This window comes from Neofelis nebulosa, chromosome 7, assembly GCF_028018385.1.
Source record: "Neofelis nebulosa isolate mNeoNeb1 chromosome 7, mNeoNeb1.pri, whole genome shotgun sequence".
Classification (NCBI taxonomy): domain Eukaryota; kingdom Metazoa; phylum Chordata; class Mammalia; order Carnivora; family Felidae; genus Neofelis; species Neofelis nebulosa.
This window is the reverse complement of record NC_080788.1, coordinates 61,963,415-62,532,054: the sequence shown is the minus strand read 5'-3', so window position 1 is coordinate 62,532,054 and position 568,640 is coordinate 61,963,415. Positions and strand designations below refer to the sequence as shown.

General features: G+C 44.2%; 12 protein-coding genes, 2 long non-coding RNA genes and 5 pseudogenes across 47 annotated transcripts; 9 read left to right on the top strand and 10 right to left on the bottom strand.

Moving 5' to 3' along the window:
• Positions 1–17,723: 17,723 nt before the first annotated feature.
• LOC131517923 (large ribosomal subunit protein eL34-like) lies at positions 17,724–19,065 on the bottom strand (annotated as a pseudogene).
• Positions 19,066–20,326: 1,261 nt separating this feature from the next.
• Positions 20,327–30,220, bottom strand: OIP5 (Opa interacting protein 5). 2 transcript variants are annotated; one of them, XR_009264209.1, is made up of 6 exons: positions 29,771–30,220; positions 29,455–29,521; positions 25,365–25,487; positions 21,698–21,779; positions 20,822–20,938; positions 20,327–20,493 (listed from the first exon to the last, which is right to left on the bottom strand). XR_009264209.1 is itself a non-coding variant. In XM_058738152.1 (5 exons), the coding sequence occupies exons 1-5, from the start codon at positions 30,093–30,095 to the stop codon at positions 20,398–20,400; spliced, it is 693 nt and encodes a 230-aa protein (XP_058594135.1). In that variant the 5' UTR covers positions 30,096–30,220; the 3' UTR covers positions 20,327–20,397. The 2 variants fall into 2 exon arrangements, 1 of the variants encoding a protein (XP_058594135.1); XM_058738152.1 differs by lacking the exon at positions 20,822–20,938.
• A 9-nt stretch (positions 30,221–30,229) lies between these two features.
• Positions 30,230–75,140, top strand: NUSAP1 (nucleolar and spindle associated protein 1). 4 transcript variants are annotated; one of them, XM_058738146.1, is made up of 11 exons: positions 30,230–30,562; positions 40,279–40,347; positions 45,851–45,994; positions 46,792–46,894; positions 48,844–48,945; positions 55,761–55,870; positions 59,791–59,966; positions 64,305–64,462; positions 67,811–67,927; positions 72,930–73,038; positions 74,198–75,140. In XM_058738146.1, the coding sequence occupies exons 1-11, from the start codon at positions 30,458–30,460 to the stop codon at positions 74,289–74,291; spliced, it is 1,287 nt and encodes a 428-aa protein (XP_058594129.1). In that variant the 5' UTR covers positions 30,230–30,457; the 3' UTR covers positions 74,292–75,140. The 4 variants fall into 4 exon arrangements, with proteins under 4 accessions (XP_058594129.1, XP_058594128.1, XP_058594127.1 ...); XM_058738145.1 differs by having other exon boundaries at positions 46,792–46,906; XM_058738144.1 differs by having other exon boundaries at positions 46,750–46,894.
• Positions 75,141–75,668: 528 nt separating this feature from the next.
• NDUFAF1 (NADH:ubiquinone oxidoreductase complex assembly factor 1) lies at positions 75,669–101,927 on the bottom strand. 3 transcript variants are annotated; one of them, XM_058738148.1, is made up of 6 exons: positions 101,657–101,924; positions 97,823–97,937; positions 96,105–96,750; positions 91,761–91,946; positions 77,182–77,256; positions 75,669–76,438 (listed from the first exon to the last, which is right to left on the bottom strand). In XM_058738148.1, exons 3-6 carry the CDS (start codon positions 96,678–96,680, stop codon positions 76,289–76,291), a joined length of 987 nt encoding a protein of 328 aa, XP_058594131.1. In that variant the 5' UTR covers positions 96,681–96,750; positions 97,823–97,937; positions 101,657–101,924; the 3' UTR covers positions 75,669–76,288. The 3 variants fall into 3 exon arrangements, with proteins under 3 accessions (XP_058594131.1, XP_058594130.1, XP_058594132.1); XM_058738147.1 differs by lacking the exon at positions 97,823–97,937 and having other exon boundaries at positions 101,657–101,921; XM_058738149.1 differs by lacking the exons at positions 91,761–91,946; positions 97,823–97,937 and having other exon boundaries at positions 101,657–101,927.
• Positions 101,928–116,641: 14,714 nt separating this feature from the next.
• RTF1 (RTF1 homolog, Paf1/RNA polymerase II complex component) lies at positions 116,642–169,750 on the top strand. Its single transcript, XM_058738137.1, has 18 exons — positions 116,642–116,844; positions 129,038–129,148; positions 143,032–143,179; positions 145,689–145,893; positions 151,053–151,167; positions 151,857–151,968; positions 159,992–160,127; positions 160,616–160,793; positions 161,749–161,831; positions 163,161–163,248; positions 163,343–163,450; positions 164,033–164,110; positions 164,805–164,926; positions 165,122–165,179; positions 165,611–165,688; positions 166,163–166,258; positions 167,204–167,315; positions 167,572–169,750. The coding sequence occupies exons 1-18, from the start codon at positions 116,647–116,649 to the stop codon at positions 167,676–167,678; spliced, it is 2,133 nt and encodes a 710-aa protein (XP_058594120.1). The 5' UTR covers positions 116,642–116,646; the 3' UTR covers positions 167,679–169,750.
• On the bottom strand, positions 165,181–180,309 carry LOC131516717 (uncharacterized). 2 transcript variants are annotated; one of them, XR_009264207.1, is made up of 4 exons: positions 178,642–178,750; positions 177,061–178,163; positions 176,464–176,534; positions 165,181–165,611 (listed from the first exon to the last, which is right to left on the bottom strand). It is a non-coding gene; the product is annotated as an uncharacterized LOC131516717 (long non-coding RNA). The 2 variants fall into 2 exon arrangements; XR_009264206.1 differs by lacking the exons at positions 177,061–178,163; positions 178,642–178,750 and adding an exon at positions 179,681–180,309.
• On the top strand, positions 178,308–186,853 carry ITPKA (inositol-trisphosphate 3-kinase A). Its single transcript, XM_058738138.1, has 7 exons — positions 178,308–178,856; positions 184,755–184,851; positions 184,937–185,153; positions 185,285–185,489; positions 185,719–185,820; positions 186,079–186,150; positions 186,264–186,853. Exons 1-7 carry the CDS (start codon positions 178,368–178,370, stop codon positions 186,465–186,467), a joined length of 1,386 nt encoding a protein of 461 aa, XP_058594121.1. The 5' UTR covers positions 178,308–178,367; the 3' UTR covers positions 186,468–186,853.
• Positions 186,854–186,952: 99 nt separating this feature from the next.
• On the bottom strand, positions 186,953–195,130 carry LTK (leukocyte receptor tyrosine kinase). The gene is given in 30 exon segments (XM_058740555.1): positions 186,953–187,366; positions 187,369–187,558; positions 187,650–187,740; positions 187,817–187,951; positions 188,058–188,086; positions 188,088–188,163; positions 188,267–188,390; positions 188,507–188,603; positions 188,699–188,730; positions 188,733–188,856; positions 189,013–189,066; positions 189,195–189,251; positions 189,253–189,286; positions 189,788–189,983; positions 190,440–190,532; positions 190,976–191,128; positions 191,672–191,769; positions 192,692–192,760; positions 192,762–192,850; positions 192,853–192,881; positions 192,929–193,005; positions 193,007–193,068; positions 193,274–193,296; positions 193,299–193,410; positions 193,547–193,756; positions 194,229–194,269; positions 194,272–194,337; positions 194,431–194,478; positions 194,481–194,563; positions 195,114–195,130. Coding segments are annotated over 30 exon segments (2,646 nt in total). The 3' UTR covers positions 186,953–187,229.
• Positions 195,131–197,585: 2,455 nt separating this feature from the next.
• On the bottom strand, positions 197,586–215,690 carry RPAP1 (RNA polymerase II associated protein 1). Of its 4 annotated transcripts, none has more exons than XM_058738132.1 (25): positions 215,583–215,690; positions 214,500–214,756; positions 214,043–214,191; positions 213,427–213,516; positions 212,597–212,717; positions 211,604–211,825; positions 210,546–210,725; positions 209,390–209,505; positions 209,010–209,108; positions 208,061–208,162; positions 207,668–207,835; positions 206,991–207,176; positions 206,732–206,866; positions 206,454–206,624; positions 205,776–205,933; positions 205,153–205,311; positions 204,827–205,028; positions 204,280–204,389; positions 203,791–203,986; positions 203,424–203,576; positions 202,869–203,011; positions 201,532–202,288; positions 198,387–198,563; positions 198,189–198,248; positions 197,586–198,081 (listed from the first exon to the last, which is right to left on the bottom strand). In XM_058738132.1, exons 2-25 carry the CDS (start codon positions 214,678–214,680, stop codon positions 197,932–197,934), a joined length of 4,185 nt encoding a protein of 1,394 aa, XP_058594115.1. In that variant the 5' UTR covers positions 214,681–214,756; positions 215,583–215,690; the 3' UTR covers positions 197,586–197,931. The 4 variants fall into 4 exon arrangements, with proteins under 4 accessions (XP_058594115.1, XP_058594118.1, XP_058594116.1 ...); XM_058738135.1 differs by having other exon boundaries at positions 201,952–202,288; XM_058738133.1 differs by having other exon boundaries at positions 215,527–215,626.
• Positions 215,691–223,185: 7,495 nt separating this feature from the next.
• TYRO3 (TYRO3 protein tyrosine kinase) lies at positions 223,186–240,430 on the top strand. 2 transcript variants are annotated; one of them, XM_058738130.1, is made up of 19 exons: positions 223,186–223,656; positions 225,481–225,664; positions 225,908–226,008; positions 226,776–226,946; positions 228,426–228,512; positions 229,311–229,426; positions 230,969–231,146; positions 231,873–232,033; positions 232,569–232,713; positions 233,100–233,229; positions 233,313–233,413; positions 233,910–234,005; positions 234,344–234,424; positions 234,871–234,963; positions 235,392–235,513; positions 235,940–236,049; positions 236,233–236,392; positions 236,606–236,742; positions 238,918–240,430. In XM_058738130.1, the coding sequence occupies exons 1-19, from the start codon at positions 223,533–223,535 to the stop codon at positions 239,306–239,308; spliced, it is 2,688 nt and encodes an 895-aa protein (XP_058594113.1). In that variant the 5' UTR covers positions 223,186–223,532; the 3' UTR covers positions 239,309–240,430. The 2 variants fall into 2 exon arrangements, with proteins under 2 accessions (XP_058594113.1, XP_058594114.1); XM_058738131.1 differs by having other exon boundaries at positions 223,193–223,656; positions 231,873–232,018.
• A 6-nt stretch (positions 240,431–240,436) lies between these two features.
• Positions 240,437–257,121, top strand: LOC131516713 (large ribosomal subunit protein uL11-like; annotated as a pseudogene).
• Positions 257,122–266,835: 9,714 nt separating this feature from the next.
• LOC131516711 (uncharacterized) lies at positions 266,836–279,330 on the bottom strand. The gene is made up of 2 exons (XR_009264205.1): positions 279,243–279,330; positions 266,836–267,121 (listed from the first exon to the last, which is right to left on the bottom strand). It is a non-coding gene; the product is annotated as an uncharacterized LOC131516711 (long non-coding RNA).
• Positions 279,133–447,278, top strand: MGA (MAX dimerization protein MGA). Of its 16 annotated transcripts, none has more exons than XM_058738104.1 (24): positions 279,133–279,226; positions 351,511–352,641; positions 374,564–375,512; positions 376,309–376,387; positions 376,505–376,600; positions 389,077–389,208; positions 389,675–389,779; positions 390,754–391,415; positions 392,747–393,095; positions 415,317–415,543; positions 416,634–416,810; positions 417,411–417,483; positions 419,254–419,768; positions 422,192–422,489; positions 423,766–424,392; positions 427,720–428,010; positions 428,199–429,712; positions 432,649–432,779; positions 435,288–435,339; positions 437,850–438,056; positions 439,717–439,828; positions 440,114–440,347; positions 441,679–441,855; positions 443,460–447,278. In XM_058738104.1, the coding sequence occupies exons 2-24, from the start codon at positions 351,578–351,580 to the stop codon at positions 444,725–444,727; spliced, it is 9,339 nt and encodes a 3,112-aa protein (XP_058594087.1). In that variant the 5' UTR covers positions 279,133–279,226; positions 351,511–351,577; the 3' UTR covers positions 444,728–447,278. The 16 variants fall into 16 exon arrangements, with proteins under 16 accessions (XP_058594087.1, XP_058594085.1, XP_058594095.1 ...); XM_058738102.1 differs by lacking the exon at positions 279,133–279,226 and adding an exon at positions 279,411–279,518; XM_058738105.1 differs by lacking the exon at positions 279,133–279,226 and adding an exon at positions 344,878–344,986.
• Positions 285,633–286,084, bottom strand: LOC131517921 (small ribosomal subunit protein uS12-like; annotated as a pseudogene).
• On the top strand, positions 301,245–311,661 carry LOC131516709 (small ribosomal subunit protein uS8-like; annotated as a pseudogene).
• On the bottom strand, positions 389,796–390,039 carry LOC131518546 (U2 spliceosomal RNA; annotated as a pseudogene).
• Positions 447,279–447,529: 251 nt separating the features above from the next.
• Positions 447,530–503,800, top strand: MAPKBP1 (mitogen-activated protein kinase binding protein 1). 6 transcript variants are annotated; one of them, XM_058738120.1, is made up of 32 exons: positions 447,530–450,875; positions 451,413–451,635; positions 475,049–475,140; positions 486,104–486,166; positions 486,400–486,457; positions 487,444–487,614; positions 488,010–488,147; positions 488,403–488,585; positions 488,820–488,837; positions 489,162–489,322; positions 490,134–490,323; positions 490,903–491,049; positions 491,263–491,438; positions 492,225–492,316; positions 492,587–492,712; positions 493,078–493,148; positions 493,287–493,408; positions 493,704–493,779; positions 493,893–494,004; positions 494,183–494,246; positions 494,506–494,640; positions 494,860–494,996; positions 495,202–495,257; positions 497,166–497,405; positions 497,846–498,012; positions 498,238–498,383; positions 498,487–498,684; positions 498,852–498,936; positions 499,219–499,502; positions 499,725–500,321; positions 500,762–500,847; positions 501,310–503,800. In XM_058738120.1, the coding sequence occupies exons 2-32, from the start codon at positions 451,519–451,521 to the stop codon at positions 501,535–501,537; spliced, it is 4,536 nt and encodes a 1,511-aa protein (XP_058594103.1). In that variant the 5' UTR covers positions 447,530–450,875; positions 451,413–451,518; the 3' UTR covers positions 501,538–503,800. The 6 variants fall into 6 exon arrangements, with proteins under 6 accessions (XP_058594103.1, XP_058594102.1, XP_058594105.1 ...); XM_058738119.1 differs by having other exon boundaries at positions 447,530–451,635; XM_058738123.1 differs by lacking the exons at positions 447,530–450,875; positions 451,413–451,635 and adding an exon at positions 454,828–455,815 and having other exon boundaries at positions 498,532–498,684.
• A 161-nt stretch (positions 503,801–503,961) lies between these two features.
• LOC131516706 (bifunctional peptidase and (3S)-lysyl hydroxylase JMJD7) lies at positions 503,962–523,613 on the top strand. 3 transcript variants are annotated; one of them, XM_058738126.1, is made up of 25 exons: positions 503,962–504,060; positions 507,858–508,011; positions 508,089–508,342; positions 508,964–509,020; positions 509,491–509,586; positions 509,784–509,860; positions 513,246–513,318; positions 513,622–513,758; positions 513,883–514,014; positions 514,372–514,412; positions 514,617–514,659; positions 514,918–514,972; positions 515,552–515,682; positions 515,921–516,004; positions 516,304–516,341; positions 516,922–517,057; positions 517,700–517,836; positions 518,047–518,269; positions 518,398–518,515; positions 518,812–518,949; positions 519,174–519,278; positions 519,449–519,628; positions 519,979–520,145; positions 520,633–520,819; positions 520,912–523,613. In XM_058738126.1, the coding sequence occupies exons 1-25, from the start codon at positions 503,997–503,999 to the stop codon at positions 521,121–521,123; spliced, it is 3,039 nt and encodes a 1,012-aa protein (XP_058594109.1). In that variant the 5' UTR covers positions 503,962–503,996; the 3' UTR covers positions 521,124–523,613. The 3 variants fall into 3 exon arrangements, with proteins under 3 accessions (XP_058594109.1, XP_058594108.1, XP_058594107.1); XM_058738124.1 differs by lacking the exons at positions 503,962–504,060; positions 507,858–508,011; positions 508,089–508,342; ... (1 more) ...; positions 509,491–509,586; positions 509,784–509,860 and adding an exon at positions 510,501–511,895; XM_058738125.1 differs by lacking the exons at positions 513,246–513,318; positions 513,622–513,758; positions 513,883–514,014; ... (14 more) ...; positions 520,633–520,819; positions 520,912–523,613 and adding exons at positions 510,085–510,244; positions 510,341–510,857.
• On the bottom strand, positions 522,722–568,251 carry SPTBN5 (spectrin beta, non-erythrocytic 5). The gene is made up of 67 exons (XM_058738128.1): positions 567,734–568,251; positions 567,336–567,503; positions 564,497–564,613; positions 562,367–562,524; positions 561,602–561,830; positions 560,157–560,794; positions 558,747–558,885; positions 558,414–558,646; positions 558,028–558,181; positions 557,745–557,945; positions 557,458–557,664; positions 556,854–557,054; positions 556,008–556,160; positions 552,672–552,802; positions 552,198–552,437; positions 551,616–551,903; positions 550,393–550,633; positions 550,085–550,224; positions 549,810–549,909; positions 548,920–549,090; positions 548,237–548,401; positions 547,568–547,782; positions 546,992–547,178; positions 546,563–546,763; positions 546,191–546,307; positions 544,922–545,079; positions 544,392–544,527; positions 543,988–544,133; positions 543,096–543,210; positions 542,879–542,989; positions 542,483–542,662; positions 541,557–541,760; positions 541,231–541,380; positions 540,902–541,006; positions 540,337–540,504; positions 539,648–539,797; positions 539,335–539,526; positions 539,014–539,109; positions 536,725–536,840; positions 536,521–536,635; positions 535,612–535,725; positions 535,281–535,402; positions 534,855–535,017; positions 534,448–534,636; positions 534,095–534,172; positions 533,297–533,469; positions 532,181–532,271; positions 531,903–532,049; positions 531,144–531,281; positions 530,808–531,064; positions 530,439–530,625; positions 529,974–530,183; positions 529,293–529,489; positions 528,985–529,189; positions 528,498–528,692; positions 527,696–527,851; positions 527,238–527,455; positions 526,884–527,073; positions 526,487–526,663; positions 526,215–526,319; positions 525,649–525,879; positions 525,403–525,471; positions 524,671–524,909; positions 524,404–524,492; positions 523,533–523,583; positions 523,212–523,305; positions 522,722–522,974 (listed from the first exon to the last, which is right to left on the bottom strand). The coding sequence occupies exons 1-67, from the start codon at positions 567,842–567,844 to the stop codon at positions 522,722–522,724; spliced, it is 11,385 nt and encodes a 3,794-aa protein (XP_058594111.1). The 5' UTR covers positions 567,845–568,251.
• Positions 568,252–568,640: the final 389 nt, after the last annotated feature.

Below are 568,640 nucleotides of genomic sequence, written 5' to 3'. Positions count from 1 at the left end.
GTGGGTCAGGACTTAGAGAGCAGTTTAGCTGGGGTTTTCTGGCTTGGGTTCTTTTCTAATGTTGCAGTCAAGATATTGGTTGGGGTGACAGATATCTAATTCCATGGTGGCTCATTCACATGGCTGATAAATTCATACTGGTGGTAGAAAGCCTCCATTCCTGCTAGTGTCAGCCTCTCTAAGGATGCTTAAATGTCCATGGCATCTGGCTTCTCCCAGAATAAGCAGTCCAAGAGAACAATGTAAAAGTCATAGCCCCCTCCATGACCTTGTCTCAGAAGTCCCTCACTGTCACTTCCTTCTCATTCAGTTGGTCACTATTTTCACACCCAACTACTATACCACAATAGAAATGAAGAGTCAGGCACTTAACCGACTGAGTCACCCAGGGGCCCCCATACATTTTTATTAGAAGGTATTGCTGAAGCAATTTTTTTTAATTTTCTTTATTTTGAGAGAAAGAGCATGAGTAGGAGAGGGTTGGGGGAGGGGGGGGGAGAGAGAATCCCAAGCAGACTCTGCACTAACAGCACAGCCCACCATGGGACTTGAACCCACTAGTTGTGAGATCACAACCTGAGCTGAAATCGACTCTGTCACTTAACTAACTGAGCCATCCAGGTGCCCCTAAAGGAATTTGTTTATAAGACACTCTATATAGGTTCCCTATTAAGAAAAGGTGCGCTTTTTTTTTCTTTTTTTCTTTCTATAATTTATTTTATAATTTACATCCAAGTTAGCACATGGTGCAACAATGATTTCAGGAGTATATTCCTTAATGCCCCTTACCCGTTTAGCCCATCTCCCCTCCCACAACCTCTCCAGTGACCCTCTGTTTGTTGTCTATATTTGAGTCTCTTATGTTTTGTTCCCCACCCTGTTGTTATATTATTTTTGCTTCCCTTCCCTTATGTTTATCTGTTTTGTATTTTAAAGTCCTCATAAGAGTGAAGTCATATGATGTTTGTCTTTCTCTGACTAATTTCACTTAGCATAATACCCTCTAGTTCCATCCACATAGTTGCAAATGGCAAGATTTCATTCTTTTTGTTTGCCGAATAATACTTCATTGTATATATATATCGCATCTCCTTTATCCATTCATCCATCAATGGACATTTGGGGTCTTTTCATACTTTGGCTATTGTTGATAGTGCTGCTATAAACATTGGGGTGCGTGTGTCCCTTTGAAACAGCATACCTGTATCCCTTGGATAAATACCTAGTAGTGCAGTTGCTGGTTCGTAGGGCAGTTCTGTTTTTAATTTTTTGAGGAACTTCTATACTGTTTTCCAGAGTGGCCGCACCAGTTTGCATTCCCAGAAAAGGTGCTCTTTTTAAAGGCTTCTTTGGTGTTTGGTTTGCGTAGAATTCTTTTAGCATATTTACTCCTGGAAAGAACTAGCTTGTATCTTCTTTCCTTGTCAACATTACTACCAGTTATCTTGTCATTATAATTGAACTACAGAACAGTCTAATGACTGATGCAAGCTTTGAATTAGCCTGAGTAAGCTTATATAATGAAACAGCTCTGTTGCCTGTGGTGTTCTAAAGGCCCTTTGTGGTTCTTCTGTATTTTTTACTCTTACTTCTACTTTTGCATCAATGCAAATTCTGTAATTCTCTTTCTCCTGATTTGATTCTGAATTAATTTGTTTGCCTTTATTTTAATTCCAGTATAATTAATATCCAGTGTTATATTGGATGTACAATATAATAATTGGATCCGATGTACAATATAGTGACTCAGCAATTTCTTGCATCATCCAGTGATCATCATGGCATGTGCACTTCTTAATCCCCATCACCTATTTCACCCATCCCACTACCCATCTCCCTTCTGGTAACCATCAGTTTGTTTTTTATAGTTAAGAGTCTTTGTTGGTTTGTCTCTTTTTTTCCTTTGCTAATTCTTTTTGTTTCTTAAATTCCACATAGGAATAAAATCACAAGGTATTTGTCTTGCTTTGATTTATTTTGCTTAGCATTATATTCTCTAGCTCCATCCGTGTTGTCGCTAATGGCAAGATTTCATTCTTTTTGGCTAATTCAGCTTTTTGGCTTTCACTAAGCTTATAGCTGAGTAATATTCCATTGTATATATACACTATATCTTCTTTATCCATTCATCTGTTGATGGACACCGGCTGCTTCCATAATTTGGCTATTGTAAATAATGCTGCTATAAACATAGCAGTGCCTGTATCCCTTTGAATTAGTGTGTTTGTACTTTTGGGTGGATACTGAGTAGTGCATTTACTGGATCATAGGTAGTTCCATTTGTAACTTTTTGAGGAACTTCCATACTGTTTTCCACATTGGCTGCACCAGTTTGCATTCCCACCAGCAGTGCAAGAGGATTCCTTTTTCTCCATATCCTCGCCAACACTTGTTGTTTCTTGTGTTTTTGATTTTAGCCATTTTGACAGGTGTGAGGTGATACCTCATTGTAGATTTTTTTTTTAATGTAGACTCCATGCCTAATGTGGGGCTTGAACTCATGACCCTGAGATCAAGAGTTGGATGTTCTACTGACTGAGCCACACACAGGTGCCCCACATTGTAGTTTGATTTGCATTTCCCTGATGATGACTAATGTTGAGCATCTTTTCATGTGTCATGACTTCTTTGGAGAAATGTTTAGTCATGTCTTCTGCCCATTTTTTAATTGGATTATTTGTTTCTTTGGTATTTTGAGTTGTATCAATTCTTTATATATTTTGGACACTCTTTATCAGATATGTCATTTGCAAAAATTTTTTTTCATTGAGTAGTTTGCCTTTTTGTTTTGTTTATTATTTCTTTTGCTCTGCAGAAGCTTTTAATTTGGGTATAGTCCCAGTAGTTCATTTTTGCTTTTATTTCCCTTGCTGTAGGAGACATATGTAGGAAAATGTTGCTGTGGTTATTTCAGTGAAATTATTAACCTCTTCAAGGATTTTTATGGTTTCAAGTCTCACATGTAGGTCTTCAATCCATTTTGAGTTTATTTTTATGTATGGTGTAATAAAGTGGTCCAGGGCCATGTGGGTGGCTTAGACGGTTAAGTGTCTGACTTTGGCCCAGGCCATGATTTCATGGTTCATGAGTTCGAGCCATACATCAGCCTCTGCCCAGGATTCATTCTCATTCTCTCTCACCCTCTCTCCCTTTCCCTCTCCCTCTCCCTCTCCCTCTCCCTCTCCCTCTCCCTCTCCCTCTCCCTCTCCCTCTCTCCCTGTTTCTCTGCCCCTCCCCAACTTGTGCATGTTCGTGCTCCTGTGTGTGTGTGTGTACATGTGTGTGTATATATATATATATATATAAGATAAAGGGGTCCAGTTTCATTCTTTTGTATGTAGCTGTCTAGTTTTCCCAACATTATTTATTGAAGAGACTTTTTTCCATTGGATATTCTTTGTTGAAGACTAGTTGACCATATCATTGTGGGTTTATTTCTGAGGTTTCTTTTCCATTGATCTATTTGTCTGTTTTTGTGCCAGTACCATGCCATTTTGATTACTACAGCTTTGTAATAAAACTTGAAGTCTAGAATTGTGATGCCTCGAACTTTGCTTTTATTTTCTTCTTCTTCCCTTCCTCCTCCTCCTCCTCCTCCTCCTCTTCTTCTTCTTCTTCTTCTTCTTCTTCTTCTTCTTCTTCTTCTTCAAGTTTATTTATTTATTTTGAGAGAGAAACAGATCACAAGCAGGGGAGGGACAGAGAGAGAGGGACAGAGAATCCCAAGTAGCCTGCGCTGTCAGCATAGAAGCTAACACGGGGCTCGATCTCATGAACCATGAAATCAAGAGTCAGACACTCAACCGACTGGGCCACCCAGGCGCCCCTGCTTTTCTTTTTCAAGATTGATTTGGCTATTCAGGGTTCTTTATGGTTCTGTATATATTTTAAGATTGTTGTAGTTCTGTGAAAAATGCTGTCGGTATTTTGATAGGGATTGCATTAAATCTGTAGATTGCTTTGGGTAGAATAGACATTGTAACGATATTTGTTTTTCCAGGGGTGCCTGGGTGGTTCGCCTGACTTCGGCTCATGTCACCTCATGTCATGATCTCACGGGTTTGTGCGTTTGGGCCCTGCATTGGGCTCTGTGCTGACAGCTCAGAGCTTGGAGCCTGCTTCACATTCTGTGTCTCCCTCTTTCTCTGCCCCACCCCCAATGGAGCTCTGTCTCTCTCTCAAAAATAAAAGCATTAAAAAAAAATTTTTTTTTTAAACTATTTGTTCTTCCAGTCCATGAGCATGGGATGTCTTTTCATTTCTTTGTGTCTTCTTCAGTTTCTTTCATCACTGTTCTGTGGTTTTCAGAGTATAGGTCTTTTACCTCTTTGGTTAAGTTTATTCCTAGGTACTTGATTATTTTTGATGCAATTGTGAATGGGATTGTTTTCTTAATTACTCTTTCTGCTGCTTCATTATTACTAAATATTATATATATTATTATTACTATATATTATTAGTATATAGAAAGGCAACAGATTTTGTATTCTTAGATTTTGTATCTTGAGACTTTACTGAATTCATACATCATAACGTTCTAGTAATTTTTTGTTGGAGTCTTTAGGGTTCCCCCCCCCCCCCAGAAAAGTAGTTTTGCGTTTATTATTATTTTTTTAATGTTTATTTTAGTTTTGAGAGAATAAGCAGGGGGAGGGGGAGGGGTGGGAGACAGAAGATCTGAAGTGGGCACCACGCCCACAGTAGAGAGCCTGATGTGGGTCTCGAACTCAGGAACCTTGAGATCATGACCTGAGCTGAAGTCTGCTCAACCAACTGAGCCACCCTGGTGCTCACTATTTGGTTCATCTACAAATAGTGAAAATTAATTAATTTATTTTAGAGAATTTTTTTTTAATGTTTATGTACTTTTGAGAGAGCGAGAGAGCATGTGTATACGAGCAGGGGGACAGGCAGAGAACAAGGGAGACAGAGGATTCCAAGTGGGCTCTGAGCTGACAGCAGAGAGCCTGATGCAGGGCTCGAACTCAAGAACCATGAGATCATGACCTGAGTCAAAGTCTAACACTTAACCGACTCAGCCACCCAGGAACCCCATGTTAAAGTTAGTTTAAATTTTCCTTTTGTGATTTTTGATTTAAGACTTTGTCTTGTCTTCAACCTGGGTTACTCAAATTCAGTTTAGAGTTGAGGTATTTTTTTATGTGACATAGTAAAAATGGAGGCCCAGGAAGACGAGTTAGCCAGTTGCTTATTGGCCATTTTTGTAAGCTAATTTATTTCAGCTTTTCATAAGCATTTGTTACATGTTTTTTATTGTAAAATAATACATAAGATATATCATTGTAACCACTTTTAAATGTAGAATTGTGTGGCATTAAGTGTATTTATAATAAGTAAACATTTTTTTAAAAATGTATATTTATATTGTGTAACCACTACCACTGTTTCCAGAATTTATTAATCATCCCAAGCAGAAATTAATTAACTCCCTTCCCCACTACCCCCAGTCCCTAGTTACCTCTTCTACTTTGTTTTAGGTACCTCATGTACATGGAATTACATTAATATTGTCCTTGTTTGTTTGATTTACTTTTGCACATATTTGCAGTTTAAAAAGTGTTATATTTAGCAATGAACTGGTGATAATTTTACATACTTCTATTTGGTGACCATGGTATAGTACACATTGTTTTACTTGTGGTTATATTTTACAAAAACATTTTTTAAGTGTTATTATTATTATTGTTATTAATTTTTTTTGGTTCAGTTTCTGCAGCTGCTACTACTAAATAAAAAACCATTTTTATTAATTTCTTATGTACCTTTCCAGAGTTTCTTTCCACATATAAAATCAAATACAAAAAAAAAAATAATAAAATAAAATAAAATACAAAGACATTTCCCACTTCTTGCCTTTTATCCAAAAAGGAGAATATGACAAACTTTGATCCATATTTTTCTTTTTGCTTCTCTTACCAAATTTTCATAGTACTACACAGAGAACTTTTTTTATTCTTTTTGACTGCTGTATAGTATCCAACTGCTTACAAGTACCATAATTAATGTAGCCAGTTCTGACTAGAAGGTCATCTGGGATGTTACTGTTATTTATAATTACAAACAGTGCAATTCTGATCTACCTTATGCATGTTTTTCTACACATTACAGAAAATGTTTTTAATAGGTTGTCCCAGCCTAAGATAGTTCTTGTTTCATCGCATTCTTGGCAACACTGTGTATTAAGTAATTTTTCCTTTTTTTTTTATCACAAAACCTCATTTATTACAGTGTTAGTTTTGTTGCTCTCTAGTAACAGTACCATGAAAGTATTATCAAAATTGATACAAGTTGATTTTATCTAATAAGTTGCATTTCTTTTTTCTCTTTTTTTTTTTTTAATTAAAAAAATTTTTTTTTAATGTTTATTTATTTTTGAAAGAGAGAGTGAGACAGAGCGTGAGCTGGGGAGGGCCAGAGAGAGGGAGACACAGAATCCAAAGCAGGATCCAGGCTCTGAGATGTCAGCACAGAGCCCAACGCGGGGCCTGAGCCACAAACCATGAGAACATGACCTGAGCCAAAGTCAGACGCCTAACCAACTGAGCCACCCAGGCGCCCTGTCTTTTTTCTTTTTTTTTTAATTTAATTTATTGTCAAATTGGCTAACATATAAAGTATGTAAAGTATGCTCTTGGTTTTTGGGGTAGATTCCTGTGATTCATTGCTTACATACAAAACCCAGTGCTCATCCCAAACAGTGCCCTCTTCAATGCCCATTACCCATTTCCCCCTCTCTCCCACCCACCCCCCCATCAACCCTCACTTTCTTCTCTGTACTTTTTCTAAAATTTTTTTTTTTTTACATTTGTTTATTTTTAATAGAGACAGAGTACAAGTGGGGGAGGGGCAGAAAGAGAAGGAGACACAGAATCCAAAGCAGGCTCCAAGCTGTCAGCACAGAGTCTGACGCGGGGCTCAAACTCACAGGTGCCCCTCTTCTTTGTATTTAAGAGTTTAACTTTGGGGTGTCTGGGTGGCTCAGTCGGTTGAGCGACCGACTTCGGCTCAGGTCATGATCTCACCATCTGTGAGTTCAAGCCCCGCTTCGGGCTCTGTGCTGACAGCTCAGAGCCTGGAGCCTGCTTTGGATTCTGTCTCCCTCTCTATCTGTCCCTCTACCACTCATGCTCTGTATCAAATAAATAAACATTAAAAAAAATTTTTTTTTAAAAAAGAGTTTACGTTTTATTTACTTAAGTAATCTCTACAGGCAACGTGGTGCTAGAACTCACGACTCTGAGATCAAGAGTCACATGCTCCACAGACTGAGCCATCCAGGCACCTCTATTTTACAAAATTTTTATTGTTCACTGTTAGTCTTAAGTTGTTGAAGATAATTCAAAGTAAAGATTATACAGGGGTGCCTGGGTGGCTCAGTCAGTTAAGCGTCCAATTTTGGCTCAGCTCATGATCTAGCGGTTCATAGGTTCATACCATGTCGGTCTCTGTGCTGACAGCTCAGAGCCTGAGCCTGCTTTGGATTCTGTGTCTCCCTTTCTCTCTGCCCCTCCCTCACTTGTACTCTGTCTCTCAAAAATAAATAAACATTAAAAAAATTTTTCTTTCAAAGTAAGATGATACATACAGCTTTGAGTACAAGTAGTTCTATCAAATTGGGAGTACAGCTGCTTTTATTACTTTATTATTTTTTTAAGGTTTATTTGCTTTTAAACACACATGTTCTGTGTAGAATCAGGGCTATAAAAACTTGAGGCACCTTACTCCATTTGCATAATATGAAATGGATATGTGTGTGTCTTGTTTTATAATACAAGTTTTTATATAAATGTAATTTTTTTCTGTTGTGCTTATATATTTTTTCTGACTAATGCTTCTGCTTTTCTGATGACAATACTGAATTTGATGTTATGGTTGGACGTTTTCTTTTAGACAGTGTGTAATCTAAAGTATATTTTCTTTGTGTTTTTAAATATTTTTAAAAGTAAGCTCATGCAGAAGTACCTGTCTTAACCTCCCTGTTTTTAATTTATTTTGTATTTCCAGGTATTCTGTGTTTCTCCTGGAGTAGGTAGTCCTTCTTTTACCCAGCCACTTTCCCTATTCTTGAAATGTGGATATCTCTTCTCTACATGTTTTACCTCCATGATTTGGATTGGAAAAAGCTGCTTTTCTTTTGGTTCCACTTCTCAGATTCAACATAGAGAAGCTCCTAGGATGCAGTCGTCTTGCTGAGCGCTCCAGGAAGAAAGAAGCAACTGACATGCATGTTCTGCTTTTGCTTAATTATAAAGAAATTATTTTGGAAGCTGGGCCTGATGTTTAATTTCAAACAGGTGCTTAGATGTTGGCATTTTTTAAATTCTTTACCTTTTGTTCCAAACAAGAAGACTAAATAAATAGCAAGTATGGATGACATAAGGTTTTTTTTTTTAATGTCTTCCAGTTTCAGCCACTGTCATAAGCACAGTTGAATCTGCAAGAGTAAATTCCAAATATGTGTTCTAATATGAAATGAAAGAGATGCTTAAAAATTAACATATTAAATATCTAAATTCATCCTGTGAAGTACATTTGCTGGAAAAGAACAAAGGTCTAATTTTGCAGTAAAACCTTTGATGTAATAAAGAAGCATAAAGACAAGATAATGCAAGGTTAACAGAGTCTCTGTAAACTACACATTTTCACATGTGTAAATCTACATTTTGATGAGAAGAGGGATTTTTCTCTTAGAGAAGGAAGCTGTTGTTGGCTTCTGTCTCAGAAGTCTTTGGACCACATTGTGCATTTGTTAACCCTGTGAATCCATGCTTGGGTTTACTGAAAGGTTGGAAAAGGAAACAAAACAACTTCAAGTCCAGTGATGGAACCCTGTTCATCAAGCTCAGATGAGAGGCTGTTATATTTCAAATTACTTCATTCTTTTTTGTGCAGTCTTACATAACACTTGAGACTTGGTTTTCCATACTGCTAAGGCAGGAAGAAGAGTGGCTTAAGTGGTTTATCTGTTCAGAAAATATGGTGGATTCTACATTATGACCTGCCTTCAATTTTGGACATGGAGGAATGGAGGGCAGGGGAATGAGAAGAGTCTCCATAAGATTCCTTTCTCCTGAGAAAAAGAAGCAAAAATGCCTTATGCAGCTCCATCTGACTTCATGGCATTTTACATTCTGTAGCTTGATTTTTCTAAAAATTTAAATAGCCTTTTTCCTTTGATCCAAGGTGGGTACTCAAGTGTTTAGTTTGTTTTTCTAGGTGAGGCTGTCAGGTCTGGGACTCAGGTAACTTTACGCAGTTGGAACTGAACTTTCTCATCAGAGAACGGACCTCAAAAGCAATGTTCCCAAACTTGTGGTTGATGTAGAAGTTGTTCAGGGTCTGGAAAAAACCTCAAACAAGAAAAATAGTTCAATAAGAAATACGGATCTTCCTTCTTTGTCTTAAAACCTGCACCATATGATGAACAGACTATTGTGTAAAGAAAGCTGTTCTTGCTTCCAGATCAACAGAGGACCAGTGTCTGAATTGTCAGGTCTTTACATAAAATGAATAAAACCGTATGGGTCTTTGTGAGAAAGAACTTAAAACTTCTTAGATGCAATTAAGAACACATTTTCTTAGAGCCTATCTGTGACTTAGGGAATTTGCCTAGGGCCATACATGCTGTGATGCTGAAAACTTAGAGCAGATTTACCAAAATTTACCAGTGATAGAAATGACCAAAAATGGGAAACGTTGAGAACCCTTAATGATTAGCTAACTTGGTCAAACTATTTGAATTGTCATAAGAAAGCTTTTTAGTAAAATACTCACGTAATATAGATAAGGTATAATTTCCTTTGAAAATAAATACTGAGTGGTAAAGCATAGAAGTAACTTCGGATAAAGGTAACTTAAATTTTTCTCTGACTTCTTAGCCAACTTATATTTTCCTTTAGTATTTTGGAATTGTTAAAGACAGAATGGAACCTACATACATGAATCTCACTGGTATGTTGAGAATTTATATCTTCTGTTGTCTGTTATCCATCTGCCCTGTGTCCTTTTTGCAGTGTTTTGGGTAGGGTCATTTGGCCCAGGGGATAGGGACTCTGTACGGTCAGCACCAGTGAAACCATCTCTGGCCCACTTGTTGAATATGTATCAGACTCATCTTCTCCATTTGCTTTGTATTTTTTATTTCATACCTAAAAGAACCACTGCTGAATGATCTCGTTCAAGTTGTTCTTGCATCTTTAATTGTTGTCACCAGATGGCATCTACCAAAATGGTACATGCCAATTGTACTAGCCCAGGGTTTACTAAATACACCTACGTTCCCCCCCTCCCCTGGTCTATTTTGTCCCCTTCTTGATGGCAAAGGCTGTAATTTTAGGCGAGAATATGCCTACTTCGTTCCCTTTGTTCATCCATGTCACCTGGCCGTTTTTCTTTTTAAAAAGTTCAACAAAAACGGGATATGTGCAATAGAAATATATATATATATATATGTATATTTTAATACTTGTGGACAAATGTTACAAGTTGTTTAAGAACAACAAAATCACCAATGTCTTCCATTTTGAGATGTGTATAGTTTTTGTAAGCATTAGTGCTTGGTAGCATATTGTAGTGCCATGTTAGGGGTTAGTGCATGAGCCTAGTAATAATTTAAACTTCAGGATGAATTATTGATAATAACCAATAGTGTAAAATGAGTGGAAAATTGAGACCTTTTCTTTTTTCATAAATATCTCAATCGTGATCTTCTCTCTGGGGAAAGACGATTAAGGCCAAAAAGACTCATTTATGAATAGAAATGTGGGATCACAATGTGAAATACTATGTTTGAGGTTATTTAAGCTTTCTCTGAGGTAGCTGGAAACCAGCTGCCCTTGTGTCTTAAGAAGCCTCAAATCAAAATGAGTCCCCATTTCATGATTCTGCTTTTTTGCTCTGTTTGAGATGAAACTGTTCTTAGGTTGTTTTCACACTGTATGTCTCGTAGGTTTATTATTTAATCCACTCCTTTTGCATCAAGAAATTCTTTTATATTTTGCATGTCTTACTCAGATGTTATGTTAAGCAAGTGCTTTTCTAATCTGCAGACAATTTACATTCCTGTCTGCAGCATGCTACTTGTTACCGAAGAACACTGGTCAGTAGTTCAGTGTCCTTCATCAATTTGTCACGGGCTTTTCCTGTTTCAGAATCTGAATTGTGTGTTGATGGGATTCCAGACCTTTTTATGAGAATTGGAATGTAGCTAGATAGAGCTTACCCAGGTTGCCCTGTAATAACTATCTATTTTGCTTGGTTAGATAGAGTAAGCCACCTCAGACAGCTTTCACTTTTTTCTACTTTCCTTGTGGAAATAAAAGTTTTGTTCTGAAAGCCTAAGATAGCTTTCTGTGGAAGAGAAATTCCTACCTCTAAAAGCTGCCTTGAGAACTTGGAAAGGGCAGTTTTCTGAGGTGATTTTTAAAACTCAGTATTCTGAGAGTTCAGGATTTATTGACACAGGTTCTACAGTTACCATGATGTGAAATGCAAAACTAATGAGGTATGTCTCCTGTACAGAAGCAAGCTTAAACAAATAGACTTTGCAGCAGCAGATATCCAGGGACCCAGGTTTAGATTCTCATAGTGTATTTAAAGTAGTTGTACTCTTGGCTCAAGAAGTTTATTACCTGGGAGAATCCATTTCTGAAAAGCATTTAAACATTTTTAAAAATACCTCTGAAAAGGTAATGAATGCAAAATATCAAAATAGCACAGTATATAGGAAAGGATACTTCCTATTGCAAAAAATAAAAAATAAAAGCCATAAAATGAATAATTTTCAAGAGGTAGAATTTTAGTAGCAATAACAGTTCTGCATGTATAGTAAATTGTATTAGCAAAGTTGTACAGTTGAATAAATATTACTTGAGGTTGTGAAGCTCTGCGATCAACAGAGTTGCACAAAAGGAAAAAGATGTTTTAGACAAAGAACATATAAAAGGTACTTATAAAACTGAATGTATATGAATATATCATTGTGTGAGAATTAGCAACTTTTGTGTAAGTTTAAAGGTTAGAGACCCTATTTGTTTCCTAAAGCAGAGGGTTAGAGCCATTGAATGAAATTTTTCTAGTGGTTAACCTGGAAACAAATGTACTACTGATGTAGCTCCACTGAAGCCATCATGTGGGGACTTTGCTTGATGTTCTTGTCAGCAACAGGCATCTACAGAATAGCATACTTTGTTGTTTGTCACCTCTTCTTTTCTCCATTAGTTTTCCGGGTGCATTTTAAAAAATGAAAAGTTTGTTGTGTGTGTATGTTTGGGTTAAAAACAAGCCAAGAACTTGGATAGCTGGGTTTTCCTTATGACTGTGGTAAGGGAGTGGTAGGGGAGTTAGAATTTAAAGGTGTAAAGCAAAGGATTAAAGGGAATAGCCAAACACAGTATGTTGGTTTTTTAAACCTTGTCTCATGTAGCTGTGCTGAGGACTTCGGCCTGTGACTGTTTATTTTAATTTAATAAAGAGCCCAGCAAACTAGTTTCTTGATCTGGGGAATCACACACCTCACATCAGGCTATAATAGTGGAATAGTTCATTTTGGCCATTAGCACCTTGAAGTTCCTTGAAAAGATTGGGTCTATGTTCCCTTGTTTTCCCAGGGAAAAAACTAAAAGTGGAGTGGATTTAAGAAAATAGTGCCTCTTGAATATTTAATTCTTATATGGCAACTCCAAAGGATGGGGAGAAGGCTATATTAAATTGATTATAGCTCCTCTTTTAATGTCTTACGCCAGCAGTTGGTGTTAGAGACATTGGAATAACCAAGCAATATTCACTCATCTGCACGATCATGAGGACACCGCTGTGTATTATAATGATGTCAACTTAGTTACTTAGAACAATTAAAGACTACTCTTAACAGCCACGTTATAGTTGTAAATGCTAAAATGTGTTACAAGTTTTTGTAGTCTCTGAGTATGCAGTTATTTTTAATGTTGTGGTCTCATGTTTACTCTTTGTGTACCTGTGATATGCAAAATATGAAGAGACCCTTGGCCTCCAGGAGTTTACATTCTCATGGTGCTGCTGTTGCAAGCAAATCGCTTCTAGTTTATTCAGAACATTGCTTGGCTATTAACCATACCCTATTTGGAAGGATCCCTTGGTCAACAGTTTTCAAAAGCAGAAGTCTATGCTAAATTTCAGGGCATTGATTTTGAGTTTACATTTTATTAGCTCTGCTGTTCATAAACTCTCTTTCCCCAGGGGGCTGTGCAGATAAAGCTCATTAATGTGAATCAGAAACCATTCTGCCTAAAAACATCTTCATCACTACACCACCTATGCTCTTCTATGCTATAGGTGTCAATAAATGGCCAAGAAAACTTAACTGCTCAATTCTCTTTCTTTTCCCAGAGTTTTTACATCATTCTTTACCCAAAAGGGCCCGGATTTGCAATTAAGCCTTTTATAATTGAGTAGTGGTCCTGATTTTAACCTCTTTGTGTGTGACTTTTGTACCTCTATTGAGATAGCATTGTGATGTGGAGCACCTGCCCTGCCTGCATTTCTAAGCAATCACTTTATTAACCCACATTTTCAGTTGAAATTTGGCCTGCATGCTTGTTATTTTTCCTAATTCCTCTGAATCAAGGGGTCTTTTCTGCATGTTTATTAAAACTGGGTCTGAATGAAAGTGGAAGCAATCAATAGTGGCAGGCCCGTAACTCTGATTTTAGAGTACTAATATTTTAATGCATGATTGAAAATGTCCAGTGTTATATGGTGACTAGTAGATACATATATATATGCATTTATTAATGAAGCAATAGAGACTTAAACCAATAGCCTGAATTTACTGTTTGGATTATTCGTTTTCATTTTCTAATTAAAGATTATCATAACTTCCATTGAAAATGGGAGCTAGAAGATAAACAGGGGCGACCACAAGACATTCAAACTGTCAGGAATAGAGAGCATGACAGTGCTCACCCTCTCACCTCTTGCCTGCTTCCCTTAGTCCCCAAGCATGTTTAAAAACAAAACTAAGGCACAAACTAAGCATGTGGAATAAATAAGTAAGCTGCTATGGCTCTAGTAATCAGAAAGGTGCAGAGTTTCAGAAAGTGTAGGAAAGTAGGGAATACCAGTGTAGATTATAGAAAGTAATGTTAAGTATGGGGATTTGTCTGATAAAATTTATGTGGCTTAAGTTTGGATCTCTTAAAACTAGTATCTTGGAATTCAGTATCCTATTTCAGATATTCCAGCATTTTCAGGTAACCAGCCAACTCTTCTGAATGGTACTGGTACTGACCAGTCATAAAGGTTCCCGCAAAGGAGACTGTTCGATTTTGTAGAAACAGTGCTAAAAATGTTGACAAATCTGTGACTTGGGTTCTCTTTTGTTACTATATTATATAAATGTATTGTGTTTTTAAAATTTATAGCCAGGGCTTTATCCATGATCTTTTGCTTAGACTGCATAATTTGTTGCCTAAAGCTTTTGATCCCAGGTGAACAGGAACAGGTTTTCTCATAAAAACAACAACAAAAATCCTTGCCATTCATTTTCTTACTTGATGTGGAAAATAGATCAGTTTATTGTGATAGCTTAAAACTTTTGAGAATATTCCTTAGAAATAGCTATTATAAGTGCAAATGATCATGAAAAATAATGTACAAATGGAATTCATATCTGAGTGGCCTAAACAGAAGAGAATTCAGAATTAAAAATTTTTTTTTCAACGTTTTTTATTTATTTTTGGGACAGAGAGAGACAGAGCATGAACGGGGGAGGGGCAGAGAGAGAGGGAGACACAGAATCGGAAACAGGCTCCAGGCTCCGAGCCATCAGCCCAGAGCCTGACGCGGGGCTCGAACTCACGGACCGCGAGATCGTGACCTGGCTGAAGTTGGACGCTTAACCGACTGCGCCACCCAGTCGCCCCGAGAATTCAGAATTAGAATAGATGATTCTCACTAGGCCTCTCCCAAGTTTCATGTTTGATTGAAAAATAATTTTTCTAAAGTCATTTTAACCTGTTTGCTGTGGGGTTTTGGTCTAAATACCTTTAGGAATGCTTAAGTGGAAATTGTGACTTTCTAGTAGTTCAGAACTGAATTATACTTATAGTCATTGCAGTGTTTAGTCTCCACTTAAGTACAGGAAGTGAGATGTCATATCCCATATATAAATTTTCTCTTTGCCACTTACTGATAATGCTGCCAACCAATGAAACCAGTAAAGATACGAAGAAAGTTTCTCTTTGTTCCCATTATTCCACAAAAGCATATTAAAATAGTTGGAAAACCAAGCATCACAGATTTCTCTAGGAACTCTTAACTCCTAAACCTCTTTTAAAATCAAAGTAGATCTCTTAAGGTTGCAATTTTCAAAAGGTTTTTTCTCCTTTGGTGATAATATGCCATGCCATCAGTTTTTCTCCCAGGTATAAGAACAGTATTGTGGCAATACATTATCGTCAGCCATTCAACAACAGTAATAGTCTTGGCACTTACCTTAAAACCACCCATCCTTTACAGTCATATTAGGGTATCATTCACATATTTTTATTTACTGTCCTACAAGTACAGTTGTTTTTACTTGCTGTTCTGCATTTTCTTCACTTGCACCATTGGTAAAATGTTAAAAGGATTTCATTGAATGTTGAAAGTATTACAAAAGGCAGCTTGCTTTGTTTAATCTATGCATCCTTGGGATTTCAGAAGAAATGTTATTCTTTGATGTAAAAGGGAACTGCTATACGAGTTGGAAACTCTGTACCTGTGTGTGTGTATATATATATTTTTTGGCAATAAAGCAGCATGGGCTGAGAATGCACTGAAACTTCACTGTGTGTCACTCATTACTTGGAAGAGGTAATTTCTAATAATGCAGATTACTAAAATGGGAGGAGCCAAACCAGAGACGTAGGCTGAGGTAGGCTCCAGATGTCAGAAAAGACAAAAGACCTGGGTGTCGATAACCTATTGTAGCAGTTTCTGCTGTAGACCAAGAGGACTGGCAGCCATTTGAACAAAGAGGCATCCCATTTAAACTCTTGTCATTCCCACCTTTAGGGCTAGGTATGAACAAATGTTTAGTTTCTGGTAAGGAATTACTGAGCTAAGTACAATAATGATAAAACTATTGCAGAGAATCCTTCCTATCTGAAATATAGAACACATTTAAAATGCTTTTACATTTGAGTATTTAAACATTAGCTACCTTAACTAAAGAGGCTTAACACTGTAAGAAGAGATGCTTCTTAATTTAGAGGAAAGTGTTTCAAGTTTAAAGAAAGTAGGGGTTCCTGGATGGCTAGGTTGGTTAAGATTCAGACTTTCACTCAGGTCATGATCTCACAGTTTGTGAGTTCAAGCACCATGTCAGGCTCTGTGCTGACAGCTCAGAGCCTGGAGCCTGCTTTGGATTCTGTGTCTCCCTCTCTCTCTGCCCCTCCCCTACTCGCATTCTGTCTCTCTCAAAAGTTAATAAAAAAAACATTAAAAAATTTAAAAAGTAGATGTTACAAACTTCCTTGGGATTGGCTCTTGTCAAATGGAGAGGAACAAAAGCTATGTGGTTTTTGGGGTACGATTACTTAATGTAATCATTCTTTTGATTTTTGATTAACACACACTGATATATACTGATATACTCCATTCCCAGGTACTGTACTAGATGTTGGGATTACAAAAATGGAAATAGTTTCTGTTAACTCAGGAGCTTAAATGCTTACAACTCAGGAGGAACTTTAGTATGTAGTTTTATTCTCATGACTATATGGAATTCTGAAAAGACTTTTATTCAATATATATACAATGCTCAGTAACAAACTATAGCAAAGTAGCCTTAGAATCTGTTAATATCAGTCATTGATGTTTGTTAGACTTTCATAGGGACTCATACCACCTAAAAGTATCATTTAAAAGGGTTTAAAAATTCAGCCATTTGTGAGTATCAACTAGTGTATGGAAGGCATAATATCAAAATTATAAATGCATATGCCCTTTGGCCCATTTTAGTAATCACTCCTACAGAAATACCAGTACAACTATGCAAAGATATATACAAGGATCCAATATAAGAAATGGTTAAATTCTGATATATTCATATCATTGAATCATGCAGATATTAAATAATTTGCATATGGGCTGGTATGGAAAGTTGAGAAAAGCAGATGGTAGAATAATGTGAAAGATATAACTGCCTTTATGTCTATATATGTATATCCACATGCATAAAGATTATTGAACACTTAGTATGTGCTAAGCACTGCTGTAATTACATTAGATGTATTCATTAATTAATTTACTCTTCACTACAACCATAGTTTTTTGTTTTTTTTAATTTATTTTGAGAGAGAGAGAGCACAAGGGAGGGGCAGAGAAAGAGAATCCCAAGCAGGCTCCGCATGGTCAGTGCAGAGCCTGACGCAGAGCTTGAACTCACAAACCGAGATCATGACCTGAGCTGAAATAAAGAGTAGGATGCTTAAGCAACTGAGCCACCCAGGCGCCCCCAGCCCTAGTTTTTGTTTGTTTTTTTTAACAGAACAAGCCTTTTGATTTAAACAATTTTTTTCAAGTTTATATTGAAAGACAAAGCAAGAGGAGGAAGCAGGAGAGAGAGAATCCCAAGCAGGCTGCATGCTGCCAGCACAGAGCCCAATGTGGGGCCTGAGCCCACAAACCATGAGATCATGACCTTGAGAGCCAGACGCCCCAGACCAAAAAGCTTCATTTTTTCATTTAGCTTTCTGACTCTGTGCTTGTGCCTTCAACACTTTTACAATGATTTTCTGCTCTTTAATAAGGAAAGCATGCTTGATCCTATCACAAACACACTTAGCACATGTGGAAACACCCTAGACCCTGCTGTTTTCTCCTTGTAGACAACCTCATAAGAACTGTAGGTCTCACAGCATGAACTCCTTGAAGCCAGCCTGAGCACATACCACACGCTGATTCTGATGCTTTCCCAATCTTCTTGGTGTAACAGTAAATTATTCTATTCCAGGGATTTGGGACACCTTAAGTTTTGTTAGAGGCTGTATTGTAGGACAGCATAAGATGGGATGTCAAATGCTGGACCACTGTGAATGCCTATGATGCCATCTCCAGAAGAGGGAAAAACCAGCCCTAGTTTTTAATCCCTATTTTATAAGAGCTTATGTAAATTCTTTACATTTATGGCTAGAAGTATCCAAAGTATCACTAGAAGTATCACTATCCTATTGTGATAGGAATCCAAATAGTTTGGTTCCAGAGCATGCTCACTTTCTAGCTTGCTATCCCATGCTTTTCAAAGGTGGAAAGGAAGTGTAGTTTTCACTCTTTGTCATACATCTATGTCTGAACTTTTTTCTAGAATAAGCACATCATTTGTATTTGGGGAAAAAAACCTATTTAAAACCAGCCAGCTTAATTTGACGTAAAGTTCGAGCATTTAAATTTCTATTTGCCAAATCAGCAAATCCAGAAGTTATGGAAAATAGCTACGTAAGAACATACCCACACACACACACACACACACACACACACAACAGGATAATTCAATACAGTATTGATTTCTTATGTCTCATTCTTGAGTAGAAAATAAGAGTTTTTCTGGTACTATTTGTTGCCAGAGGTTTCACCCTTGTTTATGGAATCAGATTTTGCAACTCAAAAGCATAAAGCAAGTCAGAATTTTGTTTAAAATTTTTAATTTTTAGAGCGAGAGGGTGCAAACAGGGCAGGGGCAGAAGAGAGAGAGAGAGAGAGAGAGAGAGAGAGAGAGAGAGAGAGAGAGAGAATTTTAAGCAGGCTCCATGCTTAGTGTGGAACCAGATACAGGGCTTGATCCCACAGCTCTAGATCATGACCTGAGCCGAAATCAAGAGTTGGACACTCAACCAACTGAGCCACCCAGGCATCCCAAATTTAAAATACTTTTAAAGGGAAATGTCCTTTATGTAGTATAAAATGGAAAAAAATTTTTAAAAAATGCTGCTAGCTACAGCTGAACCAAGTCAACCTGGCTATATCATGTCTCAATTGTGCTCTTGCCAGTCCCTCAGTGGTCTGCTTGCTGAGCCTATAACCCATTCTCCACAAGACAACCATAATAAGGTTCTACAAAAGTAAAACCAATCCTATCACAGGCCTCCTCTAAAATTCTTCAAGGGCTTCCACTGTTCTTGTGATAACAACCACCATCCTTCAGGACAGTAAGTCCTCGCACCGCTGGTTTCTGACCACTGGTGTAACTCCTGCAGGCCTTCTTTTATGGACCTTATAGGGCCTTTGCACGTTTCTCCCTCCATTACCTAATTAACTCCTACTCTGTAAGACCACTGCTGAAATGTCACTTCCTCAGAGAGGTCTTTCTTGACCTCCAGACCAGGTCTGTTACATGCTGTATGTGCTTGTAGCTCTATGTCCCTTTTCTTCAAAATCCTTACTACACTAGTAATTTCACATGTATTGATGTGGTTATTTGAATGTCCATCTCTGTTGAGACAATAAGCTCTGTGCAGGTAGAGAGTGGCTGTTTTGGCTTAACTGTTATCCCCAGAAGCTAGTATAATATCTTTATTGAATAATATGATAAGCTACTGAGCCCATGTGCTACATAAAGCAAAATATGAAAAAACAGCATTTTGGTGAATGTTTATCATTCCTTTATTACCTGGTTAAGCTCAATTTAGAAATGAAAAGAGAAAGATAAATTGTATATTTTCCAGTTAACTTATTGAATATTACCTATAAAATATGTATGTACCTGTATTTTACATAAGAAAAAAAGTGGTTTCTCAATCTTTACCTAACAACTGTACATCTTTATATCAGAGCATTCACGGGACATTGCCTCCCCATCAACCTAAATTTGCAGCAAAAGAGGGTTTCAGAAATAAACATTTATGAAATTTACAAGCTAAAATCAGTTCTTAAGACAAATAGCTATAAAACCTAGACAGGGTGGGCCAGGGAGGCTCAGTTGGTTAAGTGTCTGACTCTTGATTTCGGCTCAGGTCATGATATCGCAGTTGTGGGAGCCAGCCCCATGCCAGGCTCCGCGTTGACAGCACAGCGTGGAACCTGCTTGGGATTCTCTGTCTCTGCCCCTCTCCCGCTCATGCTTGCTCACTCTGTCAAAATATATAAACATTAAAACAAGCAAACAAAAGCTAGACAGAAGGCTCTTTAGTTTCTCATCTTCTAGAACAGGCTTCACAAATCATCTGGACAATCGGCCTAGACAAAATCCTAATAAACCACATTTCTCATCCATTCTTGAAGCCAATCTTTCTTGCGAATTGATAAAACAGCACCTGTTGTTGAAGACAGCAACAAGGACTCACCCTGATACTTTAAAAAAAATATTTACTTATTAATTTATTTATTTACCGACCCTAATACTTAAACTCTGATTCTGGATCAGTTTTCTGGCTTGGGCTGGTCAGGAGTTACTTCCTTCAGAATCTTCATCAGTGAATTTAAGTGAGTATGAGTTAACATTATCTTCTCTTTCAGCTAGGAAGAAAAATAAATAGGCATCAGGGCATCTTAAGCTTAACACTCAATTTGGTGATTCTAAAAGCCATTTCAAATTTAAACTAGTGATTGTGAGTTGGCAATGTCTCAACATATTTCATAAATATGTTTCTTCTATTTCTGAAAGAACTTTATGGTACAAACTCAGAGCACAATGAGATCCTTAGATACAAAGTTCATGTGAAAAAAGACCAGCCATTGCTGAGTGTCACTGCTTTAGTCTCTCTCCTATCTACCTCTTATCACCAGATTTAAACTCCAAATACTGGAAAGGAAGACAAGAATAAGGTGGAGTAAGAAAGCTTACGGAGAGAAGCATCAACTAGTCTTCCTTTCCTTTCCTAGTGGCAAGAATCTAACTTTTTTCCTTTGTTTCCGGTAACAAATGATTTTGATATTCTGCCAATGGTCTTCAAAAGTAGCCCTGTTAAGAACATATGTTTGGTGTAATTAGACAATTTTCAATAGTTCTTTCACCTATGAATAGCTATATCTAGAACCAAACTTAGTGGTATTATTCAGCATAAAATATGAAATACAGAATTACGGAGGATTATCTGTTGAAGTCGGGTTAGTAAAAGTCTTATTTCTGACATAATTTGCACCATACACTAAATCTCATTTTTATCATCCAAGATACAAAAACAATCAAAATTCATCAGGAACTATGACTTAAACAAGTAACTCTAGAGCCTCTCCTTTGTTTGGGGGTACCCTTGGATTGGTGAATCATTTCTCTATTGCTGCTTTCAAGATTTTTTTTTTGTCCACATTTTTACTATGATATGTTGGGGTATAAATAAATCTCTACTGTGTTTATCCTACCTGGGGCTCATTGAGGTTTTGGATATGGAAATTTATGTTTTTCATCAAATTTGGGAATTTTTCAACTATTTCCTGGGACATGTTTTCTACTTCTTTCTCTTTTCTTCTGCTATTTAGTCCCTTTACCAAAGAATTTTTAGGTATGCATGTTGTTTTTTTTAGAAAATGCTATTGTACACTTAGGTAAACTACAGTTTGGTATAAGCATAACTTTTATATGCACTGGAAAACCAAAATATTAATCTGACTTGCTTTGTATTATGGTATTTGTTTTATTCTGGTGGTCTAGAACTGAACCCACAATATTTCTGAGGTATGCCTGTATTATAGTAAATATACAACCATTATGAAATTTTACCTCTGCAATCTTTTCTGGTAGAGATAAGTTGTGAATATCCATCTCAGATGCATTTACTATGGCCTTTGTTTTTAAGAGATAGCTAGATAGAAAATATATAAAGAAAATATTAGTATCATACTACAGATAAGATTATTAGTGAACCAAACTTGCCCTCTAAAATAACACGTCGGGCAAGGACCGCCTTCTTACAGATTTCCATTTCAGCATTCATAATGTGTCTTTTAGGAAAAACAAATCCTCAACTAAGAAATCAGAGAGACTGTGTGTCTTATCTCACCCCTTGCCAGCCAGGAGACAAAATAACCCCACAACAAACTAAAGACAAAAACCAGGGTCCTATGAAGAATTCTGATGAGTATAAGCTTCACAGTCCACCAGTAGATCGTGTAGCAGTTAGAAGAAAAGTAATCATATTGTGACAACACTGTTGGTTGCCTATCCAGTAGCCGTTCCTAACTTGTTTTTGGCTAACAGAACCCAGATTTCATTTAGGGCAGGAGTATGCCCAATAGTAGGAGATGAATAATAACTGCTCTGAGCCAAGTGTGCAATCTTACTCTCCACTGTCACATATTTGCTCTCCCGCCTTAAGGCAATCATGGGACATAGTTTGGCTAATAATAAGGAAATTTTTGCTAAAGAGACCATTCACTGTGTTCCCATTTCCCATATCCTTTTCCTTCCAGTTAGGGATGCTATTGTCTATGAATGTAATGCTTATAACCGTCACAGCCTACAAGAAGAAAAGGCCGAGAAAACCAGAGATGCTCACTCAGAGCTCTATTGTGGCTAAGCCACTAGAAGACTCCTGGGGTGGCCAACCACCCCTACCCTTACTTGTTAAAGCCACCATCAGTCAGGTTTAATTTTTCCTAGCAACCAAATTCATTCTGACACACAAAGACATAGATTTATTATCTTTCCAGACTTGTACTACCTATACTTTCCTAATTTCTACTTAATCAAAAAGAATATACTGACCTTTGAGTCCCAACTCCTTATTTTAAAGAAATTACTTAAAATCCTATTATACTTTTAAAATTTACATTCAAAATTTTTGTTACTAAAAACTTCCTTGTGCAAAAACTCAATTACAGCTCACCTGGAACAACTACTTATAACTTTCTGAAGAAGACTTGAGGTTACTAATAGCACACAGTTAGAAATAACTTTTCACCCTCTTTAAACTTAGGTCTTACTTGGGGTGCCCGGGTGGCTCAGTAGGTTAAGGGTCTAATTTTGGCTCAGGTCATGATCTCGCGGTCTGGGGGGTTCAAGTCCCGTGTTGGGCTCTGTGCTGACAGCTCAGAGCCTAGAGCCTGCTCCAGATTCCGTGTCTCCCTGTCTCCCTGTCTCCCTGCTCCTCCCCAACTTGTGTTCTCTCTCTCTCTCTCTCTTTCAAAAACAAATAAACATTAAAAAAAAATTTTTTTTAAGAAATTACTTAAGAAATTAGAAAATGAAAGTAAATTATCAATCCATCTGAAGTATATATTTTCTGTTGAAAATTTGCAGTAAAGAAAAAAAATTGCACCGAGGAACAAATAGTATACCTAATGCACATTGAACAACCTTGTGAATGAAAGATGGGCTTTATGAGTTTTATTGTTTAGTCACCCAAAACTCACCTAGAAACACCTATCTAAGCACATTAAGTGAGAAAAAGGATGGGCATCTGGGTGCTTCAGTTGGTTAAGGGTCCGATTTTGGCTCAGGTCATGAAGTTTGTGAGTTTGAGCCACAATGGGCTCCATGCTGACAGTGCAGAGCCTGCTTCAGATTCTTTCTCCCTCTCTGGCCTTCTCCCACTCATGCTGTTTCTAACTCAAAAATAAGTAAAAACATAAAAAGAGAAAAAGGAAACTTCATGTTTAATGAAAGGAAAATGAGTTTTAGAGTTAAGACAGATTAAAATCTCAGCTCCCCTCTCTGAGACCCAGTGTTCTTCTATTACGAACTCAAGTGAGGTAAGCCTAATATCTGGCATAAACACATAAAGTAGGTCATCAATGGCTATTTTTTTAAATTACTTAATTTAAATGTTTATTTATGACAGAGAGACAGAGAGAGAGAAACCCAAGCAGGCTCCCTGCTGCCAGCACAGTGCCCGATGTGGGACTCAAACCCACGAACTGTGAGATCATGACCTGAGCCAAAACAGAGTCGGACACTCAACTGACTGACCCACCCATGAGCCCCAATGTTTATTTATTTTTGAGAGAGAGAAAGAACGTGCACACACAGGGGAGGGGCAGAGAGAGGGAAAGAAAGAATCCCAAGCAGGTTCCTCACTGTCAGCACATAGCCTGACATGGGGCTCTATCACGAACCATGAGAACATGACCTGAGCTGAAATCAAAGTCAGACGCACAGCCGACTAAGCCACCCAGGCAACCCTCCCCCACTTTTTTTTTAAATGATCAAGAAAAGACTATAATAGATGTTTCAATTTGTTATAATACACAAAAAAGCTTAAGTGAGGGGCACCTGGGTGGCTCAGTTGGTTAAGTGTCCGACTTCAGCTCAGGTCATGGTCTCAGGGGTTCGTGAGTTTGAGCCCCACATCAGGTTCTGTGCTGATAGCACAGAGCCTGCTTCTGATCTTCTGTCTTCCTTTCTCTGCTCCTCCCCTGAGCTTGCACACGTGTGCACTCTCTCAAAAAATAAACATTAAAAAAGCTTTAAAAAAAAAAAGTAGGGGTGCCTGGGTGGGTCAGTCAGTTGGGCGTCCAACTTTGGCTCAGGTCATGATCTCACAGCTCATGGGTTCGAGCCCTGCGTCGGGCTCTGTGCTGACAGCTCAGAGCCTGGAGCCTGCTTCGGATTCTGTGTCTCCCTCTCTCTCTGCCCCTCTCCCGCTTGTGCTCTATCTCTGTCTCTCAAAAATGAATAAATGTAAAATAAATAAATAAATAAATAAATAAATAAATAAATAAATAAAGTAAGCTTAAGTGAAAGTAGTATTAGGAAGATAAAGAAATATCCAAAGTACTACATAAGAAGGAATAATAAGTAGTGTACTTTGTCTGATTCTATGAGGCTACATGGTCAGTATTTTTTTTTACCTTCCTGTGGGTATCTATCTGCATCATTCTTTTCTGCAGACAAGATTTCTCTGCATCTACATGTACAACATAGAAAATAGCTATCCTAAACCTAGAGCTTTCATTTCCCAACTTCAGCACCAGTACCATTTACAAATGACCAATGTCTCTGGGTCCTTATTTCAAATTCCTAGAGTAGAAAGCCTAATTTGCTTAGCTTAGGTGAGGTATTCATTCTAGATCCCATCACCTGGGAATGATATCTATCACACATGATAAAAATAAAGATACAAGGTCCCACTCTATGGGGAGAGAAACAGAGGCTGGGCACATCAGTAAGTGTCTATTACAACATTATTTTGCAAAAGCTTACGTTCCAGAAGTTTCTATAATGAAAGAATATCCTCTCATTTATTCCAAGGTATGATTAATAAGACATGGTATGATTACAAGACATCTAAAATGAGCATAACATTATGAGACTTTATTTTGGTCCCACTGCCCATCTTTTTGTGTAAACGACAATGCCTGGCTTTAGCATTTTCTTTGGTACACACATTCTGTTTTTTCAGGAAGTTCTTTTAATATGTATTTGATAAAGAATATCTAAGTCTACTCACCATATCATTTTGTCACTGGAAAGGCAGAAGTGACCTCTCAAGGCAGCCAGAGCAGCATGGGTAGAATACAAATGGAAACCAATGGGAATCCCACAGGAAGTACAGAATAAAAGGTTGTAAATGCTAGAGGAAAAAATGGAATATGGGTAAGAAAAAAAATCGGAGAAGAAATATAAAATAACCAGTCTCTGGAAACTATGTCTCCTAAAAACTATGCTATAATAGGACCGAGCCTGAAGAAATGTCACATTCACAAAAGGTTAACTCAGGTTTTAATAAAATTACATCCTAGATTACAGATTCTCTTGTGGATTCTGGCCACAAAAGCAATTATGGATGTATAATTGTCAGTTCAATAGAATAATTTACATTTGAAAAGCAGAAAAAGAGCTAACTAATCAGATTAATATTTAAACATATAAAACTATACATGACCAGGGGCGCCTGAGTAGCTCAGTAGGTTAAGCCTCTGACTCTTGATTTCAGCTCAGGTCATGATAGGATCTTAGGAGACTCAGGCTCTGTGCTGACAGAGGAGAGCTTGATTGAGATTCTCTCTCTCTCTCTCAAAAATAAGTAAACAAAAAACGCCCCAAACTACACATAACCATACAAATTAGCTACCATCGAACCAATTTCCAGTATAAGGAAAATAATTAAATTGATTGGGGCTTACTAAACAATTAATAGAACTCAAATCAAGAATTTTCTTATGCAGATGTAACAAAAAATTAAGTTAAAAGTACCCAGACAAAATGCCAATGGGGGGGGGGGGGGGGGAAGAAATCCTATTACCCTAGCCAAGGCATCTATTTTTTTTTCTTTTTTTTTAATCCTCTGAAAGATTACTGGATGAGGAAACAGTTACACCACTTGAGTAAGTCACTAACCATATTTGCTGGTGTGTAAGACATATTCAAATAATACAAAGAAATGTTTTAAGAAAAAACTAAGTGTGTTTCATCATGCATGTACTGAAAACAATTTTTTTTTAAATTTTTTATTTATTGGGGTTCCTAGGTGGTTCAGTCAGTTAAGTGTCCAACTCTTGATTTCAGCTCAGGTCATGATCTCAGGGTCATGGGCTCGAGTCTCATGTTGGGCTCCACACTGGGCACAGAGCCTGCTTAAGATTCTTTCCCTCTCCCTCTACTGCGTGTGTTTTCTCTCTCAGTCTAAAATTGATTTATTTAAGTAGTCTCTACCCCCAATATGGGGCTTGAACTCACCACCCCAAGAGCAAGAGTCACAAGCTCTTCCAACTGAGCCAGCCAGGCACCCCTTGAAAATAATTTTAAAGTAGCTTGATACAGGAAAAAATTATTTTTGTAAACATAATATATTATGCAGTAAAATTGCATTAATAGAGTATAAAAATCACTTGACTAAAAAAAATTCATGTCAACGGACACTAAAAAAAATAAACGTAATATCCCAAATTCATTGGTAAATTAAGTCCCATACCACACATGTAGTACTGTATATTTGTGAGTATAGTAACCAAAAAGCAAGCCATGAAATAAAGTTGCATCAGGGCACATGGGTGGCTCAGTCGGTGAAGCATCCAACTCTTGATATTCAGCTCAGGTCATGATCTCACAGTTCATGAGTTTGAGCCCCACATTGGGCTCTGCGCTGGCAGTGCAGAGTCTGCTTGCGATTCTCTCTGTCCCTCTCCCACTTTCTCTCTCTCTCTCAAAATAAATAAATAAACTTAAAAAAAAAAAAAGAAAGTTGCATTAATTTAAATTAATTCCTATGCAGGAATTAATGGTATCAGACAAATCACAGTACCTATAGAAAAATGTCTCAGAGAAACTAATATATGGAACAGAGCAAAATGTGAAAAAAATTCCCAAAATATGCTTGTGTGTGCAATATAACATATTTCATTGAATATTAGTCTGCTAATGGCTCAAGTCCTTCAAAATGAAGGTATGCATTACCACACCAAAGAACTATGACCAGCTGAGTGCTTGCTGAAGGCAAGGGGATATATATGGGTAGTGGAAGAAGTTAGTTATAAATAACAGCTACGACCTAGTAACCAGTTACAGAAATGAGGACTGTGATTGTCATGAGTATTTCCTCCTTAGTTATGAGTATGTCTGTGTTTTTGCATGTTTATCTCTTTTCTTCTCTCTTATTCCCTTACTGTGTAACATAAGATCATACTATTATATCATACTATATCAAACTATTTATTATTAATTTTACCTTACAGTATAAATTATGAGATATCAAGGAGAAATGTAAACATCACTCAAGGACTTTATTTCCTCTTCCAGAGAAGGGATTAGTATGTTTTCAGTTGTATGCAGGACAGTTGTAACATGTTAGAATTATGACCTTGGTATTGTCTTTATTTGCAGTCTTGTATGGTTTTAGGAAATGTGTGTGGCTGCCAAGTTAACAAGTGATAGTTACATTTTATGTGTCCACTTAACTAGGTCCTATGGTGCCCAGTTAGGTCAAATACTCTGAACGTGTTTGTGAGAGTGTTTTTGAATGAGATTAACATTTGAATCAGTAGACTGATTTGGGATGGCCCTCATCTCATCAGCTGAAGGTCTGATGAATTAGAACAAAAAGGCTAACCCTTTCAGGAATAAGGGGAAACTCCTCTTGTCTGACTGATTTAAGCTGGAACATTGGTTTTTTCCTTAGCCTTTGGACTTGAACTGAAAAGTAGGCTCTTCTTCTGTCTAGACCCTTCTGGCTTTTGGACTGGAAGTTACACCTTTGGCTTTCCTGGTTCTCAGGCTTGTGGACTTGGACTAGATCTAAACCACTGGCTCTCCTGTGTCTCCAGTTTGCCAACTACAGCTCTTTGGAATTCTCACCCTCCATAATCACAGGAACCATTTCCTGATAATAAATCTCTTCCTACCAAGTCCCATGGCTTTCCTTATTCTAAAAGTATACAAACACATGGGAATTTCCCTCCAGTGTTTTCTAAACCATCTACATCAGTACTGCCCAAAAGGGACATAATGTGAGGCACATAAGTAATTTAAAATTTTCTATTAGTCTTGTTAAATTCAGGGGAATAGGTGATATTAGCCTTAATACATTTTATGCTACCCAATATATCAAAAATATCATTTCAACATGTCATCAATATTTTTAAACTATTAATTTTTTGGTATGAAGTCTTCAAAATCTAGTGTATATTTGCACTCATAGCATTTCTCAATTCAGGATGGCCACATTGTAAGTACTCAATAGCTACATGTGGCTAATGGTCACAGTACTGAATACCATGTGCCTAGATGCCTTATCCTACTTTAAGAAGATATTTGGAGAACATCTGCTTCTGGCCCCAAATGACCCAATTCCAAGCAAGCCACCACTCTTTTCCTACCTGTTCCCTTTAGGTGGGAAGAGGACACTCTGGTAAGTATCTTTCAATTGGGAAAAGGGAGCTGCAAAGCTCTTTTCAATTACTGGGTAAAGTAACAATTCCCGTACTTTAACCCAAAAACTGAACCAAACTGTGGTCAGAATGAACTGTCTTGCCGTTAAAGCCAACACTCAAAATTGAGAAGCCTTCTAATAATAAATTATCTGAGTACTTTGTTTTCACTTGTAGATCACAGCAGAGACTGGATGCGAAGTTTACCCTGCAGTATTCAAGTACATAACATTCAACTTGTGTTTTTCCCCAGGTTCCCAGGTTACAGAAGAATTAGTCCTGCCATGGCTTATTACGAACTGCAGATAAAATACAAATTTAAAAGTTTTACTTATCTCAAAGGATTGTAGTTTATAGTGATTCTCGCTACACACCAAAAGGTACTTTTCTCCCTTTTTCCCTACTGGACATTACTTTCTTAGCCTCACTTCCCTTGCACAAACCACTAGGGAGATGTGGCCCTCAGAAAGATGTTAAAATGTGCACACAACTACAACCAACTTTTCCATTTCACTGACAAGTTCCTACAAGTCTCAAACAGGTAAAAGGAACATCCCTCAAATACACTGTATGGATAGAATAAACTTTTCTTGTTCCTTTGTGCACGTCGGTTCCCCGCTCCTCCGTGTTATTAATATAGGGGCTAGAAACCAATGGAGAACTCTCAGTACATACCTGCCTTTGAGCGAACCTTCAATGCCAACTAGGAAGGGAGTTTCCAAAACCACGTTGTTTGTGACTCCTGGGTAAATAAATAGAGGTCAGAATGAATACCTGTGAAGCCTTGAAAAGGAAAACCTACCCGCTACAAACAGATTCACCATGGCCACAAAAAACATGACAAGTTGCCCCCACTCTTGGCAAAGGCGTTAATTTCCTTACACATCTTCACCCCATTTTCTTCACCACCCTGCTCTCAACCATCCCGTGACAAAGCGGGAACACCCTCTCCGCCTTCCTCCTGTCTTCTTCAGACTCCGTCCCCACTCACTGGAGAATACCACGGTCCCGAGGGACGGCGACAGGTCCCAGGCGAGGTGCACAGAGTCAGCGAGTACTGCGTGGCACTGTGCACACTGGAACACGGCGCACCTCTCGGGCTGCAGCCACGACGGCAGCTGCGGTCTGCAAGGCTGTTCCTCCGCCCCCAAGCCTGCGGGGCCAAGCGGCGAGGACCCGTTCACCACCTGCGTGTCCCACTCCATAGAAGTTGTACAAGAGAGTTCCTCAGTTGAATTCTTGGCGCCATCACAAACGTTACCCTGCGACAGCATCGCATAAAGTGAGTGACAACGCCGCCTCGGCCGAGCGGCCATTTTTTTGCAGCCCCCGCCTCAGCTTCGAACAGACACTTGACCACGCCCACACACGGTTCCTGTATCCTCATTGGACACCGTGCGCCGAGGCTTTGGCCTGCGCATGCTTTCTGGACACGCCCTTCGGCGCCAAAGCGTTAAAGAGGGGTGGGGGAAAACCGCAGGCCTGCTGGGAGGGGAATCTTCGTTTCTATTGGTCAACGCCAGGAGACCCCGCCTTCAAGACATTTTTAACCAATAGACGTATAGCATTTTCAATTTAAACTCTCTATAAAGTTCGGTTTAGTCAACGCTCAAAGTGGCGCCAGAGCTTTGAACGGCGCTGTTTAGTTTAGGGTGTCTGTGCTATCCAGGTCGCTTGGATGCAGCTCGACATGACTGTACCCTCCTTTGAGGAGCTGGACACCTTCAAATACAGCGACCTGCAGAATTTGGCCAAGAGTCTGGGCCTCCGGGCTAACCTGAGGGTACGTAGCAGGTAACCCGCGGGGCAGGTTGAGCGCTCTCGGAGAGGTAGTGGGAAGAGACCGAACGGGAACCTCGGGGAATGAGGCGGCTGTCCCTCCAGCTGGGCAAACGGAGAGGGAGCCATAGTATTCACCTTATCTTGAGGCTGACTTTTCTGGGGCTCACATAGGCCTTGACTTCGCAAGCGTTTGTTTGTTTTGGTTTTATTGGACGTACTCTGGAATTTTGTCTCCGAGGCTGTAAAACGTTGAGGGGGAACTGTGCGGATTCATTTTGGGAGTGGGGTTTATATATTCTTCAGTGGAGTTTTCACACAAAATTCTTAGGGTACTCGAGATTTGTTCTGCAGGGTATGGGTGTGGTATTTACAGAGTGAATGCCTAAATTAGGTATTACAAATGGTTTTAAGTGATTAAAACAAAATAATTAGTGCCCAGGTACTTGTTGGGGCTTAAATAAAGGAGTGTCTTTGGAGATATTTCTGAGCTTTAGTCTTTAATGGCTCCCCAATACTATTTCATAAAGCCTTAATTCTTTACCTTAAATCCCATCAGCTTTCTGCATTCTGGCTGGAATCTTATCCAAGACAGCATCCAAACTGTACTGGTCTCTGAACACCTGACACCTTTGTCCATCTTTCTGTCTTTGCTAATTTTGATCCTTTGGCCCCATATCCCCTTGTCTTTCCCTCTTCTTTATTTGCATTAATAACTTTCAAATGCTCTTCAGAGTCCATCAGAAATATCACTGACTTGGCACTTCGTCTCCTCCTCTTCAGTTCCTTGGCCATAGGTCCACTACCCCCAGTAATTCCAGGAACTGTATGTGCTTTTAACGCAGTTTAATTTCAAGTACTCTCTTTGAGCACTTTTAGGCTTTCACCTCTGGTTATTTGTGTATTAAATTATCTTCACTAAAAGTTAAATTCCTTGAACAAGATTCTCATCCATGTCCCTTGGAAGTCTTACAACACTAAGCACAGTGCATTTTATATAGGAGATGCTGAATAATTAATTATTTTCAATCACTTCTTGGCAGTGCTAGAATAATGCCCTACAGGATGGCAAGAGAGTTACAGTGGAGGCTTGCTGAGTTCAGAGCTCTGGATGACATTAAGGCCCCACAACCATTTGGATCTCTAAAGAGCTATTCCAAGAGAGATAGATTCCTAAAAGCCTCACCTGTAGTCTCTTGAGGCACCTAATCTGCATTAGCTGATTAGTCACCTGTTTTTATAGAGTGGCATAGTAAAGTATTTCAGGCCACCACAGACCCCATTGCCTTTCTAGCACACAGTATCTGGCACATAGTAGGTATCAATAAATATATTTTTTAAGTTTTTTTAAATGTTTATTTTTGAGAGAGAGAGAGCACGATCGGGGGTGGGAGGTGGGGCAGAGAGAGAAAAGAGAATCCCAAGCAGGTTCTGCACTGTCAGCACAAAGCCACATGTGGGGCTCAAACCAACCCACAAACTGTGAGATCACAGCCTGAGCCAGAGTCAGACACTCAACTGACTGAGCCACCAGGCACCCTAAAATTTTAATTTATTTTTTATTTTAGACAGCAAGCAGGGGAGAGGGGCAGAGGGACAGAGAAAGAACCTTAAGCAGGCTCCTTGGTCAGCACGGAGCTGGTTGTGGAGCTCAATCCCATGACCCTGGGATCATGACCTGAGCCAAAATCAAGAGTCAGATGTTCAACTGACCCAACCACCCAGGCACCCCTGAATAAATATTTCTTGAGAGGTACTGTTTCCCCAAAGTTGACCATACACTACTTGATTATAACCAACTATAAAAAGAGACTTTTGAGACAGTTGACGAATATTAAACTTGGACTAGGTATTAAGATATTGTTAATTTTTTGGAGTATTATGGTATTGTTCCCCCCTCTTTTTTTTTTAACTTTTTTTTTTAACATTTATTTATTTTTGAGACAGAGCATGAACGGGGGAGGGTCAGAGAGAGGGAGACACAGAATCTGAAACAGGATCCAGGCTCTGAGCTGTCAGCACAGAGCCGGACGCGGGGCTCGAACTCACGGACCGCGAGGTCATGACCTGAGCCGAAGTCAGCCACTTAACTGAGCCACCCAGGCGCCCCCCCCCCCCTTTTTTTAAGGCCTTCTCTCTTGTAATACATGCCAAGTACTTACAGCTGAAATGTTATGACACCTGGGATTTGCTATAAATATTCTAGGACAAAGAGAGGGTAATAAGATGAAGTAAGAACAACAGAATGTTGATAATTGTTGAAACTGGGTGATAGATACGTGGGAGTTCATTAGACTATGCTCTCAACTTTTTATGTGATTGTAACTTCTTATAACTAAAATGTTTTAAATTATTTACAATTTGTACAGCTTAGGAGCTTGTTAAATCAGTTGGCTTTTTAAGTTCAGAGTATATAAGCAAAATATGAACAAATTGCTCTAAGCAGTGATCAAGATTAGATGATCATTTTGATGATTTAAAAAACTTTTTTAATGTTTATTTAGAAAGAGAGTGTGTGTCCAAACAGGGGAAGGGCGGAGTGAGAGAGAGAGAGAGAGAGAGAGAGAGAGAGAGAATCCCAAGCAGGCTCTGCACTGTCAGCACAGAGCCAGACAAGGGGCTCGATCCCATGAACCTTGAGATCATGACTTGAGCTGAAATCAAGAGTCAGATGCTTACCCAAGTGAGTCACCCAGGCAGCCCTTTTTTGATTATTTTAAAACACTAAACAGAATAAGATTTAAATAAATTCCATCAGAATGGCAACATTCAAAATAAATTTAGAAGGAAAAATCTTAGCCCTTTTTTTGGGCTTTACCATTGAGAGTAGTGTCTCAATGAAGGAGTCAGTTACTGGTATTTACTGTGTGGCCACTGGTCCTTCTCACTCCTGCCCTGGCTTTCCTGCTCACAAACAAGCCTAGATTACAAAGACTGGCACCATCTGCATTCTCTTGTAGCTCCCCTTCTTCTCCTGCCCAAATTCCAAGCCTGATTAAACCTGGCTAGGTGCTTAATCTTTGTACCTAACCAGCCGACCCTGCCTGGAGAAAATCCCCTGACTTTGCTGACTGAACTTAAATTTATGACCATAAATCATAAAATGAGCATTTGATTCCCCTATACTCCCTTGGTAGTCATTAACTTCTCTATTTTTGAGGACCATTATTTCATATCCTCTCACCTCAAATTGGCTCCCTTCCCTCACTTGACTTTTCCTCATAGGTCATGGAAAAATAGACACAATCAGCTAAGAATTACATCCTCTTTCCACCATCAAACTATCCAGCCATCCCACGCCTGTCCCCAATCCCCAAGACCTCTGCCTTTGTGTGAGGGCAGCCTTGCCATTTGTGCTGTGGATCCTGTTCCCTTTCCAGGGCTATGTGCCTGCAGTTAGCTCCTCTCTCCTACATCAGTTTTTCCCACTCTGGTTGCTCATTTCCATGATATATGCAATCAAGTCTTAATATCCCCCATCTTAAAATAAAACAAAGCTCTCTCATGACACCTTGTCCTTCATTTGCTGCCTGATTTCTCTGTTCTGTTTCACTGTAATTGCTGTTACCAAGGCCACCATGCTCTGCACCTTACCGAGCGTACAGTTCATCTCTATCTTCCTCTGCTGTTTGGCAGGATCTAGTGTTCCTTTTTCCTTAAACCACTTCTTTTGAGGCTTATTTGATGTTAAGTTTTTTCCTATCTTACCAGCACTTCCTTCTAGCCTTCTCTCTTGCTTCTTCCTCTGCTAAATTTCTAAATGCAGAGTGCCCCAGAGTTCTGTCTTTTCTCTAACTGTGCTTTCCCCCAGGTGACCTTATCCACTATCATAACTTTAAATTCATATTGAACTCATGACTCCATATCTCTGGTGGGACCTCTCTCCTGAGGTGCTGACTCATATCTTTAAGTGCATCTTAAACAACATGGCCACTTCAAAACAATTAAGATCTCTTCCCAGTCTCAGTAGATGATTGAGACCCACATTAGAACACTCTTTTTTTTTTTTTTTTTTTAATTTTTTTTCAACGTTTTTTATTTATTTTTGGGACAGAGAGAGACAGAGCATGAACGGGGGAGGGGCAGAGAGAGAGGGAGACACAGAATCGGAAACAGGCTCCAGGCTCCGAGCCATCAGCCCAGAGCCTGACGCGGGGCTCGAACTCACGGACCGCGAGATCGTGACCTGGCTGAAGTCAGACGCTTAACCGACTGCGCCACCCAGGCGCCCCAGAACACTCTTTTAATATACATCCAAATTAGTTAGCATATAGTGCAATAATGATTTCAGGAGTAATTCCCTAATGCCCCCTACCCTTTTAGCCCATCCCTCCTCCCACAACCCCTCCAATAACCCTCTGTTTGCCTCCATATTTAAGAGTCTTTTATGTTTTGTCCCCCTACCTGTTTTTATATTAATTTTGCTTCCCTTCCCTTATGTTCATCTGTTCTGTATCTTAAAGTCCTCATAGGAGTGAAGCCATATATTTGTCTTTCTCTGACTAATTTTGCTTAGCATAATACCCTCCAGTTCCATCCATGTTGTTGGAAATGGCAAGATTTCATTCCTTTTCGTTGCCGAGTAATACTCCATTGTGTGTGTGTATGATATATATTTACATATGTTTATATAAATGTATATAATATATATAAATAATATAAATAATTTATATATAAATATATACAAATAATTTATATATAAATATATACAAATAATTTATATATAAACATTATCTATATATTTATATATAATTTTTAAATACACATATATTTTATATATATTTATATATTATATATATATGCCACATCTTCTTTATCCATTCATCCATCGATGAACATTTGGGCTCTTTCCATACTTTGGCTATTGTCGATAGGGCTGCTATAAACATTAGGGTGCATGTGTCCCTTTGAAACAGCATACCTGTATCCCTTGGATAAATACTTAGTAGTACAATTGCTGGGTCATAGGGTAGTTCTATTTTTAATTTTTCAGGGAACTTCCATACTGTTTTCCAGAGTGGCTGCACCAGTTTGCATTCCCTCCAGCAGTGCAAAAGAGATCCTCTTTCTCTTCATCCTCGCCAACATGTGTTGTTGCCTGAGTTGTTAATGTTAGCCATTCTGACTGGTGTGAGGTGGTATCTCATTGTGGTTTTGATTTGTATTTCCCTGATGATGAGTGATGTTGAGCATTTTTTCCTGTGTCGGCCATCTGGATGTCTTCCTTGGAGAAGTGTCTATTCATGTCTTTTGCCCATTTCTTCACTTGATTATTTGTTTTTTGGGTGTTGAGTTTGATAAGTTCTTGATAGATTTTGGATACTAACCCTTTATCTGATATTGCAAATATCTTCTCCCATTTTGTTGGTTGCCTTTAAGTTTTGCTGATTGTTTCCTTCGCTGTGCAGAAGCTTTTTATTTTGATGAGGTCCCAACAGTTCATTTTTGCTTTTAATTCCTTTGCCTTTGGAGATGTGTCAAGTAAGAAATTGCTGCGGCTGAGGTCAGAGAGGTTTTGCCTGCTTTCTCCTCAAGGATTTTGAAGGCTTCCTGTCTTGCATTTAGGTCTTTCATCCATTTTGAGTTTATTTTTGTGTATGGTGTAAGAAAGTGGTCCAGGTTCATTCTTCTGCATGTCGCTGTTCAGTTTTCCCAGCACCACTTGCTGAAGAGACTGTCTTGATTCCATTGGATATTCTTACCTGCTTTGTCAAAGATGAGTTGGCCATACGTTTGTGGGTCCATTTCTGGGTTCTCTATTCTGTTCCATCGATCTGAATGTCTGTTTTTGTGCCAGTATCATACTGTCTTGATGATTACAGCTTTGTAGTATAGCTTGAAGTCTGGGATTGTGATGCCTCCAGCTTTGGTTTTCTTTTTGAAGATTGGCTATTTGGGGTCTTTTCTGGTTCCATACAAATTTTAGGATCATTTGTTCTAGCTCTGTGAAGAATGATGGTGTTATTTTGATAGAGATTACACTGAATATGTAGATTGCTTTGGGTAGTATTGACATTTTAACAATATTTGTTCTTCCTATCCAGGAGCATGGAATCTTTTTCCATTTATTTGTGTCATCTTCAATTTCTTTCATAAGCCTTCTGTAGTTTTCAGTGTATAGATTTTTCACTTCTTTGGTTAGATTTATTCCTAGGTATTTTCTGATTATGGGGGCAATTGTAAATGGGATCAATTCCTTGATTTCCCTTTCTGTTGCTTCATTGTTGGTGTATAGGAATGCAAGTGATTTCTGTGCATTGATTTTATATCCTGCAACTTTGCTGAATTCACGAATCAGTTCTAGCTGTTGTTTGGTGGAATCTTTTGGGTTTTCCATAGAGTATCATGTAATTTGCGAAGAGTGAAAGTTTGACCTCCTCCTTGCTGATTTGGATGCTTTTTATTTCTTTGTGATGTCTGATTGCAGAGGCTAAGACTTCCAATACTATGTTGAATAACAGTGGCGACAGTGGACATCTCTGTTTTGTTCCTGACCTTAGGGGGAAAGCTCTCAGTTTTTCCCCATGGAGGATGATATGAGCGCTGGGTCATTCATATATGGCTTTTATGATCTCAAGGTATGATCCTTCTATCCCTACTTTCTTGAGGGTGTTTATCAAGAAAGGATGCTGTATTTTGTCAAATGCTTTCTCTGCATCTATTGAGAGGATTATATGGTTCTTGTCCTTTTATTGATGTGATGAATCACATTGATTGTTTTGCAGATACTGAACAAGCCCTGCATCCCAGGAATAAATTCCATTTGATCGTTGTGAATAATTTTTTTAATGTATTGTTGGATCTGGTTGGCTAATATCTTGTTGAGGATTTTTGCATCCATGTTCATGAGGGAAATGGATCTATAGTTCTCCTTTTTAGTGGGGTCTCACATTAGAACACTCTTGATTCTTCTCTTCATGATCCACATCCATCCTCGTAGCCTCTTCCTCCCAATTACTCCTGAAATCTGACGTCTGGGCACCATCTCCAGTGCTGCAGACCTGGGCCACACACCCTCTTCCCTTGACCACTGCCTCAGCCTGCTGCTTTCCCACCTGTACTCTTGACTCACTGTAGTAGTCTCTTGGTAATCAAGGTGATTGACTTCCTTCACACCTAAAATAAAATCCAGACTCCTGCAAATGTAAGGTGACATACTTGGTTTGATCCTGATTTGGAGGGAAATGTTTAAAAAAGAAAACAGCTGGGGCATCTGGGTGGCTCAGCAGTCAGTTGAGTGTCTGACTCTTTGGCTCAGGTCATGATCCTAGGGTCATGAGATCGAGCCCCATGTGGGACCCCGTGCTGAGCATGGAGCCTCCTTGAAATTCTCTCTTGCCTTCTGCCCCATTCGAGCTCTCTTTCTCTTGAAATGAAATTTTAGGGGCGCCTGGGTGGCTCATTCGGTTAAGCATCTGACTTGGGCTCAGGTCATGATCTCAGTTCATGAGTTTGAGCTCTGCATTGGGCTCTGTGCTGACAGCTCAGAGCCTGGAGCCTGCTTTGCATTCTGTGTCTCCCTCTCTCTCTGCCCCTTCCTTACTCACACTCTGTCTCTCTCTGTCTCTCAAAAGTGAATAAACATTGGGGGAAAAAAATTTTTTTAATGAAATTTTAAGAAAGTCTGTTTCCCCACTGGTCCACCAGTAGAGGTTCCTGGGGAGTGGGGACCTTGTCTATCTCATTTATCACTCTCTCTCCAGTGCCTGGGACAGTGCGCAGCATGATAAGTGCTTGTTGAGGGAAAGCCTGTGTATACTAACACCTGCACTTCCTGCTTGGTTCTTGTGAGCATCACCCCATAACATCAGTCAGCTAGATACCCTGACTTGGCTCTGCCACAGGCACCTCGTTTCATCATTATCACAAGCTTGGTATTTTTGTGGCATTTTAAGGAGTGTTCTGGAAACCTGTACAACTTCGAACCTATGACAAACAATATTGTATCGTATATTTAAAAATTTGCTAAGCTAGGGGCACCTGGGTGGCTCAATTGTTTGAGTGTCCGATTCTTGATTTTGGCTCAGGTAATGATTTCACGCTCATGGGATGGAGCCCTGCTTCAGGCTCTGTGCTGAGCGTGGAGCCTGCTTAAGATTCTCTCTCTCCCGTTGTCCCTCTCCCCCAACTTACATTCTCTTTACCTCTTAAATTATTATTATTGTTATTATTTTGCTAAGGTAGATCTTAGGTGAAGTGTTCTCACTACCAAAAAATAAAAAACAAAGATAAAATCCAATGAAGTGGTTGGCAAAAATTTGATAGAAAAACCAAGAATGCCTCAATTTTGCCATGCCAATCATCCCCTTCACAGAGAAGACCCTTAGAGAGGTTCAAGAAACAACAGCAAGTAGAAAATAGGTACCACTCTATTACTAGCCAGTATGGTGACTAATAACTTATAGGGCATACTGGTGAACTGGGCTGGAGGATGGGCTTCACACCCTAAGTGCAGCCTCTCCTGTCCCCTAAAGCCTAAACCAAACCTGGATCTCTGCTGTTCTCTCCTGGACACATGGCCAATGATAAATGGTATGAGAAGTGGTGGCTGAGCCCACCTTGAGAAGGAAATCTCTGATTTTTCAACTGCCTGGCTGAGTGGAGGAGAAGGAAAAGACAACATAACCAATATGCTTGATCTTTTACAGCACAAGAAAACATAACCAATCAGATTGATATTTCTCTTTCAAGAATGGGAGGTTTCCTGGACTGGAAAGAGAAAATAGGAGTCCCTTTCCTCAGGAGCCCTTTAACCATCCTCCTCTCTAAGCCTGCCTGTATTTGGCATTCCTCATCTGAGAGACCCCCACCATGTTCCATGAGCTGCCCAAGCAGAAACCTAGGTGTAAGAAAGTTTCACTCTTCCTCAACCCCTATGTTCATACTGATTTTACTTCTTAAAAAGGTTTTGAATCTGTCCATACTGCCTTAACCCTGCTCTAGTTCAGGCCACAGTCCTTTCTAGTTTCGTGCAACAGCTTTCCAGATGCTTTCCTGACTTTGTCTTCCTGCCATCAAGTGCATCCTGCACAATGTCCTACCAGAGTAGGACAATTTTGAATAAAGCAAAATTGGTAAAATTTTGTGCTGCTGCGCTGCTGCGGACTCTTCAGACAATGCCCTTTACTCTAAGGGTAAAGTTTGTATTTTCAAGAGGCTTATAAGGCCTGGCAGGATTGGTCCTTGCCCACTTTCCCAGGGTCCTCTCTCACCATCCCTCCAGCAGCTCCATGCTCTGGCCACTTTGAATTCGAGTTCCACAAACCACCCTCATTCTCGCCTTCCCATGTGATTTATTTACCTCTTCCTTGTAGCCACTGCTGTCCTATTCATCCTTCACACCTCAGCAGCTACAGACATCATGTCTTTGTCTTAGAACTGGTGTGTCTGGTTACCTCCTGAAGTTGACCCTGACTCGTGGTCCGGATCTTGGTGACTGTGCCCATTTGTGTTTCTGTACAATAGCCTAGGCCTCCCCATGCTGGTTCTTAGCCCCGTGCCTCTGTGGTCCTTTCCTCTTTCCCTGTCTCACTTCCCCGTTCTGGTGTGAAATCTATGTGGGGCCAATTCTGTGTTGGTCATCTTCCTGTTCCCAGAGGCTGCCTTGAGGAATACAAGACCAGGAGAATAATTGTCCTCAAACATGGGAAAGATAGGTTATTATCTTTCTTGCTTACTTGATTTTTGGCCCTACTGATAAAGTCTTTAACCTTCCTGCAGGCAGGCAAATTATTAAAAGCCTTGAAAGCCCACCTTCAACATGAAGCAAAAAAAGAAAATGAGAATCAGGTAAGTAATATTTTTATCACCTATTAAATATTAAAACAATTATATTTAGTTAATGAGTGATGACTTAAGACATGATATTTACCCCAAAGAGATAATTACTGGTAATAATAAATCCTTTCATAATAACTGTTTGTTATAGAGAAACTGCATATAGCAAGTAATCTGTTGAATAAGATGTTCTCATACAAATGCAAAGGTTAATTATTAGTTGGCAATCATTACAAGAACTAGCCTAGTATGAGCAGGGAAGGAACAGGATTTGAAACCCGAAAAACCCAGGTTAAATAGCAGTTGTCATTTCTTTTTGTGTCATCTTGGAAAACTCAAGTGACTAGATTCTTAGTTTTCTGTTCTTTAAAATGGAAATAACATCTGCTTGGCTGAATTGAATATTAAGAGTCAAAGGGTCTGTGAGTTGGGCTTGTGAAAGTGCCCTGTGTGGTGAACTGTAAACCAGAGCTAATGGGGGAGAGCCTGTCCTGGCTGTCTCAGACCTACACCAAAGGTTTTGACAGAGCCAGGATTCTAAACTTGAAATGGAGGAAAATAGGGAAAGGCCTTAAGGCCCCGGGCTTTGAAGAGCATCCATTATCTATCTGGAAATGAAGGCAAATATAAAAATGAACCAAAAATGTAATTTTCCCCTCTCTGTATTTGTCATCTCTATAACTATATTCCAAGTTATAAACATTTAAAACTATTAATATTTAAAATTCTTTTGGCTCCTGGTTTAATTAACTTAAAACAGAAAAAAAAAGGATTAATTTTGAATTCTAGCTTTAAGATTCTACATCATATTACTCTCAATCTGCCCCCACCTCTTGCCGCCTCTCCCCCCCCGACCTGTACCCCCATCTTCCCATTTGCCCCTCCCCTCCCTTCCCATCTCTATCCTCCCTCCCTCGCTTCCATATATAGGATACTTGATTGTAGTGCCATTTGAAATCAAGATTTTAGTTTGGATAACAATTAATGGACGAAATTTAAAATTATCCTATTTTCAAATTCTGCATTTTGCGCCATTTCATTTTGAAAAAATTTCACAAAAGCATGAATCAGATAAAGAATTCCTAAGTCAGGATTCTTTTTTTACTTTATTTTGAGAGAGCAAGGAAGTAGAGCAAAGGGCAGGGGTGGGGTGGGGAGAGAGAGTTCTGAGATCATGACCTGAGCTGAAGTCAGACGCTCAACCAACTGAGCCACCCAGGAGCCCCAAAAATTCTTAATATATCAATAGTGAGCTTAGATTGATGGGAGGACCTGTTATAGACAGAGTTTATTTACTAAGGCTACAGAAAGAGTCAACACAGTCCAAATGCATGGCAAAGAGATTATTAATGTTACCAAGTATTGACAGACGTGCAAACTTCCAGACCCCCCCCAAATCATCACCTAGGGAGTGCACAGGTATGGATCACATCTGAGTGAGTGGGACATGGCACATTTTGGAAGCCTTATTCTCACACTGTAGGTCAGCCTTAACTATATGGGTTGGGGAAGTGCTGTATGTGGGCTAGTGTGGCTGTGTGCCAAGGATTCCGTGTCTAAACCAGGTGCGCCTCATCAGTCTTGGATTTAGACAAGTGTATTATAGGTACATCATGGTGCATTCAGGAATGAACATACCCTTCCTGATCACTGTCAGCCTCCCAGACTAACATAAAATGCATGGGATTAAAACAAGCAATCTCAGGGGTGCCTGGGTGGCTTAGTGAGATAAGCCTCTGACTTTGGCTCAGGTCATGATCTCATGGTTTGTGGGTTTGAACCCCATGTTGAAATCTGCGCTGACAGCTCAGAGCCTGGAGCCTGCTTCAGATTCTGTATTTCCCTCTCTGTGTCTGCCCCACCCCTGCTTGTGCTATCTCTGTCTGTCTCAAAAATAAACATTAAAGAAAAATATGCAATCTCTGGGAGTTGGGCTAACAGGCTTCTAAATAGGACAGTTAAGGGGGTGCCTGGGTGGTTCAGTTGGTTAAGCATCCAACTTTGGCTCAGGTCATAATCTTGAGGTTGGTGAGTTAAAGCCCTGTGCTGACAGCTGTGAGCCTGGAGCCTGCTTTCGATTCTGTCTGTCTCTCTCTCTCTCTTTCTCTCTCTCTCTCTGCCCCTCCCCCCATGCTTATGTGCCCTTCCCTCCCTCCCTGTTTCTCAAAAATAAATAAACATTAAAACATAAAATAAAAAGGACAATTAGGGGACCTGTCTTGCACTCTGTTAATAAGGGAGTCCCTGTAGGAGAGATAAATAAGTACTTTAAGAGCATCTCTTGGGGCCCCTGGGTGGCTCAGTCGGTTAAACGCCTGTGGGGGTCTGCACTGACAGTGTGACTGTGCAGAGCCTACTTGGGATTTTCTCCCTTTCATCTCTCTCTGCCCCTCTCCTGCTCTCTCACTCGGTCACTCTCTCTCTCACAAATAAGTAAACTTAAAAAAAGTATCTCTTTAGATTCCAGCAATACAGGTAACCCAAGGGCAACACTTTTACAGTGGAAGCAGTTTCTTTTGCTTCCCCATGACTATCCAGGGAGTTGGGAGGTGGGATACAGATAGCATCTTCCTATTCTCATGTATCCTTGTTTCTTTGAATTTATGCTTATCTGTTTTCAGCTGTCACTTACCGACTCCCTGGTTGCTTTCTGGTATTTGGTGTCTTGCTGTCTTCCTCATCCCCTCATGCCCTGACTTTCTTTGGAATGAATTCACAGGTCCATCTGGATGTTCTTTACTGTCCTTGCCTGCTTGTTCCCTCACTCCTGTAACTTTGCTTCCCACTCTTCATCAGCCATCCTCTTCCTTAGCATATCCTGGACCTTTTATGACTTGGAACTATTTTACTTCTGCAGTGTTTTACCTCTAAAACCTGGCATTCTCAAAACCTTCTTATTCTTTGCCTCCCCATAAATTTGTTTTATATTATGGTTCTTAATGCAGGATGTATGGGAGAATCATTTGGGGAGATTTTTTAAAATGCTGGTAAATTAGGGCACCTGGGTGGCTCAGTCATTTGAGTGTCTGACTCTTGATTTCCTATCAGGTCATGATCTCAGGGTCGTTCAATTGAGCCTTGCGTCGGGCTATGCACTAAGCATGGAGCCTGCTGGGATTCTTTCTCTCTCTCTCCCTCTTTCCCCTTCTCTCCTCCTCTCTGCCCCTCCCCCACTAACACTCTTTCTCTCTCAAAATAAATAAAATATGCTGATACATAGGTCTTACCAAACCCAGGCCAACCAAATCAACTCTCAGGGGGTGGGGTCCAGGCACCATAGTGAAATGGATTGAAAAATCAGGATATAAAACATTCACCCCCACCACTTCCACAAGCAGAGCACCAGGTGTCACTACAAACTACAGTTTGTAATATTGGAAGGTTTCTCAGTAAGGAAAGTCAGTGTTATTAAGGAAAGTCCTCTGCCTTCTGGCATTCAAGGATTCCTCTACATAAGCTTCTTCCCCACCTAAGGACCCTTGTACATCAGATTGCACCAGGTAACAGGCCCCCCCCACACATCCAAGCCTCTAATGAGGTCTTCCTTGTTTTGAAATAGGATAGACAGCACCAGTCACCAGTGTGAGAGAGCTTAATATAAATAAAAAGACCCTAAAGGAGACTGAGATGACCAAGAAAACAACAAAAGCTTTAAGAACTTAATGATTTGTTAGCTCTTGGAATCCAGGCACACAGACAAGGAACAGATGGTTCAATTAAGGTTATGTAACAAGCTATAAATGTTCACAACTTAAAGAGAAATAGATGACAGCGAGAAAAGGAGGACAGAATGAAGGGAAGCATAAGGATGCGGCACTTGGAATTTACAGGATATACTGTGTAGTTGTGAGACAAGATTGAAAGGCTTAGAATCTTTAAAGCAGCAAAGGTGACTCGTAGAATGACTGAGGTGGTGGCATGCTGTCAGGAAGAAGATGGGAGGTGAGAGTGGGGCAGGAGCTAGATTTCAGTATATGAGAGGCACTAAACATAGCGACTGAAAATACAAATGAATATCCCACTAGCAAATCACGAGTGATACACAAGTGACTACCTGAAGTTAAGCCCTAGAAATGGGAAGGGTAGGGCAGAGAAGCAATTGCTTTCCATTATAATCTTTTCACTACTGGATTCTTTTTTTTTAGCCGTATGTATATAATATTAGTTTATTTCAAAACATTTGAATTTTTTTAAAAACAAAAACGCCAGGAACAGATCAAGCCTATCCTTTATAGTCTTCAGGTAAGAGAACATGTTTAAGAAAGCCTTCCTCATACTCATGATAATATATTCACCTATTTTGTTTCCTAGGGCTTTTTTTAAATTATTTTTTTAACATTTATTTTATTTTAGAGAGAGAGAGAGTGAGCAGGGGAGGGGCAGAGAGAGAGGGAGACACAGAATCCAAAGCAGGGCTCCAGGCTCTGAAGTGTCAGCACAGAGCCACATGTGGGGCTCGAACTCATGGGCTGTGAGATCTTGACCTGAGCTGAAATCAGATGCTCAACCAACCGAGCCACCCACGTACCCCAATTTCCTAGTGCTTTTATACTTTCCTTTCTACATTTAAATCTTGTACCCATCCACATTTCCTTTTGGTGTGAAAGAACTAAGATTCCTTGCCCTCCCCACAAAGATAAAAAGGATCGTTGTCTCTGTATCATGTGTTGAATAATGAATCCAGTCTTCTGCCATTAATACTAATAAGTGCAAATATTATACTGTGCTTTTTTTTTTTCCTAAAGGTTTATTTATTGAGAGACAGAGAGAGAGGCAGGCACAGAGAGAGGGAGACAGAGAATTTCAAGCAAGCCCTGCACTGTTAGTGCAGAGCCCAACATGGGGCTTGAACTCCCAAACAGCAAGATCATGGCCTGAGCCAAAATCAAGAGTCAGATGCTTAATCGATTGAGCCACCCAGGCCCTCAATGAGTTCTTATAAAATAAGCAAGTTTGTATGTTATCTTTTGGTACCTTTATCACACTGTTGTGATAATTTAGCTCTTTACTTTTAGTTTATGGTTGTACAAGTGCTGTTCTTACCTTACTCCCTTATTTTGGCCTTGGCAAGTTACTTTGGACTCCGAGCCTCAATTTTTCCATCTGTAAACTGGGGATAATGTTACTACCTATGTCCTAGGCTTTGAGGAATGAATGAGTTAACCTGTATAAACACTAAGCTCAGTAAAGATGTGATATTAGCTGTAATTATTAGTTAGAGCATACTGCCTGTCAAATAGCATATACTCAAAAAATTAATGCTAATTGGCTTAATTACTCACACTAAGAAAACATTGAATGCTTTCTTACACTATTTTTTTCAAGCTGGGGTTGTTAAATGTGATCATTTCTTTTGGAATACTCTAAAATTCTTGTCCTGGACTATAATTCAGTATAAGAGAGTATTAAAATTACCTTCTGTAAAATAGTTTTTTTATTCAGTTTAAATTCTGATTCTTCGTGAACGTTATAACTCTAAAAATAGGACATGGCAGATTAATGTCTTTCTCTTCAGGATGGAAGTCAAATTTCTGCATCCTCTTCTGATGAGGCTGAGATGCAGATCAGCAGCCAGGAACAAGCTGAGAGGTTGCCAGTTGACCATGTCACCAAAATGAGGAGAAGGTGCAGGACAGTCCACAGAAACCCTGACTCCCAGGTGAATAGAAATGTGAACATTTTGGGCACTCCCTGTTCAAAATTGGTGTATTCTTACGAAGCTTTCTCTGAATTCCTTTATGGTACCAGATGGTTGTAAGTTCTGCATGCTGTGAGGTCCATGAAAGCTCAGACCCAAGTCTAAACTGGTCCTCATCACACTCTGAGTACTGGCTCTTGGGAAGCACTTACTAAGGATTAAGCACAAATTAAGTATTTGTTGAATAAATATGAAAGTATTCACTTAATGATGAGTAGTAAGTAAGAAGGAAAGAAAAACCAGCATCAAATAAGGTGGGTTTTTTTTTCTTTTCAACTGGCCTCAGACCTAGTGATCACTCTTGAGTTGATCTTTCAGCAGAATAGTCACATGATTAGCCAGGGCTTCCTTCACTTGCTTCACTTGCCTTGAGAGGACTCTGATTTTTTTCTTTTTTATCTTCTTATGCAAATATAACTTTACAAGACACAGTCCTAATTTTTATTTTCTAGCTCTGTATACTCCCTCAGTCATTAGACTATCCATTTAGATTATTTGTTAATTTCTCATCCCTAAGAGATCTAATCTTGCCATTTATGCTTTTCAGTGGTCCCTCATATGTCCTATTCCCAAATTCACATTCTCAAGAGCCAGTCTGTCACTCAGAAACCTAATTCTCCTACTTGTCTTCCTTCTTTGCAATTTGGGTGCCTATTTTTGGAAAGCAGTGGTGACTTCTGATTTAAATAATTCATTCCCTTTTAAAATTGTACCAGGATCATTCAGAGATAAAGATAAGTGATCCCATTGAATTCCAGAATCAAGAGAAGGAGGAAAACCAGAAACTCAGAACTGTTGGAGAAGTTCCTTCACCACCAGACGAGAGCCAAGGAGAGGAGAATGCAGTTTCCTCAGGAAAAGGTAGAACAGATGGTATGTCAAATAAGTAAAAAACCAAAAAAACAAACAAAAAAACCCCTGAAATTCCTGGGGGGTAGTCATGTGCGCTCATTTCCTAGGACTGCCATAACAAAGGACCACAAAATAGACCCTTTTTCTTGAGGTCACATCATGGTTACCACAAGTTAAGACTTCAACATAACTTTTTGAGGAACACAGTTCAACCCATAACACCATGCTGTAGAACTCCTAAGTGTCTACAATGAAAGCAAAAGTTGAAGCCTTTGAGACCTCTTCCATATTGTGGAAAAACCAGAGTAAGAGTGGTAGCTGGAAAGCTTAGGGTAGTTGATTGCTTCTTGATGAGGAGAGTTCATATACTCCTTCTGGCCTACTCCAGACATAGGTACAAAGACCTTTTGCCTAGTCAACCAAACAGTTAAATTTTTTAATAGTTTTTTAACAGTTTATATTTTTTAATATAGGCCAGTTTTGGAAGTCCTCTGCCTTGGTTTGTCTAATGTGTGCTGAGGTTTAGATTTGGATCATGCACTTAGGGTAGGAATTCCGCAGGGTGGTCCTCCCATCAGCACCCGTAGAAGGCACAGGTGGTGGCTTGTTAGCAGGTTATCATACTGGTAAGTTGCTCCTTGTGAAGTTGCTATTTTTCTATTTATAATATTTTATTATTTATAATAATCTGGTGAGGAGTGATTCTGACTGTAAATATCCTCTATTTCATGGAACTTTTCCTTTCTGGTTTTAGAGCCAAGGTCCAAGCAGAAGCCCCTGCAGTCCTTCGTGCTCTATCCAGTCATTCTTGTATATTTTATGGATGTATTGGGTCACCTTCAGGATGAGTGACATATTTATAAATAAGTACCATTTATTGAAAATCCACTTGGATGGATGGATGGATGGATAGATAGATAGATAGATAGAGATATAGATATTTATTTATGTTTATTTATTTTGAGAGAGAGCAAGGGAGGGGCAGAGGGAGAGAGAGAATCCCAAGCAGCTTCCCTGCTGTCAGCCCTGAGCCAGATGTGGGACTTGAACTCCTTAACCATGAAATCATGACTTGATCTGAAACCAAGAGTTGGACGCTTAACTGACTGAGCCACATAGGCACCCCTGGATATTTTTTAGTAGATTGCCTCAAATTGAAAAGATGGCAGAATGTGGAAAGTGGTGAAGGAGGGAAAGTCAGTGAGGGAAAGTCACAAATGTATACACCATGATTTCAGCTGGATTTAAAGAACAAAAACAAAACAAGTATAGAAGCAGAGGACCTGAGGAAATATGTCAAAATGCTAATGGTGTTTATTCGGGTGATGGGATTGTGTAATTTTTTTTTTTTTTAACGTTTATTTATTTTTGAGACAGAGAGAGACCGAGCATGAATGGGAGAGGGTCAGAGAGAGAGGGAGACACAGAATCTGAAACAGGCTCCAGGCTCTGAGCTGTCAGCACAGAGCCCGACACGGGGCTCGAACTCACAGCAAGATCATGACCTGAGCCGAAGTCGGACACTTAACCCACTGAGCCACCCAGGCGCCCCAAGATTTTGTTTTTATGTAATCTCTACACCCCAATGTGGGGCTTGAACGTAACCCCAACATCAAGAGTCGCACACTCCGCCAACTGAGCCTGCCAGGTGCCCCGGGATTTTGTGATTGTATCGTTCTTGTTATAACAATAATCTGTTCATAGCAAAATTTTGAAAAAGTGTTCTTAAATTTCTGATATATTTATATAACCTCTGTACAGGAAGCATAAAATTTTTGGCTACTTGAAGCATATGAGCTAAAATTGTAGTGATGCTGTAACTCATTATTTGTGCTCATTTTTTCCACCACTTTGGCAGACCCTGTCAAATGAAAATGCCCCATGTTAACTTCTAGATATTTCTTAATTGGAAGAACTTGTTTTGGAATCTTTCATCATTTGTGTATCTTTTGATTCAGGTAATGAAGATTCAAAGGTTCCTTCAGAAAAAAAGAGGCCGCTCTACACAGATGGATTTTCCAAACCTGGAAAAAATAAAAGAACTGTAAGCACTACTCCAAGTAAGTTTTGCACACAAAGAAACAAAGTAATAGTTGGCCCCTTCAGGCTAATTCCAAATAGGCGGTGCACCAGAACAGCTGAAACCTTGAATGCTGGAACTGGGGCTTGCGTTCTCATTCTCTAATTTTCTCACTGTGAGACCACGGGCAACTTATCCTCAGTAAACTCACTTCCTCAGCTTACAGTGGGAGTGGGTTATACCACCTTTTTCATCAGGTTGATACAGACATATCTGATACTGTGGCTTCAGTTCCAGACCACTGCAGTAAAGCAATTATTGCAGTAAAGTGAATCAAATGAGTTTGTTTCCCCCGTGCATGTAAAGGTTATGTTGACACTGTACTGTAGTCTGTCAGGTGTGTGATAGCATTATGTCTCAAAAAAACATACACATATCTTTAATTTAAAAATACTTTATTGCTTCAAAAGCGCTAACTATCATCTGAGCTTTCAGCGAGCAGTAATCTCTTTCCTGTTGGAGGGTCTGGCCTCGGTATTGATGACTGTTGAATGCTTGGTATGGCAGTTGGAGTGGCTATGGAGTTTCTAAAAATAAGACAACAGTGAAGTTTGCCTCATCAGTTGACTTCCTTTCACGAATGATTTCTCAGTAGCAATGAATGCTGTTTGATAGCATTTTACCCACAATAGACTTCTTTCAAAATAGAGGAGTCTATCTTCTCAAACCCTGTTGCTGCTTTATCAACTAAGTTTATGGAATATTCTAAGTCCTTTGTTGTCATTTCAACAATCTTCACAGCATCTTCACCAGGAGTAGATTCCATCTCAAGAAGCCACTTTCTTATCCATAAGAAGCAACTCCTCACCCATTACAGTTTTATCATGAGATTGCAGCTTATATGTATATAGCCTTCGGTTACATGTATATAGCCTCCACTTATTCTAGTTCTCTTGTTTCCACATCTGCAGTTACTTCCTCCACTGAAGTTTCCTCAAAGTCATCCTTGAGGGTTGAAATCAGCTTCTTGCAAACTTGGTTGTGTTGATATTTTGATTACTTGCGACGAATGACAGATGTTCTTAATGGCATCTAGAATGGTGCATCTTTTCCAGAAGGATTTCAGTTTTGCCCAGGTCCATCAGAGGAATTACTGTCTATGGCAGCTATACCTTACAAAATGTATTTCTCAAATAGGACTTGAAAGTCTAAATGACTCCTTGATCCATGGGCTACAGAATGGATGTTATGTTAGCAGGCATTAAAATACCATTAATCTGGAGCGCTTGGGTGACTCAGTCAGTTAAGTGGCCAGCTTGGGCTCAGGTCACAATCTCACAGCTGGTGAGTTCGAGTCCTGTGCTGACAGCTCAGAACCTGGAGCCTGCTTCACATTCTGTGTCTCCCTCTCTGTCTGTCCCTCCCCCACTCACGCTCTGCCTCTCTCTCAAAAATAAATGTTAAAAAGAGAGAGAGCGAGAGAAAGAAACAAACAAACAAACAAACAAACAAACTACCATTAATCTTGTACCTCTCCCACAGAGATCTTGGGTGACCAGGTACATTGCCAATAAACAGTCACTCTTTTAAAGAAATCTTTTTTTCTGAGCAGTAGGTCTCAATACTAGGCTTAAAATACTCAGTAAATCATGTTGTGAACAGATGTGCTATCATCAAGGCTATGTTCCATTTATAGACCATAAGCAGAGTAAGTGCCATATAATTCTTAACGGCCCTAGGATTTTCACATGGTAAATAAGCATTGGCTTCAACTTCAAGTCACCGGCTGGAGTAACTTTTTTTTTTTTTTTAATTTTGAAAGCGGGAAAGCACAAGTGGGGGAGGGGCAGAGAAAGGGAGAGAGAGAATCCCAAGTATGCTCTGTGCTGTCAATATGGAGCCCAATGTGGGCCTCGAACTCAAAAACTGAGATCATGACCTAAGCCAAAATTAAGAGTCAGACCCTTAACCAACTGAGCACCCAGGCACCCCAGACAGTAACTTTTTTTTTTTAATGTATTTTTATTTTTGAGACACCAAGAGACAGAGCATGTGTAGGGTAGGGGTAGAGAGAGAGTGTAGGGGGGAGACAGAGAATCTGAAGCAGGCTCTGAGCCGTTAGCATAGAGCCCGATGGTAGGGCTCAAATTCACCAACCATGAGATCATGACCTGAGTCAAAGTCAGATGCTTAACTGACTGAGCCACCCAATTGTCCTGCAGTAACTTCTAATGAGAGAGTCTACCTGTCCTTTGAAGCTTTATTTTTATTTATTTATTTAATGTTTATTTTTGTCAGAGAGAGACACAGAGCATGAGTGGGGGAGGGGCAAAGAGAGAGGGAGACAAGGAATGTGAAACAGGCTCCAGGCTCTGAGCTGTCAGCACAGAGCTTGATGCAGGGCTTGAACTCACGGACCATGAAATCATGACCTGAGCCGAAATCGGACGCTCACCTGACTGAGCCACCCAGGTGCCCCTGTCCTTTGAAGCTTTAAAGCCAAGCATTGACTTCTGTCTAGCTGTGAAAGTCCTAGATGACATTTTCCAATAGAAGGCTGTCTCATGTACATTGAAAATCTGTTGATTAGTGTAACTGTAGCAGAATTCTTGCACAGAGTAGTGATACCGAGGCTTTTCTTTCCAGGAAGCAACTTTATTCCTACCGGCACTGCTCAGTTGGGTTCGTACCCAAAGAACTGAGCCCCGAACGCCATGTGGCAAAGTTTTTTATATATTTTTTACTTCTTTGTTTCCCATATATGGTAACACACAAACATGCAGTCTTATTAAGTGGTTGCCTGTTACAAGGTTGTGAGGGCTATTGTCACGTAGGCATATAGCCAGATTGCCTTGAGGGTTTTTTTCTTTCCTTAGGGAGGGGACCCTACTACATTCCCCACTTTGATGTTTGGACCCCTCTATTTAGGATCAAAGAGCATCATCTTGGTTTAGAGGTTTATATAGGCTGTCCTTCCACATATCTAGTATGGTCCACCTGGGTCCTGCCGTTTGATAGCTGCGATGACATTGTCCCAGGCCTGTCAGAGATGAGAGAAGTTAGACAAGGGGTGGGGATCTGGCTCAAGGTGATCTGGGGTCCCCCACCATTGGGTTTTTCTGGCAGTTGAGTTATAAAATCTTTGGCCTAGGCATGTTAAGTTTTTAACAGAGATGACGATGAACTTTTTCTCCACTAGGCAAGACAGTTTTTCCCGATAATTGGGCTTTTGAGAAGCCAAACCCTGGTAGTAGGACTGGGGTATTTTGTTTTACTATAAGGTTTGTGGGGATCTAATTTTTATAGTCTCTTACGGCCATCATTTCCCCATGTTGGTACCAACGAAGTATCCTGTCCACAAAAGGAAGGTGAGTGTTAACAGAAACTTCTCACCACATTTCTAGCTGGCTGTGGCGGCCTCAGTAGAACAAAAATCACAATAATAGAAACAAGGTGTGACAGTGCATCACAGTAAGGAAACAGAGAAGGTAAGGATAGTCTTTTGTTTCATTGGACCGTCAACTCCTGTAGCTTCTGCCGTGCGTGGATTAGTCAGCTTCCAGAGTGACTAGAGCAGGGCTGCAGTCTCCTGGAGGCTCCAGAGTTGCAGATTGCTTTTTCCGTATGGTCAGCTTGCATGGCATTGATGGATCAGGAATGCACTCCCAGTTTTGAAATGCTGGCTTCACTCTGCTGTAGTGAATCCAGGGACCCACTTCTACTACCGTTACTGCAATAGGGGTGGACAAAATGACAGTGAACGGTCCCCTCCAGAGAGGTTTTAGGGGTTGAACAGTTCATTCCTTTATCCATATTGCATCTCCTGGTTTAAAGGGGTGAGCATCTGTGGTCAGATTCATAGGTACTCGTTCCCTGACCCACTGGTGTAAGGTGGTTAGGGTAGACCCAAGGGCCCGCATCTGTTGTCTTAGGATTAGATTGTCTATCTCATTTAGATCCCCTCTTTATGCCCTTGATAATGGGGCAGTGGGGGGACGCCTCCGATTTGCAGCTACAGTCTTTTTCCCTGAAGATCCCTTATCTCTCCCTGCCTAATATTAACTCTTTTCCTATTTATTTCTCCCCTGGAATAGGGCCTGTAACTACTGTTAGGTAACAGGAACAATGAACATTCTGGCTTCTTCAAGCTGATAAGGGATGGTGTAGGGGTACAGCAGTTAGAGTCTACCCAAAGGTTGGTCGAGTGGCCCACAGTATAGTTGTACAGGAAGGCGGCATAAACATTAGAAGACACAAAGAGAAAAACACAAGGTAAAGATGATACTGACCAGCAAGATGGCATCTTAAGATAATGTCTACAGTTTCCAAACCTGTCAAATAATCTAGGAGAGACCCTGACTTTGTAAACAACGTATGTCAGGGAATCTGTCATAACCCAAATGATAGAGAAGCAGGAGCAGTAAGTAATCAATGGTGGCTCTATTTCCAAGAGTTTGGCCCTAACTTAATTAAAAAAAAATTTTTTTAAAGCATCTGATGCCTGTGAGGTGTTTAATTTAGAGTTTTGGCTGAGTATAAGCAGACAGTCTACTTTATTTTAATGTGTAAAACTTTTTTAAGAGCCAGGAGTTCTAGAGAAAGAGTGAAGGCAGCCATTTACCATAATTAATTTGCAAATTTTTAGATAAGCCAAACCTGGGTATTATTTTATAAAGCAGAATTTTTCTCACTTTTGTGACTTTTCTGTCTTGTAGGGGAAGGCCTTTACCCAATTAGTAAAAACAAAACAAAACAGAATCCAAAGCAGTCTCCAGGCTCTGAGCTGTCAGCACAGAGCTTGACGCGGGGCTTGAATTCAGAAACTATGAGATCATGACCTGAGCCGAAGTCTGACTGTGACCAAGCAAGACTTTCCTGGTCGTCATACAATGTGCTAATTTTATTTTGGCCCAACAGTAACTTATATATTAATCATTGGCCATTGAGGGAAGGGGTTAAAGGGCCAAAGTCAAGGTCTATTCCCTGCCTTTTTCAACAATGCCCACATGAATATGTTTCGGCCATGTGGATATCCATTTTTGGCATACAGTGGGTTAAGTTTAGTATCTTAGTAAAAGCCCTTCATATATCACCCATCCCTCATATGGCAGAGGCATCCGTTCCTCTGCTAAACAAGAACAACACAAATGTGGAGGATTTGGAGGCCGGCATCAAGAGTATTGCCATTATTTTCCCAGCCTTTGGATCAAAGAAGGAATTTTAATCTTAGCCCTGTGTACTTTTAAAATCCATTTATTTTAACCTTACTCTGTCCTGACCACACATAAAATTTCTTTTTAAAGATTTTCCTTCACGAACCTTCTACAACTTTTCTTTGCATTTAGGTTTTGTCCCAAGCCCTTTTGCTCCAGATAACCAGTCTCATTTAGGACAAAGTTACTTACTTTTACCTTCAACAAAAATACATTTACATTTCTTATATCTTTCTTTCATATCTCCTACTTATCTACACACAGAGTTGCTTTTCTTATTTTTATCAGCTTTAACTACATTTAGCAGAATTTTAACTCTTAGAAACCTTAGTCTCCAGTGAAACCTAAGTAGTAACCAATCGTGAACTCTATTACATCAGAATTTTTTTTTAGATGGCAAACTTATGAATCCATTAAGCACAAAGCATGTTTTTCAACAGTTCCAAATATCCTTAGTTTTTTTGCAACAAGTCAAATACAAACCTATATCTAGTAATTCATGTTTTAGCCTCTATCTGGTTAGATATCCAATGAATTCAATCTGAATTTATCATGCAAGCAAAACCTTAACATTTTAGGTTACCAAAGACTTTGAAAGCTATCTGAACAATTACCCATGGAAACTTTGAGACAGACAAAATTAACCATCACTTTAAGTCATCCTTTTGTTAACAAATTGGAACAGAGATAACATGAGCTTATTTGACCTTCAGCAAATGTAGGTAGAATGAAAGTTTATGTTTTGTTTTTTTTAATGTTGATATTTTTATGTGTATTATTTTTACTGTTTATTTTTTAGTAACCTCTACATCCAACCTGGGGCTTGAACACATGACCTCAAGATTTCAGACTGACCAGCGCCCCTAGGATATTCTTAATCAGAATAGCACAAAGCAGGGATCAGCCAAGTACTGCCCACTACGGCCTGCCTTAAAACCCTTAAGCTAAGAATGGTTTTTATGGTTTTAAAGGATTATAAAGGGTTTAAAGGGTTATATATATATATATATATATATATACACACACACACACATACATACACATAAATTTGACATTTTATAATGCTTAGAAAGCTTGAGATCAAAGATTGGCAAACCTTTTCTATAAAAGGTCAGATGGTTAATATTTTTGTCTTTGGGGCCACATATGGTATGATCTCTACCATATATACACACACATACACATACACACACACACACACACACACACACACACGTATACATATGTATACAAAGACAAAAATATTTATCGTCTGACCTTTTATAGAAAAGGTTTGTCAATCCTTGATCTCAAGCTTTCTAAGCATTATAAAATGTCAAATTTATGACTAAGGAAAGGCAGCCATTTGATTAATTGGTGAGGGGGGAGGCAAACCTATTACTCTTATTCTCTGGATTAAACCAAATATCAGGAGTAAAATGGACAATGGAAAAATGGTAAGTGTTTGATAGGTTATGAGATGAATATAATTTGTTCCTGACTTTCCAAGAACTAAAAGATTTGAAATTAAAGTTTTAGCAAAGATGATGTTGAAGTTGACAGGGATGCAGAGAAGAGAATAAGTATTAACAGAAAGACAAAGGGAAGATGAATAAATGGAATTGTCTTGTTACTAACTTTCATATTTTGGGGAACATTCTAGACTTTAAGAAGCTTCATGAGGCTCATTTTAAGGAAATGGAGTCCATTGATCAATATATTGAGAGAAAAAAGAAACATTTTGAAGAACACAATTCATTTAATGAACTGAAGGTATGCCGATAAAATTGTATACTTTTTTACTTTTTGTTGTTATTTTTAATCTCTATCCAACATGGGGCTCAAACTCACAACCCCGAGATCAAGAGTTGTATGCTTTACCAGTTGAGTCAGCCTGGTGTCCCTAAAATTATCTTCTTAATGGTACTGAACCATTTGATTTTAATCTTGATACCTTAGCTAATACAGCCAGCTTTTTATTACTCTACCATTGGAATGGATTTGAGTTTAATGTATATTTATCATCTGAAATTGATTCCCCCTACCATAAGAATTTTCAAAACTCTCCAAATAAAACAGGGAGTCCTCACTATAAAGAATGAATTCTAGGGGTGCCTAGGTGGCTCAGTTGGTTAAGCATCCGACTTTGGCTCAGGTCATGATCTCGAGTTTGTGAGTCCGAGTTCTGCATCGGGCTCTGTGCTGACAGCTCAGAGCCTGGAGCCTGCTTTGGATTCTGTGTCTCCCTCTCTCTCTCTGCCCCTCTTGGGCTCATGCTCTGTCTCTCTCAAAAATAAATAAATGTTAAAAAAAAAAAAAATGAATCACTTTTACTGGCTAACTTAGAGGCTTCCTGATAACTGAGCTCCCTGGGGGCCCCTCTACAGGTCCTGCTGGACTCAAGGTCCCTTCAAGTAAGAAAAGGTGAACTCAACCTCAAGGTTGAGTTAGCAGAGCAGTGAGTTGATGACATCCTGTTATGGCCTTACATGGTATCTGGTATTAAAGAGGTGCCACTCAGAGGGCTGGGAGACATTTATTTTCGAATTTAATAATACATACAACCTGCTTATTAAAAATAATTGGAGGCAGTCTGTGGTGTTACAACACAAAACAGTATAAAATTGATTTAAAAGGGGCAGAACAAGATGGGTGCTTCAGTGGCATCTGACTCTTGATTTCGGATTAGGTCGTGATTGCATGGGTCATGAGTTCAAGCCCCACATTGGGCTCTGCACTGAGATTTTCTCTCTCTTTCTGCCCCTCCCCCACTCATGCTGTGTGTCTCTCTCTCTCTCTCTCTCTCTCTCTCTCTCAAAATAAATAAACTTAAAAGATTCAAACTCTGATAATATCTTTTAAAAAATAATAAAAGGGGCAGAACATGAACACTGTTAGCAGGGACAGTGTCTGCTGTATCAGTCACTCCGTTGAGTTTTGTATTTTCTGATACATAGGCCAATAGAGAAAGACACTGGGTGATGAATTTAAAATTTTTTTTAATGGGGCACCTGGGTGGCTCAGTTGGTTAAGCATCCAACTATGGCTCAGGTCATGATCTCATTTTGTGAGTTCAAGCCCATGTCGGGCTCTGTGCTAACATTGTAGAACCTGGAGCCCACTTTGATTTCTGGGTCTCCTTTCTCCCTGCCCCTCCCCTGCTCACACTCTGTGTCTCTCTCTCAAAAATAAACATTAAAAAAGTTAAAAAAAAAAAAAAAACATAAACCATAAGCTTCTTAGTGAGAAGCTGAATCTACAGTAACAAACATTCATTTAAACTATTTATAAAACCACTGTTACATAGTTGAAGACACCATTTATCAACCAGTTAACAATGGCAAAGCCAAGCCATGGCATTTGAATGCTTCTGTCTAACACCCTGGGTGGAGAATCAGACAAGAGATACTCAGTGTCCCATAGTAACATTTTCTTAAACTTTAGCCAGGGTTGAATACCTGGACAGGAGGTCCATACTGATGCTTTACAGAAAGTAGTCATGTAGTTCCTTTTTTTGTATATGCATGAGCTAGCTGCAAATATGCCTGCAGCAGGCTAGTCGTTTCCCTTACCATGAAGCTAGGTCTACTTAAATACTTGATTGAAAGTCAAGTTGTCTATACTACGTAATATGGGTGAATTAATTTCCAGGTGAAAATTAAGGGCAGAACAACTACCTCAATCAGAAACTTGTGTGTAGGCCTGAAGATGTGTTGAATACATGAGTAAATTATTTTTTACTGATACCCCATCTGAATGAGTTTATTTCTAAAATCTCATGCCCACTCCCCACTGTACAAGGAATAGATCTATCATGGGTTATTTGGTATGATCTGTTTGGAAACTGGAAAATAAAAAATAATCCAGTGACTTCACTATAGCTGATAGGAAGTTGTTATTAACAGTTGACCTGTTTTGGGATTGGTCATTGGATGGTGTTAGATAATCATAAATAACAGATCCTAGACAGGATCTTGACTTTGATAATTAGAGCAGGGAAACCTATTTGACTTAGTCACCAAAGGCTTTTTCTACAAACATCAGAAACATTGTGCCCCGAGATGCATGTTTGTTTTACCAACAGTGGAAATGATGAAATCTTAAAATCTTTATTAATATGATGTGAAAAAAAGCCCAGTTTAATTAGCATTTCTTTCATCATTATATGTTTATATGTTATAATTGGCTGAGGGTTTTTTGGTGAATTTTTTTCTCAATTTTTAATGCATTTATTACCCATTTATATTAATGCTATAATATATTGCAAATACTTTCCTAGAGTTTATATTTTAACTATATTAATGGTGTCTTTTATCTTGTGAAAGGCTTTTTTTAAATTTACCCACCTTTTCCTTTTAAGGGTCTGAGTTTTTTTGCTATGCCCCCCCTATTCCAAAAATCATAAAAATGAGCTCTTATTTATTTTTACTGCTTTTATTATTTTCCCCTATATTTAATCCTTAACCCACATCTTTGTGTAGACGTATGATTGAGCTCTTTGCTTTGTTAAGACTGAAGAGGATTTTTATTGGTAAAAGAAAGGGAGGAATTGATTACATGCATTGTTAACAAAATGAATTAGTACTACTACAATCAATGGTAAAATACTATACCTGAAGAAAAAGTCAGAAAGATTGATAAGGGCTAGTAGGATCATTTCTACAATTTAAGTTGCTCAAACAAAGGTATAGAGTTGATGGTCCTGACACCAGGTGAACTGTGAGGAGACACAGCATGGAAACTGGGAATCTTCGGGGAAAGATAGACATAAAAAGTGTGGTTAAATAGAAGAGAGTGCTTGTTAACGTCTCACCTGGGCTCTTGGCTTATGGTACAGATGTGTACTTAGTAAATATTTTGGTTTTAACTTTGTCTCACTTAAGAATCTCTTCTGCTTGTATGTTGAGATGAGAAGTTAACATAATTCTCTTACTGCTTTATTTCCTAGGATATAATCAGTATTTTTCTATCTTAAAATTTCAGTAGTCCCACCACTGTTGTCCGTTAACAAAGTTGTATTTCTTCTGCTTGCAACAGAGTTTAAACTAGTGATAGGAAGACATTGTTATTCTTTGTGCCTTGACAATATCAAAAAAAAAGATAAGGTAGGAGGACTCTTCCCAGTCATTTCAAAGGGAGCATTTCCCCCTCTCTCCCTCATTTGGTTTTAGTTTTTTTGTTTCTTTGTTTGTTCTTGAAAGAACTTTTTAAGAAACCACTGGAGGATAATTGGGGTAGGTGTGGAGTTACTTGTAGATTACTCATGCTAATTATGGAATAGGTGGTTCTTCAAGTTTATATTTAATAAACTGTGTGTCACCTTCTCAAAGATACCATATGTCCAAGGGAAGCTACTTATCCTCCTTTCTGGCCACAGGGGATTGTTTAGCCACATCCTCTAGTCAGAAAATACTGGGTTCATGGCAGCTTGGAAAGGCTTTCTGTCACACATGACTCAGCACAACCAGAAGTTACTCCTAACTCAGTTACCATACTCCTAGCTCAGTTACCATACCAAGGCAAGTTGCAAGGCACTGCCCACCTGGCAGGTAGGAATAGGGTGAGGTGGTGAGAAGGAAAGATAACAAGTGGGGTTAAAATTGGGATAGAACAAGGGGATGAATGGGGGTGTTCTGGAGACAGTATCCTCTAAGAAGCCAAACTTGAACAAGGTTGTGGGTGTCTTTCTTCAGAAGCCTCCTGTCACTAAGGGAAAAGTGGCAACCCCAGTTCCTCTCAGGGGAAGACTCCCCGTGGCTTGTACTCCCACCAGCCAGCAACGCTCGCAGGGGGCCGCAGGCCGCAGCACCTTGTGCGGGAAGGGGTCCACCAAGCGTCCTGTTCTGTCAGCAACTAAAATGAACGTCAGGTAAGAAGAGGACGAGATCTCAAAACTTTACTGCTTCCTGTACATTTCAGGTAGATGACATCAAATGTGTTTCAATGTTGGTGAAAAAGAAGGCAAAGAGGATCAGAACAGAAAGATCAACAGATGGTTTTTATAAATTCTAATCTTTCTTTCTTTAAATTTGTGTTCTGTTTTCTTATTTTATCAAATTTCTCTAAGCTCATATTTGGTTCATAAGATAGAAAATATATATGGATATTCATTTTATTAGTTTAATGCATGCCTGCAAAGATACATAAAATTTTTCCATTGACTTAAAAGTAAAGTTGAAGCTAAATTCCTACAGAAAATCTCTCAATGCAGTGAACTAAATTGACTCGTCCTAAAGTAGAAATATTATAACCCATTGGGTACTACAGTGTCATGGCCATCATGCCTCATTGATCCCTCTTGTTTCTTGTGCCTTTCCTGATAGCAAGATAGCCATCAAGTATAAGCATCACAGAGATGAAGATGTTCAGGCCCCTTTTCTTTAATACTGAAACTTTTTTTTTTTCTTTAATTTACATCCAAGTTAGCACATGGTGCAACAATGATTTCAGGAGTAGATTCCTTAATGCCCCTTACCCGTTTAGCCCATCCCCCCTCCAGCAACCCTCAGTTTGTTCTCCATATTTAAGAGTCTCTTATGTTTGTCCCCCTCCCTGTTTTTATATTATTTTTGCTTCCCTTCCCCTGTGTTCATCTGTTCTATGTCTTAAAGTCCTCATATGAGTGAAGTCATATGATATTTGTCTTTCTTTAATTTCGCTTAGCATAATACCCTCTAGTTCCATTCACATAGTTGCAAATGGCAAGATTTCATTCTCTTTGATTGCCTAGTAATACTCCATTATATACATATATGTGTATATATATACCACGTCTTCTTTATCCATCCATCAATGGACATTTGGGCTCTTTCCATACTTTGGCTACTGTCAGTAGTGCTGCTATAAACATCGGGGTGCTTACGCCCCTTCAAAACAGCGTATCTGTATCCCTTGGGTAAATACCTCGTACTGTAATTGCTGGGTCATAGGGTAGTTGTATTTTTAATTTTTTGAGGAACCTCCATACTGTTTTCCAGAGTGGCTGCACCAGTTTGCATTCCCACCAGCAGTGCAAAAGAGATCCTCTTCTCCTCATCCTCGCCAACATCTGTTGTTGCCTGAGTTGTTAATGTTAGTCATTCTGACAGGTTTGAGGTGGTATCTCATTGTGGTTTTGAGTTGTGTTTCCCTGATGATGAGTGATGTTGAGCATTTTTTCATATGTCAGTTGGCCATCTGGATGTCTTCTGTGGAGAAGTGTCTATTCATGTCTTTTGCCTGTTTTTTCACTGGATGATTTGGTTTTTGGGTGTTGAGTTTGACAAGTTCTTTATGGATTTTGGATAATAACCCTTTACCTGGTATGTCGTTTGCAAATATCTTCTCCCATTCCATCGGTTGCCTTTTAGTTTTGCTGATTATTTCCTTCGTGGTGCAGAAGCTTTTTATTTATTTTATTTATTTATTTTTTTTTTTTTTTAATTTTTTTCCCAACGTTTTTTATTTATTTTTGGGACAGAGAGAGACAGAGCATGAACGGGGGAGGGGCAGAGAGAGAGGGAGACACAGAATCGGAAACAGGCTCCAGGCTCCGAGCCATCAGCCCAGAGCCTGACGCGGGGCTCGAACTCACGGACCGCGAGATCGTGACCTGGCTGAAGTCGGACGCTTAACCGACTGCGCCACCCAGGCGCCCCAGAAGCTTTTTATTTTGATGAGGTACCAATAGTTCATTTTTGCTCTTGTTTCTTTTGCCTCTGGAGGCGTGTTGAGTAAGAAGTTGCTGTAGCCAAGGTCAAAGAGTTTTTTGCCTGCTTTCTCGAGGATTTTGATGGCTTCCTGTCTTCCATTTAGGTCTTTCATCCATTTTGAGTTTATTTTTGCATATAGTATAAGAAAGTGGTCCAGGTTCATTTTTCTGCTAGTTGCTGTCCAGTTTTTCCAGCACCACTTGCTGAAGGTACTCTCTTTATTCCATTGGATATTCTTTCCTGCTTTGACAAAGATAGTTGGCCATACATTTGTGGGTCCATTTCTGGGTTCTCTATTCCATTGATCTGAATGTCTGTTTTTGTGCCAGTACCATACTGTCTTAATGATTACAGTTTTGTAATACATCTTAGGTGCGGGATTATGATGCCTCCAGCTTCGGTTTTCTTTTTCAAGATTGCTTTGGCTATTTGGGGTCTTACCTGGTTCCATACAAATTTTTAGGATTGTTTGTTTGAGCTCTGTGAAGAATGCTGGTGTTATTTTGATAGGTATTGCATTGAATATGTGGATTGCTTTGGGTAGTATTGACATTTTAACAATATTTGTTCGTCTTACCCAGGAGCATTGAATCTTTTTCCATTTTTTTGTGTCTTCTTCAGTTTCTTTCATAAGCTTTCTATAGTTTTCATTGTATAGATATTTCACCTCTTTGGTTAAATTTATTCCTAGGTTGTTGTTTTTCTTTCTTTTTTCTTCTTTTTTTTTTTTTTTAATTCTTAATCTCCGCACCCAATATGGGCCTCAAACCCACACCCTGAGATTGAGAGTTGCACACTCTACCAACTGAGTCAGCCACGTATCCCTGGTTCTCTCCTTTTTCAAGGGCATTTGCAGCATCTAATAGAGGTGGTGCCTGGTAACACTTCCCCCAACACATGCAATTATTTGACATAGTTTTTAATTTTTTTAAAATATTTATTTTTGAGAGAGACAGAGTGAGAGCAGGGGGGGAACAGAGAGAGAGGGAGACACAGAATCCAAAGCAGGTTCTAGGCTCCGAGCTGTCAGCACAGAGCCTGACACGGGGCTTGAACCCATGAACAGTGAGATCATGACCCAAGCCAAAGTCGGACGCTTAACTGACTGAGCCACCCAGGCACCACTGACATAGTTTTTAGAGTTTAAAAATGCCCTGAAGTTTAGAATTCTATTTATTGAGGTAGCTTGGAATATGAGGTAGCTATAGTTGGCAGTTTGGATTGTATTTAATACTACTTAAGGACACCATGGTCAGGGGTAAATTGTTGCTACACTGCAGTATACAGAGCAGCCTGGATTTCACGGCACTTCTCCTAACATTTAGTTTTCTTAACTGTGTTGTAAAATGTTTTGTAATAATTTTGAGGGTTGATTCAGGATTACCGCTACATCTTTAGTAGAAGTCCAGAAGTTCTCATCTGTTAATTCTACCATCACCACCATGTATATTAATATCTGTCTTTTCTGGGGCGCCTGGGTGGCGCAGTCGGTTAAGCGTCCGACTTCAGCCAGGTCACGATCTCGCGGTCCGTGAGTTCGAGCCCCGCGTCAGGCTCTGGGCTGATGGCTCGGAGCCTGGAGCCTGTTTCCGGTTCTGTGTCTCCCTCTCTCTCTGCCCCTCCCCCGTTCATGCTCTGTCTCTCTCTGTCCCAAAAATAAATAAAAAACGTTGGAAAAAAAATATATATATATCTGTCCTTTCTGAATTTCACTGAATCTAAGGACCCCATCAACCAGAGAGATTCACCATTATCATAGGGACCACTAAAAAAAAATCACTGCCAGGGTACCTGGGTGGCTCAGTTGGTTGAGTGTCCAACTCTTGTTCTTAGCTCAGGTCGTGATCTCACGGTTGTGAGTTCAAGCCCCACAGTGGTCTCAGTGCTGATGGTGTGGAGCTTGCTTGATATTTTCTATCACCCTCTCTCTCTTCCTCTCCCCATCTTGTGCTCTCTTCCTTTCAAATTAAACGTTTAAAAAAAAGAAAAATCACTGCCAGCTATGATGTGTTACAAATTATTAAACACATCCCAAGTTCAGACATTAAAATGTAGAAAAACTGTGCATCATAGAAACAGTGAAATGTCTTTATGGCAATTTGCCAAGAGTAGACAATGGGCTTATGTACATTTCAAATAAATGGCATTCTTCTAGGAAGATGTAAGATCTGTTCCCGTTACTTATTTGGCATAGCAGTCTCCTGTTCCCTCTGACTTGACATCATCAGGAGGAGAAAGTACTTCCTAAACTGTAACTTGAACCCCCCGGCAGCTCCTTTGAGCTTTGCCTTGTCCTGTATTGGTCAAGGCAAGGAGAGCAGAGAATACAAAACCATATTTTACCAGAAAAGTTGATAAATGATTTGCTTTAGTATCAGTGTTTTAAAATGTTTACTCTGCAAACGAGGTTCATTCACATTTATTGAGTCCTTGTGCTACTTGGTGACAGGTGTGTGTTTGATACAAGTTACTCTTGACATAAGCACTAATGTCTTGTACCCCACTGTCCTGTTTAGGTTTTCAGCTGCTACCAAAGATAATGAGCATAAACGGTCACTGACCAAGACTCCAGCCAGGAAGTCTCCGCATGTGACTATGTCTGGGAGTACCCCAAAAGGCCAGGCTGTGCTTCAGACATGCAAGCTGAAGACCACAAAGGGGAATTCTGCTTCTGGTAAAACAGAACAAAAACTCTGGTTCATCTTTAAGCATGTAACTTCCTGAAATTAAGTATTATATCTGTTTACTTAAAGCTACTCCTGGGGCACCTGGGTGGCTCAGTCGTTAAGCGTCCGACTTCGGCTCAGGTCACGATCTCGTGGTCCGTGAGTTCAAGCCCCGCGTCGGGCTCTGGGCTGATGGCTCAGAGCCTGGAGCCTGCTTCCGATTCTGTGTCTCCCTCTCTCTCTGCCCCTCCCCCGTTCATGCTCTGTCTCTGTCTCAAAAATAAATAAAAACATTAAAAAAAATTAAAAAAAAAAAAAAAGTTTTTAAAAAAAAAAAGCTACTCCATATCCATAAAATCAAAAGCAAAAATTTGACCATAGCATATTTTTCATTTTATATTGGTGAGGAAAATGCCAGACACACAAACAAACAAAAAAAGTGATTACCACCTGAGGACTCCATCCTGTCTAGGAGGAGTCCTAAGATGGTAACCCTCCCTGAAGAGCATTCAGCTCCTTCTCGAACTCAGGGATGAGAAGGAGGATCAGAGTATGCATTATAGCCTCTGTTTGGTCCTTTGGGACTCTGAAACAGGATTCCAGAGTTCATAGAATAAATGCCGCACTATGGACCAGTAGATTGTGTAAGGCAGAATAAGCCATATGGATACTCTTCTACACAAAGTCTACTTAATTAGTACCTACATTGACCAGTTGGTTTTCAAAAGAATACTGCAATAGTGGTATGAAGTTTAAAAAAGTCCCACCAGCGGGGCGCCTGGGTGGCGCAGTCGGTTAAGCGTCCGACTTCAGCCAGGTCACGATCTCGCGGTCCGTGAGTTCGAGCCCCGCGTCGGGCTCTGGGCCGATGGCTCGGAGCCTGGAGCCTGTTTCCGATTCTGTGTCTCCCTCTCTCTCTGCCCCTCCCCCGTTCATGCTCTGTCTCTCTCTGTCCCAAAAATAAATAAAAAACGTTGAAAAAAAAAAAAAATTAAAAAAAAAAAAGTCCCACCAGCAGATTGAGGCTTGTATTATAATTAAGTATGTCAAGATTCTCCGGAGAGTCCTACTGAATGTGTCAGGAGAGAGCCTTGGTCACATAGAAAGGGTTGCCAGCTTGCCCAAGACTAGAGCAATCCAGCTGGAGCTTCAGACCAAAGGAGAGTACAGTGTCGATAGTAATCAGTGTGGAGACTGTTGAGAATTTCGTCATACCTTAAAGATAGAATAATGAGACTGACAACTATATTTTAAAAGGGTCCAAAATGGTGGGAACAGTAAGTTTATGATTCCTCCTTAAATGAGCTAATTCCCATTCTAACCTTTAATTTACACCAGCAAGCAGACATTCCATATAACATTATATTTTGTTGTTGTTGTTGTTGTTAAATGTTTATTTTTGATAGCACACATAGGGGGAGGGGCAGAGAAAGGGAGACAGAGGATCCAAAGCAAGTTTTATGCTGCCAGCAGCAAGCCGGATGTGGGGCTCGAGCTCACCAACCACAAAATCATGACCTGAGCCGAAGTCAGATGCTCAACTGACTGAGCCATCTAGGCACCAGTCCATATAACATTCTAAATCTTACAGTATGGGAGAAAGGGGACTGGGCAGAGGGCAGTACTAAAAATGGAGTGGACTTGGCTAAGATACGACTGTGTTATTTTACAGAGAGCTGGGGTCACAGAGTAGCAGCCCTTACCTCATAATGAGAAAGGACTCAGAAATGGTCACAGATAAGGACATGAGGCAGAAACTAAATGTTTACCATATTCAGAGCTTTCTCCTCAGGGTAATTCAGGGGTGTGCCCAGTTAAGATGGGATAGTTTTTTCCCCAACTATCAGATATGAGTTTTATGTAAAGGAAATAAAATTGTATGATTTCTTTTCCCTGTGATTTGCTTCTTTCACTCAGCATAATGTTCAAGAACCATCCGTATTGATAAATGAGCTAAAGTTTATTCATCGTCACTGGTACGGATGTATTTCAATGTATCTGTTTTACTCCTCATGGACATGTGGATATTTCCAGCTTTTGTTGTTATGTATAGTGTTAGGACCATTCTTATTAACCATGTCTCCCATACACATATAAGAGCTTCTGTAGACCTAGGATGGACTGCTGTTAGCAGGGCTGCAGATGGCTACTGTACAGGTCGAATTGTACCCATTTAAACTCTCATCAGCATTGTGGGCAGCCCCAGTGTTTCCCACCACCACTGGCACCTGATAGTGACACAATGAGATCTCTTAAGCACAGGGGTTTTGTGATTTTTGGATTTAACTGAGTGGTCCTAGACGCTGGTGGCTTATTCATATATACACGCAAGTGCTAACATAGGACAATAGCCAAGTGCAGCCTGTGATGGAAAAGAATTATAAAATGTGCCCAACTCTAGTATAAATTGGGCTGAGTCCTACCATCTTTGTATATTAACTTTATGGTACAAGAATTCACATTTTATGGCGCCTGGGTGGCTCAGTCAGTTAAGCATCCGACTTTGGCTCAGGTCATGATCTCACAGTTCTTGAGTTCAAGCCCCGTGTCAAGCTCTGTGCTGACAGCTCAGAGCCTGGAGCCTGCTTCGGATTCGGTGTCTCCCTCTCTCTCTGCCCCTCCCCCACTCACGCTCTATCTCAAAAATAAATGTTAAAGAAAAAAAATTTTTTTTAAAGAATTCACATTTTTTAATAAGTTTTATTAAAAACAACCTGAGCCACAGATCTTTTCATCTATATGTGATAAGGTTCCTTGCAGGCTTTATATCTATTTGTGTGAAAGAAAACGTTACTACTAATGTATAATATTTTTTATTTTTTTTTTAATGTTTTATTTATTTTTGAGACAGAGACAGAGCATGAGCAGGGGAGGGGCAGAGAGAGAGAGAGCGAGACACAGAATCCAAAGCAGGCTCCAGGCTCTGAGCCATCAGCACAGAGCCCGACACAGGGCTCAAACTCACAGACCTCGAGATCACGACCGAAGTCGGACACTCAATTGACTGAGCCACCCAGGCACCTCAATGTATAATATACACCTAATGTATAATATTTTTAAAGGATAAATAATATCAGGGACACAGGTTGAAAATTTACCCACTTCTTTAAATAGGATTTTCAACACCCAGCTGACCCTAGGAAATACCATAATATTGAGACTATTTGGGGAGCTGGTCACAAGCAAATCTCAGTGGTTAGCTTTCCTTGGTTATTCTTTTTTCCCCCTTTTGCTTTTTAACCAAACTGATGATCTATAGATGATATTCCTAATATTGAGAAGTGGTACTTCAATAAAGAACTTTATAGATCTTTTTTCTAATTAAGCCCTGGGGGGGTTGTTCTTTGGTTTTGTAGTTGTTACCCCATTCAAGTTGACAACTGAAGCAGCACAGACTCCAGTCTCCAACAAGAAACCAATATTTGATCTCAAAGCAAGTCTGTCTCGTCCCCTCAACTACGAGCCACACAAAGGTATGTGGGAATGTTCTGAGATACAAGACATGCAATAGACTTAAGATTAAATAGTTCTGCAGATCTGAGGATGTGAAAGATTCTCACACTTGACCCCCTAGAATTCCTTCCCCTTGGGCCCACATGACCCATGATTAAAAGACTGTCCAGTAAGCAAATACTAAATAATTGACTGACCTACATTTTTGTTAATCCAAAGACATAACTTGTAATCATTGTTAGGGCAAAGAAAATTTCAGGCAAAATCAAGAAACTTGGAAATTGGCCTGTGGGTAAATGAATGGTTTTTTTTTTACAACTTTCAAGTGATTCCAGGCTGGAATCTGCCAGTCCAACAACCTGGGACCTTTATTGGCCATATAAATGCCCATATCAATTGGGCATATGTTAAAGTATATGTATCTTTCAGTGATTCTAAAATTACTTTAAACATGAAGACTTCCCACAAATCATGTCCAATAGTGTTTATCTTTAAATTAGTAAACAAATCTTATTTAGAGGTAAGTCATTTGTAGTCCAAAAGCAAAACAACTACTTTCCTCTCACCCCGCAGCCCTCCCCTCTTTTTCCCATATGTGGCCCTGGCACCTCTATTCATTGAGTTGTCAGGGAGAAACCTAGGAGTCCTCTGGCTCCTCGCTCTCTAAGAACCTGTACCTAGTGCATCAGCTGGTCCTTTGAGCTCTACCTTTGATACAGATCTTTGACCCCAACTATTTTCACCCTCCACTGCAACTCCCTTTCATCCAGGTCATCATCATCTCTCCTAGACTTTTGGAATAGCCTCTAGGCCCCACTCCAACCTGAAAAACAGATCAGAGCATGTCACTGATTTGCTCAGAACCTCCTAAGAGTTCTCATCTCTCCCCCAAGTTAATTTCATCACCTCCTCCCCTGACTTTGTGCCACTAACACTGGTGTTTCACCCCCTCAAACAGACTGAGCTCATTCCCACCTCCAGGTCTTTGAACTTGTTATCCCTCTGGTCCACCTAGAATACTAGTCCCACACCCCTTTGCACAGCTCCCTCCCTTGTTTTAATGCAGCATTCACTCAACTGTCACCAACTCAGAGGGCTTTCCTCCCTTCCCTGCCTCACACACTGCTGTTTTCTGTTTCTTCATAGGATGTTACTTTCACCTGATACATGTTACCTGACTATAATCCATCTCTACCACTGAAAAGTAAGCCCGAGAGAGCAAGGATTATTTAAAATTTATTGTCAAATTGGTTTCCATACAACACCCAGTGCTCATCCCAACAAGTGCCCTCCTCAGTGCCCATCACCCACTTTCCCCTCTCCCCCAACTCCCATCAGCCCTCAGTTTGTTCTCAGTATCCAAGAGTCTCTTATGGTTTGCCTCCCTCCCTCTCTGTAACTTTTTTTCCTCTTCCCTTCTCCCATGGTTTTCTGTTAAGTTTCTCAGGATCCACATATGAGTGAAAACATAAGGTATCTGTCTTTCTCTGACTGACTTTTTTCACTTAGTATAATACCCTCCAGTTCCATCCATGTTGCTGCAAATAGCCAGATTTCATTCTTTCTCATTGCCAAGTAGTATTCCACTGTATATATAAACCACATCTTCTTTATCCATTGGTCAGCTGATGGACATTTAGGCTCTTTCCATAATTTGGCTATTGTTGAAAGTGCTGCTATAAACATTGGGGTACAAGTGCCCCTATGCATCAGTCCTCCTGTATCCCTTGGGTAAATTCCTAGCAGTGCTATTGCTGGGTCATAGGGTAGGTCTATTTTTAATTTTTTGAGGAATCTCCACAGTTTTCCAGAGCAGCTGCACCTGCACCAGTTTGCATTCCCACCAACAGTGCAAGAGGGTTCCCGTTTCTCCACATCTTCTTCAGCATCTATAGTCTCCTGATGTGTTAATTTTAGCCACTCTGACCATTATGAGGTGGTATCTCAGTGTGGTTTTGATTTGTATTTCCCTGATGAGGAGTGACCTTGAGCATCGTTTCATGCGTCTATTGGCCATCTGGATGTCTTCTTTGGAAGTGTCTGTTCGTGTCTTCTGCCCATTTCTTCACTGGATTACTTGTTTTTCGGGTATGGAGTTTGGTGAGTTCTTTATAGATTTTGGATAGTAGGCCTTTATCTGATATATTATTTGCAAATATCTTTTCCCATTCCATCAGATGCCTTTTAGTTTTGTTGTTTTCTTTGCAGTGCAGAAGCTTTTTATTTTGATGAGGTCCCAGTAGTTCATTTTTGCTTTTAATTCCCTTGCCTTCCCCTTCCCTCAAGGGTTTTGATGGTTTCCTATCCTCTTTCATCCATTTTGAGTTTATTTTTGTGAATGGTGTAAGAAAGTGGTCTAGTTTCATTCTTATGCATGTTGCTGTCCAGTTCTCCCAGCACCATTTGTTAAAGAGACTGTCTTTTTTCCATTGGATACTCTTTCCTGCTTTGTCATAGATTATTTAGTCATACATTTGTGGGTCCAATTCTGGGTTTTCTATTCCACTGGTCGATGTGTCTCTTTTTGTGCCAATACCATACTGTCTACATGATTACAGCTTTGTAGAAGAGGCTAAAGTCTGGGATTGTGATGCCTCCTGCTTTGGTTTTTTTCTTCATTATTACTTTGGCTATTCAGGGTCTTACGTGGTTCCATACAAATTTTAGGATTGTTGGTTCCTAGCTTTGAGAAGAATGCTGGTGCAGTTTTGATTGGGATTACGTTCAATGTGTAGATTGTTTTGGGTAGTATTGACATTTTAACAATATTTATTCTTCCAGTCGATGAGCATGGAATATTTTTCCATTTCTTTGTGTCTTCTTCAATTTCCTTCATAAGCTTTGCTATAGTTTCAGCATACAGATCTTTTACATCTTTGGTTAGGTTTATTCCTAGGTATTTGATGGTTCTTGGTGCAGTTGTGAATGGGATCAGTTTATTTCTCTTTCTGTTGCTTCATTATTGGTGTATAAAAATGCAACCGATTTCTGGAGCGCCTAGGTGGCTCAGTCGGTTAAGTGTCCAACTTCGGCTCGGGTCATGATCTCACAGTTCGTGGGTTCGAGCCCCGCATTGGGCTCTGTGCTGAACACTTGCTCAGAGCCTAGAGGCTGCTTCAGATTCTGTGTCTCCTTCTCTCTCTGCCCCTCCTCCACTCATGCTGTCTCACTCTTTCAAAAATAAATGTAAAAATATAAAAAAAATTCTTTTAAATGGAATTGATTTTGTACCCTGCAACTTTGCTGAATTCATGCCTCAGTTGTTCTAGCAGACTTTTGGTGGAGTCTGTTTGGTTTTCCATGTAGAGTATCATGCCATCTGTGAAAAGTGAAAGTTTGACTTCATCTTTGCCAATTTTGATGCCTTTTCTTTCATTTTGTTGTCTGATTGCTGATGCTAGGACTTCCAACACTAGGTTAAACAACAGTGGTGAGAGTGGAGATCCCTGTTGTGCTCCTGATCTCGGGGGGAAAGCTCTCTGTTTTTCCCCCATTGAGGATGATATTAGCTGTGGGCTTTTCATAAATGGCTTTTATATGTGAAGTATGTTCCTTCTATCCCGACTTTCTTGAGGGTTTTTATTAAGAAAGATGCTGTATTTTATCAAATGCTTTTTCTGCATCGATTGACAGGATCATGTGGTTCTGTTCTTTTATTAATGTGATGAATCACATTGATTTGCGAATACTGAACCAGCCCTGCAGCCCAGGAATGAATCCCACTTGATAATGGTGAATAATTCTTTTTATATGCTGTTGAATTCGATTAAGCAGTCAAAAATCCTTGCTCTCACTTCACTGCTATGTCCCCAACACCTAGAAAAGTTCCTGGCACATAGCAGGTGCTCAGAAAGTGTTTAAGGAATGATTCTGGCCTCCAGTAACTTCCACTAACAATAGAAAACCCGGCTTAGAGCTTCATCTGTGCTGCTTATTATTTTTATACCCTAGACAAGTCATTTAGTTCCTTAAGGAAAGGAAAAATAAATATTACATCATCAGTTACTAAAAGGATCAAATGAGGGGTGCCTGGGTGCCTCAGGCAGTTAAGTCTCCGACTTGGGCTCAGGTCCTAATCTCACTCACGATTTTTGAGTTTGAGTCCAGTATCGGTCTCTGTGCTGAGAGCTCAGAGCCTGGAGCCTGCTTTGGATTCTGTCTCCCTCTATCTCTGCCCTTCCCCTGCTTGCTCGCTCTCTCAAAAATAAAGAAACATTAAAAAAAACATTTTATAAAAAAACTTTACATTTTTTTTGAATGATCAAATGATTAGATGGTTGTGAAACTCCTTTTCATAAAATGGGAAACTACACGGTCGTCTGAGTGGCTCAGTCAGTTAAGCGTCCAAATCTTGGTTTCGGCTCAGGTCGTGATCTTGGGATTTGTGGGTTAGAGCCCCAAGTGGGGTTCTGTGCTGACAGTGGGGAGCCTGCTTGGGATTCTCTCTCTTTTCCTCCCTGTCTCTGAAAATAAACAAACAAACTTAAAAAAAAAAAAAAAAAACTGCAAATAATAATCTTCAGCACTCAAAGATAGGTCATTAACTATACAAATAAAGTAAAACATACACCTCTGGAAATTTGGTCCCAGTTCTAAAGCTAACAAAGGATTCCCATTCATTCCATTCCAAATACTTTTTATTGGCTAACAGTAATAACATACTGCCTAGATGAAATACTACTTTATAATATTAAATACGTTTAACTTTGGGATAAACTACTTGGTTGTGATGGCTTTTTTTAATGTGCTATGTAATTGGATTTAGTATTAAGATTTTTTTTTGTAGTATGAGGACTATCTGTGACTTTCCAAGGATTAAAAAGTAGGACATACTTTTATTTTTAGGAGAAAAAAATGCAATTTGGATCCGTGGAATATGAAATTAAAGCTTAATAGAACTATGCTGGCAAATACCTATAAAAACGGAAGTGTAAATACTGAAAAGGAGTAGTCCCAGATAGAGAATAAAATTGGGACTATAAATACAGGAATCTTCCTAACTCTTTGTCTTTCCTCAACTAGGAAAACTGAAACCATGGGGACAATCTAAAGAAAATAATTCTCTGAAGGAGCATGTAAACAGAGTTAGCTTCCACAAGAAAACTTACAAACAACCTCCTCTCCAGACTAGGTGAGTACATAATTATGCAGGTCTATAGTTCTTTTAATGTTGAAAGACTATAGATAAAGAGAAAGCCTCTGAGGGACAGAAAGTTTTGATAATAGTGGTATTTAGGAAGAGTAGGAGTAGAATCACATATAGAACTGCCTAACAGTATGGGTGCCTAAGCCCCACCACAATGGTTTCTAATTTGGTAAGTGGGAGGTGGGGCCCAAGTAACTGCACTGTTTACAAAGCTCTGTAGGTGATACAGAAGGGGACACTGTTCTCTCACATGACCTATTGGCCCCAACAGGACACCTGGACAACCCTCCAGCCCCTAATCCAAGTGCCCAGAGCTTCTAAGTATACAGATAGATGTAATTCTTCACTCCCAGGGAAACCTGGGTTACTAGGCTACACCTGGGGAGATCCCAGGATGATCCTAAGCGGCTTCCTTCTGCTTGAAAACCAAGTTAAAGCCAGAGCTTGCAGTGGGCTGCGGCAGGTGCTGGTGGAGTCCTTTCCCCAAATAAAACTCTACTGATGCAGGGTTGCCCATCATCTGAGTTGCCTATAGCCAGCTGCCACCAAGACCTTTACTAACTTTGCTGTTAAGATTGTTAACATAGGAACACCTGGCAGGCTCAGTCAGAAGAGCATGCAACGCTTGATCTCCAGGTTGTGAGTTCAAGCCCCACATTGGGTGTACAGATTACTTTAATAAAACTTAAAAAAAAAAAAAAAATCATTAATATAATCCTGACTCTCCCTGTCTGAATCCCCAGTTCCTTACAGAAAAGTACAATGGCTTAATTCAGTAGACTATGGTTCTAGTTGAAATATTTTCACCACACTATATGATTTTGAGCCTGACCTCTAACTTCCAAAAGTAGAGATTTCTCATTTAAAACAAATTAAGGCACCAAGGTGCCTTCTGTCCCAGTTTCATGCTTAATTGTAGGGTGCTGCATTAACATAAAAGGAAAAATACCAGTTTGTAGCCCTTTAACACAAATGACTTACAGATATGGCTTCTATCAGACAAGCCACTAGATAGAGGACAGTGTCCGATGAGAGTGTGTTCTTTGCAAGTGTGCAGGAGGTCAGTGTAAGCTTGGACAGGAGTGTGACAACAGGTGGATTCTTGAGCTTCACTAGAGCCTAATGGGTACCTGTCCCTCTTTAGGGAAGAACAACGGAAGCAACATGAGCAAAAACGAAAGGAGAAGAAAGCAAAGGTTTTGGGAGCTCGAAGAGGCCTCATTATGGCTGAAGATTAATTTTTTGATGTCTTGTAAATATTACCTTATTCTGAACACTTTTTGTAAATATTTTTCTACTGTCTTCCCTGCTTTAGTCAAAAAACCTTTTTCTGTTCTTTGTTCACTATGTAGTGTCAGTGCGTTCTTAACATGCTACATCTCTGAAGACATTAACTTTAAGGCTCACATATTCTTTGACGTGGTTTTTACTTAAGTCTCTGTACAATTCACTTTTGAACTGAGACGACTCCTATAGATTCTTGACCTAGATTTTTCATGTCAAGTTCCGTGTGCTGATTCTAATATTAATTGCAATCCAGTTCTAGGCAACAGCATTTACCCTGATGGTAGGTAGTTCTACCACAAGCTTTAGTAGAAATTGCACCAATAAAAAGTTATGAATAGGGTAAGTTGAGAAAGTTCACTTCTTGCTCCTCTAGAGAATCTAGGAGTCTTGATCAAACTGGGGGCCATTTGGGTTGGTTATGGCATTAATATTCTACGTATGTGAAGTATCTGGTTACCTATGCACATTAGTTCAGAACACTTAATATAATTGGCATCTGTCACTCAACATACTCTTAAAAACTCTATTGCTCATTCTAGCCTTATTTAAAAACATACAGGGCCATACTGAAATCTGAGGATTGCTGCTTCGAGGATCATTATGCTCTGTGAAACAGACCTTTTACTCACTTTATGGAAAAAGACGACTTGCTTAGCACCATAGCCATGCTTGTTGAACCTAAGTGGAGCTTCTGAGCTTTGTACTAATTAACATTTTCATAGTTGTTTTCTCATGGTGGTAGATGGATTGTTTGTAAATAAATTGGCTTCCAAGATTGAGTTGACCAGCTAAGATGTTAACAGGTGTCTACTTGTACTCCTTGTGCATTCTTTCCTGACCACCTCTTCCCACCCTAAGAAATGACCATGTCTTCCTTCTGTATTTTTTCACAGCACATACCAATTCTGTTATACTTACCGTTAGATATGTGAGCCCAGAGAACACTGATATATTCCTGGGTGCTGAATATATTCAGATTTTGCTATTAAGGTAGAGATCATTGGAAAACAGATTGGTATTATGTTAAATACATGTCTACCATATGAGCCAGCAATTTTCCTAGGTGTGTATGTATATATATATACATACATACATACACACACCCAGGAGAAGTAGAATCACATGTCCAGACAAGAATTTGTATGCACTATTTACACCAGTATTATTCATTGTAGCCAAAAAGTAGAGAAAATGCAGCTGTCCATTAATGGATGAATGGATTAAAAATTATTAGTACCTCATTCTTTTTTAGTACACCATAACATGATACAACATGGATAAATCTCAAAGACATTTATGCTAAATGAAAAACCACCAGACATAAAAGATCACATATTACTGGATTCTATTTGTAGGAGACATATCCAGAGAAGATAAACCCATGAAGAAAGTAGATCCATAGATACCTGGGCTGGGAGAATGAGTGCCTGCAAAGGGCACTCAATTAAGGTTTCTTTTTAGGCTTGATAGAATTTTCTAAAATGAGCTTATGGTAAGGATTGACAATTCTGTGAATATACTAAAAAATCACTAAATTGTATAGCAATCTTTAACAGTCTCCTTTCCTCAAATGATGGATTAGAAAACACAAGAAACCTATGAGGAACAGAGAGAGACAAAGACATCAACAATCATCTTAGAGACGCCCTGCTTTGACAATACCAACTTGGGCAGGAATAGTTCCTAACAGGAATCATTCTAACCCAAAACAGTTAAGTTCTTTACCTATTATCTCCACATCGGGACTTGCATTCTTTAAGCTGAAGTACAGCTTAGAACCTGGTTTCATGCTGTGTCTCCCACTATGGGGCCTTTTTTGGCAACAGCATTTAGCTTTGTCTCAGGGAATACATCCCAGCCGTTAATGGGAAGCTGTTAAATATTTTGTCTCTGTCATCATGGATGATACTATGCAGTTTGGTAGTACAAAATTACCATACCATCTCTACTACTTAAAAAGTCTTGGGTTAAGCTCTGGAGAATTTTCATAAGCAAATTCTTCTGTGTGGGCTGGATCAGCAAAAACTCCAATAAAATCTATTTCCAGGAAGAATGGACCATCCACTTTATCAGCCAGGGTGAATCCAACAGAAGAGATCTACATTGAAAATACAGAAATTGATCAAAATCTCATATACTGATACCATTCCTGGAGTTTTGAAGTTCCTGAGGTGATTAATATAACTAGGTCTTGGGGCACCTGGGTGACTCAGTCAGTTAAGTGTCCGACTTCGGCTCAGGTCATGATCTCTCAGCTCATGGGTTCAAGCCCCACATGGCCCTGTGCTAACAGCCCAGAGCCTGTAGCCTGCTTTGGATTCTACGGCTCCGTCTCTCTCTGCTAGCATGGATGCGCAGGGCTCACTCTCCACTCTCTCAAAAACGTTTAAAAAAAAGAATTTAACATAGCTGGGTCTTTACACTTAGCAAGTACACCAGAGTTCTCAAATGCTGTAGCAAATCCTAAGTGCAGGGCTGATTTTCTACCTTCTACTTTCTCTTCCCTCTCCAAAGTAGTGCCACTTCAGACTGGTAAGGTCAGCATGGATGTCTAATGGAGGTTCCTTGTAGCCCTCCTATACTTCAATACTTTTCACTATTTTGGAGCTAAAATAAAATGTGAGCAGGCTGAAATGATGACGACCATAGGAAATTCCTGCAGCATGGAGGTTTGGCTCACAAGATATGTCTGAGTCAACCTCCATATGGGAGTAACAGGGATGGCCTCAAGAATTTTTAGCTTTCATTTGCCAGCCCTCAAAAATGAACTGAAATGATCCTCACAGGAGTTCTGTTTCACTAAAGGGAACAGTTCTGAGTGAAAGTACAGGAAAATGTTACCTTATCAAGCAGAAGCTGGTACTGGGCATCCCGGATTCTTCCTTGATTAGAGAAGAAAAATTTGGAGAAAGGAATCTGAAAAAGAAACCACATACTTAACATCTCAAATGTCAGCAAGTGAGGCAGTTGTATGGAATTGCAACGATAATAGTTTAATGCTAATGTTATTTAATTCTAACGTTATAATTCTAATACATGCAGTTATGGCAAGTGGCTTGTCATTTTGATCATAGATATACATTTTTTAAAAATGAAGTATTAGTTGGGCGCCTGGGTGGCTCAGTCAGTTAAGTATCTGACTTTGGGCTCAGGTCATGATCTCACAGTTCGTGAATTTGAGCCCCACATCAGGCTCTGTGCTGACAGCTCACAGCCTGGGAGCCCACTTTGAATTGTGTCTCCCTCTCTCTGCCCCTCCCCCACTTGCACTCTGTCTCTGTCTCAAAAATCTTTAAAAAAAATTTTTAAAAACTTTAGATGGCTCCTGGGTGGTTCCATCGGTTCAGCTCAGGTCATGATCTCACAGTTGGTGGGGGTTCGAGCCCCGGGTTGCGCTCTGTGCTGACAGCTCAGAGCCTGGACTGGAACCTGCTTCAGATTCTGTATCTCCTCCTCTCTCTGCCCCTCCCCCTCTCAGGCTCTGTGTCTCTGTCTCTCTCTCAAGAATAAACCAACATTTTTTTAAAAAATGAAGTATTAGGGGGCGCCTGGGTGGCGCAGTCGGTTAAGCGTCCGACTTCAGCCAGGTCACTATCTCGCGGTCCGTGAGTTCGAGCCCCGCGTCAGGCTCTGGGCTGATGGCTCGGAGCCTGGAGCCTGTTTCCGATTCTGTGTCTCCCTCTCTCTCTGCCCCTCCTCCGTTCATGCTCTGTCTCTCTCTGTCCCAAAAATAAATTAAAAACGTTGAAAAAAAAAAAAATTAAAAAAAAAAAAAAATGAAGTATTAGAAGAAAACAGATAAAAACCTTTCTAAGCCAGAAATCCCAAAGGAAAAATGATACAGTAGAGTACAATTTAACCTTCTGACAGCAAAGACAAAGGATAAATATGTGTAACATTTATGAACAAAATTCTAATATCTTAAACACAAAACTTTCACAAATAACTAAGGTTTAATAACCAATAGAAACACGGGGAAGAGGGGAAACGGGCCCACTTGTATACAGCGGGTAGGTGTGCAGATTGGTACAACTCTTAGAGTGGCCGGCAACTGGGAGGCAAGAGTCTAAGAGGACTCCAAGAAGCCCCCTTCTGTATACACACACCCTCTTCCAGGTATTCATGCTAACCTCTGTTGCTGAGAAGGGACTATGCACAAGTAAGGTCCTAAAGCAGCAGACCTTAATGTAGGGAAGATTATCCACTGTAGGCCTGATTTAATCACTTGAGCCTATAGGAGGGACTGGTGAAAGAGCCTAAAAGCATGAGCGATTCAGTGGGGGAGATCCTCCACTTTTTGTTCTAAAGGTGGAGGAAACGAAATGGCAAGGAATGCAGGCAGCTCCCTGGAGCTGAGAGTGGTCCTCAGCTGACAACCAGTCAAGAAACCAGGACATCAGTCCTACAATCATAGGAACTGAATTTGCCCAATAACCTTAATGAGCTTGTAAGTGGATTTTTCCCCAGAGCCTCCAGAAAGGAATACAGCCCAGGAGACACCTTAATTTTAGCCTTCTAAGGCCCTGAGCATTGAACTCTGCCACACCAAGTCCCAACTCATGACCCATCAAATTGTGAGCTAATGTGGGTCTTTTGAAGCTGCTAAGTTTACGGTAATCGCTCACAGCAATAGAAAACAGCAATATTTAGCGAAATTTGAAATGCTGTAACTTTGACCTACCAACTTCACTTTTAGGAATTTATGTTACAGATAGACTCTGACAAATATGTAATGGTACAGCTTTTTCTAATAAAAAAAAAAAGGAAAAATAGGGGAATGGTTAAAAGATTACATTGCATCCACACAATTCAATACTGTACAGCTGTTTCTTTTCATGTAGATCTACACAGGATGCAATGGCAGACCTCTACAATGTATTAGGAAAAAAAATCTAGGGCGCCTGGGTGGCTCAGTCGGTTGAGGGTCCGACATCGGCTCAGGTCATTATCTCATAGTTTGTGAGTTCAAGCCCCACGTCGGTCTCTGTGCTGACAGTTCAGAGCCTGGAGCCTGCTTCAGAGTCTGTCTCTCCCTCTCCCTTTGCCCCTTCCCTGCTTGTGCTCTGTCTCTGTCTGTCTGTCTGTCTGTCTGTCTCTCTCTCTCTCTCTCTCTCTCAAAAATAAAAACATTAAAAAAAATTAAGGGGCGCATGGCTGGCTCAGTCGGTTAAGCATCCAAATTAGGCTCAGGTCATGATCTCGCGGTTTGAGACTTTGCCCCACATCAGGCTCTGTGCTGATAGCTCAGGGCCTGGAGCCTAGTTCAGATTCTGTGTCTCCCGTTCTCTCTGTCCCTCCCATGCTCATGCTCTGTCTCTCAATAATAAATGTTTAAAAAATTTTTTTTAATTAAGAAAAATCTAGACAGAATACACAGTATAAAAATAAATTTTTAAAAAGCCTCAAAAAATTAATAATAAAAAAATTTGCTAGAGCAACTGGAGAGTTCCTGGATGGCTCAGTAGGTTGAGCATCCAACTCTTGATTTCAGCTCAGGTCATGATCTCACGGTTTACGGATTCAAGCCCCACACCAGGCTCTGTGTGGAGAGTGTGGAGCCCTCTTGGGATTCTCTCTCTCACCCTCTCTTTCTGCCCCTTGTCCACTCATGTTTGTCTCCCTCTCAAAATAAACTTAAAACGAAACAATTTACCACAGCAAATGGGAACAACCCAGTGTCTATTAATACAGGAATCCACTATGGGAATTCCATTTAACAGAAAATGCCAGGGGTGCCTGGGTGGTTCAGTCGGTTAAGAGTCCAAATTTAGTTCAGGTCATGATCCCACAGTTTGTGGGTTTGAGCCCCGCATTGGGCTCTGTGCTAACAGCTCAGAGCCTGGAGCCTCCTTCAGATTCTGTCTCCCTCTCTCTCTGCCCCTCCCCTGCTCATGCTCCCTCCCACTCTCTCTCTCTTTCAAAAATAAATAAACGTTAAAAAATAAATTTTTTTAATGCCAAACAAAATAACAATAATGAAAAATAACTCCACAAAGCGACAGGGAAGCTCTCTAGGATTTAAATTAAAAAAAAACAAAACACTAAAGATGTACAAAGTTTGTTATTTATACTTTTGAGTAAAATTAGACAAAATAAGAACATGTATTCACATTTGCTTATATATGCATAACAAAAATGCCAACTACACAAGAAACTACAGAGCGGCTCCCTAGAGCGGGTGGGCAGGAAGAGTCAACAGGGACATGAATGGGAGTGAGGCTTCTCACTGTACATCATTTTAGATTTTTGACTTTTGAACCAAAAAATTAATGTGCTGTTCAGATTACTTATCACCAAAAACACTTGTGGACATAAAAGTCTCAATTCAAAGCTCAGATTCCAACCCACCACTGCAGTAGATCACACTGCTCACATAGCAGATTTAAATGCAGTCACATCCTATTTCACCTGCTCTCTTCATTCCTGTCAGACAAACCTGAGGGGAACCCCCCCATCAATTTTTCATTTTGCACCCTAGTTTCACACTTCATCTACCTCATTATTCAAAACATATTTTGGAAATGGAATCAAGGATACCTGGTTGCCATTCAAGGAACATGTGTCATCCACCCTACTGTCCCCTCAAACTAATCTCTTCTATCTTTTTGACACACAATTCTCTAAGAACACTGTCTACATCAAAGGAACTGGATTTTTTTTAGCTGGATAAAAAAGCTAAGAGGGGCGCTTGGGTGGCGCAGTCGGTTAAGCGTCCGACTTCAGCCAGGTCACGATCTCACGGTCCGTGAGTTCGAGCCCCGCGTCAGGCTCTGGGCTGACAGCTCAGAGCCTGGAGCCTGTTTCCGATTCTGTGTCTCCCTCTCTCTCTGCCCCTCCCCCGTTCATGCTCTGTCTCTCTCTGTCCCAAAAATAAATAAAAAACATTAAAAAAAAAATTAAAAAAAAAAAAAAAGCTAAGAGGAAACATTAAATCTTGCATTAAAAGCTTGCATAAAAAGAAAAGGATGAACAGTTGTTCTCTCTTTCCAAGGGACAGTAAGCTAAATTTTATAATTTTTCCATCATTTTCCTCTGTTTTCTCCCTGTAATCAGAGTAAATACTTAAGCATCTCACTTCTATTTACTAAAGGATAATTATTCATGCAGAAGTTAACAGCAATTAGTAACATTTAATTAAAAACCTCTTGTGGGGCGCCTGGGTGGCGCAGTCGGTTAAGCGTCCGACTTCAGCCAGGTCACGATCTCGCGGTCCGTGAGTTCGAGCCCCGCGTCAGGCTCTGGGCTGATGGCTCGGAGCCTGGAGCCTGTTTCCGGTTCTGTGTCTCCCTCTCTCTCTGCCCCTCCCCCGTTCATGCTCTGTCTCTCTCTGTCCCAAAAATAAATAAAAAATCTTGAAAAAAAAAAGTAAAAAAACAAAAACAAAACAAAAAAAAAACCTCTTGTGACTACACCTATTGTAATGAGCACTGAGTAATGTATATAAATGGTGAATCACTATGTTGTATACCTGAAACTAATTTAACATTGTAGGTCAATAACACTTCGATTAAAAAAAAAAATCTCTTCCCCAACACTTTCCCTTAATAATTTAAAGAGAGCTGTTGCAAACAACTATTCCTTCTGGCCAAAGTTAGGATTACATGTATTTTCAGGGAAGAAAGTAATTGTTAACAATTAAATAGCAATAATACCAGAGAATAATTTGTCAGTGTGCAAGCCCTAAAAAATGTACATACCATTTATTCTAGGTATGTTATTTCCGAGAATATATCCCAAGAAAATAATTAAGGATATTTACTTCAGAGTTTGGCACAACAGTGAAAATCTCTGAAAACAATCTAAATGTCCAGTAATAGGGGAACAACTAACTAAACTGTCTTCTATTTATATAGTAAAATATCATAAAGAAATTTAAAATGATATAAAAATGCATCTCAGGGGCGCCTGGGTGGCGCAGTCGGTTAAGCGTCCGACTTCAGCCAGGTCACGATCTCGCGGTCCATGAGTTCGAGCCCCGCGTCAGGCTCTGTGCTGACAGCTCGGAGCCTGGAGCCTGTTTCCGATTCTGTGTCTCCCTCTCTCTCTGCCCCTCCCCCATTCATGCTCTGTCTCTCTCTGTCCCAAAAATAAATAAAAAACGTTGAAAAAAAAAAAAATGAAAAAAAAAATGCATCTCAGCAGGAAGTTGTATATGAAATTCAGTGAACAATATATGTTATAAAACAGCACTGACACAATAACATTTTTGTTAAAAAAATTTTTTTGAAGCAGAAACAGAAAAATCTGGGGGGAGGGGCCAAGATGGCGGAAGAGCATGGAAGTTTTTTTTGTATCTCTCATCCCTGAAATGCAGCCAAATCAACCATAAACCATCTTGCACACCTAGAAAACTGATTTGAGGATTAACACAACAATCTGCACAACCTGAACCACAGAACTGCAAGGTATGCAGTGCGGAGGTAAAATGGAGGAGAGAGAAACCACCAAGGGCAGGGAGCTGTTTTTGCTGGCAGAGAGAGCACAAAGACAGGGGGAGAGTATAGGAAAAGCACCCCCCCTCCAAAAGCAGCTGCAGAGAAAAAGGAAGAGTGTTAACAGCCACAAGAGTCTAAACAAAAAAGGGAGAAAGGAGAGGGCTTAAATTCCATTAAGACTCTAAACAGCAGGAGTGCAGAGTCTGAAACTTCATAGCTGGATACCTGGTGGAGCTCTGGATACCTGGAAGAGCAAATCCCCAGGAGCAGAGTGAGGTCCAAGGGGTCCTCAGGCCATACGAGGAGAGGTGGTTCCCCTGCTGGGAGGACATTTGGTAGAGGCTGTGCAGCCTCCCCACAGGCAAAGGTCCCAAAGGGGTCCCAAAGGACCCCAGAGAATAACCACATTCCCTGGTGCTGGAACAAGGTCATTAAGGGTGAAGCCTGGTGCCAGATGTGTGTTGTTATTTACCATAATTCCTAAAACACTGCTGCTACACAATCATGCAAACTTTCTGGGATGGGCTGGCACCCAGCTGCAGTCTCTGGGCATCGACAGCAGCACAGTCTGTAGAACATTCCTAGGAGCAGGCTGGAACCCAGCCATTGCTCAGCGAGACCCTCCCCCAGAAGGTCTGAGCAGGTCAAAGCTGCAGTCCCTTAGAAGTGAGGTGTTGGGAAACACAGCCCCATCTGAAATAAAACTCAGGAGGAAGGTGCCACCTAGCAGCCTGACAGCTTGGTCATGAACAGTGTAGAAGTGGGGAGTGGACAGAATCCCTAGTCAAAGGACGGATGCTTGATTGCTGGTTGGGGAGAAATGGGTGATGCCATTTTCACCCCACACACCTGCACACACCACAACAATCCACCCCAGTAAGGCAAGCAGCGCCATCTAGTGGAGAACAGAGTCATTCACTAAGCCCCACCTAACTAGGCCAACCGTGCTCTTCAGGAACACAAGTCTCTCCACCAGCTTAGTTTACAGATTATAAAGTGCTTCATCGTTTGACTTCTACAGGAAACCAGATGTAATTTCAATTGTATTTTATTCTGTTCGCTGGCCCTTTTATTCAATTTTTTTTCTTTTCTTGAATACAAGAGAAAGAACTTATTTTCCATTTTTATTAAAAATATTTTTAATTTTTTCTACGATATTTTTTACTTTTTTGTAAATTTTTAAAATTCTATTTTACTTTCATCATTTCATTTTATTCTATTTTATTGTATTCATTTTTTCAAATTTTCAAACGTTTTCCTTTTTTCTTTCCCATTTTTTTCTTATCTTTCCCTTTTTTCTCTATCAAGCTCTTTCAACAACCAAACAAAAACACACCTAAGATCTACCATCCTTCATTTGATTTCTTTGTGTTGTTTTTAAACTTTTTTCTTTTTTTTACTTTATTAATTCCTTTTCTTCCTTCAAAATGACAAAACTCCAAAAGAAAGAACAGGAAGAAATGAGAGCCAGGGACTTAATCAACACAGATACAAGCAAGATGTTTGAACCAGAATTTAGAATCACAATAATAAGAATACTAGCTGGAGTTGAAAATACATTAGAATCCTTGTCTGCGAAGATAAAAGAAGTAAAAGCTAGTCAGGATCTAATAAAAAAATGCTATAACTGAGCTGCAATCGTGAATGGATGGCATGGTGGCAAGGACGCATGAGGCAGAGCAGTGAATCAGTGATATAGAGAACAAACTTATGGAGAATAATGACGTAGAAAAAAAGGAGGCAGCTAAGGCAAAAGAGGACAAAATAAGAATTACAGAATTCAGTGACTCATTAAAAAGGTATAACATCAGGAGCACCTGGGTACCTCAGTGTTAAGGTTAAGCATCTGACTTCCACTCAGGTTATGACCTCACAATTCATGAGTTCAAGCCCCGCATCAGGCTTTGTGCTGACAGCTCAGAGTCTAGAGGCTGCTTTGGATTCTGTGTCTCCCTCTCTCCCTGCCCCTCCCCCGCTCATGCTCTCACGCTCTCTCTGTCAATCTCTCTCTCAAAAATAAACATTTTTTTAAAAATTTAAAAAAAAAAAAAGGAGTAACATCAGAATCCTAGGGGTCCTAAAAGACGAACAGAGAGAAAAAGGGAAATTTATGTGAGCAAATCATAGCGGAAAACTTTCCTAACCTGGGGGAAAGACACAGACATCAAAATCCAGGAAGCACAAAGAACTCCCATTAGATTCAACAAAAACTGACCACCAACAAGGCCTATCATAGTCAAATTCACAAAATACTCAGGCAAGGAAAGAATCATGAAACCAGCAAGGGAAAAAGAAGTCCTTAACCTACAAGGGAAGACAGATCAGGTTCACAGCAGGCCTATCCACAGAAACTTGGCAGGCCAGAAAAGAGTGGCAGCCAAGAATTCTTTATCCAGCAAGGCTGTCATTCAAAATAGAAGGAGAGATAAAAAGTTTCCCAGGCAAACAAAAATTAAAGGAGTTCGACTACTAAACCAGCCCAGCAAGAAATTTTAAGGGGGACTCTCTGATGGGAGGAAAGATGAAACAAAACAAAACAGAACAAAACAAAAAGTGACCAAAAGCAACAAAGACTAGAAAGGACCAGAGGGGCGCCTGGGTGGCTCGGTCGGTTAAGCGTCCGACTTCAGCTCAGGTCACGATCTCGCGGTCCGTGAGTTCGCGGTCCGTGAGTTCGAGCCCCGCATCGGGCTCTGTGCTGACAGCTCAGAGCCTGGAGCCTGCTTCAGAGTCTATGTCTCCTTCTCTCTCTGACCCTCCCCCCATTCATGCTCTCTCTCTGTCTCAAAAATAAATAAACATTAAACAAAATTAAAAAAAAAAAAAAAAAAGAAAGGACCAGAGAATACCACCAGAAACTCCAACTCTACAGGCAACATAATGGCAATAAATTCATATCTTTCACTACTCACTCTAAACATCAATGGTCTAAATGCTCCAATCAAAAGACACAGGGCAACAGAATGGATAAGAAGACAAGATCCATCTATGTGCTGTTTACAAGAGACCCATTTTAGACAGATTGAAAATAAGGGGATGGAGAACCATCTATCATGCTAATGGTCACCAAAAGAAAGGTGGAGTAGCCATAATTATAACAGACAATCTAGATTTTAAAATAAAGACTGTAATAAGAAATGAAGAAAGTCATTATATCATAATTAAGGGGCCTATCCACTAAGAAGACCTAACAATTGTAAACATTTATGTTCCAAACGTGTGAGCACCCAAATATATAAATCAATTAATCACAAACAAACTCATTGCCATAATAGCAGGGGACTTCAACACCCCACTTACAGCAATGGACAGATAATTTAAACAGAAAATCAACAAGGAAACAATGGCTTTGAATGACACACTAGACTGGATGGACTTAACAGATATATTCAGAATATTTCACCCTAAAGCAGAATACACATTTTTCTCAAGTGCACATGGAACATTCTCCAGAATAGATCACCCTCAACAAGTACAAAAAGAGCTGAGATCATACCATGCATATTTTCACACAATGCTATGAAATTTGAAATCAACCACAAGAAAAAATTTGGAAAGATAACAAATACTTGGAGACTAAAGAACATCCTACTAAAGAATGAATGGGCTAAGCAAGAAGTTAAAATAGAAATTAAAAAGTACATGGAAGCCAATGAAAATGATAACACCACAGACCAAAACCTGTGGGATGCAGCAAAGATGGCCATAAGAGGCAAGTATATAGCATCCACGCCTTCCTAAGGAAGGAAGAAAGGTCTCAGATACACAACCTAACCTTACACCTCAAAGAGCTGGAAAAAGAACAGCAAATAAAACCCAAACCCAGCACAAGACAGGAAATGCTATCGAACTCCCCCAAAAAACAGTAGAACAGATCAATGAAGCCAGGAGCTGGTTCTTTGAAAGAATTAACAAAATTGATAAACCCCTAGCCAGTTTAATCAAAAAGAAAAAGGAAAGGACCCAAATAAATAAAATCAAGAATGAAAGGGGAGAGATCACAACCAACACTGCAAAAATGCAAACATTAATATGAGAATATTATGAGCAATTATATGCCAATAAGATGGGCAATCTGGAAGAAAGGGACAAATTCCTAGAAACATATAAGCTACCAAAACTGAAACAGGCAGAAATAGAAAATCTGAACCAACCCATAACCACCAAAGAAATAGAATTAGTAATCAAAAATCTCCCAAAAAACAACAGTCCAGGGCCAGATGGCTTTCCAGGGGAATTCTACCAAACATTTAAAGAAGAGTTAACACCTATTCTCTTGAAGCTGTTCCAAAAAATAGAAATGGAAGGAAAACTTCCAAACTCTTTCTATGAAGCCAGCATTACCTTGATTCCAAAACCAGACAAAGACCTCACTAAAAAGGAGAACTATAGACAAATTTCCCTGATGAACATGGATAAAAAATTCTCAACAAGATACTAGCCAACTGGATCCAACAATACAGTAAAAAATTATCCACCACAACCAAGTGGGATTTATACCTGGGATGCAGAGCTGGTTCAAGATCTGTAAAATAATCAATGTGATACATCACATCAATAAAAGAAAGGACAAGAACCACAGAATCCTCTCAATAGATCCAGAGAAAGTATTTGACAAAATACAGCATCCTTTCTTGATAAAAACCGTCAAGAAAGTAGGGATAGAAGGATCACCTCGAGATCATAAAAGCCGTATATGAAAGACCCAATGCTAACATCATCCTCAATGGGGAAAAACTGGGAGCTTTTCCCCTAAGGTCAGCAACAAGACAGGGATGTTCACTCTCACCACTGTTATTCAACATAGTATTGGAAGTCTTAGCCTCAGCAATCAGACAACACAAAGAAATAAAATGCATCCAAATCAGCCAGGAGAAGGTCAAACTTTCACTCTTCACAGATGACATGATACTCTATTTGGAAAACCCAAAAGATTCCACCAAAAAACTGCTGGAACTGATCCATGAATTCAGCAAAGTTGCAGGATATAAAATCAATGCACAGAAATCACTTGCATTCCTATACACCAATAATGAAGCAACAGAAAGAAAATTCATGGAATCAATCCCATTTACAATTGCACCAAAAACCATAAAATACCTAGGAATAAATCTAACCAAAGAGGTGAAAAATCTATACGCTAAAAACTACAGAAAGCCTATGAAAGAAATTGAGGAACACACAAAAAAAATGGAAAAACATTCCATGCTCCTGGATTGGAAGAACAAACATTGTTAAAATGTCAATACTACCCAAAGCAATCTATTATATTCAATGCAATACCTATCAAAACAATACCAGCATTCTTCACAGAGCTAGAACAAATGATCCTAAAATTTGTATGGAACCAGAAAAGATCCCAAATAGCCAAAGCAGTCTTGAAAAAGAAAACTGAAGCTGGAGGCATCATAATTCCAGACTTCAAGACGTATTACAAAGCTGTAATCATCAAGACAGTATGATACCGGCACAAAAACAGACATTCAGATCAATGGAATAGAATAGAGAACCCAGAAATGGACCCACAAAAGTATGGTCAACTAATCTTTGACAAAGCAGGAAAGAATATCCAATGGAATAGACAGTCTGTTCAGCAAATGGTGCTGGGAAACTGGACAGCGACATGCAGAAAAATGAACCTGGACCACTGTCATACACCATACACAAAAACAAACTCAAAATGGATGAAAGACCTAAATGTAAGACAGGAAACCATCAAAATCCTAGAGGGGAAAGCAAGGAAAAACCTCTTGGATCTCGGCCACAGCAACTTCATACTCAATATGTCTCCAGAGGCAAGGGAAACAAAAGCAAAAATGAACTATTGGGATCTCATCAAGATAAAAAGCTTCCGCACAGGGAAGGAAATAATCAGCAAAACTAAAAGGCAACCAAGGCAATAGGAGAAGATATTTGCAAATGACCTATCAAAAAGGGTTAGTATCCCAAAATCTATAAAGCACTTATCAAACTCAACAACCAAAAACCAAATCATCCAGTGAAGAAATGGGCAAAAGACAAACTTCTCTACAGAAGACATCCAGATGGCCAACCGACACATGAAAAAATGCCCAAATCACTCATCACCAGGGAAATACAACTCAAAACCACAATGAGATACCACCTCACACCTGTCAGAATGGCTAATATTAACAACTCAGGCAACAACAGATGTTGGCGAGGATGTAGAGAAAGAGGATCTCTTTTGCACTGCTGGTGGGAATGCAAACTGGTCCAGCCACTCTGGAAAACAGTATGCAAGTTCCTCAAAAATTAAAATAGAACTACCCTATGACCCAGCAATTACACTACTAGGTATTTACCCAAGGGATACAGATATGCTGATTTGAAGGGGCACATTTGCCCCAATGTTTACAGCAGTAAACATTGGCTATCAACAATAGCCAAAGCATGGAAAGAGCCCAAATGTCCATCGATGAGTGAATGGATAAAGGAGAAGCGGTAATATATGTGTATGAGCATGCGTGTGTGTGTGTGTGTATATGTATCTACACACACACACACACACACACACACACAGACACACACACAATGGAGTATTACTTGGCAATCAAAATGAATGAAATCTTGCCATTTGTAACTACATGGATGGAACTAGAGGGTATTATGCGAAATTAGTCAGAGATAGACAAATATCATATGACTTCACTCACATGAGGAATTTAACAGACGAACACAAGGGAAGGGAAGCAAAAATCATATAAAAACAGGGGTGCCTGGGTGGCTCAGTCGGTTAAGCGTCGGACTTCGGCTCAGGTCATGATCTCACAGTCCATGAGTTTGAGCCCTGCATAGGGGGGCTCCAGCTCAGAGCCTGGAGTCTGTTTCAGATTCTGTGTCTCCCTCTTTCTCTCTCCTCCCCCGCTCATGCTCTGTCTCTCTCTTCTCAAAAATAAATAAACATTAAAAAAAAAATCATATAAAAACAGGGAGGGGGTCAAAACATAAGAGACTCTTGAATATAAAGAACAGAGGGTTGCTGGAGGGGTTGTAGGAGGTGGGGGGATGGGCTAAATTGGTAAGGGGCATTAAGGAATCTACTCCTGAAATCATTGTTGCACTATATGCTAACTAACCTGGATATAAATGAAAGAAAAGAAAAGAAAAGAAAAGAAAAGAAAAGAAAAGAAAAGAAAAAAAGAAAGAAAGAAAGAAAGAAAGAAAGAAAGAAAAGAAAGAAAGAAAGAAAGAAAGAAAGAAAAAAAATAGATCTGGAAGGTACACACCAAAAGTATTTTACCTTTGGGTAGTGGTTAATTTTTTTTTCCTTTTCGGGATTTTCCAAATTTTCTATATGAAATCCTAGTTTTAATAGTTCATTATATTGGAGAGCCTGTGTGGCTCAGTCAGTTAAGCATCCAACTTTGGCTCAGGTCATGATCTTATGGTTTGTGGGTCTGACCCCTTATTTGGGCTCTGGGCTAACAGCACAGAGCCTGCTTCAGATCCTGTCACCCTCTCTCTCTGCCTCTTTCCTGCTCACGTGTTCTTTCTCTCTCTCAAAACTAAACATTTTAAAGTAATAATAACTTGTTATATATACTATTCGTATACAAGTGTTACACATGTAGTAATTTTTTGCTTATGTAACTATATTAATGCAGAAATATGCATCAAGTGTCTGTTATATGCTAGGCACTGTTCAGGTGCAGGGGAGACAGCAGGGGAGACAATACAGACAAGGTCCCTGCTCTCCAAATTTACAGAATTTATGTTCCAGGGGCACAGGGTAGAAAGTGATAATAAAGAGACAAGTGAATGAACAAAATAATTTTACTTAGTGATAAGTTCTATGAAAAAAGTAAACAGGGTAGTGTTAGTGACTGGGTTAGAGGATACAACTCTAGCTACAGGGGTCAGGCATCTCTGAGGCCTTTTGAGCTGAGAGGTGAGTGATAAGGAAGAACAAGCAGGTGAAAAGCATACCAAGCAGATACAACATGAAGTACACAGGCTCTGAGATGGAGGTGAGCTTGTTGGGTGTGATACACAGAAAAGGGGCCAATATGGAGGAAGAAGGTAGGCAGGGAGACTGAGGATAAAGATAGGGGTCTGATACTATAGGCCCAGTAGACCATGTTAAGGAGTTTGGGCTTTATTCTAATTGCATTGAGAAGCCACTGGAGGGTTTTAAGCATGTGACTGATATAGTCTGCACTTTGTGTTAGATCACTCTGGCAGCTGAGTGAAAAGTGAATTTTAGGGGGCAAAACCATGAAGAGGCTGCTGTAGTAAATCCAAAGGCCTGGAATAGGGTGAGTGGGAGAGATGGCTAGAATGGTCAGACTCTGGGTACAGTACAGGTGACAGGATGTGCTAAACAGACTATATGTGGGGTAAGGGAGAAAGCAATCTAGAATGACCCTTAGGTTTAAGTATAAGCAAAAGAGGGACTTTCTTTGGAGTTTATGTATTAAAAACCTTCAGTAGACAGAAGAAAAGAATGGGAAATTGAAATTCATTCCCTTAATTTCTACCTCTTTTCCTCTGGGTGAACATTTTTACCTTCTTAAAGCTTACTCTCACAAAGTAACAGTGCCTTATATTACAAAAAAATTAATAAAAATTTTGATGATTGTAAAATATGAAGTATTTATTGCTCCTAAGAAGACTTTCTCCTAAGCTAGGGATACTAGCTTAATAGAGTTGCCTGGAAGAGGGGATGTGGTGGAAACTTAAGAAGAAACATCTACTTGGGCACAGAGCAGAGATGTACCCATGATTTACCATGGACCTGGCCATATCCTTATGAGAAATATTTACTGGTTAGGAAACTAACATTTATATTAATTAAAGAAAAAAATCACTTATATAAATCTCACCCCTAGATCATCTTCCTTCTTTCTCTTTCCACACCTTCCAAAAGGGATTAATAAGGAAAAAAAAAAAAAACCAAAAAACTACAGGATAGCCATGATTTCAAAAGACTTCATTTTCATACACAATAAAGACTTATGTTGTTACCTTGACCTCCTGCCAGTAGGGCCCCCCACGGGTGAACATGAAGTAACTGTACATTTGATTCTTCCTCTGGATTATATCCGTGTCCTGTCTAATATTCACCATCCAAGGCCGACCATCTCCACGTACACGGAGATACAGAGTGTTGAACTGGGACCAATCATAAGACCTCTTTCTCTCAAAAGGGCCCTAAGGTGCAGAAAGGAAAATTAAGTTCATCTCATTTTCCACTACTAGCAAAATTAGTCATCTTTTGAAGTATCAAAAGGATCCACTGGCATTTTTCTACCTAGTTTGGCTTTCTACCATAAGGAGGCAGATAAATCTGGGGATTATTTTTTTAGCATAAAATACTGACATAGTATTTATATTTCTCTTTTTTTTAATGGTCACTTATTTTGAGATAGAAAGCATGTATGCATGCACAATTGGGGGACAGGCAGAAAGAGAGAGAATCCCAAGTAGGTTCCACACAGTCAGCACAAAGCCCAACACAGGGCTCAAACTCTTAACCTGAGCCGAAATTAAGAGTTAGACGCTTAACCAAATGCACCCCCCAGGCGCCCCGTATTTATGTTTCAAAGGTAATGTTCAGGACATGATTGGCCCAGGACAGTGTTGATATGTGGTAGGCACTCATATGTATCAATGAATGGAAATGAATTGCTGTATGTACCTTTTTTTCCCCTGGTCCTATCAAGTAATGGATTCTGAGTGGGCAGCGACAGCTGCCTTCCTATAAATCAGAAAACTATGAAAGAGCTCAAGTTTTAAAATTGCTATTTTATAACAATAGCTACCATCCACTGAAAACCTACAGTAAGCACTGTGAATGCATAATTTCATCCCTCACAGCCCTCTGAGATAGATACTATCATTGTGTTCCAGCTTACAAATGAAGAAACTGAGCACTCAACTAGGAAATGGTAGATCCAGTGCCATTTAATTCCAAAATCTATATTTAAAAAGAAAAAAAATTTTTAATGTTTATTTATTTTTGAGAGTGAGAGAGGAAGACACAGAATCTGAAGCAGGCAGCAAACAGCCTGATGCAGGGCTCGAATTCACGAATTGTGAGATCATGACCTGAGCTGCAATCACTCAACCAACTGAGCCACTCAGGTGCCCCTCCAAAATCTGTATTCTTAATAACTACCTATACTGTCTCTCATGGAAAATGGAATTTAGTGTTAATTTAAAAACGTGTTTATTTACAGCATTCTCAAAGGTAATCTGATTTCGAGAATAGCAGTGCTCAGATATGAACTATCTTATTTACTAGCTATGTAACTTTAGACAAGTTGTTAACTCTCCCAAAGCCTCAGTTTCCTCATCTGTATAATTAGGATGACCACACTTTACAGGATTGTTGTGAGGAATTAAAGGGATATATGTATATACATGTATATATGTACATGTATACATATACATATATACATGTATATGTATACATGTACATATATACATGTATATATGTACATGTATACATATACATATATACATGTATATGTATACATGTACATATATACATGTATATATACATGTATATATGTATATGTACATGTATACATATACACATATACATGTATATATACATATATATACATATATATCTGTATTTATGTATGTATATGTATATATGTATATGTATATATATACACACACACACACAGAAAGTAGCAAGAGGACTGGCAAGGCACACTTAATAAATTTTATCACCTATTTTCATTACTCCGCAGTGTTTATCCAGCCATAGAATTATTTTCTACTGTGGAATGACCAAATCCATTCTGTGGATTTCAGGCACTAGAAAGAAAAAAAAATCTTTGTATGCATACTTGTCTCTGAAAGAACACATACCTTTCTTTCTCATCATTCTCTGGAGAGAGGGACCCTTGTAACTAACATTTGCCTTTCTCCTTAGAGTACAATAGCCAAGCAAACATCCAGAGGCTATGGCCAAGGCCAGGCATGAGAGCCTGTCCAGGTAGCCCTGAAACAACATCCAGTCAGCAAATTTGCAAAAAGCCATAGACTGGTTGTGAGACAAAGAAGCTAACCTAAGTAACTCTAGAAAATAATGTTCTGATGGTAAACTGTAAAACTAAAGACAAAGGAAACTATATATACCCAGTGTACTCTAGTTGGTAAAGTTGTTTCTCACAGGGTTATGGGTTAAAAGTTCTGAAACTGCTGGGGCGCCTGGGTGGCTCAGTTGGTTAAGCATCCGATTTTGACTCAGGTCATGATCCCATAGTTTATGATTTTGAGCCCTGCATCAGACTCTGTGCTGACAGCTCAGAGCCTGAAGCCTGCTTCAGATTCGGTTGTCTCCTTCCCTCTCTGCCCCTCCCCTGTTCACACTCTCTTTCTCTGTCAAAAATAAACATTAAAAATAAATTAAAAAAAATTTTTTAATTAAAAAAATTTAAAAGTTATGAAACTGTTTTGCATGTACACGGGGCTGAATTAACAGGTAAGTTGATGGTAAATAATGGGAGACAGGTTTCTCACATTATTACAGTACGAAGTTTTAGATAAGAAGAGGGAAAAGCTGAAAATGAACCACATGGTACTATATTAGAGTCAGCACGGTATGAACTCCTATTTGGCTTGTACAGAAATCGTTACAGACGTGTTTCCACGATTGGTATACATCCCTGTAATTCCTGCTGTGTCCGTTGAGAGGTCCTGGAAGTACTGTCAACCCAGTAGCAACAAGCATACTCAGCACCCAGATCTGGGTTTCTAATACCATTCTCCAAAAAAAGGCATCAGGGCTCTTTTGGGAAATGGCTAGTTCTAGGTTTGGGACAGAGAAAATACAAAATGTGCTTAGAGCATCTTATAGTGCCAAAAAGTTCTAAAAAACAAAAAAATGGAGGCATGTCAAAAGGACAAAAACCAACTTGAAAGAGCTTCCAATGGCCAAAGCTGGAACAATTTGAGCAATAAAAAATAAATAACATAGCACTGGATTATAACCCGAAGTATGAGTCCATACAAAATGACTGGCTGACTAAATAAAGTGGGAGAAAAACAAAACTTCTTCTCTGAAGAATACCCAATAATATATGAAAATACCATCCCTTTAAGGAGACAGAACTTAACCCCATGCCCTGCTCCCATGCCTTGAATGTAGGATGCTCTTAGTGACTTGCTTCCAAAGAAGAGTATGGAAAGAAGAAAAACAAATAGTAACAACAGAGTAATCTGGCAAACACTATCCTGACCAGGGGATCAAGGTTAACACATCAATGATAAGTCACAATGCTAGCATGTACTCCTGATATGATGTGATGAAAACAGTACTTCAGCTCTGTGGTATTCTTCCTAAAAAACCAAAAACCCAGTCTTACAAGGAGAAAAAACATCTGAAAATCCCAAATTGAGGATTATTCCACAAACTACCTGACCAGGATTTCTCAAATCCTCAGGAAAAATAAGGAAAGACTAAGAAACTATTACATGGTAGAGGAGCCTAAGGAGACATGACAACTAGATATAATGTGGTGTCCCGGCTGGGATCCTGGGACAGAAAAAGTACAAGTGGAAAAACTACTGGAATACAAACAGTGTCTGGAATTAGTTAATAGTAATGTACCAATGTTGGTTTCCTAATTGTGACAAATGTACGAAAGCAATGTAAGATAGCAACAATTGGAGAAGGTGGGTGAGGGGCATATGGAGTCTTCTGTACTATCTGCACAATTTTTCAGTAAAACTAAAACTTTTCTAAAATAAAAAAGTTTACTTAAAAAACCAAATAAAAACTACATGCTGACCCTACATCCACCCTAATGAACCTCTGGTCATCACAGGGTCTGTGGTCTATTAGAGAAGATGCATATCTCCCGAGATCATTGTTCAAATGTCTGACTTCTCAGAGCTCCTCAAATATAAGAATGTCCCACCCTGACCCAAAGTGATGCCCAGAAACAAGTGCCCCCTCCTCAGGAACCACTTCCCCCTTATGCTTTTGCTTTTTACACCTGTGCCCCGTAGTTACTTAACCCCACTGACACAGATGACCCACCAGGTGTTTTCATTCATAGAAACAAAAGCTATCTGTAGGGGCAACTGAGTGACTCAGTTAAGCGTCCAACTCTTGATTTCGGCTCAGTTCATGGTCTCACAGCTCCTGAGTTCGAGCGGCGCAATAGGATTCTCTTTCCCTCCCTTTCTCTCTGTCCCTGCCCCACCCGTATTCTCAGTCTCTCAAAATAAATAAACTTCAAAAAAAAAGTATTTTGTTTAAAAAACAAAAAAAGCTATCTGCTACAGTTCATACTACAATGAAATTCACCCCCGTTCACTGGAAAACTGAGGCTCTGGGACTTCACTTACCCTTGGAATCCTGGATATCATTGCACAGTACCCACTGTGGCCACTTTCCCCATCTTTAGGCGCCTCAGAGCTCAGAGTTCCATACAGCAGTGCACTCTGATTATTCTTGCCCATTTTCAGGAACACTTCACTTCTGCCTCCAATTGTCTTATCAGAAGTCACCATCCACTTATCTAAGTCCTCTTTTCCACGGAATTGCCAGACAACCTTGGCTTGTTCCAGCAAGACCTCATGCAGAGGGCGGCCTTCAGGGCCGATCCAATAATTCACAATATCATCCTTCAAACGCCTACAGTGGTTCTTTATTTCATCTTTAATTGCTTTATCAAAACTAGCTTCCGGCTTTTCCTCTGGAGAGGTTATATCCAAAGCAACTTCTCTCTGGTGATGTCCTTGCAAATCCCCTTCAGTATTCCTTTGAGAGGACGTTTTGCCAGGAGCAGCCACAGGTTTCTGAAGACTACTAGAACAATAGTCTGCAAAGCGATTACCCAAAAATGGACATGAGGAAACACTTGGCTTCAGGCATTTTCTGAAAATATAAGCGCTACTCAGAAACTTATGAACCAAAGCCATAGTGAGATAAAATGTAAATTTCTCCCTGGGCTACAAAGGAAAGAAGCTTCAGCAAATAGCTCAATTCCACCTAGAAAGGAAAAGACATTGAAGAGTTACCAGGGTAGCAATGACTGCATCACAATTTCAAATTCAACAAAGACACGTGTTGCGAAATTCATGAACTTATTTTCTAATTCTATAAACACTTCCCCAGGGCCTACTATGAACATAAGCCTGTTTACGCAGTATGTAAAGAAAGTATCCCCCTGCCTAGTGAAAAAATGAGAAGAGGAAGAGAAACACAGGCCCCCTTCATGGAGTTAATTATTACCTCAAAATAATTCAAGTATGTACTTCAAAAGGTTGTGTTGACCTTAAACCAAATTTTTATGCTGATTCTTATTTTATTTTTATTTTTTTTAATTTTTTAAAGATTATTTACTTTTTTTTTTTAATTTTTTTTTTAACATTTATTTATTTTTGAGACAAAGAGAGACAGAGCATGAATGGGGGAGGGGCAGAGAGAGAGGGAGACACAGAATCAGAAGCAGGCTCCAGGCTCTGAGCCATCGGCCCAGAGCCTGACGCAGGGCTCGAACTCACGGACCGTGAGATCGTGACCTGAGCTGAAGTCGGACGCTTAACCGACTGAGCCACCCAGGCGCCCCAAAGATTATTTACTTTTTGAGAGACAGAGCATGAGTGGGGGAGGGACAGAAAGACAGGGAGATACAGAATCCAAAGCAGGCTCCAGGCTCTGAGCTGTCACCACAAAGCCCGACGTGGGGCTCAAACTCACAAACCTGAGATCACAACCTGAGCCAAAGTCGGATGCTTAACTGACTGAGCCACCCAGGTGCTCTTATGCTGGATTTTTAAAGAAATCATTGACACCTAAAATAAAATACTCAACTAATTCACTCCAGGACCTAGGATAACTGACAACATTTTAGCACTTCATCTATACAAACAGGGACTACAGGGTACATTGTATGTGGAGTCAGAAAGCATGCCCACTTATTAGGTTATGAACATTGTGAATATTGGCAATTTCATACGGCTAAACTTAATAAAGCTCTTTATCCTCTGGTAAAGCTATTAATCTTTTGAAGCCTCCATTTCCTCAGGGGTAAGGCTGTGTTAACACCTCCTCTACTTACCATAAGGTATTCTTCTGAAGATCAGATGGAATGAAGGCTACAAGAGCATTCTCTGATCCAGTAAGGTTTTCAAACCACCTGGCATACATTATCTCATTTAAGGCACACAAGGCTCCTGTAAGACAAGCCAGGGAGATATTTCCTTTCTCTAGGAAACAGACACCAACAGGTGAAATGATTTGCCTAAGCTCACACTGCTAATCAGCATGGAAGCTAGAACTAGAACCCTAGCCTTGAGTCCTTCCACTAGATGCTGCTGCTTCTAGTAAAAACATCAGCAACACAAGTTCTATAGCTCTAGTAAAATAACAACTTTGGCTAAACAGTTCTCTCTCCTACTTACTCCAGCTACCCCTAAGAGGAAATAAAAGATGCAATGCCAATTTCTTTGTCTTTCTCCTATCTTGGCCCAAAGACCAGGAGAAAGGAAAAACAAAAACAAAAATTCATCCACTAGTCAGAAGATGGTGCTGAATGAGGAAATAAACAGAACACTAAAAACTTAAAAGAAAAAAAAAAGCCTCAAAAATGCCAAAATCCAACAATCTGGCTCACCTGCTTCAACTGCCTAGTAGTCTACAACTAAATGGCGCCCAGACCACCCTAACTACAATCAAGGAGTGGTCAATCTTCTAGAGTGCCCCTCCTCCCTCACTCCTCACATCAGGGGAATCACCACTTTCTTTCTTCTAGAACACTGCACTCTGCTCCCTGCCTCCAGGCTTGCTGCCACCACCTCTACCTCATCCCACCTCTCAGCATCTAGAAGGGCCTAAAACATAAAACTGATCATTTATCTTCTCTGATTAAAACACATGTGGGGCTCCCTCATGGTCTTCAGAATAAAGGCCAACTTTCTCCACAGGGTCTAGAAGACTCCACATCTGGCCTCCATTCATCTCCCCAACCTCACCTCTAGTCACATCCCACTCTCTACTCCAATCCTGGCTAAACACCTGTGCTCCACCAAGTGCCAACCAGTACTCCCTTCTCCGGGCTTCAGTCTTTGGCTGATTGCTGTTCCTAGGCCAGGAATGTCCTCCACAGATTTTGCCTAGCTACCTTATCCTTTGGAACTCAGCTTCAACATTCCTTACCCCTCCAAGAACCCTTCCTTGACAATTCAACTTCACCAGCACCTGCATCCCTCTGATGTAATCTTACTGCATCCTGGGCTTATACTTTCCCTACTACAGTTTACTGCAATTTCTTCATTAGTCTCTTCCATCAAGACACTTCCAGTCTGGCGAGGGAGACCATCCTCACTGTGGCACTTCCAGCTCCCAGGATGGTGCCAGGCATGCAGGAGACTTGTAATATATGTTAAATAATACCTCCACAATTCCCCACTTCCTCAACCAGTGTCTTGGTTCAGGGTCTTATTGCTTCTTACCAGGACTACTGTAACTTCCCAACAAAGGGCTTCTCAAACTTTAAGTGCCTATGAATTGGAGCGTCTCAGTAGCTCAGTGGGTTAAGCATCCAGCTTTTGACTTTGACTCAGGTCATGATGTTGCGATTCATTAGTTTGAGCCCCGCATCAGGCTCTGTGCTGACAGCTAAAAGCCTGGAGCCTGCTTCAGATTCTGTCTCTCTGTCTCTCTGTCTCTCTCTCTCTGCCTCTCCCCCCACTTGTGCTCTGTCTCTCTCTCTCTCTCTCTCTCTCTCAAAAATAAGCATTAAAATTTTTTTCTTAAATCACTTTAAAATGCAGATTCTGATTTAGTAGGTATAGGATAAGGCCTGAGATTCTGTATTTCTAACAAGCCCCCAAACGATGCCCTTGTCATTGGTCCATAGGACCAATTTTAAGTAGCAAAATTCTAACACATCTCCTTGACTCTGATCTCCTCTACTTCTCCCAATCTATCCTTTGACAGGCAACAAAAGGGATTTGTCTAAATCTGACTGCACTCCCCTTATAATAAGTCAGCAATTCCTCCCCAGAAATTCAAACTCCTAAAATAGTACACAAGGCCCTCCAAAATGTGCCCAAGTCCCGATCTATTGACTCATATCTATGGGCAATAACCTCAGCTCCATCAAGACCAACTGTAGGGGCACCTAGGTGGCTCAGTCAGCTGAGCGTCCAGCTCTTGATTTTGGCTCAGGTCATGGGATCAAGCCCCTTGTGAGGTTCTGTGTTGAGTGTGGGGTCTGCTTAAGATTCTCAGTTTCCCTCCCTCTGCCCCTCTCCCCCGCTTGTGTACAGTCTCTCTAAAATTAAAAAAATTAATAATTTTTTAAAAAGACCAACTATAATCCTGTCTGAACACATACAAAAAAAAAAAAAAAACCACTGTTGAAACCACAAAAATGACCAAATATTCTACTATCTTGGCTAATATGAATGACTAACATATCTTTTTTAAGTTTATTTATTTTGAGAGAGAGAGAGTCTGTGAGTGAGGGGGTCAGGGCAGAGAACAAGAAATGAGACAATCCCAAGCAGGCTCCTCACTGTCAGTGCAGAGCCTGATGCGGGGTTCGATCCCACAAACAGATTACGACCTGAGCCAAAGTTAAGAGTCTGGACACTTAACCGAGAGCCACCCAGGTGCCCTGAATGACTGGTATATGTTGACCAATCATGGCATTAGCCTAACACTAGATAGATAAGACTTCACATTCCCAGTCATAGAATTACCTCCACTTCCAGACTACTTTCCCCCAAATCACTTAACACAAACCTAAATCCAATAATAAATCCCTTTTAACACTCTCTTACTTAGATGTTACATGGTTTCCTATGGTATGTGTTTTTTCTCACTGTAAGAAGTAATAAGCTCATGTTCAACTATAGTCATGTTTCTGGTTGCCTTCCACCAGGAGGCAATGACATTACTCTTCCTCCATATTCTCCTGACAATCCGTGCATACCCCTCTTTTGCCCTTACATAATGTTAGAATATCACTTTTATCTGTCTACCTCACTAGTGTGACCTCCTTAATCATAAGGACCATGGCTTAAACATAACTGATGCCCAATGATGTTTGCTGAATAAATGAAAACCACGCAAACAGTATATTTTCACATGGACTAAAAAAAGAAGGGAACCAGGAAATTAAAAACAGTTGATCTGAGGTCCTGGAATCACAGGTAATATTTCAATTTCCATCACCGATTGTGCTTAAATAATTTTATCTCTATATATTAAGGAATTTGGGAAACAAATGATAATCCTACAAAATGGAATTTGTACAATCATAAAAGATTCTCGAGAACCCCAACCATAGGCTACACTACTAAGTGGCAAATAAGGAGAAATCCAAACTGCATATATACAAATATTGCAAGCATAAAAATGCAGAGACAAAAAAGTTTTGGGTGGCGAAAAAAGGTTTAAAGCTGTATATAGGATGGGATTATGAGTAACATTATTCACCCTATTTTCCACACTCTTAATAGTGCTGTTACTTCTCTAATACCATAAATTTAATTATAAAATTTTGCTTTGTATTTTTACCAATAAACATAAAGTAAAACCCATCAAATGGATGATCCGATGCCGAAGTTGATGAATTCTGACGGCAACGGAACCCACTGAGCTAAAAGAGAGTAGTCTTAGTAAAGATTATATACCCAGAGTTTACCATGTGCCAGAAACTGTTCTAAGTATATTTCATTGACTCCTCACAACAACCCTGAGAGAGGTGCTATAACTGTTCCCATTACAAAGACGAGGAAACGGAGGTTCCAAGAATAAATTAACCGAGGTCATACAGCTAGTAAGTGGCAAAACTAACCCTCGACCCCTGTGTTTTAACTCCGGATCTGATTCGGGGGGAACGGTCGGGACCGTGCCACGGAGAGGCAGCCCAGTCAGGCCTCACCTGCTGGGGCTGTGTGGCCCTCCCACGTCACGGACGCGCTAACAGCTTGCCGGTGCTTGCTGGCCTCCCCGCCGGAGCGCGCGAGTGACTTCCACCCGGATCTCCGCTTTTCCCGACCGGGTACTCCACTTTCTTCGTGTGCGTCCGTCTGCTTTTCCAGTCCGGCGCCAAACCAGACCTTAGGGCACTAGAGTTCCGGCCGAGGCGCAGTCCGGAGAAGAGAAACAAGATTTCCGGAGCCCGGCGAATTCAGGCTTTTGGTCCAACAGCCTCCCAAAGGGCTCCGCTTACCCCCTCCTGATCTTTTCTGCCCTGTGTGAGAAAGTGGCGGAGAGTTTAGAGACGCTTTTCTCCTTCCCTTTCTGCATCCCTGCTTCAGGCTGCAAATTCCACCTCGCATCTTTCAAACAGGACCCAAATACTGCTAACGTCCTTTCGCCCCCGGGCGGTCCCCTCTTGCCGCCTCTCCCCGCTAGCACCTAAAAGCTGCCCATGGCCTCAGAGGACTGGATCTCCTTGGAATCGGCCCCCCCCCCCCCCGCCCCGGAATCTTTGGAGACCCACCACGCACCTGGACAGCAAACGGTCCTACCAGTCCTACCCAAATCCTGCCCAATGGGGCCGCCCACTCTCCAGAACTTCTGTATCCATTGCACACCGCTGTTTAAGCACTTTCAACATTGTGTCTTAAGTATTCACTTCTCACTTCCTCTGCCACTCTGTGAGCTTCTTGGGTCCAGAATTATGCTGTTCTTCTGTCCTCAGCAATTAGCACTGTGCTAGCAGGAATTAAGCTCTTAGCAAGTATTCGAATGAATTGTAACCCCCGGCAATTAATTCCAGTCTTTTCCAAGGTTCCGAAAGGCCTCACCGAATACAATTGGCTTTTCCAAGTTTCCCCCACCACTTGTTTCCATTCCACCACCTCTTACTTCTTGAAATTCTGCTTTTGACTTTTCTAGACTGACACTTGCCTGGTTATCCTACCGCCTTGAACCTTCCACAGCTGCCTCCACCACTGACTCTTTTTAGTTTCAGATATAAGTTATGCACAATTTCATCTTCCCTAAATCCCAGAATATATTTCCAACCTCTTTTTGTTAAGAGTTTTTTTTATTTTTTATTTATATTTTTATAAAATTTATTTATTTTGAGAGAGAGGGAGAGGGAGAGGGAGAGAAAGAGGAGCAGAGAGTATCCCAAGCAGGCTCTGTGCTGTCCACTCAGAGCCAGACACAGGGCTCGATCTCATGAACCATTAGATCATGACCTGAGCCGAAATCAAGAGTTGGATACATAACAGACTGAGCCATCCAAGGGCCCCAAAGATCTATATTTTAAAGTATATGACAGGGGTGCCTTGTCATACAATATTTGCTCTTCTGTGTCTGACTTACTTCATTTGGTATAATATATTCAAGGTTCAACCATACTGTAGCATGTGCCAGAATTCTCTTCCTTTTTAAGGGTGAATAATATTCCATTGCATGTACTTACCACATTTTGTTTTTCTATTCATTATTGATGGCAACTTGGCTTATTTCCACCTTTTGTGCATTGTGAACAATGTTACTGTGAACGTACGTGTACAAATATCTGTTCAAGCCTCTGCTTTCACTCTTTTGGTTATTAAACCCATATGGTAATTCTAATGTTTAAGATGTGAGGAATCGGGGCACCTGGCTGGCTCAGTGAGTAGAGCATGAGGCTCTTTTTTTTTTTTTAATTTTTTTTTTAACGTTTATTTTTGAGACAGAGAGAGACAGAGCATGAACGGGGAAGGGGCAGAGAGAGAGGGAGACACAGAATCGGAAGCAGGCTCCAGGCTCTGAGCCATCAGCCCAGAGCCAGACGCGGGGCTCGAACTCACGGACCGTGAGTTCGTGACCTGAGCTGAAGTCGGACGCTTAACCGACTGAGCCACCCAGGTGCCCCATGAGGCTCTTGATCTCAGGGTCATGAGTTCAAGCCACACACTGGGCATGGAGCCTACTTAAAAATTTTTTGAGAAATCACCATCTTACATTTCCACCAGCAATGCACAAGAATCATTTTCTCTACCTCTTCAGCAACACTTGTTATTTTCTGTTTGTGTTTCTTTTTTTAGAAGGGCCATCCTAAAGTATGTGCAGTGATATCTCATGGTGGTTCTGATTTGCATTTCCCTATTCATTAACCGTTTAAGTGTATGAAACCCCATGGGTATTCCTTAGCAGTGGGGAAAGGGAGGCTGAAGGGAGGGAAATTGATCAAATCAAGAAGGAAGGATGTGAGAATGGCAGGCAAAAGAGAGGGTGGAGGCATTATGGGAGAGAATAAAGACAAAGGGTTGAGAGAAATTATTATTTTGGTTAATCCAGCCAGGTCTGTGCTGCCTTCTTTCTTAGCCTCCCAGGAGCTCCCAGGTAGTGGGCTTTACCAGAACTTAACTGTAGCTTTGTTCATAACAAAACTAAAACCCATCCAAATTAGAAATGGAGCCAACAGAGGACGGTCTTTTTATAGACATAAGGCAGCCAAATGCCTTGAAATGATAACATGACAAAAGAAACACAGTGAAGCAGACCAAGAACAGCCATTGCAAAGCGAGACCTTCTCACTCAAAGTGAGATGGACCTTAAAAGTATCATCCGGAGACGTGGAACCAGAGGACATTGTAGCTGCTGTGCATCAGGACATGAATGAGTAAAGCCCTGCAGTTACCTATGTTGCAGAGAGAAAAGAGGCAAAAGTGTTGTCCGGTCCTGGCCAACCTTAGTAGGTAGGAGGACCTTGATATACTTTCCAATTAACATGAATTGACATAATATATGTAAAGTGTTTAGCATATTTCTTAGGATTTTTTATTAGTGTTCAAAAAAAAAAAAAACCCCTAGCTATTATTGTTGAACTCTGGGACAGTCTCAGCAAGACATAGTCTAGTATAGGGCATGGCACCAAACGAATAATAACAGCACAGTTTGAGAGGAATTCTAGCAGAGGCAGGTACCAGATACAGGGACGGGGTCATGAAGAGTGTAATGAACACTTATGGGCCAGACATTGAACTTAACATTTTGGGGGCATTTTCCCTCTTAATCCTCACGGTGGTCCTGCGAAGTAGGTACTAATATTAAACCTGCTTCACAGGTGAATAAACTGAGTCTTAAAGATGTTAAGTAACTTGCTGGTCGCAGGCCTGTCATAGCTGGTGAAATGGTGGAGCTGGGATTCACACCATGACTGCCAGTTATCTCCAGGGTACATGCTCATTATCCACTACTTTGTATCACATCTGCTTATTTGCTCACCTTAAGGAACAGTTCTGAACGGAAGGACATGATGAGTGTTGAATGATAAAGCATTTAACAGGCAGAGAGGAGGAAAATCAACCCAGAGAAGGAAGCACACATGTGCAAAGGCATGGCATTATGCAACAGACATTATATCTGGAGAAATGTAAGAATTCCGCTTGGCAGAACGGTGACAATTTCTATTGACTGAATTAACACCCACAGTCAAGCCTAGACCCAGATATTTACTATATCATGTCTTTTATGCCTTACCACAATATTGTAAGGCAGATACTTTTTTACCTCTGAGGAGAATAAAGCTCAGAGAAGTTAGGTGACCCGACTAAGTCCACAGAAGCAGAGAGGTGGTAGAACTGGCCTCTGAATGCAGGTTTGGCAACTCTATGCACTTCTTTGGATTGCGGGGTGTGGTGAGGACCCTGTAGAGGGAAGGAAGCAGTAGTTTCTCAAAGATTTTTTTTACTGTGACCCACAGTAAGAAATGAAATTTGTCGGGGTGCCTGGGTGGCTCCATCAGTTAAGTGTCCAACACTGGGTTTCGGCTCAGGTCATGATCTCGTGGTTTCATGAGTTCAAGCCCAACATCAGGTTCTGTGCCGGTAGCACAGAGCTTGCTTGAGATTCTCTGTATCCCTCTCTCTCGGCCCCTCCCCACTAGTGTTGTCTCTGTCTCTCTCAAAATAAATAAATCTTAAAACTTAAAAAAAAATAAATGAAATTTGTTATGAGCAAGTGTATACACACATATTAATAAGGTAGAATTTTCCAGGGTTTTCCATCCAGGTTTTCTACCCCTCCAGGCATATTGGAGGATTATACCTGTCAGCCTCCTTACAATTAGGCAGCCATACTATACAACTAGTTCTAGCCAATGGATTGTGAACAGACATGACATTTATCAATTTCAGGCCAGTGTTTCATTTCAGTTTTAAGACTATCCAACGTTCTCTTCCCCTGCTGCAGTTACTGTGAAAGTGTATACTGAGATTGATGCACCATAGCATCGAAACAACCCGCATCACTAATCCAACAAGAAGAGGACAGTTGCCCCAGAGCGTCTCTGAGATCCACAGCAGACTTTGCACGAGTGAAAGTAAGCTTGGCTGTGCTTCTCAGTAAAGTTCAGTAACCACTCTATTAGATCATAAATGGGGATAATGTGTTGTTCGTCTTTGTTTCCTTGGCACCCAGTTCAGTGCTTGGCACAGAGCAGGTGCTCAATGAATGACACCAGAATGTAATAAGTCAGGGAATCCTGGTTGTTGCTAAATAAGCCACAAGTTTGGCTTTTGATAAAGAATTTAAATTATGGAATTCATTTTTATTAGTGTTTCTGAATTACACTTATGATACAGGTCTCAAGAATAATCATACTAAAAAAGTTGGCAAATAATTACAAAAATAATTTTATTTTTTAAATTTTTTAGAGAGAGCACAAATGGGGGAGAGGGGCAGAGGGAGAGACAGAATCTTTTTTTTTAAGTTTATTTATTTATTTTGAGAGAGAGAGAGAGAGAGAGAGAGAACATGTGCATGGAGGGGAGGGACAGAGAAAGAGGGATAGTGAGAATCCCAAGCAGACTCCATGCTGTCACACAGAGCCTGACATGGGGCTCCATGTCAGGAACCACGAAATCATGACCTGAGCTGAAATCAAGAGTTTGATGCTTAACTGACTGAGCCACCCAGGTGCAGAGAGAGAGAGAATATCTTAAGCAAGCTCCATGTTCAGCATGAGCCTGATGCAGGGATTGATCCCATGACCCTGGGATCATGACCTGAGCTTAAATCAAGAGTCAGATGCTCAACCAACTGAGCTATCCAGGTACCCCTATAAAAATAATTTTAAAGATACAAGGTTTGGGCACCCCGGTGGCTCAGTCAGTTGAGCATCCCCCTTCGGCTCAGGTCATGATCTCACTCTTCCCAAGTTCGAGCCCCATGTCAGGCTCTGTGCTGACAGCTGACAGGCCTGGAGCCTGTTTCAGATTCTGTATCTCTCTGTCTCTGCCCCTCCCCCACTCGTGCTCTCTCTTTCTCTCTCTCTCAAAAATAAATAAACATTTAAAAAAATTTAAAGATATAAGGTTATCCTTATGGAAACATACTGTTCACTTCCTGGCATCCTGACATGTCTTCTAGAGGGTTTTGTGGGGGTTTTTTGAGTACAAAGGACCCATCAGGGTATGTACATATCAAATATACACATCTGTTATGTGTGCTAAGGTAGGAACAAAAGGTTATTAATCATGCAGCTATACTGAGAGAGGCCAGAGAGAGGGCTGGACTCATAACATCTTAAAATCAGTTCTCACTCACCAGAGGGAACACTTACATGCAAGGAAGTCCCAGGTTCATTGGATATGTACAACTTAGTCATGTGCTCAGGCTGACGGAGGTAGACGTTAACTTGTAGTCTCACATAGTGTTTTCTGACTCCTTTATGCCCCCTCGGCCTGGCTGTCAGGCCAGGCTAACACTGCTGGGAGAGGTTACATTATAGGATAGTACATGTTGCATGATCCTGTTTTTGGATGTGCTTACATATGTGTCCTAAAAGGCCTGGAATAATATATACCAAACTGGTCCTAGGAGTTATTCTTGGGGAATGAGATTGGAAGACAAGGGGAATGAGGATGAGAGCTTCTTTTTTACTTTATAAACTTCTGTATTTATATTTCTTATTTATAATCGATATACATTAATTTTTTATTTCAAAAAATAAATTTAGGGGTGCTTGGGTGGCTCAGTTGGTTGAGCATCCGACTTCGGCTCACCTCATGATATCACGGTTTGTGAGTTCAAGCCCTGCACTGGGCTCTGTGTTGACAGTGCAGAGTCTGGAGCCTGTTTCAGATTCTGTCTGTCTGTCTGTCTCTCTCTCTGCCCTCCCTCCCTTGCTCATGCTCTGTCTCTCTGTTTCTCTCTCTCAAAAGTAAACATTAAAAAATTTTTTAATAAAAAAAATTTTTTTTAACGGCCTGGGAGTGGTTGAAACGGGCTCACATTCTCCCGCAACTCTCCAAATTATATTTTACTCAAGGGAACAAAACCTAGAAACAGATGTAGCACTTCCTGGCATCCAAAAAAACACTTGTTGGGGCGCCTGTGTGGCTCAGTCGGTTAAGCGTCCGACTTCAGCTCAGGTCACGATCTCGTGGTCCGTGAGTTCGAGCCCTGCGTTGGGCTCTGGGCTGATGATGGCCCAGAGCCTGGAGCCTGCTTCCGATTCTGTGTCTCCCTCTCTCTCTGACCCTCCCCCGTTCATGCTCTGCCTCTCTCTGCCTCAAAAATAAATAAACGTTAAAAAAATATTAAAAAAAAAACAAAAAAAAACACTTGTTGAATGAATAAAGAAAGAGCTTAGAGGAGACACTTAAGCTCTGCCCTCGATACAGCAGGAATTTACCTTCTTCCTTCCCTTTTGATTTCATCTTTTCCTCTTTTCTCTCTCCTCCTCTTTTAGGCTCTTCTTCTTCTTCTTCTTCTTCTTCTTCTTCTTCTTCTTCTTCTTCTTCTTCTTCTTCTCCTCCTCCTCCTCCTCCTCCTTCTTCTCCTTCCTCCCCCTCCTCCTCCTCCTCCTCCTTCTTCTCCTTCCTCCCCCTCCCCCTCCTCCCCCTCCTCCTCCTCCTCCTCCTCCTCCTTCTTCTTCTTCTTCTAAATCAATCAATCAATCCACAGTGCAGCAAAGGAGTTTTACCATGCCACACTCCTGGAGTAATACAGAAACACGGAAGTACATGAGAGGAGTGGGTAGGAAAATATGATTTAATTCACACAATGGGGTATTGGAGGATGATTTCAGGTTGAAAAAGACAGTCATCCAGTCCAAGGCAGAGAAGTAAGAGGGGAGAAAGAGGAAGGAGCCATGAGAGAAAAGCATGGCATTATGCTGAAGGGAACACTGAGCTCAGAGTCTCCCCAGATGGCTGCCTCTCCTCAAAGTCTGCCTGCTCATTTTATCACTGAAAAGTGATCAGGCTCTGGTAAACCAGTCCTACTAACCAAAGACAGAATGATTTATAATATTGACTAACAATTTACCATGAGCAGTATGTCTGTCTGCCAAGCAATACAGTCTATCCCCATGAGGGAAAGCCTTCTTGGATTAGGGGGCTGCTTAGAGAACAGGGGCTTCGATGCAGATGGATTTGGAGGCTGTGAAGTGACATTTTCTCCAAACTATGAAAGTCTAGAATGTCACTCGCGGGCTTGCAGGAGAATGTGACTAGGGGCTCAGGGCCCCTCTCCTGCGGCCCTGGGAAGGCATTAGAAAACTCTCCCATCCCTAGACCCACTTTTGGCTACTATGTTTATACCTCCCTACCCCGTCTTGACCACATGTATGATCTCACTCCTCCACCTGTTTTACACTAAAGTTATTTCCACTGTGCTGGTTCTGATTGCCTTAGGTAAGCAGGCTGTAGTTGCTTGTCTACCCGACCAGGGAGAGGCACAGAACTGCTGACGGTGGTTAAGAGCACCATCCTAGTGCGGTGCCTGGGTGGCTCAGTTGGTTAAGCGTCCGACTTTGGCTCAGGTCATGATCTCATGATTTGTGGGTTCGAGCCCCACGTCCGGCTCTGTGCTAACAGCTCAGTTAGCACAGTTTGATAGCCAGTTTGATGGCCTCAGTTTGATAGCCAGTAAGGAGGGACTTGCTGGCCCAAAAATGGCCTGTAGCTTTCAGATACTTCAGCATTTGGCTATGCTGCAGAAAGACCCTGTATTCAAGGTCACAGCCTTTCCACATGGCCTACATCTAATGAATGACTAAAGCAGGGCTATAAAGTTCTGGCCATTTCAACCCAGTGTGGGACAACTGACCATCTGTTTTGGCTTCAGATTGCCCATGTGATTGGTTGACACTTGTCAGGTACATACTGCAGCTATACTTCTCCCACTTTTCCCTCCTTCTATGGTTGTCAGTCCTAGGTACACTCCCTAATAAATATTCTGCACACTAAACTCCATCTCAGAGTCTTCTTTTCGGAGAACCCAACTTACAATGATTGGTAGGAGTGATCTGAGAAAGCAGGCAATAAAATGTTTAGAAACAGGGTCACTTACCACACAGCTGGAAGTGAACATCTGGTGGTCCAGTTGTTAAATATTTTATCATTGTTGAATAGGGATACTATGCTGGCAGAAGGGAATGTGCTAGCTGGTTTGAGGTATCAGATAAAATATGGGGGCCATACTAACTATAAGAATAGTGAAATTGGGTCACTGTTATGGAAAGCCAAGTGTGAAAGCCAGAGGGCCTCTTTAATGGCATATGAAGAGGGCTTCAACACCTATAGTGGGAGGGCAGGGAAAGCTGAGGCCCAGAATAATCATCAAAATAGTCTAAGATCCAATAATGTTAAACTCCCAAGTAAGGTAATTTGGCTAAAGACCCACAATGGGAAATAATGGGACATGATATATGGGATGGAGATATCTGATTGGTGCCCCTGAAGATCTTGAATTCCTAGATTCTCCTGAACCCTCTGAACATGCAAAAATAGTCCATCACCCAGCACTCCCCTCTTGTTTGTAGACAATGCAGAAGACTATACCCTGTACATGTAAAACTGCATGTACCCTTCTCAAAATCTGCTCTCACCTCCCTCAGGGATACTAGGTAGATAACCAGGGTTAAACACTACATAACCCAGTGGGGGACATATTGGGCCTCATAAGGGAGGAACACATTAAGGCACTATCCCCCAAAGAAGTTGCAAGAACTAGCCAAGCATGTAATGGCAGGAGCTAGGAGGGTAGCAAGGGACTGGATTCTGCAGGTGCTTGATCACGAGGACCAGATCATAAAATTGGATTAGGGAGAGTTTATTGATTAGGGAGCATTCTCCTGAGTTACAGCATTTATCACTCTGCCAAGGACCCAGGAAATGGTGCAAATGTGCTACGAGAATGACTCTATAGAAACATGGAAAACTACAGTCCACACGAAGTAAAAAAAAAAAAAAAATGCCAACACAAGATAGTGTAGAAAGGGATTTAAAAACTTAGAGAACAACAGTGAAGTAGATGTACTAGAGAAGATTGGAAATCCCACTGAATGATGACGTTCCATGGGAAGATTAAGAGGATACTCCACTTACCAAGGCCATAGGGAATGGGATGGTAAAAAGGTCCATGGGCATCACTGAAAGTTCAGTGCATACTAAAAATGCAGGCCAGCACTGACAGAAGAGACTGTTAGAAAACTAGGCTCACTAACAGCAATGGGGTGATAGGAACTTGAAACAAGAGGGCATATGGCAGCACTTAACTACCAGAAACCAGGCAGATGCAATTGTTATAATAAGCAGAAAGGGTGCAGTGCCAGCCAGGGAGTCCTGAGCCTCAAAGAACTATGGAGATGGTTAACAGAATACAGCATCTGCAAGGACTATCAGGGGTACTCCTCAATTTTCAATCAGAAGAAATCAAGATTGGGTGATCAGAGGCTGAGGGCAGTTGCTCCAAAGAAAAGTGACACTCCTGCCCATCTTTGGATCTGAGCCAGTTTTCAGACCCTGAACTCATTAATTAAGAGATGGTCAGGTAACCAAAAGGAGGACCTTGCAACACCATAGCAAACATATCCAGTAATGGTTTCCCCCGTCCTTCTCTCAATGTTCACATACATACATGGCCATTTTCTTTCTTTCTTTTCTTTAAAAAGATTTTATTTATCATTTATTTATTTATTTTGAGAGAGAGACAGAGAGAGAGAGAGAGAGCAGGGAATAGGGAGAGAGAGAGAAGAAGAGAATCTCAAGCAGGCTTTAAGCTGTCAGTGTAGAGTCTGACACGGGGTTTGAGTCCATGAACTGTGAGATCATGACCTTAGCCCAAGTCGGACGCTTAACCAACTGAGCCACCCAGGCACCCCTTAAAGATTTTATTTTTAAGTAATCTCTACAACCAATGTGGGATTCGAACCCACAACCCTAAGATCAAGGGTCACACTGACTTTGCCAACCAAGCACCCTATGTATCACCATTTTCAAGTATATTTTTAGATATGGTTGTAAGGAACAGAATACAAGTTCATTTAAAATTGTTAGTGAATCCATAGTTTTTGTCATTATGCATTTTCTTAAACAACAGATGTTAAAAATGTCTTTTGTGCTCTGATGTGGTCTCCATAAAAAGGGAGGTTCTCAGAGCATTTTAAAAGTGCATGCCTGGGACGCCTGGGTTGCTCTGTCAGTTAAGTGTCCAACTTCAGTATTCTTTTTTGTTTGTTTTCTAATGTTTATTTTTGAGAAAGAGACAGTGTGAGCTGGGGAGGGGCAGAGAGAGAGAGGGAGACACAGAATCCGAAGCAGGCTCCAGGCTCTGAGCTGTCAGCACAGAGCCCGACACAGGGCTCGAACTCACAGGACTGCAAGATCATGACCTGAGCCAACGTTGGACACTTAACCGACTGAGCCACCCAGGCGCCCCTAAGTGTCCAGCTTCAGCTCAGGTCATGATCTCACAGTTTTTGAGTTTGAGCCCTGTGTCAGGCTCTGTGCTGAGAGCTCAGAGACTGCAGCCTACTTCGGATTCTGTCTCCCTCTCTCTCTGCCCCTTCCTCGCTCATGCTCTGTCTCTGTCTCTCAAAAATAAATAAACATTAAAAAAATATTGTTTTAAGTGCATGCCTTTTGTAATGTGTGTGCGTGTGTATAAAGGTAAGCTCTTGAGAGCAAGGATCTTGTCTTGATCACTTATTCATCTTGTTCAGTATCTAGCTCAGTGCCTGAGGTCAGGCATATAGTAGGTACTTGGTAAGTATGTGTTGAATAAATATATGCACATGCAAACAGCTGTTTTGGTAGAGTGGGAGGATATCTTGGGATGTAGAATTTTACATAGTTCTTTTTCCTTTATACTTTTCTTTAACTTTTATTTAAAATTTTTCTTTAAATGTTTATTTTTGAGATATATATATATATATATATATATATATAGAGAGAGAGAGAGAGAGAGAGAGAGAGAGGGAGAGAGAGAGAGAGGGCACAAACAGTGGAGGGGCAGAGAGACAGAGACGGAATTCAAAGTAGGCTCCAGGCTCTGAGCTGTCAGCACAGATGCAGTACTCGAACTCACGAACCATGAGATCATGACCTGAGCCCGAGTCGGACTCTTAACTGACTGAACCATCCAGGCACCCCTCCTTTATACTTTTCTGTCCTTCAATTTATTTACAATAAATAGGAATATTTTAAGTAAAATTTTTTTTTATTTTATTAAAATTTTTTCTTAATGTTTACTTATTTTTGAGAGAGAGAGAGAAAGAGAGCACAAGCAGAGTAGGGGCAGAGAGAGAGGGAGACACAGAATCTGAAGCAGGCCCGAGGCTCCAAGCTGTCAGCACAGAGGCCAGTGTGAGGCTCAAATACACAAACCACGAGACCATGACCTGAGCCAAAGTTGCTTGCTTAACTGACTGAGCCACCCAGGTGCCCCTAAGTTTTTTGGGTTTTTTTTTTTTAATCTATTTATCTGAGGGAGGCAGAGAGAGAAAGAATGAGTGGGAAGAGGCAGCAAGCACAGGGAGCACAAGATTCAAAGCAAGCTCTGTGCTGACAGCAGAGAGCCTGATGTGGAGTTTGACCTCACCAACTGTAAGATTATAACCTGAGCGGAGTTCAGGATGCTTAACTGACTGAGCCACCGAGGCACCCCAGTAGGAATACTTTTTTTAAAAGTAATCTCGGGGCGCCTGGGTGGCGCAGTCGGTTAGGCGTCCGACTTCAGCCAGGTCACGATCTCGCGGTCCGTGAGTTCGAGCCCCGCGTCAGGCTCTGGGCTGATGGCTCGGAGCCTGGAGCCTGTTTCCGATTCTGTGTCTCCCTCTCTCTCTGCCCCTCCCCCGTTCATGCTCTGTCTCTCTCTGTCCCAAAAATAAAAAAATTAAAAAATTAAAAAAAAAAAAAAAAAAAAAAAAAACCATTTAAAAGTAATCTCTACACGCAACGTGGGGCTTGAAATCATGACCCCGAGATCAAGATTTGCATGCTCTATGGACTGAGCCAGCCAGGTTCCCCAGTAGGAATAATTTTTACAATCAGGAAAAAATATTCTAGCTGACATTTATTGAGGGCTAACTCTATGCCAGGGCTTACTTGATGCAAGGAAGTATTCTCAGCACTTTTTTACATATGTTAACTAACCTAAACCTTATTACAACCCAAAGAGGCAGGTATTATCATTATTCTCATTTACTGAGGGAAAACTTTCACAGGTTGGGTTCTCCAGGAACCAAATGAAGAGGAAGTTTAGAGCACAGCATATTTATTCATTCAATTTAGACACCGTCTAGGCTCAATATGGACCAACTCCAGCCCATGAATTATTAGAAGGGCTACCTGGGTGGTTCAGTTGGTTAAGCATCCAACTTTAGCTCAGGTTGTGACCTCACAGTTCCTGAGTTTGAGTCCCGCTGAGCCTCTGCTGTCAGCACCGAGCCTGCTTCAGATTCTCTGCCTCCCTCTTCTTCTGCCCCTCCCCTCCCTCTCTAAAATAAATAAGCATTAAAAAAATTAAAAGAAAAAAAAAAAGAACCCTCACAGAAAGATTGAAATCAACAGATTTCACTCAAAGAAAGAACATACCCTTTTTTCTTGAGTTTTTAAGTAATCTCTACACTCAAAATGGGGCCTGAAATCATGAACTCAAGATTGGAGCCACAGGTTATCCCAACTAAGCCAGCCAGGTGCCCCAGAACATATGTTTGTTAATTGCAGTCAAGGGACATTGACTTTTTTTTTAAGTTTATTTTTTTGAGAGAGAGAAAGAGAGGGGGGCAGAGAAAGAATCCCAAGCAGGGTCCCCACTGTCAGTATGGAGCCCTGCTCCATACTGAGTGTGGGGCTCAAAGTCATGAACCATGAGATCATGACTTGAGCAGAAGTCTGGATGCTTAACCAACTGAGCCACCCAGGCGCTCCTGGTCTTCTTCTATTAACACATTTAAAGAGGGTCCTCACAGAAAGCCACCGAAATTCAGGGTGGCTAGAAACTAGCCTGGTCATTTTGAGTCATTCTGGCCATGGGCTCAGTTCCAAGGATATGTTGGAGGAGAGTGGCCTAGGGGTTATATCTTATTCAAAATCTTTTGGAGTAAAGAGGTAATTGGACCTTAGGTTGTTTTCTCTACCTTAATCCTGAACACATTTTCAAGCTAACTGGAAGCAAATTGGACATTTAGGTATGTGTTTACTTCCAGGGATTCCTCTAAGTCTGGTATATTTTCTTTTACTATCACTTTACGGCATGCATGTTTGTGACATGTATTGTAGCTTATGGGAGAAAATAAAATTTATACAGTATAAGGGAAAAGAAAAAGGGAGCCAGAGAGCAAGGATTCATCAACTTGCCTGTGCCCAGTAATGCCTAGAAAAGACTGGGGTCTACTTCCTAAATTCACTACCAGAATAAAGAATTAATGGTCTCCCAAAAAGTTTTGAGAACATTTTCAAATTCTTATTGCTTATGCTCTCTACCCTATATTCAAAATCCCACAAAGAAATCACTTCTGAAATTGCCCTTTTTTGTTAAGTGATCTCTCTGCCCAACATGGGGCTCAAACTTATAACCCCAAGATCAAGAGTCGCATGCTCTATCTACTGATCTAGCCAGGTGTCTCTGAAGTTGTCCTTTTAATCAGCTGACCTCAACAGGTAAAAAACTGAACTTATTTCCTGCATACACCAGTCTTCCAAACTTCCTTTACACTTATGTTCCTTATCTTGATGAAGCACCCACTCACCACCAAGAAGATTAGATTCCTAAGCCAAATTCTAAGCATTATTTGTTTTGGACTTCGTCTTACCCCTCTTCCAACTAATATTCAATTCCTGGGAATTCTGTCTTCCAAATTATCCAGAATCCATCCACTTCTCTCCATTTCCACTGCCTCTTCCTTAGTTTGGGGCACCATCATCTCTTGCCATAATGCCAACAGCCTAAGTGGTCTCCTAGCCCTTAGGCTCCCTCTCTTCTAATTCATTCATCAAACTGCGTTCAGAGTAATCTTTTTAAAACACAAATCTAATAACGTCATCCTTCAGTTTAAAATTTTTCAATACTGAAGTTCAGGATTCTGATCATAGCTTATTCGGCACTGAATAATGTGGCCGCTGCGTTCCTCCACATACATCATATTCTGTGTTCCATAATGAACTTTATCCCTGAACCCAATTTTTTTTTCAATTATCTACGGGCCTTTGCCCACGCGGTTCTCGGCTTGGAACATCTTTCCTTCTAGTCTTCTTTTGGGTAACTCGGATGCATCCTCCAGGTTCCAGCACAGGTGTCACTTGCACAACCCAGGTAGGCAAGCTTAATCCCCGACGGATGCCTTCAAGATGGTCCAGCCAACTTGTGTCTAACAGGCGGGAGGTCCCTGACATCGCCCCGACATTCAATCAGTGTGGGCCAGTTGAAAGACTTGTCAGAGAGGACCCAGATGCTCGCAGGCCCCGTCCACGATAGGTACGTAGCACACCAATCTTCGGGCCGGTAGAAGAGACACACCCAAGGTTTCCCGGCGCCCGCGCAGGGTATGGGACCACTGTCCACTGCCCGGAACCCAGCCCTGTACGGGGCTCCGCCTCCCACGCTGCGTCGGGGGTGGGGTAGGGCGGGGTGCCGGGCGCCGGCGAACGGCGTGCGACGAGCGGGGGGCGGGGCCAGGGGCGGAGCGGAGCGCGCATGCGCGGTCGCCTTTGTGTGGGTCGAGCGGCGGCGGCGGCGGCGGCAGTGGCGGTCCCACTGGCAGGCGGGCAAGAGGGGAGTCCGGGCGGCGTCCGGCGTGGGAGCCGGGGGACCACCATGGTAAAGAAGCGGAAAGGCCGCGTCGTGATCGACTCGGACACGGAGGACAGCGGCAGCGATGAGAACCTCGATCAGGTGAGGGCAGGCCGCGGAGGCGCGGGCCGGCGGAGCGGGAGGGCTGAGTCCGGGCCACGGGAGCCGGGAGCTGGCCGGGCCCGGGGCCTCCCGGCCCGAGCTCCCGGCCCGCCCCGTGCCCTGACCTCCGCTGCCACCTCCTTCTTGTGTTCCCCGCAGCGCCCGGGGCCCTCGGAGTCCGGCCGGGGCCTGGAGAAGGAGCCCCGAGGACTTGGCGCCTTGGGCCGGGAGGCGGGGCAGGGACTAGGCTGGTGGGCCTCTGGCTTGGGGAACCAGACCGGTCCGTGATCTGCTGGGGCCAGATCGGAGCGGCGGGCGACGGGCTGCAGGCCGGGCGATCCGAGCCCGGAGAGATCGGAAGTATTGCCCGCCAACCCAGGAGCCTGGGAGATTTGGGAGGAGGTGCAAGGGTGAGTGTGGGGTGGTGGGGGTGGGGGGCGAGAAGGTGTGGGCTCTGGAAGATGAAGTTTTTCAGACAAGGGGTGTAGACCGAGAATAGAGACACTATTAAACCTTCCGGGGAACCTCTGCCGTGCTTGACGAGAAAGACTTAGCTGTAGGCACAAATCTATTTGGCAACTAGGGCCGTTTGTGGTTGAGAAGGGTCCTTGTTGAGATGTCAGACCGAAGAAAACTCTTGGGAGGAGGAAAGTGGGCAGAAGTGGAGAAATATATAGAAGGATATGGAAGGACTATGGCTGAGGCCTCCGGGCTCTTTTCATGCAACATCCCAGAATTCTTTCTTATTTGAAGATTGTGCAGGAGCCATTGAAAGTAACTTTTGGTCTCACTGTCTTAAGGTTGAATTGTTTTTATATCCTAGAAAATACTGTAGGGAGGAGCTGTCCTTTATAGCAGTTTCTGAACTGCTATAAAGCAGTTATAAACTGCTATATAGCAGTTTGCTATAAAGCTATAGCAAAATTCTGAAATTTTGAGTTCCAGGCTGGCCATGCTATTTTTTAGCTATGTATCTTTTGGCTGTAACTGTAAAATCTAGATACAACATTAACCTTGAGTATCTAATTGGACTATTACAAGGATCAAGTATTTGTAAGAATTAATATTGGTACAAGCACTTGCAAACTAAGGCTTTTGTATAAATGGCTTGGGGGGTTTGTATTAGGCCACAGGTCTTAGGACTGAAGTATTAAGGCATGAAAGGGGTGGACTTTTGTGGGGGGACTGAAAATGTATTGAAAAGAGGACTGTTTTGAAAATGGTGGTAAGGAGGTGGGAAAGTAGTGGGGCTTTATCAAAGGAGGAAAACCTGTTTGGGGGTAGGAACTGAAAGGGCTCCTGAAATTTACAAAAATATAAAAAATATATTCTTGGAAAAAAATATATTCTTGGTTTGGAAAAGTTTGGTTGATAATTTTAGACTGGCACTTAGGATTAGAACTTTTTTTTTCCTGATCTAGAAATGTAGGTATTTCTAATAATAACATCAGCTACCATTTACATAGTGTTTGGGGTGAACTAGTCAACCTCAATTGAGTAGTTTATTTACATTGTCACGTTTTCAAATGATGGTGAAGTTGGTACCATGTTTTCAATTTTACATATGAGGAAAATGGAGATTGAAGAAGTAACTTACCTAGATTCACACAACTTGTCAGTGGTAGAGTTGAAATTTGAACTCTGTATCTGCACTACTGCAAAGCCCATACTCTTCACTATACCAACTTAATCTGTTAGTCTTTTAATTTTTTATAGTGCAAAATGAGAATGATGTTTCACGGTCATTTTCCATGTTGCTAGAATCCATGTTTGTAAAGTCCATTGAATAGTTTGGAGGATATTGTTACATCACTTAAAAAGATTATTTGGGCGCTTCCTTAGTAAAGCGCTCTGAGACTGATGATGAATGAACTAAGCTGCAAATTACTCTGTCCGTAGTGATTTTCCACAGAATTCTAACAAATGAAATGAATTGAGAGTTTCCTTTTCTGATAGAGAGGTTCTACCTGATCCACAAAGAGCCTATCTATCCGTAGTGGACACTGGAAGGGATTGCAACTTTAAATCTAGCTTTATCTATTTATAAAAAGAAATTAGCACAACATTTCTAAGTAATACCTAATACAATTTAACAGCAATTTCAACTTTTTCCTCTGCAACCACTCTCATTGGCATTCTTTTTTTTTTTTTTAATTTTTTTTTTTTTTTTTTAAACGTTTATTTATTTTTGAGACAGAGAGAGACAGAGCATGAATGGGGGAGGGTCAGAGAGAGGAAGACACAGAATCGGAAACAGGCTCCAGGCTCCGAGCTGTCAGCACAGAGCCCGACGCGGGGCTCGAACTCACAGACCGCGAGATCGTGACCTGAGCCGAAGTCGGCCGCTCAACCGACTGAGCCACCCAGGCGCCCCTCATTGGCATTCTTTTATCAGATGGGAACCAGATCAGAATTCCCTTTCCCTGCACATCCTAACAGAGGCACCAGTGCCTTGTATCTATCTATTCAGTGCTGTGTCAGACTCTCAGAGGAATCAAAAACAAAGATCTCTGCCTTCCATAAGTTATCACCAGAGACCTTTAGCAGAAGTCCCAAGTCAGACTGGTTTGGGGGTCTTTGGAATCCTCAGAACAAAATTAATGCATCCTGGGCCTTTATAACCAAGATAACCTTGGGCTGCTCCATCTGGTTCTGGCTCTTCATTGGGGGTGTAACATCATGTTTGCTGTCTAGTGTAAGGTTCTTGTGGAAAAGACCATACTGTTACAAATCTGAGGTCTAGTGTGAGTGAAGCACAGTTAGAAAGGAGGTCCTTTGTCCCTGGGTTTTCCCGGTGGGAACCTAAGCCATTATGTTAGAAATATTACATCCGTCTTAGTCCTTGCTGAAACTGAGGCAGGTGAGCCTTCTATACAGGTTCTTCCTGGTGGTGGGAGGAGGACCACCTGTGTCAGAAGCTGCCTGAGTTACTTATTTAAAATGTACTTTGCAGGGGCTCCCATCAGACCCTCTTTGGATAGAGCCCTTGACTCTGCATTTTTACTAGGAACAGCCCAGGTACTTATTTTTGTGAATGATTGAGACCGCTGTCTGTGTGCAAGTTAATCTTTTTAATAAGACACTCTAAGTAGTTTGTTTGGGAGAGAAATAGCTTCCTGTCCCGGCCATAGTGTGTGCAGAACCGAAGAAACTCAACAGAGATGTTTGAGATGGCAAAGCTGTTGGCTTTTCTAAATCTCTGAAGCTATTTGAATTGTTGGGATACTTTTTGTTGAGGCCTGTTTCTTTTTCCTTTCTTCATGATGGGAAGGAAGGTGTGTAGTAACTGAATCGAAGTAGTTTAAAATTGTTTTAACTTTAAAAGATTTTAAAAACTCAGACCTTTGAGAATTTGAAGGATTTCTTTTAACATATGACCTGTTAGTGACCTTATTTTTTTTATGTTGGGCACACCCTTTCTTCAACATTTTAGAATTGCAAATCCTGAAGATGCTTGGTTTTGGCACCTCTTGGAAAAGAGTTTGAGACAAACCTAGTTTGTTTGTTTACCCCATCATGTACTTCCATGGAAATAATGTGTGTCACTCTTAATGGAATAATATTTATGCAGTGGGTCTTAGAAAATGGAAAGTATCCAAAGGTAATAAAGTAATAAGAGTTCTTTATTCAGATCAATACAACTCAGTATTTATAAAAACTTTACTCTGCCTTTCTCAAGAAAAAAAAATTGAGCTACATGCATACTAGAACGCTTTATTTCATAATTTTCTTTCTTGTTTCAAATGGTGATTATGTTGTCATGTCCTCTTTTTCTCTGCTCATGATACTTGAAGTAGCAATAATTAAGTTTGTCTTTGAGAGAATAGGCCCCTAAGTATTTTCTAAGGAGTTATCTTTAGACATATGTAAAAAATACCATTGTTATAAAGTATCCTTCCGTAAACCTTCCCCATAAAAGTTGGGAACTTTAAAAGTTGTGCCTCTCATATAGTCTTCTTTATATTAGAGCAGAATTTGGTAGAAGTCTAGGATGAAGAACTTGTGAGACGTGTCATTGTTGACTACTGAAGTTTTTTAATTTGTGTCATAGTGTTGCATTCAGCTTGATGTAACTCCTTTGCTAATTTCACTCACCTTTTCTGTGCAGAGAAGATAGAGTCCCATGGGAGCTTTAACAGAGAGGCTTTTAAGAAAAATTCAAAACAGATCTTTCACCCCCAAATCTGTCCGCGTACTACTTATTGCTCCCTTCCTAGACTATAAGTTCCTCAAGGGCAGAGATTGTTTATCTTTCAATAAATGTGCTAGACAGTGCTAGGCACCAGAGCAATTACTGGGTGAACAAAATGGAAACAGTTTCCACCTTCAGGGAGCTTAGAGAAAGGTGGGGGGTGGGAGGGGTGGGGGGATGGGGGGGGAGGAGAGAAGAGGGGCGGAGAGGGGAGGAGAGGGCAGGGCTGAGCCCGTGGCAGGGCAAACACTGCTCACTCAGAGTCACTTCCTCAGTTTTGCTAGAGGCTATGAGGGAAGAGCAAGGATATTGTGAGAGTGTGACCCTGGAGGGAGTAACAGTTAAATTGAAACCTGGGAAATGTGTTAAGGAAAAGATTAGGAGACCAAAGAGCACAGAGACGCGCTGAGTGTTCATGGTTGAGGGACCAGCATGCACAGAAGCACTGGGGCAGGAAGGACCTAGCACCCTAATGAAACTGAAAGAAACACACAGTGACTGGAATATAACAAGTTGGAGAGAGAAGGTACAAATGAAGCTGCAGTAGTCTCTATTTGGACCCTTTGAAGATGGAAAAGTCAGTTTAATGAATCACAACCAGCATTAAAAATGAAAATGAAATTGAATCAAATGGAAAACATCAGGGTTACCTAGCTGTCTCAGTCAGTAGAGCACATGAGTCTTGATCTTGGGGTTGTGAGTTTGAGCCCTATGTTGGGTATAGATACTAACTTTTAAAAACTAAAAATTTTTAAAAAAGAAAACATCATGTGTCAGACTTAGTAAAAAGGAGTATTGTTTTCTGAAACCTATGTTTCTTGTATACTGGCTGATGAGGTATTATTGATCTTACAGTGGGCTGAGGTTAAAAAGTTTTAAAGTTGTTGGTAGGGCCATGTTGGCAACTTTAAGGACTTTGGACTTGCTTCTGAGGGTAATGAGAAATCACTGAAGGATTTTAAGCCAGAAGAGGTGTTCAGATTCGTCTTTTAAAAAGTTTCCTCAGGCTGTTATGTGGAGAGTAACCTAGAGAAGGGACACCAGTTAGGTGGTAGAGAGAGGAGTTCAGGTGAGAGATGGTGTAGAGCAGAAGTTCAATTAGAATGGAAGTTCCAGGTAGGCAAGGTGGTTTGTTCACTGTAGTATTCCTGCACCTAGGACAGTGCCTGGTATGCAGCAGATACCCTGTCAATGTTTGTTAAATGAATGCTTGACTTGTACTGGTATGGTACTTACAGAGACAGCCGAAAGGAGATTTGATTGGACATAATATTAAGGATAAAATGAGAGGACTTGGTGATTGAATGTTGAAGGTGAGGAAGAGGAGGTTCTGGCCTGAGATGGGGAACCTTGGGAAAGAGCAGGTTTAAAGGTAAAGAGCATGGGGGGTGCCTGGGTGGCTCAGTTGGTTAAGCGTCCAACTTTGGCTCAGGTCATGATCTCACAGTTTGTGAGTTTGAGCCCCGCATGGGATGCTCCGCTGTCAGTGCAGAGCCCACTTTGGATCCTCTCCCCTTCTCTGCCCCTCTCCCAACTCGCGTGGGCACACTCTTTCTCTCTCTATTTCTCTCAAAATAAATAAACGTTTAAAAAAAAAAAAAAAAGGTGAAGAAATGGATTCACTCTTGGATGTAGAGATTAAAGTTGTGAGATATTTAAATGGAAATGTCAAGTGGGTAGTTGAAAATAATGTGTGCTTGGGGCCTGACTGGCTCAGTCGGTAGAGCATGCGACTCTTGATCTTGGGGTGATGAGTTCGCATCCCATGTTGGGCATGGAGCCTACGTTAAAAAAATAAGGGCATGGATCCTTATTTTTTGCCCAGGGGCAACTGGGTGGCTCAGTCAGTTAAGCGTCCAACTTCAGCTCAGGTCATGATCTTGAGGTTCATGGGTTCCAGCTCTGCGTTGGGCTCTGTGCTGACAGCGTGGGGCCTGCTTGGGATTGTCTCTCCCTCTCTTTCTGCCCCTCCCCCACTCTCATAATAAATAAATAAACATTTAAAAAAATCTTGTCTATATTCCTGTCTCTCCAGGTTTTTGGGTTTTTGTTTTGTTTTTGTTTTTTTAGTTTATTTGTTTTGAGAGAGAGAGCATGTACACGGGCTGGCAGGGAGGGGGAGAGAGAGAATCCCAAGCAGACTCTGCACTGTCAGCACAGAGCCTGATGTGGAGCTCGAACCCACGAACTGAGATACATGACCTGAGCTGAAATCAAGAGTCAGACGCTCAACCAACTGTGCCACCCAGGTGCCACTAAAGAGAAGGTTTTTAAAAATAATAATATTAATGCCTGCCTGACACAGAGTAGGCACTTAATAAACCTGTGTTGAATATGCAAATGCTTCTTGGCATATCCACAGTGGAAAGTTTTTTGACTTTTCTGGTTACAGAAGAGTTAGAGACAGGAGATAGTGTCAGTTTGGGAGTTCTTGCTCCAACCCCTCTGATTTAATACTAATATCCCTTTAAGGGGTAGAAGAAATGTGCATTACTTAGAAAGTACATTAGAAGAGGGAACTAGATAAGAACAAGTAACAATAGAATTTTTTTAATGTACATTTTGAACAGGCTGAAAAGTGATTTTGTCAGTTTTATAACATTGTGGACATATATGGAACTCAGTATTTTATCTACAGTTATAATTACTTGGCTGGAAATATGAAGGATACGTTGCCACATTTAGTGCCAATCATGAGAAACATAAAGGATTGTTATACTCCCACTTTGGAATTACTTCAGAAGGGTTTTGGTGTATATGTTCATTGTTTTGATTTGTTTTCTTTCAATAAAAATAGTAGATGCTTAAAAAAAAATGGTAGATGCTTGTTGAGACACTTCCAACAAACCAGAAATACCTCCCTGCCTCAAAAACATACATACACACAATGGCTCCATTTCTTACTCCTGAAAAGTAAACCAGTGTCACCATTGGAATCTTATTCTACCTACAGTTTTGATAGGAAAGAAAGAATAAGAATTAACATCGCAAATTTAAACCTGTGTGAATTACCACTCTTCCCTCAGTATCTTTCTAGTCCTCCCTCTTCTCCCTGTCCTTATCCAGGTCACCATCCACTCTGATCACACTGCTCTGGATTCCTTCTGACTCCTTCCTGCACTTCCACCCTGGCCCCTCTGGTCTGTACCTCTGTCATTTAGAGTGCTCTTTTAAAAACCGTCTGAAGATGGTTACTCCCCCTGAAACAATTTGATGGCTCCCCATTGCCTTCAGATAAGATGCGTGCTCCTGATACTGCTTTATAAACCTTGAAATGATCTGGTTTCTTTTTACCTCTCACCAGCCCTACTCCATTCTCCCCGTTGCCTGCTAAGCTCCAGTCACACTGGTTCTCTTTCAGTTCTTCAAATACACCAAGCTGTTGCCAGCTTCAGGGCCTTAGCTATTCCATCTGGAGATCTCTGTCCAGAAAACTGCCTCTCTCTTTCCTCTTTCAGAGTTTCTAGTCTCAGCCTAAATACCATTGCCTCAGAGAAGCCTCCACAGATCACCGTATCTTGATACATTCCCCATTCACTTGATTCACTTCCTTCTTAGCACTTACCATAAGATATAGTGAATTGTTTCTTGTTTATTGTCTGTCTCCCTCACTCAATTTTAAATTCCATGAGGTCAAGGACTATATATCTTAAAAAATTTTTTTTTCATGTTTACTTATTTTTGAGAGAGAGAGCAGGGGAGGTGCAGAGAGGGGGACAGAAGATCTGAAATAGGCTCTGTGCTGACAACAGAGAGCCCGATGTAAGACATGAACTCAGGAACCATGAGGTCATGACTTGAGCCAGAGTTGGACGCTTAACCGACTGAGCCATCCAAGTGCCCCGTCTTTTTTGATGACTGTCTACAGGGCTTGGTGGTACATAATAGGTACTCGTAATAGGGTGATCATTGGTCCCTGTTTGCCTGGACTGAGGAATTGAGTTTTCAGGATTTGCAGTGCTAAAACCACGACAGTCCTGAGCAAACCAAGATGTTTGGTCACACTAGCCGGTAGTAATTATTTACAGTAGTTATATTTGTGGAATGAATAAGTGAGAAAGAGTTCAGCATGCTAATTAGCCATAAAAACCTCTGAGGCTTATCCCTGTAGGCTTTTATTCTCACTTGTGGGGTGCAGACTGTGTATCCCACTTTCATGTGATCATGGGAGATTTGATTAAAGAGAGGAGATTTAATTTCCTTTAAGTAAGTAAGAGAGAGCTAAGTTGCTTTATTACTGATCGATCCCAGCATAACATCACAAAACATGCAGTGTGAGTGATGGGGTTGGGGAATGAAGTCTTAAGGTTTATGAGTCTTCATGTATTGATGGATTAGAATTCTAATCTTAACCAGAATGGTGCTATTTTAATAAACATTACGTTAGTGCAGTTAGACTTACCTTATTTTAGTGTCTTGGTTTTGGCAATCTGATTTAATGTTAAATATCGCTTTTAAGCAAAGTTGAGGAAACTGCTCTAGAGGCCAGATGTGGTATCCTGCACAGCCATACGTATACTATGTTGGGCATTGGCCTTAATTTAAGCAGATCTTTAGTTCATCTTAAACTTGGTATTACATGCTAGCACCCGTGACTGCCATCCCCGTAGACAAATACTGCGATAAGTTGGAAGGTTTTCACTGGATGAGATGAAACACAGGGGCAGTGGTGAGAAAGAACCACTGGACACACAGAAACATCTCAACCAGCGTGGTACAGTTGAATCGGGCTGGCAGGAGAGAGCTGCAGCTGGACCCATGCATGTGCATGAATCAGTTTTAGATTGGCTTTTTAAGTCCATGTGTTGGATCCGTCATCCCCTACAAGTAGTAAATCTGATGATGGTTTCTTCACGTATGCATGTTGGAAAGACTTTCCGTTGCACCTTGGTCTGTTGAGCTGTACTTGACAAGCCCTCAGTAGACTAAGGGACTTAATTGTAGAGTAGCCTTGCCCTGTGCTCCCCCATTAACTTCTTGTGCAATTCTTAACTTGTGGAAAGGGTGTCTTTCACACTGTTAGGAAGGTCTTTGCTGTCACCATACTATTGTTAATATGGTATTGAATGTCTTAGGAGAAGAGGGACTGTGTCTATCAGATGCAATTGTTTGTTGATGAAAGAGCATAAACTCTACCATGGAATTGGCAGAGAGTGAGGGAGAGAGAGAAATCCCAAGCAGGCTCCACACTGACAGCACAGAGCCTGATGCCAGGCTTGAACTCACGAACCATGAGATCATGACCCAAGTCAAAACCAAGAGTCGGCCGCCCAACCTACTGAGCCACCCAGTCGCCTCTAGAGTGGAACTTCTTTAACAGGAAGGCAGTATTAACATTTTAACACTTTAGTTACAGTAACTTTTAATGGATGCCTGCCGCTTGTAATAGTTAATGTTTCAGGGTAGGATTTGATTGCTAGGTATCCAAATCCCTGTTATAGTGAGTTGGTGTTAAAACAGATTTCTAGTGCATTTGTGAACCTCAGGAAAGAGATAACTTATCAGAAATCTTTCTGAATTTTATAAACTTGCATTAAGGTAATGTGGCAAGGGAGATAATAGTAGAGGCCATCTGCCAATTACCATATAACTCAGAAATCCCCCTTCTAGGTATATACCCAAGTAAAATAAAAACTTACATTTACACAAAAACCTGTATATGAACATGAATTGCGCCAAAATGGAAACAACCCAAGTGTTTTTCAGCTGGTAAATAAACTGTGGTACATCCACATGATGGAATACTCCTTAACAATAAAAAGAAATAAACTATTGATACATACCGGCCCATGGGTGAATATCAAATGCATTTTGCTAAGTAAAGAAGCCAGACTCGAAAGGCTACATACTATATGATTCTATTTATATGATATTCTACAATGGGTAGATCTGTCTGTAGGGTCAGAAAACAGGTCTGTGAGGGGCGCCTGGGTGGCGCAGTCGGTTAAGCGTCCGACTTCAGCCAGGTCACGATCTCGCGGTCCGTGAGTTCGAGCCCCGCGTCAGGCTCTGGGCTGATGGCTCGGAGCCTGGAGCCTGTTTCCGATTCTGTGTCTCCCTCTCTCTGCCCCTCCCCCGTTCATGCTCTGTCTCTCTCTGTCCCAAAAATAAAAAATAAAAAACGTTGAAAAAAAAAATTTAAAAAAAAAAGAAAACAGGTCTGTGGTTGTTGTGGGATGGAGGAAAGGATATGAAGAGCAGTAATTTCCTGAAAAGAGCATTAATTTCCTGAAAGAACAGTCTTTTTTTTTTTTTAACACCCAAACTGTAACTCCATTTGACCAAATGCAAATTACAGCGGTATTTGCGAGGATGATGGAAGTGCCCTATATCTTGATTGTGGGAGTGGTTAAACTGTATTTGTCAAAATTCATAGTATACCTAAGAAAGGATAAAGTGTACTTTATGTAAATTATATCTCAAGTTTATAATTTTTTTAAAGATTTTATTTTTAATCTCTACACCCAATGTGGAGCTCGAACTTACAACCCCGAGATCAAGAGTCACTTGCTCCACAGACTGAGCCAGCCAGGCACCCCCTCAAGTTTTTTAAAAGACCATAAACACATACGCATATTGCTGTAATTTGCATTTGGTAAATAGAAGTTACTATTTTGGAGTGAATAAGTAGAATGTGCTTACGATCTTCAGCCTTTTCATAAAGTTGGTATGCTAGCTCTCGTTAATGAAATGAGAAGAGTAACATTTCATGACTGCATATGAAGAAGAGAGCGGGTCAGCTGTTAATCTGAGAAGGTCATTTTCTCATTCTGGCCAAGGAGAGTATACTCCTAAAATAGAAAGAGACTGGAAGAAGAAAATAGATACTTTGTAGCAGTCTATTATTTTAAAATCCATCTTTGCACTTGACGTATAATTGTATAGCACCATCATCATCAAGAAATAATACTGCTAGTATTTATTAGTTGTATTTTTCTCTTTTTTGGCAGAAGGGAAAAAATGTTTTAGACTGGTAGACCTTGACTGAATTAGGAGCTAGGATTCTATCTTCCACTAGTTTGAATCCTGGCTCTCTCATGTACTAGCTGTGTTACCTGGGTAAGTTACTTAACCCTTCCTGTTGCTTGGTTTCTTTATCTTCAAATGGGAATGATAAAAGAACTTACCTCAAGGTTGTCGTGAGTATTAAATGTTAGATAATTAGAAAAGCACCTGACGCCAAGTAAGTACAGTATAACATTGGACTGGTACTGATATTACGGAGATCAGGAAACAGAGAAGTTTCCTTTTGTGGCATTTTTGGGTGACTGGTCTGAGTTGGCAAGAAGTAACTGGAGAAAGGAACCATGTAAGAGAGCAAATTCTGGTTGTAGTCATGACACTTATTGGCACATCCTTCCCCTTCTAATCTGTCACAATGACCAGGACAAGGCAGAGGTGGTGAATGGAAACATTTGGGTTATCAAATTAGGATTCTCATATAGAAGCCAGCACACTTACTGCTTGTTATCAGACTTGGGGTTAAACACCAAAAATAAACCTCGTTTTTTCTGATTCAAGCATTCAAAATAAGAAATGATCTTAGAACCTTGGAGTTTGTCAGCTTATTCAGAACAGCCCACAAATGCTAATTTTCCCATGAATTACAGTAAGAGGATGCTTTGAGTATTAGTTAGCTATACCAGTAAGATCAATGAGCAGATTACCTTTGAAAACATGGTTCTTCTATCAGTTCCTCAGAATTGGTGCTTATGTAGCAGGTTGCAATTTGGGGGTACCCTCCAGTTCAGTTTTCTAGTCACTTTTCCATTTCAGACATACATTTCCCATTAAGAAGAAAGGGGCAGATTTTTGAAAACATTTCTTTAATGCTTAGGAATACTGGCACTTAGTCTGTTTGTGTGGTAAAAGTTCCCATGGTGACATTTTTCGATGGAAAGCACAAAAAGGTAGAAGAGATCTAGGGAAGGTGGGCATTTCTTGTCCTTGAATGTTTTTCTCTGTTGAACAAAATTCATGTGTCTACTTCTGCCCTGTTAGGAGCTTTTGTCCCTGGCAAAGCGGAAGCGCAGTGATTCCGAGGAGAAAGAGCCACCTGTGAGTCAGCCTGCAGCCTCCTCAGACTCTGAGACGTCCAACAGCGATGATGAGGTGGGTGTGCAGGGGCTGGCCCCAGGGACTGAGTGGTATTTGAGGGTCCTGATCTGGTGGCTTCTAACAGCCACTGTTCCTTAACCTGAGATTTTACTACCTAAGATCTGCAAGAACTTAGGGAAAGAAAATGGTGTAAAGAAAGCTCTTGAATTGTCATGTTACCTTGTACTGTCATTTACCTAGTGGGCCCCTCTACAGAGCACATGTGGCCATTGTTTACTTATTTCTAGCCCTGTTGCAAAAGAAGAGGCACAGCCTGTTAGTCTTCATCTCTTTGTTTTATTTTATTTTATTTTATTTTATTTTATTTTATTTTATTTTATTTTATTTATTTATTATTTTATTATTTATATTTATTTATTTATTTCAACTTTTTCTTTCCATGTTCGTGTTAGAAAAGAAACTATTTTTTTTTTTAGGTGTTCATTTATTTTGAGAGAGAGAGAATGCACACATGCGCCTGCTTGCAAGCAGGGGAGGGGCAGAGAGAGATGGAGAATCCCAAGCAGCCTCTGTGCTCTCAGAACCCAGTGTAAGGCTCAGTCTCACTAATCGTGGGATCATGACCTGAACCAAAATCGAGAGTTGGACGTTTAACTGACTGAGCCCCCTTGGAAGAGAAATTCTGTCAAGAATGCCATATGTTAGGAGCACCTGGCTTGCTCAGTTGGCAGAACATGCAACTCTTAATCCTAGGGTTGTGAGTTTGAGCCTCACGTTGGGTGTGGAGCCTACTTAAAAAAGTTAAAAAAAAGAAAAAAAAGAATGCCATATGTTAGTGGGAAATACTTTAGCAAGATAAGTTTTCTTTGGATGGATTGAATTGATGCCCTCAGAGTGGTGGTTGTAACTTTTAAGGAAGAAAATCCAGCTGTTCATTGTTTAAACCAAGGTGACTTTCCCAAACTGTCTACCACCAAAAAAAGCCCTAAAAGATCTAGAACTTTAATGGAAGAGAGAGACAAGGGGAAAGTTCTTTGAAGCCCTCCTACATGTTCCTCTTTTGATTTAAAATATTTTTTTTCAGGCGTCCTTGGGTATGTCATTTGGTTGAGTGTCCCATCTCTTTTTTTTTTTTTTTCAACGTTTTTTTAAAATTTTTTTATTTTTTTATTTTTTTATTTTTGGGACAGAGAGACAGAGCATGAACGGGGGAGGGGCAGAGAGAGAGGGAGACACAGAATCGGAAACAGGCTCCAGGCTCCGAGCCATCAGCCCAGAGCCTGACGCGGGGCTCGAACTCACGGACCGCGAGATCGTGACCTGGCTGAAGTCGGACGCTTAACCGACTGCGCCACCCAGGCGCCCCGAGTGTCCCATCTCTTGAGTGTGGCTCAGGTCATGATCCCAGAGTCGTGGGATGGAGCCCTGCATCTGGTTCCATGATGAGTGTGGAGCCTGCTTAAGATTCTCTGTCCCTCTGCCCCTCTCCCCTACTCGCATGTGCACGCTCTGTCTCTATCATAATAAATAAATAAAGTACTTTGTTCCTTTTAGTAATTTCCTGGAGAGAGGCCAGATATCCCCTTTCTTTGAATCTCAAACCCTGCAGTCTAAGAAAATGTATATATTTTTTAAGTTTACTTATTTATTTTGGGAGAGAGCGAGAACTAGAGAGAGCACAAGGGAGGGGCAGAGAGAGAGGGAGGGAGAGAATCCCAAGCAGGCTGCATACTTTCAGCGCAGATGCAGACTCAGCGCTTAATCTGCTGAACCATGAGATCATAACCTAAGCTGAAATCAAGAGTCAGACGCTTAACAGACTGAACCACCAGGCACCCCAGGAAATTTTTTTTTTTAATATGAAGTTTATTGTCAGATTGGTTTCCACGCAACACCCAGTGCTCATCCCAACAGGTGTCCTCCTCAATGCCCATCACCCACTTTACCCTTCCTCCCACCCACCATCAGCCCTCAGTTTATTCTCAGTTTTTAAGAGTCTCTTATGGGGGCGCCTGGGTGGCTCAGTCAGTTAGGTGTCCGACTTCGGCTCAGGTCATGATCTCGTGGTTCACTAGTTCAAGCCCCGCGTCGGGCTCTGTGCTGACAGCTCGGTGCCTGGAGCCTGCTTCTGATTCTGTGTTTCCCTCTCTCTCTGACCCTCCCCCCATTCATGCTCTGTCTCTCTCTGTCTCAAAAGTAAATAAACGTTAAAAAAAAAATTAAAAAAAAAAAAGAGTCTCTTATGGTTTGGCTCCCTCCTTCTCTAACTTTTCTTTTTCCCCTTCCCCTCCCCCATGGTCTTCTGTTAAGTTTCTCAGGATCCACATAGGAGTGAAAACATATGGTATCTGTCTTTCTCTGTATGACTTATTTCACTTAGCCTAACACTCTCCAGTTCCATCCACGTTGCTACAAAAGGCCAGATTTCATTCTTTCTCATTGCCAAGTAGTATTCCATTGTGTATATAAACCACAATTTCTTTATCCATTCATCAGTTGATGGACATTTAGGCTCTTTCCATAATTTGGCTATTGTTGAGAGTGCTGCTGTAAACATTGGGGTACAAGTGCCCCTATGCATCAGTCCTCCTGTATCCCTTGGGTAAATTCCTAGCAGTGCTATTGCTGGGTCATAGGGTAGTTCTATTTTTCATTTTTTGAGGAACCTCCACACTGTGTTCCAGAGCGGATGCACCAGTTTGCATTCCCACCAACAGTGCAAGAGGGTTCCCGTTTGTCCACATCCTCTCCAGCATCTATAGTCTCCTGATTTGCTCATTTTAGCCACTCTGACTGGCGTGAGGTGATATCTCAGTGTGGTTTTGATTTGTATTTCCCTGATGAGGAGCGACGTTGAGCATCTCTTCATATGCCTGTTGGCCATCTGGTTGTCTTCTTTAGAGAAGTGTCTATTCATGTTTTCTGCCCATTTCTTCACTGGATTATTTGTTTTTTGGGTGTGGAGTTTGGTGAGCTCTTTATAGATTTTGGATACTAGCCCTGTGTCTGATATGTCATTTGCAAATATCTTTTCCCATTCTGTTGGCTGCCTTTTAGTTTTTATTGTTTCCTTTGCAGTGCAGAAGCTTTTTTATCTTCGTGAGGTCCCAATAGTTCATTTTTGCTTTTAATTCCATTGCCTTTGGAGATGTGTCAAGTAAGAAATTGCTGCGGCTGAGGTCAGAGAGATTTTTTCCTGCTTTCTGCTAGGAAATATTTTTAATGGAGTACTTACTTTGTTTTAAAGTTCCACTAAAGTAAAACATGTTTTTATTATAATGAAGTTTAATTAACAGAACAGTGTTTACCAGTGCCCTGCATATGTTAAATTAGGAATGATTGCATTCTGGTCGACTGTAGTTAAGTTCTCTTAATCTTAAATAATTTAATAGACCTAAAATTGTTTTCCACAGCAAGAGGTAGTGAGTGTGAGGTTTTTTTTTTGTTTATTTTTAATGGTGGAACTGTAATTCCTCTCAAATTGGTAAAATAAATCTGTTAGAAAAGCAGTGGGCTCTTTGAAATAAGTTTTTGCTTTTTCATTTTTCTTAAAAAATATTTAGACAGTACAGGAAAATCCTGAAATAATTCCCTTTCCCACTATTCCTACATCAACTAGTTTTATTTTTCATGTTTCAAAAGTCAGCTTCTGTGAGTCTGTCCCCCACCTCCACTCCCCACCCGCCTGACAATATCCTGTGAAGTTTGAATTCGTGTTGAGTCTGGAATACCCTGTAATATGTTTTTGGTCTTTGCATTTTCTTAAGATACAAGCAATAACTATCCTTTGAGGTATTTGGTTCTCCATATTCCTGTCTTAGATCAGAGTCCCAGGTATGCACTTATTGTAGGGAGTCCCCTTATCCTTTTTAACTGCTTCTACCGGGAGGGTAGAGTCTGTGTCAACCCCACTGCATTAGAGGAGTCCAAAACATTTACTAGAGTCATCCAGCGTCTATAAAAACCTTTACAGCTTATGGTTCCCTTTGTCATTCATAGCTCCTTAACCAAGTCTGAATGTCCTCACCTTAGAATGCTACCCAACAATTTATGCACTTATTAGAGAAAAAGCCGAGACACAAGCTGCACCCTGCTCAGTGGGGAATGAAACTTTGAGTGACTTTCCCTCACAAAGTTCTTAATTCTTGCCGTTGCCTCCGGGTCCCAGGCCCACCTGCTGCTGGCAACTCTACTCCATTCACTTTCTCCCCCACCCCACTGGGAATAGCAGCCTCTATAACATAGTCATCCTGAAAGGTGCCACTTTGGTTTGCATTATCATCAGTCTTTCACCCAAGCTAATAGCTTAGCACAGATCACCTCAAAGTTAGGGTGAGTATTTCGTTATTTTGGACAGTTAAGCGAACTGTCCAAAAGATTAAAATATATATTTTTAAAATCCTGACAACTACTGGAAAACTCAGTGGTATTACTGTGAACTCAGATTTATGGCTGCCTTAAAGATATTCTAAGGTCGGTAGGGGACTTCTGAGAGATCCTTAGAATGTGAAGTTTGAGATGGAGCCTCTTATTTTTCCCTCTCTCACAATAAATATTTATACATCTTTGTATTACTTCACATACTAAGCTAATTTACTATGTCTTCTGATTTCTGCTATGGCACTTAAATCCTTATGACCTAGCCTTTTTGAAATTTGATCGTTAGAGTGGCATTTCTCAGGTGGGGAGCCTATGATCTGAACTCTGTACCAGAGGCTACTCTGGAGTTTTTTTTTTAAATACATCTCCCATCCTTTCCCCCCTTCCATCTCTTTTATTATTTCTTGTCATTAGTAAGCCATGAATACAGATAGAAGTATGTTGGTCCCCTCAGATTTGCTAAGACAGAAAACTGGTCAAGAACAACTGTGTTAGAAGGTTAATGGGTGGTTTGTTATAAGAAGAGACATGCCCTGACTTTAGAGCCTGAAAGTATCTACCTAATTGACCTGGGGCAGGGGAAGGTGTGGGGGTGGGGGGGATAAAGAGAAGTTATGGACATTTCCTATGCAGAAAAAAGTGGGCATGTTGTACATTAAGTGCAAGGTGCAAGTAGGGAGGGAGTAGTAGATGTTTCGCATATAGTATCTTTGCAGGGAGGAAAACCTAAATTTAATGAAAGAGAATATACTTGTGTATTATTTTTTGGTGAAGAGATTATTCTCAGTGATATCTTTGGGGCACATGTAAAAATAAGAAGCAGGACGCTTTCTGTAAGGTTTATATTGACCAAGCTGGGAAATTGGAACGCACAGCTCAGTGGTAGGTAGGTCACAGTGCTATAGTGTGATGTTTGGGTGCTGTCATTTCCTGTCCCTGAAAGCATTTGATAGGGAAAGAGCCAGTAAGGGTGCAAACAGGAGTGGCAGAGAGGAAAAATAACAAGGTCAGGAGGAGAGAGCTGGCAATTGCTCATTGACAAGATGAAGTTTAAAAAAAAAAAAAAGGCCCAAACAAAAAAGTCCATTTGTTAGGAGGAACTGAGTCCTAAATCAAGTAGTTCAGAATCCTTTTTAAAAACATAGTGGATCTTGGGGCGCCTGGCTGGCTCAGTTGGTGGAGCATGTGATTCTTCATCTTGAGGTTGTAAGTTCAAGCCCCATACTGGGTGTAGAGATTACTTAAAAATCTTAAAAAAGCACAGTGGATCTCCTAGAAACAGCTGAAACTAGATAAGGAAGCTTCAATTTTCTTGCTTGTAAAAATCACATCAAAAACCAAGAAAATCCTTTTTTCTTCAGAGTTGAATAAAACTACATTAGTCAAAGTAAGGAGATAGCTGAATTATCTTCTAATACCCTCTGCCTAAGCAAGAATTATTTTTAAAAGTTTCATGTATAGTCTTGCTTTCAACATTTTTGAGAAATAAAAGCATTTGGCTCAGCCCTGTAGTTCAGTACTTGTCACACCTGTTTTTTATTCCCCAGAACTTCTGTCCATCTTCCTGCTGGTGGTTATGCCCCCACTTGCCTTTTCGAAGACTTTGCTCTTCTTGCTTTTCTCCCATTTCATTTTGCTCTACTGTATTTCTTTCTGAAGCTTCTTCCTTCTCTTTTTTTCTTATCTGATCTTTCAGGTTCTTTCATTTGGATTTAGTTTTGCTCTTTTTCCCCACTCTGTTATCTCTTGGCTGGTTCCAGTATTTTTTTTTTTAATGCTTGTTTATTTTGAGAGAGCACACATGAGCGCACACACGCATGAGAGAGGGTAAGAGAGAGAATCCCAAGCAGGCTCTGAGCTGTCAGCCCAGAGCCTGATGTGGGGCTTGATCCCACAAACCATGAAATCATGACCTGAGCCACAATTGAGAGTCGGACATTCAACCTCCTGAGCCACCCAGGTGCTCCTCCAGTATTTTTTTTTTTTTTTAAGTTTGTGTATTTTGAGAGAGAGAAAGCATGTGCACAGGATAGGGGCAGAGAGCGAGGGAGAGTGTTCTCAGCCTAGACCGTGATATGGAGCTCGATCCCATGACCCGCAAGCTCCGACCTGACCCTAAATCAAGAGTTGGACGCTTAACTGATTGAGCTTAACTGATTACCCCCAATTCTAGTGTGGTTTATCACTAGCCCAGGTGCCCCTCCAGTATTTTTATACTGTAACAGTTTGATGTTCTTTTACTTTTTTAAAAATTATTTATTTATTTATTTTGAAGGAGACAGAGACCGTGTGAGTAGGGGAGAGAGAATCCCAAGCAGGCTCCACGCCGCCAGCACAGATCCTGACTCGGGGCTCAAACTCACAAAACCACAAGATCATGACTTGAGCCGAAACCAAGAGTCACATGCTTAACCAGCTGAGCCACCCAAGCATCCCATGATGTTCTTTTACCTATACGATGAACTATTTACTTTTAAATTCGTTTAGTAACAGCTTCTCTAGGAAGTTGACTTAGCTATCCAAGAGCATTTTGTGATCGCTTTACCATACAGGTAATACCTAATTAGCACATGCTCTCAAGAAAGGCCTTCACTGCTAAGCTAATATTTCCCTGTGTGTATATTGGTTTATTGAAGTTTTTGTACACAGCATATCTCTGGAACAAGATGCTCCATATAGATGAATTACCCCAGTACTGAAACTAAATCTTTGAAAATTTAAAATATAAAATCACTATACTTGAAGAAATTTTTGAATACTTACCTGGCAGGGGAGATACCATGATCAGGAAGAAATTTTTGATAGGTATTAGTATATAAGTTTTTCTTGCTGATTTAGTCAACTATTATGAATGGCAGTTGTATTGTGAAATATGGACTTCCAAAATAACTGAGCTGTGTAGTTTATGCATTTTATGCCTTATCTTTCTCCTCTGTTAACGTAGGTAAGAAGTGGCCATCGTTCTCCCCTCTTGGTAGTCTCTCTGCTCCCATCTTCCTGCATCTGATCTGCTCTGGGGTCAGGAGACCAGATGACCCTCTAGAGTTTAGGTTGGAAAACTCTGCTTTAGTGTTTGAATTTAGCAACAGCTATTTGGATTGCTTACACCCTTTTTTTTTTTTTTTCTCCCTTAAACATACTTCTTGTTTCTTGGCTATGTAGATAACCAGACAGTAGCACCTCTTTTATCTACACACCATAAAATCTCATCATTAGAATTTGGAAAAATGAAGTGATTTTCATGGACCACTTGCTCAGACTTGTTTACATTCTGACACTTCCACCAAACAGTGGAATGGAGGTACTGATTATCTTTCACATTTTTTTTTTTTTATGACTTCTGTTTCACTTTTGTTTTTGTCTCTATACCAGACTGTAAGTTTTTGTGACTGCGTTTAGGGATTCTCTGTTTTCCAGTTAAATACATGTGATGCCTGATTACAGAATACAGTAGTATCTTTTGTACTTTGTCGGATTAATTACACAGTAGAAGGAAAAAGAAAGCCGAGCTATCCTTCATATTCTTTATATCTTTCATACTCTTTAATATTCTATTACATTGCATTTACTTTTCAACTCTGCTGACCCTTATCTACCTTCAGGGGGGAAAAAAAAACATAAATCAGGAACCATGTCCTCCCCATATACCTCTTTGCTGGCCACTGTCAAGGTCTAGAATAATGATTACAGAATCCTTTAGACAGTTGCTTTGACTTAGTATAACACTCAGTTTATGAAGAATCCTACACCTTTAAAAACCCACACAGTCATAGAGATCTGGATTCCCCTATTTCACTTATGAAAACAGGCTAACAGAAGTTCTGATTTCCTTTTCCCATCATAAAATAGTAGTATCCTGCCTTAATATAGAACTTCCTGGATTCTGGAGTGTGCTGTGTACTTCTCTTATTCTGTCTCCTTTGAGTCTCAAACCACCCTGATAGGTGGTCAAGGCAGTATTATTATTTCTACTTTAGAGATAAGTAGTCTCAGGTTGAGGGTTAGGGCTGAATTCCATTTACCCCCAATTCCAGTGTGGTTTATCACTAGCCCAACTGTTCTTGAATACTACTCACCTCAGTGTATTTCATTTTACTTGTAAATTCATTTCAGAGTAACTGGCCTGCAGTGGTTTCTACTCTGGATTCTGAGACCTAGAATATGATCTTCCTTGCCCGTTAGAGATAACCTCTCTGAAATATATTTATTTTTTAAGTTAATTTATTTAATTTATTTAATTTGAGAGAACGAGAGCAGGGGAGGGGCAGAGAGAGGGAGAGAAAATCCCAAGCAGTCTCCGCACCGTCAGTGCAGAGCCTGATGCAGGGCTCGAGCTCTCGAACCACGAGATCATGACCTGAGCCAAAATCAAGAGTCAAATGCTTAACCAACTGAGCCATCCAGGTACCCAGCCTCTCTGAAATCTTGAAGTTTCTTTGCTTTTCTGCCTCAGGATGTTCAAAGTCCTCAGCCTCTCCATCTATCCAAGTCCAGAGCAACCACTTGCCATCCCATGTTCTTTCCTGTCTGTCAGCTGGGTGCCAATGAGGTCAGCTGCTTCTCAGAGTAGGACCTTATACCACCCTCACATACTCAGGCTGGCACAGGGTTGTAGTACTAACCTCCCTTATATCATTAGATAATGCTGCCATTATAGTAGTTATTACATCAGTGAGAGTCAAAGTGCTAATCTCTTTTAATAGTTAAGAAAACACCGTCATTCCAGTCTCTGTTTTAGGTTTTCTTGACTGCCTGCATACATGATGCTTTCTTGGTGGTGTGTGTCAGCCCACCTCCATGTAGAATGCCTGAGAGAACAGGAAGTCATGTATATGACAGTCCTGACTGGTAACATATCCTTGCCCTTTCCCAGATTGTTTCTGAGCACCTGTCACTGGGGGGTGCCCTGGCCTTTGTACTCAGATGCCCATCAGCAGGAATTCATCTTCTCGTTCTTGCCTTCTGTGTGGTGCATTTTAGGGCATTTTTAGGGTCAGAGCAGAGCCTGCCTTTCAGTAGAGTCAGAGTTCCGAAAACAAATTTTAAAATGCCTCATCATTTCCTGTACTCTCTGCTGGATGGGGAAAGCCTAAAAGTATCCCTTTTAATTCTGTCCTTTACTCTTTAGACTTCCATTTACTACCTACCACACTCTGACAGTGAAAGAATATTCCTTCTGTCTTAGAGTCAACAGAGTAAGGCTTTTGCAGGGACAGGGGAGCAATCTCTGGGCGATATAACTGGATTAAGATATTTCTGTATTAAAAAAATACAGATGTTGCTGTTGTTGATGTTGTTTGCCATAAGCCTTGACACTGTCCTTTATGGTTTATCAGAGACTGTGATCTTGGGAGAAGAGATGCTGAGTAAATATTTTAAATAGGTGCTTAGACCGGAAACATTCAGGAACCTGTGGTTTATGAGAGTAAATGTAAAATATGACAAATGTGATCTGAAACTAATATACCACTGTATGTTAACTATACTGGAATCAAAATAAAATAAAATAACAAAAATAAATGTGATCTCTTCTCCAGAAAAAAAAAAAATCTTTGGAAGATTATTGGAACTCATTTGAAGTCTTTCTCTATGAAATAATAATACATGAGTAATAATGAGACTGGCCCCCAGATTTTAAGTGATTGTTTATCTTTGGGTGGTGAACTACAAGTGTTTTTTGTTGTTTTTTTTCTTTTTTTTTTTTTTAACTTTAAAAATGCTTTCCTGTGTATTCAAAGGTTCATATAATGAACATACATTGTTTTTAAAATTAGATTTTGGGGCTCCTAAGTGGCTCAGTCAGTTGAGGGTTGGACTCTTAGTTTCAGCTCAGGTCATGATCTTGTGGTTTTTTTGGGTTTGAGCCCCAGTCAGGCTCTGTGCTGGCCAGGTGGCATGGAGCCTGCTTAGGATTCTCTCCCTCTCTCTCCTCCCCCACACCTCCGCCTTTTCCCCACTCGTGCTGTCTCTCTTTCTCAAATAAAATAAATAGGTTTAAAAATTTTTTTCTTGTTTATCTTTATTTATTTTTGAGAGACAGAGCATGAACAGGGGAGGGGCAGAGAGAGAGGGAGACACAGAATCCGAAGTAGGCTTCAGGCTCTGAGCTGTCAGCACAGAACCTGATGCGGGGCTCAAACTCACAAACCGTGACATCATGACCTGAGCTGAAGTCAGACACTTAACTGACTGAGCCACCCAGGTACCCCAAAATAAAATTCGATTTTATTTAATTTTATTTTTTTTAATTTAAAAAATTTTTTTAATGTTTATTTATTTTTGAGACAGAGAGAGACAGAGTGCAAGCGGGGGAAGGGCACAGAGAGAGGGAGACACAGAATCTGAAACAGGTTCCAGACTCTGAGCTGTCAGCACAGAGCCCGACGCGGGGCTCGAACCCATGAACCGTGAGATCATGACCTGAGCCGAAGTCGGACGCTTAACCGACTGAGCCACCCAGGTGCCCCTAAAATTCGATTTTAAAGATTTATCGAAAATTGGATACTTTTTTAGAAAGTAAATATACAAACACCTTAGTCCAGCCTCTCAGTCCTGAAAGGCACATTTGTAAGAATTTGTGTTCTTTGAAAAAAAAAAAAAATCTCTCTTTTTTTCTTTTTTTTTTTTTGAGAGAGAGCTTGCACACACATCGGCAGGGGAGGAGCATAGGGAAAGGGAGAGAGAGAATCTTAAGCAGGCTTCATGCTATCAGCATGGAGCCTGACAGGCTTAATCTCATGACTGTGAGATCATGACCTGAGCTGAAATCAAGAGTCAGATCTTAACCAACTGAGCCATTCAGGCGCCCCTAGAATTTGTACCTTTTAAAGTAAAGTCACCTATGTTATTACAGTTCCCCTAAAACCCTGTCACATATAAATGAACTTGGTTGTTCACCAGTGGCATGACAGACCCTGTTGAGTCAGCATCATGGGAGATGAGGTCGCTTTATTGTCTCACTTCTTTTGAAATTGTAGGAAGGAAAAAAACGAGGTTCCCTTTGCTTGCTCAGGTTTAGCCAGGTCAGGAAAGCCCTTTTTAAGTGAAAACATTTTATTTTCTTCTTTTTTTTTTTTGGTAATATTTACTTTTTTATTTTTGAGAGAATGTGCACGTGTGCTCAAGCCAGGGAGGGGTAGAGTGAGGCAGGGAGAGAGAGAATCCCAAGAAGGCTGCACGGTGTCAGTGCAGAGCCCAATAGGGGGTTTGCTCTCATGAACCACAACATTATGACCTGAGCTGAAATGAAGAGTTGGTTACTTAACTGATTGAGCCACCCAGGTGCCCCAAGACCTAGCCACCCTTAACACATGTGTGATGTTGGTAGCTAACCTTTACCCTCTCAGCCTCTTCATAGTCTCAGTGGTAGAAGTACAAAGGGCCAAGACACTGGAAGAGGTTTCATAACTAACCAATAAATATTGACTACCTATTAGGTTTGTTGTTGTGCTATTTCTTATAACCAAAGACAGTACAAAAGGTGTTTTATGCATTATTGCCTGTAGATACATATTGTCAGCATAGGAAGTTGATACATTTTAACTCAGTTAACTAAGAAATTGAACCCTTTGGCCTCTTTTGGATTCTTTCACACTGACCTAAAAATTATCTTCCTTGAGCGATTAAAATGTGAAATGGTTGAAAAGTAGGCTTCAGAGGAGAAGCATTGGGATTTCTTTCTAAATAGTGATGTAGGTGTTGAAATGTTAAAGCTTGAAAGGTAAATTCACTTCTAAAGGAGAGTTGCTGTCCATTCATTTAATATATCATTCTAGAACATGTGGCTGGGTTTTTTCCCCCAACTTTTCCCTTCTTCCTAACTCTTAAGTACACAAATAAGTAGCAATTAAAATAAGGGTAAATTAAAATAAAAAATCAAAAGATTAAAATCCCCTTCACAATATTTTAGTCTGGCAGTGTGTGGGTTCTTAAGAATAGCTCATAAAGGAGGCACCTGGGTGGCTTAGTCATTTGAGCGTCCGACTTTGGCTCAGGTCATGATTTCACAGTTCATGAGTTCGAGGCTCACACCCAGCTCACTGCTGTCACCCTGTCAGTACAGAGCTCGCTTCTGATCCTCTATCCCTTTCTCTCTGCCCCTCCCCCACTTGCACTCTCCCAAAAATAAATAAATATTAAAAAAAAAAAAAAGAATAGCTCAGAAGGAACGTTTTTCTTTCTTCCTTCCTTCCTTTCTTTCTTTCTTTCTTTCTCTCTCTCTCTCTCTCTCTCTCTCTCTCTCTTTCTTTTTTTCTTTCTTTCTTTCTTTCTTTCTTTCTTTCTTTCTTTCTTTCTTTCTTTCTTTCTTTCTTTCTTTCTTTCTTTCTTTCTTTCTTTCTAAGTTTGTTTATTTTTGAGAGCGAGAGCAAGCACATGCGCTTTCAGCTCAAAGCCCAGTGCTGGTTTCTGTCTCACAAACCATGAGGTCATGTCCTGAGCTGAAATCAGGAGTCCAGTGCTTAACCAGCTGAGCCACCCAGGCACCCACAGCAATATTTCTAAGATGGAAACACCATGAGAACTATCCCTCCCCTGCCCCCAAAATACACCTCCAAAATAAATTTACTTCTGATCTTAACTGTTGTGAGGTAGGAGATTAATTTATGATTACATTATAGAAGAAGCAAAGACTTTGTTAAATAGTAAACGTAGACATTTTATATTAATACCGGATCTATTCAATGTGATGCTGGAAAGACAAGGATTATTTTTTGTAGTACATAAAATAAAGAGGTATGGTTTAACATAACCAAATAGTATTTGCAAATTTTTAAAGTAATCACATAGTCCTTTTATAATTAAAGTGCTTGATGAAGGCAATTTTATTGGCCTTGTGGTAATTGTGTATTACCTGCCTGTTATTTGATAACACAAATTTCAAGATCCTTCTATGTAGACGTAACATCTCCTGTGGATGATACAATTTAAACATCATGTTGTAGTGTTATATATTGAGGTTGAAAAAAGAAAAATAAACACATGTATATATATTTAACAATCTACTCTCTGCCTCCTTGCAATTGGTACCAGTGCTCCCATCCATGCCAGGGATCGGCCCTTATCCTTTCTGTGCTTTGTACAGTTTTCTCCTGCTAACAAGCTATATTCCCTGCCTTCCTGGGACCCATTCCAGAATTAAACCATCCTGCGTATAAAACCCGCACATACCAACCCCTAGCAATTACTTCCCTCTCTGCCACAGGAAGCATTAGAAGCTGTGTTTTGTACCAACTTAGTTAGTTCAGTTGATTTGCCCTAAGTTTCACATCTTTGTATTTCTGTTGTGATTTTAAAAAAATAACATTACTTAAATTTCATGTTGACTATATCCATTATCTACTATCTCTCAGAAATTACAAATTGGGAGTTCTGAAGTTTTAAAACCAGGGTTTCAAAAATCCATACCGTTCTTCATATAAAGTATATTTGTTTTGGGTCAAAAATAGTAGAGACTCTTGTAATCATTTTGATGAATATCAGAGACTCAACTCTTGACTTTTCTAGCTTTTCCCAATAAAGTGCCTGTTTCAGTTTTCCTTTTTCTTTTCTGCTTGTAGTGGACATTTGGGAGCAATAAAAATAAGAAGAAAGGAAAGGCCAGAAAAATAGAGAAGAAAGGAACCATGAAGAAACAAGCCAACAAAACTGCTTCCTCAGGCAGTTCGGATAAAGACAGTTCTGCTGAGAGCTCAGCCCCTGAGGAAGGTGAGCCAAGCAGCCCAGACCTGGGGGTGAACCCCCACTCTTGCCAGGTTGAAGCTACAGAGTCAGAAATGGGGGGGAAAGGGGCCTGCATTACAGCATCGCCCCTGTCTTTTTTTTTTTTTTTTTTAAACGTTTATTTATTTTTGAGACAGAGAGCATGAACGGGGAAGGGTCAGAGAGAGAGGAAGACACAGAATCCGAAGCAGGCTCCAGGCTCTGAGCTGTCAGCACAGAGCCCGACGCGGGGCTCGAACTCACAGACCTCAAGATCATGACCTGAGCCAAAGTTGGACGCTTAACCGACTGAGCCACCCAGGCGCCCCTCATCGCCCCTGTCTTTATTGCAGTGGTCCATAACCTTTTCAGTGGTCATGAATCCTTTGAGAATCTGAATGAAGCAAGGAAAACAGATACAATTCCAAAGGGTTAGTGAGACCCCTGAAGCCCATCCAGGAAACCTATGAGGACTTCCTGCATTAGAGTCTCAACCCACTTTACCCTGAGTGTATTCCCCTTTCTAATGTTTTTTATTTTTGAGAGACAGAGACAGAGCAGAGTGGGAGAGGGCAGAGAGAATGGGACACATAGAATCCGAAGCAGGCTCCAGGCTCTGAGCTGTCTGCACAGAGCCCAGTGCGGGGCTTGAACCCACAGACAGCGAGATCATGACCTGAGCTGAAGTCAGACACTTAACCGACTGAGCCTCCCAGGTGCCCCTTTCATTTCTTTTCCTTTACACATGCATAGTCTGGCCAGGGAGGAAAATCCCTGAACCAGATACAAACTCTGTTTGAAAAAAAAAAAAATGTTCTTGAGGCACCCGGGTGGCTCAGTTGGTTGAGCGTCCTACTTCAGCTCAGGTCAAGATCTCACAGTCCGTGAGTTCAAGCCCTGTGTCGGGTTCTTTGCTGATAGCTTAGAGCCTGGAGCCTGCTTCAGATTCTGTCTCCCTCTCTCTCTGCCCCTCCCCTGCTTTCTCTTTCTCTCTAAAAAATAAATAAAGATTAAAAAAAATTTTTTTTAATGTTCTTATTTTGAAATCAAGTCCAGAATTTTTGCTAATACTAGAATGAAAGTGAACTTGTTCCAAGACTAGAATGATAAACTTTACATTTCTTTTAAGAAATAACATGTATGTACAAACTGGCTTGTATAGAATTAGTCCAACCTGGTTTTAAGCACATGCCTGTGAAGGTTTGCTCAAATTGAGTCAAGCAGAGTTCTTATTAAATTGCTAGTTTAGGGGCGCCTGGGTGGCGCAGTCGGTTAAGCGTCCGACTTCAGCCAGGTCACGATCTCGCAGTCCGTGAGTTCGAGCCCCGCGTCAGGCTCTGGGCTGATGGCTCGGAGCCTGGAGCCTGTTTCCGATTCTGTGTCTCCCTCTCTCTCTGCCCCTCCCCCGTTCATGCTCTGTCTCTCTCTGTCCCAAAAATAAATAAAAAACGTTGAAAAAAAAAATTTAAATTGCTAGTTTAACTTTATACTCATTTGTAATGTATACTGCCTTTTTCCATCACCTCTTATCCTGTCAAGATCCAGTTTCATTGGGAATTCACCAGTCAGTGTCATGACTCATTAAAACACTGAATTTTTTTAATGCTAACTAATAGATGTAGAAGAAATGATAGAAGATCACTGTTTTTCAACCATCATGGTAACAATTGCTTTACTTAAGAATTGTGAGTGTTAAAACCACTGGATGAAAGTTTGTTGGAGAACAAGCTGTTTACACAGTCTCAAAGTATCTTCTTAACTTCAAAGGAGAAAAGGGTGCCTTTACAAAGGAAAAAATCTGGGGGATACTACCTAACCAAGTAATCCAAATTACTGCCACTACTAATAGAACAAACATATGTCAGGTGCTTCCTGATGAAATATTTTAAAAAGATACTTTAAAAATCACTTATGGATTATTGCCAAAAATTCGTAACCTGAATAGTTTGTTGTTGAAACCAGCCAGCCCAAGTTGGAGAACATTTGACAACAGAATTTATTTAAATTTGAATTAGTTAAAAATTAAATAAAATTTAAAATTGAGTTTTTCAATTAGTTGTACTAGCCATATTTCAATTGCTCAGTAGCCACACGTGGCTTCTGTTCAGATAGACAGTATTTTCGTTATCACCTCACAGAATTTTCTTAGATAGTTCAGGCTTATACTCTTCAAAGATTCAATGGCATATGAGGCACCCGTCTGGCTTAGTTGGTTAAACGTCCGACTTCAGCTCGGGTCATGATCTCGCGGTCCGTGAGTTCGAGCCCCGCGTTGGGCTCTGTGCTGACAGCTCAGAGCCTGGAGCCTGTTTTGAATTCTGTGTCTCCCTCTGTCTCTGACCCTCCCCCGTTCATGCTCTGTCTCTCTCTGTCTCAAAAATAAAAATAAACGTTAAAAAAAAAAGAAGAAAGCAGGGGTGATAGTGATTATCAACACTGGGTTGGGGGGGAGGGGTTCCCCTGTGTGGCCCTAGTCTTCTGTAGCATAACCTAATCTTGCGTTTCGGCCTTGTAGGTGAAGTGTCAGACTCTGATAGCAACAGCTCCTCCTCCAGTTCAGATTCAGACTCTTCTTCAGAAGATGAAGAGTTCCATGATGGCTATGGAGAAGACCTCATGGGTGATGAGGAAGACAGGGCCCGTCTGGAGCAGATGACAGAGAAGGAGCGAGAGCAAGAACTGTTCAACCGCATAGAGAAGAGGGAGGTGTTGAAAAAAAGGTAAGGTTGTGACTTCTTAATGATAAAATAATTCTCCAAAATTCACATTTGCAGCCCATCATCCCAGGATTCAAGACTTAGAACTTCTTATGATTTGTGAGTTACATATCTGATCATCTTTTCAGCATGGTTTATGTATTTTTGTTTAAAGTCTCAAACATTAAATTGCTTTTTGATAGTCAAAAGCTGCTTCGTTGTTTTCTGAATTACTTTTGCCTTATTTAAATGGTAAAAGTTCTTCCTTATCTCATAACAGAATCTCACGGTAAAAATAAACATGCTTTGGGGCGCCTGGCTGTCTCAGTCAGTGGAGCATGTGACTCTTGATCTCGGGGTTGTGAGTTCAAGCCCCCTGTTGGGTGTAGAGATTACTTAAAAAAATTTTTTTTAAAGAAATAAACGTGCTTTTTGTCTCTAGAGATAAAATTGTCCTCAGAAGTAGGAACCTTTTCTGCCTACTTAATGTCATGAAAGAAAAACAGAATTTGTTCTGATAGCAGTTAGTTCCATTTCATCTGGGAGCCTGGGTTCCCTTGTGGAGACCATATTAAGTATAGTAAGTTATCCTAAGCAAGAATGTTTGGCTTTCAGTCAGCTGCAAGTAATAGACATTTGTTTTGAGTATAAATGCTTCTGAGGTTACCTGTTTTGGAACAAACAGGACAGAAGAAACTGCTGGAATTGCCCAGATGGTTAGGGATGACTTAAAGTTTGTATTTCTTTACAGTAGAGAGCAGAGGGTCTTCTATAAGGCCATCAAAGCCCTATATTAAAATCACATAGTAACTCGAGAGTAAGGGGTGGCTTATGTCCAGCTTGGTTTTTATATTTTTCACCTTATATGAATGAGGCAATTGACTGAGTCAGTGCCTTTTTTTAGTGACTAGAGGAAATGTTTACAGAAATGATAAATAAGATGGAAGCTCAGAGCCATACACAGAAAATTGAGATTTTTTTTTGTAGTTCATTTGTTTAACTATATGACAGTGCAGTGGTGTAACTCAGTAACTTCTCCTTTTCACTTAATAAGTTTTTATGTGGATCTCATTTAATCTTAATAACGATCTTTATATGTAAACACCATTAGCATCCCACTTTATAACCAACAGCACCAGTAGTGAGATCCTCTGTTCAGTAATGAGATCCTTGTTAGGTTCTTCACCTATTGTAGGGCTGCCTCTTTTAAAAAAATTTTTAAGGGTGTGTAGGTAGCATAAAAGGCTCTGTGCTGACAGCAGGGAGCCCGAGTGTGGGACTTGAACTCATAAACTGTGAGACAATGACCCAAGCCAAACTCGGACACTCAACGGACTGAGCCACCCAGGCGCCCCAAGAGTCTTAGAGTTTTAGATCATTGATCCATTTTTAGATCATTTTTTTTATGTGTTGTGAGGTAGGCATCCAGTTTTATTCTTTGGCATCTAGGCATCCAGTTAGTCTCAATACCACTTGAAGAGACTCTTCCTTTCCACAGTCTTGACACACTTTTCAAAAATCAGTCCTTACATATATAGGTTTATTTGTTACCTCTCAGTTCTATTCTTTTTATCTATATGTCTGTCTTACATGGTTTTGTTTACTGTAGCCATAGCCGTGTGGTCCATTTTTAACTTGGGAAGTGTGAGTCCTCCAACTTTGCTTTTCTTTTTCAAAATTGTTTTGGCTATGTGGGACCCTTTGCATTTCCATATGAAATATGTAATATCAGCTTGTCCATTTCTGCAAAAGTGAAAAAAGCAGTTGGGATTTTTACAGTTGGGAAATTGTGTTGAATCTGTATATATATCAAATTTGGAAATGTTGCCATCCTAACAATATTAACTCTTTCCATGAACCTGGTATCTTTCTACTTATTTAGGTATTCTTTAATTTCTTTAAACACTGTTTTACAGTTTTTGGTGTAGAAGGCTAGCACTTGTTAAGTTTATTCCTAAATGTTGTATTGTTTTGGATGCTATTATAAATTGAATTGTTTTCTTTGTTTCATTTTCAGATTGCTCCTTGTAATATATAGAAATACAGTTAATTATTGTATATTGATCCCTCCCCTTCCAAACTTGCTGAGATCATTTATTAGTTTTTAGTAGATTCCTTTAGGTTTTCTATACATAAGATCATGTAATCTGCAAAAAAAGATAAATTTGAGGGCTTCTGGGTGGCTCAGTTGGTTAACGGTCCAATTTCAGCTTAGGTCATGATCTCACAGTTTGTGAGTTTCAGCCCTGAGTCAGGCTCTGTGCTGACAGCTGCGAGCCTGGAACCTGCTTTGGATTCTCTGTCTCTCTGTCTCTCTGCCCCTCCCCTGCTTACACTTTATCCCTCTCTCTCCCTCTCTATCTCTCTCTCTCAAAAATAAATATTAAGACATTAAAATTAATTTTTAAAAATAAATTTTATTTCTTCCTTTCTAATATGAATTCCTTTTATTTTTCTTGTCCTCCTGTTTCATGTTGAGGAGGAAGAGTGAGAGCATCCTTGTCTTATTTCTGATCTATGGTGGAAAGCGTTCAGTGTTTCATCATTAAGTGTTATATTACCTGTGGGTTTCTCATAGATGGCTTTTGTCCATTTGAGGAAGTTTCCTTCTATTCCTAGTTTGTTGAGAGTTTTTATCAAGACAGGTTGTTGGATTTTGTCAAAAATATTTTCTGGGTCTGTTGAGATAGTTGCGAAATTTTTGTGCTTTATTAATAATCGATATATTACAATGATTGATTTTCTTATGTTGAATCAACCTTGCATATCTGGGATAAATCCCACTTGGTCATGGTATGTCATCCTTTTTATAAGTTGCTGGGTTTCATTTTCTGCTGTTTTGTTGAGTTTTATGTCAGTATTCATAAGAGATATTAAGCTATACTTTTCTTTTAATGTCATTGTCTCGTTTTGGTGTCAGGGTAATACTGGCCTCACAGAATGATTTGAGAAGTGTTTCCTCTTCTTTTTTTTTTGAAAGAGTTTGTGAAGAATTGGTGTTATTTCTTTTTTTAAATGTTTAGGAGGATTCTTCAGGGACACCATGTGGGCATAAGCTTTTCTTTGTGGGAAGTTTTAAAATTACTATTTCAATCTCTTATTACAGATCAGTCTAGATTTTTCTGTTTTTTTCTTGAATCGGTTTTGATGGTTTTTGGCTTTCTAGAGATTTTTCCCATTCCATCCAAATTACATACTATTGCCATACAGTTGTTCATAGTGTTCCCTTATGGTATCTTTTTTATTTCTGTATGGTTGATGGTGTTGTCTCTTGTTTCATACCTGATTTTAGTAATTTGAATCTTCTGTCGTTTTATCTGTGCCAATTTATATAAAGGTTTATCAGTTTTGTTGATCTTTTCAAATAGTCAACTTCTGGTTTCATTGATTATCTCTATTGTACTCCAATTCCATGTTTCATTAATTCCTGCCATAATCTTTATTAATTCTTTTTTTCTGCCTGGTTTACATTTAGTTTGCTCTTCTTTTTCCACTCTGTTAAGGTACAGGTTAAGTTACTGATTTGAAATCTTTCTCCTCCTTCTCCTTCTCCTCCTCCTCCTCCTCCTCCTCTTCCTCTTCCTCTTCCTCTTCCTCATTCTCATCCTCTTTCTCCTCCTCTTCCTCCTCCTCTTCCTCCTCCTCAAGTAAGCTCTATACCCAACATGGGGCTTGACCTCACAACCCTGAGATAGGAGTCACGTGCTCTACCAATTGAGCCAGCCGGCCACCATCTTCTTTTTTTTTTTTTTAATTTTTATTTTTTCTTTATTTTTTTGAGAGAGAGCATGTGTACACACACCTCAGAGTGTATGAGTGGAGGAGGGGCAGAGGAAGAGAGAAAGAGAATCTTAAGCAGTAAATTCATTAACAGTTCTCTTTTATATTCCCTTATAAAAGTACATTAACAGCCTTAATTATGAATGAAAAGGACATAACAAAAGAAATTTGTGTACTGTGTTAAAAATTAAGTTAAAAAATTGACGGGGTTATTTTAAAGGGTTATGGAAAGAGTTTAGTGTTTTTTATATTCCTTTATTCCTTCCATAATGTTCCTTACATTTACGTACAAAAAAATAGTTTTGTTTTATAAAAGCCTGATTTTTGTTATAGGAAAGGAGCCTAGATTACCATTTGTTAAAGACAATAGGATGTTTATTCATTATGTTTGCTGGTGTGGAGGTGGCGTTGTGGCATTTTTCCTAATGAAAGATGGAAAGTGGTGGGGTTTTTTTGCGCCCCCCTTTTTTAAGGTTTATTTATTTATTTATTTCAACTTTTTTTTTTTTTTTTTTTTTTAATTTATTTTTGGGACAGAGAGAGACAGAGCATGAACGGGGGAGGGGCAGAGAGAGAGGGAGGCACAGAAGCGGAAACAGGCTCCAGGCTCTGAGCCATCAGCCCAGAGCCTGACGCGGGGCTCGAACTCACGGACCGCGAGATCGCGACCTGGCTGAAGTCGGACGCTTAACCGACTGCGCCACCCAGGCGCCCCAAGGTTTATTTATTTTTGAGAGAGAGAGACAGACAATCCCAAGCAGCGTTTTGCACTGTCAGCACAGAACGCAATGTGGGGCCTCGAACTCACAAACTGTGACAACCAGACCTGAGCCAAAATAAAGGGGCGGACACTCAACCAAATGAGCCACCTAAGCACCCCTTGCTTTTGTTTTTGTTTAAAGATTTTGTTTTTAAGTAATCTTCATACTCAACATAGGGCTTGAACTTACAACCCGGAGATCAAGAGTCTCACGCTCTACTGACTAGGCCAGCCAGGCATCCCAAGAATGGTGTTTTTAAGATACAGCCTTTTCCTGAACACCTTTAAAATTTGACAGTGGCTCTCTCTGGTTTCATTCTGTTTCCAATAGGACATCATTACACTTATCCAGAAATCAACTGTTATGTGAAGGTTGAAGAAGAGCTATGTGTTACCAACAGGATACAATAGTATCCTAAATATTTTCTCTGATTTTAAGTCTATTCCAACTTAATGCTTTGAACTATGTTTGGTGTACTTAGGTTCAATATTTTTAATGTACTTATGAGGAACATTGGAGTTTTCTTGGAGGAAACCGAAAGTTTAACTCCTTCCCCCTTAGTAGTTCCTTTCTCATATCTAATAGAAATCAGTTTTTGTAAATATTTCATTGCCATCTAAAAACCAAATACCTTTTAACCAGATTTGAAATCAGGAAAAAACTAAAAACAGCCAAAAAGAAAGAAAAGAAAGAAAAAAAGAAAAAACAAGAAGAGGAGCAGGAAAAGAAAAAGCTGACACAGATTCAAGAATCTCAGGTAGGAAATTCAGTGGTTCTTGCTTACCCCAAAAATAAACCTCTGCTTTGAGTGTGTGTGTATGTAAAAGATGGTTTTATTTTTTTTAATGGTTTTATATAAATCAGCCTAGTTCAATTAGTGCAAGACTTGTCTTCATCTTATAGGTTCATTAATCTCTGGACATACCATTTCACCATTAGCTGTGCTGTTCAATTCCTCAGGAATTGTTTACTCAAGTCTGCGTTTGAAAAAGGAACTCACTGCTGGGTGCGCATCCCTTAAGGGAAAGTTGATAAATGTCCTGTCCCAGGTAGCCAGATTGGTTATGATGTTCACTCAGGTGTATGTCATCCTGGACTTGGTAATAAATGTAGCTGTGAAAATTAGTCATCTCTACATTCATCACAAAAAGCTTTGTTGACAGTGTCAAAAAAAAATATTAGCTGTGATCTAGGGCGTCCTTCCAGAAAGTGTTTATTCCTATAATTCTTAGGTTTTCTGATTCTCGGGCAGGTAAGACGGGGGCTGATTTCACTGCTCTATTCTCTTTTTCCACTAGGGGATGCTCTCTCCCCTTAAACAAGCTTCAGTTTCTAGAGCCAGTATAGATTCACATTGGAAAACGGAATGATTAATCGTTAGGTATAGAGAATGTTGTCATTAGCTATTAATAAAAAGAGCCATCCTACATATTTTTCCCTTCCCAGGTAACATCCCACAACAAGGAACGGCGTTCCAAACGGGATGAGAAACTAGATAAGAAATCTCAAGCCATGGAAGAGCTAAAAGCAGAGCGAGAAAAACGAAAGAACAGAACAGGTCAGTGGGGAAAATGTTGTAATGGCTACTTTGTGTCTCTCATTGTATGATTTGACTTTTTGGTGCCCATTTTTATGTCTCCCCCTTTTAGGACACCCCCCCTTTTTAGCTTTTTTTTTTTTTTTTTTTAATTTGAGAGAGAGAAAGAAAGAGAGAACCAGGGGGGGAGGGATAGAGAGAGGAGGACAGAAGATCCCAAGCAGAATCCCACTGACAACAGAGAGCTCAATGCTGGGCTCGAATTCACAAACCATGAGGTCAGGACCTGAGCAGGAGTTGGACACTTAACTGACTGAGCCACCTAGGCACCCCCTGTTTTAGCTTTTTATTATGGAAAATGCTGAACACATACAGAGAATAGTATAATGAACCTCCATGAACCCATCATCCAGCTTCAACAATCAACTCATCACCAATCTTGTTAAATCTATACTCCCCTCTTTTATTGGGTTATTTTGAAGTAAATCACAGCATTATTGTATTTCACCCATAAATATTTCCATATGTGGCTTTAAAAGATAAAGACTCTTAAGCATACTACAATATCCTTATCACATGTAAAAAATAGTAACAGTGACTCTCAGTATTCTCAATTATCTAGTCAGTGTTCAAATTTCTCAGTTGTTATATCATTAATACGAATTTGGTTGTTTGAATCAGGATCTTAAACAAAATCTACACATTGTGATTTGTGAATATGTCCCTGAAGTCACTTAATCTGTATAGATATTCCTATACATCTCTTTTTTTCCCCCTTGCAGCCTGTTTTGAAGAAACTAGGTCATTTGTTCTATAGTTTCTCAGATGTTGGGTACATCCCATCGATGGTATTAAATGCATTGCTCTAATCTCTTGAATTTCCTGTAATTTCTAGTTAGAAAACTGGACAAATTCAGACTTGCTCTGTGTCTGTTTTGTTTTTTGGGGGAAGGCTAAGTTTTAGGTGGTGCTACATTCTTCCATCAGGAGACACATAATATCTGATTGTGTCTCATTTTATGATATTACCAGCTCTATCACTTAGCTTTTACCACAATAATGTGAAATGAAAGACTATTCCAAACTCGTAAGTACTCATTTGCTCCTGCTCATGCATCTGCAGTTCAGGAGAGGGTTGCCTGATGTACAAGTTAGCCTGGATTGTCTCCAGGCTGCAGGTTGGGACCAGGTCTGTTATACCTATCTGTTTTTCCTCTGACCTCGGGTACATTTTTCTCATGATGATGATACCTAGGGCACATTCTTCTCATGGTGATGGCAGAAGTGTAATAGGGGCAGGCAGAAACATGAGATGCTTCTTAAGACCTTAGACTTGGAATTGGCAGGCACAGTGTCAGGTGTGTGCATGTTTTATTGGCCAAAGCATGTCACATGACCAGGCCCATCATTAATGGCTGGGAGGACTATCAAGACATATGGCAAAGGGCATGGGTACAGAGAAGAGTGAAGAATTGGAAATAGTCGTACATTCTTTCCCCACAGCCACTGATAATCATTACCTAGATGTTTTAATTCATTATGAGTTACAAAATAATGATATTCTAATCTGTTATTCTTTCTTCATTTATTGTCTTCTTTCTTCACTTACCTCTGTAAACTTCTCATCAGCTCTTTAGTTATCATCAGGTACATTTTGTATAGGAAAGGCAGAATAAATGGTTGATTTTTCTCCCCCTTTATTTACTAGTTTTCAACAGATTGAGATAGTACCTCAGCAACTTCCAGAGGTGACCAACGAGGTTTGTTTGCTTATTTTGAATATCCTTGTGAACTAATGGATTTAAACATACTTTTGTGTATTTTAATCCATTGCAAGTATTATGTATTCTCAAATTGTCCCATCTTAGGGTCACCTGGGTGGCTCAGTAGGCTGAGCGTCCGACTCTTGATTTCAGCTAAGATCATGATCCCAGGGTTGTGGAATCAAGCCCCACGTCGGGCTCCATGCTCAGCATAAGATTCTCTCTCTGTCTCTCTCTCTCCCTCCCTCTCCCTCCTCCTCTCCCTCCTCTCCCTCCTCTCCCTCCTCTCCCCCACTCATGCTCCTCATGAGTGCTCATGCTACTGGGTTGGTGGTGATTTCTAAGCCTTTTCAGTACACAGGGGTTGGATCTTTTTTAAAAGATAAATTTTATCCTTGTGAGCTTCATACTGATAAGTCCATTTCAGAATCAGAAAGCAGAAGTTTGTTTTGTTTTGTTTATAACTGTGTTATTGAGATACAACAAAGGTGGTATACTGTTTACTCATTTAAAGTGTACCAGGCAGTGGCTTTTAGTATATTCACAGAGCTGTGCTATAAAACTCCATAAACTTTACAATGTTTCATTACCCCAAAAAGAGACCTCGTATCCTTTAGCCATCACCACCCCCAGACCTATCACTCCCCAGTCTTAGTCAACCTGTAATTGGCTTTCTGTCTCTGTAGAGTTGCCTATTCTGGACATTTCATATAATTAGAATCCTATGACATACAGTCTTTTGTGTCTGGCTTTTTTCACTTGGCATAATTTTTTCCAGATTTATTCATGTTGTAATATACATTGATTCATTAATGAATATATGCATTTTGTTTATCCATTCACCTGTTGGTGAACATTTGGGTTCTTTCCACTTTTTGACTATTAAGGATAATGCTTCTGTAAGCACTTGAGTATAAGTCATTGGGTAGACATATGTTTTCATTTCTCTTGGGTATTTACTTACGAGTAGAATTGTTGAAGCATATGGTAGCTCTGTGTTTGAGAAGCTGCCAGACTCTTTTCCAAAGAGGCTTCACCATTTTGCATTCCCACCAGCAATGTATAAAGGTTCTACTTTTTCCACATCTTTACCAGGACTTGATTGTCTTTCTGAATATAGCCATCTTAGTGGGTATAAAGTGGTATTTCAGGGGCACCTGGGTGGCTCAGTCAGCTAAGCGTCTGATTTCAGCTCAGGTCATAATGTCGATGTTTGTGAGTTCGAGCCCCACGTCAGGCTCTGTGCTGACAGCTCATAGCCTGGAGCCTGCTTTGAATTCTGTGTCTCCCTCTCTCACTGCCTTCCCCAGCTCGCTCTCTCTCTCTTCCTCTCAAAAATAAATAAACATTAAAAAAATTTCTTGGGGGTGCCTGTGTGGCTCAGTTGGTTGAGCATCCGACTTTGTCTCAGGTCATGATCTCACAGCTTGTGAGTTCATGTGTCGGGCGTGGAGCCTGCTTCGGATTCTGTGTCTCCCTCTCTCTTTCTCTGCCCCTTCCCCACTCGCATTCAGTCTCTCTGTCTCTCAAAAATAAATAAAACAAAAAAAATTTTTTTTAATTTTTTTAATAAAAATAAAAAATGTGTGGGGGCGCCTGGGTGGCGCAGTCGGTTAGGCGTCCGACTTCAGCCAGGTCACGATCTCGCGGTCCGTGAGTTCGAGCCCCGCGTCAGGCTCTGGGCTGATGGCTCGGAGCCTGGAGCCTGTTTCCGATTCTGTGTCTCCCTCTCTCTGCCCCTCCCCCGTTCATGCTCTGTCTCTCTCTGTCCCAAAAATAAATAAAAAACGTTGAAAAAAAAAAATTTAAAAAAATAAAAAATGTGTGTTTCATTGTGGTTTTGATTTGCATTTTCGTAATGATTAGTGCTGTTGAGCATCTTTTCATGCACTTATTGACCATTAGGGTATCTTTTTTTGATAAAGTGTCTGTTCAAGTCCTTCATCCATTTTTTGTTTCATTTTGTTTAGAGCTTGGGCATGGGGGAGAGGCAAAGAGAATCCCAAGCAGGGTCCATGTCCAGGGCTCCATCTCACAACCTGTGAGATCATGACCTGAGCCAAAAACAAGAGTTAGATGCTTAACCCACTGAGCCACCTAGGCACCCTTTTTGCCCATTTTTTAATCAAGTTCTTAGTTTTTTGTTGTAAGTTTTTCAAATGTTTTGAACATTAATCCCTTATCAGATGTATGATTTGCAAATATTTTCTTCCATTCTTTAGGTTTCTTTTCACTCTTTTTTTTTTTTTAATTTTTTAATGTTTATTTATTTTTGAGACAGAGAGAGACAGAGCATGAATGGGGGAGGGGCAGAGAGAGAGGGAGACACCGAATCCGAAGCAGGCTCCAGGCTCTGAGCTGTCAGCACAGAGCGCGACACGGGGCTCGAACTCAAGGACCGTGAGATCATGACCTGAGCCGAAGTCGGACACTTAACCGACTAAGCCACCCAGGCGCCATGGTTTCTTTTTATTCTTGATGGTATCCTTAAGTGGATACAGTTTTTAATTTTGATGAAGTATAATTTATCTTAAATTGTTTTCTTTTGTTGCTTGTGTTTTTGGTGTCATATCTAAGAAATCATTGCCGAATCCAAGGTCATGAAGCTTTCCCCTATGCTTTCTTCTAAATTTTATAGTTTTAGTTCTTACATTTACCTTTGATTCACATATGGTGTAAAGTAAGGATCTAACTTCATTTTCTTTTCTTTCTGTTTTGTTTTTTTAGTTTTTTTGCACATGGTATATCCAATTTTCCCAGCACCACTTTTCAAAAAGTATCAACCCCATTCAGTGGTTTTGACACCCTTGTCATAAATCACTTGACCATATATGCAAGGTTTTCTTTCTGGGCTATTTCATTGATCTATATGTCTGTCTTTTGAATGCATTTTAAAATTACCTGTTACATGGGGCGCCTGGGTGGCTCAGTCGGTTAAGCGTCCGACTTCAGCTCAGGTCACGATCTCATGGTCCGTGAGTTCGAGCCCCGCGTCGGGCTCTGGGCTGATGGCTCAGAGCCTGGAGCCTGCTTCTGATTCTGTGTCTCCCTCTCTCTCTGCCCCTCCCCTGTTCATGCTCTGTCGTTCTCTGTCTCAAAAATAAATAAACGTTAAAAAAAAAAATTAAAAAGAAAAAATTTAAAAAAATTTAAAAAAAAATAAAGTTACCTGTTACAGTTCCTATTTGTGTGATTGTGCTATCAGTTGAATACTGTATTTCATTTTGCTCGTGATATGTAGAGGTAACTTTTTATTATTATTTTGTTCCATGATTACATGAAATACAAGGTTCTAGGGGCACCTATCTGGCTCAGTCAGTAGAGCATGGCTCTTGATCTCAGGGTTGTGAGTTCCTGCTCCACGTTGGGTGTAGAGCTTACTTTAAAAAAAAAAAAAAAAGTGGGAGGTGCCTGGGTGGCTCAGTTGGTTGAGCGTCCTACTCTTTTTTTTTTTTCAACTTTTTTTTTTGGGGGGGGGGGACAGAGAGAGACAGAGCATGAACAGGGGAGGGGCAGAGAGAGAGGGAGACACAGAATCGGAAACAGGCTCCAGGCTCCGAGCCATCAGCCCAGAGCCTGACGTGGGGCTCGAACTCACGAACCGTGAGATTGTGACCTGAGCTGAAGTCGGACGCTCAACCGACTGAGCCACCCAGGCGCCCCAACGTTTATTTATTTTTGAGACAGAGCATGAACGGAGGAGGGTCAGAGAGAGAGGGAGACACAGAATCTGAAACAGGCTCCAGGCTCTGAGCCGTCAGCACAGAGCCCGACGCGGGGCTCGAACTCACATACTGCGAGATCGTGACCTGAGCCGAAGTCAGACGCTTAACCGACTGAGCCACCCCGGCGCCCCGAAAAGTTAATTTTTAAAGCTGTTTTGGTGTTCAGTAATAGTAATTAAGGGTAGTTCTTCTCATTCAGAAAAATTTCAGCTAGAAAAAATTGCAGTAAAGCTTTACCACTGCTAAGCCTGCCAACTTCTTAATGGTAAGGCAATTGGGATATTCATCTTCTATTTCTGACAAAAATTCATGGAATAAAGGACAGTTAAGTCCATGAGAACAAAGTTAACTGTTTTCCTCACCAGCGTTAACTATTGATACTACTGGTTGAGTAACACGTGATAGGTGTTTTCTGCAGACTGTTTTCTGGTGAATATTGCAGTGAATAACTGTAGGCTTTAAACGCCCTAAATTTTCATGAGCTTTGTAAATTTGTCCAGTTAAGACTTTTCTCTGCCCACATGTATTTTTACCACCATCAGTTGTAATTCATCTTAGCTGATTCTATTTCAGGTTGTACTGAATTAGTGTTGTCCCAGAATCTTTGAAAAAAATTTTTTTTTAATTTTTTTTTTAATGTTTTTTATTTATTTTTGGGACAGAGAGAGACAGAGCATGAACGGGGGAGGGGCAGAGAGAGAGGGAGACACAGAATCGGAAACAGGCTCCAGACTCTGAGCTGTCAGCCCAGAGCCTGACGCGGGGCTCGAACTCACGGACCGCGAGATCGTGACCTGGCTGAAGTCGGACGCTTAACCGACTGCGCCACCCAGGCGCCCCTGAGCGTCCTACTCTTGATTTCTCCTCAGGTCATGATCCCAGGGTCATGGGATTGAGTCCCACTTCGGACTCCACACTAAGTATGGAGCCTGCTTAAGATCCTCTCTCTCTCTCTCTGTCCCACTTCCCACTCACGTGCATGCTATCTCTCTAAAAAAAAATTGAAAAAAGGAAAGAAATACAAGGTTCCAAATCAAGGCGTCAGAGCTACTAAACAAGGTATATTCAAAGAAGTTTAACATCTATACCTTTCTGTTTCACCCTTGGCCTCCCTTCTGTAACAGGCAACCACTTAAAAAAATTTTTTTACATTCTTCCTTTTTTTTTTTTTTTTAAATAAAAGAACACAGATTCACCTTCCATCTTAAGTTAATGGTAGCTCACCATACATACTTTCCTCTACCTTGCTCTTTTCACTTAACTATAGATCTTAGAGGTTATTCCTTAGTTTTTATGTCACATGGTGTTTGGTAGACTACCTGTTTTGTTTTGTTTTGTTTTGTTTTTGAAAGTTCTTTTCCTTCTGTTTCAGGTCACTTTTCTTTTTTTCATGTTTTATTGATTTTTTGAGAGAGTGAGTACAAGCGGGGAGGGGCAGAGAGAGGGAGAGAGAGGAGGACAGAGCATCCTCAGCAGGCCCAGAGCCCAACTTGGGGCTCGAACTCACAAAATGTGAGATCGTGACCTGAACTGAAGTCAGATACTCAACCGACTGAGCCACCCAGGTGCCCTGTTTTGCTTTTTTCAAGTTTTATTTCAGTAATCTCTGCACCCAACATGGGGCTCAAACGAATGACCCTGAGAACAAGAGTCTCATGCTCCTCTGACTGAGCCAGCCAGGCACCCCTAGACTACCTATTTTTATAAATAGAATTTTATTAGAAAGCAGCAGTGCCCATTTGTTTCATAATTGTTTGTAGCTGCTTTTTTTTTTTTTTTAATGTTCGTTTATTTTTGAGAGACAGCGTTCAAACGAGGGAGGGGCAGAGAGAGAAGGAGATAGAAAGAAGACTTGAAGCAGGCTCTGGGCTGACAACAGTGAGCCCAGTGCAGGGCTGTAACTCAAACCATGAGATCACAACCTGAGCTGAAGTTGGTGCTCAACTGACTGAACCACCCAGGCACTCCGTCTGTAGCTGGTTTTTATCTACAGCTGCAAAGTTGAGTAGTTGAAATAGTGACCACATGAAGCACAAACCTAAAGTATCTGCTGTCTGCCCCTCCAAAAAATATTTTCTGACTCAGGATTTAGTGTGATGGCTTGTTCCTTTTTTATAGCTGCATAGTGGTCCATTTGGGTGGCTGTACTAGAGGTGATTCAGCCATTCCCCTGTGCAGACATTTGGGTTGTTACAAAAGACCACTTTAAATTGAAAGTAAAGTTTTTCTCCAAGACCCTCTAAAGACATCATAAAATTTTTCCCCATCTTTCTTGCCCGTCTTCAGGTGTCTTGAGTGTAATAACAGACACCTGTGCATAGAGTTGGTGACGCTTTCTGCCCACTTAGCAACAAGCATCCAGCCCCTTTTTTTGTCTGTTGAGGCTTGTGCCTGAATGATTTAACTCTAGTTTAACTCGCCTCTGTATATAACCCAAGTAATCACAGTGCAATCCACAGAGGACAGGGCTCCATGTCCCAGTTCTTTTTCAGGGATGAAAGATGTTTCAGTTTCTTATTGAGAGAACATGGGTAAACATTTCCCCTTTGATTTTAGCCGAGCTCCTCGCTAAAAAACAGCCATTAAAAACCAGTGAGGTGTACTCTGATGATGAGGAAGAGGAAGAGGATGACAAGTCCAGTGAAAAGTCAGACCGCTCATCCAGAACATCGTCATCTGATGAAGAAGAGGAGTAAGCTGTGTATATTTTGGTCTAGTAGTCAGGATTAGGTGGGTTCTTTGGGAAGAAGCTTAGTGTAGTTTCCAAAATCGTCTTGTTTGGATGGTGAACTTTGATTTGGTTTAGCACCTTCAATTGCAGAGCTGAGTTCCCCAAAAAATATGCTCCTGCCTTTGGCTCTTAGCTAACTGCACCCCTGGACATTTTGTCTGGGCCTGGCAGGTAGGAACTGACTTCATGTCATCCTCAGACCGTCTTGGAGCTTCCATTTGTTTTCTTACTCTGATAGGTTATCTGGGATGACCACGTCATTGAAGACAGTTCACAGTACCATTAGGAACAGGATTCTATTACCACTCTTTCCTGTTGCTTCATTTATTTCTTCGGTGGTTAATCACATGTACCTTGGTCAAGTCAAGTCTTAAGAAACTGGTAGTATTTATGTATCTTGATCTGTTTTTATGAGGAACACTTTTCTCAGTGTCCTTTATTCCTCACAGGAAAGAAGAGATCCCTCCCAAATCACAACCCGTCTCCTTACCCGAGGAATTGAATCGGGTTCGATTATCACGGCATAAGCTGGAACGTTGGTGTCACATGCCCTTCTTTGCTAAAACTGTCACAGGATGTTTTGTACGGATCGGCATTGGAAACCACAACAGCAAACCAGTTTACCGGGTTGGTGTTTCTTTCCTGGACAATTGTCCGTGTTTTAAATATAATGATTCTCAACTGGAATAGGAGCTGCTGAATGACACAGATCTGTCACTTTTCTGCCACCATTTGATGGGAAAATAGACTCTAATTGAGACACCCATAGAATAATGACAGTCTGAGGTGACCAGAGATCCTTCATGAACTATTGACGGTCTTTGGAGCCCAAGGGTGGGGGGGGTTTGGATTTAGAATAATTTTCTTTCCCTTCCATATAAAAGCAAGAAGGGAAACAGCAAGAAGGGAGTATTCATTGGTTGTTACATAATCTGGAAGCTTTGTTCATTTGAAAAATAAATGAAAAATTTCCATGTTACATACCAAGAGACTTCTGAAACAGAATTATATTGAGGTTTAAAAACAAAAACACAAAAAAACCACCCTCTGACCTAATAGAGGTGGTTTTGTGAGTTCTGGCACTGCTTCTGTGATCTGGATGGCTGGAACATAGCTGTTTGATGTTTTTTTCTTTTTGTTTTTGTTTGTTTTATCCTGGGTTGTATGGTTTTAATATGTGTTTACCTCCTTCTGTGAGGACCAGCAGCCATGCCACATCCCGGAAAGCTTGACAAACAGAAACTGACCTCCATGGTCTTCATGTTTGATTGATAACACTGACCTCTGAAGTCCCAAGTGTATCCCCTTAGTAAGGGAGGACTGGGTCAGAGGAGAAGCTCCTAATGGGCCCTGCCAGGCTAACCACCTCCTCTCCTGGCGCTCACTCACTCTGTGCGTGGGGTGCCTGGTGCTTGGCCATCTGGGTTGTAAACCTGAGGAAGGTGCCCAGAACGTCTGGCAGCTGTGGGCTCCTCTTAGTGCAGGGTCACTCTTTGTAGTTAGGTCAGGAGAGCCAGAGAGAGTGGTGTGGAGAGCTCTGAAAGAGTCTGTTTTTAACTGGTGTCTCCGTCCTTTCACTTAGGTGGCTGAGATCACGGGTGTTGTGGAAACTGCCAAGGTCTACCAGCTTGGTGGCACCAGAACAAACAAAGGGCTACAGCTACGGTAGGGGAGGTGCGGCGGTGGCAGCCTCTGCACAGGCACTGCCTGTTGGAGCTGTTGTTCTCTCCCAGTGTGACGTTTCTTGTTACAGTAAATTTCTGTTGTGCCCAGTGGGGACTTAGAGGGGAAACTTATATTCTGCCTTTGCCCGTAAGGAAAGGTAGGGTGTCTCCCTCTCACAGGGGAGATCCAGGACAAGACGTGATGGGACGTAGAGAAGGAAAATGTCAAGCTCCCCTCATCCCAGAGCCCTGCAGGCATTTCCTTGGTGACCGTGGTCAGGAGGCTTGCTTCTATTTCTGGCTGTCACTAACCTCATCTTCTGACAAGTCAAGCCACCTTTCAGGACTTCGTTTCTCTTCAGTAACATATTTGCTGAGTGCTTGCTATCCGCCACTGTTCTGGGCATCAGGATAGAGGCAGAAACAAAGTAAAAACATGAAAATCCCTGCCCTCTTAGAGCCTGAAAATTCTAGAGACCCTATATGAAAAGGAATAGAAGTAGTTTGCCAGGATCACTGAAAATAACAGATAATAGACCCAGCTGTAGCATGGCCTAATTTGGTCTCTGTGGTCTCCATTCTCTTCTCCTGGCACTGTCATCTTTCCTGGTCTTCTTGAAAAGGGCCAGTTGGGGGGCACCTGAGCAGCTCAGTCGGGTAAGTATCGGACTTCAGCTGAGGTCATGATCTTAGAATTTGTGAGTTCGAGCCCCGTGTTGGTCTCTGTGCTGACAGCTCAGAGCCTGGAGCCTGCTTCAGATTCTGTGTCTCCCTCTCTCTCTGCCTCTCCCCCACTCTCACTCTGTCTCTCTCTCTCTCTCTCAAAAAAAATAAATAAGTAAACATTAAAAAAAAATTTTTTTTAAAGCAGTTTCTTTCTAAGGAATGAAATTTCCTTGTCATTCAAATATCTACATAGTATTTCATATTCTCGCTGCCAGTTGATTGTAACATTTTATTATAAATGGACTTTTGAAGCACTAGCCAAGTCGTTTTGTTGTTGTTGGTTTTTTTTCCAGTGGTAGCTGTGATTCTTTATCCTGGCTGCCCATTAAACAGCCTGGGAGGTATTGTTTGTTTAATTTCATTGCCTGGTTCCTACTCCCAGAGATTCTGATTCAGTTGAGCTAGAGTGATGCTTTGGCATTAGAGTTTTTAGATCTTCCTAGATGATTAGATGATTGGAATTTCTAGATCTTCCTAGATGATTCTAAAGGGCAGATAGGATTGAGAACCACAGAGATAGGTGGTTCACAGTCTGGTAGGGTTGTTTTGCTGGTACTGCAGTTAACATACCCATTCTTGGAGATGCTTTCTCTTTTTTCTGTAGGCATGGCAATGACCAACGAGTGTTCCGCCTAGAGTTTGTCTCAAACCAGGAATTCACTGAAAGTGAATTCATGAAGTGGAAAGAGGCGGTAAGTGGATAGATAGCACCTACCAATTGTTCATGAAGACCCTGAGAAAGTCTCTAAAATCCCTTAATAAGCTTTTAATCATGTTTTGGTCTAGATGTTCTCTGCTGGCATGCAGTTGCCCACTCTAGATGAAATCAATAAGAAGGAATTGTCTATTAAAGAAGCTCTTAATTATAAATTCAATGATCAGGACATTGAAGAGGTAAGAAACCTGGTACCCCAGAGATTGGAGGTTCAGTAAGAACCAGTGTTAGAGAAGATCATGACTTTCTTTTCTTTCCCTATATCTTGATATGTTTAACTCTGCGTAAGGATTGAATAAGGATGAGAGAATATTGATATTACTACTTTATTTATAATTCATTAAGATTTTCTCTATACGCTCTCATTTGAAATCCTAGAGTAAAGACGTGTATTTAGAGTTCAAGGATCTGTTTTCTGCTAGGCTTGGTCCTTCATGAGTTTCCTTTCTCTAAAACATTTTGGTAAAATTCTTTGATCTCTGTTCTCTTGGACAGTGGCTAGCCTTACAGTACCAGGTCCCTGGGCTGCTGCTGTTTATTGGTGCATGTTCCTTCAGACTGTCCCAGAAGAATCTCCGTGACCCTGGAAGCAGCATAGTATCCCTTGGAATGAACTCGCTTTCTCTCTCTGGGGCATGACACTGCTGTAGGAAGAGCAGCCCCCTCTTAACTAGCTGTTTGCCTCCAAAATGGGCTCATTTAGCCTGTCTACAAAACTAGTTTAGGAATACCTCACTGCTGGTATCTCCTCTCTGGTACAGATTGTAAAAGAGAAAGAAAGGTTCAGGAAAGCTCCACCCAACTATGCTATGAAGAAGACTCAGCTGCTAAAGGAAAAGGTGAGGACTTGCATTTGAACCTCTTTCCTCATCCTGAAAGGTGTAGAAATCAGACTTGTGTGTCCTCTGCTAAGTTAGTGGTGGCAAGATGGGGGGGAAATGCTGGGCTCCAGCATAAGCAACACAGGGCTTTCCAGGCAGTGAGGCAGCATCCCTTGGCCATTTTCCTTTCTATAAATTGAAATTGATTGTGTCTGTTCTGTTCCCCTTACTTTCTAGAAAGTCACTTTAGTTTCGTGTGTAATAAGACAGAACCCAGGGTAATATGAGCACTGGGTCTGAACAAATGATACTGCCAAACCCAGCTGAGGTGGGTGGCTTTCCATTCTTCACATCACGATGGGGTGAGCCTTGTTAGGGTGAGTCAGCCCCATGGGGCCTGGGTTCCAAGGTTAATGTTAGATATCGCTGCAACCGGGGGCCCAGAGCCAGATAGCTATATGACAAGGTGTTACTACTGTAATAAGAATTATACCTTGCATTTGTAAAGTTTGTTTTCAGCGTTCTTTCATATCTCCTGTCATTTGTTCACTGAGTGAACAAATGTCTTGCCTGTGCTGAAAGTAAGGGGATACTTGTTACAGAGCCAGTCATAGCCAAAAACTCTTGGCTATGTCTTGCCTGTGCTGAAAGTAAGGGGATACTTGTTACAGAGCCAGTCATAGCCAAAAACTCACACTTCTCTCTTGTGCAGGCCATGGCTGAGGACCTGGGGGATCAGGACAAGGCCAAACAAATCCAAGACCAGCTGAATGAGCTAGAGGAACGGGCAGAGGCCCTGGACCGCCAGCGGACCAAGAACATATCTGCCATCAGGTGTGTTACAGATCTGTTTTTGGTTGGGCTCCTATCCTGGACCCACAGACCTTGCCACAGTTATCAGGTGAGCCCGTGGCCTTGCACATGCTGTGCTTGCACTGGCTGCATGAGGCTCTGGGGTCAGGGGTCAGGGCTCAGTGGTTCCCTCCCTCCTTCCCCAGCCGACTGACTCACCCTTTTACTCACCCACAGTTACATCAACCAGCGGAACCGGGAGTGGAACATCGTAGAGTCTGAGAAGGCCCTTGTGGTGAGTAAACAACTTTATTTGGATCCCTGAAGACCATTTTAATTAATAAAATGATATAAAATCTTCTATACATCTTACTCCAGTTAATTTTTTTAATTATTGAAGTAACATGTACTCTTCACATCCACGTGTTTGTGTGCACACATAGACCCATAAGATGTATTGATTTATAGTGAAAAACAGCATTCTTCTGCCCTTCTTATCCCTCCCCATCCCATAGATTCTGCTCCACAGGTGTTCATCTTTCTCGGTTTCCAGTTTTGTTCTTTTGTTGTTGCTCCCATATCTGGTCTGGTGTTCTTGAAGAGAAGAGGATGATACATGACTTTGACTCTTTTAAGCTCTTGCAAAGACTGTTACGTATGTGTAAGCTAGGATAAGTGAAGGCGGGGAAGGAGACGCAGTCCTGTAACGCATGCTCTCTGTTTCAGGCTGAAAGTCACAACATGAAAAACCAACAGATGGATCCCTTTACCAGGCGGCAGTGCAAACCTACCATCGTTTCTAATGTGAGTGCCTAAAGAGGACGTTTTTAGTCAGGACCTAGATTCTAGGACATAAAATGAATTCCATTAGGAGATTAATAAGGAAGTTAAAAATAATGTTGTCTTAGTGGGATTTGCTTGCCTCAAACTCTTGGGTCTGGCTATCTCTTTTTTTTTTTTTTTTTTTTTTATCTTGCTATAGGACCTATAGGTAGTGAAAACCTGGCATGGATTTGTAGAAACGTCTGGACTAACCCCTCTTTGGCAGGGTGGGTTTACCAATGTGGCAGATGTTAGGAATGTGTGGGCTGGGCCACCTAGGGCCAGGCTGGCCTGGGCTGGGCTTCAAAGCTTTTAATTGCCTCTTTTTTGCTGCCTTGAGGAAAACCCCACTGAGCTGCTGATGGGTCCACTGTGGTGCTTGTGATGTTAGTGGTGGTCGGCGGGTAGGACTCTGTGAGCGTTAAATCTCTAAAATAACTTGATTTTCTCTCTCAGTCCAGAGACCCGGCTGTTCAAGCTGCCATATTGGCCCAGCTGAATGCAAAATACGGTTCTGGAGTGTTACCAGATGCTCCAAAGGAAATGAGCAAGGCAAGTGCAGCACTGTCCTGTGGGCTAGACGCTTGGCTTCGTTGGGGCCTGATCTCTCCCACCTGGAGGAACATAGCCTTTCACTTGCAGCCCCTTCCCCATCCTGATTGTTTACAAATGTAATAAACAGCTACTGAATTTTAGTCAGACAACCTAAGTGCTAAACCCAACACCACTACTTAACTAAGGCCTTGATTACAGCTTTAGGCAACTGACATCTAGCCCTCTGAGCCACATTTTCTCCTATGTAAAATGGGGATAATACTCTATATCCTGCTGCTCCGCAGGGTACTGGGAGGAACTGATGACACATAAGCATCAGACCGTTGTAAAGGTGAAAGCTCTCTGAAAACTGAATGTCAGGGGCACCTGGATGGCTCAGTTGGTTAAGCGTCCAACTCTTGGTTTCGGCTCAGATCATGATGTAATGGTTCATGAGTTCAAGCCCTGAGTCGGGCTCTAGGCTCATAGTGTGGAGCCTGCTTGGGATTCTTTCTCTCCCTGTCTCTCTCTGCCCCTCTCACACTGGCTCGCTCTCTCAAAATAAATAAATAAACTTTAAAGAAATTTTTAAAAAAAGAAAACTAGAATGTTAAGCAGAGAAACTGCCAATTTAGAAGCAGATTTTTGCCTAAGTTAGGTCTTTTCCTGTGGAGTGCACACTGTCCCAGGAATTCCTGAAATCTTGGGTCAGAAAGTAACTTATTGTCTTAAGCCCACCCTTTCTGCCCCACACCACAGACATGAGCCTTCCCTCTCCTCTTTCAGGCTTCAGAAAAGAAACCACCTTAGTGGCCTCTCCTGTCCTCCCTCTGAGGGAAGGAATCAGAAAAGGGCCTTAGCTTTTTTTTTTTTTTTTTTTTTTTTTTACTATTAGTGGCCGCTGCTTCTTGAAGTCCTCTTGTATTTATGCTTTTATAGTTAGTTTTTCTCTTCACATTGCAGGGTCAGGGAAAGGATAAAGATTTGAATTCTAAGTCAGCCAGTGACCTCTCAGAAGATTTGTTCAAAGTACATGATTTCGATGTGAAGATTGATTTACAAGTTCCCAGCTCAGGTAGGTACAGGTAGGGGGAGTGGTAATGGCTGAGGACCAGATGGCAACATGGCTCTCTCGGTCAGTGGGGAGGCCTGATTTTAGGGAAGAAGTGCAGGTGTCTACTCATCATTATTTATAGAGGCCAGAGTAAGCGGGGCTGTGGGCATGTTTTGAGAGGGAGCAGGGACAGTCAACCCGACTGGAAGGAGTGAAGCAGGAGACTCAAAGGACTTCGTAGGCGCCTCAGATGCCAATTTGCTCTTCTTTCCCACAGAGTCAAAGGCTTTGGCCATCACCTCCAAGGCTCCACCAGCCAAAGATGGGGCTCCAAGGAGATCTCTAAACTTGGAAGACTACAAAAAACGGCGAGGGCTTATTTGAGCGCACCCAGCCTGCTGCTTCTGACCCTGCATGCCCCATCACAGTGTCCCACCTTTCCTCTTTTCCTTTGATTTGCCCTCTTTGGGCTGGAGCAGCAGTAGAACTGGGAAGAGACTCTAAACTGCCAGTCATCTGTAATATAAACCATTTGCTGTATAGACCTCCCTTGTCTGCACCATCTCCCACCAACCCCCCAGGCCTCTCACCCAGTGTGGGCCTGGGCTCTCTTGGGTTTTATCCATGTCTTTAGATTTGTGTTTGCCTTTTTTTTTTTTTTTTTTTAAAAAAAAAAAAACCAGCACAGTTCATTGGCCACTCTGCACACATTCAGTATTAGCGTGGAGCTGGGATTCTTGCTGTAGCCCCTGGGGGCAACAGCAGCAGCACTGGGCGGCCTCCTCCGCGGGCTGCCTTGGACCCAACCATTGAACATTTGGCACCGGACACTTGTGGAGGGAGTGGGGACTGGGCACCTGCAGCCCTCCTCCCTCTCTCCTCATCTTTCTCTTCTTCCCATCTCTGCAGAAGAGAGGTTTTCAAATCCAATTTAGTTTCCAAAAAGTGTACATTTGTGGGGAGGGAGGGGGGGCTGTTTGAGAGAGAGAGAGAGTGTGTGTGTGTGTGTGTGTGTGTGTGTACGTACGTGTGTGTTTGTGTGTGTCTGTAAGTGCGTGGATTTTTTTATCATTTTTTTAAAATGCAGTACTCTTTGTATCAGTCTGTCATGGGTCTATAGCTGTTTCAGATTTTTTTCAGCTGTACATGAGCATCTGAAACTGCAAGAAAGAAACTCATTAAATGTGATTCTTCTTACTAAACAGGCCTGACTGCTGTAGCTGTGTAACATATCCTCCCCCACATCCTCTCCCCCCCCCCACCTCCCCCACCTCAGAGAAAACACCCCAGTTTGCCCCCTGCCCTGTAGGCTGTGTCCTGGCAGGTGGGAGGGAAGCCCACGGCCAGGTAGCAGAGAAGGCAGTGCAGGTGTCTTGCTCAACCCATGGGTACAGCCTACAGCTTCTTGGCTGAACATAGAGTGTCTTTTTCCCACCCCATGTTCTTGTCTCTTCCTAGTGATTCTGTTTTGCTCTTTCAGAAAGAATAATGTTTTGTTTTTTAAGAGAAAGTATTCAACGTGAATGTGGAGAGAACGAACACAAAAAGATTTAGGTTGCAAATGTTACAAGCATGTGCAGTTTTGTGTGTGTGTATACATATATATATGGTAAGCATATATATTGTTGTGCAGCTAGGGTGAGGCCAGCAAAGAAGTGTGTATGTCTTTATGAAATGTTTGAAAAGAGATAAGCTGACTGCTTGATAATCATTCTCAGGTGTAAAGCTCCAAGTGTAAATAAAAGTGGCATTTAACAAATCTTTTCAGAACAAAGTACAGCTGACTATATATACCAAGAACTAAGCTAAAGAAACAGCTGAGAGCTGCTGAGTCCACAAGAGGGAGAGGAATTTAGAAGCTCTGCTTTGTACTTCATCACCCTACTTTTCTGTAAGGAAGTGGGATGATGGGAAATCATGGACTTAAGTTGTATTTAAACATACAAAATGAACTTGGTGACTCTTCTGGGTTTAGTAGAGCCTCGGTGTTGCTTTAACTTAGTTTACACTTTTTTTATTTTAAAAAAACAGCAACGGATGGTTTTTTAAAAGTATTGTGACTGTAAAATTGGTAAACTGTGACTGTAACATAGCTCTGTGGTAGCTGTGACGCAGTTCGGTTGGGCTAAGGTGGGCAGTGGACTCATTAAAATCATATATACTTGAATAGTCCATTGACCGAAACCCTTTATAGACTGTTGTGTAAATGTGGAATCACAGACTGCTAAACATTGCCCAGACTCCGGCAGAGCCCTGGAAGCTGCTGGGACCTCTCCTATCATGACAAACCTGGACTGTTTTTTCTTTCTGGTTTTAAAAGACATGAAATTATAGAATCCATATAATTTGCTGGAGTCATTCTGATCCACCATGTAGATCTGTATTTAGTATCATTTGGATTTGGAGAAGTGTCGATTACATTATGGCTGTGTAATAAAATTTTTATTAAAACTGCATCACACTGTAGCCACTTTGCCACTACCTCCCCACACACAGCTGCCAAAAGTTTCGTTCTGAGATGCCAAAACACAGCGAGGAGAGAAGCCAACCAATTTATCACCTGAGTCGTCTCCTTGGTGATTGGAATCAGGACTGAGAATTTGTCTCCAATCTCCACTGAGGCAGGGCCTCTGAACCAAGATCTTGACCAGGCAGAAGATGTTGGCTTTATTACACACCCCTCCTCCACAGCCCCCACACCCCCACCCCCAGCTGGGCTTCTTGGCTGTTCACTTGAGGTATTTCTTACGCTGGGGAGTTGCTGCCATGGCTCCCTACTCCACACCTCCCCCACTCCATGTGGTTTCAGTGTTGAAGGGTGCGGCACCTAAGGCTGTTTAACACATTTTTCACTTCCTTCCAAGAGGCAAAAAGGCCAATGTCCATATGCCTGGCTCATGATGTATAGGTCTGTTTGTCTGTCTTGCTTCTGACAGGTGCAGGGAAAGTCTGCCTGCAACTTCCCTTCAGAAAGAATGCTTTTGTTCTGTTTCTGTGAAGTCCCGAGCTGTCACTCAAACTGTACAGATATTTGTAAATAAACTTTACACCCTGTTTTAACAAGGGGATCGGAATTAATCCAAGGATTGCATCCTCAGTGGCAACTTTCAAAGTCACGTTTTCAAAGTCCAAGAAAGCCTCTCTTTTGCTTGGTTTCCCTCCTTCCCCTTCTCTTAGCCTAACACCCCCCAAAAGTGAAAGTGACTGCTTTCAACTCTTTAGCAACCTGGTTACCCAGAAGCTTCTCTAGTATGGTAGTTGTCTACAGCCAGGGAGCCCTCCACTTGGCCTGGTTTACTTCCTATCTTGGAAGATACCAGCAACCTTTAACAGAACTAGGTAGGGCCCTGATAACACTGCCTAGCCCTAGTGAGAGGCTGGTGCTTCCAAGCTTTCAGTTGGCCTTTGCTATGCTGTCTCCTGCCTATCATGAGTGTGCAGAGGGAACCCAGGGACTGGTGACCATGGAGAAAATACTGATAGCCTTTCATCGATCCCCCAAGCTAGGGAGATCTGGAACGCCTCCACTCCCCCATTCGCTGAGGATATGTCTCAAAACTTGCTGGCCATGCTTTAGGAAGCAAAATCCTGGATCATCTATTTCCCTTTATAGACGGGAAGGTATGAGGTGACAATCAATGGTAGGATCCCAGTCCAAGCCTGCCTCTGGTATTGGGAGAGGTGGGTCCCTAGGGCTAGCCCAGCAGCTGTGCCCAATGAGGTTTTCTCCCAACTCATCAACACTCCCACTACCTGAGTGCTGGCAGCAGTGGGCTAGCTAGGCCCTAGAGAGCAGGGATTCTGAGCAGAAAACAGTCTCCCAGGATGCAGTGCCTTGGGGCAGGCATACCTGAGGGCAGAAAGGAAGCTGCCATAGGCAGAAAGATGTGGAAGGGAAAGAGGTGCAGGGTCAGTCAACTTCATCTTCTGGCCTTGGTGTGGGCAGCTTTCCTTGGGTAATCCTAGGTGGCAGTGTCCAGCACCTCTTGGGAACTAGGAAACCATCAACCCCCAGCATGGAGTTTTTGCGTGACTTCACTGACCACTGAGGTCCTCTGAGCTCCCTTGAGGAGGAAAGTGTTGGGGGGCTGGAGGGAACAGCAGCACTAAAAGAGGGCCAAGGGGTACCCTGCCTTCTCTGCAGGGTTCCCCAGGCCAGCCCCAGTCCTGGCTGAGCAGAACCTGGAGCTGGTGTTTCTTGGCTCTGCGTGGGGGCTCAGCTACCGCAGCATAGGCACATCTAGGGATTCCAGATGGTGCTCTGGACCCAAAGGAGAGCCAGGAGCCACAGGACATTGCAGGCTCAGTACAGGGTTCATATCCCTGCTCTGCCACTTACTACCTAGGCCTGAGCTGGTTAACTCCTCTGAGCCACAAATCTCCCATCTTTACAACGTAAGATCCATCAGAGTGGTCTTAAAGATTAAGTGTACCTTTCCCCAGAAGGGGTTCAATAATGCTGTTGTTAGAGCAGAGGCCACTGTTCTTGGGAGGAGAGACTTCAGGGGCAGAGTGGCGGGGGCGGGGGGTTGGGATAGAGTGGGCAGTGAGTTGAGGGACAAGGTAGAAGCTGTAGGAAACCAGGCAGAGTGGGGGGCAGCAGAACCGCCAGAAGCTGAAGCACTTAGTTCAGGAACTCCTGGCAGCAACCACCTCCAGGGTCAAGAAATTCTGCTTTCAGGTTGAGATTACGAGCGTGGGCACTGGAGCGGGTCTGGGGAAAGTCCAGGGAAGCAGAGCTGCTTTTTGGCCTGCCCTTGCTGCTTATGTTCTCTCCAGAATGGACAGTCTGAAAGTGGCTCAGAAGACTCCCACCTCACCACCACCCCAGCAATCTCAAAGATTGTGAGGCTTGACCTACTCACCACCACCAAGAGTAATTAAAACATACAAGCAGTACCAAACTGGAAAATATGTGTAAAGATGACTAAGAAAATGTTCTGATCTTTCCCACAAGGACTATCTCGATACCTTCTTTAAAATATCAAAGGAATTTTTTTTCTTTTTCAGCTGTCAGTGACCCTGGTTTGAAAAGTGCATGCAGAACAGACACATGAAAAGATGCTCAACATTGCTCATCGCATCATCAGGGAAATACAAATCAAAATCACATTGAGATACCTCACACTGGTCATAGTGGCTAAAATCAACAACTCAGGAAGCAACAGATGTTGGCAAGGGTGTGGAGAAAGGGGAACACTCTTGCACTTTGGTGGGAATGCAAACTGGTGCAGCCCCTCTGGAAAACAGTGTAGAGGTTCCTCAAAAAAAAAAAAAAATTAAAAATAGAACTACGCTACGGCCCAGCAATAGCACTACTAGAAATTTATCCAAAGGATACAGGAGTGCTGATTCATATGGGCACAAGTATCCCAAAGTTTATAGCATCACTATCAACAATAGCCACATTATGGAAAGAGCCCAAATGTCCATCAACTGATGAATGGATAAAGAAGATGTGGTATGTGTATATACATACATACACACAATGGAATACTACCCCTGATGAAAAAGAATGAGATCTTGCCATTTGCAACAATGTGGATAGAACTGAAGTGTATTTTGTTAAGTGAAATAAGTCAGAGAAAGACAGATACATGTTTCCACTCATATGTGGAATTTGAGAAACTTAACTGAAGACCATAGGGGAAGGGAAGGAAAAATAAGTTAACAAACAGAGAGGGAGGCAAACTATAAGACACTCTTAAATACAGAGAATAAACTGAGGGTTGATGGGTGTAAGAGGTGGGGGGGAGGCTAGGAAAACGGGTGATGGGCATTGAGGAGGGCACTTGTTGGGATGAGCACTGGGTGTTGTATGTAAGTGATGAATCACAGGAATCTATTCCCGAAGCCAAGACTACACTGTATACACTGTATGTTAGTTAACTTGACAATAAACTATTAAAAAAGAAAGTGTAGGCAGAGATCAGGTCTTGCTCAGCCGCAGACACATTCACCTCTCACCTGGAATGCACTGGTCTATCTCCACTGATTTTCCTTGGAGAACACCTCCTCACCCTACAGAGCTCAGCCGAAAGGTCACCTCCTCCTGGAAGCCTTCCTTGATCTCCCCTCCCAATCTGGTTTGGGAGCACCTTCTACTGGCTCTCCCTAGAGCAGCACTCACCAGGTTATGTAGAGCAGCACTCACCAGGTAATAATTTATGAGTCCCCACCCTGAGCCTGTTAGCTACTTGGGTCTACCGCATATCCGCAGCACCCAGCGCCACCTGGCACTTAGGTAACGCCCAGTAAATGTGGTGGAGGGAAGGGGGGCAAGCGGATGTCCAGCGGAGCCGACACGTTCTGGGGCATTCGATCCCACCTGTCCCTCCCATCCTGTCCCCGGACCGCAGCGCCCAGTCCTTTGGGACTCGACCAAAGCCAGCGAGAAACGCGGCTGCGGCAGGTAGGCCCGTTCACCCCAGGGCTAGTGTGCCGCCCAGCCCGGACGAGCCAACACCCTTGACTTGGGCTCGCCCACTGGGGCCGGCTGCCCGCACGTGCGCGCGCACCTCCAGCCGTGGACGCCAGCAGGATGCGCTTCCCGGCGACATCCCGGGTTTGGGAGCGGGGCCTCGGCTTTCAACACCCGCGTCTTGGGGCCTGCGCGCGACTTCCCGGTGGCTCTTTTTGTCCGGCCACCGGATGCCTTGTGGAGTCGGCCGCCTAGCACCAGGGGTGGAAGTCAGGCTGCAGAGAGGTCACCAATGGAATTAGGGGAGGCACCCACGCCCTCGGGCACAAGATTCAGGGAGATGTCCTGCGGGGCACCTCGGGGACAGAGGCCGACCGACGGGCACCCACAGCATTCTCAGAGCAGTTCCTTCGACCGACCGGCAGCCGCATCCCTGACCTCATATGCTCTGGGTCCCCTCTGCCTCCACTAGGCCGCGGGAGAGATCCTGCGGGTTCTGCGTTATGAAGAGAGGGAGGAGGGAGAACCACAGGAACACAGGCTCCTGGGAGGGATGGGAAACCTTGTTTCTGAAGTGTGTCAGGAGAGAAAATGTTCTTATTGCGCATACACAGGCGCGGTGACACATTTTGTTTGTTTTAAACCAGAGTGATTCAGATGGTGAAGGGTCAGCAAAGGCTGCTGGATCCCTAGCCCTGCTAAACTAGCCTAGCTCGAAATCCCAGAATATTCCCATCAGGTCTATCCATAATGAGGTCAAAGATTGCACGGGGAAGGAAGAGAAACCTTCTCAAAGAAAAGGGTCTGGGGCTGTCAGGTGAAAACAGCCATTCACTCCTCTTCCCAGGAGGAAGGAAACCTCCAATTCTAACCCCACCCTCAAGTTGCCATTGGCCCCGGCTTTGGCCAGCCCTCCAGCGCCCTCTCTAGTTTGTTCTGGGCAGAGATGGGCCCCAGACCGACCAGGATGGGGAATGGTTGGGATGCATGGAGCCCCTGAAAGGGCAAGGTCTTAGTGACACCCCCTTGGAAAAAGAGCCATATAGCACCCTGGGGCCTGTTTTCTGATGGGTCCTTTCTGGTTTCCTTTCTCCAGAAGACAAGTGTAAAATGATACACCACCATTCCATATAATGAAGGGAGGTCATTATAGGAACTACTCCTTGTATCCTTTTCACCTAGCACAGTGCCTGGTTTGAGGAAACTGCTCAAGGGAAGTTTGTTTTCTCTGTGAATCAATGAATGGATCACAGGTATTGTCACAAAATATTGGAATCTTGGGGTCAGGAAGTCCCTTGGAGGACACCAGTTCTCACAGAGCACATCTAGGAGTTGTTGACCAGAATAAGAACCTGTATCACTTGGTCCAGAGGAAGATTTGCCACCACCCTGCCCCCAACACACAGACACAGACACACACATGCACACACTATAGAGGCTCTGCTTTCTCTAGGGAAGCTTTCAAGGTCCCTCAAAGTAAAGGCAGTGCTCTGTCCTTTCTCCCTCAGGTGAAAGGGCCCACCTGTGGCTCTTGGGAAGAAGAAATTAGTCCTGTGCCTGGCAGGGAATAGCGAGCAGTGACTTTACTCCTGCCCCTCAGGGTGGGGAGAGAGGGGCAGAGCTAAATAAGGCAGGTTGGGGAATGAAACCAAGCCTCCAGAAAACCCTCACCTCACACACCCTATTTTCCAGGCCTCCCCCTTTCCCAGCTTTGTGCCCACTGTCTTTACTGCCTAGGAGGGATGTAGCTCCCAGGCCTGATAAATCCCGAAAGCCATGGAGAGGAGTGAAGACTCAGACACTCTAGAGAGAAGGCCTCAAGGGTACAGGAGGATCCCTGAACTGAGATGCCACAGAAGAAGAGAGATCAGTTTTCTCGTCAGACACATAGCTGGCCTCGTGAATAAGGCAGAGAGACGCACATGGCCTATCTCAGATTAGCCACCTCATGTCCATCAAAACCTTGCAACATTCCTGTATGCCCCCGTTTCCCATTTTTGCAACACACAAGAGGCCTTTCCTCCGTCTATATAGTAGTCTGATTTTCTCCACAGCACTCTACGCGTAGCCATCTACTCACAGCTTCAAGAACTGTGGAAACTGAGGCACAAACAACATGATTCCAGGATTTGAAAGGTCATTCCTGGCTCAACTAAGACAACATGAGACCCCCTGACTTGTCCCACTGCTATATCGGGACCCCCGGCTCTGCCCCAGTATGTGCCCCTATGCTTTCTGCCTGTTGTAGGTGGAGGCAGACTCTGCCTTCCTCAGATAAGGAACTAGAGACTGAACTATAAGATGCTAATAAAAGAAAGTATGCACGGCACAGGAATAGAAGTCAGTGGATCTAGCCAAGACTCTCTGGCTTTTCCACCAACTAGCTGTGTGGCCTTGTGCAAAGACTGTAACCTCCTGGGTTGAGCCATTTAACTCCTTTGTTACTTCTCCTGTGTTTTGAGGAGAACAGGATGCACCGAAAGGTCCTTCCCACTCTAAAAGTCTATGAAATTGGGGCCCCTGAGTGGCTCAGTTGGTTAAGCAGCTGCTGACTCTCGGTCATGATCTCATTGTTTGTGAGGTCAAGCCCTGCATTGGGCTTCGTGCTAACAGCAGGGAGCCTGCTTGGGATTCTCTCTCTTCCTCTCTCTCTGCTCCCTCCTCTCTCTAAATAAATAAATAAACATTTTCTAAAAAGTCTATGAAATTAGCTCTCATTTCAATACCCATTCCCAAGTTTGCCCTTACCTTTCCACTGAGGGATACTTAGAAAATATGGCAAAGAGCTCTTCTTTGGTTTCTGGGCTTAGGACAAGTGCCTAATAGAAGAAGAAAAAGAATTGTCCTTGAGTTTTCTCTTGGCAGCCAGCTCCTGGCTTGCTTGGGCTTCCAACATTGTCGTTATATATATATATATATATATATATATATATATATATATATATATATAATCTCACAAACATTGACAGGTGCACAGTGCATGTTCCCTCCTCTCATTTCCCTCCCACCTTTTCAGTTCTGGCGAGTCCTTGTTGACTCTCCCCATCCTGGGTTTGCCCCCAGCCTGAGCCTGCCCCTACTCTGAGGGCAGTACCAGTCCCACCAGAGACCAAGGTAGCCCTGAAAGAGGGAAGTGAGTGCAGGAGACATGGCTTTTGAGCCACCAAGCTCTAGAGTACACCCTTCACACACATCCAGGCTCCTCTAGATCTCTGTGCCCAGAGAAAGTAGCCATGTCATTTCCCAGGTTCTCTGAATAGTCAAACTCCTGTATTTCCTTCTTTCTCTCCTTCCCCTCCACTCATCCTTCCACACTTTTACTTTCTTCATCAATTCCCCCAGGACCTTCTCCTTTTTGCTCTGCTGAATCTTCCCATTTTCTCTCTCTGAACCCTCCTTTTGTCTCCTCCTGGGCCATCCTTGAATCTAGCTGAAGGGAGATGAGGGGAAGGAGAGCTTCTTTTTGCTTTCATCAGCATCAGAGGCAATCCTTCTGGGGCAGCCTGCCCCACAGGGTCCCCAACAACCCTGAGGCACAAGGCACCTGAGGAGGGATCCTCCCCGGTGGCATTTTGGGGGAAGACAAGAAATGCTGTGAAATACAAACTCTACTTAAAGCAGCCCTGCAGTTCAGCCGACCACTAACTTGTGAAGTGGCCAAATACTGCACCACGATGCCACGGATGAGCCAGCGTCGTGGCTCTCTTCCCCTGTCACAGCCACAACCCTGGGTCAGGTGAGGTTTTCCTAAATTTACAAAGGGAAGAGACGTCAAAGATCACATCTAGAGTGTGATGAACCTGAGACTGGCTCTTCCTACCACCCACACTAAAACTATTCTCATATTGTATAGATTTTACATCTTTCATTTTATTTTATTCTCATAGCAATCCTGTGAGGTAGACGACAACCCTGCGGAAAAGAATCAACAGTTCAAGGAAGTGAAATGACTTGCTTAGGATCACACAGCAGACTCCACGCTCCGAATTCCACAGAAAAAGGAGTCAGAAGGCCACAGCCCCCGCCAGCCAGTAGCCAAGGGATGCTGCCCAGGACTGCGCCAGGACTCGCCGCGAGATTCAGGCCCCGCCCCCCTGACCTTGTTCTCTGCCAGCTGAGAAGTGGGGAGCTTGGGGGGAGGAAGCCTCAGGTCTTGCCCAGGACAGAGTCCCCACTTGGGCGCACGCCCTGGGGTGAGGCTTCCCCAGGAAGCTGATGGCCTTGCATTCCATGCTGAAGGAAAGCCCGGAGACCAGGAATCCTTGGCCCAGGATGGATCGTGGAAAGGAGCCGGAGGGACTGGGTAGGAGAGCGAGAGCAGGACCAGCTCCAAGGCAGTAGGGCCCGGGGGCGGAGCGACCCCTCCGGTCTCTTCGAGAGCGGGGACAGAGAGGCTGCGAAGGCCAGGCCCTGACTTTGTGTCCACGAGGTCTGAGCTTCCCGGTCACCTGGAGGAGCAACTGGGAGCCCTTGGAGGCCCGCGCTTTCTCTGAAAGTGAAAGGAGTGGGCGGGGGGCGCGGCCGAGGCGGGGCCCAGGCGGGCAGCCGCGCAGGCTCCGCCTCGGGGCAGTCTCGCGCCGGGGGCGCTGAGCGTCTCCAGTCCTCGCTGAGCCGCGGGCTGGTGGGCTTCGCTGAGGCTCGCGTGCGGGGAAATGACCCTGCCCGGGGGCCCGACGAGCATGGCGCGGCCGGGGGGCGCGGGGCCCTGCAGCCCGGGGTTGGAGCGGGCCCCGCGCCGGAGTGTCGGGGAGCTGCGCCTGCTCTTCGAGGCGCGCTGCGCGGCGGTCGCTGCCGCCGCCGCCGCAGGGGAGCCCCGGGCCCGCGGGGCCAAAAGGCGTGGGGGACAGGTCCCGAACGGGCTTCCGCGGGCTCCCCCTGCCCCGGTGATCCCGCAGCTGACTGTGACAGCCGAGGAGCCGGACGTACCACCGACCAGCCCGGGGCCACCGGAGCCGGAGGGTGGCTGGCTCCCGGCCGTGGGCTCCTCACACCTGCAGCAGCCGCGCCGCCTCTCCACCTCGTCGCTCTCCTCTACTGGCTCCTCGTCGCTGCCCGAGGACTCAGAGGACGATCTGCTGAGCGACAGCGAAAGCCGGAGCCGCGGCAACGTGCAGCTGGAAGCCAGCGAGGACGTGGGTCAGGTATGGGCCGCGGGGGCGGGGCCAGCGCGGGGCGCGGGGGCTGCGTGCGGCGGACCCAGCTCTGACCTGGCTGAGCGCCGACTTCTGCGCTAAGCTCCCTCCGCCTGGGGTCCTGCTTAGCAGGAGCATGGGGTTCTCAAGGACGCGCTGGGCTGACCTCCCTCCTTGGCAGTTTTCACCCGGCTTCCACCTGCGGGTCGCTGCCCGAGCCCTGGGGCGTCTAAGAAAGAGAGGGAGGAGGAGTCTGCGACCGGTCGCGAGCACCCGGTAGGGCGGAGGTGGAGATCGTGACTTGCCGGCTGCGAAGTGGGGCTGAGGGATCGGAGGGGCTTGGTCTTGCCCCGCGAACTCTCGAAGAGAGAGGGGTGAAGGAGTCTCCCTCTCTCCCCACCCCCTCTCCCGCGCGGCGGCCCCACCCCCCGCCGTTGCCACGGTTTCCCTCTCCTGAGTGGGAGTGGAGAGGCGCTCCAGGCTCTGCTCAGGAACCGCCGCCGTCTGCTCCCGGCGCCCGCACAAGATGTGGACGCAGAGAAGGGAGGGGCTTGGGGCTGGGGGCTCCGGTAGGGAGTGGGACGCAGCCCTCCCCGGGTTTCCTGCTCCTAAGGAAAGCCGGGAGGAGGTAAACTGAGGCTGAAAAGCGGGATCCGCCTGCTAGTCCCTACTCCGGTAACCTGGCTGTTCCGGTGCCAGGTTTGACCCTCAGATAACCCCGGCCAGGGTGCAGCGAAGTCATTCCCATGCCTGCCCCTCAGGGGTGTGCGGCGCCCGGGATAGCCATCTTGACCCCCTCGTTTTAACCAAGGCCAAATACTTTAAATAACTACCCGCGGTCAACGCGAAGGAGTTGCTCTAGATCCACGTTATGCAAGTGTCCCTGGAGTGGAGGGAGAGGCGAAAGGCGTCCCGCAGGCTCTGGTGGTTCCGAGCCTGCCCAGAAGGGCGGTGAGAGCGGCGGACACTGGGCGCGGTGGGGAGAGCCCAGAGGCGCGGCCTCTGCCTGCTGAACCCGGGCTTCGCCGCTCGTTCGGACTGGATGAGGCGGAGGAGACCCTGTAACGACTTGCAATGGATCTGTGAATCAGTTACCCGCTGAGACGTACATTCTCCAGAAGGCAGCGTGGTTTGTAAGGTACAAGAGGGAAAAGTCTCATAGAGCAGGAACACACAAACGCGCACACACGCACACACCCCGCCGCAGTCAGGTGTAGGGTGCGGGGAGTCCCTCTCTCCTCCGCGGATGAAAAAGATACCCCTCCCTGATCCGTGATCATTCCTAGTACAACCCTGGCTCACAGAGGGATGCGGGTGCCATCGAGGAATCTCCAAAGCCGTGGAATGTGGGGCAGTGAGAGGACTCCTTTCCTACCTCCTCCGAAATCCGGAGCAGTAGTTCTGGGTGCACCGTTCCCCGGGTCAGATCTCTGACAGCAGAGAGGCGGGATCAGGAGAAAGGACGCCAGGAGGGAAGCCTCCCCCCCCCCCGCCCCCGCCCCCGTTTCCCTCTTCCGCCTACAGTCGGAGGAGGGCCCGGGGCCCAATCCTGCCTGCAACATAGGCACCCCGCCTGGGGTCAAGACTCCGAAGACCAGCTGCAGCCGTGCCCTAGGCGTCTTCGGCCGGCCTCTCCCTCGCCGAGCTTCGCCTTCTATCGGCGCAGCCAGGAGCTGGAGCAGAAGGCCGCTGCGGGCCCTTACAGCTCCAAGGCTGCGTCTCCCAGGCCTTCCCAACCCCCAGCCCGCCGGGGCCTCCCCGAAGGCAAACAGCCACGGAGGCGGCAGATAAGCCAGTAGGTGTTGACAGAGGCTGCCTGCGCCCGCGTGGAAGGGCCAGGCGCGGACTTTGCCTCACAGCCAGTCGGGGAGCGGCACAGAGTGCCCGCCTAGGCTGCCTTCAGGGCTTCCCTGGTCAGGAAGCTGAGGCCATCGGTTGGCTGACGGTGAAGGATGCGCCGGGAGAAGGGTCCTGCAGCAGAGCTCGGGAGCTCCCAGCTTGCCAGGCCCTGACACTAGGGTATGGGTAGATAATGGTATAGCTGGAAGCAAGAGGCGGCCCTGAAAGTCTCCACTTTGCCTCTGCCTGACACATCTTTCCCCAGCTCCTAGGAGCACCACACAGCCTGCCCAGAGCCTGGAGCTGGGCTCCCGGCAGGGTACTATCCTGGGACTGGGCAGCCTGCCTCCTTCCTGGGGCCTTTCTTCTGGAAGAGGGAAAAGTCACAGGCAGGGAAAACCAGACATATCAGGAGAGGAGTTGGGGGCCTATCCCCAAGAGCAGCCAGCATGACTGTCCTCTTAGGCCTTGCCTGCCTCTTAAAACAGTTTTGGGGTGTTGCTGTAGGGAGGGTATCTGGCTTCTGTTCATTTGGTTCTCCTCTTTCAGTGCTCTAGGATGGGTAAAGAGACCTCGATGCCATCCTGTCCTGGACCCAGAACTCCCACACTTCACTTTTCACTAATTATAGAGCAGAATTTAGGTTAACAGACTTCCTTTTTAAAAAGCAAATGCCCCTGGGAGGATGAAGTCGTGGGTCACTTATACCTTAGTGCAAATCATTTTATAAATTTAAACTGATTGCTACCACCACCACCACCACCACCACCACCACCACCACCACCACCACCACAGGGAGTGCTGGTTTGATAGGGCAATGGGAACATGAGGAGGGGGTTGGGCTGGCAGAGTGCTTCAGCCCAAGACTGAATGGCTGGAGGTAGGGAGCCAGAGCCAGAGTCAGGAAGAATGGGGATGAGTATCTGGTGTGCTGTAAGAAGCAGGAGTCCTCAGGGCTTCCAAATGGAGCTTGGACAAAGGAGGGTCTGAGGCTAATGCCCAGCCAAACCCTTCCCAGAGAGAGATGGTCCCTGTCTAGCCCCAGGGGTAAGGATCAGAAGGTGCCCCTGTGACTTCCTCAAAAACTCTTTCACATAATCAGCTCTCCTGGTTTTTTTTTTTTTGCCCCAAGATGCCCAGGCAGCCTATGGGTGTGAGTTGGTTTCCCAGACTTCTATGGAGGGTAGGCTGGACCCAAGGTTGGGGCTTTGGCCCTGTTTCCAGCTAGAAATAACAAATCTGCTTTTTGATATCCATATAATAAAAGCCTTACCTGCTCAAAAATATCTTCCTTGCTGTTGTTCATGTGCCAAAATTCCCGCCCACCCACTAAAGAATGACTCTTCAGGAGCCTTTTTGAATACATGCATTTTTATCTGCATTATGTTCCCTGGAGGAGGCAGCTTCCTAAGATGGATGGTGGTGAGTTCATTGATACTTGCATAGACTCCTTCCGTGTTTGACCATATCCCTCACTGGCAGGGGAGCTAAATTCTGTCCTACCAACCTCAGGAAGTGGCTGGGAGGGTTCAGATGAAACCCCCTTGTAACCTGCATGGCTGGAACCAGCCTTAGTTGCTGCTACTCTTGGCTGATATGATCCTCACAAAATTGGAGGAGAATAGGTGATGACCCCATTTTACCTCAGCTTGGAAGCAAATCAATGCTGCGTTATCATGCATCAATCAAGTGACAGTAGCCCAGGACTGCAGGCACTAAATCTTCTTCTACTGGGCCCACCTCCCACCTTCCATCCCCACTCACTGCTCTCACAAAATCCCAAAAGAAGGGATGGTGTGGTTCTCCCATCTCACCTAACCCAGGGCTGGCTCCCTCTTCCCCTGGGGTGGCTACAGAACTAGATATACCCTCCAAGTCCATTCTGGCCCCACTGTCCCCAAGCTTCTGTCAGTAGGCCCCTAAAGCTGCCTGAAACCATACCATTAAACCCATTCCTTTGGATGAAGACAGAGATGTCCAGCCAACAGAGAGGAGTTTGCAGGCAGATCTCAGTGTTTCCCCAGAGAGCAGACAGCCCACCTTGTGGCTGCAGATTGCTTCATCTTACACAAAGCTCTTTCTCATGCAGGGTCCCATTTGACCCCCAAAGGGAATTGGGGTGGTAGAATGGAGTTTGGAACCTGATGGGGTAATTGGGACATGGGGGAGGAGGTTGGGCTGGTAGAGAACTTCAGCCAGAAGCTGGGAGGCTGGAGGCAGGGAGTGAGGGGATGTTAACTCCTCTGAGCCTTGATTTCCTTCTGTAAAATGGCAATAATGCTACCACCCCATGCTCTTGCTTTGCATGTGAATGATTTGAAAATCATGAGTGGGAGAAGGGGGTATAGGACGGTGCCACTGAATACACATGGCACATACATCTTCCTGGAATTTTACTTGAAGGTTTGGAGGTGGGAGAGTTTATAATAAAACTTGGATTTATTATGCAGCAGAATGCAAACCTTGCATGTATTTAAGGAGTAAAAAAAGGAGTTTTGAAAGAGATGTCATGTTTCTAGTGGGCTGCTTCTGGCTACACCCCCAGATCCCTGGGGGTTGGACACGTGATCACACCCTAGTGTGCCATGTAGGGACTTCAGTAGGAAAGTAGGAGCAGTGCTTTCTGATGGAAGATGAGAAGCGCCTGGCAGGCAGTAGGCGGTCAGTAAATGGTGGCTCGTGTTATGGCAGCAGCTCTATCCTCCCAGAGGAAACAGGCTCACACAGATGAAATCCTCACTTTGGTTCACTCAGCTAAAAAGTGACAGAACACATGATTCCAGTGCCCTGTCACTAACCCCTATCTCCTCCCCATGGGAAAGCAGCAGACTTCCCCTGTTTAGGCCAAGTTCTCCCTCTCCCTCTTGGAACTCTCTCTGATCAGGGAGGCTGTATTTCTGTGTTCCAGCCCTATAACTCCTGCAACACATATGCAACTCCTCTGAGGCAAGTACCCCTACGAGGAGGCAGCAGACACACAGTTTGGATGAGCAAACCTGTGTACTTTAGAGGGTGGACACAGGGCTGATGAGTTTTGGGTGGGAAAAGGAAAGGTCCAGAGTATGAGCTGCTCTCTGAATTGGGTGGAGGCCAGAAGCCATGGTCATGAGGCAAGAAGCACACCAAAATCTACATTTCCTTCCCAGTTTCATCTAAAATGATAGGCTCTCAGCTCTGCATCCCATTTTCAAGGCTCAGGTTTCTGGGTCTAGATCAAGACCAAAGATGCCCCGAGCCTTGCCAACTGGTGAGGAGTGAAAAGGCATCAGGAATAGCAAGAGGGTCTCAGGGAGCCCTAAGCCATTCTTTTCCCAGGCCCTGCCAGGCTAGCCTCTCTGTCCTGGGCCTTTGCAAAAGTTTGTTTCCATGTTTGTCTCCCTAAATGAGAGTAACCAATGGTCCAAAGTGAACGAAACAAGAATCCAAATTTGTCCAGTTTCTGCTTCATGCCAAGGAATGGGGCTGGGGAGGATGGAGCCTGTTACACTCAAGCCTCATTTACTACTCATAACAACCCAGGGAGAGTGATTATTTCCCCATTTTACAGATGAAGAAACTGACACTCAGAGGCCTGTTTCTCAGGCCCCAGAATCTCCTGAGGCAATGTTAGAAATGCAAATTTTTGGCTCCACCCAGACCTACTTAGAATTTCCCCCCTGGGGCAGACCTGAGCGTCTGCATTTTTTAACCGGGGTGACCATCAGGTGATGTTCAAGCTCAGGAAAGTTCTAAATCCTTGACAGAGCACTTTAGTAACCTGCTCACACAGCTCAGAGCAGCAGGAGTGGGGTGCAAACCTGAGCCCTTTGGTATTAAATTCAAGGCTGTTTTCAGTACAGTCCATAAGCTGGATATCTGCCATCACCCTGTGCCCATCTCAGTGTCCTCCACATAGGCTCACAATAAACTTTCCTTGAGTGAGTGAGTGAGTGAGTGAGTGAGTGAGTGAGTGAATCGTGGGGCCCTAGCTACTTGCGGTGGGTTGGGGCAGGAGACCCTATTCCAAAGGAGGGAGGGCTTAAGCACTGCTGAGACGCCAACGTGCACGCTGGACCGTGTCGCTTTCAGAAAAGCCACTGGCAGAAGATCCGGACCATGGTGAATCTGCCCGTCATGAGCCCTTTCAAGAGGCGCTATGCCTGGGTGCAGCTGGCTGGGCACACGGGTGAGCACAGGGCAGGCGCCGGTGAGGTGGGTGGGTGTCTGGAGTAGGAAGGGACCAGGCAGCGCTAACTGGTGCCAGTCTGCAGGGAGTTTCAAGGCGGCTGGCACCAGCGGGCTGATACTGAAGCGCAGCTCTGAGCCGGAGCGCTACTGCCTGGCGCGGCTCATGGCGGACGCGCTGCGCGGCTGCGTGCCCGCCTTCCACGGCGTGGTGGAGCGCGACGGCGAGAGCTACTTGCAGTTACAGGACCTGCTCGACGGCTTCGATGGGCCCTGCGTACTTGACTGCAAGATGGGCGTCAGGTACACGTGTCATGCCTGGCTGGGCGCGCACACAGGGAGGGGATGAGCGCTCTCCCGGGTGCCCAAAGCCGCGCTGGACCGGGTCCAGGTGTGCGCCCTCTTACGCCCCGCCGCTGCCCGCGCCTCCGCAGGACTTACCTGGAAGAGGAGCTGACCAAAGCCCGCGAGCGGCCTAAGCTGCGGAAGGACATGTACAAGAAGATGCTGGCGGTAGACCCTGCGGCTCCTACCGAGGAGGAGCACGCGCAGCGCGCGGTCACCAAGCCACGCTACATGCAGTGGCGAGAAGGCATCAGTTCCAGCACCACACTGGGCTTCCGCATCGAAGGCATCAAGGTGGGCCAGTCCCGCTTCGCTTTGCAGAGCCCTGTCCCTCCCTCAGCCCTAACCCCGCCGTGCGGTATCTGCCCTGTTGTTGACCCCCACCACGAGGCACCCTCTGGCGGCCTTTCTGCGGTCCCTGCAACTAACGTCCTGGGAGGTATTGCTGCTCTAGTCTGATCCTCTCCCCTTGAGCTGAGGAGAGACACGGGGACCCTGACCCTTCCTGTCCCATCTCCTTCAGAAAGCTGATGGCTCCTGCAGCACCGACTTCAAGACGACGCGAAGCCGGGAGCAGGTGATTCGTGTCTTCCAGGAGTTTGTGCAAGGGGATGCCGAAGTGCTGGTGAGCGCCGGATCCTAGAACCCTGGGGTGGTGGGGAAACCAGAAAACGAGGGTTGCCCCTAGGTCATCCGGTTTAACTCCCTCGCCTGTGATCCGCCCCCCCCCCCCCCCCATCGTAGCATTTATCCCACCTGGGGGCCTGTGTCTTCCTCACCACGGTATTTGCCATGCCAAGTATGCTTCGTGGCCCCTAATATTAGCAGAGGCTCAATTAGTGTTTAATTAATTTGCCTTCCTCTCCTACCCTGTTCTCTCCAGAGGAGGTATCTGAACCGCCTGCAGCAGATCCGGGACACCCTGGAGGTCTCTGAGTTCTTTAGGAGGCACGAGGTAAGAGGGGTAGGCTCAGGTGCGGGAGTTGTGGTCTGTGAGGGCTACAGCAGGATTAGGATGGGGGGCTTCTCCAGGAAAGGGCCGTGGCCTGACCATGTGGGGCTCGACAGGTGATCGGCAGTTCGCTGCTCTTCGTGCACGATCACTGCCATCGCGCCGGTGTGTGGCTCATTGACTTCGGCAAGACCACGCCCCTCCCCGACGGCCAGACCCTGGACCACCGGCGGCCCTGGGAGGAGGGCAACCGCGAGGACGGCTATTTGCTGGGGCTGGACAATCTCATTAGCATCCTGGCCAGCCTGGCTGAGAGATGAGGCTGGGCCCTGGTTCTGACAGATGGACCTGCGGCCGTGTCCACACCATGCATGCAGCCAGAGACTGAAACCCTGTGGTGCCGGGAGGTTCACACGGTTCTGAAGGCCAAGTGCCAACCACCATGGGACGCACTGCACGAGCAGGGGGCTGTCTCCCATACAAGCCCCAGAGTTCCCAGAACCGATGGCACTAATTAACCCAGGGAGGGGGGGTAGGGAGGCTGGCTGGGACAATGGCCTCCTTCCTCAGCCCAGCTCTCTTGAGGGGGCTGCATATCTCTCTAGAGAGGCCAGATAATGAATTTTATTTCACAGACACTAGATCTATTGGTCTAACCTCCCACACTACAATGGACAGCCTTTGCCAATAAAACTCAAAGACACCAGCTTTGGTGACTCAGGCCTCATCCCCTCCCTCCTCTGGTCCCTTTCTTACTTCCCTAGCATCCTTCATGTCTAGGCAGATCACTGGAGGGTATGAGAAGAGCTCTTTATTAGAGGCATTTGTAGGGTTGAGGGCTGCCCAGATGAAAGACACTTATGGGTGGGGGAGGGAAGGGTAATCCAGAGAAGGCTTCCTGAGGGAGGCGATTTCAACCTCTGGTCCCAAAGATCAAAGGCTGGGAGTGTCCAAGCTCTTCTCCAGGAAGCCTGGGCTGGTTTCCAGGATGGGGAGTCCACTGGTGCCTGGCCAGTTCTGAGACAGGCCCAGACACGCAGTACAGACTGCAGGGGACAGAGGCTACTGGAATAACAAGCTACCTAGAAGCCTGAGGAAGAGTGCAGGGAGGAACCATTGCTACAGGCACTGCCTGAGTCCTCACCTTCAGGGCCCCTTGGGGCCCAAGAGCCAAAGGGGGGATTCCAAAGGTTCTGAGGTTGGAGGTCCCTGGATTTGGGGTCTTGGGACTCGAGGGAAGTCAGGGGCCAAGGAGGCTCCCTATTCAGCTCTTTAAGCTCTCCAGATTCAGTTCCTGGGCCGTGGGGAATCTTAGGCCCTCCAAAGACTTGCTCCCCAGCCCAGAAGCCTTTTCCTCATCCAGAGTGGGCAGTAGCTCCATTGGCAGGAATAAATTCAGCACATCTGGGTCCTGTAATAGAAGGGCAGGGGAGCAGCTTTGTTTTATGGCTTCCTTCCTGACCCTCAAGATCAAGATGGTCAAGGCAGGTGAGGGGGCACACCTGAATGCAGTACTGAAGATGCTCCAAGATGCTGGCAAAACAGGGGCACAGCTGAGGTTGGTGCAGCCAACACCGTGTCATGGTACAGTACCTGGGAGAAAGGTAGGATTTTGTGCCCACCCACGGCTGTGAAGGACCTCCGTCCCTGGACAACACTCCATACTCACACAGGCCCTGGGCAGCCCCTGGGAGGGCCCATCTGTCACCCTCCAGTGACAAAGTACAGTATGTCCTGGTTGGTGCACCCAGGGTAGGGCATGTAGCCTAATAAGAAGATTTCCCAGAACAGGACCCCGAAAGACCTGCATCATGAGTGGGGGAAGTTCAATGAAGCCCATTAGACACAGCCTCCCCTTTCCCTCATGTAAGGTGGCCCAAAGCCAGGGAAGGGGGCAGGCATGTTATCACCAGGAGTCTGTCTTGGATGTGAAAATGAATGCCCTCCAGAAAGGCCTCTTCAGGCATCTACTTGACTGGCAGCAGAGCCTACCCCCCCCCCCCCAACTCCTAATAACTGGTTCTACAGGAGGGAGGAGGGGAGTGAGACACTGCTCAAATGCCACCAGATTGCTGGTAAATCTCTTGGAGCAGCAGCAGCTTTCCCCACGTCCCCAGACCCCACACCTGTAATATCATATTTTGCCATCCTGAAGTCCCCAGTACCGACCACTGGGCTGAGTCCAGTGCAGCCCAGCAGGCAGTTCCTGGCAGCAATGTCCCTGCAGGCAAAAAAAAAAATCACTGCCAGAACTCAGAAGCTCTGACCCTGAACTATTTCTATAAAAGTTATGTGGAAAAGCTATTCCTTAGGGATTAGAGATTGGGCTGCTCCCCCACCCGCTCTGAGCCAGGATCACTCCCAACCTGTGGATTTTCCTTCAGGTAGTGGCAGCCCTGGGTTATGTCCTGAGCCAGCTGGAGCAGGTCCCACATGGCCAGAGGTGATGGCTGGCCCTGGGTAGCGCAGAGGGTGTGTTAGTCCATGCTTGTTTTGGGACACATGGACAGGGTCTTTAGATGGGCCAAGAGGGCTGGGAGAAGGGTCTTACCAAGTGTGGCCGGTTGTTCCTCAGGAAACTGTTATGTCCCCTCCAGACCTCAACTCCAGCAGAATTAGGCGAGGGGCAGTCCAGAGTCTGAGCCCCACGCAGCGCACAATGTTCTGATGGTTGAATGTGCTGTGTGGGAGGTGCACATACCCCAGTCACTGACAGGGAAGGAAACCAGGCTCTAGGCTCCACAAAAGTGGAGACAGGCTCTGTATCCCTAGAACTGCTACCTCTCAGCTACAGGGTGAAGAGAAGCTGTCCCAGCAGGCAGTTCAGTGCCCACCTTCCACCCCTGCCCCTGGGCCCAGGTGCACCTGATGCGGTGAGAGATCCAGCTCATCCTGACTAGAGCAGAGTTCTGGCAGGGCCTGGGGAGGAAAAGGGCTCCTGAGCTCCCCCAGACATTTCAGGAGGCCAGTTGATCCTAGCTCTAGCAACTGTTCCTCCCCCCATGGAGCCCTGCTCTACCCTGAGCCAGGAGTTCCACCCCTCTCACCTTGACAGCCACCTGCAGGGGGTTGGGGTCCCCAGGAAGGCCAATTACTAGTCCTTCAATAGACTTCTCCCAAGGCGCCATGGCCCAGTGCTCTGCAGGAAGACAGGTTGGAAGGGAGAGGGTGGCTGGGCCTGGGGAAGGGTCCTGGAGGGTCTAGTGCCTCCTTTACCTCCCTTGCCACTCCCTATACACCCAGGTGGCCCTATCTGAGGACTCTGAGGCTTTTCTGCATCATGGCATCTCCCCAAGTACAAGCCCTGCAGAGGCAATGCTGACTGGCACAGTGTTAGGGCAGAAGAGAGAGCAGGTATGGGCTTAGGGTGAGGGTGGGAGTCTGTGATGAGGTTTTCCTTATGTCCTTGCAGATACTTGCTCCAAAGAAATCATGGGGTCCCTAGCATCCCAGGACTGGGGATGACAACTGACCTATACAAGTCACTGTGCCTTTTAGAAATTCTCTGACCTCTGTCTCCTCCACAGAGGGGTTGAGGCCAGATTCTCTCTGGGAACCATAATTCACCACAGCAGGGAATAGGGTGGAGGAGGGAGGGATTCAGAGTGCATAGGTTCTCAGAAGGAGGGGGAGAACTCACCTGAGCAGAGTGACATTGGCTGGGGAAACCTCTGTAAGTCCTGGGGGCAGAGGCCAGGACTGGGCGGGGCCAAACCCCACCTGGCAGTAGTAGAGGTTGAGGGGTGTCCTGGTGGTGGAGGTTTGAAGGTAGCTCAGCCTGAGCTCAGGGTCATGCAGCCTCATCTACCACAGGCCCTGCCACTTCTTATGGTTCACTGAAGAAGATGGCAAGAAGATACCCACACTGTTTGCTACCCTTCTGCACAGGACATCTCTCCAGATGTCCATTAAGGCAAATGTTTTCCCTGGGCCTCCACAGCTACTTCTACTCTTAGAACCCTAGAGGAGTCCACCACTGCTCTGCTGGAAGCAGCGTTTTTGTTTTGTTTTGTTTTGAGAGAGTGGGCACATGAGTGCTAGTGGAGGAGGGGCAGAAAGAGAGGGAGCATAGAGGATCTGAAGCAGGGTTCCATGCTGACAGCAGAGAGCCCAACGCAGGGCTTGAACTCATAAACAGTGAGATCATGACCTGAGCCAAAGTCGGACATTTAACTAACTGAGCCATCCAGGTGCCCCAGAAGCAAGGGTTTTGAAATCAGCCTCGTCTGTCCCTGGGACCCTGCGCAGCTCAGTGACAAGGTGGGCAGCCATACCTGTTGGATGTTGCTTACCCAGAATAAGAACCCCACACACCATAAGGAGGCTCAATGTAGAGGTCACAACAGTCACCAACAGAACCAGAGGGCCTGGTGAGGTGGGCAGGTCTAGGGAGAAAGAGAGATGCCTTCAGTGGGAAGCTTTTCTCTGTCCCCCTACCCAAATTTTACCCAGACCTCAAGACTCAGCCAAACTGTTAACTTCTCCATGATGCTTTCCCTATTTATCCTAGACAAAAGCAACCTTTCCTTTCTGAGAACTCCTAAAACATTTTAAACCTCCCATGGCAATTGTCACTTTAATAGATTTCTAAATCTAGATCTAGATAGATAAATAGGTAGGTACATAGGTGGATAGGTAGATATCACCCCTCCCATACTAGACCACTAGACTACATGCTCCTTGAGGGCAGAGCATGCACTGATGCATATCCAGCCTCCTGCCCAGCACCTAGAATGGTGCCTGGCACATACCATTCATCTTTCCCAGCAGCCTACTGCTCCTCCCAGCCCGTGGCCCCAGGATTCCAGACCTTGGACAAAGGCAGGACTTACCTGTACCATGCATGTAATGTTACCTGCAGCTAGCTCCATGCCCCCTGGGCACATGCATTTGGCTAACCAGAGCTCTGCCTGCCACTGGCAATGGCAATGACTACAGCTGAGGAGCAGTCAGATCTCTACCTCTCTGTGGCTCTCCATGACTATGAGTAAAACAACTGATACTGCAGGGTGAAGGTGGGGGACAGACATACTTTTTCCAGCTATGTGGTTAACTCTAGCCCTGGACTTTGAACAATGAGCAACACCAGAGGCATTGAAGGGGTAGGGGAAGGGCTTGCAGGACTCTGTCAAGTCCATATACTCCCTCTTCTGGGATCCTGGAGCTTGGAGGATTGAGTTTAAGAATTCATAGCAGGAGGGGCACACCAGGCTCTGTGCTGACAATATGGAGCCTGCTTGGGATTCTCTCTCTCTGCTCTTTCCCTGCTCACACACTCTCTCAAAATAAATAAATAAACATTAAAAAAAAAAAAAAGAATTCATAGTAGGAAATATTTGACAAGCACCCCAGAATGCCTCATACTGGCATCACAATTGACCACCCAGTTCTTGACAACTCCCGTGCTGTCCAAGAAACAGGTGGCTCAGAGCAGAGTTGGTGGCTCAGATGGGAGTGGGCTCAGAGATTGAGGAAGAAGGCTAGACCCAGCTGAAAGCTGGGGGGTGGGGGTAGGGGCCAATACCTGCCAGAGGCTGCAGAAAGCGTTCGCTGCAGGGGTGTATGAAGGATACCCCATCTTCTCCATCAACCCAGAGGATGTCAGTCTCTGAGGCCTGGAAACTGAAAGTGTTAGAGTGTTTGGCTACAAAATGAGGGAGGGAGGGGGGCAGGTGTATACAGATGGGAAACTGGCTTGGGAACAGTAGGGAAGCTGTTGTCTCCCTAGCTCGAATCCCCTGTGGCCCTCTCTACACTAGCATTACAATACCGGTGCTGCCCGCTCAGAAGTGGGAGCCAGGAGCCAGGGAGGTGGGATGGGCATAATCAGCTGGAACCTGAAGGCCTTGCTCAGGGACAACCTGAGCTGGGGCAACCTCCTGGTCCACCTAAAACCCTCTGATTTCAGGTCCTCAGATATAAAATGGAAGAGGCCCAAACCACATGTTCCATTTTTGTGATAATGGAGATGTGTATAAAGTACTCATGAACAGTATGGCTCAGACAGACCCCAAAGCTCTGTCTCTTTACACCAGTGATTTCCAAACTCTGGAGTGTATTAAAATCACCCAGAGGATTGATTAAAACACAGATGGCTAGGAGACTTCCCTAGAGTATCTGATTCAGTAGGTTGGAGAGGGGCTGAGAATTCGCATTTGTAACTTCCTAGGTGGTGCTAATGCTACTAGTTTAGGAACCACACTTTGAGAACTGCTGATTTAAATTATCCCTGACTTCCTGCCTCTCTGCTCGGCTTGCTAACTCAGCCAGCTCTAAGCTCTTGCGGCTGCTGTAGAACACGGAGACCTGTGGTGATGAAAAAAGTCCTGGATTTAAATGAAAATCTAGGGAGTCCTGTCTGCTTGTATGAGTTCTGTCTGCTTGCAACTTATTTGATCTCTTTTTTCTAAGAGCTATTACTTTTATTGCTCTGGCCCAGGACAGGGCTCAAGCCCTTTCCCACCTGTCCTTTAGAGGGCTTACTCTAAGGTTCTCACTTCACTTAACCCTGGGAGCTGCCCAGCTGCCCTCCCCAAGAGTGCACCTGTCCGAGTAGCGGCCGCCGCCGCCTCCACCCGCAGTACAGGCCCCGCCGCCGCCCCCGAAGCCTCCGGCCAAGTGTAGCCCAGGCCTCTGCGCAGCCCTGGCCGCCCCCCGCCCCCTCCAGCAGTGGACGGCCGGCCTGCGGAGAGGGGGCCCGGCCCGCGACGTCCAGCCGCCCCCTCCACCTGCGGGGCGACAGCAAGATGACTGGCAGCTAAGATGGGGGCTCTCCCCACGGCCCCGCTTCTCCCGCTGCTTCCGGGCGTCGCCGAGGGGCTCTCCAGTTTCTCAGGGGCAGCCTCGGTCCTGGCGGCTCAGGTAGGCTCGCCCGCCTCCTCCGGCCGCCACCAGCAGGGGCTCCAGCTCGCCAACGCGCAGCTATGGCGCCGGCGGCGCGTTGAGGGGCGCGCCCTCCAGCCGTCGAGGGAGGACCCGTGCACCAGGCACCCGAGTAAAGGCTCAGGGACTGGGGACCCCAAGTCCGGGACGCAGAGCGTGTGTGCGCGCGTTCGCAGGAGGAGATTTGGGACCCCAATGCGGAGCGCTGAGGGCGGGTGCTGAGCGCGCCGAGGCAAACACGTACCCGAAAGATGTAGGTGGCGCCCCGCCGCCTCCCGCCCAGCGCCGCGACCCCGGGACCCCTTCGGCCCCCTCCGTCGCCGCGTGCTCCTCAGCGGTCCGAGTCTCTCCGAGACAGACGCGCTGGCTCTGCCGGCTCCCCTGGGGACATGGGGCGTCGGATGCAGCGGGGCCCCTTGCTCCTTTCGCGGTGCGGCTGTCTCAACACCGCGGAGTGCCCGGCCCTAGCCCTACTCCTGCGGAGCTTAAGCCGCCTTTTCCCACGGGCCCCGCTTACTCGGGGACAGGCATCCTCTTCCCGCTGCCCCACTAGGATGTAAAGCGGCTCCCTGCGACCAAGGGAGAAGAGGGCGGAGACGAAGACGCCCTGCGCCCGCCACGGGTGGTTCTTGGCGCCTTTGCTCCCCGCGGCTCCGTAAGCTAAGGTCCTGCGGAGAGCAGGTGCTCGGTTCCCAGCCCAAGCATCTTTGGTCGTCGGGCTACCCGCCTGCGGCAGAGGTCGGAAACAGAAGCGGCTCCAGAATTTATCTCAGGGACTTAGGCTGTAGTCGATTTTGAAGGGTTGGGGAGACCCGGGGTTACACACCAGAAAATTAGATTTTACACTTACTTTAGCAGGCGTAATGGAGATGAGGGGAGGCTCAAGGCACCCGTTGGCGCCGCGGGTGGTTAGGGGCAATCCATTTGGTGGGAACAGGCTCCTAGATACTGGCTCACTCCGTGGCGACTATTGCCACCCTCCCCCGGTTCTGCTGGAAGAAGGGACAAAGTCTCCAGGGCGCACATGGTTGTAGAATACTCTAAGACAACGTGGTGTTCATGAGGCCGTTGGTCCCCTGACTTTAGAACCTCAGACTGGAAGGTCACCACCCACCTCTCCCTGCTCTGCACTTACAGGTACCTGTCAGTGCCCTGTCCCACCACAAATGTACGCCTTTCAGAGTCTTTTGGACCCCCACTGTCGCCACCAGGCTGCTGCCTGTGTACCACTTGTCACAGTTTGTGTGGGTCCTCCACAGCCGCTGTCCCTGCAGAAGAATAACCAAGGCCCTTCAGTGCCTGGAAGCAGGGAAGGAGGAAAAGGTCATATAAGCACCTGCCCTAGACTGGTAAGGTGAACAGAGGAGAAGGGAGGAAGGAGCTTGGAGCTTACCTGGGGAATTAGGGGAGAAGCTGGCTCCAAGCCACTAGGTGGGGTGGTGATATTCTGTCTTGGGGGCTTGGAGCTGGCAGCCACAGGGGCAAGGATGATGGAAAAGGTGCCTGGGACCGTGACTGGAGCAGAGACTGGCTCCTGAAAGGTGACAGTGAGATAGCGGGGTTGGGAGAGGGGGCAGGATGTTAAATGGGAGACAGAAGATAAAGATAGACAAATGCAGACACTTGCCTCTCACAGCCATGCTCCTATCGCCACTCAGCCAGGGCACACCAGCATCTAGAAGCAGCCCCCCACCAACTGCTGTTGCTGAAGCCCCATGGGGTGCTGGCTGATACCTCTGCAAGTTTCTCCCCTGGGGAGTCCTTGTGAATGACTTGGGGGCTGCCCTGAGATTGTTCCTGCAGGCCCCCCACCCTTTCCTTGACTTAGCTAGGTAGTCTCACCCCCAGGCGGTGCTGAGACCCCAGGGCCTGTCCCTCCTTCCCAAGCTGAGAGATGGGGAACCTTGGATTGAGGTATGCACCTTGCTTCTGGGACCACTCCTGGAGCACTGACCCAGAAGTGTTGGCCTTGAGGGTTCCAGGCCTCTGTGGGAGCCACAGGACCTGTCTGCCTTCACTGCTTTTGCCAAGCCTAGGAAGATGCCTCTAGCCAGGTGGTTCCTTGACAGACAGAAGGTACTTACGCATGGCTCCAATCCATAGCAGCAGCCAGCTCAAGCATCCCATGGCTTGTTCAGCCTGCTGCATTGAGGTTTGTAGGCTCAGACCTTGCCACTTTGCCCGTCTTCCCCTTATAGGAGCCTCCAGCTACTTGCTAGACACCGATGGTCCTAAAGCCTGCCTGGCCACTCCCACCTAAGACCCTGGCCACTCCCATGCTGAAGGAGGGGAAGGTGGGGCAGGTGGGCAGGGAGGTCCCCACGCTTTCAGGAAGAGGCTTGGGAGCATACATCCAAGGGCTCCGTGTCTGGATCCACTGGGTTGGCTGCTGGCTGTCTCAGAGAATGAGGTGAGTGCAAGGTAGGGGAGAAAGTGCCCCCCACCCTTTTGAGGCTGGAGCCTGAAAAAAATGGCAAGCCACACCCTAGATACCTTGCCCAAGCTTCTAGGTCTTTCTAACTCCCACATCAGGAGCAGTGTGGTGACTGCTTCATTGGTGGTGGGGTGTGTGTGTGTGTAAAACACATAGGAAGTGCTCTTTAAACAACCCCAAGTTAGGCAGCATTACTTGTCATTACTTGTGTCTTTTCAGTGCCTTTGTAACTGAAAGGCCAACTCTCCAGATACTCTCAGAAACATGCGCCTCTGGATTCACTTCATACAATTGATTGCCTGTTGTTAACTCTGTACAATTTCTTACTGTGATGGGGTGAAAGCCTGAATCCTGATGTCAACGATCTAAGTGCCAGTACTAGCATTTCTAGTCAACAGGTGACGCTGTTCCAGTCACACTGTTCTGAGGCGGTTTCCCCACCACCTATAAAATCATATGAAGGGGGATTGCTCTGTAAACCGCAAGAAACCCTGTAACTGTGAAGGTTACTTAGCCGTCAGGTGGTTTTGTGTCTTCTTTATTCTTTTTCCAAAATATTAATTTTTTAAAAAGTTTTCTTTATTTTTGAGAGAGAGAGAGAGAGAGCAGGGGAGGGGCAGAAAGAGAGAGAGAGAGAGCGAGAGAGAGAGAGAGAGAGAGAGAGAGAAAACCCCAAGCAGGCTCTGCACTGTCAGCACAGAGCCCAATGTGGGGCTCGAACTCCTGGACCATGAGATCATGCCCTGAGCTGAAATCAAGAGTCTGACGCTTAACTGAGCTGCCCAGGTGCCCTCCAAAATACTAATTTTAAAGGCTGAGGCCTGTGTGTAATATAAAGCACTGGGGAAAAAAAGAAGTGACAGTAGTTAGCTAGTTGGTGAAGCCTCTGAATATATAGTGCTAGATAAAGACACTACAGTGATTTTGTAAACACTCTAGTACTCAGACCCTATTTAGCTCTGTTGGTATCCTACTATGAGGTCACAAAATTTCTTTGGTAAGGTTCCCGTAAGCCAGTGGTTCTCCAAGTGTGTGTTTGGGCTTGGATAGCAGCGTCAGCACCACCTGGGAACTTGTTAGAGATGCAAATTCTTGGGTTTCACCCTAGGTCTACTCAATCAGGAACACTGGTGTACTGCCTAGCAATCGATTTAACACACCTGAAGACAGACTGCATTGCTGTTTGCAGATACAGTAGCTGCTTAATAAACCTACTGGAGAATTCTGTGTGCAGCAGCTCCATTTATGGGAAATGGGTTCTCTCTGCCTGCTGATAGGGCACACTGCACTCACTCTGATGACCTGTAAAAACACACTATAGGTAATTCCACACAGAAAATGACACTCTAAGAAAGCTTGAGTGTTAGAATTCAGATGAAAGAACCTAGAAACTCTATCAAGAGATGAACCAATGAATCAGAATTCATGGTTTGATCCACTCCTTCCCAGCCCTTACCTACTACCACTCAAGTCCACAATGGAAGGGGTGTTGTGTGACAACGCTAATAGACCGAATATTTGTGCCCTCCATCCCTGCCTCATTCGTAGGTTGAACCCTAATACCCAATGTGAGGGTATTTGGAGGCAAGGCCTCTGGAAAGTGATTAGGTCATGAGGGTTCCACCCTCATTTCCCTTCCACCACGTGAAGGCTGTCTACGAACCAGGAAGTGGGCTTTCACTAGAGACCAACTGTGCCAGCATGTTGACCAACTTCCCAACCCCAAGAACAGAAATGAATTTCTATTGTGTATAAGGCACTCAGTCTTTGGTATTGTTACAGCAGCCCAAATAGATGAAGAGACAGCTAGTGCACAGTCTGATTTCGGGTTTCTTCATATCTCAGATAGCAGTTAACAGACCATAAGGAGACAAGACGCCGACCTCATTAAGGATACTTATACATCAAGTGGACTGCCCAGAGTCCTTCCAGAAGTACCCCTTCCCAAGAGCATTACTCTGGCCCAGCTCTACTGCAGAACTAGGACCCATGTTTTTGTTTTCCCAGACGTAGGCTCTGTCTTCAGCTCTCCCATCTCTCACAGGAGCCCAGCTTCTCCCCTAGGATAGCCCATCCCTCCATACCAATCCTGAACTAACATCTGAAATCAGTCCAAATCAGATTCCCAGGAGATACAAAAAATTTTTATTTCAGTACACATCTACAGGATTTATGTATCTGGTCTGGGGCAGGGGAAGGAGGAGATATGTACATAGTTTGTCTGGTCTCCAAGAGAGGGGCAAGTTACCCTTCACTTCCATACAGACCAGATCCTGAGTTTCAGACATCAGGATATAATGGGAGGGCTCACTCTGCTCCAAAAAAGCTCACACAGCCTGCTCCCAGGAAAGCAAGCCTTCTTCCTTGTCTCCTGCCCACCCTTAAGCCACAAAACCCTTCTGTCTGGCCAGGCCCGTATTGGTGAACCCCAGGAGAATGTATCCATCTCTTCATCTGTAGCAGCCATACTAGGTCTCTGATACCCCATTTTGGAGCATCCCTGAGGTCAGTCTCTGGAGGTACTGCTGACGCAGAGAGGGCAGCTGGAGATACAGCTCAAAGCCTTCTGGGAGGGCAGGATTAGGGAGCTTATAGTGGAGAAGGTGCTGCCGGAGACCCTGCAAAAGGGGCAGAAACTTTATGAAGTAGGTAGTGAGATCCTATTGAGATTTCTGTGCCCCAAGACCTCTTCTCTTCCCACCCTCCAGGATGTGCCCCATCCTACCTCATTCGTCAGCATCCAAGTCTTCTGCAACATGCTCCTGCGGGCAGCCTTTACCTCGTCCTAGAGGCAGAACAGGGACAGGGGACACTGGGCCAAGGGCTGTACCCATCACTGGCCTTGTCTGGCCCTCATCTCCTCCCCAGATGACCCAAAGGCAGCTCAATCACAGTCTCCCTTCCTCCCTTCAGTATAACTTACTGAACTCTTTGGGTCCTGGGAGAAGATGAAGCTGTTGACATGAGCCACAGCCACAGCATAGAGTACAGGGCACCAGCGTGCACAGAGTGCACCAGTAACCAGGACACGGAAGTAGAGCTGAAGGAGGGCCAGGTTGTCTTCAGGAGGCTCTGTATAGTACTCCAAGGACACAGGCAACTGTGACAGGGGGAATGAGACATGCTGAGGGTGAGGGTGGAATGTCTATCACCGCACAACAGGGTGGATGGCTGGTGGTCACATGGACCAAATCATGAGGGCAGAGATCAGGTCCTGGACAGTCGTCCATTCCTGTCTATCACAAGGATCAAGGTTAAAGACTAAAGAGCTGAGAAGCAGGGAAAACTGGGAAACTAAGAAGCAGTACTGAATTTCTACTGCCTACCACTACTTTGATTTACTTAAAACTTTCAAAATGTCACATTCACCTGCTTGATTATATTATGAAACCTTTCAAAAGTTCCTTTTCTTAGGACCAGTAACTCTCTAAAAAATCACTCTTAATTCCATGCAGAAAGGATTATGAGAGGGGCACCCGGCTGGCTCAGTCACTGAACATACCACTCTTGACCTTGGGATTGTGAGTTTGGGCCCAACGTTGGGTGTAGAGACTACTTAAAAAAATAAAAACATAAAAAAAAGTGATTAGGGCACCTGGGTGGCCCAGTCGGTTGAGCATCTGACTTTGGTTCACTTTATGATCTTGCGGTTCTTGAATTCAAGCGCCATGTCAGGCTTTGTACTGACAGCTCAGAGCCTGGAGCCTGCTTTGGATTCTGCCCCTCCCCCTGCTTGCACTCTCTCTCAAAAATAAACAAACATATGGGAACGCAAGCTGGTGTAGCCACTCTGGAAAACAGTATGGAGGTTCCTCAAAAAACTAAAAATAGAACAACCCTAAGACCCAGTAATTGCACTACTAGGCATTTACCCACGGGATACAGGTGTGCTGTTTCAAAGGGACACATGCACCCCCATATTGATAGTAGCACTATCAATAATAGCCAAAGTATGGAAAGAGCCCAAATGTCCATCAATGGATGAGTGGATAAAGAAAATGTGGTATATGTATACAATGGAGTATTACTCGGCAATCAAAAAGAATGAAATCTTGCCATTTGCAACTATGTGGATGGAACTGGAGGGTATTATGCTAAGTGAAATCAGTCAGTCAGAGAAAGACAAAAATCATGACTTCATTCATGAGGACTTTAAAAGACAAAACAGGTGAACATAAGGGAAGGGAAACAAAAATAATATAAAAACAGGGAGGGGGATGATACAGAAGAGACTCATAAATATGGAGAACAAACTGAGGGTTACTGGAGGCGTTGTGGGAGGGGGGAATGGGCTAAATGAGTAAGGGGCACTAAGGAATCTACTCCTGAAATCAGTGTCGCACTATATGCTAATTTGGATGTAAATTTTAAAAAATAAAAAAAATTAAAAAAAATTAACAAACATAAAAAAATGATTATGAAAGAAAGACATAAGGTTTACCTCCAGTGGTATTTGTCATAGTGTTACTTCAAATAGCAGAAAATTAGAAACAATTTTCATGCCCACCAAGGGGTTGATAAACAGATGCACCTACACAATGAATTATTACATAGTAAAAAAATGTTGATTTCTTAGAATATTTAATGATTGGGAAATGCTTATTATGTAATATTAAATTAAATGAAAATTAAATGAAGAAAACATTATGCAGGGATCCCAATTTTATAAAAATATATATGTACATAAAAAGACTAATCCTTAAAAATGTATTTTTTTTGTTTTCTTATATAAAATACTTACATTTTATATACATGTTAAATGTATTTATTAAAATATTTAAAGTTTACCAGAATAGGGCACCTGGGTAGTTCAGTTGGTTAATTGCCTAAATCTTGATTTTGGCTCAGGTTATGATCTCTTGGTTCATGAGTTCGAGCCCCACAACGGGGTCTGTGCTGATGGTGTGGAGCCTGCTTGGGATTCCCTCTCTTTCCCTCTCTCTCTGACCTTTGCCTGCTCACTCTCTCACTCTCTCTCAAAATAAATAAACTTTAAAAAAAAGTTTAGGGGTGCCTGGATGGCCCAGTCAGTTAAGCATCCAACTTCAGCTCAGGTCATGATATCGTAGTCTGTGAATTCGAGTCCCGAATCAGGCTCTGTGCTGACAGCTCAGAGCCTGGAGCCTGCTTCATTTTCTGTGACTCCCTCCCTCTCTGCCCCTCCCCCACCTGTGCTCTGTCTCTCTCTCTCAAGAATAAACATTAGAAAAAATTAAACAAAAAGTTTACCAGAATAAGATATGATGAAAATAAAAACTCAAACCTTAAAAAAATAGTAACTCTCTACAGCTTATAAGTTTAACTCTTTAGCCTGATTTTTGAGGCCAAGATTTTATTAGCCTTGTTTCCAACAAGTTCCTAAACTAAAATCTGTTCTAGACTCCTCCCTCTTCCTACCCTGTTATACTCCTTCCTGCCTCTGAGCTTTTGCTGATGCTATTCCACTAGGTACATTCTTTTACTTTTTGAGAGAGACCTTGTGAGTTGGGAGACACAGAGAGAGAGAGACAGAGAGAGAGAGAGAAAACCCCAAGCAGACTCCACACTCAACAGAGGGCTAGATCTCACAACTGTGAGATCATGACCTGAGCTGAAATCAAGAGGCACTTAACCGAATGAGTCACCCAGGTGCCCCTCCCCTAGGTACATTCTGTCCTTCATCCTCAACAATCCAAATTCTATCCAACCTTCAGTGCCCAGGTCAATCTGCACTCTTCCCCAAAGCCTTCTGCTTATGGGAAGCCCACTTTGATATTTCCCTTTTCTGAATCCTGACCTAACATCTAAAATCTGAATAACTTTGAACGTTAGTTTGTAGCACGTCTCTTATCCAGGTTGTAGCAACATGAACAACGAGCTGTAGCTTGTTAATAATATCCAATATGTACTATATGCCAGATACTCTGTGGAGTATCTCCTTTCGTGGAGTCTCTTAATCTCCTCAAAATCCCCAAGAAGTGAGATAAGGAACCTGAGGGCCACCAAAGCTCCCCACTGCTCAGGACCACCCCCAAGGCCCAGTACAGGAAGGCCAGTACAGTACAGGCTGTGCTGGGCTGAGAAAGTACCTGGGTCAGAGGCAGGCCCAGAGCTCGCAAGGCTCCCACATGCTCCCCAAAGAGGGCGAGGCGCAAAGTGACACTGAACCGACGCTGCAGAGGAAGGAGAACCAGAGCTCCAAAGAGATGGTCCCCAAAAGAGACAGCCTCAAAATGCTCCAGGAAGTTGGCATAGAGGTCAGGGAAAGATGTCAGGCCAGGAAGCGGACAATCCAGCTTGAGGTCTGGCAGGACTTTAGGCTGGCAGAGCCGGGCAAGGAGAGCTGCCACCAGACGTTGTATTGGGGTTTCCCGGAACAGCTCACTGTCTACCAGGAACACACACATGAGCCGTGCCAGGCGGGCAGCAGGCGGTACAGCCCAGAGGGCCTGGGGGCGCCAGCTTTCCAAGATGAGCACCCACTGCAGAGCCCGCATAGCTGTGCCTACTGTGTCAGCAGGAGGAAGCCCCGAGGGCGTGTCTGAGGCCTGGTGGTAGAGGTGGATCAATGGCAGGAAAGGCCAGTCGGTGGGCAGCAGTGGCTCCTTAGGCACAGGGAGCAGCAGGGCTGGGATTTGCCGTAGCTCCCCTCGGTACAAGGCCTGAGATGCTAGTAGGCTGGCTCGGGCCAGTGAGCAGTGGGTCAGGTAGCAGCTGCGGATGCTGGGGAGGTCCTGGCAGGCCTGAACCAGCAGAGCCCCTCGCCCACACGCAGAGTCCCTGCCGCTCCCTAAGGACAGCCGATCAGAGAAGTCAGCTGCCTCTGGACCACCTGATGCTCTTTCCCTGCAATAGAACCCAAAAGCCAAAAATGAGGGTTTGAACCACGGCACTCCACCTCTCCAGGGCTTCCCAGAGGTTCCTAGGTCCAATCCTGCTCCTCCCTGTTCCCCTAATCACTTTCTATGTTGTGTGTGTAGATTAAGAGAATGGATACTAAAGTCAGCTGCTTAGGGGCAGGTTTATGGAACTTCTCTGTGCCTCAGTTTCCTCATAGGAAAATGGGGATAATAACAATACCTATCTCATAGTACAAGTGAAACACTTAAAATACAGACAGATACTTAAGGAGATGCCAGACACAAAGTTAGCACTCAGTAACTGTTAGCTGTTACTCAAGTATAGCTAGTTTATGCACCTGTTTTTAGCCATACAGTCACATTGAAATCACATTATAATTCTCTAACGTGGATATCTTCATCCTCACTTTACTGATGAGAAAATGGAAGCTCCAATAGATGAAGTACAATCCATGCAAGAAAGAGGATTAAACCCAGGTGTTCTAGCTCCAAACTCAGGGCTGCTCTGTCAATAGCCACAACAGCCTCTCAAAGGGCTGAGTTGATGTCACCAACCCTGGACTTACGGGAGGAACTCCAGACGGAATACACAGCTCAGCAGTAGCTCATGGGCGAGGTACTCACTTCCAGGCAGCAGTCGGCTCAGCAGGGCCAACACCATACTATGATGGAGAGCGGCATTGATGGCCAGAACTGGCTGGACTGTTGCCTATGAACAGAAGACCAGGGGCGCCTGGGTGGCGCAGTCGGTTAAGCGTCCGACTTCAGCCAGGTCACGATCTCGCGGCTCTGGGCTGATGGCTCGGAGCCTGGAGCCTGTTTCCGATTCTGTGTCTCCCTCTCTCTCTGCCCCTCCCCCGTTCATGCTCTGTCTCTCTCTGTCCCAAAAATAAATTAAAAAAAAAAAAAAAAAAAAAAAAAAAAGAAGACCAAGGGGTAGGAGGGTGGGTGGGATGTGAGAGAGCACAGAGCAAAGGGAAGTGAGAGTCCATGCAAAGAGGATATATACTGAAGGGTACAGATCCTGGGCACATCTAGATGGGATGAACTGCAGGGGTGGGGATTATGGGGGAGGGGGGGTGTCGTGGACAGAGGTGGAGAGGGAGCTGGGGCATACCCACCGCTCTCTGGGCCAGGGTGAGTGCCAGGTACTGTAGGTGGTACTCATGGCGCAAGGCCCACGCAGAGAAGGGAGTGAGTTGTGGGGCAGCCATAGGAGCCACACACTGGAGGAAGTAGTTCTGGAGTCCTGGGGCAGCCAATATGGTAGCCAGCTGGAGGAAAGCAAACTTGTTCAGATCTAAAGTGACTTTGATCTCTCTCCTGAAGTTCCCCAGGTGGCTGCCCCCTCCCCAGCCAAACTCAGAGAAATGGGTGCTGGCAAGAGAGACCTTTCTGCCTCAAGTGATACCCTCACCCTTTTGTTCTGACTCCTATCTTGCCCCTCTACCCCAGCCTCCAACCCCTAACCAGGTGCCTATGTCTCACCTGGCCACATAGCCCCTTGTGGATCCGGGCCAAGGTGTTGAAGAGAGACAGGAGGGCAGTGAGGAACGGGAAGGGTGAGGCTGAGCCAGCCAGACTGAGAGAGGGGTGTCCTCCTGTGCAGCCCAGTGACACCAGGCTGGGGAGAGCTTCAGGGGCTGGAACACAGAACTGTGGGTTGCAGAGAGGGGAGCAGCACCTGGAAGCAGAATGAAGAAGCTGAGGGGGGCTCTGGCCTGATGTACACCAGGCTAGAAAAGAGCTGCTTGGTCTGCAACCAAGGCCCACAGGAACCTGGCTATATGGACCAGTACCCACATTCCTCAGAGCCCTCAAGTGCTGCTTGCTAGGGACTCAGGTTTCCTTCAGGCTGAGAAGTTCTACTTGGGATGGGCCAGGGACCTAGATCTAGGAGTCCCACAGGGAGTCAAACGGCCTCCTCCCTACCGCCCCCACCTCCCAACCACACACACACACACACACACTACATACCCAAGAGAATCCCACAGGCTGCCCAGAGTGGGTGGGTGCAGTAAGGGTAGCAGCAGCCCCTCTGACAGGCGCTCCATATCCTGAAGCCAATCCCCTGGGCACAGGCTTGGCTAGAAGACCAAGGGGCTCAATGAGCTGACAGCAAAAGGAGATGCATTCTCCTAGACCCTGTGTACCCAGGCCAAGCCCATAACTTCCAAGAGCCCAAGAGTCAGTGTTTACAAACACTGCCTTCTGCCTTCTGACCCTTCTGGAGAGAGAAAAGACCCTGAGGTTGCCCCGACACCCTCTGTCCTCAGAGCATGAAGTCTCCAGGGAGACAGAGCTGCTGCTTGGGGTTCTCTGGTCCCCACCAACACAGCTCCCTGACAGCTCTAATGGATATGGAAGCAGAAAGAGGAAGGTGGGAGGGAAAAGGCGGAGAATAGGAAAAAGTGGAATGGGGAGGTAGGAGTGGAGAGATCGAGACAGAGGGAGACACAGGGTGGTATGTTAAGATGGGGGCAGGCGCCCAGGATATGGAGGAAGGTAGGCAGGCAACACTCACCTGCTGGCTCCAGGCCTGGTAGTATGCATCCAGGAAGAGTAGGCAGGCAGTGGGCACCGGGCCTAGAGCATGCCAATTCTCAGATCTGGGCAGCAACTTCAAGGTCTGTCTTAGAAAGGGCTCCACAAGGGGTTGGAGCCCGGACACCTGTGTCCAAGTGATCAAGGAAGGAGTGGCCGACAGACTGGCCTCAGCAGAGTCACTACAGGAGTGCCAAAGGGGTCACAGTCAAGGTCTGGCTGCCTTGACTCCTCCATAAGGTCCACCCACCCTCTCACTCTGGAGGAGTGCTCCCACCTGTCCTGAAGCTCAGAGCTATAACATACCTGCTGGACTCAGGGACAGTGCTACTGGCTGCCAGGGTCAGCTGGGTGAGCAGAGTGAGCAAGGAGGCTATCCGCTGCACAGACAGGGGCTGAGGGGGCTGGGTGCTGAGCTCCTCTGGCACAGCCTGCAGGGCCCGCATCAGCACTGGGTATAGCTCCCTGGGGGAGAATGATTACTGCCTTTCAGTGTCCAAAGACACTGGACATGGAGACACATGACACAAAGCAAGGCACTGCCCCAAGGACCTGCAGTTTGGTTAAGGAGGCTTGGGAGAAAGAGGCCCCAGGGCTGGGCACTCTTGGAAGGCTTCAGAGGGAAGGAAGGCTGGAGGCTGAAGGCAATGAGGGTAGACCTTCCAGGCTTCCTTCCAACAAGGGATTTAAATCTGATTTCACAAAGCTACTAAGGCTGTTGTGCACAGAATGTGGTTACCTCGGCTTTTTTCTACTGTCCTCTGGCTAGTCCTGGCCCCCAAGCCTTCTTCATTCCTCCCAGAATCCCCTCTTCCTCATCCTCAGCCTCCCTCTGAGCTTGAAACCTTGAGCAAGGCTGAGTCATCAGATTAGGCCAGAGTACAGAAACGGAGAGGTCTGTAAGAGAGCCTACTCTTGTCTCTCCTCACCTGTAAAGGTCACTACCCTGGCCATAGGAGGCAGCCACAGCCCACAAACGGAAGGCCTCAGTGCTCAGCATCTCAGCTTCCTCTGGGGGCAAGGCCATTTCCTGGGGAGCCTCTGCTATAAAGCGGCACAGGCGGCTCCGGAGATCGAAGCTGCTCAGCTGAGGGTGAGAGGGCAGAGAGTCTGAACATCACAATCAGCAGGGAGCCCAAGTAGCCTCAGGTTCTCTTACTATGGAGACTGGCTCAACTCAACCCTGTTCCAGGCCACTCTCGTGCTACAGGGTCTTAACTCTGGACCAGGATGAAACTATCTCATCCATCCCTCCCTCCCGCTCCACCTTCCTTCCCTCTCTGCCTCTCCCCCCCTTCATTTTAGCAAGCACCTGCTCGGCCCCTTTTCTAGGGCTACTTGGCTATGGGTGACGGCCGCCCATCTGTAAGTGGCTCTTCTGGTCTGGGCCCATCAGTTAACGAAAGCACAAGTAGGCCTATAGGATACACTATAATCTAGATGACTAGGTTTCTGGCTGGTGGTTCCTACTGCATTTCTAAGCAACTGGATCAGAGATCAGAAAAGGAAGATGGCATGAGAGAGTTACCCAGAGTCCAGAGGCCATGCTTAGCCCCCAACCCAGCCCTGTCTTAAGCCCCTCATCCCTCGACCTTTGTCCTGCTCACCAGCCGGGCAGCAATATTCCTACCAGCCGAGGCCAGGACACGAAGTAGTTTCATGGCAGTGGCACAGGGCACTTTGTGTAGACTGAGGACAGGCCCCACCCCCATGGGGGACCAGCTGGTGGGCAGGAACTCTCGAACCACGGTCTCTATTAGTCGAGGGCACTCCAGGACCTGTGGGGGTCAGGAAGAAAAGGGAAGTAGGGAAGTAGGGAGGCTGAGGGTCAGCAATGGGGTCAGCTAGGCTCTTTGTGCATTCCTTGTCTCCTTCTCGTTCTTACCCTTGTGGCTGACTCCAGGGAATGCCGGGCCAGACGGATGAGCACAGCTAGGATATCAAGGACCACAGAAGGGGCTGGGCAGGTCACCTCTAGCACGTAGCGCAGCCGTGGCAGCAGGTTGGTAGCCAGAAGCCCCTGGTGATCAGAGAGATAAACCCAGTGCCAAAAGCAACTGAGCCTCAGGCCTTGATGACCCCTCTTGCCTAAGATGTGCTCGCTTCGAGGTCATGCGACAGGTGCAGCTGCCCCAGCATTTTACCTTGATGATGTCATGTCGGGCCAAGTCAGATGGAGGCCGGTTTCCTTCCTCAGGGCTCTTTCTTTTTGCTTTTTCTGCTGGGGCCTCTTCATCTTCATCCTCATCGTCCTCCCTATCCTCCTGGCTGGGCATCAGAGGAAACGTCAAAGCTCCATGGTACCAGGAGAAGGAGCTATCGAGGAGCTCCTGACATGAGAGAGAAGGGTGTGGGAAGAAGAGGAAGGAGTCAGGCCCAGAAAAAGCAGCAGCAGCAGCCACCCACCCAGAACAGAAAGGCAAGGCTGCTGGGCTTTGGGGCCCATAGAAGAAGGCAGTGGTGGGGCGCCTGGGTGGCGCAGTCGGTTAGGCGTCCGACTTCAGCCAGGTCACGATCTCGCCGTCCGCGAGTTCGAGCCCCGCGTCGGGCTCTGGGCTGATGGCTCGGAGCCTGGAGCCTGTTTCCGATTCTGTGTCTCCCTCTCTCTCTGCCCCTCCCCCGTTCATGCTCTGTCTCTCTCTGTCCCAAAAATAAATAAAAAAAAAACGTTGGAAAAAAAAATTTTTTAAAAAAGAAGAAGGCAGTGGTGCTGCCATCCCATTCTCTGCTCTGCCTGGCAAAGCCTTGGCAGTGAGGGCATGTCCAGCAACAGGAGTAGGAACGCTGATGCCTCAAAGCCCTACTCCTATCTGTGTTGTACCTCATCTCCAGGAGCCACCAGCAGAGCCTGAAGAGCCCGGACGGCAGCTGCAATGACTGCGTCCACTCTGTCATCCAGGGAGAAGCGCAGCAAGAAGAGGAAACCAGCATCCAAGAGGAGGCGCAAGACACTGCCCACTAGCCAGTCCCCAAACTCGCCAGCCTGGGCCTTGGGGATAGGATAAAACTTTGCTGAAGATGTAGAAGTTAGAGTCTTTGTCCTAAACCCTTCACTTGCCCACCTATGACCCTGGGTTTATCCCATTCCCAGTCTGCCCCAGAGACAGTTGGTGTATGGGCTATGGGGCCAGAATGGAAAGGGCAGGAGGTGGGGAAGTCTATGGCTGGGGGAGGAGGCGTGGGGACAGGCAGGACCGGCCAGCAGTCCACTCACCCTGCTGATGACCTGGGCCAACACATGCAGAGCTAGTGCTCTCTGCTGGGACACCTGGCTGCGCGTGAGGTGGAACAGCTCCTGCAGGGAGTACCCCGCTCTCTGGGGCAGGGACAAGAAATCAGCAGCCAGGACACAGGGCAGCACCCCAACCAATACACAGAAATGCCTCCATTCCAGGCACTGACTTAGTTGTCCAGGGGAAGGCTAAGATAAGTAAGTGATATCTCTTGCCTCTGCTCTCCATGGATCCTCAAACTGGTAAAGAAGATGGGACTTGCACACAAGTAACCATGCCATAAGGCAGATAGGGAAGAATTCAGTAATCAGTGTTTAATTTACAAGAGAAGAGGAGAGAGAGAGACAGAGAGAGAAGGGGGACCTGGAAAAGTGATGAGGTCTTAGTGGGTGGGTAGAGCTTTGATGGCCTGAAGAATAAGCCCTGGAGGTCCTTGAGTACACGGCGTACATGGCAAGTGGGCTCCAGAATGGCGCAGGAGTGAGGAAGGCAGAGCTACAGGGGCAGCGGGGATAGAGGGTCGGAGGACTGTCTTGCCAGGCTAAAGAGCCAAGACTATTCTGTGAGCAGAAGAGAGCCAGGAAACTTTCCGAGGCACGGCACAGCCTGAGCGGGGCCAGAGGGAATCAGTATGGCAGTCCCATGAGGGACGGATGGCATGGCTGAGAGAGTGGAAGACATGGTGACTGAGCAGGTAAGAGGGAGCAAGGCTCTCCTTTAGAAAGCCTCAGATGAAGCGACATAGAACTGGCAAGTTCAGGGAACTGAACGGAATGTGAAGGAATGAGGAGAAACATTTTGAGCCCAATAACCTATGGACACCAAGGCTGAGAACTGGAATAGAGTACACAGAAGGTCCGAGGCAACTGACCAGAGGTCCTTTTCCACTTGCCAAGAGCTGCCCAGTCCTCCCTGGGCCCCATGCCTCACCTCTGCCTCTTCTCCATGGTGGTGCAGGCCCAGATGGGTGGGCAGGTCCACATCAGGGGCCAGAAGCTCCCCCTGAAGACTAAATCGGGCCTGCATCCTCTAACGGGAAGAGAAAGAAGACTATAGGCTGGGGATGCAGCAACTTACCCATACCCACTCCTCACCCATCTCCCGGGCCTCCGGTCCTGACTCTATGCCTGAGTGGAAATGGAACTTCTTTGGCCCCAGGGGCCAGGCAGGGTGGTGGGAGAGGAGGAGGAGTGCAAAGGAGAAATGGTTCTCCAGCTCCAGGGAAGAAAATGGCCTGAGTCCTGGGTGCAAGGGCCCCAGCCCCACTTCCGGCCCACTCCACCCCCTGTAGGTCAGCTGGCCCTCCTCACCTCCTGCGTTTGCTGCCGCCGGAGTGGGGGCAAGTCCTGGGTCCACTGGAGCTTCTCCAGCTCCACAGTGTCCATGTGCAGCCATTCTTTGTGGGGCGTCACAGGTGGTGCCAGAGCTAGGAAGATGGAAGCAGAGTAGTAAACCCTAAGGGGCTCAGCTCGGTGGTCCACTGGGGTCCTGGCCATCACCCAGCGGTTGCCACATGTACCTCTGCCCAAGGGTCTGGCAGCCTCTGCCTTCAGCTATAGTTAAGTAGCATGGCCCAGCAGCTAGAACCCCTGGGAACTGCACAAATGTCTCAGATATGGGAGAACACACCTAGTCCAGGGCTCTAGCCCCTTGCTCATCCCAAGGATTTGCTGGGAGGGGCAAGAGAAAGTGGAGGAGGTAAGGAAGAGGAAAGAGAGGGAGCAGAGGAAGAAGGGAGGACCACATATATCAGGGACAACATAGCTCTCAACTGTCTAGTACCGACCTTCTCAAGAAGCAGGAGAGTGGGCAACGAGGGACAGCTATCCTGCTTCTGCAGGGCAAGATACAGAAACATACACCCAGGACACCCCCCTGCTTCTCCCCCCCACCCCCCACCCGACCTGCTCAGCTGGCCTGGAGCTCACGGAGGGGCAGGAGGCTCCTGGCTTCCATAATTCAATTTCTTCATTTGTTAATCACTAATAAAATAATCCAGGTCCTGGGAAATGAGTGCTCCCACTGGCCTCTCTGCTTTGGGTCTGGCATGTTCGTAAGGCCTGTGTCAGACTCTTCTCCCATCATCACCCTGGCCCTGCCATCTTGCTCATAACACTGACAGCAGAGGCAGAAAACTGTAGGGTGGCTAGAGCCAGGGCTGGGGCAACTCTTGCAAAGGCAGGCTGGAGATGATCTGCAGGGGGAGGGGCCATTCAGCCATCATGCTCTGCTGCTGCTGCTTACCAGGGAAGAGCGAGAAGGAGTGGCAACAAAGCAAGAAAACAGGAAGCATATGCAGGAAGAATATAAGCATCAGCAAATGAAGACTGATTTCCAGGTGATAATGGAAGATTAATGTTAGATGTCAAGGACAGAGAAGATTCTCTTCTTTTCCCATCTGCCAAGCCTAGACGGGATACTTCCCTCTACTTTTATTCCCCAAAAGATGTACCCCTTTTTCCAAACCTGGGGCTTCTGGCTCCAGCTCGTCTTCCTGCCTGGGCTCACTTGGAGAAGTTGGCACAGTGGGTTCCTCTCCAGTGACCTCAACAGAGGGTCCTCCTGGTCTCTGCTCCTCTGTGGCCTTCTCTCCTGCTTGCTCATGGACATGGCTGTGGGACCTCAAGAAGGCAACCAAGTTGGGATCTAGGGAAGAGGATGGAAGGGACAGTGGGTGTTGGTGGATCCCCCCCAGCCTTGTACAGACCTGACACCTGCTGAATGTTGCCTGCCTATGAGTGCCAAGGCCAGGACAAGCCATTTCCTCCTCCTGGCCTGAACCCGCTGGGCTCTCTTGGGGCTTCAATGACCCACACCTGTCCCTAGGACCTGCCCACCCACCCTTCTCTCCATCTTTCACAGTCCCCTGGCCCAGGTTTCCACCTATCCCAGTGCTTGGCTCCAGATCAGAGGCCCAAAGTAAGTGGCTGTGGAATAAATGAATGAATGTTGACTAGAGCCAAAGAGAAGGCATTTAGGGGAACAGTTCCTCTCTCTTTTAGCTAATTTATTTACACACAAATATTTACTGAAACCTAATCTATGTATGCTCTATTAAGGTGCTAGATACACACTTTGGAACAAGACTGACTTGGTGCTACTGTTTTGGTGAATAGAAACTAGGAGGGAGGTATAGCAGAGTTGAGTGTCATATAATAGAACATATCATAGCCGTACTAGATAGAGCATAACTACATTACATTAGAGTACGTTACACTAGAGTAGTACAGGATACACAGTGTAGTGGTTAAGAGCAGGGACTGTCAGACCTCACAGACCTAGGTTTACATCTCATCCATGTTCTTTACCAGCCATATGACCTGGGGGAGAATTTCTTCAAGTTATGAGACTCAGTTTCTTTTCATAAGTAAATGAAATTAGTACTTACAGGAACCATTCGAGGACAGAATGAAATAATGCATTCAAGTACTCAGCAAAAAGCCTGGCATACACAGTAAGCCTTCATTAATAAGTGGCAGTCCCTTCCTAGCCTGGCCTCGGCTGCAAAGACTGATATGCCATACCGAGCTGAGCTAGCAGCCGCTGCTGTTCCTGCAGGATCTCTTCGGGAGCCATGGCTTGTAGTTTTGCTATGTTCTCTTCATGGATGGTCTGGGCTTCCTGCTCAGCATCCTGGCTCCTGAGCCCCTTCCCTGTGACTAGATTGGGTCCCTGGAAGCTGTGGCTGCCCCATGGAAGCTGGTAGCCCTGCTCCCTAGGTGTGAGTGCCTCACAGGATGCAGCACCTGGAAGAAGTGTATGATTAGTTTCACTGCCTCACCCAAGCCTAATCCCGTTAGTCCTGGAGACAGAGGGAGGCCCCAGAGATTTCCCAGGCAAAGAGTGGAGGGCCCTCCCCACAGCCCACACCCCCACAACACAAACACAGGCTGGGCCGGGTGGTGACCTCTCTACTCATTTTTCCCCTTTTAGAGGGATGTTTCCCTAAGAAATAGCCTACTTTCTGACTCTTCTCTTAGATGTCCAGTCATCTGCCTCCAGAAGCCTGCCTCCGGCTCTTCTGTTAATAATTTGCATCATTAAAGGAATCTTGGCCTTTATCTTTATTTTATAGTCCCTGCCAGATATCTCTGACTCCTTCCTTCTTCCTAGAGCCGAATAATGGCCTGCACTCTCCCTGCACCTAAGACTCAGATGTGGACCCAAGCCATCCATACTCAATAGTGTATGTAGGGATAAGGGACAGCTTCCTCTTCAGATGGCTCAAATGCCACTTAAATGTGCCTTCCTGGGTCGCCTGGGTGGCTCAGTTGGTTAAGTGTCTGACTCTTGATTTCAGCTCAGATCATGATCTCACGGTCCTGAGATTGAGCCCCATGTTGGGCTCTGCACTGGGTGGAGACTACTTAAGATTCTCTCTCTCTCCCTCTCCCTCCCCCCGCAAAATAAATAAATATGCCTTCATATTTGAGGGGGAGAAGACACATACCCAAAGGTGACTCTATGATTGTGTATTAGAAAAAGGCCGAGCCCAAGCCTCCTCAACCTCAGCTTACCCTCTAGTGGATCCAGGGTAGACACAACTTCTCTAACTGGTGGGACCCTAGCTTCAGACACTCTCTTTGCTGCAATTTCTTGGGCAAAGATGCTTCTCTTACCAGATGTTGCTGACTTCCCCTATGGGCAAAAAGAAAACCCAGGTGACTGATGCTCCTTACCCCGTCCTCTTCTCAAACTCTTTACACTAAGGCCACTGGAACAAAGGGATAAAAGGGTCTTGCTTCATCTCCAAGGGTCACAACCCTATTTCTCAGAAAAAGCAGTGCTCTATAGGACAGGTCTTGAAGTCTGACAAATCTGGGTTGGATTTCTGGCTCCTGTATCTATTAGATGTGTGGTGTTGGACAAGTTATTTATCTTTTCAGGGTCTCAGTTTCCTCACCTGGAAATGGGGATAATGATACCTACCTTACACGGCTGTTATGAGGACTAAGTAACGCGTGTAAAGTGCTTAGCATGGCGCTGCTTGAACAAGAGGGTTGCTTATCATTATTCAGATTCTCTGCCTGAGGAAGATGCACTATGGGGCATCTGGGTAGCTCAGTTGGTTAAGTGCCGGACTCTTGCTTTCAGCTCAGGTCATGATCTCACTCACATTTTGTGAGTCTCAGCCCCACAAGCCCCTATCAGGCTCTGTGTTGATAGCACGGAGTCTGCTTAAGATTCTCCCTCTCCCTTTCTCTCTGCCCCTCCTTGGCTCACATTCTCTGTCTCTATCTCAAAAAAATAAATAAACATTAAAAAAAAAAAAAAAAAAAAAAAAAGGAAGAGGCACTATAAGGCTCATTTGAATGTCCCCTAAGCACCATCTAAGCACCGTGCCTACCTGTCTCTCCTGTGAGCGATGGAACACAGGAGGGAAAGCAACACCACTGGGCACAGGCAGATTCACAGCCACTGAACTTGTATCTCGTTCCTGCAGCAACAAAGCACAAAGTAGTGAAGATACCAAGCTTTCCCCAGACTGGACACTATCCCCCTAGCCCCAATTCTGTATGACTAGAGTCTCTCTCTAGGGAGAAATGGACCCACTTTGCTTCTTAGGGGACAGTGTTTCTTTTTTTTTTTTTTTTTTTTTTTTTAACATTTTTTATTTTTTATTTTTGGGACAGAGAGAGAGCATGAACGGGGGAGGGGCAGAGAGAGAGGGAGACACAGAATCGGAAACAGGCTCCAGGCTCCGAGCCATCAGCCCAGAGCCTGACACGGGGCTCGAACTCACGGACCGTGAGATCGTGACCTGGCTGAAGTCGGACGCCTAACCGACTGCGCCACCCAGGCGCCCCGGGGACAGTGTTTCTAAAGCAGACCCCAAACTGACTGCAGGGGGAATAAAGTCCCACCTTTCTGAATCACCCTCTACTCCTAAGGCTCACCACCCCTACCCAAATATCCTTGCTGTCCTAGGAAAACTTGTCCTACTAAACAAGGGTGAGACGCACAACGATCTTAGTCAAGACAGCAGTGATGTGTTGATCGTGCCTATTCAGCCTCTCTTCAGGATCCTCATGTTCAGGGGGGGGACGGCCAGGGCTGGGTCTGGCTCTCTTCGGGGGAGCAGGAACCAAAGCTGGGGGCAAATCTGGGAGATCTGGGAAAGAAAAAAAACCTCAGATGTGAGGATACCCACACCTTTCCAGGAAGAGACTGAGGGCAGGAGGAAGCCAAAGAAAGAAGGGCAGTTGCCGTGGGGCCCTGGCTCAAGCTGTGTCACCTTGGGCAAGGTATGTAAGCTCTGTGAACCTTAGTTTCTGCATGTGTAAAATGGGGCTGCAGGAACAGAGATTATGCAGTGTCTGAAATAATGACGGGGAAAAATCCAACCACATCAGGAAGAGGGAGAGGACATTCAGGTCATATCCTCTCTCGTTCCTCAGCCTGACACCCACAACCACTCACTGTCCAGCGTCACCACATCCCGATGATCTTGTAGCAGAGGATGGTCCAGGTTAGTGTCGCCACCTCTCCTACTTCCTTTCTTCACCAGTTGTACTGCTGGAGCCGCACCAGCTGCAAGAAACTGACTCTGGAAACGCAGCAGGTCCACCTCTGACTCCCCTGGCTTTGGTCTGGACAGCATCTTGACACTCCAGCTGCCTCTCTAGAGCAACTCTTTCCAGCACTGCTTTGGTGTGGTGATTCTCTCTCATTCACACCTACAAGCAATAAAGTTGATAGCCCTCTGCAAGCGAATCCTGATTCTCTTTATTGTGTATCAGAGACAACTCTTTTCTTGGGTTCACATCAACTCATTTCTTCTCACTCATACCTTATTGCCATTCCCTCCCTATACAGCCCTCCCTGATGTCACCAGCCTGACAACAAAGTTTATTGCCGACTTAAAGTTGTTTACAATCTGTGGATGATAAAAATTTTCAGGAACAGCTGTAGGGAACCTAAGAAAAATGCCATCAGGAGACAGGCAGATAAATGTCATATCAAGGAGTAATGATTCTGTATCAAAATGGAGAGAACATGCCTGGCCTAAAGGTGTTCAAATTATTAAGCAACTACAACAACAACAACAACAACAACAACAACAACAACAACAACAAAACCTTGGGCTATAAAAAACAACATATAAAAATCATCTGTATTTTTATACACCAGCAAAAAGAACAATCAGGAAATGAAATTAAGAAAACAATGTCACTGACAATCGCATCAAAATGAACAAAAACTCTTAGGAATAAATTTCACTAAAGGAGTACTTGTACACTGTCGGGCCTCACAACTGCCCCTAGGGCTCTGCGGTCGCGGACACTCCCGGACCACTCGAGTCAGCAAAGAAATCACCGGATCCCAGCCTATGCAGCCCGCTGATGGTGGGCCGCGGCCGGGATCTCCACACCGAAGAGGCCGCGGCCACTCCAGTGCACAGCAGATACATTCAGGGAGGCTCCAACAAGGAAGCTGGATACCCTACCCCAGAGTCCTCCCCCGGGGAACCCTGAAATCCGTCCCTCCAGCGCAGCCCCTTACTTCCTCTAGGATCGCCTGGGCGCCGCCATCTTGCCCCGCAAGTGCCACGCTTCCGCCGCCACCAGGTTTGAACATCCGCCCCGCAGCCCAGCCCCGCCTTTCCAGGGCCTGGCTCCACCCTTTCTGGGATTGCATTCTGGGCGCCCAAGACCCCCCGTACCTCCCTTTTTTTTGTTTAAGTTTATTTAAGTAATCTCTCCACCCAACTTGGAGCCTGGGCTCACAACCCGGAGGTCAAGAGTCGCATGCTTTTCCGGCTGAGCCAAGCCAAGACGCCCCTGCGCTCGGGACCCTTGAGGGGGAAGATGCACGGCTTGCCCTGCCCTCCACTACCCCACCAGGTAAACTCTATGCCAACACTGAGAACACTCATCCTTCGGATGTGCAGCAGACACAGGCCCTTCTACACACACGACACCCGTGACAGAAGGCAAAGTGTACTTCAGACGATCCTTCTGCACTCACCAGCCTGGATAATCACATCCTAAACCCAGCGCCCAAGTTTGTGGGCAGCACCCAGCAACCTACAAACACCAAGGTGACCTCCCCAGTGCATTTATTGGTGACCAAGAAGGTAAGCATGTAAAAGGAAAGGCAAGGCTTAAGGAAAGAAACACTGTAGGAGTGATGGTGGTGAGGAGAGAAGAAAACAGTCTCCTGATCCCCTTCCTGAGCATCCTGCCTCTGTTCACTGCAGTGTCTCTTCTTGGAAATCCTCTCTTTCTTCTCTCCCACACCCTACCCCCAAAGTCTTTCTCTCCCTTTAAGGCCAAGCTGAAGTGAACTCTAAAACCCCTGCCAACCAGGTCTATTCACTGAACTTTCCTTGAAATCTTACACCTGCACCACTTGTGTGGCTTGTTGGGAATGCACTGCCAATTATCAACTATTGCCACCTTTTCACAAGCATGTATGCTATTCTCTTGAATAGACTGAGTTCCTTGGGGGCACCAGGCCCTCTTTGTTGCATCCATAGTGCTCAGCACCCAGCATATGGCCATGAAAATAGGACCTTAGTAAACCACTGCTTGATCGAAGGCTATGTTAGGGAAGCCAGTGTTAGTCCATTCATTCTTAAACTTTAGCAGGCATCAAAATCACTTGGAGGGCTTGTTAAAACAGATTACCGGGCCTTACCTTCAAGAGTTTCTGAATCAGTAGGTCTTGGATAGGACCCAAACAAATTTGCATTTTTAACAAATTTCTAAGTATTCTATGGAATCATTCTTTAGTTCTCTTGGTCTCAACTGTAGCAGTAAATTTCAGCTACTAGTATTTAGCCATCTTTGGGGTCCAAAATAGTCCTGGGCCTGGTCAGAAGTTATGGGGAGTGAGGGAGGAGAACTGGAACCAGAAATGCTGGAAGAATGATAGTAGAAAATCATTGTTTGCAACCACTAATGAAATAATCGCTCCAGGCAACTATCATTAATGACTGCTGAAACTATTGGGGGGGGGGGGGTGCCTGGGTGGTTCAGTTGGCCGAGCGTCTGATTCTTAATTCCAGCTCAGGTCATGATCCCAGGGTCATGGGATTAAGCCCCACATCGAACTCTGTACTGACAGTGCAAAGCCTGCATGGGATTCTCTCTCCCTCTCTCTCTGCCCTTCTCCCCTGGTTGCACTCTCTGTCTCTCAAAATAAATACATAAGTTAAAAAAAAAAACTGTTAAGTGAAAGGTTGATTAGGATTTTATGTATGATGGATCAGGTTGCCAATTTATGAACAACAAACCTTAACATCAGTAAAAGTGAGACCACTGGACATAACGTGTCCCCGATGTGATACAATTAGAAGTAAAAAACATTTCCCAAGAAAGTTTCATGCCAAAAAATTGGAACCAAATCTAGTGAAGCATGTAGATCTAACTACTAATCTACAGGAAATATGGGTGTTAGAGGAACATGTTAAATGATAACATGAGGATACAATTAACAAAACCCAAATTGTGGAAAATTCTACAAATGACCCAGTTTCTTCTATAATAGATTCTTCTCTTATATATTTACAAATACATAAGAGATTATCAATGAAATATATGGCCCTTCTTTGGATCCTGATTCAAACAAACCTAATATAAAAAGACATTTTTTGAGACTGTTGGGGAAAATTAAACACAAACTGGGTTTTATATGATATTAAGGATTTTTAAAAAAATTATTGGGTATGGATGTGTTTTTTTGAAAAATAAACTTTATTTTAGACTAGTTTTAGATTTACAGAAAAATTGCAAAGAGTTTCCATTTACCCAAAACATAGTTTCTCCATTTTTTTAAGATTTTTTTTTTTTTAAAGTAATCTCTACAACCAGCATGGGGCTCAAACCCACAACCCTGAGATCAAGAGTTGTCCACTCCACTAACTGAACCAGCCAGGTGCCCCTCATTTTTTAAATAAAGTTTATTTATTTATTTATTTGAGTTATCTCTATCCAACATGGGGCTCAAACCCACAACCCTGAGATCAAGAGTCACGTGCTCTTCCAACTGAGCCAGCCAGGCATGCCCCCCATTTTTAATGTTTTACTTCATTATTTATTCTAGAGAGAGAAGGATAGGGAGAGGGGCAAAGGGAGAGAGAGAGAGAGAGAGAGAGAGAGAGAGAGAGAATCTTCAGCAGGCTCCACACTTATCACAGAGCCTAATGCTGGGCTCCATCCCACAATTCTAGGATCCTTCCACTCTGAGACAAAGTCAAGAGTCAGTTGCTCAACCAAGTGAGCCACCCAGTTTTTTAAAGTAAAGTCTACCCCCAATTTGGGGCTTGAACTCAGGACCCCAGGATCAAGAGTCACGTGTTCTACTCACTGAGCCAGTCAGGTGCTCCAGTTTCCCGTTTTTAACATCTAACATTCAATGGTACATTTGTTAGAACCAATGAACCAATATTGATACATTATTACCAACTAAAGTCCATATTTTATTCATATTTCCTCAGCTTTACCCTAATGTTTTTTCTCTGTTCCATAAGAACATTTAGTTGTCATGTCTCCTTAGGCTCCTCCTGGTGTTGACAGTTTTGTAGACTTTTTGTTTGTTTGTTTTTGATGAGTTCGACAGAGTAGTACTGGTAGAATGTATAGAATGTCCTTCAGTTGGGTTTTGTCTGATGTTTTTCTCATGATAATACTGGGGTTATAGGTTTTGGGGAAGAACAACACAGGGATGAAATGCCATTTTTATCACATTGTGTCAAGGCACCTACTACCAATATGACCTACGACTGTTGATGTTAACCTTAATCACCTAGAAATTTCAGATCTTTGTACTGTACCACCGCTGCTTCCAATCCCATCCTCTTTGGAAGGAAGTCACTCTGCGTGGCCCACACTTGAATGTGGAGGCTTGCTTCCTCTCCTTAAGGGTGGAGTGTCTACCTAAGTTATTTGTAATTCCTCTGCATGAGAGATTTGTCTATGCTTCCCATTAACTTATTTATTCAAAATATTTGGCCCTTTGATAGACCTCATCATTGTGTGTGGGGAGGATGGGGGAGGGTTTGGGTTTGGGTTTTTGAGCAGTTCTTTTTGGCCCTGTAAGATGCTCTGAGATCATTTTGTATATTTTGTGCCCAATCCTGGAATCAGCCATTTCTCCAAAAGTCCTTAGTTCCTTTTATTGGGAAGTGGAGTTAGAAATCAAAATTTGGGTGCTAGGTATGTTCATTGCTACTGAGGTGTCTTACTTTTAGGCCCTTCTCAACTGACAAAGGAAATATATCTATATATTGTTATATGTGCATATCTATAAATATTTCTATACATAAGCAACTGAATTTATATATGGATGAGGTTTTTATTTGTTAAGTCTGCTACAGTGTAATATTTATAGCTGAAATAATAATATGGCTAAGATTTGCTTTTAAGAACTCCAGGAAAACAACAAAAAATGGGAAAACAGAATACAATTGGCTAAGATAATCAGTGAAGTGGAGTGATAATTACATTGGGGATTATACTGTACTTTGGTCTCTACATATATATATATATTTAAAATATTTCATAATAAAAAGTTAAAAAAGTCACTGGCCAGGCTCTAGTTAAAGAGGATCAAAAAGAGAAATACAGACAGCTAGATATACAAACAAATATACTCACGCTCACACATATATTTCCTTTGTCAGTTGACAAAGGCCCTTACACATGGAACTCTTCCTTTCAGGGCCATTCCCTAGATGAAGTTTTTTTTTTAATGTTTATTTATTTTTGAGACAGAGAGAGACAGAGCATGAACGGGGGAGGGTCAGAGAGAGAGGGAGACACAGAATCTGAAGCAGGCTCCAGGCTCTGAGCTGTCAGCACAGAGCCCGATGTGGGGCTCAAACTCACGGACCGTGAGATCATGACCTGAGCCGAAGTCGGATGCTTAACCAACTGAGCCACCCAGGCACCCGATTCCCTAGATGAAATTTTGAAGAGGACAATTTTTTCTTCCACACATTTAGACCCATCTGCTGTTTCAGAAACCTCAAACTTATTGCTCTCTCCTACCTCCTAAGTTTGCTTTTGGGGAAAAACTCTGACCATTTGAAAGTCCCTCTGTGACTCTACATCCAAGTTCAGTCTCTCCTAGGGATTTACCTTTCTGTTTCATCTTCAGCTGGGCAGGGAATGGCACTGTTTCTGACTCAGGAGCTTCAGGCAAGGGGTGTTTTGCAGGCACAACTGGCATCACACCTGCAGGCAGTTTTCCTCCAAGCCCTGGAGTGGATTCCCTGCCTTCTCTAAGGTGATGGAGAGCACAGTCTTCGACCTTCCCATTCCCTAAGTGGAATTTCCCAACTTTCAATGGGTCCCAAGGATCCATTCTTTCTTAGTAGCTGGGAAGTAATGGGTCCTTGGTCACAGGGCAGTGAGACTACCTTGACCCCATCGCTCACCTTGGTTACTTCTTGGTCCACCCACTCTTGCCTGAGTAGGAAGGACAGGAAGGTCCTAACTCTGAAAAAGAAGCTGAAGCAGGTGCTTCCTGCAACTGCTGGAAATTGCCATCAGGGAGTTCTGCTACTATGGGCAGATGGTTTTTATTTTTATTTCCAGGTTTGTCTGTGTCCTCTCTATCTATCCCTGGCCTCCTTGAGCAGTCCTGGATCATAAAAGGCAGAGTGGGCAGATACTTACTTCATCCAAGTAGGGAGATACCATGGCCCAACCTAGCTCCATCCATAATAATGGGTTGCTGCTGGCCTTTCCTCTCCCTGTATCCCCTTCTTACTCCCCTGGGATAGATCAGAGCTGGCTTTGGTACTGTTCTGAGGACAGGAACTCTTGGGACAGCTGCTCCTGCATTATGTCAAATACATTTCCTGTTGATTTGATTAGTTTCATTCGAAGCAATGCATTTATGAAAGGAAGGGAGATTTTGCAGGCATGAATTTGCACAGGCAGCCAACCTCCTTCAGACACACACACACACACACACACACACACACACACGCACGCATTTTCTCCCCATCCACCCACAAAGTGTCAGTCACATTTAGAGTTTGCACAAATGCACACCCTCCCTCATACATCACAATGCACACCCTCTTACCCACCTACACACTTCTTCCACAAAATCACACCTGCTCACATACCCTTAAAGCATGTTCCATGCCAGAAAGAGAGAGAGACAGAGATACATAGAGAGATGGGGTAGATAGGTAAGAAGAATGGGTTTCGAGGGCTCAGGAAAGCAAGCACTCTATGTGGGAGCTGGCTGGCAAGTCAGGAGACCAAGACCCCACAGTACCCCCTACCTTGTAAATAGAAATACTAAGAATTGATAAGGGTTCAAAAGCGGGTATAGAGGAAGCAGGGACTCAGGGCTCCTGGCCCCACATGGAAAGTGTGCTGGCCCAGGGTGACAGAGATGTGCCTGAGGCCTACAGCTGAGATAGGAAGTTTGTGAAGGCTGTGAGTACAGAATGCAGTGGCATCCATGACATATCCAGGAAGCCTATTTTGACTGATGGGAAAGGATGGTCCTTAGGCTGGGATTCCCTGTCAGAGTTCAGGAAATGATGGGGAGGAAATGAGGGGAGAAAAGAAAGTGGAAGGTTGGGTTTGGGCTCTAGGTTCAACATCCTCTAGGAGAAGTATTTCCAGTGTCAAACAGAGTCAATAGGAGGAGGCTGCCTTTCACGGGAAACTTGAAATCCCCTGGAGAGAGGAGAGGTGGGGGAGATGGCCTCAAGCAGTGACAAGTGCTTAAGCGTAGAGCTGCAGCAGCCACTGTATTGCAGTCTTGCAGCCACTTTGCCACAGTCGTATGGCCCTGGCGAACCTGGCTTCAGCTCCAGACTGTTGTCTGCCTACCCTTATCCAACTCAGCCCAAACTCAGAAGCTGTGGATTCTGGAATGGAGCAAGTCTTTTCCTTTAAGAAAGGGTCCTGAAGCCCACCCACAGTACCCAAGAAAATTGGCAGAGTGCTCAGCTAAACCAGACTTGAGGCCCCTGCCAAGTCTGACAGCCCTTCTGGAATCTCTCCCTGTGTTGCCACCTGGGGGCGCCCCCAGCTGGGTCTGAGGCTGCCACCAGCACTGCTGTTGTTGTTATTAGTATAATTAATAAGCAAGCACTGATGGGGCCAAGTGGAGGAAGAGGCAGGCCCCTGCTGCTCAGGAGAATCCCTGATAAGATCCAGTGTGGCTATAGGAAACAGGAGGCTAAGTGGTTTGTCCTTCCTCCTTACCCAGCACTTCTGGAAGGGCCCTCTGGAGTAATCTCCAGGGGACAGGTAGAGGCAAGGGCAAGGGGAGGGAAACTCTTGGTAGGCTGCATTTGGAATCAGCTGTGTATCTTCCTGACAGGATGTCTTTGAGCACAGCCATCCCCCCCGTGATTACTGTGGGGCAGGCCAAGCTCTGAGGCAATTATGAATTAATTTAACAGACATCTGTCTGTTTCCTTATGGAATGCCTATTGTGTGCAAGGTGGTCTACTAATAATAGCTAATGTTTTATTGGATTCTGTGAGGACGTAGCCAACTTCCACACCATGTCCTAGGGAATGGGGGATAGAAGCAGAGGAAGCAACTAGGAAGAATGACAGCCCTAAAAGATATAGGCCATTGGGCTTTGGCCTATGTAGAGTAGCAATGGGGATGTCAGATGAAACCTGAGGATTACCAAAAAGATCTTGGAAAACTCGAGACCCAAGGCTCAAGATCTTGGAGATAAAGGGGTGGGAAATGGCGCGCGAAAAAGGGAAATTTGGGTGAAAGCCTCAAGAAAGAAGTACGAAGGGGTGTTAGTCCAGTGGGGGAAGCCTTGAGTCACGATTTCGGGGCTCTGATGGTTGGGAATCTAGGGGACTGAGATGCTTTATGTCCTGAGAGGGGGGACGAGGTTCCGGCATCAGAGCCTGGACAAAAAATTGGGGTGCGGTAGAGGCTCGAGCGAGGTTTGACGGCAGGATCAGGAGTGCTAGGTTTGAAACGATGCTGGAGTGTGTTTAGGGAAAGGAGGGGCGTGGCTGGCTGCACCACCCGGGCACCAGCAGATCCTCGGGTCGGCACTGGGGAAGCTGGCCCGGGGTGCCGCCGCGGTAGGGGAGCCCCGCGGGCGGGCGCGGGCCGGGAAGGCGGCAGCAGGGTGGGCGCTCGGAGCGAGCCGCCCGAGGCTCCGCGGGGGGGCGGTACGAGCTCAGGCTTGCGGGCGGGCCGGTTGGGGAGGAGGCGGCGGCTCGGAGAACATGAATCAGCGGCGGCGGCGACGGCGGCGACGGCTGTGGAAGGAGCGCGGTGGCCCATCAGCGGCCCCGGGGACCCCGCGCTGCTGACGGCGGCCGCCGAGACTCGCTGCGCGCGCGGGTCTCGGAGGCGCGGGCCCCAGCGCCGCCCCCGGACCGGCCCCCGCCCCTCCCGCGGCCCTCCTCTCTCGTCCCTCCTCCTCCGTGCCTCCTCCCTCCTCTCTCCTCCCTTGTCGCTCGCGGGCCGGGCCCGGCATGGTGCGGCGTCGCCGCCGATGGCGCTGAGGCGGAGCATGGGGCGGCTGGGGCTCCCGCCGCTGCCGCTGCCGCCGCCGCCGCCGCCGCTGCTGCTGCTGGCGAGTCTGGCCGCTCTGCTGCTCGCTGAGCCCGCGGCCGCAGGTAGGGGTTGGTCGGGAGGCGGCGGAACGCTGGGGGCTGCGGAGGGGCGCGGCCGGGTGGGCGCCGAGGAACCGCAGCCGAGCCGAGCGAGCCCCGGGCCTGGGCGGGCCGGAGAGTTGGGTGGGGGGACCGGAGCTGGAAGGCCGAGATTGGGGGCAACGCGGGGTGGGGGGGTCGGCTCTGCGCCGGGTCCGCTGCCGGCTCTCGGGCCGGGGCCCCACCCCCAACTTTCTCGCGTCCGGGCTCTTCGGGTGGAAGGGAAAGGAGTGGGGCAGTGGGCTGAGTGGTCAGAGGGGGGTGTTCGGGACTGGATTTTCCCGCCTCGACGTACCTAGATGTTTACTCTCCGCTCCCCGTCCTGGAGACCCCAATTCTGCCCACCCTACACACGAAGGTCCCACTCTGAAACCACTGGAGCTGGACTGAACAGCCAGGAGGCACACCTGCACCATTGAGGGTACAGGGGCTGTGAGGGTGCCCGGTCACAGAAAACATCTGTACATACTCTAGGTCCTGTACCCACTCAAAGCTTCCTGAAGCGGGGATTGTTGGAGAGGATAGGTTGGAGGAAGGTTGCTGGTCTTTGTAGGGGTTAGCCTCCTGTTCCCACATGGCCACTGAGGCATTTGCCGGTTGTGGGAGTGCTCCTCACAGCACTCTGCATCTCCAAGTTCACACTACACCCCTCTGGGACTGTTGGATGTGTATGGGGTGTGAGGTTATCCCTCCTTGCCCTGTGACTGGCCCTGTGACACAGGCTAAAGTAGCAGCCATGGAGCTGGCACCTTGTTTTGAGACAGCACTCCCTGGTATATCAGATTCTCAGAGAAGGGAAGGGAAAGAGTGACAAGTATTTACAAGCTGAAAGGGTATATCTCAGAATTAGGGAGCCAAGGAATTTGCCTAGAGTTGCGCAGCAAAGTGTAGGAAGAAGCAGGACTGGATTCAGCTATGTGGATAGTTCACCTGCCCCTCTCTGCTTAAAAACATACCAGAAGACCAGGAGGGGTGTGTGTGTGTGTGTGTGTGTGTGTGTTTGTGTGTGTGTGTTCGCGTGCACGCGCTTGTGTGTGTGGATGCCTGCAGAAGGTAGTGCTCCACAGGGTGGCTCCTGTTGGTGTGACAGTAGCTCAGGGGTCTTGGACTCCCTGTTCAGGGCCCCTCCCCTGCCTTCTACCTCCTACCTCCCTAGCACCCGCCCCTGCACACATTCAGGTATTAATAGAGCGGGTGGCTGCCAGGAAGGCTGCCATGTGTTTGATCTGACGTGGTTCTGTAGCCATATGTTCTCCACTTCAGGGGAGCACCCCCTCCTTCTCTTCCTCAGCCTCCTTTCATTTGCCAAGGTGGGATGCGGGTTGAGGTAGGGGGGTGCCAACAGCAGTGTGAGTTCTGGCCTGAGACCTTGGGCAGGGAGCTGGCCGCCTGTTGCACTAGATGGGTGCAGCAGTCATTCCCAGGGCAGTACCCTGCCCCAGGTGTATAAGAATGCCCCACCTTTTCAGCCTGGCTTGTCTTCCTTCTGGTGGTTGGGCTTGAACTTAACATTGCCCAGTAGCGAAGTATGCGGAAGAGGTAACTATCTTAGAGCTGGGGGGAACTTGACAGTGGCAGAAATGGTGCCTGGAGAGCTTGTCACATTCCTCTCCCCAGACAAGGCCCAGGCCACCTTCCTTCCCACCCTGTCCAACATCTACTTTCTTGACCATTAGCTGAGAATGAGCCCTCCGACCCAGAAATTACGTTCTGGAAGAGAATAGGTGATATTTCCAGAGACAGGGGCCCTCTCAAGCATACTGACACCTTCTCCTTCCCACCTCTCAGGCCTGAAGCTCATGGGAGCCCCGGTGAAGCTGACAGTATCTCAGGGGCAGCCGGTGAAGCTCAACTGCAGTGTGGAGGGAATGGAGGAGCCTGAGATACAGTGGGTGAAGGACGGGGCTGTGGTCCAGAGTGTGGATCAGGTGTACATCCCAGTCAGTGAGCAGCACTGGATTGGCTTCCTCAGGTGCAGGACTGTGGGGGAAGGTGTGGCATGCCAGCCTGGGGGCAGGTTATGCTTTATGGGGGGGGGCTTGGGAACTGGGGCAATGCTGCTGTCCAGAGGTCTGGGTTTTTTTTTTTTTTTTTTTTTTTTCTCGGCATTGTTTGGAAACATCCAGAAGTGGGGGCAGGCTGAACCCACTGAGTCTGCTCAGCACAGCTTCCCCTCTTGACCCTGGGAGGCGAGCCTGGTGTCCTGTTTCCACAGCCTGAAGTCAGTGGAGCGCTCTGATGCAGGCCGGTACTGGTGCCAGGTGGAGGATGGGGGAGAAACCGAGACCTCCCAGCCAGTGTGGCTCACGGTAGAAGGTGAGGAGGCAGGGACACAGGTGGGCATGTTGGCCTGGAGCAGGTGCTGTCTGCTAGTGACCACACCTCTGCAGAAGAAAGCTTGGTGGAAGCTGGGCTGCCCAACTCCCTCTGGGGCCTGACTGACCAGGCTCCAGGCCTTCCCCAGACATTGGAACACCATACCCATTGGAATCTGGGTATTTCAGAGCCAAGGGGGCAACTAGGACTTACAACCTATGGGGTGCAGTCAGTTTCAGTTGTCTGAGCAACAAGCCTCAACCACCCATTTGGGGCTGGACCCTGTTTTGCCAAGTGGCCAGGCCAGGAGGGATGGGGGAGGGGAGGAAGGATCTGCAGCTGCGGGAGCTCAGAGCTGTTCAGCCCAGGAAAACAAAGTGACTAAGAAAGTAACAAAGGGCCCTGAACGGGATCTGGGGCCTGTGAGCAGAACTCTGCTAAAGCTTCCGCCCACTCCCCCTCCCTTTCTGGCCCTCCCCCACTCCCCACCCTCTGCCTCCTCCCTTGCTCTGAGAAGGGCTGTCAGAGCAGGTCTGGGAAGAGAGAAGCTACCATGCCCAAGAGGACAACATAAAGTATATTCCTAAGGTGCCCAAAAAAGAGAAGCTCCCTCTCCAGCTAGGTGGCCTGTTCTGCAGTTGACCCAATCATGAGGGCCTGTGGGACCTTCTGCATAGAGGGCTACAAATGGTAGCAAACTTGTGGTTTGGGGTGGTTGGAAACTAAGAGGTGGCAAGGCTCATTCCCCACCCCCCCTTTCTCCTTAGGTGTGCCATTTTTCACTGTGGAGCCAAAAGATCTGGCAGTGCCACCCAATGCCCCTTTCCAGCTGTCTTGTGAGGCTGTGGGTCCCCCTGAACCTGTTACCATTGTCTGGTGGAGAGGAGGCACAAAGGTTGGGGGACCTGCTCCCTCTCCTTCTGTTTTAAATGTAACAGGTGAGCAGCATCAGGAGGGGCTTTGAGCAGGGGTGGTGAGGCTGGCAGAGTTCAAATCTGTGTATATCACCAGGTATGGTATTGTGAATGTCCAGAAAACACCCCAGTGCCTGGGTACCTGACCTGCACCATTACTAAGCTCATTGAGTCAGGTGTGCTAGGCTGGCAGATAGGCCGATTAGTGGTGATCCTGCTGGGTGTGTTTGGAGGGTGCTGGAGCCTCTCCCTGTCTTTCACAGTAGTCCAGGCCATGCACAGCTGGCCCTGGGAGATGGAATCGTGTGGAACCAGGGGCACCCATTCCCCCCACCCCTCCCAAGGGAAGGAGCCAGGAACCAGCCCACGCAGAACTAGGAGGAGTGTCTGGCAGACTTGCCTAGAAGACAAGAGTCTGGGGCTGCAGAGTGGGGAATGGCAGGGAGAAGGAAAGGTGGGGGGTGGCAGCACAAAGATACAGGAGCCGCCTCTCCTAATGGCCCTTTCCAGAAATTTCTAGACATTTTCTCAAATAACTATATTTATCCATACCTCCACACAGATACACCCAAAGCAGTAATGCACACCCACCTGGACCCCAAGATCCTCACACACATACTGAGGCTCGTGAGGTTCACTTATCTGTGAAATAAAGCTAAAGTTCCTGGTCGAGGCTTGAACTGACCAAAAAAGTTGAGAATCTGAGCTTGGTCTCACACACTGGAAGGTGGGAGGGACAGGTTCTGTTGTGCCAAGTGCCCTAGCAATATGAATCTTGAGAAGAGGTGGGCTGCGGGACCTGATGAGGAGGTGCTGGGCTGGAGCAGATTAGAGGGAAGTTTGGGTTCAGTTTTCTCCAGATGTACGTGGTTGGGACCTCAGACAGCCAGCCTGATAATAAGCACTCACTGAACTCCTACTCCACACATCACACTGTGCTAGGCACCACGGGGGATCTAGGGAATACAAAAGAAATAGAAGCCATCAGTCCAGCCCCCAAGGAATTAGTGTAATTGGGGAGACAAGACACATGCATAAAGAACTGAGAACTATTGCAAGGCAAAGAATCTGCAAATGTAACAACGATACGGCATGGAGCAAATAAAGAAGGGCTCTGGAATGTGCAATAAAGGAGTGAACAGAAAAGGGAGGGAGCTTTGTGCTATCTTCAGGAGGTGGGATTGAGGTAGGGGGGAGTAGTAGAACATTCCTCAAGTGTTCACTGTGCCATGCAATTTATGTGTGTTACGTCATTTGGTTCTCACAATTCTCCCATTTGGGAGATGAGAAGACAGAGCCCCAGCATTGGGGTTTATATCCAGGCGCATTAGACTCCAAAGTCCCTGTTGTTTCCAACATATCCCATTGTTTAGCCCTTCCCTCCGGCTTGAGGGACTTCTAGGATACTCAGATCCAGAGCCTACATATCCCCCTTCCCTGGTGGTCCCAGAATAAATGCAAGTTGCTGCTTGGGGGGCGCTGACTGAGGTTTTCTGGCCTCAGGGGTGACCCAGAGCACAGTGTTCTCCTGTGAAGCTCACAACCTTAAAGGCCTGGCCTCTTCTCGCCCAGCCACTGTTCGCCTTCAAGGTAGGAAGACTGGCAGGAGGACTGGTGGGGGGGAGGGAGGGAGGGAAGGAGAGTGGGCGAGTCAGGGGCGTTCTCAGCCAGCTGATGAAGTTACAGTCATTTGGTGTTCTAGCTTCCCGCAGCCCTGCTGGGATCTGAGGGATGAGGGGTTAATTGGCAGAGCTCCATCCCTAGTGAGGGCACCTGAGACCCTGCCGTGGCTGAGATGAGAATAGAAACCTGACGTCACAGCAGATTTCCCATCACGAAGCAGAGTCCTTGCGAGGGAAGGAGAGAGGGAGCGAGCAGGAGCTGGTCAAGGCTCATGCCCAACCTTGCTTCTGCCAGCCCCTGTGGAGGGAATGGGGCTGGGGAAAACAGCCTAGCAGGTTGATAGAGGAGATCCAAAGGGCTGGTATGCACAAAGGGAGGGAAAAGGGAGGGAGAGAGCCAGTGTGTGGAGGAATGGCTTATGGCTGCAGGGACAGCTTCTCATTTGTATCTCTTGAGGCCGAGGCGCTGTCCCCACATGCACCCACTGTCTTACCCTATTCCTTGGTCAGACAGGGCCCCTGATTCATAGAGAGGCGACCTCTCTCTCCAGCCAACGCACCCTCCTGGGTATGAGCAGCTATCCCTTACTGGTTACTTGGCTTGTATATTACTATGGTCCTGGGAGTGCTGAGTAGCCATCGTTAGGTTGGGGGAAACTCTAGACCTTAGGGAGGGACTCAAGGCTTGACTCCCATGCCTTCTGCTTCCTCATATCCTTGCTGGGCACTGAACTCCAGGGCACTGACTCTCACTCCCTGTCCACAGCACTGCCCGCAGCCCCCTTCAACATCACAGTGACAAAGCTCTCCAGCAGCAATGCTAGTGTGGCCTGGACACCAGGTGCTGATGGCCTAGCCCTGCTCCAATCATGTACGGTCCAGGTAGGCTGAGAGGGAGGACAGACTCTCCTGGCCATGTTTGTTCTGTGGCTGCCTTGGTGGCACTTTGTTCGCAGTGGTATCACTTTTACCTACACTTGCCCATAGGACTTGGTTTCTGGCCCTGTTCAGGTGTTGCTGTCTTACCAGGAACAACTCAACCCACTGTCCCTTATTATAGGGTACTCTGGCAACCAAGTGACTTGGCAAGTTGGCTCTAACCTGTACATTCTTCAGGCTGGAAAGCAGATCACTAGAGCAAATTTGGGATGCCTGGAAGGATTTTTCTTATGTCGGCAAAAACCCAAACCTTTGATTTAGCTGATACCTGTACCCTTATGCCCCACCCCCTGACTCATGCCAAAGAGAACAAGGGGATCCGAGGGGTTCTAAACACCAGAGAGTGGAAAATCTGGGTAAGGTAATAACAAAAACAAGAAGCAATGCATGAAGCCTTATTTTCATCTGTTTACTCAAAGGTATTTAATGAACACTTTGAAACTGTTCTAGGCAGTCCCCTGCCCCTGGCAGGAGAGGTCCCTGCTACTCTGGTCTATACCATTTAGAGGATGCCACTGTGGCCTTTCTTTGGCTGTACCCCTTGCCCCTGGGCAAGGAGTCTGTAGAGCCAAGGGGATATGCCTATCTAGATCATGAGGACACCCCCTTCCCTTTCCCCAACTGCCACACTACACCATATTCTAGATACTAAGGATGTCTTGCCTTATGGTCCCCAGTCTGCTTCCAGGGCCTGGCTCATCTTTGGTTTGTGCACCTCTAAGTCCAAAGGGCAGCCATTGTGGGGGATGGGTATGCAGGCAACATTGTCCACACCCGGGCATCTGATGTTCCTCTTGGTACAGACCCTTGGCTCGGAGGCTTCGTCTTCTTGTGCCACCACATTCTGGCTTGGGAATTAAAGGAATCAGAGGTTTATAAATGCAAACCTGACCTTCCAGGTTGTTTGGAAGCTTTATTTGTCAATATACGAAGACGGAATATTTTATTTAATAATTTGTTAGCTGATTTATAACATTTAAATATTTAGCCCCATGGTACATGGGTCTCCATTTGTACTCTTGCCCTGGGCCCCCAAAATGTAAGGTGAAGTCTTGGTTCATGGTGCCCCTAGGCTCTCAGTTACTCTGCCCTTGAGAAACTGAGACTTTGAACTGTTACAATACATGATAACTCTTATAACGCAATTATGAACTGAGCATAAAAGGGCATGAGTTTTCTGGAGTAGATGAGAAAGTCTTTGATAGAAAAAGTGGTATTTGCACTCAATCTTAAAAGATGAGTTGGACTTTCCTATGAAGAGCAAGCAAGACCATTCCAAGCAAAGGAACAGCATTTGCAAATGCATGGAGATGTGGAACCTTGTGTGTTATTGGAGTGGTGGGCGGTGGGAGGGGGTGGGTTGCAAGTGTTTGCTGATAGGCTTGGAGGAGTCATTAACTCAAGATCCCCCACCCCCCATGCCTATGCCACAATCCCATTTTCTATCTCCGTTCTCTCCCTCATTACTTTGCTGCTTTTCTGTAGGTGACACAGGCACCAGGAGACTGGGAAGTCCTGGCTGTTGTGGTCCCTGTGCCACCTTTTACCTGCCTGCTCCGGGACCTGGCACCTGCCACCAACTACAGTCTCAGGGTGCGCTGTGCCAACGCCTTGGGGCCTTCTCCATATGCTGACTGGGTGCCCTTCCGGACAAAGGGTCTAGGTAAGGGACTTAGCAAAGTGGCTGGGCAGGGCTCCAGTGGGGAAGAGATGATGTTGGCTCCAGTTCTGAATGAGGTTGCTTGAGAGAGAAGCTACCCGAAAAAGAGATTCCTGCCTCATTCAGCAAACACTAAGTGTCTGCTGCATGCCTATGAACTAGATAAATCCAGCTCCCTTCCCATGCAGCTTTAGTTCTAGGGGGGTGGAACAGACAAGCAGATTAGAAAAGATCAGATAATACCAGAAAAGATTGATGAAGAGTGCCCCAGGGTGGTCCAGGCATACCCCTGTAAAGAGACTGAAGTTTGAATGATAAGGAAGGAGCCACACGGCGGGGGGGGGGGGGGGGGGGGGGGGGGGGGGGGGTGGAAATCAATGCAGAAGAGGGCTTAGCAAGTGCAAAGATCCTATGATAGGAACTTGCTTGTATTTCTCTTAGCAATTGCAAAGAGACTGGTGGGGCTTTGAGGGGGAAGTGGTGAAGGATGCTCCTGAGGCAGTAACCAAGAGCAGCACTGTACCTAGCAGGGTGCTGTGGGTCCTGCCTTTACTCACTGGTCCTCCACAGGATTAGAAGTGAGAGCAGTCAGGACTGGGAGGCAAGCTTTAAACCCCACCCGTAGCTCTCTGAGCTGTGTAGTTCTTGGGAGTTGGTTCCAAAGGCCAGCATGGGATAGTGATAGTGGGAAGGGCAGGGCTCTTAGTAGCCTTCTCTCTTCGGGTACAGCCCCAGCCAGCGCTCCTCAGAACCTCCATGCCATCCGCACAGACTCAGGCCTCATCCTGGAGTGGGAAGAAGTGATCCCTGAGGGCCCTTTGGAAGGCCCCCTGGGACCCTATAAACTGTCCTGGGTTCAAGACAACGGAACCCAGGTAAGGGGCACCCAGGTAAGGGGAGACAAGCTTCCATTCTTCAGGTGTACCAGAGTCAGCTCTCAGGGCTCTAAGGCCTTTAGAGCTTCTGAATGGCCGTCCTTGGTGGGCTCAGCCTCCCACCACTCGAGTGAGAAGGAGTCCACTTTTCCCCACCTCCCCCTGCAGGCTTCTTCCCTCCTTATTGGATGGTGTCTCCAGTTAGGATTGCATCCGGTGGGTGGCTGCTTTGTTTGTAAAGCAGGAAGCACATTCCTGCACCAATTGGGGAGGGGAGGGTGCAGATAAGACCATCTTATCCCAAGCCTAGTTCCCTCCCATCCCCCACCTCTGCCAGCCTGGACTGAGCCTTGTTTGTGTTCAGGAGAGGCCTCTGCAGCCTGGAGCAGGAATGTGATGACTCCCAGCATGTTGTGTTCCTGAAGCCCCTGAACCCACAGTGTCCCTTGCCTCCTGCGTTCCTAGCTAGACCTTTTTCTGACTTTCAGGCCCCAGCTGGAGGCCTTTTCCTCAGACTCAAGTATGGGATGGGGGCTTTTCCTGGCTGCAGGGTGAGCTGACAGTGGAGGGGACCAGGGCCAACTTGACAGGCTGGGATCCCCAGAAGGACCTGACTGTGCGTGTGTGCGTCTCCAATGCAGTTGGCTGTGGGCCTTGGAGTCAGCCACTGGTGGTCTCTTCTCACGACCATGCAGGTAAGGCCTGCAGGGGAAGGGCACAGGGGAGCAAGGCTTTCAAGGGCAACCTAGACTGGTGGAAGGAGGCTGGCAGTACCTTTCCTGCTAATAGACCCAAAGACTCAGCAGTTGAGGCCAGGGTTGGTATTTAAACTAAAAGTCATTCTCCTCCCCCTGCCACAGGACTAGCATAGGAATCTCTGGTCGAGTTGTAAGTCCCAATAGCCAGGGCCAATCACTGACAGGGTAGGAACTCTTGGGTCTTCCTTTGGAGCTGCGTTCCACTTGGGACTTTTATTGACTTAAGAGAACCTCTTGACCAGACCAGATGGCCATCATTGGAAAATTCTAAAGGGACTCTTTTATGTCAGCCTAGCTCATGCCACTCCCCCTGTCTCCCACAGGCCAGCAGGGCCCTCCCCATAGCCGTACATCCTGGGTGCCTGTAGTCCTGGGTGTGCTGACAGCCCTAGTGACGGCTGCTGCCTTGGCCCTCATCCTGCTTCGAAAGAGGCGGAAGGAGACACGGTTCGGGTAAGGGGGTAAGGACATGGAGGGAGAGGCAAGTGGTGACTGTAGATCTTGGAGCTGATTCCAAGTCCTGGGTTTCTTCTTAGGCAAGCCTTTGACAGTGTCATGGCCCGGGGGGAGCCAGCCGTTCACTTCCGGGCAGCCCGGTCCTTCAATCGGGAAAGGCCTGAGCGCATCGAAGCCACACGTGAGTGTGGGGAATCATAGGAGGAAAAATGGACTGTCTTTTTTTCTTCCTTTCTTTTTTAATGTTTATTTATTTATTTTTGAGAGAGAGGGAGAGAGAGTTCACCTGAGCTGAGGAGGAACAGAAAGAATCCCAAGCAGTCTCCACACCCAGCCCTGAGCCTGACAAAGGGCTCCATCTATGGGGGGCTTGATCCCCCCACCGTAAGATCATGACCTGAGCCGTAATCAAGAGTCACAGGCTTAACCGACTGAGCCACCCTGTCTTTTGATGTTTATTTGTTTATTTTTGAGAGAGAGAGGGAGAGAGCCCCTAACTACATTCTTTTTGCTAGCTCATTAATTTGACCAGTGTGTCTGATCTACCCTCATGGATGTCTCCATCCCAGCTATGGGAGAGCTAAACTAAGCTCATGTCTGCACTGAGGGTGGAGCCGGGGGTACGAGTCAGGAGCAGGAGAGGCCCCTCTCCTTTCTTACCACCCCTCTCCCCACAGTGGACAGCTTGGGCATCAGTGATGAACTCAAGGACAAACTGGAGGATGTGCTCATCCCAGAGCAGCAGTTTACCCTAGGCCGGATGTTGGGCAAAGGTGTGTGGGGCTGCACAGTGATTGGCAGGAGTGGAGTTTGCCATATCTGGGTGTGTTTGGTTGCTCCTGTCACTTTGGGGGTATAGATTTAGGGCAGCTCCTATAAACAGGATCTATTTGTAAATGCCTGAGTTTGGGATGTTTGGAGGAATGGTGGCTGGGGATGAGGAGGGCTGAGGAGCACTCCCAGCATACTCCCTTTGGCTGCAGACAAAGGAGCCTCCTGCAATGTCCCCAGAGTCTAGTGATTTGTGTCCCTGTGGAGGGTCACCTGGGAGGAAAGGAGGTGGGAGGCAGTAGGGCAAGGTGGCCTCACCGTCATTTGGGTCGGTTCCTAGGAGAGTTCGGTTCAGTGCGGGAGGCCCAGCTGAAGCAAGAGGATGGCTCCTTTGTGAAAGTGGCTGTCAAGATGCTGAAAGGTGAGTGAAGAGTAGTAGACATGGAGTGAGGAGTGGAAGGGGTGACTGATACAGAAGCAGGCTCTGCTGGGTCCTTAGACTTTCCAAGAAGAGTTACTCATCACTAAGTAGGATGCTGCCTGTGCCCCGTGAATAATTCAAAGGCATAAACCCACACAAGTTTGTGCCCTAGCCTTTGCTCTCTGCCATCAGCAGTGACTCCTCTGAGCTCATTCAGGGTGATTAAAGCTGTGGTTGCTTGAGCTTCTGGACTATCTAAACCAAAGGGAAGACCATTAGCAAGCAGAGAGGTTGTTGGATAGCCCCACTCCATGGGGGTTTCTCCTGCTCATGCCAGTCTGTTTCCTGAACCCCCTGGGAAGCCCAGGAAGGACAAAGCCTAGGAGTCTTGGATCAGAATTGTGGGCACATCTCCCTCATTCCCTCTCTCCTATCTTTTTTTCCAGCTGACATCATTGCTTCCAGCGACATTGAAGAATTCCTCAGGGAAGCAGCTTGCATGAAGGAATTTGACCACCCACATGTGGCCAAGCTTGTTGGTGAGCTCCTTCTTAGGGGAGGCAGATATACAATAGAGCTAAAACTGTGTTCCGCCAAGGTGGGAGGGCAGCCTGTGGGAGAGAAGTTTGAACTTACGTGGTGAATAAGCAGATAGAAAAATAGCAAGGAGAGTCCTGGCTGAAAAATGATCAGACTCAGGTAAGGAATTTAGTGTGCAGGCCCTGTACCAAAGGTCTGCACATGAAGACTGCCCGTTTGAACAGAGGCAGAGAAGGAGGGGACAAGAAGATGCTCCAGAGATCTAGAGGCAGCCAAATCTTGAGTAGTCACCAGGCCACTGTGGACTTATGGAGAAGGAACAGAGCCAGGGCTAGAGGTAGGACCTAGCAGTTGGGAGGCTCACGCAGACCCCTAAGCTGTCTCTTGACGTTTATGTGCCCTGCTTCTGACTCTCCCTTGTCCCCAGGGGTGAGCCTCCGAAGCAGAGCCAAAGGCCGTCTCCCTATCCCCATGGTCATCTTGCCCTTCATGAAGCATGGGGACCTGCACGCCTTCCTGCTCGCCTCCCGGATTGGGGAGAATCCCTTTGTGAGTGCCTGGGGTGGAATGGCCAGGAGTTGGAAAGGGACAAAGACCCTGGGAGAGAATTTGGCTTGGTGAGCAGGGCTGATCAAGCTGGTTGGGAAGAGGCAGGCTGGGTTTTACCCTTTTTACGCTAGAAGGCTTCCTTCTCCCTCAGAGCCCTGCTGGGCATTTTAGTCTGGGCAAGGGCCCTTTCTGAGAGAAGAGATCTGTGGAATCCCACATGAGGAGTGTCTTGACTCTTGGGTGCTGTCTCTCTCTCAGGTCTGCCAAAGCTTCTTTGTCTTGGGAAGTCCCTCCATCCCCCTCCTTTCATTAATTCCAAGGACAGTCATTAGGCTTTCTGGCCAGAGAACCCCCAGGGAACCCCATTCATCTTGCCCTGGCTGGGTGGGCAGATCTAGCCTGAGTTTGCTCTGTCTGCCCCACCAGAACCTGCCCCTGCAGACCCTGGTCCGGTTCATGGTGGACATTGCCTGTGGCATGGAGTACCTGAGCTCCCGGAACTTTATCCACCGAGACCTGGCTGCTCGGAATTGCATGTATGTGAATTCCGGAGGGCTTGGGTGGGAACGAGCAGCTAATGACAGGAAGACTAATGGTCAGTTCTCACCTGGGACTGTATCTGCTATGCGTGGGGACAGCTGGGGAGCAAAGATACTCTGATTTTAGTATGGCTGCCAGCATGGGGGAAGGCTGACTCCACCCTCCAACACCCCTCACAGGCTGGCAGAAGACATGACGGTGTGTGTGGCTGACTTTGGGCTCTCCCGGAAGATCTATAGCGGGGACTACTATCGCCAGGGCTGTGCCTCCAAATTACCCGTCAAGTGGCTGGCCCTGGAGAGCCTGGCTGACAACCTATATACTGTGCACAGTGACGTGGTGAGCCGGGGAGCACAGTGAGGCCTGGTGGTAACATAAGCAGTGTGGCCCAGTGTGTGGGTGGAACTTTAGAATCCTCAGGGACCTAGCCAGGTCTCTGGGCTTTGTCTGCCCCCTTATAACACCTCTATGCTCTAAGATGTGCTTGTCTTAGGATTCTGCCCAGCTCAGGGAGCCTAATGACATCTCCCCTCCAACCTCGCTTTTTCCCAGTGGGCCTTCGGGGTGACCATGTGGGAGATCATGACGCGTGGGCAGACGCCATATGCTGGCATTGAGAACGCTGAGATTTACAACTACCTCATCGGCGGGAACCGCCTGAAACAGCCTCCAGAGTGTATAGAGGACGTGTGAGTGCCCTGGGAAGGGGATTCTGGGAGGAAATAGGAATTTGGGGGTTCAGGTGCTGGCTGCCAGCACAGCTGCTGGTCCAGTGGGAGCTCAGAACCTCAGTTGGACCTTTTCTTTTTTGGTCCTTGTCATTAGAGGGACCCCAAACTGCCTCTTTATCTGCCACCTCCTGTTTTCTTTCTCTCTCCCTTTCTCATCCTGTGTTTCTTGTTCTACCTTTTTTTACATGTTTTCTCCAGTTTTCAGGAGGAACCAGGAACCCTGAGGGCAGAAAGTACAGGGTTGAGCAACAGTGCAAGTTTCTGTCACCTTCTTCCCACCCCCGCTACTTCTCAGTCCCCAGCTAGTCTAAGAAAACCTCCTAGGCTGAGCCCTCCCTCCCCCTCAGAGAGGGCTGCATCAGGGCAAGAAAAAACTGCTGCTCTATCACATTCCTTGCTAGACAAGGAGGGGGCGCTGGGGGCGGGAGGTTGGCCTCCTCTTGAGGGAGTGGAGAGACCTAAGATCCTGGGGAGAAGGGAACTGCCTTCTTTCCTTTCTGGGAGCCTGGAGCCTTTGGGAGTGGGACAGGGTAGGGATACACCCACTGAATAGGGGAGTGTTGTGAGCCCCTCGTGACTGGAAGACAGTGTTACCAGCATTAGCTGGGTACTTTACAGGCTTTCTTTCAGGTAATCCCCCTCTAACCCTGTTAGGAAAAGTCTGTCATTATCACCGTTTTGTAGATGAGGAACTGAGATTAAAGAGGTTAAGTAACATGGCCAAGGTCATACAGCTATTAAGTAGATGAGTTGGGATGTGAACCTAGATCTCTGTGATTTTGGAATATGTGCCTTTTAACCATGACACCAAATGGAATTTGTTCTAGTGTTATTTCCCACACTGTGCAAGCCAGAGTTTCCCTGGCGCCCTGGAGGACCTTTTCACTAGTACCGGGGGGAGGGCATCCACATTGATCCAGTGAAGGAATCTGCTCCCTATTTCTTGCTGTGGGGTTGGACCACCAGAGGTCCAAGAAACATGGATAGGTAGAGGAAGTCTCAGCCCGAATGGTGGAGTTCTGTTTCTCTAGGGCAGTGAGCTTGAAGTGCCCTGAACCTGGACTGTGTGTCAGAGGGAAATCTGAGCGCACTAGCTAGGCCTTACACCTCCTACTTATTCAGCACAGCTCAGGACATGGCAGGATCCGAGGTCTCCTTGTGGCTGTAGCCACAAGGAAGATCTGGAGCTGTAGAGGCTTTGCTGAGCAGTGGGGACCAGGCCCGACTTAGTTGCCTCCAGGCTGGAGCTACTGTTGTCAATAGGGCGGGCGCTGGCTTCCTACCAGGCAGCCTGGTGGACAGGCGCCAGTTGGCTCCTAGCACAGCCTTGACAGTGTATCCCAGCCTGGCCACGTACTCATGGCCCCAACCATTTCCATGGCCTCCTCGATGTCTGGCACCATTCCTCCCATCATTGGGGGCCCTTGTCAGGAAGGCTAGTGTGTGGGGAGCATTTAGGGCTTCTGTTGTGGGCACAAGGGAGTCAGGCATTTGCGCTGCCTGGATCTGGTCTCAGCCTCTTGCAGTTACTTCTTTTTTTTTTTTTCTCTTCCTTAAGCCTGAGGCATTCCCCAGGAACAGGGATAAGACCTCAGGGAATCTGTTAGGCTCCTGAATGTGTATGTAAAAAGCGTTCCTGCCCGGGGGAGAGGGCTGGAAGCTTTTCTAGGTTCAAATGTGTCCGTGAACAATGAAGATTTAAGTCTGCCTGAGTGGGTGAGGATTCAGGACAAAGGGCGGCTATTCAAATCCTTTCCATTAAAATAACAGTGACTCCAAGCTGTGTTCTGCAAGACAAAAACACTCCTAGTGCCCCCTCCCAATATAACATAGGAGGGACTCTTGGAACCTCACTTTCTACCTGCTTCTACATGTGTGACCTTAGTCAAGGTTTTTAACCTCTCTCGGCCTCAGTTTCCACATTGGTGAAATCGGGATCATTTATTTCACACATTTATTTGTGCGAATTAAATAATATGTGTAAAATACTTAGAAGAGTGCCTGATACATAGTAAGTGCTTTATATGGGTGTGTTAAAGAAAAGTTTTCAAACTCCTGGTTCTGTATGTTTAAGGGGCCTCAGCTTCCCCTTTGGGCTCCTCACTGTCTCCCCATACCCTTCTGTCTGCCTAGGTATGAGCTCATGTACCAGTGCTGGAGCGCTGACCCCAAGCAGCGCCCGAGCTTCACATGCTTACGGATGGAGCTGGAGAGCATCCTGGGCCACCTGTCAGTGCTGTCCACCAGCCAGGACCCCTTGTATATCAACCTTGAGAGAGCCGAGGAGCCTGCGGAGGGAGGCCGCCTGGAGCTGCCTGGCAGGGACCAGGCCAGCAGCGGGGCTGGGGATGGCAGTGGTGTGGGGGCGATGGGGGGCACCCCCAGTGACTATCGGTACATCCTCAGCCCTGGGGGGCTAGCTGAGCAGCCTGCGCAGGAGGAGCAGCAGCCAGAAAGCCCCGTCAGTGAGGGCCAGAGGCTGCTGCTTCTGCAGCAAGGGCTACTGCCCCACAGTAGCTGTTAGCCCACAGGAAGAGGGCGACCCGAGCCATGCTGCTGGCTCTGCTGGCCCGCCACTGGCTGAGGAAGCCCTCTCTGACCCCAGCCCAGGCAGCAAGGCATGGAGGCTCCTGTGGTAGTCCTCCCAAGCTGCGCTGGAAGCCTGGACTCACCAAATCGCCCAATCCCAGTTCTTCCTGCGGCCACTCTGGCCTGCCTGGTGTCAGTTCAGGCCTTGGCTGGGTGGAGGTGGGCCAGGCCTGGTTGTCTAAACCCAGGCAGCTGGCAGGAGGGGGGGAGGTTATGTTTCCATGGTTACCATGGGTGTGGAGAAGATTTGGGGGAGGGTAGATCTAGCCCTGTGGGCCCCTACTCTCTGGCTGAGCTGCCCCTGCTGCTTTAGTGCATGCATTGAGGTGTCTCTGACCAGGGGCCTAGCTCTGCCCATGCTTGGGGTTTAAATTCCCAGGTTTGCTCCTCCTCACAAAGAGATGCCCTTGTATTATTCCCTTTAGGTGAGAGTTGGTAAGGGGTTGATACAGGCAGGTCCCAAGCCCTATGGTAGGAGACAGTGGGGCATTCTCAGGTCTGAATCGTTATCCCCTTCCTGATGACCCACCTACCCTGCCTAGGCCAGGAGTAAAGTGCAGCTTTACTGACCAGGTCACAGCAAGGCATGCTGGATTACTGCAGGCTACCATTCGCCCAGCCCATAAGGGCAGTGCACTAAGCCTGGCAAGAGGAAGGGGTGCTGTAGACCCTGCCCAGAAATGCGTGGGGCCAGAGAGGAGTCCAGGAGCCCCTCTTTATGCCCTCCCACAGTCTGTCTGAGCATGCTACCAAATCCCAAAATATCCTAAGACTAACAAAGGCAGCTGTGTCTGAGCTCAGTCCTTCCACGCAGCATCCACCCCTTAGTCCCAATTTTCCCTCTCTGGAGACCCTCTTCTGTCCCAAGTCTCCAGAGAAAGAGAGAAAATAGGCCTGATGGCTGACATGGGTGAGGGGGAGTTACTGGAGCCTGGACCCCAGCCCTGCTAGGGGAGCCCCCTGGATTGCATGGGGCAAGGCCCTTGCTGTTAGGGATATTTCCAAGCCGTTAGAAGCTGTTTAAAAACAGAAATAAAATTGAGAACTAAAGGCTCAAGGCTTTGTCTCTTAACTGTTTACTTTTTTCCAGATCACAAAAATGAAGCATCTCTACATAGAGAAAAGTCTGGAAAGACATATGCCAAAATGTTAACAGCTGTTATCTTTACATGATGTGAGTTAAGGGGACTTGTTTTGCTTTGAGCCTTCTAAGTTTTTTGCATTGAGCACAAAATGCTTTTGTAATTAGGGGCGCATGGGTGGCTCAGTTGGTTAAATGTCCGACTCTTGGTTTTGATGCACGTCATGATGTCGGTAGTTTGTGAGTTTGAGCTCCACATTGGGCTCCGTGCTGACAGTGCACAGTCTGCTCGGGATTCTCTCTCCACTCTCTCTTTGCCCCTACCCCACATGTGCTCTTTCTCTTTCTCTGTCACTCTCCTCTCAAAAATAAACTTGAAAAAAAAGCTTTTGTAATTAGAGAAGAGCCCAAAGAATATTATCACACTAAAGATAATACATAGGGTGCCTGGGTGGCTCAGTTGGTTGAGCGTCCGACTTTAGCATAGGTCATGATCTTGCGGTTTATGAGTTCAAGCCCCGCGGTTTGTGAGTTCAAGCCCCGCGTTGGGCTCTGTGCTGACAGCTTGGAGCCTGCTTCGGATTCTCTGTCTCTCTCTCTCTGTGCCCCTCCCCTGCTCACACCCTCTCTCTCAAGAATAAATAAAGATAATACATAGTCCTTGTAGACAATTAGGAAAATGTAGAAAATCATCCTACCACCTAGAGATAACCACCCTTGATCTTTTAAAATGTAAATGTTATGGGGGCGCCTGGGTGGCGCAGTCGGTTGAGCGTCCGACTTCAGCCAGGTCACGATCTCGCGGTCCGTGAGTTCGAGCCCCGCGTCGGGCTCTGGGCTGATGGCTCGGAGCCTGGAGCCTGTTTCCGATTCTGTGTCTCCCTCTCTCTCTGCCCCTCCCCCGTTCATGCTCTGTCTCTCTCTGTCCCAAAAATAAATAAAAAACGTTGAAAAAAAAAATTAAAAAAAAAAAAAAATAAAATGTAAATGTTATGGAAAGGTTCTTTTTCTTGGAACAAGGACAAAGACTACTTTGGCTGTCTCCTACCCCTCTGTCAGACTTTCCTTCTATCATTGGGTGTGGAGCCTTTGTTCTCACCTTTACATTGTTGCTGGGAGCCAGGGGAAACTCAGGGGAAGAAATGGGCTAAGAGAATGGCATGCCTCTTAAGCATTAGAAATAAGAGCATAAAGTTTGCTTCCAAGTATTTCCACTGGAAAATTTTAGGTTAGAAGCTTTCAGAGCAAACTCATGAGAATATGTAGCAGGAGGCGTGAGAACTGGGCCCCTCTCTGTGTGGAGGGGTGTGGGAAGACAGGGAGGGACACAGGTATTGCCCTGCTGGCTGAGAGCAGTGGAATGAGGCGGGTGCTTCTGAAAGCAAATATCCTGAAAAACCTGTTGCTGGCATCCCAGATTCTGGTTCCCACGTGGATCATAAGACCTGAATTCACTTCCAGGGAAATGGCTTTCAGAATGTTTCCTGCTATGATTGGCTTTAACTGCCTGTAATGATTACCTGTGTGGTAATGTTTGAGAATTCTTGATTGAGGAGACCTTTACTCTCAAATCATTATTTACCATTAATGGGCTCCTGTTATGTGCTAGGCACTGGGCCAAGCACTTCGTCTGTATTATCTCATTTAATACAGAGAGCATTCCTGTAAGATGGGAATATAATTATCATCCTCCAATAGGACAGAAATGCAGGATAAGTAACTTGTCCAAGGTTATGTGGTTAATGAATGGTCAATCAATTCAGGCTTGAAACCCACTAAATCAGAGAGTCCCCTAAAGACTGCTTTTTCCCTCCCTTCCATTCCAGAGAGCACCTTAAACAGCTCTGTCATAATATTATCTTTTGGGTGAATGCAGGTCAGTACTAGGTACCTTTTAAAATGTACAAGAGTTATGATATGAGTATGTGTGTGTGTGACAAAGTGAGAGTCATCTACCAGTAATTAAATCTGTGTAAATAATTTTCTCAGCTCAGTCTCTTTTCCCCAAGTGTCTTGGCCCCCCATGATCAAGGGGTTTGAGGTAGGTGATAATAATGGCATTTTTTTTTTTTTTTAATGCTTATTTATTTTGACTGAGGCGGGGGGTGAGGGGTAAAGTGAAAGAGAGAGAGAGAGAGAGAGAGAGAGAGAGAGAGAGAGAATCCCAGGCAGGCTCCACACTGTCAATGGCTGACATAGGGCTCCTTTTCACAAACCATGAGATCATGACCTGAGCCAAAATCAAGAGCCGGTTGCTTAACCAACAAGGCTTTTTTATTTAAATTTTTTAAAATGTTAATATTTTACTTCTGAGAGAAGAGAGAGAATGGGGAGGGGTAAAGAGAGAGGGAGACACAGAAAATGAAACAAGCTCCAGGCTCTGAGCTGTCAGCACAGAGACCGATGCAGGGCTCAAACCCACGAACCACAAGATCATGACCTGAGCCGAAGTCAGAAGCTTAACCAACTGAGCCACCCAGACACCCCATGATAGTGGAGTTTTTAAAAACCTTTTTTGGGGGGCATGTGGGTAGCTCAGTTGGTCAAGCGTCTGACTCTTGACTTTGGCTCAGATCATGATCTCATTGTCATGGGATCAAGCCCTGTGTTGGGCTCCACAGTGAGTGTGGGCCCTGATTGGGGTTCTCTATCCCTCTCCCACCCCTCCTCCTGCTCTCTCTTCCTCTCTCTAAAAAAATAAATAAACATTGAAAGAATAAATAAAAACCCTTTTGTTTGAAGTATAGGATTCATCCCCCAAAAATATACCAATCAGAAGTGCACAGTCCTTAAGAATTTTTCACAAACAGATCCAAATAACCAGCAACCAGATCAAGAGACAACATTACCAGCACTCCAGAAGCAACTTTTTAGGCCCTGCCCCAGCCTCTGCCTCCTCCCCCCTCCCCAAAGGTAACCTCTATCCAGATTTTTAACATCATGGATTAAAGTACTTCTTTTTAAAGTTCATATAGAGTCATACAGGTTGGATTATTTTGTGTGTGCTTTCTTGCACTCTGCAGTGTGTTTTCCAGAATCATCTAACCACAGCAATTTTGAGAAGTGGGGGTCAAAAAGAAGAGACAAGAGTAGAACAGTGGTTTTGTTCTGTTTTATATTTTTGTTTTTTATTAATGTATCTAGCTCAGTGCCTCTCATACTTCAAACAAGATCCCCAGACAGATCACCTGGGACTCTTATTAAAATGTAGACTCTGATTCAGTAGGTCTGGGGTGGGGCCTGAGATTCTGCATTTCTAACCAGCTCTTAGGTGATGCTGATGCTTCTGGTCCACACTTTAACGTGCAAGCACTATTCTCCATCAATAATTTGAAAGGGTGCAGCAAGTATTTGCAAACTCGTTCAGTGACTGCAATATAGAATCATTCTAACAGAATAACACTAATGGAAAAGACTGGAGCATAATTTAATTTCTACATCTTATAAAATTTAATTACTTTTTATGTGTTTCTGATTGATATCTTTCTACTTTAAAATATTATTTTTTCAAATAGATGTCAAATACCCATGGTAAACAATTTTTAAAGTATAGAAAGGTAGGGGCAGCTGGGTGGCTCAGTTGGTTAAGTGTCTGACTGACTCCGGCTCAGGTCATAATCTCACAGTTTGTGAGTTCCAGCCTTGCATCGGGCTCTGCTGTCAGCGTGGAACCCACTTCAATAACTTTTTTTTTGTAATGTTTATTTATTTTTGAGAGCGAGAGAGAGACAGTGTGAACAGGGGAGGGGCAAAGAGAGAGAGGGAGACAGAGAATCTGACACAGGCTCCAGGCTCTGAACTGTCAGCACAGAGCCCAATACTGGGCTCAAACCGACGAACCGCAAGATCATGACCTGAGCTGAAGCGGGATGCCCAACAGAACCACCCAGGTGCCCGAACATGGAGCCCACTTCAGGTCCTCTGTCCCCCTCTCTCTCTGCTGCTCTCCTGCTCACTCGCTCTTTCAAAAATAAATACTAAAAAAATACATGTAGAAAGGCAGACAATGAAAATAAGTTGCCTTGTGCTTAGCTCTTAAGTTTCTATTCCCAGAGGCAACCACTGTTACTGATTTTTTGTGAAATTTTCAATAACCTATACACTTGTATTTTTGTTTTGCACAAGTGGTAGGTTATTGTACATGTTGTTTTGCCCCTTTGCTCTTTTTATTAACAATATGTGTAAGTAAATAGCTAATGGTATATACTCTGGATATTGTTCTAAGTGCTTTCGGTATTTTAACTGTAATCTTCACAACAACCTTGTGCAGTAGATACAATTACTGTTTCCATTTTATGGATGTAATTCAAATCTAGTATACCCTAGCTGTATGTATGCATCTCTGTTCCTTAACATTGAACATTTAGGTTGTTTCCAATATTTTGCTATTATAAATAGTGCTGCAATGAACTTTTTAGGCATATCATTGCATACTTGTAGGGTTGTATCTATAGAAGAATTCCTAAAAGAAAAATTGCTGAAGGAATTTGCATTTTAAATTGTGGTTGATACTGCCAAGAACCCAAGAATCCAAGGTGAGTTCTGTTCATCTGGTAAGTGAGAGCAGTATTTCATTGTAATTTCAGTTTGCACTTCTCATTATAAGTGATACACCTTTTCGTATGCTCTTAGCCATTTTGATCTTTACTGTGAACCGTTTGTCATAGACTTTTTTACTAAGTTGTTGGTCCCTTGTTACTAATTTGTAAGTGTTCATTTTATATAAAGGAAATTATTCTTTTGTGGTACATGGTGTAGATGATGTTTTTGCTGTGGTTATTTGAGTGTGTATGTGTATAGGTTCTGGGTTTTGTGTCATACTTAGAAAGGACTTCTCACTGCAAGATTATTATTATTTTTTTCAAGTAGGCTTCACGCCCAGCCTGGGGCTTGAACTCACAACCCTGATGTCAATAGTCGGATGCTTTACCAACTAAGCCAGCCAGCCCCATGCAAGAAGACTATTTTTAAAAACCTGCATTTTCTTCTAGTGCTTCTAAAGTTTATTTTTCACTGTTTCATTTTGAGTCATCTAAAATGTATTTTGGAATAAGAAGTGAGATATGGATCCAAATTTATTTTTTTCCAGATGGCTATCCATTGTCCCAACACTGTATACTGAATGATCTATATTTTCTGCACACTTCTTTAATAATCCATCTCTATGTATTTATATACTTCTTTTGTTATATACTATGTTCACATATGTATTTGGGTTAATTTCTAGACTCTATATTCCATTTCCATGTGCCAGCACGACTGCTGTAGATGTATTGTGTAGTTTTCCTACGTGCTCCTCTTATATTTTTTTGCAATGTTCCTCAGGGTTTAAGGAACAGCATCATGGGTGTTAGCATATGGGGATAGCTCATAGGGGATAGCATGCCTGCAGTCTACTGAAGGACTGCGGGTCTCCCAAGGCTTTACAGAGTGATTTGTCTATGATGTCATCCAGCAAGAAGGGACAGTCAGTCAGGATAAGAATCCAGGGATTTACCTAGTTCCTCTTTCCAATGCCCCAGACTTAGAGGGTAGAGGTGGTAGAAAGACTGGATTGACTTTTTAGTCACCCTCCACAACTAACAGTTTTCTAAGTCCTATTGAGTCCATTCTCCCAATTTCTTTTGAATGGGTTCTTCCTGCCATCAGCATCCTCAGATCTCTCTCCCCTGTTCCCCAGACTGCTGCAACAGTTCTGGAAGCTTCCTGACCTCTCTCAACCCAGACCAGTGACTCTGCCTGTTATAAAGTCCCATCCCTCAGCACCTGGGGAATTTGTCTTCGGGGCTCTCATTCCCCTTTTGTAATTAATTAGTTGTGATTATCCAGCCTTTCCCCATGTAAGTTGAGTGAGCACAGCATCTTGTTTTATTCATTGCAGTATCCCCAGCATCTTAGCCCAAAATCCTAACCTCAGTTTTCTAAAAATGGAAAGGTAGAATGGGAAAATAATATTTATTTTACAAATCCTTTTGATGATTAAGACAAAGGATCTGTGCTTAGAGGAGGGCCTGGCACGTACCCATGGTTCAGTAAGTAGGCACAATTTCTCACCTTTCCCTCAAATTACTGTTTTTCCTTGGGGTAAAGCATAAAGGAGAAGCTATCACTTCCCCCACCACCCCCTCCCCAAGACACAGACAAGTGGAGAAAGACCCTGAATCATTAAAAGGGAGAAAGGAATTTTACGTCTTGACCCTTGAGAACCCAAAAGGCCCAAGTCAGATGGCCTTGCCTGAACTTTGCTCAAGGGCTCCAGATATGTCGGGTGGGGGCTCTTCTACCCAAGTTTCTGACAAGGGAAGCCTGGGGCGGAGACTGGGGCCGGGGCCTAGCGCGGCCTACCCAACGGCTTGGCGGGCCCACTGGGGACCGGACCACACGCGGGGCCACGCGAAGGATCACGCGCGGGCTCGCTCTGCTCCGGCCTTTGCGGAGGCCTCCCGGCGGCCGGCTGGGAAAGGCTCGGCCGGGGGGCGGGAGGAGGGGGTGGGGGCTGCGGGACACAGGCCCCTTTGTCCGCGGCGTGGAGGGGACCCAGCTGCAGGCCCGCGGCGGAGCGCGGTTGGCCGGCGGGCACCGGGCTGCGGCGGCCTAGGGAGCGCTTCCCCGGAGGGGGCGCCCAGAGACTCAGAGAGGGGGAGCCAGTCAATTCCAGGTCAGCTGGGTGGGGCCTCCCGCGACTCGGAACAGGGCACCAGCGCCGATGCCGGCGCTTCTTTGTTAAAAGCGGTCCAAGGTTTTTCTCTTCTGGGAGTAAAATTTCATTGAAGGATTGACTTGGCCGCGAGGAATATAAAAGAACTGTGAGCTCGTTTTTCCGCCCTAGGAGCTTAGGTTTTGGGAAACGAGGAAAGCGTCCCTGAGTTTATCCTGAAAGAGCTAAGGAGCATGTGGACAGTAGGCGCCCTGGGAGGGAAGAGGAGGAGAGAGCTGGCGGGGGTGGCTGGAGCCATCTGGGCCGAGCGGAGGCCGGAAAACCTAGCCCCGTGGCTGGAGCCATGGGGATGCCACACGGAAACAGGGTCTGCAGATGCTTACTGACCAAACTGTAGGTGAAGAGGCCGAGGAAATTGCTGAAGCAAGCAAGCAAACAAACCCATAATCCACTTCAACAAACAATTCTTCATATTTTTTAAGTTTGGTAGCAGAAATCTTTTATTAAAATGAAATATGTATAACATCAATATATAAAATGGTTGAAAATATATTGGTCCTCAAAACATTTAAGTCTTCATTGTTTGTTAGGAAATGCTTTCTTTTTTGTGACCTTGAGGGACCTTCATCCGGCTACAGAGAAAAAAAACAAATGGAAAAAGAAAAAAAAAAAAGGATAGCCAGAATCCTTTCTTAGTTGCTGAAACTTCCATCCTAACATGGAACATATATTTCTACCAGCACTATCTCACATTACCCTGAGTTGCAAACTTGGGATGAGAAAAGTGTCAAACCTCGTGGAAATAGACTTTCACAGTGCACCAGTAGCGGTCTTCTAGAAATACAGTGAGTATTGTTGGAACTGGGCAGCTTTCTTCCAAACCTACTATTATTTCTTTTAATCAGGTCATGCCCCTTTTTTGATACCTAGAAACTATTTGACACTATAATCATTGTTCCTAACAGTCTCTGTTCAAGCACATACTGCATACCAGCTACTCTTCCTGTACCTTTGTAAACCTCATTATTTTTAATTCTCAACCATAGTATGTTTTAGCTTAGGTAGTGAACATAACTGTTTACTTTGTGGGTTTTTTGTTGTTGTTGTTGTTGTTGTTGTTGTTGTTGTTGTTGTTTATTTATTTTGAGAGGGAGCACAAGTTGGGGAGGGGCAGAGAGAGGGAGAGACTGAATCCCAAGCAGGCTTCCGGCTATCAGAGCAGATCCTGATATGGGACTCCAACTCACAAACTGTGAGATCATGACCTGAGCTGAGCTCAAGAGTCACTTAACTGACTGCACCACTCAGGTGCCCCCATTTTGTGGGGTTTTTCAAAATAACCTTATAATGTTAACATGTTTAATCTTAACAATTATATGGGGTAGACACTAATCCTTATTTTTTTTTAAGATTTTTTTTTTTAAGTTTATCCATTTATTTTGGGAGCGCGAACTTGAGTGAGGGAGGGGCAGAGAGAATCCCAAGCAGGCTCTACACTGTGGGTGTAGAACCTGATGCAGTCTTGTACCCACAAACCATGAGATCATGACCTGAGCCAAAGTCAGATGCTTAGCTGGCTGAGCTACCCAGATGCCCCAAGATTTTTTTTTTTTTTTTAAGTAATCTCTACACGACCGTGGGGCTCAGATTTACAACCCAGAGATCAAGAGGCACATCTTCTACCAACTGAGCCAGCCAGGAGCTCCCAAACCCTCAATATTTTTTCAATTAGAAAATATTTTGGGGCCGCCTGTGTGGCTTAGTTGGTTAAGTGACTGACTTCAGCTCAGGTCACGATCTTGCGGTTCGTGGGTTCGAGCCCCGCCATGGGATCTGTGCTGACAGCTCAGAGCCTGGCGCCTGCTTCAGATTCTGTGTCTCCCTCTCTCTGCCCCTCCCCCACTTGTGCTCTGTCTTCTGTCTCTCAAAAAATGAATAAACATTAAATAAAATATTTTGAATGCTCGGAAAAGTTTTGAGACAAATACAAATCTCAGTCTTTTTCCATATTTGATTTTGATATTTTGGAAAGAAATAAAACATTGTAGATACGGTGGAAGCCTCCCAGGAACTACTCCCTGATTTCATTCCCATTTCTCCTTTCTCTCCCCAGACATGCATTATTTGAAATTGGTATCTATCTTCCCCTGCATGTTTTATTCTTTTCACTACATTCATATACCCATATATGAAATAAAAATACATCAATTTATTTTTAAGACTTACCCACTTTGATATGTAGGTCTAGTTCATTCATTTAAACTGTTACTTTTCATTGTATGATCACAACACAATCATTTCATTCTCCTATTGATGGACATTTGGTTTCTGCTTTTTGTAATTTGAACAATGCTGCAATGCATATTTTTGCTTAGGTCTTATATACACAAGAGAGAGTTTCAGGCTGGTTTTTAGGAATGCACATCTCCAACTCTGCTAGATATTGCCAGGCTCTCACAGTGGCTATAAAAGTAACATTTTCACCAGCAGTAACTGAGAGTTCCTTTTGGTCCACAATCTCAATAGTACTTAGTATTGTCAGATGTTTTAATTTTTAACAACCTAATGGATGTGAAATGATAATCCATTTCTGTCTTAATTTCTATTTCCTGAATTACTAGTGAGTCTGAGCATCTTTTCGAATGTTTATGGGACACTGGATTTTTCTTTCTTTGATTTGTCTTTGCTCATTTTTATTTACTTACCAATTATAGAAATCCTTTATGTGTTCTGGATCAATCGCATATCAGCTATATATGAGGCAAAAACCTTCTCTTGGTTGCAACTTTTCACTTTTTTTTTCTTTTTGTACAGAAGTGTAAACGTTAATGTAGTCAAATGTATTGCATATTTTACTTAATAGCTTTTTGTGACTTAAGAAATTATTTCCAGGGCACCTGGCTGGCTCAGTCAGTGGAGCATGCAACTCTTTTCTTTTTTTGATGTTTATTTTTATTTTTAAGAGAGACAGAAACAGAGTACAAGCTGAAGAGGGCAGAGGGTAAGAGAGACAGAGCAGGCTCCAGGCTCTGAGCTGTCAGCACAGAGCCCAACTCGGGGCTCATACTCATGAACCATGAGATTGTGACCTGAGCCGAAGTTGGTGCTTAACCAGCTGAGCCACCCAGGAGCCCCTGGAGCATACAACTCTTGATCTCATGGTTGTGAGTTCAAGCTCCACATTGGGTGTAGAAATTACTAAAAAATAAAATATTTAAAAAGCAAGGGTGCCTGGGGCGCCTGGGTGGCTCAGTCGGTTAAGCGTCCGACTTCGGCTCAGGTCACGATCTCGCGGTATGTGAGTTCGAGCCCGCGTCGGGCTCTGTGCTGACTGCTCAGAGCCTGGAGCCTGTTTCAGATTCTGTGTCTCCCTCTCTCTCTGACCCTCCCCCATTCATGCTCTGTCTCTCTCTGTCTCAAAAATAAATAAATGTTAAAAAAAAAAAAAAGTAAAAAAAAAAAAAAAAAGTAGGGGTGCCTGGGTGGCTCAGTTGGTTGAGCGTTCACCTTTGGCTCAGGTCATGATCTCGCAGTTTGTGAGTTCAAGCCCCGGGTCAGGCTCTGTAGTGACAGCTCGGAGCCTGGCACCTGCTTCAGATTCTGTGTTTCTGTCTCTCTCTGCCCCTCCCCAACTTGTGTTCTGTTTCTCTCTATCAAAAAGAAATGTAAAAAAAAATAATAAAATCAATCAATCAATCAATCAATAAATAATAAAAAGTGAAAAATAGGAGGGGTGCCTGAGTGACTCAGTCGGTTAAACGTCTGACTTTTGCTCAGGTCATGAATTCAAGCCCTGGGTCACACTGTGTGCTGACAGCTCAGAGCCTGGTGCCTGTTTCAGACTGTGTGTCTCCCTTTCTCTCTCTGCCCCTCCTCCACTTGTGCTCTGTGTCTCTCTCACAAAAATAAGCATTAATATTTTTAAAAAATAAATTAAAAAATAAAAAAATAGGGGCATCTGGGTGGTTCAGTTGGTTAAGCATCTGACTTTGGCTGAGGTCATGATCTCATGGTTTGTGAGTTCGAGCCCTGCATTCAGCTCTGCACTGTCAGAAGCTTGGGATTCTCTCTCATTCCCCCTCTCCGTATTTATTAAATAAATAAGTAAAAATTTAATTTATAAAGAAATAATAAAATAAATTATTTCCTACCCCCAAGGTCATATAGTTTGTCTCCTATATATTGTTTTAAAAGTTTTAAAGATTTTCTTTTCAAATCAAAGTCTTTATATTTGTATATGGTATAAGGTAATTTAATTGTTTTTCTTATGCATGTTTAATCCCAGCACCATGTACTAACTAGACAAGAACAATTCAATTCAAAAAAAAAAAAAAAAAAAAAAAAGACAAACAACTATAGCCTGGGTGGTACGGATGGGTGGGTGTAGAGATTTGGAGAGAGCTCTGAAGGGAAGAAATGGTTCCTAGGGCCCACCCAGGTCCAGTCTGGGCTCAGGGTCTCTACCTAGATGATGTTGTTGTGTCCTGGCATCAGAGACGGGTTTAGAAAATTCTGAGGAAGGCATTTCTGATCACCTAGACTGCTGTGGGACCTGGTTCCAAATTGGGATTTCCCACCCAATTGGCATTTCTGGCTCTAGCCATTCCCAACTACCCAAGGGAAGGCACATCAAAGCGTGGACTCCCTGAGGCAGGCTAATGTCTGGGGCAGGGAGCCTGCTTGGCAGGTCTAAGGGCAGTATTGACTAACATGGCTTTTTCCACCCATTTTCCCTAGAGCTAAAAGCTCCATAGGTCTCTGTCTTCCACATTTTTACAGGGAAGATTTTTTTCCAAAATCTGATATGTCACCAAATATCCAGCTTTCAAAATCTGGTTCTTTGTCACAAGCTACCTTTCCAATAAGTCAAAACCCTACGTTTTAGATTATTGTTATGGCAGCAACCTCATTTCCATGTACCAGTTTCTACATTATTAAATTATATGGTACATTGATATAACAAAGAGACTACAGAATACAATGGCTCAAACAAAATAGGAATTTCTTTCACTCTCACCCAGCCATCTGGAGGTGAATGGCTTATAGACAGCTTTGTTCCAGATGCTTATTCAGGGACCCAGGTCCCTTCCATCTTGTTCCCCCACATATTCCTAAGGTGTGAGGTGTTGACCTCTCATGTGTGGTCAGAGCTAGGTTACTCCTGGAACTGCAATCTAGCTGCCAGTCTTTATGTCGCTCTGGTCTTCCTTTGGTTGATTTCTCAGAAAGAACTCATGAGAACAGCAGTCTCTGAGTTTTGGCAGTACTCTCAACAGTTTCTCTCTAGCCTTGATACTTGAAGATCAGTTTGGCTGGCTACTGAATCTGTGGTTCACATTTTCTGTCATTGTCTTAAACATGTTACTGTATTACTTTCCGGATAAAGTGTTAACTAGCAAAAAAAGTATAATGTAATTTTTTCCTCTTGGCCTTTTTTTGCCTGGATGCCAATAACCATTTATTTTCTTTTCAAGTACAATAGTTTCAATAGACCATGTCTTTTTATTGGTCATTCTGGATCCATTTACCCAGATACATGGCATGTTCTTTCAATATAGAGTTCCAAGTTCTAGAATAGAGCTCCTTTTCTGGTTGTATTCATAGAGTGGCTTTAAAATAAATCAAATCAGTAAATAAATAACCTTATATTTTATGAGATTTGCCTCTCTTGCTTCCCTCCCTTACTTTTATTTGGACCTACTTCCTATTTGTCCCTGTCCCTGGGATTTCATTCCCAGCAGCTTCTCCTTATTGAGGACCTAAAGAGCTTTGCCTTGGAAGCTTTGTTTGTAATTCTGAGAGCTTGTAGGACCCAGTCTGCCCCGTCACTATGAGACCTTTATTGGATCTTCACGGTCCTCATCAGCGAGCTGGACTCTGCAGGATCCCCTCCCTGCTTCCACTGAGAGTTGTCGATTGGGGGTTTGCCTGCTTTCAGGGTTGCCGAAAGCCGAATTCCTTCACTTTGCCTCCCTCTGCACGGATTCTGATCCCACACAAGTCTTGTAGCTAACAGGGTTTATTCTTGCCAGCTTGAATTGTGGATTCAGAAGAATGCCTTGTTTATGGAGATGTTATCCATGGATTTTTGGTTGGCTCTCCCAGTTGCATTTTGCTGCCATGGTCGTCTACCCTTACTCTACTAATTTTGCCATATATTACATTTATTGTCATCCAACCCTAAATCTTTTATTATTTACCCCAATTTTCTTTATAACCCAAATAAACTACACCTCTGAACTCTTTTTTTTTAAGTTTATTAATTTTTTATTTTTTGTGAGAGACGGAGAGCAAGTGGCGGGGGGGGGGGGGGGACAGAATTCTAAGCAGGTCCCATGCTGTCAGCTCAGAGCCTGAAGCGAGGCTCGAACTCATGAACCTTGAGATCATGACCTGAACTGAAACCAAGAATCCGAAGCTTAACTGAGTCACCCAGGCGTCCCTACATCTCTGAACTCTTTAGCAGCTATGTCTGTCAGTCTTTTCCCTTGGGTGGAGAAACTGCCCCAACCCCTGCTATAAGCACTGAGCCTGACTCTAGTTCCTGACCTAGGCTGAAGTACTTTTTGTCTCCTAAGTGCCTGGCTGCCTCCCCTGCATCTCTACTAGGATCCTCATAGCCCTGAGGCTTCAGTCCTACTCATGACTTTAGGTTTCTATTTAGTTCAGGGCCACAGAGATTACAATCTTGTTTTTGAGCTCAGCACTATCATTTTGTTGTTTTCTTTTTTGTGTTTTATCTATCCCTGCTATGTGTTTACAGCAGAGGGAGTGCCAAGAGAGCGAACTCACAGAGCCATCTTGACTCAAAGTATCTCAAAAAACATTTGAATGCACAGTGCACGATGAACTGATGAACCACTATGGGGATACAAAAATGAGTAAGAAAGGCTCTCAGTCTCAGAGAGATGAAGAATCTAGTGAAGGAAGGTGACCCATAACATGCCACCATAAAACAGACTGAAAACTTCTCTATGAGAAGTGGTTAGTAGAGCTGGCAGATCCCAGGAAGACTTGTGAGGGGGCCGAGGAGGGCTCCTCAGAGGTAGTAGCTTTAGAACAGCTCATTTAGAAATATGGTTGTGGGAGTGGATGTGGCAGTTTGGGGACACCATCTGTGAAACTGGAGCACAGGCTGCCTTGGTGGAGTGTGGAGGATGTATTGAAGGAAGAGGCTGGAGGTTTGAGCACAGACTGGAGTTCACACAGACTAAGTTCCAGTCCCGCCTCCACCACTAACTAGAGGTATGAGCCTGGACAATGCACTTCATCTTTCTGAACTTTAGTTTCATCTATAGAAAGGGAATAGAATATCCCCTGCCTCAAAGGGTTATAAGGAGTGTAACTGTTGGTGATGTATATAAAGACACAGTAAACTCTTTTTTTAAAAAGCTTATTTATTTTGAGAGAGAGAGAGGGAGGGAGGGAGGGAGGGAGAATCCCAAGCAGGGCCTGAACTCATGAATTGTGAGATCGTGACCTGAGCAGAAATCAAGAGTTGGACACTCAACTGATTGAGCCACCCAGGTGCCCCAAGACATAGTAAACTCTTAGTAAGTAGTACTCATAACTATTATGAGCATTATGAAGGGTCTTGAATATTACGCTATTAACTTTTTTAAAGCTTTGTCAAGGTATAATTTACATACAATAACAAACTGAGCACTTTGCCATTTACTAGTCCTCCTTCTGTTCTCTGGAACAGTCCCTGGAATATTACCCAGACTGTAACGTCTCCAAAAATGTCTACTTGTTAATCTCGGGAACCTGTGACTATGTTAGGTGGCATGACAAAGGGGAATTAAGGTTGAAGATGGAATTAAGTTTGCTAATCAACTACCCTGGAGATGAGCATATTATTCTGGATCGTCTATGGGCCCAATGTAATCAAGAGAGTCTATGTGCGTAGAAAAGGGAGGCAGAAGAGGGAAAAATCAGACTGTGTGAGATGACTTTGCTGGACATGCCTTTGAAGATGGAAGGGGCCATGAGCAAAGGAGTGTGGGCAGTCTCCAGAAACTGGAAAAAACCAGGAATCATTCCCCCCTGGAGCCTCTAGGAAAGCAGCCCTGCCAACACCTTGACTTTGACCCAGTGAGACCTACTCTGAACCTCTTTCCTCCCAAACTGTAGATAATAAGTGTTGTTTTATTTTATTTTATAACAAATTAAAAAAAATTATTTTTAACATTTATTCATTTTTGAGAGACAGAGCAGAAGCAGGGGAGGGGCACAGAGAGAGGAAGACACAGAATCCGGAGCAGGCTCCAGCTCTGAGCTGTCAACACAGAGCCTGATACGGGGCTCAAACTCACAAACAGCGAGATCATGGCCTGAGCTGAAGTCAGAGGCTTAACCGACTGAGCCACCCAGGTGCCCCTATTTTGTTTTATTTTAAAGATTTATTGGGGTGCTTAGGTGACTCAGTCGGTTAAGCCTCCGACTTCAGCTCAGGTCATGATCTCGCGGTCCGTGAATTTGAGCCCCGCGTCAGGCTCTGTGCTGACATTGCAGAGCCTGGAGCCTGTTTTGGATTCTGTGTCTCCCTCTCTTTCTCTGCTTTCCCTCCCTTGCTCACATTCTGTCTCTCTGTCTTGAAAATCAACATTAAATTTTTTTTTTAAGATTGATTGATTGATTGATTGATTTTGAAGTAATCTCTACACCCAACATGGGGCTCAAACTCACAACCCCAAGATCAAGAGTTGTGCACTCCACCCACTCAACCAGCCAGGTGCCCCAGAAGTGTGTTACTTTAAAACACTATATTCCTAGTAATTTGTTGTAGCAGAAATAGAAAACAAGTAGAGTCTTGAATAACTGCTTGTTGACTACCTGAATTAATGAATCAAGGACAACACTACTACCTTTTTCTTATAATAATCCTAATTTTAGAGGAGAGAAAATTTAGTTTGGATCATGCCCTCTCCCCGTAAGCTACCCACATCTTAAATAACATGGACTTCTTGGGGTGGTGCTAAAGTGATTTTGAGGTTGATTGAAGAGTAAGTGTTCGTATTCCCCCAAAATTCCTATGTTGAAGCCTCATTCTCAATGTCAGAGTATTTGGAGGTGAGGCCTTTAGGAAGTGATTTGGTCATGAGGGTGGAACCCTTATGAATGGAATTAGTGCACTTATAAAAGGGACTCCAGAGAGCAACCTTGATCCTTCCAGCATATAAGGACACAGCAAGGAGATGGCTGTCTCTGAACCAGGAAGTGAGCCCTCACCAGACACTAAATCTGCAGGTGCCTTAACCTTGGACCCCCAGCCTCCAGAACTGTGAGAGATAAATTTCTCTTTTGGCTTTTGGCTTGGAGGAGGCAAAGGTAAAACTGTCTTTGGTTGTCCCTGATCCAGGTGCATCTGACACCAGCCGCCTCCACCATGCTGCCTAAGTTCGACCCCAATGAAATCAAAGTCGTATACCTGAGGCACACCAGTGGCGATGTCCGTGCCATGTCTTCCCTGGGCCTGAAGATCAGCCCGCTGGGACTGTCTTCAGAAAGCGTTGGTAACGACATTGCCAAGGCAGCCAGTGATTAGAAGGGTCTAAGGATTATAGTGGAACTGACCAGGTAGCACAGACAGGCCCAGACTGAAATGGTACTTTCTGCCTCTGCCCTGATTGTCAAAGCCCTCAAGGAACCGCCAAGAGACAGAAAGAGGCAGAAAAACAAGCACAGTGGAAATATCACTTTTGATGAGATTGTCAACATTGCCCGAAAGATATGGCACCGACCTTTAGCTGGAGAACTCTCTGGAACCATCAAAGAGATCCTAGGAACTGCCCAGTCTGTGGGCTGCAGTGTTGATGGCCACCAACCTCATGAAATCATAGATGACAGCAATAGCAGTGCAGTGGAATGCCCGGCTAGTTAAGGGCTACAAAAGAAAATATTTCAACAAAGGATCACTTGATAACCAATGGAAAAACAAACAAACAAACAAACAAATTTCTGTTTCTTATGATGGACCCAGTCTATGATACTCTGTTATAGCAGCACGAATGGATTAAAAAGGAGTTTGGGGTAATTCCCGATTGGATGCACCATTAATATAGTAATGATTTATTTTATTTTTTTTAAGTTTATTTATTTTGAGAAAGAGACCGTGTGAGTGAGGGAGAGGCAGAGAGAGAGGGAGAAAGAGAATCTTAAGCAGGCTCCTGGCTGCCAGCACAGAGCCTCACACTGGGCTTAAACTCACAAAACTGTGAGATCATGACTTGAGCCAAAACCGAGTCAGACACTTAACTGACTGAGCCACCCAGGTGCCCCAACATGGTAATAATTTAAACCATATTCCCTTTGCTGTGTACACCTCTTGGTGGGTCAACAGAAGGCATGCTGACCCCCACAAAGCAGCTTGCTTTCTTCTTCCCTCTGGGTGACTTCTTGGGCAGGGGTTCTCAAAGAGGTGGAGGGAACAACATATCAGAGTCAGCTGGGTAATCTTACAAACTATAAATACCTACTACCCCCTTCTTTCTTGCCTCCCCAAGGAATCTTCCCTTCCTTCTCCTCACCCTCCACCCCCTTGACAATCATCTTTTTTTTTTTTTAATTTTTTAATCTTTATTTATTTTTGAGAGAGAGAGAGACAGAGCGCAAGCAGGGGAGGAACAGAGAGAGGAGACACAAAATCTGAAGCAGGTTCCAGGCTCTGAGCTGTCAGCACAGAGCCCGACGCGGGCTTGAGCCTGAGCTGCAAGATCATGACCTGAGCCGAAGTCAGATGCTTAACCGACTGAGCCACCCAGGTGCCCCAAGAATCATTGTCTTAAAGCAAATGCTATATGGGCAGAAGGGAGAAGTATACGCATAGGGATATGCACAGAGAATTCTTCTGAATTAAAAAAAAATCTCAAAAAAAGAAACAAAGACCTCATTCTCATTTAGAGCTTGTTCTAACTCTTATCCTATGACTATGTTTAAGCTGTTGACTTTTTCCATGGCCGGATCTTTCCCAGAGCACAAAAAAGCCCCAGGAAGACTGAACCCAGCTGTGAGTTTCTTACCTTCTGTTCCTTTCTGTGTCACCTCAGATCCTGGGAAGACCAGGATCTGTTAGCTAGTTTTCCACCTGAATGCTAGAGAACCCTCCTGTCTTGCTTGGTACCCAGTCATTCCTGTTTTGCTTTGGGCAGGGTTTTGTGTCCCAGAGTTTGGAATTTCATTGTGCTATGTCTTATCTGGGTCTTTAGTAAATGGATCGCCTTGGCTTCAGGCTTATCTTGCAAAAGCCAGAAGCTTCCTTGGCCCTTTGCTGGACTTGCCAGGATCAGGACTTCCTTTACTGACCCCTGTTACCTCTCTGACTTGAAATACCCTGTCTATAGTCCTTTTACCCCAGTATATCCTAGTCCCGTAAACAAAAAGGACTGTAGATAATCTTCAGGTTCCTTCTTAGCTCTGTGATTCTGGGATTCTTCTGTCTCTACCATGTTTTCAAGTCAAATTCTTAATTTTTTGGATGAAGAAGTCATATCTCTCCACTACATTATTCTCACTCAGTCTGCAGCTTATTTTCTCTAGAAGTTACTGCTGTCAGGATAATTGCCATTTTGCCCATGTCTGGACCATACAGTTTGTCTTTAGGGATCCCAAATACTTCTATCATTATTAATTGGGTAAAAAACAAAAAACAAAAAACCTTCTTGCCTTTTAGATTTGTTTTTTAGATTATCTTCTCTTAGCTGCTCTGGCAGTTCCTTTGTTCCAATCCCAAGGATGGTGATTCACACAGCTCAGGTCTAGCTCACGGTCCTTAGTCCTGCCCATTCACTGGTGCAACTCCTTTTCTTAGCTGCAGACATCCACTCAGTTGGGGTGAGGAAGTGAAAAATGGACTCCATAAGGCCACAATGTTACCTTTTATAATGCATATTTTTTTAAACATTCTTGAAGACATTCTTTAAAAAAAATGTTTTTAACATTCATTTATTAAAAATTTTTTTAAATGTTTATTTATTTTAGAGAGAGTACAAGTAGGGGAGGTGCAGAGAGAGAGGGAGACAGAATCAGAAGCAGGCTCCAGGCTCTGAGCTGTCAGCACAGAGCCTGACGTGGGGCTCGAACCCACAAATCGTGAGATCATGACCTGAGCTGAAGTTGACGCCTAACCAATTGAGCCACCCAGGTGCCCCAACATTTATTTATTTTCGAGAGGTAGAGTTCGAACCGTGAGCTCGTGACCTGAGCTGAAGTCAGACACTTAACCGACTGAGCCCCAGGTGCCCCTTCTATAATATTTTAAAACAAATGTTAAACCAGAATGTAATCAGCTCCCAGCACCAGAAAGGGCATCTTTCTCCACAAGGAGAAGGTGTGTGCATGTACTCACCACTGTTGAAGTGGTCTCAAGGCAGCATTTTGGCACCACGCAAGAGTAGAAGTTTGCAGATGATGTGTTCAGCCCAGCACTGTCCCTTCCTGAGGTCCTTGGGAGTACAGTAGCTTCTCTTGAACCATATTCCTTTCCAGCAGGAAGTTTCTGGGCTTTTCCCATTGCTACCGTCAAGAAGTAGCCTGTGTGCCTGCCAGTCTGCAATCCCAGCACTGACATCCCTCTCACCAGCACCATCCCAGGGAGCTCCTGACTATGCTCAGGGTGTAATGGCCCTCGAGGGAGGCCACATTGGACTCCTTGTAGGTTTAGGTTATGTTCTATGTTAGCTATGAGGGGTCCCAGATTCAACCTGATTCCAATTCAACATTTCTAGGGGCTTAAAATCAATTCTGCCTGTCTATCGTTGGGCCAGAGATTTTTCTAGGATCATCTGGACTCCCTTGAGTTGCTGCCAACAGGCCAGCAGGGAAACTCCAGCCCAGCCCAGGTTGACTGGCCCTGGGACACCAGTGTGGTGTCCTGTGGTGTCTTCCACTCACCAACAAGGTCAACCACAGCCTGTTCCTTGTGTTTCAGAGTCCTTACAGTGGAACTGTTTGGTTCCTGCAGGAGCACAGAAAAAAAACAGTGAGGAGGAGGAGTGGGGAGAGAAAGACTCATGCAGAAGAGGGAGAGGAAGTGAGTGATGCTGAGGGAGGAGAAAAAGGCAAACAGCAACAGCAGCAACAGCAGGAGCAGAAAAAAAATAGGAATGTGAGGGCGGGAGGGAAAGGCAGAAAGGCAGGGTTCTGCTCATAACAATATTAACCCAAATTCCTGGGTAACATTTTACAGTGACCCATGAAATCTGTGTGAGAAAATAAGGAAGGAAGCTTGCAGTTTTAATTAATGGTAAAGCCTAGTGTTTCCATGGTCCCCGTCCCTGGGAAGATCTATGGGCTAACTTCCCGGGTTTCCTCTGTAACACCCTTGGCAGTTCAGAACTGGGGAGACTAGCAAAGCCAAGTGGCTTTGCTGCACTCCTGCACCCCCATGCAGGCAGAGGGTCCCATATCACAAGGGTTGAGATACCAACAGCTCTCTGAAAACAGTTCACTTTGTCTCTTTCTTTCTTGACTTTTCCCTCTCATTCTGCTTTGTGTCCTCTTTTGTGGACCCTCTTGACTCGAGAACACTTTCTCGGGCCTTTTCACTAGAGTGCTGCAAAGATTGGATCCGCTCTCATAAAATGCTTTGCATGTTGCAAATTACAACAAAGGTGATCATTGTGATGGCTGTAACCTAGGACGAAATTGCTTCCTCAACATACAAGCTGGCAATCTCTCAGTCTGACTGTCAGAAAGGGTGCTACTGGTATGTTTTCAGAATTTCTCGATCTCCTAAGCCAGTCGGAAATGTTAATAAGAACTTGGAAAACAATGACCTGTTCACTGGGGTTGACATGAAGTTTGTCCTCTCAGTTGGTCTTGTTTTTGGCTCTCTGTACAATGGTCCACCTTGCATATTCACAACTCATAGCCTTGCTCTCCCTTCATTTAGTTAAGCAAGTATTCTAGGGCCAAATTCCCCAAGAGCTATGGATTCAGACTCTGCAAATCCATTTAGAATAAGTCTAGTTGGGCCCAGAACATCTGGACCCCATATAAATACCGAGTGAGTATATATGTGTGTTAGGGGCATTAACATGAAATTTGTACAGAAATAAATAATGGAGTAGGAAGGAGAGCTTTCTGTATGATTCTGGTGAGATAACTCTAACAACAGGAGAGTAGAACAAATGACTGAGAAAAGAAGAGCTAATCTCTGGTAGAACTGTAAAGACCAAAATCTATGTAGCCACGCAGTGACTAAGAGGGAATGAAATACGACGTAAACACTCAGGCAGAGGGTTTTAGCCTGTCCAGGAGCAGAAGTAACAGGGGAAAGACAGCCTTTCATAGTCTGTAGGTATCTTCTGCTAGGAGAGGCAGACATTTGGTGGGTCTTCAGGGCAACATAGATGATTACTGAAAAGACATGAAGAGAGCTTCAGGTTAAATGGCACAATCACAAGTCATCCTCAATCTGTGATTTATTTGCTCGTGTGGATGCACAACAGCTGTCTCTGATTAGAAACAGTAATTAGAACACTGCCTTCTTCTGTTTCGAAAAGTATTTGCTGACACGTGAGAAGCCCCAAGGACTGCGGCTTGATAGCGGTGGTAAGTTGTTAATGTAATGGTTTTGACCTTCTCAACTGCGTCTGCTTTAGTGTCAGGCAATGCTTATCTTTACCGAACCTTTGCAAAGTACGGTTAGAGAAACTGTAGGCTTCTTTTTCCAGTAAAGGACTAGATGTTGCCATTCATCACTCCTCTTGTGTCTGTCCACAAGGAACAAAGAAGTAGGTCAAAACTTACCTACCCATCAGTCCCTTTGAACTGGCCTCTGCTGGAGGTCTCTCAAATGGCCACAGTTCGTTCTTTCCACCTCATTGTAAGGAACTGGCCTTCCCTCCGTGTCCACCAGGAGGAGTCAGAGAGCGTGCCCGTCTGGGCTATGCCCGGGGCAGCCTTGCTTCCCTGGGTTTGCAAAACTTCCCATTGCTTCCTTTCTCGGACAGCAAATGCAGAGGTTAGTGAGCCTCAAGTTTGTTTCCCAGAGTGGGGAAGAAGGAAATGGGGGAAGGGAGCAGGCATATCAAAATGCACTTCCAGAACAAAAATGATTTCTGAAGCACATGGTGCTACCGAGGGAGAGGTGATGACAGCCTCCTCCCATTTCCGGAACAGCTCCCAGAGTTGCCCGTGGGCGGATTCACATGACACATTCTTACACCCAATTCCATTCTGTGCTGTGTTTGCTCCTTGTTCGCATCTCAGGAACAATGGATCTGTACATCTTTGTATCTGAGTTTGATTCCCAATTGGTTGTATAGCTGAATTCTAGGCTTCCCGGTTTGTAATGTATTTATGCCAGTATTTATGCTTGTGAGTCATGAAACCTCATCAAACTAGCTTTACCTGTGCATGTGAGCTGGAGTATTGAATTGTGTGTATGTCCATGTGAACCGGAATACTGAATTGTGTATGTCCGTACTTCAAAAGAATTATTTATCGTTAAGAAGTTGCTATTCTTCACAATGTTTTCGTGTGAAAAAAATATTGCTGGAGGAAGTAATAGCAATGATGCAAATTTGCCTGGAAACTGTTCTGAAACCAATTTGCCTTTCTGTGAAGTACAATTTGGGTTTTGGCATTTTTTGATTGATGTCTCTATATGAGGAGGTTTTTGGCTTTTTAGTGTTGCTGCTTTTCTGTTCTCACTCCTCTAGGAATCTTTGCCAACACACCACTGACATTTGAGGAAGAGAATAGAGACAGTTTGGCTTCTTGTAAATTTTTCAGTTTCCTTGGTGATGTAAATAATTATGGAACATATAAAAAGTTTTCAGCAAATTCAAATTTGGTTTTGAAAAAGCAGGTGCCAGGGAGCCTGGGTGGCTCAGTCGGTTGAGCGTCTGACTTCAGCTCAGGTCATGATCTGGCAGTTTGTGAGTTCCAGCCCCGCATCGGGCTCTGTGCTAACAGCTTGGAGCCTGCTTCAGATTCTATGTCTCCTTCTCTCTCTGCCCCTCCCCCACTTGTGCTCTGTCTCTCTCTATCAAAAATAAATAAAATATATTAAAAAAAAAGAAAAAGCAGGTTTGTCACCTGTGATAAGGGCTGCAGGAATGGGCTCAGCAAGAAATATCTTTTCCTCTTAAACTCACTTTATTATTTTTATTAATGTATGTTTATTTTAAGAAAGAGAGAGAGCAAGAGCAGGGGAGGGGCAGAGAGAGAATCCCAAGCAGGCTCCACGCTGTCAGCACAGAGCCCGACTCAGGGCTCAATCTCACAAACCATGAGCTCATGATATGAGCCTAAACCAAGAGTCAGACGCTTAACCGACTGAGCCACCCAGGCACCCCTGACACCACAATTCTTTTTTTTTTTTTTTTAATTTTTAATGCTTATTATTTATTATTTTGAGAGAGAGAGAGAGAGAGAGCAGGGGAGGGGCAGAGAGGGAGAGAAAGAATCCCAAGCAGGCTCTGTGCTACCAGTACAATCTGATATGGGGCTCAAACTCACCAAGCATGAGATCATGAGCTGAGCCAAAATCAAGAGTCAGATGCTTAACCGACTAAGCCACCCAGGTGCCTCCTGAGACCCCAATTCTAATGGCAATATAAAACATGCTCTTTATGAGGTTCAGTAAAATTACCCAGGTGTGCGGGTGGCTTCAGGCCCAGCTCTGATAGGACAATTCCCTGCCATTTTCAGCTTTACTAGGAGACTCCTGTCCAATGGGTAGACCCAGAACCCAGGAACCTGAAAAGAAAGGCTGAATCACCTAAAACTGAGTGAGCAATTATCCAAATCTCAGATGTGGATTCTTCAGGTGGAGGAGTTCTCGCAGGAGAACATAAGCGCCTGCTTCTCTGGGAGAGGTCTGATTTAACAGTGTCCTCCTCAGTAGCATATTTTTCACTCTGGCTATTCTAAACTTTCTTATATTCTTCAAGTCCCCATTTTCCCTTTTTCCTTCCTTTCTCACCACTTCCTCTTTTAATCTTGCCAAATTGCCTTCCTCCCTTCACACCTCGTGGGGAGAAAAATGAGCTCTGCCATTTATTACCTTTTTCATATTGTTAAAGTTACCTCTCTTCTCAGGGACTCTTTAATTGTTAATGGGGATAACAACAGAACCCACCTTATGAGGTCGCTGTGGGGATTAAATGAGTTAATGCATAAAAATGTTTAGGCCAGCGCCATGGTGAATGCTTAGTAGATGTTAGCTCTTAGTATTACTGAGAAGACAAAGGTCAATACCATGAACTCCATCCAAACTCCTCTCCCCCTAAAAAATCACTGTCACTATCCATCACCACCTCCTTCTCCTTACCTCGGAGGACAAGACTAGCTTATTGTCTAAGTCTGTTCTCTCCACCCGTGTCTGGATTCCATCATTTCCTATCTCCTCAAGGGAACTGGTTGGATGAATTCTTTTCTCCCTCACATGTTAAATGGATTCCTTTTTCCTCACTCCCTTTTCTCATTCTCAAACAGGCTCAGGTCTCTCCTAGTTTAATGTTTATTTATTTTTGAGAGAGAGTTGGGGAAGGGTAGAGAGAGAGGTAGACAGAGAATTGGAAGCAGGCTCCATGTGTCAGCGCAGAGCCCAACTGGGGCCTCAAACTCAATGAACTGTGAGATCATGACCGGAACTGAAACCAAGAGTTGGATGCTTAACCGATTAAGCCACCCAGGCTACTTTCTATTTCTATGCTATAGTCTTTTACATATGCTATTCCTTTGCTTAGAACCCTTTCCCTCTCTCCCACAGTCAACTTCTTCTCTTCCTTGAACAATCATTGCCAACTGCCTTTAGCAGGTCAATTCTACCTGCTATATATATTTCATAGGAGTATGTTCCTCTTGGCAGTATTCATTATAAATTGCAATTTTATATTTATTTAAAGAATCCTTTGATTTGTATCTGTCACCTCAATAAGTCTCATGAAGGCAAAAACTACATGTATATATTTTGTGGGGGGGGGGAGCAGCATTGAAAAATGAATACAATTCTGTATCTCTGTTTATAACACTGTTTCACTCTAATGTAATAGTGTGACACCCAATGTGGCTAAGACAAAATTCATTATTTTTCTCCCCAAACCAATTTCTCCTTCATACTTACCCATTTAAGAATGCTTCCTTGGGGCACCTGGGTGGCTCAGTCGGTTAAGCATCCAACTTCAGCTCAGGTTGTGATCTCACAGTTTGTGGGTTTAAGCTCCACATTGGGCTTGCTGCTGGCAGTCTGTCAACACGGAGCCTGCTTTGGAAATCTGTCCTCCTCTCTCTCTGTCCCCTCCCCTGCTCACGCTCTCTCTCTCAAAAAATAAATAAAAAACATTAAAAAAATTTTTTTTAATGTTTCCTTATTCTCTAGGGCACACAGACTCAGTTTCTTGCAGATATTCAGTTCCTTTTGCTCTCTTGTCTTCAACATTTAGGACCCTTCAAATCCTCACGTACTCTGGATTCTTTTGTAAGTCCTTGTATTCCAGCCTTTGGTATAGTGTCCTTAATGCTCAGTAAACATTTGTTAATATCAGATTTTTGGGATATCTGTAATGAAGAAAATGGTTGCAGCCATGATGTTGGGTGAGCCTTTAGAGACTGCCAAAGGGTGAGGAAGAGAGAGAGAGAGAGAAAAGCAGATAATGGAGGATGGCAGTAGATGGAGACTCAAGAGACACCTATACCACAGAAGGCTGCGAAACACCAGTAAAATAATGAAAGGAGCAAAAGGAGCCCCTGGCTAATGTATAATAATTCATTAATCATTTACTGAGCATCTATTACCTGCCCAGTACTTAGATTATGGTGACACAAAAATGAGTCAGAAGTTTTCTCTTTCCTGGGGTGCCTGGGTGGCTCAGTCAGTTAAGCGTCTGACTTTGGCTCAGGTCATGATCTCCCGGTTTGTGGGTTGGAGCCCCACATAGGGCTCTGTGTTGACAGCTCAGAGCCTGCAGCCTGCTTTGAACTCTGTGTCTCCCTCTCTCTCTGCCCCTCCCCTATTCACACTCTGTGTCCCTCCCTCTCTCTCAAAAATAAACACTAAAAAGAAAAAAAAGTTTTCTCTTTCCTGAAGAAAGTCAGAGTCTAGTAGATAAACATGTAAACAAAAACTTACAGTATAATGTGATAAGTATTATAATAAAAGTTCTCACAAAGTGTTCTTTGAGCAAGAGCAGGTAGTGACTAAGACAGTCTCAGCACAGGGATAGGGAAAGGTGGGTGTCACAGGATGACTAGGACTTGAGGAGCCTGAGATCGGGGAATGACATACCAGGAGGATAGAACAACATCAATAAGCCTGGGCCCGTGTGGAACTGCAAATCATTTTGTTTAGCTTTAGTGTAAAGGTTGGGAAGGGAATATCCTGGGAATTCAGGCTGGGGCTACTTTGTGAAGAGTGCCTCAGCAAGTGAGGATCTTAGTCTTTATATTCTAGTTAATAGAGAATCATCAAAGTTATTATTTTTTTTTACAACAACTTCATTAGGTGTAATTTATATACATTATAATATATAGGTTTCAAGTCTATGATTCAACAATATATATATATGTGTGTATATATATATATATATATATATATATATATCCTTATAACTGCTACTCCAATCTAGATATAGAACATTTCCATCATTCCTGAAAATCCCCTTTTGTGTTTTGCAGCTGATCCCACTTCTTTCCCAAGGCAACTAGTGATATGATTTTTATATTACCAGATGTTTTGGTTATTCATTGATAGGTAAAACACACCAAAACCTAGTGACTTAAAACAATAAAAATCATTTATTGGCTCAAAATATTGTAACTTAGTTAGGGTTTAGTGGAATCATTGTGTCTCTGCTTTCTGTGACATCAGCCAAGAGAGCCTTGACTAAGGTTGGAGAATCCACTTCCAAAATGACTCACATGACTGGCAAGTTGGGATTGGCTCTTGGCTGGGAATGCAGCTAAGACTGCCAATAAGGGACTTTGTTTTTCTTCCACACAGCTGTTTGAACTTCCTCACAGTATGGGTTCCAAGAAGGAAGAACTAGAAGGTGCTAGTCCTTAAAAAAAAAAAAAAATTATTTATTTTTAATTTTTAGTTTTTTAAATAATTTTTTAATATTTATTTATTTATTTTGAGCGAGAGAGAGAAAGAGTGTGCACACGTGCCCCCTCCCCCCATTCACACACACAAATGGGGGAGGGGCAGAGAGAAGGAGAGACAGCAGCCTAAGTGCCATCAGCACAGAACCCAGTGCAGGGTTTGAACTCACAAACCATGAGATCATGACCTAAGCTGAGTATCAAGAGTCAGATGCTTAACCAACTGAGCCACCCAGGAACCCCTTATTTATTTGTTTATTTATTTATTTATTTATTTATTTATCTATTGCCATCATTATTATTATTTAATGTTTATTTTTGAGAGAGGGAGAAAGAGAGTGCAAGCAGGGGAGGGGCAGAGAGAGAGGGAGATAGAGGATCTGAAGCGGGCTCTATGTGGGGCCCGTACCCACAAACTGGGAGATCGTGACCTGAGCCGAAATTGGACACAGCACACTGAACCACCCAGGTGCCCGCTTTTTTTTTTTTTTTAAATTTTTTTTTTAACATTTATTTATTTTTGAGACAGAGAGAGACAGAGCATGAATGGGGGAGGGTCAGAGAGAGAGGGAGACACAGAATCTGAAACAGGCCCTGGGCTCTGAGCTGTCAGCACAGAGCCCAACGCGGGGCTCGAACTCACAGACTGTGACATCATGACCCGAGCTGAAGTCAGACACTCAACCGACTGAGCCACCCAGGCGCCCCCAGGTGCCCACTTTTTTAAAAACTTAAAAAAAATTTTTTTTAAGTACTCTCCACCAAGATGGGACTCGAACTCACAACCCCAATATCAAGAGTTGTGTGAGACAGCTAGGCGCCCCTAAGCTGCTAGTCCTTTTAAAGACTTAAACCCCAAATTGGTACAGCGTCACTTCTGCTGTATTCCATAGGTGGTAGCAGTCAAAAAGCCAGCCCAAATTCAAAGGGGTGGAAAAATAAATCCCACTTTTCAGTGAGGACAGTGGCAAAGAAGTTGGGTCATCTTTTTCTAGTATATCATAGATTAGTTTTGTTGGTTCTAGAATGTCACATAAATGGAATCATATAGTGTGTATTATTATAGTTCTGGCTTCTTTTCTTCAGTGTGTGTTTTGAGATTCCTCCATGTTGTTACATATATCAGTAGTTCATTTTTTTTTATTGTTGAGTAATAGCTCACTGTTAATGTTTATCCATTCTTCTGTTGACGGACATTAGATATTTCTACTTTTTGGTTATTTTGAATAAAGTTGGCATAAAAATTCTTACACAACACTTTTTTTGAAGATATATGTTTTCATTTCTTTTGAGTAAATACCAAGAAGTTGAATTTTGGGTCATAGGATAGGTTTATGTCAAAAATTTTTATTTTATTTTATTTTATTTTATTTTATTTTATTTTATTATTGTATTTTATTTTTAAAAAATGTTGATTTTTTATTTTTGAGAGAGAGGGAGTTGAGGAGTGGCGCAGAGAGAGGGATGGATAATCCTAAGAAGCCTCTGCACCGTCAGCACAGAGCCCCATGTGGGGCTTGAACTCACAAAGTGTGAGATCATGACCTGAGCCGAGATCAAGAGTTGGATGCTTAACCGACTGAGCCACCCAGGCACCTCTTTTTTATTTTATTTTTTAAGTAATCTCTATGTCCAATGTGGGGCTTGATCTGAAGACCTCAAGATCAAGAGTCACTTCATCTACCAACTGAGCCAGCCAGGAACCCTAGTATATGTTAAAATTTAAGAAATTGTTGGGGTGGGGGCACCTGGGTGGCTCAGTCCATTGAGCGTCTGACTTTGGCTCAGGTCATGATCTTGCGGTCTGTGAGTTCAAACCCCAAGTCAGGCTCTGTGCTGACAGCTCAGAGTGCCTCCCCCGCTCATGCTCTGCCTCTCTCTCTGTCAAAAATAAATAAACATTAAAAAAAATAAAAAATTAAAAAAAGGAAGTTGTCAGGGTGTCTGGATGGCTCTTTCGGTTAAGTGTCTGACTTGGGCTCAGGTCATGATCTCACAGTTCTCGAGTTTGAACCCAGCATGGGGCTCTATGCTGACAGCTCAGAGCCTGGAGGCTGCTTCATTTTCTGTGTCTCCCTCTCTCTCTGCCCTCTGCCCCTCCCCGCTCACACTCTGTCTCTGTCTCTGTCTCTCTCTCAAAAATAAATAAACATTGAAAAAAAGGTTAAAAAAAAGAAATTGTCAAACTACTTTCCAAAGGATTTTACCATTTTATACTCCCAGCAGCAATGTATGAGAGTTCCAGTTGCTCTAAATCTAGCCGACACTAGTTATCAAGTCTTTTTTTTTTTTTTTAATTTTTTAAAAGTTCATTTATTTATGTTGAGAGAAACAGAGCACATGAGCAGGGAAGGGGCAGGGAGAGAGGGAGAGAGAGAGAGAATCCCAAGCAGGCTCTGTGCTGTTGGTGCCGAGCTCGAACTCACAAACTGTGAGATCATGACCTGAGCTGAAGTCAGGAGTGGATGCTCAACCAACTGAGCCACCCAGGCGCCCCCATCAAGTCTTTTAATTTTAGACACTCTAGTAAGTATGAGTGGTATCTCATTGTAGTTTTAATTTGTATTTCCATGACAATTAATAGAATTTTGCATCTTTTTTGTATGCCTATTAGCCATTTGTAGATTTTTTGGAAAGTGTCAGTTCAAGGTCCATCTAAAAATATATTATGTTGCTGTCTTATTTTTGAGCTATAAGCCTTCTTTATATGTTCCAGATGTTTGTTCTTTGTCAGATGTCTGTATTGTGAACACACATTAATGGTTTGGAAGACAATATTATTAAGGTATTTGTTATTCACAATTGATCTATGGAGTCAATGCAGTTCCAATTAAAATACCAGGGGGGTTTTTGGGGCACCTGGGTGGCTCAGTTGGTTGAGTGTCTGAGTTCAGCTCAGGTCATAATTTCAGGGTTTGTGAGTTCAAGCCCAGAATTGGACTCGCTGCTGTCAGTGCAAAGCCCACTTTGGATCCTCTGTCCCCTTCTCTCTCTGTCCCTCCCCTGCTCATGCTCTTTCTCTCTCAAAAATAAACATTTATGGGGTGCCTGGGTGGCTCAGTCGGTTGAGCGTCCGACTTTAGCTCAGGTCACGATCTCACAGTCTGTGGGTTCGAGCCCTGCATCAAGCTCTGTGCTGACAGCTCAGAGCCTGGAGCCTGTTTCAGATTCTGTGTCTCCCTCTCTCTGACCCTCCCCTGTTCATGCTTTGTCTCTCCCTGTCTCAAAAATAAATAAAACGTTAAAAAAATTTAAAAAAAGAATAGGCAATTAAAAAAAATAAAATAAACATTTATAAATAAATAAATAAATAAATAAATAAATAAATAAATAAATAAAATATCGGGGAGGGGGTTCATAGTAATTGGTAAGCTGGTTGTAAAAATTATGGAAATACAAAGGACCTAGAATAGTCAAAACAGTTTTGAAAGGGGTGCCTGACTGGCTCAGTCAGGAGAGCATCTAACTGTGGATCTTGGGGTTGTGAGTTTGAGCCTTGAGTCAGGTATAGGGATTACTTAAAAGCAAAACAAAACAAAAACACACACACACACAATTTGATCTCAAGACTTACTATAGAGCTACAGACATCAAAGCAGCATGGCATTAGTATGTGGAAAAATAAACAGGGCAATGAAACAAAATAGAACCTAGAAATAGACCCAAACGTATGTAGTCGATTTTTTTTTTAAGTTTATTTTATTTTGAGAGAAAGAGAGCATGTGCATGGGCAGAAGCAGAGAGGGAGAGAATCCCAGGTAGGCTCTGTACTGTCAGCAGAGCCTGATGACATGGGGCTCAATCTTAGGAACAGTGAGACCATGGCCTGAGCTGAGATGGGGAGTTGTAAGCTTAACAGACTGAGCCACCTACACACCCCTAGTCAATTGCATTTTGAAAAAAAGATGTTGTGGTAGGCAGCCTCTAAGATGGACCCTAATGATTCCTGCCTAACACCCTTATGTGATCTCCCTTTGAGTGTGGGCTGACAGAAGTGATAGGGTGTTACTTCTGGGGTTAGCTTTAAAAAAAGACTGGGGCGCCTGGGTGGCTCAGTTGGTTAGGCATCTGACTGTGGGCTCAGGTCATGATCTCACGGTTTAGCCTCAAATTGGCCTCTCTGCTGTTAGTGCAGGACCTGCTTGTGATCCTGTGTCCCCTCCTCTCTCTCCCCCTCCCCTGCTCAGGCTCTCTCTCTCTCTCTCTCAAAAATAAACACTTGAAAAAAATAATAAAATAAAAATTACAAAAAATTAAAAACAGAAAAAAGACTCTGGTTTACATCTTGGGCACACTCTTTCTATCTTGGGTGGCTTGCTATTGGTAAAGAGCTAGCTGATATGTTGTAAGGCAGCCTTGCAGAGAAGCCCATATGGCAAAAAATCAAGGTCTGCCCAGAACCACATGAATGAGCTTGGAAGCAGACTCTGCTCCTTGTGAATCAAATCAAACCTTTAGAGGGGCGCCTGGGTGGCGTAGTCGGTTAAGCGTCCGACTTCAGCCAGGTCACGATCTCGCGGTCCGTGAGTTCGAGCCCCGTGTCAGGCTCTGGGCTGATGGCTCGGAGCCTGGAGCCTGTTTCCGATTCTGTGTCTCCCTCTCTCTCTGCCCCTCCCCCGTTCATGCTCTGTCTCTCTCTGTCCCAAAAATAAGTAAAAAACGTTGAAAAAAAAAATTAAAAAAAAAAAAAAAAAAAAAAAAAAAAAAAAAAAACCTTTAGATAAGCTGCAGCCCTGGCCAATAGCTTGCCTGCAACCTCATGAGAATCTTTCTTCCAGAGGCACCCAGGTAAACTGTGCCCAGATACCTTAACCATAGAAACACTAAGATAATAAATATTTGCTGTTTTAACCTGATAATCTTGGGGGTAATTTGTTACACAGCTATAGATAATTAATACAGGGGTCAAAGTAATTCAAAGGGAGAAAAAGTCTTCAATAGTGTTGAATCAACTTGATATTTTAATGAAAACAAAAAACAAAAAACAAAGACTCAATCCTACCTCACACCAAACACTACTATTAATTTGAGGTAGATATTAGACCTAAATGTAAGGGGCACCTGGCTGTCTCAGTTGGTAGAACATGCGACTATTTGGGGGTCGTGAGTTCGTGTCCCACAATGAGTGTAGAGATTACCTAAATATTTTTTAAAACTTCTGCAAAAAACACAGAAAAAAATCCTTACAACTTTGGGTAGGCAAAGATTTCTTAGACAAGATACAAAACTAACCATTAAAGTAAAGGTCAATAAATTGGACTTTATTAATTTTTTTCATAAAGGTTATTTATTTTGAGAGAGAGAGAATGGGGGGTGGGCAGAGAGAGAGAGGGAGAGAATGAATCTAAGTAGGCTCCATGCTCTCAGCACAGAGCTCAGTCAGGGTCTTGAACTCATGACCTGAGCTGAAATCAAGAGTTGCATGCTCAACTGACTGAGCCACCCAGGCACTTTATCAATCGTTTATTTATTTATCGTTTTTATTTTTATTATTTTTATTATTTTTAATGTTTATTTGTGAGAGAGGAAGAGCACACACAAGCGGAGAAGGGCGGAGAGAGAGGGAGACACAGAATCTGAAGCAGGATCCAGGCTCTGATCTGTCAGCACAGGGCCTGATGTGGGGGTTAAACCCATGAGCTGTTAGATCATAACCTGAGCCAAAGTTGGACGGTTAACCAACTGAACCACCCAGGTGCCCCTTTCAGTGGTTTTCAAATTAAGGCATTATACGATGAGATCTGTGCTTCAGAAAAGGAACTTAAATTTGGGAGCAGTGTAGAGGACTGTCTGTCTTTCTGTCTGTCTCTCTCAGACACACAAATGCCCAATACTAGTAATCATTAGAAGTGGTCAAGTCCAGTGAATTAAAATGGTAAATGATTATCAGAAAAATCAGTCTTAGCTTATATATTCATTCATTCCTTAATTCTATCAACAAATATCTTCTGACTTTCTTTAAAAAAAAAACTGTGTTAAAATATATATAACAAAGTTTACCATCCTAACCACTTTTTTCTATTGTAATAAGCATTTTTAAGTGTATAGTTCAGTAGTGTTAAGTACATTTACATTGCGGTACAACCAGTCTCCAGAATTCTTTTCCTCTTGGCAAAACTGAAACTCTGAAACCCTTTGTATGAGAACTCCCCATTAGCCCTTCTCTCCAGCTCCTGGCAACCACCATTCAATTTTCTGTCTCTATGAATTTGACTACTCTAGATACTTTGTTTAAATGGAAACACTAAGTGTTTGTCTTCTTGTGACTGGTTTATTTCATGAACCACAATATCCTCAAGATTCATCTATGTTATAACATGTGTCAGGTTTCCCCTCCTTTTGAAGGCTGAATAATATTCAACGGTATGTATATACCACATTTTGCGTATCCATTCATCTGTCCGTGAACATTTAGGTTGTGTCTATCTTTTGGCTATTCTGAAGACTGCTGCTATGAATCTTGGTGTACAAATATCTCTTCAATATCCTCTCAGTTCTTGTAAGTATATATTCAGAAGTGGAATTGCTTGATTGTATGGCAACATGTTTTTTTTTTTTTTTTAATTTTTAAAAATGTTTATTTATTTTTGAGACAGAGCATGAACTGGGGAGGATCAGAGAGAGAAGGAGACACAGAATCTGAAACAGGCTCCAGGCTCTGAGATGTCAACACAGAGCCTGATGCGGGACTTGAACTCATGGACTGTGAGATTGTGACCTGAGCTGAGGTCCGACGCCCAACAGACTGAGCCACCCAGGCACCCCTGTTTTGTTTTTTAGGAACTGCCATACTGTCTTCCATAGAGGCTGCACTATTTTACACTTCTACCAAAAATGCACAAGGGTTCCAATTTCTCCATATCCTTTTTGTTTTTAATTGGGGTGCCTGGGTGGCTCAGTCGGTTGAGCATGTGACTTCAGCTCAGGTCATGATCTCATGGTTCGTGCGTTTGAGCCGGGCCTCGGGCTCTGTGCTGACAGCTTAGAGCCTGAGGCCTGCTTCAGATTTTGTGTGTGTGTCTCTCTCTGCTCCTCCCCTGCTTGCACTCTGTTTCTCTCTCAAAAATAAGTAAACAATAAAAAAATAAAAGAGACTTTTCTTTAAATTTTTTTTAATAGTAACCATTGTAAGAGGTGTGAAGTGGTATCTCACTGTGTTTTTGATTTGCATAAAAGAACAGTGATTTTGAGCATCTTTTCATGTGCGTATTGGCCATTTGTGTATCTTCTTTGGAGAGATATCTATTCAAATTCTTTGCCCATTTTATTTATTTATTTATTTATTTATTTATTTATTTATTTTATTATATTATTTTTAAAAATATGAAATGTATTGTCAAATTGGTTTCCATACAACACCCAGTGCTCATCCCAACAGGTGTCCTCCTTAATGCCCATCACCCACTTTCCCCTCCCTCCAACCCCCCATCAACCCTCAGTTTATTCTCAGTTTTTAAGAGTCTCTTATGGTGTTTGCCCAGTTTTTAATAGAGTTTTTGTTGCTGAGTTGTAGGAGTTCTTTGTATATTCTGAATATTAAACCTTTATCAGATACATGGTTTGCAGATATTTTCTCACTGGCTGTGTTTTATGTACCAGATAATTTTCAAGATGCTGAGAATACAGAGGAGGCTTCCATTCTTATGAAGTTTGCATTCTCTTGGGTAGAGATAGAAGGAAAACAATAAAACAAATAGATAAGATACTTTGAGAAAATGAGAAGTACCATAAAGAAAATAAAATGGGGTGAGGTGTGTTTGGCTGGCTCAGTAGGAAGAGCATGCAACTCTTGATCTTGGGGTTGTGAGTTCAAGCCCCACATTGGGTGTAGAGATTATAAATAAACAGACGTTAAAAAATTAAAAGAAAAAAGAAAAGGGGTGATAAAATAAAGGTGACCAGTGGGTGGAGGCAGTCCACTTTAGATAGGGTAATCAGTTAAGACCTTTCTCTTAGAAAAGATCTCAGTAATATTTTTAAAAGATCACTTTGGCTGGTCTGTGAAGAATGATTATGTGGTGAGGGGAGATGAAAAGCAAGGTTCCAATGACTGTTCATTCTTCAGGCTCTTCTTATTTATTTATTTATTTATTTATTTATTTATTTATTGAGAGAGCTCACACATGCATGAGCAGGGGGAGGGCAGAGAGAGAGGGAGAGAGACTGCCAAGCAGGCTCTGTGCTGTCAGCGCAGAGCCCTGACACAGGACTTGATCTCACAGACTGTGAGATCATGACCTGAGCTGAAATCAAGTCAGATGCTTAACCAACTGAGCCACCCAGGCGCCCACAGGCTCTTCTTTTATACCATAATCAGGCAGTTGTCCCTCCTATTCTCCTGTTTCTAAATTTGTATTACATCGTGGTCATTGGCAATTGGAGTCTAACAAAATGGATTTTGGTCACTTGTAGCAACTCCCTCCATTTCTATGTCATTCAGTGTGTGCTAGATTACATGTGTTAATGGACAATCCCAAATCTCCGTGTCTCAGAACAATACAAGTTATTTCTTGTTCATACTACATATTCTCTGCGAGCTGGTTGAGGGTATTTGCTCTGTGTCTTCCATTTTATGGGCCCAATGCCAATAGCATAACCACCAGTTGGAGCATTGCTAGTAGCTGTGGCCAATGGAAAGAGAAAATGGGTAAACTGCACACTGGTATTTAAAGCTTCTTCATAGAAGTGATACATGTCACTTACACTCACATACAAAAGCAAGCCCTATAGTCACTCTGAACTTCAACAGAGCAAGAAAAAAACAATTATATCATGTTCTAGGAAGTTGGGGGAACCAGAAATATTTGAAAATAATATAAATGTCTACTAATACTTCCAAGATCTCTACTAGTACTCCTCAGCACTCAGTAAAATATCTGTCCAAAACTTCCAGACCATATAATTTCCTACAGAATATAATTAGATATATTTACTCATATTAAAGAAATTTATTTCACTCATTTTTATAAAGAGCATTCACCGTGTAGGACATTGCAAACCTTTTACTAGTCTCTTGTAAAACAGTACAAGTGACACGTTTTGTATTCTGAAATCAACTTTAACTTGCTATTATCATTATAATGAAATATTTATATTTATATTTGTAGCGTCTGATAAAGATAAGGATTGAACTAATATAATGGTGGAAGAAGTGGAAATTAGGGTTTGGACTTAAAAGATGTTTAAGTATTAGAAGTAGAACTTTTTGACCAATTAAATGTGGTAAACAGATGAGAAGGAACAGATAAGGAATTATCCTTATAATTCCATTAGGAGGTTTCCTAGACCAAGAGACTTACTGGAATGGTGGTGTAATTGCCTATGTAAGGGAAGGCAGTAGTAGCTGGTGTGTAAAGTGAAGGGATGGGTAGTTTCACTTAGGAAATATTAAATTTCAGATGTCTGTGGGAAACTCGCTTCAGCTAAACCCTCTTTTTGTTAGAAACGTATGAAGATACTGAAAAAGAAACCATTGGAAGGAGACTGGGAAGGGAACATCTAAAATATTGTGTTATATAAATGAAGAGCAAATTTTGAGGATGTCTTCACTCTGAGGTATTTAAATGTAAACAATTTTTAACCTACTTGAAACAAAACACTCCTCCACTCTCTAAGTGCCCCCTCCACTCTCTAAGTATCTCTGTATCATCATTATTTTACTTCAGTAATGTCTACAGTTCAGCATTTTAACATTAGTTAAGAGAAAAAAAAAACTTGAAACGAAGGCGGGAGATAATGTAACAATATGCACCAACAGATGGGCAACAGTCACCAAAGTCTAAAAAAGATCTGCAGTGTAAGAATCTGTTAGTGTGCCTCTAGCACTGTCTAGGGGAGAAACAGAATAGTGGAGAAAAAAGGATTCAAGAGTGTGCTGTTGGACAGAGTACAGGACACTGGTTAGAATACAACCTTTACAGTTAACTAGTAGTCACATTTACAGAATGCCTCCAATGCATCAGGGACTGTGACAGGTGTTTTAAAATATTTTTATCTCGGAGTAGCTGGGTGGCTCAGTCAGTTAAGCATCCGATTTCGGCTCAGTTCATGATCTCGTGGTTGTGAGTTCGAGCCCCACGTCAGGCTCTGTGCTGACAGCTCAGAGCCAGGAGCCTGCTTCAGATTCTGTCTCCCTCTGTCTCTGCCCCTCCCCTGCTCAAGATTTGTGTGTATCTCTCAAAAATAAATAAACATTAAAAAATTTAAATATTTCTATCTCAGAATCATCATAACAGTCGAAGAATAGGTATGATTGCCCCCAACCTGCAGTTAAAGGAACTGAGGCTCAGAAAGTTAAAAAACCTGTTCAAGGTCAACGTACAGTAAAGGAGAGATATGCAGGTTCACCCAGATGGGTCTGACTTCAAGGCCTGGGCTCTTTCAACTATAGCCAACAGACCCCAAACTTGTGCATCAAAATCATTTGGAGAACATATTAAAACACATTTTCCAGTTTCCCACTCGAGATCGTTTCAGGAGATGGTAATATTAGTATAGTACTTTGTTCTCGTGGACGTTGTTAGGATTGAATGTAATCAAGTATATTGGAATGTTTTATAACTTCAAGTTTAACATAGTTTTGCTTATAATTTAATGGTTTTAGGTTTTTAAAGATTTTTTTAAAAAGTAACCTTTACACCCAAGGTGGGACTCAAACTTACAACCCCAAGATCAGGAGTCACGTGCTGTACCGACTGAGCCAGGCAGGGGCCCCTTATGGTTTTACTACATGTAATCATCTAATTCCCTTTCTTTTGATTTTATAGTCAGAAAACAATTTTCTTTTCTTTTTTAATGTTTATTTTGAAAGAGGGACAGAGAGTGTGACTAGGGGAGAGACAAAAAGACACACACACACACACACACACACACACACACACACACACAGAATCCAAAGCAGGCTCCAGGCTCTGAGCCTCTGAGCTGTCAGCATGGAGCCCCACATGGGACTTGAACTCAGGAGCTGCAAGATCATGACCTGAGCCAAAGTCAGACACTTAACTGACTGAGCCACCCAGGTGCCCCAATACTTTTCTGATTAAATAGGCTTATTGACTATCTTGAAACAAGAAAAGGGTGCCCCAAACTGTGTTTTGGCTCAGTAACCACATTGTTAATTAATACATTTAATTTCTACTTTATAAATCAGCACTCTTGTCAGTCTGACCAGTGCTAGTCAAATTCCCCAGGCTTAATCATCCCTTTGTTAACTGAAAAAATAGCTTTGAAATCAGAAGAGCTGAGGACTGGAGTTCATAGCAAAAGAGATATGAATTGTTCTAACTGGGGGCTTTCTGGGAGTAAAATATCAGGGTTTGGCCTGGAGGTCAGCCTGTGAATACTACAAAATTAACTCCTTACGATCTAAGACCACCTTTTTTCAGTATTAGCGGATGGGGTTTTTCTTGGTTCCAATATACCATAGCTAGAACAAGTAGAACCATAAAATGTAATATGGCCACATCTCTAGCCCCTTTAAAATGCCTCCTGCTCTGTCCACCCCCACTTTCCCCAACAATAGCTGTAAGGTTAGCAAGAAAAGTCTTGTCTTCTATCCTAAGAGAAACTTCAAGCATTATTTCCACTCCCTAGTGGGATTTGCAGTTAAGTTGTACTTAAATTAGCATTATTTTCCACTGACCATAAAAAGCTGGCAGTTTCATTGTAGGCAAGTACTCTCACTGTGTGTTTGTTTGTTTTTTTGCAATATTCACAAAAGCACTCAGCAGGCACTAAATGCACGCTCCATGAAGAAAGGTTAAGCGGTTTCCCCAAGACCACAGAAAGGGAACAAGTGGGGGAAGGGGGCACTGAGAGTGCCTCTTCACATCCAGTCACATTCCCATAATTACTGAAGTCGCCTCATTCCCAGCCCAAGAACCAGGCTTTCAAGGGGACATGAAAGGAACACCCTGGAGGTGAGAGCCAGGAAATCGGGAGAGGTGCCTTTCCCGGCATGCTCTGCAGCACACTGAGGGGCGCCAGACGTATCCCGGCGTGCATCGGGGAGCGCCCAAGGGCGATGGTTCTCGGCTCCTGGAGAGGCACGCGAAGTTAAACCGGTAGGTGTGAGCTTACTTAGTTTTGAGACCCGGCTTTCTCGTTTCCCCTTTATGAACGTAACTCCAAAGCGGCGAAAAAGGTGGTCCTTTAACTACCCTCCCTTTCCGCGTGCGAATGACTTTCGGCGCCGCTTCGAGCACGGTGCCAGGTGATTAGCGGTTAGGGGTGGGCCTGAGCTAAACACGTGACCAAACCTGGCAGCCAATGACTAGCCGGGTGGTCCGGCAGCGCGAGGATTCCGGGACCCGTGAGCGGAGCGGCGCGTGGGCCCGTTCCGATCGGCCCTGGCAGGTACGCGCAGGCGCCTTAGTTGCCACGCGCCCCGTTGGTCCCACGCGCCCAGTGGCGTGTACTTGGCGCGAGGTGTTAAGAGTCTGTTTGGGTGTTTTTGTGGGGGGGGGGGTAGGGGAAAATGGGGGGGGGCAGTGGCGTCACGTGGACGCCACAGCCAATCGCAGGCTGAGGCGCACCCACAGCTTTCCCCGGCGCCCCGGGGTGCGACGTGTTCAATGAGGTTCGGCTCAGTCCTCACGGCGCGAGCGCTCTTTCGAAGCGCGTGTGCAGCCTGTAAAATCTGGCCACGGGTTTTCGTGGCGTCCTGCCCTTCTGTGAGCACGGACGACAAGTTCTCGGCAAAATGGCTGCTGGAAAGAGTCGCCTAGCAGGGGGAGCGTTGGGGCCGCGTGAAGGTCACATGATGAGGTTGGCAGCGCGTGCTGCTGGCGCGGGGAAGGGGGAGGGTGGTAGGGGAGAGGCGTGGCCAGTCACGTGCCTTTGACTGAGCCGACCTGTGGTTTTCTTTAGCGTCTTTGCTGCGGTCTGATCCGTCTGCTTTTGCTCCTCCCACTTCGAAGCGTGGCAAGCGTCGGCGAGAGGGTGTATGGTGTAGTGGAATGAGCTGTGGTCTGGGAATTAGGGGTTCTGGCGTCTAGGCCTTTGGCTTCTTTCGTAATGATCAAGTCCTGTTGCCATTCTCGGCTTCCATTTTCTCATTTGTATTCTGTGTAGGATTTTTTTAAGTCCTCCCTGTGGTATGTGACCTCTACCTAATCCCACAGTGTTATGCAGATAACAAAAGAATTAACAACGAAATGAGACGAGCCTGTCTCCCCACAAGAAGAACCCCCCCCCCCCACTATCCCTTCCATTACTGCAGTGATGTAGGAAAACTGGAGGTAATTTCTTGTAATATTTTGGGCATATTTGTCCATGTTTATCAATTGCATTTATACTCTGTGCCTTCCCACTCAGTCATCTGAAAAGTAGTCTGTCTTTTAGAGGGCTAGTCTCTGTTTCCTGGAAAGAAATCAAGAGGTAAGTAGTATTGTTCTTTAACTGTGGAGCTTGGAAACCAGTAGTTAGAAGGGATTTGCTAATGCCCCATAAGACTGACTAGAAGGACCTAGAAGTCGTCTTCTCCACTTGGTTGGTCAATATTTGTAAAATTGTTGAGGCTTCCTTGCCACCAGCCTTTGATGTTTTTCATGGTTTTCGCTCCCCGCTCTTCATTTTACCAAGGGTCAGGGCTTTAATGAAATGAGGCAGACATTAATTATGTATTTTTCATATCACTTCTTATGTTTTGTCCTACCCTTTGATGTATCTTAAAGGGCCTTTGAATTTTGTGGGAGCACAATCTGGAAAACCTTTTTTGAGTAATCTTTGTAACAGTAGTTACCATTTTTGAACAATTATGATAGTTAACATCTTTTTAGCTTAATACTTTATATATCTTGATTCATTTACTTTTGTTAACAAACCTATATAATGTGGGTACTATTTTCTCCATTTTACCAACAAGGAAAATAGCGACAGAGATTAATTTGAACTAGCTCAGATGGTTGGTAATTTCACAGAATTCCAACCGTATTACCTTTTGAAAATTTGACAGAATGATTATAAAGTTCATTTGGATGGATGAATCTGTAAAGTAAGAATCATTTTGAAAGTAAAGTGTGTGTGTGTGTGTGTGGGGGGGTCTTGTACTAGTGATTATACAAATAAAACTATGATAAAACAGCAGTAGGTCTGGGATAGAGTAGTGAAACGATAATAAATTTAGAAGTATATAAAGCTATTTAGTATTATAAAGATGGCATTTCACATTAGTTGAGAAGGAATTTCAAAATTGTGTTGGAACATTTGGCTGTTTGAAAAGAAAATAAAATGGAATCTTAAAATGTAAATGAAATCAACATGAATTAAATATTTAAATATAAAATGTGAAGTTGGGCGTCTGGCTGGCTTTGTTGGTAGAGCATGTGACTCTTGATCTTGTGGTTGTAAGTTTGAGCCCCATGTTGGGTTTAGAGATTACCTAAAAATAAAAACTTTAATAATTTTTTTTTAAATTTTGTGTTTTTTTTTTATTTTTTATTTTTTTTTTTTTATGAAAAAAATTTTTTTTTTAACGTTTTTATTTACTTTTGAGACAGAGAGAGACAGAGCATGAATGGGGGAGGGGCAGAGAGAGAGAGGGAGACACAGAATCAGAAGCAGGCTCCAGGCTCTGAGCAATCAGCCCAGAGCCCGACGCGGGGCTCGAACTCACAGACCGCGAGATCGTGACCTGAGCCGAAGTCGGACGCCTAACCGACTGAGCCACCCAGGCGCCCCGAAATTTTGTGTTTATTTTTGAGAGAGAGCACGCACGCACGAGTGGGAGAGAGGTAGAGAGAGGGAGGCACAGAATCTGAAGCAGGCTCCAGGCTCTGAGTTGTCAGGACAGAACCCAAGGTGAAGTTCTAACCCATGAACTGTGAGATCATGACTTGAGAGCCAAGGTCGGACACTTAACCAACTGAGCCACCCAGGCACCCCAAAAATGAAATCTTAAAAAAAAAAAAGTGAAGTCAGAGGATTACTACTTTAAAAAAATGGGTAAACATTTTTCGAATCTTGAAATGGGATGAGCTGTTTTAAGCATGACTGTAAAGGCAGAATCCATAAAATGGTGGATATTGTTTGAATAAACAACCTGTAGTTGGTAAAAACATTATGAAGACATTTATTCGCTTAGTATTGGTTTAACATATTTATGGAGTGCTTACCATGTGCCAGGCATTTTCTCAGGTGTAGGGGATCCAATGATGAGCAATGCTAGGCAGATGTGGGGGGGAAATTTTTGCATCATGTGTTGGACTTACAAGTATAATCTTAATATATCTAGTAGATGGGCAAAAGACGTGACTAGATAGATCACATACATAGAGAAATGAAAATAATAAAAACATTATTTTTCATTTATAAACAAGTAACACAGAACAACTTGCTCCACTCTCCCCCACTTAGTCTGGCAGGTTTGCATGTATGTAATAAACTGTTAATATTGTATTGGCATAGGAGTGAGGAAATTTGCACACATACGCTACTGTTAGTGCATATTTATCTTTGAATATCCTTTTTGAAGGGCATTTTGTCTATCCCTATTGAAAGCATTAAAAACCTGTGTGCCCTTTGACTCACCAGCTTCTCTTGGTTAATTTGTAAGTTTGTAAAGATGTTTAAGAGTTGTCTTTGTAGTATTTTTTATAATAGCTAAAATCTGGAAAAACTTAAATGTTAAATAATAGGGGATTGGTTAAGTAAATATGGTACTTTTATAGAGGAAAATACCTTATAGCCAATAGGCATGATCTAATGACTTAAAAGCATATATTTTGTTAAGTAAAAAAAAAGTTATGAAATTATATGCAGTATGATCACATTTTGGTAGGATTATGCCTATATGTGTCTACAAGTCTAAAATTTACATAAAAGTCTGAAATGGCATATATCAGGGGCGCCTGAGTGGCTCAGTTGGTTAAGCGTCCGACTTCGGCTCAGGTCATGATCTCACAGTTTGTGAGTTCAAGTCCTGCATCAGGCTCTGTGCTGATAGCTCAGAGCCTGGAGCCTGCTGTGGATTCTGTCTCTTCCTCTCTCTCTGCCCTTACTTAGCTCACACTCTGTCTTTGTCAAAAATAAAAATAATAAACTGGCATACATCAGGGGTGACTGGGTGGCTAAGTCCATTGGTTAAGCATCTGACTTCAGCTCAGGTCATGATCTCGCAGTGAGTTTGAGTCCCGCATCAGACTCTGTGCTGACAGCTCAGAGCCTGGAGCCTGCTTCAGATTCTGTTTCCTTCTCTCTTTGCCCCTCCCCCGCTCATGCTCTGTCTCTCTCAAAAATAAATAAACATTAAAAAAAATTAAAATGGCATACTTCAAATGTAAAGTAATGGTGATTTCATTTGCTTGGTAGGGTTTTTGTATGAATTTAAAAGAATAAACATTTTCTTAGAACAGTTTTAGATTTATAGAAAAACTAAAGACAATGTAGTTTCCATATATCCAACACCCAGTTTTCCGTGTTAACATCTTATGTATGGTATATATGTTGTAAAAAATGAACCCCAGTGAATATTGATTTATTATTAACTAAAGTCTGTAGTATAAGATTTCATTTTTTAATTTTTTAATGTTCATTTATCTTTAAGAGAGACAGTGCAAACTGGGGAGGGGCAAAGAGAGAGAGAGAAAAGAGAGACACAGAATCTGAAGCAGGCTCCATGTGCTGAGCTGTCAGCACAGAGCCTGATATGGGGCTGGAACCTACGAGCTGTGAGATCATGATCTGAGCTAAAGTTGGACACTTAAATGAGCCACCCAGGCGGCACCTCTTTAGTTTTTATTTTTTTAAGTTTATTCATTTATTTTGAGAGAGAGTGTGTGTGTGTGCGACCACGGGAGGGGCAGAAGGAAAGTGAGAGAGAAAGAATCCCAAGTTTGATGAACCCGAGTTCAGTGCCGAACTCGAACCCAGAAACTGTTGAGATCATGACCCGAGCCAAGATCAGCTGAGCTCGAACCCAGGAACCATGGAATGGTGACCTGAGCCAAAACCGAGAGTTGGACACTTAACTGACTGAACCACCCAGGTGCCTCAGATTTCTTTAGTTTTATCTAATGACGTTTTTTCTTTTGTATTTTTTTGAAGCTTATTTATTTATTTTGAGAGAGACAGAGACAGCATGAGTTGGGGAGGGACAGAGAGAAAGAGACAGAGAATCTCAAGCAGGCTCCATACTGCCAATGTACAGCTCCATATGGGGGTGAACTTATGAAACTGTGAGATCATGACCTGAGCCTAAACCAAGAGTTGGGCTCTTAACTGAGCCACTCAGGTGCCCCTCTAATGTCCTTTTTCTATTCCAGGATACCACACAAAAAAGTTTTTTTAATGTACCAATGCTTTTTATTATTTAAATTCCAGTTGGTTAACTAACACACAATGTAATATTAGTTACAATATAATGATTCATCAGTTCCTTACATCACCCCTGTGTTCATCATAATACTCCATCACGTATTTAACTATTCCCATCCCCACCCTCTTCCCTTCTGGTAACCATCAGCTTGTTCTCTGTAGTTTAAGAGTTTATTTCTTGGTTTGCCTGTCTCTTGTTTTTTGTTTTTTGTTTTTTCCTTTGCTTATTTGTTTTTGTTTTTTAAATATCTATTTAATTGGTCTCTACATACAGTGTGGAGCTTGAACTTACAACCCTGAGATCAAGAGTTGTATACTCCACTGACTGAGCCAGCCAGATGCCCCTCATTTGTTTTGTTTCTTAAATTCTACATAATGAGTGAAATCATATGGTATTTGTCTTTCTCTGACTGACTTATTTTGCTTAGCATGGTACTCTCTAGCTCCATCCATGTCATCATAAATGGCAAGATTTCATTCTTTTTTTATGGCCGAGTAATATCCATCGTGTGCATGTGTGTGCGTGTGTGTATGTATGCCACATTTTCTTTTTAAAAAAATTTTTTTAAGGTTTATTCATTTTTTAGAGACAGAGACAGAGCATGAGTGGGGGAGGGGTAGAGAGTAAGGGAGACACAGAATCCGAAACAGGCTCCAGGCTCCAAGCTGTCAGCACAGAGCCCGATCTGGGGCTCGAACCCATGAACTGTGAGATCATGACCTGAGCAGAAGTCATACGCTCAACCAACTCAGCCACCCATGTGCCCCTCACATCTTCTTTATCTATTCGCCAATCAGTGGACACTTGGGCAGTTTCCATAATTTGGCTATTGTTGATAATGCTGGTATACTAATTCTTTATTAATGGATGAAATTCCAGGGAAGAAGGTGTGAGAGGGGAAAAGGAAATGAGGTAGGGAAAAAGTGAAAACAAATAAGGAATGTGCTATCAAGATGGCTATAGCTTCACTGCAAACAAAGCTGATTGCTTGATCTTCCAAGGCATCTCCAGAGAGTTCACAGTAAGCTATTGCCTTTTAGCACCATTACACAGCCACAATACTTTGAGTAATTATGTCTCTGAGATCCTTTTAGCTATGATAGCTTCTCAGACTGTCTTTTGGCATATGAAAATTTATTGTCATGTTTTTACTATCAAAACTTATCATCTTGATTCTTCCTTCTGCCTTTGTACAAAACAAAAAGAGAGACATTGGCTACTTTGACAACTGTAACACAAACTCCAGGAATGTCACTGACAGCATGACCTTTGTGACCAAATCCCACAACCGGAACCTCATCATTTTCTTCAATAAAATTCAGACAACCATCGTTGGGTACAGGGCTGTAATTTTTTTTTTTTTTTTTTTTTTGTCATTCTTGATCAGCTGGACTCTGACATGCTTCCTGATGGCAGAATTTGGCTGTTTGGCTTCAACCTCTACTTTTTCCGGCACAATTCCCTTTGCATGGGAAGTGCCTCCAAAAAGGTTGGCCTGCAGGGCTGTGCCCAAATGGGCTTGCTTGTACTGTTTACCATGCCACTTCTGATCCCATCTGTGGCTATGGAGCTTCTTGGCAGTATGAAGACCATGACATTTGTCCATTCTGCCAGTGCCATGGGCCTGAGCAAAAGAACTCAGAATTTATTTTTGATAATCTTGATAGTTTTGAGGCATACTGGTCAGTATTTTGTAATGTGTCCCTCATTTGGGGTTTGGTATTTTTCTCATTATTGATTGGGGTTAGAGTACAGACTATCAGCATGACTTACTACTCTTGGTGTCGACCTTCATCACCTGCCTGTGAGTTTTTTTAAAGCATATTTTGAAATACGTTTTTTTAATGTTTATTTTATTTTTGAGAGAGAATGAGTGGAGGAGGAGAGAGAGGGAGACAGAGGATCCAAAGCAGGCTACATCCTGACAGGAGAGAGCTCAATACGGGGCTCAAGCTCAGGATCTGTGAGATCATGACTTGAACTGAAGTTGGATACTTAGCTGACTGAGCCACCCAGGCATTCCTGAATTTGTTTTTCAAATGTTTGCTTTTCTGTATTTCTTTTTCTGTACTTTTTCTTAAAAAAGAAAAACAAAAAAAAACACGGGGCGCCTGGGTGGCTCGGTCGGTTGAGCGTCCGACTTCGGCTCAGGTCATGATCTCACGGTCCGTGGGTTCGAGCCCCGCGTCGGGCTCTGTGCTGACAGCTCAGAGCCTGGAGCCTGTTTCAGATTCTGTGTCTGCCTCTCTCTGTGACCCTCCCCCGTTCATGCTCTGTCTCTCTCTGTCTCAAAAATAAATAAACGTTAAAAAAAAAAAATTAAAACAAAACAAAAAACCAACTTGTGTTACTTGCAATGCAAAAAATGTTATAACCTTCTTTATGGTTATATCTGTGAATATTTATAGCATGTATAATCAGTACATTGAAAATTCTGATAATGTAGAAAGGATAATGGAAGTTATAGTCAAAATAACTGAACAAGTTGCTGACAGGGCTAATTATAGAAAGGAATTAAAGGCATTAGTATAGTATGGCTTGTTTTAACAGTCTTTAAACTATTTTATATCTCTGTTCTAGGAAGAAAAGCCTGATAATCGTGAAATAGATCTAAATCCAAAAGTGGGGAAGCAATTAGTTATGCATGACAGGAGAAAAATATAAATAAGATCAGGGGCACCTGGGTGGCTCAGTCTGTAAAGCGTCTCTTTGTTTTAGCTCAGGCTGTGATCTCTTGATTAGTGGGATCAATTCCTGCATTGAACTTTGTGCTGATGGTGTGGAGACTGCTTGGGATTTTCTCTCCCTCTCTCTCTGCCCCTCCTCTGGTTGCATACTCTTTCTCAGAATAAAAAATAAATTAAAAATCTTAAGATTAGACCAATTAAGTTAATTTGTTCATTCAACAACAAATAATGAGCCCTGTCGTATGCCAATGATTATACTAAGTCTAAGGATTGAACAGTGAATAAGTCCTTTCTCTCATGGAATTTATATTCTAGTTAGACACTAATAAATAATATGATTTCCGATATTATAAAAATGCTGTGAAGAAAATATTATGAGAGAAGAGTGAGTGGTGGTGGTGGGTTTGGTGGTTCTTTTAGATAGGTTGTCAGGTAATGTTTCTATATTATCTCTGAACGCTTGAGCATAATATGAAGGCTTGAGCATAAAGAGACCTGAATGATAAGGAGTGTGCCATACCACCATGGATCATTTCAAATGGTGTGAGAGAATACTAATGCAAAGACTGAGGTGAGAATCAGTTTGTGATTTTCGAGGAAGTGCGAAAAGGCTAGTGTGCTATAGTTGGGAGATTCTTGCTGGAGTAATAATTGGAAGTGGTGGTGGTGAGATACAGTGGTAGGAAATGATACTGGGTAGTTGGTGGTTTCAAATGGTATAGAGTCTGGTACACCAGAAGGGCTTTGTATTTCATTCTAAGTGTGATGGGATTCATTGGACAGTTTTATAAAGAAAAATGACACAGCCTAATTTATGTTTTAAAAAGGTCACTTTGACTGCTATAGAGATAAGAGGGATAGTAGGAGACCATATAGGAAGTCACTGGAATGGTAAGATGCAGTATGATAGCTTGGATCAGGGAGGCAGTGATACAGTGAGAAGGGGTCCGATTCAGGGTACATTTTGAAGGTAGAAGGAATAGAATTTGCTGATAGGTTAGTTGTGGGAGGTGAGAGAAAGAGGGAATCAAAGATGATAAATTTTTTAGCTGTAGCAACTGGTGCCATGTACAGAGGTGAAAACTAGAAGGAGTTAGTTAGTTTGGGGTTTACTATGAAGAGTTGAATTGGATAGTGTTGAGTTTGAGATATTACTAGATATCTAGTAATAACCACTGAGGAAGCAGTTGACTTAAAGTTTAAGTCTGGAGCTTAGAGTTAAAGTCAGGTCCGTGAATATAATATACATTTGGGATGCCATCAGTATATAGTGGTTTTTTTTTTAGTTTTTTAATGTTTATTTCTTTTTGAGAGAGAGAGAGAGAGACAGAGACAGAGCATGAGTGGGGAAGGGGCAGAAAGAGAGAGGGAGACACAGAATCTGAAGCAGGCTTCGGGCTCTGAGCTGTCAGCACAGAGCCCGATGTGGGGCTCGAACTCACAAACCTGTGAGATCATGACCTGAGCTTAAGTCGGACACTTAACCGACTGAGCCACCCAGATGCCCCTGTATATAGTGTTTTAAAAATATGGGTCTCATAAGATCAGGCAGGGAGTAAAGAGGGCCAGTGACTGAGCCCTGAGACTCTGTTGAAAGCATGGACAGAGGAATAAGTTATACTTAGATTTCTTTTGTATCTTCATCGCCACAATACTCAGCTTTGTCTATACGGTACAGTATTAAATCATGCCTTTAAGATGATTGTAATATGACCTCTTTCTGTTTTATGAACTGATTCTGCAGATTTTTGTCACTGCCTACCTGAAGATTTCCACTTTGTGTCCGTTACCTGGGGGCATAAATTCCAGCTTGCATAGCTTTCATACCAGACCCATCATTGTCTAACTCTCCCTCTCCCTCCATATCCTGCCATGCCCAGTGTGCTCTGCTTGTACATAGCCCTGCATTTGCCAGGAGTACTCTTTCTCCCCTTCTTACTTTTTGCCTCAAACTCCTGCTCAGTCTTCAATGTCCAGCTTAAATTTGGTGCGTAATTTCCACAGAAGTTGTCTCCTCACTGCATGGTGCTTCTTCAGCTCTGTCGTTGGTACTTTAATTTATAGCAGATCACAAAATCAGTTGATATTTTGACTGGTTTTTTTTATTCATTTGTTTTTTTTCAGTGCTTAGCATGTGGTAGATGTTCAATCATAATGCTCTGAAAAAGATTGGAAGTTTTGTTTTGGGAAAAGAGTAAATAATTACAACTAGATCTTATAATGCACAGTAGTATAGATTGTTAGCTGAGATTTTCAGGATTTTTTTTTAATGGTCAGTTTTTGGTTTTAATGATATTGTGATAGAACTTAGCTAGTACAAAGTTTAACGAAATGGTGTCAGTTAGAAGTCTTAATTCAGAGACATTTTAGGAATGTTTTAATCTCTAGGGCTGAATAATGCTTATTTCTTCGGAGGCGAGCTTTTATAATAGATTCTTCCTTCACTTGCCTACTTTCCCACCCACCTTCTCAGTAGTCAGGAATTCTATTTTAACATTACACGTGTACTTTGAGCTCTTTGCTAGGAAGAAGCCTAATGTAAAAAATCCAGTAGAATCAGCAGTACTCGCCCCAGGAATGTCCATTAAATTGTTGCGTAGAGGGAGGCTTAGTGGTGTAAATTGTAGGTGTGAAGGTTTCAGTCTGTGAGCTCAAAGTAGGGTTAATTATTTTGTCATTCAGTCCTAAGCATGTATTGAACACCTACCATATATGGGCACTGTATGAGGTGTTGTGGGGGACTCACAAAAGAAATAAAAGACATGGTTCTCTGCACATGAATATCTGACAACTTAGTGGAAGAACTGAAACGTAACATTAAAAAATAATCTTAACAAGCGGTGTATCATTAAGTGCAAAGTACTGGGGTATAAATCAAGGAGTTTGCATTTCTTAAGTACATAATTATATTCTCAGGGTTATATGCAGTCTTATCTTGCATCAGTTTTCAACATTTTGATTTTCAAACTCTGCATTTTCTCCTATCGTTTAACATTTTTAGTTTCATTAAGATACTGATTTGGCTCTTTGTTGGATATAACAAAAGCCCTATGTTGGAAGAGATTGTCCTGCCAGTACTTGGATTCAAACATTTTATTTTTTCATGTCTGCAAAGCAAATATTATACATAATTTGAAAAAGGTAGAATGTCGTTTATCCTTTATAAGTGTGACTGTGGCATACTTTAATAGTTTTTCTATGTGTAGGTTTTCCTAGACGTATTTTTCTATCTAAAGGTGGGGAGAAGATTATAGAACATAGGAAACAAATTTTGTGGGTATGTGAACAGGAGTTTAAAAATACTGATTTTTGTATTTGGATTACAAAAGCAGTTTTATAATTCAGATTTGAAGAATTAAAAAACCTAGATAAACACAAAGAAAGAGATAAAAAAAGTTTTTAAAATATTTTATTTTTTGCATTCAACGTGGGGCTTGAACTCCCAGCCATGAGATCAAGAGTTTATGCTCTCGACTGAGCCAGCCAGGCACCCCAGGAGATAAAAATTTTTAATATGCTATCACTGTTAACCTTATTGATATGCATCTAGGCTTATTTTATTTTATGCCTTTTTGTTTTAGTGGAAAGTTTTGTTCTTTTAGTAAATAAAATGAATAACTTAGATACCTTTAAAAGCAAGCGGCTATTGTCTTTCCATAAGGTTTATCTAATCAGATTAGTCTCTACACAGTTCTTCAGTGACTTCTCAGAATAAATGGAATCAAGTTGAGACAAGTTCAGATTCTTTAGCTTAGTACATGAAGCCTGCTACTGTATAGTTTATGTCATTTGCCATGCTTCTCCCTCCATACATAGCTTTGATTTATCTGTACTACATGTACTACTTTCAGGCCTGTGGACAGGGGTTGGCAAACTTTTTCTCTAAAGGGCAAGATAATATTAAACTTTTTTTAATGTTTATTCATTTTTGAGAAAGAGACAGAGCATGAGCAGAGGAGGGGCAGAAAAAGAGGGAGACACAGAATCTGAAGCAGGCTCCAGGCTCCAAGCTGTCAGCACAGACAGCTAACGCGGGCTCGAACTCATGAACTGTGAGATCATGACCTGAGCTGAAGTCAGATGCTCAACCAACTGAGCCACCTGGGTGCCCCTTAAGCTTTGTGGGTCTTATTGTTTCTGTCACAACTATGCAACTCTGCTGTGGTAGCATGAAATCAGCCATAGACAACATGTAAACAAATGATTATGGCTGTGTTCCAGGAAAACTTTATGGGTGCCGAAATTGGAATTTCATTTAATTCTTGCATGTCATAAAATTTTATAACTTTGATAAAACGAAACAAACCGAATTGAAGATCCGGGTAAAGAACAAGAACAAAAAACCCCAGTCAGATTCTGAGTCTTCTTTACAAAGCCACAAAAGGCAATCAGTCACTTTTTGCTAAATATATCTGGTGATAGCTTACCGCTTTGTGATGAAACTTGTATTATTGTTGTGTGGTTTTAGAGGTCAGGGATTTTTCCTTGTACTGACATGAAATCATCTGTCCAGAAACTTCCATTCCAGGACCCTCTAGAGCATATGGAATATTTTATTCCTGCTTCCATGACATCCTTCAAATGACCCTTTTACATTATCTTCATAAAAAAAAAATATCTTCTCACATCTTAAATTTTCTAGGCAGTGATAATGAAAATCATTTTTGATTTTGAGACCAATTATCATCAAATCCTTGCAAATTCTTGTGGACTGTTCAGTGGCTCGTGACTGATTTTTGGATGTCGATATGTTGGTTCTGCATAGACTTTCCAGGAATTTGAGGAAGTTCCTCTGGGCTTGGTGGTGCACTCTCACATGCCACAGAATTCTATCCTTACCAATAGGAAGGCAGTGTTCTGAAGAGAGCCCAGGTCTCCTACTCTCACCTCAACACAAATTCTTTTTATACTTGAGGTTTTGCCTGGAGTGATTGGATATGGGTTGTTTCTTTCTTATATAAGCATGTTAGTCCTAATGTCGTGGGCTGCTACTATCAATTTTGTCATTCTGCTGCAAAACCAACAGCTCACTGCCTATTCTGCCCACATTCCTCTGGAGAAGGAAGTGATGGCCATTCTGGTCCTTTGTTGCACTTACAGCAAAGGCTGGATATAACATGTGTGAAAGAATAGAGGAATAGTTAGTAAATTGTAGTATTAAAAGTAGAAAATACAGGGGTGTCCAGGTGGCTCATTTGATAGGGCATCTGACTCTTGATCTCGGGGTTGTGGGTTCAAGCACCACACTGTCTTGAAGCCTCCTTAAAAAAAAAATAAAAATAAAAAAAATAAAAGCTCTGTAGCAACTTGGAAAATATGTTCTCAAATTAATGGTAAATGAAGAGTAGAACCCCAAATGCCAAGATTATTGCTTTAAATTATGAAAAAAAAATATATAAAAAAATATATGTGCATATGGAAATTCAGAGTTATGGTTAGTGGTAAGATTGTAGGTATCTGAAATTATGTTATTTCTTGTTTTATTTTCTGTGTTCCTCTCTAGAAAGTAAGCTTTAAGAGGGTGAGGGATTTTTGTCCCAGAACAGTTCCTGGCCTATCGTAGTTTTTCAATACTTGTTGATTATTTAATGAATTAATGGCTTTAATGTTTAATGCTCTGGTAATGCTTATTAAAATTAAACAAAAACAAAAAAACTAAGAAAATTGTCAATGATTTAAAAAAAAACTTTTTTAATGTTTGTTTATTTTTGAGAGACAGAGTGTGAGCAGGGGAGGGGCAGAGAGAGAGGAAGACACAGAACCTGAAGTAGGCTCCAGGCTCTGAGCTGTTAGCACAGAGCCTCACCTGTTGCTGGAACTCAGAAACCATGAGATAGTGACCTGAGTGACCTGATAGTGACCTAAAGTCCCACATTTAACTGACTGAGCCATTCAGGTGCCCCTCAATGATTTCAGTCTTTGTTTAATACATTGTAGGTTCTGCATATTCTCACCACCTTTACTGACCTCCTTTGGTCCTCTTAAAACATGATGCCCCAAGGGATACCTCAGTTGTTCAGTCAGTTAAGGGTCCAGCATCAGCTCAGGTCATGATCTCACAGTTCGTGGGTTTGAGCGCCGCGTCGCACTGACAGTTCAGATCCTGGAGCCTGCTTCAGATTGTGTCTCCCGCTCTCTCTGCCCCTCCCTCGCTTGTGTGTGTACGCACGCACTCGCTCTCTCTCACTCTCAAAAGTAAACATTAAAAGGGGCGCTTGGGTCACTCGGTTGGTTAAGGGTCTGACTTTGGTTCAAGTCATGATCTCATGGTTTGTGGGTTTGAGCCCCACATCGGGCTCTGTGCTGACAGCTCAGAGCCTGGAGCCTGCTTTAAATCCTGTCTCCGTCTTTCTGCCCTCCTCTGCTCATGCTCTGTCTCTCTGTCTCTCTCAAATATAAAATAAAACATAAAAAAATAAGATAAATGTTAAAAAAGATGATGCCCCAAACAATATATTAGTCCAGATTTAGGCATGCCGGTTTAGCATATAGAGGAATTATTTCCTCTCAGGATCTGGATGCCATTCCTCCATTGTAGAGTTTTTTGCAGATGTGTCCCACTGTAGAGTTTTTTGCAGATGTGTCCCACTGTTGGCTTATGTTGAACTTAATTTGTTGGTATTTAAAATTTTAGTTTTGTTAGGAGCATCTGGCTGACTCAGAACATGTGAGTCTTGATCATGGGACTGTTAGTTTGAACCCCATGTTGAATATAGAGATTACTTGAAAATAAAATCTTTAAGAGAAAAAATTTCGTTTTCCTAATACATTTTATAAGAATTGCTAACTCTTGGGGCGCCTGGGTGGCGCAGTCGGTTAAGCGTCCGACTTCAGCCAGGTCACGATCTCGCGGTCCGTGAGTTCGAGCCCCGCGTCGGGCTCTGGGCTGATGGCTCAGAGCCTGGAGCCTGTTTCCGATTCTGTGTCTCCCTCTCTCTCTGCCCCTCCCCCGTTCATGCTATGTCTCTCTCTGTCCCAAAAATAAAAAAAAATTAAAAAACGTTGAAAAAAAAAAAAAGAATTGCTAACTCTTTCCCCAGTGTGTTTACTTGCTGATACACTAGAACTGGCCAGCTTGCCTTTCATGTATTTTTGTCTTCCCTGTTCACTTTCACTAGAAGTGGTAATAAGTAGTAGAACATTTGGAGTGCCTGGCTGGCTCAGTCGGTAGAGCATGTAACTCTTGATCTTGAGATTGTGAGTTTGAGCCCCATATTGGACATAGAGCTTACTTAAAAAAAAAAAAAAATTCAAAAGATGGGTAGCCAGAGAATAAAAGAAATAAAACCTCTGGAAATTTACACATTTTACAATTATTCTCCAAATAATTTAATGATGACTATATGTTTCCTAGGGGCCTTCTTCAGAATTCCTGAAAAGGCAGGAGGTAAGTACCTGGATAAAAATCAGAAACTGATCTCTTGGGCACTGTCTTCAAGTGACATTGCAAACCTGTTTTTTCCCCAGGAAAATGCGAATTATAGTCTTATTCTGATTTCCCAACATTTTTTTTTTTTAATTTTTTTTTTTAACGTTTATTTATTTTTGAGACAGAGAGAGACAGAGCATGAGCGGGGGAGGGTCAGAGAGAGGGAGACACAGAATCGGAAGCAGGCTCCAGGCTCTGACCATCAGCACAGAGCCCGACGCGGGGCTCGAACCCACGGGACCGCGAGATCGTGACCTGAGCCGAAGTTGGATGCCCAACCGACTGAGCCACACAGGCGCCCCTGTTTTCCCAACATTATATTCAAATTCTTGTCAACTCCTATAGGCCCTCCATTTTCCTGGTTGTCATTGATTTTTATATTCATAGACTGGGGGTTGGCAAATTTTTTTTGTAAAGGACCAGATAGTAAATATTTTAGGCTTTATGGGCTAGAGGGTCTGTGCCTCAACATTTCAGCTGTTCTCTTGTATCAGAAAAGCACCCATAGGTGATACATAAATGAATGAACATGGCTGTGTTTCAGTAAGACTATTTACAAAAACAAACATTAGACCAACTAACCAACAAACAAACACTAGGCCAAGTAGTTTGATGACCCTGATCATAGACCTTTACCATTCATGAAGACAGAATAATAGAAATCTAGGTTGGAAGTCATTTTCTTTCAGAATTTTTGAAGTTTTTATTTATTAATTTTGAGAGGGGAGGGGCAGAGAGAGAGGGAGAGAGAATCCTTAGCAGGCTCCGTAGACTGTCGTCGCACCCATAGACCTACGAGGGGCTCAATTTCATGACTTTGAGATCATAACCTGAGCCGAAATCAAGAGTTGGATGCTTAATCCACTGAGCCACCCAGGTGCGCCACCCCCCTCTTGCCCCCCCTTCTGAATGCCTCGTAACAGGTTGCTTAAATTCTCATCACTTTCCTTATCAGTACAATAGGGATAATAGAATCTACCTCAGGCTTTTCTGAAGATTAATGAGATTAAGAATGTAAAGTGCTAAAAACAATGCTTGGCATATAGTAAGCACTTACTAAATGGTGATGTAATCATCATTTTACAAACTGAAATGCCTTTTTCAGTGGTTTTGGCAGGATTCCTATGGTGTGGAGTCTTTTTTTTTTTTTTTTTTTGGTGGAGTTTTGATTTCATAGACAAAGTCCGGGATAGCTTGAAGTGTTTGTTACTAGAAGATTTTAAGGTAAAGGAATGGGAATGGGATAGTCCTGTAGCCCTGAGCCCTTTCTCTCTAGGGAAAATAGAGAAAATAAGAGTCACATAGAATTTGGTCTCAAGTTGTACTCCCTGAGTTAGAGAGGTCAGAGTACACGTGTACCTTTCTCCCCGCTGGGTGACCTCTTACCAGGATTATTTGTGTTAATGTCAATCATAGTGTTTTCCAAGCTGTTAAGTGTATATATATTTTCAAAATGAAAGCTTTTCAGCACTGGACGTTACTTTTCAGTTGTTTTAAGGTGTTATAACTGCCTTTTTATTTTAAATAGTGCCAGTTCTTGCACCCAGCATTTTATATTGCCTCTGAGAATTTAAGATAATTAGATCAATAGAGGTAACCAATATTGGTGCCATTTGAAGTAGCAGATTTTTCCAGATTGAAATATTTTTATTTTTTTGAACATATTTCATTTATTTACTACTGATAACAATATTTTTAAATAACTCATTTGAGCAGGTTATTTTTCTTGGAGGTAACATTAATGGAATGGAAAACCTCTGAATTAATAATATGCATAAAAATTACCAATGCTATGATTAAGTTTGATGTATTTAAAACAATTATGTCAGTGATTAGGTGGCATAGTCAGAAAGTTATAGCAATATGTAATCCCAAGGAATCTGATAAGCTGAGGGAAAACGGAAATACTTCACTGATCAATAATATAATTTATTGGAGCACTTGGGTGGTTCAGTCGGTTAAGCTGAAATATTTTTATATAGAAGCATACTTTATTTCCTAAAATTCTCCTTAAATTTTTTTTTTTTTTTTAATGACATTTGCCTTTAGAGTGGCATGCTGGTAAACGTGGATAAGATCAGACTTCTGCATTGTCTTTATGGGAAATAGGGAATCATAAAAAGCGTCTGTCATTTAAACATTTTTATTCTGGGGCACCTGGGTGGCTCATTTGGTTAAGCATCTGACTCTTGATTTTAGCTTGGGACATCGTCTCATGGTTTGTGAGTTTGAGCCCTGTGTGGGACTCTGCGCTAGTAGCGCGGCGCCTGCTTGGGATTTTGTCTTTGCCTCTCTTGCTAGCTCGCTTGCTGTCTCAAAAACAAGTAAATAAACTTAAACAAAAGGTTTTAATTTTGATGAGCTTAAGATTATGAGATACATTTGCCTTACACTCAAACGTCAGCAGCTTTAAATTCAGCTGGTTATTTTACTAGTGTTTGGTCCAAAGGTGTGAGAAATTCATCCCCATTCCTGGAAAAATAACCTACTTCTATGCCAGGCATTGTGTTAAGCGCCATTATCTAATTTAATTTCCTAAGTGGTCTCTTCGTCCTGACCTTGGTTTCTTATAGTATAATTTTAAAATAGCAGCTAGACAGGTGCTGTTAAATCAGAGATGGCTGTTAAAATGCTGTTAAAGTCAGGTTATGTCATGCTAAAAACCCTCCAATGGCTTCCTATTTCTAGCAAAATGAAAGCTAAAATCTTTGCAGTGGCCTGTAGGGTTCTATGTTGACCTGGTCCCCTCTTAACTTCTCTGACCTCCGTCTTTTACCATTTACCCTCTACTCTGCCCATCTCCTTAGCCTCCTTGTTTTTCCTTGATCATGCCCTTTCATTTCTGATGTCTTCTGTCTGGACCTGCATGGCTTGTTTCCTCAATTCTTCTATGTCTTGATTCAAATTTTGCTTTTTTTCCCTTTCCCTCTTTTCTATTTTGTTTTCTGTAGCATTTATTACTAGATAACATATATATTTATTTTGCTTATTTGATGTTTCCTTTATTAACATTTAAGTACCACAGGGCAGAGATTTTTGTTTGTCTTGTTCACTGCTGTTTCTACATCTCATAGAACAATGCTGGCATACAGAGTAAGTGCTCAGGAAATGTTTGCTGAGTGAGTGAATAAATTGCCACAATACTGTGACGTGGGCACTGTTACTGCTTTCTTTCTGCACATGAAGAAACTGAAGGCCAGAGAAGTTAAATAATTTGCATAAGGTCACAACATTCTTACCCCGCCTGCTGAATGGCTTTATCTCCTATTATCTCACCATGTCTTCTTTACCTAGTCATAGACACTATTTTTATGTGTGTGTGATTATAATGTACATATTCAAGCTTCTGTGCCTTTCTTCTTGTTATTTCCTCAGTGGGAATTTTCTTCTTTCTTGCTCCCTACTTAGGTAGAACTTTGCAGAAAAAAATGGTGATTTAGAGAAGAGTCAAGGGTATGACGTTTGGGGAGGTGGAAGAATGAATGCTGTGAACTAAGGTCATATGGTGGGAAACACATGTAGTGTCAGGGAGCAGTTTGGCTAGAATGAGATTTTGTTTAGGGGTGTGATAGAAGGTACAGTTAGAGAAGGGGAGAGCATTAAGGCACTGTTACAGGGAACTTTGAGCTTCTGACTAAGGAGTGGGTGTTTTTATCTTGTTGCCCTTGGAAGGTTTTTGATCAGAAGAGTGATAATGCGTAACACTGCTTTTATAAAAATGTTTGATTTTGCTGTGGTGATAAGAATGGCTTAGAGTGGGAAGAAGCTAAAATTAGGAAGAAGATTTAGGAGATTATTATAGTGGTATAGTCCTGAAGTGAGGCAGTAAGGGCTGAAATTGAGAAGTGAGAATGGAGGGCCTCCTGGTTGGCTCATTCGGTTAAGGGTTTGACTCTTGATTTTGGCTCAGGTCATGATCTCATGGTTCGGGAGTTTGAGCCTCAAGTAGGTCTCGTCTCTTATAGTGGGGAACCTTTTGGGATTCTCTGTCTCCCTTTCTCTCTGCTCCTTCCCTGCTCACCATCTCTCTCCTTCTCCTATCTCAAAAATAAATAAACATTAAAAAAAGAACACAAAAACTTAAGATCCCCCCCCCCCCCAAAAAAGAAGTGAGAGTGGAAATTAAAGCACAGAGATGAGATAGTTAAAATATGGCTTCTAAAATTCAGATTCCTTATTGTGGTCTACAACATGCTACATGATCTTACCTTTCCCTATCTCTGCAACCTTACCTCCTGCCACCTTTCCTTTCATTCTCTAAGGTGTAGCCACATAAGCTGTTTCTTTTCTTTGAATGGGCTGTTTGTCTTCACTTCAGTGCCTTTTGGACTTACCTTCTCTTTGCCTTGAGTGTTCTTCTCTAAGTCTGGTTCCTTCCTGTCATTCAGTTCACAATTTAAATCACCTCTCAGGTCTTTCCTGATAACCAGGTTTAAAGCAACCTCCCTTATTGCTTCATTGTTTTTTGCTATCACCATAGTATAAAATCATTACTTGGTTTTAAAGAAAGAGTTTGCCTGGCATATTTTTTTTTTTCCTGAGCATATTCTTTTAATTTTTAAAATTATTTTTGGGGTGCCTGGGTAGCTCAGTGCACTGGTTAAGCCTCCGACTTCGGCTCAGGTCGTGATCTCTCAGTTCATGAGTTCAAGCTCTGGGTTGGGTCTCTGCTGACAGCTTGGAGCCTGGAGCCTGCTTTAGCTTCTGTGTCTCCCTCTCTCTCTGCCCCTCCCCCCTCATGCTCTGTCTCAAAAATAAATAAACATTAAACAAATCATTAAAAATTTTTTAAATTATTTTTTCTTAAAAAATTTTTAATGTTTATTTTGAGAGAGAGAGCGAGAGAGCACAGAAACGGGAGGGCAGAGAGAGGGGGGACAGAGGATCTGAAGCAGGCTTTGTGCTGACAGCAGAAAGCCTGATAGGGGCTCAAACTCAAGAACTGTGAGATCATGACCTGAGCCAAAGTCAGACAGTTAACGAAGTGAGCTACCCAGGGCCCAGAGAGAGAGAGAGACAGAGACAGAGAGAGAGAGAGAAGAGAGAATCTTAAGCAGGCTCCATGCTGCTGGTGTAGAGCTTGATGCAGGGTTTGAGCTTATTATGAATCTTGAGATCACTGCCTGAGCCGAAATCAAGAGTTGGTTGCTTAACCTACTGAGCAAGATCAGTATAAAGTATGATCGAAGGGGAGTATTTATGGCAGGAAATGATGGGAAATAAAAGATGAAGGGACTTTTTGAGACCACTGTGTGGGTTATCTTGAAAATCAGGACACCTCTCTCACTCAAAATAGATCAACATTATAAAAAAGCATGAGGAAGGGGCACCTGGGTGGCTCAGCTGCTTGACTGCCTGGCTCTTGATTTCGGCTCGGGTCATGATCTTACGGTTTTTGAGTTTTGGGCTTTGTACTGACAGGGTGGATCCTGCTTGGGATTCTCTCTCTCCCTCTCCTTCTTCTTTCAAAATAAATAAATAAACATATATGTATATATAAAAAGAAAATCAGGACAGTTAATGGACACAGGTTAGATGAAAAGAATTCATTTATTTAACAAACTTTGTATTGAAATAAAATTTCAGAAACATACAGGATCATTCTTTGAGGTGGGTGAGTAAATTTGCAGCAGTATGGTTTATTCATTCTTTACAAAGGTTATTTAACTTTAGCTGATCCTTATACCAGATTCTTTTCAAAGGAGAGGATAAAGTCCTTATCTTCACAATTTTACTAAAATTTTACCTACAGTGCTTCTTTATTTTTGGTGGTAGATAAACATAAAATTTACCAATTTAACCATTTTTAATAGTACATAAAATATTTACATCATTGTGCATCACTACCATCTGTCTCCAGAGCTGTTTTATCTGTCCAAACTGAAACTCTGTGACCATTAAAACCACTAATTTTCCATTCTCTCTTTTTCTAGGTCTTGGCAATTACCATTCTGTTTTCTGTCTCCATGAATTTGACTTTGCTGGGTATCTCATATAAATTGAATCATATATAAAATATTTGTCCTTTTTTGCCCCAAGCTCATTTTACTAAGCATAATGTCTTCAAGATTCATTTCTGTTGTAGCACGTGTTAGAATTTTCTTCCTTTTTAAAGCTGAATATATTCCATTGTATGGATATACCACATTTTGTGTATGTATTCATCAGTGGACATTTGGGTGGTTTCCACCTTTTGGCTACTGTGAATAATATTGTTATGAATATTGCAGTAGAAGTGTCTGAGTTCCTGCATTCAGTTCTTTTAGGTACACGCTCAGAAATGGAATTGCTGGATAATTTGGTAATTCTTTGTTTAACTTTTTGAGGAATCACCAATTGTTTTCCACAGTAACTATACCATCTTATATTCCCATTTGCTATGCACAAGGTTCTAGAATTGCTCCACTTCCTTGCCAACGCAAGCAAATTATTTTCTGTTTCTTTGATTATAGTCTTAATGGGTATGAAGTGGTAAATATCTCATTGTGGTTTTGATTACTAGTGTTTTGACAGGAATTGCATGAGTCTGTAGATTGCTTTGGATGGTATGGACATTTTAACAGTGTTCTTCCCATCCATGATCATGTGTACTACCACTTTTTTTTTTTTTTTAAAGTTTATTTTGAGAGGGAGAGAGAGTGCATGTGAGCTGGGGAAGGGCAGAGAGAGAGGGAAGGAGAGAATCCCAAGCAGGCTCTGTGCTGACAGCAGAGATCCTGATGTGGGGCTCAGACTCGTGATGAACTGTTAGATCATGACCTCAGCCAAAGTCGGACGCTTAACCGACTGAGCCACCCAGGCAACCCTGTACCAGGGTTTTTAAATCTAGTAAAATTTTAAATCTAGTAAATCTAGTAAATCTCTCAGTTGTCTTCTGGGTATAAGCAAAGGCTCTTGATAATATATCACTACCACTTAGTTTATCGCATGTTGATATAAATAGTAGTAGTAACTACCTTGTTATTAGAAGATTGTCATTAACTATTAAGTTATAATATAGGAAGCCACTTAGTTGGGATGACGGGCTCTAATTTTTCATGTAGATATTTTTTTATGATATGATCACCATTATAAATTATCCAAATGTTACATAATCTCTATCTGGAAGATGAAAATTATCATTGTATTTGTTTTCCTTGTTTTTTCTCCCAGTAGGAGGTATTTTTATTATATTTTCCAGTTTTGACCAGGGGTATGCTTAATAGTGGTCACCTTGCTTTTAACCTCTATTTGCTTTCTCCAGTTCGTTGATGCAGATGGACTTTAATGATACTAACGTAAGCCCTTCACTTGCTCACTTTAGCAGTCCCATAACCTCATGGTCACTCTGAATGGAAATATTTTCTGCTGTGGTTCACCTGATAAAAAGATGAGTCAAAGGGCGCCTGGGTGGCTCAGTCGGTTAAGCGTCCGACTTCAGCTCAGGTCATGATCTTACGGTTTGTGGGTTCGAGCCCCGCATCGGGCTCTGTGCTGACAGCTCAGAGCCTGGAGCCTGTTTCAGATTCTGTGTCTCCCTCTCTCTCTGCCCCTCCCCCACTCACGCTCTGTCTCTCTCTGTCTCAAAAATAAATAAACATTAAAAAAAAATAAAAAAAAAAGATGAGTGAAGTCAGTTACACTTTTGCATAAGATAGAATATCAAGTTTTAATTTTTCTCTAAAAGAAATACGTCATAGGGGCTCCTGGGTGGCTCAGTCAGTTGAGCATCGTACTCTTGATTTTGAACATTGTACTCTTGATGTTGGCTACTGTCATGGTCTCGAGGTTTGTGGGATCAGGCCCCACGTTGGGTTCTGCGCTGGCAGTGTGGAGCCTGCAAGATTCTCTCTCTCCTCTGTCTCTGCACCTGTCTATCAAATAAATAAACAGAAAACAAACTCATTCTCTTTAAAAATAGAAAAAGAAATACATCATAAATATCTCTAGAAACATGAAAGCCTAAAGCAGTTAACACTAAAAGCACTGAATAATGTGTTAATAGCTACATTAAAAAAATTGTTTTTAATGTTTATTTATTTTTGAGAGAAACAGAGAGTGGGGAGGGGCAGAGAGAGAGGGAGACACAATTTGAAGCAGGCTCCAGGCTCTGAGCTGTCAGCACCAGACCCAATGTGGGGCTTGAACTCAAAGACAGTGAGATCATGATCTGAGCCAAAGTCGGACACTCAACCAACTGAGCCACCCAGGCACCCAATAGTTACATTTTTAATCTAAGTACGGAGTCATTGTAAGGGTTGCCAAACACATCTGGTAATCTGAGCAATTATAATTGTGTACCTTCAGAGGAAGTGTGCAGTGACATTTGGTATCACTTTTTGGAATTAGCTAGAAAGAGTTGGTGTGCTCAATGCAAAATTTCTTCTGTCTTCCTGACAGTATATGTTTAAGTGACAGGCAAAATGTTAGCCTAAGCTTACAAACTTCAGAATGGAAATCTAGATGATAAGGAGGTGAACTCCTTAAAGAACTTTTTCACTTTTTATACTCTATGCATATTACAGAATCTGGCGCCTAGTAGGCACTTAGGAAACATTTGTGAAATGAAAGAATGTGAATGGTCAGTTGCTTTCAAACATTTATTCAATCGGGTAAAATGGCTTGTTCATTTTTGGTACCCCCCCTTGCCAGGCATTTAATTTGTCTCTTCCTCTGTTCCGCTAATCACTGGAACGTTTTTCTACATTACAAGACTTGTTGACATCATTTGTTGTGTCCTTTAATAATCCTTTGTCTCTTCTTTATCTTTCTTTAGTCTTCATTGTCACCTCCCCCCCCCCCCCCCTTTTTAAAGTTTATTTATTTATTTTGAGTGAGAGAGAGATAGGGAGAGGGAGAGTGGTAGAGGGAGAGAGAGAATACCAATCAGGCTCTTCATGATCAGTGCAGAGCCCAATGCGGGGCTTGAACTCATGTTCAAGATTATGACCTGAGCTGAAATCAATAGTGCATGCCTAACCAACTGCACCACCCAGGTGCCCCATCTTTTTCCCTTTTGAAAATAATTTTGCTGTTGTTTTAGAGGAGATTAGGTGGGCAAAGAGAGAAGCACATCTGACTAGTCCACTGTGTGTTCAGTTTTTATTAACATTCAGTTAACATTTTAAACATTAAAGTTAACTTTTTTAGAGAGAGAGGGGAGGAGCAGATAGAGGGAGAGAGATTCTATCCTAAGCAGGATCTATGCTGTCATCACAGGGCCCAATGTAGGGCTCAATCCTGTGAACCATGAGATCATGACCTGAGCTGAGACCAAGAGTTGGATGCTTAAGTAACTTAGCCACCCAGGTGCCCTTATTCAGTTAACACTTTAATATAAGCATTTTCCAGTTAACCAACATCCTTCTAAATTGAGGAAACATACCTTTAACTTTTACTGTTCCCTACTATTGGAAACTTGGGTGTTAATATTACTGTTTTGGTAAACCATAATAAAAATTTTGGTGCCTAGGGGCACCTGGCTGGTTCAGTCAGTAGAGTATGTAACTCTTGATCTTGGGGTTGTGCATTCAAGCCCCACATTGGGTGTGGAGCCTATGTTAAAATAAAGATTAAAAAAAATTAAATTTTTTTTGGTGCGTAAAACTTTAAGTTTCAGGGTGTTTCCTTAGGAGCAATACTTAGATATAGCTTCTTGGTTGGAGGATATGAACATTTAAAGAACTATTAAGTAAAACTGTACGTGTTTACTGTTGAACATTTGAAGAATGTAGGAATATTATAAGAAAATTGAAGTCAGCTTTAATCGCACAATGCTGTAATATAACCACTGCTTTAACATTTTGGTGTATTCCTTTCTAGAGATCTATAGTGTTTATCTTAAACGTTTTTATTTTTGTTAAAGTTTATTTATTTATTTTGAGAGAGAGCTAGCAAGAACACATGAGTGGGGAGGAGCAGAGAGAGAATCCCACGCCGATCCTGAGTCGGGGTTTGATCCCAAGAACCAAACTGTGAAATCATAACCTGAATTGCTACTAAGAGTAGGATGCTTAACCAACTGAGCCATGTAGGTACCCCTTCACATTTTATTTTTTATAAAGATTTTTTTTTTAAGATTATTTATTTTGAGAGAGACAGAGATAGCACAAGTGGAGGAAGGGCAGAGATGAGGGAGACAAAATTCCACACAGGCTCCGCACTGTCAGCACAGAGCCCGATGCGGGGCTTGAACCCACCAACTGTGAGATCATGACATGAGCCAAGTCGGACACTTAACCAACTGAGCCACCCAGGTGCCCCCAAAAAAATGAAAAAAAATTTTTTTAAATGTTTATTTTTGATAAGGAGAAACAGGGTGTGAATGGGGAAGGGTCAGGGAGAAAGGGAGACACAGAATCTGAAGCAGGCTCCAGGCTCTGAACTGTCAGCACAGAGCCTGACACAGGGCTAGAATTCGTGAGATCATGACCTGAGCTGCAATTGGATGCTTAACTGACTGAGTCACCCAGGTGTCCCAAGAAATGTGTGTTTAATTAGAGTGAAACTCTTGTCTTGTGTCTACAGTTAATCTCCTCACATTTTTTTCTTAAATTCCGTTAGGCTTTTGTCCCCACTGCTCCTGTAGAGTTCTACTTTGTGACCATTTATCTCTACATTGCTAAATCCATCAGTCATTCCTCATTCCACATGGTCTGTTAGCAGCTTTGCCACAGTTAATTACTTTCTTGTTCTTGAACCTAACCATTTTCCCACTTGCTTTTCCAGGACATCACATTCTCCTAGTTCTACTCTTGTCTCAGGGTCTGTCCTTCTTGCTGTGTGCTAGTTCTTCCTTACCTCCCTCCTTTCAATGTTAGAATGCTCAGGGCTCACACCTTGATTATCATCTTAAAAAAAACAACAACTTTATTTTGGGGCACCTGGGTGGCTTAGTTGGTTGAATGTCTGACTGTTGGTTTCATCTCAGGTCTTGATCTGGAGTTTGTTATATCGAGCCCTGAGTCAGGTTCTATGCTGACTGCATAGAGCCTGCTTGAGATTCTCTCTCTCCCCCCCCCCCCTCTCTCTGCCCCTTCCCCCTCATGCACGTGTGCACGTGCGCTCTCTCTCTGTCTCTGTCTCTAAATAACCTAAAAAGAAATAAATTAAAAAAAAATTCTTTATTTCCTACCGAGAATTGATAGGGCATTTGTTATGATGAGCACTGGTATTGTATGTAAGTGATGAATCACTGAATTCTACTCCTGAAACCATTATTGCACGTATGTTAACTAAGTAGAATTTATTTACTTATTATTATTTTTTTATCATTTATTTTTGAGAGAGAGCATGAGCAGGGATGGGGCAGAGAGAGAAGGAGACATAGAATCCAAAGCAGGCCCCAGGCCCTGAGCTGTCAGCACAAAGCCCGATGTGGGGCTTGAATGCACAGACCACAAGATCATGACCTGAGCCGAAGTCGGATGCCCAACTGACCGAGCCACCCAGGCGTCCCAACTAAGTAGAATTGAAATAACAATTTGAAAAGAAAAAAATAAAAAGAGGGGTGCCTGGGTGGCTCAGTCACTAGTGTCAGACTCAATTTCAGCTCAGGTCACGGTCTCATGGTGAATACATAGAGTCCTTAGTAGGGCTCCACAGGGCTTCCACTGCTTGGAATTCTCTTTCTCTCTCTCTCTCCCCCTCCCCCTCCCTCCTTCCCTCCCTGTCTCTTTCTCTCTCTCTGCCTACCCTGCTTGTGTGCTTTCTCTCTCTCTAAACAAAAAAAGAAAAGAAAAACTACAGAAAAAATAAGTTCAAAATAAGAAAACTTTATTTCCTCAGCTTTATTTAGTCTCTTACACAAACGTCTTTTGAATTTGTATCTTCAGGTTTGGCCTTTTCTCCTAAATCTGGACTCTTGTATTCAGTTACCTACCCAACATCTCCAGTTGGATGTCTAATAGGATTTTAAATTTGTCCAAAACTGAATTCTGACCTTTTTCTACCTCCAAATCACCCCCTTGGAGCAAGCAGTCACACGGTAGTCAAGCTGTGGTTACCCTGTCTTAATTTATTAATTGTGTGTGTGAATAGCTTACAGAAATGGCTTAGAATTAGAGGGCAGTTAAGCCTTGTGGTTTAGCATACTCAGAAAATATGTGTGATCTCATTTTCAATTGTTGTTCCTCTCTAACACTGTTCTTTAGCCTTAATGCTTCCTTGTTATCCCTCAAACACTCTGGGAAAGCCTCCATCTGCAGGCCTTTGCCTGGAATATTCTCTGAAATATGGCTTATTCTCTTCTTTATTCAAATGTCACCTTCTCAGTGAGTCCTTAACCACAATGTTTAAACTTATGACCCTTTGCAATGCTGCTAATCTCCTTTTCCTACATCATTTCCATAGCACTTAGTCACCATTTAACATATATATTTTTTATTTAATTTTATTTGTCTCTTCTCCCTATCCCCAGACTAGAATCCTGTATAAACAGTGGGCGGGACAGTGACTTTTATCTATTTTGTAGACTCTTGTATCCTCTGGTACCTATAAAAGTGCCTCACATGTGGTAGAGGTGACTCTTGAGTGTTAAGAACATAGCATAATGTTATTTAAAAAGTTAATGCAATAATACTTCATGCTCTTCCTTTCTGACGGGGGCTGGCACAATGGCTCCTGCAAGAAATGGTGGTGAGAATAAGAAGGGCCATTCTGCCATCAATGAAGTTGTGACCAGAGAATGCATTATCACCATTAACCAAGTGCATTCATGGAGTGGACTTCAAGAAGTATGCCCTTGGGATCTGCAGTGAGCATGGAGTCTGCTTAAGATTCTCTCTGTCCCCCTATCCCTTTCTCCCTTGCTCATGCTCTCTCTAAAAAAAATAAAAATAAAAAAATTTAAAAAAAGTGTGCCCTTTGGACCCTGAAAAAGACCCATAAATTTGCCTTGAAGGAGATGGGAACTCCAGATGTGTGCATTGACACCAGGCTCAGCAATGTTTGGGCCAAGGGAATAAGGAATGTTTCTTACCATGAACTGTGTGTGTTTGTCCAGAAAACATAGAATGAGGATTCACCAGACAAGCTCTGTATATTGGTTACCTTTGTTCTTGTGACTACTAAAAAAATCTGCAGATAGTCCACGTAGACGAGATTTATCTGCTTGCTGGTTGTCAAAGTTATAAGACCACACTTGCATGCGCATGCATGCATATACACAAGCCAAATGCAGTTTTAGAACATGACTAGAAATGTATCTAGAATAGTACTAATTCTTGATTTGGGGGGGTTCAAAGACAGTTTTAAAATTTTATGAAAGTGGGGCACCTGGGCGGCCCAGTCGGTTGGGCATGGGACTCTTGATTTTGGCTCAGGTCATGATCTCACAGTTTGTGAGTTTGAGCCCCCATTGGGTTCCATGCTATCAGCACGATCCTGCTTGGGATTCTCTCTCTTTCCCTCTTTTCTCTGCTCCTCCCCTGCTTGTTCTCTCTCAAATAAACTTAATAAAATTAAAAATAGCTTGCTTGCTTTCTAAACTTTATTTTTCCATTTACTTATAAAGTTATAGATTTATGGATGTATATAATTAGTATATATGTGTATAGTTTCTTTATTTTCCATGTTGTTTGTCTTAGTTTACAGAATTTAAAATTTTTAATGCAGTCAAATCTGTATTTTCTTTGTTTCTAAGCTTAGAAAATGGTTCTATCTTCTTCTCCTTCCTGCCCAGAGATTTGATAAATATTCAGTTTTGTTTTCTTTTAGCTTTCTCCTCAAAGAATGAAAGGGTGTGTTAAGACCATAGAGTTTAGGAAATCATAGGCTTATAGTTAGAAACTGAGGGCATGGAAGTGGCAGAGATTGTTCAGGGGGAGTGTTTAGCCAAAGAGAAAAGGCTGGGACCATGGGGAGGGCCTCAGAAGAGAACCAACAGGTAGGTAGGTAATTTGCAAATGACGTTAAAAAGGAAGTCAGTGGTAGGAAAATGAGAGAGGGACATAGCAAGAGTCCAGGAGTGATGCAAGTTTTAGGAGGAGTAGAGTGATCCGTAGTGTCATTTAGCTTAGGACAAAGATTGAACACCTAAGGATAATAACTGAAAAGCGGTTATTGGATGTGGCCACTAGAAAATCACTGGTGACCTTTAATAAGGAATATTTTAGTGAAGAGATGAAAATGCAGTACAACTCTTAAGGGTTTGGTAGGGAAAGAGATTGGGTCACACCTTATGGGATAGGAAGAGTTGAGGATTTTTTTTTTTTTTTTTTTAAGGGGAAGAGTTGAACGTATGTATAGAATGTGGAGATGTAGTTACAGGATAGGGAGATATTGTGGTTTGGAAAAAGGAATTAGTTGATTCTGTGAGCAGTTGAGGGTTCTAGGTAGGCTTAAGGATCTGGTAGGGAACTAGTTTTAGAAAGGAGAGATACCTTTTCCTTTAAGATGGATAGGGTGGAGATAAGTGGCTGAGGACATAGGACTAGGAGAGAGAAAATTTGGAGGTGATTATGCCTGATTGCCACTTTTTAGCTATGTGATTTATAATCAATGAACAACTTAGGTTTTAGTTTTCTTATTGTAAAAGAATATTAATGCTTGCCTTGACTGTTTTATAGAGAATGTGAGTTAAAAATGAAGAAAATATATGTTAAAATGCTTTAGAAACTTAAAATGCTATACAAAACTATGGCTTATTGTTAGTAAAGTGTTTTGAGAAAGGCATTTGCTTTTTCAAAGAGTATATAAAGCTTACTAAATCAAAATGTTTGAAATAGCAAGAAGGTGCTGAGGATTCTGGTGTTGTAGGACCAAAATGTGAGAGTCTTAGGCCTCTCAGTCTTTGTCTTCTATCTGGAAAGGTTTCTTTGCAAGTCAGGAACATGTTTTAATAAGAACTGCTGCTGCTATTAGCACTTGAAATCATTTAAAATGTTGATGGTGGGAATAATTCGTGGAAAATGTGTGGGAAGAAGTCTACCTAGAAACAACACAAAGTGAATTTTTCAATGGTTTAAGTTTGGGATGAAAAGGCAGAAATTCTGAATTTTCATGTGTGTCTTCTGCTTGTTCACTTCTAAAAATGTTTGAAAAAACTTTTGAAAAAACCTGAACTTCAAGTTTTTATGAAGTCTTAAAAGATTTGGTGCCTCAGATTTATTTGTGCTTAGCTTTTTTCCACCATTTTTCTGTGCCACCATAATGATGCACATGAATGTCCTGGCAGATGCTTTTAACAGTGTTAATTAACAATGCTGAAAAGAGAGGCCAACACCAGGTTCTTATTATGTCAGGCTCCAAAGTCATTTGGTTTCTAATGGTGATGCTGAAGCATGGTTACGTTAATGAACTTGAAATCATTGATGATCACAGAGCTGGGAAAATTGTTGTGAACCTCACAGGCAGGTTAAACAAGTGTGGAGAGATCAGCCCCAGATTTGACTTACAACTCAAGGATCTAGAAGATGGCAGAATACTCTCCCATTCCGCCAGTTTGGTTTCATTGTACTGACACCCTCAGCTGGCATCATGGACCATGAAGAAGCAAGACAAAAACACACAGGAGGGAAAATCCTGGGATTCTTTTTCTAAAGATGTAATACATACGTGCAAATAAAATGCCTCAATGGGGAACAAAACTTTTGAAAAAACTTCAAGTTTTTATGAACTCTTAAGAATCTGGTGCCTCAGGGCGCCTGGGTGGTTCAGTCAGTTAAGCATCCGACTTTGGCTCAGGTTATGATCTCATGGTTGGTGAGTTCGAGCCCCGCGTAGGCCTAGAGCCTAGAACCTGCTTCGGATTCTGTGTCTCCCTCTCTCTCTCCCCCTCCCCTGCTCTCACTCTGTCTCTCTCTCAAAAATAAATAAACATTAGGGGCGCCTGGGTGGCTCAGTCGGTTAAGCGTCCGACTTTGGCTCAGGTCATGATCTCTCATGCGTGTGAGTTTGAAACCCGCGTTGGGCTCTATGCTGACAGAGCCTGGAACCTGCTTCGGATTTCGTGTTTTCATCTTTCTCTGCCCCTACCCCGCTCACGCTCGCTCTCTCTTAAAAATAAATAAACATTAAAAACAAATTTAAAAACGAGAAAAATAAAGACAGGAAAAATGTTAATTTGACTTGATGATTATGAAGTTGTGGTGACCTGGGGTGCCTGGGTGGCTCAGTTGGTTAAACATCTGACTTCAGCTCAGGTCATGATCTCTCTGTCTGTGAGTTTGAGCCCCTCAGTCAATGAGGAGTTATGACTAAAGGATCAGAAGATACTAGTGATGAGGAGAGGATATATCTGGAACATGGGGTCCCATGGGGGGACCATAAAGGAGGGGAACATGGGGACCATAAAGGAGGATGATCATGATCTGGAAGCTGCAGTAGAGAGGCAAGTGAGTGCCAATCACTGCTGGCTCTGTGGGGGTATGGACTGCAGTAAAGAGAGAGCTGTGAGAAAATCTTGATGGGAGAGCCAGGTTTAAGTGAAGGTAAATAAGTAGAAGGAACATTGTTCAAAAAGGTTGAGGGAGTCTGGGATTTGGTAACAAGAGAATGATTATTTTCTTGGGCATAATGGAAAAGATTTGGGCAAGTGATATTATGGAAGGAACCAGGGCTGAGGATATTTAGACAAGAAAGGTAGATCACGGTGGGGATATTACTGCCTTTGCATGTTGGAAGTTTTTGATTGGGCTCACTTGCCTGAACTTTGACACAAATTATTTTGATACTGAAACTGGTTTAAAATATGTGACTTGATCGCATAGAGGTGATAAAGGCTTTTATAAAGTTAATGGTAAGGGTAACAAAGGCCATATTCTGGGTGAGAGATTTCATATCCTCAACAGAGTTGAAGTCCCTCGTTAGGTAAAGGCTCCCAGGAAGAATGTGGTCAAGGGCTGGTTGTGTCCAAGGATTCCCATGATGCTTGTAGAAGTGTTATAAGCCCATGCTGGGATGGATGTCGTGACAAGGATCATTTTAGAATAGAGTGATTGTCAGTTTAAAATTGAATGGCTTGTGTATGTTAACTGGAAGCAAATGGAAATGAATAACTATGGTTTTAGGATGTTGGGATATGGGTTAATTTTAAAATTTAATTTAGTATATATATATTTTTTGGTGCTGTGACTCGGATTGATTTAAAAATAATTTTTTTTAATGGTTTTTTTTTTTAAATTAATTAATTTATTTATTTTTGAGACAGAGCATGAACGGGGGAGGGTCAGAGAGAGAGGGAGACACAGAATCCGAAGCAGGCTCCAGGCTCTGAGCTGTCAGCACAGAGCCCGACGTGGGGCTTGAACTCACGGACTGTGAGATCATGACCTGAGCCGAAGTCGGACGCTTAACCGACTGAGCCACCCAGGCGCCCCAATTTTTTTTTTTTTTTTTTAATGTTTTTGAGAGACAGAGACAGCGTGAGCAGGGGAGGAGCAGAGAGTGAGAGGGAGACACAGAATCTGAAGCAGGCTTCAGCTGTCAGCGCAGAGCCTGACACGGGGCTTGAACTCACAAGCTGTGAGATCATGACCCGAACTGAAGTCAGATGCTTAACTGACTGAGCCACCCAGGTGCCCCTACTTTTTTATTTTAAAATGTGCTAGAATTTTTGAAAAAAATTAAAATTAAAGAGAAATGAATATGGATTTTTGGAGAGTTTTTTAATTAAAAAATTTTTTTAATGTTTATTATTTTTGAGAGGAGAGCACGCGTGTGTGAGTGGGCAAGGGGCAGAGAGAGAGAGAGAGGGAGACACAGAATCTGAAGCAGGCTTCAGGTTCTGAGCTGTGAGCACAGAGCCTGATGAGGGGCTTGAACCCACGAACTGTGAGATCATGACCTGAGCCTAAGTCAGATGCTCAACCGACTGAGCCACCCAGGTGCCCCAGGAGAGTTTCTTTATGAATTATGAATCTTGGTTGCGAGTGACCAAAAACCCAAACCAAATTGGCTTGAAAAGAGAATACTTTGTCTTAGGTTACTGAAAAGTCTAGGGAAAGCACTGACTTCAGGTATGGCTTTTGTAGTTTAGATGATGTTGATGATGTTACCAGGACCTAGTCTCTTTCCTTTTCTGAATTCAGATCTGCTCTCCACTATGTGTTGATTTGATCTTTAGGTTTCATATAGCAGTAGGGTGACTAAAATAGCTCTAGTTGTTGTCTTTCCAGTTCTGGTGTGGTAGAAAGAACTTCTCTTCATCCAATAACTCAAAAGTCCCATGCTTGACTGTCATTGACAAGATGAGTCCATCTTTGATCTAGTTATAGCTAGGGGAATGTGATGCCCTGATTTGCCTGTATCTGGGTGACTAGTATTTGTAGGTTTGGATCAGTATCTCTCCTGCTTTGGACCCCTTTATGTACAGAAGAATAGTCTTCTATGTCTGACTTTTCCTCTAGGTCTAGATTGCTTCTGTTTTAGAATAATCTGGATATCTGAGATTTTAAGTTAGTATTTCTACAACAAATGCAGTCATTACTGAGCTTTGTTAAAGACACAGTTGCAGGTACTTTTGGCAGTTCCTTAGATGAATAAACCTAGTTTTTGTTTTCAAGAAAGTGACGGGTTATTGGTGTATGTTATGCTTCTTTCCATCACAGGTGACAAAGAGATATTTGGATTTCTTTAAGAACTGGATGTTCATTTCACACATCCACATGGTAAAAGGGAGCCTGGAATGCCATAATTAACCCAGGATAAACAGTTTGGATCCACACCTCAGACAGACTGGAATATATGTAGTTAAGGAACTTGAGGAATCCGTTGAAGCTATAGAGAATATATTTTCTTTTTTTTTTTTTTTTAATTTTTTTTTTTTTTTCAACGTTTTTTATTTTATTTTTGGACAGAGAGAGACAGAGCATGAACGGGGGAGGGGCAGAGAGAGAGGGAGACACAGAATCGGAAACAGGCTCCAGGCTCCGAGCCATCAGCCCAGAGCCTGACGCGGGGCTCGAACTCACGGACCGCGAGATCGTGACCTGGCTGAAGTCGGACGCTTAACTGACTGCGCCACCCAGGCGCCCCGAGAATATATTTTCTTATAGCCTTTTCAGCATGTGAATTTGTCATTTTCCCCCTGCATTAGAGTTTCCTTTCCTCTACTCTCCTCCCTTACCCTCCCCCTCCTCCCCTCTCCCTCTCCTCTACCCCTTCCTCTCCACTCCTCTCTTCCCTGTCCCCTCTCCACGCAACATGGGCTTGAACTCAGGACCCTGAGATCGGGAATTGCATGCTCTGCCATCTGAATCAGCCAGGCGCTCCTCTATTGGGTTTTCTTAATGTCTCTTTTGGTCTCTGGTTATACCATTCCTGTTTCATTCATCCTCTGACTTCATCCTTTTCTTTGTATATGCTTTTCCTTACCTTGTGTCATCTCATGTATGCTTTCTGTTAGGTCCTTTTCTCTGGAAATGGCTCAGATTCTCTTCTTGATTCCTACCTATGCAAGTCCCTCCTACTGCTTCCCATTCAGTTGAGAGAGAGAGAGAGAGAGAGAGAGAGCATTTGCATCTAAGAGAATCTGTCATATCTGTTGGGCTAAGCTCTTAGCAAGCTCTTTCCTCCTAGGCTGATGGCCATTCTGCAGGATTGGTAACCTTTTGGGTCAGGTGCATGCCTGTGTGCCAGGGTTGTGTGGAATTTATATGGAGATTAGGAGATAACAGGAAATAAGAGGCCACAATACAGCTCCTTAACTTGCAGGGGGCTGTTGGTGGAGCTTTTACCTTAAGGGGGAGCTGTGATTTTGTTGATCAATCTGACAAGAACTAGATTATTTCGAAGAAGGCCGTTGTTTATGTCAGCAAGGGCATCCAGATAGGCTCCATGAAAGCACTAGACTTCTAAGAATGAGAAGATTTCTGTAGGAGGAGATTAGGGAGAATGATGTTGATAGACTATGAAGATAGGGAGAAGATGCTATAGTAGTGGAAATTGTAACTGCAAAATGTTCAGGTAAAGTATAGGGCATATAAGAAAGAAAGATGAATCCAGAATATTGAGGTCTTGTTTATGCTGAAGCTAAGGAGTGTAGGTGCAACCTGGAGGTCATTGTTTAATTGTCTTGAAGTTCTCACTAACCTTAAAATCACTATGAGAATTTACAAGTGAATAAAGTTCAGTCTAGAGAAGTGTTGTAATTCATTTCTTGCAGTTAAGATGGTATGACATTTGAATTTGAATTTTGTGACATTAGTATTCTGTTGTTAAATATTTATTTATAAAACTTCTGTGATTTAAAAAGGTTTTGATACAATTCACATACCAAAAAGTTAACCAATTTAAAGTACACAGCCAGTGGTTTTTAGGTGTATTCACAGTTGTGTACCCATTCTCACAGTCAATTTTAGAACATTGTCATAACCTCAAAAAGAAGCCTTATTCCCATTAGCAGTTACTTTCTATTTCCCCCAATGTTCCCAGCCGTGGGCAACTACTTTTCTACTTTGTATCTGTATAGGTTCATACAATGTGAGGTCCTTTGTGATTGAGTTTCATGTATCATAATGTTTTCATGTATTACCAAACATATATATGTATGTGTGTGTGTATATATATTCAAAATATAACCATATGTATATGTGTATATATATATATACACACACATACATATATGTATGTATATGTATATACATATATACATATATGTGTATATATGTATACGTATATATACATATATGTAACACATATATATACATATACATATATATGTATGTGTGTGTGTATATATATATACACACATATACATATGGTTATATTTTGAATTTCATTAATAAAAAAATTGTGGAAATTTGTTTTTTCTCCTGTTATATAAGTACGTACATAATACCCTATTTTGCCTTTTGCTTCACAAAGCCTAAAATATTTATTATCTGGTCCTCTACAGAAGAAGTTTGGAGCCCTTGAGTTAAAGCATTATCATTAACTGATAGCTATACAATGTTGGACATCAATGAACTTTTCTAGGTCTTTGTTTCCACATTTATAAAAAAAAGAGGGATTGAAGAAAATCTATATGGTATACCTTCCAAATCTAATATTCCAATAATAATAGTACCTTCTGTATTCACTTCATATGATAATATTTTGAATGAGAGCTTAGGCCAGTTTATAAAGTATGAAGAAATGTTCTACTACCCAAAATATGAAGAAATACTTTATTAATACTTGATCACAGAAGGTGAAGTGGTTCTGAGACACCTGGCTATACACATGCAGAGGAATGAAGTTGGACCCCTACCTCATACCATATACAAAAATTAATTTAAAACAGAACAGTGATCTAGGGGCACCTGGCTGGCTCAGTCGGTGGAGCATGAGCCTCTTGATCTTGGGGTTGTGAGTTTGAGCCCCATGCTGAGTGTAGAGATTACTTAAAATCTTCAAAACATATATAATCTAAGCATAAGCATTAAAATTATAAAACTTTTAGAACAGGGAAAATCTTCATGACCTTCGGTTTTGGACCCTATTAAGATACTGAAAAGACAGTCCACAAAATGGGAGAAGATATCTGCAAATCATGTATCTCATAGTGGTTTAATAGCCAGAATATATAAAGAATTCTTACAGCTCAACAACAACCAAAAAAGCCAATTCAAGAATCGGGAAAGGATTTGAATAGACATTTCACCAAAGCAGATATACAAATGGTCAATAAAAGCAAATGGAAATATGCTCAAAGTCATCAGTGATTAGGGAAGTGCAAATCAAAACCCTAATAAGATACCACTTCACTCACACTAACATGGCCATAATCAAAAAGACAGCTACTAACAAGTATATATAAGTATTATCATATGGTATTTGTCTATCTGATTAAAGTAATGTGCTGAAGTTTATCCATGTTATTGCAAATAGCAGGATTTCTTTTTTTTAATGGCTGAATAGTATTCATACACACAAGTATATAGTCTACACACACACACCCAAGTATGTATCACATTTTCTTTATCCATTCATCTGTTGATGAACACTTGGGTGGTTCCCTATCATGTATATTATAAATAATGCTGCAGTGAACATGGGGTGCAGATGCATACCTAGAAATGTATATGTATATGGAAATGGAATTAAAGAATCATATGGTAGTTCTGTTTTCAGTTTAAGGAACCTCCATACTGTTATCCATAGTAGCTGTGTCAATTTGTAGTCCCGCTAGTAGTGCACGAGGGTTCCTTATCTCTTGTCTTTGTGATGATAATCATTCTAACAGATGTGTGGCATGGGAATGGACATCTTGCATATTATTTTAACTTGACAACATGGTATATGTATATAGTTTGACATTACTTGTGATTCAAATCATGTTAATTTTCATTGAAAGGACTTTGTTGCGGTATAAGTTTTGCAGGTAATCACTTTTGATATTAGGTTGAATTTATTGAGAAACATTATCAAGTCTGTAGGAAAAGTTAATTTTTTTAAATGACTTTGAGAAGAGCTGCATTTTTAATTTTTTGTAATGTGTATTTATTTTTGAAGGAGAGAGAGACAGCATGAGCAGGGGAGGGATAGAGAGAGGGAGACACAGAATTCAAAACGGGCTCCAGGCTCTGAGCTGTCAGCATAGACCCTGATGCAGGGTTCAAACTCATGAATCATGAGATCATGACCTGAGCCAAAGTTCGATGCTTAACCGACTGAGCCACCCAAGTGCCCCAGGAAAAGTTAATTTAAAAAAAAATTTTTTTTTAACGTTTATTTTTTTTTAAATTTTTTTAATGTTTATTTATTTTTGAGACAGAGACAGAGCATGAATGGGGGAGGGGCAGAGAGAGAGGGAGACACAGAATGGGAAGCAGGCTCCAGGTTCTGAGCCATCAGCCCAGAGCCCGACGTGGGGCTCGAACTCACGGACTGTGAGATTGTGACCTGAGCTGAAGTCGGACGCTCAACCGACTGAGCCACCCAGGCGCCCCAACGTTTATTTATTTTTGAGACAGAGAGAGCATGAACGGAGGAGGGTCAGAGAGAGAGGGAGACACAGAATCTGAAACAGGCTCCAGGCTCTGAGCCGTCAGCACAGAGCCCGACGCGGGGCTCGAACTCACATACTGCGAGATCGTGACCTGAGCCGAAGTCAGACGCTTAACCGACTGAGCCACCCCGGCGCCCCGAAAAGTTAATTTTTAAAGCTGTTTTGGTGTTCAGTAATAGTAATTAAGGGTAGTTCTTCTCATTCAGAAAAATTTCAGCTAGAAAAAATTGCAGTAAAGCTTTACCACTGCTAAGCCTGCCAACTTCTTAATGGTAAGGCAATTGGGATATTCATCTTCTATTTCTGACAAAAATTCATGGAATAAAGGACAGTTAAGTCCATGAGAACAAAGTTAACTGTTTTCCTCACCAGCGTTAACTATTGATACTACTGGTTGAGTAACACGTGATAGGTGTTTTCTGCAGACTGTTTTCTGGTGAATATTGCAGTGAATAACTGTAGGCTTTAAACGCCCTAAATTTTCATGAGCTTTGTAAATTTGTCCAGTTAAGACTTTTCTCTGCCCACATGTATTTTTACCACCATCAGTTGTAATTCATCTTAGCTGATTCTATTTCAGGTTGTACTGAATTAGTGTTGTCCCAGAATCTTTGAAAATATTCTTGCCTATTGTTCCATGCAGATTTTTCATACAAGCTAATTGTAATTACTTAATTACTTCAATTAATTACTGTATTAACATCTCAAATGATAATAACTGAGAAGTATTGGTAACTTCTGTTGATTCATCAAGAACCAAGGTAACACTCAAAATCATTTGCCTTGAGATAGTGTGATTACTTATTTATTTATTTATAAATTACTATAAATAAATAATCAATCTCTACACCCAGTGTGGGGCTTGAACTCACAATCCTAAGATCAAGAGTTGGATGCTTTACTGACTGAGCCAGCCAGGTGCCCTGTTTCTTAATCTATAGAATTTTTTTTTAATCTTTTTTTTTTACGTTTTAATTTATTTTTGACAGAGAGCGAGCGAGCGCGAGCTGGGGAGGGGCAGAGAGAGAAGGAAACACAGAATCCGAAGCAGGCTTCAGGCTCCGAGCTGTCAATACAGAGCCCGATGTGGGACTCAAACCCATGAACCATGAGATCATGACCTGGGCCACAGTTGGACGCCTAACCGACTGAGCCACCCAGGCGCCCCTAGAGTATATATATATTTTTTTACTGACACAGCTACCACTGTCTTCAACTCTTAGAGCTATTATTCTTGCCAAAAGGCTTGTAATCTTAAATAAATTTATTTTTATAGATGCATTTCTTTGGCTGCTACAAACATGATTTAATTAACTCACTGTTGATATAAGATGCTTTCCTTGTTTGGCTAACAAATGAGCCACTCAGAAGTTTACTTTGATTGCATCTTCATTTTTATTTTTGTGAAGAAATTCAGCTGTGATGAGATCTACTATTTAAATTTTCTAATTTTTCTCACTGTGTTTTCCTGTGAGTTGGAAATATTGTGCTGAGTGCTTAGTCTGGTAATGTTGATGTAGATAGATTATATTCTCAGCACAGCTGTGGTGGCATTGCATGATAAACATAATGCTTTGCTATCTAATTTGATAATAAAATTATCTGTACTTCATTGTATTATGATATTTGAAGCTCACTTTTTATCTTGTTTTGACATGAAGGGTATGCTCTAGTAATGAAAAAATGGGGGCGCCTGGGTGGCTCAGTTGGTTGAGCGTCCTACTCATGATTTCTGCCTGGGTAATGATCTCATGGTTAATGGGTTCAAGCCCAGTGTTGAGCTCTGTGCTGACAGTGTGGAGCCTGTTTGGGATTTCTCTTTCTCCCTCTTTCTCTTTTCCTCCCCCCTGCTCATGCGCATGAGCATGTGCTCTCTCTCTTGAGCAAGCTCTGTCTGTAAATAAACATTAAAAAAAAATGTATGGGGGCGCCTGGGTGCCTCAGTCGGTTGAGCGTCTGACTTCGGCTCAGGTCATTATCTTGGGGTCTGTGAGTTTGAGCCCCGCGTTGGGCTCTCTGCTGACAGCTCAGAGCCTGGAGCCAGCTTCAGATTCTCTGTCTCTCTTTCTCTCTGCCCCTCCACCGCTCATGCTGTGTGTGTGTGTGTCTCTCTCTGTCAAAAATAAATAAACATTAAAAAAAAATGTATGGCAGTAAGTATAGTGCTTGGGAAGCTTTCAAGTTATAACTTCATCACTGTTATTTCTAGTAGTGTTCTGAGCAGCAGCACAAAACCATTTGAATGCCATATATGGTTTTGTAAATACAGAAGTTTGCCCTTGTAAAAGCAGCAAAGACAATATGTAAATAAATAAATGTGGCAATGTTTTAATAAAACTTTATTTATGGACACTTAAAATTGAATTATGGGGCACCTAGGTGGGTCAGTTAGTTAAGTGTCTGATTTCTGCTAAGGTCATGATCTCACAGTTCGTGAGTTCAAACCCCACTTCGGGCTCTGTGCTGACAGCTCAGAACCTGGAGCCTGCTTCCGATTCTGTGTCTCTCTCTCTCTGCCCCTCCCCTGCTGGACTGTATCTCTCAAAAATAAATAAACATTAAAAATTTTTTTTAAGTAAAAAAAATTGAATTATAAGTCACATTATGAAACATTCTTTTGATTTCTTTACAACCATTTAAAAATGTAAGAACATTCTTAGCTCATAGACTGAACAAAAACAGGTTCTTGTTGGCCTGTGGGCTGTAACAGTTTGCCAACTTCTCCCTTAACCCAAAAGAATAAGTTTAATGGGAGGAAAATCATGCTGATGGAGTTAGGTCTCTGAGAGAAATAAAGCATTCTTATCTTATTGACAATCCTTAAATCATACCATTTCAACTGGTTTATGTCAGGATTGATATCTCCTTAGAAGAGAAAAAAGAAAAGACGAAGAGATTAATAAGAGTTTATGTAGTTTAGTTTTTACTTATTTAAGAAAAGACTTGTACAATTTTGTGTTCTTAAATTTTAATTTTTAATTTTTATTATTTTTTTAATGTTTAGTTTTGAGAGAGAGAGAGCGTGCAAGCTGGACAGGGGCAGAGACAGAGAGACACAGAATCCAAAGCAGGTTCCAGGCTCTGAGCTGTCAGCACAGGGGCCCGATGCGGGGCTCGAACTCACGGACCGCGAGATCGTGACCTGAGCCGAAGTCGGCGCTCAACCGACTGAGCCACCCAGGCGCCCCTGTTCATTCTTTTCAAAAAAAAAATTTTAAATGTTTTTATTTTTGAGAGAGCGCGCATGTGCGCTTGAGCATGAGTTGGGGAGGGGCAGAGAGAGAGGGAGACACCGGATTGGAAGAAGGCTCCAGGCACCGAACTGTCAGCACAGAGCCTGATGCAGGGCTCAAACTCCCAAACCATGAGATCATGACCTGAGCTGAAGTTGGACACTCAACCCACTGAACCACCCAGGCACCCTTTTTAAAAAATTCTTTTAATGTTTATTCATTTTTGAGTGACAGAGACAGAGCACGATTGGGGGAGGGGCACAGAGAGAAAGGGAGACACAGGCTCCAGACTCTGAGCTGTCAGCACAGAACGTGATGCAGGGCTCAAACTCAGGAACTGCGAGATCATGACCTGAGCCAAAGCCAGGTGCTTAACCTACTGAGCCACCCAAGTGCCCTAGTTGTTCATTCTTTATTGTTAATTTTTAAAAATGTATTTTTGATAGACTATTACTAGCTTCACTGTTAGAGGTGCATTAGATTAATCAACGCCTTGGAAAGATAAGAATCAGTACAAATGTGAGTTTATGTTTTGATGAAGTTAGCTGTATAAATGAAAGTGATTTTTGATTATTTTATTGATTTTTTTGGTAATAAACTTAGCAATTATATGGATTTCCTATTTTCTTGATTTACTTAAAAGATATTTTATCTAAATTAAAAAACAAATTTTTAATGTTTATTTTTGAGACAGAGAGAGAGCATGAGCTGGGGAGGGGGATAGAGAGGGAGACACAGAATCTGAAGCAGGTTCCAGGCTCTGAGCTGTCAGCACAGAGCCCAATGTGAGGCTCGAACTCATCAACCACAAAATCATGCCCTGAGCTGAATCGGACCCTCAACTGACTGAGCCACCCAGGTGCCCCTTATCTAAATTTTTAGTATTTTATGTTTTTATTTATTTAGTGCTCTTTATTCATAAAGAATATTTATTGCTGAAAGATGAGGCGCCCTGCTGGTTTGATTGGTGGAGCATATGACTCTTGGTCTTGGGGTTGTAAGTTCACACCCTAAATTGGGCATAGAGTTAACTTAAAAAAATAAAATCTTTTTTTTTTTAAAGAATATTTATTGCTGATAGAACTTTAAGATTATATCTAATTCATGGAAGTTTAGCAACTGAATTATTACAGGGTCCTGGTTTTTCACCAGTTGGAATTACTTTGTAAATAACTATTTCTGAAGAATTTTATATACAGGATGTTTTCTGGATAGTTTATTGTTAATGGCTTTAAACCTTTGTGAATAAAACCATTTTCCCCCCCAATTGTGCCTGTCTATTGTTAATTTTTTTTCATCATGATAAGAGTACTCTGTAATCCCATCTCCTATTTCCCCATACCCCCATCCACCTCCCCTCTGTTTAACCATCCATTTGTTCTCTATAGTTAAGAGTCTCTTTCTTAGTTTGTGTCTCTTTTTTTTTTTGCCCTTTGCTTGTTTGCTGTGTTTCTTAAATTTCACATATGAGTGTGTTCATGGGGCATTTGTCTTTCTCTGACTTCTTTTGCTCAGCATTACACTCTCTATCTCTGTTCATGTTGTTGCCAATGCCAAAGTTTAATTCTTTTTTATGGCTGAATAATATTCCATTACTATACATACCACATTTTTATCCACTCCTCCCTTGATAGATGCTTGGGCTCCTTCCATAGTTTGCCCATTGTAAATAATGCCGCAATAAACATAAGGGTGCCTGTATTCATTTGAATTAGTGTTTGTATATTCTTTGGGTAAATACACCCATTAGTGAGATTACTGGATCATAGGGTAGTTCTCTTTTTAATTTTTTGAGGAAACTCCATATTATTTTCCACAATGGCCACACCAATTTGCATTCCCACCAATAGTGCAATAGTTCCTTTTTCCCCACATTGTCTTCAACACTTGTTGTTTCTTGTGTTTTTTGATTTTAGCCATTCTGACAGGTATGAGGTGATATCTCACTGTAATTTGAATTTGCATTTCCCTGATGATGAGTGATATTGAGCATCTTTTCATGTGTCTGTTAGCAATCTATATATTAAAAGACTTTTTTGGGGGGGAGAGATCAAACCATTTTATTGAGGGGCTTTGGGAAAAGTTCGAAGGGGAAGAGGACAGTGATGTTCGATGTCCTCTGCCTGGCTGGCATCTTTCCAGCTATCTATTTAGAGAGTGTGTATAAGTGGAAGAAGGGGAGACAGAGAGAGAGTGAGAGCGAGAGCGAGCCTGATGCTGGGCTTGATCCCATGACCCTGGGATCATGACCTGAGCCCAAATCAAGAGTCAGATGCTCAACCAAGTGAGCTACCCAGGAACCCCAAGACATTTTAAGTTTAAGTGGAGAATGGAGAAAACAACTTTAATTTTCAGGATGAATTTAAAAGACTTAAATTTAGGGTTCTGTGACAATTTTTATAAATTGTTATATATAATTGTCTTGGTTATTGTAGAAAAATATTTAAATATATGTACATCATATGATGCAAGTAAAAGACACAGTTGTTGCTCTGTACATCAACTTAGAGTGGTGATTTTTTTAAAAACTTATTTTTTGATAGAATAAGCAGGGGTGGGGCAGAGAGAGGGGGAGAGAGAATCCCAAGCAGGCTGCACACGGTCAGTACAGAGCCTGATGGGGGGCTCAAACTCAAGAACTGTGAGATCATGACCTGAGCAGAAATCAAGAGTTGGACGCTTAACCTACTGAGCCACCCAGGCTGCCCTGGAGTGGTGAGTTTTGAAGACTCTTAACTTTCTTTTCTTTTTTCTTTTTTTTTTTAAATGTTTGTTTATTTTTGAGAGACTACAAGTGGGAAGGGGCAGAGAGAAGGGGACAGAGGATACGAAGCAGGCTCTGTGCTGACAGCAGTGAGTCTGATGTGGGAACTGTGAGATCATGACCTTAGCCAAAGTCTGATGCTTAACCAACTGAGTCACCCAGGCACCCCTAGAGTGGTGATTTTTGACGAATCTTGACTTTTCAATCTGTTGTGCTAAGTTTTCTAGTGCAAAATCTTTCTTGAGACTAATCCTTTTTTTTTTTTTTTTGTATTTATTTTTGTGAGAGTACAATGGGGAGGGGGCAGAGGAGGGGACAGAGAATCTTAAGCCTGCTCTGTGCTGACAGGCTGATAGCAGTGAGACTGATGTGGGGCTTGAACTCACAAACCATGAGATCACCACCTGAGACTCACCCCACTGAGCCATCCAGGTGCCCCTTAGACTGATCTTTTTAAAAGTTTATTTTATGTAGTTGCTTTAAAAATACAATACGTGACTAATATTTTTAAAGTTATAAGTTAATTTGTTAAGAATTAAACAAGGGCACTTGGGTGGCTCAGTCAGTTAAATGTCTGATTTCATTCAGCTCAGGTCATGATCTTGTGGTCTGTGGGTTCGAGCCCCTCGCTGGGTTCTGTGCTGACAGCTCGGAGCTTGGAGCCTGCTTCAGATTCTCTCTGACCCCCCCCTCCCCCAACTTGTGCTCTGTCTCTCTCTAAAATAAACATTAAAAAAAATTTTTTTTTAAAAGAATTAAACAATGGATGGAGTACCTGGGTGGCACAGTTAAGTGACTGATTCTTGAATTTGGCTTAGGTCATGATCCCAGGATTGTGGGATTGAGCCCACGTGGGGTCCGTGCTGAGGGTGCAGCCTGCTTAAGATTCTCTCTCTTAAAAAAAAACAAACAAAAATTAAACAATGGCTAACAGTTATTGGGGGCATCTAGCTGGCTTAGTCAGTAGATTATGCAACTCTTTTTTTTTTTTTTTAATTTTTTTTTCAACGTTTTTTATTTATTTTTGGGACAGAGAGAGACAGAGCATGAACGGGGGAGGGGTAGAGAGAGGGAGACACAGAATCGGAATCGGAAACAGGCTCCAGGCTCCGAGCCATCAGCCCAGAGCCCGACGCGGGGCTCGAACTCACAGACCGCGAGATAGTGACCTGGCTGAAGTCGGACGCTTAACCGACTGCGCCACCCAGGCGCCCCTAGATTATGCAACTCTTGATTTTGGTTGCCTTGTGTTGGGTATAGAAATTACTAAAAAATAAATAAACTTAAAAAAAGCAACAATGGCTAAGTTATAGAATGAATGTTCTGTGTGGCACACGTACCTTACTCTCTGCTTTAAATTGATTTACACTTGGGGCGCCTGGGTGGCTCAGTTGGTTAAGCGGCCAACTTCAGCTCAGGTCATGATCTCGCGGTCTGTGAGTTCGAGCCCCACGTCGGGCTCTGTGCTGACAGCTCAAGACTGGAGCCTGTTTCGGATTCTGTGTCTCGCTCTCTCTGACCCTCCCCTGTTCATGCTCTGTCTCTCTCTGTCTCAAAAATAAAATAAACGTTAAAAAAAATTTAAAAAAAAATTGATTTACACTTTATTTAATCCTCTTAATAGGTCTTTGATGTAGGAACTGTTGTGTTATTTCCATTTTAAATATGATAAAACTGGGCACCTGGCTGGCTCAGTGAGAAGAACATGCAACTCTTGATCTCAGGGTTGTAGGTTTGAGCCTCACGTTGGGTATAGAAATTACTTAAAATCCTTAAATAGTTTTTTTTAATGTTTATTTATTTTTTGAGAGAGAGAGACAGAGAGTGTGAGTGAGGGAGGGGCAGAAAGAGAAGGAGACAGAATCCAAAGCAGGCTCCAGGCTCTGAGCTGTCAGCACAGAGCCTGATGTGGGGCTCGAACTCAAGAACAACAAGATCATGACCTCAGCTGAAGTTGGATGCCTAACTGACTGAGCCAGCCAGGCACACCTAAGTAGTTTTTTTTTCAAATGTTTATTTTTGAGAGGATTACTTCCAATCTTTAAAAGAAAATAAAGATGAGAGTTGCGTTGGTGGCTCAATTGGTTGAGTGTCTGATTTTGGTTCAGGTCATGATCACAAGGTTCGTGGGTTCAAACCCCACGTTGGGCTTTGCGCAGACAGCTTCCAGTCTGCTTTGGATTCTGTATCTCCCTCTCTCTGCCCCTCCCCCACTTGCACATGCTCGTGCTTTCTCTCTCTCTCTCAAAAATACACATTAAAACAAAAAGATGCAAAACTGAGGCACCAATAAATTAAGGAATTTCCTTAAGTCACACAATCAGGAGTGGTAGAATTGGGATTCACTGGAAGTCCAGAATCTTTGTTCTTAACCACTTCATGGAACTGCTTTGGTGTGTCTGCTGTTATCCTTCTTTTTAAAGCTTTAATCCTTTAAAATCTGCATTTCAGAAGTCCTACTCAGAGAAATACCGTTACTCTTTGGAGTCTTGGTGTTTCTTCTGTTGTTATTGCTCAGCCTTATCTGTCTACCCTCCCATCACTTCTCCTCTTTTTCCAGTAGTGAGAATTAGTATAGATCAAGGGTAAATAAAACTAGTGAAATAGGGAAGCCAGGGGTCTATTAGTTTTGGCTCTTGAGGAAAAAAATATAAAAAGTTTTACATATATATAATTACTGAAAACATTAACTTAAAGATAAATGTCTAATTGTCAGAGATACTTCCAAACAACTAACAAGCAGAAACAAAAGGCCAGGACCCTTAAATAACCTACCTTTTATAAACACCAATCTTTTCGCCCCTGTTGTTAGGTGGTGAACATTTTAGCAAGTTAGTGTCATATTGTGTCATTCCAGGTTACTGGAAAATTACTTCAGTAATCTGTGTGTGTACATTGGTTAGGGTTGTATTTTTCACATTGAATCACAAAAAAGTTTGAGAAATATGTATATAGTGTATATAATACCAAATTTATTTTTTTAATTTTCTGAGTTCCGTGCAGACTCTCTTCCTGTACACTTTAGTTCTTTAGGTTTGTTAATCTCATTTGATGAGCTTCAGGTAAAAATATGTTGATGTTCTGCACATTTACTTTTTTGCTAGCCCCTCTTCTCTTTCAGCTCTGGTGGTTCTTAACCGTTTTTTGGGGGGAGGTCATACACTCCTTTGAAAATCTTATAAATCTTAATGGACTCGCTCTAGAAAATTGCTACCATACATACATTACACAAAATTCTCACAATTTTGGGAGTTTTGTAAGGCATCCTCCCCTAAGATCATTTATGGATTGATTAGAGTGCCACCTCCAGATGAGCTCTCTGAACAATTTAATTTAATATAATTCTTCCAAATACATCAATGATTTCCTAGTCTATATCTTCATATGTGTCTCCCCAGAGCACTAGACCCTGAATCCATTTACTTACTGGTAATCTGGATGTCCTCTTGCATACTCTAATTTGTTCATGGGCTATTTTTATTTACTTATTTTTTTTTAAATGTTTTTTATTCATTTTTGAGACAGAGAGAGACAGAGCATGAGCAGGGGAGGGGCAGAGAGAGAGGGAGACACAGAATCCACAGCAGGCTCCAGGCTCTGAGCTGTCAGCACAGAGCCCCACGCGGGGCTCGAACTCACAGACTGTGAGATCATGACCTGAGCTGAAGCCGGACACTTAACCGACTGAGCCACCCAGGCGCCCCTATTTACTTATTTATTTATTTATTTTTTAAATTTTTTTTTTTAACGTTTATTTATTTTTGAGACAGAGAGAGACAGAGCATGAATGGGGGAGGGGCAGAGAGAGAAGGAGACACAGAAATCAGAAGCAGGCTCCAGGCTCCGAGCCATCAGCCCAGTCCCCGACGCGGGGCTCGAACTCACGGACCGCAAGATTGTGACGTGAGCTGAAGTCGGACGCTCAACCGACTGAGCCACCCAGGCGCCCCTGTTTACTTATTTTTTTACTGAAGTTTAGTTGATACACAATGTTACATTAGTTTCAGGTGTACAACCTAGTGATTGGACAAGTTTATACATTATGCTCTGCTCACCACAAGTGAGCACCAACTGTAGTCATAGAATTCTATTATAATACCATTGAGTATATATTGTATGCCATACCTTTTATTCTGGTGACTGATTCCATAACAGTAAGGAACAGTTATTCTATAACTGCAAACCTGTCTTTCTCACTCTGCGCTATTCTAGTTTTATTTATTTTTATTTGAGAGAGAACATGAGCAGGAGAGAGAAAGAGAAAAATCTTAAGCAGTCTCCAATGGAGGGTTCATTGGCATGAACCTGGGATCATGACTTGATCCCAAATCAAGAGTCAGACACTCAACTGATTGAGCGACCCAGGCCCCCACTACTTTTTATTTTAATCCACGAAACTATGTGTAGTTCCCTTGAACACATTCTTATTCTTTGAGACATTCTTTCCTCCTTAGCTTCTGTGAGGCTACTCTCACCTATTTTTTTCTTATTTCTGTAACATCTTCTCTTCCTCCTCCCTTGATTCTACTTAAAAAAATTTTTTTTTTGTTAATGTTGGGAGCGCCTGGGTGGTTCAGTTGGTTAAGTGTTGGACTTCAGCTCAGGTCGTGATCTCAGGGTTTGTGAGTTTGAGCCCCGTGTCGGGCTCTTTGCTGACAGTTCAGAGCCTAGAGCCTGCTTTGGATTCTGTGTCTCCCTCTGTCTCTGCCCCTGCCCCGCTTGCTTGCTCTCTCTCTCTCTCTCTCAAAAATAAACATTAAACATAAACATTAAAAGAAAATGTTTATTTTTGAGAGAGAGAGTGAGCGAGCAGGGGAGGGATAGAGAGAGAGAGAGAGAGAGAGAGAGAGAGAGTGAGAGTCCAAAGCAGGCTCCATGTCTTGAGCTGTCAGCACAGAGCGGATGCGGGGCTCGAACTCACAAACCTTGAGATCATGACCTGAGCCAAAGTCAGATGGGTAACCGATTAAGCCACCCAGGTGCCCCCTCTTTGATTCTGCTTTTACTGCTTATCCTCTAAATGTTTATTTTCCCAGGAATCTGACCTTAACCCTTTGAGCTTTTTTCACTATATACATTTTGGATGAACTTTTCCAAGTCCCTGGCTTCACTTACTCCCTAAAACTTTGCATGTAACTAAAGTTCACACCTTTACTATCAAATACCTATTAGACATTTCCACTCAGATCAGTGGTTCCTAAATACTTGGGGGATTACATATCTCTTTAAGAATTGGATTAAAGAGAGGCTTCTGGGTGGCTCATTCCGTTAAGCATCCAACTTCAGCTCAGGTCTTGATCTCTCTGTTCCCCAGTCAAGCCCCACGTCAGGCTCTGTGCTGACAGCTCAGAGTTTGGAGCCTGTTTCAGATTCTGTGTCTCCCTCTCTCTCTGCCCCTCCTGACTTATACTCGGTCTCTCTCTCTCTCTCTCTAAAATAAATAAACATTAAAAAAATTAAAAAGAATTAGATTAAAGATAGATCTTTCTCCCCAGAGAAGTACACACATACCCCAAATTTTGCATACCAGTTTGGGATGTTCATATCCCTCGCCAGAGCTCCTTCTTGGACTCTGTAGATATCTGTGGTCTCCTAATTAATTTTTAGAAATGTTTGTTTATTTTTGAGAGAAAGATGAAGTGCAAGCAGGGGAGGAGCAGAGAGAGGGAGATACAGAATTCAAAACAGGCTTCAGGCTCTGAGCTGTCAGTACAGAGTCGGATGTGGGGCTGGAAATCATGAGCCAGGAGATCATGACCTGAGCTGAAGTTGGGTGCATAACAGACTGAGCCACTCACGTGCTCCTGTGGTCTTCTAATTAAGTTGTGACCTAAGATGGTCCTAAGCTGCCTTAAATTCAGCATGTCCAACATTGACACAATCATCATTGCCTCTAACTCATTTTATTCTTATCCCTCTCACATATGCCTCTAAATATAATCATTTGGCTTTTAATTATGTACTAATTTATTCATTCTGCAAATATGTGAATGCTTTATATCTAACACAGGGTCTAAGTATATAGTGTTTTTTATTTTTTAATTTTATTTTTTATTTTTTAAAATTTACATCCAAATTAGCATATAGTGCAACAATGATTTCAGGAGTAGATTCCTTGATGCCCTTTACCCATTTAGCCCATTACCCCCCTACAACCCCTCCAGTAACCCTCAGTTTGTTCTCCATATTTATGAGTCTCTTCTGTTTTGTCCCCCTCCCTGTTTTTATATTTTTTTTGTTTCCCTTCTCTTATGTTCATCTGTTTTGTCTCTTAAAGTCCTCATATGAGTGAAGTCATATGATATTTGTCCTTCTCTGACTGACTCATTTTGCTTAGCATAATACCCTCCAGTTCCATCCACGTAGTTGCAAATGGCAAGATTTCATTCTTTTTGATTGCCGAGTAATACTCCATTGTATATATAGACCACATCTTCTTATGCATTCATCCATTGATGGACATTTGGGCTCTTTCCATACTTTGGCTATTGTTGATAGTGCTGCTATCAACATGGGGGTGCATGTGTCCCTTCGAAACAGCACACCTGTATCCCATGGATAAATGCCTAGTAGTGCAATTGCTGGGTCATAGGGTAGTTATATTTTTAGTTTTTTTGAGGAACCTCCATACTGTTTTCCAGAGTGGCTGCACCAGTTTATGTTCCCCTGAGTACATAGTGTTGAACAAAACAGACATAATCTGTTTTCTCAAAGCTTACTCTATAGCCTAGTGATTAAAAGCATGAACTTTCAGGGATGCCTGGATGGCTCAGTCGGTTGGGCATACGACTCTTGATTTTGGCTTGCGTTACAATCCCAGGGTCGTGGGATCAAGCCCTGAGTTTGGCTCTGCGCTGAGCATGGAGCCTGCTTGAGATTCTTTCTCTCTTTCCCTCTGTCCCTCTCCCTTGCCCATATGTTCTTTCTAATTAAAAAAAAAATAAAAGCGTGAACTTTGGGTTCAAACTATGACTCCTTAGTGCTTTATGACTAACAGTAAATTATTTAATCTGTCTATACCTCAGTTTTATCTCTGAAATTAGGATAATAGTAGTGCCTGCTTCATTGGTTGTTAGTATTAAATGATTTAATATGTGTAAAATGCACAGTAAATGTTAGCTTTTATTATTTGTGGAGGAGATAGACATTAAATGATCCTAAATATATATATTGATGAAGGTCCTGAAGTAACAGAACAGGGTACTGTGAGAGAGAATTTAGATTTGGGGGTAGGGATACCATTGCTATAAAAGTTGGATTTAGACAGACCTGAAAGATGAATTGATGTTAACTAGGTAAAGATTTGTGGAGATTGGAAGCATTTCAGGTAAAAGAAAAGGTGGTGCGAAGGCCCGAGGTAGTAAAGTGTTTGGAGCATTTGATAAATAGAAGGTTATTGTATGTGAAGTAAGGCAAATTAGGAGGAGAAAGATGTGAATACAGAGATCTGTAGTCCATATTACAGAGTTTGGATTTTACTCTGAGTGAAATGAGAAGCTAATGGAAGCTTATGAATGGCAGAGACAGCATGAACTGATTTATCTTCAGAAAAGGTCACTTGATGCTGTGTGGAGAATGGATTAGAGAAGAGCTAGAATGAATGCCTAGAGATCAAGTTAAGAGTCCATTGGGTGGGGGAAAGAGTCTGTTGCAGTAGTCCAGGTAAAAGCTGTTGACAATTTAGGACTAGGGTGGCAGCAATGGAGGTGGAGTGAAACATTTGGATTAGAAAAAATTTTTAAAAAATGTTTCTGTTAAGTTTGTTTATTTATTCAGAGCATGAGCAGGGGAGGGGCAGAGAGAGGGAGAGAGAGAAAATCCCAAGCAGGCTCTGCACCATCAGCATGGAGCCCAGTGTGGGGTTTGAACTCTGAAACCGTGAGAACATTACCTGAGCTGAAATCAAGAGTTGATTGCTTAACTGACTGAGCCACTCAGGTGCCTTGGTCTACACCATCTTAAGCAGTGGCCACAGGTAATATTCTTTTTTTTTTTTTTTTTTTTAATATATGAAATTTATTGTCAAATTGGTTTCCATACAACACCCACTGTTCATCCCAAAAGGTGCCCTCCTCAATACCCATCACCCGCCCTCCCCTCCCTCCCACCCCCCATCAACCCTCAGTTTGTTCTCAGTTTTTAACAGTCTCTTATGCTTTGGCTCTCGCCCACTCTAACCTTTTTTTTTTTTTTTTCCTTCCCCTCCCCCATGGGTTTCTGTTACGTTTCTCAGGATCCACATAAGAGTGAAACCATATGGTATCTGTCTTTCTCTGTATGGCTTATTTCACTTAGCATCACACTCTCCAGTTCCATCCACGTTGCTACAAAAGGCCATATTTCATTCTTTCTCATTGCCACGTAGTATTCCATTGTGTATATAAACCACAATTTCTTTATCCATTCATCAGTTGATGGACATTTAGGCTCTTTCCATAATTTGGCTATTGTTGAGAGTGCTGCTATAAACATTGGGGTACAAGTGCCCCTATGCATCAGTACTCCTATATCCCTTGGGTAAATTCCTAGCAGTGCTATTGCTGGGTCATAGGGTAGGTCTATTTTTAATTTTCTGAGGAACCTCCACACTGCTTTCCAGAGCGGCTGCACCAATTTGCATTCCCACCAACAGTGCAAGAGGGTTCCCGTTTTTCCACATCCTCTCCAGCATCTATAGTCTCCTGATTTGTTCATTTTGGCCACTCTGACTGGCGTGAGGTGATATCTGAGTGTGGTTTTGATTTGTATTTCCCTGATAAGGAGCGACGTTGAACATCTTTTCATGTGCCTGTTGGCCATCCGGATGTCTTCTTTAGAGAAGTGTCTATTCATGTTTTCTGCCCATTTCTTCACTGGGTTATTTGTTTTTCGGGTGTGGAGTTTGGTGAGCTCTTTATAGATTTTGGATACTAGCCCTTTGTCCGATATGTCATTTGCAAATATCTTTTCCCATTCCGTTGGTTGCCTTTTAGTTTTGTTGGTTGTTTCCTTTGCTGTGCAGAAGCTTTTTATCTTCATAAGGTCCCAGTAATTCACTTTTGCTTTTAATTCCCTTGCCTTTGGGGATGTGTCAAGTAAGAGATTGCTACGGCTGAGGTCAGAGAGGTCTTTTCCTGCTTTCTCCTCTAAGGTTTTGATGGTTTCCTGTCTCACATTCAGGTCCTTTATCCATTTTGAGTTTATTTTTGTGAATGGTGTGAGAAAGTGGTCTAGTTTCAACCTTCTGCATGTTGCTGTCCAGTTCTCCCAGCACCATTTGTTAAAGAGACTGTCTTTTTTCCATTGGATGTTCTTTCCTGCTTTGTCAAAGATGAGTTGGCCATACGGTAATATTCTTAAAACACATGAGTTTGAGTATGTCCTATATCTTCTTATAATCCTTTGGATGACTCTTTTTTTTTTTTTTTTTTCTATAAGATGAAGTTCCCAACTCTTGATTGCTAGGTGTACTGTATAAATAGGGTTCCCTTTGCCTTTTCTAGTCCTTATAGCTTTGCTTCTCTACAGATCATGGGCATTTTTAATTGTAGCCATATTACAGTAATTGTGCTTCCTGAATGTGTTTCCTCTCTAGTTCCTCTGTCTTCACCTAGGCTGCTTTCTGTCTCAAATGCTTTTCTTCTGTACCTACCCTGCATGTCCTCTTTCATGCCTTACTAATTTCTACTCATTTTTACTTTCTCAGAATTCTCTAACTTTCTCAGTCTAATTTAGCCGCCCTGTTTTTGTGTTTTCATTGTACCCTGGGCAGAGAGCCATATTTACTAATAGGGTTCTTTGTTTTGCTTTAGTTTTTGTTTATTGATGACTGGTTATAGGAGTATTGGGTGTCTGATAATTAATTGCAAGCTCTTGAGGGTAGGAAAGTCTGTCTTTGTGTTCTAAGATCTATACATGATGAATGCTCAATAAATGTTTGACTTGAATTAGTGAATATTCTGGTCTTTTATATAGCATGCCTTTGTACAAATTGTTCTCTGTTTAGAATGCCTTTTCCTTTGCTTTGTCACCTTCTGCACATCCTTTAACACTAAGCCTTACTTGATACCTCGGTGACAGTTCCTCCTTCCACCATGCTTCTATTCTATAGTTTTTCTTTTCAGTACTCTGATAAATATTTGACAGTACAGAGTAAAGATCAAATGTCCATTGATAGATGAATGAATAAAGAAGATGTGGTGTATATATGTATACACACACACAAACATACACATAGAATATTACTCAGCTATAAAAAGAATCAAATCTTGTCATTTACAACAACATGTCTGGACCTAGAGGTTTAATGCTGAGTAAAGTAAGTCACTTAGAGAAAGATGAATAGAATATGATTTCACTCATATTTGGAATGTAAAAAATAAAACAAATGAGCAAACAGGAAAAAAAAAGAGCTAAAACCTAGACTTTTTATTAAAACAAAACAAAACAAAACAAAACTTTTGTTTTTGAGAGAGTTCAGGAGGGGTAGAGAGAGAGGAGAGAGAGAGAATCCCAAGCAGGCTCTTCATTGCCAGCCTCGAGCCTGAAGTGGGGCTCAAATTCATGAACTGTGAGATTATGACCTGAGCCAAAAATCAAAAGTCAGACATTCAACCGACTGAGCCATCCAGGTGCACCAAAACAGACTCTTTTAAAAAAAAATTTTTTTTTAAATGTTTATTCTTGAGACAGAGACAGAGTGTGAACAGGGGAGGGGCAGAGAGAGAGGGAGACACAGAATCTGAAACAGGCTCCAGGCTCTGAGCTGTCAGCACAGAGCCCGACGCGGGGCTCGAACCCACAAACTGTGAGATCGTGACCGGAGCTGAAGTCGGATGCTTAACCAACTGAGCCACCCAGGCGCCCCCAAAACAGACTCTTAATGCAGAGAACAACCTGGTGGTTGCCCCAGGGGAGGTGTGTGGGAGGATGAGTGAAAGAGATAAAGGAGATTAATAGTACATTTATCTTGATGAGCACTGAGAAATGTATATAGAATTGTTGAATCATTTTTATTGTTTGCCTGACACTAATATAGCATTGCACGTTGATTATACTTGAATAAAAAAATAAATGTTTGAGTGAATGTATGTATATCACGAGCATCATGTAGTTGTAGATTGAATAAATATTTCCTAAGTGTCCAATTGCATTTCACAGTGTAGGTTACTTCTACATGGTACTAATCTTACCTGTTGCATTGACTTGTACTTCGGTGTTTTATACAGGCAGTCCTATCTCCAAATTCTGGATAATTTTTACAGTTCTTTATTTACTGACTGTGTAGATGTTACCTGCCATGCTTCCTTTTCTCTCTCATTAACTTTATTTTTACTTTATGACCTGCCTCAAAAGTCCACTCTTCTTTGTAGCCTTCCTAGATTCTCTAGGTTGTGTGTGTTCCTACAGTATTCCTAGAAGGCTTTTTCCAAAGTGCTAACAACAGTATTGCAATGTGATCATAGTGTGTCTTTATCTAGAACTTGAGCTTCTTGAAGGGACTTATTTTTATTCATTCCTTTAATCCTTGTTCAGTGCCCAGTTGGTGCTTAACAAATATTTATTAAGCTGATTGTATCCTTATTTATTTTATTTGTGCTTAGATAACCCAGAGAATGTTGGGTAGGACTAAGTCTTGGGATGAAAAATCTTGTCTCTGTGTAATTTCTATGATTCATGGTCTATATGCAGTAAAACCTTGGTTTGTGACATAATTCATTCTGGAAACATGCTTGTAATCCAAAGCACTTGTGTATCAAAGTGAATTTCCCCATAAGAAATAACAAAAACTCAGATGATTTGCTTCAGAACCCAAAAATAGTCCTATAAAAATGATTACGATACTGAAAATACAAAATATAAAGAAAAATAAATTAACCTGCACATACCTTTGAAAACCCTCATGGCTGCTGTGAGGGAGACAACAGAGAGGAGGGTTACTGTGGAGCATGACTTTAACTATCACTGCTATCTATTGGCTCAATGGAGTCTTTTTTTTTCTTGCAGCTTTAACAAGGAACCTGTCCAGTGACACTTGCTTTTGCCTCATTTTGAGGATTTCATGGAGATGTGACATTGCATTGTCATTAAACAGACACATTGCTCGCACTGCTACAGTCTTACTCAGGTGGTGCTTTTTTATTCAGGTGGTGCTTTTCTACAAAATTTTGTACCATTGCTCACATTTTACACATCTCCCTAATCTCATTTGAAGTGAGGGTTTCCTCCGCCTTTTTCTCCTCCTCCTCTGCAGATGAGATTCAGACATAGACTTCTTAAAATCTTGTAATTTTGGCTACTCGCATAATACCTTATTCCTACTTCTTGATGATTTCTTCCTTAATCTCCATTGTAATCAACTCCTTCTTACCGCCTTTTCAACCTGTTTCTGCCTGGGGGCCATTGTATACGCTTGCACAGATGTTGATTACAGTACAGTGTTAATAAACTCTTGTCATATACTGTATTTAATGTAACTGGCAATAAGACAGCAGAGGAAAGGGTCTCTGTCTGCAGGCAGCCTGACCTAGACTGAAGCAAAGCATTCCTAAGCTTACTCTTGTATGGAAAAGCAAAGGACTGTCCATAGGTGCTTTGAAGCGACAAAAAATACACTAGTGGCAGTTGTGAGCACCCCTTCTAATGTCCCGAAAAATCTGAATTCTGTCAAACACTGCGGCGTGAGACTGAGCATCTGAGCATGGGAGATGATCACCCGCAACCCCTCAGAGAGAGAGAGAGAGACAGAGAGAGAGAGAGAGAGAGAGAGAACCATTGGTTCAGTTATGATCATATGACACTTGGCATTGTGTACTACTCGTATTGCAAGTCATTGCTCATTTTTCAAGTTAAAATTTATTAGAAATGTTTGCTCATCTTGCGGAACACTTGCAGAACCAGTTACTTGCAATCCAAGATTTTACTGTATAAGTAATTTGGATAATGTATTCAAGGTGCTTGAATAATCTTTATATTCTCTATTTCAATACAGCTTTCTCCTCTTCTTTAACAGGTGTTCCCTGCCCTCCAGTGGTTATATCATGGCTAACATTTTTTTAATAAACATAAAGGTTATAAAATCCTTTTACGGTGTTTATTTTTAAGTCATATTGAAAATCCCAATAGGTTTAATTTTCAGGTAAAACAATGCAACACCCCCCCCCCCCCCGCCGCCGTTTTCCCATATTCTGATATGCCTAAAGCCCAACTTAAACTAAGTATAGCTTAACCTGCCTATTCTTTTGCCACAATGAGCCACTATGTGTCTCACAGTTTATTTTTTTATTTTTGAGAGAGCGTGGAGAGGAGAGACAGAGAGAGAGGGAGATGCAGAATCCAAAGCAGGCTCCAGGCTTCACACTGTCAGTGCAGAGCCCAACTCCGGGCTTGAACTTACGAACCCCAACATCATGACCTGAGCCGAAGTCAGACATTTAACTGACTGAGCCACCCGGGTGCCCCGGTGTCCCACAGTTTTGAAGTATGTAGTGATTAGTTGGGAAGTTCACTCAGTCTGACCTTGGTTCTTGGTTTCACTACATTGTTCTCATGTAGCTATGACAATGTTCTAGCATCTTGCTACCGTGCAGAAACTATCATCTTGTTTTCAGAAACAATGTCCCTCCCCCCCCCCCCCCCCACCGCCTCCCCAGCACACACTCACAGTAGCTTGCTAATCGTGTGGCTATTCTTTAGTGTGGATTGCTGTATCTCCTGGCTAACATCCTTTTCTTTTCTGTTACTGATGAGGAGAGGCTAACTCTTAATTTATTGGCAAGGTGACTTATACCCATCCTATGCCTTTTGTAGGTTATTTTTTCTCAGAAGACCAAATCTTAGCTATCTAGGGACCCTGATGGCCAGCAGTTATTTCTAAATACTTGCTGCATAGTTTTCAATAGTATATCATGAAATAAGGACAATGTAGTAAATTTTTCATGTATGTAAATTATTAAAAATAAAAGATTTATTATGAGCTGTACTTCCTAGATTTTTGGTCTTAAAATACCCATTATTTTAAGAAAGAATGGTAATAGTAGGTGGGATACTTTGTAGCATAAAAATTTCGGTCACCTTTGATGGTCAACTAAACATTTTTTTTAAGTTTACTTATTTTGAGAGAGCACCGTGTGTACCTGCACACGTGCTCATGACCAGGGGAGGGGGAGAGACAGGGTAGTGTGGAGCCCCATGGACTGACAGTAGAGAGCCTGATGTGGGGCTCCATATCATGAACTGTGACCTGAGCCAAAACTAAGAGTCTGAAGCTTAATTGACTGAGCCACCCAGGCTCCCCAACTAAATCTTTTTTGAGGGGAAATTTACTGATCTGTAATGTCCCAGGAGTCTAGGAACTGCTATGTTGACCATAGATCACTTCTCTGAAGCATTATGGTCTTTCATGTAAAGTAAGTATGGCTTCTTTTACATGCATTTGCAGACAGTTTTTCAGTGATTTTTTCTGTCATAGGTTTCTTTACTTTTGCCTGATTCCAGCTGTGAAATTTACTTGCTGTCTCCCAGTCCTCTTTGGCCAGTAGCTCTACTTTCTGTTTTTGTAAGTTCTCATGTGTGTTTTAAATCTCCATGCAGCTCTAAGCTTAGGTAAATTTCTTCCTGTTTTTCCTTTTATGCTTTCCTAGATAAGATGTTTCTTTTAAGGGCTTAGTAGTATGTAGACATCTTTTATTGTTTATATTTCTTTTAGATCCATTCTTTTTTATTTTGTAATTCATATGAAACTAGCTTCTTTTTTTAAAGTTTATTTTGAGAGAGAGAGCATGTGTGCATGCATGTGGGAGTGGGGGAGGGACAGAGAAAGAGGGGGAGAGAGAATCTTAAGTAAGCTCTGCACTGTTAGTGCAGGGCCCAGCTCGGAGCTAGAACCCATGGACCCTGAGATCATGATCTGAGCCGAAATCAAAAGTAGAGGCTTAGCTGACTGAGCCATTCAGATGCCCCTGAAACTAGCTTCTTAAACTTCATTTATGTTACCGATTTCTGACATTTTTCTTTTAGGTCTTAGTAAAACAAATTCACTTTTACTAAGGTATCCTTAAAATTTTTTTTTAATGTTTCTTTTTGAGAGAGAGAAAGAGAGCACAAGTAGGGGAGGGGCAGAGAGGGAGAGAGGGAGAGAGGATCTGAAGTGGCCACTGTGCTAATGGCAGAGCCTGATGTGGGGGCCAAACCACAAGATCTTGGAGGTTAAGAAAAGTTTTCTGAGGTGACCTAGCTTAGGCATGAAGGGTGGGTAAATAGCAGTTAGGTTTGAGGCATCTGGGAAGATCTTAGCAGAGGGTGAAGAACGTGATTATATGGGCTTAAGATATGAGGCAGCAAGGGACAATGGCATTTCTTAATGAAACTGAGCTGAAGTCTGACACTTAACTGAATGAGCTACCCAGGTGCCTCATCAAGGTATTCTTTATTTTATTTATTTAATCAAAAAAACTTTTAACATTATTGAGAGAGAAGAGAGAGAGAGAGAGAGAGAGAGAGAGAGAGAGAGACAGAATATGAGCATGGGAGGGGCAGAGAGAGGGGGAGAAGACAGAATCTGAAACAGGTTCCAGGCTCTGAGCTGTCAGCACACAGTCTGATGTGGGGGTCGAACTCATAAACGAGATCATGACCTGAGCTGAAGTCGGATGCTTTAACTGACTGAGCCACCCAGGTGCCCCTCCAAGGTATTCTTTATTTCTGAAGATATTTACTGTTTTTTTTTTTTTTCTTGTAGATGAGTATATACAGATGGCAGTCTTTGTTACAACTTGTTGCTTTTATTATCAGATGGTAAATTATAGAATCAAAATATTTCTTCCATTGCAAAGAATTTGCCTTTGTTGGTTTTCTGAGTAATAGTCATTTGAACACCATTCGGGCAAAAAACAGTCAATAAGTAATTAGACTTTCCTAGGAAAATATTCTTATCTCCAAGTATCTGTCAAAAATATTTATCCATTTCTCTAAGGAGAAATAATTTGTGGTGAGAGTCAGTGATACTAGTTTTGTTGTTATTATTTTGGTACTAGTTTTTTCTAATTACAACTGTACCCCTTTGGAAAACATGGTCAAAGCAGAATGCTTGTTTGCATATGTAACATGAGTATCGTTAAATGATATATTATGATCCTGTTTTCCAGATCCTAAATTGTTGGACATTCAGTCAGTATTTGATACTTGCACGGAAAACTGGGACCTGTGGTTTCATATTCATTTATTCAACAGATAATATGTGTTTGCTGTTTCAGGCATTGTGTTAGGTACTGGAATAGAGTTGATCTAACAGTCTAGTGGGCAAGACATTAATTAATACATAGTTTTAAAAATAGTTAGATTTGTGGTAGGTGCTAAAAGAAATATAAGGTACTGTGAAAGCATGTTACAGGGAGACCACCTCTGATCTTGGAGGTTAAGAAAAGTTTTCTGAGGAGGTGACCTAGCTTAGGCATGAAGGGTGGGTAAATAGCAGTTAGGGTTGAAGCATCTGGGAAGATCTTAGCAGAGGGTGAAGAACATGATTATGTGGGCTTAAGGTATGAGGCAGCAAGGGGAAATGGCATTTCTTAATGAATGCTGATAACATTCTGTCACATTTCTATCGTCTTTTACATCCTTTTTTTTTTTAAACATTTTTATTTTTGAGGGACAGAGAGAGACAGAGTGAGAGCAGGGGAGAGGCAGAGAGGGAGAGGGAGACACGCAATCTGAAGTAGGCTCCAGGCTTTGAGCTGTCAGCACAGGGTCTGATGTGAGACTTGAACCCACCAACTGTGAGATCATGACCTGAGGCGAAGTCGGATGGTCAACCAACCGAGCCACCCGGGCGCCCCTATCCTCTTCTTTTTTTTTTTCAACGTTTTTTATTTATTTTTGGGACAGAGAGAGAGAGAGCATGAACGGGGGAGGGGCAGAGAGAGAGACACAGAATCGGAAACAGGCTCCAGGCTCCGAGCCATCAGCCCAGAGCCCGACGCGGGGCTCGAACTCACGGACCGCGAGATCGTGACCTGGCTGAAGTCGGACGCTTAACCGGCTGCGCCACCCAGGCGCCCCCGCCCCTATCCTCTTCTACATCCTTAACGTCTCTCATCATTTTTTAAAACATACTTTTAATCACATTACTATGCTGGTTAAGAAAGTTTTAAAGCTTTTTATTTAGTACATTGTTAGCTCCTTGAAGGCAGGATTTTTGCCACTTTAAAACAAAATTTTTGTTTTAATGTTTATTTTTGAGAGAGAGAGAGAGAGTGTGAGTGAGTGAGTGGGAGAGGAGCAGAGAGAGAGGGAGACACAGAATCCAAAGCAGGCTCCAGGCTCAGCGCAGGGCTCATACTCATGAACAGTGAGATCATGGCCTGAGCTGAAGTCGGGATGTTTACCCGTTTGAGCCATCTAGGCACCCCACTTTTTGCCACTTTTAATTCCTTAGTCCAGGTTTCAGATATTGGAGCTAATCATATTTTGCCCCTAGACAGGAGTTGGTTTTAGTTGCAGTGCTAAATGGTAGGCAAGGATGGGGTTGTGTGTGAGCTAGTATGATTCTGTTTTTTTTCCCCTTGTGCCTACTACACAAGTTTATTGCTAGTGAAGGAATTTTTTTGTAAAAAGCCATTTTTGTAAACTAGTCTGTATGTAGCTGGTTTTTATTGTGTTAAGATACTGTAAATAAGACCACAACCCAGGGATTTTGGGGTATGTGTGGGTGATGGTTTGGTCTAAAGATTTAAGATGCTCAAGACCGAAGATTTTAGTCATTTTGAGAGAAGTATGTCACTAGTAGATACTGGAACTGAGTAAGTTGGATCTGAATAGATTGGATAAGGAATATAGTTTGTTATTTTTTAAAGTGGATCCTGTTAAGTTGTGCCAGCTCTTCAGAGTTCTGGTGTACACATCTGAACAGTGCATGAAGTGCTAGTCTTTCCTCTATCCTCAGCATATACAAGGCATTCAAATACTTGAATAGGAAAAATGTGCATGTAAGTGGAATAGGGCCTTTGTGTTTATAGAGCAATCTTGGATCAAATTTGTGTTTATATTCCATGCATTCTCTGTCCCTACCTCCCTTAATATTTAGTAAAATATCTTTGAAAGCTCAACCAAGGGAAACCAAGGGAAAGATTTTTATATTAGGCTGGATGAACAAGGGTGAGCTATGATAACTGAAATGAGAGAATTTCTTTTTTTTAATTAAAAAAAATTATTTTAGGGTTGCCTGGGTGGCTCAGTCAGTTCAGTGTCCGACTTCGGCTCAGGTCATGATCTCACGGTTTGTGAGTTCGAGCCCACGTCAGGCTCTCTGCTGCCAGCTCTGAGCCTGGAGCCTGCTTTGGATTCTGTGTCTCCTCTCTCTGCCTCTCCCCAACTTGTGCTCTATGTCTCTCAAAAAATAAATACATTTAAAAAGTTAAAAATTAAAAAAAATTATTTTAGAGGAAAAGCACCAGAGCAGGGTGGGGTGGGGTGGTGGGGGGGAGTGGGGAGAGAGAGAATCTCAAACAAGCTCCACACTGTAAATGAATAGGCTGACTGGAGGCTGGATCTAATGAACCATGAGATCATGACCTGAACTGAGTTGGATGCTTAACCAAGTGAGCCACCCAGGTGCCTGAAGTGAGAGAATTTTCATAGCAAGGTGAAACTCTGGAGTGTCAGCTTTAGCAGTTACTTAGCTTGGCACTCTAAACACTTGGGTTATATAAAAATGCCCTGTAAAGGAAGAAGTTTTGTTGTTGTTGTTGTTGTTGTATTTTGAGAGACATTGCTCAAGTGAGGGAGGGGCAGAGAAAGCAGGAAAGAGTGAATCTCAAGCAGGGTCTGCACTGCCAGTACAGAGCCTGATGTGGGGGCTCATTACCATGAACCATGAGATCATGTGCTGAGCCAAAATCAAGAATTGGACACTTAACCAACTGAGCTGCCCAAGCACCCCGAAGGAAGTTCTTATATCTATCTATCTATCTATCCAAAGAATACAACCAAGGACCCAAGTTTGAGAAACACTGCCTTAAAAGTTGAGTTTAGCCATTTTAAGAAGGTACTTGAAAAAGCAAACCAAGAAGTGGTTTCTTGGTACTAGCATGTTAAACCAAAAATGGGCCACTGAAATGGTGTGCAGTATCATTTTTAGACTAAATGAAAACAACATAAGTTCTCAGATTTTTTTTTAATGTTTATTCATTTATTGAGTGAAAAAGTGCATGTGCTCATGAGCAGGGAAGGGGCAGAGAGAGAGGGAGGGGTAGAGAGAATCCCAAGTAGGCTCCTTGCTAAAAGTGAGATCATGACCTGAGCCAAAATCAAGAGTCAGATGGTTAACCGACTGAGCTACTCAGGCACCTGCTCCCCTGTTTTTTTTTTGTTTTTTTTTTTAAGTTTGAGAGAGAATGTGTGAGCATAAACATGTGCACATAAGCAGGGGAGGGCAGTGAGAGGAAAGAGAAAACTCCAGGCAGGTTCCATGCTCAGTGCAGACCCTGATGCGGGGCTCAATCCTACAACCTTGTGATCATGACCTGCACTGAGGTCAGGAGTCGGTTGCTTAACCAACTGAGCCACCCAGGCACCCCTCAGATCCTTGGTGGTACATCTCTAGACCTTTACAGGTTAGGCAGACCCTACTTTGAAAAAACTATGGGTAGTTTTATCTTTTCCACTAGGAGATCCAGTGCTGAATCTTCAAAATATGCTGCTGGTTTGAAAAGATCTGGCATTTCATAATGTTTGCTTGTTGTAGGGAGGAAGAAAATCTCCATTTTCCCTGTCTCCCAAGATGTTCCTGAGATTCTCCAATGAGTGATACCACTTATGTTAACTTGTCTCTTTTAGGATGTAACTACCACTGCGTATAGTTGTTAACCAGTAATCATTTACATCTTAGAATCAGATGCTTTAATGCTAAGTCAACATATTTTATTCCTGACTTTAATTTTGTATGAGGAAACCTTAGATCCTTGAGAGGAAGGTATTCTTGGAAGAAGTGGGAGATTCTGACAAGGCAGGAAAAGAGGTTTTTGGGGTCAGGAAAGAGGAGTAAGGTGTCAAAGAAACTGGCACTTTTCACTTTGCCTAGATCTTGCATATTATTCATTTGTTGTGCTCATGATGCCGTTGACAGTGCCTGAATGGGGATTTCAGAGGATCTTCAGAAGCCTGTAATCTTTAGCCTACACATTTTCCAGTCCATACTAATTCCAGAAGTTTCTTCCTATGGTGCGGCAGAGGGAGTGCCCAATGAAGAGAAAAAAGACCCTTCTTCCTAATATGCCTGGAGTCCAGCTCTGATCAGTCCTGTTGGGATAAGCCTCTTCCTCTTGGCTCCTTTCTTTCAAATCCCTCATTCTTCTTCATAGTGTTTTGTATTAAGTCATCTAGCAATTAATATGTTCCCAATTCTTGCTAATTCTTCTAAGAGTGAAAGAATACAGTTTGGAAATACGGACCACAATTTCTACCCTTAACTACGGACTTCTATTTTGCCTCTTCTAAGTTTAAACAACTTTCCCTTTTTACTTGAGTGTTAGCTCAGAAGAAAGAGTGGCTGATAAAAGGTAGGGAAGAAAAAATAATTTTTGATTGGGAGAAATACTTTTCCTTACTTATTAGTTCAGCAGTGGCCTGACATAATATTCAGCAGTGTTCCCTTTGCACTTCATAGCTTAAATATCTTGAACAAACAAAAACTGAAAACACAGGATCAAGGCATGAAAGCTTAGATAATCTGTGGTGCAAAATTCTTGTTTCCACCTTTTACTGTTTTATTAGGACAGCTTTCATCTTTAGATCAGGCAAGTTAGTGGCAACTCTTCTTCCTTTCCCATTTGGTAACGGAGTTTTCGGTCTCCTTCCTACTTTCCTAGTGTTCTTCAGTCGTGGATATTGCAGACTCAACCACCCCCGTCTCGGTCTTTTCTTCAAGGTTTCCCGACGGTCTGGCGCTATCCAAACCTACAGCACATTGGGGAGGACGATCACGGATTCTTTTGATGAGCTCGGGAAGCCCCCCGGGGCTGTGGAGTCAGATGTGGGTGGGGCTGGGTGCGGCAGGGGCGGGGCCGCCGAGGAGCCCGAGGGAAACGTTGGAGGGCACTTTTTTGAGAAAGCCCGCGGGCGCAGGTTTCACGGTTTTCACGAAGCCTTCGTGTGTGAGGCTGAGGGAATTGGGGTGCCTTCTTCCTCCCTCGCCTTTCTTGATTCTGGAAGCTTCATTAGGCTTTTATCGGTTTCTGGGACCCGGAAAACCAGCGGCTTCTGCTCCAGGGGCGGGTCCCAAGGGTCTTGTCGCTGCTCCGGGGCCGTTTGGCCTCCTGGTGTTGGGGGAGGGGCGAGGGAGGTGCTGCTCGCGCCTCCTTTTGCGCTTGCGCGGTGGGCTCTGAGCGGGTAGGAGCGCGTGCGCGGTGACGTGGACGTCCGGTGCGCGCGCAGGCTCTTCAGCTGGAGCGGACACACGGTGTGCGAACCGAACAGAATAACCCGCCCCCAGCGGGATGTGAAGGACTACGGGTGAGGCCGGCCACGCCCCGCACGGTAACTCTCGGGCCTGGGTGGAGGGCGTCCTTTTACTACTGGCCCGATTGGAGTTTTTCGAGAGTTTGAAGCGCTTGTGGATTTGAACAGCGTGAGAAGCGTTCCTTGTGCGATCTTCGCACGCCCCAGCCAGGCCCGGCCTTGCGCGGGGCGCCGTTGGCGCGCGCCTGTGGCCCCCTGAGCGAGGCTGCGCATGTCACCTCGCGCGCGTCCCCGGCCTCACTTCCGCGTCGCGCAGCAAACTCACTGGTAACATCGACGCCAGAGAGAGCGGCCACGAGGCGGGCGGGGTGAGAAGCGCCCTTGGCGCGGCTCTGCCCTCGCGTGCGTGGGGTGCCGCACCGCATGGTACGCTCCGCATGATGACTTTCAGCGCCGCGCGGGGCTTTAGGTCGAGAGCTCTGCTTGTGCGCTTTGCATTTTAGAGCTCAGGTCTCGGGGTTCAAAAAACTCTGAGGGAAACGGTGCTGACGTCGCTTTTTAAGGAGCTGTGTGCAGCTTTTTGACACCTGTGTAAACGTCTCTTTAGCTTGTAATTTCCGGGCAAGTTGTTTGAGGCAGGACCGCGCGTGAGTTTAGTAAGGAAGGCGAGGAAGTGAGCCGTACGGGAGTGGGAACTCGGTAAACAAAGACCGGTGGCTAGTAAATGCAGAAATGAGGGCGGGGAAAACAGGTGGGAAGAGCAGGTGTTATTTTCCTTTTTCCTCCGTGGGCAGCCTTTGGTTAGTTCTCTGTTTATGAGGTTTCCCGCGTTTGTTAAATTGTCAAGTAGGTGTCTGCTCTCAGTGGTAGGTGGGTCTGGGATATAACTAAGTTTATTTGAGCGCTAGTAACCAAAGTCGAGGGATGTGTGTGCGAAGAGTATGGAGAAGTTAGAGATCATTTCATACCGGATTAAGAGTGGAAAATGGTAACGTCTTTGAAGATTTTTGTTTTGCTTTGGGAACCCTGGGGATGCCTCCTTCTGGGGAGGGTGCAAGAAGGGGGGATGAGGGAGGTCTCAAAGGAGGGGGTGACTGATGGCAGAACGCGAGTGACCAAAGTACACCTTCTTCTGAGGGAAGACCACACTCCCAGGGTTCGCCTCGCCGAAGCAGACACGTGGATGAAGAGAACTCTCGCGCCCACCCGCGCGCCACCAGTGGGTGTTGTAAAGCTTCTCAGGCTTCTGCGGTGTAATCCCTGGCAAATACTGCCTGTTCTGCCTCTTCTTTTTGGGCTCGACGCCGCGGCTAGGCTGCAGGGAAAGTGCCTGGAGGCGGCGTGACGACTGCTGGGAAGGGGGCTGGCCCGAGAGGGCCGGGTGGCTGGTTCTGTAGTCTCCACGGTAACAGAATGCGACTGGATCCCGCGGAGCGTTCGGCTGGTTCCGGCCGGCGGCACGTGATCTGTCGGGACTCTTCTCCGGAAGAGCTTTCCTTGCGGCATTTTTTCACGTGGTTGTCGGCCAGCTGGCCTCTGCAGTTAAAAAGCGGTGATTGTGGGCCCTTGATAGTCGACGGCGACTGCTCTTCCTGGGGACTGGCAGGAGCCCTTTTCACTTAAAAGGGTATGGGGTCAGTGTTGGTGTTTCTTCCAAATGTGGTTATGTTTCCAGCGGTTATGTGGGTAGAGTGGGTTGAGTTCAGCTAACAGAAAACACATGTTTAAGACGAGTAAATTCAGTGCCCTGGGTACTCAAAACAGGGTGGCTGTTTGATACTATCCGTTTCTGCCATAAAAGTTCTTCAAATTCTGCTTATGTAACTGCTGGGACCTGAGAACTTGCTAACCCTTTGTTGTTAAATAAAGGACTATTCTTACGAATAGAAAATGTTCCTGTAGTTAGTATTAACTAATGGTATTTGGGGAGAGAAGGAAGGGGGCATACTCTTAGGGAAATACAGTTCTTGCCTTAACACCAAAGCGTTTCAGGTAGTATTTGCGATTTCCTTTACAGGGCTGTGGTAATGATAAAATGCCCAGGATGTTGTTTGGTCTGGAGTAAGTTCTTACTAATGATATAACTATTAAAATCAACCTAATGGTGAAGAATTGGTGGTTGGCTATTTTACTGTTTTTGCCACCATTTGCTGTCATTTTTTTAAAGTAATGGTATTTTGATTGGGTGTTTTTTGGGTGGGGGGAGTGGGGTGGGGCAGGGAGCAGTCATTGAATTGGGTAACTTACCTAATGAACTGTTGTATTTTGTAAGTTGCAGGAGGGTCATGGCTCTTGTAGTTAAACATTTCCCCAAGAGGTCACTGGTGAAAAGACGTTTAGGGTAGGGATTCTGAAATTGTAACAGTTTGTTTATGGCCCTTGCCACATTACTTACCTGAAAACAACATTCCCTCTGAAAGCTTGTGTGTGTGTGTGTGTGTTCTGATGGGACTTATTCAGAATGTTAGAGTATTTGCCATCCACAACTAAACTTACTTCCTGGGCTCGTTATTACAATTTTATTACGTAGATAAATGCTTGATATTGAAAAGTTGAACTGAGGTTTTGTTTTGTTTTGTTTTGTTTTTTGTAATTCTTTTCCTTAAAGCGTTTAGAGAGCCAGATATAAGGTATTTTAAAAATCTTGCTGGGAATAGATTTATTTCTGCATGAGTAACCTGATCCTTCCTAAAGTACATTTGATTTTTGTAGTTGGTTAAAGCCTTAGAGTGTTATATATGTGTCTGAAATAGCTGAATATATTGAATTGACTATCCTTTGATTATAAGATCCTATATAGTATCCCAGAAGAATAGGCATGCTTATATTGGGAGTCTGGTATGGAGGGGCACTTGGGTGGCCCAGCTAGTTAGGTGTCCAGGCTCTTGGTCTGATCTCAGATCTTGATCTTAGGGTCTTGAGTTCAGGCTCCTCATTGGACTCATCCCTGGGCATGAAGCCTACCTAGAAAACAAAAAAAAGATTGGTATGGAGTAAGAACTCAATTCCTTTCTCCCATATCAGTAGCAGTGTATAGCAAAATAAATAAGTAAATAAATAAATAAATAAATAAATAAATACGGAGATTGTTTTGGTCATAAAGTAGGTCTTTGGTTTTTTAATGCATTTTAACTAACCCATGGAATACTTTGATTGGAAGGTTTTTTCAAGAAACAATTTGGACAAATCACTAAGTCTGAAAATTATTTTTCCTGTTTTCATACACATTTTTACATTAAAAAATTATATTATCTGTGCACAGAGTTGAAATAGGGCAGGCTGACTTTTCTGTACTTAATTTTTTTTTTTGTTGTTTAGGCAAAAGGAAAAATCTGAAATGTGTTTATGTGAAGTTAGCATAAAATTTACTTCAATGCATCCTGTAACACTAAATGGGATTTCTGTCAGTTGAATATTTGACGTGTCATAGATTTTTAAGAATGCTTTTTTAAAGCACTAGTTAAAACTTCTTTGCCCTAGTTTTACCTGTAATCTGAAAACCAAGATTTTAATTTTAGTATTATAGACGGTAATGTGTAAGAAATTCTAAACCCTTTTTAATACTCATAGGTTTGGAATATCTAAAAAGATGTTTAGGTAGTTCTTTGCCACTAAGTTCTTAGTTGTATTAAGTAAATGTACTTAAGAATGTTTTACATAATTGCTCACAAAAATGGTGGTTTGTAAAAACAAAAACTTTGAACGTTATCAACTAAGTATAGGAATTTGCAGTTTGAATTATATGCTTTTGTAGAGGTATTAGTTTTTGTGAATTTTCTAAGCCTTACTTTTTAACGTTTATTTATTTTGAGAGAGAGTGCAGGGGTGGGGGTTGGGCACAGAGAGATGGAGAGGGAGAGGGGTGGAGGGAGGGAGGGAGAGAGAGAGAGAGAGAGAGAGAGAGAGAGAGAGAGAGAGAGAAGAATCGTAAGCAAGCTCCACATTGTCAGCGCCTGGAGTCTGATGTGAGGCTCGAACTCATGAACCGTGAGATCATGACCTGAGCTGAAATAAAGTTGGATGCTTAACCTACTAGGCCACCTAGGCGCCCCTAAGCTTTATTAATTTTATAGTCCCCTTATTTTTTACTTGTAGGTCTATTTTAATTTTGCTTTATCAATCTCTGATGCTGCCTAAACTTACTAGTTTTAGGAAACCAGTGAACTTAATTGCCTTAAGCCTGAGGCAGCTTTTGAAAAGAATCACCCTAAATTTTCTCTCTTAAAAAAATTAGCTCTAAATGAGAGAAGAAATTGTTTTTTCATCTTTCCTGGGTATTAGTGCTTTAGTGTAAGGAAGTGGGATTCTATTTTTATATTTAGCCATAATAGGAAACAGTAGCCAACCTTTTTGAAGTCTTGACTTTTAAAATATCTATTATCCTTAGGCTAATTGTGAATATTTTAAGTTTTTTGGTCATGTGGCCAGTTCTCTAAAAAGAGGTAAAGTTCAGATCATATGATTTTGCTGCTTGTCAGTAGCTCTGATGAAAGATAAAATTAGACTTTTTAATTAAAGTGAGTAGCATCAATAAAAGGCTGATTTGATTAATTAAGATTACTGACCCACTTACGCAGGAGTAGTGATGTAGCATCTTTCTTTTTTGTGTAAATGCTAATTAGAGATAACTTTATATCTTGTAGAATATTTAGGTAATTGAACACATCAGTTGAATTTAACAACCTGACATTTCTGTATAACTTTTTATTGAGATATAAATCACGTAACATAAAATTTCACCATTTTAAAGGGTACACTTCACAGATTTTTAGTTACTGAACATTTCTGTCACCCCCAATAGAAACCCCATACCCATTAGCAGTTGTCCCAGTTATCCCTCTCTCCTTCCCCTGGCAACCACTAATCTACTTTTCATCTCTGCAGATTTGCTTGCTTTAGACATTACATATAAATGAAATCATATGTGTGGGATTTTATTTTGTTTCATTTTTTTTAATGTTTCTTTGTTTATTCACTTATTTAATAATAATAACAGACAATATGAAGCAGGCTCCCTGCTCTGAACTGTCAGCACAGAGCCTGATACGGGGCCTGAACCCACGAACTGTGAGATCATGAGCTGAAGTCAGACACTTAACTGACTGAGCCACCCAGGTGCCCCCTTATATGTGGGATTTTAGTTAAATAAGGACTAATTTTAATTATTTTTCAAATATATTGTATGTTCACAAGGTAAAAAATTTACAGTGTTACAGTATTCCCACCCACCCAGTTTTCCCTTGATATAGCCAACACTAGTTCTTTTCCTATCTGTATAAATAGTAGGTATGTGTGAAGCAAATACATACTCTATTCTTTCTTTAGCTTTTTGTTTTTAATTTTATCAAGAAGTGTAACATAACCTATAATTCTTTGGAACATTTTGCCCTTAATATATCTTGTAGAGTAGGAGTCCATAAAACTTATACATTGTTTATTTTATGTTTATTTGTTTATTTAATGTTTATTTTTGAGAGAGACGGAGGCAGAATGTGAGTGGGTTGGGGCAGAGAGAGAGGGAGACATAGAATGTGAAGCAGGCTCCAGGCTCTGAGCTGTCAGCACAGAGCTCGACATGGGGCTCGAACTCATGAGCTGTGAGATCATGACCTGAGCTGAAGTCGGATGCTCAACTTACTGAGCCACCCAAGCACCCCTGTAGTTTTGATATTTTCATGTTGCCCTGTATCATAGAGATTATGTTGTTTTACAGTCTCAGCATCTGGTTAGATGAGAATGCTGGTTGATTTATACCCTTTCCAACACCTCTACCAAATTTTGACTTTTGCTGGTGTGATGGGGTAAAAAAAGTGTCAGGATGGTTTTAATTATGTATGTCTCTTATTCTGACATTACGTTTTCACAGGTATTTTCTTTTGTACACTTTTTGATATAATACAGTACTGCAAATGTCTTTTCTATCTTTTATGATTAGTTTTTCTCTAGTTTTATTGTAAGAGTGCAGTATATAATACATATACAAAATATATTAATCAATTGTTTATATTATGGTAAGCCTTCTGTCAACCATGGTTTATTAGTGATTGAGTTTTTGAGGAGTCAGAAGTTACACACAAGTTTTCTTTTATTATTTTTTTTTAACGTTTTTAATTTATTTTTTAGAGAGAGAGAGTGAGAGTGCAAGCGGGGGAGGGGGAAAGTAAGAGGGGGATAGAGGATCCGAAGCAGGCTCCACACTGATAGCAGAGAGCCTGATGTGGGGCTTGAACCCACAAACTGTGAAATCATGACCTGAGCCAAAGGTGGATGCTTAACTGACTGAGCCACCTAGGCACCCCCATATAGATTTTCACCTGTGCATGCAGGAAGGGGAGGTCGGTGGTCCTAATCCCTGAGTTGTTCCAGGGTCAACTGTAATTACATTAAAATGAATTTTAAAAAGATAATTTAATAATCCAAAGTGAATGTCATTACATTGATAGAAAGGCAGAACCAAAGTCTTCAAAGAGTTTAGGAATATGTTTTGGGGATAGCATAATTCTTGTATTTTTAACTAAATAAACATTTACTTGATTAAAGTGCTTTTGTTTTGTTTTTTTGTTTTGTTTGTTTTGTAGGCTGGGAAGTCTGCTGTGACTATGTGGTGACTACAATTATCTTACTACTGAGTTTCCCACTGGAATCATGGAGGAGAAACAGCAGATTCTATTGGCTAATCAAGATGGTGGTACAGTGGCAGGAGCAGCACCTACCTTCTTTGTCATCCTAAAACAGCCAGGAAATGGCAAAACTGATCAAGGAATTTTGGTTACTAATCGGGATGCCTGTGCTTTGGCTAGCAGTGTGTCATCACCAGGAAAATCTAAAGGGAAGATTTGCCTTCCAGCTGATTGTACTGTGGGAGGAATCACTGTCACCTTGGATAACAATAGTATGTGGAATGAATTCTATCATCGAAGCACAGAGATGATTCTGACCAAGCAGGGAAGACGCATGTTTCCATACTGTCGTTACTGGATAACAGGTTTAGATTCAAATATGAAGTATATTCTTGTCATGGATATATCTCCTGTGGATAATCATCGTTATAAGTGGAATGGTCGCTGGTGGGAACCAAGTGGGAAGGCTGAGCCCCATGTTTTGGGGAGGGTTTTTATTCACCCAGAATCTCCCTCCACAGGTCATTATTGGATGCATCAACCAGTATCTTTCTATAAACTTAAACTTACCAACAACACACTGGACCAAGAAGGGCATATCATCTTGCACTCTATGCATCGCTACCTGCCAAGACTTCATTTGGTGCCTGCAGAAAAGGCTACTGAAGTGATACAATTAAATGGCCCTGGTGTCCATACTTTTACCTTCCCACAGACTGAATTCTTTGCAGTAACAGCTTATCAGAACATTCAGATTACCCAGCTGAAAATAGATTACAATCCATTTGCTAAAGGGTTCCGGGATGATGGGCTGAATAGTAAGCCCCAGAGAGATGGAAAACAAAAGAACAGCTCTGACCAGGAAGGTAATAGTGTTCCCAGTTCTCCTGGTCAGCGGGTCCGTCTTATAGAAGGTGAGGGGTCAGAGGTACAGCTAACAGATTCAGATCCTTTATCAAGGGGTCATGAAACATCAGGCAAGGGTTTGGAGAAGGCTTCTCTTAATATAAAACGGGACTTTCTCGGCTTCATGGATATTGATTCAGCATTGGGTGAAGTTCCTCAGTTGAAACAGGAGGTTACTGAAAGGTAGGTTAACAGCTTTTCTATTTTAGAGATAAAAAGGAATATTTTGGATTTAACATTGGTTGTGTGGACTGCTGACTTGAGATATTGATAAATGCAAGCTACTATAAAATATACCATAGTGTTTACATTTTGTGAAGAGACAGCTTATTTTTTTGTAACGAGTATCAGTTGGGTTCAGGATTTAGAATTATAGGCAAATTAGATGGTATTTCACAACGGGAATCTTTTGCTCATTTAGATTTAGAGTTTGAGAATTTTTAGGCTTAGGATTTTTTTTTATTTTTTATATTTTATTTTTAATTTATTATTTTTAACGTTTACTTTTGAGAGAGAGAGAGAGAGAGAGAGAGAGCGCGCGCTTGCGCGAGCAGGGGAGGGGCAGAGAGAGAGGGAGACACAGAATCCAAAGGAGACTCCAGGCTCTGAGCTGTCAGCACAGAGGCCAATGTGGGGCTTGAACTCACAGACTGCAAGATCATGACCTCAGCCGAAGTCTGACACTCAACCGACTGAGCCACCCAAGCACCCTTGTTTTATGTTTTTTTAAAAAATACTTTATTTTTTAGTAATCTCTACACCCAACATGAGGCCCAGGCGTCCCTGGATTTTGGCAATCCTAATAGGTGTATAGTGGTATCTCATTATCTTAATTTGTAATTCTCTGATGACCTATAGTGTATGTCTTTTTATACACTTAACTTGCCATCTGTATGTCTTCTTTGGTGAGGTGTATGTTAAGGTCTATAGCCTGTTTTAACCTTTTTTTTTTTTTTTTTTTTTAAGCATTTGTTCATTTTTTGAGAGACAGAGACAGAGTGTGAACAGGGGAGGGGCAGAGAGAGGGAGACAAAGAATCCAAAGCAGTGTCCAGGCTCTGAGCTGTCAGCACAGAGCCCAATGTGGAGCTTGAACCCATGAACTGTGAGCTCATGACCAGAGCCAGAGTTGGATGCTTAACCGACTGAGCCACCCAGGCGCACTTGTAGTCCATTTTAAAATTAGACATTTTCTTAAGTTTTAGGAGTTTTTTGTATATTTTGGAAAAGCAGTCCTTTATCAAATGTGAGTTTTGCAAATATATTCTCCCATTCTGTGGCTTGTTTTTTTTTTTATCCTCTTGATAATTGTCTTTCGCAGAGTAGTTTTTTTATTTTTTAGGAGTTTTCTTATTTTATGAAATTCAGCCTATCAATTATGTTTTTCACAGATCTTGCCTTTGGTGTTGTATTTAAAATGTCATTATCATACCAAAGGTCCTGTAGGCTTCCTCCAATGATATCTTTGAGAAATCTTACAGTTTTGTGTTTTATATTTCAGTTCATGATCCATTTTAACTTATTTTTTGTGAATGGTGGAAGGTCTGTGTAGATTCAGTTTTTTGCATGTGGATGTCCTGCCATTTCTTTTTTTTTTTTTTTATAAATTTTTTTTTTCAACGTTTTTTATTTATTTTTGGGACAGAGAGAGACTGAGCATGAACGGGGGAGGGGCAGAGAGAGAGGGAGACACAGAATCGGAAACAGGCTCCAGGCTTCGAGCCATCAGCCCAGAGCCTGACGCGGGGCTCGAACTCACGGACCGCGAGATCATGACCTGGCTGAAGTCGGACGCTTAACCGACTGCGCCACCCAGGCGCCCTTTTTTTTTCTTTCTTTTTTTTTTTTTTTTATAAATTTGTCCTGCCATTTCTGTACCATTTGTTGAGAAGATGATCTTTGCTCTTTTGTGGTGTTTTTTGCTCCTTTAACAAAGATTGGGTGACCACACTTATGGGGGTCTATTCTGTTTTATTTATTAAAAAGTTTATTTTCATTTATTTATTGAAGTTTATTTTGAAAGTGAGAGCGTGAGTGAGTGGTGGAGGGGCAGAGAGAAAGAGAGAGGGAGAGAGAGAGAGAGTGTGAGTGAATCCCAAGCAGGCCCTGTGCTGTCAGTGCTGAGTCCCACATGGGGCCCAGTCCTAGTACCCTGGGATCATGACCTGAACTGAAACCAAGAGTTGGACACTTAACTGACTGAGCCACCCAGGCACCCCAAATTCTTTTAAAGTTCAAATCCACATGTTCATTGCTGGTATATAGGAGAGTACTCTTTTGTATATTAACCTTGTATTCTGCAACCTTGCTATAATAGCTTAGTAATTACAGAAGTTTTTTGTTAACCTTTTGGATTTCCTACCTAGATGATCATGTTATTTGTGAACAAAGGCAGTTTTCTTTATTAAAAAAATTTTTTTTTTAATGTTTATTTTTGAGAAAGAGTGAGAGAGACAGAGTGTGAGCCAGGGAGGGGCAGAGAAAGAGGGAGACAGAATCTGAAGCCGGATCCAGGCTCTGAGTTGTCAGCACAGAGCCCGATGTGGGGTTCGAACCCACGAACTGTGAGATCATGACCTGAGTCGAACTCGGACACTAAACCGATTGAGCCACCCAGGCACACCAAGGCAGTTTTCTTTCTTTCTCCCCAGCCAGTCTATATTTCATTTTCATTTCTTGTTTTATTGTACTAGGTAGGATTTCCAGTATGATGTTGAAGTGTGAGAGGAGGTATCCTTGAACTTGGGAAAGGTTCTAGTTTCTCATATTTCATATGATGTTAGCTTTAATTGTTTAATGGATATTCTTAACAAAGTTGAGAAAATTTCCTTCTAATTTTAGTTTACTCAGTTTTTAATCATAAATGGGTGGTGGATTTGATCAGATGCTTGTTTTCAATCTTACTGATACGGTCATCTGAATTTTCTTTTTAAGTCTGTTGCGATGGATTACATTAATTGATTTTCAAATGTTGAATCAGCCTTGTGTGCCTGGGATACATCCCATTTGCTTATGATGTATAATTCTTATATGTTGTTGGATTCATTTTGCTATTTTGTTAAAGATTTTTGCGTCTGTTCATGAGAGATGATGATCTGTCATTTTCTTAGAATGTCTTTGTCTGGTTTTGGTATTAGGGTAATGTTGGCCTCAGAGAACGAGTTAGAATTATTCCCTCTATATATCATCTGGAAGAGCCTTTAGAGAATTGATTTAATTGCTCCCGTAATTGGGAAAATTCACAAGTGAATCCATCTGGGCCTGGTGCTTTCTGTTTTGGAAGGTTATTGATTCAGTTTCTTTAATAGAGGCCTATTCTGATTGCCTATTTCTTGTGTGAGTTTTGGCAGATTGTTTTTTTTTCAAGGAATTGGTCTGTTTTCATCTAGTTTGTCCAATTTGTGGTCAGAGTATCCTTTATTATTTTCTTGATGTCCATGGTATCTGTAGTGATATACTCTCTTATTATCACATTGTATATTTCTGATTGTAGTAATTTGTTTTCTCTTTTTATTTTTTCTTATTAGTCTGGCTAAGGGCTTACTGATTTTATTGATCTTTTTAAAGTAGCAGTTTTTGGGGCACCTGGGTGGCGCAGTCGGTTAAGCGTCCGACTTCAGCCAGGTCACGATCTCGCGGTCCGTGAGTTCGAGCCCTCCGTCAGGCTCTGGGCTGATGGCTCGGAGCCTGGAGCCTGTTTACGATTCTGTGTCTCCCTCTCTCTCTGCCCCTCCCCCGTTCATGCTCTGTCTCTCTCTGTCCCAAAAATAAATAAAAAACGTTGAAAAAAAAAAAAGTAGCAGTTTTTGGGTGTTTCTATTCTCCCAGGTCAGTTAGGCTCTAATAAAAACTTAGTAGGTTAGGCTCTGGTTTAACTAGTTTCTTTAGAGGTCAGGCCTTATTGTTAGGTACAGAGTGCTTCCCCCTGCACTGCTGGGTTTTCTTTTTTTCATGAGAGGATATTTACTGTGAGCACCTGGTCTAGCTCCTGGAGGTAAAACTCATAAAAGTGTGAGGGCCCTTCTGTGACTGAGTTCCACTGGGGTTTTTAACTTTCATATTTGTTCACACTGAGCCTCTAGCAATTTGTTGGTTATAATTAGGGTTTTTCTACTCCAGCGCTGGTTCCCAAAATGGTTTTTACTTGTCAGTCTGTTCTAAAGCCCTGACCCCCTGTATTCACCTATCTCAGTAGTTTGCCACTGTGTCTTCACCTCTCTTATGGGTCCAAAAAGAGTTGATTTATTCAGTCTGTTTAGCATTTTACTTGTTTAGGACATAGTGGCAACTTCCAAGCTTCCTAACATGTGGAACTAAAACCCAGAAACTTGCCTTATTTGGAATGTTGGAGCACAAGTTTGGCAGAAATAAATCCCAGCTCAGTATTTTTCCTTTACCTTCCCTTTCTCACTGAATACAAATCCTATTAACAATTACTATTCTTTGAGTTTGGAATCCCCATGTTCATGAGTTTCCCTTGACTTGTTTATGGACAAGTCAGTGCTTTGTGTTTTCTAAGAATTGTTGTTGGAGTGAATGCTACTCAATTTACAGTTTTGTTTTTTCTTTTTTAAAAAAAAGCTTTTTAAAATGTTCATTCTTGAGAGAGAAAGAGAGCATGAGTGGGGGAGAGGCAGAGAGAGAGAGGGAGACAGAATCTGAAGCAGGCTCCAGGCTCTGAGCTGTCAGCACAGAGCCTGACATGGGGCTTGAACTCAAGAATCATGAGATCATGACCTGAGCCAAAGTAGGATGCTTAACTGACTGCGCCACCCAGGTGCCCCAAGTCTTGTTTTTTTCTATCAAGGGAAAGTTCTTTTCAGTTTTTGCTTATCACTGTGGTATTTTTATAGTTGTAACTAGTGAATGCTGTCTATAATAACTGATTTTCCAACCATAGTCTAATCATAATCACCCAACACAATTAAAAATGAATTTGAACAGTTTGCCCTCAATTCACCTTTTTTTATTTAAGTAAAAAATTTTTAAAGTTCATTTTTATTTAGTTTGAGAGAGGAGAGAGAGAATCTTAAGTAGGTTCCACTCTCAGCACAGAAACCAGTGTGGGGCTTGATCTCATGAACTGTGAGATCATGACTTCAGCTGAAATCCAGAGTCAAGAGCTGGATGCTTAACCAGCTGAGCCTCCCAGGTGCCCCTGATTATTGTAATTTTTGTGGTATGCTTTGAAATAGAGAAGTATGTTTCCCAACTTGGTTCTTTTTTTTCAAGCTTGTTTTGGCTATTTGAGATCCCTGGAAATGCTGTGTGAAATTCAGCTTCTACAAAAAAGACCATTGTGTTTTTGGTAACTGTTAACACTATAACTGTATGTTGCTTTGGGTAGTGTTGTTACCTTAAAAGTGTTATGTTTTCCAGTCCATGGACATGGGATACCTTTCCATTCAGGTCACTTTTAATTTTTTTAATGTTTATTTTTGAGAGGCAGACGAAGGGCAGAGAGAGAGGGAGACACAGAATCCAAAGAAGGCTCCAGGCTCTAAGCTGTCAGCACAGGCCTGAAGTGGGTCTCGAACCCATGAACCATGAGATCAAGACCTGAGCAGAAAAAGTCTTAGGCTTAACTGACTGAGCCACCCAGGCACCCCTCTGTTTAGGTCTTTAATTTCTTTCAGCAATACTGTATACTTTTTAATGTAAAAAAGTCTTTGCTTCCTTGGTTAAATCTATTCCTACATATTTTACTCTTGCTTTTTTTTTTTTTTAAATGTTTATTTAGTTTTGAGAGAAGAGCACAGGGGATGGGCATAGAGGGCAGCAGAGGATCTGAAGTGGGCTCTGTGCTGACAGCAGAGAGCTCGATGCTGGGCTTGAACTCATGGAACCATGAGATCCTGACCTGGGTCAAAGTCAGAAGCTTAGCCAACTCAGCCACACAGGCGCCCCTGTATTTTATCCTTTTTGATTGTATTGCAAATAGAATGGTTTTCTTAATTTCCTTTTTGAAAAGGAAATTGCTGTGTTTTATATTGTGTATTGCTCAGTATAAAAACGTATTCATTCTTACATGTTGATTTTTGTATCCTTTGCTTTGCCGAATTTATTTTCTTGCTATGTGTGTATTTTTTAGAGTTTTCTATATATAAGATCATGTTATCTATGAATTGACATAGCTTTATTTCTTTTCCAAATTGAATGTATATTATTTCTCTTTCTTGCCTAATTGCTGTAGCTAGAAGTTCTAGTACTATATTTAGAAGTGGTGAAAGCTGGAGCATTGGGGTTTTAATTTGCATTTTGCTAAGTTGGTAAAGTTGATCATCTTTTTATATACTTACCAGCCATTGGGATTCCTCTGGTGATCATAGATGTGAGAGTTTTTTCTTGGACACCATTTTTCCCCTTTGATTAGTTTGTTTACCCTTTGGCAAAACCCATGTTGTTTTAATTAGTATAGCTTTGTAATGGTAGTTGCCTGACTTTTAGATTCCACCTAGGGTCCTACTCTACTCCACCTTTTAAAAAAATTAGTCACTGTTCTTACCTGCTTTGATGTGTTTATTATTTTGTCTCTATTGCAGACATTATTCTTATAAATGTTGGAATGCCTTTCCCTCCAGTTTTGCCCTTATTTGTCAGACTTTCAATTTTTTAAAAGTAATTGGATACTGTTACTTCTCAGTTTAACTCTTCAGAGTCTACTGATTGCCTTAAAAGAAAATATTAAGTAAAAATAGTATTATTTTGTTTCAACCCCAACTATTACAGTCTGCAGTTTAGTTCTGACATTAACAACTGAGCTGGTATTAGTTTCCACAAGTTTGAAGACATGGTCCCCTAGAAGACTGCCCCTACTTCAGATAGCTGCCTTAAGTGGTGTCTCCAAGTTACTTGGACTTCTTAACATTTGGCTGCAAATTCAGAGGTTCTCATGAACACCCTCAGGCTTACTAATTCCCTAGAATAACTCCACAGAACTCAGGAAAGGACTGTATTTATGACAGCAGTTTATTATAAAGGATGCAGATTAGAATCATTCATATGAAGAGATAGAGAGTGAGGTCAGGAGGGTCTCAAATGTAGAGCCTCCATGCTCTCTCCCCAGGAGACCTGTAGGGTGTGTCACCCTCCTGGCATATGGAAGTGTTCACCAACTAGGAAACGCCTTTGAGTTTTGGTGTCCGCTTTTGTTAAGGTTTCAAGTAGGTGTGGACTAAGTCACTGGCCAGGTGATTGAACTTAATCTCTCCAGCGCCCTTCCCCTCCCTGCAGGTCAGGTTGCTTTGTAGCCCCAATCCTCTAATCACAGGGTGGGTCCTTCTAGTGACCAGTCCCCATCATGAAGCTTTATAGGACCTCACTGTTGTGTTACCTCATTAGCGTAGTCTTAAGTGTGATCCAGTGGGCTCATGAATAATACAGACACTTTTATTTATTTATTTTTTTTAAGAGAAAGAATAGAGTGCCCACACCCATGCATGGGGAGGGGCAGAGGGAGAGAGGGAGAGAGAAAGAATCTTAAAAAGGCTCCATGCCCAGAGCATCTGATGTGGGATGTGGGGCTCCATCCCTGGACTGTGTGATCATGACCCGAGTGGAAATCAAGTTGAGTGCTTGACTGACTGAGCCACATAGGCTCCCCTAGCAAAGACACTTCTATCACTTAGGAATTTCCAAGGGTTTTATAGAAACTCTATGTTAGGAACACTGGATGAAGACCAGATAAGTTCATTATATGATAAGTATATACACATAATTTAAAAAGCTTAAATAAAACCACATGGTGAAAAAGACACTCTCTTGCTTCATTCCTCTTCACCCCCTACAGTTCTTCTTAAAGGAAATTTGATTTTTCCCTTAGTCATTTCTAGTGATATCTGTCTCTGTCTAAATCATATGCAGTGCCAACTAATTATCATATTTACATGTTATCCAAGTCTTTCAGTTTTTCTTCCCGTCAGTACAGTCGTCACAAAAATATCCATTTTTAATGCTGTGATATAAATTTTCTATACTGTTTAGCCAAATAGTGTATCATAAACACATTTTCTTGTATAATTTTGTTTTTTAGTAATTGTTGCCATATTTTTTCTTTCCCTTAGTTTTCTATATGCCTAGTGGTAATTCTTTTCAAATTCTTTTTAAAATTTATTTTTTATTTTTCTAATGTTTTTATTTATTTTTGAGGTAGAGGGAGACAGAGCATGAGCAGGGGAGGGGCAGAGTGAGAGGGAGACACAGAGTCCGAAGCAGGCTCCAGGCTCCGAGCTGTCAGCACAGAACCCGACGTGGCCTCGAACTCACGAACCGTGAGATCATGACCTGAGCTGAAGTCGGACGCTCAACCAACTGAGCCACCCAGGCGCCCCAATTCTTTTCAAATTCTTAAGTTAAACTTGAAATTTCTCACTTAGACATGCACACTTCATCTAATTAACGTAAAATTTTTTTTGTCTCCTGAATACTATCTTGAGTTGCTCTTGTCTGCCTTTGTCAATCTGAACTAGTTGTTCTCTGAGACTGTAAAGGTTTGGGATTTCACTTTGCTGTCATCCTGCTGACTCTGCATTTAACATTGTTTTATATAGGTCCTCCTATTTCCTGTATCTTAAGTTGTCTCTATTGCTTTGTGTTCTCTTTTTTTTGGTCAAGTACATCTTTTTGTTCCCTCAGAAAGAATGTATGGTACGTAGAATTTTGGAATATTAAAATCACTTCTGATGGAAATAGTAGTGTCCTTTCAACTTGCTTTGCCCTTTTCAACCCTTAGTTTTCTTCTTGCGTGGTGAAAAGTAACTTTGTTATATCCTCCTGCTTTATATATTTGGTTGGGTATAGAGTTCTTTGCTTGAAAACGTGTCCTTGTGTTCCAGTTACCTGTTGAGAAGGTTGTTTTTTTTTTTAATTTTATTTTTTATTTTTAAAAATTTACATCCAAATTAGCATATAGTGCAACAATGATTTCAGGAGTAGATTCCTTAATGCCCCTTACCCGTTTAGCCCATCCCTCCCTCCCACAACCCCTCCAGCAACTCCTCCAGTAACCCTCAGTTTGTTCTCCATATTTATGAGTCTCTTCTGTTGTGTCCCCCTCCCTGTTTTTATATTATTTTTGTTTCCCTTCTCTTATGTTCATTTGTTTTGTCTTTTAAAGTCCTCATATGAGTGAAGTCATATGATTTTTGTCTTTCTCTGACTGACTGATTTCACTTAGCATAATACGCTCCAGTTCCATCCACGTAGTTGCAAATGGCAAGATTACATTCTTTTTGATTGCCGAGTAATACTCCATTGTGTGTGTGTGTGTGTGTGTGTGTGTGTGTGTGTGTGTGTATATATATATATATATACCACATCTTTATCCTTTCATCCATCGATGGACATTTGGGCTCTTTCCATACTTTGGCTATTGTTGATAGTGCTGCTGTCAACATGGGGGTGCATGTGTCCCTTCGAAACAGCACACCTGTATCCCATGGATAAATGCCTAGTAGTGCAATTGCTGGGTCATAGGGTAGTTCTATTTTTAGTTTTTTGAGGAACCTCCATACTGTTTTCCAGAGTGGCTGCACCAGCTTGCATTCCCAGAGGTTTTTTTTAGTAAGCTCTGTGCCCAGTGTAGGCACTAACAACCCCAAGATCAAAAGTCTCATGCTCTAGGGACTGAGCCTGCCAGTCCCCCCCAACCCCCACCTTGAGAAGTTTGATGTCCTTTTGATTCGTGGTCCTTTGATGCTCTTAACATCTTTTGTTCATTTCTCATGTTATGAAATTTCACATTGATAAGCTTTGGTGTGGTTCTCATTGTTGTGTGCTGTGTTTTTTCAATCAAATTCATGTTCTTTAGTTGTAGGAAAATATTTAGTATTATTCTGGTAAATTTTCCACTTAAGGTTTTCTGTTGGATGTTCAATCTCCTGGATTGTTTTATATGGTCTTTTTTTTTTTTTTTTCCCTGTCATTATCTTTTTGCTCTACTTTACATGAGGTTTTCTTGATTTAATATCTAACTTACTGAAGGCTTTTTTTTTTTTTTTTTTTTTTACATTTTATTTATTTTTGAGAGAGAGAGAGAGAGAGAGAGAGAACAAGTAGGGGAGAGGCAGAGAGAGAGGGAGATACAGAATCCGAAGCAGGCTCCACGCTCTCAGCTGTCAGCACAGAGCCTGATGCGGGGCTCCAGCTCACAACTGTGAGATCGTGACCGGATCCGAAGTCCGATGCTTAACTGACTGAGCCACTCAGGGGCCCCACTTACTGAAGTTTTTATTACAGTCATGATTACAACCATGTTATGGTTTCTTCAGTCTGTTGAGCGTCCCGACTTCAGCTCAGGTCATGATCTCAACGGTTTGTGAGTTTGAGCCCCATGTCAAGCTCTGTGCTGACAGCTTGGAGCTGGAGCCTGCTTCAGATTCTGTGCCTCCCTCTCTGTCTGCCCCAACCCACTCACGTTCTGTCTCTGTGTCTCTCAAAAATAAATAAACATTAAAAAAAAAAATCAGATTTCTATTATTTTTAAAAATTTTATTTTTTAAAAACAATTTTTCTTAAAGTTTATTTTTGAGAAAGAGAGAGAGAGCATGAGTGGGGGTCGGGGGGAGAGGCACAGAATCCAAAGCAGGCTCCAGACTCTGAGCTGTTAGCACAGAGCTGGACTTGGGGCTCGAACTCATGAACCTTGATATCATGACCTGTGCCAAAGTTGAACGCTTAACTGATTGAGCCACCCAGGAGCCCCTGATTTTTCTTTTTTTAAGCTTATTTATTTATTTTGAGAGAAAAATCTCAAGCAGGCTCCCCAGTGTCAGCACCGTGCCTGATGCAGGCTCCAGCTCAAGAACTGTAAGATCATGACCTGAACCGAAATCGAGTCAGTTGCTTAATGAGCCACAAGCACCCTAGATTTCAATTTCTTAATTTCTCTTTTTCTTTCTTTCTTTCTTTCTTTCTTTCTTTCTTTCTTTCTTTCTTTCTTTCTTCCTTCCTTCCTTCCTTCCTTCCTTCCTTCCTTCCTTCCTTCCTTCCTTTCTTCCTTCCTTTCTTCCTTTCCTCTTTCTTTCTTTCTTTCTTTCTTTCTTTCCTTCCTTCCTTCCTTCCTTCCTTCCTTCCTTCCTTCCTTCTTTCTTTCTTTCTTTCTTTCTTTCTTTCTTTCTTTCTTTCTTTCTTTCTTTCTTTCTTTCTTTCTTTCTTTCAGGAGAGACAGAAACAGCATGAGTGGGGGAGAGGCAGAGGAGGGAGGGGGTAGAGAGAGAATCCCAAGCATGCTCTTCACTGCCAGCACAGAGCCTGATGTGGGGCTTGAACCCATGAGATCATGACGTAAGCCAAAACCAAGAGCTGGACGTTTAACCAACTGAGCCACCCAGGCACCCTAACCCAGATTTCAGTTTCTAGGAGCTCTTTGTTTTCTTCTGCATTTTACATTTCCTTTTTCCAGTGGATTTCTTTTTTCTGTTAATCTAATAACCAGTTTCGTGGAAGGCATTATGTTATAGTTTCTTCTAAGGTGCATCAGTAGTTACTTGTACATATGTTTATAATAGCATCTATTAAGTAACATGTTGTCTTCTTGTATGTCTCATGTACTGGTGTGTAAATTCCTTGAATATAGTGACTGTGCTTTATTTGTTTTGGCAATAATCCCTGTGCCCAAGAAAATATAATGGCATGTTTTAGGTGCTCAGTAAATGTTGACTGAGTTTTATCTGTAGCACTTATAGCTTTTTAAATGTGTTTCAGAGTGATGGCACATATTCTATTTATTTGTTGCATTGATTATTATCAAAAAAGTAATCCTTTTTTTAAAATTGTACAAATTGTTGGTTTTGCTTATATTCTTGCTTAAATAATCTTTCACCTAATTTATTTGGATAGAGGCTTCTTAGAAGTATGAAATTTCAGGGTTCTTTGCAAAATCCTCCTGCCAACACAAATTTTCATGCATTATGCATAAAGTTTTTATTGGAAGATAAGGAGAGATCCTTTCTGAGAACCTTTCTAACTGAACAAGTTTAGTTTCCCAGGAAAATGTGAAAGCAATTACTGCAGTAACAGCCAACATCTAGCTTCATGAAGTTCTCTGCTACTGAAAACAAAATTCAGGTGGTGTGACTAAGGGAAAAGAAAATACAGATTTTTTTCTACATCGTGGAAGTTATTATCTTGAAATTGAAGATAATTAGAGAACTTTCATTAAATGTTAATCCTCAATTAATTGACAGAGAATGACATTTTTAGGAGTTTATTTAAAAATTCACATAACAGGGAAAGGAAAAAGAGGGCTTGTTTTGCTTATTAGCCTTTTAAAAAAAGATGAAGGAAACTGGATTGCAAAATTATAAATTTGTTAAAAAGCCTTGAGTTGTCCCTTAAAATAGGTGGATTTTATTTCTTGTGCTTTTGATTTTAGCCATTCTGATAGGTGTGAGGTGATAAGCTTATGGCTTTGATATGCATTTCCCTGATTTGTGATGTTGAACATTTTTGTTGTGTTGGCCATCTGTAGGTTTTCTTTGGAAAAATGTCAGTTCCTGTTCTCTGCCCACTTTTAATTGGATTATTACTATTTTTTAGCGTTGACTTGTAAAAGTTCTGTATATATTTTGAGTATTAACCCCTAATTGGGTATATTGTTTGCAAATATCCTCTCCCATTCTGTAGGTTCTTTTTATTTTGTTGATGATTTCCTTTGTTGTGCAAAAGGTCTTTATCTTGGTGTAGTCCCAGTAGTTTAATTTTGCTTTTGTTTCCCTTACCAACGGAGATGTATCTAGAAAAATGTTTCTGAGATGATGTCAAACAGATAACTGCTTGTGTTTGTTTTCCTCTAGCAATTTTATGGTTTCAGGTTTCACATTTAGGTCTTTGTTTTGAGTTTATTTTTGTGTATGGTGTAAGAAAGTGTTTCAAGAAATTAGTGTTGGTGAGGATACGCAAAGGATCCCTTGTGCACTGTTGATGGGAATGTATGCTGGTGCAGCCACTCTGGAACACAGTATGGAGTTTGTAAAAAAAAAAAAAAAAAAAAAAAAAAAAATTTAATAGGATTATCACATGATCCCTTAATCCTCTTATTGGAGGATTACCCCCCAAAATTGGATTACCCCTCCAAAAATGAAAATACTAATTTCAACAGATATGTGCTACCCCTATGTTTATTGCAGCATTACTTAACAATAGCTAAGATATGGAAAGAACTCAAGTGTCCATTCAAAGATGAATGGATAAAGATGTAAATACATACAATGGAATATTATTCAGCCATAAAAAAGGATGAAATTGTGCCATTTGCAATAACAAGGATGGATCTAGAGTATATAAAGCTAAGTGAAATAAATCAGGGAAAGAAAATATATGATTTCACTCAAAATTTAAGAAAGAGAATTTCAGAAAAGAATGTAGAAGGAAAAAAACCCTAAAAACCAGATTCTTAAATATAGAGAACAAACTGGTAGTTGCCAAGGAGAGGTTAGTGGGGGGTGGGTAAAATAGGTGAAGGAAATTTGAAAAAAGGTGTGGATTTTATGTTACATAATTTATAAATAAAGCTGTTAAACAGGTAAAGAAAAAGCCATTTTTCACCACTTAAGTGAAATTTTTGCAGGGGAAGTTCAGACAACTTCAGACTTCAGACAGATGTTCAGACAGAGCTTGGCTTGGGATTCTCTCTCTCTCTGCCCCTCCCCCACCTGCACTGTTTCTGTGTCTTTCAAAAATAAATCTATAAGCTTAAAAAATAAATTGTAAACTGTTGTATTCTCCCAGGTTTATGCAAGATTATTCATTATGTGTTAGATTTCATCAGGGAATCCATGGAGTGTTCTTTTTTGGCAGGTTTCAAATCACAAATTCAGTTTCTCTTTTCTGTTTCATTGACACCCCCCCCCCATTTTTATTTCCTTCTTTTTACTTGCTTTTGGTTTAATTTGCCTGTGTTACATTAGAATGGGGGTTAGCTGACTAAGACCTTGAGAACCATACCTAGCCTGCCATTTGTTTTGTATGGCCTGCAAACTAAGATTTTTATATTTTTAAATAGGGAAAAAGTAAAAGAAGAGTAATATTTTGTCACCTGTGAAAACGAAATAGAATTCAAATTTTGGTGTCCCTGATTTGGAATCCAGTTGTGCTTACTTGTTTAGATATTGTCTGTGTTTCTTTTATGTTACAGTAGCAGAGTTGAATAGTTGTAACATTGTATGGACCTCAAAGCCTAACATTTTTACTATCTAGCACTTCACAAAAAAGTTTATCAACCCCTGACTATTATAATTGATTTAGACCTTTTATTTAAAGGTATAAAATTTCCTCTGAGCATTGGTTTAGGTACCTTCTGCAAATTTTGATACGTTGTATTGATACTTAGTATCGATTTATAGCTTGATTCGCTTATTAGAGAACATGTAACTTAAAACCTTTGAAATACAAATTTATCGGGGCGCCTGGGTGGCGCAGTCGGTTAAGCGTCCAACTTCAGCCAGGTCACGATCTCGCGGTCCGTGAGTTCGAGCCCCGCGTCAGGCTCTGGGCTGATGGCTCGGAGCCTGGAGCCTGTTTCCGATTCTGTGTCTCCCTCTCTCTCTGCCCCTCCCCCGTTCATGCTCTGTCTCTCTCTGTCCCAAAAAAATAAATAAAAAAACGATGAAAAAAAAGAAATACAAATTTATCATATCTTTGCTTTATTGTCTAGCATATGATTAGTTTTGGTTACTACTAAGTGCACTCTTGGGGCCCCTTGGGTGGCTAAGTTGGTTAAGTGACTTTGGCTGAGGTCATGATTTTGTGGTTCATGAGTTCTAGTCCCACATCAGGCTCTGTGCTGACAGCTCAGAGCCAGGAGCCTGCTTCAGATTCTGTGTCTCCCTCTCTTACTGCCACTCCCCTGCTTGCTTGCTCTCTTTCTCTTTCTCTTTCAAAAATAAATAAACATTAAAAAAATACTAAGTGCACGCTTGAAAATTTATGTATTACATAGTGTTTGGTAGTTTTCTCAGGTAAGTATGACAGTATTGTTCATTTCTTTTTTCTCCTTAATTGTCTGTTTGTCTGTATGTCCTATCGGTTACCGAGAAAGGTGTGTTAAAATCTCCCACCAAAGTCATGTACTTGTCTGTTTTTCTTTTCAGTACTAAAAATTTTTTGCTTCAAGTATCTTGAAGCTATATGATAAGGTATATAAACTTTAGGATTCTTGTCTTTTGGATGAGTTGAATCCATAAAACTTTTACAAGGTTCCTCTTTATCTTTGATGATACTTATTTTTAAAGTCTACTTTGATGTTATTGAGCCACATTGGCTTTCTCATTTTGTTGACATGACTTATCTTTTCCCTTCTTTCACTTTGAATCTGTCTCTGTCTGTCCGTATATTCAAATTGTGTGTGTGTGTGTTTAAACAGCTTATAGTTGGAACTTTTTGTTCACTGTTAAAATCTTTTGACTTTTATTTAGGATATTTTGTTCATTTACATTTATTTTTATCGCTAATATGGCTAGTTTTTAAGTATTACATCTTGACAATTCCATTTTTAGAAGTGGTTTTATTAGTCTGCTCAGGTTGACATAACAAAATAGCATCAACTGTGGCTTAAACAGTGAAAATTAGTTTTCCAGCAGTTCTGGAGAATGGTTTGGAACCAAGAGAATGGTTTGGCAGAGTTCTATTTCTTTTGAAAGCTCTCATCCTGGCTTGTACACCGCTGCCTTCCAGCTTTGTCCTAATGTAGTGTGGGAAGCTATCTTTCCCTATCTTTATGACATTATTTAACTTTAATTACATCTTCAAGACTATGTACAATCACATTGGGAGTTAGAACTTTAACATATGAATTTCAGAGGGACACAGTTCAGTGCATTGCAGTGTTTGTAAAGATTATAGTGTGTGTCCTTATTTTAAAAGTGGAATTCAATTAATTATAACAGGACTTGAAGAGCTAATTATAAGCATAGTTCTTATAATTTGTGTCTTTGTATATATGTTATAAAGTCCTCAAACACTTTATTTGCTTTAAACAGTCAGTAGTCATTTAAAGAACAAATGTTTTATATTTACTCACATCTATTTTTCATTCATTCTTGGATCCATTTTCACATTGGTTCATTTTCTGTCCATTCAGAGAACTTCTGTTAGTGTATATTTTTAACTTCCTAAAAATTGAGATTAACTCACTGCCATAAAATTCACTCTTATATTTATTTTTTTAATTAGAGAGAGAACTTGAGCTGGGGAGAGGGGCGGGGTGGGGGGGGAGAGAGTGAGAGAGAGCATGTGCACGTGCGTGCGAACATTTCAAACGGCACCATTCTCAGCGTGGAACCTGACGTGGGGCTTGATCATGACTGTCAAAATCAAGAGTTGAACTTGGACGCTTAACCTTACGAGCCACCTGGGTGCCCCAAAATTCACCCTTTTAAAGTGTACAGTTTAGTGGTTTTAGTATACTCAGTAGAATTGTACAGCCATGACCAGATATTTTGGGACATTTTCATCACCCCAAAAAGAAAACTCCTTGCCCTCTGTTAGTCATCACACCCCATTTTTTTTTGCATCCCCTCCTCAACCCCACCCCATCCACACACAACTGTCCCCATTTTGTCTATATGGATTTTTCTGTTTTGGACATTCATATAAGTAGAATTATATAATATGTGTCGTCTTTTATTTAGCATAACATTTTGAAGGTTCATCCATGTTGGTGTGTGTCTATACTTCATTTCTTTTATCTCTGAATGATAATTTTGTATGGGTATGGCACATTTTACTTAATTCACTGATCAGTTCATAGACATTAAGACTATTTCCACTTTTTACTTTATTTTTATTTTTTAGTTAATTTAAAAAATTTTTATTTTTATTAAAAAATTTTAAGTTTATTTCAAGAGATATGGTGGGGGAGGGGCAGTGAGAGAGGGAGAGAAAATCCCAAGGAGAGGCATTTTGCTCTCCTTGTAGAGCTAAACATGGGACTTGAACTCCCGAACAGTGAGATCATTACTATGAGATCAAGAGTCACATGCTTAGGGGCGCCTGGGTGGTGCAGTTGGTTAAGCGTCCGACTTCAGCCAGGTCACGATCTCGCGGTCTGTGAGTTCGAGCCCCGCGTCAGGCTCTGGGCTGATGGCTCGGAGCCTGGAGCCTGTTTCCGATTCTGTGTCTCCCTCTCTCTCTGCCCCTCCCCCGTTCATGCTCTGTCTCTCTCTGTCCCAAAAATAAATTAAAAACGTTGAAAAAAAAAAATTAAAAAAAAAAAAAAAAGTCACATGCTTAACTGAGCCACCCAGGTGCCCCCTACTTTTTAGCTACTATGAATAACATAAGCCCATTCTTTACCCACTGAATTGTTTTGGCACCTTCGGCAGTTGAAAATCACTTAATATAAATGTGCAGTTCATTACTAGACTCTGAATTAGGTTCATTTGAGCTCTGTGTTTAGTCTTATGCCAGTATCGTCACACTGTTAGTTTATTATAGCTTTGATAGTTTTGAAATTGGGAAATACAAGTTTTAGAGAACTTCATTCATATTTGTCAAGATTTTTGGGGTTATTTTGATATCCTTGCATTTTCATATGAAATGTAGATCAGCTTTTGAATTTTTATACAAGTTCCAGGTGGGATTTTGATAGGAATTGTGTTGAATCTGTGGATCGCCTTTTAGGGAGTACTGCTGTTGTACCAATATTAGGTCTTATAGTGCATAAACACACGGTTTTTTTTTTTTTTTTATTAAAGTTGTCTTTAATTTTTTCCAAAAGTGTTTTTTAGTTTTCTATGTACAGGTTTTATACTTTTTGGTTCAGTTTATTTCTAAGTAATTTAATCTTGCTGCTTCTATTGTAAATATAAATGGAATTTTTTTCTCTTGCATTTGTGATACTTGTTTCTCATTTGTAGAAATAATGTCTGTCTGTGTATTAGTTTTGGATCTTGTAGTTTTACTAAACTCATTTATTAGTTCCAGTAGTGTTTTAGCGGTTTTGTTTGTATTTTCTACATACAAGATAATGTCATCTGTGAATAGAGAATTTCACTTTTTCCTTTTTAGTCTGGATATTTTTTATTTCTATTTCTTTCCTGATCACCCTGGTAGAGGCCTTTAGCACAATTGAGTCTAAGTTGCGAGAGCTAACTAACATCCTTATCTTGTTTCTGACCTTAGGAGGCAGTAGTTCTTGTACAGTCTGACTTGTTTCAGCTGTTAGAAAATGTCTTTATCTTTGAAGTCTTCTTTTGTTGGATACAAAACATTAGGTTGATTCTTTCATTACTTTATGATGGGTATCAGTCTATTGTTTTCTGACTTAAATTGTTTTTGGTAAATAGCTCATCTTACTGTTGTTTTTCTACCATAACGTGTCATTTTTCCTCTGATGTTTGTAAGACTTTTCTCTTGATCTTTAATTTTTGGCAGCCTCCTCTTTACGTGCCTAGGTATGGCTTTCTGAAAGCCATTGTATTTATTCTTCTTGGTGTTGGCTGAGCTTCTTGGATCTGTGGGTTAAAACTTTCACTTTTGGAATATTTTTTTTTAATTTAAAAAAAAATTTTTTTTAACGTTTATTTATTCTTGAGACAGAGAGAGAGCATGAACAGGGGAGGAGCAGAGAGAGAGGGAGACACAGAATCTGAAACAGGCTCCAGCTGTCAGCACAGAGCCCGACGCGGGGCTCGAACTCACGGACCGTGAGATCATGACCTGAGCCGAAGTCGAGCTTAACCGACCAAGCCACCCAGGCACCCCAACTTTTGGAATATTTTTGTTCTTTTTTCTCTCCAAATGCTTTCCTTTCTTAATGCCTCTTGAAAAGTGCAATTACTAGTATGTTAGGTCATTTGATGTTGTCCCTTAGATTTTTGACCCCCCCCCCCTTTTTTGGTATCTTTCTTTTTTTTTTTTTTTTTAATATTTATTTATTTTTGAGACAGCACGAGTGGAGGAGGGGTAGTGAGAATGAGGTAGACACAGAATCTGGAGCAGGCTCCAGGCCCCGAGCTGTCAGCGCAGAGCCCGATGTGGGGGCTCAAACCCACAAACCACAAGATCATGACCTGAGTCAAAATCAAGAGTCAGATGCTTAGCCCACTGTACCATCCAGGCCCCCTTAGGTGATTTGCTTAATAAATTTCAGCTCATTCATGGATTCAGATGTGTTAAGGAAAGGATTGTGCTCCTCTGTGTTAGGAACTTGGAATCTAAGTGCTGGGAGACTGTAGGTTCTCAGTTTTCAGGCCAGCTTCTGCATCACCACTTGTTATTCTGCGGGGGTGGGGGGGGTGGGAGGGGTAGGGGGTGTGGTAATTGGTAGGAATAAGGACTAGTTTTCTGTTTGGGTTTCTCTAGATTCTAGTCTGCCCATTCTCAGGCATTGAAAGTTTGACTAGTTCCTCTGTGTCAGACTAAAGATCCTTTGTCTGTGACTGCTTTTTTTTCTTCCTTCACTTTTGCTTCAGGCAATGTAAATGGTACTCAGGGTTGAAAGCAGTAGTAATCTGCAGGTCTCCTAGAGAAGGCTGGTCCCTGTCTAGAATTCAGTTTATTTGCATTTGTGACTGTAGGTCTTCATTGCCTTTGAAGAAGAAGAAAAAGATTTTTTTTTTTTAAATTTATCTGGTGTTTTCTAATTGTTAAGACACAAGTGATTATCTTTGTAATCTTCTGCATTCTCACTGGAAGTGGAAGTCTTCCACTGAAGGATTTTTGAGTAAGGTCAAACAAGATCTTAAGTTGTGCAAGAAATGAATAACTGTACATTGTTGTTATGGTTGCTTTTGTGTATTTGAGATAAATGAAAAATTTTACCAAGATAAGTGATTCTAATTGGACTAGTGAGTAGTATTAACATGTCCTCAAGATACATTGGTACAATTTATATGCTTTCATTGGTTTATTGGGAGGAGGGGGAAAGTAAAAAGATGATTTTTTTTTTTTTTGTGATGAATTATAAACACTGAATTTACCTGGGTCGTATGTACTTGACTTCAGCTACCCTAACCTTTTATTTAGAAAGAGTTAATGGTTTATTCATTACATTGAAAGTGAGTTTTTCTGTTTCAAAGTTGAAAATAACCTGGCAACAACATTGTGAATATACTAAAAAATACTGCTGGCTTGTACATTGTTAAATGGTTAAAATGTTTTTTTTGTTTTTTTTTTTTAATTTTAAACATTTATTTATTTTTGACAGAGAGAGAGAGAGACAGAGGATGAGCCAGGGAGGGGCAGAGAGACAGAGGGAGACACAGAATCCGAAGCAGGCTCAAGGCTCTGAGCTGTTAGCACAGAGCCCGACGCAGGGCTCGAACCAAGATCATGACCTGAGCCGAAGTCGGATGCTCAACTGACTGAGCCACCCAGGCGCCCCTGTTTTATGTTTTTTTAAAAATATTTTATTTTTTAGTAGTCTCTACACCCAACATGAGGCTTGAGCTTACAACCCCAAGATGAAGAGTCACATACTCTACCAGCTGAGCCAGCCATGCTCCCTGTTATGTTTTATGTTTTATGAATTTTATCCCAAAACAAATCAAGCAGTTTGAAAGTACTTCCCTGTTGTTCATTGCAATTCTTTTTTTTTTTTTTTTTTTTTTTCCTTTTAAGAGAGATAGTGCCAGTGGAGGGGTAGGGGGGAACAGAGGGAGAGGGAGAGAGTGAGAGAATCTTAAGCAGGCTGCACACCCAGCATGGAGCCTGATGTGGGACTTGATCTAACATCCCTGAGATGATGACATGAGCTGAAATCAGGAGTTGGATGATCAACGGACTGAGCCACCCAGTTGCCCCATGTCACAATTCCTTTTTTTCTTTTTTTAAAGTTTATTTATTTTGAGAGGGAGAGCGTGTGCATGGGCACAAGTAGGGTCAGGGCAGAGAGAGGAGAGAGAATCTCAGGCAGGCTCCTCACTGTCAGCACAGAGCCTGATACTAGGCTTGAACTCAGGAACCATGAGATTGTGACCTTTGCTGAAGTCAGATTCTTTAAAATTTTTTTTTTTTTTAACATTTATTTATTTTTGAGACAGAGAGAGACAGAGCATGAACGGGGGAGGGGCAGAGAGAGAGGGAGACACAGAATTGGAAGCAGGCTCCAGGCTCTGAGCTGTCAGCCCAGAGCCCGACGCGGGGCTCGAACCCACGAACTGTGAGATCGTGACCTGAGCTGAAGTCGGATGCTCAACCGACTGAGCCACCCAGGCGCCCCTGAAGTCAGATTCTTAAAGTGACTGAACCACCCCAGGTGCCCCCTATATTGCGATTCTTTTTTTATTTTTAATTTTATTTTTAGTTTTGAGAGAGAGAGAGAGAGAGAGACACTGAGCATGAGTGGGGGAGGGGCAGAGACAGAGGGAGACGCAGAGTCCAAAGCAGGCTCTAGGTTCTGAGGTGTCAGTGCAGATCCCAATGTGAGGCTTGAACCCACAAAATGTGAGATCATGACCTGAGCCTAAGTTGGATGCTTAACCAACTGAGCCATCCAGCTGCCCCACAGTTCTTTTTTTTTTTTTTTTTCTCAATGTTTGTGTAATTTTGAGAGGGTACACGTGAACGGGGGAGGGGCAGAGAGAGATGGGGAGACAGAGGATCCAGAGTGGGCTCTGTGCTGAGAGCACAGGGCCTATCCAGTTGGTGGCTCAAACTCATGATAATGGGGCTTGAAATCACGAACTGTGAAATAATGACCTGAGCCGAAACCAAGAGTTGGATGTTTAACGGACTGAGCCACCCAGGCAGCACCCCCCCCCCCCCCCCGCCATATTGCAGTTCTTAATTGTAGTGGACACTGGTTTGCTCTTTATTGTCAGTGGTTAACTGATGTGTCGATTAGTTCTAGAATTTAATTTTGGGTCAGTGCCAGCCGACTTTCAAAATTGAGTGTATTTGAAAAGTAAGTGTTATATCTGAGTTTTGATTTAGTGATACTGTACTCATTTTTATATATTTTTTATGAGAAATTGATGAAAATTGTAAAAGTGTGATGGTGGTAAACTGCTTTTGAGAATCTTGTTAAGTTACACTTTTTTTTTTTTTTTTTTGAAGAATGGCTCATAAAATCTTATGTGTTGCTTGGTTTCCAGTAGTCTTTCTTTTTTACTCCTGAGTCTTACTGATAATTTTGCCCTTTTAACCTCCCTCCCCTGTCTCTTCAGTCTTGTTGCCAACAATTTTGAAGACGGCTCCCATGTAACATCACCATTAGACCCGGATGGAAACTTCAATGTTGTTATTAAAGAGGAACCTGTAGATGATTATGAATATGAGCTTGCTGAGTGCCCAGAAGGGGTAACTGTAAAACAAGAAGAGACAGATGAAGAAACAGATGTATACTCAAACAGTGATGATGATCCTATACTAGAGAAACAGCTAAAGAGACACAATAAAATTGATAACCTAGAAGCTGACCATCCGTCTTCTAAATGGCTACCCAATAGCCCATCAGGTGTTGCTCAAGCTAAAATGTTCAAGTTAGATGCTGGAAAGATGCCGGTAGTCTATCTGGAGCCCTGTGCTGTCACTAAAAGCACAGTGAAGATTTCTGAGCTCCCTGATAACATACTTTCCACATCTCGAAAAGATAAATCTTCTATATTGACAGAATTAGACTATTTGCCTACATACGTTGAAAATTCCAATGAGACTGACTTCTGCTTAGGCAAGGAATCAGAAAATGGTCTTAGAAAACATTCACCAGAACTTGGGGTGGTACAGAAGTATCCCTTACTTAAAGAGCCTCAATGGAAATATCCTGAGATATCGGACTGCACTACCACAGAAAGAATACCTGACAGTTCAAAGAATTCTGCTGGAGACTCATTTTTCGGAAAAGAGGACTTGGGCAGAAGGAGAACAACTGTGCTTAAGATTTCAACAGTCACCAAGGTTGTGAATGCTAATCAGAATACCCCTTCAAATGTCTCCGGAAAAAGAGGAAGGCCACGAAAATTGAAACTTTCTAAGGCAGGGAGACCACCTAAAAACGCAGGAAAGTCTTTACCTTCTACAAAGACCACTCCTATAGGTCCTGGGATTACCTTTCCAGATGTGAAGCCTGATCTGGAAGATGTGGATGGTGTTCTCTTTGTTTCCTTTGAATCAAAGGTAAGATCATTTTCAGCTTTCCTTCTAGGGTCAAATAGTGATTCTTGAATTACATACTAGTTGATAAATAACTCAATCTAGTTCTTTCAAATGCAGCTATTAATGTGAGGGTATATGTGTGCGGAAAGGAGTATCTCGAAAATGTTCGGTTTTATTACAAGGCACCACTTAAGATATTTGTTTGAATGGACTTAAATAATTATGTATACTTAGATCTCAGTTTTTAATTTTTATACTGTGTTTAGCTGGAGTTTAAAAAATCATTGGATCCTTCTGGCATTTACATTATCATGGACTTTAAAAAGCATAAATACATGAAAAGTTGACTAAATGTTTTGGGATACCCCATCCTCTGATACTCATCAATAACAGAGTACCCCTGGAGAACTAAATGTGGTCTTATAAATACTGTTGTCTCACACATGGATAGTTTCTTTATTTTACTCCCAACTCTTCAACTAGATTATTTTTCTTTTAGGTGTTTTTAGGAGCCTGGTATTTCAAAATTGGCTTACAGAGGTGTTGAATTCTCTTGAGCTGGTCTTTTCCTCTTTCCTTGTTAATTGCTGAGTATGCAATATATATAAACTGTAGGAAATCAGTATGTAAATTGGCATAAATGTCATTTTATGTCAGCTGAGCATATTCAGAGTTTTTGACTTCTTTTTTTCCTTCTGATCATTTAAGTGCTGTTAGTATAGAACATTTAGAAAATACCAGAAATATCAAAAAACATTCCTGGTTTACTTTTAAACTTTTAGAAATGATATGAACTTTTTTCTTATTTTAAATACAGGAAGCTCTTGATATTCATGCAGTTGATGGCACAACTGAAGAACCCTGTAGTCTTCAGGCATCAACCACAAATGATCCAGGTATATATAATAGTATAAAAGGAGAGATACTTCTGATTTGGCTCTAGAAATGAAAGATAAAATGTTAGTTTTTCTTTAATATATAGTAGCTTATGTCATTGTTTGTTTTCTGAGTAGGTTGCAGAGCAAGAATTTCCCAGTTGGAAAAGGAATTGATAGAAGATTTGAAGGCCTTGCGGCACAAGCAGGTGATACATCCTGGTCTTCAAGAAGGTAATATTGTCTAAAAAAATATACAAGCCAATTTTCAATTTTGTTCTCTCCTTTCTCTCTCTTTCCCTTTACTCCTTCCCCCTTTTCCCTGTTTTTACTCCTCTCCCCCCATCCTTAATTTCATTTCTTTTAGTGCCTCTCTCAGCTTGTGTATTTCTCTGATTCTTACTCTTAAGAACATGTCAATATGCTTTTTATCCTAACAAAAATCTTTCCAACTCTGAAGATACTGTCTGTGAAGCATATATCTTATGCATGTAAAAAATGTATCATAGTAAGAAAGTGTTTTCTTTTCTCTATCTTACAACTCCATATTTTCTTCCCTCATTCTCATTTGTAAATTTTAGTTGTTTTTGCTTATGTGTGTTTTCTTTTGAGGGCAGGGTTCTACTTATATACTTAGTAATATGTTTAAGTGTGTAAATAGAATACTTTCTCATTGTGTGGCTGTAAACATATTTTGTGTATTTTATGTACTGCTTGGGACTTTAAAAATTTTACTGTTTTGGGGCGCCTGGGTGGCGCAGTCGGTTAAGCGTCCGACTTCAGCCAGGTCACGATCTCGCGGTCCGTGAGTTTGAGCCCCGCGTCAGGCTTTGGGCTGATGGCTCGGAGCCTGGAGCCTGTTTCCGATTCTGTGTCTCCCTCTCTCTGCCCCTCCCCCGTTCATGTTCTGTCTGTCTCTCTCTGTCCCAAAAATAAATAAAAACCGTTGGGAAAAAAAAAAAAAATTAAAAAAAAAAAAAAAAATTTTACTGTTTTATTGTAATAAATTGTCTTGGCTTTTATTATGTTGCTTAGTCCTGTATTAAAAAAAATTTTTTTTAATGTTTATTCTTTTTTTTTTTTTTTTTTTTTTTTTAATTTTTATTTTTGGGACAGAGAGAGACATAGCATGAACGGGGGAGGGGCAGAGAGAGAGGGAGACACAGAATCGGAAACAGGCTCCAGGCTCCGAGCCATCAGCCCAGAGCCTGACGCGGGGCTCGAACTCACAGACCGCGAGATCGTGACCTGGCTGAAGTCGGACGCTTAACCGACTGTGCCACCCAGGCGCCCCTGTTTATTCATTTTTGAGAGAGGGAGAGACAGACTGCAAGCTGGGGAGGGGCAGAGAGAGAGAGGGAGACACAGAATCCAAAGCAGGCTCCAGGCTCCGAGCTGTCCACACAGAGCCCGACGCGGGGCTCGAACTCACGAACCATGAGATCATGACCTGAGCCGAAGTCAGATGCTCAACCAACTGAGCCACCCAGGCGCCCCTTAATCCTGTATTTTAAGAATGAAATCTACTACGGTAATCCCTCTCGCCCCTCTTGTGTGCAGTCTCTCTTTCCATGGTTTCACTTATTAGAAGCAGATGATCCTCCTTCTGATGTATTGTCAGAAGGTCATTAGTAACCTAATGTTGTGGTACAGCACCTACCTTAGTCACCTCACTTCATCACAATTTATCATCAAACATCATCACAAGAAGAATGTTGAGCACAGTGTATTTTGAGAAAGACCACATTCACATAACTTTTATTTGAGTTTATGGTTATAATTGTTCTATTTTGTTGTTTTCTCTTACTGTCCCTAATTTATAAATTAAACTTTATCATCGATATGTATGTATAGGAAAAAACATTGTGTATGTATGTGTGGGTAGGGTTTAGTACTATCTGTGGTTTCAGGCATCCACTGGGGGTCTTAGAATGCATCCCCTGTGGATTAGGAGGGACTACTGTGTATTTATTACCATCATAGTAACTCTGACTTTCCATTTACACTATAAATGAAAGATTGTAAGCCATGCCTCAATTTTTTAGCTTGTTGTATATCTGATTTTAGGTGTGCTTCTTGGAGTAGTTTATTCAGTTTTTGACTATTAGTTTTCCTTTCAAAGGAGCGTCTAGTTGTTTTACATTATATAGCACATCATTTATATGAGAGTCTAAGCATTATATGGTAACAAAATGATTTATGAAATGATCATTCAATTTGTCAATTAGCTCATAATAGTTGAAAAACTTCTGCTTTAATATGAGACTCCTTGTGACAGTGTGATCTTAAGGTGTTCAAATCTCAATCCAAGTGATAAAGACTAGGTACAATGGATTTTTAATCGACAGTTACAGTCAAATAGTCTTACTGGTAAATAACATTTATTATAATTTATTGTCAGCTTTCATATTTTTTTTTAAAGTTTATTTACTGATTTTGAGAGAGGCAGAGAATGCAAGCAGGGGAGGGGCAAAGAGAGAGAGGGGGACAGAGGATCCGAAGGGGGGTATATGCTGACAGCAGAATTGCAGGGCTCAAACCCATGAACTGTGAGATCATGACCTGAGCCAAAGTCTGCTTAACTAACTAAGCTACCCAGGCCATCCCTGTTGTCAGTTTTCATTTCTGCTGTTATATTTAATATTCTTAATCTCTGTCAGTTAATTTATCTTTTATCTTTTTTCTTCCTTCTACTTGGATTTTTTTTTTTTTTATTGTTGTTATGCACTCTGATAATGTATAAATACCTGTCAACCTTACCTTTGTTTTAGTCTTAGTGCTAGAGGTAAGTATATTCAGTGCTACCTGCTGGTCTTTTTGCTTTGGTTTGTTTGCCTATGAATTCCTGGCTGGTTAAGATTTGAGTTTGTTTTTTCCTTCCCTTACATGCATTGTAGTCAAATCTAATGTTTTCTTCTCGGTGTTGGGGGTTCAGAGTCAAATGCTCCTGGAAACTAAGCAGGTTACCCAAATGAAAGAAGCCTCATTTTGTGGATGAGGTTGGACTGTGGCAGTCTAGAGCACAGGTGCCTCTTTTTTTTTTTTTAATAATTTTTTAATATTTATTTGTGAGAGAGAGACAGAGTGTGAGCTGGGGGGGGGTGGGGGTGGTGGTGGTGCGGGGTCGGCCAGAGAGAGGGAGACACAGACTCTGAAGCAGGCTCCAGGCTCTCAGCTGTCAGCACAGCCCAACACGGGGCTCGAACTCACGAACCGTGAGATCATGACCTGAGCAGAAGTCAGATGCTTTAAATTTTTTTTTTTTTCCACGTTTTTTAAAATTTATTTTTGGGACAGAGAGAGACAGAGCATGAACGGGGGAGGGACAGAGAGAGAGGGAGACACAGAATCGGAAACAGGCTCCAGGCTCTGAGCCATCAGCCCAGAGCCCGACGCGGGGCTCGAACTCACGGACCGTGAGATCGTGACCTGGCTGAAGTCGGACGCTTAACCGACTGCGCCACCCAGGCGCCCCAGAAGTCAGATGCTTTAACCCACTGAGTCACCCAGGTTGGCCCATTGTTTTCAGAATTTGTCACTGTTCAGTAGACTGAAATCAGCATATTTGTATAATGATGCTCAATTTCTAAATGGTAGAAGCTGATATTAGATTTTTTTTTTTTTACTAGTTAAAAACATTTTTAAGTTTATTTGAGAGAGAGCGCAAGTGCGAGAGAGAGTGGGGAAGGAGCAGACAGGGAGAGAGGACATCCCAAGTAGTCTCTGCACTGTCCCCACAGAGACTGATTTGGGCCTCCATCCCACAGACTGTGAAATCATGACTTGAGTTGAAATCAAGGGTGGGACATGTAACCGACTGAGCCACCCAGGCACCCCTCAAGTGTATTCTTAGTTTCATTTTTTTTTTAAACCATTAAATCTGTAATCTATATGGTACAATTCATAAGGTGTGAGATAGAGCTCTATTTCGGATTTTTTTTCTCTATTTTATTTTGACAGATATCCCTGATTCCTCATCCTTTGCTTCTTAAGACTTAGAATTTCAGAATAACTTCCGTTGGCTTAGTATTTGTAGTAACTGAGTGATGATGCCAACTCCAGGTCCCTTTAAGGTCGCTTTCTAAAAATTGATGATTCAAATAATTTGTTAAGTTTCAATTAAATAATGTCATATTTCTTTGCTTTTCTAGTAACTGTGGAGTTTCATTATTTAAGAATTTATTTATTTTTTGAGAGAAAATGTGCGTATGAACAGAGGAGAGGGAGAAAGAATCTTAAGCAGGCTTCATGCTGAGCATGCAGCCTGATGCCGGCTTGATCTCAGGGCCCTGAGAGCACGACCTGAGCCAAAATCAAGAGTGGATGCTCAACTAACTGAGCCATCCAGGGGCCCTTCATTACTTGTTATAACAAAAGGACTTAAAAAATCTTTCTGAGCTGAAAACTTGAAAAACGTGAAAAGACTTTTGAGCTTGCTTTGAAGTTGTGGAAAACATATTAAGCCTGAGAAGGTGTTACCGTTTTTGGTGTTAGTTTTGTTGCTGAAATAAGAGTCTTAATTTTGTTTTCCACAGAACTATATTTTTTGTCTCTACTATCTTCACTACATCCAAATTGATTTATTTTTTGTGAAACTGAAATTATCATCAGTTTTTGACCTTTAAAAGTACTTTTTGTAGAAGCATTTCTCATTCATTCTGCCAAGTCAGTTTTATGTCAATTTAATAGTTTTAAAATTTTAGGTAAGTTTTATATTTGTAGAAAAATTAGGAACATAGGAGTTTCCATATACTGTTGATTCAGTTTTCCTTATTGTTAACATTTAACATTAGTATAGTGCATTTGTTACAGTTAGTGAAATGGTATTGATATATTAGTATTAATCGATGTCCATACTTCGTATGGATTTCCTTACATTTTTGGTCCAGGATTCCATCTAGGAAATCTCTTTTAGTCCTCATGTCACCTCAGAATCTTGGCTGGGACAGTATTCAGATTTTCTTTGTTTTTAATGTCCTTGACAATTTTGAGGAGTACTGGTCAAATATTTTGGAGCATGTCCTTCCATTGAGATTCATCTGAATTTTTTTCATGGTTAGACTGAGGTTATATGTTCATAAGAGGAAGATCACAGAGGTGAAGTGCCATTCTCATCCCATCATATCAAGGGTACATTTTATCAACATGATTTATCATTGACCTTTCCATTGACCGACTTTTGGAAGGAAGTCACTGGGAAGCCCATATTTTAATGAGTGGGGAATGATGTTCCACTTCCTTTTTTTTTTTTTTTTTTTTTTTTAAAGTTTATTTATTTTGAGAGAGCTAGAGAAAGAAGGCAAGTGGGGGAGGGGCAGAGCATTCCAAGCAGGCTCCATTCTTCAGTGCAGAGGCAGATGCTGGGTTCAAGCTCAGGAACCATGAGATCATAACTTGTGCTGAAATCAAGAATTGGATGCTTAATCTACTGAGCCACCCAGGTGCCCCATATTCTACTTTTTGAGGGTGGAGTATGTGGATAAATTATTTGGAATTCCTCTGCTCCAGAGATTTATCTTTTTTCTCCAATTTAAAAAAAGTTTTTATTTCCAGTTAACATCCTTTGTTATATTAGTTTCAAGTGTACAACTTTTATTTATTTATTTAAACTTTTTTAAAGTTTGTTTATTTTGAGAGAGAGCACAAGCTGGAGAGAGAGGGGAGAGAGGATCCCAAGCCGACTCTGTGCTATCAGTGTCAAGTCCGACATGGGGCTTGAACCCACGAACTGTTAGGTAATGACCTGAACCAAATTCAAAATCAGACATTTAACTGACTGAGCCACCCAGGTGCCCCCAAGTGGCCAATTTAGTGATTCTGCAATACCATACATCATCCAATGCATTGTACAAGTACACACCGTAATCGCTATCACCTATTTAATTCACCCCCTCCAACCCCCTCCTCTCTGGTGACCAGTTCTTTATACTTAAGAGTCTGCTTAAATTCTCTTTCTCTCTCTCTCTGTCTTTTTCCCTTTGCTCAATTGTTTTGTTTCTTAAATTCCACATACGAGTGAAAATATATGGTATTTGTTATTCTCTGACTGACTTACTTTGCTTAGCATTATACTCTAGCTCCATCCATGTTGTTGCAACCTGTTTATCATATCAATATTAATTTTTGCCAGTTATAATGTTAAATTCCTTTATGGCAGTTTTTCTAGAGCTCTATGACTCTCGATTTTAGTTAAAAATACATTCTTAGTGTAGTGTTAATTAATGGTTAATTGGAGTTTTTCTTTTGTATATATCTGCCTTTTTTTAAGTTTAGTTTTGAGAGAGACAGAGAGAGGAAGTGTGGGGCAGGGGAGGACAGAGAGAGAGGGAGAGAGCAAATTGCAAGCAGCTGACAGTTTGGAGCCTGATGTGGAATTCTAACTCAGGAACCATGAGGTCATGACTTCAGCTGAAATCAAGAGTTGAATGGTTAACCAACTGAGCTCCCCAGGCTCCCCTCTATATCTGCTTTTCTTTTCTGTGTTGTTTAGTTATGTAGGAGTTAATTCCTCTTGAGTGTGTTTTTGTGGGTACTTTATATTTTAGTCGGTTTAGCTGGGACAGGCTTTTTTTTTCTTTTTAAACTACAGTTTACCCTAAGGTGACTGCCTTTGAACCTAAAATGTAGCTTTTTTTTTTCAATTCTGTCTTTATGAGTCTTTTTTTGTAATGGTGTGATAATATGTTTTTAAGAAGTAGCTCCTAATCTGGTGAAAAAGCAAAAACATTTAGGGGTATAATTTAGTTTAAAATGCCATATGTGGTGGGGCGCCTGGGTGGCTCAGTCGGTTAAGCGTCCGACTTCGGCTCAGGTCACGATCTCACGGTCCGTGGGTTCGAGCCCCGCATCGGGCTCTGTGCTGACAGCTCAGAGCCTGGAGCCTGTTTCAGATTCTGTGTCTCCTTCTCTCTGTGACCCTCCCCCGTTCATGCTCTGTCTCTCTCTGTCTCAAAAATAAATAAACGTTAAAAAAAAAAAATTTTTTTTAAATGCCGTATGTGGAAAGAATTTTATGCTTTTTTTGAGATATGCTTTCTGTGAATTATTTAGGTATCTTATGTTATGCAATGTAATCTTACAGGAAACCAACTAAGTCTATAGGTCTCATGTATGTGTTAATTGGGGAAGGATTTTCTTGCAGGACAAACATTTCAGGATAGTATAGATAAGCTAAATTGGGAATTACTTTGAACATTGTCTCTGTGCCATTGACTTCTCTACTTTTATGACTAAAAATCGATACGTTTATTATTTATTTATTCATTTTTAATGTTTATTTTTGAGAGAGACAAAGCACGAGTGGGGAAGGGGCAGAGGGAGTGGGAGACACAGAATCCAAAGCAGGCTCCAGGCTCTAGGCTCGAACTCACAAACTGTGAGATCATGACCTGAGCTGAAGTTGGACACTTCACCTACTGAGCCACCCAGGTGCCTCTGATACGCATATTTAAAATAGGTGTGCACTTTTTGTGGTTTTTAAGTCTTGCTGTCTCTTTTGGGGGTAGGTGGAAGTTTAAGATACAAGTAAACACAGACAAGAAAAGAGGAAAAACAGTTTCTAAATTTGATTGTGTGGGTCTAGATTTTGCATGTCTACCTACTTGGTTGTGTGGGTACATTTTTTATCAACTTAATTCCTTTCTTTTTACCATCAATGTAGGCAGCTGTTCTGGCTTTTTTTTTTTCCCCCCCCCCAATAATAATGAGTATTTTTCTCTTCTCAAAGCACCGGGGTATCTCATTTCATCCATTTTTAGGATTCAGTTCTCATTTGAATTTCTGGCAGTATCTTGCTCTTTGGTTCCACTCTGCTGTCCCATCCCACCATTCCTAGTTAATTCTACTTATTCTAACCTAAGTGTTAAACCTTATGTAAAATTTTACTGTATTCCCTTGGGCTTTTCAAATGCCATTTCTTTTTACTTACCTCTCTTAGGACTTATTTACCCTATTTTAACTACTAATGAGTCCATTGGGAGAATGACACTTAAAGCTCTTTGAATTTTGGGAAATGTCTTTTATCTCTATTACCATTTGTATTACAGAGTATTTCATAGAAAAGGTGCAGTAAGTACTTAAAACATAAAACCCAGTGTGGTGAATTGATATTTTACTGATGAGGAAGCAAAAGCTAAGAGAAATTTAGCCCAAACACAAGATTAGAAACCAGTTGTTTTGACTCCTATTCTTATTTCTCCCTGATTTGTTAGAAACATGAAGAAAGAATATTTTATTTTTTAATTTTTATTTCTTTTATTTTTTTTTTTTAGAGAGAGAGAGCACTCGAGAGTGAGAGAGAGGGAGAGAAAGAGATAATCTTAAGGAGGCTCCATGCTCATTGCAGAGCCAGATGTGGGGCATGATTCCCTGACCCCAGGATAATGACCTGAGCTGAAATCGAGAGTTGGATGCTCAACCAACTGATCCACCCAGGGTGCCCCTATTTTAAGTTTTTTTTGTTCTTTTTCTTTTTTTAACGTTTGTTTATTTTTGAGAGAGTGCGAGTGAGGGAGGGGCAGAGAGAGAGAGAGAGAGGGACACACAGAATCCAAAGTAGGTTTTAAGCTCTGAGCTGTCAGCACAGAGCCCGATACGGGACTCAAACCCACTAACTGTGAGATCATGACCTGAACTGAAGTCAGACACTTAACTAATTGAGCCACCCGCGTGCCCCTAAAGATTGTATTTTTAAACAATCTCTCTACCCAGTGGGACTCGAACTCATAAACCTGAGATCAGGTGTTGCACAGTCCACCAACTGAGCCAATCAGGTGCCTCTGGAAAGAATATTTTATTAAAAAAAATTTTTTTTATATTTATTTTAGAGAGAGAGAGAAGGGCAGACAGACAGAGTGCGAGCAGGGGAGGAGCAGAAAAAAAAGAGGGAGACAGAATCTGAAGCAGGCTCCAGGCTCTGAGCTGTCAGCACAGATGTGGGGCTTGAACTCACTAACCATGAGATCATGACCTGAGCCAAAGTCAGACACTTAACCAACTTGAGCCCCCCAGGGACCCTGGAAAGCATATTTTATTGATGTTAATGTTATCATGTCAAGTGATTAAACTAAAACAACAACTATTAATTTTAAAGAACTGGACTTACAAACTAAAACAGAATCGCGATCTAGCAATCTTCTGTTCAGATAAGTTCTGTGTGGAGGATACCCAAGTTGCCATAAGAATTTGTGGCTCATAACCTATCTAATGCCTTCACCTTTTAGGGGACCAGTAATATGTAAGCCTTTTGGAAACCTGTACCTATGATTTAAAAAAATCTTTTTAGGGATGCCTGGGTGGCTCAGTCAGCTACGTGACTGACTTCGGCTCAGGTCATGATCTCATAGTTCGTGAATGTGAGTCCCACATCGGGCTCTGTGCTGACAGCTCAGAGCCTGGAGCTTGCTGAGATTCTGTGTCTCCCTCTCTCTCCTCCTCCCCCACTTACACTCTGTGTCTCTCTCTCAAAAATGAATAAATATTAAAAAAAAAAGTAAAAAAAATTTTTTAAATTCTGTTTATTTTGAGAGATAGAGAAAACACTCGTGTGTGAGAGGGGAAGGCGCACATAGAAAGGGAGAGAGAGAATCCCAAGCAGGTCCTGTGCTGTCAGCGTAGAGCCCAACATAGAGCTTGATCTTAGGAACTGTGATATTGTTCATGATGTGAGTCGAAATCAAGAGTCCGATGCTTAACCTGAGCCACACAGGTGCCCCTGTACCATCACTTTTTTAATGGCTATTACTACAATACAATACTACAATACTTAATACTTTGAACTACTTCAGTTTTGTTAGCATTTAAGGTAAACACTTTTCTGCACAATAATATAAAGCCAATAATTCACAAATGAGGAAATCCAAATTAGAAGATTGTCACTAGTAATGGAAGAGTACATATTTAAGAATAATAGGATATAAATTTAAAGCAAAAGATTGGAACAAGTTTTTTTAAGTCCACTGATACCAAATGTTGTAGAGAAACGATCAGCAAGAGTTCTCATGCACTACTTACTGGAAGGCGTGTAAATTGAAAGTAATTTGGCATTATCTAGTACACAAGTTCCTAACCTAGTGCATTTTGGCACATGGTTATCTATGATTTATGACAGATAATATGTTCTTGAAATAGTGATCTCAGAATGGCCAGGCATGACCAAGGGTAATTAATAACTATAGAGCTAGTTGCCTCCAGCTACAAGCATCCCAAGGTTTATCCCAGTTTGTATAATTATCATTTTCTTATGTGCCATTACACCAGAAGGATTCAGAAGAAGTGTATCATTAAACTTCTTAGCAGTAAAGATCAGACGCCACTCTGTAGATGAAATAGATGAATTTATTAAGAAGTGTCAGATGATTTACAGAATCTTCTGAAAGGCCAGAGAAACAGACCCTAGGACAGTGCAGTCAGGAAAAATGCTCACAGTACATTTGCAGACTGCTCATACAGGCAGTCCCACAACAATGGACAATCACCACCATTTCAGCATAGACACGGAACACAGTATACTTATAACTAGGACCTTGGTTACTTTTACCTCTAAAAATCCTTGGCCAGAGGCACCTGGGTGGCGCATTTGGTTAGGCGTCTGACTCTTGATCTCAGCTTGGGTCATGATCTCAAGGTTTGTGAGTTTGAGCCTTGCATTGGGCTCTACACTGAGGGTGCAGAGCCTGCTTAGGATTCTGTGTCTCTCTCTCTGCTCCTTCTTCTTGGTGCTCTCTCTCTCTCTTTCAAAAAACAAGCTTAAAAATTCTTGGGCAAACACTGTTGCCCTCATTTACACAATTCTGCAGAGTATCTCTTGATGGTGTTCTCTCCTAAATTGAGGTCTTTCATGGGAACACCTGATTGGCAAAACCTGGGTTACATGACTGCATGCAAACTGCAAGGGAAGTTGTAAAGTGAGTTTTTAAAATACCAGCCTTGAAGAGGTTGGAGTTAATGGGTAAAACTATCTGCTAGAGGAAGGGTATTCAAAATATTTTGGGCAGCCACAAATATGTTGAGCATTCACAACATTCAATACAATTGATAGATAAACAGACCCCATTATATAGCAATTCCATTCCTGGGCAAATGCCACAAGGAAAAGCTAAATGCATTAGAGAAGGTCTCACACATGTTCACTTGTACACAATGTATAATTACACTGTAAAGCATTGTTTGTAATTTTTTTTGTTTTTGAGAGAGGGAGAGAGGGTACAAGTGAGGGAGAGTCTGAGAGAGAGGGAGAGAGAGAGAAGCGGGGCCCACCTGTAGTGGGGCCTGAGCTCACCCGATGCCAGACTTGAACTCATGAATTGTGAGATCATGTCCAAAGTCAAGTCAGATGATTAACTGACTGAGCCATCCAGGTGCCCAGTAATATAATTGTTAAAAGTAGGAAATAAATAGATGAAGGGGTGTGTGAGTTACAGGCTTCCAGTTATGGAATGTGTAAGTTATGGGGATGAAAAGTACAGCATAAGAAATACAGTTAGTGGTATTGTAACATTGTCAACTATACTCTAATAAAAAAATAGGCAACAACCTAATTCTCATCTCCAGTAGAGTGATGAGTAAATTAAGAGTACTATATATTCATAATCTGGAGTAGTGTACAGCACTGAAAATAAATGATCTAGAGATAAAGCTGTCAACATGGACAAATCTCAGATCTAATATGTTAAGCAGATAAACCCCACAAAATTATAAAAGGATATGCTAAATAAATACTTTCTCAAAAGATTGCCTCTTAAATAACCACAAATAAGCCATAATATTTATAGGCTCAGTTAACCATTAGTATCATTGATAATAAGGGGATTTGCAGCCATAATTCAGGCCAGAAGCTTAGTAAATGGCCAATTTGTGTTAAAGGCCCTAGAAAGTCTCTGGATCACAAAGGATTAAAGGACAAATGATCTTAATTTTCCTATGTTTATGTATTAGTTATCTATTATTGCTTAACACATTGCCATAAAGTTAGCACACATACTGTCTCAGTTTCTTTAGGTTAGGAGTTTGGCATGGCTTAACTGGGCCCACTGCTTCCTGTCTCACAAGGCTGTAATTGAGATGTTTGGTTTCTCATCAGAGGCTTGACTGGGGATGGATCTACTTTCATTTTCTGTCAGGTTGTTGGCAGAATTTATATCATTGCAGTTTTAGTAACATGCACTCATATTATCACATACACACTAATCACACACATCCTATCCTTTTGGCCACATTCCGCCTATTAGAAATAAAGCCCAGGTGGGCACCTGGGTGGCTCAGTCGATTAAGCGTCTGACTTTGGCTCAGGTCATGATCTCGTGATTCATGAGTTCAAGCCCCGCATCGGGCTCTGTGCTGACAGCCTGGAGCCTGCTTCGGATTCTGTGTCTCCCTCTCTCTCTGCCCCTCCCCTGCTCGTGCTCTGTCTCTCTCTGTCTCAAAAATAAATAAAAACATTAAAAAAAAAAAAAATTAAAAAAAAAAGAAATAAAGCCCAGGCCCTACCCACACTCAAGGGAAGAGAGGAGAGGATTACACAAATGTGTAATACCAGGAGGTGAGGATCATGGGTCGCCTTAAGGCCTGTCTGCCACTTTTTGTTTTTATTTCATTTCTGCTCTTCCCTCTCTCCCTTTATCTCTAGTAATATCCCCTCTCTCCACCCCAAAAGTTAAAAAGAAACAAAACCAAAACCAACCAGTGTGATTTGTGCTTCTTTTTTCTTGTAGTGGGCTTAAAATTGAATTCAGTGGATCCGACAATGAGCATTGATCTTAAATACTTGGGAGTACAGCTGCCTTTGGCTCCAGCCACTAGCTTTCCTTTCTGGAACCTTACAGGAACCAACCCTGCTTCTCCTGGTGAGTGTGTAACATTTGTAAAGTCATCGTTTGATATATATAAAAAACTACCTTTGTTTAGAGACATGTAGGATGATATTCTTTTTTTTTTAAAATTATTATTAATGTTTATTTTGAGAGAGAGAGTGTGTGTACCTCTAGGATGATATTCTTTTACCTAGTGGCGTAGTCTTAATGGTTTGTACATTTCAGATTAAGTCTTAGTGAATAATTCGGGGCACCTGGGTGGCTCAGTTGGTTAAGCATCCAACTCGATTTCAGCTCAAGTGATATCACTGTTCGTGAGTTCAAGACCCACACTGTGCAGAGCCTGCTTGAGATTCTCTCTCTCCTCTGTCTCTGCCTCTACTGCACTTACACTTTCTCTCTCAAAATAAATTTAAAAATAGCCTTAGTAACTAATTAGATATTAAATATTGGTTGGTTTGAATTTTGGTCATTTTTTTTTTTACTTTTTCTTTTATAGATGCTGGATTTCCCTTTGTTTCTAGGACAGGGAAGACCAATGACTTCACCAAAATCAAGGGATGGAGAGGAAAGTTCCATAGTGCTTCTGCATCTAGGAATGAAGGTAATCAGCTTTTTAAAAAAATTGCAAATATGTTCTGAAACATGTGGCCAAAGCATTGTGTTAAAAGTAAGTCATGGTTGTTTTTTGTCCTCTCTTCTTTACATGCTTCAGATAAACTGAAAATAATTGTCTTGCTGATTTCTGTTCCTTCCCATGTTCCATATCCCTAGCCATGTCAGGCTTAAATAATCCCTGTACCCTTTTTAAACTGATAAGAACAGATACTACACTTGATCTTAGCCAAAAGGCCGAGAAGCGATTCCCCTGTACCCTTTTTAAATTGCATTTCCTTTCTGTAACTCCTGCAGTTCTGGTAAGTATCATTCTCAAGTATTATTTCATAACTGTGTACTTAAGAGCTGTAGAGTGATTCCTTAAAACATTACATTTCCAAGTAAATTTCTAATCCAAACATTTTGACTATATGCGTATTGATCTTTTTTAGTGCTTTTCCCACTGCTCTTACTTGCAGTTTACATTCTAACCAAATAAATTTACCCTGTGTCCAAAATAATTTTCTCATCTTTGAATTCTTGTACATTGTTATAATAATATAATGCTTGTCTGTCTACTACACTTGCAGGTACTGCAATCTGTTAATCTGTTAATCTCTTGGTGTTCTGTTGAGGTTTGATTTACATACATTTTTTGCTCTTATGTTTTTACTTAAGTGTGGTTTCTCTCAAGGTTATAAATTGTCAAAGGTTGTAGACTCTTACCTTTCAGTTAATTATTACTATTGTTAGCACTTCACAAAAATTAATGATAAATATATGCAATGAGGTAATTTTAGGTAACAGATTTTAATGTAATTAATGTATGATTCAATCTCTTCACTTGGTTTTATATTTTTTTCTTCCTTCTAAGGAAGATTCAGTGGCTTGTAACTTAATGCTCTCGGCCTTTTTAAGTGTATTTTCCTAGAGTTCTAAAGATTGGCCCTATTTTAAGTATCTGCATCTCTTTATTTCTAGGTGGAAATTCAGAGGGTCCCCTGAAAAACCGTTCTGCTTTCTGCAGTGATAAGCTCGATGAGTACTTGGAAAATGAAGGCAAGCTGATGGAAACAAGCATGGGTTTCTCTTCTAATGCTCCCACATCTCCTGTGGTATACCAGCTTCCCACCAAGAGTACCAGCTATGTACGAACACTTGACAGTGTACTAAAGAAGCAATCTACCGTTTCCCCTTCTACCTCCTATTCTTTGAAGCCTCATTCTTTGCCCCCTGCCTCTCGAAAGACAAAGTCTCAAAACAAACAGGCAACTTTCAGTGGCCGAACTAAATCATCTTATAAATCCATTTTACCATACCCTGTTTCACCAAAGCAGAAACATGCTTATATGATTCCAGGAGATAAGGCTGCCAAGAATTCTTCAAGTACTATCTCAGAAAATCAGGTGAATAACTTTGTTGTGCCAACTTTAGATGAAAATACATTTCCAAAGCAGATTAGTTTGCGGCAGGCACATCAGCAGCAGCAGCAGCAACAACAGGGAACTCGCCCTGCAGGCTTGTCTAAATCTCAAGTGAAGCTAATGGACCTGGAAGACTGTGCACTTTGGGAAGGAAAACCAAGGACCTATATCACTGAAGAGCGAGCAGATGTATCCTTAACAACTCTACTTACTGCTCAAGTAAGTATCTGTTGTTTCCCAGAAGCATATTAGTTTATGGTTGGAAAAATTAGGTTAGTGTGGGGCAATGGGGCTGGGCTTTATGGCAGGAGGATCAGCATTTAGTTACCTTAGTGATAAATAAGGAGATTCTGTTGTCTTCCATATTTGTTATTCTTTCTAACTAGACACCCCAGTGTAGATCCCCTCCTGCCAGTAGAGGGAGACAGTACATTTGTGTTTTTGGATGATGTGTGTCTCCTATATAAAGTCATCTGGCCATTCTGAAAGTCTCTAATTTCATATTCTAGCATGTGGGCAAGTACAGTTGCTTATCGTGTTAGAACAGCTTTGAAAGTTCTCCTTAAAACATACTACATTTCAGAAAATTAAAAAATATTATAAACCTATGGAGAAAAAGCTTTTATAAAAGTTTTATAAAATTTTATATTAAGACTTTTTCACTTATTATTGATTCACTTATTTTAGAAGCCTCTGGTGCATGTGAAATGGTACAATAGCAAGTAACTATTTTTTTGTCATGAAATTTGTGTACCTTACCTTTCATTTTTAAATTCTGTGACTAAATTCCTGACCTGAAGATCATCAGATGTTGGGATTGAATACACAATGTGCCCTTTATTATTAATCATTTTTAAAGACAGTTGTGCACATATTATTCTATTCATTTTTGATTAGTTACTAAAAAGCACATGTCAGCAAACTATTTCCTTAAAGGGCCAGGGAGTAAATATTTTAGGTTTTGTAGGCCATACACACTCTGTTGCAGTTACTCGACTCTGTGCTGCTGTTATGCTGTAAACATTATGTGTTTCAGTGAAACTTTATTTATGAAACAGGCCAGATTTGCCTGTGGGTCTTGTCAACCTCTGCCTTAGAATATTATGTGTAATTTCTATTGAGAATAAATTCATCATTGTTGATATTTTGGCTCATAATTAATTAAAATATTCTCTTGTCTCTGCTATGCATTAAAATGGGAGATTGTACGCAGTTCGTGAGTTCAAGCCCCGCGTCGGGCTCTGTGCTGACAGCTCAGAGCCTGGAGCCTGTTTAGGATTCTGTGTCTCCCTCTCTCTCTGCCCCTCCCCTGTTCATGCTCTGTCTCTGTCTCAAAAATAAATAAACGTTAAAAAAAAAAAAAATTAAAATGGGAGATTGTTCAGAGTCCTGGTTACATTCATGTTTTGTCCTTTAAATCTACTGCTAATCTTGTGCCATTAATACTGAGTATTCAGAGTCTGAAAAGACAGACCAATATATGACTTGTAAGCTGTTGGTGGTATGGGAGCATGATTTAATCAGTTTACAACTTTCTGTTTTAACTTTAGGCATCTCTCAAAACTAAACCCATCCACACAATCATAAGGAAACGAGCCCCTCCATGCAACAATGACTTCTGTCGATTGGGTTGCGTGTGTTCCAGTCTAGCTTTGGAGAAGCGCCAGCCTGCTCACTGCCGCCGACCAGACTGCATGTTCGGATGCACTTGTTTGAAAAGAAAAGTTGTACTTGTTAAAGGAGGATCCAAATCTAAGCATTTCCAGAGGAAGGCTGCTCATCGTGATCCAGTATTTTATGATGCTTTGGGAGAGGAACAAAGAGAAGAAAGAGAAGAGGGAGTCAGGGAGGAGGAAGAACAATTAAAAGAGAAAAAGAGGAGAAAGAAGCTGGAATACAGTGAGTATTAATTGAGAATTAAAACTATAGTTTCATTTTTTAGAAAAGGTTGGTTATTTATTTCAAATGATACTGTTACTTTAATCCTTTAATCTGTGATCTAGTAAGAATTTTGAGAAATTCCTCATCCTTAAATGTTCTTTCATTGTGGCTTATATGATAACATAAACACACATGGACACAGACACACACCTTTCTTAAATATAATTTCTTAAATACAATTTTTCTTTTGTGGATAGGTTTTTTGTGCTAAATTTGAATCATTCTCTCATTTGGACTTCAGAATGCCTTTAAGTTTCACCCGTTACTGTGTTTCCCTTCTCTTCCCATGTTCTTTCAATATACAGGTGATCAGTATAATACATAATTTTCTCTCCATTCCCCCCCCCCCAGCTTTTATTGAGGTATAATTGACAAGTACAATTGCATGTACTTAAAGTGTACAACATGAAAGTTTGCACATGTATACTTTGTGAGATGATTACCACAATGAAGTCAACTAACACATCTCATTATTTTCTAAAAGAAGAAATTTGCAAGAAGACTCTGGTCCTTGTTGGAGCTATTCACCATGTGATAGGAGTTTTGGGGATAGGAGAAAGGCATAATTGAGTTCAAAGCATTACATACTATTTTGAAATGCTGATTTTTCCTTTTTCATAAAATATGTAGACCCACCAAGTTACATATTATACCATCCTTGATTTTTTCCTTTCTCCTGTATTTTTTTGTCCAAATATATTGAATATAAGTTTGCCATGTAATCGAAGATTTTTTTGCTTGCTTGCTTGTTTGTTCATTTATTTATTGGAGAGCATGAGTCGGGGAGGGGCAGAGAGGGTGTCAGAGGATCCGAAGTGGGCTCTGTGCTGAAAGGCTGACCCCAGTGAGCCTACTGTGAGGCTTGAACTCTTGAACCACTAGATCATGAGCCGAAGTCAGATGCTCAACCGACTGAGCCACCCAGGTGCCCCGAAGATTTTTTTTTGCTTCTTAGATTATTAGGGGACTGACACTCCCCTTTTTGGCAGTGTATATTTACATTTGCTATTGCTTGTCATATCAGTGTAAACATCTGTCACAGTGGATGTTTAATACTTGAGTGTATGTTCCTCCAGGATTTTCTGTTAATACACTTGTGTGCATACCTAGGGTCCTATAGAAATGAAACTACTGTGTATGTGGTATTATAACCTTTATAAATTTCCTATCGTAAAGTTATGTTCTATTTTCCGTATCAACAAGTATAGATCTATATTCTAATTTTAGCTTTAATAGCTTCATATTATTGTCCTTTTGTTTGGACATTTAGCCTTTTTGTATTTTATTGTAAACAGTACAGTGTTGAACATTCGTGTTCATGGTAGGCTATTGAAAGTGGAATTCCTGGGGCACCTGGGTGGCTCAGTCGGTTAAGCGTCTGACTTCAGCTCAGGTCACCATCTCACGGTCCGTGAGTTCGAGCCCCGCGTCGGGCTCTGGGCTGATGGCTCAGAGCCTGGAGCCTGCTTCCAATTCTGTGTCTCCCTCTCTCTCTGCACCGCCCCCCCCCCCCATTCATGCTCTGTCTCTCTCTGTCTCAAATATAAATAAACGTTAAAAAGTTAAAAAAAAAAAAAAAAAAAGAAAGTGGAATTCCTGTGACAGAGGACTTTAAAGATTTATAGATCTTTCTAGGGTTGTACCAAGAACACATTTACCATTAGTTGGATAGTGCCAATTTTTCCAAACTCAACACTGGATTTTTCTCTAATGTTTATTTATTTTTTTGAGAGAAAGAGTGCCAGCAAGGGAGGGGCACACAGGGAGAAAAAGAATCCTAAGCAGGCTAGGCTCTGTGCTTGTCATCACAGAACCTGGCGTGGGGCTCGATCTCATGAAACGTGAGATGGGCCTGAACTGATATCAAGAGTGAGACACTTAACTGACTGAGCCACCCAGGTGCCCCTAAGATTGATTTTCTTTTTCTTTTGTTTTAAATGTTTATTTGTTTTAGAGAGAGAGCGCAAGCATGAGCAGGGGAGGGACGGGGTGGGGGTCGGGGGGAGATACAGAATCCGAAGCAGGCACCAGGCTGTCCACACAGAGCCCAACGTGGGGCTCGAACTCACAAACTGTGATATCATGACCTGAACTGAAGTTGGACGCTTAACTGACGGAGCCACCCAGGCATCCCCCTCAAATTGATTTTAAATCCTTCCTAGGCAAAGTGGTTTCCCTTTAAAAGGGTTCAGGATATCTTCTTTATTCTTTAAAAAAAAAAATTCTTCTTGATGTTTATTTTTGAGAGACAGAGTGTGAGCAGGCAAGGGACAGAGAGAGAGGGAGACACAGAAATCTGAAGCAAGCTCCAGGCTCTGAACTGTCAGTGCAGAGCCCAACGTGGGGCTCGAACTCATGAACGGCAAGATCATGACCCTAGCTGAAGTTAGACATTTAACTTACTGAGCCACCCAGGCACCCCTTCTTTATTCTTAATGGTACAAATGTCAGAAGGATGCGTTTAGATAAAATCTTCTTAAAGTTATTACTGCCTGCTATTCAGTGGAATCTTTTAATTTGAAATTTCATGTCCTTTCGAGATACTTTTTTCCATCATTTGTTTGACTCTTTGCTTTCTCATTTTCTTCCTCTACAATTCCTCTAAATCATCCATAGTTTTGTTTTTTTTTTTTTTTCCTTACCTGTCTTTTTTCAAAACAGACTGAAAGATTTCTTTGTCTTCTAGTTTTCCTGTATAATTTTGTTTGGCTTTGGTCTCAGTAACATTTTGCCTCTAAGAACTCTTCCTTATTTCTATTCCTTTTTCATAACAGTCATAACAAAAATACCTTCTCTCCTTTCCTCATCTTCCCTAACAGTACAAGAAAACTGATGGCTCCTAGAGCGTAGTAAGTCATGTTTCTTAATAATGTTCTATACCAATGGGAAAAACAAAAAATGCTATGATAATTGGCTGGCTTTTGGAGTTTAATTAAGGTTAAGGATAAGACACAGGGCAAATGCATTAACCAAGAAATCAAACTAATAAATCCTACAGATAACACAGTTTTCATATTTATGTGGCTTCTGTAACTTACTCTTGTTATTTTGAAATGGAAAAGGGTTGCCCTAAGTGCAAAATGGGAGGAAACTCATTAAGGAGATATAGATAGAACTAAACTAATAATTCTATATTGTATTTCATTCTAAACCTTTTGAATCTTATTTTTATAAAGATCATTTAGGTATATGGAGGCAGTATCTTATTTAAACACTGAAATAGCAGTTAGAGTAGCCTGGCACTGTTTATAAAATAGGCAGCAGAGACTAGAAGAAGACCCAAATGTAAATATTTTTCAGTTTACTAAATTATAGGTGACATTTTAAGCCAGTAGGAAAGGATTTGTCAGTAGGTAGTGGTACAACTGGCTAGCCATATGGGGGAGAAAAGATTCCCTAGTATAAATCTCCCATCAAATAAATTGCAGATCATATTACCTATTTTTAAGTCCATTTATTAATGTATTAGTATTTTTTTAATCTTGAAGATAAAGACATTCTAGCAACACTCTATATGAATGAGATCATATGGTATTTGTTTTTCTCTGACTTCTTTTGCTTAGCATTATACTCTCTAGCTCCATCTAGGAAATGCCAAGATTTCATTTTTTCTTATGGCTGAATAATATTCCGTTGTGTATATATATATAGATACCACATCTTTATCTACTCATCAGGACACTTGGGCTGCTTCCATAATTTGGCTGTTGTAAATAATGTTGCTGTAAATATAGGGGTGCATGTGTCCCTTTGTATAGTATTTTTGTATTTTTTGGGTAAATACCAGTAGTATGATTTCTGGATAATAGGGTAGTTCTATTTTTAACTTTTTGAGGAGCCTCCATACTATTTTCCAGAGTGGCTGCACTAGTTTGCATCACCAACAGTGCAAGAAGGTTCCTTTTTTCCCCCCACATCATCTTTAACCCTTGTTTCTTGTGTTTTTGATTTTAGCCATTCTGACAGGTGTGAGGTGATATCTCATTGTAGTTTTGATAGCATTTCCCTGATGATGAGTGATGTTGAGCATATTTTCATGGTCTGTGGGCCATCTGTATGTCTTTTCTGGAGAAATGTCTGTTCATGTCTTCTGCCCATTCTTTAATTGGATTATTGGTTTTTGGGTGTTGAGTTGTATCAGTTCTTTATATATTTTGGATACTAACCCCTTTATTGGATAGGTCATCTGCAGGTATCTTCTCCCATTCAGTAAATTGCCTTTCAGTTTGCAGCGCAGAAATTTTTTATTGTACTTTTATTTTTACATTTAAAAAAATTTTTTTAATGTTTATTTATTTTTGAGACAGAGACAGAGCATGAACGGGGGAGGGTCAGGGAGAGAGGGAGACACAGAATCTGAAGCAGGCTCCAGGCTCTGAGCTGTCAGCACAGATCCCAACGCGGGGCTCAAACTCAGGGACTGCGAGATCATGACCTGAGCCAAAGTCGGATGCCCAACCGACTGAGTCACCCAGGTGCCCCACTGTATTTTTATTTTTAAAAAATATTTATTTTGAGAGAAAGAGAACGTGAGCAAGAGAGGGGCAGAGAGAGGGAGAGCGAGAATCCCATGCAGGCTCCACACTTAGCAGAGAGATTGCCGTGGGGCTCTATCTTCACGACCACAAGATTATGACCTGAGCCAAAATCATAAGTTGGTTGCTCAACGAACTGAGCCACCCAGATGCCTGCAGAAACTTATTTTGATGTAGTCCCAGTAGTTTACTTTGTGTTATTTCCCTTGCCTCAAGAGACGTATATAGAAAAGTTTTGTGACAGCTGATAATTACTGCTTTTATTGTCTTCAAGGATTTTTATGGATTTAGGTCTTTAATACATTTTGAGTTTACTTTTGTTTGTGATGTAGTTTAGGAAAGTGGTCCAGTTTCATTCTTTGACATGTAGCTGTCTATATGTTTTTATGTCAGCACCATACTCTGTTAATTACTACTGCTTTGTAGTATAACTTGAAATCTGGAATTATGATACATCTGGTTTGTTTTTTTTCTTTTTTTTTTTAATTAAAATTTTTTTCTTTTTCTTTTCTTTTCTTTTTTATTTTTTAAAATTTACATCCAAATTAGCATATAGTGCAACAATGATTTCAGGAGTAGATTCCTTAATGCCCCTTACCTGTTTAGCCCATCCCCCCTCCCACAACCCCTCCAGTAACCCTCAGTTTGTTCTCCACATTTATGAGTCTCTTCTGTTTTGTCTCCCTCCCTGTTTTTATATTATTTTTGTTTCCCTTCCCTATGTTCATCTGTTTTGTTTCTTAAAGTCCTCATATGAGTGAAGTCATATGATTTTTGTCTTTCTCTAATTTCACTTAGCATAATACCCTCCAGTTCCATCCACATAGTTGCAAATGGCAAGATTTCATTCTTTTTGATTGCCGAGTAATACTCCATTGTATATGTATATACCACATCTTCTTTATCTGTTCATCCATCGATGGACATTTGGGCTCTTCCCATATTTTGGCTATTGTTGATAGTGCTGTTATCAACATGGGGGTGCATGTGTCCCTTCGAAACAGCACACCTGTGTCCTGTGGATAAATGCCTAGTAGTGTAATTGCTGAGTCATAGGGTAGTTCTATTTTTAGTTTTTTTGAGGAACCTCCATACTGTTTTCCAGAGTGGCTGCACCAGCTTGCATTCCCACTTAATTAAAAAATTTTTAATATTTATTTATTTATTTTGAGAGAGTGTGTGGGAACTAGGGGCGGGGGCAGAGAGAGAGAGAGAGAGAATGAATGAATTCCAAGCAGGCTCTGTGTGCCATTGTAGAGCCAATGTGGGGCTCTAAGTCAGGAACTATGAGATCCATGACCTGAGCTGAAATCAAGAGTTAGATGCTTTCACCTCTTTGGTTAAGTTTATTCCTAGATATTGCATTGTTTTTGGTGCAAATGTAAATGGATTTGTTGTCTGTCTTTCTTTTTTAAAAAAATGTTTTATTTATTTCTGAGAGAGCCCAAGCAGGGGAGGGGCTGAGAGAGAGACAGGGACAGAGGATCTGAAGCATGTTCTGTGCTGACAGCAACGAGTCTGATATGGGGCTCGAACTCACAAACCACGAGATCATGACCTGAGCCAAAATCAGACTTGCAACTGACTGAGCCACCCTGGTGCCCCTGGATTCCTCTTCTTAATTTCACTTTCTGCTGCTTCATTAGTATTATATAGGAGTGCAACAGTTTTCTCTACATTGGTTTTGTATTTTGTGACTTGACTAAAATCACTTATTAGTTCTAGTAATTTTTTGGTGAAGTCCTTTGGTTTTTTATATATAGTATCATGTCATCTGCATATAGTGAAACTTTTATTTTTTCTTTACCAATTTGACTACCTTTTCTTTCTTCCTTCTTTCCTTTCCTTTCCTTTCCTTTCCTTTCCTTTCCTTTCCTTTCCTTTCCTTTCCTTTATTCTTGAGAGAGAGATAGGGTGTGAGCAGGGGAGGAGCATAGAGAGAGGGAGACACAGAATTGGAAGCAGGTTCCAGGCTCTGAGCTGTCAGCACAGAGCCTGATGTGGGGCTCAAACTTACAAACTGCGAGATCATGACATGAGCTGAAGTTGGACACTCAACCGACTGAGCCACCCAGGCGCCCAGACTGCCTTTTATTTCTAAAAAAATTTTTTTAATGTTTATTTTTGAGAGAGAGAGAGAGATACCAAGTGTGAGTGGGGAAGAGGCAGAGAGAGAGGGAGACACAGAATCTAAGCAGGCTTCATTCAGTATTTGAGCTGTCAGCTCAGAGCCTGACGCAGGGCTTGAACCCATGAACCTGAGATCATGACCCGAGCCAAAGTTGAACGGTTAACCAACTGAGCAACCCAGGTGCCCCAGCGGCCTTTTATTTCTTTATTTTACTTAATTGCTGTGGCTAAGACTAGGACTTCTAGCACCAAGTTGAATAAAATTGGTGAGAGTGGACCTCCTTGTCTTGTTCATCACCTAAGGGGAAAAGCTCTCAATTTTCCACCATTGAGTATGATATTGGCTATGGGTTTTTCATATAAGGCCTTTATTATGAGATATGTTCCCCTTAGATGTACTTTGCAGTGAGTTTTTGTCATGAAAAGATGTTGTACTTTGTGAAATGTTTTTTCTGCATCTTTTGAAATGATCATAATGGTTTTCATCCTTTGTCTTATTGATGTGATGTATCATGTTGATTGGTTTGCAAATATTGAGCCCCCTTTGCATCCTGGGAATAAATTCCCACATGACCGTGGTTTATGTTTGTTTTCAATATATCATCTGATTCTGTTTGTTAATACTTTGTTGAGGATTTTTGCAACTGTATTCATGAGACAGATTGGCCTGTAGTTCTTTTTTCTGTGGTATCTTTATCTGGTTTTGGTATCAGGGTGGTAATTGACTTCATAGAATGAATTTGGAAGTTTTCCTTTCTCTTATATGTTTTGGAATAGTTTGAAAAGAATTAGCATTAAGTCTTTAAACATTTGGTAGAATTAGCCAGTGAAGCTATCTGGTCCTGAATTTTAGTTTTTTGGGAGTATTTTGATTACTGATTGACTTTCATTGCAGTTAACTGGGCTTTTAAAATTTTCTATTTCTTTCTGCTTTAGTTTTGGTAGGTTACATGTTTCTAGGAATTTATCCATTTGTTACAAGTTGTCCCATTTGTTGTCAAGTAAGTTTTCATAATATTCTGATACAGTTGTTTGTATTTTTGTGGTGTTGATTGTTATTTATCCCCTTTAATCAGTTTTGCTTATTTGGGTCATTTTTAAATTTTTTTATTTTTTAAATGAGTCTTGCTAGAGGTTTATGAGTTTTGTTGATCTTTTCAAAGAATCAGGTCTTGGCTTCATTGGTCTGTTCTTTTTTTTTTTTTTTTTTTTTTGAGTTTCTTTGTCATTTATTTTCTGCTCTATTCTTATTTCCTTCCTTTTGCTAGGTTGGGTTTTATATGTTGTTCTTTTTCTAGCTCCTCTAGATGTAAAAGTTAGATTGTTTGAGATTTTTCTTCTTGAGGTAGACCCGTGTTCCTATAAACTTCCCTCTTAGAACTGCTTTTGGTATACATTTCAGATTTTGGACCACGCTGTTACACAGGATGTTTGAATTATTTTGAAAACCTGATTCGGGTGGGGATCAGGTGAATGTTCAACTTAGAGCTCTCAGCCAACAAAATTATAAATCAAGTCTGTGCTTAAAATAAAGATATTTTGGGGCGCCTGGGTGGCGCAGTCGGTTGGGCGTCCGACTTCAGCCAGGTCACGATCTCGCGGTCCGTGAGTTCGAGCCCCGCGTCAGGCTCTGGGCTGATGGCTCAGAGCCTGGAGCCTGTTTCCGATTCTGTGTCTCCCTCTCTCTGCCCCTCCCCCGTTCATGCTCTGTCTCTCTCTGTCCCAAAAATAAATAAACGTTGAAAAAAAAAATTTAAAAAAAAATAAAATAAAAATAAAATAAAGATATTTTATGGGGCGCCTGGGTGGCTCGGTTGAGTGTCCAACTTTGGCTCAGGTCATGATCTCACCAGTTTGCGAGTTCGAGCCCCGCATCGGGCTCTGTGCTGATAGCTCAGAGGCTGGAGCCTGTTTCGGATTCTGTGTCTCCCTTTCTCTTTCTCTGCCCCTCCCCTGCTCGTGCTCTGTCTCTAAGAAGTAATAAATAATGTTAAAAAACAAAACAAAAAAAGATACATTAAAACATACAATGATGCATGAGGTAGGCTTCTTAGAAACTTCTTGGGATTTCTTGAAGTTGTGCTCTGGAAAATGAAAAAGAAATTCAAGAAGCAGGAGATGACCTTTAGTGAAGAATGGACCCCATCCAAGATGGGAAAAATGATCTTAGGATGACAACTACATAGCAAGACAAGGAAGCAACTAGTCTGATATAAAGTGGAAAATAATAAGATGCTGAGAAAACTATCTTTAAGGAGGTAATTGATTATTTTAAGAAATAACATGGTTAAGGCATGCCTGGGTGTTTCCATTGGTTAACTTTCCAATTCTTGATATTGGCTCAGGTCAAGATCTCATGATTCAGGAGATTGAGCCCGAAGTTGGGCTCTGTGCTGACAGCATGGAGCTTGCTTGGGATTCTCTTTCTCTTTCTCTATCTCTCTGCCCTGCCCCTGCTTGCACTCTCTCTCAAAATAAAAAATAACTTGGATAATTCATTGTTAGGTGAAGGTCATGCAAATGATTTAACATTTGAAAAAAAACAGTATAGTTCATCATTACCATAACATACTTAAAAAAAATGATATGTTATCATTTCAGTAGATATTTTAAGGAAACGCAATTAACACTGGAAGTTAAAGTTTGTATAGGAAAATTATGGTTCCACTATAAATCATTATTTTTTTTTCTTTTTAAGTTTATTTCTTTTTGAGAGAATGAGAGCATGTGCACACCAGTGGCAGGGGAGGGGCAGAAAGGGAGGGAGAGAGAGAACCATAAGCAGGCTGCACACTCACAGGGCTCTATCTCACAAACCATGAGATCATCACCTAAGTTGAAACCAAGAGTCAGTCACTTAATGGACTGAGCCACTCAGACTCCCCTAAATCAGTATATTTTTTGGTAGAATTTTGAGCAGTCTGGAAGGATAGAGGAAAACGGAATCTGTTCATCTGGATCAGGTGAACAAATTTAGTAATATAGAAGTACATTTCCTCCGCTAAGGGATCAGTCACATTAGTTGACTCTGCAAGGATTAATCACATAGGCATACTTTTGTTGACTCTGCAAGGATTAATCACATAGGCATACTTTTGTAAGCTAATTGATTTTTTTGTTTTTAGAATTGATATAAATGAATATCTAAAAGTCTAAATACAGGGGCGCCTGGGTGGCTCAGTCGGTTAAGCGGCCGACCTCGGCTCAGGTCATGATCTCGCAGTTCGTGAGTTTGAGCCCCGCGATGGGCTCTGTGCTGACAGCTCAGAGCCTGGAACCTGTTTCAGATTCTGTGACTCCCTCTCTGTGACCCTCCCCCATTCATGCTCTGTCTCTCTCTGTCTCAAAAATAAATAAACGTTAAAAAAAAAAAAACTTAAAAGAAAATAAAAGTCTAAATACAGTTTTAGAACAGAAATTAGCAATATAAAGTGTAGCAGACACAAGTTGAGAGTTTTAGGAAGCTAATTTCCTTATCTTTCATCACACTGAGTATTTAGCTACTGCTAAATCATGAGGTTGAGGACAAAATGTTTAATTTAGGATTACTGAAATAACCACCAAAATGGAACACAAATGTAAAAGTAATCACTTGTAGGGATGTGACACTGGGTATGGTGTAAGACTTGTTTTCATTTTTGTTTCCTTTTGTACAGTTTGAGTTTTTTCATGTTTATGTATTCATTCTGTAGCTAATATATAAGTTAAAAGTTAGTATTTACAATGCATGAAATTGAGGCATTTAATAATACATTTTTTCCCCTTGTAGTAGACTTAAAGATTTTCTGCTAATATTGGTCCATTAATCCATTTGTGTGAACAGAGGGAAATTACCATTATTAAACAGTCTTTATGCAGAGCACTTGATAGGGTTTATATCATTTAAATCTTGCAACCTTTTATAAGAAGGTTTTTTCCATTTTACAGATACACTAGTTGAGTGCTTAGGGAGTTTATGTAACTCCTTCCCCAAGGTCACCTTGGTTTTAAGGGAGTGGTAGAGATTTGAACCCAAGTTTATCTGACTTAAAAGTCTTCATGTTTTTTTCCTACTGTATGCAGTATGATTTTTGAAATTTGGCCTTCACTTGATTATCATATATTTATGCTTTTGTTTGGTCAAAAAATGCTGATGATGTGAAGGTACTGTGCTTAGTTAGCTACTGTGGGTGGTACCAAGAGAAAGGATAAAATATGGCATTCCTGCTTTCTTAGCCCACTTAGAGTTTTGTTGGAGATGTGTATCTACAAGTTACCTATGTAAAGGGAAGATCAATAAAATTGCTATCTGTAGCCAGACTGATTAGGAAAAAAGAACACACAAATTACCAGTATCAGAAATGATAAATGATATTACTTACAGACATTCTAAGTTTAATAAAGGAACAATTTTATGACAGTAAATTAGATGAAATGGGCAAGTTTTTTGAAAGACACAAAGCTACCAAACTCACTTAAGAAATAAGTAACTGCCTGCCCCTATACTTGTGAACTTGTAGAGAAAAACTCTACAGTAATGACTCTAGGTCCAGATCCGTTCACTGATGAATTGTCAAAACATTCAGGAAGAAGTAATGCCCATCTTATACAAATGCTTTCATAAAGTTATCTCGTTCCATGAGACCAGCATTACCCTGAAACTAAAACCAGCCAAAGACATTACGAGGAAATGGCAGAGTAATATCTCTCATGAACATATGTAAAGATTATAAATTCAGTTTTAGCACATACAGTCCAGGAATGTATTTAAAGGACAGTATATCCTGATCAAGTGGGATTTACCCCAGGCTTGCAAGGTTGATCATCCATTTGAAAATAATCAGTGTTGTTCACCATTACCGTAATAGACTTAAAAAGTGTGTGTGTGGGGGGGGGGGGGGGGCATATTAACATTTCAATAGATATTTTCACAACTTGACAAACTCAGTTGGCAAATTTCTGGTAAAAATTCTTAAGCACATTAGGAATAGAAGGAAACTTTCATAGTCTGATAAAGAGCAGCTATGAAAACCTGTACAAGCAACATATTAATCATGAAAGAGTGCTTTCTTCCAGTGATTAGAAATGATGAAGAATGTCTTCTTTTGCCTTGTCTATTTAGTATCATATTGGAGGTCTCAGCCATTGGGGTAAGGCATGAAATAGAAAATGTATCCAGATTGGAAAGGAAAAAGTAAAATTGGCTTTATTCATAGACAGGAAAATCCTAGGAATCTACAAAAAACCTACTAGAACTGTGTTAGTTTAGCGAGTTTGTAACATACAGTAATATCAGTAGACTGTATATTTATACATATGGTAGTAACAACTGGAAATTGAAATAAAAAGTACCATTTAGAATAGCATCCAAACAACTCAAACATTTAAATATGAAGCTGACAAAAGTTGCCTAAGACTTTTTTACTAAAAACTTGAAAACCTTGTTGAGAGCACTTTTAAAAGACCTAAATAAATGGAGGGGTAGACTGTTTTTATACATCCGAAAACTCTTTTGGTAAGATAGACTTTTCCATAAATTAATTTGTAAATTTGATGCTATTCCAGTCAAAATCCCAGCAGGCTTTTCTTGTTAGAAATTGGCAACTTGTTTATAAAATTTATATGGAAAAGTAAAGTATTTAGAATAGTCATTTGATAAACAATTTTGATAAAGGCAAACATAGTTGGTAGACTTAGACTATCTGATTTTAAGACTTACTGTAAAGCTGAAAAGTAATTTGGGTAAAAAAAAGACATAAGGATCAGTGGAACAGAAGAGAGAATTCAAAAGTTGTTACACAAAAATACAAGACCAGTGAGTTTTTGACACAATTCCGAGTCCTTTTAATGAGGAAATAATGATCTTCCCAACAGGTGGATCTGGAGCAATTGGATAGCTAGAAACAGCCCTTCCCTGCCTCCAAAAATAAAAAGAGAACCTCAGTCATAACTTTATATTATAGATAAAAATTAGCTCAAGATCTAAAAGTTAATGTCTTAAATTAAATATAAGTGCTTTAAGCTATACAATGTCTAAAAGAAAATAAAGGAAAAAAATCCTTTGTGACCTGTGGCTCAAAGATTTTTAGAATAGGACATCAAAACCACAATTGTAAATGTCAAAAAGTGTAATGAAATTGAAAAAACTTGCTCTTCAGAAGGTCTGTTCAATAAAAGAGAAGCCATAAACTAAGAGAAATACTATAAAAAACATGCAGCCAACATAGGACGTGTATCTATAATAAATAATTCTTTTTTTTTTTAATTTTTTTTCAACGTTTTTTATTTATTTTTGGGACAGAGAGAGACAGAGCATGAACGGGGGAGGGGCAGAGAGAGAGGGAGACACAGAATCGGAAACAGGCTCCAGGCTCCGAGCCATCAGCCCAGAGCCTGACGCGGGGCTCGAACTCACGGACCGCGAGATCGTGACCTGGCTGAAGTCGGACGCTTAACCGACTGCGCCACCCAGGCGCCCCTATAATAAATAATTCTTAAAACTCGTTCAGAATACTTAAAAAACTCAGTAAGAAGGCAGTCAGCAGAATTTAAAAAATAGAAAATTGAAACACTTAACAGCAGATATATAGACACTAGATCAGGCACATGAAAAGATGGTTGTCATCAGTCATCATTAGGAAAATGCTTATTAAAACCATAAGGTAGCCCTCCTCCCTGATCAACAGATAGCTACATCTTCTGGTGTAGTGACAGCTGTGTCCCCAAGACAGGATGGCAAAAGTCAGTGTAAACAGGTATCAGAGGGCCTCCTTTCAAGGGCAACCTGGGCTATACTGAGAACCAGATTGTTTTCTGCAACTTTAATCCTCACAGCCACTCTTCCACCTTTGATGCTACGGGTAGCATTGCCATGATTGACCGTTTTGCCAGACTCATTTCCTGTTATGAGAATAAATTTGGCTACGGTAACTGAGTGGTAGACGTTATGGTCTGCATGGCTTCCAAGGAGTAAGAGCCTCCTGGACCAGTAGCTCCAGCAAGATCTAGAAAAGAGAGGTGGGGAATCCTTGCCCCAACTCATCCCCCAAGATGCTGAGAATCTCCCGATGTCTTTACAATTTCCACCTCTGATCCCCCGAAGAAGAGGAGGGGCTTAAGGAATCCCTACCATGTTATATACTGTGTTATATATATTAAAGCCTATTGTACCCAGCCAGAAAAAAAACCTACAAGGAGATCCTACCATATACCACTAACTGGCTAATGTTACAAAGAGTGACCATCCCAAATGTTGATGAAAATATAAGCCTTTGGAACTCTTGTGCGTAACTGGTGGGAATGTAAAATGGTACAGTCAACTTTGGAAGACAGTTTGCTAGTTTCTTAGAATGTTAAAAATATGTCAAACAATGGAGTCATTTCATTTGTATGTATTTACTCAACAGAAGTGAAAGTGTATGTCACATAAAGTCTTTTACATGGGTATTCATAACTGCTTTATCTGTAATAGCAAGAACATTTGAAACAACCTAGGTGTTCATCAACAGGTTAATGGATAAAGACATTTGGTATAGATAGAAACAACGGAATCTTACTCAGCAATAAGATGAAAAACTATTGATACACACTCAGGAACAAGATCAATCTTAGAATAATTACACTGAATGATAAGCACTTGGCTTCAATCTCACCCCCTAAAGTTAACATTTTTATTACATCTCTGTAAAAAAGAAATAGAAACTAATACATAGATTAGTGGTTGCCTGGACAATGGTTGGGATGGATGTTGGACTCAGAGGGAAAGATGGAGGGATTACAAAGAAGTTATCCATTTACAGTTACAAGGAATTCTTGGAGGTGTGATGGTTGCCTTCACTATCTTCATTGTAGTGATGGTTTCACAGGAGTATATGTATGTCAAAGTTCATCATGTTGTATATGGTACTAAATTTGTCAATAAAACTGTAAAAAAAATAAGGTTTACTTATATAGGAGTATTGAAGGCTGTTGAATACTGAAAAATGGAATTTATTGTACAATCTATGTTAAAGTTTTATATACGTTTACAGAGGGGTACCGTGTTATTTAAAATGATGTAGAATATTTCAAAACACATTAACAATATGAAAGAAATTTTATATCAGGAAATGCTGTAAAGCTGATGAAAATTCAACATCCATTTAAAAAAAAATTTTTTTTTTAAAGTTTATTTATTTTGAGAGAGCGTGCACACATGCAAACAGGGGACAGGCAGATAGAGTGTGGGAGAGAGAGAGAATCCCAAGCAGGCTCCATACTGTCTGTGCAGAGTCTGTCATGGGGCTCCCATCTCACAAACCGTGAGATCATGACTTGAGCCGAGATCAAGAGTTGGACACTCAACTGACTGAGCCACCCAGGCACACCTCTGTTTTTATTTATTTTTATGGTGACAGAATGCACTCAACATAAACTTTACCATCTTAACCAGTTTTAAATGCACAGTTCAGTGGTACTACATATGCTCACACTGTTGTGTAACAAGCATTATCACTGTAACTTTCCTTATGTTTTGAAGCTGAAACTGAACCCTTTAAAAGAATAATTCCCCATTTCCCTCTTCCCCAACCCCTGGCAAACACCATTTTACTTTTTGTCTTTATGATATTTGGCTACTTTTAGTACTTAATCTAAGTGTAATCATTCAATATTTGTCTTTTTGTGATTGGAACACTGGACATTTGAATCTAATAATGTGGTAACTCTGGAATCAGATTCTCCTCCTTTCCCAGGGTTTATTTATTTTGTTACTGCTTTTGTTTTGTTTTGATTGTTGTAGGTAGTCTGTGCTAATGATCCTCTTGAAGTATATGTAAACTTGTGTTTTCAGACCTTCTCTGAGCCTTTTTCTTGGCATGCATAGTCACTATCTAATTTTTCTTGTATTTGCAGTTGATTTTGAATGTCCTTGTCTTTAATATCTGGCTCTTCAAAGGGGAAAAAGTGAAAATTGATGGGGGTGAAGGGTGCTGGTTCCTTGGAAGTCACTTAAGACAGAAGAGGAAGGGCTTGCAGTATTGTGGGGAGGTGCAACAATAGTGGCTGCCTACCTACCTCTTTGCACCTCTGATCAGAAGCAATCAGTGGTCAGAGCATAGACCCCTGATGGAGGATAGGACTCTCTTTGCCCACTCTGGCTCCCTCGAGCTTTGTGCAGGCTACTTCAGGAACACATGTGCCTGCCTGCTAAGTGACTGGACATGAATGAAGAGATAATGAAGATGGGGAATGGGCAGTTGCTACTGTGCTAAGAACTGAAATTGACCACAGTTAAGGACCATTTACTGTCCCAAGTCTTGCCTCGGAAGTTGCAAGCCTCCAATAGTCTCTAGGATTCCAGAATAGTTACATTAGGCAGATTTTGCCTGTGCAGTTGTTTATAAATGAGCAGATTTCCTGGTGCTACCTGTTCTTTCATCTTCCCAGAATCCTCTCAACATCCATTCTTTATTTTATTTTTTTTAATGTTTATTTTTGAGAGAGAGCGAGCAAGATTGTGAGCGGAGGAGAGGCAGAGAGAGACAGAGACAGAATCTGAAGCAGGCTCCAGGCTCTGAGGTGTTAGCACAGAGCCCGAAGCGGGTCTCGAACTCAGGAAACATGAGATCACGACATGAGCCAAAGTTGGATGCTTAACCAACTGAGCCACCCAGGCACCCCTTAACATCCATTCTTGGTTTTCAGGGTGGGTAGCAAGTGAAACAATATTATAAAGATGTCACTTCTCATTTTTATTTGTAATTTCATTACAATCTAATCAAAATCTTGACAGAGTTTTTTATGTGAAACTTGAAAAGCCAGTTCTAAAATTTATATGGAAATGCAAAGGACCTAGAGATAGCCAGGTAAAGCCAGGGTAATCTTGAACATTGACAAGGTGGGAAAGTTTGCTGTATTGGATATCAAAACTAATAAAATGACCACATGTAGTACAGGGTGATGCTGGCTTGAGTATAAAGTAAATAGGTCAGTAGAACAGAATGGAGAGGATACCGTGGATTCAGATATATATATGGACACTTAATTTGGAGGAAATGGCAGAGGAATATGGAAAGGATGATCTTTTAAAAACTGTAGTAGCCTCATTGAATATCCACATGGGAAAAAGCCAAAACTTCATTTATTTACTCATTATACATAGAAATAATGTCTGTGAGATTATAGACCTAATTGTGAAAAGCTAAATAATCCAACTCTTGTAATATACAAGAATATATGTATGATCTCACATTAGGAAAAGATTTCAGTATAATAGAAGAAAATAATCATTAAAGATTAATACACTTTATTAGTTAAAAATGAGAAATTCATGTCTTTAGGACGTTAAGCAAGTGAAAATGTATGGTACAGTGAGAGAACAGATATTTGCAATATCTGACTAAGGACCTATGTCCAGAAAATGTAGAGATGTCTGTATATTAATGAGAGTTAAACAGTCCCATAAAAAATAGTCAAGGGGTAAAAAAAAAAAAAAAGAAAAAAGAAAAAAAAGGGGCGCCTGGGTGGCGCAGTCGGTTGAGCGTCCGACTTCAGCCAGGTCACGATCTCGCGGTCCGTGAGTTCGAGCCCCGCGTCGGGCTCTGGGCTGATGGCTCAGAGCCTGGAGCCTGTTTCCGCTTCTGTGTCTCCCTCTTTCTCTGCCCCTCCCCCGTTCATGCTCTGTCTCTCTCTGTCCCAAAAATAAAATTAAAAAAAAAAAAAAAAAATAGTCAAGGGGTGCCTGGGTGGCTCAGTTGGTTGAGCGTCCAACTTCGGCTCAGGTCGTGAGTTCGAGCCCTGCATTGGGCTCTGTGCTAACAGCTCAGAGCCTGGAGCCTGCTTTGGATTCTGTGTGTCGCTCTCTTTCTGCTCCTAACCCACTTGCATTCTGTCTCTGTCTCTCTCAAAAATAGACATTAAAAAAAAAGTTTGTTTTTTTTTTTAAATAGTCAAGAGTTTTAGAGGTACTTCATAAAAAAGGATGTTGAACATCTCATTCTTGGTCAGAGAAATACAAAGCAAATCCACAGCAAGATTCCATGGCATGCCTGCCAGAATAGTTAAAATTAAAATTTTATGATGGAAATGTTAATTGGTATAACCACTTGGGAAAATAGTTTGGCAACATTTTCTAAAGTTGATGATTCACATGCCCTAGATTTAATTGTTTGCAAAGTAATCAGCAGAAGTACTTTTTTTAGGATTGTTTGTGGTACCATGATTCATAGAAGCTAAAACATGAAAGATATTTTAATATCCCAGATATTTTACCCCAGATATTTTAATAACATTAGAATGGATAATAGTATGAATAATCAGAGTAGTACATGACAGTAAAAATAATTACATAGGTAGCTGGAACAGCATGGTTGCATTTTACAAATAATATGTTGGGCGAAGAAGAAGTGTAGGCAGAGTAATACATCTCTATGGTTACATTTATATAATTTTCAAAATTGGGGGCAAAATTAAGCTGTGATATTTAGGGGTGTGTTACTCGGCTTGAAAAAGGAAAGTGGAGAGGAGGCTATCATGTAAGTGATTCTCTTATGGAAAGGAATTGTGACTGAGAAAGGTCATGCAAGAGGGGTTGTTGGCAGTATTTCATTTCTTGACCTGTATAGTGTTAATACAGGTATATATTAATATGTTTTAAGTTGTATATACCTTGTTTTTGCGCTTAATTGGGTATTACATTTCACAATAAAAAGGTTTAAAACACATACAAAAATGGAGGGAGAGGAATATAGTATGCTGATTACTAGCATAGCAGTTTTCTAGGACTTAGCATAGCAGTTTTCTAGGACTTCTGTATCTAAAACTGTTCATTTATGGCGCAACTGCTATGGTCCCTGCTAAGAGTGACAAGAGGTAAGATACAATTAAAATGAAGTCCCATGTCTAAGAAGTTACTGTCAGTTTGACAAAACAGGTATGTGGTAAATATATAGATATGTATTTACTGTAATTTTAAGTGCCACAGTAACAATTGTGCCATAATGTTTTAAGTGTCATGAAGAAAGGCTTATTGAGAACCTGGAAGACAGTGATAATGCTAGGAGACCTTGGTGAGGTAACATTAGGAGGTATTTGAATAGAAATTAGGGGATATGATACCACTTTTCTTGATAACAGGTTTCTGTTCTTGGCTCTGGATATATGCCATTCTGGTTCTCCCCTTAATTCTGCCTTTGGTAGCTCTTTTTCTCCTGAGTTTCAGGTGACGGGTAGGAGGATCACTAGTATATTGTGAAGGGGAGTGGAGAAGTACTGTTATCTTGGATTCCAAGCTGTGTAAAGGAAGCAAGTGGACAGTGGGCTGATGAAGTATGAGGAATTGATTTGTTCTTTGTGGGGAGTCTGTCCATTTTCATGACTTCAGATGTAGTCTCTGCCATTGACAGTTCTGATTTTTTAAAGTTTTTATTTATTCTTGTAAGAAATCTCTACACCCAATGTGAGGCACAAACTCACTACCCAGAGATCAAACTCACATGCTCTTGGGACTGAGCCAACCAGCCCAGCATTTCTGATTTTTATCGTGTGCCCTATTTGATGATGTTGCTTGCACTTCAGTCTTTCATGTCCTGAACAGAACTGAACTTTACCCTTCCCAATCAGCTCCTTTTATGAATTCTCTTGTTTACAATAAGCACACCATTTTCCCCTTTGTCTGCACTTCAAATTTTAGAGTTGTCTTTGATTTCTATGAGGAATTAAGATATCTTAAAATATTTTAAGAAGTTTCTTCTGAAATACTGTGCTATTTTGTAGCCATTTTCAAAAGAAAAAGTTGAAATGGAACCTTTGCTTAGTATAATCCTTACTTACAGAGGCTTAAAAAATCCTTAAAGAGCTTGAAAGCGGTCAAAGTCTATAGTGATTGCCCTGAAGGCACTTTTATTTTTATAATAGAATTAATATGTGTATGAAATAATTAGCAACACTAAACAATAAAGTTGTTATCAAATTAGTGGTATAGCCTTTGTAAATACCCATTTCCATTGTGAAGGCATCCCTGGTTACCCTTTTGAAAAGTGGAACACTCCTCCCTCAAAATACATAGTCATACAATAATAATCACTATACATTACCACTTATTTCCTGTCTGCTTTTTTTTCTCCCCTCATAAGCACTTACCACAACCCAGCATATTTTCCTTATTAATCTTGTTTATTGCCTGTCTCACTCTCTTCTCCCAGCTTAAATGTAAGCTACATGAATCCCAAGATTTTTGTCATTGTTGTTCATTATCGTACCTGCAAAGTCTGATACATAGTAGACATTGAAATACATGAATACTTGGGTGTTAGAAGCCTTTGTGGATTATGTGATAAATGAATGAGGTTATAATAGTTGGATAATAGATGTTACCTGAAACTGGGTTTGCCTCTTGTTGGTTGTCCACCCAAAAGACACAACCAGGCCAAAGAACAGGGAAAGAAAAGGTTTTACTTGTAACAGGTAAGGAGAACAGCAAGAGTATGTTTCCTAAAGTAGTGTCCACTCAAACAACAAAATTGGGTAAGTTTTAAGCTAAGGGCACATGCCTATTTGTGAATGGGGCTTGACAAAGGAGAGTTCTGTATAGAATTGGGGTAAATGTCATCCTTCATGGACAGAATCCAGGTCCTAGTTGATTGAAGCCATGAGGGTCAGCAAGGGTTGGCGTCATTAATTCTCTGCTCCAGTTAGTCCGCTTTCAGAGTGCTCAAAGGGGTTTAAATCCTGCAAAAACAACTGAAGAATGTGCTATAGGTCAATGTTTACTTTTGAAACAGCACTGAGAATTTTACCATTGATACAGTTCAGCTGTTTCCTGGTCTGGTAGAGACCAGCTTTTGGATTCACTTTGTTCCCTTAAAATCCTTAACTACGAGGTTTTTGCATTTCTTCGTAATTCCAACCCCTAGGAAATTCTGCAAGAAGTGTGCATGGACAAGTAATGCTGATATGGCATAGATCACAAAAATGGGTGGGGCCCTAAAATGACTTATGTTAAGAAAGCCATGTCTGTTCTTTTTTCCTCCGGGATCCCTAACCTTATCTACCTACACAGAGACAGCTATAACTAGCTAAATAATTGGGTCAGTCACTTTCCAGCTCTGAAGATTTTACTCTGTTTTAATCTCTACATACTCAACATTTTGTGGTTATGCTCAACATTTTGTGGTTATGCTCTGAATGATGTTAGCCTTAGGAACCCTTTAGATAGTTGTTTTTTAGGGGAGTCTTAATATTCACAACAAATATACTTTATGAAATCAGGTTGCAATTTTGATTTCTGCTTTATTATGAAAGATAAATTGAGCTAAATACTTAATTAAAAAAATTTTTTTAATGTTTGTTTATTTTTGAGGGGGAGAGGGGCAGAGAGAGAGGAAGACAAAATCTGAAGCATGCTCCAGGCTCTGAGCTGTCAGCACTCAGCCTGATATGGGGCTTGAACTCATAAAACATGAGATCATAACCTGAGCCAAAGTCGGACATTTAACTGTTGAACCGACTAAGGCACCCAGCCGCCCTGAGCTAAGTATTTGAATTAAATGTGAATGCTACTCAGTCACGTTTTATGTTACTGCAGGCAAAGATTTTGGATTTTAGATTTGGAACCAGCTACGTTCTCTCTGAGGACCGACCATTAAAATGCAAAATACAATTTTGGTTTCTCTACTGCTATCTTTGGGAATGGGAAGTTTGCTTAGAGAATAAAAGCTGGTTGCCTCTTAACCTAGATCCTCCATTTAATTTGATTAAGTAATGATACATGTTTTACTTTGTGTAGACCTTCTTGACAGTATGATTTCATCTCTGGTTCCATTGCTTTTCCATTGATCTATTTTTGCTTCTTTGCTGAGATCAGGCTGTCTTTTGAATATATGTTGTTACCAGAGGGCACAGTAACAAGCTGTGTCTCTGGAGCCAGATGGACTGGGTTTGATCCTGGTTCTGCCTCTTGTTGGACTCCTGAATCTCAGCTTTGGCAAAATGGGAATAATAATGTCTCTAGGGCTATTGTGACAATTAAATGAGCTAAAACATAATTAAGTGTTTAGAATAGGTGTGGAGTAAGGTTCAATAAGTATTTGTTTTATTTATAAAATTAAAGAGTGTAGTATAGAATGATTTTTCCAGGATAACAGAAGGCCTTTTCTGATCATGCTAAATCTAATAGCATCTGTTAACTCTTCATTCCTTACCCTGCTATATTTTTTGGTGTGGTGCTTACCATTACTTGATATTAAATGTTAAATTTGTTTTCTACTACTGGATTGCACACTCTGTGAGGGCAAGAACTTTGTTTTCCTCATAGCTACCTATGTTCACTCTAGTGCCTAAAACAGTTATCTGACTTAAAATAGGTATTCAACAAATATTTGGTTAATAGATGAATAAATTAAGGTGTATGATGGCAACTAAAGATTTTTTTAGGGGGCATCTGTTAGGTTGTTTTCATGAGTTACTGCTTTCTGTGAGGTAGCACATTTTGTTTTGGCGATGCCTGTGAGCTTCTGTTGCCAAAGGCACCTGAAATCTTATTCTTCTTTTTGTTAAGCTATATGTGAAACAGAGCCTGAACAGCCTGTTCGACATTACCCATTATGGGTGAAAGTAGAAGGTGAAGTAGATCCAGAGCCAGTTTATATCCCAACGCCTTCTGTCATTGAGCCAATGAAGCCGTTGTTGTTGCCTCAGCCAGAAGTTTTACCTACTACTGTGAAGGGCAAACTGCTCACTGGAATTAAACCTGCACGGGCATATACTCCCAAACCCAATCCTGTGGTAAGCCCAGAGTTTCATCTTTTATTGCAAGCTACAAAAATTGTTTGTAAAGATAATGGATTTCAACCATATTTTTGGTTTATATTCTGTGAATCATTTTGCTTTCAAGTAAAATGTCTGTAAGCCATCGGTCTTTCTGATTTAATCAGCCTAATTGCTGGCATAGAGATGTCATAAAAGTAGAGTGGTAGTAATTCTTAAGGATAGCCAAATCTCTCTTCAAGAAGATCATAAAAAGTTGTGGGGTTTTTGTTTATTTTGTTTTGTTTTTAAACATGACCAGCAAATTTTTAAGGGAGAGGGAGAAAAAAAGCCTTCTGAAGAAGCTTTTTATTCCAATAGTGTAAAATAATTAATTCAGATATACTACATATTGTTAGTGGGAAAGCATTAAGAAAAGTTTTAAGAAATAACTCATCTTTTTAAGGCTATTTTTTTAATATTCAGGTAACAGTAAAGTTCAAGATATAAAATAATTGTTGGCATATGACTATAAAGATTGATAGGTCAAAGAGCTGATGGTTCTGTTAAGAGCTTAAGCATTTGTGATTATTAAATCCATTTCAGTCTTCCCAGTCCATTAAATTGACGAAAGATGCTTTAGTACAATGCTATTCAGTGTGGTCTCTGTGCTGGTCTTAGTGCTGATCCACAACTATTTGTTATGAGTCTGATGAAATAAGTCTAGAAAATGAGAGTAAATATTTAGAAACTTAACAGCAACTTGATAGAGTAATTTTATGTGTATTAAATCTAATACTAAACAACTTGGGTTTGTATTTTGCGTATCTTTTGTTTTTCTAGAAACTTATTTTACAAAAGGATCAGTCTGTGTTGGACTGGTAATTAAGAAATATCCTTCATTGCAGAGAATTGGAGAAGTGCTACTCTAATGGAATGTCACATTTCTTGATAAAGAATCAAATCCTTTCTGACTTTCCAAGATACAGCCCATAATAACTGTACTTCTTAAAATTTGCATTTAAAAATTTCAAATGTTGTAACAAAGTTTAAACATCCTTTTCCTTTTGGAGTCTAGCATATTTTTTTCCTCCAACATATGGAATGTTTTGTTGTATGGAATTTACAGATTCGGGAAGAGGACAAGGATCCAGTCTACTTGTACTTTGAAAGTATGATGACTTGTGCTCGTGTTCGAGTATACGAACGGAAAAAAGAGGAACAGAGACAACCGTCACCATCACCATCCCCATCATTGCAGCAACAGGGCTCATGTCAGTCTAGTCCCGAGAACTGTAGTGTAAAGGTGAATTACTTACTGCATAATTTGTCTTTTTAAGTTCCGTTACCCTGTTGCTGGTATTAGAATTTACCTTGCTATCAGAATAATTTAGAGTAATTCTTGGAGGGCAGAGAAGTCTTACATGATGTGCTTATCAATTTGTTTCTCTGTGTATCTGTTCTAGAGAATAGTCCCTTAAAGTTATTTAAAGTACTAGTCTTTCTGATGCTGAAGTAATTTTTAAAAGTTCAAACATTTGTTTTTTATTAAATTATTTATCTGTAATTACCTGGATTTGTATCTTTCTGCATTAGTGAATTTTCTAAATAACTGAAACTTGTTCCATTAAACATTAAATATTTTTCCTTCTTTACTACAATACATTATAAAGTGTGGTGTAAATTTGATGACTCAGTCACTGTCACAGGACATTAGAGAGCAATACTTGTTTTTGCTGAGGGTTGTATAATATTGATAGTAATGCAGCTGTACATATAGATGTGAAGCTGTTGCCACTTAAAATCTTTCGCTGTTTCAGGCTTCTTTGAGAGATTTAATGTTTATGTTCTTGTCTCTATTGATAATAATTATGTGTTGAAGTATTTGTGTTATTCCTTTCTTTAGGAGCCTGATTCTGAACAGCAGCCCTTGAAACCAATCACCTGTGACCTAGAGGATGATTCTGATAAATCGCAAGGTCTGTATGAAAATTAAGTCTCATTTTAGAGTAATTGTGGGTGGGGGGGTAGGGGGGGACATATACCAGAAGTACCAATCCAGAATATTTTTACCTACCCCCTTTTTTCTATTAAAAATAGATAGATAAGTGTTTTCCTATTGTTTGGTCTGTTTATCACTCCTAAGAAAATTCATTCATGTTGTTATGGTGGGTTGTTGCAAGAGACATTTAAGATGAGGTTTTTTAAACCTCTTTCCAAGCCTCAGCAACCTTGGCATCATTATTGAAAATTTCCCTCAGGCTCTCAGTAGCTGCTACAGTGGGAGAAAGGAGGGGATATTACTGATTTATCTACCAAAGGCTAGAATTACTGTAATGGGAGGTAGTGGCTATGGCATTACCTACTTGTTTTTAGTTTTGCTTCTTAACACTTCAGACACTAGCAGCAGTACTTCCCAACGATTTTTTTTTTTAAATGGCTTGATATACAAAATGATAATGTTTTTATGCCACATTGAGATATGTGGAAAAGACTGCTGGGGTGGAGAGAACCTGCTTGAGAACACAACCACCTTGAAGTCTGAGGGGATCTATATCCTGACATACTTGTAATGAGCACATTGGTTGGGAGGCTCTGCTGTAGAAATCTAGATGTCTAGTAAAACAGACATCCAGTTAACATGTTGCTACGAATAGAAGTACCTGAATGATCTGCATACAATGTAGAAATGGTGCAGTCATATCTAAGAGGCACAGAAGTAATTCAGAAGTATTTGCAGTAGAAACTATAGGTAGACCACACTTTTTTTTTTTTAAACCACAGTATTCTCTCTTTTGCTGTTCTTTAGGGTTGACTCTACCCATCACATGTTAATAAAACATCTTGCAAGTATCTTTGCTTTGCTATATGGATAGCAGAACAGTAAACTATAAATATTCTTAATCTTGGTTATGGGTCATGCTTTGTTTGCAAGATAACACTTTCTTACATAATAGTCATGGCATTTTGAGCACCTGGGAGGCTCAATTGGTTAAGCTTCTGACTCTTGGTTTTGTCTCAGGTCATGATCTCACAGTTTTAGGAGTTGAACCCTGTGTCAGGCTCTGTGCAGTGAGTTTGAACTCTGTGTTTGTCAGTGCAGAGCCTGCTTGGGATATTCTCTCTCTCTCTCTCTCTCTCTCTCTCTCTCTCTCTCTGTCCCTTTCCCTGCTTATGCTCCGTTTCTCTCAAAATAAAGACATAAACTTAAAAAAAAAAAAAAAGTCACAGCTTTCAGAACTGTCTCAAGGTGGGACTCCCTTTTTTTTTTTGGAGACTGCAGGGGTCCCTGGGTGGCTCACTTGGTTAAGTGTCTGACTTCAGCTCAGGTCATGGTCTCACGGTTTGTGGGTTCAAGCCCTGCATAGGGATCTGCACTGGTGGTGCGGAACCTGCTTGGGATTCTCTCTCCCTCTCTCTGTCTGCCCCTTGCCCACTTGGGCATGCGTGCACTCACTCTTTCTCGCTCGCTCTCTCTCTCAAAGTAAACTTAAAAAAAAATTGTCGGAGACCCCAGACAGCAGAGTATCTTATCATAGTCTGATTCTCTAAAATATTTCTTTTTCTTGGAAAAGTCCCAAATTTGTGAGTGTTAAATTACCACTGAAAGTACGTGGGATTCAGACACTGGGCAGCTTGTTCAATTTCTATGCCCTTGGCACTTTTCTGAGAACTCAGGGAAAATAAGAATTTTTCGAAGTTCAGTACAAAATTGTGTGATGCAGAAGTATCTTTCAATTCTTTATCAGAAAGAAGCTGGAAGTCTTCCTGCAATGAAGGAGAGTCCTCTACCTCCTATGTGCATCAGAGGTCACCAGGTGGTCCCACTAAACTGATAGAAATCATCTCAGACTGCAACTGGGAGGAGGATCGGAACAAGATTTTGAGCATCTTATCCCAGCACATCAATAGCAACATGCCACAGTCACTTAAGGTGGGCAGCTTCATCATTGAGTTGGCTTCTCAGCGAAAGAGCCGGGGTGAGAAGAACCCTCCTGTTTATTCTTCTCGTGTGAAAATCTCTATGCCATCATGTCAAGACCAAGATGATGTGGCTGAGAAATCTGGATCAGAGACTCCTGATGGTCCATTATCCCCTGGGAAAATGGATGATATCTCTCCTGTGCAGACAGATGCCCTGGATTCAGTAAGGGAGAGATTACATGGAGGCAAAGGTCTGCCTTTTTATGCAGGGCTCTCTCCTGCAGGGAAGCTTGTGGCCTATAAGCGTAAACCCAGTTCAAGCACATCTGGGCTTATCCAGGTGAGAATTATCTTTAATCTGGATGTAGCACATTTTTTTACTTAGGTAACATCTTGATTTTTCAGAGCCCTTAGTGGGCTTTATATCATTTATCTTTACATTTCCTGGGAACTGGGTGACAAAATCTTCTCTTTTTGTAATAGGCCTAGTACCTAGAGTGAATTTTTGGCACATTTACAAATAGAAATGTAGAGCCCTGTTTTAGCTTGTGATTTTAGGTCTAGTCTAGAAAGTTCCTACTCTTACAACTTTATTGCTTGGGATCTAGTGATACTTTGACAACTAAGCAAGGATAGTAAGGGGTTCAGTCTAGTTTTTTGTTATTGTTAGCACATAGCTTTCAAAACAAAACAAGGTAAAATTGGTATTTAGTAGCAGTATATGTTCAGAAACTTGGAGAAGATTTTAATTTTGTGGAGTGTCACTCAAATGTATAAAATTAAAAAAAGAATTGAGCCACAGTTTACTTTTTTTCCCTTTATTTGGTCCATAGGATTTTTGCTAATCACTGTGTAGTATAAATAGGTCCTTGCTGTTTAGTAATTCAGGCAGGTTATGTTAGTAAAAGTACACTGGCATCTAGAAAATCTTTGCAAAGAGAGGTTTTGAATTAAAATGTAATTATAGTAAAAAGGTTTTCTCCTTGCTCAGTAACATTAAATGCACTTTTATATCAGAGTAGCAAATGTATATGACATTCTTGCTAAGGTTACTTGACTTTACTAGCTTGACCACTTCCCTGGGCTAAGGACTATTTCGTTAATAATATGACTGATAGACTTAATTAAAAACCTTTTATTGCAGTTTATTCTTGATGGTGCTATATAACTGCTTCTGTTGGTATTTCTTAAACTCCTAATAATAAGAACAGTGTTTTCTTCTTCATTTATTTATTCATTGATAATTTTGAGAGCAGAGACTTACCTGAGCTCATTTCTAGTGTGACTTGACCCACTGAAATAAAGGTATAGAAATTTGTGTTCTCCTCTCCTGTCTAGGACTCAGAAAGCCATCATAAAATGTGAACTTGCATAAGCAGTCAGGTCACTGTAATGGAGACTTTGGGAAAGCTATTGAATAGTCTTCAGAGCAAGTCCCAAAGGAGCAAATAGGGGTATCTGGCCTAGACCTCTAGAAACCCTGAAAAATGATAGTAAAGTTTCCTTTAGTCTGGAAAGATCACCTTCTTTCTGTCAGACTCAAGGCAGAGGTGTTCCTGATCTGTATGGGAATAATCACAGTTTCATGTACATAGTGAAGAAACTATTTTGTGTCTTTGAGGAGAGAGTGGCTTGTTTTAGCTATTCGCTGTGCTGATTTCCTATTAATTTAGAGACTAGGAGTTTCTCCACCACACTTCACCCTCTCTCCTTTTTAAATGATGGGAAGGAAGGACAGAAGAGGATGTCTTCTCTAGTCTAGGACTTTGAGAACATGGGTAAGAAACTTGGGACGTTTTTGTTCTTTATTTTTTAAAACAATCTTGCTGCCCCAGATGGGCAGTATCAACTCAGGCAGTAGAAAAAAATCTTTTTTTCTTTTAATTTTTTAAATGTTTGTTTATATTTTGAAGAGAAAAAAAGACAGAGAGAGAGCGAGCGAGACACAGAATCCAAAGCAGGCTCCAGGCTCTGAGCTGTCAGCACAGAGCCCGACATAGGGCTCGAACTCATGAACTGTGAGATCATGACCTGAGCTGAAGTCAGATGCTTAACTGACTGAGCCACCCAGTCGCTCCATGGAAATGAAAAATCTTTGTTTCAGTTATTGATAACTTTCTTCTGATGGTTCAGTGATTGTTTTTAAAGTTATAAGTGAGTTTCTCCTAGCATGTATCTTGAGCTCAAGTTTTGTTCAAGAGATGACAATATCTTCAAAGTTGAGTTTTTTGAAAACTGAGGGGACCTTGTGGCTTAGGTATTATAACGATGGTTTTCTTATAACTTAAAAGTAAACTCACTGTTTATTTTGCAAATATGAAGGATGCTTGAAAGGACCCTTGTGAGAGGGCTTCATTATGCCTCCCTGGTTTTTTCAGAGAGATTCTGTGAAACACAGTTAGTTAATTTTTGCTGATTGTTAATAGTTTAGCCAGAATTGCTTATTAAGTGAAACAGTTGGATGATTCATTAGATTTAATTGTATCTCTCGCATATGTAAGAGCAGATATGATGAGTTTTTAAGATTGTTTCCAAACTACCCAAAATGAAGATGAGATTAGTTCAGAATATCAGATGGCAGCTTTTTTTTTTCACCTTCTAATAACTCAGATTATATGACAAATGGAAAAAGTCCATTTCTTTTTCCTTTTACATCTGAATAATAGACTTTTAAAACCTTGTAAAAATGAAACCCCTGTCAAGGGAGATAAGTTAGCAAGAGAATTTTATCTTTACAGAATTTCTCTTTGCCACTTGTTTCAGGTTAATGGTAAGAGTTACCCGCAGGCTAAGTTGCTATTGGGACAGATGGGGGCATTGCATCCAGCCAATAGGCTAGCTGCTTATATCACAGGCAGGTTGCGACCCTCAGTCCTGGACCTCTCAACCCTCAGTACTGTCATCTCCAAGGTAGCATCCAATGCCAAGGTGGCTGCATCCAGGAAACCACGTACCCTGTTGCCTTCAACATCCAATTGCAAAACGGCATCCTCCTCTGGCGCTACAACAAATCGCCCTGGGAAGAATCTGAAGGCATTTGTCCCGGCAAAAAGACCAATTGGTAAGTTGGACTGTATGTATGTTTTAGAAAGGCTTGTGACTTGGTGCTTGACCAGTGGATACAGGTATGGAGTTTGTGAAAATGAGAGAAATGTAGAATTTGGCATTATTCTTATTCTTGAGGCCTGTCTTGCCTGAATTTTTTTTCTTTTTTGGTAACTTCCCTGATGACCTATGATACTAGATAAATTGAATTGTAGTTAAAATTATTTCCCAAGTTTTAGACTGGTTGTATAAATATAGAAAAGGCTTAGATTTTTAATTTTGTTTTTAAAAAAGCAAAACATATTCTTAAGTACTTAACTCAGTGTTTCTTTTATGGGCACTGGTACTTTTGTAACCAATCATATGTATGTTCCTTGAACTTACGAAACCAGGGGGCTAGCAAATCAAAGTGGGTTGAGTTAGTGGTATAGACTTAGAATAAAAGGTTCTTGTAAAACAGAAGCTTGGAAGTGTTGCTTTAATGTATTCATCCCTGTTCAATGAATGAAAACCTCTTTTGTTTAACATTTCAGTGCTAGAATCTTTTAATAAATTACCTTCTTGAAAGCGTTTGTGTTTTCAGTATTTAGAGTATATATAGTCGGTTTATTGAATTCTTCTTTTTGTTGTTTCAATTCTATTTAGGATTATTAAGTAAAAGCTTCCGTTCTGTATTCTTATTCCTCTGACGGGAATTTGAAATCTCTGGCTGAATGCTGGAGTTGTGTGAAGATGGAGGACAAGCATTGTATGCCTTAAAAAGAACCCATTTTACCTTTTAAAAAAAATAGCTTTTACTGGTGATTTTCAGTCCTATCTTGCCCTCTTTTGAAACTGTCTTTATACATTTAGAAATGTGTAAACTGTAACTGTCTAATAAGAGGATAGCAATAATAAAGAGGTGGAGGTGCTAGGACAGGAGGAAGTGGTGGAAACCTGTTTTAAAATTAGAGTTAGGGCAAAAAATCTTAACTTTCTTCACTGTTTTAGATGGTGAAGTTGTGAGCTGTACATTATCTTTTTAGTGTCCTGGCAGTTCGGCTTTATTGCATAGCCAAAAGAATTTTAGCAGGAACACACAATTTTAATCCCTTTCTTAGTATTATAAAGATTTGGTTTGGGTTGAGGGAAGTGTTTGATTTTTGTGGGTGGAAATTGGCACGTATATTGCAGATAGGTAGTACCTGTAAGAAATTGACCCAGTGGTGCACAATAAATGTTGATAAACACAATCACTAAGAGGATAAAGTATGAGAACTGAAGATTTTTGACCTGCAAATTTTTATTTGCAGCGGCTCGACCCTCTCCTGGTGGTGTGTTCACACAGTTTGTGATGAGTAAAGTTGGAGCCCTGCAGCAGAAGATACCTGGAGTTAGCACACCCCAACCCCTAACAGGGCCACAGAAGTTCAGTATCAGACCTTCTCCAGTAATGGTCGTCACACCTGTGGTTTCTTCTGAGCCAGTTCAGGTGTGCAGCCCTGTGACTGCTGCTGTCACTACTACCACCCCTCAAGTATTTTTAGAGAATGTTACTGCTGTGACACCTATGACTGCTATTTCTGACGTGGGAACTAAAGAAACTACTTATTCTTCTGGTGCCACCACTGCAGGGGTTGTTGAGGTTTCTGAAACTAATGCCAGCACCCCTGTAACACCTACCCAGTCTACAGCCACTGTGAACCTTATCAAAACGACTGGGATAACTACCCCTGTGGCTTCAGTTGCTTTTCCTAAGTCTTTGGTAGCATCTCCTCCAACTATAACTCTTCCTGTTGCTTCCACTGCCTCCACCTCCATAGTCGTGGTGACCACAGCTGCATCTTCCTCCATGGTGACCACACCAACTTCATCTCTGGGCTCTGTTCCCATTATACTCTCGGGAATTGATGGGAGTCCACCAGTGAGCCAGAGACCAGGTAAGGCCTAGATGTTACTAGCTGGTTTACCATACAGCTGTGTATTTAACTTTATGGTTTTTTTTTTTTTTTTTTAATGTGTGTTTGTTTGTTTATTTATTTTGAGGTGGGGGAGATAAGAGCTGGGGAGGGGCAGGGAGAGAGAATCCCAAGCATCCTCCATGCTGTCTACACAGAGCCTGACATGGGACTCCATGTCACAAACAGTGAGATCATGACCTGAGCTGAAATCCAGAGTCTGACTCTTAACTGACTGAGCCACCCAGGCACCCCAACTTTATTTTGGAGATAAATTGAACAGCCTTGACATGTGGTTTACTGGGGTTGGAGATTTTCCCAGGAGAATAAAAATACTCAAAAATATTGTAATGGAAATGTTGGCTGAAGGATACTGAAATAATGTATGTGGAAGTTGAGCTCTGAGCCAGTAGAGCAGCCATCAGGTTGGGCACAGGAGGAGGTGCACTGCTGTGTGTTGAGAGCTAGGAGTGCACATCTTTTGAGTAACCCTAATGTAGGTGTTCCTTTTTCGGGGCGTGGTGCTTCTTTGTAATTAAAAAAGTGAGATCAGAGAGCTTCTCCCATGCTTCAGCCAAGCTAAGGGCTTTTTCTCCTTGATTAAGATTAAAATTCTAGGTCCTTTTGCTTAGTAAAAGTCATTTGTGAATCATCCCAACTCTCATATACTACTGATATTATTCTACTACTTATTATTATATGTGAACTGATTGAGATTGAAATAAGGCATATTTATTTGTTTAGGAATCTATATGTTTATCAACTTTTCAGTTAAAATTTTTCTTACATTGGCTTAGGTTAAGTGAATTTGAAATAGGACTATCCTACACTTTTGTAATTATTATTTCCTAATTGAATCCTAATTCAACCAGCTAAAATAAATGATTCTCTTAGTGTACTCAAAGAGAATTACTATGTAAAAGAGTGAGAGACTTTATAAGATTTAAGGGGAAATAAGTAGCAGTAAATCTGTCTTGGTTATTGATATTTTTCTTATTAAATACTGCCTTTATTGACATGGTTCAAATTTCTGTTGATAGTTCAGAAATGAAGTGACTTTGGAATTAGTTTATAGAAAGGAGGTCTTTTCAAAGTTTAATTGAATCACAGTATTAAATTCTTCTCCTTCTGCCTTCTCCCCACATGTAAACATATAAAAACTGGTTAGCTTAATAAGTAATTTCGGAAGTGAGATCGTTGTTGATTGAGTTGTTTTAATTTCCTGCTGAATCTCAAGGTTTATATCTTGTCATTTTATCATATTTTCTAAACAATATGGGTTCTGATCTTTCTTTTTAATTCTGTCATGAAACTATAGTTTAGCTTTTTGTAGTTCATTCTCAGATTTCAGTCACTCAGAATATACATTCATGTATTTTGCTCTGATTTTCATTTGTACTATTACTATTACTATTTTTATTTAAATTAACTCCTTTGTTTACTTAAATGTATTTTTAAAAGCAATTTTTCTGTAATTGGAAACTAACATTACTTGTGGTAACATAGGGTTAACTCTATAAATACCCTGGAAACAATAATAATAAAAAGAATTACATTCTAGCTAGCTACCATTTGTTAACATGTGGCTTGCACTCTCTCTCTCTGTTAGTGAAGAAAGCTAGAAAATGCTGATGTGATATCAAAGACTGGTGTTTGCTTCTGTATGTTATCAGATTAAAATTGAAAAATTACTTTCTCACAATGTGCTATGGTATTATTCTATATTCATATACCACCTAAAAATACCTTCTCTACTACCAGTTGAGGAAATAATTAATTTTAACGAATTTTCTTATCTGCTCTTTTTTTAAATGGAGTGGATTCAGATAACTGCTACTTCTAAGTGTGTGTAATTTTGTTCTGGGCTCATAAAAAGGATCCCAACTCAGGCACTTAGACATCTGTGACTTTTTCATTTAACTTCCCTTCTTTTTCTCTTTTCCCTTCTCACCCTCACCTGCATTTGAATAAACAATCACATATTTAGTGTGTGTATTTTAAAGGCTGCTTTCAGTCTCTGGGCTGGAGTACTTTGGATTTGAATCACTTTCTAAAATGTACCTTGAATAGAAATGGTCAGGAAATTAAGAATGCTTTAACATTCTTCTTACTTCACATGAGGTAGATGTTTTTTGTTTAAATTGCACACTTTTTCCGCCATGAACAGTTTGGTCTTTGCGTTTTATTTCATTTTCAAGAGTAGTTCTGGATCTTCTGTATAATTTGTCCTGTAAATGTTTGGAACATAACTTACTTTTAGAAGTTTGATATGTTTTGTGGGCAGAGCGCCTATCTGACAGAATATCACATGTTAAGGGGATTTGTTTCGTTTGTTGATTTTTCTCATTAGTGATGAACTGAGGAAAATATTTATTAATGTTAAATAAGTTAAACTAATTTCATTGGTGATGTAAAATTGGTTTTATTTATGCTTACTATTACTGTTATTCCTACCTTTTTATCCCCATAGCCAAAAATCTGTCTGTAGATTATCCCTACTATTTTTTTCCATGTCTTAAGTATTTCTAAATAATCTCTTCTAAACATTAAAGTGCATCTTTTGATACTATCAGTGGTTTGAACATTTTTTAAGTTCACATCTTCTGCATTAAATTTTTGCTTTTTCTGTTTGTTTTAAAACTATCCTTTGCCTCTTCCTAACCAGGCTCTATATCCCTGCTTTTTGATGTCTATCTTAATTTCATTCCATTTTGGGGGGGGGGGGGGGTATGTATTTTTTTTCCTTTTGGAAAATAATTTACACAGATCTTTACACTTTGGTTATTTGTCAGTGAATTTTAAAAACCAAGGAGTTTTTTTTATACCTCATGACTTTTAGTCCTTGACTTTATCTTACTTGAGTATGACCTAGGAAATGAAGTCATAAGTCCAGTAAGTGTGTTAACAGCCTGAATTTTAAGGTTAAAGAAGAGAATTTTATCTGAATGATCTGTTTAACTTTAATGGGAATCCAGATTTAGAGGCCTGCTGTGTTTTTCGTTAGGCCAGAGACATTATCTCTGTAAATGCACTTCATGACAATTGATGCTTGCTTGCTTTTTTTTTTTTTTTTTTTTTTAATTTACCATTTTGAATATAAGGCCCTATAATGTCTGGTTGATAATTAGATTTTAAGATAAATTGTTCTCAGCCATGAGATTATTTAATATATGATAGAGATACAAGATTTCACCAACTATATAATTCATATTAGAATTTATTTGTAGGGTGGTCAGATCCCATGTCATAATAATTTTTTGCTACATGTATTAAAGGAAAATTCTGATGTTTTCATTTCTTGTTTTTCAGAAAATGCCCCTCAGATTCCAGTGGCTACTCCCCAGGTCTCTCCTAACACAGTGAAACGTACTGGACCTCGATTATTGCTGATTCCAGTGCAGCAAGGTTCTCCTACTCTTAGACCTGCCCCAAACACACAACTTCAGGGGCATCGGATGGTCTTGCAACCTGTGAGGAGCCCAAGTGGAATGAATCTATTCAGGCATCCTAATGGGCAGATTGTTCAGCTCCTCCCTTTGCATCAACTTCGAGGCTCTAATACTCAACCCAACTTACAGCCTGTCATGTTTCGGAACCCAGGTATAAATTTGGAGATCTTTCTAATGAATTTTTCTTTGGTGGAATCATTTGGCCATGTGACTTGTCAATACACTAAGATTTTTTAGTCTCAGAGTTAACCTGTCTGGAAAGAAAAGCACTTGTAGGTCTTGATGTGGGCAGTGGTAATTAAAAAAAGTTTTTTTGTTTTTTTTTTCCCCTTTTACCAGGCTCTGTGATGGGAATCCGGTTACCGACTCCCTCCAAACCTTCAGAGACTCCACCATCTTCTGCTTCGTCCTCTGCTTTCTCTGTTATGAATCCTGTAATTCAGGCTGTTGGGTCTTCTCCAGCAGTGAATGTTATCACTCAGGCACCATCATTGCTTTCTTCTGGACCTAGTTTTGTGTCTCAGTCTGGTACATTGACCCTGAGGATTTCCCCTCCTGAACCACAGAGCTTTGCAAGTAAAACAGGCTCTGAAACCAAAATAACCTATAGCTCAGGAGGGCAGCCTGTTGGTACAGCCAGTCTTATTCCTCTCCAGTCTGGTAGTTTTGCTTTGTTACAGCTCCCTGGACAAAAGCCTGTTCCCAGTTCCATTCTTCAACATGTTGCTTCTCTTCAGATGAAGAAAGAGTCCCAGAGTGCAGACCAGAAAGATGAAACAAACTTTTTAAAAAGAGAGCAGGAACCTAAGAAGGCCCTGCAGTCAGAAGGAGAAACTATAGATTCTGAAGCTAATATAATAAAGCAAAACCCAGGAGCTGCTGCCTCAGTAGAAATCCTGAGTGATTCCTTAGGAGATGGGGGTGATAATTTGGATGAAGAATCCCTTACAGAAGAAGGTCCTATAACTGTTAAACCTTCTGAGCACTCCTATATCACTGGGTCACATATAGGTGAAGACTATAAAGGTGGAGATGAAGAGCTTGGGATTCGAAATCATAAGAGTTCCAAAGAAAAACGGACTGTTCTAGAAGTTAAGACCATTTCCAAAAAAGCCAGCAATGTGACAGTCCAAAGTGCAAGTAACGTACAGCTTAAAAAGCTTGGTGATGTGAAAGTGGAACAGCAGAAAGGGTTAGAAAATCCAGAGGAAAACTCACATGAGTTTCCAGTCATCTCTAAGGAAGAAAGTAAGCTCGAATTATCAGGGAGCAAAGTTGGGGAGCAGCAGTCTTTTCCACAGCCAGAGGCCAAGGAGAAGGGATGTGGAGACTCTCTGGAGAAGGACAGTATTAGGGAGAGGTGGAGAAAACACCTGAAGGGCCCTTTGACTCAGAAATGTGTTGGAACTAAGCAAGAATGCAAGAAAGAGGCAGATGAGCAGTTAATTAAAGAAATAAAGACTTGTCAGGAAAATTCAGATGTGTTTCAACAAGAACAAAGCATCTCTGATTTACTTGGAAAAAGTGGAACTACTGAAAATGTCAGAGTTTTAAAAACTGAATGTGATTCTTGGAGTAGGATTTCTAGTCCTACAGCCTTCTCCATTGTTCCAAGGAGAGCTACAAAAGGGAGCAGAGGGGAAGGACGTTTTCAGGGTCACTTACTGCTGTCAGGAGAACAGATAGAACCAAAGCAAGAGAAGAATGGTGGACGAAGCAGTGCCGACTTGACTGTTTTGGATTTGGAAGAGGAGGACGAGGAAGAGGAGAATGAGAAAACCGATGATTCTATTGATGAGATTGTGGATGTTGTTTCTGACTACCAGAGTGAGGAGGTTGATGATGTAGAAAAGGTGGTGAGCCCATTTTTGTTGTGACTGAAACCTCAAGAATTTAAATGATTTATTAGAGACAGTAGCTTTCCCAGAAGATCACTAAGACCTGATACATTGAAATGGATGCCTAGGTTTAGATTATGATTAAATGACTTTATAGTTTTTAGGCTGTGTCAGTCAGGTAACATTTATTGAGCTTATATTGTTCTTTGAGACTTGTCTACTAGTATGGGAAGGCTGGCTTATTCCTTTGGGGGATAGATGCTTGAGAGTCCCTTTCAAGTTAGGTTTTAAAAAAAAGAAATTCTAAAACTACTACTCTCATTTCTTCTCAGTTTTTTTTTTTTACATTTTCAATGTGAAGTGACTATAGCCTATCCGGTAGACATATAAAAAACCGTGAATGGGTGACCTTAGAACTTACCTACCTGCATTTAGAGAGATGTTTTTCTTTTTGGAGAAAAATGAAAAATACCATGCAATATTTTAATATAACCCTGCCTTAAGTTACTTTTTTAATTATCTCCTAAAATTAGTTTCTAGAATTTATATTCTGAATTTGCATCATCTTCCTTTGTAATATGACCTTTATAATTTCACAAAATTTTTCTGAAGCCATTTTTGTAGGCTTCCTATTTAAGGTTGTAATCCTACCTAAGTGAGAAGCAGTATGATACAGGGCAGGAGTTGGACAAACTTTTTCTGTAAAGGGCTGAATTGTTAACATTTTAGACTTTGCAGGCTGGATGGCTTGCTGTTGGAATTGCTCAGTTGCTGTTATAGCATGAAAGCAGCCATAAGCAATACTAAGTGAAACAGTGTGGCTGGCAAGCTTTGATTTGCCGATGCCTGACAGTGGGGTTTGATGTAAAACTTAAGGATATTATAGCCAGCTGCCTATAGGGTGCCCTCAAATCTAAACTGTGTCCCTCTCTTTAGGAGCAGATAATATGGCCCTCTGTGGTGATTTTCATGCAGTTGGTTGTTTTATAATCTCACTTCCATGAGATTCAGCCTCTGTATTATCTGGTCTTTCTCTGTTAATGCCTAACTGCCTTAATGCAGATAAAATATAACAAAAAGACTCCTATTTTAAAACTCTAAAATGTTTAACTATTCTAATGTTCCTATGTTGGTTTTTTCTGTACCTCAGTCGTCTCATTTGTAAAATGAGGATCTAGCTCTACAATTAGATGATTGTATACACATTTGCCTTATCTATCTGTAGCCTCATCTTTTTTGAGGACAGGTACCTGTAGGTAGCTGAAGAATCTGAATTCATTGAGTTTAAGAATTATAATTCTGCTTTTTGCAGACTCTCCCATTGTAAGTCAGCCTGGGTAAGCATCAGACCAAAGACAGTCCAACTTTAAAACCAGTGAAAACTATTGCTATCAGTAAAACTGACTTCTAATAGAACTTTTATTGTGTCTTAATCAAGGGTGGCATTGCTTGGATTTCCTAATAGGGAATCTGACATACAAGGTACAGTGACCTTTTTCAAAGTAAGGGCATTATATTAAATGATCTCTAAAATCGAAATTCTACATTGTATTTTTGCACTTGTGTGACACGTTATGATATCTTTGTGCATGTGATTATTATATTGGAATAGTGTAAGGAAAGTAGCAAGTAGTCTATTTAATTTCAGTCTTCCATTGTGAAGTTTATTGGATATTATTTACAAAGCCTGCAGTTAAAGTCATGCAGTAGGCAGACATTCTTCAGTTTAAATATAAGGCATTTACCTACATTATTATTCAAACTCTTTAGATTCTGTCAGGACACTGTTGATTTAGCTTCCTAAAGTTAATATATATTATTTGCATTGTTTAAATTCAATATACATTGTTGAAATTGTGCTTAAATTGGGAAACATAAATGATAACTTGCATTTAGTGTCTATCAGCTTATGGAACCTATAATTCATGGGGGTAAGTAATTTTTCCATCAAGTGTAAACAGAATTAATGAGGTTATTGGGATGCTTCGTTTTGAGTTGTGTCTCATATTCCTGCTTTAGTTTCTGGCATAGTAAACACTACTTTTAAAGGTGGACTTAAAAATATCTGTAGATCCCAAAATCCATATGTTCTACTGTTTACATAACATACACAATAAGCTTCCATGATAGGTGCTCAATAAATGCTTACTGATTGACTCTTTTTTGGTATTATGAAGTATGACAAGCTTGGGGTTTTTCAATACCTGAAATTCTTCAAAAGCTATCCTTGTGCGGGATTGAGAGGCTTAGAAGACTGGGCTACATTCTCTCTTCATATCTGCATTGAGTCTGTCTTTGTGGGTGGCACGGGGTTAGCCGTGAAGCACTCTTTTTTTTTTTTTTTTTTTTTATGTTTATTTTTGAGAGAGTAAGACCGAGCGTGAGCAGAGGAGGGGCATAGAGAAGAGGGAGACACAGAATCTGAAGCAGGCTCCAGGCTCTGAGCTGTCAGCACAGAGTCTGATGGGTGCTTGAACTCATGAACCGTGAGATCGTGATCTGAGCTGAAGTTGGATGCTTAAATGACTGAGCCATCCAGGCACCCCAGTCCTGAAGCACTCTTAAAATAGAACCTGAATTTTTCTCCTTTCTCCTTTTCCATTCACCAGATTTTGCTTTATTGCTCATTAATCTTAAGATTTATGAAGCTTTAATATTTCTGTAACCTGAATTTTTCCGCTAGAAATAACACTGAAGCATCAATATAGTCTGATAATGTCTGTCTAGTATGTATCTATGATTTTTAATTCAGTGCTTGGTTGTTAGTTTTAACATATGTTGTCTTCATAACTTAATTCCTTCTTACGATTAACAAGTTTAGGATCACCTGTATTCATGGTATAAAGTCAATGTTGGGCCCTGGTTGATTTTATAAGGGGAGCATTCAGTTGAAAAGTTTAGGTGTGCTTACTTCCCAATATTTTATTGACTTTTGGAATGCTTTATTTCAGAATAACTGTGTAGAGTACATTGAGGATGATGAGGAGCAGGTGGACATAGAGACTGTGGAAGAGCTCTCTGAGGATATTAATGTTGCTCACATGAAGACCACAGCTGCCCAAACGCAGACTTTTAAACAGCCGTAAGTCTTAATTTCTCTTTGGATTTTTGTTCTTTGTTATTGTTTTTGTGACCATAAACAAAACTAAATGTTCTGTTTAGGAGCTCTGGGTAACTGACCTGGTTCCTTTGTTCCTCTAGCTTTTTTCTGATTAGTAGATGAGGAGGGAGCTGGAATTCAGAGGTAATTAACTTGCCTTGGTTATTGCTACAAGACCATGTGTGAATGTGAATAACCTGTGCTTTTGGAGCCTGATGACACGTTGGTATTAAAATACTAGTTTTGTATGTAGCTATTTAAGCTTGGGCAAGTCGTTAATCTGAATCAGATTTTTTACTGATTAAATGAGGAAAATGCTCCCAATTTGAAGTGTTCTATAAGATAATATATGCAGCTGGAGTAACTGACACTAGCGGACTACTCAACAGAGGTTAGTTCCTTTATCTTTTAAGAATAGGCATTAAATTCTAAATTTGGTTACTTTACTAGTTGAACAGGTAAGATACAGTTAGGAAAATTTTTGCCTGTTCACATGATGAGACCAAAATACAGTATGATAACTTGCTTAGGAAAGTTTATTCCATTAGTAAGCCTGTATTGGGGATTGTGGGGTGTGAGAGAACGATGGAAAAGAAGATAGGAGTTCTTATTGTGTGCCAGACATTGTGCTTTTTCCTGTTATCTCATTCATGATGTAAACTAGCCCTGAGTTGAGAAAGAGTAATTCTTTGTCTCTGGTGATGCTGAGAAGGTGTAAGGATAGAGAAATAGGCCTAGTAATTTTCTTCATTCCAGAGCTATTTGGAGGCTACTTCATTTGCCTACTGGTTAAGATTGAAATAGTTTAAGTCTCGTAAAAATTTAATTAGATTTAAAGTTAGCAGTATTGCTGGATAGAAGTTCATTATACTAAAATTGATTTTCTGAACATGAGCAACAAACAAAAAAATGTTATCCAAAAGATGCCATTTATAATAGTAACAGAAAACCTGTTAGGGAGTATTAACAAAACCTTTGTAAAACTTCTGTAAAATGTTATTGCAAGACATTGAAGATGAATTCAATAAATGGAGAGAAAGAATAGTACACAAAGAGCACAAACTGTAAAAGAGCGGATTGGTAAACATTTACAAATTTCTCTCTGTCGGCACACCATGAAAACAGTGAAAAGACAAATTCAGACTAAGGAAAATATTTGCAGTACATGTTTGACAAAGGATTAGTATCAAGGACATGCAATAATTATTTAAATCTGTAAGAAAAAGTTGATGGAGTAGATAAGTACATAATGGATAGTACAGGCAGTTCACAGAAGAGGAAACCCGGATAGCCAATAAACACATACAAATTTTTTCAAACTCACAAGTAATTAGAGATATACATGTTAAATCACAGTGGCTTCATTAGTTCAGATCCATAAGATTAGCAAGTAATTGTGATTTCTGATAGTACTGTTGTGTCTAGTTGTGGAGCGATGGGAACATACTGCAGGTGGAAATGTAAATTGGTGCACTTTGGAGAGTAGTGTGACATGACTAAAGTTGACTTCCACACATTTCTTCCACTCAGCAGTTCCACTCCTTGGTATGTATACTCTGGAAAAGTTCACACGTATGTACAAAGGGACATGCATGGGACTGTACATTGCAGTATTGTTTGCCATTGAGTAAATTTGGAAATAACCTAAATAACTATTAGAATTCTGAAAAAGAAATTTCACACTTTGAAAATTCACACTTTGGAATACTGTATTAGCAGTTAAAATGATTGAACTAGAACTGTGTGTATCAATATCTTAGATGTAATGTTGAGTGAAATCAAATGAAGAAAGATTCACTATATTGGGGGGGGTTTAGTGGCTCAGTTGGTTAAGCATCTGACTCTTGATTTTGGCTCAGGTCATAATCTCTTGGTTTGTGAGTTTGAGCCCTACATCAGGCTCTGTGTTGACAGGGTAGAGCCTGCTTAGGATTCTCTCTTTCCCTTTCTCTCTGCCCCTCTCCCCTGCATCACCCCCCCCCCACCCCAAATAAAAAAGAAAGATACACTATAGTGTATAATGTTTAAAGTGCTACATAATATTTTTTATTTAGGTATACATTACTAGTAAAACTGCAAAGCTATGCATGGTAAAAACTCCTTTTGGGAGTGTTCACCTATGAGAAAGAAGAGAGGAAAGAATGTGATTGGGTGGGCTGCACATAAGATCTCCTGTATTTTTGAGATGTTTTATTCCTCAGGCTGGGTGGTAGCTACCTGGTTGTTCATTATGTATTTTGTTTATATAGTTTTGTATGTATGAAATATTTTATGTTTGAAAAAGTAATTAGCAATTGTAGGGACTGTTTGGCACAGAGGAAAAAAAGCATACTGTTGAATTAAATTATATTGCCACATATATATAGGGCCTTGACAAAAAGAAGCTGGTTACACTTTAAACAATTTGGGATGGTTTTGTTTAGTGTAGCTGTGAAATAGGTCTTGGGTTACTATTTCAGTAAGACATTGGAAAATATTGTCTTTACCTAGGTGCCGTACCCATATCTCTGCAGATGAAAAAGCTGCTGAAAGGAGTCGAAAGGTATTTACAGTATGTTTAATGACAATTATCTAATAAAATTGATAACATTTATCATTAGGGTTTAAAATAACGTTAGTTATATTAGCTATGACTTTTTTCATGGCAATTTTTTACCAGTGAGTTAATAGAATCTGTTTCTTTTTCTTAATGAAATTATAGTATTAAAATGCTTCCTCCCCTTTTAATTTTCTACTACTCCCAGATGATAGAATATTCTAGAACAATTAAAATGGTTATGGAGTTGATGAAAATTGATGTGCTTACTTGAAAACGAATCCTATACTCTTAATTCTCTGTGTGATGTGAAAAAAAACCTGGCAATTTTTCTTGTTGAGATTCATGATTTTCAGTATCCTAAAAAATTATTCTCTGAAATGATGGGTAGCAATTCATGGAGCCATTAAATTTGGAACCTCCTTTGATTTTCTTAGATGTCATTATACCATAATTAATCAAGGGTTTTTTTTCTTTATCCGTACTAACATTATGAATGAAACAGAGTTTGATTATTTAAACAATTTTCCAGTTGTTACTCTGCCTTTTTGATTTAAGTGGTAAAAACAATTCTGGAGATTGGGTTGAGGTGGAAAGTGGTATTTAAGTCTTTTCAGAAACCACTGGGTGATTAGTCTGGGTTTGTTTGGGGGGGGATACATAAATTACATTATTGTAATAATTTTGCATGTATTACTATATTGTATTTTTTCATTCATCCTAAAATATTTTCAGGTGTAAGAATTTTCATTATAGCTTGTATTCACAAGCCATTGTTTATACCCTAATTATTATTACATGTAAATCATTTGTAGTGTTTTGCTATATGTAAACTCTATTTTAATTTTCTATCTTGTATCTTTTTATTTTCCCATACTATATAATGCACAAGGAGTTTGACTTTAGAGAGACAATGATTTTATATAAGAGTTTTGGGGTACTATCTGGATTGTGATAAAGGCCAACGGTGTCAAAAAAAAAAGGGTAATTAGAGACATCAGAAGGGGAAAAACAAAACCAAGAAACTGTAGAAGACTGGAAATGTCATTTTTACTCGCTTTGAGTAGTAGTCACATTGTCTTAATATGGTAGCCACTGTTAATAATTTTTTTCATACTTCTATAATCTGTGAATAAAGTATGGAAGACTTGCAGTTTTGAAAAAATGTGTAAGTAGAAATGACAAATTGGAAGGTGAAAGAGAGAAGAGAAATAGAGGGAAGAAGACATGTAAGGATATGAGTGCTTGATATCCTCGTTTTACAAAGAGACACTGTTGATGAGAAGTTGAGATAGAATTATACTCAAGTTACAAAGGGATCAAGAGAAGAATTAGAATTAATGATACATCTATATTAGGAAGATGGGATTGCAAGAGGTGGGACAGTGGTGTGAGCTAAATCTTGTGCATAGCAGAGAGTAGATAGATAGCATTGAAAATTAGAAAGTATAAGCTTGGGGCACCTGGGTGGCTCGGTTAACCGTCCAACTTTGGCTCAGGTCATGATCTCATGGCTCATGAGTTTGAGCCTCACATCAGGCTCTGTGCTGACAGCTTGGGGCCTGGAGCCTGCTTCGGATTCTGTGTCTCTCTCTCTGCTCCTCCCCACTGATGCTCTGTCTGTCTCTTTCTCTCTTTCTCTCTCTCAAAAATAAATAAACATTAAAAAAAAAAAAGAATAACCTTATCTTGTTTCTTACATAGAGTATAGATTTAGGAACTAGAAAAAGCCTAAAAGAAACAGAAAGTTGTTGTTTTTAAGGATCCAGATACATGTATAGGGCACAGTTGGTTTTCATTATAAGCTCTTCAAATATTTATATTTAAAACCCTATATGCGTCTGTTCTTTTCAGTGATAAGTAACTTGTAAAAGTGAAGTAGAATAAATAGGAGAAAGAAGTCTAAGGCATACTGAGGGTCAAGAAAGACTTTGCTGAAAAATGCAAAGTTTGACTTTTAAATGTTAAGTTTTGGAGGATAGGGTGGGAGGAATGGGTGCAAGCCACCATCTGTCTGTGTAATGGCAAAGTGGTGTGAGATTGCATAGTGTGTTTTGGAAACTTCTCGCACTTTGGAATGGTTGGAGAGAAAGGTGGTTTAAGAAGAATGATAGTTGATCTGTCACCAAATTGTAAACGATCTTAAAGCTTTTAAGAAAAATATTTTAAACCTGTTTTCCATCAGTTAAGATTCTATTGAAATTTTTATGTAATTTGTGTCATGAAAAAAAGTTTTAATAATAAATTACTTGCATAAGCTTTTTTTTAGATTCCCTCGCCTCGTTTTCTTCCTCATTTGAGAACAATTGAAATTTGAGCTGAAAAGTGATTTACACTGTTGCAGTTAGATTTGCAGCAGGATAGACTTATAGTAAGATGACCAATATTGAAAGGTTGTTAACAATAGTCCAGACAGAAGATGGTGGGTATCTGGTATGGAACAGAGCCATTTAGGATGGAAGAAGAGGGCAGGTACAAATGAAAGATAATCAGGTGGCTATCTTTTGTTTGCATAGGCTCCACCAATTCCTCTAAAACTGAAGCCTGATTACTGGAGTGAAAAACTACAGAAAGAAGCAGAAGCTTTTGCTTATTATCGCCGGACACACACTGCCAATGAGCGTCGCCGGCGTGGTGAAATGAGGGATCTCTTTGAGAAATTGAAGATTACATTGGGATTGCTTCATTCTTCTAAGGTTTCCAAAAGTCTCATTCTCACTAGGGTAAGTGTTCTCTATAAATGACCGACGAACGAGAATTTGACTAAGAGAATCTTCTAGAGCTACTATGAGAGAGAGAATCATCACCCTAAGAGGGAGATTGAAGTAGAGCTTGTATTTAACATTTGAATGTGAACTAGTGAACTCCCAGCAAATCCTGTAAGGGGAAGAACCCTTAAGCTGCTGAGTCAAAGTAGTTTTTTATTGGAAGTCAAGTTCTTAATCGGCAGAACTATCTTTACTTCAGATTAAGTCAGAAACTCTAGTTGACTCTAGAGTTGAATCTCTTTTGGTGTTCTCCATAGCACTAGAACAGTTTAAGAGCACAATGTAAGTGATATTTTAACATAGTTTTTAACAATTGCCAGCCATTTTAAAAGAAAATCTGAAATATCTAAGGTAATTTCATTTAAATTGCTTTTGAGTAGAAGTTGGAGGAGTATAAGGCAAACATTCATATTCCTGTAGAACACAGTTATTTCAGCCAGACTTTACTTAGACTAGGAGGTGATTTTATTTTTATTTTTTAAGATTTTTGACGTTTGTTTATTTTTGAGAGAGAGAGAGAGAGCGCGAGCGAGCAGACTGCAAGCAGGGGAGGGGCAGAGAGAGAGGGAAAGACAGAATCAGAAGCAAGCTACAGGCTCTGAAACGTCAGCACAGAGTCCAATGCGGGGCTTGAACATGAGATCATGATCTGAGCCAAAGTTAGACGCTTAATCGACTGAGCCACCCAGGCACCCATTAAGATTTTTTTTTTTTTTTTAAGTTTATTTGTTTTGAGAGCGAGGGAACAGGAGCGGGGTAGGGGGGACAGAGGGAGGGAGGGAGAGAGAGAGAGAGAGAGAAAGAGAGAGAGAGAGAGAGAGAGAGAAAGAGAAAGAGAGAAAGAAAGAAAAAGAAAAAAGAAAATCCCAAGCAGACTCTGCGCTGTGCTCCAATGTGGGGCTTGAACTCTCGAACCTCAAGATCATGACCTAAGCTGAAATCAGGAGTCAGATGCTTACCTGACTGAGCCACCATGCACATGCCCTGTAGGAGGTGATTTTAAAGTTGATTATTAGGGGCGCCTGGGTGCCTCATTTGGTTGAGCATCCCACTTTGGCTCAGGTCATGATCTCCTGGTTTGTGGGTTCGAGCCCTGCATTGGGCTCCTGGAGTCTGCTTTAGATTCTGTGTCTCCCTCTCTCTGCTCTTCCCCTGCTTGATATCCCTCCCTCCCTCCCTCCCTCCCTCCCTCCCTCCCTCCCTCCCTCTCCCTCTCTCCCTCCCTCTCCCCCTCCCTCTCCCCCTCCCCCTCCCCCCTCCCCCTCCCCCTTCCTCTCCCTCTCCCATCTTGCAAAAATAAAATCTTAAAAGGAAAGTAAAGTTGATTAAAATCAAAGCAGAGTAAAATGTTTTATATCTCCCTGTAGTAGTAGAAATACCTGTGAACCACTCAGTGATGCTCTTTGGAAATAATCATGTTTCTTAGAAGAATAAGCCAGAAAACCTCCTGCAGTTTAACAGATAAGTTTCCGAAGCATCAAGAATTGTTTCAAATGACATTATAAAGTTTTCTAAAATACTCGTCAAACTTTTTTCATTAAAGAAATTGAGTAGGCCTTACCTGTTCTTAGGAAAGAGCGAATCAATTTACATGACATTAATTTCTTGTTTGTAGGCATTCAGCGAAATTCAGGGACTAACAGATCAGGCAGACAAATTGATAGGACAGAAAAATCTCCTGACTCGAAAACGGAATATTTTGATACGGAAAGTATCATCTCTTTCAGGTGAGATATGTGAATGATCTCTGGTAAAGAATATAATATAACGTCTTTAGTGAGGAGTAATCCTTAGTAGACTTTTCAGATATTAGTTTATGGCTTGGTTCCCAGAGTTAACGGTAGAGTTACCTTTTGACTGGGTGAGGTGTTTTCTTCTGGAATATAATCATTCTTGGTTTCCGTAATTTTGGGGAATATAGTTAAATCAACTGGATTTCAGTTGACCCTATTTCTCATTATGTGGGGTCATATAATGAGCCGTGTGATGGTTTATTCCTTATCAACCTATAGGTAAGACAGAAGAAGTGGTCCTGAAGAAGTTAGAGTATATTTATGCAAAACAACAAGCACTAGAGGCACAAAAAAGAAAAAAGAAGATGGGATCAGATGAGTTTGATGTGTCTGCCAGAACTAGCAAACAGCAGGAAGGATCTTCTGCATCATCTGTAGATGTTGGACAGATGTTTATAAATAACAGGAAGGGGAAACCTTTGATTCTTTCCAGAAAAAGAGACCAGGCCACAGGTAGGAGGGACATGTTTTGCTTTTCTTTTTTTTTTATTTTTTTTTATTTTTGGGACAGAGAGAGACAGAGCATGAATGGGGGAGGGGCAGAGAGAGAGGGAGACACAGAATCGGAAACAGGCTCCAGGCTCCGAGCCATCAGCCCAGAGCCTGACGCGGGGCTCGAACTCACAGACCGCGAGATCGTGACCTGGCTGAAGTCGGACGCTTAACCGACTGCGCCACCCAGGCGCCCCTGTTTTGCTTTTCTTAATGTAGGTGAACATCAGTTTAATTCAGTGGACTGAGTCTTTTTTTGGCCATAATTTTAGATTTAATTAAATGAATTAAAGATGGGTTGTATAAAAAATATTAACCACATTAGATTTTAGTTTCTAACTTTATACATTCAAGTAAATCCTAAGAAGTTACCAGTTATGGTAACCTGTAAAACCTACTTTTGATAGCAGTCAGGTTATTCTAATGTTTCAGTGAGTATTTTTTTAAGTTGTCATCTTTTCAGACTTTAGTACGTAAACTCTTGATTTCCCCGTAATTCTGTTCACAAGTTGAGGAAGTTTGGGTCTTTATTTGTCATGCTGAAACTAATAAATTGGAATTTAAAAAAAAATCAATTTTGTTGAGTCAGGCTCCATTTTCATCAGATTGCCTATCATTTGCTGTTAAGGAGCAAAAGTAAATTGGTTTTAAGTTCTTGTTCTCTCCTATCTTGATTTTGGAAATGAGGCTATATTGATTTTATATTACTTGTTGATATTCTTAGAGAATAGTGTATCCTTTTTTACTCTTTGGGTGGCCCATTGTATCAACCAGGATATCTAAGAGAAAAGTTGTGATGGATACTAAAATATGAGTTAGTTTTAACATTGCAGATTCAAATGATGTTATTGCTACGAAAAGATTTTAATGATCATTTTGTCTAGTCCACCTCATTTCATAGATGGAAAAGCTAGAGGTTTGAGAGCTAGAAACTTAAAGTACTTTGTTAGAGGTGTATAAGGAAAGCAAGCCTGGGGATAGGATTTTGCATGCCTTTATCCTGATTCACTGTCAAGACTCTTGGGACCATTCTGTTGAAAAAGTGGTTCCTTAGCTCTTTTCCTCAACATAAGTTCTGTCCCTTAGGAGAATCCGTAGACAGATAACCCATTACACAATGAAAAGTGGTCAAAAAATCAATTGCCAGTTGAGGCACCCTAACTAAATTTGAAATTTTACCCCTTGCCTTTTAAGTCAATGTGTGGTTTTAGGGATATTGCCTCGGCTTCTAGGCTATACTAGCATTAATTGCAGACCTTTTATCCTTAACAAATTTCTCATTTTCCTTACAGAAAATACCTCACCCTCTAACACTCCACACACCTCTGCCAACATCGTGATGACTCCGCAAGGGCAATTGCTCACCTTAAAAGGTCCTTTATTCTCAGGACCAGTGGTAACTGTTTCTCCTGCTCTCTTAGAAACAGATCTGAAGCCTCAAGCTGCCACCAGTGCTGTGGCTCAATCAGGTATGTTGTAAGTATTGTCCTCTATGGGTAGTAAAAAAGTTATCCCTGATATCTCACTGTGAGAGAGAAAAGCCTTTGAATGTGTTCTGTAACGATAAGATCTCCTATGTTTGCATTTGCCTTGGAAAGAGATGACCCTCTTTTTAAATTTTTTTTTTTTTTAATGTTTATTTATTATTGAGAGACAGAGACAGAGCATGAGCAGGGAAAGGGCAGAGAGAGGAGGAGACACAGAATCCGAAGCAGGCTCTAGGCTCCGAGCTGTCAGCCTAGATAGAGCCCGACGCGGGGCTTGAACCCACAAACTGCGAGATCATGACCTGATCTGAAGTCGGACGCTTAATTGACTGAGCCACCCAGGCGCCCCTGACCCTCTTTTTAGAACATGTTTGGCTCTATTGATTTTTTTTTTTTTTTTTTTAAACATGGGATTGGGAACTCTTTCGTGATTTTTAGTTAATTCTGAGTAGGAAAAACACTGAAAATATTTGAAAGTAAAAGGAAGATGAGGAGTCATTGTTTAGTTTTTGGCGTTGACAAATACTTATCAATCTTACGTGGTATTCTGAGATGGTGCACTCCTAGGTTACCAGCCGGATTCAATTTGAGCATGACTCCCTTTTGGGGATAAGGAGTAGAGTTGGAAAGGAAGTCTCACTTTGATGATTTAGGTTTAAGGCACCTAAATTTCTGTTAAGGCAGAAGGGTATCTTTATCAGTACTAATATTGTTAAAGTCACTCTGGAGTGGTCATCTTTTCTTTTACAGTGCTGCCTCTAGGGCTTCATTTTTCCCTCAGAGTAGCAGTTAATTGGGTGAACAGAATCAAGATGCATGTCTGCCTCAGTATAAAGAATTAATCAGGGAGCTTTCCTATAAAATAATTAAATAAAACTTTTAATATCAAAGAATATTAAGCAGTCCTTTGGTTAGATTTTACCTATTTTCTTAGGTTGTTTTTTTTTTCCCTTTTTTTCCTAATGTTTATTTTTGTGAGTGAGAGAGCACGAGTCGGGGAGGGGCAGGGAGAGAAAGAGGGAGACACAGAATCTGAAGGATGCTCCAGGCTCTGAGCTGTCAGCACAGAGCCCGACGTGGGGCTTGAACTCATGAACCACGAGATCATGACCTGAGCCGAAGTCAGACGCTTAACCCGCTGAGCCACCATGCGCCCCTACCTATTTTCTTGTTAAGCTAGGTCTCCATAATTTTTTTTTTTAAATTTTTTTTTCAATGTTTTTTATTTATTTTTGGGACAGAGAGACACAGAGCATGAACGGGGGAGGGGCAGAGAGAGAGGGAGACACAGAATTGGAAACAGGCTCCAGGCTCCGAGCTGTCAGCACAGAGCCCGACGCGGGGCTCGAACTCACAGACGCGAGATCGTGACCTGGCTGAAGTCGGCCGCTTAACCGACTGCGCCACCCAGGCGCCCCTAGGTCTCCATAATTTGAAGAACTAATAGTTCCTTTCATCTTTTTGATAAAAGTAAACTGGTGAATTTTGACTACCAACTTTCTGAGAGATCTCAGGTCATTGGGTATGAATGAGAGAGGAATGCTTAACTGCTGTAGAACTAAATGAATTTTTTTCCCCCCCCCCAGAAAATGACGACTTATTTATGATGCCAAGAATTGTTAATGTGACATCATTGGCCACAGAGGGAGGTTTGGTAGATATGGGTGGCAGCAAATATCCTCATGAAGTTCCTGATGGCAAGCCACCTGACCACCTGAAAAGTACTGTCAGGAATGAAGATAACTCCTTTGAAGATTCGGGTAGAATCTCTTCCAGAGGCAGCCATAGAGATGGCAGAGTGGCATTGGGTCCAACACCAGTTTTTCTGGCAAATAAAGATTCTGGTTTTCCGCAAATAGTTGATGTTTCCAGTATGCAAGAAGCACAAGAGTTCTTACCCAAAAAGATTGCTGGTGAAATGAGAGGTATTCAATATAAATGGAAAGAGTGTGAATCTAGACGGGAGAAACTGAAGCCAAAGGAGTCCACATTTCATAAATTGAAGATGAAAGATCTCAAAGACTCCAGTATAGAGATGGAACTGAGAAAGGTAGCATCAGCTATAGAGGAAGCAGCGCTGGATCCCGGCGAACTGCTAACTAATATGGAAGATGAGGATGATACTGATGAGACACTGACTTCTCTGCTCAATGAGATTGCCTTTCTTAATCAGCAACTAAATGATGACTCTGTTAGCCTGGCTGAACTGCCCAGCTCTATGGATACGGAGTTCCCAGGGGATGCTCGACGGGCTTTTATCAGTAAACTTCCTCCTGGGAACCGAGCGACTTTCCAGGTTGGCCACTTGGGAACTGGTTTGAAAGAGTTGCCTGATGTACAAGGGGAGAGTGACTCTGTCAGTCCTCTCCTCTTGCACTTGGAAGATGATGACTTTTCTGAGAATGAAAAACAACTTGCAGAACCAGCGTCTGAGCCAGATGTCCTTAAGATTGTTATCGACTCTGAGATAAAGGATTCCCTCCTTTCTCACAGGAAAGCCAGTGATGGAGGGAAGAGTACTTCTGGTGTCCCTGCAGAGCTTGAAAATGTGTCCTCACCTCCCATCCTACACATGAAGGCTGGCCTAGAGAACAACAGCACAGATACTTTGTGGAGGCCTATGCCAAAGTTAGCACCTCTAGGTTTAAAAGTAGCTAATCCTTCTAGTGATACAGATGGTCAGGGTCTCAAGGTGATGCCTTGTTTGGCACCTATAGCTGCCAAAGTTGGACACAAAATGAACTTAACAGGGAATGACCAGGAATGCCGGGAGAGCAAGGTGATGCCTACATTGGCACCTGTTGTGGCCAAATTGGGCAACTCTGGGGCCTCACCAAGTTCTGCAGGGAAATGAACTTTCCTGTCCTCAGGCAGAAGCCAGGCTATGAGGGGAAACCTCCTTTCTCTGTAGGCATCTGTTTATTTGTGTCATGGAACTGTGATCCTTGACTTTGATGCAGTGGATGATGGTAGAGAAAGGGGGGTAGGGTGCTGACCTCGGTATAAGAAATTACTACTATGAAATTCTGATCATGTTAAAATGTGTTACCTCACTTGTGGTGCTGGGTCTCCTCATCCTCTCTAAGAAGATGTGATCCATTACTGAACACGAGGTGCCCCTCTTACCCAAGGAATTCATAACAAGACTCTAGGTCCATAGTGGTTCCTAGTTCTTTCCTCCCAGAGAAAAAGCTGCTTGAGACTTTGCAGTTGTTATGGGCTGAGTTGTAGTGGATAGCTATTGTTTATGTGGCTTAAGTCTGAAATCCAAGGAATGTGATGCACTAGGGCAAAGGGATCCAGAAGAGAGTTTTTAGTTGGTGGTTCGAGTAGGGTGAGAGGATGGGTACCATGGAATACCAAAGTGAAATGCTTTGTGTCATTCAGCAAAATATTCTCTTCTGTCATATCCCAAGTAGCTTCCATTTCCTTATCTTTCAATCAGAATTACAAATCCAAGCCTTCTGGTAAAGTAGGAATGCTTTTAACTTTTATTACTGAGGTGATTATTTTCAGATGTTAAAATACTAGCTCTCCCTTACTGAGTGTTGAAAAGACATTTCATGGTACCAGGGGTTTCTACCTGGGATACATATTTTGGAAGTAGGCATGGAGGGAGCCCTCCCTTTTTCACATATCACATCACTCAAGAGACAGCTAGAATGAAAAGCATTCCCTGCCCAGACCAGAGACCGCGGCCAAAACAAAAAAAAATTGTGGGGCTGGATATTTCCCAAATCACACCAGCCTCCTGGTGCTTGAAGGTTTCATTCACTTTTACCTGCACAGGATGTAAAGGAAAGAAAAGTCACAGTAGGCACTCTTTACCAGGGAAATGAGGCAGTATTTGAATCACAAGATATATTTTTTATTACCTGCTACCATGGATTCAATGATCTGTAGAGCTTTTTCACTTGTAAGCTGTCAGGGTATGGAGGACTGACAGCCTGTAAAGATAAAGATATTTATATTTTTGTATAGTTGTTTTCATAGATTTCTCAAAGGCTGAAGTTTTCAACCTAGAAGATGAGATTTGTATTGAGTATAGAAATGATGTTTCCTATCTAGTTTGTAAATAATCATGGTGCACTTGAGGGGTCTCTTAGAAACTCCTGGGGGCAAGAATCACTATTCTGAAAATGTATAGATTGGGATTTAGCTGCTGCATTTTGCCTTTCTTAAATAATTATATTTTGGAATGTAACCCCTGTTCTGTCTTCATTGACAGGATTTGCTTGTGTTGTGAAACACTAACACAAGAGCTTCCAGTGCCTGGGCTGTGCCTAGGTGATGCTGTTTCTTCTACATCCCCCCTTGCCGCCTTTATGCCAAATCCCACTCAGCAGATCTTCAGATGTAGGTTGTTGAGGCCAGCTTTGGAATAGTTCTAGCCAGTGAATTAGTACTTCCATGGTTGGTTCCCTTTCTAGTAACTCTGGTAATTAGATTGAAAAGAGTGGAAAAATTTCCTCTGCAATTGCAGTGGGAGCAAATTCTTTGTTGTTATTGTGCTACTTGCCTTTCTAGACCTGCTCATCAGCATTCAACCTTCCCTCCTCTAAAAGTTACTGAAGAAGCTTGAAGTAGGTAATGAGTGCCCCTTAGCTTCTCATTATCCCTCCCACTATTTACCCAGCAGAGTTCATTCAATGCCTTAGCCAAGGAGTCCAGCACCTGTCTCCCCTGCTAATAATTGACCTTGGAGATCCTAGTATTTTAATCCAGGTATAGCAGTTTCCCATTATTAACTTGCTTGTCTCGTCCTCACATTTCCTCCTGACTTCCCAAGGCTCTTGTTATGGCTTTTGAGGGTCAGCCAAGGAGAAGGCAAGTGAGTGAATAATCCTCAGGAAAAGAAGGACCATTCTGCTTCTGAACACTTTTCCCTTTTTAGAAGAAAGTAAAGAGGTAATAATCAGTTCTTCATGCAAAGATATTTGACTCTGTTCATGAGAGATGTACAAAGATGGAAATGAGAGATGATTCCAGGTCTGCAAGAAGGCTGCAGATGTCCTTAACAAACTCCCAGGATAATGGTGGTTTCAAGACCTCTTAGAACGAGTAAGTTGTGAAGGCTAATTTGAAGGAGGGCTCTATCTTCAGAACAGTCCGGCAGTCTTGACAGAAATCTCAAATCTCCAAAAACTCCTACCCTTTAACCTTACCCCAAGAGAAACTGATCTATGAAAATGACATGTGTGATTGTGAAAGATGTAGTTGAGTGAGAGGAGTTGAGGAACTGGGAGGATAGTGAGCTCTCACCCTAACACTATAAGAAGCATGATCTCAGTAGACCAATAATTCGCCTTTTTATACATCTGTAAATAAATGGAATGTTTTTAAGAATATAATTATGTCAGATTTAGCCTTTTCTTTTATATATTAAATATATATCTTTCCTTTTCTGCTTTTGAAAAATGACTATTTTTTTAGAAACGTAAGAACAGAAGTTTGGTGAGTGGAAGGCAGAATGTATAAACTTGAAATAAATAAATCAGTTATAATAATGAAAGGAGGACTTGGTGTTGGGAGGTTTGTGCTGAGTTGGAGTAGAGAAATCTAATACCCGGAGTCATTTGAGAGAGGTACCACTGAAGTAATTTTATCATAGGAATTCCTTACTGTTTTCAAAGTTTCTGACCTGCCATTTGGAGAGATTTTTGCCAATCCTTGTAGCGTGTTTTACATGGAGACTTCAAAAATTTCCACAAATTGACAGCAAATGTTCGTCTCAAGAAGTTGTTCAACAGTGAGGAAAGACTAGCCTCATAATACCAATGTGTGCAAGGTAATATATCTGTTACCTTAGAGAATAACAGGACATAAACACAATCTCAGGGGCTAAGGACAGATGTTTTTAAAGCAAGATATATGTTAACTAGTATCACGATTTACGAAAGATTTTATTTATTAAAGGGGTCCTTTAGACGTTGCACTACTCTAAGATCACATGGTACAGTGTTTTGTGTTTTTTTTCTTCTAATTACAATGGTTTTAGATATTAAGAAGGAATGGGATCAGGTGAATTGAGAGGTAAATGCACTTTGCAGACGGGTCTGAAAAATGGTGATAACCCTTGTTCCTCATGCCCACATTAAAAAACAATGCATAGAGTAGGCTGCACATTTTCAGGTACTTCTGTAGAGAATGATGGATAACCAAGAATCTGAGTACATTTCTTGCACAAAATGGTTGATTTTGAAGAAAGTGGTTGTAAGGGCATCAGTACTTCATGTTACTGTTCTATTACCTCTAATGAAATTTTACATAAATATGAATGGCTGGAAACAGGAAATTAAAGCTGAGGTATACAAGACTCACTGCCATTTGGAGAAAAAAAAGATCAGTCAAAAATGCATTTTTGAAACTAAGAGGGAAATAATTTGATACATACAACTTTTAAGCTGAGGCATAACTGACTGAACTGCTCTGCAGAGATATACAACCATTGAGTAATAGTGTAATGGAGGCGTGTGTGGAGGGTGAGAAGGCTAAACCACAAAATGATTTGGGAATTTTGAGACAAATCTAAGCTCTACCAAATTCTTCTATCAATACAAACTCTGCTATTAGAAGAGATTTTGTTAAATAAGAAAGCAGTCTTGGAAGCATTGTTTTGAGATCCATTCTGTTTCCAACTGCAAGCATCAATCTCAGCTGTCCGACAGTGCCTTGCATGTAAAGGTGCTCAATAAATAATTGAATTGATGAGCAAATGTTTACTCCAGCCTGTTAGTTTTCCAGGGTCTTATAATTGCACCTTTTTGCATGTTAAGCCTAGGGTGAATTTTAAAATCTGATCTAATGAGCATAGTGCAAAACAGACAATTGTATACATCCATTCCCAGACAGAATTTTAAAATCTGACAACCATGTATGTTTAGGACACACACAAGCAGAATAAAAAGTGAAATAGTGTATGGATGGTGAAATAATATAAGGGTCAACTGCATTTGGAGGGTGGGTTGGGAATTATTTGGAGAAAAGGGAAGAATGGTTTTATTCACACTGGACTTGGGACTGCTATTTTCTGAGGAATTAAGCATGGGAACAGTCTAGATCCTATTCCCATATTGTCTATTCAGAAGCTGCAGGGTACCTAGACAATAAATGTACTAAATGGTGAAGAATTGATAATATGTGGTTTTGGCCTTAGACCGGGAGTACCCAGATTCTAGACTTAGAATATCTCATTACACTGTTCTCAGTTTTATCACCTTGATCATTTTAGACAATGAAATTAGCTTGGATTTGCCTCTACAACTTGAGCTTCAGATGAGAGTAATTTGGGGAACATTTTCTCTAAGGGGGTAAACCAGGGTACCTTTGGACAGGAAATGACCAATGACACTTTGTAAGCCCATTCACCTGGCCACAAGTGGTAAGTGAGAAAACCAATAGTGGACACAAAAATTGGTCCACAAAAATTGGAGAGAATTAGGGAGACTCTTGAGTGTGGAGGCAGCAGTTGGTGGGGCATGTAGCACACAAGTAAGGACAGCAGGTGGCACTATTTATTAGTGTTACATTGGCTGCTACCCCCTCGGAGGTAAAAGTAGCAAGAAATTTAAAGAACCAACTCCCCATTTAATACTCTTGGTGGCTGACCCTTGCTTCTTCAGATTTGAGAAGTAAATGTGAAAATCCCATTTTGTGTGTAGTGGAAGGGTAGGAAACCTCATGCCATCTAGGTGCCTTTCCTGATTTTTGTTTCAACTTGTGAGCTTTGCAGATCTCATTTTTAAGTACATGGCTACCATACACACAAGCGCATACCTCTGCCAAATGGCTATACAAGGAATGGGTTTAGGGGTCCTAATCCTTTTGCTGACATGTCATCTCCCCCAGGGGTTCCAAAGATTTGGATAGGGTGAGACATAGCCATGTACGGTTTCTCTGGGGCCCAAGTCTTTTGGCTCACATTAACCTTTCCATAGGTAATTTCTTGAAGTAGCAATGAGGCCAAAAGGCTTCTAGGAAATAAACTCAGGTTGAGACACCTATGGAATAATATGAGTGTTTCTGTGCGCGCGCCACTCCGCACCCCCAGGATGAGCTCGAAAAAATATATCACTAAATATAGCGCCAACAAGCTTGACCGTGACCTCGCCAAAGCAACAGTACTAGGGAAAAGGAGCAAATCTTGACATGAACAAATAAAAGATCTGGAGCAAGAAAGTCTGTTAACTCCAGGTGAGAGAGCGTGGTGAGACATTGGAGCCTAAAGGAAACGTTATTTCACAGGCACATTCACTTGTCTCTCCCTTCCCTCGCACACCTGAAGCTCAGTTCATGGCTGTCATCTCCCGCCCCCTTTTCGATCATGGCCAATCAGATTGCCCAGTTCAAAACACTTCTTAGCGATCTTAAGAGCTATTCAGGAGTCATTTGCACGCAGGTCTACGCGCCGGGAAGGCGGTGAGCAGAAACGATTCTAACCGCTTTAAATCCCAGCACTTGGGGTCGATGGGAGCAGACCCTTAAAGCTGTACCTCAATCTTGTAATTTTGAGCAAGGAGTTGGTTTTGGCTAAGGTCTCTCAGGCTTCTCAAATGCCAACCGCAGCACCATGGGGGCGTGGTTAATGTCTTGTTGGGACTCAGGGAAGTGCAGTTCTCTGGAGGACGAGGCCTGATAATACCATAAAAGGCTGGTTGTCTCACTTCTGAAGGCACGTTCGTTGACCTTCCTTTAGGAGCGATACCCGCGATTGCCCTGTGCGGAACCCTTAGTTCTCAAGTCTTGTCTCCGCTTCCTAGCTTCATTGGCTCCGCCTCCATAAGCCTTACTGGTCCACTCTCAGAACGCCCTCCTGGATACAGACCGCACCCCCTCGCCTCGACTCCGCCTCACCAGCCCGTAGCTTGGCCCAGGCGGTAGTTCGCGTTTTGAGCCGTTCGTGCCACCATAGCTGCTGCTGCTGCTGCCGCGGCGGAGCTGAAATCGCCGAGCGCGATGCCTGAGGGCGCTGTGAGCGGGGTGGCCCCCGCGCCCTGGGGCTGGTGAGGCTGGGCCCGAGCGGGGGCGCTGGCGAGTAGCTGGGGCTGCTGAGGGAAGTGAAAGAGAAGGGTCCAGTCTCCTGCGGAGGGCCAAGGGTCGGGGTGGGGGAGGGAGGCTCCCGTGGCAGAACCGGTTGCCGGGCCACAGCGAGCCCCGCCGCGCCGAGTGTCCCCACGGCCGCCAGCTCAGGTGTCCAAAGCCCCCGGCGGGACTCCTTAGTGGCCTAGGGGACCTCCTTCTTTAGACACCGCAGTTGCCATGGGAACAGTTGGGCATTAACGGGGACCAGACCAACCACTAGCCCTGCTAGGGCCAATCCCATCCCTCCGGCTAAACGCCTTTGGCAGGCGTGGGCCTGGCATTTCTTTGCAGCTCAGGCTTGCCCCCTCCACCCCCCCTTTTTCATGGGTTTGTCCTTCAGATGTAACAAACAGCGCGGTGCTAGAAGGCAGGTATGAGAAAGAGGGAGAGGGTAATACCTAGAGATAATAGCTGCAGACACGACTAGGCAGAAGGTAAGGTGGCCTCTGCCATCTCAGGTCAGTGGGAGGGCATACTGGAAGGACCTGTGGAGTGGGAAGGCAGTGCTGCTTTTAAGACAAGTCCCAAGATTGGGCCAGGAACTGTCCCCTGGGGCTCCTCATCATGATGGCTGTGGAAGGGTCAACCATTACCAGCCGGATCAAGAACCTACTTCGATCCCCATCCATCAAATTACGCAGGAGTAAGACAGGAAACCGGCGAGAAGACCTCAGCTCCAAGGTGAGTCCTGGTATTGGGAGGCACCCCTTTCCAAGCCTCCCCTCCTCTGCTCCATGTTCCTCTTTTGCCTTCCTCTTTCTTAGGAAAGAGGAGAACTAGAAGCTCCTGTTGGCTCTAAAGGAGCAAGTGTGCCCATTTCTGCCCCATAAGAAAACAATGATTTGGTTTTAGGTTAAAGGAAGCAGCAGTGGGCATGGTGAGATTTCTCCATGAAGACGAATAGGAGGAAGGCAAGCTGGATTCAGTTGTGGCCTCACTACAAATTAAGTCTGTGCTTGGGGAAGCCAGTTCATAACTGATGACTCCGTTTCCCTTCTTGGAAGAGGGTAGTGGGACCACATATCCTGTGAAGGGCTGAGTTGTGACTAATGTAGCTGCAGGTGTTAGTGTCACAGCTGAGGTTATGCATGACAGGAGTAGCAGAATGAACACCTAGTTTGAGGAATTGATTTGGTAAATGCGTTTGCCTGGGGTCAAAACAAATTTATTTGCCTTTTCTAGAAACCTAAATTAATTTAACTGGAGCCTCTTGGCTTCTTAGGAATGATAACATGCAAGGAGCCCGGTATCTACCAGTAAAACAGACCTCCTGGTTTGTCCTTGAACATTGCCTATCTCATTCGCTCTCTGCCAAGAGCCACATCCCACCCTGCTGCAGAAGTTCCTCAGAGGCCTAGTCCCTTTCCGTCCCCTCACTTGTCTGAGTATTGGCTTTATGCTTTCTTCAACTTTGTTGAGCCTCCACAACTTTGGGAATACAAAAGTAGACTAAATTCATTTAATCCCTAAAAGAATCTGGGACTTTGTTCCCACAGGATCAGATTAGACTTTTGTGTCATATTAGCAGCCTATAAACACAGTAGCCTTGTGTGGTGCAGGATTGCTACAGGGAGAGGCATTTGAGACAGCAGCATTTTACTGCCTTGCCTGTATCTCTTCAGAGATGAATAAAGCCAGTGAGAAATGATTTAGAGTGCTAATGTACAACATGGCAGGATTGTGGGAGGACTTAGTTCAGATCTCTATCCTTTAGCAGAACCTTACTTGGATTTGGTCAGAGGGAGAACAGCTTTCCTGTATGTTTCAGCAGGATGTTTCAATTCAGTTGAAATTGGCTATAAGGTTCCACGGCAGTGGAGATAGTGACCTATATTAGGAGTCTAATAGGAGTTCATTGTTCATATTCTGCAGAGGTAGGAGTATGTGCCTGGAACTTAGACACTGTCTTAGATTTGACAGTGTTCACTCACTTACTTTGTTGGATCATTCTTAGTGCTGCAAGCGCTCTTATTCTTGGCTGATAACTTGACAGTGACTACCACTATTAGAGCAGTCTTCTCATATCTTTTGACCTCTTTTTCTGGCCAAGAGTGGTATAGGTAGTAGAAATGTATGATGGGAGTTTATTCTTCAGTGTTAATACTTACTATAATTCTGGTCTGGAATCCAGAAGGTACTGTCACCATTCTTTAAAACTTCCCGTATCACTCATCACTAATGCATTCAACAAATGCTTATTGTGTGCCTGTTATGTGTGGAATCAGTGATGAGTAAAATATCCTGGCCATCCAAGAGCTTGTGGCTAGGGGCACCTGCGTGGCTCAGTACTTAAGGGACCCTTGGTCTCAGCTTAGGTCTTGATCTCAGGGTTGTGAGTTCAAGCCTTGTGTTGGGCTCTGCCCTGGGCGGGAAGCCTACTTAAAAAAATAATAATTCTAGGGGCGCCTGGGTGCCTTGGTCGGTTAAGTGTCCGACTTCAGCTCAGGTCATGATCTCACGGTCCGTGGGTTCGAGCCCCGCGTCGGGCTCTGTGCTGACAGCTCAGAGCCTGGAGCCTGTTTTAGATTCTGTGTCTCCCTCTCTCTCTGCTCCTCTCCTGTTCATGCTCTGTCTCTCTCTGTCTCAAAAATAAATAAACGTTAAAAAAAATTAAAAAAAATAATTCTAAGAGCTTGTGGCTAGTCAGACAAACAAACAAATAATTACAACATGGCATGTTGAGTGCTTGTCTTAGAAGTAAGCCTAGAGGTGTTAAGGGCAGCACAGGGGAGGGATCAGCTTAGGGCAATTAGGAAAGACTTCAGAGAGCTTGGGATGCTTGAACTGTGAGTCCTGAGGCAAGAGAGGAGGAGAAACTCTCTAGGAAGACAGTGAAAAAGAGAATCCTTGTGGCATCACCATTAAACATCCCTGTTTCAAATAGGAATTCAGTGTTTCCGACTGCTTTAAATGGCTTTGTTTGTCCTAGAGCTGTGAATGAGGGGAATACTTAGCTGAAGTTGAATGACTCTTGAATAGTCTTGACAGCAAGAGGGCTTATGTCTCTTTTTTAACACCCAAAAGTATTTGCTGTCTTTGTGTGCCTAGGACCCTACAGATGCCTGACCACCCCCCACTCCTTATTGAAGACTCTACCTAAGATGACTCTAAAAGCCTGCCCTGTAGCAGTCCATCTAGGATCTGAGGTATAAAGCTTAGTGAGCTGCTCTAATGTGCGTTGGCTGTGGGTAATCATGGTAGCAGTCAGAAAGCTTGTGATTCACAGATAACTAACTCTGAAATAAAATTTGAAGACCAGAAGACATAGGCCTTTGAGGATGGTTGTAGGGGGCAAAGAAGGTGACAGAGGGCCTTTATGGAGCTCTTACCTCAGATAGCCTGCTGCTTTGAGTCATATTGTTCCTCCTGTCTAAAGTAGCCTTTTCACCAAATTCTCCACTTACTTTTAGATCTAACTCTATATTTACTGGAGCCATAGAGCCTTCTCTGATTAGCCCCGTACCTTGGGACCAATTTCTAATTGTTCTTTTATGTATGTCTTCATTTCCTTCTTTCTTTCTTTCTTTCTTTCTTTCTTTCTTTCTTTCTTTCTTTCTTTCTTTCTTTCTTTTTTTGTGAAATTTTAAAATATTTATTTATTTTTGAGAGAGAGGGAGAAACAGAGCACAAGTGGGGGAGGGGCAGAGAGAGGGAGACACAGAATCTGAAGCAGGCTCCAGACTCTGAGCTGTCAGCACAGAGACCCAAGGCAGGGCTTGAGCCCATGAACCATGAGATCATGACCTGAGCTGAAGTTGGAGGCTTAACCAACTAAGTCACCCAGGCACCCCTGTATGTCTTTCTTTTTACTTTTTACTTTTTTTAATCTTTATTTATTTTTGAGAGAGAGAAAGACAGAGTGTGAGTGGGGGAAGAACAGAGAGAGAGGGAGACACAGAATCCCAAGCAGCCTCCAGACTCTGAACTGTCATCACAGAGCCTGACAGCAGGCCTCAAACTCATGAACTGTGAGCTCATGACATGAGCCAAAGTCAGACACTTAACCAACTGAGCCACCCAGGTGCCCTGTGTGTCTTTATTTCTTATGGTCAAGGGCCTTGCCTTTTATTTCTTTCACATCACAATATAGTGTAAGGTATGCAGTAAATACTAAATGAATAAATGAATGAAAAGAATAAATGAATGATGTCAAATATAGTGGGGATAAACGTGGAATTCCAGAAGAATAGGAAATAATTAGGAGCAGATTTGTGACCTCTTTAAAGAGAAATTGAAATTAGGAATAATGTTGAAAAAGAAGTAGAGATGTAGCCTATTTAGGAGTGAAGAGTCCAAGTGAGAAGGGGAAGTACATATATGCAGAAGGTAGTGCTCATGAAAGACTTTTTAATTCAGGAGAGACCTCGTTGAAAATATGGCTTAAATATGGTTAGAAACTTGAAATGAAAGCCAGTAGAAATGGGGGTTGAGAGTATTGATTGAGAAATGGGTAATTGAGAGCTGGGATTTGTATTAAACTTTCTCTAAGGGAAGGAAGTCTCTGCACTGAGATAGAATTGGAGAAGAGTAATTTGAGGTTTTATGCCAGATCTGCTGAGTCTCGATGAAGTGTAACTCAAAGTTATCAGTTGTAAACACCTTTCAGCTTCAAATCCTGTACAGTTGTCAGTTCTGCCTTTCATCTCAGCTGAGGCTGTGTTTTCCTTCAGCATGTGTGTGATCCGGGGAGCTAGCCCTCCCCCTCTTTTCTTCAAGCTTCCGGAAGATTTTTATGTGGAAGGAGCTGGGTCGTTTTTCTGTTTTAACAAAGGACAGAAATGGAATGAAGCCGAGCAGGCATGATTTCATTGAGGGATACAAAAGGATTGCCTGTGCTGGAGAGCCGTTAGATTTTGAAAAAGTAAGTGAAGAGGTTTTGAAATCCTCCTCCTCCTTAATAGCCATTTATCCAGTCTGGGGTATGTATTATTCCTTTGAAAACAATGGGCAAGATGACTTGGAGCTTTCTTCTAGTTCTCTGTTTTTATGGATACAGCTCTAATGTTTTCTCCGTCTCATTTTTCCCCACAATTTGCTCATGTCTCATTGTATGGTGGAGCCTTTTCATATGTGGCTCTAAGAAGAGTTTGTGTAGGGGATTTTCATGGAAGAGAAAAAACTGGCAATAATCTAATTTTCGCTTTTGCTTAGTGTTTGAGTCCAGGTATTAGTACTGAAACTTTTTTTATTATTAAGTTTATTTATTTATTTTGAGAGAGATAGAGTGTAAGCCTGAGCGCAAGCATAAACGGGGGAGGGGCAGAGAGACAGGGAGGGAGAGAATCCCAAGCAGGCCCTATGCTGTCCATGCAGAGCCCAATGTGGGGCCTGATCTCATGATCCTGAAATCATGACCTGAACCAAAATCAAAAGTCAGACACTTAACTGACTGAGCCACCCAGGTGCCCCGTCCTGAGACTCTTTAATCTGCCTCCTTGGTGGTGGGGAAGCATATTCATTTTCAAAGCATTCATGGATCAATGGTTCAAGCTTGATGGCTCTCGACTTAGGAGAGGAGTCAGGACAGCAGTGAGATAGGATATTTGTGCAGCATTTCAAAAATGCATATTCCTGAGCCCCATCCTAGCTATATGGAATCAGAAGCTCTGGGAATAGAGTTTAGTGGTTGTGGATATATTAAGCTCCACCAGAAGTCCACTGCTGGGTTACGAACCCCTGGCTTAAGTGCTAGGACCCTGAAGTCTGTTGGCTTCATACCCAAGTCCTCATTGAGGCTTCTTGAGGGTATAGAAAGCTAGTCCATTAAGTATACTCTTTTCCTTGAATAGTTATCTCCACTGTGTCTTTTAGACGGATTGCTCTGTAAACTATTATGTCAGAGATAGATCTGAGAGAACTGCCCTGTTGTAGGGTCAGATATGAGGAACTGATAATTGCCTTACTAAGACATATCAGCAGGAATTTCCTCTTTGGGCAGGAATAGGAAACTTTATGATAATATCCCTGAGTCCTGGCCAGTTTTTTATGTCACCATTCCACTACCCACTTCCCTTGGCACTCATAGGAACCCAGAGTTTTTAGTGTTTAATACACACTCCCTGGGCTCCCCACCTACAATTAGATGACAAAGGATAGAGGGCCTCTGTGGGCAGGAGCCCTGCCGCTCACCAGCCTTTGTGAATGACCTTGGGCAACTTCTTGCTGAGTCTTCTGTCACTGATATATTCCTCAAGTAAGGCTTGTAAAGTGTCTTGAGATCCTCAAAACAGGTGGCGTGCAATGAAAAGTGTGAGGTGTTCTCCTGGTTTTGTTCCTTTGATCTCCGCTTCATTTCTCCTTCCGGTGCCTGCAGCTGCCCTCAGCCTTCAAAGTGATTCTCACTGGAGAGAGAGAGGATTCTTCTCTCACCAGCCCAACTCTTCCTTTGCTGTCTAAAATAGCCCAGGCTGTAAGTTGTCTTGCAAAGCCTTCCCTCATCTGCTTGGTCTCACTCATTTCAGAGTCTGATGGCACTGCTGCTTTCCAAGTTTCTTTTCCCCCCTCACTTGTAATTTAAGGCAGGTGTCCCCTGTTGGATCAGTTTGAGTCACTGTCTTATTTCCTGCCCATATTTTGAATGTCTTTGGGGCCATTGGGATTTCTCTGCCTTCACTTCTGTCTTCTCTTTGTCACCTGTGTGTTTTCATTTCTTGACTCGTGAGAAAATGTTGGTAGAAGTGAGCCATCAGCCTGACTTCTGTGACCTCTCTGTCAACCCACTGAATCTAAAGTTGGGCTTGTGGTTGTTATCACTGCCCCTTTGTTTGGAAGACAGTCCAGGGCTTGAAATTTGGGACTTTGTTTATTCAAACTAAGCCTCTCTGGGAACGTGGTCTGTTGCATTGTTGTTCTCAGAGTATCTGTTGGTTTTACTCTATGGGCTGACTGCAATGTTGGTAAGAAAACAAGCTACAGTGTTTTCAGTAGGATTTGTTGTATTATACATCACATTCCCACTGCTACAAGTTAAGTCTCTCCTCTGGGCTCCATTGTTTAATGCCGGACAAGGCCGGGTTTTCTGTCAGCTTCCTTTTACAGCACTTGTCAGTAGAGTTGTGTAGTGAGAGCCCACCTGCTTGGATGTTTGCTGAATCGAGTCCACATTGTAGGTTTTACCTTAACTTCTGTTACCTCTTAAAATTAAAAGAAAGCTCTGGTAGGGGAGGGCCAGAAATAAAGTGAGTATAACAGACACATTGGGCACTGTGGAATCTTTAGGGTTGGTATTTTTGAGTGTTCACATTTCCCACACCTTGGTTTCCTTCTTCCCAGCAGTTATATCAGCAAGTCTACAATGTTTCTTAATGGCTATATCATTTTCCTCTTGTTTTGAAGGGCACTTACAGAAGACTGAGTTCACATCACAGGATGGGTATCTCCTCTTAGACTTCTAGGGAGTAGATTCCACCCCCTCTCATTTTATCACACAGAATGTTTGTAATGCTTCTCTGGTCTATAAAACAGTGGGTTTTTTTTAGACTAGATTTCTAAGTTTATATACTTTAATCTCTTCCTAAAACTGGAATGAAGCTGAAGATGGTTTCCCTTCCCTGCCCCTGCTTTCATAGCTGAGATTTAAATTTACTTAAGATCTTGGAACACTTAGTGAAACCACATGGCTGATTTTTTTTTTTTTTTCCCCACTGTGTCACATTCTCTTTTGGAGGAATCCTGAGAAGGGAGTTTCTTAGGTTCTCCTGGATTTGAACATTGCTTCTCATTCATGCTGAGTGCCCTACAATTTCTAACTTCCCATATGTCTCATCAGGCTTTGAGTTTGATATTCCTTTAGTGGTGCCTCTGCTCATTTCCCCATACACTCAGCTGACCCTGTTAAAGGTGCTGGCACTTCAAAAACAAAACACACTTTAAAAAATTATGAAGTATAGCAGATACAGGAAAGTTTGTGAGGTATTATAGTATAATAATGTATGTAATTCTAATATAGTCCCCCACGTAATCACCACCCAAAGTCAAGAAATGGAGCACTACCAAGGTGTTGGCAGTTTCTGAGGATGTGATGCTAACAGTATCATCAAGGTAGGTGAGGGTGGAGATGAGGTTTATGTGTTATGTGGTTAATATGTTTGTTTTTTTTTTTTTAATATTTTTAACGTTTATTTTTGAGACAGAGAGAGACAGAGCATGAATGGGGGGCAGGGTCAGAGAGAGAGGGAGACACAGAATCCGAAGCAGGCTCCAGGTTCTGAGCTGTCAGCACAGAGCCCGATGCGGGGCTCGAACTCACGGACCGCGAGATCACGACCTGAGCCGAAGTCGGATGCTTAACCGACTGAGCCACCCAGGCACCCCTAATATAGTTTTTCCCCATCCATTATGAATTTGTGCTATTCAACATTCTCAGGCAGTGTGCTTACTGGAACCACTTTTTCCAACTTCTGTTGTCAGTGCTTCCTTTCCTTATCTTACTCTCCTAAAATCATACTAGAAATAATAATACTTGTAGTGGTAATAATGACTAACATTTATTGGCTTTTGCTGTGCATGTACTGTGCTAAGCATTCTACATATATTATCTCATTCATGTTTTACATCACCCTACAATAAACACTGTCACTGTCACCATTTTGTAGGTGAGGAAACTGATGCTAAGAGAGGTTAGGTGGGTAGCTGGTGGTTACATAGCCAGTAGGTGGCGGGACTAGGATTCAGACCTTGGCTATCCTAACTACAAAGCCTACCTTAATCTTTTTTTTTTTTTTTCCTAAATTTCTTTCTTTATATATATTTTTTATGTTTTATTATTTTGAGAGAGAGAGAGAGCACATGTGCATGAGCGGGGGTGGGGTGGAGAGAGAGAGAGAGAGAGAGAGAGAGAAAGAGAGAGAGAGAGAGAGAGAGAGAGAGAGAGAGTCTGAAGCAGACTCCACTCTGCCAGCACCAAGCCTGATGTGGGGCTCGATCCTATAACTGTGAGACCATGACCTGAGCCAAAATCAAGAGTCGGATGCTCAACTGACCGAGTCACCCAGATGCCCAGCCCACACTTAATCTTGATTCTGTGCCTCTCCCAGGGAGTCTTCGTGTGCACAGTGTGACACTGAGCATATAAGTATGCCTAGTATTGCTATAGCCAAGAGTTGCACCCTGCGTTCAGCTTGGAAAAGGGCAGTACCTGAAAAAATACACCTTTCCCCCAACTTTCCCCATGAAAGTTGATATAATGAATTTCTCAGACTGTTGTGGAGTCATCACCTGGTAACCCTCCTTTATACCTCTGCATCCTTGCTTTTCTTCTCACCCCAACCCCCGATTTCCACTCCTTGCCTTGTGGTACCATTAGGAACAGTTCAACTTGTGGTTCTGTGGGTACGTGAATGTCAAGCTGACAGGGTGCAGTTTAGTGGCATTAGATGACCTTAAGCTGAAAGTAGTTGCTGCTTCTCTCTGGGGTTGGAGCAAGTGGGGGAGTGCAGTGGAGACCAACAGATGCCTTGCTTGTTTGGGTGTGTGGGATTCATGGCCCTTGAACCTGTCTTGCTCTTAGTTGGCAGTTGATTGTGTAGCTCACAATCCTGATTACTTGCTAGTTCTACCTACCCCAAACCTCTCCTTTTTCTCTGTACTCCACCTCTTTGTTATTCCTGTGCCTGTCCCTCCTCACAACTGACCGTATCTTTGAAGCTGTGGAGAATCGCTGAGTTGAAATGCCTATGTTCAATGGGGAAAAAACTGGATCTAAAAATGCCACGTGCCGGAGCCAACCTAGATGATGCCAAATGGAGTTCAGTGAACATGAAAAAGAGCAAAAATGAGGCCATTTGCCCACCTGACTCTGGTTGAAAGGCTCCAAGGTTGCTTAGTTCCTTGAGCAAGTGCCTTGCCTCACCTCATCTCAAATTTGTATTATTTTGATTTCTTTTCTCAAATAGGCAGTGATGATAACATCATGGGTAAAAAAGCACGGGATCTTAATACATGCTTTCCTGCAGCTGCCCCAGCTAGTCTGAGGAGAGGAAGCCCCAAGCCAGGTGGATTGGGTGGAGGGCAGCCCACAGGCAGTTTGTGATCATGGGGGAGGAGCTCAGAGCATGCTCAGAAACTCTGACCCTTGCCACCTCTCAACTGCTGCGTTGGAGAAAAGCAAGCAGCTGCTTGTCAGAACTAAGTATGCAACAGGCAGGCTGTGGGCCTCCCTCTGTTAGTTACCCTGATGCTCATTGGTCAGGTTCTGTTTGGGAAAGCACACAACATCTAAGATTGTTTTCATATGACATATAACCTGTTGCAGAGTTTTCTAAACACGTCCTTTCTCCTCATGATGTCCTTCCTTCCCCAGGCTTTTTGCAAAGCCCCCACAGCAGCTGTCTTAGACGCTTTCCCTCATAGCAAACCCAGAACTGGCTAGCAAACATGGTTTCTAAGAGTTAATGTGCAGACAGAGGAGTGGGTAGGGGCAAGAGGCAGTGGTCTTGTTAAAATGCAGATTCAGATTCAGGCCTACCCTGGAACTCTGCAATTTTACCAAGCTCCCAAGTGATGCCCGTGCTGCATTTCCTTGAGTCAGCCATATATTGAGTAGTCAGGCGTGTGTGTGCATGTGTGGGGGAGGGAGCTGGCTTCTCTCTCATTTGTAAAATTAGAATACTGATGGCTTCCTCCTTGGGCTGTTGTGAGGATTAAAGGAGATTTAATGAATGTGAAAGCACATTGTAAGGTCTAAATAAGTTTATAGCTGTTAAGGGGTTGCTAATATTATCAGGGTCCATGGATTTCTAGAATATTAAGGAATTTTTTTCTAATTTTCTGGCAAGATTTTATTTTTTCAAGTTTCCGTTTGTGAGAAGTTCTTTTTTGCAGGTTCAGCCTCTTCTGTTCCAGCATTGAATCATCCTCCCTGTGTACCTTTTTATTGTGACCTATCCTCAGTACCTTTTTCTTGCCAATATTCTAACTTTTATTAACAATCCTGACCAAAAGGAAGGCTTTGCAAATATTTTTTTTTATACGAACGACTGTGTAATTTATTATTTCAGGGCTATGAATATGAGTTTTGGGAACTAAAAAAGTCAAACCAGTAAACCATGGGTGGATGGGGATGAAAGTCCTAATTTACCTAATTTACTATGTCTGATGAGAAACCACTGGAGTGGTGAGCATATTTTTTAAGAGCACTACCTTCTCTAAAGATAACTTTTTTCTTCTTTGGGAGCCAATTCATTTGTATTTAGAAATAATTCAGGAAATAAATTAGTCCTAGAGCTTCCTTTCAGACTAAGAATTCAAAGGCAGAGTGAAAATGTGTTAATTTTATAACCCATTGTTTTAAGTGTCTAATGTAATAAGAGTGAAATATTCTCTTTAATGTTTACTTAAAGAAGATATCCACAAAGATGTGGGGAAACAAGTGCATTCGTACCCTTACACAGTTGGTGAGAGCATACACTGATCCAGCCTTCCTAGAGGGAAGTTTGGTAATATCCATTAAGAGAAGAGTTAGTAGATTCATATCTTTTGATCTAGCAGTTACAATTCTGGGATCTGTTCTATGCAAACATTCATACCACACAAACGTGTATATAACTGCTTTTTTTTTTTTTTGGTGTTATTTACAATAGTGTAATATTTGAAATAATTCAAGTAACCATCAGTAGGGCATTGGGATACATCATAAAATGAAATACCTTCACCTTCCTGAAAAGAGGTCAGTCTATATGTACTGATGTTACTGATGTGAAAGGGTATTCAAGATATATTAAGTGACAAAAAGCAAATTGTATAACTGTCTTTTATGTTAATGACTATTTATATTTTTGTTAAAACATGTATGTTAGTATATGCATAGAAAAATAAGTGAGGCTATAAATACCAAACTGTTGTTAATATTGGTTACCTCAGGGAGGGTTAGTAGATTATGGTGGACATTCACTGTCTGCATTTCTATATTTCTGTAATGTTGGAAATTTTTACAGTGAGTCTGTATTATTTTTGTAAGTAGAGAAAAAACCCAATAAAAATAAAATCCTCTAATTGAAACATGTGTATTTCATATTTAAATCTAAAAATTTAAATTTAAAAATCTATGCTTATTCAAGCACAAAATTATGCACAAATGTGAAAAATATATGTGAAATAATAATAAACTCGGGTTTTTTAAAGTAATAACAGGGCATAAAAATGTTTTCTCACAAATTCATCATTAACTTGTTGAATTTGAAATAATCCATTGTTTGTATCTTCCAGAAATATTTCCTTGGTTAGCTTTGGTAAACAAAATATTTTTTAATACTTTCTGAAGTGCATGTGCTTTCTGAGAAGATTTTTTACACAAGAAGTATAGAGAAACATAAGGAAGAAAACAAATTCATAATTTGAACATCCAGAACAACTGCTTATAGCTACATCCATTTCTGAGTACAAAGGACAGGTAAAACTCTTTTAAAATAATAATATTATCACTTTTATTTAAAAAGTTATCTCTGATGTTTTTAGAATTAGTCTTTAATTATAATTTAAGTCAGATTTGTGAAGAGCCATGCCGTGCGTGTATTTACTGAAGTCAAGGACAAAACAGTTTTGTTTGTAATCATTTAAAGCACATGGATTATTCCATTCAGTCCTTCCCCAGTCTTTCTGGAAAAGTACCAAAATCTTGCTTCCTGCTCCACCTTCTAGGGCTGGCTGTGAGAGATGGGGAATTCTCTAGGAGTTTAAAGAACTTTACGGGGTAAGATGAATAGGAGACTTTTCACAAATATTTTTAAAGTATTAAAAATAGACTCAACAAATACATAGTAAACACTGTGCGCTGTGCTATAAGCATAGAGTTGTAGATACAGCCTCTGCCTCCCAGGAGACTAGTAGGAGAGAGATGACAGATCCATAAAGAACTTCTGTACAAGGTACTAAGTAGCATATACCATCTGAATGATGCAAATTAAGTGCTTCTGTAAGAGTACCAATGAGGGAGGAATCATCCTGGCCAGGGTGATCATGCAAAGAGTCACAGGGGATGTGATATTTGAGCTGGTCCTTGAAAGGAAGGGTAGGATTTCAGTAGGGGGTGGTGGAAGGGAAGGGCATTCCTGGTAGAATAAGAATGTAAACTAAAGCCCCAAAGCACCTTTCCAGAATAGTGAATAATCCAGATTGACAAATGCACATGATTCATATAGATGAGTAGTAGGAAATAGAAGAAAGGTAGGATCAGTTGACAGAGAGCTGTGGTTGCTAGGCTAAGACATTTGTAATTTATTTAGTTGGCAGTAGGAGCCATTGAAAGTTTTTGAGCAGGGGAGGGACATGATCGAAGCTCTGCTATAGAAAGATTATTCTGACAGGTTGAGGGAAGGGAGGACAGGGTCTGCAGTAAGGAAATTGATTAGAAAGCCATTGCTATATATAGGAATGTGGTGCTGAAGGCCTAATCCAGGGTGTTGGCATTTGGATTGGAAAGGAAGTGAGCGTTTTATAGAGAATAACATGTTGAAGAAACCTTCTTTCTTCCCAGGGGAGTCTCATGGCACAAGTTGGCACGATTACCGGGGTACCAAAAGTTCTCCCCATTCTCCTTTTTGACCCAGATTACGCATTCACTTCGCACACTTAATCCAGATAAGGAACAGTTAGTATTTTCCCTGGTTACAAAGTTTGGAAACCATGAGATTAAGAAAACTCAGGCGTGTAGAGTTGGTGAATGAGGAGGGATCAGACCCTTCTTCAGATGATCAGATTTTTAGTTCACAAAGTGTTGTTTGTGGTTCTGGTCTTGCTGTAGAGAGGACTGACTCTAGACAAGAAAAAAACTTTTTTCCCTTGTTCTCGTTGCTTAAATTGAGGTTTATTTATTTTTGAGAGAGAGCTCAAGCAGGGGAGGGGCAGAGAGAGGGAAACACAGAATCCAAAGTAGGCTCCAGGCTCCTAGCTGTCAGTACAGAGCCTGACACAGCGTTCAAACTCATGAACCATGAGATCATGACCTGAGCTGAAGTCAGACGCTTAACCGACTGAGCCACCAGGCACCCCAAGACCTGCTAATTTATAGGGATGCCTGGCTGACTTAGTCAGTAAAGCATGCAACTCTCAATCTCGGGTTGTGAATTCAAGCCCCACGTTGGGCATGGAGTCTACTTAAAAAAAAAAAAAAAAAAAAAAGACTGGCTAGTTTTTAAAAATATGTTAAAGGTAGCAGGAGGGGACCTTATTGCCCTCTGCATATCCTGTGCCCTCTGCCTTCTTCCTTGGTTCTCAGACCTGTCCCTGATGCTACCACAAAGGCATGGTGACTTCTCATTTACTCTTTCACACAGATTGCGCCATTTTGGTGGTTTTGGAGAAACTGAACTTCCTCCTCAGATCACCAAAGTTTCTGGAACCAGGCAGACAGACCTAGATCTAAATCCTGGTTCTTGCACTCACTACTTAACCTGATTCCTTCATCTATAAAATGGAGATAATACTAGTCTTTTATAAAGTTGTCAAGGGTATGGGGTGGCTGGCTGAAGCATGCAACTCTTGATCTTGGAGTCATGAGTTCAAGCCCCATGTTGGGCATAGAGCTTACTTAAAAGAAAAACAAACAAACAAACAAACAAAAACTTGTCAAGGGTATTCAATGAGACAATCTTGTAAAGTACTTAGCACAGTTCTTCCGCAGAGTACACATTCAGTGAAGGATAGCTCTTACAGCTGTAGATCCTGTCTCTGCATAAGACCATTCACACCCCATGGGTCTGGATATTCTTTTATTTTTATGTTTATTTGTTTACTTTGAGAGGGAGTACACGTGTGTGAGCACAAGTGAACACCAGTGGGGGATGGGCAGAGAGGGAGGGAGAGAGAATCCCAAGCAGCCTCTGTGCTGACAGCGGATTGATCTCACAAACCCGTGAGATCATGTCCTGAGCTGAAATCAAGAGTCAGACACTTAATTGATTGAGCCACCCAAGTGCCTCGGGTCTGGCTATTCTTGTGAAAATACTCGGAACGTTGTTTCTTCCTTAGTCCCAGGAGGGACTGAAATTTGGAAATAAGAAGGCAAAATGCTTTAATTTAAGAGTTCCCTACCTGATTATTAGAGCCCCTTGGAGAGCTTGAATATGCAGATTCTCAAACCCAAGTCTGTATCTATTGATTGAGAATCTTGTGGAGGCAAGGGATGGAGATAGGGCAGGATTGATATCTGAAAAAAAAAACAAAACCCTGTTAAACCCTATGAGTAATTCTATTGGTAGGCCAGGGTTGGGAACCTTTGTTCTCTAGTCTTCAGGGGTTTATGGCTAGAGGTCACCTCCTCCCAAGCGGTGGCAGATTTACCTTCCTAGAAGCTGAGGCTATTTTAATCCCAGCACCAGAGAATTGGCTCAGCTCCAACGAATGCTGAACTGTAAGCTTGGGAGCCTGGTTTTTCTGTCATATTGGAAGTTATTTGTTTCTGGGAGCCTTTGTGGTACAGACATTGGAACTACAAATCAGCCAGACAGGATAGAGACCAGGAGCAGAGTGAAGAGGCAAGATCTGTTCTACAGTCTTGGAGTGGCCATCGTGTCCCTTCCTGCCTCTGACCAGATGGCACTTTGGACTCTGAAGGAGCAGGAGTGAGTGAGCTTGGGCATGATACCCGCCTCCCCGCCCCCCCTTCCCAGGCTAGTCACTGGGTCTCTGTCCAGCTGGCTAAGTCTCTGCACAAAGCCTGTCGGCCTTGGGCTTCCTCTGTGGCTTTTACATAAGCAGCAATTCTCAGAATCTGGTTGAGAATCTGCTTTGTGAGATTAGAGTGTAGTGTGTGGGCAAGAGACAAGCATAGTTATTCTTAACCTGCGGGAAGGGAGGGAAAGGCGGAGAGTGCTCTGCCATGGACAGGTCTGTGACATGCTTGTTTATAGAAACAGCAAGCCCATGGTTTGGCTGGAATGACTTCTAACTCAGGTATTTATAACTTGTATTAGTGGGATTGAGAAGTGGAGAAAGAGAGAAGGAGGAAAAAAGAAATTGGTGGCAACAAAACATGGCAACAAACACAGAGATCGACTTCCTCCCAGTTGCTGGAGTTTCTTTACCAATTTGAGATCAGCTAAATCCTAGATGACCGTGATCTTTTGTGGCTCTGGCCTCTTAGTTCTCTTTCTTAAGGGAGCAGCTGCTGACTTGCCATCGAAGGCTCCCTGTAGTGGCCTCTCACACTAAGAAAAGAAGAGCAAATCCAAACCAGTCATTAGTTCATGGGCTCAAGCAAGAAGCCCTTCTCTAGCAGTGCCATTGTCTTGGCTCCACAGACTGGATCTTCCATTGACTAGTGCCTCTACTCTAGCTCTTGTGGACTGATTGGATCTAGGGATGAGAGAGAAAGAGAGCGAGTAGAAAAGCTTAGACGGCCCTGCCCCAGGGTTCCTGGGATCACGTGTTTAGAGATTTGGGCCTCTTGGGACTTTGTGCTGTGTGCCACCCGTGTCGCAGATGGCTCTAGAGTCTGGAGAGTCCTTTTTGTGCCTCTTCCACTTCTTTTTGGCACTTCTATCAACTACCCCTCTTTTCTGGGAGCTCTCCCCTTCCCTGGCTTCCTGGGTCTCCTCCTTTCTCTCTAATTGCCTAGCATCCCTACTCTAAAGATAGATGTTCTCCATAGTTCTGTCCTTAGCCTCTCTCTCCCTTCCCATCTTCTCTTGTACTTTCATGATGGTTTTCACCTCCATGTGAGTATTTCTGAGATGCCCATTTTTAGCCCTGATCTCTTTCCCAAGCATTTAATTCCGTGTTTATGTTGCTAAAGTGAATGTTTGTGATTCCTATTAAATATCCCTCAAGTGTCTTAGATTTAGCACGTCTAAAATAGACATCATTGGCTCCCATCCTTCCTCCTTTGTCCAGACCCAGGTCTGCTTTCTGATCCTGGCACCATTTCTTTTCATGTTCCCTATCTCTGAGATTCAGAATTTGAGTCTTCTGTCTTCTTCCTTCACAGTTGTGTGGTGGCCATGCTTGCCAATTCTATTTGCTTTATTACTTTTTAATCCATCATGTCTTTTCTGCTCTCACTATCTTCATGCTAGTCTAGATCCTCATTACTTCTCATCTGAGCTATTGTAACAGCCTTCTAATTGGGCTTCCTGCCTGTATTGTCTCATATACATCATCACCAAAACGTAGCTTTGATTGTGTCTCCAGCTTGATACCCTTCAGTGGCTTCCCAGAGCCTACAGATAACCCCACTTAGTTTGGCATTCAAGGCCTTTCCTGGTCTGGTTACAGTCTACCTCTCCTGACTTACTCTCCTAATACAATCTGCTTTCATCATTGCTCACCTGCTCTGTTATTTCCTTCTGCCAAACTTTCGTTCATGCTGCTTCTTCTACTGAGAATTCCTTCTCTCTGTATTTCCACCTGTCAAGATCCTACCCTCACAGCAAGCAAGGCCATGGTCAAATACCATCTCACCCTCCAAGAAAGCTTCCTTGTTTCCCTTCCCTGATCCTGTTCAGAAATCATTTCTTTTCCTCCTGTTTGAGCACTTTATATAAATCTTTCTTATGACCCTTATCACATACCAGATTGTTTTATATTTTCCCTAATGGATTTTGAGAGTAGAGGGTAGAAGCTATGTATTCTTCGTCTTAGGATCTCCCATAACATCCTCGTGATTTTCAAACTTTTTTGAGAATGACCCACATTAAGAAATACATTTTTTTTTAAAGAGAGAGAGAGCGTGTGCACAAGCAGGGGAGAGAAACAGAGGGGGAGAGAGAGAATGTTAAGCAGGCTCCATGCTCAACATGGAGGCCGACGGTCAGGACCTGGACAAAATCATGAGTCTGACGCTCAACCGACTGAACTACCCAGGCGCCCCAAGAAATACATTTTATATTGTGACCCAGAACACACACATCCCTAAACAAAAGTTTCATGATCAATACTTGCCCTTACTACATGCCATGGGATCTATTTTGTGTTCTGTTTATTCATTACGCACTAAATCAGTCAATTTCGAGTCTCATTAATAAGTTGCAATCTGCACATTGGAAAATTTTATTCTATCTAGTATGAGTGACTGCCCTGTCTATTGCCCCTGAGCCACCTGTTTTTTCCATCTACTTTAATGAGAGCCAGAAGAGCACTTAAACAGTTGGCTTTAGGCTTTCCTTGTCTCTTGGGAATAGGCTATTATGAAGTTATCCCTTTATCTCATTAAGTTGAGGGATAATTTTGCTTTCCTTTTTTCTCTCAGGAGGATACAATACTGCCCTGCCTGTACATGCTGGGAGTGGTGGGCATTCAAGCCCTCCTTTGCAGTATATCTCTAGTAATTCTGCCTTCCTGCACCCTCACTTCTGGGGACAGATGACACCCTGTCTCAGGTTGGTGTAGGCTTTCCTCCATCTCAACACTCTCTACCTGCTAAAGCAGAGGCTGGGTCGCATCTTGAGTATTTTCTCTGCTTCTAGGCTATGTTTTGGATGTGGAGGAGATCACTGTAGATTATGACGTGAGTGCTCTCTTCTGAGTTTTTACTTGTGCATGAAGCAATATTCCTAGAACTGTGTGGCTGTGTCAGGGTACCAGCTGCCTGGAGCAGTCATATCCCAAGTCACTGGACATAATCAGTTACCTGGACTGGTGTGTCTTTTGGGCTGTGTTTCACTGGCATTTGGGCTGTGAGGGTTTATAGCTGAATTTTCTGTTAGAACTTTAGGCCCCACCCCAGACTTTGAGGATAGCTATTTTCTCATAGGACCTCTTCCTTGCCTCTGTTTCTGAAGTGATGCTGAGGCCGCAACTCTCACACCAGTGAGCTTGCTTCCTTATGTGGAAGAATGCTATAGTGTTCACGAGGGACTAGGTCACTGGTTCTTAAAGTATGGTCTGAGAATCCCTGGCGTCCCCTTTTAGGGGATCTATGGGATTCCCCCCCTTTTCCAGTTACATATTCAAATGAGGCCAGATTTTCTTCATCTTCACCTAGAATAGTGTATCACAACAGATTGAATGCAGATGTAGATAGGAGAATCCAGCTGTTTACTATTAAACCAGACATTAAAGAGATTTGCAAAAATGTTAAATAGTGCCACTCTTCTCACTGAATTTTTTTCTTGTTTTGGAAAACAGTGTTTTTTATTTTTTCTTAACATTCGTTTTTGAGACACAGAGAGAGACAGAGCACAAGTGGGGAAGGGGCAGAGAGAGGGAGACACAGAAACCAGAAGCAGGCTCCAGGCTGTGAGCTGTCAGCACAGAGCCCTATGTGGGGGTCAAGCTCGTGAACTGTGAGATCATGATCTGAGCCGAAGTTGGATGCTTAACCAACTGAGCCACCCAGGCGCCCCGAAAATAGTGTTATTTTTAATAAGAATATTAACATGTATGGATTTATTATTTTAAAATGAGTTAACAAATATTTTAAAATATTTTCATTATAATTTCTAATATACTGATACAAACAAAAGCTCTTTGGGGTCCTTGATAATTTCTAAGAGTATAAAGAAACCAAAGAGTGTATGAGACCAAAAAGTATGAAAATTGCCAGGCTATGTCATGCTGTGGTAACAAAATCACCTCAAAAATCTCCCTGACTTAACAGATAGCTCATTTCTTGCTCATGCTCATATTCAGTGTGTATCAGCACAGGGGCTTTGTTCATTAAAGTTACTCAGGGCCCTAGGCTGAGGGGGCCCTAGCCTATCACCTGCTGCCATGCTTAGCAGTCAGGAGAAGGGATACACACAGTGGTTCTTGAAAGCTTCCCCTGGAAGCGGCATGTCAGAGCATTGTAAAAGTGTGCAGTCTTGGAAGCACTTAAGTGAGAAACCTAAATCAAACACAAACTCATATTCTTGAGTTCTTTGTACCCTCTCCCCCAACATTGTTGGGTAAGTGTCAAAACACCATTGCTTAAGGATAAGGAGAAAAGTCAAGGGTGTGAATTATAGAATGATGTTGCTCATGAGGTACTGAACCCCATGCCACGTCCTAGACCCTATCTTTTCTCTCTTTTTAACATTTACTATGTGGGGCACCTGGGTGGCTCAGTTGGCTGAGCGTCCAACTTCGGCTCAGGTCATGATCTCGTGGTTCGTAGGTTTCAGCCCTGCGTGGGGCTCTGTGCTGACAGCTCAGAGCCTGGGGTCTGCTTCAGATTCTGTGTCTCCCTCTCTCTCTGCCATGCCCCCCTTCACACTCTAGCTCTCTCTCTCTCTCTCTCTCTCAAACAAACAAAAAATGAATAAACATAAAAAAAAGACTCCTTAAAAATTTACTATGCAATATTTAAGATATATAATAAAGACATATGGAATCATAGAATGAACAATGTGTGCCCACCATCAGCTTAAGAAATGAAATACCTGTACCATTAAGCTCCCTTTGTGCTCATCCTCATCTGCATAGTAAGACAGATGGTAAGTATGTGGACAGAAATATAATCAGTGTTGGGTCTGTACCTGAATCTAAGTGCTATGAAGAAGATAAAACAGGGTAAGTTAGGTATAGAGTGATAACAGTAAAGCTAGTTTCGAAAGTCTTTTCCTACGAGGAGACCTTTGAGCAAAGACCTGCGTGAATTAGCTGTGTGAATAGCCAAGCAAGGGAAGAGCATTTTAATTGAGGGAATAGCATATGCAGAACCTGAAGCTAGAATCTGCTTGAGGTGCTTCAGGCAGCCAGGATGGCTGAGGTGGAGGAAGAGGGGGAGGGTGAAGGAAACGAAGTCAGACAGGGAGCCAGAGGCCAGATGATTCAGGGTCTTATAAACAGGGTAAAAGTATTTGAATTTGAACTTAAGGATGAGAAGCCCATGGGCTTTGAGCTGAGTAATGACGTGATCTCATATATTTTAAAAGAATCACTGTGGCCTGCCATATTGAGAAAAAGACTCTGGGAGGCAAGGCCTGAAGCGGAGAAAATACACGGGAATTATAGCCGTAGCCCAAGTGAGAGATAACAGTGACCTGAACTTAGTGGTGTCTTGTTGACTGTTTATAGCCTCTCTGAGGGGACAAAAAAGAGCCCTGGTTTGTAAATTTGCTGATTTTCATGGTGTAAGTACTCCCGCTGTGTTGATTTCAAGCTGTCAACGTGCTGTCCCTGAAAGAGGAGGTGGGAAAGGAAGTGCACCGTCAGCTGTCGTGAGCCAGTGGAAGCTGGCTTGAACTTGGGTGTGGTTAGCTGGTGGTGTGTTTGCAGGGGGCGCCCAGGTCTGTCATTTGTTATGGTAGAAGGGAGCTGCGCCACCTTTTTGGAAGGAGAGGATATGGAGGTTATGACGGGGAGACAGTCCATTTATAATTTCCATTGTGCTGGACCTTTTAAAATAAGCCTAGATGTTGGAGTCCCTGCAGGAGCCTTGGACTCTCTGAAATCCTTTGAAAGTGGAGTTCAGCCCAAAACCTCCCTGCAAACAGGAAGCTGGTTTGAGTTAGAACATAAAATAAAAACCAGCTGATGCCCCTGAATGTTTTTCCCCTGCTCCTCCCACTCGACAGAGCCAAAGGAAACTGCCTTTTTGTTTTTGGATAGTTGTTCAGAAAGTCAGAAAAAGCCAAAAACCATAAATCCTTTGAAAGCAAGCCAACTTTTGAGCCCAGGCAAACTCCTGCGCATGGGGTTTCCTAGCCCGGATGTCTGTCCCACTGCCAGGAGTCCTAGGAGGAAAGTGCGTGAGGAACACAAAGTTGCTGGAGATCAGAGCTTGGAGCCCAGGCCCAGCGGGAAAAGATGGTCTGTAGCAGGTTTCTCCAACTGGAGCTTCCAGCCCATTTGTAGGTCATGAAATCAATAAAGTGGGCCATGACCAGAATAATTTTGTAATGAAATAGAATGTAATAGAAAATAAAGTATATCACATGCAATAAGAGTATTATTTTGTGAAACTTTTATTTCATTTTTATGCAAATGCACACATGTACGTGTATCTATGTACTGGGCCATAACATAAACTGTCTTTCTTACTGTGGCTTGTGGCCAAAAATATTTGACCAACACTGGTCTTAAAGGTGTGAGTAACTTACATCTCCTTCCTGCTTTAGCTTGCTGTTGAAAAGTCCAAGCTAGTTTCAGAATGAATCTTCTGTGGAGCTGGATCATCTGCCCACAAAACACCTACCCAAATTCCTGTCAGAGGGAAGGAAAGCTGAGAATCAACAGACTGGTCTGATTCTTTGGGACGAAAGCTGAGGCATAAAGGAGGGATTGATACAAATTTGGATCCAAAGGACTTGCCTAAAATGATTCACTGGAAGAGAATAGAAGTTGAGCAGCCTTTTAGCTCACTGCACTTGATTCTGCTGACCTTTTCCATTTTTGTGGGTAATGCTAGCCTTGGGTTCCTCTCTCTCTTCTCTTCTCTCTGTCTTGTAGGCAGTTGGTACAGCAGGGATGTTCCTGAGAACCCCTCCTTCTGGGTTAGCTGGAGGCACAGTGCCAGGATGGGGAGTGGTGCCCTGAACTGAGTGTCCCCTGGACTTCCCCAGGGTTATTTGTGCTCTCCAGTCAGTCTGCCTGCTGCTCAGGCCGTTCAGAAAGGTGACTGGGTGCCAGGGCATCATGAAGCTGAGAAAAAGTAAGGAAGGAGGCATAAGGTAGGGCGAATGACCAAGAACACAGAGAGTAGGGGACAGTTAATTTATCCCACACTAGGTTTAGTGCTTCAGGTAGGCCCATGGTAACTGACAAGTCTGGTGCTTGGCAGGTGGCTGTGGGTTGGTATAGTGCCCTGGGAATAAACTGCCTCTTTCGGTGAGTAGACATGTATTGGAATTGCTGGTCCACATCCCCAGGAAGCACAGAAGACTCTTGGGGACCTTCCTGGGGAATAGGTTTTAACTATAATGTCCTAGGAGATTTATTTTGGTCTTTGGCCACCATAGGGAATTTCTTTCCAACTAATTCAAACTAAAATGGTCCCTGGAGATAAGAATTTATACCATCCCTCTAGAAGGATTTTGAATTCTCCAGCTGAGACGATAAGAGAGGAGGAGAGATCCTAAAGCCACCTAATTGATTCTGGGTTTCCCCTCTCTAGAAACTGCCCTGGACTAGGAGTAGACCACCCTGCTACAGACATAAACACCTCTGACGTGTTTCTGGTTCACACCACCTAAGGCCTCCGAGACTTGTAGCAGAGCACAGTCTAGCCTGTTTACATGACCTTTCTGCATTCAGATGCCTATCTCTTTGAGTCAATGGAGAGACCAAGGACATGTCTGGGGAGGGCCAGTGCAATGAGTCCAGACAGTACTAGAGGGTACTGGACCTGGAGTGACAAGCAAGATGTTCTGTAGCAGAGAGTGAGGTGGGGTGAGAAGAGGCTCCAGAGCAGCCTGAATCTCCCATGGGATCATCTAGCAGAAAGGCCAGTGAACTAATTGAGGTTAGTCCAGTGTGTGCCCCGGGGCTGTAGCCAGTGTAGGTTAACAGTATGGATGGTGAGAGTGATTGTGAATGTCCCATGTGGCCATGTCCTATCAGAATCTCTGAGCACTTTACACATATATCCCTTGCATCTCTGTGGGAGTTGTGGCCTAATAATAATAATTAGAGCACTCTGAACATCTGTGCTTTGTAAAACACAGCATTAAGCCATGTTTCTGTCTCTCAGGCGCATAGTCTGAATGAACTGGCAGATGTTGGTGGGGGGAGGTGCAGTTCTCTGATGGAGGGGAAGAACACGATGGGATGCAAAGATCAGGGATATTATGAGTCACCTAATTGCTACCTAACATTCCTCTGACTCTTGGTGGATGACAGTAGCCTTTCTTTCATGCCTGCCAAGGCACAAAGATTAGTAACCTCCTCTGAATCTCATAGACAGGAGAGGCCAGTGTGGGGACCTAAGGCTTTATCTTGTAAATGGAGCCTTCAGGGATTGGGGGAGTGCTTGTTTCTCTGTGGCCATGAGCTGAGCTTTCACACTTCATTTTCTTTCCCATGGTCCCCACAGAGTGAGCCCTCTTAAAAGCCTTCGGTACACACTGGCTGTTCCCCATGTGATCAAGGGGCCTGTGGCCAGACCAGAACCTGGAGAAGTCAGTGGCCCCATTCTCTTGAAGAAAGCAGTTGGCATTTGCTGGACGGTCGTGGGTACCTTCAGTACCTCCTTCCCAACTTGGCTCTGGCCATGTGTCACTTCTCTGTCTTGCTCTAACAGGTGACCTTGGAGAAGGTGCTTGGAATAACAGTGTCTGGAGGCAGAGGACTTGCCTGCGATCCCCGATCCGGTTTAGTTGCCTACCCAGCTGGGTAAGTAAGTACATTGGAAGAAGTCTTATTGCATGGGAGTTTAAAGCCCTGCTAATAAACTAGTGAGGGTGGGCAGGGGTTTTTGGTATCTTTTGGGAGACGTGTCCTGGTTTACTGTTTTGGTACCACTTTTGTAAAGGAGTACAGGGCCAGGTAAAGGCTCTCTTTTGAATGTTGTCCTTGTTGCCATCCTGTCGTGCTTTTTGGCCATCCACCCACACATACAGAGTCACACTTTATCTCACACGCAGTTCCCAACACCATTTTTAATATCTACCTTCTGGTCACCTTTGAAAACACCTTTATTGAGTTGTAATGTACCACACAATTTGCTCATTTAAAGCGTAAAATTCATTATTATTTTTTTTTTAGCATATCTACAGAGTTGTGCAACCATCACCACATTCAATTTTAGAATATTTTCATCACCCCAAAAAGACTACATACTCATTAACATTCACTCTCCATTTACCCCCAAGACCTGCAGTCCTAAACAACCGCTAATCTACTTTGAGTCTGTATAGATTTACCTGTTCTGGGTATTTCATATAAGTGGAATCATTCCATATAAGTAGAATATTTGGCTTTGTGTGACTTTTTTAAGTTAGCATAATGTTTTTAATGTTCATACATGTCATGGTAGGTATCAGTACTTTGTCTTTTTATGGCCGAATAACATTCCATTGAATGGATGTCCCACATTTTTTCTGTTCATCAGTTGATGGGCACTTGGGTTGTTTTGACTTTCTGGCTATTTTATGAAAAGTACTGCTTTGAACATTTGCCCATTCTCATCACTTGGAGAGATGTCAGTGCCATGGGAGAGCTGTAAGGTTCCGCCTCCTGGGTGACTCATTTGGTTAAGCATCCAACTTTGGCTCAGGTCATGATTTCACGGCTCATGAGTTCGAGCCCCACATCGGGCTCTGTGCTATCAGCGTAGAGCTTGCTTCAGATCCTCTGCCCCCCTCCTCTCTCTCTCTGCCCCTCCCCTGCTTGCACTCTCTCTCTCAAAAAGAAATAAACATTGGGGCGCCTGGGTGGCGCAGTCGGTTAAGCGTCCGACTTCAGCTAGGTCACGATCTCGCGGTCCGTAGTTCGAGCCCCGCGTCGGGCTCTGGGCTGATGGCTCGGAGCCTGGAGCCTGTTTCCGATTCTGTGTCTCCCTCTCTCTCTGCCCCTCCCCCGTTCATGCTCTGTCTCTCTCTGTCCCAAAAATAAATAAAAAACGTTGAAAAAAAAAAAAAGAAATAAACATTAAAAAAATAAAGGAAGAAATACAGGTGGAGTTTTGGGGCTGGTGTTCTTTCCCTTGCCACCTTTTTACTCCTCTGCTCCTGCAGATGGGAACCCCCCAGCCATAGTTTCTTTAGGCTTTTGCAGAAGTGTTTCTTTTGGAGGCTTGGCAACTTTGCTGCTTCTGGGTCTCTCTGTCAATCCCTGTTCCTTCCAGCAAGGCGTGGGAGCACAAAAATGGGAAGGCCACACTGGTCTCCCTTTCTTCCCCCACTGTCAGCTTGGGAGTGCCAAGTTTCCCAGTGTGATTTCCACAGCAACTCTTGTAGTTTTTGTACCAGTATGTGATTTTCTTAGTTTTATCATCTCATCCAAAATCTACTTTTATCAAGAACTTATTCTGGGGGCGCCTGGGGGGCTCAGCCAGTTAAGTGTCCAACTTTGGCTCAGGTCATGATCTCATGGTTTGTGAGTTCGAGCCCTGTGTCAGGCTCTGCGCTGACAGCACAGAGCCTGGAGGCTGCTTCAGATTCTGTGTCTCCCTCTCTCTCTGCCCCTCTCTAGCTCACACTCTGTCTCTGTCTCTGTCTCATAAATAAATAAACAGTAAAAAAAAAAAAAAAAAAGGAAAAAAAAATTTATTCTGTGCCAGGCACTTTGTTAAGCACTTTGCAAGGAATGATTTTATTTAATACTTAGAGCAACCCTGTAAAGTTGATACTGTTATCCCATTTAGAGAAGGAAACTAAGATACAGAGATGTTAAGCGGTTTGCTTAAGGTCACACAGCTAGTGAGTGTCTGTATTGGGATTTCAACCGAAGTAGTCTGACTACAGAGCTCTTAATCTTAAAATGGCATGGGGTGGGGGAAGATCTGACTTTCTGCTTATTTTTAAAGGTTGCTTTTCGTGTAGCCGTCTGCCTGCCGTACGAATGAGAAGAGCCCAATTTATGGGCATCTCAGTCTGTGCCAGGGAAACTTCTGTCCCTGAGTCCTCGGGCCAGTGTCTCTCCTGAGTGGCCCTTTGGCATTTGATGCATGCAGTGGGGGTGCTGTGGGAGCTACACTGGCTTTACTCTGTAGAGGCTGAGCTGGCCTCCTTCTCCCTGACCAGAAGCAAGTTGATGAATGACCTCTGTTGCTGCCTACCCTGTGCAGCCTGCCTCAGGAGGATTCCACCCATGCCTGCCCCTGCCTGGGAAAGCTGGGTTCCTTCTTGTTGGAGATGGGGCTGGGGCTGGATGTGAGGTAGGCAGGAAAGACCTGGGCTGCTGCTTGGTACGTGCTGAGCCTCGCGTGCCTGCCCTAGGGATTGTGGACGCTTGCTCCCCACCTCTTTCCCCCATGCCCCTGTCTCCAGGCCTGGTACCTTTAAGGATGTGTGCTTCTGTTTGTGGGCAGGTCCCAGCCTGGCACGTGTGCCTGGCAGTCATTAGCCTTCCAGGTGGTGTATGGAAGCTTCCCTTCTGTGACATCTAGTAGGTTCCCTCAGTGTGCTTGGCTTGGGCCAGCCCTGGGCAGTGAGTGCCATGATCTACTACCTGACCTTCTACATTACTAGAACTTCAAGTTCTCCTTTTGTAAATGGCGTCTTTTTGAATGTTTTCATTTTGCTGTGCGCTAGAGCTCCCTGTTGCTGCTCTGGGGTGTCTGGGGGCCACCAAAGTGTATGTGAGCCAAGCAGGCTCTTTCCCTTCTTCTTTTCCTAGCTGGTGAGCCTAACCCCACCCCCACTCTCTAGTTCCTACTGTGCTTGTTGCTCTAGGAGCTGCTCAGGTATCCTAGAAACAAGAAGAAAAACAAAGCTCAGAAAAGTCTCCCAGAGGCCTAGAGGCAAATATCAAACCAAAACAAAGTTTTCTGAAAGGAAATGAAACAGCTCCAAGAAGGTGGGGTGGAGGGGGATGTGTGTCAGGCAGAGGTGGGTGAAGTCTCTGGGCAGAGACCCCTCAGTTTTAGTGGCTGCTGCATCTCTTCTCCAGAGTCCTCCTCCCTTTGCTGTTCTCTCCACAGAAAGCCTACCCTTCACCTGTCACACTTCGAGCCCCCCTGCTGCAGGAGGCCAAGTGGTCCCCAGATAGCCTCTTTGAGGGATTCAGTTTAGTTGAACATCCATAGTTGACTTGGGCCCCTTCTGGCCTAGTGGAGGATTTAGGGGCTGTAGAGCCCAGCATAGTCCCCATTGCCACGGTGGGAGCCAGTCAGTTCTGAGAATGGCTTTCCCTTGACCGCCAATGCCAAAGTTCAGGGTCTGGCCTGGGTGACTGCTCTGGGCAGGGCAGCTACTGAAGTGGGGGTGTCCTGGAAAGATAACCTGCTCTATCCAGCAGCCCAGAGGAGGACTCTTGGTTGCTTTAACTGGGGAGGAGGAGGGGAAACCTATATTTCCTGAGAAGACCCTCCATTCACTCAGCCCATATTGGAAGTTATGCTGAGGTCCCCAGCTCCAAAGCATTGGACCAGGTATGAAACCACAAAAATCTCTCCCTGAACTGTGTTCTAGTGGCATCTCAGCTGAAGGAGCACAGAAGTACCTTTGTACTGTCTGTGGCAAGCCCTGAGTGGGGGTTTGCCAGGGAGTGTGTGGGACTATGGAGAGACCAGGTGGCCACAAGAGAAGATGCTTAGACTTTGTGCCCTGGTGGATGTGAGTCTTGTGTGTGAGGGGCACTCACAAGCATCAGTCTCCTCATTGCCAGTCTTCTGGTTGTTCTGTAAGTCTCACACCTGAAACTGAGGCCCCTTACTTCTTCCTCAAATGGTTTGGTCATAGATACCTTCATTCATTTGTTCAGCAGATATTTGTTGAAAACCTGCTCTGGGCCAGGTGGTATTCCAGGCACAAGGTATATAGCCATGAGTAGAACAGGAAGGGTGACTGTTTTGTGGGGTTTAGGTTCAAGAGGGACAGGCAGACAATATGCATGTAAACAAATAAATGAGCAAGAGAATCACAGAGATGGTAAGTGTTCTGAAGAAAGTAAAGCTGAGTGATGGAAGGGAGAGTAAGTGAGTGATTAGTGGTTTGTGTGGTGGGGGATGGGGCCGGACAAGGGGCTACTTTAAGACTGGGTGGATAAAACTCAGTGGGAGGTAAAATGCAGCTGCTGTCTGAATGACAAAGAGGAATGAACACATGAGGATCTGACACCAATGTGGACCAGGTGGAGGAAATCTCTAGTGCAAAGGTTCCAGGGAAAGGAGGGATCGACTCACTTGTTTCAGGAGCTGAGCAGTGGCAGTGGTGGCTAGATCATAACGGGTGAGAGAAAGGTGGTCAGACACTGCATTTTGACCTGGCTTGTAAGTCTTGCAGCCCACGGAGATTTACCTTTTGTTCCAGAAGGGGATATGTTTAGAGTCCTCTGGGTAGAGAGAAATGCACTGGTAGCTCTACACAGGTAACCATGTTATTCACTGGGTTATTACCATCAAGCCTTTCTCGTGTTTTTGAGGAGGGACTTGTAAAATGTCCCAGAAACAGAGATGCCAATGGATCTCATGACCTGGCCTAAGAGGATTACTTATTTGGAAGGTATTGGATGGCAAGTACCTAAAGAGGACCATAACTGAGGATGCCTTCGGAAACACCCTCATTCATTATCTCTTAGAGTAATTAAAGCTATACAATTTTCCAGAGGGACAGTTTATAATTCCATTCCTGGCTGAGGACCCTAATGAATCACTAGTGCCCAGCAGGTCGTGTATGGGATGCCATAATTGGGGTTCCTGTTGTAAGTGCTGACCCCCTGGATAGTGCTTTCCTTGTTAGTGGTGTACCAGAGTACCCTTCCAGAAGACGGACAGCAGCACCATGCTGGTAACTCTGTCCGTTGTCTTCTTCAGTTTCCACAGCAATTCCGTGAGGTAGATATTATTCTTTCTGTTTTACAGATGAAACTGAAGGAAACTGAAGTTCAGAGAAGTTAAGGAATATGCCCAGGATCACACAGTATGCTAGTAGATGGGTCTGCCTGACCCCAGTTTTCTTGTTTCCACCATCATACTGCTGCCCTCAAGTGTCAGCCCTAAAAGCTTAGGGTAGGGGAGAACCATGCACCTGCCCCAGGTCCCTAGTTCTCAGTTCTGCTAATCAGGAGATTCCTTGGCTTTGAAATCTGATAGCTACTGACTTAAAGATGTATTCACTCATTCACAAATATTTATTGAGTGCCTATCTTCTAGGCCCTGGGGATGTAAACAAAACAGACAAAAATACCTCCTTCACTGAGCCGGCAATCTAGTGATGCAGATAGATCTCTTCCCTCCCAAAAAGTTAACTTTACAGAATATTACAGGTTGATGAGTGCTTTGGAAAAAGTGTAAGCAGTGAAAGGGAATAGGGAATGGGGGTAGGGTATGAGGTTGCAATGTTAAATAAGGCTAGAGAGTGACATTTGAGTTAGCCTTGAAGAACCTCTTGTCCCTCTGATTTTACCTGGTCTGAAAGAACTTTAAGGCACAGGGTCACTGCTTGAATCTACTGTGTCTCGCTCCCTGCATGTGCTGCTGTGTTCGTTGCTCATCCCACGGTTCTTTCATTTCTGCCTTCTGGAGGATGGTTGGTAGGAGGTGGATCCTGTGGGAATGCCTGGCTTTTCATGATGGCAGCAGGCTTGAACCTGTCCAGAGGAGGGGTGTGTTGAGGGCTTGGCCCTTTCTGGTTCAGAGGAGTTGCTGGGCAGTGGGCCCAGCACCTGGTACTGGTGCTCTACCACGTGACTCCCGGGCTGAGGCCCCAGGGGACTGAGGCCTCACTGTCTCCTTGCACCTGCACCCTGGGGTTCTGCATTACAGGACTCAGGCAGGCGGTTGGGCCAGCCCAACCCTTGTCATGGATTCTAGCCAACAGTGCTGCAAGGGCACACATGAAAATGACTGCCTGTTGTGCTGGGCGAGGTCAAGGGCCCAGGAGGCCGGAGGCAGAGGGCCAAAGACTGATGCAAACTGCACCCCACCCTCTTCTTCCCTGCAGATGGGGAGCTTGTTCAAGGTCAGAGAAGACTGAGGTGGCTCCCACATCAGTGTTGTTGGGAGGACCTCAGCCAGTGGGGCTAGTGGGAACCTTGGATGTCTTTGCCAAGTTCTGCCGTCATTTCAGCACCTGCGTTATTGTCCCCACAAGTGGAGCTGTGACCATGGGGTTGGTCTCTTTCTTCCTCTATGTTGGGAGGTTTCCATATTTGAATAATTAAAAATTTCAGTTTAGAGGTCTATCTCTTGTCTATCTCTTGCACGTTTCTCTCTTTTGCTTAACTCCTCAATGACATACCTGAGATTTTTCTAGGCTAATGGTGTGTGTGTGTGTGTGTGTGTGTGTGTGTGTGTGTGTGTGTGTATGGCAGGGGTAGGGGGTGTTAGAGAAGGGAAGGGTTACCTCACAGTCAGTAATCTTTCTCTCTACATTGTGTTTTTACACACACATGCTGCTCTCATTCCTTCCCCCACCATGGAGCTGAACTTGCCAGGAGGAGGAAACAAGATGTTGTGGTCAAGCAAGACTCAGAATTTGTGTTTGGTGACTTGGAAAGCATTTTAAGCAGTCCAATGCACTGCCCTTGGAAAGTCACGATGCAGCTTTAGGATGATGGGTTTAAGGGAAAACTCAAAAGCATATCATAGAGCCCTCATCACCTACCTTTTCTGGATTTGGAGTGTGGTCAGCTGGAATATGTGTCGGGTCAGGTTGAGTCAGATCAGCCCTCAGCTGAAGCCGTTTGCCATGGTTTATGTATAGCTATCAGAAAGCTAGGTAACCTGTAGCTAGCACTCAGACTAGAGTCCCTGCTAGAGAAATGAGCCTCCAGAGTCAGGCCTCCTCAGTAGGTCGGCACAGATAATAAGAAAGTTAGAAAACATCGGTTGGGTGGAAAACTTGCTAGGCTTTTCATGATGGTGGCAGGCCAGGGTGTACATATGAGTGTGTGTGTGTGTGTGTGTGTGTATGTGTGAATTTTTGCACACTGAATAAAGTATTAAAATCCAAATATCTAAATCTATGAACTCGGAACTATAACTACTATAGTTTTCATCTGCCCTGTTCTGATTTTAAAAAAATTCTCTAGCCCAAATCCTTGTTCCCCTCAAAGTGCCCCACTCTTCTTTCCCTTTTCTCACAGGCTCCTGTCCAAGCACCGTGCATGTTAGGTCAATGTGTTTCCCCTTCTCTCACCTTCAACTTCACTTTCCTCTTCTTTCCTCTACTCACTTGCAGTCTGCACTCCTTAGAGCACTGCTTCTGGAGTCCTGATTCTCTTCAGCTTTAGCTGAGTGGCCTTGAGCCAGTTACCTCACAGTTCTGATCTCGGTTCTCCATCTGTATAGTGGGGATAATTGTACCAGCATCACAAGGTTGCTGTAAGGATTAGCTAAAACCAGACATCTAGGCTGCTTGGCAGAGTGCCTGCTGCTTAGAAAGTGCTTGATAAATGGTAACTCTTATTACTGAGCCCTGCTGTGTGGAGAGCAGAGGACCGGCTACTAAAGGAGTTCATGTTTAAAGTTCATGTTCAGAGTTCACTGAAACTCTTGTGTGGTGCATCTTAACTTAGCCAGGAGATGTCACTTCCATTTTCTTTCCATGCTTCTGTGCCGCTGTCCTAGACACTTGAGGTGGTTTCTCTCCATGTTTCCCCCATCCTTTCCTTGCTACCTTCTAAGCTTGGTATCCCTTAAATGAATGAAGATGCAGATATTTTCTTTCTCCAAGCTTAATCCTGCTCTCCTTTCTTGGCTGCCTTCCCAGAACAAAAAGCTTCCTTTGAAGTTTTTACCATTACTGAGGTCCTAACAGGACTCACCTCCATTCTTCCAAAGGAAAAACCTGACATAGTCTCTTAGTACCTCTTCCCCCACTGCCAGGAGCCCCCTTTCAGCTTCCTTTCCATGCTTAAGGAATAGTAATATTAGCATTTGCCATTTGCTTGGCTCCTGCTCTGTGTCAGAAAAAATCATTTAATCTTCACAGAAGTCTGATAAGCTAGATCTCAGTGTCTCCTTTATTATAGATAAGTAAACAGGAGTGTGCCTTACCCAGGGTCCCAGGGCTGTACATGCCAGAACAAGGGGTAGAACCCTGGTATCTACCTTCAGAGCGCACAGTGCCCCTCTGGCCCCACACTGCCTCTGAGGATCCAGATGTCCTCAGTCCCTCCCTCCATGGAAGACAGGCGGGGTATGGAGTAGGGACAGCTGGGCCTACGGATGCCCCAGAAGACCAAGCTAGTGGACCAGGGGAGGCATTCTTCCATTTAATAAGTGGTTTTTGAACAACTGCAATAGGGCAGCCTCTGCTAGGCACAGGAGACAAAGCTGTGAGCAGAACCAGACCCAGTTCTCATTCTCACGAAATGTACAATCTGGTGGGAGGGTCGTTAAAATAAGTGTAAAGTTGCAGCTGTGATAAATGTTACAAAAGATTGATACACTCTACTTGCTACAAGAGCATATACTGAGGCCATTTGACCTGAGATCTGAAAGAGGACTAAAGATTAACTAGTTGGAAAAGGGAGAGAAGAATGTTCTAGGTAATGGAAACAGTTCTTGCAAAGGAGCACAGCAAGTTAAAGAGAGTGAAGGAATGTGGTTGGAACATGGTTCATGGTGAAGCTGAAGGGTGGGCAGGGGTCATACCACCCAGGGCCTTCGTGGGCACTTTAAGGAGTTTGGTTTTGGAAGCCCCCCAGGGATGATCGTCCGGGAGTGACATGATCAGATCAGACACTCACGTGTGTTTGATGTAAAGAGCATTGAGAGTCAGGAGACCTGGGAGTCCTGGCTCTGCTCTCTATAGGAGTTTTCTGAGCCTAGGTTTCCTCATCTCAAAATCCTGGAGGGTTGGACTCAGTGATGTTTAAAGTCACCTAGCACAGTGCATTTAATTAAAAAAAATTAATGTTTATTTATTTTTGAGAGAGAGAGAGAGAGACAGAGTGTGAGCAGGGTAGGGGCAGAGAGAGACAGAGACACAGAATCTGAAGAAGGCTCCAGGGCCTGGGCTGTTAGCACAGAGCCTAACGTGGGGCTCAAACTCATGAGCCATGAGATCATGACCTGAGCCAAAGTTGGATGCTTAACCGACTGAGCCACCCAGGCGCTCTGCACAGTGCATTTAATTCCTTCCGTCCTTCCTTCCAGCTCTAAGGTTCTATGAGTCTGTTTTGCAGGAATTAGGTTCCCTGTATCCTGGATTGCCCGTAACAGAAGCTAGGCAAGTGTGCGTGGGTGTGTGTGTGTGTGTGTGTGTGTGTGTGTGTGTGTGTGTGAACAGGGGAGAAAGAGTGATGCGGCACAGAGTTTCCAAGGGCCTTTGACTTTTGTCATATATTTCAAACCCTATGACATGGCATTGCACAAGGGAAGCAGGAGACTAGAGATTGGTATAAAGAGAGAAAGGAGAAAGGAATGAAGAAAAGGGAACAAGGTAAGATGAGGAGATGGGGAGAGGAGAAAGCAAACAGCGAGGATTGATTTGGGGAAGGGGTCAGAAGAGAAGATGATGTGACTCAGGAATTCCAAGGCTTTGTTGCTCAGCCTGGCAGTTCTGGGCATATCTAGTACCTCAGAGATCCTGGTGACCCCAGAGATTACTTGTGGAATTTGCATATCGAAGTGGTTTATGGAGCCTAACGTGCCAAGCACTCGCTAGCAGCTTGTACTTGCCTTTGCTTCAAGTTTCAGCAGGCATTGGAGTTCCTATTAAACAAGGTTGGGTCTGGGGGATGTCACCCTCTGCTCAGTGTCTCCCCGTGTAGCAGGCTTCAGGCTTGCTCCTGCCAGCTACTTAGAGTACTCATGAAGTAGTAAGGTGGAAGGGGCAGCGGGCCCAGGCCTGCTGACAGCCAAGGAGCCTAAGAGAGAGCACTGCCTGCCTATGGCTTCGGGCTTCCTGCTTTGACTGCTGTCACCTGGCCTCCTCTCTGGAACCTCCTCTGGAAAGTCAGTCTGAACCTGATCCCGTCCAACCTTGCTGCCTGGTCAGAGAGGGTACTCCCACCCTTCTCTGCACAGCAGGCAGGCTGGCGGAGTTCCAGATTGTCTTCTGGCAGTCTGGAGTGCCCTTCTCAGGCTCTTTGCCATAGGGGATTCTCAGGGCTGGGCACAGGAGTTCTGAGGCACTGAACAGGCCTCCCCAGGCCTTCTTGGGCTCTCTCTGCCCCTCCCTCTAGTCTTACTGAGCCTTCCAGCAGCTCTGGCCTCCTGCCTCCCACCTCCTTCCTCATCTGGCACGTAGAGAGTATGGGGCCAGCTCCTGCCAGGTACACATGTGGGCTCACACATGAGAGGCCTTACCCCTCCTTGGAGCACAAACTCTTGTCATACATGTGGCTCTAAGCCTGTAAACTGGCTGCTGCTGTGCTCAAATCACATGTACTCTTCCCTCCTGCACCCCTTCCTGGGCTCTGTGTAAGGGCTGTGGGAAGGCCTGTGTCCTTGCTGCCCTTTGTGGGTATGGCCAGAGATGTTACTGGTATTTAGGGACCTGGTGGGATAGGCTTCCAGGGAGCCTTCCCCCTCATGGGGCTGCAGAGATAGGCCCTTGTGAGTGGGGAAGGGAAGCAAGAAGAGGTTGCCAGAAAGCAGTTGCCCTCAGTAGCAAGCAGAGCCCCTCTCAACTTGCACTCCACAGCTCCCTGTGCTGAGTGATGGGAATTCCCAGGTGGCCTGGGTGCCTCCTAGGGGAGCTGTGGCTTGGAGCTAAGCCTGTTGTCTCCCTTATCTCCTCAGGTGTGTGGTCGTGCTGTTCAATCCCCGGAAACACAAACAGCACCACATCCTCAACAGTTCCAGGTAAATGGGGCTGGGCCCTCAGGGAGCACCTCCATTTCCTGGGAGTTGTGAAAAGGGCACTGTCTGGGGTCTTTGAGTGTCTGAGGACTGGGACCTGGTTGGGCCCAGGATCAGATAGCAAAATGCCACTATGTGTGCCATTAGTGTCTGCTCACCTTGCCTCTTGAGGGGACTCTGTGGGAGCCAGGTTTAGGCCTGTCAGTGCCCCTCTGAGCCTACCTCATATCCTGCAGGAAAACCATCACTGCCCTGGCCTTCTCTCCTGATGGCAAGTACCTGGTCACTGGAGAGGTGAGTGAGGAACGGGGGCTGTAGTCCTCTGAGGTGGGTGAGTGGCCTGGCCTCAGCAGAGAGCTACAATCCTAGGCCTCGTTAGGGCTGCTGGCACTTTGGCTTCCTGAACAGATGCTAAATCCTAGTCTTTGCTCTGCCTGAAAACAGTGGTTCTTAAACCTTAGTGAAAATCACCTGGTTTGCTTGGTGAAGTACACATTGTCAGGCCTGCCCGCAGGGTTTCTGACTTTATAGGTCCGAGATGGGACCCCAAAATTTACATTTCTAACAAGTTGCCTAGTGCAGATTCTTCTGCTGGTTTGGGAAGCAGGCTTTGAAAAACCACTGCCTTAAAATATTCCTTATCTCCAGAGGCCCCCTGCTGGGCACATGAGGGATACCTCTGTGTTCTCAGGCTTACAGGGAGGCAGAGGAGACAGAAAAAGGCATGAGTGGTAGTGGTTCTCAACCTTGGAGACCCATCAAGAATCACTCAAGGAGTTTTGAACAAATACAGAGGTGCACACCCTGACACAGATATTGAACAAAATCTGGGCTGTTTTCTTCCTGATGATCATTGTCCTGAGATATTTATCATGTTTTTTAAAATACCTTTGCGGGGCGCCTGGGTGGCGCAGTCGGTTAAGCGTCCGACTTCAGCCAGGTCACGATCTCACGGTCCGTGAGTTCGAGCCCCGCGTCAGGCTCTGGGCTGATGGCTCGGAGCCTGGAGCCTGTTTCCGATTCTGTCTCCCTCTCTCTCTGCCCCTCCCCCGTTCATACTCTGTCTCTCTCTGTCCCAAAAATAAATAAAAAAGCGTTGAAAAAAAAATTTTAAAATACCTTTGCCCCATAATAGCGCTCTCCTCTTGACTCTTGGCCAGGGGTCATTAGAGAGATTTTATTGAGTAGCTGGAGGGGCGGGGGATGAGAACCCCCACCCTGAAAGGCTTGGGGAGTCTGTATGCCTCTGGCCCTCACTTCCAGTTCTTGCCTCCCTGCAGAGTGGGCACATGCCTGCCGTCCGGGTTTGGGACGTGGCTGAGCATAGCCAGGTGGCGGAGCTGCAAGAGCATAAATATGGCGTGGCTTGTGTGGCCTTCTCCCCTAGCGCCAAGTACATTGTCTCTGTGGGCTACCAGCATGACATGATTGTCAATGTCTGGGCCTGGAAGGTGAGTAGACTGGGTGGGCTGGCCTGACAGCCTCGTGGGAGTTCATGGACCAGTCAGGGAGCCAGGAAGCTGCTGATCTGAACCCTTCACTCCACTCTGCTAATCTCAGTCTCATTCTAGAAAATAGCCTGAAGCAGAAAAGAAAAACTGTGTAGCCAGGTGTGTGGGTAGAAAGGGGCTAGCTTTATGCCTTTGAGGATCTACAGAGGAAATGAATCTCTTCAGCCCCTCAAGAAAGAAATTCTTCTCTCTCCCTTCTTTTTCTGACCAAAAAATCTTGGAAAGGAGCCCTTTTTAAGTACAAATCCTATCTAACCCCTCCTCCTTCCTTTAAACCTCTTTCTTCTTAGCCCCAAGAGGCAGAATTTTGATTCTTCCTTTGGCTTTCCCTCCAGAAAAACATTGTGGTGGCCTCCAATAAGGTGTCCAGTCGGGTGACAGCAGTGTCCTTCTCTGAAGATTGCAGCTACTTTGTCACTGCAGGCAACCGGCACATCAAATTCTGGTACCTCGATGACAGTAAGACCTCAAAGGTGAGCTGCTGAGGCTGGAAGTAGCCCCAGAGCCAGGGCCTGCTCAGCCCACCCCAGGAGACCCTGTTCACTTGGGCCCCTCTCTGCTTACCGAGCGGCCATACAGAACTTCTGGGTGAGCCAGATGCTGTCCGGGCCAAGGAGTAGTCTCAAAGAGTGAGGGGGCCTTGCTGCTTCCCTTCCTTCTCCCCAGGGTCTAGTTTGCAGGGGCAGGCTCTGGGGTGGACAGGTGGCAACTGTGGTGTGTCTCCACAGGTGAACGCCACTGTGCCCCTGCTGGGCCGCTCAGGGCTGCTGGGGGAGCTGCGAAACAACCTGTTCACTGATGTGGCCTGTGGCCGAGGGAAGAAGGCCGACAGCACCTTTTGCATCACGTCCTCAGGGCTGCTGTGCGAGTTCAGCGATCGGAGGCTTTTGGATAAGTGGGTGGAGCTGAGAGTAAGCACCTCTGTCCCAATGGGTAGGGGCTGCCCGTGTGTAAGCTCAGGGGAGATCTGATGCCTCTGGCTCCATACCAGGGTCTAGGCCCTCACGCATGCAGGAGGGAACCCCAGGAGAGAGAAGCTTGTGGGAGCCAGAGCTTGGCCTAGTTCCAGCCCTTGGAGATCACTATAACTGCCTCCTCTCTGCTTTCTCTTTCCATCTTTCTTTCCTCTGCTTCCCTCTTCTCAGAATACAGACAGCTTCACAGTAAGTGGTACCTAGACCCTCCTGTCTTTCTCATGCTGTTTCTTTCTCTTTGCTGGGCTTTTCCTTCTTTGTCCTCTGCCAATACTTCTCGTGCCTTAGAAGGGTCCCTGACTCCCATCCCCCAATTGCACGTGGCTGTAGGCCCTCTGGCCACCTGCTGCTGGAGGGAGGGGTGTCTCTAGATGACAGCTGAGGGGCTCAGGCCAGAGCTGCTGGGGAGCTTTTTCCTCGCCTCTGCCTTGGCTGGTCCTTCCTCTTGGCAGGTGACTCTTGAGGAGGGGTTGGGCAGGTGACCCTTGCTGACCTGAGCCCTTCTGCCTGCAGACTACTGTGGCCCACTGCATCTCTGTGAGCCAAGACTACATTTTCTGTGGCTGTGCTGATGGCACCGTGCGCCTCTTCAACCCCTCTAACCTGCACTTTCTCAGCACGCTGCCCCGGCCCCACGCCCTGGGGACAGACATTGCCAGCGTCACTGAGGCCAGGTGAGCTGTGTGGGCCCCCTGCCTCCATTCAGAGCCTCACCTTGGGCCCAGCCTTCCCTGGCTGTGCTTCAGGAGTCAAACTGAGGAGTGTATCAGTGCCCCCATGATTGCCAGCACCACCTCTGTAGACCAACAGATTTGGGCTTATTGATACTAGTGCAACCAAGGAGGCTGCACACCGTGGGAAACCGGCGAGTGTCTTAGGAAGGGGGGAGGGTAGGTAGGGCTTATCGTAAGATTTGGGCTTGTATTAGATGATTTTAGGAATGGTTCAAGGTGTTGAAGTTTTGCTCTGGTTAGATGCTGTCAGGAAGTACAGGCAATTCTACAATTGGACTTCTTAATAATTTTTATCTAAAAGGTGGAAGGGAAGATACGGGGCTAAAGCTGTAATTGGTAAAGAAGTAGCATTCAATCATGATAGATGGGAATGGAAATGTACGGTCATTTTTGTGGTTTATACAGTGACGTGTGTTTATCTGTCCTCAGACACAATTATAGAGGGGTCTTGTTTTTGTTCTCTTCCATCATGGCCGCAGAGGTACCTTGTCTGACTTTCGTGTTCTCTGACACTGTGTTCATCACGAGAACACCGAGGTCCAACAACTAGTGCCAGGTCAGGGGTCAGCTCCTGGCTGACAGCTGTCAGAGACCTTTTTCTTTCTCAGGCAGCTGCCCCCTGCAGGTCTGGAGAGGGCTCCTCATGCTCCCTCTGCTCCTTCCTTTGTTCTTTGGCTTCTGTTTTCATTCGTTTTAGTCCTCCATTTCATCAGCTCCTCACTCACTGTTTGCCCTGTCCTCTTCCCCACAGTCGCCTCTTCTCTGGAGTGGCCAATGCCAGGTATCCAGACACCATTGCCTTGACTTTTGATCCTACTAATCAGTGGCTGTCTTGTGTATACAACGACCACAGCATTTATGTTTGGGATGTGAGGGACCCCAAGAAAGTGGGCAAGGTGTACTCAGCTCTGTATCATTCCTCCTGCGTCTGGAGTGTGGAGGTATGTGGGCTGGGCTGGCTTGGGACTGACCAGGTTTGCTGGGGTACCATTGTGGGGCAGGAGGTGGGGATCCCTGAGGATGCCTTCATATTCCTGCTGCCTCCTTTTTTCTCCAGCAACATCCCTGTGTATCCGCATATCTTCATGGGTCCTGAGGATTGAGCTTGAATTTTACTGCTTATGTATCTCAGGCTTCTTCCATTGTATCCCTGTCTGTCCCCAGCTTTGCCTCATCCTGGGCTGGGTGATCTTGGACAAGTTACTGAAATTGACTGAACCTCAGTTTCCTCAACTGTAAACTGGTGTACCTGATTACTCCAGTTGTCCTAAGGATTAAATGAAATGATATAAGCGGGAGATGTATGAGAGTGCCTGGAACATAGCGGGAGCTTTGTTAAGGTTTTTGCCCTTAGTGATAATACAGAGTATCTAATAGTTATGGCTTGCTTCCTATGTGACAAACACTGGGCTAAGTCTTGGCCAGCATCCTCTCTTTAATTGCATTCCCTTCCATCTCCTTGGGCAGGTAAAGGACTGCCCCCTACATGGAGATCTGACTTTGTTCCCTCTGCCCCTCAGGTCTACCCTGAAGTGAAGGACAGTAACCAGGCCTGCCTGCCCCCGAGTTCCTTTATCACCTGTTCCTCAGACAATACCATCCGCCTGTGGAACACAGAGAGCTCCGGGGTACACGGCTCCACCCTGCACCGAAACATCCTCAGCAATGTGAGCCCTGAGGCCTTAGGGCATCTACTCCCTACTTAATGCCCCCATCCCCTCAGCCTTCACACCCCCTTCTCAGGAACTGGGTCCCTTCCAGCTCTGGTTTGGCTGGGCTCTTTGAGCCAGGGGTTTATCTTGTCCAGCATTCTTCTCCCTTTGCAGCTGTACTGGGTCAGGCCTGCCTAATTCACCTGCTATTCTGACATGCTCCCCTAGGACCTCATTAAGATCATCTATGTGGATGGGAACACTCAGGCCCTGCTGGACACCGAGCTGCCCGGAGGAGACAAAGCTGATGGGTCCCTGATGGATCCCCGTGTGGGCATCCGCTCTGTGTGTATCAGCCCCAACGGACAGCATCTAGCTTCTGGGGACCGTGTAGGCACGCTCAGGTAATGCCAGGCCTGGAGTGGTACTGACTGCCTCCCACGGCACAGGGTGAGGGAGTTAGGTCCTGAAGGACAGAGCTTTAGAAAAATTGGCTCTGAAAGATTGGGGAACAAGATGTCTATATGCACGAAAAGATAGTAACTTTACAATGAAGAAACCCAGCAGAAACCATCCTAACCAAGTGAGTAAACTTAACATCCTCATGTCAACCTCATGAAGCCCATAATATGATGTGCTAAGATGGACATAGCATGGTTTCTGTGGTGTTCTTGCCCCAAATGCATAAACTCAGTTCAATCATGGGAAAACATCAAGCAGACTAAAACTGAGGTATGTAGGACAGAGTAGTCAATACTTTTCTAAAGAGTGTTGAAGAGTGATCAGTACTCCTCAAAAGCATCAAGGTCATGAATGATAAGGAAAGACTGAAGAACTGTCACCAACTACAGGTGATAAGGAGAAACAACAATTAAATGCAATTTGGACTCTTGATAGGATCTTGGATCCAGAAAAAAGGCTTTGTGGAAAAACTGGTGAAATTCAAATAAAATCTTTAATTAATTAATTAATACTACTGTACCAATGTAAATTTCCTGCTTCTGGTATTTGAACTGCCGTTAATATGAAAATTCTCTATACTCATTGCAATTTTTCTCTAAACCTAAAAGTTCAAAAATAAATAAAAATACAATTTTAAAAACAGGTTAGAGGGAAGGTATAGCAGAGAATGGAGGGTGAGCCTCTCCTCTGGTAGCCTGTCACCACCCTCTTCCCTCTCATCTTTGCAGAGTGCACGAGCTGCAGTCCCTGAGTGAGATGCTAAAGGTGGAGGCCCATGACTCAGAAATTCTATGCCTGGAGTACTCTAAGCCAGACACAGGTAAGAAGGATGCCTGGGATCTAACCCAGAATGGCACAGGGCCCCTCCAGTCCTGCTAGTGCCACTTACGTCCATCCTGGCTCTTGGATGCGGGACTGAACGTCATTTGAATCACTTGGTATTGCAGGTTTAGAGGAGGACAGCTCCATGCCTGCTGCATGGTTCACTTGGCTCAGAGTTATGGGGCTCGGTTCCTGTGGTCCTTTTGCCGGGCCCACATAGGGGTTTGCTCTGGGCACTCATGGGCTGATAGAGTTCTTTCAACCCCAGGTCTGAAGCTGTTGGCGTCAGCGAGCCGGGATCGGCTCATCCATGTGCTAGATGCTGGCCGTGAATATAGCCTGCAGCAGACATTGGACGAGCACTCATCCTCCATCACTGCTGTCAAGTTTGCAGGTGGGGGCAGGGCAGTTGAGACATATCTTGCCACCTACCACCAGTATCCTCCACCCCTATCTCCTGCCTCCATGAGAAGGGTGTGCCAGTCGCCAGGATGTGTGGGACAGCAATTGGGAGGCCTGGAGCTGGATGGGAAGACAGGTGGAATGTCGACTATCAGTCTAGGTGACTGTGAGCCAACCAGGTTGGCTGAGGACAGAGAGAACAGAAAGCTTAGGTTTGGAGGAAGTGTCCTGATTTAATTGGTTGTCCTGGTCTTGTGGAATAGTTCAGCAGTGGGGCAGTATGGAGGGAAGGCAGAGGAAGGGCTGGCCCCCTTGTGGTGAGAGCTGTGGTAATAGCTAGGCCCCCCTCCTCCATAGCCAGCGATGGGCAAGTCCGCATGATCAGCTGTGGAGCAGACAAGAGCATCTACTTCCGAACTGCACAGAAGGTGAGGGTATGGGGCTTCCCTGAATAGGGCAGTGGTTGGGGAATCTCAGTCATTCCCTGAGCTGAGATTGTAAGAGGTAAAGGGAGGCGAAAGCCGGGCTCTCTGGGCCTAGTGAGCCCACATGTTCTACCCCTTCAGTCCGGAGATGGAGTACAGTTTACACGGACGCACCACGTGGTACGGAAGACGACCCTCTATGATATGGATGTGGAGCCCAGCTGGAAGTACACGGCTATCGGCTGCCAGGACCGAAATATTCGGTGGGCGTCCCCTTCTCAAACCATCTAACCACCTTCCTTTGTGACCTCCACCCATGTGACCTGAGGGGTCAGCTTTAAGCAGCTGTCTCCCCATTTCTGTCTTTTTGTCTAGGACTTTGTACCCCTTGAGCCTGTAGAAAGAGCACTTTGCCTTACCCAAGAGGTGGTAGCCTCTTTGGTGTTGGGGAGTGGCTCTCAGAGAGAACAGGGCTGGGACTGAATGCTGGGGTCTCTGTCATCCAGGTGTGCTTGATTGTGGCCTCTTCTTCATGTGAACAAGAGTGTTTCTTTACAGGATCTTCAACATCAGCAGTGGGAAGCAGAAGAAGCTGTTTAAAGGATCACAGGGTGAGGACGGCACTCTCATTAAGGTAAGGGCCCAGCAGGATGGGCTCTGGACCAGAGAAAGGAAGGACAGGGGTAGTGGGTGGAAAGGGACTGGTGCTTCCCTTGTCCTCTGCCAGCTGTGTGTCCCACTCCTCAGGTGCAGACAGACCCCTCAGGGATCTATATCGCCACCAGCTGTTCTGACAAGAACCTCTCCATTTTTGACTTCTCCTCAGGCGAGTGTGTGGCCACCATGTTTGGCCACTCAGGTAAGTGTTTCCCCAGTAATCTATGGCTGGAACTTTACTCTTTCCTCCTTTAGTTTCTGGGGACCTAGCAGAGCTACTCGCCCCACCCCTCCCACCAATCATTGACCTCCACTGTTGGGACAGAAGCTTGGCGGGGACTTTAGAGTGGCTCATAGGCTGTATTCTTTGTTCCTCACAGAGATTGTCACTGGCATGAAGTTTAGTAATGACTGCAAACATCTCATCTCTGTGTCAGGGGACAGGTGAGCAGAAGCCAGCTTCCCTGAGACACAGATTTTTCCTCTGTGCCACACATATACCCAGCTCCCTCCCCTCTTTTCACATCAGTGATGTCTCTGGGAAGTAGGGCTGAGCAGGGGTCTTTCTTGGCTGGGCCTGATGTGGTACTAGAGGGTGGCCCTGGTCTTCTTGACAGCCCATGAGGAAGGGGAACTAGTGGTGTGCTACCTACCCCAGGTCCTACCCTACCCCTCCCTCACCCAACTCTGTGGCTCTATCCAGCTGTATATTTGTGTGGCGCCTGAGCTCTGAGATGACCATCAGCATGAGGCAGCGTCTGGCCGAGCTGCGCCAGCGTCAGCGAGGGGGCAAGCCACAAGGACCATCTTCTCCCCAAAGGGCTGCGGGTCCCAACCGGTGAGAACAGAGTATGGTTATGGGCGAGTGGTGGGTGGGCGTCTAGACTGCTTGCTGTGATCTCCGTGCTACTCCTTTCTGCTCTGGACTTGACATTCACCTGTACCTCCCAACTCCTGTACCCCCCCAACACACATTTCTTACGTGAAGACCCATAAAGGTTGGCCTCTACCTGCATTGAGTCTCCTCTCTCCATGACCTTGCTTGTCTTGGACTTAGGCATGAGGCCCCATCGATGTTGTCTCCTGGACCAGCTCTGTCATCAGACAGTGACAAGGAGGGAGAAGATGAAGGCACTGAAGAAGAAGAACTGCCAGCTCTTCCTATCCTTGCCAAGGGTACCAAGAAAGAGCCGGGTGTGTGAAAGTCTCATGTAGGGCCAGAGAGGCACCAGTTGGCACAGTGGCCAGATATGCCCTTTCTGGTACTGTGGGGGTGAGGTCAGGGTGAGCTGAGGAAATCAGAGCATCACTGTGGCCACACAGGTATGGGCTGATGTGGAGCCAGGGCTCTGGGTGGGTGGGCTGGAGATACTCTCTCTGACTGCCTGTCTCTGTCTAGCCTCAGTGCCTGGCCCAGTCCTGCCCCGAAGCCTGTCCCACTGGGAGATGAGTCGGGTGAGTCACCATCGTTATAATGCCCTTCCAAGGTTATAAGAGGCGGAGGAAGGTGAAAGTGGGCTCTCTAGGCCTGCTCACATGCTGCACCCCTTGAGTTTAAGAAAGGGCCTTGTGGGAGAGTCTGAGCAGCTTGACTGGTCCCAGGTTACAGATGATGAAGCCTAGGGGTCTCCTTCCTGCAGTCTGGGTGGGGTGGCCTGCAGGGGTGAGTCGCCACTAGAAGAAGTGCTCCACTTGTTCAGCTGTCTGGAGGCCTGGGAGTAAACCTGAACAAAGAACAGGTTGAGGTGGGGAGTAGAAAAGGGGTGTCCGAGCCAAACTGTTAGAACTGCAAGAGGGGCTCCTGGGTGGCTCAGTTGGTTAAGCGTCCAACTCTTGATTTCGGCTCAGGTCATGATCTCATGGTTCATGGGTTCGAGCCCTGTGTCGGGCTGTCTGCTGTCACTGTGGATCCTGGTTCAGATCCTTTATCTGTCTTTCTTTCTGCCCCCCACCCTCTCAAAAATAAATGAACATTAAAAAAAAAAAGAACTGAAATTCGAAAAAATCAAAGGTGCAAAGAATAGAAATCTGGAGAAACTAGTTTTTGGTTGTTTTTTTTTTTTTACATATATAATTTATTGTCAAATTAGTTTCCATACAACACCCAGTGCTCATCCCAACAAGTGCTCTCCTCAGTGGCCATCACCCACTTTCCCCTCTCCCCCAGCCCCCATCAACCCTCAGTTTGTTCTCAGTATTTAAGAATATTTTATGGTTTGCCTCCCTCCCTCTCTGTAACTTTCCCCCCCACTTCCCCTCTCCATGGTCTTCTGTTAAGTTTCTCAAGATCCACATATGAGTGAAAATATATGGTATCGGTCTTTCTCTGACTACTTTTTTCACTTAGTATGATACCCTCCAGTTGCATCCACGTAGCTGCAAATGGCCAGATTTCATTCTTTATCATTGCCACATAGTATTCCGTTGTATATATAAACCACATCTTCCTTATCCATTCATCAGTTGACGGACATTTAGGCTCTTTCCATAATTTGGCTATTGTTGAAAGTGCTGCTATAAACACTGGGGTACATGTGCCCCTATGCATCAGCACTCCTGTATCGCTTGGATAAATTCCTAGCAGTGCTATTTCTGGGTCATAGGGTAGTTCTATTTTTCATTTTTTGAGGAACCTCCACACACTGTTTTCCAGAGCCTGGAGGAACTAGTTTTAAAGACCCCACGTTAGGAGGTAAGCTCAGAACTTCCAGAGTAGTTATTTGGAGGGAAAGGGCTGTGAGAGGACTGGGCAGCTACTTCAGGGCAGCCCGAGGCGGATACAGACTTTCTGAGCAAGCCCCACAGCAGCCCAGCCCTCACTTGGGCCACATCAAGACTTCAAGGGGCAGCGCCTTCATTGTTAGCAGCAGCTCCATGGGATAATAGTGGCATGGTGCCCCTGGTGCCTTCTGACCAGGCCAGGGGCTCAAGGCTGGACTATTGGTTTGCCCTTGGTGCCGTGAATGAACTTAGAGCTGTCTTCTGGGTAAGGGATTTTGTAGAGATTCCCAGCTCCAAGGTGTCCGTGACACCAGGCGAAGGCTGAGACTAGAACATCGAAGACATGACGTAGAGTAAAGCTTAAGAACATGAATTCTGGACCCAGACTACCTGAGCTGTAACCTGCAGGCAGGCCCCTTACTGTCTGTGGGACTATACAGGTTACCTAAGTCCCCTGTGTTTCAGTTTTCCCATCTGTAAAAATGCGGAGAAGAATACTACTGACTTCATAAGGTGGTTGTGGGGATTAAGTGAGCGAACACATGTAAATAAAATGCCTGGCACACAGTAAGTGATATATGAATGTTCACTGATACTATTGTATGGTGGTTGTTAACTTCCCCCTCCTCTGCCCCACACCAGGCACAGGAGACGGTGGAGTTCCTGGCCCCAGCTCCTGTGGCCAATCAAGGACCCAGAAGAAGGAGTCGCTGGGCTCAGCCAGGCGTGGAGCTGAGTGTCCGCTCCATGCTGGACCTGCGGCAGCTGGAGACACTGGCCCCAAGCCCTCGAGACCGTAGCCAAGACTTGCTGGCCATGACCCCGTCTTGCCCTGGGAAACATGGTCAGCAGGTCCCTCCTGAGACCTCACATGCTAGCCAGGTGAGCCAGCTTTCTCCCAGCAACCTAGAGATCTCCAAGCAGCCTTAGGCAGCCTTAGGCAGCCTTATGCCAACAGCTGGGGCCTGAGCACTGGGCCATCTATGCTTGCTCTGCTCCTGTGGCACATTGGTAGCCTGGACTGCAAAGGTTCAGGCTGGCTAGGCTGTGTGGTGTGGTGATTGGGGTGGTACCCTTTGCCCTGGGCCAGGTTTCTTCAAGGGGTCATGATATTAAGTGGTGGCTGAAGGTTGACAGCCTGGAGTGTGACAGAATATTGTTATTCCAGAAGCTCAAGAACAGTAGCTGGAGCTATCCTCAGAGTTGGAATATTCAGCTTCCCCCAGAACTTACACACACCAAATCCTTGCCCACCTCCACCTCTTTTCTCAGACCTTTTCTCATGTCAGCATCCTCAGTAATGCCCCTTTGTGTGTTCCCAGAACGAAAAGCCCCCTCGGCATCAGGCTTCCCAACCCTGTTCCTGCCCCCACATTATTCGATTGTTGTCCCAAGAGGAAGGGGTCTTTGCCCAAGATCTGGAGCCTGCACCCATCGAAGATGGTATTGTCTACCCGGAGCCGAGTGACAGCCCCACCCTGGATACCAGGCAAGGGTCCTTCCCTCATCAGACTTCAGAGGCTATGCAGTCTTCCCTTCCTGTGCATTCTTTATATGGGAGGGCTGGCCCAGGATACTCAGGGCTTCCCTGCCACTTCGCCCCTGCCTCATCCCCAGTCCCACTCACAGGTCGGGGAGAAGGAAGCCAGATGTCTGGTGGGGCTGCTCACCCCTGCTAACTGCCTCTTCTTTCCCCTGCTGGCCCTCCTGAAAGTGAGTTCCAGGTGCAGGCTCCAGCCCGAGGGACCTTGGGAAGAGTATATCCAGGCAGCAGGGCCTCCGAGAAGCACAGCCCTGACAGTGCCTGCTCTGTGGATTATAGTAGCAGCCGCCTTTCCAGCCCTGAGCATCCCAACGAAGGTGAGGCTGCAGCTTTGAGGGAGGTCAGTGGACTGAGGTGGGAGTGGAGGCTCTGGTGACAGGTTGGTGCAGCATGATGCTTCTGTCCCTTCCCCACATCCAGACTCTGAGAGCACGGAGCCCCTGAGTGTGGATGGCATTTCCTCAGACCTTGAAGAGCCAGCCGAGGGTGATGAGGAAGAGGAGGAAGAAGAGGGAGGCACTGGCTCCTATGGGCTACAGGAAGGCAGTCCCCATACTCCAGACCAGGAGCAGTTTCTAAAACAGCACTTTGAGACTCTGGCCAATGGGGCTGCTCCAGGTGTGGTCAGAGGGCCAGTATGTGGTCACTGTAGTCTTCTCTCCTTCCCTCCTTGCCTGGATGAGAGGGAGGGTACAAGCGTAGGCCATGCCCTGGGTTACCTTCTAGGGGACGCAGAATCTGGCACCAGGGCTTGCTTCACTTCATAATTTCTGTCACCCTGGCAGGGGGCCCGGTCCGGGTACCAGAGAGGACAGAGTCTCGGAGCATCTCTTCACGATTCCTGTTGCAAGTGCAGACCCCCCCACTCAGGTACCTCTCCCCACAGCAGCTCTTACTCTCCTACAAGGAGCTCTGGCTCACTTGACCCCCCGGCCCTCCCCAGAGGGCCAGTCCTGGCTCTGGGGCAGCATGCCACCCTCCTCTCTCCAAGGCTGCTGTCTTCCTATGCTCAACAGTATTTTGCACTCCCAAGTTTGGGACGACTGGCCTGCTGGCTGTGTGCCGTTCCTTCTCTCCCAGCACTTCTCCTCATGTTGGCAAAGGGGACTCCTAAGCCTCCTCTGGGCCTTCTTCCACATTTCCTCCCTGTAGGGAACTGTCTCCATCTTCCTCAAGCCTGGCGCTGCCATCGAGACCAGTCCAGATGCTGCAGGTTTCGGGTGAGCAGCTGAGAGGCAGTGGTGCCAGTCCTCCAGGAGCACCCCCAGAGGCAGAGCCCTCCCCTGGAAATGGTGGCCCCCAGCAAGCAGTTCCTGTGCTGTTGCCACGACGCCGTCTCAACCCGGATAGCAGCTGGTCTCCCAAGAGAGTGGCTGCAGCCAGTCCCTTGGGTGGACTCCAGAAAGCCCAGTCTGTGCAGAGCCTGGTGCCACAAGGTGAGGAGCCTGGTGGGCTCAACTCCAGGGTGTGGGGAGTGTGGAGCGCATGAGCATGCTAGAGGAAGGAGGGCCTGATTTAGCTCTGATGTGTCACTGTGCTTGCCACTGGGTGTCCCTTAGTGGGTATGTGTGGGGAATAGCAACTCTTAGGGAGCTGAGTCTTTGCACCTGGGATGCCTTCCTCACCACCTGACCTGTATGTCTCTGTCTTCTCTGCAGATGAGGCCCCTCCACCGGGCCCATTGCTCTTACGGGAGATGGAAGCCCACGCGGGCCTGCGCTCCCTGCCACAGGCTGATGGCCGTCTTTCTCAGCCTCACTCCTACCAGAACCCCACCACCAGTTCCATGGCCAAGATCTCCCGCAGCATCTCTGTTGGGGAGAACTTGGGGCTGGCAGCCGAACCTCAAGCTCCTGCTCCCATTAGAGTCTCACCGCTCAGCAAGCTAGCCCTGCCCAGCCGGGCTCACCTGGTCCTGGACATTCCAAAGCCACTGCCTGATCGTCCTACCCTGGCCACATTCTCACCTGTTACCAAGGGCCGGGCCCCTGGTGAGGTGGACTGGCCTGGCTCCCCAGCAGGCCTGGGAAAGGCTCACAGTACATCTGAGAGGCGGGCCTGTTTGGGGGAGGGTGCCCCTCCCAAGCCTAGGACAGAGTGCCAGGCTCAGCCTGGGCCCAACAGCCCCTGTGGCCAGCAACTGCCGGTCAGCCCCCTCTTCCGAGGCCCTGAGAACTTGCAGTCCCCAACCCCTGAGAAGACTCCCAGCCCCATGGAATGCACCAGGCCAGGGGCAGCCCTGAGCCAGGACTCAGGTGTGCACACCTCTCCAGCTCTCATCTCCTGCCCCATCCTCTTTCTCCTGTCTCTGCTGTCTCCTCTCTGGCTCCATCCCATTTCTGTTCATCCAGCCTCTGGTGTTTTTGTCCTGTCTGCCCCTGTCTCAGTCTATAAGTCACACCCCTGATGGTGAGACACTCCTGCCAATCTTCATGATCTCCTTGTGACCCATTTGCCCCTTCAATGCTTCTGGCCCCTGGGGCTGGGGCTGGCCCTCCTCTCTGGACCTCGCTTTCTGTGTGGTATTTGGGGGAGGGGCGTTGTTGGGGAGGAAGGAGGCAAGAAAAGGGACAGTGGGCAAGTGGAGGTGGTGTGATCCTACAGGTAGGCCTCTCCAGCAATCAGTGACCTCTGGGTGGGAGGCCTGAAAGGGCAGCTTTGCTGGGCCTTACTGAGTTGTATCTGTCCCTCCCAGAACCAGCAGTGAGCCTGGAGCAGTGCGAACAACTTGTGGCAGAGCTCCAGGGCAACGTACGCCAGGCTGTGCGGCTCTACCACTTGGTACGTGTTGGACGCCTACCGTGGGGGGAGACAGAGTGCTAGCTGTGTATCCAGAACAACCATGCTAAGGCTCTTCCACTGACAGATGGGTGGAGCAATCAAGAACATTCTGGGCAGAGTAGGTGAGGGAGGTAGAGGCCATTAGGCCGGGGCTCTTGAATCGCGGACCTATTGGCCCTAAGAGCTGGAGACTTTCTCAGCCTGGAGGGGTAAGGGTGGAGAGACCATATGTCCTAGTTTGCTCAGGACCATCCCAGTTTATGTCTGTTGTCCCAGTATAATTATTCATTGTATCCCTTGTCATATTCAAAAACTATTTGGCCAACTTAGACATAGGGGGCAGTCCAGCAGGGCCTTCTTTGGAGGCAGGCTAGACCCAGATGGGGCCCCTCCCCTTTATACATCCATTGACAGGATGTTCCTCCACTGTTCCTCCAACTCACTTCCTGGGTCCTCCTGCAGGTGGCTGGCTGCAAGACGCCCTCAGCAGAGCAAAGTCGCATCACCCAGCTCCTCAGAAACACCTTCTCTTCAGTGAGGCAGGAGCTAGAGGCCCTGGCTGGCGCAGTGCTGTGCAGCCCGGGTGGGAGCCCTGGGGCTGTGGGGGCTGAGCAAACACAGGCCCTGCTAGAGCAATACTCAGAGCTGCTGCTTCGGGCTGTGGAGCGGCGCATGGAACGCAGACTCTAGTTCCAGAATCCTATTCCAAGTGAATGCTTCCCTTATTCCAAACTGTAGCCCCTGCTCCACTCTCCAAAACCTGTTGGGATGCTTGGAGTGGATCGCAGGGATCAGTGCTCAGAGGGAAAGCAGTTTTCCCAGCTACTCCTCATGGGGCCCCTGTATTTATTAATTTATTTCCCTGACTGTCGCCTCACTTTCTTGGAACCCCTGCCTCCACAGCCCCTTCAGTGGCTCATGCAGGGTAGGTCTTAGATCTTTGTCATCTTGGTGCTGTGAGGAGTAGGAGGGCAGCCTGCCCCATCTGGGGGAAATCGGGAAGGGCTGGCCCTCTCTTCTTAGAAGCCATTTGAAATTACTGCAGGGATCAGCTCCCTGGGGTGGAGCACACACAGGGTATTTGGTGGGGTGGAAGTGAGAGGCCACGTGGCATTCAGTGCCCTTCAGCCAACAGCGGAGCTTCACCTCTACCTCCACTTCCCTTCCCACACCAGCTGTACTCCCCTGGCTGCCAGAGCAGGGGGTTATGTTTTCCCCACTTCCTGGCAGTTGTGTAGGGCAGAGCCCTCTAGTCCTCCAGGGCGTTCCTAGCCATCAGGAGGCTTGAGTTTGTGTCAAGGCCTGAGCCCCCACATTCCACTCCCATCCCCCCTCTAACAGAGCCCTAGCATTATCTCTCTCCCTGTGCCCCCTTTCTCTCCTGGCCAGAACTTGTGGAGACAGCTGTGGGATGTTGCTGCGGGACAGTAAAGCCCTCTGCTGGGCAAACATAAAGCCCTGGCCTCCTCTTCTTAGCCCCTTGGTCTTCCCTATCCTCCCAACCCTTGTCCCCAGCAGGCTCCTAGACCCAGAGGCCACCTTCTCCTTGCATCCTGAGTGATGCCCAGTCAGAAGCCTGTGTTAGAACTTCTCTCATGGTTTACAGGGCACCAGCCCACCTTCTAAGGACCTTAGCCACAGAACTGTACACACAAACACACACACACACACACACACACACACACACACACACACACACACAAGTTGAGTGTTTATCGCTAGAGTACTTGGCTGGCTGATGTGTGCCTGGTTTCCCTTCATGTACTACTCCTGCTTCACCACCCTGGCTCATATGGAACTATCAAGGAGCACAAAAAGGACTGGAATGTAGTAACCTGAATTCTGGATTCTTGGTGTCCACAACCTAGCTGATGTGAGATGGCTTGTTGGTTCCTGGTTCAGGTGGAAGGAGCCTCCTCAAAGGCAGTGCTGGGCACCCAAGATGCTCTGGATGCTGGAAGTTGAGGGGAGGGGGAGGCACATGGGAGTGCAGAAGGGGCCAAGAGACACACTGGAAAGGTGGTAGGTGGGACAGGTATGTAGTAGAGGGCAGGGGGTAGATTAGAATTAGAAGGGCAGTTGTTAGGGGTGAGGGGAAGGAGATAGGGTACAGTGGGCTAAGGTAGAGTAGGACCAAGTAGTGAAGCAGTGGTTGAGGAATTGGGGTGAAGAACACGTGTCTCTGGGCCCTGCTGCTTCTCTCAGCCTCAGGTAAGTCAGTGTAGCTTTCCTGAAGTTCCAGGCCACAACAACCTATTCTCCCATGGACAGGCCCTGGGGCCCTGCTGGTTCAATAGGCAGCAACTTAGAAAGTTGGTTTTTGTAGAGTGCCCCGCTCTTGTTTGCATCAGCCAGAGTGCACCAGAACAGATGAAACCTAGTTCACCACCCCCACCCCCCTTCTGTACTACTACCACCTGCATGGCCACACTGCAAAGAAGTCCTGGCCCCAAGAACCCCTGCGGCTGAGGGTGGACCCTGGCAGGGCTGCAGCTGCCCTTGTGAGGGTTAGAAGTCTACTACCACTCCCCCAACCGGTACAACAGCCACAGATCAGCCCCAATAGGGCTCAGGCCTGGCCCTCTGGTCTGGGCTCTTGGAGATCCTCAGCCAACCAGTCCTTCAGAGGAGGGAGCTAACACTATTGCTAAGGTTTGTGAGAAGGTGGCCGCCCTTTCCCTACCTCAGCTGAGCGCTTAGGTGGGAGAGGGGGTCTTGTGGCCGCCGGCGCCCGTCCCCTTCTGCATGTCTGAGGCCACCGGCAACTGCCCCCCCCCCCCCCAACAGATTTGCCCTGACCCAGTTTTGAAAACCTCCTTATTTATAACTTTTATACTTTGTTCAGGCCATGGGCGCTTCCCTCCTCCCGAGGTCTCACGGGGCAGGGGCCGTTTTTAACTCGTCCATTTGTATTGATGTATGAACTCATCAATAAACACAATCATTTGTTAAATCTGGGATGCCAGCGAGTGCGGCAGGCTGGAGACAGCACAGCTCCTCTCCCGCCGCTTGGTTAGCAGAATCTGGGTGCGCTGGGGGCGGGGGAGAGGATGGCGCTCCGAGGCCGCGAGGCTCCGCGGCGGGGGGCGGGGCGCGGCGGGGCGGGGTCTCAAGGGGAGAGCGCGTGGCCGCAGAGCGGCGGCGGCGTCATGGCGGAGGCGGCTTTGGACGCGGTGCGGAGGGAGTTACGAGAATTCCCGGCCGCCGCCAGGGGTGAGTGGATTCGCGCAGAGGCTGCGACCGTCTTGCGTCCACCGCCGGGCTGTCTCAGGACGTGGGCGGGACCTTGGGCATGTGGGGAAGCAGAGTCCGGAGTCGGGTGCGCCCTGGCCCTCCTGGGCCGCCGACACCACATTTACTCCTAGTTCGTGTTTTCAAGGAGCGCAGACGCTCGTGCACCTAACTCGTTGCTGGCCCCACTCGGATCACTCGTCTGCCCCAACCTCGCTCCTACCCCCGTGCTGGGGCCTCAGCTCCCCTGTTCCGGTGTTCGCAGGTCCTCGTGGCTTCCTGGCGTGTCTTGACTCTACTCCCAACGTTTGGGCCAGTCTTCACCCTGGTGTATTTCCCACGGTCAACCCGCCCGGAATAATGGGGCAGCCTTCTGTTGCCTGTCGTGAAGTCTTGAGGTGGTCAGGTGTTCCCTTTCAGAACCCCAGCTGGAACGCTTTATTCAGGAACAGACTTCTCCAAGGTGGTGCAGAGCTTTGGGAACATTGTAGGCAGCTGTACAAGTAATCACTGGCTCTTCCCCTGGTTGGTTTTTATTTTGCTCTTTCCCTCTCTTCCGTTTTTGTTTTGTTTTGTTTTGTTTTGTTTTGCTTTTTGTTTTACCATTAATTAACAACACGGACACAAGGTTTAAAAAGCAACGGATTTATAATGTGAAGTAAGCACCCCTCCCATTCGAGGCCCCAGTTTGAATCCTTCCAGAAATAATGTTTATATCTACACATACACATACGCAGCACTATATATATTACCCTTCTGTTTACAACAGAACTGCTAAACACTTTTTTGTACTATTATGTATCTTGAAGACCACCCCATATCCTCCTTCCGCAATCGTTTTCACCTTGTGTACTTGTGGTAATTTACTGAATCAGCCTATTATTGATAGACATTTAGGTCATTTACAGTCTGTCTTTTTGCTAGTGTTGCAACAAATACTAGGAGCACCTCAATACTAAGCACCTCAATGTGTGCTAGATCAATGTGTTTAGGATACATCACTGAATAAAATTTCTGCCCTCCCATACCTTACATTCCAAGTGAGGAGACAGATCATTAACCCTAGTCACACTAAATGGGTAATAAGTAAATTATATAGTAGAAGAAATGGATTAGAAGATAAGTGTTGTGGGGGAAAAAATTAAAGCAGAATAAGAGGTCTCAGGCCAGGGGTTGAGTGGAGGATATAGGTTGAAATAAGATGGTCAGGGTAGGTAGGCTGCCTTGATAAAGCCACATTCAAGCACAGGCTTGTAGAAAGGGAGTGAGCTGTAAAGACATCTGAGAGAAGAGCATTGCAGGTTGAGGGCACTGGGGCAAATGCCCTGAGGTAGGAGTGTGCCTGGTGTGTTCATGGAACAGTGAACCTGGAACCTGGAACATGCCAGTGTGCCTGGAGCAGTCATTCTGCGCATGTGTGAGTATTTTTGTTGGTTAAATTTCTAGCAGAAGAATTGTTGGGCCAAAGGAATTGTTTGAATCCCTTTTGAAATTCTCTCACATCAAAGCCTCAGAAGGGAGCAGTAGTCATTATCTACAGGAAGTCTTTTAATTGGTGAGGCAGTAAAAATTCAGTAATGGCAGGAAACACAAACGGTGAAAAGAAAGGCAGTTTCCACGCATTTTAGGAATTCCAGTGGGAAAAAAAAGAATTCCAGTGAGAATAATAGATTTACTGAGCCCCAAATCACCCTCCCAAGATGACTGCTTTGATGGACTGGCATGACTGGGAAGGCCCTTTGCCAGTTTGCTCTCCCTTGCTCCCTTATCTGCTTGGCAGGTACCATCTTACCTCTCTGGCCGGTGAAGCAAGCACATGTTCCAGCTCTTCCCTTTTCTGTTTTCTTGGGCCTACCAGGGTCTTCCCACCCAGTTCTAATTTTTGAGCTAAAGACATTTACTTTTCAACTGAATGCAAAGCAAAGATGACTGCCATGGAGACCTCAGAGGTGAAAATTAGTGCAGTGGCTGCCCACTGGGGCCAAGACATTCAGGCTAGATCTCAAGGATGAAACAAAGCAAAGCCCTGTGTACCCTTTATAGAAGCCAGGAGAAAGGCATTCTCGTTTGTGGGAGCAGTAGGAACAAAGTTTGGCACCACCTGAGTAGAGTGTGGTAAGGGGCAGGCACCAGACAGGAGGAAACCAGACTGGAAAAGTAGGTTGGGCCTGATCATGTATCACCTTGAATGCATGCCAAGGCACATTATAATTTGTAAGGAGTAGTGGTAAGCCATCAAAGGATTTTTTTTTTAACTAGGGGTATGACAGTATGACATTATATTTTAGGAAGATGATGGGGGCCAGGGTGAGGGATGCTTTGAGAGGGAGTGGAATGAAACCCCAAGGAAACCAGTTAGTTCACTGCAGCGATCAGCCAGTCAGGAGATGTTGGAGACTTTCTTTCAACCATTAAGCCAGTATTTGTTGAGCACCTGCTGTGTGTTAGGGACTATTCTAGGTCCTGGGGGGTATACCAATGAACAAGATTTGCATCCTTACCCTCATAGAGCTTATGTTCTATTCTAGCAAGAGAGATCAATAAACAATTTGGATAAGTGAGGTATATAGTATGTTAGGTGGTGATGAATGAAAGAAGGGAAAAAGGAAGAAGTGTAGGATTGTTGGGGACAGGTTACAGTTTAAAAGGGTGGCCTGGGAAGGAAACCTCACTGAAGTGACATTTGAGGGCCCAAAGGAGGTTATTTGAATATGGATACCAGCAGAGGAAAGGAGGGGGTGGTTGGTAGAATCAATAGGACTTAGAGACAATCCATAGGGGTGGACAGAAGTGAGGGAGAAGGAAGAGCCAAAAAGAATAGATTTGTGAGAAGTGATACGGGGCCCTATAGACATCTGTGCAGATGGCACACTGCACAACTATAAATGCACATGGTAGCCTTGGATCTCCTGAGGATGGTGATGCTGTTCAGGAAGATCAAAAACACAGTTCAGCCCTTACTTTTCCTCCTGTGGTTTCCTGTAGCAGCCTGTTTTCACAGTTAGGTTGTAATCTTCTTGAGGTGACAATAGGATCATCCCTTGATACTCTGCATTGGCTAAATCAAGTACTGAGTACATTCTAGAGCTTGGTAAGTATCACTGTTGGAGGGTGCTTTCGAGAGCCTGACTCACCCACACCAGCCTGTGGCTTTGGGGCCTCAGCACCACTCATTCTGGAGTTCTATATACTGCCTCCATGTTTCCCTTTCCTTTTTTTTCAACGTTTTTTTATTTATTTTTGGGACAGAGAGAGACAGAGCATGAACGGGGGAGGGGCAGAGAGAGAGGGAGACACAGAATCGGAAACAGGCTCCAGGCTCCGAGCCATCAGCCCAGAGCCTGACGCGGGGCTCGAACTCACGGAGCGTGAGATCGTGACCTGGCTGAAGTCGGACGCTTAACCGACTGCGCCACCCAGGCGCCCCATGTTTCCCTTTCCTAATGGATGCCATGAGGTTGGACACTGCAGAGTGGGAAAGCCGTGGGGTTCACTGTGTAGGGCTGGACATGGTCCCAAGGAGGGTGTGGGTTGTGGGCTGAGCACCATCCCCTGGTCCATCCTGGTGTGTTTGTGGGTGTTTCATGCTTTCTGCCTTAAATTCTCTCCTCAATTTTCAGTTTCTGGTTGTCCAGGGTCCCTTGGTCATCAATGGGCATTATCCAGTGATAGTAGTGTGTCTTGCCCAGGGAGGGCATCTTCTACACAGGCATTGGGGCAGCAACTGGGTGCTGTTGGGTTCATAACCCCACCCTACCCCCAACCCTTCTTTCTCTCAGAGCTCAGTGTGCCTCTTGCTGTGCCTTACCTGGATGAGCCCCCCACTCCACTCCACTTCTATCGGGACTGGGTCTGCCCCAATAGGCCTTGCATCATCCGCAACGCCCTGCAGCACTGGCCAGCTTTGCAGAAGTGGTCCTTCCCATATCTCAGGTGGGGGCTGCCCCTGGGGGGATGTTGGGTGATACTTTGTGGTATTTGGACATGGGCTGAAAAGTCCTTTCCTCCAGAGCCACAGTGGGCTCCATAGAGGTGAGTGTGGCTGTGACCCCTGATGGTTATGCGGATGCTGTACGAGGGGATCGCTTTATGATGCCTGCTGAGCGTCGCCTGCCCCTGAGCTACGTGCTGGATGTGCTAGAGGGCCAGACCCAGCACCCAGGAGTCCTCTACGTGCAGAAGCAGTGCTCCAACCTGCTCACCGAGCTGCCCCAGCTACTGCCTGATCTAGAGTCCCACGTGCCCTGGGCCTCCGAGGCACTGGGTGAGTGGAGGCAGGGGCTGGGCAGGGAAGAAATGGGAAGGACAAGCAGGAGTCAGCCCTGCTTGCTGCTTCTTCCTTTGGTGATGACTTGGCCCATACTCTTGGCCCCTCAGGGTCAGGTGCTATGCACTAAATGCTCAAGTCTCCAGGCCACAACTTTGTTTTTGTTTTTGTTTTTGTTTTTAATTTATTTATTTGTTTTGAGAGAGAGAGAGAGAGACAGCGTGAGTGGGGGAGGGGCAGAGAGAGAGGAAGAGAGTGAGAATCCCAAGCAGGATCCACAGCCAGTGCAGAGGCCCACACGCGGCTTGAACTCATGAAACTCCAAGATCATGGCCTGAGCCAAAACCAAGAATTGGATACTTAACTGACTGAGCCACGCAGGCGCACCTCCAGGCCACGACTTTGCATTGAACTACTGGACATTGTCACCCTTCCTCTGCCACAGGGCAGGAGGCTCCTTCTGGAGCTGGCCCTCCTCTGCCCCTTCTCTCTGTTCTCTCCCTGTGAGCTCCCTGGCTCCCCCAAGATTCTGGTCCAGCATCACTGTATGGTGGTTATTCCCAGCCTAGCCTTCGAGGATAGTCCTTTCTGACTTGATCTCTTACCTCTGACCTGCAGGAAAGATGCCTGATGCTGTAAACTTCTGGCTGGGGGATGTGGCTGCAGTGACATCCTGTAGGTATCAGGGGAATACAGAGGTGGGGGAGGAGGGAAGAGGAGGTCAAGAGTGGAAGGTTGGGTCTGGACGGAAGTTTGACTGTTTTCTAAGATTTATTCTGGGGTTCTGGGGTTTGGGTGTAACAGAGCGCGTCCTGATAGCTCAGATTGGGGAGGGTCCCCATGGCAGTGGGGCGTGGAGGAGACTGTTTCTTCTAGGTCTCCAGAAAGCTCTCCTGAAGGGCAGCTAGGTCAGGGTGAACTCAGGAAAACTCTGTTTGCTTGGATTCCCCCCTTGGTAGAGATGAATGTCAAGCAAATGTCAAGTCCCTGATGGAATTCTGCCTGACTCCTTGGCATCCCCTTGAGCTGGCTTTGACTTTGTGCGATCTTCTGTTATACCACCTGTCACATCTGTCTTGTCATTTGTCCCCTCCTGTGTCCTGCCCCTCATAACCTTGCCCACTGGGCCTTCTTTGTATTGGCAGTACATAAGGACCACTATGAGAACCTCTACTGCGTGGTCTCTGGAGAGAAACACTTCCTGCTACATCCACCCAGTGACCGGCCCTTCATCCCCTATGGTAGGGGACTCAGCCCTCAGGGGCTGGGGGACAGGTGGCCCAAAGTAGAGGGAGGGCAGCAAGGGCCCTGGTCAGGCTGGTGTGCCAGGACGGAGGTGTGGGCACAGTTTTTCCACTGCACTCAGGGAACAAAGGGGAGGAACTGGCAAGCTGCAGGCCACTTGAGTGTCCCTGTACCTTTCTCCTTCTGGTTTCAGAGCTATACACACCAGCAACCTACCACCTCACTGAAGAGGGCTCCTTTAACGTGGTGGATGAAGAGGCCATGGAGAAGGTATCTGCCTTGTTCCTGGGACCTGGGGAGGGAGAAGGGTAGGAACCGTGTCTCTGAGAAGGCACAAAAGAGCTGGGGAGGTGGCACCTTAGTCTGAAAAATCCCTAAGTCTGGGCCTTCCCAGTGCTGAACAGGGCAGAGCTCATGGTGTTTACCTTTGGAAGGGACAGAGCTGGAGGGCCGGGGGCTTTGGGACTGTTCCCTGGCATCCACTGTATCCCCAGGTACCCTGGATCCCACTGGACCCATTGGCTCCAGATCTGGCCCAGTACCCCAGTTACAGTCAGGCCCGGGCCCTTTGCTGCACCGTACAGGCCGGTGAGATGCTCTATCTGCCGGCCCTGTGGTTCCACCACGTCCAGCAGTCCCATGGCTGCATTGCTGGTGAGGAGCTGCCCAGTAGGGCTGCTGGGGGATGGGTTTGGGAGGCAGTAGGTTTGGAGGGGGACCTTCATGCTGAGGTCTCCATTCTCCCCACAGTGAACTACTGGTATGACATGGAGTATGACCTTAAGTACAGTTACTTCCAGCTGCTTGACTCCCTCACTAAGGCCTCAGGCCTCGACTGATGGAACCCTGGTGAACGTTGCCAACGACAAGTGGTGGAAAAGGTCGTGTCCCTCCCAGGCCAAGTCACTTCCAGAGGCAAACTGGAGTCAGAGTCTGCTGACTCCTGGCCCAGCTCAGCTTGGAATCTGCATTGGAGGATTTGGGTGATCTGGAGGCCCAGGAGGTGCCAGGCAGGTCTGGGTGTGAGCTCCCAGGAAGTTACCACACAGGTGAGGCAGCTGCCTGTACTGGAGGAGGAGTGGGACTTCTGGTGCAGCCTCTTACCAGCACCGTGGGCGACTTATCACCTTGGAGCATTGGTGTCCTGTCTGTAAAACAGAGACAATGATGGGTCCTACCCGATGGGGTATTGTGAGGCTTGGAGAGAGATCTTTAAGGACCATAAGGGGCTGGCACAGAAGAAGTGTTCAATAAAAGGTGGCTTTGATTCATGTGTGCTGAGACTCCCTCTTGAAGTTGCCTTCTGTGGTCTGGTGAGGGCTGGAAGGTTCAGGTAAACATTTCAAGGTGACCCTGATTGGGGATGAGGCCTGGGTCCAGGCTTGGGACTGAGGACCTCTGCTGCCAACTCCCATGATAGCCACTGCAGCCCCTCTCAGGGCAAGCGGTTCTCATTTTAACTCTGGTGCAGAGCTCCCTGTCTCGGCCTCTAAAGCTGTGCCTAGCTTTGCTCTGGCCTTGTTTGCTCTCCTCCACCTCCAGGGAAGCTGTTGGGGTCTGGTGCCGAGGGTCACCCCTGTTTCTTCCACAACAAGCATAGGTAGGAGGGGACAGAAACCCCTGCCCATCCCCGCCGCAGGGTCTCCACGCACTCAAGACTCCCTCCCTCCCTGCACCAACCCAGACCTGGAAGAGCCCCTTTCCCAGAGAGCCACTCAGAGGCCTCATCATCCTAGCCACCCAGCGCTGAGGGTGGAGGCAGCCAGGCACGGGGCTTGGGAGGGCTCTTTCGTGAAACAAACCGCGCCCCTGCCAGGCAGTGATGGACCTGGGGCACCTGCTTCACATTAGCCAAGTGCTTCAGTCAGGGCCGGGCATTCCTGTCCTACAGTCACCGGAGGTTGTGAAAGACCCTGTGACAGGGGACAAGGCTTATCCATTTGGTGCTGCCCTGGGTCCACTCCCTGCTTTCCAGATGTCAGTGGCCCTTCTAGGTCCAGGCACAAGAGCAGGGTTGGGTGGGGTAGGTGCTGATGTTAACGCCTAGAGGGAATGGGTCTTCATGGGTGGTAGGCCCCCATTACAGGGGCCATGTAGGTTTAAGGTTCCTCATTTCCTTGACAGGTGGCTTGTCCTGGAGTGAGTGTGAGGCTTGGGTGGAGCAGAGGCGGTTGGGAGGGACCAGGGAGGAGCTTGGGGCCAACTGGCACATTGTTGGCTCTGTGTTAAAAAGCCGACAGTCTTCGGTCCTGCGCCCACTGCCTGTCATTTGTGGCTCTTGAGGACTGTCTGTCTCATGGCTCTGGTAAGACCTGCTGGGGCCCTGGGCCCCCAGGCTGACCTTTGTTCCCTCTGGGGTCTGGTTAATGCTGATTCTTAAAAGGAGCTGTGGGTTTCCCCAGGTGTAGAGAGGGGACTTTGCCAGACTTGGTCCAGGGTGGTGAGCAGAAGCCAGGGAACGGGCCGGGACTTGGGATAAGGGTCATCCTGAGTTCTTCCTGCGCTAGAGATGGGCTCCAGGCAGAGTTCTCAGGGCCATGGATTTGGGCTACTGTCCTGGGGTCCCAGAAGGAAGTGGCTGCTCAGGTGCTCTTGACTCAGTTGCTTGGAGGGTAGGGGCCCCAGGGCAGACACTGACAGATGAGCTTCCCCAGCTCTGCCCTTCAACTCCATCCATCAAGACCCTTCTGAGGCAGGGCTGAAGGCCAGGATTAGTTGGCACAGGCTTTCCTGGCACACTTGCCATGGTTTATATCCCTAGACTCATGATTGTGGGTTTGGATGGACCTGCTTGGGGGTCCTCTTTAGCCTGACCTGTAGCACCTGGAGGACTTGAAAACCTGTGTGTGGTCTGAGATGCTAACCACTGTTCATAGTCAAGCAGAGAGCCCATTTCCAGAATTCAGTCCTGGCCAGGGGTCGAGAGGCTGAAAACCAACTCTGCGCTCCTCACTTCTACCTCTCCAGATAGAGGGTTTGCTTAACCAGAAAATGCCTCCGTTTAAGCTGCTCAACCAGGGGAGCAGCCCCACCAAGGGGCCCATGGCCAGGCTGGGTCCTGACATGCCTCTTCCCCTCCCTCTGTAGCCTTATATTCTGCTGTTTCCCCCTCCCCCCTTCCCGCCCTATCACGGGCCTCCTGCCAACTAAGACCGCCTCAAGGCAGCTTAGCAAGGGGTAGCTGGAAATGTGGGGTGGAAAGATGTAAAAGACACTAAACCAGTAGCTAGAAGCAAGTAAGCTGTGGGGTAGAGAGCATGAGTCGAGCCGTCCTGGTGCAGTCTTGGCCCTGGACCTCAGGCAAGTGACTATGTAGGCTTTCTGTCTTTCTGTGCTCCAGTTTCCTTGTGGGATTGGTCATAATTAGTCCCTACACACAGCATAGTTGTGTGATTAAAGAAGTTAATGTACATAAAGCCCTTGGGCCAGCGCCGGCCCAGAGTGTTGTGTAAGTGTTGGCAGGCATCATCAGTAGATACCATAGCCTCCTTTCCATTTAGAGCTCTGATGGGTGGAGGGCAGCCATGTGGCTGGGAAGGGCTGATCCCTTTGGTTCAGAATTAGTCCTGGAGGGGGTACTCTGGCCTCTTCTTTGGCCCTTGTTGGCTTTGGGCCCAGCAGCCTGCAGCAAGCCTGACCTGTCCCTCCTCTGCAGGCAAAGGTGCCTGGGACCTGCCTGCTCACCATTCGTGTCCTGCAGGCCTGTGGCCTGCCCTCGAAGGACCTAGGTGAGTGCTGGGCCCAGGGAGGACAGTGGTTCTGGAACTGGATTCAGACTGGGACAGGGCAGTGGGAAGAGATATAAGTAGGTCTGGGCGTGCAAGGGTCCTGGAGAGGGTGCCGAGAGGAGGTGCTGGGTGGAATGTGGGATTGTGCCTCAGCTTCTTGCTCTTCCTGCCTCCCGACTCAGTCCCATTCTGAGGGTCTCCAGGCCTCCCAGGGCTGCCTATAATGGAAGGTCATGGACTCTGGGAAGCTGGGCTGGGTAAGGCTCTTGGCTGTCAGCAGGCACTTGTCCCTTCTTCCTGCAGTAACCCCCTCTGACTGCTATGTGAGTCTGTGGCTGCCCACGGCCTCTAGCCATAGGCTACAGACACGCACGGTCAAGAACAGCAGAAACCCCATCTGGAATCAGAGCTTTCGCTTTCGAATCCACAGCCAGCTCAAGGTGGGCCAGGTGTCAGCCCCTGCCCTGCCCGTTGTTCCTGCCAGCCCTTGCTTTCTGCCATGGCCCCACTCACCTTCCTATCCCACTCCTCCTTCCTGCAGCCCCTTACTCTGTTCCCTTCCAGAATGTGGTGCAGCTGCAAGTCTTTGACCAGGACCTTCTGACCAATGATGACCCCGTGTTGTCGGTGCTATTTGACGTGGGGACTTTGCGGGCTGGGGAGTTCCGCAGAGAGAGCTTCTCACTGAGCGCTCAGGCAAGGCTGTGCCCAGGACAGTGGAAAGCCTCAGCCCAGGGAGGGGAGATCCTTTGCAGGGGAGCTGGGTACATGGCCCTTTTTTCCAGTGAGTGGTCCAGGCTTCCGTGGCATCCAGAGGCTACTGTCAGCCAGGAGTTGCTGTCCACAGGAATAATCCCATCCTTGACCCTCTTTCTTTGCCCCTCAACCAAGGGCAGCTTTTGGGAGCTACCCAGAGAAAGTGGACAGAGCAGGGTGGAGATGGACATTGGCTCTCACCACTTCTCGGGCCCCAGTAGCCCCACTTGGCATGTGTGTTGAAATCTACACTCACGCTCCTCAACCTCTCTAACTTTGTTTTCTTCCTCTCTCCAGGGTGAGGAGCGGCTAGAAGTTGAATTTCAGCTACAGAGACTGTGAGTCAGGGGCCACTGGGCACTTCTTGGGTGGGAGTGCTTCTTTTGGGGGAAGGGCAGAGTCCAGTGTACCCAGAGCGTGCCCAGAACTGACACCCTTCCCTCTGAGACATCCAGTGGTGGTAAAGGAATGCTGTGGCCTCTTTGAGGGGTGAGAACCTGGGAGCCTGGACTTGCACTGAGGGTCACTGGTGTCCTTTTCAGGACAGACTGTGCTGAGCAGCTTGTCACCAATGGCATTCTGGTGGTAAGTTGAAGCTCCTCCCTCATGCCATCTGCTATCCCCCTCCCTGAAGCTTGGGGCTCCCTTGGAGATGCATGGGTAGAACTGAGTTGGGGGCGGTCCTTGGGATTTTGGTTCCTTAAGAGGATACAACCTCAGGCAAATGGTTGGTGACTCAGGGCCAAGGTAATGAAGTGCTGAGGACCAAAACTAGGGTACTGGGAGGTGGGGGCCTCTAACAGGGCAGGGGTTCAAGTCTGAGGGGCTTTTTTAATGACTCAGGCCCGGGAGCTCTCTTGCTTGCATGTTCGACTGGAGGAGTCAGGGGACCGGAAGGGTAAGTCTCCCTCCTACCAAGATAACCCCCAGCCCTCTGCCCTTGTCTTCCTCTTTCTTTTTTTTCTTTTTTCTTTTTAATTTTTTAATGTTTATTTATATTTGAGAAAAAGACAGTGTGCCAGTGGGGGAGGGGCAGAGGGAGACAGAAACAGAATCTGAAGCAGGCTCCAGGCTCAGAGCTGTTCTCACAGAGTCTGACTTGGGGCTTGAACTCATGAACTGTGAGATCATGACTGGAGCGGGAGTCGGACGCTTAACCAACTGAGCCACCCAGGTGCCCCTTGTCTTCCTCTTTCTGTGGGGATCTTAGAAGGGACCTTATATTAGCTGCCCTAGACTTTCATAGGCACTGGTAGAGATTAGGGGCAAATCCATGCTGGGGCTCCCCAGGACCTGTGTCCCCTTAGTCCTTGGAGAGGCTGTGATGGGGGCTCCATCTCTGAGACTTGGCCTGTGCCAGTCCTCCTCCTCGGGGTGGGGGGGGAAGTACCCTTCAGGCCCCTTATGCAAGACACTCTTGGGCCTTTGTGGGCCAGGATCTTATTCCCAGCCCCTCTGCTCTGGTTCCTATTTCCAGAGTCCGGGGGAAGAGTTCAGCTCATGGTTCCTGGGTCCTGTGAGGGTCCGCAGGAGGCCGCTGTGGGTGCTGGCTCCTTCTGCTTCCATTGCCCGGCCTGCTGGGACCAGGAGCTGGATATTCATCTGCAGGTAGTGTGCTGCTGAGGTGGGGCCTGCAGAGTCTTTCTCCCTCTTTCTTCTGCTTCTGCTCATGCTGAGCCCCTCACCCCCTCACTCCTTGGCAGAATCAGGCACACTGGGAAGAGTATGGGGTCTAGGTTGGCCTCTTATCCCTCTTCCTGCTGCTGCTTGTCACTCCCTGGGGCAATGGGTGAGATCGCTGCTGGAACAGAAGTGATTCTTAGGTATTCTTTCATCCTTCCTACAGGATACCCCCCAAGAGCACCTGAAGGTGCCCCTGAGGGCCTTGCCCTCTGGCCAGGTGGTGAGGCTTGTCTTCCCTACGTCCCAGGTACTTGATCACCCGGAGGAAGAATGCCAGAAGCATAGGCAGGGCTGGGCCCCATGCCTTATAGGGGGCCTGCGGTGGTAGGAGCTTCAGTCTTAGGGCCATGCCCTGCACAAGTGCTGAGCCAGGTTCTGAGGAGAGAGGGGTCCTCTGAACAGAGCTGCCTTGAAGCCTCAGACCTTGTCCCTGTGGAGATGGCCAGAGGCCCGAGGGAGCATGGGAGCATCATAGGGTGTGGCTCAGGCCAGGATGAGAGGAACATGGTGGCCAACTTTTGTGACTGAAGTGTTCATGGTTTTTAGGAACCCCTGATGAGGGTGGAGCTGAGAAAAGAAGACGGGTGAGAGCCGGCTCGTCCCGGGGAGAGGGCGTGGGGGAGAGCAGGCAGGCACCTGCACTTGAACTTGAGGCACAGAGAGGGCCAGGAAGCCACAAGAGAGAAATCATGCTCCCTTTGGGTGGTGGCGATTGTGGGTGGACCATAGCTAATAATCTTCATGAGACAGGAGAAGTCACCCACCCTGGCCCTTCTTCACATGCCTGGAAGACTAGCCACGAAGAGGTGGGAACACTGTTTCTTGTCTCCGCTGGAGTCATTTTTGGGTGGGTAATGGAGAGAAGCTGAGAGGTGGAAGTAGATCTATGGTGGTGGGTCCCACCCGGGGGCCTTTTTAGGCACCAGCATTTATAGTCGTGGGAATCCATTTTCTTTCTTTCCCCAAGTGTCCCCACCTGGGTCTAGGTGCACCTTCTCTCCATCATACCCACACATGTCACGCTTCTGTCCAGACATGGGCAGGAGTGTGGTTTGGGGAGAGGAGAGAGAGATTGAGAAGTGGGCTTCTCAGGTGAGGCAGACCCGGCTTCCTTTTCTGTAATGAGGCCGGGAGCTGCCTGATGGTTCCTTCCTTCCCACCCAGACCCAGGGAGCTGGCTGTGCGGCTAGGCTGCGGGCCCTGTGCTGAGGAGCAGGCCTTTCTGAGCAAGAGGAAGCAGGTGGTGGCCAAGGCCCTGATGCAGGTCCTGCAACTGGATGAAGACTTACAGGAAGATGAGGTCTGTGGGCTGGGCTGCCTTGGATGGGCATCCTCAGTCTTCCTCCAGCCCAGAGCTGACTGTTTCCTAACCAGACCGGAACTTGGCCCTGCCTCTTACCTACCTGCCCTGCTGTGCCTCCCTCTCACTTGATGTTCTTGGCAGCCTGATGCCATCAAATGCAGAGCATTGCATGAGGCACCTGGAGCTTATAAGCTGCCCCATTGGGCTAGCTTTCCTTCTCGCTTTTTTTTTTTAAGTTTATTCATTTTGAAATGGAGACAGTGTGAGTGGGGGAGGGGCAGAGAGCAAGAATCCCAAGCAGGCTCTGTGTTGTCCTCACAGAGCCCAACAAGGGGCTTGAACCCATGAAACCGTGAAATCGTGACTTGAGCCAAAACCAAAAGTCAGACTCTCAGCTGAGCCAGCCAGGCACCCTCTTTCTCATTGTTTCTTGATTTTTGGTCTGGTCCAGGTTTTGGGACTTGGGTCCCATCTGACTCATCAGTGAGCCATGTAGCCTGAGGGCAGCCTGCTGGGGTCAGATCAGCTTGGGACACTTTCTAGGGAAATGACTTCTCCTATTAAGAGGGAAAGGGGTGGATGTTTGGGAGACTACAGCCCTGATCAGACCTTGACTGACCTGGCTGTCCTCTCTTCCAGATCCCTGTGGTAGCTGTTATGGCCACTGGTGGTGGGATCCGGGCGATGGTTTCCCTGTATGGGCATCTGGCTGGCCTGAAGGAGCTGGGTCTCTTGGATTGCATCTCCTACATCACAGGGGCCTCTGGCTCTACCTGGTGAGCTGGCAGCACGTTGAGTGCAGGAGTTTGGGGGTGGCAGTCGTAAGGCTGTTGTGGACCCCATAGGCACCTCCGACCTAACTGGGAGAAAGGATGTGCCAGAGAGGAATGTGCTTGGGGGGACCATTGGAAGGTACCTGCTAGTCTGTTGTTCTAGGATAGAGAGTCCGAGGTGTGCGATGACCTCCTGGGCTTTGGCTTTCCCAGGGCTTTGGCCAACCTCTACGAGGACCCAGAATGGTCTCAGAAGGACCTGGCAGGGCCCACCGAGTCACTGAAAACACAGGTGACCAAGAGCAAGTTGGGCGTGCTTGCTCCCAGCCAGCTGCAGCAGTACCGGCAGGAGCTGGCCGAGCGTGCCCGCCTGGGCCACCCGCCCTGCTTCACCAACCTGTGGGCCCTCATTAGTGAGGCCCTGCTGCACGATGAGGTACAGGGGGGCGGGTGTGTGGCCAGGGCATGGTTCAAAGATGGGGAACCGCCCTGGGTAGCAGAGATGGGAAAGGCCCCGGGCACCAGAAAGCACAACTTTAGGTTCAAATCCTCTCCTTCTACCAGCCCCATGACCATACTCTCTCAGACCAGAGAGAGGCCCTGAGTCAAGGCCAGAACCCTCTGCCCATTTACTGTGCTCTTAACACCAAGGAGAAGAACCTGACCACCTTTGAATTTGCTGGTGAGTAGCCCGGAGTGGAGACGTGTGATCTCGCAGCTGGCAGGGTGCCTGTGATTAGGAGATGGGTGTTATACCCTCCCCTTCTGGGCCAGGTCCCATGCCTTCCAGAGATTATTAATCATCCCACCAGAGTCACTCAGGCTTTGGGATGGGGGTGGGGCCGTTAGGTTCATGCTCAGGGTGCCTGTAACCAGCCTGAGCCTCTAGGTCCCCAGGCTTCCCTGGTGTGAAGCCCGTGATGGTTGAGGGTCCTGGAGTTCTGAGCCCCGCAGTGAAGCTGTGTGGTCTCCTCACAGAGTGGTGTGAGTTCTCCCCCTATGAGGTTGGCTTTCCCAAGTACGGTGCCTTCATCCCCTCCGAGCTCTTTGGCTCTGAGTTCTTCATGGGGCGCCTGACCAAGCGGCTTCCTGAGTCCCGAATCTGCTTCCTGAAAGGTGAGAGGCCTGGGAGGTTAGGGAAGCGGAGATAGAGGGGAGAACGGGCCTGGCGAAGATGGCAGGCACCACCCCCCCCCCCCCCCCCCTCAAACCCACCCTCAGCTCAGTCATGGGGATGCTTCCCAGACTAGGATGGGCCGTGGGCAAGAGTCAGGTTGTGATTGGGTAGGGGCTCTCTCCCCCTCATGTCCTTTCTGTTCCTCTTGTGTCCCCTTTCTCAGGTATCTGGAGCAATCTGTATGCAGCCAGCCTCCAGGACAGCTTATACTGGGCCTCAGAGCCCAGCCAGTTCTGGGACCGCTGGGCACAGGATCAGGCCAATTTGGGTGGGTGCCTGGGCTCCTTGTGAGCAAGTGGAGAGGCCCCACAGGGGCTGGATCTGGAGGATGGTGGGGGTGGCTCTCAGGCCTTTGGGAGTCCACAGAAGCTGGGGTAAAAGTTTAGGGGTCCCAATTTCCTAAAAGATGCCCTACTTTCCCCCTTCTTAATTGAGCAGACAAGGAGCAGGTTCCTCTTCTGAAGATAGAAGAGCCTCCCACGGGGACTGGCAAGATTGTTGAGTTTTTTACTGACCTTCTGACACGGCGCCCACTGGCCCAGGCCACACATAATTTCCTGCGTGGTCTTCAGTTCCACAAAGACTATTTCCAACAGCCTTACTTCTCCACCTGGAAAGGTATCTCTTCTCTCTCTGGTCCCAGCTTTCCATGGGTCTGCCCATGACCACCTGAGCTTTGGGTCCCTGGTCCAGATATCCACACTCTCCAGCCCGTGGGCCCCAAGCTCCTTTGAGCTTAGTTCACTGGGCTGCTTGGATCAGCTACCCTTTTTCCTCTCATTTGTGGATCAGGGCCCATCTGTGGCATCTTGGGAAGTGACAGGCCTACTTTTGGTGGGAGAGAAGAGGGACCAGAGGGCAGAGTCGGATTCTGCCAGTAGCAAGGAGCTAGCATTAGGCCAGAGGGATCTGGTAGCCTCAGCACCAATGATAGCTGCTTTTCCACCCCATTCCCTCAACTTTTCCAGCCACCAAACTGGATGGGCACCCCAACCAGCTGACACCTGCAGAGCCCCATCTTTGCCTGCTGGATGTCGGCTACCTTATCAACACCAGTTTCCCGCCCCTTCTGCGGCCCACACGGGATGTGGACCTCATCCTGTCACTGGATTACAACCTCCAAGGAGCCTTTCAGGTGAGCTGGGGGCAGATGTGGGAGACCGTGCTGCCCTAGGCCTGGCCTGACATCCTGGCTCCTGCCTCTGGGGATGTCTGCCTTGGAGTCCAGTATGTGGTCCAGCTTCCCTTAGGGGCTGTGACACTCTGTGAACAGTGTCCTATGAACTGTGGATCCTGTGAATTTACCACCAGGGGGACTTATTCTGCTCAGGAAGCCAGATGAAGAAGGAGCTGGTGATGCCCCTTTGTGGCACCTGCCACCCCCATTCAGTCTAGACCTCTGGATCCCTCTGCTCTGAGTTTTTGTGTTGGTCCGGTGAAGGTTTTTGCAGAACCTGGGAGCAGTTAGCAGCCCCGTGCAGCTGAGGGGTTGGAGCCCCTTCCTCAGTCCGGCCCGGTGCCAGGGGGTCTGAGTTGGTGTCCAGGTCCCACGCATCCCAGCTGACCCCCACTGGCCCAGTGTTGGGGCCCAGCCATCTGATACCACTTCTGCTGCCCTGCAGCAACTGCAGCTCCTGGGCCGGCTCTGCCAGGAGCAGGGCATCCCTTTCCCGCCCATCTCCCCCAGCCCAGAGGAGCAGCGCCAGCCTCCGGAGTGCTGCTTGTTTTCTGATCCAGACCGCCCTGATGCCCCAGCAGTGCTGCACTTCCCTCTGGTTGATGCCTCCTTCCGGGAGTACTCGGCCCCTGGTGAGCCCCTCCATCCTGTCTCTCCACAGTGCACCCCCCCCCCCCCCCCCAGTGCAAGTCCTGTCCCTGTTCTGCTACACTGTCTCCACTAGGCATCCAACGGACACCTGAGGAGAAGGGGGCCGGAGAGGTGAACCTGTCTTCATCCAACTCTCCCTACCACTACTCGAAATTGACCTACAGCCCGGAGGACATGGACAGGCTGCTCCACCTGACACATTACAACATCTGCAACAACCAGGAGCAGCTGCTGGAGGCCCTGCGTGGAGCTGTGCAACGGAAGCGCCGGCAGCACCGGCCGTAGTGATGACGCTGCCCCGGCCGGGACTCCCCACTCCCCTCCCGACACTTTGTTAGACTCACTCCCTGTCCACCTGGGTGTTCTGGGTGAGTCGGGCAGAGACCGTCATCACCAACGGTTCCAGAGCCTCCGCAGCCTGGATGGCCCCCCCTGGCCCCCTCGCCCTCTGAGGGGCTCCGCCAAGATATGTGCCTGGCCCTACCCAGATAGGGCCCTGCAGCCACCAGCACCCTCTCCACATACTTGCAGGTAGGTTGAGGGTTTTAAAAGGGCTGAGAGCCCTGTCTCCTCAGGCTGGAGGTGGTTTCCTGTTCAAGGAGAACATTCAGAGGTGGCCAGAGGTAGACCTGGGGGCCGTTACTGACCATATTTGCAAAAGTGTTCAAAGCTATGTGACCCTTTCCCTTGCTACTTTGAATAATTGTACAGAGTGAAATAGAGCGGTTTATGTATCACAGAGGATCATACAATGTGAGATGTTAATGGGTTATCTGTCATTGCTGCCAAGAAGAGACAGGTCATTCCATGCTCCTGGTTGCACATAGCAAGGACTGGTTTGAACATCTCCCCAGGGGTACCTCACCGAGCTAGATAGCAGGTCAGTCCAAACCTCCCCTGAAGAGAAGGTCATGTCTGCCCTGCTGGAGCCACGCTCTCCAAGCAGGGAGGTGGCCAGTTTGGCCTGGGCAGGGTTGGGGGGCGGGGTGGTGGTGGAGGGAGTCTCTGCTACTGGAGCCCTGGCCGTGCACAGGTGAGCAGACTCCCTGGCAGTGAGTGACAGAGCACCCCTGTCCCACGGTGGGGATGGCCACCCCCAGGATCTGAGGAGCCAGAGGCAAGTCCTAATGGCATAACCGCAGCAAGTTGTGACCTTGGTGAAGGCTGCCTCTTAACAAGGAACCGTCTATTCCAGAATTTGGTCCTGAGGGGCCTGGCAGCAGAGTCTCATTCTGTTCCCCTAGAGGCTGTCCTTGTTTGTAGCTTCGAGGTTTGGTGCCATCTCAGGGTTTGCTTCAGGGCCCAGACCTGTTGGGAGAACAAAGAAGCAGAGTGAAATTAGGGCCTAGCCTCCCCAGAATCTTTGTCGGGCACTGGTATGCAAGGGCTCTGGCCTCCCTTGGAACTAATGTTGACGTGGATCCTGGAAGCTGCCAGGCAGCTGCAGGAGTGACAGTGGGGTATGGGAGAGGACTGGGTCTTGTGGCCGAGCTCCCTGTGTCTGCTCTCACCCAGTGATTCTCGGGCCCTGTCCTGAGCATGGGGCTAGAGTCACAGCAGAAGAAATGATTGCCCTGGTAGCCTTAGAAGCCACCATCCAGGATGAAGCCTATTCATTCAGCAACATGTGCTCTGAAGCCTAAAGTGGAGCCTGAGGGCCCTGTGGGACGGGCTTGCAGAACTGCCAGAGACTATACCCGCGGCTGCCCTCCACTGTGCTGTTAGTGCCCCTCAAGCCCAACAGGGTGGGGTCTGTCTCTGTGCACGGGCATGACCGCCTGGCTTCTGGCCCACTCTAGGACAGTAAGGCTTTCCTTTCGCATTGGAGCAGGGAAGGGCAGGCAGAGAGCAGGGTACAGCTGTCCTGCAACATGGCTTCTGTCTTAGGAAGAGGAGACCAAGGGGTGAGAGAGGTGGGAGCCCCGGAGGACAGAGCCAGGCAGGCTTTCTAGCATGTGCAAAGGGACCCCTGAGGGGCCTGTACCTTGGGCTTGGCCTGGGCAGGAAAGGCGGTGGGAGCCTTGGGCAGGTTCCTGGGCAAGGCCAGCAGCCTGCAGCAACTCCATGGGCTGCAGCTGACCGTCGGCACTTACATGCGGCTCCCTCACTGAGGTGGTCAGGGGCCAGCCTTGGAAGCTGTGGGGAAGAGGAGCCTCAGGGCCTGGACTCTGTTGCCATTACTGAGTGAGCAGAGGTTTACACCAGATGAGGTGGGTGCTAGGGTTTTCTATTGCTGAGGGTCTCAAATATGGGTGTTACCCCTCACCCTAGCAGTGCAGGTCTGAGTCTCTGGCTCTTGGGCTTGAGAGGGCAGCATCTGTGCCAGTGATGGGGCTCAGGATTCGCATCTGCCCGTATACCCAGCTGTCCTACCTTAGCGAGGCAGCTGTCTTGGGCGCCCTCTCAGCAGTGTGCTCAACAGTGAAGCCCAGAGGTCTGGCTCGGTGCTCCAGGCTCAGACAGTGGGCTGCAGAGCACAGAGAGAACAATGGTGAGCCTGGCCCAGATGCTAGGCCCTCTGCAGACAGCACACTTTCCTGCATGTTTGCATCTCTGTTGAAATCCTAACCCCCAGGTGATGGTATTGGGAGGTGAGTAGGTCATGAGGGTGGAGGCCTGACCAAGGAGTAACCTTGCCCCTTCAACCAAGTGAGGACACAGCAAGAACTAGGACACCCACAAGACGACTCTTACCAGACATGCAGTCGGCTGGTGCCTTGCTGTTGGACTTCCCAGCTTCCAGAACTGTGAGAAATAAACGGTTCTTGTCTGTAACCTGCTCAGTCTGGTATTTTTGTGAAAAGCAGCCCACACAGACTAAGCTACAACTGCTGCAGGAGGTTCTGTACACACCAGGAGGGGTGGTGCAAGGCCCCCCAGTGCACCCCATCTCCTAGAAGGCTGAGTGCAGGTGGGCTAAGAAAGGCTCAGCCTGGAGGAGATCCAAGATCCCTTTGGGATTCTGGAAGGACAGGCTCAGAGAGATCCTAGGGGGCCAGAGACTGAGGAATGGAGCCAAGAACCCAGAGAGACTGGGAGGAACAGGAAGGGACTCCCACCTGGGCAGTGACATGACCGGAATACACTGTCCAGGTGGAGCCTGTCAAACCACATGGACCAAGAGATTCCCGGTGCAGGGGTGCTTTCCAGGCATCCCTTGTGATAGAAGTGGGTTTGGCCGTTGTCCGTAGATACCCCAAGGGCAGAACATTCAGAGCTATTTGAGGACTCAAAGGTTCGAGAAGGTCCCAGGGTTGCACAACAAGCCTAGGAACACTTGGGTGTCAGAGAGGCACACTCCACAAAGGGGGTGGGATAGAACCAGGAGGCAGCCAACAGGTCAAACATGGCCCTACTTCTACTACAAATTAGCTGTGTGATCTTGGGCAAGTTGTTTACCCTTTCTGGGCCTTAAATTCCTAGTATCTTTTCTCAAGGTCCCACTTACCTCTCAGGCTGTAGAGAGGATGGTACCTCTATAGCCTGAGAGGATGTAGGAAACCACAGCCTGGGGTCCAGGGAATCCGTGCCCCAAGTCCCACCCCAGGCTTGCCCTGGTGCCTACCTGCCGTGCCACTCAGGGCTCGATGCCAGCTCCAGGCATGCTGTTCTGATGGTGCTGCATACGGGATCTCCACCCCACTGCTCAGCCTGCTGGGCAGAGAGCCATGGGTCAAAACTCTGCCTCCCATGGGGGGGACCCCCTACCTTGAGCCTCTTGGCTGCTCTTGTGAGGCTGTGCCTGCTGGGTCAGGATGTCTTGGGGCCATTGTCTGTCTCTCCATGTGGCCCTCACCTTATGGAGAAAGCGTATTTCCTGCCACTCCAGTACCTCAGCCTCTCACACTGGGCTCCTGTGAGATCCAGGGTGTCCACGGGGGCCATGTTCTGAGAAGAGAGGCGAGAGGGGTCACAATGGCCATGTCCACTCTTCTCCATGGGCCTCTCTGTCTTCTGCCTCGCCTGTATTCCACTGCCCAGTACTTCTGCTGCAGTCTTCTTATCCCAGAAGAGGCTCAGGGAACTGCCCCCCAGGGTCCCACAGCAGCGATCCCAGGGGCTTGAGCTGGGCTGTGGAGAGAAGGGGGTGGGTGAGGTGACATCAGCTGAGCATGGAGGGGAGGCTGCAGCCTGGCCTTATCAAAGCCTGACCGTGTATCTCTAGAGGCTCCCAAGCAAAGTCCTGGACTGGTCCAAGGTGTCCATGGGGAAGAGGGAGCCAGGGAATGACATGTAGGGAAACCAGGAAGAGGAGGAAGAGGGACTTGCTCCCCACCTGGGGGTGGGTGGGTGGCAGAAGCTACGAGGTGTCTTAAGAATGAAACTATCTTGGGGCATCTGGCTGGCTCAGTGGGTACAGCATGTGACTCTTGATCTTGGGGTTGTGAGTTCAAGCCCCACATTGGGTGTACAAATTGCTCAATAAAATATATAAAGGAAAAAGAATGAAACGGTCTTAAGACTCAGGGGTGTGGGGCCAGGGTGCCAGGCCTTGATGGCCCCTTGAAGCCCAAGTGGTTCTGTGGAGGAGAGCTGTCTGGAGAAGGAATCTCCTGGTACTGACCTGCCTCTCTGCAGGCCATTGCTGCTTGAGCTCCAAAAATCCTTCCATGGTGGGGGCACCCTTTGCATCCTGAAAGTGCAAGAAGGGGCCCAGGAAACATCCAGCAACAGAGGACAGGACCCCTCTGGAAGGTGGGCTAGGAATCTACCCCTTTTTGACCACTTCATTCCTGGGGAATCTCGGTTCCTCTGCCCAGTGTCCCCAGCACCCAGGGCCTCAGCGCTGGCTGTGGGGTGTGGGCCTTACCCCTACAGCCCCAGCCCCACTGGGCTCCTGCTGCCTGGCTGCACGTTCCAGGAAGAGAGTGGTGGCCAAGGGTGTGTGTGACCCAATGGGGACACCTGGCTGCAGGTCCCTTGTCTCAGCCAACTGTACTGGCCCCCAGCTTCCGAGAGGCCTATGCTGGAGGGAGGTAAACTGGTGGCCAGCACTCCCGGGTTTCAGCCCTGTCCCCTGCTGCAGCAGCTTCTGTTCCACCTTGGAAAGGGGAGTAAGGTGAGCCAGATCAGCCTCTGCCGCCCCGGATCCCTCCCACCTGGAGAGTCCCTATCTCCTCATTAGGCTTCTCTTCCTGCGTCAGCTCAGGAGACTTCCCTGTCATCCTGGTCCATGGTGGGGCTCTAACCTACCAGGACACAGAGGTGACAGGACCCTGCAGCTGGCTAGGCAAAGAACAGGTTTTCCTGGGGGGTCAGATATGTGGGCTCCGTTCATTGGGGAGGTCCCGACTCTTAGGCTGAGGCCAGGATGCTCCCACCCCCAGCCCTCAGGTCCCTAGATCCCAGTGTACTCTCACCCCAGCCTCCACTCACCCCTGTCTCCCTCTGCAGTTGGACAAACTTCTCTTGCTGGGCTGCCAGTGACTTTTCTAAGTCATGGTGTCCATGGAGCAGCAGCTCCACATCGGCCACCGAGTGCTGGGGAGAAGTAGGTCAGGGTGAGGCCCGGCTCCAAGGGGCACCAAGAGCCGCACCCTCCCCGTCCACAGCCTGGCGTGGCTGTTCAGGAAGCAGAGGAGGACTAGGACCTGCCCTTGGCCACAGCTGCCATCGCGTAGCCGGTCAATGGTGGGGCCTTGGCTCACCCCGCAGTTGGGGTCCAGCAGCAGGCCCTCCCGGGAGGCCAGCCAGGCCTCGGCCTGGTCCAGCTCCTGCCGCAGCTTCTGCAGGCCCCAGTTCTCCTTGCAGTGCTCCTGGCGTAGGGCACAGGCCTCCGCCAGTGCTTGCAGCTGCCCTTCCAGCTCCTGCAGACACCCTGTCACCTGGTGGGAAGCGGCGCTGTGGGCCAGACGCTGGAGCAGAAGCCCTGAGGCACGGCGGGGCTGGTGCCCAGCACACAGGTCCAGGAAAGGCCCAGACCCGCCCCGTCTCTGCCTCCTTTGCCTGCCTTCCCTTCCTGAGGGTTTCCATTCCTGCTAGGGGTTCCTTGGGTGGTTGGACTCCCTCCCCAGCTCAACCTCTGGCCCACCTTTGTGCTCATACCTCGGGGGACATGAAGTGCCCACTGTCCACCAGCTGCTGTCCTTCCTGCCGTACGTCCTGGGCCCGAAGGCAATATTCCTTGATTTCTTGCCCCAGCTCTTCCTGCTGCACCAAGAGCTGCTCGGCCCCCACCAGGTCCCCAGCCAGCTCCTGTGATGAAGCCAGAACCTGCTTCTCCTGAGCCCATGCTCTGGGGGTAGGGAGACAAAGCTGCTGTCAGGGCTGGGAGGGAAGCCTCAGGAAGCAGGGCAGGAGCTGGGCACGGGACAGGGGAGTCCAGCTCCCTGAAGAGCTGGGGTGACCCCCACCCCGCAGGGCAGAGCTGAGCCAACAGCAGGGCAGGGTGCCGCTTACAGCAGTTCCCTACAGCGGCCGAGGAAGGCATGGCCCCAGGCGGCCTGCTCCAGCTGCTGACCCTGCTCCTGGGCCTTCACGTCCAGGGTGGCCCAGGCATCTTCCATCTTGGCCAACTGCTCAGACAGGCCCACCCGAGCCACAGGGTGTAGCTGGCCCAGTCTGCAGGCCTCCATCCGCATCCGGGCGACCTCCTTCTCCATAGCTGTCAGCTCCCTCTGCCACCAGAACGCATGATCAGGCCTCACCCTGGCAGCCTGATGCATGCTCTTCATTTGGTCCTCTCTGAGGAGTCCTGATCCGCTTCCTGGACTCTCCCAGGCCAACTCCATTCTGTTCCACCACCTGGGCAAGCACCTCCTGGCTGGGAGGGCCTTCCCTTCTCCCCTCTGAGGGCTCCTTACCCACCGCTTGCAGGGAGGGGCTCTGAGGGGCAGACAACGGGCACGGGCCCTCACCTCCAGGCACCTGTGCTGTTGCTGTAAGGTCTGCACCGATGACAGATTGTGGCCACAGATGTCTCTCGCCATCAGGGCGACCTTCTCCTGCATCCAGCCCTGGAGCTGGGCCACTTCCTGCTCAAAGCCAAGAACTTCACAGGCTGTAGCCAGTCTCTGGGAGAGGAAAGAGGGCCTGCTGTGAGTTGAGCTCATTCCTAGGACCTTTTCTTGCTGGAGACATGGCCTTGTGGGCCACATCCTTTTAAATAAGAAGGATCAGGGTGCCGGGGTCGTTCAGTTGGTTCAGTGTCCAACTCTTGGTTTCGGCTCAGGTCATGATCTCATGGTTCAAGGGTTTGAGCCCATGTTGGGCTCCGTGCTGACATTGCAGAGCCTGCTTGGGACACCATCTCTCCCTTGCTCTCTGCTCCTCTCCTGCTCACACTGGCTCTCTCTCAAAATAAGTAAGTAAATAAATACATAACTAACTAACAAGGACCGTGGGCTTGGTGATTCACTCATGACCACCATGAGGTGGTCACATGGTCACCTCACATGGTCACCATGTGGTCACCTCACATGGAGGTGTGAACTGCACCAGCAGGAAACCAAACTGGTGGAGAAGGCTGGGGTGCCGTGGAGGTGCAAGATTTTGAGACTTCCCGTCTGCTTAGTGTTGGGAGTTAGAGGCAACTACCTCCCTCTACACACACACACACACACACACACACACACACACACACACACACCCCTGGGCTGGCCTGCTTGTCCTTGGCTCAGGCAAAAGGGACAGGAATATCTGTGCACTCGGTGCACTCACCTGTGTGCGGGCTTTCATTGCCCTGTCCAGCCTCTCCCAAGTCGCCTCGATGCGACTCCTCTGGGCTTGAATCTGGGGCTTGTGCCTGCGTGCTGTCCGCTCCAGGGAGCCTGCCAGCTCCCTCAGGGCCTGCACCTTGGCCTGGCCCAGGCTCTGAACTTCCTTTCTGAAAGCATCAAATTTCTCTTCCAGCACCTGTGAGAATACAGTGCCAGGGAGGGTCACTCTGGAGGTGGTGTCCAGGAGCACTTGAACCTCATGAAGGGCTTGGCGGTACCTGCCAGGTCCCTCATCAGTACCGACTGAGGCAGTGGCTCAAGTCCCCGGGCTCTGGCTCTAGTTCTATAGGGATCCTCCCAGAGCCCGGAGACTCCCTACTTCCCCTCAGCTTACCCTTTCGCCTTCCTCTCACCCAAGTGCACACTTTCTTTGCCCTTGCTCAGCAGGCTCAATCCACTCTTCCCAGATTTGCTCACGAGTGACTCGCCTTGGCAGCCTCCAGGTCCTGCCCGTGGTCCTGGGACTCAGCAGTGGCCACCTTGCTGGCCAGCCAGGTGTCGAGGAGCAGGGCTTCCCGTTCCAGCTGGTGGAGTTGTAGCTGCTCCTGCAGACCCTGCCGCCTGCCTTCCGCCCTCTGCAGCAGCCCCGAATGGGCCTCCCTCGCTGCCCGCATCCGGGCCAGCACCCTGGGGCTGTGGCAACAAGGACAACCCAGCTGGAGCCCTTCTTCCCTCACGTCCCTCTGTAGGGAGCACCCTCCCTGCACCACCCTAGGTGGGCCCGGCTCCCACCCACCTTTCTGGGTTCTGTCTGCTCTCAAGGAGAGCTGCTGTCTGCTGTAGCCTCTCAATTCGCACGCTGAACCCCTCTAGGTCCCTCGTGGTGGCCTCCAGCTGCCGCAGAAAGGTGCGCGTGGCCCCGGCACTCTGGCCCACATCCTCGATGTCCAGGACACGGCCCTGCTCTTCCAGCCAGGATTCTGCCTCCTGGAGCTGGCGTGGCACAGAGGAGGTGTTCCCTGGGTGCTGGCCTCCAGGGCTCCCAGCTTGAAGCTCATGGTCTCGACATTCGGAGCAGGGGTTCTCACCCTGGCTGCACCCTGGAATTACCTGAGAGCTTTTACACTCTCTGTGCCTGGCTCTCAACCCTAAAGATTTCTGGTTTGATCTGGAATGGAACCTGAGTATCAACCGGCATTTCTTACAGATTCCAGGTCACTCTGATACAGAGCAATGGCTGAGAGTCATTGGTTTAGAAGGAATGGCACATGCACTAAAACCGAACCCAGGGAGGGGCCTGTGTTCCGGATAACATGCAGCATCGACAGCTTGGGGGCAGGGGACCACTTAGTGCAGGTAAGTGAAGATGCACAGAGACCCTGGAGCCCCACGTGGGGGTTAGCTTCCAGGCCTGTGTACACTCCGGGTGTCCTCATGCCCAGGCCCTGCCCTTTTGCATCTCACATCAGCCTCTCACCTCCGTCAGGAACTGCTGGGCCTCCTGAGCCTGCTGTAGCAGCAGCCGCCTCTGCATCACCTGTGCCCGCAGGGAGCCCATGGCATTCTCCAGCTGCTGTACCCGGACAGCCACATCACAGGCCGAGTGCCCAGCCCGCACTAGCTTGTGTCCTGCGTCCACCACGGCCTGAGTCAGGGCCTCGTGGCTGCTGATCTCACTCTCCAGGTTCTGTGGAGGCGGAGGAAAACATGACCACGATGCTACTGGACGCTCCTCAGGGGGCCCCAGAGTTGTGCTAGAAGCCTCACAGTCTCCCACAGACTCGCCCCCAAATTGTTCCCTGTCCATATGGCCAACAAAGAACCTAGGGTACCCCCAAAGCCCCACCAGAGGCACAGAACTCCAAGCACCACTGGGTGGCTGAGTCGTGTGCTCAATCTGAGGGCAGCCCCTCCCTGCTCTGGGGGGGGATGGTTCCCACACCTGGTGCTTCTCTTGCAGGTGCCGCACGGCGCTCAGGCTCTGCCCGCAGTCCTGGGTGGCGGCCAGAGGCAGCCTCTCCTGCACCCATGCCATCTCTTCGTCAGCATCCCTGAAGAACTGCGAGAGGCGGCTCCGAGCCTCCAGGGCCTCTCTGCGCTCCCGCAGGGGCTCCTGAAGGCTCTCAAACCTGCAGCAGTGGAGGCGGGGCCAGGGCAGGTAGGGGCCACGGTCATCAGTGTCAGCATCAGACTGTGGCCCAGAGCTCACCCACTCCGTGCCCCTCAGTGTGGGGTTGGGGGGAAGCCCGGAGGAGAGCAGCTGGAGGGCAGGGAGGAAGGGGGGGAGGAGGATGCATGTGCCCGGACCTACCTCCGCAGCAGCTTCTGGGCCCGGTCTTCCAGATCTGGGGCGAGGCAGTGGCCTTCCCGCGTCAAGACCTGAGCCTGGCCCAGCAGCAGCTGCACCTGCCCGGCCTGCCTGTCTACTGCCGCCTCCAGCCCGCCCTGAGTCCCCAAGAGCTCGTCCAACCCGGGCTGGTCCCAGCCCAGGATGGGGGCTCTCAGCGTGACCTCCACAGGCTCCAGCCAGCTCTCTAGTCCTTCCACACTCCGCCGGAGACGCAGGGCCTGGGGCAGAGTGCGAGGTGGGCACAAGAGGGAGAGGCCTAGCGCCTCCCCCACGCACACCATGGTTCACAGGGCCCACCTCGCAAGCTTCCTGAAGTGTGGCCGCCTTCCTCCGACTGTTGGCCTGCAGCCTGTCCCAGAGCTCTCCCAGCTCCTGGAGCCGTTCCTGGATGGTCTCTGAGGCTGGGTGGCCCTCCTGCAGCAGCCTCTGCCCCTCCTATAGCAACACAGGGCACACCTCATGGACCCAGCACTGCCGGTGCCCCGGGACTTGTGCTGGCTTCCACCGCCAGCCTCACGGCTACGGTCTGCGTGCTAGCTGTGCGATCTTGGGCAAGTTCTGTAACCTCTCTGAGCTCATGTTCCTTATCCATATGATGGGGATGACACTGGTTGTTCTGTTTAAATATTTTGTTTAAAATATTAAAAATTCTTAACAGGACGCTTAACACGACAGGGAGCCAGCCTGGGGTCAGGATCTGCTCTCTCTAGGTGGGAGACGGTAAATGGAAAAGGTGCTACACTTTGACTCGTTTACCCACAGGACTGCTAGCTATGCCTTTCTCTATCCCCTGATGTCTTTCCCAGAGAGCTTTAAAAACTATCCCATCAAAATGTCATCTTTAAAAATCTTGAAAAGGCACTATTTTTGGAGAGGGTGCCCCAGGAAAGCTTCTGCTTCTCGCTACATTTTGGTGCTTAGCATGGTGGTTGTATACAGAATGCACTCAGTGAAGGTCAGCCATCCATTACTATGGTTCAGAGCCACTGCCGGGGCTCTGTGGGGTCGCCCCGTGCTCTGGCCTGCAAGACCGTCCCATGACCCCCAGGGCCTCACCACCTGCAGCCTTTGTTGGTGGTGGACACTTGCGTCTAGCTCGGCCTGGAGACTCTTCTGCTTCCACAGCTGTGTCTGCAGCAGAGCTGGGTTCCTCCAGCCCTCGTCCAGGGCCACCGAGTCCTTCTCCCTCAGCCACGTGGCCACCTGGACACATAAGAGGACCAGGCTTGGCTGCCTCAGGCTCTCCCCTTGGCCCAACCCTCTGGGCTTGCCCTCTCCCCGGGGCAGCTCCTTCCCCCCCACAACCACGACCCACACCCCAACCCCAGGCCAACCTCCAAGGAGTCCCGCAGGAATGTCTGCAGCTGCCCGAGCTCCTCCAGCTGGCGGCGACGGCTCGCGGCTCGCTCTATGAGTGCCTCTTTCCTGCCAGGAGGAGGGTCTCGTGGGTCCTCAGGTCCCCTCATTGGGGCTGGGGTGTGTGCGTGCCTTTCCAGCCTGTGACAGCCCTTCTTATGTATCAATACACCCTGAGGCCGGGGTCTCCTTTGAAATGGAGAGCCATTCTACTTCCGTCTTCACTAGTGTCTGTTAGGGGCTGAACCGCGTCTCCCACATTCTTATGTTCAAGTCCCAATTCCCGGTACCTCACAAACTGACTGCATTTGAAGACAGGGTTTTAAAGAATTAAGTTAAAATGAGATCATTGGCTTTGGGCCAATCTTTCTTGATCTAAAAGTCTGAGAAGCTGGATGAGGTAGAGGAACCAGATGGGCTTTTATGAGGAAAAAAAGGCAGAGCCTGTGTCTCAAACTGTGCCAGCTTCACTTTTTAAATTTTTTTTTTTTTTTTTTTGAGAGAGAAAGAGAGACACACAGAGACAGAGTGTGAGTGGGGGAGGGACAGAGAGAGAGAGGACGACACCGAATCCGAAGCAGGCTCCAGGCTCTGAGCTGTCAGCACGGAGTCTGACATGGGGCTCAAACCCACCAACTGTGAGATCATGACCGGAGCCGAAGTCAGACGCTTAACCGACTGAGCCACCAGACGCCCTGCCCGCCGCCCAGCTTCATTTAAATGAACACCAGAAATCTGCCAACCTGCCTGAGTGGCAGGTGCCGTGCTCAGGTATCAGGGGTACCTTCTCAGTCCTCACCACAACCCTCAGAGGCAGGTACTGTTACCCCCTCCTTGTAGACCCGGGACTCAGTGAGGAATCTGCCCCAGCCCCACCATGAGTGGGCAACACACAGGAGCTTGGGACTACCCCGCCCTGCAGGGCCAACGCCTAACCACTGTGCTCTGGTCCTGTCATTTCATTTGGCAATTCTCTGGTTTCCTAGTTCACCCTTCTTTGTAAAACTCCCTTTTATCTCCCCTGGGTGACCACATGCTGTGCTGGGCAGGAGTGCTGGGGGCTTATCCCACCCACAGCCCAGAGCCAGAGGTACCTCAGGAGCAGGGCCTGGCACTGGCCCAGGGCCCTCTGCGCCTCTGGGTGCCCACCCCGCTGCAGGCTGTGGGCTGCCGCCTCTAGGGCACTGATCTTTTCAGCCTGTGCCTCCAGACCCCGCTCAAGCACCTTGTGCTTCCACAGGAGGGTCTCCACGTTGGCCGAAGGGTCCTGGAGGGAACAGGGAAGTGGATTCTGTCCACAGGGCTGCGCCTCCCATCCCAAGCTCTCTGCTTTCCCACCTACACCAAACACTCCCCCACACGGTGAGCACTCTGCCCCAACACACCCCTCCAACTCCCCAAGGCCGGATGTGGCTTTAGGACAGGGATTCTCAGCCAGGGAAGGTACTAGGGATGAGGGCCGCTGTCACAATTTGCCAGGCAGGTGGAGCTTTTTCATGTAACAGGAATGCTCCCTCCTCTGCACTCCCGGTAAGATTGGGTCAGCGCAGGACAAGCTAGCCCCCAGGTTTTCCGAGGTCTCCCCTGAGTCAGGTTCGCCTGCCACAGGGATTGGGACAGAGGTTGGAAGAGCAAACCTTGGTACAAGGAAGTGAGGAGGGCAGAGGTGAGAAGTGCGGGAAGGAGGCAAGAATGGGTCTAAGGCCAGAGGCTCACCCTCTAAGCTCCCATGACATCCCTGTGGGGCCTAGCCCCAGGCACACAAGAACTGCAAACATGCATGGGGAACAGACTTTTCAGTGACCCCCTCCTTGGCCTGAGGAGATTAGCACTGGTTGACGTGACCCCTAACGCTGCTTTTGTAAAGCCCCCTCACTCCTGCCGGCACCTACCCCCAGACCCTCACTAGCTGGGCAGTCCTCCCGGCTGCAGAGCCAACTTTCCACTTGTTCCATAGAACTCAGAACCAGCTGTCAAGAAAGGAAAAGGCAAAAGGAAGTGAGCAGAGGGTCCAATCACTGCAGGTGGACCTGTTTGTGCCCAGAGGAGACAGACCAGGGACCAAGAACCTGGTTCAACAGAATGAGTCCACGGCAGGCAAGAGCTGCCTGTGCAAGCTGAGTGGTGGCTGCTAGGTGGTGGGAAAAGGCCCCGGTATGGCAGCCTTTTTGGGTTTGGCTTTGACCAGGGGCAATGGGGGGTAGCACCCAGCCTAGGGGTGGGGGCAAGGATGGAGGCTGCCTACCTGGAGCTCCAAGGCCTGCTGCAGCTGGTGCTGGTGCCCCTGCCAGGCCCTCTCCAGGGTGTTCAGCTCCTGGTCTAAACCAGCCAGGGCCTGGAGGATGTCGGGGGTGGATGGGTGCCCATCTGCAAGCAGTCGCTGCCCAGTGCTTCGGGCCAGGCTGATGCTGTCTCTCTGGGAGTCCAGCTCGGCCTGTAACAAGACTAGGTTCAGATCCAGGAGGCTGAGGCTCCATGAGTGGGAGGGAGGAGGCCCAGTGGGGAGGGGAGAGGCGGGAAGACAGCAGACTGGGTGGGATGGAAGAGGAGAAAGGCAGAGGCAGGTGAGGGAGAAAGAACCCAAGGGAAAGTTGGGATGAGTATATGGGAAAGGGCGGGGAGGAGGCGAGGTCCCAGGATTCTGACCCTCACCTTGAGCTCCCAGTGCCCCGCTATCATGCGCTGGGCCTCTGCAGGGCTGCGGGGGGGGCTTTGGGCATCCATCTCAGCCCGCAGCCTCCGGGCCCAGACCAGCAAGTGCCGTAGCACGGCTTGCAGTTTCTGGGCTTGGTGCAAGGCATCCAGTGACTCCTTCCTGCCCACAGGGTTCATCTGCTAGTCCTGGGGCCTTGGAGCCCCTCTCCCCCCCACACCCACATGTGCTTTCCATCCCTGAATCCCCTTAGCCAGAGAAGGGCCCACAGGCTGGGAACGAATAGAGTGACAATACCAGCGGTTATACGAAATGGATGGAGGAAGGCGCTCGGGGGAAACCAGGGTCGGGGAGAGTAGAGACTGAGATGTTGCAGGGGCTGAGTCTGTGAGGGCAGTGAGACAAAGAGGCCTGGGGGTTTGTACCGCTTCTGGGCCCCACTCCGGAGCTGCCACCAACTGTCCGTCATCTCCCTCTGCTTGTGGCTGAGGCTATGGGCTGCCCCAGGGCTTCTCTGGCAGAGGCGGCCCACCTCACACTCTAGGGACTGTGGGGGAAGTCAGACTCAGGGGCTGGGGCAGGGAGGCAGGTTACACTCAGGGGAGCCCCGGCTGCAGGAGGGCCCCAGCCAACAGGGGGTGTACCCACTCTGCTGGCTTTCAGGTACCGAAGCCCTCCTGCCCTGTATATGCCCACCCACGGTCCCACAGAGGAGGCACCCCGGGCCTGGGCCCACCTCCATACCCAGATGCACACCTCCACCTGGGCCTGGATGAGGCCCATTTCCTGCTCCAACTCCTTGTGTTTCTTTATCAGCCTCTGCACGCTCTCCGGATCTTTCCCACAGTCCAGGGCCTGGACCAGGGCGGCCTGGGAAGGAAAGCAGCATTATTGGCTTCGCCTTTGCCCCAGCTCCTCCCTCACTGCAGTGGGTCACCGGGGCCGTGGGGTTTCTGTGTGAAAAGCAAGTACCCAGCCTGATTCCCTTCCCAGTGCCCTCAACTGACCAGAGGCCCCTTCCATCTGTGAAGGAGGAAGATTCCCAGGAGAGACTAGGGGATGGAGTTTCTTCTGATCTAGTAATCTCTGTTTGTGGGGGGAGCCTCCTGTGACTCATATTCCTCTGGGGAGAGCTAGGCATGGACAGACAGCATGGACAGACAGGACAGGCCTGGCTGGCTAAGGCAGGAATGGCAGGAGTAAGGACAGCAAGGCAAGAGCCCTTTGCATGCCCAGAACAGGGCACCGTCTGCGCCACACGGGACTTCCCGGGAGGCACACAACCTCACTTTCACCTCTGGCAGCATCTAGCCCACGTTTCTCCGTGGTTGCTGACGGGCTCTGGGGCAAACCTCCTGCATGCTTTGCACTTACTCAGGGACAACAGAGGGAAGGGTGCTTTGGGGGTGGTGGCGCTCTGACCTCTTGACTCACAGCGTTTCTGGAAGCCAGGTGGGCCAGCCTCCGAGCCCGCAATGGGGGCTTCTGGGGCCCAAAGTTGACATCCTGAGAGCCCCTGGCACAGCCCCACCCCCACCGTGACGGACCCCTAGCAGTATCTCCCTCCAGTAGCCCAAGCTGAAGAGAGAGAGACCAAAGGCGAGACCCATGTAGATTCCTGGTGAGCGTGCCCCCAGGCGGCTGCTGTGGTCTTTCACTACTTACCTTTTCCCCAATCCGCTCAGTGAGGTCATCCAGCTTTCCCGACAATGTGTGTGTCTCCAGGGCCCCTTCAAGCTGCTGCTGGTACCGGAGTAGGTTGTCATGGAAACTCTTCCACCTGGCAAGGAGGGTGTAAGGCTGAGTCAGGTGGCCCTCCAGCCCCTGCCTCCCTCTCCTAGCCCCACCGCCTCCCGCTCCAGGACTGGCCTGTTGTTCAGCTGGTGTCGCCGCTGGCAGACGGTCTTGACTTGCTCAGGGCACAGGTTCTGGAGCTTCCGGGACAAGTCATTGATGCTCCTGATGTGGGTGTCATCCACTGTGTCCTGCGGGGTGAAGTCACTGGCAGCACCCATCCCGAGCCCTGCCTTGGCAATGCAGTCAGCACGTGGAGGGGCTGCCTGGGCCCGAGAGAGGGCAAGGAGCAACATGTCTGGGGAGCGGAGACAGCTGCACCCCATGCCAGGTGCAGTGAGCAAGATGCACTTGGGGCCTGCAGCCCCGGTGTCATCTCTAAGGCTAGAAAATATGTTCCTGGGTCAGAACTGGGCAGGGCGGGTGGGCAGGCACGCGGTGACTAACAGAAGCTTTAAAGTTAAAACACAGCTTCTCAGGATGAGAAAAGCGAAGCAAGGGGTGGAATGAAATGGCGAGCACGGGCCTCCTGGTGTTGGATTGTCTCCACCCCTAGGAGTCACCAGGCTGAGGCTGCCACTGCTCCGACACTGTGAGGGGCTTACAGGTCCAGGGGGAGAGGTCCCTGGCAGGGAGAGGGTTGCAGGTGTCCTGCCCCTAGGAAAAGCAGCTTGTAGAGCTTAAATTTCCAAAGCACTTCCCTAGGAAGTGTCTCATGCGAGCTGGGCAGGGAAGGGGGTTCCTCTCCTACAGATGCCAGAGCAGAGCTTAGAGGCTAACATGGCTCATCTGTGGCAGAGCCAGGATTTGAGCCCAGCTCCTTGAGTCTCTCTGGCGCTCTTTCTACCCCAGCGTCTGTCAAGGTGGCTGTGAATTCCACCACCAGAGAAGGGCAGCATGGGTTGGGGCACTGCAGCCTGTCAAATGTCATACACACTTACATCAAGAGGGAGGAGGTTAGCATGTTTGGTCTCTAACACCTGAGTAGGACTACATTTGCCTAAGTTCTTTCATCTATTCCACATAAGAGAAACAGATTTTGGGGGATGCGTGGGGGGGTGCGGTGAGGAGAAGGGCTGAATGAGGGCTGAATGAGGGGTCCCAGCAGCTGCAGTTGAAGGATTACCCACTACACGTGTATTCTTTTTTTTTTTTTTTTTAATTTTGAAGTAATTACAGATGCACAGGAAATTGCATAAGTAGAATGGAGAAGTCCCACGTACTCTTCCCCCATCTACCCCCAAGGGGAACATCTTATATAACTGTGGCATAACATGAAAACCAGGAAATGAGGGGCGCCTGGGTGGCGCAGTCGGTTAAGCGTCCGACTTCAGCCAGGTCACGATCTCGCGGTCCGTGAGTTCGAGCCCCGCGTCAGGCTCTGGGCTGATGGCTCGGAGCCTGGAGCCTGTTTCCGATTCTGTGTCTCCCTCTCTCTCTGCCCCTCCCCCGTTCATGCTCTGTCTCTCTCTGTCCCAAAAATAAAAAATGTTGAAAAAAAAAAAAAAAAACTTAAAAAAAAAAAAAGAAAACCAGGAAATGGACATTATAACTTTTTTTTTTTTTTTTTTTAAGTTTGAGAGAGACAGAGACAGTGTGAGTGGGAGAGGGGCAGAGAGAAAGGGATAGAGAGAGAATCCCAAGCAGGCTCCGTGCTGCCAACCTGGGGCTCGAACCCACAAAACTGCGAGATCATGACCTGAGCAGAAACGAAGAGTTGGACGCTTAACTGACTGAGCCACCCAGGTGTCCCTAGACTTTACAACTATTAACCAGACTACAGGATTTATTCAGTTTGTCAGTTTCCACATGCATGTATCTGTGTGTGGAGGGGGGAGGGAGGAACAGTTCTCTGCAGTTTTATAACATGTGTAGATTCCGGTAACCACCACCACACATACATGCTCCCTTTAGGAGGCAGGTGTTATCCCCATTTTATTTTTTATTTTATTTTTAAAAAAAAAATTTTTTTTTTTTAATGTTTTTTATTTATTTTTGGGACAGAGAGAGACAGAGCATGAACGGGCGGGAGAGGGGCAGAGAGAGAGGGAGACACAGAATCGGAAACAGGCTCCAGGCTCCGAGCCATCAGCCCAGAGCCTGACGCGGGGCTCGAACTCACGGACCGCGAGATCGTGACCTGGCTGAAGTTGGACGCTTAACCGACTGCGCCACCCAGGCGCCCCATGTTATCCCCATTTTAAAGATGAAGAAACTAAGGCTTGGTGAGATAGGGGGCCTGGCTAAGCACATGCAGATAGTAAGCACCGAGCTGGGTAAGACCCACGCGGGGTCACTACTCTGAGCCTTTAAGTGGCCTTTGGGGATGAGTTGGCTGACCTCTGCCCCGCAGGGCCCCCATACCTGGGCCCAGACTCCTCGAAGCTTGCGGAGTTGCCTACGGAGCTGCAGACAGTGCTCAAGGTCCCGGCCCAGGTCGCCCATGTCCACCATCACCTCCTGCCGAGGCCGAGGGGTGAGGGTCTGTGGGAGGCGCTCTGAGTCCCAGCCCCACGTGTGCCCAGCCCCTGGGGCAGTATTGGGGCAGGTGGAGATTTGGGGAACTTCCTGATGGGGCTCCCGCCTGTCGGCAAGCCAGGGAGCTGCAGGCCTGGGGCTCCTCACCCCCATCTCTCAGCTCCTCAGCCCCACCTCCAGCTCTGTTCCTGCCTAGCTGCATCTCACCGTCTCCTGGATCCAGGCATCTGCAAGGTCTGCTTTCTGCAGAAACTCCAGGAAGTTCCGTTTGTTCTCCAGGTCCTGGCCCCGAAGAGCCACTGCCTGCCTTAGCTTCTGCCAGTGTTCCTGCAGGACCCGCAGCCTCTGGGAGACTTCTCCTACCTGAGGGTGGCTCTGTGCCACGAGAGCCTCGCCATCCTGGAAGACAGGACACCCGGAGAGCTTGCCTGTCGCCCCTCCCCATGCTTAAGACCTTTCCCTTTGGCGACCGAGAGTCCACACTTTGGGGTAGGACTGGGGCCAAGGGCCTGGCTGTTACCTTGGTAACAGAGATTATCACCTCCTCGTGGGCCTGGACTTCAGCCTCAAAGGCCTGGTGTTTCCGCAGATGTCTCAAGTTATCTTTCAGGTCCCCGGGACAGATTGGCTCTTTCAGCTGCTGGACTCGCTCCTGGATCCAGACCTGAGCCTGGTGGGGGTGGGGACGTGTCCCATAATGCTGATACTGTTTCAGTCCATAGAGAAGTCCCACATATCTACTCTCAGCTGTGCCCAGGTAGTTGACTGCTGGCCCCAAGAGCTGAGCTAGGCAGTGCCTGGGAAATGAGATCCAGTGCTTCTAGCCCAGGAAGACGCGTACCAGGCCTGGCTGGTCCCCCGCCCCAGTGAAGGGGCGGGCAGGGCCCTTGGGTGGGAACTCATTTTGGAGGCGAGGCTGGCTTGTTCCTAGGCCCTAGATACTCGGTTCCCTGCCCCTTACCCCTTTCTTCTCTTTGCCCTAGCCCTCACGAGCTCAGGAAGCAGTGGGGTCTCTGCTCATAGTGTCTCTTAATCAAATGTCCTGGGTCCCAGCAAGGCCTCTGGGAAAGCCATTTGACCTTCCAAACTTCAGTGTCCTTATCAAAGGGGTGTGGTGAGGCCCGAATGAACCTAGGAAGGTGAATGTCATCTGTACACTGTACAATGTGGCCCGAGCAAAAGGCACTGGGTTGGAGGTGGCCCTCTGACCTGGGTCACGGCCGTGGTGAAGCCAGTCAGCAGCAGAGAGGTGTGCAAGGCACGTCCCCGGCTCTCCGCCAGGTCCTTCACTCGAGCCCGATGCTCTAGTACTGTGCGGAGCCCATCCTGCACCTTGGGACCCCCAAGGGTCTTCGCCTGCTCACACAGAGCTGCCTCCTGCAGGGCAGGGTCGGAGACACAGTGCACTGCTTTCTCACACTGGGAGGCTGAAGCAGGGGCTGGCTCACAGGGAAGCCTTCCCCTCAGCCCGACATGGCCCAGGGCTGGCTGGTCCTCCCAGAAAGCCAGAACCAAGTCCCACAGCTACACAGTGACCAAGTCATGTAGAGCCAGGTATCCCTGCTGTGTGGCCCTCATCCAACTCTGCTCAGTCAGTTCCAACCAGGCACCCCTACTCCTACAGGCTGCCCCCATACATCAACATTACCTGTGGGTATGCACCAATCACTCCGTGTCCCCCATTTACAACTCTCCAAAGTTCCTGGACTCTGCCTCCTTTCCCTCCAGTCACCCCCAATTTCTGACCATGCCAAGTTCTCTTTGAATCTATTACCTGCTCATCTTGGACAGTCAGAACTTTCTGGAAGGTCTTGTGTTTGCGCACCAACTGCTCTGCCTCTTCCACTGAGCTCCCCAGGGCACTTGTTTTCAGGGAGACCTGGATCAGCCCATGGGAAAGTCAAAGAGGCCCTCAGGGACTGTCCACACAGCTGGGGCTCCCCACCCCCATTTGCAGCCATCTGTGCTAAGGCAGCACACAGCCTCTGGGCCTCCTATCAGGGAAAAAGCCAGGGTCCCGGGAAGCAAGGAAGCCAGTGGAAGCGAGAGGAAGCAGGAAGGAGGGAGCATGGGGATAGGTGCTACAGGGTGAGGGGGACCTGCCTCTTGGGCTGTGAGGATCTGATCTAGGAGGGTACACTTCCTGAGGAAGATCTGCTCCTGGTACATGGCTTGTAGTTTCTTTTCCTTCTGTTCCCAGGCCTGGAACATCTGTTCCCGCTCATCCTGCAGGCCTTGCAGCATTTCCTGGACCTGGGGATGTGCATGTGGGGAGCCTGCGTTGGGGAGAGCCGCATGGACAAGATCGAAGCAGGTCCTGAGGGAAGGCTCTGAGGGGAGGCCGGTGTGGCACAGTGGGGCAGGGTGTGAGGTGATCAGGCTCAGACTAGGTCAGGGCAAGCTGGGGGGCATCAGAAAAAGGGGCCCACCTCCTTGATGGGTGTCCCTGCAGCCAGAAGCACCTGCTGGCCCAGCTCGGAGGCCCTGTGGTGCAGTTCCTCCCGGGCTTCCAGCTCTGCCCGAAGCTGTTGGTGGGCGACGAGTTTTAGAAGGCCACTGCTGGGCTCCCTGGAGCTCTCCTCTCCCTGCAGCTCCTGCCACACTCTGGCTGCCCAGGAGGTGTATTCCTGCACCTGGGTCCCCAAGAGATGGAGGGGGAGAGTGGGGTGAGATCTGGGCTGGGTGGCAGAGAACCGGGCTCTGAGGCCCAACTACAGTCTGCCCAGATGCACTCATACATCAGAGTAACTGAGCTGTCCCAGGTCAGAGCCTCAGGTAAGGCTCATGGGGCCTTTTGTCACCAGGTTCCTCTGCTGTCATCCAACCTAATCCTTCCAGGTCCACTAAACATCTACATTTGCCAGACTCAACACCCTTTGCTTTTGGTGCCCCTCCTGCTTAGAAACTCCTTCTCCTCCCTCCCATCTCTTCCAAGCTCACCTGCTCTTCAAGGGCCAAGGCCTTGTTTGTCTCACGAAACCTTTCCTGGCACCATGACCTCTTGCCACTCACCTTGTCCTCTGGATTTCTAATTTAATACTTATAAACTGCCTTCTGTTGATGTGTGTACACATCACACAGAGCTAGAGGGGCCTTGGATTTTTGTCCAAACATCTCATTGCGTGGATGAAGAGGGGTCAGTGACACAAAGTACAGAAGTTTTGCAAACTTCAGGTACTCACAAATAGGTATGTTGATGCTCTTCTAACTCATGTCCATACTGGGTCTCCCTCTAGAGCTGGAAGACCTCATTTATGATGCACATGCACCATTATACATGCGCGCGCGCACATACACACACACACACACACACACGCACGCACGCACACACCGCCCAAGAGTAAGGAGCCCTCACTGATCTGTGGAAACGGGCCAGGAGGCACGCCCGCTCCAGCTGAGTCCTGCGCTGCTCCGTGTGTAGCTTCAGGGCCTCCCAGGCCTTCACCAGAGCCTGCTGCCTCTGCTGCACCGCATGGGCCTGGGGTCCCCGACCCAGCTTCTGTACCCTGCTCGCAGTCTCCAGCAGTTCCTGCAGCTGGGGTCAGGGTGGAGCATACGGAGGGAAGGGTCATGTCCTCCTAGAGGCTGAAGGGCCAGCCTGGCCCGCAGACTCCTCCTTGGGCCATGCCTGGACATGCACGGTAGGCCCAAGTGGAGGCCCCGTGGGAGTGGAGAAAACCCAGGGGAAGAGACGGGCAGGCCTGAGTGGCCTGTAGGGGCCTGAGTGGGAGAGGCCGTCAGGCTGGCTCACCTGCTGCCCAGTGCCCAGGAGCTCATGCTCCAGCTCCTCGTGTCTCCTCAGCTGGGCCTCCAGCCCACGCAGGTCTGAGGCCACATCATTGGGGAGGCTTGTGGTCTTCTCCTGAGGAGAGGAGATGGCCAAGGTCATCAGGAACAGAGGGTGGGGCACCGAGGCTGGGGCGGATCCACTTCTAGAAAGAATTCCCTTCCTCCCTTCAGGCTCATACCTGGACCTGCCTGAGGGCTTCCGACAGATCTCTGTGAACTCTGAGGGTGACCTCGGCATCTTGGAGCCGGTGGCCCTGGGCCTGGGTCAGCTCCCGCAGCTCTGACCAGGAAGCCCTGTCCCCAGGCATGTGGAACAGCAGTAGGAGATCACCGATTGGCCCGGCATCTCATTCCACCATTAGCTAGTCTGGTCAGCCCTCCTCTTCTCTGGGCTGCACCCAGGACTGGCCCAAAGCTCCCCTTTATAACACCCTTCCCTGCCACTGGGCCTGCCTGCAAACCTGCCTCCCGGAGCCTTTCTAGCTTTACCACGAATTCAGCCCTTCACCGCTGCCATGCTTACCACTTGATTTCTATGCTTTGTGGTACTTCTTCCACCTTGTATATTCCAGTCTCAGTATGTCATTCAAATAATAAATATTTGAGGGCAGAGGCTGCATCTTCTCTCCTTTTTTCATTTACTCAGCCCACTCTCAATGAGCTCTTAAGGCTTCCGCCATGGCCAGTGTCCATGTTGGGGGTCATGGACAAATCATGGCGTTGCCTCAAAGCCACAGGCTGCGGGGGGCGGGGCACACCAGCCAGGTGGCAGGTAGGCAGACTGCACAGCTCCTACCCCGAGTCCTGGGAGCCAGTGGTTTGGAAAAGTGTCCCTGGGGGTCTGGGCAGGACTCCCTGACCTGCACACCCAGCCTTGCCTCCTTCCACAGGCCGTGGTCACCCGGGGTTCGCTCGGCCTCCCTGGGACCGGCCCCCTCTCCAGATTCCTTGGGGGCAGGCAGAGCCAACATGGCCCCAGAGCATCTTACCCGCTCTTTGCACTCCAGAAATTGCCCGCACTGCTCGCTCCCCCCAAACCCGCAACCCTGGCCTAGCCCACCGGCCACTCACTGCAGGTCCTGCTGCCTCTGGTGGGCGTCGGGGGCAGCGCGGTGCCCGAGCTCCAGCAGGCTCTCTACCAGCTGCTGGCAGGTTGCCACCCGCTGGCCACCCAATTCTACTTGGTGCTGAAGCTTTGCAAACTTGGTGCGGAGGTGCTGAGGGCAAGGAGGGAGTGGGTGACAGAGTGGCCCCCTGCTGGGGAGGCAGCAAGCAGCCCAGGAAGCAGGTGCCTCATGACCGTCGGGCAATGAGGGGTTGGACAGCCACCGTGCCCGCACACTCTCCTCAGAAGGCCTGTCCTCAGCCAGGGCTCATGACCCCCGCTGCCCCCTTCTCCACAGCCCCGCCAGGCTGTCCCATTGCCCTCAGTCTCCCGCCACAGGCTATCCACCGAGCCCTGGCCTTCCTCTCACCAGGATGTGCTCATGGTCTTCTCCGAGGCTCTCCCCTTCCCTGGCCACCTGCTTCTGGCTAGCCAGCCAGCTCCACAGCTCCTCGGCCTCTCCCATGAACTCGTGCAGCTTCAGAGTCCCCTCCAGCTCCTGGCCCCTGTGGGGACAGCCCGTAGTTCCCACAAGTCAGTTGCATAATTCCCCCGGGGGCAGCTGGCCGGGCTGAAGGAGGGAATCTGGAAGAATTTATTCATGGTCTCTGCCCAAGCCTGTGGCTCTGGATTCAGGAAGAATCCAGCCTAAGAAGGACAGTGCAGGGCAGCGGAAGGCGCACATGTGGGGAAGAAAAGAGCGTAGGGAGCCAGGGGCTGAGTTCCACTGGGCCTCACTGAGGACTTGATGGAAGGAGATGAGTAACACACAACAAGGACTCATCTGACGCGTCTCCGTGGGCCTGGGGCCATGGGTTCCTTCCAACTCAGGGTCACAGTACAGGAACAGTCAACTGTGGCTAGACTCCCCGTACCCAGAGTGGGTACGGTGCCCCTTACCGTGTGATCGCCAACGCCTGCAGCGCCTGGAGCTGCTCCCGAAGCCTCTCCCGCACCACTTCCAGCTGCTCAGGGGCCCCGGGACCAGTGAGGGTGTGGGCCTGCTGGTCAAGCTTCTCCATGGAGCTCCAATAAAGAACCAGCTCCTGCTGTAGGGCCTGCCGGTACACGTGGACCCGTGCCAGGCTCAGGGTAGCTCTGGGTGGCTCACTCATCTATACATCCATCTACCTACCCATCTGTTCCCCCACTGATCCTCACACCCAGCCATCTACCCATCTACCCACCCGATGATCTACGCATCCATTCATCCCCAACCCATCTGTCCAGCCATGCGTCCACCATCTACCTACCCGATACTGATGGAGCTCTTACTGTTCCGTCAAAGTGAAGACATGATGGTGCCCTCAGAGGGCTCACTATTTAGCAAGGAAGGGTAAATGCTGGGTAATTGGAGGGAAAGGGTAAAATGCTGGCTAAAAGGAAGGGAGGGCACAGGCACAGGAGGCTCTGTACTAGACCCCAACAATACAGTCTACACAGATGGAAAGAGGTAAGTGAGCTGCCCAGGATGACTTGGGACACCAAAGCTCCACGAGGTCACAGCTCCAGGCACACCCCGTAGGAATGGCTAAGAGTCCTCAGTCACAGGACACGGAAACACTGACCATGAGGGCTATACAGAAAACAATGCCCAGATAAGAGGACATTTCAGTACCATCCCGAGCCAGCATTGCTACAGGGTCTAATGCTGTGTGATCCTGAGAGTCCGATTCCAGGAAGGAGGAGGGTGGTCCAGGCCTCTCTCCCTTTAACTAGAGAATGCTTGTGGAGGAAGATAGGTTTCTGGAGGGCATTTAGTTAACTCAAAGAATGACATTCAAAGTGTGGGAGGGAGAATTCTGCGGAAAACATGCAGAGGATTAGAACAGGTGACCCCAAGCGAGGACAAAGTACTGAGGCGAGAGGAAGAAGAGAAGGCAGAGAAATCCTGAGGCTACAGGGGTATAAACTGGTCAAGGGACTACAAAAGGGGGGCAGGGGTTCTTCAAAGTGTTGCCTCTGAAGAAAGGGAGCACTGGGGAGGAGCAAGGGTCTTGCATGATTTGGGGTTGGGCAGGAAAGGAACTGGCCGTGTTGTCAGGAAGCAAGAGCAGGGCTCTGTGCCTCTTAGTAGTAGATGTGCCTTTTGGGAATGTGACAACCCTCTCCTCGTGGCTCATCGACACCCTAGTGCAGACTGTGCGGAGGATGCCTGGAACATGGTACCTGGTGCTTCCCAATGAGCCTGGCAGTGGCTGCCTTGTCTCCACCATAGTCCTGACTGCTCACCAGTGGCCATTTCTCCTTCACCCAGTCCTCCAGCTCTGATGCAGCCAGAAAATACTGCCAAGAATTAAACCACTTCACCTTGATGATCTCACATAGGACCCTCCACCACCCCTTGTGGACATGATGCCAGGCTCTCCAGCAGCCAGCAGAAAGAGGGTTCTGTGCCTACATGGGGACCACCCAACCTCCTGGGCCAAGGTTCTCACCATTGACCCAGTGCCCCAAGAGTCCCAGTCCTGCACACCTCACTCACAGAGTTTGCCTCCCTTCTGCCACTTCCCCTGATCCTGTGAGCTCTCTGCATCTTACCTGCTGGACAGCAACAGCCTGCTGCAGGCACTGGGCCTGTACCTCACACGTCCGTTCCAGCTCTGCCCAGAGGCCTTCCAGCTTCTGGCACTGCTCCATGATGCGCTGGGCTTGGGGGTGCCCCGAGGCTGCGAGGCTCCGTCCGGAACCCAGCACCCATTGCACCTGTCCCTGGTGGGCTTTCACCTGTGCCTGGAGCACCTGCCACAGAACAGCATGAGGAGCTGCCGCCTCTGGGGTTCCCTTTGTCACGGGGTGCCTGGAACGGAGCCGTGGATGCGGCTCCGGGCCCCACCGAGACAACACTCCTGGGCAGGGGATAACTGAGGGCAGAGACTTGGAAATCAGGACACCCTGAGCAGTGACAGAGGGCTTCTAAGGTCTAGGAATGGGATGTCAGGGATCCCGGGAGAAAATGGGGGGCACTACCTCATGCTTGTGGCAAAGTCTCTGAGCACCATTCAAGCATCTGGTGGAGCTGGTGGAGCTGGCTCTGGGCATGTGCTCAGCCACCCAATTGAGCTCCAGGTCGCTCAGCTGGTAGAACCGGTACAGCTCAAGTGAGGCCTGCAGCTGTACGTGCCGAGTGGCCAGATGTTCCCGCAGGGACTCGAATCTGGGTGGACACAGAAGAGATGGCGGGTGCTGGGAACAGATGGGGACAAGACCCTCGGTGCTTTGTGTAGCCCAGCCAGGGACTCACGAGGAACAAAGTAGGGATGGGGCAAAGCCTCAACTGGTGAGGGGGAAGCGGCTGGAGAGGGCTCAAGACCCAAGCTTTCACTCAGTTGACCTGTATGACTTCCGATTTGGGGTGCTGGGCATGCCTAGCTGGGGTCTCCGGTCTTCCTATCCCAGAAACGACCCCTCTTGTAAGGGACAGAGATTTGGAGAACTCAGGTCCTGCAGATGCCACCGCAGGGCTCCCTGGGTGGAATCAATCCTCACGTTCACATGGTGGGGGTGGCACACAGCAGAGTGAAGATGGAACAAGCAGGCGGGTACCTCTGCAGGTACTTCTGGGTCTCTTCCGTGACGGTCTGGGAGGTGAGTCCCCGCTCTGCCTGGGCGACGAGGGCAGCCATCTTGCTGGCCAGCGCCTGGCTCTCACTTTCCAGTTGGCAGTGCTGTTTCTGTCGCCGCCGGCTTGAGCCCAGGTCCTGCCCTGGTTCTGCACTCTGCAGAGCCCCCTCCAGCTGTTCCATCTTCTCCTTGGCATCCTGAGGAAGGTGCAAGGTGCTGCACTAGCTCTGGAGTGCAGGCATGCAAGTTCTTGGACTCTGACACCACGCTGCTTGCAGCTTAACAGATTCACCGAGGACCTGCTGCCTCTACCGTTGTCCACCTCCCGCCTTCCCCCTGAGCCTCATGACCACTCCTGTCCCCTCATGCTTCTTCCTCCATGGGGATGCAAGTTGTGTTGACCGCACACATGGGGTACACAGGAGACGATTCTATATTGGCCTACAGGAGGGCAAAGCCAGGCTCAACTTGCCATAGGCTAGAGGCCTCTTAAGACTGCAGGACTTCCCAGGGCTAATCCAGAGTTAGTAGAATACCCCAGACTCCTGCTCCGCAGCACCCCCCCCCCCCACTTCCTGCCCTGCCTGCTCTCACCCTGCCTGGCTCAGTGCAGGCTTAGTCTCCTTCCCGTGCCCTGTCCCTCCAGCTGACCTGCAGCAGCCGCAGAAGCTGGGTCTGCTGCCTAGCTTTTTGGAGCTGGTCCCCACGCTCTGCCATCTTGTGCTTCAACTCTTCCCACTTGTCACTCAGGCCCTGGAGGATGCCCTGCACATCTTCCTGGGCATGGAGCCTGCTGCTCAACAGCTGTCTCCCAACCTGGGGTGGACGCAAAGACCAAGGGAGTTTCGTTGAGTTGCTGGTACCATGAGCAGCCACAGCAGGCTGGACCCAGGTGGCAGAGGTGGGGGAAGGGGGAGCTGGCTACAGGCTGCGTTCCACAGGCTTCCAGGGCTCAAGAATTTCATGTGGCCCCAAATCTTGACAGAGGTGAGAAGGCTTTCCTCTGATACCACCAAGTACAGCAGAGTAAGTGGGGGGAGCAGGCATCAGACTATGGTAGAGAAGGCTTTGTTCAGGTAGACGTAGCAGGCATTGGAGCTGCCCTAGGAGCTGGGGGTGGGCTGGGGTGGGGTGGGCTGGGCTGAGCTGAGGTTGGTGGGGAAAAAATGACGGATACTTTCTGGGCTGGTTTGGGTGCCAAGACAAAAAGGTACCCAGCCGAGCGGAAGAGGAATCTGAGGGATCCTAAGTCCGAGGTAGCAGTAAAGAATCTGAAGGGGAATTCTGGGCTGGGAGTCTGAGGAGGCCCTGTGCCCTGTGTCCACTGCCCCCACCTGCTGCAGGGCCTCCACGTGCCCGTAGGTGGCCAGCAGTGCTCGCTCAGCTGCTCTGTGCAGCCTGAGTTGCTGCAGGATGTTGCTGGGCTCTTGGGAAGGCCCATGTGCTGCCATCAGCCCCTTCTCCTCTATCCACAGCATCAGCTCTGCCACATCCTGTTTCCATTTCTGCTCAAGAACCAGGAGAAAATAGGTCTTACAACCAGGGCTGAGGGAGAGGGGTCTCACAGACTCCCAATGGCCCAGATCCAATCTTATGTGCAAGGGGGGGCTGGGGTTATTGCTCCCATGTGGAGACAGGGAAGCGGAGATCAGGACAGAAATGTTTCTCCCTCACATTACTCCCTCACAGTAGGAAGATGCCCGGGGACTGATGGCCTGAGCCCCATGGGGTCCTGTGCCCAGATAAGAGGAGTGCTTGAGCAGTCCCTGCTCCCCCAGCTCACATCAAATGATGTGTGATCATTTCTCTCCTAATAGGCTTATGGTAGAGGAGGCCTGTGGACTGGTACAGCTCTGAGCCCCTATGGGGGCTGAGCAAGTATCCGGCAGAGCCTAGGTCTGCAGCTGGTGCCCGTGGCCCATGCATGAGCCTAGAGTGTGGCCAGAAATGATGGGGAAGGGGCACAGTCAGATGAGGGATGGCAAGGAGGTTTATCAAGACTTTGGGTCCAGTCTTGACTCTGAACAGTGTGGCCTCAGCTTGTTTTCTTCATCAGGAAAATGCCTGTCTCACAAGAAGCGCTATCAGGGTCAACGACCTAACATGTGGGAAAACGCTTTGGAAACTATCAAGGGCTCTGCAGAGCACACAACTGTTAGTGCAGTGATAGACTCCTAGGCACTCCTCTTGGGGAGGCCTCGTGCACCTGGGCTGGCCCCCTCACCTGGAGCTGGAGGGAGGCCAGCAGCTGCCTCTTCCTCTGCTCACTCCTCTCCTGGACCCCAGTCCACCGTCCCTGGATGCTCTGCAGCTGCTCTCTGACCCTGGAGGCCGGGTGGAATGGGGGAGGGTCTGGGGAGGGCTCCACTCTAAGGCCCACCGCAGCCTGGGGTGGACCCTGCCGCTCCTCCACTCCCCACACTGTCCCCCGGCCTCAGGGCCACAGGCTTTGTAGGCTGAGAAAGGGTGGTAGGCGCTGCCCAGACCGGCCTTGCTCACTTGCGCGCAGCAGGGTGTCGGCTCTGGGCCAGCTTCTCGCCACGTGCCCGCAGAGCCTCTGCTCGAGGCCCCAGGATGCCCAGCAGGTGTCCAAACTCTTGGTGCTGCTGCAGCAGGCTCTGGGCCTCCCCCACATCCTCCTGGGGGTGCAGAGACCTGGGGTCATGCTTGGGATGACAGGGGTCAGCACCCTATCGCCCACTGCCATCCCAGGGCCGCCAGCACCCCTCCACCCCTGCCTACTGACTTCAAAGCTCCCTCCAGTGATGGGGAAGCATCACCGCAGCCCTGTATTCCAGACTTCCTACCCCAAGGCGGCCCTGCCGCAGGAAGGCCTCGTGGCTGGCACAAGTGGCAGTGAAGTCATCTACATCTCTGCCGAATCTATGCAGCTCCAGCCCCTCCTGCAGCTGCTGCCGTCTCTGCTCCCAGGCGGCCTGCAGCCCCCAGCCTCGCTGGCTCAGGAGCCTCAGAACACGGGCCACCTCTTGGGAGTCTGGAGAGTCCGAGGCTGCAATGGGCTGGCCCTGGGCCTCCAGCTGCTGCAGCCTATCCAGGACGACAGGAAGGTGGTCAAACCCCATCTCCTTCTCACCCCCCTTCCTCCCCTCTCACTGGGTCATTTTGGAGCTCTGATAGAAGGGTAGCTGGCAGGAGGTCTGAGGCCGGTTAGATCCACTGGTTCACTTGTTCCATGGGGCAGCTGTGCCCTGGCCCACTAGTGATGCACAGAACGTAACAGGCCTCGCACACTACTGAGGTCTCAATACTTTCCCTGCTCCTGGTTTGTTACACCCTTCCTCCAGGGGACCATCCCAATGCCAATGCAAAGTCAAGTAGAAACAGCACTCAAACTGCATACATGCCCGACTGCAAGGCCACTGCCAGGCCATGAGTATTTACAAAGGGCCCACAGGCACACAGCTTGAAGGCTCCACTTCCTCTGAGCGGATGCTGCCCTGAACCATTTGTAGAGTCTTGAGCACAAAGGACGGGATGGATTCAGTGACCACTTGGCTACCTGTCAGGGTCTCTCGTGCAGGGCACAGCCTGTAGACTGTACTGGGTGACCCTGCCTGCCTGAAGACCTGTAGCATCGTCCCCGCAGGAGGAGAGGCCTTGCCATGCTGAGGAGTTGGGTGTCTTAGTCCCATGGGGGGAGGGGAGGTGGTCCTGAGCCATCTGACTCCAGGGGTTCCCATTCTGGTTATCCAGAATTGCTTGGGAGACTAGGCTGTCCTGATTTCAAACAGTCCATCAAGTTCACCTGGATGGGGTATGGCCAGGTCTACACTTGACAGAACCTTCCAGGAAGTTCAGATTCTGCCCTGCGTCCCTCCCCGAAGCATTCAGGATGCTGGACCAGTTGGCTACGTCCCCCTCCTTAAAGCCTGCCCCAAGCACCTGTTGGACACCAGCCTGGACTACAACCCTGAGTGATGCCCTGCTTCCTGCCTCTCTCTCTCTGATGTCCTGTCCCCACAGGCCTTAGCCGGCCTGAGGCACATCCTATCCTGCCTCCCGTCCGGACCTCTCCTGCTGCAGCCGTATCTCCTCCAGAAGGTCTCCGTGCTCCATCAGCAGCCTCTGGGCCGAGGCCACATCCACCGCCTTCTCCTCGCTGTGCAGCCGAGCCCAGACGCCCTCCGCCCACAGCAGCAGTTGCTGGCTGTCCTGTAGGAAGCTCTGCCGTGTCCGTGCCTCGGCCTGGGCCCTGGCCTGTCGGGCCACGTGCTGCTGTACCTGCTCCAGCAGCCCCTGCAGCGTCTCCACCTGTCCTCTCAGGCACTGATTCTCTGTGGGGCCCGCTTCTTCAGCTCTGGGAGATGGGGCCCACGGCCCAGTCAGTGCCCTGCCCTGGGCCTGGTGTCCGGGCTCGGAGTCCCCAGGCAAAGTGGTGTTGACTCTGCACTCCTGCCTCCCCCTCACCGTGGGACAGCAAGCCTGTGTGGCCTGCCCTTTCCCCATGAGCATTTTCTCATGCCGTGTCCCCACCTGTGCCCCTGCCCTTCAGACAGCACATCCAGCCTGTCCTCCAATTTCTGTCCCATTCCTCATGCCACAACCCTGCTCAGTCCTCCCCTGCCTCCCAGGGCCCAAACCCAGGCCGTACCTTATGGTGATCCTCTGCAGGTGGTACACGCTTCTCTCCAGTGCCGGCATCTTCTGCTGGGCCAGCTGCAGGACGCGGTGGCTGTCCTCTGACTGCCCCAGCTCCAGGGTTTCCAGCCGGAGTGTCAGGTCTCGCAGTTGGACCTGTGTGGATCTGCACTTGTGCAGAAAACTGCACATGTCCGTGGTGCGTGCCAGCTGCATTTCCTTCTCTTTCTTCAGGGCTTCCAGCTGCCCCCACCTGAGCAGAGCGAACAGGGATGTCTCTGTCACAGGGACATCTCCACAGCCATACTGGGGCCGCGGCCGGGGGTTCACACAATAGCTGCTGCTGGGCTGCCTGTCCCCATGCCCTCTCCTGTCTCTGACATGTCCGGTGTTTCCTCCTGGCATCTCCAGAGGCACATCAGCAGGCGTGCAGGCCCGGGCAAAGCATCCAGCCTGTCCCCACTGCTCTGTGCTCCCTCCGTCTTACCTCTGGCTCAGTTCCTCTTGCTGTTGCTGAATTCTGGGGGCATCTTCAGGACATCTCTGCTTCAGCTGCTCAGCAGAGCTGCTGACCTCAGTCAAGCAGCCCCTTCCCACAGCCAGGGCAGTGAGGAAGTTCTGGGGAAAGGAAGACCCAGGCCCTGAGTGAGTTTCTTCTCTTCCCACACCGCACTCAAGACTACAAATGACCTGATATGCTCTGCTGTGCAGATGTCCGAGCAGCATCCCTCTGGAAGGACTGGGGTCTCTGTCCTTAAAGGGCTGGGAGGGCCCTTTAAAAATTCAAGGCTAGGTATCCAAATTATAAAGCAAGAAATAAAACTGTTATTATTTGCAGATGACATGGTATTATATATAGAAAACCCTAAAGATTCCACCAACCAAGTGTTAGAATAAATGAATTCAGTAAAGTTTCAAGGTACAAAATCAATATAAAGGAATATTTTGCATTTCTATACACTAATAATGAATGAATCACCAGAAAGAGAAATTAAGAAAACAATCTCATTTACAATTGCATTAAAAAAAAAAAAACAACAACCTACGAATAAGTAACTGAAGAGATAAAAGACCTGTACACTGAAAACATCAATGAAAGAAGTTGGGAAAAAAAAACCCCCACAAATGGAAATATATTCTGTGCACATGGATTAGAAGAATTAACATTGTTAAAATGTCTAAACCACTCAAAGCAATCTATACATTTACTATAATCCTGATAAAAATTCTAATAGCATTTTTCACAGATATAGAACAATCCTAAAACTTGTACAGAAATGCAAAATCCTAAAATTTGTGTGGAATAGCCAAAACAATCTTGAGAAAAAGAAAGTCTTTCTCAAGACATCAGTTAAGGCAGCACACTCCCTGATTTCTTTTTTTTTTTTTTTTTTAATTTTTTTTTCAACGTTTTTTATTTATTTTTGGGACAGAGAGACAGAGCATGAACGGGGGAGGGGCAGAGAGAGAGGGAGACACAGAATCGGAAACAGGCTCCAGGCTCGGAGCCATCAGCCCAGAGCCTGACGCGGGGCTCGAACTCACGGACCGTGAGATCGTGACCTGGCTGAAGTCGGACGCTTAACCGACTGCGCCACCCAGGCGCCCCATTCCTGATTTCAAACTGTATAGTTTACTATAGTAAACTGTAGTAATTATTTATAATGATCAAAATAGTGTGGTATTGACATAAAAACAAATAGATCAGTGGAACAGAATAGAGAGCCCAGAAATAAACCCGTGCACATACAGTTGATTAATTTATGACAAAGGAGCCAAGAATGGGGAAGAGATAGTCTCGTCAATAAATGGTGTTGGGAAAACTGGACACCCATGTGCAAAATATGAAACTGGATCCCTATCTTAGACCGTACACAACAATAAATGCAACACCCAAAACAAATCATCTGCTTGCAAAACAGGCAGAGGACCTGAACAGACATTTCTCCAAAGATGACATACAGGTGGCCAACAGACACAGGAAAAGATGTTCAGCATCAACCCTTATCAGATCACAATAACAGCAAGATGTCACCTCACACCAGTCAGGATGGCTGTTTTCAAAAAGACTATAAATAGGGGCACCTGGGTGGCTCAGCTGGTTACGCATCTAGCTTTGGTTCAGGTATGATGTCATGGTTTGTGAATTTAAGCCCCACGTTGGGGTCTCTGCTGTCAGTGTGGAGTCTGCTTCAGAACTTCTATCTCTCTGTCCCTCCCCAGCTTGTGCATACTCTCTCTCAAAAAAAAAAAAAAAAAAAAGGGTTAGAGGGGCTCCTGGGTGGCTCAGTCGGTTAACTGTCAGACTTCAGTTCAGGTCATAATCCACAGTTTGTGGGCTTGAGCCCTGCATCGGGCTCTGTGCTGTCAGCTCAGAGCCTGGAGCCTGCTTCAGATTCTGTGTCTCCCTCTCTCTCTACCCCTCCCCGGCTCACACTCTGTCTCTGCCTCTCTCTCAAAAATGAACGTTAAACAAATTTTTCTTAAATAAAAGATTAAAAAATGGCTAGAAATAAGTGTTGGCAAGAAGGTGGAAAAAAGGAAGTCATTGTGTTGGTAGGAATATAAACTGGTGCAGCAACTATGGAAAATAATACAGAGGTTCCTCAAAAAATGAAAAATAGATCCAGCCTATGATTCAGCAATTTCACGTCTGGGTATTTAGTCCAAAGAAAATGAAGACACTAATTTGAAAAGATAGCTACACCCCCATAATCATAGAGGCATTATTTACAATAGCCAACATATGGAAGCAACCTAGCGTCCAGTGATGGATGGACAAAGAAAATGTGGCAAAGGGGTGCCTGGGCGGCTCAGTTCGTTAAGCTTCTGATTCTTGATTTCAGCTCAGGTCACAATCTCACTGTTTGGTTTGTGAGATTGAGCCCCCAGTCTGGCTGTGTGCTGATATCAGGGAGCCTGCTTGGGATTCTTGCTTTCTCCCTCCCTCTCTGCTCCTACCCTGATTGAGAGCTGGTGGGTGTACACATGCTTTCTTTCAAAATAAATAATAAACCTTAAAAAAAAAAAAAGAGGGGCGCCTGGGTGGCTTAGTTGGTTGAGCGTCTGACTTTGTCTCAGGTCATGATCTGATGGTTTGTGAGTTAGAGCCACATACCAGGCTCACCAGCCCACTTTGGATCCTCTGTCCTCCTCTCTCTCTGCCCCTCCCCTTCTCATGCTCTCTCTCTCTCTCTCTCTCTCTCTCTCTCAAAAGTGAATAAACATTTATTAAAAAATAAAATCAAAACCAAATGTGATATACATATATACCACTGTACAAAAGATGGCATTATGCCAAAAGATGGCATTATGCGGTGGGTGAAATGGGTAAAGGGGGTCAAAAAGTGCCAATTTCTAGCTATAATGTAAGTAAGTCATGGGGATGGAATACATAGTTTGGAGACTATAGTTAATAATCCTGTGTTGCATTTTTGAAAGTTGCTAATAGAGTCCATCTTGAAAGTTCTCATTACAAGAAGAAAATTCTGTAACTATGTGTGGGGGTGGATGCTAACTAGACTTACTGTGGGGTACATTTCACAATACACAGACATACCATTATGTTGCATACCTCCAACTACTATCAGGTTGTGTATCAATTATACCTCAATAAAAACAAAATAATTCAAGGCCAGATCCCTTGCTTCTTCTTCCCAGACAAGACTACAGTTAACATGGAGAAGTGGGACACAGGAGTGAATCCCCTCCTGCAGAGGGGATTCCCCTGCAGGAGCAGGCGGGGAGGGAGAAGGACAGGAATTCGGAAAGGCCGCAGGGCCAAGCAGCCAAGACGCCCACCTTGGCTCCACAGGGGCAGTACCTTATACTTGAGCCGCGTGGCTTCCAAGTCATCCGCCTGGGGCTGCAGCATTTGGAGCAGTGCGGTCTGGTTCTCCAGCCATGACTGCAGCTCTCCACATGAGTCATAGAAGCCAAATAGGGCCACTGCCTCCTCCAACTGAGCTCTGCAGTGCTGAGGAGAGGCCGGCCCAGAGGTTGGGGCAAGGGCCAGTTTCCCCCTAGGGTACTCAGAGCAGGGCCCCATATCCTTCCCCCCAGGGTGAGAGAAGGCCCCTGCCCCACTGCTGGGCCCTGCGCCCTCTGTTGGAGGTCCAGGGGAAGGAGCTGACAAGAGCTTGATGTCAGGTCAAGGGCCCTGGTAGAGTGTGCTCTTTTGATATAGCCCTTGGCTCTTAGGGACAAGTCACACTTCTGTGGGACCTGGCTCTGCCTAGCCCCGCCCTTCTCCCCTCCAGGCTCTCTTTCAGCCATCTGCCACTCTCAGCTTCACTTCCGGGCTCCAGGCACTCTGGTCTTTACTCCTCCAGGGCCTCCTGCCTGCCTGGCGATAGGTACTGCCTAGGGTATGGTCTCCCCCATCTCTCCTGCCCTCCCCCTGGCTTTGCCTGCTCTCAACCTCTCCTTGTTCCAGTCACAGCCTAAATGGCCTCCCCTCAGAGATGCCCTCCCTGGCTCCCAGCCTGACCTGGGCTTCCATCACACCCACTGCCATCTAATGACCTGTTTCTCCTCTTCTCTGCCTGTGTAAACTCCTTGGGGGCAGTGAGCACGTCCAGTCAACTGCTCTGTCTCTGGACTCCCGGTTCAGGGTCCAGTACAGAGTAGGTGTTCCATGAACATTTCTTGAACAAGAAGTGTTACTTACCTTTGCCAGGGCCCCCAGGCCCTCATAGTCCTGGTTCAAGCAGTCCTGTGTCTGGAGTATGGTGTTAGGGTCAAAGTCAGGGTCAAGCTCAGTGGAGAGGACCATCTTCTGAGTGCTTGGGGGCCCAGAGTGGCAGGAAACCTCACTCCAGGTCCGGAGGTTCCTCGGGCCTTCCTTTGGAGAGCTCAGGGCAGATACCACCTGTGCTGACAGGACACAGGGCAGTGTGTCCAGAGGGGATTCCCCTAAACACGAGGCTTGGCAGGGTGGGGCCAATGGTTGTACCTGGGGTGGTTCCAGGAGGGACCCGATTAATGCATGGAAACTGGTGGGCAAAATGAGCAAAACCAAACTATCCTCGGATGACTTCTACAAGCATGCAGACAAGATTCCACTAATCGGACTGGGGCAGCCAATAAGAAGTTGCTGAGGAGGGGTGGGGCACCCCAAGCCGGAAGCGAAGATTCCCAGGTCAGGGGCCACAAAAGCCCTCCCATTTCCACCCTCTGTGTGTGGGCACGGGAGAGGGGGCATAGTACTCAGACCACATGTGCATTTGGTGCTGGAGGCCTGTAGTTCTGGGTCCCTGCCGTCCCACACGTACGGTAAGCGACACTTGGGTTGCAGCCGCCCGCGCCTGCTCGTCCAGTCGCCGTAGCTCCGTCCAGAAGGCGTGCAGGCTACGCTCCAGTCGCTGGTGGCGCAGCAGCAGGACCTCTGCGGCCGTCTGGTCCCCCCCGCGGGACATGCTCTCCAGGGCCGACTGCTGCTCCCGCAGCCATGAGGCCGCGTCAGCCGCATCACTGAAGTACTGCGGGCAGGAGGGCAGGTTGGGCACGGGGCCGACCCCACACGCCTGCCCGGCCGCCCCTGCATCCGCAGCCTAACTACCTCCTGGACGAGCATAGCCGCCTGCAGCCGAGCGCCCCTCCTGGCTGTGGAGGCCCGGAGCCGCTGCCAGGCACCCTGCAGTGCCTGGGCCCGCTCCCTGGGGTCTGGCCACGTGGGGTGCCCGCGGGCTCCCAGGTTGCATCCCCTCCGCACGAGATCAGTGCACATGGCCTGGTGGTGGCGGAGCTCGACTTCCAGGGCCTGGCAGGGGACAGAGCTGGGTGAAGGGAAGGAAAGGGAAGGGCCAGGTGGGGACTGGGGCAGGGCACAGGGTCACACGTACCTTGTGTTTCTGCAGGGCTGCTCTGATCTGGCTAAGGTCCCCGCCCAGGGCTTCATCCTCCACCAGCTGTTCGTGCTCCCTCAACCAGGTTTCCTCCTCCTCACAGTTGTGCAGGAACTCTGCCTGCTGCAGGGTCTGCTCCAGCAAGGTGCGCCTGAGGGATGGCAAGGGGCACCAAAGGGACTGGGGAGGGGGCTCCCCACCAGGCTCAGACACTCCCCCTTAGATAGGAGTTTTCTTTTTCCTGATAACAGGGAACAGAAGACTTAGAGGTGAAGGTCAATGTGGAGGAAGTTGCCAAGTTAGCAGTATTTTAACCAGGGCAGGAGGTAAATTGGGTTCCAGAAAAGTTCTAGAGAAGGTAGGAGAGCTGGGTGAACTCTTACCGGGCCCTTAGAAGAGACACCAGGCTCCCGTGAAGCTGGGCCAGTGCCTGGGCCTTGGCCTGCAGCACCTCCACAGTAGTACCCAGGGAGGAGTCCAGCTGCGAGGTCTGGAGGCCAAGATGGCGCACATGGGCCCCGTGGGCTGAGACCTGGGCCTCCAGCAGGTCATGCTTCTGCAGCAGCTCCACGGTCTCAGCCAGCTGCTGCCCACAGGCCGTGGAGCTGGCCAGCACCTGGCCAGGGATGGACAAGTGATCACTGCTGTCCCAGAGTGCTGGGTCATCACAAGTGTTGGTGCTGTGTCACCCAGGGGCCTGCTGGTCCAGGGCCCACCTGTAGCTCCTTGAGCTGGTTGGAGGCAGTCTCCACCTCCTGCAGCAGGCTCAGCACAGCTTGCACACCTGCCATCTGCTTCTTCTGCCCTTGGAGACGCCGAAGGAGTTGCTCCCAGCGCCCAGTGATCTCCAGTTGCCTGGAGGATGTGAAAATAAGGGGTGGGGTGGGGTCTTCACTGGGCTGGGATAGGGAAGCCACCTTGGGGTCTACACCTGGTGGGGGTGCTTGGCTGTCATGGAGGAGCCTGAGCCCAGTGACTGGGGGCTTGGAGCATTCTAGCCTATGGCTGTCGGGGCACTGTGTTCCTGCTTCTTAAACACAGGCAGAGAAGCTAGATGGAGGGTCTGTGTGGCTCAGGCCAACAGGGCCCCCAAACCTTTCCAATCTCCATCTCCGATGATAGCAACTCCATCCTTCTAGGTGCCTGGGCTAAAGGGCTTGGTAACTGAATTTCTCACACCCCCATCTGATCTGTCTGTAAATCCTCTTGGATTAAAAATATATGCAAAATCCCACCATTTCTCATCACCTGCATTGCTTCTCTGGCCTAGATTATTGCAATAGCTGCATAAGTGGTCTTTGCTTCTGTCCCTTCAGTCTGTGCCTGACATGGCATCCAGAACGATCATTGTCGAACAGGAGTCAGATTGTGCCACTCCTTCATTCCAGCCCTCCCGTGTTGAATTCCCCATCCTTCTGTGAGTAAATCCCATCTTTACTGTGTCCTACAGATCCCAGCACGATCTCTGCCCCCACCCTTTGCCCCTGTACCTCCTTGACCTCAACCACTACTTGTTAACTTTGACCAACAGTGGCCTCCATGCTATTTTCCAAACATGGCAGGCATGCGCCTTCCCTATGCCTGGTATAGTGTGTCCCGTATCTCTACAGCTGGCCCCCTCTTCTGGTCTCTGCTTCTTCCTGGTCTTTGCTCAAAAGTCAGTCTCCTCTGGCCACCTGATCTAACCCCCGCCCCCCATGTTGGCACCTCATAATCCCCTATCTTTTGTTACCATTTTTTTAAATCACTATTGCACGTACTATATATCTATTTTAATTTGTCTGTTTTCCTTAGTAGTGTGTAAGCTCTGTGAGGGGAGGCATTATGGTTTCTCCTCCTCACTACTCAATCTCCAGTGCCTAGAACTGTGCTTGGGACGTAGTAGACAACAAATACTTGTTCAGTGAATGAGTTGATAAGAAGTATCTAGAAAGGGCAGTGCTTTACTAAAAATGGGGAATTGAGGGCGCTGGAACTTCAGGCATCGGTGGGAGTTAGATCTTTTAAAGAGAGCCCTGAACCTATAGATCAGACCTCTATGGCCAGGAATGGGCACAGGTAAACATAGGGATATGATAGGAAGGCCTTAGCCTGTTTTGAGGATGATTTCCGCACCCCAGGCTCACCTGCGGGCCACATCTGCCCAGCCATGGTGCTGCTCCTGCTGAAGGATGTCTGCGATCTCGGCCAGGGCCTGGAAGCGCCCCTCCTGGGGCAGGATGCTGGCCTCCAGCATGCCCAGTCTCTGGGCAGCTGCATCCACTGTGGCCAGGCTGGCTGGCGGGGCGGCAGCTGTGGCCTGGTCCAACATTTGCTCTGTGTCCGTCAGAAAGTTCTCCCTGAGGGCTGCCTTGCGCTGGAAGCGCCGGGCCAGGGTTTCCAGCCGCTCTAGCTGTAGGATCCTCCGCAGCAGGGCCTGGCTTCTTGAGGCCTCTGCCCGCTCCAGGACTGCCCAGCGCTGGGACAGCTCTGCGGGGCCCAGGCCCTCGTGAGGCAGGAAGAGCCTGCGATTCTGGGCTCGGAGTGCCGTCTGCAGCCGGAAGAGCAGGGCCTCTATGGCCCCTCGCTGCTGCAGCCGTGGTGGCTTCTCCTGGGTGCGGAAGAAGGCAAAGGCCACCAGTAGCTGACGCATGGCAGGCAGGGAGTCTGGGAAATCCCGTGCCTCTAGCTGCACCTCCTTCTCTGCAATCCAGCGCAGCAGGTCGGCCACCAGCTGCTCGTACTGGGTCTGCAGCTCCTCTGTCTCCTGGAGCTGAAGCAGGATCTGGGGGAGGCACGGGAAGGCCTCGGGCAGCACCTCGGGGCAGGCCCTGGAATGGAGGTGCTCCCCTCTTGGATGCTCGGTGACTGCCAACGTTGCCCAGGTGGGTGGAGGCTCTTTCCCCTAGCTGAGGTTGCACTAAAGTGGGGTCCTCCCAGCCCCCAGAGAATCAGGTTTGCCTGCATTGCACACTTAGACCCAGGAGTGTGGGGCACCCGCCCTGCTTTCCTCCATCTTATTTTACCCCATTTGGCCTCACTTCTGGGGAATACTATTCTTTTTCTGAGCCACCTTTCCCTTTCCTGAGGCCCCCACATCCCTAAAACAGCTCAGAGCCCTTGGCCTGGATCTTCTCCCCCATGCCCAACCGAGACACCAACCCTGAGAACAGCCTCCCCAGGCTTCCATGCCTGCCGCTGTGCCCAGAGTATGAGAGCCCCGAAAACATGGACTGCGCCCAGCACAGCTGCTTCTGTGCTTGTCCTTGCAGAGTCTGGCTCTCTGAGCCTTTCAATCTCATTAGGGGCTTAACAACCTAAGAGCAGGGGGAGAGGGGAGGGACTGGAGAAGATGGTGCTCACCTGGCTTTCCCTGTTTGCCAGGCACTGTGCTCACACTCCCAAGCACTCATAGCAGCCTTCTGTCACCCCAAGCATTATGGGCTCCAATGGACAGAGGACGCACGGTAAAGTTAGGGGACATGGCCAAGGCCACACAACTAGGAAGTGGCAGATGCAGGCTTTAAACCTAGGTCTGACTCCAGAGCCCATGCTCATCTCTCCTCGAAGCCACCTCTGCTCTTTCACCAACCTTAGCGAGTCTCCTCTGGACAGTCTGCTCGTGGTGCAGGCGGGAGAAGTGGTGGTAGTAGAGGGAGACGTAGGTCATGATGGAGCGTTCATCGGGCTGGAGAGCAGCCACGTCCTCGGGGTCCAGCAGCTGAGCAATGCCCAGCTCCTGCTCGGCTACGCGGAAAGCCAAGTTGAGGTTGTGTAGTGGGCGCTCGGGACGCAGGGAGCAGTAGTCAAGCAGGTCTGGCCTGGACAGAAAGCAGGCAAAGCTCCTCACCAGAGAAATTTACTGCTTGGGTTTAAGCGGACTTGTTACAAAGGCAAGCAAGCTCCTATTGGCCACCCGGGGTATTGGTTTCCCCTGCCGGTAACCTGAGACCCTAATGAAGGAATAGCGCACCTGTAGAGAGAGGAGGGCTAATTTCGCTCAGGGGCCTGGCTTGTGGGTAGGGGGGAGAAGCTCAAAAGGGCAGGTACTTGTGAGGAAGAGGACTGAGAATAGAGTCAGTGATGACACAGACATTGGAGAAAGGCAGGGGTCAAGGCAAACCTGGCCAATTCCATGAGGTTTCCTAGGAAAGGGCAAGGGCCTTGGCCATCAGCCATCTCTACTCCCAGGTCCAGGGTTCAGGGCCCAGAGGGATGTGGGAGATGAGCAGGTTGAGGACCCAAGCCCATTCTCGGTAGTTGGCTTGGTGGTGAAGGCCTCCAGGAGGGAGGCTGAAGCCGGCCTCAGGCCAGGTCGGGCTGGGAGGGTGCTGGGTCTGCTCTCCCTCACGCGCACCTGTGTGCATGGATAAGGGCACTGAAGCCGAGTCCGTCACTCCAGCTGCGGGAGAAGTCGGTGATGTTGACATTGGCATAGCAGGCCGTCTTCCGCTGGCACCAGACCAACAGAGCTTCCTTGGCAGACAGCAGGGCTGCGCTGGCCCCAAACTCCTCCTGGAAGGGCAGGCCGGATGGTGGGTCAGCATGTGACAGCTGAGAAGGCAGCGGAGCCGGCAGGCCGCCAGAGAGGCGGGTCAGGCCTGGTTGTGATCCTTCTACCCCCGCCGCCTGGAGGCAGGTGCAGACTGCCCTCTATTCGGAGCACCTGATTTTACTTGATTTCATTTGTGGTGGGCAGGGACTAGGGCTGAGAGAGAAAGCTTTTTCTTCCAAAGAAGTGTGTTTCTCGGCCTTTCTGATGGGTGGGGCATTGTGCTAACCGACCCTGGGTCCCAGGGAACTGAGGCTGGGGTTTGTTAGACTGGCTCCAGGTTCCCTTGGGCTGCCTTCCAGCCAGGTCCAGGGCCCATGCACAGGGCTCTCCACCACCCACACGCAGCCCTAGGAAGCCGGCACTATTTCCACTCTAGGGATGACATGAGGAGGTGCAGAGGAGTATTTAGGAAGCTCCCCAGCATCCCTCCACCGACAGGACAGGGACTGGCCTGACCAGGAAAGGCTGGCAGCTCACCCGTCTACCGCCTCGATGCCTCACACGGCTGCTGAGGGCAGAGTCTGAGTTGCTTCTTCACGCTGGGCAAGGACATCTTCACCGGGTTTCAATCCCCTCCCACCCTCCTTGTTCCTCCTCCTAAGAATTTCCTTTGTTCTGTACTCTCGGGTCCACCTGCCCCCACCCCTGCCCCACCCTCTCTTTTCTCAGTGCTTCTTTCCCACCTCCTTTCTCCCTTCTACTCCCCCTCCAGCCTCCATTCCTGCCTCAGTGGTACTCTCCTCCCCCCACTCCCTCCCTCACACCCCAAAGTTCCTTCCCTTCCCCTCCTCCCCCAACTCGTGCTTCCTTTCATTTGCTCCACTTCTCCACCAATTCCTATTTATAAACTCAAAATATCAAAGCAGGGCAGGCTGCATCTCCTCTCTTGACCTTAGGGCCCCGGAGCTTCGGTGGGCAGCAGTGTAGGGCGAAGCGTCCAGGCCTAGAGCAGATGCCCTAAGTAGCTGGACTAGGCTGGCAGACAGGAACCAGGAGAGGTTCTAGGCTTGGGCGTGGGAGGGAACAGAGTCAGCCTGGTCCAATTATGTCTGTTTTTCAGGGAGCAGAGCCTGAGCGGTCAGGGAGCAGGGTGACCGGTCAGGAGACGATGCACCTGCTGCCCCCCCAGGGAAAGGGCAGCTGGGGCACCTGGAGCTGGCTTGGGGGACCGAGGAGGAGAGGGTAGCTACGTGAAAGGGCTTGAGGCCAGCTAGAAATTCATCCATCCATTCAGTCATCACATAGGCCCTAGGCTCTGGGGACACAGCCAGGCAAATCTCCTGTTCTCCCGGGGCTCACAGTCAGATCATGGGCTTCAGTGGTCCTCCGGGATTTGAGCCAGATCTGTGGCTTCTTTTCATTCGGATTTCATCCTCTAGGTTGGCTCTTCTAACGCATTGGAATTGAGTCTTAGGTGGGGTTTTGGAAACCCCAATTGGAAAAGTTATGAAAATTGATAAATATAAGGACTTTATGTTTTTGCTCTTTCCAATTCAGTCCTGAGAAAACAAAAGGTAGAACAGAGGAGGATAGGGGATGGTGTCTTTGGTCTTCAGGTGACTGGGGCTTTGGAAACTTCTGGGATTGGGACGCCTCCACATGTTTAATTAATTAGAGGTGTAATGGAAGTTACAGGGTTTCAGTGCCAAGTAGGGAAGAACCAGTCAGGAAATGGCACTGGTTGTCACCTCAACCCCTTACTTGTGAATGGCTTGTCCCAGACTGAAGTTTGTGAACCTAGTTGTCACTTCAACATATTACAGTCTCTCTGACATTCTCAATCCTTTGCCCATGGTTGAAGAGTGGGTATTAATTGTGTGAATGCCAGGGTCTGCTGCGGGGACCCTAATAGGTGGAAAAGCTCTGTCCCCAGGGACCTGAGGGGAGGCTGGGGCTGGGCTGAGTGATTGGGTGTTGGGGGCTGGGACATACCCTGTCCAGGCAGATTTGGGAAATCTGGAAACGCAGAATGATGACCCAGATGAGTCCCAGGATGAGTGTCTGGTCTCCATCCACGATGTTCTCTGGCCCAATGAGGGGTATTGGCACCTGTGGGCACAGTTGGCTGGGCTCAGCTGTGAAGCCCGTGTGCCAGAGGAGTCTCAGAGTAACCGAAAGTCCAGGGCACCTGTTGCCAGATGGCAGGGTCCTGGAATCTGTCCTGCCCCAGGACGTCCCCAAGCGAGAAAGAGGCAGGGCACAGGTGAGGCAGGTGAAGCTTTTCTAAATGGTTGCAGCTTTGGACTCGAGTCCTCCTGGGAAAGACCCCAGCCTGGTGAACTGGGCTGGACCACTGGGGTGGGGAACTCCCTGTGTGTGGTCTACAGGTAAACACGGGCCAAGATCGGTGGTTCAGCCATGGGGGCTGGAAATGAGTCATAAATAGTCAACAAATGAACTCAATAGACCACAGCAGCTGTCTGCCTCCACCTCTTAGGGCATCTTGGAATCTCCAGGGGGTGCTTGGGTTCTTGGTTCCCACTTCAATCTCAGCCCTCTTCATTAGTGTTCCATCTCCTGTTAAAACGGCAGATTCCCAGGCCCCACCGATTACTCTCTTGGGCCAGGGCCCAGGATTCTGAATTTGGACAAACACCTCGGGTTCTTCCCACGCACTGAAGTTGAAAACCTGCTGCCCTAGGTCTTGCCACATGGACAGGGAGGAGGAGCAAATGAGGGGAGAAAGGACCAGAATAAACATCAAAGCTGCACGGGACCTGGGCCCCTTCACCTTCTGGATCCATCTTCCTCTCCTCAATCCCAGGGCTCCGAGGCCTGTAAGATTCTTGCAGTTCTTGGGATTGTTAGCACAGGCCTTGGGGCCTTTGTACTGGCTGTCCCTGCTGTCTGAAAATATTCCCCCCAGTAGCCACATGGCTACTTCCCTCTCTTCTTCTAAGTCTTAAATAGCACTTTTTCAATGGTACTTTCAACGGCCACCTTATTTAAAATCACAACCCAAGGACTAATTCCTCCCACTCAAACACACATGCTTGGTCCCCTCACCCCGCTTGGGTGGGGATCTTGGTTTTGTTCCCTAGTGTCTCCCTAGCAGAGCGTCTGGCATATAGTGGGTAATGGATAAGTATGCATTAAATGGAGAAAGAAGAGGAGAGACTCCCATAAGACCTGGCGGGAAGCTGGCTTCGGCCAACCACCTGCCTGGTGGCTGAGGCTGCATCCCTGGGTACTCCCGTGGGTACACCTTGTTGTGTCTGTCTGGTCTCTGAAGGGTCCACCCCATGCTCCAGCCTTCTCCTGGCACACCTGAGCCCTTCTGCGCTCATCTCAGCTTGGAGTTGGAGCATCTGGTCAGGGGGGTGTTGGAGTCTGCCCATACCAGCTTGTGAAGGCTGATCTTCCCGCTTGGTGTTTGGTGATACCCCGCTGGTAGCTTGGAATCAGCCGTGGTAGGGGTATCAATGCCACAGAAACCGGCAGGTGCTACAAACGAGGGCTTTTATTCCCTCTGCCCCGAGAGCTGATTGGTAAACATTTACCGGTGCCCGGTGACCTGGGTTAAAATCAGTTGTCTTCCCTGAAACTGCAGGCCCCTTGCAGTCGGGTCTGGGCTTTGCTGATTGTGGTCCCCAGAGCCTGGCATGGAGTGTCCAGCAAATGACAAGGTCTCCAGAAATGAGTGCACCCCACATCCTGCTACTCATCAACCCTGTGTTGGGGTAACAGTATGTACAGTGGAGGCAAGCTGTCACCTTCACAGACTATGCATCAGTGACATGCTATGTATCAAAGCTCGGGGGGAGCTGCAGAGCCTCTGATGAGGGCCATGGGGCTCCTACTCTTCCCACGTACCTGGAGGGGAGGGGGCTGGTTCACAGGCTATTGTCCCTGGGACCAAAAAGAGCATGGCATTCTGTGACTGTCAGCTGTCTGCTCCTCCCTGTGCTTGGGGACCGCAGTGCCCCTGTAATTTGCTTTGGTTTCTTACCTCCCTGGCCTCTCTCCAGCATGCCAGGCTCCCAGGGGCTATGACTTCCAACCCAGGACTTAAGTGACACTCAGGTTCAGCCCAGCCAGTTCCAGCTCAGTGGCTTGCAGCCTCCAGGAACAGCCACCTCATGGGTTCAGTCCCGAGCCCAGGAGCCCTATGGGCTTCCCAACCTGGTTCTCAGTATAAATCACCCTTGTCCAGCCCCCTGACACTGGCCATGAGGGTCCTTCCATGTCCCTGGAGCTTTTGCCTCCTTTTAGTGACTATTTCTTTGGGCTCTTTCTTTCAGGAGACTCTGCCTCCCTTCTGTTTGCTGTGGTCCCTCGCTGCTAAGTGATCCAGCTTCTCTAAGGAAGACCTGCACCCTTTGCTGCCTGGTTCAGTTTCCAGGGTTCTTCTCCTGTGTTCTACCCTCAGCCTGCCTCCCCCAACCCCGCATCCAGGATCTGCTGGCCCACTTACCATGGGTCTTGCCTGGTAAACTTCCTTATTTAGGAAAGGAGAAGTTAGAAGTACACGGAATCTGCCTGCTGAGAATTCTCTGATTCCCTTGTTTCAGTCAACAGCATATTTCAGTCCCGCCCACGGGGGGATGAAGGCTGTTTCTGCTCCCACCGGTTTGGGGCCCTCTAAGCTGGCAGTACTGTTCAAGGAAGGGCTTTGCTTTCTGCATCTCTGTATCCTAGCTGCTATTCCCGGATTCAGGCTCCAGATCTTCTGCTCTGCCCTGGCCAGCCCAGGAAAGAAGATCTGGTAGTCCAGCCTGTCCCTGCTGCCCACCCCAGCACCTGGCCCAGAAGCCCTCTCCCCGGTGCCCACCTTGGCCCTGAGGAAAGCCAGAGCTCGGCTGCTGTTCTCTAGGAAGTGTACTCGCATGCGGCCCCGGCTGGGGGGTGGCAGGGCCTCCCCCGAGATGAGCTCCAGCAGCCGCAGTAGGTGGGTGCCATCGGCCAGCTCTGTGTACAGGTTCTGGATCTTGATGCCCACCTGGGAGGGGTGGGGAAGAGGCACAGGGTCAGCCCTCCTCACCTGTCTGGCCTATCCCAGGACCTGGGAGGTACAGCCCAGAGGGTCTTCCTTAAGGAAGGAGCACTGGACTCATCTGTGTTTTGGGGTCTGCGAGACGTCTCAGCCAGATGACCTCACAGTGGGTCATCTGACCAGGGAGCTGGGGGGACAGCAGAGGATGGCTGTGGGACACACTCAGCTACACTCACCCGGCCGTGCTGGAAGATGTTGTTGATCCAGTTGGTGAAAGTCTTCTCCTGCATCCGCATGTGCTGTGCCTGGAGCTTGCGAATGTGGCTCATCTCATACGCGGAGTCCATGGTGGGACAGGGCTGGGAGCACTACCGTGGGGCTCTGTGGCTGGCCCCCTGCTTCAGGCACCCTGTAGCCCCAAGGAGCTGCTGGGGACTGTGGGGCTGACCAGCCCTGGGGCCTGCAGCCTTATGGGGACAAGAGGCCACTGGATATTGCTCTAAGCTGGAGATGTTGAGGGGCATGGAGGTTGGAGGAGGAGCGTGAACTGTCCCCACATCTGATGGGGGGGGGTTGCAACTTGGGGCCCAGCCAGGTAAGGTTCTGGGGCTCCCAGCTGGTGCCCTGCACTTGAGTGCCTCTGAGCCCTTTGCCCCACCCCACTTTCCAGATTCTTGGGACCACAGGGATGGGTTGCTGCCCCTTGGGATGAAAAGCGCAGGTAGAAAGGAAATAGGAAACCGCTCACCTTGGTGTTGTCTGTGCCTGGAAGGAGACCCTACTGGACAGATGGAAATGGCAGATAGCAGGGGCTGTGTGGGGAGGGAGAGAACCACAGGAGAGGCCAAGGCTGGAGCTGGGGCCACGCCATGGCCCTCCTCTTGAGCGAGTGGGGCAGGGGTGACGGCACACAGCCGGCATTGTCCTCCCACCTGCCAGAGGGCATGGCCCAGACTGGGAGGGGGTGGCTCAGGAATGCTCCAGACTGTTGCTCCAGGATCTCCTCCTTCATCCTCCTCCCACCTCAGATACCCCCAATGTCAGGTGGGGGTCCTGGCTGTCAAGATGCAGAGGCCCATGGGATGGGCCTCAATTTGGCTCTGGGTGGGAGTGCCATGGGGGTGTTACAGTCCAGGTAAAAGG

Coding starts and splice junctions, on each gene's coding strand:
- OIP5 (XM_058738152.1), bottom strand. CDS start 30,095: ATGGCCGCTCGGCCGAGGCGGCGTTGTCACTCACTTTATGCGATGCTG. Junction 21,780..25,364: donor TCCAGTGACAAAATGATATG/GTGAGTAGACTT, acceptor TTTTCTATCTAG/CTATCTCTTAAAAACAAAGG. Junction 20,494..21,697: donor TACCAGAAAAGATTGCAGAG/GTAAAATTTCAT, acceptor TTTTCTTCCTAG/CTGAAAGAGAAGATAATGTT.
- NUSAP1 (XM_058738143.1), top strand. CDS start 30,458: ATGCAGCTCGACATGACTGTACCCTCCTTTGAGGAGCTGGACACCTTC. Junction 30,563..40,278: donor GCCTCCGGGCTAACCTGAGG/GTACGTAGCAGG, acceptor ACCTTCCTGCAG/GCAGGCAAATTATTAAAAGC. Junction 59,967..64,304: donor GCAACTAAAATGAACGTCAG/GTAAGAAGAGGA, acceptor TGTCCTGTTTAG/GTTTTCAGCTGCTACCAAAG.
- NDUFAF1 (XM_058738148.1), bottom strand. CDS start 96,680: ATGGCTTTGGTTCATAAGTTTCTGAGTAGCGCTTATATTTTCAGAAAA. Junction 91,947..96,104: donor TGATATCCAGGATTCCAAGG/GTAAGTGAAGTC, acceptor TCTGCACCTTAG/GGCCCTTTTGAGAGAAAGAG. Junction 77,257..91,760: donor CCTACTGGCAGGAGGTCAAG/GTAACAACATAA, acceptor TTTCTTTTTCAG/ATTCCTTTCTCCAAATTTTT.
- RTF1 (XM_058738137.1), top strand. CDS start 116,647: ATGCGCGGTCGCCTTTGTGTGGGTCGAGCGGCGGCGGCGGCGGCGGCA. Junction 145,894..151,052: donor AGGGAGGTGTTGAAAAAAAG/GTAAGGTTGTGA, acceptor CCTTTTAACCAG/ATTTGAAATCAGGAAAAAAC. Junction 160,128..160,615: donor TCATCTGATGAAGAAGAGGA/GTAAGCTGTGTA, acceptor TATTCCTCACAG/GAAAGAAGAGATCCCTCCCA.
- ITPKA (XM_058738138.1), top strand. CDS start 178,368: ATGACCCTGCCCGGGGGCCCGACGAGCATGGCGCGGCCGGGGGGCGCG. Junction 184,852..184,936: donor GCAGCTGGCTGGGCACACGG/GTGAGCACAGGG, acceptor GCCAGTCTGCAG/GGAGTTTCAAGGCGGCTGGC. Junction 185,490..185,718: donor TCCGCATCGAAGGCATCAAG/GTGGGCCAGTCC, acceptor CATCTCCTTCAG/AAAGCTGATGGCTCCTGCAG.
- RPAP1 (XM_058738132.1), bottom strand. CDS start 214,680: ATGCTGTCCAGACCAAAGCCAGGGGAGTCAGAGGTGGACCTGCTGCGT. Junction 208,163..209,009: donor ACCATGGAGAAGAGGCAGAG/GTGAGGCATGGG, acceptor TCCCTGCCCCAG/AGAGCGGGGTACTCCCTGCA. Junction 204,390..204,826: donor ACCAGGCCTGGAGCCAGCAG/GTGAGTGTTGCC, acceptor TTGGTCTTCTAG/CCAAGCCTGTGCCCAGGGGA.
- TYRO3 (XM_058738130.1), top strand. CDS start 223,533: ATGGCGCTGAGGCGGAGCATGGGGCGGCTGGGGCTCCCGCCGCTGCCG. Junction 223,657..225,480: donor CGCTGAGCCCGCGGCCGCAG/GTAGGGGTTGGT, acceptor CCCACCTCTCAG/GCCTGAAGCTCATGGGAGCC. Junction 234,006..234,343: donor AGGCCGGATGTTGGGCAAAG/GTGTGTGGGGCT, acceptor GTCGGTTCCTAG/GAGAGTTCGGTTCAGTGCGG.
- MGA (XM_058738104.1), top strand. CDS start 351,578: ATGGAGGAGAAACAGCAGATTCTATTGGCTAATCAAGATGGTGGTACA. Junction 389,780..390,753: donor TTCTGCATCTAGGAATGAAG/GTAATCAGCTTT, acceptor CTTTATTTCTAG/GTGGAAATTCAGAGGGTCCC. Junction 416,811..417,410: donor CCGAGAACTGTAGTGTAAAG/GTGAATTACTTA, acceptor TCCTTTCTTTAG/GAGCCTGATTCTGAACAGCA.
- MAPKBP1 (XM_058738118.1), top strand. CDS start 455,687: ATGTGGAAGGAGCTGGGTCGTTTTTCTGTTTTAACAAAGGACAGAAAT. Junction 498,384..498,486: donor CCCTGAGCATCCCAACGAAG/GTGAGGCTGCAG, acceptor CCCCACATCCAG/ACTCTGAGAGCACGGAGCCC. Junction 498,937..499,218: donor GTGCAGACCCCCCCACTCAG/GTACCTCTCCCC, acceptor TCCTCCCTGTAG/GGAACTGTCTCCATCTTCCT.
- LOC131516706 (XM_058738126.1), top strand. CDS start 503,997: ATGGCGGAGGCGGCTTTGGACGCGGTGCGGAGGGAGTTACGAGAATTC. Junction 516,005..516,303: donor TTGTCTTCCCTACGTCCCAG/GTACTTGATCAC, acceptor CATGGTTTTTAG/GAACCCCTGATGAGGGTGGA. Junction 519,629..519,978: donor TTACTTCTCCACCTGGAAAG/GTATCTCTTCTC, acceptor CAACTTTTCCAG/CCACCAAACTGGATGGGCAC.
- SPTBN5 (XM_058738128.1), bottom strand. CDS start 567,844: ATGGACTCCGCGTATGAGATGAGCCACATTCGCAAGCTCCAGGCACAG. Junction 558,886..560,156: donor TGGGCAGATGTGGCCCGCAG/GTGAGCCTGGGG, acceptor CACATCCTCCAG/GCAACTGGAGATCACTGGGC. Junction 540,505..540,901: donor TGACTGTCCAAGATGAGCAG/GTAATAGATTCA, acceptor CCTGCCCTGCAG/GAGGCAGCTCTGTGTGAGCA.